This window comes from Strigops habroptila, chromosome 10, assembly GCF_004027225.2.
Source record: "Strigops habroptila isolate Jane chromosome 10, bStrHab1.2.pri, whole genome shotgun sequence".
NCBI lineage: Eukaryota > Metazoa > Chordata > Aves > Psittaciformes > Psittacidae > Strigops > Strigops habroptila.
In genome coordinates, this window is record NC_046359.1 from 18,848,177 (window position 1) to 19,424,892 (window position 576,716).

Below are 576,716 nucleotides of genomic sequence, written 5' to 3' on the forward strand. Positions count from 1 at the left end.
TCCCAAAGCAAAATTTTAATCAAAGAAATTTCATTTAATGATTAACCAAATATCAGACAATGAGCTGAAACAGGAACACCAACAAAAAACCCTAATGAAAATGCTTTAAAAATAATGAAAAATAGATTAAAAGTTAAAGTGGAATTGTTACACAATTTAAAATTTAACTTAAAGTTCCATCAATAAATAAGTTGATCAGAAGTTCATTTGCTCTGTGAATATAATTGCTTATCTCCCATTCAAAACTCCACCATAATCCTAATGTAGCTATTAATAAAATGGAAAAGGCAAAAAAAGACTAGATGAATAGAAACGCTGAATTATCCTTATACAAGCAGGATAAATTTGTGAGTAGAGAATGGCAGAAGTGTACAGTCATATCTTCTACTTATATTGATTTCAAATTTTATTGACTGGTTATTTCAAATTGAATAACAATCCTACTGAGAAAAACGCATAAAGCTTATGCCAGTTTTCAGAATGAGTACACCACTAATAATTAACACTGATTGCTTTGGAGAATCAAGCCAAACACCTCCATTCTTACGTATGTCCTTGTCTTTAAGCCAAGGGATTTTCCCTCAAATTTCTGTAGGAGTCCATGAACTGAAGTTAATCTTATAGCATCTCTTCCAGTATGTTATTCTGAGCTGTAAATACGCCAATATTCTTCAGTGACAGTATACTGACAGTCAATATTATATAAATTACATTTTATAGTATTCCCAGTCTTCATAAGCCAAACACATCAGGCTGAACAAAGTTTGACACAAAGTCAAGGGACATGCATAGAAATACAAACCTTATACGGAAAGAATTATGGTGGCAAAGTGGAGGAAAGAACAGTTTTCACAACAAAGAGAACTTGAGTAAATTTATGAAAAATATCTACAACCAACAGGTGAGTCAAACATAAAACGTGGAAGTCATTCTTGGGCTTGACTGTCAAATGTAACAACTGAAATGCATTTATTTTCTCTTTAAACTTTATCTTGGCATTTATTTGACCAACTTAACAGTAACACATGATGTACTGTGAAAATATTAACAACAAACAGGAATATTGCAAAGGTGTTCATAAAAAACCTGCATTGTACAGCTATATGTATGACAGACACTGCACTTTTGACCAAAAAAAGGAAGAAAGAACCTAACTTTTTCTGGAGTGACTCCTTGTCAAAGATGCTGACTGCAAAACCTTAAGCACCATCCTTAGTAGCTCTACTGCCTAGCCCTTCCAGCCAAACATATTAAGCCAACATGGTAGCTTTTCAAAAATAAGTATTTGCTACAGATGACCAAAAGGTTCATATCCGAATTCAAGACACACTATCACAAGCAAAATAGTTTGCATCAGGCTTCCTTTAGAGGCAAGACATTTTCGTTTCAGTCTTGCCTTGGCCTATACTTTTCTTAATTTCCTTTCCAAAACTTCTGTGGATGCTGTGGTAAGAAAAACAAAAAATGAAGAGTGAGTGTATTCTTGGAAACAGTAAGTCCAGATGAAAAGCAAAACAAGGAACATCATGTCCGGTCTGGTTTTGAGGCAGATTCATCTGCTGACAGGAAAAGAATTTCAGAACAGGGAGGGGGGGAAAGGAATGCTACTCCATACAACTTCTGTTAATGTACATATTTAGGGTGCATTCTAATCCTATGTGCCATGTGACATGACTAGCAGATCTTTCCTAGGGAAAATTTATACACTCCAGGGTAGGGTTTTGCACTGTTTGAGAAGCAATTCCTCATTGGGGATGTTAAGTTTTCCCTCAGATATACCACTTACTTTTTCTTTGCTTTAGACAAGACAATATCAAAGTAACATCTTTACATCTGAGGCAGAAGATAATGAGAACTTTTTTTTATATAATCTCAGTTCCCAGGAGGGATTTTATTGCACATTTTCAGGCCAGCTCCTGCTTGAATTCTGTCTCTCAGAGAGGCAGACCAGCAGGTCTACCCTGGTTACAAAGAGAGTCAAGAATACATAGACAGAGAGAAATTATCACTGGTAGTTGCCATCCCAAAGTCAGGTACTAATTTGCAGGTAAGGAGTAAGTTTAATTTGAAATTCCATGGGAAGACAGAGTCAACAGAAACAAATATTCTTGTAATGTGCTTTTAGAAAAAAACAGAGTTCACTCACTGTTCGGGGCCTGGCTTCACAACCAGAATACAAGTCTGTGGTAACAACCACTGGAAAGCTGCAGAGCTCAAGGAGCCAAAGGCTCACACCACAATCCTCAGGCAAAAGGTAGGAGAGAACTGTTCAATGGCTGCATATATCAGTTCTTGATCAACACAGAGCAACCTGCAAAGGAGCATGACCACTCCAAATGGCCCCACAGGCAATTGTGCTTCTGTCAGATTTCATATCAGGAAGGCATTCATAAATCTTTAAATATGAACTGATTTGTAAATATGTGCTTTCAAACAAAGATGACTATGCTTTGACTTCAGATTTTTTAAACTGAAAAATGGTAGATTTAGATTAGATATTAGAAACAAATTCTTCACTATGAGAATGGTGAGACATTGAAACAAGTTGCCCAGGGAAGCTATTGCCGCCTTATCCTGTTAGTGTTCAAGGCCAGGCTAGGCAGGGTTTTTTTAGACACCTGGTCTAGTGGCAGGTGTCGCTGTCTGCGTCGGGGGTTATGGAACTTGATGACCTTAAGGATCTTTACAACCCTAACAATTCTGTGGGTTTTCAGTACTTCATCCTGCTGCTCTTCACCAAGAAACAGATGTTTTGGAGTACATGCTCCAAGCACTGAACCATTCACAAAGTGGATGTGGTAGAAACTAGTATCATCTGTGCATTTCTGGCACCTGAGCCTTAATCACCTGCACAGTTTACCTGAAGAATACAAGTGCTTATTGAAAAGATTAGAGCAACCAGGATTCTACCACAAGTTAGAGGTCTTGTTTTCCATCACTCCCTCCAGTCTTACTCCTTTTTGCAGAATGAGTCAGAGGAATTTTGTATGCTCCTAGACACCTTCCGTTTCTCTTAAATGTGAGAACAGTATTTCATAGTCAGTGCTTAATGTGCAGTGGTCCTCAGGATTTATGAGTGTGAATATCTGCCTACAGAACATTGACAGGAAGAAATAATTCATCAGTACCACTAACTTCCACATCTTGGCATGCATCCAAATTCCCCACCGAAATTTATGAAAGTTCAGACCAGGATTTGAGCAGAAGCATAATCACTATATTAAAATAGAAAAAGAAATAGCTACTGCTGTAATTGTGTATGTGAAAAATCTATACTGATTGAAGGTAATTATTTTGCAACTTAGTATCCACAGAGCATCTCTGTTAAAATAAAATACAAAAAAAAAAAAAAAAAAAAAAAAGACTAGAAAGAATCACAAAGCCCATGGCCAGGATAATACTTGACTTCAGGCTGGCGAAATCCTCCTGCTAAAAATCTCTGCAGGCTTAAAAGTTTTATTGTAAATGTCCTCTATATCTCTTGGAATAAGTGTTTTTCCCAGTATCCCAGAAATGCCTTTTTCTGTTTATTGTGAACATTTGCCTACCCACAATGAAGTTAAGTGAGCAGAATACATTGTCCGTTGTCATACTTGATATTTCAAATTTTGAATTGAATTAAGACAGAAACACATTACAGCAAAGCCAGAAAGGGTTACTTGTTTTTCTGTTTCTGTTTGTCTAAACTTCTTCCTGTCTGGGATTTAAGCTAGCCTCTGTTTCCTACATTTTCCTGAAACAGATGAAATATCATGGAAATCATGAAATCATGGAAAATAAGCACCTGTCATGAAAGCAGATTAAGACAAGTCACACCTGAGAGGAAGAGCAGACAATAGCTATCATAAATTAAACTAGCTAGGGAAAACTTTGTTTTGTTTGTTTGCACCGTATGGAGTATGTACAGAGACATACTGCTAGAGGATCTGTGCTAAAAAAGATTTAAAAAAATTAGATTGCCTCACCTTTTTGAAAGGTCATCTGTGGGAACTAATGTTCACTAGGGCAAAGGACTCAAACTAAGAGATGTTCTAAAGAGCCGCTTTGCGGATTATTTTTGTACCTACTGGAATTAGCGTAACACTTTTATAGAAAAGCTGAATCCTGGTGCTGAGATACAATGAAATTGTCTGGCTGCCTCAAGGGAGGACATTTGTTCTTTGAAATCAAACTAACAATGGTAGTAGCTACCTATTATTTCAAACATAATAAGATGATTATACAACTACTTGAATATCCCACAAACATTATTAGCAGATGCAGGGCTGCTAACTCTGGGGATTTCCACCAGATTAACTAGTGCAGATTAAGTTCTGTGGACAATATGATTAGAATCTGTATAGAAAGAAGACAGAATTTCTAATTCTGTAGGTAAAGTTATCAATTATCCTGAACTGATTTAGAAAATGATGAAACAGTGGAATGACAGGTAGATAGATGACTTGAGCTGCAGATGTCCTATTAGATATGAATTCTGTGAGGTACCCGTTGGTATCTCCAAGTTACAGAACCTCTGTAACAAGCTGGCTTTCCGTCCCTTTTAAATCAGAGTCAAAATATTGCCAAAACATGAGCTATTAAATTTAAACTTCTATTTAAATAAACTGGCCTGGTTTTCACAAGGTCTAGTTCCATCGAAAACTTCCTGGCAAAACCAAAAAGCAAGGGAAAAAAAACCAACCCCATTTTATTAAAAATCACTTTTCATCTTCATAGCCTGACGTAGACAGATCTGCAATACTTCTTTTTCAGGTTGCTTTTTTTCAAGCATTGAAGCCTTGTGTGAATAACTGTGTAACTTCAAAACTATAATAAGATCTTCCCTAAGAGAAACAGACACATTAGAATCTATCTGACAGAATGAAAACTGGTCACTCTAATTCAGCTACCAATATATTCAGTGACTGTCGTATAGTTAAAATTACAACTCTCCAGTGTTGAAGTCTTCCAAGATTAATTCCAAAGGCTCAGGCGTTCTTACTTGATAAGAGCTAGGTGGGTATTTAATTCTAGAACAGTTACTGGTGAATAAGGAATTAAGGCTGCTGTAAAAATAATGTAGTTACACGAGAAGACTGTTTCATCTTCAGCATTTTTCAGATGAATTCACTTTGAGAACTGAGTCCTTAAACTAAATGCCCTTATTAATCATAGAAGTTTCTTACCCCTTATCAGACATCTCTTAAAGTTGCTGTATTTAAAAGCATCACTCAGGCTTCAGTCATTTTAGCTTTCTTAGAGTTTTAGCTCTTATCAGAAATAGGATTACTGCCCTACCATGAGAGCAAACCAGTCTATATTCAAAAAAACTTAAAACCTAGTTTCAAAAAGCTTTTCTGTTTTATTTTGCCCATATATAAAACACTAAAAATTAAAACTCTGGCAAAATATTGATGTCAGGAGAGGCCTTAAGAATGAAACCAGTATTTCTGAGTTTATTATCTCACTAAAATGTCTTTATAGCAGCTGTCAATGATGAAAATGATGAGGATTAAAATGTCCTATTTTTCCATTCTAAGTAGTTTCTCTGGAGTTCAGGATGAAAATGAAGTTGCTTTACAGCCAGAAATGCTCATATGCGTTATTTTGTTCTATTTAATAACCTGTGAATAATTAAAAATGGCAGGACTTCAACCAGAACTGCACCCAGTCCTACCAGCCTAGTATCTACCTCCACAGTGCAGGAAGCATGATTAAGACAAGTGCAATAAAAATGGATTTCACATGTTAACTATTCTATTATTTTATGATTCTATGTAGCTATTTCATAGAATTCTTAAGATAGTCTTAGCAAACCTAGATCGTTTTCTAGGTTTGCTAAGGTGCTATTTCTAGAGCCAAATCTTGGCTGTTTATGCATGACTTCAGTGGCTTATCAGTGTCAGAGATCTTCATACAAATTCCAATGAAATGCAGTGAACAGGTTGTCATCAGTGGCTTTTAACATTTTTTAATATATCAATAGTCTTCCCATTTGCTATATATGTCAAGAAGAATTGATAATGACTTTTCACTCACATTAGTAATATTATTAATCCAGATTAGTAATATTAAATATAGTAATATAGTAATATTAAATAGTGTAAACTAAGAATTGGATCATTTGTCCCAAAGGTTATCTGTTGGCTTTAACTCTGTGAATGAACGGGTTAAGGTCAAATAAAAGATATTATTTCTATCAATATATACATGCAACCCTTTCCTACTCATATTCCAAATAAATAGTTATGACAGTATTAAAAAGCTAAATATCCATAGCAATACTAAAAATATTTGCTACTAAATTTTGTACCTGCTGTACTGACAGGATGTATTTACCATTCAAGCCAGAGGACTTCATGAAAATAAAGTTTGTGTATCTCTTTCACAAACTTCCAAAATTCATAGATGTTCCACAAAGCCAGGAGGAAAAACATTTTGCAACTCAACTTAGCAGTTGTTGACATGTAACCTGCCCTGATCAGTAAAGAGAAGGAGGAACTTCAGTGACTGTAATTATCTACAGAACACTGAATTACTTTTTATTCAGCGCACAAAGAATAATGTGGTCCTGGGTGGAGAAGGAAGAAGGCAGGGAAAAAGAGTTTCTGATCAGGACTTAGGGCACTTCTGGAGAGAAAACCAAGTAGTGGGATAGGGCCACAGCTCAAGGATGAAATGGGAAGAGTTTAATATTGCTGCTTTGAATATGCAGTCTTCATAAAGAAATACACAGTCCAATCTGAGGGAGGCCTATCTCAGCCAGTAAGCTCCATCAAGCAGCTGGGTTCCCAGAGAATGGATGCAGAGGCCTGCCCTGCCAATGGGAGAGGTTGATCGCACCACAGCACGAATGCGCAAGAAGTGTTAAAAAGTGAATTTCCATAAAAATGCATAAAATATAACAGCTGTGCATTTTCACACAAGTCAATGTTGACACATTTATTCCTTCCTGGACAAATTATAATTTAGGAGTAAATTACAAGCATTTTGAAAACAGGCATTAAGGATTGGAGAATATCTGCAATTAAAGAACCCATTTTCCACTTATGCATAGGCTGTAAAAATCATATTTCCAAAGAGTAAAAGCATTAATCTTCCTGAAGAAGTGAAATTTCATTTTATATCCAAGAGATCTTAAAGAATAATTACACAAAGAACCAAATGAAAGTCCAGACATATGCATGGTGTCACTTATCCGGAGCTGGTGAAGCTACTTTGATGTGAAATGCTTCTCACCATATTCAAGATTCTGCCACACAGGTTTATCAAAAAAAGAGACATTTTGCATATATCCACAAAGTCAGTGGACAAGTGTGTTAAATGGTCTATAAGTCTTTCAGATTGTAATTGAACTGTCTAGTGTAATGAATGAAGCATAGAATAATGTGCATTCTATTTGCATTTGTTTATTCAGCCTGTCAGCCTGGTTTTGGTTCAGTTGATGTTAAAGAATTGTTTACAGGCAGATTTCTCTATTACTGTTCACATAGTTTCTTTCAAGTTTAACTTTCCAATGCTTAGCTTCAGGCACAAGACTCATTACGGTGCTAAATTAATAACTGAAGTGGTTTTCTTTCTGTCATTGTTCTATCTAAATAAATAACTAGAATAATTTTAGAGTGCCATGCATTAGCTTAATCATAGCCTTACATGAATGATTGTTTTCTCCCCACTCTAGCTTAGTGTCTTCACAAAGTTTAAAAACAAAACATCAGCTAACTGCTACAAAAATTTGCTTTGAACAGCAATCTTACCAAGTTCTTCAATATTTGAGAAAAAAAGGGAGAACTGTGGTTTTTTTTCTGCTCCAAAACATTCACTCAGAATATTTTTCAATTACATAAGTATTATTCCACTGTGTGATTTACTACACATAAATACATAGAAAATTCAACTGTAAGTAAGTATTTGTGAGTAAATGTTTTGCAATTAAACATATGCAGACACATGTATGCTTACTAGGGATATTTCTGGGCCCCTAATATGCCCTGTGTGAACAGACATTCCACTAAAACTGAAATATATGGCATTTTTATCCTTCGAACATGAACCAATCTCACCAAAGTCAAGAGGAAGCTTCTGTGAGCTTTCAATCATTCTCCTGAAATTTTACTGAGTTTGTAGAGATTCATTTGGGGTTTACGGGGATAGAAATCTGCCACTGCTGCTCTAAAACATGCATGTCCCAGGAGCAATACAAATTTTTCGCAGATTCATGCTTCTGGTCTTCCAGACAAATATTATATTGTCTGGCAGTTTTTATGTACAGACGTAAAAGAGTGGAGACAGTTTTATTGCAGGAACAACCTTATTGAGAAGTCGAAGAACAGACCAGGAATGTTCCCTTCTCAGTACATACTGCTACAGCTGAATATCCAGGAGCTCCATACTTGAAAGCATTCAATTAAAGATTTTGTTTTGTACCAATTTAAAAAGCACATACCTAAGAAAAAAATAAAAACAAACCAACAAACAGAACCAAGCACAGAGTATCCTTTGCTTAAAAACCACTTAGGTTATTGCTTAATTACTGGGTTTGGAAAGCTTTAGTTGATAAAAACGAATGAAAAAAAGATGTTTGTATATGTCTGCCGTCTATATTCGGATCAATAAATTGGTTCTAATCAGTGACTGAGATTTCTAAACAGAAGATCTAGATTCCCAGCATCCATTATTTCTGATGAAATTAGGTCATACTCTCATCTCTACAGAATCAATCAATGAATCAATCAATCAATCAACACCATGGATTATAAATTCAATGAACGAATGTCTCTCCTTGGGATTTCTGAGGAAATTTGCCCTTTATGGACTCTTGTCAATTAGGACAGTATCCAGGAATGTTTGGAGTTTGTCAAATTGTATAAAAGGTTCAGTTATTCACAGTTTTCTTCAAGTATATGATGAAAGGATGACAGTTTCTAACAATGTTTCACCTCTCACCCTCCATAAGCAGAGCTGCAGAATTTTCTCTCCGTTCACGGACAAGTGTAAAAGAAAGTTTAGCTTTGACACAGATGTTCCATTAGAACAAAATTCCACAAGAAAGATCTTCCAGAGTAAATTGGCTGGTTCATAGGTGGCAAAGTAAATCCACATGGTTGTTGCAGGTGGAGCAGTTGGTTTAACATGGAGGAGGTTGGGTGCCAAATCCACAGATAATTGCAATGTAGATGGTCAGGGTGCACTGCAAAATCATCCAACGAAGAGGTATGAGACAAAACGCCCTGGGAGAGAAAAGATCTTATATTTGTTAAGTCCCTTTGTTAGAAGATGGCATGGCTGTCTTAGATCATGCACTAAGTTTCATCATTTATAGGAAGAGTTCCTCTGTTTCATGATGATTGACGAATGCAGCTTGGAACTTGCCAGCTCTAGGGAAAACACAGAAGGAAAATATGAAATAAAAAAAGAAGAAAACCAGGAACAGCTGCTCCCTAAAATAAACATCAATAAGTGTAAAACTTCCTTAAATGAGAAGGGACAAAAACTGTAGAAAATTATGCCTTTGCCTGTGTAAGGTACAGAGGAAATATTAAAACTTTCAGAAGACTGAAAGAAGCTGGAAGCTTTGGAGCTGCACCCTAACATTTTATGCCATGCACACTTCACGTGAATGCGTTAAAATACGTATATGTGCTTGTAGGCACTACAAGGCTAGAAAGTTATATGAATGCTTGTATACATATGTTACTAACAAAAAAAATGCAAACATGGAGTATCCCTTCAAGAAAAAATCTTAAACTTTGAAAACGCATGTGATTGACAGGTCATGCTGAAACCTGGATGAAAAATTCCAAGAATGTTTCATGTTAACTATAGTGTTATGTGACACTATTACTACTTACTACATGGAAGCAGCAGGATTAGCAACTCAGCATGGTGCTAAGTATATTATACTGCTAGAGATGACACATCTGTGTAGTACAATGACCCAATTCCTGATTTTGCAAGAGCAGAAATACTACTCTTCACAATTAGCAAAAGGAAGTATAAAATGAAGGAGGGCAATAAGCCCAGAAAGGAACCTGAATGCACCAATGGGAATGGGCTCAAAATTCTACAACTGGACTTGTTAGAAAGTTAGGGATCAACAGGTATATTGCCTTATTCTCAACTAAAAACACAGTGTCCTTGGTCCTGCAATTGGACTCTGGTGAAAAATAAATAGGCAGTGAGTTCCTCCTCTATGACTACAGCTGACAACACATTTGGTCCCCGACACATATTCCAAAGCAAGTTATGGATGAATCTGTAGAGCCCTTTTTTTAGTATTCTTAGTAAAGTGGCCTAGGTGACAGTGGCAAGGTGACAGTGTGAGTGTGAATAGTTACAAAAGAACTGCTGCTGTTAATATATGATGATACCTGAATCTGATATACTATCTTTAGTTATAAATGGTAAAGTACATCACAGAGCTAGCTAATTTTGCAATTCTCTTTTGAGAATGGAACACTACATGAATTTGTGATTTTTTCAGTCTCCTATAAAACATACTAATGCAGAATCTAGAGGAAAATTTGTCGTCATTTCTTGTTCTCTGCTCCAGAAACAAGATCAGAAAATACATGAATTCAGGAAATCAAGTGAAATGATTAATCAAGTCAGTAATTCTGCTCATTGTTACAAAATTTGAATAAATATGTTGCACTAGTTCTTCCCTTGATGCTCATACCTGCAGCAGCACACGACTGGTATTTCTATGATTAGATAAGTACATTGTTTAAGAGTGAGTGAAAGTTTTAGAATACAAGAAGTGTGCTGGCTAGCTGCTGCCAGTCCCAAGGTTCAGTAAAGCACTAATCAGTTATTAATTAATTATATATTGGAATGCTAATAAGTGCACTACATATTAGACATTTATGGAACTCCTCATCCCCTTCTTCTGTAGACACATCAAAATAATTTTAAGTGATAACTTAAACTCTGCTACTAATTGACTTGATGGAACCTAATGAAAACTTTTGTGACTAACTTTATATGCAAGCCACAGTAACTGAGCTGTGTTGAGCCATCCATTCAGACCTAGATGAATATTATGAGAACAAAATGCATACTCTGGCAAAACCATCATAAACAAAGCATATGCTTGTGCAAAAAAAATTTAGAAACCCCAACCCCCTAGAAATTTTGCTGGTGACTGAATTAAAAGAGCACAGTATTCTAACTGTGGCTAATACACTACTTAGTACAACTTTACAGAGTAGCTGAGCATAATAGAAAGGTTTCCTGGAACAGAGTGCATATGTACGTAACAGTTACTTATCAGAAAAGATAGTGGACGTAAAAAGAACAATCAGGAATAGCAAGATGTTCAATTCAGTAAAATAGATTAAATGTTTGTAAAACATTTACATCATGACTAACTTAAATGTGAGGCTTCATACAAAGCTATTTAAATCAGCGGGATGATTCCTCTCAACTTCCATGAGCTCTGGCTCAAGAGCTTGTGCACCTCATAGAATGTTTTCTACAACCTTGCTATTATGAAACATACAAAAAGGCAACCATAAATCACAAACTGTTTTACTCAGTACCATAACGTGAAACAGTGATTTTCTGCTACACCAACCTTTGGCTTATTCCATCTGTTCCATTATACCTGCAATTATGGAACCAGCACAGGGAGAAAGGCTGGCTCTGTCATCAAAATACCAAGAGAAGAAGAAATACATGAAAGAGTTGTGCTAGAATAAAAATTATTAACATACAGCCTTGATCCAAAATAGTCCTGGACAGCAAGGGAATTTCCAGAAGACCTGACTGCACTTGATGATGGTGATATCTTCAGCAAGGGAAAAAAATGACAGAACTCAGAGCCTGCTGATCCTTGTACCTTTTGTACTGTCAATCACTAACATTAATGTTCCATCATGCCCTATTTTTACACAACCAAATTGAAAAATAGCCATGATTATCATTTAGTTGTTTTGTTTCTGTGTTTTATTTTGAGGACTAATAACAAAATATTACTTCAGAGTAGTTGTAAGAGGCTGTGTTGGGGAAAACAGCAGGATGCCTGGCTCAACATTGCTGTGGCAGGAAGACCGACATTGCCAATACCACCGCCACAGCAGGATGTCTGTCTCCATATCACTATAGCAGGAAAACCACATTGCCAATACCACTGCCACAGCAGGATGTCTGTCTCCACACCAGTATGGCAGGAAAACCGACACTACCCCCACAGCAAATGTTTGTGAAGGCTATCTGTCTCCACATCGCTCACCAATTGACACCTTGGTGCGGGATGTTTGCCTTACGGAACCACGGGGTGAAGGGGGAAGACCTCCTAGCGACAGTATTGGGCATGTGCACCACCACCGGGTGGAGGATGTGGTTGCAACTATATAAAAGAACGGCACCAACCAGCATAGAGAAGAAGAACATCTCCCCCACCGGACTTGCAACTAATCAGACTGTCAGGACACTACAGCTCCAGGGTAGTAGCTATTGCTATGAATTCTTTTATTCTTTCCTCTTGCTTTCCTTCTTTCTTCTCTCTGTCTCTCTCTGGACAGAGGATGGACGTTTATAAGACAACTCACCTTAAATTTGAGAGGAGATTTAATGATTACAGTGGCTGTAGGGCCACGGAAAAAAACAGTAACCTTTTTAATTGACACGGGGGCACAGATCACTGCTATGATGCGGAGTGAGGTGGAGCAATGTGGAATTTTGACTTCATCTAAAAACCTAATTGTCTTAAATGCTGTGGGAGAAACCCAATCGGTATCTATGGCCTTGGTAGCATTATGGTTGCCCAGGGAGGAAGACCCAGTTAGCACCAAGGTTGCAATAGGTCCTTTCCCGACAAATATTTTTGGCATAGAAACCCCCAACTTTTACGCCAAAGTCTCAGACTCTCAGTGCTCCTGGAGAGCTAGCTTTTTCTCCTGGACAGCCTGTATTGGTAGAAATGCCAACCATTGGAGCTGCTCCTCTCGTGCTCACTGAACTTCTCAATAAATATGCTTGGAAAGCCAAAGATGCTCATGCAAAATAACATAAAATCAACACCAGGTGGATTACTCCATCCTTCTAATAACCATTTGTTTCCGGTTCTTTTGAATGAACCGAGTCTGCTTTTCTTTTCCAGGTGAAGACTCTGGAGCCTGCCTGAAAAGAGAAGGAAAACATATGAAGCTACTGATTGTCGATGTGGCATTGTCAGTGTTTGCTTTGTTAATATTTATAGGATGTTTGGTATGCCATCGCAGATACTGTTTTGGTCGACCATTGTCGCCGCATTTAATATCCAGGGAAACAGAATTAAACTCCTGTGACACCCTCACTCTCAGAGGGTAGCAAAATGAATTTATGGCTTTAGGCCAGCAGGCGGCCAATGGTTTTAACCTGGCTAATTGTTGGATATGTGGGAGTCATTTAGGATTCCAAGATTGGCCATGGAGATCAAAACCACTATCCCCAAAATTGCTCAAGTGATCTGAGTGACGTAAACATTGGTAATAGCACGTTGTATTGGAATGAGGAGATAAGCCCATGGAAAATTCAAGTTCCAGAAAAGGGGGAATATTGTCTTAATCGGAACCACAGCAATGGAATTTTTGTGGGTCATAGTGTGTGTAACTGGACATTTAAATATGGGAATCATTGTATTATTCTTGGCTCTCTACCCATTAATTTTTCTACTTATAGCTGCTCTCTTCATTTTGAGGGTGACACGTTATGGTGTTTGCTTAGCAACAACACTGATGAAAAGCTTATCCCTTGCAGGCTAAGTTGGGCATGGGTCAATGAAACTGGACATAAAAGACAATTTAGTAACTTTTGGTCTAATACCGATCTCGCAGGAGCTCAGGTACTGAAAGAATCTAACCCTTTGGCTTGTGCCATCAGTGGCATAACCAACCAAACAGTAACCATTAAGTGTAACTATAGTAATCCAATAGGAGCATGGAAATGTGATCTTTGGATTAAAGGAAAAAAGGTAAACAATTGAATTAAGCACCCTTTGGGCTTGAAAAATACAACTTATTTTGAAATTTCTTGTAATTCCAATTTAAGACACAAAGGGGACGGACTGTTTGGAAATGGAACTTGGGCCTTAAAAGGACATTATTGGATTTGTGGTCATCATGCTTATTGAAAATTGCCAAATAATTGGAGTGGAACTTGTTATGTGGGTTATATACGCCCCTTCTATTTGCTGTTACCAGATGGAAATGGAGACAGTTTGGGAGTTAGAATATATGATGACCTTAATCGACATCGGCGATCCATTGATACATCTATAACAGGTAGAAGTGATCAAACCTGGGGCAATGATAAGTGGACCCCTCAACGTATCATACGACTTTATGGACCTCCCACCTGGAACCCCAATGAGTGAATTAGTGGTGCTCGAGAACCTATCTATAAGCTAAATCACATTATTCGATTACAAGCTGTCCTAGAGATCATTACTAACGAGACAGCCCATGCCCTTGACCTATTGGCAGATCAGGCCACACAAATGAGAACAGCAATATTTCAACACAGAATGATTCTCAATTACCTGCTAGCTGAAGAAGGAGATGTTTGTGGTAAACTAAATGATTCTAATTGTTGTTTAAAAATTGATGATAGCAGCAAAATTGTTAAACAAATTACTGCAGGAATACAAAAGCTGGCCCATGTTCCTGTCCAGACATGGAACGGCTGGGACAGTGATATGTTTTCCTGGCTTCCTGGTGGTCCATGGGTTAGGTGAATCCTATTTTATTTGTTATGTGGTCTTGCCATGCTAATGTTTTTACCATGTATTATTCCATGTTTCATACAATTGATTCATTGCACATAATAATATAATAATAATACTAATAATGCATGTTGTGGCTAGGATGCAATTTATAACTACGGTTTCACGTGACGGTGTCAAACAAATTTGTGCTGTGCGCCGAACTACACCATCAGTAGTACAGATTATATAGTATTATTGCCCATTTTTTCTGTACCTAAATCTGAGACACAAGCTTCCAGAACCAGACAGCACATGCGCCTTAAGTTAAGGGAGCAGGGAAATAGATTTTCCTGCTGCGTATCCAGACCCCGATTCTGGCAGACCAGCATAGCAGACCACGTGGACCGTAAGGGTTGCAGTTTCTCAACTTCATACCATCAGAATCACAGGAAATGGTAGAATACATGAACGTGCTTGTACCAATTTATTGTATAGCCTTGACTGTATTAACACACCTTTGACCAGCGTGCGACAGTAGTAAAATCAAAGATACTATTTTCTAACCAAAGTGATACTGAAAGTGCCATTAAAAAAAAAAAAAATCATCCTCTTATTATCACAGTGCATTATTATTATTATTATTATATTATTATGTGCAATTATTATGTCCAATGCAAACAACCCCATTGTTTGAAAAGGCTTTGGAGATGGCCAGTTCTAACAGGCAGAATTGGAGCTTAAAGAAAGCAAGTACATGCTGTCAGTTACATACAACATTGGCAAGGAACATCTCTTTGCTTGTTGATATTCTTCCCTTATAACTCTTCTATTGCCTTCTAGTGCTATTTGCCTAAGAGATGCTGTGGAATCATTTGGAGAGAACAATATAATCAGATGAACAGTAGTGAAGAATTGTTGGCATTGCTGTGAAAATCGTTGTTAAAATGTATTTCCTCACACTCATAATTGCAGGAGTCTGTAGGAATCAAGAGTAGACTTTTCCTGGAATTTTTTAGTATGGAGTGCCAGACAGAAGGAGAAAGGCATCCTTGCATAACTTAGCAAAGAGTATTCATTATAAAGAGTAAGGTGAAAAGATGAGTGAGAAGGACTATGAATTCTATCCCAATCTTGAGTATAGGCAACAACAGGCTGGAGTTTGTATGACAAAACTGAACAGAAAAAAGGACTGGTTTTGTGCATCACACCATCCAGTTTTTATTTTTCTGTGTGTCAGAACATCACCACCTGCTCTGTCAAAGACAAGAAGGTATCATCTAGAATTGGAAACAGAAACTGAAATAAAGCACAACTTGGAAGAAGAAATAATGTTCCATTATCATGACTGTTCTTACTCTGACATTCGCCACAGAGGGAAGCTCATAAAGCAGTTTAACCAGATGCTTTTAGAACAGTAGGTAAGTTCTCTGTCAAATACAGAGGTTGTATATTTTGGACACACTTTTCCCCTTTTTCCTTTTGGGAGAGTACTGGTTCTTATGATTCCATTCTTAGAATATTCACGTCAGAGGCACCTGACCTTTTCTCAAGGTGAAGCAACTCAGTTCTCCCTCTTGTGCCTGTCCCAGGGCAATAAATGAGGTCAGCATCTCACTGGAAATGGGATTCAGAGTTTGCAGAATATTTCCTTTGTTTAGCAGACATTACAAAATACTATTAAACAGAAAGGATAGATGAGACATGACTCCTTTTGCTGATTCCTCTTCTTACTCTGTCATAGCAAACAAAACCATTTTTAAAAATAAATTCGTGAGTCGCAATTTTTTGTCCTGATCCTACAGATGTTGCAGATGTCTGAAATAAATTTTCAGCTGATGTCATCTGACAAGGTTAGAGAAAATATCCACTGGAATAAGAAACTGCCCTTAACAGGGAAAAGAAGCTGCCCTTAATAATTCATTTGCAAGTCTTGGATCTGTATTTTAAAACTGCTGAAAACAAACAGAAGAAAATTTAGTGCTAAAGGTTTGCTCCATTTGCTGCCTGTCTCTCAACAACCACATGACAAATCACACTAAGCACCTTCAAATTCCATTGATACAGAGAAGAAGTCCAGATGAAAATCTGTGAATGCTTGGTTAAAAATTAGGGAGGGTGTTGGAAAAGGATAATGCATAGGTAAGAATCTGCAAAATCTATTTTCAAAACCACCTCCAGAATTACTGAAGATCACAACAACCTGGCCATCAAAGGGTCTATGATTAAACTTGAATAACAGGCATCTGCAAATCAAATTTTGTCTCATCCTCACTGCAGGCAGAATAGCTGAGCAGCAGAGATGAACAATTACTGCTTGTATGCCTTCCTTACCAATCTTGATTCTCCTCTATTCCCTGATCAGAAAAAAATAAACATACTAAAGTATTCACACATTTTCATGTACTTTGCTTCTTGATTGCAAGATATATTGCTGAAGAAAAATTCTGATCAACCATGTCAAGGTCACCCAAACAATCAGGTCAAGAAATGCATAAGTAGAGCTTGGGATGCTGTAAATTTTCGCAAGAGAAAATGCATCTCCAACTATGTCTTGTTTAATGTTATGGTTTGTAATAGAATATGAGGTAGTCATTGAGGATAGTCATTGAGGATTATTACTTCAAAGCACACTGCTTCTAATGAACCATTTTATTCTTTCAGAGGTTGAGGTGTTTTCTCAATAATAAATGAAATGTTCCTGACAGATGTGTGTGCTATTGTAACAGATTTCTTTAAAACAGACAACCAGCATCAACAACAGAGACTTCACCTCACTGAGCAAGCAATCTGCAAGTGTGCAGAATGAATCATAACAAACAGAAAAGAAATAATGGTGGACAATATATGTTGGAATATTGGTCCCATCAGCATGGCTACTTAGATGATATTAATGCTTTTAGCAAAACAACAGACAAAGTTTATTAGATGTACTTGCTTATGACACCTGGAACAGATTCATCCTTCAGATCTTACAATAAATTTAGGATATATTCACATCAGAATACAAAAGAAGAGATAAAGTACAGACACACAAAAACTATAGTACAGAAAGAAGACAGTCTTGGAGAAGAAAGTTTGCTGTTAAATAACAATGTTAAAGGAACAATAAAATAAAACTTCATAATGTATCACCTGGCAAAATGAGGTGACAGCAACATATATATATTCCAAAACCAGCAAGATTAACAGATATGGTCAGTGAAGAAGAACAAATGGAAAGGTCAGAAAAAAATAAGATTCTAAGTCAGGCTATCTACCATAGTGACTCATTGCAGATTCTACTGGTTTTAAAATTAGGATTGAAACATCTAGTACCCAGCTGTCAGCATCACATTGCCCTCTGCTACAGGAGACCGCAGGGCATGACAGCAGCCTCTGTGCAGCTGGCTGAGCGTAAAGCAGGAGGAGAGTCTGAAGGATCTCCACAAAATCACCAAGCTCACAGTCTGTGTGGTATGAGCCACAGATATGTAATCTAGCACTTGTTTCAGTATCACAACACCTTGCCGATGTTCACAGAAAAGAAAAATTCCATGAACAGCCTCTCAGTTTTTCTTGGGAGAGCAGGGCATCCTTGTCTTAAGTCCCCCTGTCCAATTAGTAGATTCAAACTGACCAGAGTGGAAAAAAGTCAGCTTCATCTCATTACACAGAAACATTCAGATGCCTTTCCACACAGTTGTCCTTACAGCTCTTACACCTGGAAAAGCTATGCTTGGTGCAACTCACCTTCAGGTTCCACCAGGGAGATTTACACCCAAGATATGTTCTCTTACAGGTAATAAAAGAGATCATTGCACCATGCTACACATATACTTCTTTGTCCAGCAGGTTGCTATCTATACTACCAACTGCATGTTAGATTTGTTAATACCATAATATTAGCCACCGGCAGTCAGAGCGTGGGTTGAAACACTACAGTCTTTGTCCAGTTACTGAGAAGGGAATTAAGGTGTTACACAGCACAGGGATTCTCTATCTGCCGCAGACAAACATGTTCTCTAAGAATAAAATTTCAAGAAGAAATCTAAAAGTAACACAGGGAAAGCTGATTAAAAGACAGCAAATGAGAAATTAGTTAGGGAGCAAAAGAAGGGAGGAGATGAAAGAACAGTTAGTGAAATGGCTACCAAATTCTAAAAGGAAACAAGTTTGGAAAACAGAAATTACTGTGGCTAAGTCTATCCACTATCCCCAGTGTTCCCCAGTTCTCCCTGCCATTGCTTCATACCCTCCCAGACCTAGTTTTCAGTATTTAGAGCTGCAAATGCTAAATAACAAATACAAATGCTGTTCACACATTTATAGTGAGAAATTACTCTAATATTGTCCAAGTCATGATAAAAGAAGAGAACAGCATGCCTATGAATATGATTCTGAGGAAATAAGATTTCAGTGTGCTATATGCTTCAGAATCTGGACTCTGCTTCATGCAGTAGTGACCAAAAAACACATAATTTTTTGGATTTTATACAATACATTTTTTTTTGTGGAATTGCTCAGATAACAGCAGAAAAAAAAAACCCCAAAAACGACTGTTCTCAGCAGGAGGCTGGTTTTGCAAAAGCGTCCCCACAGGGCTTGAATAGCAAGTTCATTGACTCTGAACACAGTTCCACAGCTGGAAGAAGAGAGGCCTATCTGTCTTTCTGCTTCCTCTGGGAACACGGTTATTTGTAGGCATATTAATTTAATGAATAAACAAAATGTTGCTGAAGGAAAGCTAGTGAGAGGACAAGGAGAGGCAAGGAGAGGGACAGAGAGAGTAGCACTGTTACAGAGATACTAGAGGTCATGATCCCATATTTTAGTTTTGTATTTGTAACATTCATGTGGGATATCTACAGTATTAATTCAACTCCTTCACCTGTCTGATGAAAATGAGATGAAAAAATGTGCCTGAAATAAAGAGGTGAAACTTCAATATGAGTTTTTCTCCCTCTCACATATGCATACATATACAACTAAAATACACATTTAATATTTTACATAATCACTTATTCCAGGGGAAAATAAATATAACCAGATGTACAGGCATCGGATTTGTTTTCAAATAAGTGAGTACTCATAGCGCAGTTTTTATTCCAATGCAAACCAAAAAAGCTATTGAAAATGTGAATATTTTTTTAACATGATAAAGCCAGTATCTTTTAATCTCAAGAGTGCCAGTAAATCATTGCAAAGGATTAAAAACTATAACAGAGAAAAAAAGAAAAGTTTGTGTGAGCTGTGTTTATATCAATACCAGGTTTATACTAAGATTTTTTTAAAGAACAGCTGAATAAAGCAAGGCAATCTCAAAAAATGACAGTAGAAAAGAAACAATCAAAGCACAATGAGGTGCAAAATGTGGTTTGTTATATACCAACCGGTGGAATCTTTGCCAACAACAAGGCCGCTAGCCATCAATTACCTGCCGAAATTTAAAGCTGAATTCATTGAAGAAGCAAAAACCAAAACCAAACAAAACAAAAAAACAAGCACTATGTCTTTTAAGGTTTTGCTCCTTGCCCCTCTCACCTTCTAGAGGAACCAAACTATTACCCAGAACCAGAGCATTCTCATCTTAATCTAGATATTGCGTCTGTTAGGCAACAGGCTCCAAATCTCTGAATCTTCTGAAAGGAAGTGCCGGTGTATAGTTAGATGAAAGAATCCAGCATTTGGAGTCTATCTGTAGTCACTATTGTAAATTTTCCTATAGGAAAGAAATTCAGTCTATGATAATACACAATATAATAAATGGCCAGTGCATAAGAACATCTCTGTGCACACAGGCAATTTAGAAGCTGTGAACACTACTCCACACTGCTGGACCCGATTACTATTAAGCACCTTCTGGTAGCAGAATAATATGCTCTGTGAGGTCTCTGTGCAAGTCACTTCCTTTTTCTAGTGAGCAATGCCCTTAAAAAGTAGATTTCCCTCTTTTTTATTGTTTGTAAAATGGTACATTTTATCCATCCCTAAAACATTTTTTAGAAATTTCCCACGTGTGCTGTAGAATACTGTATAGTACATGCAGACTTATTTTTCTGAAATACTTCCTGTGACCCTTCAGAATTAGTTTACAGACCTCTACAAGTCCATAAAAAAACCTTATCTAAAATATTTTGAGCATTTTCAGATAATGTGTGTGACAAAGGGGTTAACTGCTGAGCCTAGACTGCCAGCTAAGAAACCTGATCAGGGACATAAGCAGGGTGCCCTAAGGAGAAGAGATATAAAAAATTACTTATGTTTGGCAAGTGAAGGGGAACATCTGGACCTCAGAAGGTCGTGCATTAACAACCAGACTGCACAGTCAGCACAACACAGGATGCCTAAGAGGAACTGAACGTGTTTGGAGAGGACTAAAGTGTGTCTGTGTATTATTGGATAATTACGCTTAGCATTTTATTTCAAGCTGCATAGAAACTTCTAGAAAATCCCTATGGATACCTTCCTTCCCATACGGTGGTGGCAGGGGACATCTTATGCTCATGAAATAAACCTTTTGTAATTCTAGCCCTTGTGTTCCTTTCCTCTTAGGTCTACAAATATCCCAAATCGCTTCTGAGACAATATACCAAATAACTTTTTAAAAGCCTATATTCTGTAACTTCTTTTCAGGCTACAGTGACTATCATAGCTCCAAGTGTAAGCAGTAATCCCTATTTGCAAGTAGATGGCACATTATCACAGCATATTTATAAACAAGATATACTTGAAACATTTGTCTCAGTCGGAAGTCTGAGATCATTCTTTACTGCAAACTACCTATAGCTCAGTTTTATATGAGCTATCGTTTATAGTTCAAAGATAAGATACATTCTAACAGTGCTAGCAGTTACTAGTAGTTATGATAAGTGTACTTAATAGCCTAAGTACTTAATGTCCTAAGTGCACATCTGTTTCCTAGAATTTTACAGATGACACAATTCAAATACTGAGCTGAATGTAAAAGGACCCTGCCTCTTTTTACACTGTAAAGTAAAATCAAGATTAACTTCATTAAAAACAGAGCATTCAGGAATGCATAATCAAAGAGCTTACTCCCTATTACGTTGTTTAACTCATACAACATCTAGAAGATTTCAAAAGACTGCTGCTACTTCTCAGTGACATCCATTACATTTCATTTACACTAACTTAAAACACTGGGGTTTTTTCCTAAGTGGATACCAATCAATGTGTGCAAGAACAATTGCAAAGGTTGTTTCATCAATTATTTGAAACAGAATGATAGAATCCTAGAATCGTTAAGGTTGGAAAAAAAGATTTTTAAGATCAGTTGGAAATAGTTAACAGGAATGACAGTGAAGGAGAAAAAGTTGGCTATAAGAGCCAACCACAGCATTTACTGTGCCAGATAGAAAATCCATAGTTTGCTGTGACCACAGGCTATTTCTGGCAAGGTCTTTCCAGTAAAGATATGAGGTATTAATTGTATATAGAATAAGGTGTGGGTTTAAACACACCTGTGTATAATTCTGGCTACCCATATTCAAAACAGAAGAAATCTAAATGAAAGCAGCTTTTCACAGAGGAAAGCCACTACTTTAAATCAAAGGAATTGAAATTCTATACTCTAAGACAGAAAGAGCTTGGGAATTAGGTTAGCTGTGGTAGTGTCCCTATATATTCACAGAGATCAAACATCAGTAAGGAATCTTTTGAGAAAAAGCATGCAAGAAAAAATCCAGGTGGGTATTACTTAACACCTGAAGCAGAAATCATAAGGTGCTAACCATCAGGGAGGAGAGGTCTAGAACAGAATACATCTGCTGCCCAGGTTCCGCTAGCGGAACAGGAGAGGAACAGGGAAAGGGAAAAGATATCTTGCCAATTTGAAGATGGAGGCCAATTATTTTATGAAACAGATTACATAGCGAGATAATCTACTGATCATGCATTGATCACATGAGATCCTTTTCAGTCTTACATCTTAAAAAAGGATGGTCTTGTGACTAATGCACTAGCCAGAAAGCTATATTTTAACCCAAACTTTCTGTATAACATAGGTCAATACAGAAAACAAAGGACCTTATTTTCAAAATTTCTGAACACTTACAACCTTAGAAAAAGGAGCAGGAGGTGCTCTGAAGTTTCTCAGGTTGTATAAGCACAGACAAAAATTAGCAATTATCTGTCTCTGCTTTAAGTATTTATCTGTACTGCAGAAATAGTAACTCCTTGTTTCAGAGATGTGTTGTAAAGCATTAACATTTGTTTGATTCTTAGCTACCACTGCAATTAATACAAATTGAAAATGCTGTTCTTTAGCAGTTATAAACCTGTATGTTACCAAAAGAAAATTTTAAATCAATTATTGCTAAGCAGGAAAGAAAATCCAAAGAAAAACACAGCCAGATGAGAGGCTAGGTGTCCTGACTTGACATTATAACCAGCAGGATGACAAGACCCACCCAGACAACACAGAACTTACTTACTAGGAGTTACAAGCCTTGACCTGTGTAAATTAACTAGTGACTTAAACACTCAAAGCAACAGGCCCAAGCATATACTTAAAGGAATCACCTGCTCTAAACCAACCTTTTTTCCTTTGAGCCTCTGTGCCAAAGCAAACAAACAATTCAGATTGCTATCTTAATTTCCCCACTGAGAGTTAAATTAGTAAATATTTGCTAGAGGACTCAGAGAGCAATGTACCACAAAGAGAGTACTTATTTACATGGTTTCCATCTTGTTTACATGAACAACTAGGCCTGGGTATGCAATTTGTGAGGCTGTGTATGGTACCCCTCTACCCAGAGAATGTAAATATGATCCCCAGCTTCCCAGGGCTTAGAGAAACAGTAAGTTTTATTCCCAGTGTTTATGACAGCTTCTGCTTCAGATGGTATCAGCATCCTTGTGTTTTCTGACTTTCAAGAGGGTAGGTTAAAAGAAGGAAAATAGAAACAATGATAATTAAAAAAAAAAAAAGAAAAAAGAAGGATTCATGCTGGGATGTTTCTGAGTTATATTCTACACTGGACTATTCTACCTATCATAAATAAGGGGGTGTTAGAGTAACACTGCTGTAACTTGGTAATACTCAGGGTGCTTATATTCAGAAAGAGCCTTCAAGCAGTTAGAGTAGACATTTGATAACTGATCTGGAGGAAAGAAAAATAAACATCATATTTTCTGGTTTTGCTGCCTACTACTGACTGTACTCTCTATTCAGATTTAGAATTTTCATCTATTGTCTTCAGATACCTACATTTAATTTACAATTTTATAGGTATTTAAACATCTACATAAAATTAATCGTATAATATGTAGTATTCTATTATTTTAAAGCTGGTTGAAATATTCCTTTGTACTTCGAAATAACACAGTTACTGTCAACCTACATGACCACAAAAAGCATCTTGACATGTAGACTAGCCCCTAATATGAGGGAATGGAAAGTGCCCAGCACCTTGCCCAACTGAGGAGGAAGCAAGTCCACCCTCCCTATGGCTTGAAGCTGAGAAAACAGCTAGAAATAAATTCTCCCCTTCACAATTTCCACTGGAAATGGAAATATTCTGCAAGATGTCTTTTTTATTTGGTAAACTGAAAACATGTAACTTATAATTACAGTAGCAGAATATTAGCTAACAAAAAATGTAACAAATATATATCTGTAAAAAGGCTTGAACCATGGAGATATGTACAAAATAGAAGATGCACTGTATCCAGTATACACAGTCTTAATATAAACCTGGAAAAAATAATTAAAAGAAATGTGATTAGCTTAAGGAATCATCTTTTCTTTACTCATGAAAGCAACTAACTAACTACAAAAGTAACTGAAAAGATAGATTTAAAATGTTTCATTAGTTCAAATCAGGTCTTAAGGTAATCTAAAATGTTTCACACCTTTAATGAAAGACTTTATGTCAAGGAGCGCTGCCTGCCTCTGGCAATCTGCATGTCAGCAGTGAAAAAAGTGGTGAATAACCTGCTGTGTCCCCCAGCACTACAGCCAGCTGGCCGCAGGTGCACTGCAGCACCTCTGTGATGCTCTCTCTTACCCAAAGTCTGATTCTCCACTAGTTTGGGATCTGTTACAGCATAAAGGTCACAACTGTTTACACTGTGCACATGTATAGAAAGTGAAATTCATACTCCTAAACAGGCTTCTTAAAAAGTTATTTGTTGACCTTATAGGAAACCTATGTTATAGAGTCTCTTGCAAACCAGATATTATAATTAGTATCAATAATGCTTCTGAATTCCTGGCTCAAAGCAGTATTCTGACATATACCACTATTTCAAGAAAAATAAGGACTCAACAGTCCTTAAAAATAATCTATCTGAAAAATGTGAGTTTTCAACCTTTTATATTTTGCTCTTTCCAACATCTTGAAAGAGAAAGTCTGATTTTTTTCCCCCAGTTTTTGCCTCTTGGGCTTGCCAGTAAAACTCCACTTCTTTTACTTCTTTGTTTTCCTTTTTGTGTCCTACCACTATAGCTTCCCCAGAGGTCTTCACCTCACCAGAAGAAAGGTGACCTATACTCCTATTTTACAGAGGAAAATAGGATCACAGGTCACACAGCAGGCAAGTCGTAGAGCTAGAAACAGAATCCACATTCCAAAAATTTCCTGAGCCACAGCTTACTACTTCATATGGATTCTTAATATATGATACATAGAGAAATGCTTTCAAGAACAACTACAAGGAAAGTAATTTGAGACCCTAACACTCGTAGGGAAGGAAAAAAACATGAAGCAAGAGTTAAACGGGTAAAGCTGACAGCAAATTAGACACAAGCAAACAAGAATATGAGAGACAGATTGTCTCTGATTTCACACCGAAACCAATCTTAATAAGAAGGCCCTTTTGTTATTATAGGTCTTTTCAACTGCAGATAGAAAAATGAAAGGAATAGCAAATGGGAATAGTGAAGATCATGACATTTGTTCTAATAGATGGAATTGGGCAACATAGCTCAAATGATTGCTAATCTGAAATCTAGGTATGAGGAATAGTAAAACAACTAAGAATGCTTACATTAAAGGAATAATTAAAAGCAAGCATAACAACCATTTATAAAAATTAGAAACATGCTATGAAAGATAAAACAGCATGGCACAAAGAAGAATGTGTCTAGGCATAAAAATATTAACTAAGATAAAGAATATTTAATTATTCGTGTCAGAAACAGACTTCTAATGATCAGACCTCTTAGGCAGTGTAAGTCTCCCAAAGGGAAGAGTAGAGTTTCACTGCATGAGTCTTTTAGCATTAATAGTAGGAATACTAAAATGATCTTTCAAAGCAACCTAGTATATATACTCTACTTTTGCTACCCTCTTAGGGTAACGAATGCTACAGTAGCATTTATATCTTCTTGCAGAATGCATCCTGCAGATACAGCAACGATGTTTTTTCTCTTCTCTTAGAGTATTAAATTACTTAGAGATCTAAAGTGCACAGTCTTTCACAGTCAAAGACAGCAAAATAATAGTGAATGGGAAGTAAAACCAAACCTGTGATACTAGGGTTTTCTACCTTAGTCACAGCCCCTTGGTATGACTGTTTCTGGATGCTAAGGTGCCATGGGGAAGCAGCAGGATTTCCTTGTGGGAACACCACCTGCTTTTGGCAATGGAGAGTTGGAAATATAACCGATCTTTCTCAGCACCTACCCTATGGCTTCTAGTTTCACTAAGACGACTCAGGCTGTTGCCAGGCAGGCTTTTAGCACAAAAGCAGTAAGGGCACATCAGTTGAATGCTTGGCTCTATTTCTGGTTCTAATCTGTAAGTGGATGGCACAGTTCCCCAAAAGGTAAATAACAAATGCAAGGTAGATGATATCTTTCGTGTGTATTTCAGGCACTCAAATACTTGAAATAATTTATGGCTCCATTTTCTTAGTTGCCATTTAATAAATATGTTCATGTGTAGGTTTCTAGCTCACCAGTCTTTCATTGGACTGACTACGCAGCTTGTATGTTATCACAAGGGATAATAAAATATCTCTATTTGAAACACTGGCTTATGGCAACTTTAAGCTCTGGAGATAGTTATACTATTAAGACTCAGCTGAGACACTACAGAGTAATAGTTAGTGAATAATGTACACAATGCAAGCACCTGTAATGGAAACAGTGGAGCAAGATAAGGAAGCTACCTAGCCCCTTCTTATGTAGTGCATTGTTTAACATTCCCTGTTTAACTGCAATGTTATTCTTTCCTGCCATTTCATTATCATTCTATGACATACTTATTTCTTTTGAAAATAAGTTACATCACAGTTTTAATAAGGAATCCTGTGGGGTTTGACTTGACAACAAATTTTCCAGTATGAAACCTCAGCTTGGATTAGTGGATTAGCTATATCCTTTAATTACCTCTCCACTCTGCGGCTGAGGGTTCATAAAATGACTCCACAAAGTAAGAAAAACTCTCATTCGCTTCCAGCATCAAAAGTCACTGTGAGCCACCTTGTCTAGTCTTACTTAAGTCCATTTGAGAAAATAGTATTACCTCAATTAAATTGAGAGATTTAGGGTTCTTTTTACTTCTTTTCTTTGAATATTAAGTAGACTTTCACTGTTATGGTAGCTGCACTTTTGTGTCCCCTGTGTGGCATGAACATTCATATTCCATGTCATTCACCTTTGGCTACCCAGGCACAGACAGACCCAAATCAATCCTTTGGAAAGCTTCCCAGTGAATTTCATTCTCATCATTAAATTAAAGGAAAAATTTGTGCCTTCATAGTCATGTGGTGAAAGATTAATAATAACTTCACCCCAGGATTACAGATTAATTTTAATATAATGATCTACTTAAAATTTTCTCTTAATTGCCATATACTTAATATGTCTGTTGAAAGAAACAATCCTTAGAATAATTATTTTGGGTATTCCATTAGTCATAAATTTTATTATTCAAGAATTATGAGATAGCAGATTCACTTACAGAAGCTTAATTAACTAAAATGCTCCTTTTACAAAACGGTTTCAAACTCATGGGCAGCTACCCAGAGTGGAAATATTTATTGTAAGATTTCATTTAATTATATGATGCAAGAAAGGCAGATATGGATGGCAGCTTTCCATGGAAGACTATTATTCCATTACTTGTTTAGCTAACACACTTAAAGAGAATTATCAGTGTAACTGAAGGTACATGCATAGCTTCACATTACTACCTGATGGTGTTCCAAATCCTAGATATCTATGTCATCCTAAGTACTTCTAGGCCCAGCTTCTGTTATTTCTGTTGCATCTCGCATTAAGCCCATCTTAAGAAGGACTCCAAAAGTTTGATTTTACTTGCAGGTATTCATAGATAAATCTAATGATTAAGCAATGCTTTTTCCACAGTAGATTTTCTTACCTGTAGCAAGAACACCTATGCTTCTGTAGCTATTGCTGTTGCCTATTCTTATTTTCAGCTGCTTTCTATTCTGGTTGCTATCAGGAGATAAACTCAGACAGACCAGCTAAGAGAATTAGTCTTGAGATATGCAGGTTTTTGCCAGAAGGCCACTGGGCTCTGCCTGTTCAATGACCTACAGAAAATAAGTTTGTCTCAGTTCAGACTCCAGGGGATAAGCATTCTCACTGCAAAAAAAAAACAAAACAGAGCTACAATTCTTCTTGATTTGCCTCCTTACTTGTAGCTTTCAGAAAGCATGAGTTTTAGCAAAACAGAAGCACTAAGCTAACTTCCCCAATGCCTGAAGACATAAGGCATGAGAAATTGCTAGTGCTACTTTAAAGAAAGCTTGCAATAAACTTGCCTCCACTGTTCTTCTTCTTTATAGTATCCATGACTAATTTTGCCATTCATTTCTTAAGAATGCAGAATGCAGTTTTCAAAAGATAACATAAGTACTGGAATGAACACTGTGCACAAGAAGTGACTATAAACCTGGTTGGTAATCCATACAATCATTTGATTCTATGGATGAAAATGTAGACTTACACATGTAACAGTGACTCTAGAGGGGGATATACAGGCGGCCTCCTCCCAGACGCTCATTCAAAACAAATCTATCTTCTCTCTCCTCTCCTCTCCTCTCCCCTCCTCTCCTCTCCACTCTCCCCTCCTCTCCTCTCCTTTCCAAGTTAGTTATTCAAGTAAAGCTATTCATAAGAAAGTTGTACAATTCTTTTAGTATATGAGCAGTCCACTCAGTCATATACACAGTTGAATCCTGAAACAGAGAAGCAGGTGAGTTCTTTGCTGTGGCTCAGGGTTTATACTAAAGAGGTAAATAGTGTCTCTGTGACAAACCAGAAAGGGGACAATAGTTTATATTCTAAAAACAATTGTTTATATTCTGCTGTGAACAAATTCAGAGTCAGATACTGTTTATTGAAAAGTCTGCAATCCATTTTTGCCTGCACTAATATTTGACAAAGCTTCTAGGGGTTAATATTTCATTTTTTAAGGCAAGATATTTCTCTTCCATTTGAATGATTTTTTCTATCAGGTACTTAGTAGCAGAAAGAGACAAGAAAGAACTTTAAGAAACATTTCCAGAATATGAGGCAGAGTATTCCTAGCCAATTTAAGGGAAGAATTCTTGGACTTCTGGATATCTTTTCTTCCTACAGACTAACCCACATCAAACAGAAGTCAGTGAGGTGGAAAATCACCAAGAACAAGCCCCCTAGTTACAGGCTGTGGTCCTGAATCGTCACTGAAAACCATGCAATGGTGTCTGGAGAAAGTAACCTCTTGGTTCCCATGCAATTTAAAGTAATTTTTCATTTAAAACAAGCAACAAAGGAAAAAACTTGGTATTCTGGAATCAAGTAGCTGCCTTTTGTCATTTTTTGAATGTCAGCTGAAGCCAAGCTACTCTGACAGCTCGAAGAGATAGAAGAGAGGTCACATTTGTGGCCTGCGACCAGATGGATAAAATGAGTGGTGCAGCAAGGCTGGTCCATATCACTGCACAGGATGCTGGCTGCAGTATACCATGTCACTTCCCAAACAGATTAAACAATGTCCTTGCAATCTTTTAAAATGTGTCTGCAAAATGACATAGTTTTAGGTGGATAAAGTGGATAAAGAAGTAGACAATATCAATTTTACTCCTCAAGTGAGTAGCTAGGGGAGGAAATGGAATCAGAGAATCACTGGACCTGTTAAAAGATACTGATGATGCACTGACGGGTTAAAATTGCTACTCACAAAGCTAATAATCAGTTCATGGTTTCCTGATGTTCCTTTCAGTTTTCTTGCTGTTATGTATCTACTAGTTATGTTTTGGATGGGTGGTTGGGTAGGGGTGTCCCCGAATATAATTGGATACACACTTTCTTTTGTGGTGGCTGTCCTTCAATTGCAAGACTAAGTTGTACATCTAACATACCACAGACCTCTCAAATTCTTTCTAATTCATGTAACAGGAGTCTACTCACAGGCTGGATCACAGCAGAGTTCTTTCCTCCCTCTGAAAACCTATCTCACTGCTACAATATTCCTTAACAAGTGCATTTGGTATTTCTTAATAAGAGCATGCTTTCTACTGTTACTGACATATTAATACAAAGCAGATTTCATATTTTGATTATTTTCCCCTCAACATTTTTTTCTCAATATGGTAGCTTATGCTATCTTGACAGGTATTTCTTTTTCAGCTGCCTCAAATGGACTATCGAATATGTTTTGCAGGGACCCTCCCAATAGGCTTTCCATGTAGGAATCTGCTGTTGAACAAGAGACGTTTTACAAGGTGTGAAAAGGGCAGCACTGAAAGAGAAATTCCAAGAAAAAAATGACTTTATATAACAATTTGTCTAAAAAAAATAAGATAGGGTAATAGGATATGCAAAGAATGCTCAGTGCAGAACTAGTCTTCCCCTCTTCTTGCATCTCAAAAGACAGCAGACAAATCTATGCCTTCAGCCATCATTGAACAAGTGTTCTGAATCTGTTTTGGATATGAAATCCCTGGAGAAGATTGCTGTTTCTGTTCACTGACTGGAGACACTGTGCTGGAAGCAAACAAATAGCCTGCAATTCACAGTCAGAAGCAAAACCAGCTGGTAAAATTCCATGTTTCCACATTCTTCTGAAGGTGCAGGCACTGAGGTTTCAGGATTTTTGTATTTTCCTTTTATGTTTGGCATTGCATATGCTCTCAATGCAAATAAATAGTACTGATCTCTGAGAAAAAAGAACAAGATTACCTAAAGTGATTGTAAATATCTATTCAACACTGAAAAAATTAAATAGGCAGAGGCAGGTTTAGATTCTTTGCAGCTTTCTAGCTATTCTTTATGCCATTCTTTCAGAATTCTCAAACACCAACATTTTTCACAATTGACTGCTGACGTGGTCTGTAAATCTCCTGCAGTGAGCAAGGAATACTTGTGCAATGGAAACTGACAGTAAGAACAAAGGCCTGGCAAGGTCCTGTGCAGAGAGCCTCCTAAGCAGTGGGAAGCAAAGAGCTATTCCAAGCTGAAGGGCAACTACGAGTGCATACAGCAATCTACAGGGCTCTCTCATGACAAGGATCAAGTCTGCAGTGAAAACTGCCAAGTTTTGCTTTGTATTTCTGGGACTGAAATCCGCAGTGCTGTTGACTCTTTCTTTGAAACTAGAAGGGTACAAATTTAAACATGTTAACATGGGAGCTCCTGACTGCCAAGATGTAATCTATGGCCTGAAACTGTTTTCTCATTGATTAGATGCATATGAAAAATTGCAACTGAAGTTTATTGTTACATCATTACTAGGAGAAAGAATAGCTATAACCTACCACCAGAAGAAAAAGAAAACCTTTAAAATTATTGATATTTTAAAAGCTGGTAAGTTTTACACAGGGGAATGACTTCTGTGTGCACAGACAAGTTACTTTAACTGAAGAGGGTGACACCCACTGAAGTCCTGTGTTCAACTACTACTAGTAGTTTTTAAAACTTTCTCTCAAATATACACTTTAAGTTAGGTAACAGCATCAAAACATACAGTTGCAGATACAGCACTCACTGTCTTATCAGTATGATGAAGCAAACATTCATTGTTCTCTATTTTTTCAGAGGACCCAATACTAACTATGAAGCATTTTTGTCATTTCTAGTGCAAAGAAAAAAGATTTTAATTTCTCATTTTGAATCTGTGCGTGTATTCAACATATTTACCATATCTTGTAAGGGTAAAAATTTCCACTGCATTTTTCAGCTGTTCAGAAGTGTTATGGATCTCATAAGTGCAGGTCTACTCACAGAGTTTACGTTCTCCTCACTGAAATTCTTCATTCTACGAAGATTTTTTTCCTTTTTTTTTTTTTTTTAATAAATATGTATTTCTACTTTATTTCTGACTATGTCGCAAGTTTCTGGTTTTGAAGTTCTATGGCTTGAGCTTGGAGTCTGCAAAGGGTTGTGTTTTGGTTTGGTTTGGTTTTGTCCAAGATGGCCTCTTTTCAGTTATGATACGGAGATTTTAGTTTATATATATTTTCTGTAGCTACAGCTTCAAGATAGACAATACAATAGAATAACATTACTGTTAAGTATTACCAATTGAAAAGTGCTCATGAGAGCTAGTATATTTAAAATTAAATAAAAATGAGAAAAACAACAGCCGATTTAGCAACTAGTGAGCTGAACAATTGAAGCTACCATAAAAATAGCACTTCTTTCATTTATAAAAGTACAAAAGAACATGTGTCCTTAAAACCTGTTACATTTTTATGCTTCTTGAAAATAAGCTTGGTCAGATGTGTAGAAAAACTGTCCTATAAACTTAGAAGCATACAGGAAATCTGCAACAGTATGAGTAACCAATGTAGTAAAGTATCCACGGGAGAATAGACAACCTTTCTCTTTGGCAGGAACAGAAACAGCTATAACTCTGTCATCAGCTTTGAATAGTATTAAAATCTGTAGGTTTAAATAACTGTAAACAAGTACTTCTTCCAAAAACTAAATAAGCTGAATCAAACTGTAACACAATTTAGGAAATGAAAGAAACTCCGTTCAAGTGAAAAACAGGTCAGTGAGAGATCCTACAGAACCAGCCCAAAGAGGGTCCTCAGACTGGGTACAGCTGTCCTTGGGTTTGACTTACCCAGTTCTAGCTTGTACTTCCGTTTTTCATAGTATGTCACTCACGTTTGTTCTACAACAGCCTCATGTTTGCTCCATAGCAACCTCAGTCTCCCCATCCTTCCATCCACAAAGCTGTGGAAACGATTTGCTGCTCATTTTACCCATTCTGCTTATGTTGCCCTGTGCCTTTTAGTCGAAGCAGATGGCATCTCCTTCAAGACAGGAATTCTAACCTATTCTTTGTTTTGCAAAATACTCAGGTGCTGGAGGGATTTGAGTGGAGAAGGAAGGAGCCCTAATGTGGCTTTTGTTTCTAAAAGTAATATGTGGTGAGTACTCCTGTCTCAAGTTCTGGACACCTAGCTGCTGCAGTCCTGTTTATATTAAGGCTGCATCTCCATTGAATGCCTAATAGCAGACAGCCACATTCCTGATCAGCCCTGAAGTACTATAGTAAAAAGCAGTTATAAATAGTATTTCATATCAAATGACACTGCAATTCAATGCTGTAAAATTACAGCACAAGTAAGAGGAAATGAAATTACTTAAGCGTGTCTAGAAAATGTTTCTTTCCCTACTGATGGATTTCCTCGGGCTGCCATAAATACTGATTTGACTGGAATTCATGTATTGACTTTTTCAAACTGAAGTGAAGGAACGTCATCACTACCAAGCAAGTGCATTGACACCTGCTTTCATTCAAGAATCCCAGAATGCCCAGCACGTGCATGAGATAGGCCATGATAATAAAATATTTTTCAAAGGGGCCAAACAGGCGAACTCAAATGAAAGTTTATTGCGACAAGACTGGTCCTCCTATAGTGGAAGAATACCCCCTTACTGTGTGATGCCTTCCAGTTCACAGCTTCCAGCAAAGTCTGTCATTAAACTTCAGCCAGCTAGGCTGAAGAAAACAATCCTGCTCACCGCAGCTTTCATGGCTTCTTGTTTCTTCCAGTGTTCAGTTTTCCTTTCTTTGCCAACAACAGAGGGTAAAGCCTCTCCAATTACATCAAAGATCTTCTGGCAGTAAGTTCCAGTCTATCCCTTACATTTCCTTCACAGGCTTTTGGTATACTATGATGGTTCTGTACGCATACTATTCAACTAGTCCTCCAGGAATACTTACAGACTAGATAAATAGTATTATGAACCTTGTTAATGGCTTGAAAAAAGTGGGACAAAGAGATCTGGAGTTCACAGTGACTCAGAGCCAAAATTAAAACTACCCTTTCTCTCATCGTCCTTTTTCCTCCAGATTACACTAACTAGAACTAATGGCAAAGGAGGTTCACTAAAGGAGGTTCAAAAACTACCTTATACTGAAGTATAACACACAAAATTTCATTGCATCTCAGAAGAAATATGAATCTGGCTGTCTTCTGCATAACTTTAGATTCCAAATTATTTAAGTGAAAATAGCTACTTTAAAATATTTTCAAGCATCTGTAACAAAATAAGTGGACACAATCAAAAATCTTTATTCCTAATGTAAAAATTTTTAAATGTTTTGGCAGTATCTTCCAGCAGCGTAAATCTTTTAGGCTATTTTACCAATGTCTTGAATTACTTCACCTTCCAGAAGATATTGTAATAAGCATGCAATACCACTAGGAAAAATCCAAGACTAGACTGAGGCAGAATGCTAGAACAGGATCCCGATTTTAAAGACAAGCTCTAGAACATAGGAGCATCAGCCCACTGACTCAGAACTTGCAGGCGCTTCTTCTGTGCCTGTTTCTGAGCTAAATTGCATCAAAGGCCTATTATTTAAGTAATACTGATAATTCACTATACGGCTTTCTAAGAATAAAAATCAGCGTGTGGCAGCTTGGAAGAAGAAGATGGCCTAGATATCAAGCATTTTAGAGCACAATGTTAAACCTTTGTCCAGAACCAGGACCTGATTTCAGACACCACAGACGTCCAGCACATTTTACAAGAAATTTAATCAGTTTGTCACCAGACAGAATCCACTTTTTCATGCACTGCAGGACTGAATCACAAGTGCTGGAGTTGGCTAGAATTTAGAAGGTATAAAATGGTAAATCATTTAGAACAAGAACGGTAAAAAGCTATCTGAAAGAGAAAATAAGCTGTTTCACATCTGTGCAACATCACACACTGATTTGGGACATGCGGGTTGTCAATAAGTAGGTCAAATCATCTGGAAGAATGCCATGAAAGAATCCTGGAACTGAATTCCAAACTGGAATAAATAGGAGAGAAAGAATCCCAGATTTATCTCCATCTCTCACTGTTATTTTATAATTCAATTAAAATATTTTTGAATAAAACATTATATATATGAGACCATGCAAATTTCTGGAACATTCTTAATTTCAAAAGGAACAGGTATTTCTAGAAAAGGTGAAATTTTGTTTTAGCATTTAGGCAAAAACTTCAGGGCCAATCTGAGAACAGGCTATGGATGATAGCTGGTTATAGCACATGATACGCAACATTTTACTGACTCCTCTATTCTACAGAACCAGAGTGGCTGTTGACTGCTGCCACTTAATATACATTTAAAACTATTCATACTCCCTGAGGTAACTCAGCGTCTGGAGAACATAGTAAGGATTAAAGACGTAAGCCTACTCCATGGAGAAATCTGAGGATCTTTCTATGGCAAGCTTCTTAGCAGTAATATTTGATACCAATTTTCGCAAAAATCTTATGTTGGCCCTAATTACAATGTGACCCCTGATGCATCTAATTCTGCTAAGATAATAACCTTATTCTTCTGACGGAAAACTTCTTTGGGACTTTCTGACAATGCAGAAAACTGCTTTAAAAAAAGAAGCACATATTTATTAAACCACTTCATGATCTAAAGAGTGCAATTAGATATTAGCTTTACAATCTAAAGGCAGCAAAGGAAATAAATTATTTAAATGCAAGCCACACAGATGACCTTGATGCTGCAATCAGGCAGAACATAAACTCACTGATGAAATGTGGAGGTAGGTATTGCTTTCAAGGGTGGTGCCTCTTCAGAAAGGATAATTGTTACTGTAAATTTTTAATAACTAGACATATATCTTAGGCTATAGGAGGAATAAGTCCTTTTTTGACTTCATGGAATTCAGTCCCATTCCATAGTTAAAGAACTTCTTTTTAAATTTGCCTTCTGAATCAACATGGCTCCTGCAGCAAGAAAGACATTAATTTAGCAACAACCTACTTCAGCAAAATTTTTTGTCCACGAAATGGTTTTGACTTTGCCCCAAAGATTATTTTGCTTTGTAATATTTTGCACTCAGAGATATTCAGATTTTATTGGTGGAAATACTAATAAACTGCTTATTAAAGAGCCATCTGGGGGGTTGATTAAGATGGGTCACAACATGTGAATTTAATATCATAAAAGGAATTGAACTGCATAACTTTCTATTATTTCTGAGATCTTCCATGTTCCACTTCTCTGTCCGGGAGCTGTCTCTTTTTATTCTCATTGCTATTTAATATATGCCATTCTCCGGGATGTTTTAAGAAACACCTGGACACACTGCAGGAAATGTCTATTTCAAGGACATGTAGAAGCAATGCTAGAAAATTCAGCTACCCCTAATATACACCAGGGAAATAATGCTCCCAGCATACCAAAGTTCCACAATATTAACATGAACCTCCAGACAGTTTTAGGAAAGCTCTGATAGCAGCTCACTCTAGACATATACTCAGAAATACAGCAATATAATTTGACACCTAAAGGTGAAAATATACAAACTTCATCAAATACCAGTAGGCCAGCAGAGGTGGTCAAAAGGATGAGGCACAGGAGCTAGTACACATTCTTACCTCTGTCTTCTTAAAGTATGTGCCTAAGATATATTCAAGAGAACTTTACTGTAGGAGCCTAAATCTTCGACAAAATACAATGGAGTTAAGCATCTTGAAAGTGTGATTCAGTTACTAAGTTGGAATCTTAGAGCTAAACAATGCAAATATTTCCCTCACAGAACATTAAAACTAGACAAAAGAGTTTCCTTATATATGGAGAATGTATTGGAGAAATCAGATCAATCACTTGATGGAGTTGCCACTTTTTCTTCTCCTTGCATTTGAACAGAACTCCATTCTGATGTTGAGATGGTCTGTCTGCAGAAATGCCCCAGATATAGCACAGCTGAGAGAAAGGCAGCAGGGTGAGAAGACAAAACAGAGATTCCATCTGGATTATAGCTGCCTGCTTCAGAATTCAGGTCTATCAATCAAGGCTGCAAAGGATCTGTCAGGTGAAAACAAAGAGTACATCCACAAGGGAAATTGTCAGGAAAAATCTGATTTTGATTAAAATCTCTTCACATAAGGAAACTCCAGAGGCTTAGAGCAGAACACTGAAACTGAACTCTGAATTCCTAGCTCAATCTCTTTTGGTCTTTTTCCACATTCTCTTTTTACACATTCTATATAAAATGAATACATATATGCAATATATATTGCATTGTCATTTTAAAAATAATTTTTCTAGGAACTGCAAGTTAAATGTCAGCTGCTTTTGCATGTTTTAAATTTCAGATTCTTCATGAACCATAGAAAACTTAGAACTTTTAGAACTACTGAATAAGGAAAGGCTGTTTTTTAAAATATCACTTCTCTGGATAACCTGTTCCAGTGTTTCACCACTCTCATTGCAAAATATTTCTTCTAAATCTAAAGTCTAAATCTACCCTCTTTTGGTTTAAAACTCTTGTGTCCTATCACAACAAGCACTACAAACAAGGTCTTTCCCCATCCTTCTTACATGCCTCCTTTAACTACTGAAAGGCCACAATAAGATCTCCCCAGAGCCTTCTCTTCTCGAGGCTGAACAACCCCAACTCTGTCAGTGTTTCATCACAGAAGAGGTGCTCCAGCCCTCTGATCATCTTCATGGCCCTCCCCTGGGCTCACAAAGGTCCATGTCTTTTCTGTGCTGAGGTCTCCAGAGTTGAATGCAGTACTGCAGGTGGGATCTCATGAGAGCAAAGTCGGGAAGAATCACCTCTCTCAACCTGCTGGTCACCCTTCTTTTGATGCAGCCCGGGATACAGTTGGTTTTCTGGGCTGTGAGCGCACACTGCCAGCTCATGTCCAGTTTTTCATACCCCAGTACTCCCAAGTCCTTCTCCTCAGAGCTGCTCCCAAACCCTTCATCCCCCAGCCTGTATTGATACTGGGGGTTGCCCCAACCCGGATGCAGAACCTTGGTGCCTGGCCTTGTTGAACCTCATGAGGTTCACATGGGCCTACTTCTCGAGCTCCTCCAGGTCCCTCTGAATGGCATCCTGTCCCTCTGGCATGTCAACCGCACGACTCATAAAACATGATGACCTCCATATATCTACATTTCCACTCACAGGACTGCCTATATTGGAACAATATTCTGCAGCCCAACTTAAGATGTGATTCACTGCTGAATACAAGGCCTACAGCAAGTACAATTAAAATATTTACAGTTAAATGTCTTTCTGCCTACAACACCCCATGCCAAGTTCTTAAAGGTAAGATATGATCCACAATGTACACTTTCCAAACAAACATAACATTCGCTTTTCGGCCATTATATCAGGATTACCTAAAACGACTGTAAACTAAAGATCTTCTCACAGGCTAGAGATGTTTGCAGCCAGTTTGTGTCTTTTTCCACCACTGCTTTAGAAAAACTCCAGAACTCTGCAAAGATAAACACTGTGCTTGATGGAAAAGTAACCTTTGAGGGCTGCTCTTAGCAATACCTGTTCTCACTCAGGACTCACCATGGTAACTGTTCTTAATGATTTCTTATATTCTTTGTGTTCAGTTTTTCATAACTGGATCTACTGCTGTACAGTATTTTAGTCAACATTTAAGAAGTAAACTCAATACAGTTATCCTAGACCATGAAATTTAATGTTTTAACTAATAAATACAGCTCAGCTTATTGAGAAAGGACACACAAGTGTTTCCCCTTTCTGCAAATATATTTGAAACTGTAAAAGAATAAATCCAGAGAACATCCACTATCCATATAACTGGCATTAGTTTTTACAATGGGTCAGAAATGTTACAAGAAAAGTATTAAACACAAATTTATTTAAAATTAGAAGAATAAAAAATAAAGAAAGGAAAAATGACAAGAACATCAAGACTTTAATGTGCAAATACTATAATGCTGCATTGGCTGATGAAGTAAATGGTCTTTTAGGATATTTAAAATCCACTTGGCATATAAAAGTAAATGCTAAAAGGAAAAAAAAGAAAACTAGCATACTTGAAGCATTTTAAGTTGTATTTATGTCCAGAAACAGACATGGACACTGAAGTTTAACTTGGTTCAAAAATATAAACAGCCAGTAAAATAATGAGTTATTTCAGGGATGACTTGTTTCATAAACTAACTTGTTACAAGGTCAGGCAACAGCCATTGCAAGTACCTAAGAAATCACAAATACAGACACATGGGAGTGGCAGAGGAGGTGCTGGACTCTCTCAGCAGCAAAGACCAACTTTGTCAAGACATCAAGCAGTGTCCTTATGGCACCAAGGGTACTGACATAGATGTGCATCATTATAAAGTCCCATTTAATTACAATTGCAAGTTGTCCGTGTCCCTCACTCTACCACATGCTGAAATGTGTTTGTATGATATAAGCATGAATTTCTCCTAAAGGAGAGCAACTTGTAAGTATCTCCTTGCAGTGTTTTAGCACCATCAAGGACAAGTAGTTTAGCTTTCATTCAGTCACGAATTTCTGTAATGGCTGGTGAAACACTGGAATGGTGAGAAAGGGCAGTAAATGCACGTGGATCATTCTCAATGGGAAATCAGAAAATCATTAGAAAAGTCAACAGTAAGCGTTTCCCATTGTAGCCTGGCATTTCCTGCACTATCTTTAACCTTCTAAAAATTCAGCATTTGATTCCAATTATTGGGGACATTCAAGATAGACAGAAGATTAATTCAGCTCTTCAGAAGCACCTCTGATAGCTGAATAGCCATCAAGGAATATGTTACAGGCAACATGTAAAAATCACATTCTGAAAGTCACAAAGATTGTGTCGTATGTGGTGATTTTGACATCACGATCAGTAACTATGTCAATTTTCTTGAAAACGCTTGGATATGTCATTTATTTCAAAGTTTCATCATCAAAATATGCATTAAAAGATAGTGGGTTTTCTACTTTTTTTTTTTTGGAGGATAAGAAATAGTCCTAATAGTAGGAAACATCTAAATACAATGGTACGAAGCTATTTTAAATACCTGATTATGTTTACAGAATAATTCTAATATGTCTGAACGTAAATTTATTATATAAATTATGGAACGATTAATTTGTCTAATTAAATACAGATTTGGAAAGAAGGATCTTTCCTGATCCTTCCGATCCCACTGAGACTAAGATTTCCAAATATAAGTCTGAAGTGGAAGATATGCCATTGGACATTTATTTCACAGGGCAAGAGCAGAGCTAGCCTGAATCAACTCCTGAAAGCCACTGTGAATACCTAGTCCTTGGCATTAGCCATTTCACTCTACAGATCTACTTGCACTTCGCAACGGTACCTAATTATGAAGACATAGCTGGAAACTCAACTTATGTGTATGGCTCCTGTAAAGGAAAGGACAAAAACTTTCCAAGTTGCCCAATTATTTGGCTGGTTCCTGAAGATAAAACAAGAGTTCTGGTTCAAAACAGCATCAAATACCCTAAAATCACCAGAATGTGGATATATTTTCTATTGACAGGGGAAAATAACTTTCCAGAGTAACAACTGTCTCTATATTAAGGCCAGAAGTTTAGTTAGGAGAGACACTGGATTCTTACATCATCCAGGATTTTTCTCTCATTTCTCTGTTACTTTGATTTGAAAAGGGAAATTGGTCACCAGAAATCATGTAACTCTTTTTATACATTCAGTATGAAAAAAGTAATACTCAATACATAGCACGGGGGTAGGTCCAGCAAACAGTTACAAGCTAGGTAGAGAAGTTATGCGGCTGCCTCTTTGTCATGCCTACATGCACCATTCTATGGTACAAGCAAGAGAAGAGACAGCAGATTTCAGCTCTCTTATTACTCATCTGTCCTGTTAACAATGAATGTGCTCCTGAAGGAGATCTCTGGGGATACAGGCTCATGATACAATTTTAGGAAAACATAAATCAGATCTGCTGTTTGGAAATTGTCAAAAGTACTACTCCATAGAGCCCTAGGGCATCACTGACATACATTATTTTCTAGTTTGAAAATATTATTTCCATTTCCCACACACCATTTAAAAGCCTAGTGAAACAGGAGTAAATCTTCAGAGAGGAAAACAGTTTCCAGAACTAACTTCCTTACATTAGGTAGTCTACAACAAAAATCAAGGAACTTTCTACTTCTTTTATAAAAGATTGTGCAGTGTTCAGATTTTCACTTTGTCAAACAATGGCTGCTGTAACAATACTCAGGCTTTCTGTTTAGAGGTCGACAGATCTAACCCTGCAGCTAGTGCCTTGTAGTGTACCATCACAGCACCAAGGCAGAGGACTACTATGTGAGTTCTGAGTCTCAAAACATTCTGATGAGTTCACTGGGTCTGATTTAGACATGGTCAAAGTAGTCATTTGGGGAATGTTAATAAGGCCAAATTGTAATTTACACATTTGTGCAAGCAAGCGCTATTGCATCAACCAAAATGGAAGGATGAAATGAAGGTAGAAAAAGAGAAGCAGAGGACATCTACACGATTTTGAACAGTTATAGCTAAGAAGTGCTATCATATCTGGGTACAAGAAAAATCAAACAAGTTCTAAATGCAATTAAATATTCCCCCATGTCTCAAATTTATCCGTGGCATACTGTAGACTGCTGGGTATTGTTAAGTGCCTGCACCAGCTCAGGCATAAAGAGCTGCAGCTGACAATGGCAGAACACTGATCTCTCAGCAATCATTACAGAATGAGGATATAGCTCCTTTAAGAATAATCTTTTTACCCCGAAAACATCCAGTGACATCACAATACATGTTACACACAGCCATACTTCCAGAGGGTATGCCATATGTCTACCAGAGTAACCTGCAGCACAATCACTTCCATTTGGTCTCTTAAAAAATTCCACCTATTAAGCTGCACTGCTCTTGCACAGCTGTTCATATGCTGTCTCATGCTGAGAAATGTTCTCCAAACACACTAGTGCTGCATTGGCACATTACGCAAATCAGACTCCTCCTACCTATAGATACAGTGTTGTACCTAGCCCATTTCACATAAATTACATCATTTGGCATCCACGAACTCTGTTATTTTTCACTGAATATAGTCTAAGCATGAATTTATCAGCAGGCACATGTGCTTGATTCATTCTCATGAGCCCTGCCCCATACAGCACATGCTCCTGTGTTATGAGACCTGTTCAAAAGACAACAGCTGCACAATACCTCTCTTTTTAGCTCCCAGATTATGGCTGAAACCCCCATTTAGTCATATACTTTCTGCTTCAGACAGATCTGTGGCCCAATTTCTTAAATATAGAATAAACACTATTATATCCTTCAAGTTCATGGTAGCTGCAATACGATTCACATACTCTTTAACGTGACATACCATACATGCATGCTCTGACATTACAGCTTTTGTAGTGCCACTCCCAACCCTCAGAGACTCACAAAGCATTCTTCTCAGAGCTCTTTGTTTCACATATCCTGCTATTTCCTGCTGCTTAGCTTGTAATCTATGACCAGATGTTATATACAATTCCTTATAGACGTTTGTGTTGAAAACTTTGTCTTGTTTTCTTCATTTTTGGGAGTAAAAATGTACAACATATTGTGCAAAAACAGATAGCAGGAAAGATTATTTTTCTCCATGTGAAAAATAATCAAATAAGGATTATAACTTTATCTAGTACTATAAAAGGAAAAATAAGGGTAAGAAATCTGAGTGCAAAGATGGTGACCCTGAAGAGAAAAAATTGCATACATGTTTATATTTCTTCTTTTGCTGTGCTTTACAAATAGTAAAAACAAGAATCAAAAAGAGCTGCACATGGAATTAAGCTGATGCCATGCATTTATTATCATTAAAACAGACGTAAACATGAAACTCCATGTCTATCACAGAGAAAACGTAAGCCCATTAAAGGGCTTGTTTTCCATCTTAGATGGCTCATAAGATAAATTGATATCAAAAACGTGTTAGTACAGGCATTTATAACTACTTACTGGAGTCACAAAAATTTTTATCTGTCATTATCTCTCTTCATTCCATATGTATGAAGATATTAATAAATTATTGGTCTAATTAAAAGCATGGAAAGATATATTTGAGTGTGCTTCTTTTAAGACAGGAGCTTGCAGAACTAAAATTGCATTCATTCAGAAGATCCTGTAAGTCAGATCTTGTCAGTATGACTGCTCTGTGATTTGTACGACATTAAGCAAATGATGGCTCTGGTTTTCCAAAAATACTTCTTTTCACAAGGTGATAATTATACTACTGTTTATTATAATTACAGCTACTTGCTCAATACGAAAGTCTCACAGGTATAAATTGTATAAATTGTTTAGACCTAGCATGCCACAGAAATTTTAATACCAGTATATTTCAGAATTAAGTTTTACTGACATGGAGAGAGGAGTTCATTTCTTGTTTAAAGAATATACAGATGAACTTCACTGAACTCTAGTTCAGCATTCAGTCTTGTATTATGAAATTAAAATAGCTTTATGAAGCACCTCAGGGAACACTTCAGCTCCTTTCAGACATAATGCACTCCAGTAAGATCTGTGGTAATTTTTTCTTAGCTTCCAAAAAAGCCAGCCATCTGAATGTTTTTCTGTAAAAGTTAGGAAAATGTTGTTCTCACTAGACATGGAAAATTTTGCTTCCTCATTGATTGTGCCATTCTCTTTTTCAATAAAAAGTTGAAAAAGGATGACAAAACCGAATAGCTCACTCAGTTAAGGACAAGGTTAACAAACTCAGGGAGATCAAAGACAAAGGAAAAGCATGTTAATATTGCTGTATAATTTGATTTTAAAGTTAGATGAAGAAAAGCACTCTTCCTTATTTGGAGTTTTCCATTCCAAAGACCTTTCTCTTAAAGCTAAGAAAACTAAAATTCCATTAGAAGTGGTATATTCATGTAGTTTTCCGTTGTCAACAAATGAATAGAAGTACCCTAAAATAAACCGACTGGGCAAAAATAATAAATAAGCCATTTCAAACAAAGGTTTTGCTCAAGATTTGTCAAGAATTTGCAGAAATCTCCAATACTAAAATGCCTATTATTATGCTTATCAGAGAGTATAACGATAGGTAGATTTTTTCAGTTCTAATAAAGATATATGGAAAATGATCTTTATAAAGCCAGATCTATACATTTTGGTATTTGTTTGGTTATTCGTGTCATTATGCTTGTTAATCAAGATACAGAAGCATAGACCTTAGCAAGGATGCAGGACTCCTGTGTAGAGATGCTTATATTAGTGCAAATCAATCCTTTTCTAAAAGGAAAAAGCACTAGCAACATAATCACTCAGTTCTGCCATCGCTGCTCCGGAGGAGGAGCATACAAGGAAACGAAGTGCCTTTGCTTTAAGCGTTCAATATACATTTTAGTTGAAGAACTTGTGTCTGGAGGCAAGACCTTACAGTTCTTGTGATGTCTGCCTTCTATTCAACTAATCCAATATGCCTCATTTTTTCATTTTATCTCTGATTAGAATACTCTCATATCAAACACAAATCATTGAGCTTTGTTACAGCTGATAAGCCTGCTCTGAATTCAACACTTCTGCATGGAGACTCACTACAGAGTCAGAAGTCATCATCTCACTCTTCCTCTATCAAACACTCAGGCACTATACTTATGAATAAAGATTTAGGATATAAATGAGCAAAGTACTGAAAAAAGTTATTCTTAATTCAAGGCCCACCTTGATATAACAAACTCACATGCTTAAAAACAAACATTTGTTACAGCACATGTTGAAGAATTTTGCCTACAATGCTCCTCTGCAGAAAAAAGAAAATCCTCCACTCACTGAGCTGGGGAAGGAGGGCCCAAGCTAGGCTAGAAAACTGCATGCTCTTGAGAAACAAGTGGAATTACATGATTCGTTAAATAGTGATCTCATGCAACATTCCTGCTTTCAAGAGGTTTTTAATGTTGAAGAATCAATGCCCCGATTGATATTCCAATCAGCTTTCCTTTTCATCTCTAGGCAAATGGCATTAATATTGAACTTCTCTGTAGTAAGTTTTTGATCTATTAGCATGCTACATTGCTGTACAATTAGAGGCTTTTTCACTCTCCCCTTAATTTCGTAACCTATTATATTCTAGACAGTTAAAAATGTCTAGTTTTCCAGAGATGCAATTAACTTGTTCTTTTAAATGAGGGTCATGCACATTTCATACTTGTATCATACCAATCATGCAATTTTAATTCATTTTTATATTGCTATCTTACTGCATTTAAGAAGATGGAGAAAGTTCAGAGCTGAGTCTAAAGGAAACAAGATCACTATCAATGACCTCTTTTTCTGACCTATTTTTTTAATTCCATGTACTCCCTGGACTAAATTAGCCCTTGCTGTGACAACATGGAAGTAAAACAGGATTGCAGCTGGATGAAGTTGACAGACAGTCTTTAATTCTTTCACCCCACGAGGACTAGGCACAAGATATAGCAAAAGGGAAATACCCATAATTGTTCTCTCTCCCTCAGATAGGCTTGTGGTGCTTTTGTGTAACTTAAGTAACCTCACAGCAGTCTAAATTATGCTGAATAGCGTCCTGAAAGAGATCTCAGCTGTGAGATACCTTTTTGACTCTGCCATAAAAGCAGGGTGGAGAGAAATTAGTTCAAAAGCATCAATCATAGAATGTTTTGAGTTGGAAGAAACCTTAAAGATCATCTAATTCCAGCCCCTCCTGCCATGGGCAGGGACAAGCAGCCTAGATATTCTCCACACTGAAGCAATGTCTTACTGAACCACTATTTTTAAATATTCTATTAGAAAAACTGGCACAAATTTGGAGGCTTAATGACTCACTTGAAACTATTTATTGATAAGCAATGTGCATAACTCTTAGCTCTCTGAATATTATCGTGCAGTTCTCATACAGTACTCTTTAAACTGCACTTCATTAGCACCTCCTTAGAATCATATTAAGCTCTTTTTGTAAAAAAACAAATAACTCCTTTTTTTCGTCTTTGTTCTTTGAAACCATACCTGCATGACTGTGAGGAAAAGGAGAGAAAAGCAAAAGCACTAACTCAGCCTTATGACAAGCATCCCACCTCAGGCAGGGCATGTCAGAGCAAGGTTGGTTATCTGATTAATTTCTTTAAATACTCTGGGGTACCAGATGTGCAGATACTGCTGATACTGTCCCAAATTAATGTGATGTGGTATAATTTTTGCGGAGTTTGTCCTCTTGTGACAAGCTAAAGTGTGTCAGTGGAATGAAAACACTAAAGCACACATAAATGCTGCATGTTCTCTTCACAATAAAAGGGGAAATAAATTTTTAAAGAATGAATGAAAGATCAGCTCAAAAAAAGAGGACAGCCCTACCGTGTTTTGCATTGAGGTCATCAATGGATTTTTCTCTTCAGGTATGTTTATATTCTTATGAAGAAAGCTATCACTGCAAAATTAAATCTTTGACAATACTTTTTTTTTCCTTAATTTACTGAGTCTTCTCAGCAGCAGAATATTTTGTCACTTCTCATCATTTAATACCCTTACTTTTATACAAATAAAGGGCTCTTGGGAATGAAAGAGCTGCTTGAAATGCTTTATTTTTGATGGATCTTTATGTACACATGGGTATTGAAACCACTGCTTCAACTAAAGACTAACTTATTGATGTCAGCATTTGAAAAGAAATCTTTTTTTTTTTTTCTTTTTCTGAAGTATGGTGCTGAATCTGGCTTTACCTAGTCTTTCATGAAATGAGATTTAGAGAACATATTGGTGTTTTTTCCTCTCAGGTAACTTTTAAACCTATGAGCTAAACTTTCAACAGAAGTGGAAGAAAATAGAAGCATTGGTACAACCTGTCATTATTGTGCTGTTAGGGGGAAAAGATTATAGAGGATATGAATAAGACAAAAATCATGATTTGCTAATGCCATCACTTATCTACTTACTGTAAGTCTAAGATAACAAAGTTTATTTACTGTAGCACGAGCACAAAGAACATATCAGTGCTCAATTCATTAGACTGCCTAATTGTATACATATGGTTTGATCAAAAGCAACAGCACAAAACAAACCTTGGTTCAAATCTGTAACTATTTCTGTAACTATTTCAATGGATCTGTTACACCATAGATTAAGTTGGAGAATAACTAAATGCATGGCCAGCATTGTTCAATATCACCATGGACTACTAATACTGTTTTTCTTAGTTTTAAAACAGACATTCTAATATTTTCAAATGACTAATTTCTTTTCTCATCTGAGTTTTTTGGACATCCGAACTCAAACATCTGAAACGGTTTAGAGATCAAGGGACTGTCTAGCTGCTGGAGCATCAAGTTTATTTATAGAGGATCAGGTTAGGCACCTAAACGTTGAACATGAAAAGCAGGGGAAATTATCCTCCTTTCTTTTTGTCCTTAGACAAAAGTTATTAATAATTTCCCAGTTAATCTTGTTTTCTGTCCTCTCCCCTTCAGTCCGCTGCTTTTGTATTTTTCACCCATTCTTGGTTATGTTACTCCTTAGACTGCGTATTAACAGTTGGAATAACCTCCCAGGAAACATACAACATTCCACTTATTTTCCTTCTTCAATCTCTCTCAACAAAGCATAAGTATTTCAAATTATTCCAGTTCTAAAGTCCAAATACAACACAGAAGATTTCACTTTTCTTGCAGTTATATATTGTTCTCATAGCAGAAGTAGTAGAAGCAATTATGAAGACTTGTTGGGAACCGGGAAAGGGAGTTTAGTTTAAGTCATTACAGGGAACACTTGTTCCAATAGTTAATGACACCCCACAGTTAATAATGTAAGGGGGTCTAGATTAAACATGAGCAATAGCAATCCAAGCTGAAATAGGGAAGAGTGTTAATGCCGGACAGAAGTCACTCTCATTCCTCACATGCTGAGCATAAGGTGATGTGACATCAGGCATACAGAGAAAAACAAAAAAGAAAATAAAGGACAGAAAATAGAAGTCAGAAATAGATGAAGCAGCAAAAGAAGAGAAATGAGAGAGGAAAGAGAATAGAAAAGCAGATAAAAGCTGAGAGTTTATTTCACACATCAAAATAATGGATCATGACAGGTAAATTTATTTGCATTTGATAGAGTGTGTGCTCTCCAAGCATCTGATGCACAGATAGTACCCTTCTAGTAATCTGGCACTGTGCCTCATCTGCAGCACCTACTGTATCCTGAATCTGCTGAACGCCACAGCTCTCTGTCACAAATAGAGATTCCTTCTCAGATTAAGCTCAAAGAATGCACCGTTTAATTGCCTCCTTCTTCCCTTATGCATTTTTATTGCCATTAAAAAGAAGTCTGCATGTGCAGCTGGGAAGGAGCCATAGCCTTCTTCAACAGATGTTTCAATCCAGGCTCACAGAGCGCGCCTCTTTCAAATGATAAATACAGATATATACGAGTAATACTGTATAGCAACATACAAGTACTGTATAGATAATGAAAAAAAATCCACCTCCTCTATGCTGCCCTGCACTTCCTGATGGTGACAAGTCTGAAGTGCCAAGAGGTAAATAAAAAAATCTATTCCCATCAGTTCTTGATCTGGCTCTACCAAACACCAGCATAGTTTATTATATAGCTGACCAAGGAGAAAAAGGTCTTAAGAGAACAGTAATACAAAAACAGTCCCACATCTTAAATGATTAATTATTAACATTTTAAAGGAAGTTATTGGGGAAAATTTCTGTAATGATTTCTCTTTTACATTCAGATCCTCTTTCTGTAACAAATTTGAACATGCATTTATGTCAGAAAGTAACCTCTGATTGGTAAATCCTTGAAGAACAAGTTCCCTTCAAATTTTAGCCAGTTTAATTTAACAATATATATAAATATATTATGTAGGACAACAGTTACTTGGAGTGGCCATCTTCATGTCTCTTTGCTCACATTGTTCTTTCCCATTCTTCTTTTCTCTTTTTAGGTAAATGGAAAGTGGCCCTCCAGTGAATGTTCTCTGGGGTTATTTACATCAGTCCTGACTTATGCTTTGCTTGTACCAGCAAAAATAATGAGTGAATTAAAAAATGGCTTTTGTACACTCAGTGAACCATAACTCTATATACCAGAATTTATGCCTAATATAAACACGCATTACTTTTTTTCCCACCCTGCCAAGCACATTTAAAATGATCGAGTCGAAGTTTGCTTTTTCATATCCCTCATGTCTAAACTTACCAAACATTTTGTTTCTAACTTTGTTATTTCATTTTGTACTCCCTGCGCAATCTAGATACCCAGGCCAAAATTGCTTTAATACTCAAAGGTTCATACTTACTAGCCATTTGTATGCTCCGTTCAGGTCCTGGGAACCCTGTATGTGTGGACACTTTGATATATGAGATAATAATTCAGTTTAAAATCACTGTAGGTTTGCTTTTGCTTTTTACAAAACTTTCCTGTCACAAAAATGTTATTGGCAGGGCATGCCTTTTTACATTTTACCATTAAATAACAAAAGAGGTCTTATATAAGAATCTACTTCATATTCCAATACTCTTGAGAGTCTTTCTATTCATCCAAAGGCTGTAGATTAGCTTTATGGGTACTGTTGTTGCTTCATGTGCTAGGGTTGTATATTTTAGAGAAAGAATATTAGTATATTTTAGAGAAATAAGATTTATCTTTTTTTTAAGTTTGTAGTGATTTATTTAAAATATACTAACATTCTGCTTTCCCAAAGCAAATTGTGTCTAATGTATTAGTCTTTTACATTTTTAACCAAGGCTTGTCAATATTTTTAATGTGCACTTTCCCTTCCCTACACAGTTCACTGGAAGCCAAAATAAAAGTCTGACCTAAGTTTTCATCTTTATGAACACTTGTGTACCCAGTCACAAAACTTTCCCTCTGCACTAGGCAGACATCAACACACCATCTACATTTACGGTTTATCATATATAACGCTTCTAAGGAGGGAAACAGTGGGAAGCACAAAGGCAACTGCATCCCCCGCAGAGCACTGACCGCTTTGCGGAGGCTCTCATGCACTATCAGGTCAGACAGCTGCCCAGCCCTTCTTTTCCGCCGCTGCAATCAGATCACACCTGCTTCTCCTCCTGCTCCCTGCAATGGCTGCTGTGTATTAACAGTGGAAGGCGAAACCTTCCTCAGGTTGACTATTTACCTCGTGGCCTGTCCCGTGCTAGAGGAAACACTTCCGCAGTTATTTATCTCCCTAGCCCTCACTTCGTTCTTCCTTTAACCCCAAACAAACAAACAGCGCTAGTGAGTGAGCGGCTAGAAAACAAAGGACGAGCACAAGGGAAGCAGCAGTGCGGCGGCACCGGCGGCTGCCGCCCTCCCCTCAGCGAACGTGGCGCGAGGGGGGCCATGGAGCCCGGAGGTCTGACGGCCGTTGGGCGCGAGGCGGTCGGGGAGACGCGAGCAGCCGCGACCACCCTCTGAAGTGAAGCGAGGGCCGCCCCGCGCCTCCAGGCCCTTGGGGGTCGCACCGCGGCTGCACGCCTGCGGCCAGCGCCGTGCGCGCTCTCGTGTCTACCCGCAGGACCGGAGGCACGGATTAGTCCCGAGTCTCTGTAAGGGGGGGTAGAACTGTCGGCTTCCCCCGCTAAAGGGCTGTGGAAGAAAGCCTGAATAGAAGTAACAGGACAGTGACAAAACATCATAGAACCATAGAATAGTTTGGGTTGGGTGGGACCTTCAAAGGTCATCTAGTCCAACCCCCACACAATGAGCAGGGACATCCCCAACTAGACCAGGCTGCCCACAACCACGTCCAGCCTCGCCTTGGATGTCTCTAGGGATGGTGCATCCACTACCTCTCTGGGCAACCTGTGCCAGTGTTTTACCACCCTCATTGTAAAGAATTTTATTTTTTCCTCACATCCGGCCTGAATCTCCCCTCTTTTAGTTTAAAACCATTACCCCTTGTCCTGTTGCAACAGGTCCTGCTAAAAAGTCTTTCTCCATCTTTCTTATAGTCCCCTTTTAAGAACTGAAAGGCTGCAGTAAGGTCTCCCCAGAGCCTTCTCTTCTCCAGGCTGAAATATAAATGATTTAAAAAATTCTCTAACTATAGCCCTTTGTGTTGCAACTCTCTGTGCTAAGTTGGAAGTCTAAAGGAGCAGTATCAGATCACCTTGAAGCTGGGTTCATTGTTTTGCAGTTTCAGGTATGTGCAGCTGAGGGAAGCCAACCTCACTTCGCAAGGTCCACAGTAAAAAAGCAGCATTATGACCTGTGCCCTTTCCTGTGTGAATGTGAAAGTAAAACCATGTTTCTAGTTGTGGACCTATCTATGCCTATAGCTGGGGGCGATGGAGGGTAAAGCTGTACCTCAAAGGTCTGCAGATATCACACAATAGTACTCGCCTCAGACGGTTTTTGACAGGTTATGTTCATTAATTTTTGTGAGTCACACTGTTACTAAATCGATAGAGCTGCATAAAAGCCTACCAGTGATCAAAAATAAATAAGAACACTTCTTCTCCCGAACTCACCATCTGCCACAAGCTTATGATACCTTCAAGTTACCTCAGGTAGTTAAGGCATATTTCTATTTCTATAGACTAGCCTCACTGTTTCCATAAATTTACCTTGGAAAGTACAAGCAATTAACATTCCATTAATACAGCCCTGGAGATCCATCCTGTATTTGGTCCAGTTAGCCACTTCCTTGGGGTTTTCTAATTGCAATTAAAAAATCATTAATTCCATGGCTCCATGGACATGTTAACAAAGTTTACTTAGATACAAATACTAGTAATACTGGTAGGTAGGTATTTTCTGAATTGGTACTGAGTGTGAAGAGCATAAATACATAAATCAGACCAAATCCAGGACTAACTCCAACAGAGACCAAGAGCAGGTCTCTCAGGAGCAGCAGAAGAACAAGGCACACCAGTATGTTACTTCTCAACAGTGATTCTCTGTCTTGTAGACACTTTCAGCTCAGGCACTACATCTGTGTTTGCACTAACCATTAATAGATTTGTCATCCACAAACTTGACCTAACCTACTATAAAGCCAAATAGACTGTTAGCACCAAAGTAACCTCTAACTAAAGAGCTCGGATACCTGCTGCACAAAAAGTCACCTTTTCTGTTTGGAAACAGATTCTATATGTTTCTTTTCGTGTCCTTCGCTTTTGCACACAAGTGATACACACTTATGTAATGTTTCCATGCTGCTCATGATTTTACAGTGGTATTATTTAGTCATTTCCAATGTGTAGCTCTTCCATATGTTGTTCTTTCTTGTTGCCCTTCAGATCTCTGCTATTGCATCCTTTCTGAGATGGGGGAAAGAAGGGAATGTCTTGCAGTATTAGAGATGCAAACATACCATGGATGTACACAATGTCAGAGACACTAAAAATGTCAGTTTACTAAAAATTCCTAGTGTTTTATTTGCTCTTTTGATTTATTTCAGGAACTAAAACAGCACTGATAAGACATTGTCTTGGAACCCTCTGTCATAATAATAGAATCATAGAATCACAGAATAGTTTGGGTTGGAAGGGACCTTCAAAGGTCAGCTAGTCAAACCCCCAAGTTATAAAAGTTATACTCCCTAGATATTGTTCCTGAAAGGCAAAGTTTCACTCAGAGCCTGCCACTTTATGTGTGAAATTAGAAACTTTTGAATCAATTTGTATTTATTTCCATTGAATTTTATGTGATGTACCTACTGACTAGTTGTGGCAGCTGCAAGGAAATTAAGCGAACCACATTTCTGAAACACAGATACCTAAATTAATAAAAAAAAACAATATTTGTAGCAATAGCAGCAGAAAGGGCAGTGCCATATTCTCTTACTTCTGAAGTGCTGATTTAGGTTTTACATTCTAAATGCAGTAACACTCTGTCACTGAGGTGCTTTGCCCGGGCTAACTATTCTTCCTGACACAAAAGGGATAAACAGTGTCCTGACTGATAGTGATTTCTTAACTAAGCTATTTTATTTGTAGTTACAGGAATAATTGTGTCATGCATGTATTTAGTGTAAAAAAAAAAAACAAAAACAAAAAGCAAACCAACACTTCACTTATGCACAGCAAATACTGGACTTGACCTTGGAGACTGTGGAATTTTTATATAACTGCATGAACCCCCTATCAGTAGGGTACAAAAATAAAAGCAAAACTTTTACAGATTTTCATTCTATTTGAATGCAGATAAAACACCCCTGGCCGGCCTAGATTCCCCGAGGTTTTCTATCTGAAACGTGTAAGAACCATTAAAAGAGATAAGGTCCAACAATTGTATAGTCTAGTGTTTGGGAAATACACAGTTGGTGAGTTGACCAATAAAAACCTAAATAAAACAAATTAAAAACTGCAAAAGAAATGTGAATTCCCAGATGTCTGTAATATTTTGTTGATCAAATTTTTTCTGACATAAATGAATAGGTTGAATCACTTCTTTAATATTAACAAACATTTTAAATTGGTTTTATTTAAATATTTAATCAGTCGGATATAAGTAGGATTGCTGAGGATTATTAAAGTTTGCATTTACTGTAAAAATAGTCCTCAGATTTGGTTTGTATCTTACCATGTTATTGGTAGGGAATTTACCCATTCTGTCACTGGTCCCAAGCTTAGCCATCTAAGTCTTGCTGGAACTCGGAACAAAATGCAAGTCTTAGCACAAAGTTCAGGCAAAACATTTCCCTTAACCAAAATCCAGCAGTAGGTAGCTGTCACAGGGTGCTGGTACATTGCTGGCAACAGCTGGCAAGCTAGAGCAGTGAGCCTTGAAGAAACTGAAGCAATTATTGCATTAAGCACATCCCCGGCTGCACAAGTAGTACGGACGTCCACACCTGTCTGATCAATAACTACATACTAGATCTCAGTACCATACTTTTACTCTGGAGGATCTGGTAGGCTCTTCAGTCTAACCCTTACTCTACCTTATTCCATCTTGGCTTGCCTTAGACACAGTTTTATCTCAGAACAGAAAGCATTTTTCCATGCAGTCACTGTGCCGTTTCCCATTGTTTTCCAACGTATCTTGCATGATTTAATGACTAGCCTTAACCTTCTTCTCAGAATTAATCAGAAAGCAATTGTCTTGCTGGCTTCAGGATCTCTATGTCTTGCAGTATTCAGCCATAATCATAAATTCTTCAGTGCCCAATGTTCTAAAACCTAACCCTTAGCCTTGGACATAACCTCCTGTATGCCTGTCCTCCATAGACATAGAATTACTGCTGCTGGAGAACCACAATCCTTTTAAAGAACATCAACCTCTAATTATTTGTTCAGCTCACACTGTAAGAAGCATGTGCTCTTTAGGTTGTCTTACAGCTGAAATTCAGGCAAGAACAAAGTGCTGTCATCAGACTAAAGTGCTGTCATCCTGAATACTACAGCATCTAACTAGGATATATTTATACTGTGTACAGGGCAGTTCAAGGCAGTACCACGTAGAAATGCTAGATCTAGGTGAAGTGACATTTCCAGTCTTGAAGTCTGCAACTTCGAGCCATAAAAAAGTTATTTCTACATTATTTGGGTACCTAAATCTAAGGTATGTGACAGTGCCTCCAAGCACATAACTGTGACACCATGATCTCACTTCCAGAGTTAAGTACTGTTAGATCACTTGTGTAGAAATGGGTTTCCTGAACGCAGCAGCAAAATAAGACAGTGATAACACTCCGATTTCATAGTAGCTTAGTAGCAGCAGGTAAATTCTTTTCTGACTGTCTGTCAGATCTCCATAGCACACCATCTATCAAGCTATGTGGATTACTGCAGCGGAGAGCACCAAGATACACCAGTGAAACCACTCAATTTTTTAAAAGTAGTTGAAGAATCACTTGGAAAACAGTGTATATGGTGTTGCAAATGAATGCTTAGGATTAGAAGAGTTGATAAAAGGAGGGACACCTGAGCTTCCAGTCCCTTTTCTAAAAGACTCTTTGCGCATTTTATTCTACAGCTTTTTCATATATAGTCTTGGGACAAACAGCAGGACTCAGATCTTCCCCTCATCAAGAAAAGTATGAGGTCAGAGGGACATGCACAGTTTACTTCCTCCTACACTTAAAAGAAGCTGATGCACATCTTTCTTTACTAACAGCATTGATATTGCTAGTTCTTGAAAATATTGGTAGATTTTCAATGAAACACACCATGCAGAATTGGTCAAATAAGCTAATTAGCTCTCATACCTCTTCCCAAAAGAGTATATATCTTTGTGCTATATATAGGAAATACAGAATATAGTGTAGATGAGTGATGTCTCCAGTCATAAACAGAATCCAGTTCACAACTAGGCTTTTAGTTAAGTGCAAGCAGTTAATTTATGTAAGTTATCCTGGAAAAATCTAGTAAGAGTGGGGAGAAGGGTGGGATTCAAAGTGAATGACAAGCCTCACTGAGGCCAGTGGATGCCATGAGCACTTTCTGGCTCAGCTGGAGCAATCCAGTTCCATTCTGTAGTAAGAACACTAAATGGGAGCTATATCCCAAGTACATTGGGCTGCATAACCAGAGCAGAGAAGAACCACCTACGTCAGCAGTGGTAGTGATTGCCATTGCAGGAGTCCTGATTCACCTATTGCAGCCTGTGCAGGAGCAGCAATTGCAAGAGTGACGAATTGAGAGCACAGACAAGACACAAGTTGCAGAGATCAGGGACAAGAAATTTGTGGATTTTGAAAGAAAACAGTTACACACTGTGTTTAAAGAAACATGACTTTCTGCAAGTAAACAAGATCAGACCAGAGCCTATGCCAGACTTCAGAGTCTGCTTTTTAATTCTAGTGGGACAACTGAAGTTGATAGGTTTGAATCATATGCTAAAAGCAGGTACCATACGCAAGTATTTTCCAGATTTGTGATCTCTACTGTTTAAACGAGAAGCCAAATTAGTCAAAGCACAAGAAGAACTGAAGGGAAAAAAAAGAAAATCAGTGACTTGCCTGCATGCCTCCATTTCTTGTCCATCAATAGTGGCTCTGAAGAGTGTGGCCTAGACACTATAAACCTTATACTCAGGCTTAGGTTTATGCACACTAATACTGAAGACAATGGAATTTTGTTTGAATAGTTCTTGTACTATTTAAGAGACCAATGTGTAAAAAGTACTTCAATACCAAAGTCAGGGAAAGCCATTTATTTTCATACTACTTCTTCCCCCACAAAGAAAAGGAAAATACATTAACCAGATCAGAATTTTTAACTGAGGAAAACAGGCTTTTCAGCCTTAGCAATGAATTAGCTGAAATAACTGTGGCAAGTTCCATGTTGCTAATGCAGGCATTCAAAAGCAAAAAAAATATTATTATGCTCCTGGTGTTAGGTTAAAAATAACTAGGATAATCTTCGAATGAACACAAATGCATTTCTCTCAGTAATGGTTTTCCAGAAGATTAGTGCAGAGACTTTGATTCTACAAGGACCAGTATTTTCTTTTTCGTTTATGAGAACAAGCAGTTGAAGTAAATCTACTGAAATGAGATGCAGTATTTGCTTAGAACTTCGCCTTAGTATTTGCCTTGTTTGATAAGAGACTTGATATAATGGTCATAAACGGTTTTAAATCAAAGAAATGTGAAGATACATTTTTAACCGGGTACGTTGCAAAAGGAACAACATTATGAGATAAAGGGTTCATGGGTTTCCTATCAGTGAGTGATGTTATGTGATTAATAAATATATAAATGGTTTATCAGCACCAGACAGCAAAAATCTGTCCATTGCATCTTAACATCATGCAAAGAAACAAGCAACTTATTTGATCTGTTTGTACTATTCTTCCATTAGCAGAATAAGTGACTTAAATTGGGTTTCTTTTATTTCAGAACTGAAAGGATGAAGAATCACTCTGTCTAGCTTTTAGAATATTGTATTTGACAAAAAAAAAAATATTCAGATGTGCATGCTGGGAGAGGTTAATAGAAGTCACACTGTTTATGAATCTAGAAGATTGTCTTAAAGAATTGTGTTAAGTCAAAACATGCTCCATCAAAGTGATAATGACGGTGTGACAACTAATCATATAAGGAATAAAATCACTTTACAGGGCAACACAAAACAGTAACATCCTAAGCAACCAGGATTCCGATGGTTAATTTGGATATGAGACTCAGAAGTGTCTTGATCCTACTGAAGATTTTTAGTCCATTTTCACTATGAAGTTGAAATTAAAAATAATGGCTATTCTGTCTGTGTTAGGGAAATGGAATTCTGTAAAACTCATACCTTTGATACAAAGCAACATCCACTGTGATCATGGTGAGAAAAACAATTTCTTCCCAGTTTCTGACCAATGTTGAGAGGCGTATGGATCCAGAAGATAGAGAACGGAACAGGGACATTACAAATCTGAATTCTGTTCCAAGCTCTCACACAGATCTCCTGCATGACTTTGGACTACTCGTACCACATGCCATCCATTCCCTTATGAACATTCTGCCTGTTGTTTTCCTTAGATAACAGTCCCTGTGAGACAAAGGCTTTTATTGTGTGTTTGTACAGCACACAGCACAACTATGTCAGGGCTTAAATTAAAGTCTCTAGGTACGATAAATATGGGCATATTCAGCAAAAATAAGATAAACAGCAAATGATATTGTGCATGACAGTATCATAAAACCAAGAAAATGGATTGTTTGGGTTTTACACTATCCAGGTGATAAATGCGATGCTAAGTAGAAGTACATAGGATAGTTTTGATTCTTGCTATTGACACCAAAATGAAGCTAGAGGGCAAGTTTAGGATTTTTGTAAGATGAGTTCCACCTTGCAAAATGTAATTGGATCTGTTGTATCAATTACTCTTAAATGGAGTCACAATTTTCCCTTCAATAATTAAGTTACAAGGTGTGAAAGATATTTGAATAATAGTGCACCTAATTGTCCTTCCACACAAGTGAAATTCCTGGTAAAGCTGACAGGATTATATGAGTGAAAGGTGAAAACTCGGGACATGTGAGATATGTCAGTTCCAGCAGTTAGGTATTAGTTACTGCGCCTTCTCTTAGATTCACCTGATTACCATGTCCTATTAAAAACAATGAGGAGATCACTCCTCTCACAGCACAAGAAGAATTAACTTTTTGAAGACAGCTTTATATCATCAGAGGAGTAAGCTTGTAGTCTTGGTTTTCATCACTGTTAGTTGATATCTTAGATTTCCTGGGCTCTAGTTAGCAAGCACTTGGAGATAATAATCTGACCTTGGTTTTTTGCCTTGGAGGGAAGTCTATGCAATGAACAACACATCCGAAGAGTTTGAGGTACGCTGTGTTGCTGAAGATAAACAGTGCATCATGCTGTAGCAGATGAATTTTCCCCAGTATTTGAAATTTCATGCTCATTTATAATGTCTCATTATACCTCAGAAGATGAAACAAAGACAAAAGTAACTGAAGCCGGGTTATTACTTCAGAGTGAGAAAAGTCTCCTAGCCCACAAGAAATCCCAGGAAGCATTACTCACCACTGCTCAGGGTTCTGTATGCTTGCCAAAGCCAAAGATAAATTGTTCAAGTGTGGGTGTAAACATTTAACCAAAGCAGACTACATTGCAGCTTCTCCCAAATGGATTCCTACAAGCTTTGTCATCACCTCTCTTTTGCTCAGATTTGCAGTAAAGTGTTTATCCTATAAAGGAAGACCTTTTTCAAACATAAAGCCATCCCCGTAATGGCAGTGCGTATATGTGTGGTTTAAAAGAGGAAGCACTGCAAGGAAATATTTGCTTATTGATGGTGTTCAGGATCATGTTACCTATTTTGATTTATGGGAAGCATGTAGATGTAGCCTAGGAGCAGCAGACAAATTATCATTGTGAGATTTCGTAAAGAAAATGAATGTTAGTAAAGGAGGATTTTCTCATTACTATTCTTCTGATGTGCCCATCCAGGAAAGATTCAAATCATTTATGGGCACCATATATTTTTGTTATTGCTAATACTAAATATATCCAAATCCCTTATATTTAAATATAATTATCTTTTCAATGATAATGAAATACTTTTATTTCCATCAATAAGTAATCCAGAGAAATATTCAACACTAGGTATTAAAGTTAGGGGGTTTTCCCATATCTGGCTAATGACCTGGCTAAGAATTCTGTGAGTTCCACAGCAGAGGTAGCAGAGGAAGCTGCTTTACAGGGCAAGACTAGTGGGTCATGGTGAACAGCAAGTTGAACGTGAGCCAGCTTTTTGCCTTGTGGCAAAGAAGGACAACAGTATACCAGGTTACATTAGGAGGAGCACTGCTGGCAGGTCAAGGGAGGTGATCCTTCCTCTGAACTCTGCTCTGGTGAGGCTACACCTGCAGTACTGTGTCCAGTTCTGGGCTCCCCCGTACAAGAGAAATATGGAGCTACTGGAGACAGTCAAACAAATGTCCAGGAAGATGAGTAAAGTACTGGAACATCTCTCTTATGATGGAAGGCTGAGAAAGCTGGGACTGTTCATTCTGGAGAAGAGAAGGTTCAGGGAGGGGAACTCATCAATATGTACAAATATCTGAAGGGAGGGTATAAAGAAGATGGAGCCAGGCTACTTCCAGTGGTATCCAGGAAGACCAGAGGCAGTGGACACAAACTGAAACATAGAGGTTCTATTTGAACATCAGGAAACACTTTTTTACTGTGCAGCACTGGCACAGAGAGTCCACAGAGGTTGTGGAGTCACCCTGCTTGGATGTATTTAAAAGCCAGCTGAACTTCGTCCTGGGCAGCCTGCTTTAGGTGGTCGTGCTCGAGCATGGCAGTTGGGCAAGATGACCTCCAGAGGTCCCTTCCAACCTCAACTGTTCTGTGATTTTGCGAGTGTTCTGAGTCGTTAACGCTGATGGTTGGTAGTTCTTGGAACACTGGCAATATTTAAGATAATGGAAGAATATTTATGCTATGACAATATTAATAACACCTCTCAGAGGCTTTCAGTCTGACATCGGTCTTGGCCAAGAGACTAGAATGGCTGGAAAGGACTCTATTAGTGAGGAATTAATTACGACAGTGTAATTACAGCTAAGCAGCCTGGGTAAAAACAACCGATTTTCATTAACTTGATTGTTTAATGACTTTACAGTTTGTGGTACAAATACACTCCCACCAAAAAAAAGAAAACATTGATTTAATAAATTGCTTTGTGGCATTTTTATCAAAAAAGATTTTGACAGAATTCAAATTACAGGTATAGAATCTTCATATTTAAGGCAGAATACAGTAGTTACATTTATAATTAATTTCTTTAGGTTTTCATCCCTCACTCTAAAGTACAGACTCTGAACCTAAAGGAAGATATAAAATCACTAATAAGATTTACAGGTGAGATTGGAGAGCTGGAAAGTAATTGCAAGGACATATTACTGGCAAAAGTTAAACCAGGTTGCTGGGTAAACTGTCCATATGTGGGGGAAAAAAAAGTAAGCAAGCGAATTAATAGCCCATCTCACAGAGAGAATATGAAATGTATTACTTATGGGTCAGGAGACTATATGCTATGTCTTAAAAAGACTATGTCCTGCAATGTATGGTCAGATCAATATAAGCACACTCTTTGTGAAGCTATGACCAAGAACAATAAGGAAATGATCCCCGTACAGCTTGGAACTGCAGACTGTGTAGGTTAAAACATTACTACTTTTGGTGTCCATACTAATGCCATTAGAGTTACGTGTCCAGTTCTAATGGCTCAGCCTCAAAAAGAGTGGGAGATAAATTATGGAAGATTTAGAGAAATTAAATCACAAGGAATACTAAGACGTCAAAAACGTTCTTTACAATGGAGGACTTACTTTCAACTGCTTCCAAAAGAAACCAGACTAACTTATTAAAAGTGAGCATAAATATCTCTGCATTACATGGTGGTGAAAATGGCATCATATCTCTGAGATAACAGTATCTTCAATCCAATAAAGTCTAGTTGAATGCTGGAACATGCTTAAGTATAGCATCAACTACATTTAATTGGGTATTATGTTTCTCTAATTCTCCAGCCCACCCTTTCAAGAAAAAAAACTGCTAGAGATCTTCTCAAGACCTCCCAGTGGCTTATGACTCATACAGTAAAAGAACTTTGTGCAGCAGAAACATAATATATGCATATAGCTTTTTCAGTTACCTTAGAGAGCCCCTTTGGCTCATCTTACTAATTCAATGAACATGTTTGAAACTATATGGTTTGAATTATAACTTCTTTCCCTTAAGAATGAAAATATTTCTAATTATACAGAGGAAGTCCTGACATTTAGCCTCTCTAAATTGTTCATAACTTTAAACTTCACCAACCTTTCACGAATTTGTCTCAAACTGCTGCTTATCTTTATTTTTCTCTGTTTCTTTTTCAATTGTTGTAGCAATGCTCAGGTCATGACTTGAGGCAGGAAATATCCATGAGGATTTGCTGAATGATAATAAGATTATCACATAGACATTAAACTTCTTTAGTAATAATGAATGTGGAAGGAGATACAAATAATAAGGAATGCTATTGTGGCAGAACCATTCTAGTTTATGTCTTTTATAATGTTCCTTGAAGCATCAGGCATTCAAACTGTAAATTACACAAGCAAACAGTAACAAGATCTTTTGTGCAGGGAGCAGCAAACAGCCCCCCTAACAATACTTTTGTAATCCAACAATAGACCTTTGAAGCTAAAAAAGAAACAACCACTGAGATTAAACAATTAGCCAAAATCCGTATATGGTAAGAAAAGATGAATGGATCAATTATTGCTTTGGTTTATACCTACAGCTAAATCCACCTAATATCGAGAGCCTCAGTTAGAATCCAATTCCTGATATAGCCTTTGGCTATATGTCTGCGTGAAGCCAGAGACAAAAAGGTCAGCACTGTATCTCAAGAACTCAATGTAAATGTGGTCATCATTTAATGAAGCCAAGTTAAGTTTTTTTAAAGCCAGTGATTTAGTCAAGGTACTCCGAACCTATAACCCCACAAAAGACATAATGAAGTGTTTGAATCCATGGTCACTAAACAAAAAGCTCTAATTCCAAACTGCAGCCTCCCTTGACTGACGTTTTCTAACAAAACCAGACACTGTTCGACAGTTCCTCCAAACTCTTGCCATTTTGTCAGCTCATTTGCTTCCTTCAGCATCAGTCATATGTGGCTGGTTCTGACACATAGGCTTGTGACAAATGCACGAACTTAATTCATCATCAGGGAAGTGGTTGAGTCACTATCCCTGGAGGTATTTAAAGGATGCGTAGATGTGGCACGCACTTAGGTACATGGTTTAGCGACTTGGCAGTGTTAGGTTTATGGTTGGACCCGATGATCTTAATGGTCTTTCAATCTAAATGATTCTATGATCTTAAATCAGTTGTACTTATCTACCCCAGTGCAGAGTGAAGTAGATTATAATGTCCTGATTGAATAGCACTTTTTGAACTTGCTGACCATAGATATAAATGAGAACGTGGGCTTATGCAAATTTTTGAAGCTTTATTGATAAAATTAAGTTACTTTCGAGAATGAATTAGCATGGATTATTTAAAATGTTTGTTTGTTACCATATCAAAAAATCTGTCATTTGCATGTCATTTGGATGCTGGGGAGGGACTCTTCCTTAGGGACTGTAGTGGTAGGACAAGGGGTAATGGGTTCAAACTTAAACAGAGGAAGTTTAGATTAGATATAAGGAAGAAGTTCTTTACAGTGAGGGTGGTGAAGCACTGGAATGGGTTGCCCAGGGAGGTTGTGGATGCTTCATCCCTGGCAGTGTTCAAGGCCAGGTTGGACAGAGCCTTGAGCCACATGGTTTAGGGCAAGGTGTCCCTGCCGATGGCAGGGGGGTTGGAACTAGATGATCTTAAGGTCCTTTCCAACCCTTACGATTCTATGATTCTATGATTCTATGATTCTATGTGTCTCAAGCTGTTAATGCATCTGATTTCTTAACACTGCAGTGTATCAGACACAACTTCTAAGTTTGTAAACACCAACAAATTAATGTCAATCCTTCATGTAGGAGTCAGTTGCATTTTCAGATTAGCCATGAGCCACAATATTAAAATATTGTTTAGAAACAATCACTTTCCATAGGATGACAGCCATTGATATCAGACTGTTGTTTTCTGTTGCATTCTGAATTTAAAACAGTGGTGTCTGGAACTAAGCTGTGTTTGCATACAGAGACAGCAGAAAAATGTCAGGCTGCATCTAAGAGATATTAAATTCTATTAATGGTATGGCTGTTTTCAATCATTGTTTAAAAAGTATGAAGCCATTTCATGTCTTATAGCAAACCATGCCATGGTTTATAGCTTTTCATAATGGCTTATGAACCTTTCTTCCGCAGCAATTAAAACCACCAATAACCTTGTCACTGTCACTTGGTTCAGCAGCTGCTCTGCAATTACCCGTGACAGAGCCCTTCCTCAGACTTTTCAGTGGAGTCCCACCTAAAGCTTTAATTAGTCTTGTTTCACAGTATCACTAAGACAAAGTCTTTCCACTTCCACACCACCCACCCTAGGCCTTCTTCATCTTCTGTTTTACCCATTGCAGCCTCTTTTATGGCTTTCACAAATACATTTCACTCCACTCTAGTGCACTGAAAATGCTGAGGGAAGCTCAGTTTCTTGTCTGCCTTCTGGTTCCTCGTCATTCACCAGACTAAAGAACTAAATTTCAATTTTGAGTAGCAGAAGTATGAATCTCCATCTTGCTCATTTCCACCACTGAAACATAAGACCTCTGCCAATAACACCAGTCCATCTGTTAAATTTTCGTACAAGAAGCTGAAAACTTTCTACCATGCCCCAATATTGTGCATCTAAAAAGGTCTCAGAATATAGGTGTCAGAGCCCTGAGAACATCTCACCTCCGTGAGGTTTGGCTCCCATTTCCAAGGGCCAATTTAGAGCTGGTGCAGCTGATGACAGCCCCCTTCCTCTGGTCACCTTGGAGAGAAGCTACCAGGCAGCACTCTGCAGTTATGTGTTGTCATTCTCACTTTTATTTCATGTTTTTTCCTGTTTGTACAGTCATGTAAAGGAAGGTATTAATTCATGGCATATTCGGTCACTGGGAAATATTATTGGCATTAGAAAAGCTGACAGCTTGGAAAATCAGTATTAATCACTCTTCTATGGAAACCTGGGTATGTAGTGCTGAATTATTTTAATCTAAACTAATTCACTGCTCTAAAATGACCTTTTTTGTCTATATGGTTTTGAAAAGCCAAACAAGAAGTATAAGGAAGTTGAATATTTTGCATTTTGAAATCTTGTTATGATAAGGTGATATCTAATGCTTCCCACATGGAGCTAGGAGGCCCTTTTTAAAATCTTGGCTGGCTGTACAATGAGCAAGAGTCTTAGTCCGGAGAAGATGGTTTGATTCTACAATCTGAAGTATTTGGTATCTCTGAAAATTAAATATTTTGTCTGCATATAATTCCTGTAAAATTAGATCAAATTCTACTATCATTTTTGAAGTGTAAGTCAGAATAACTTAATTGACATCAGACTGGAGACCTGGAGAGCTCTAGTACTTACACAATTTCATATTTTCTACTGTCATCAAGATGGCAGCCAAAATTTGTATGAATGACAAAATTATATCCCCAGTTACTTCCCCCAAAATGATATTGATTAGTTTAATAGCTTTTGGCACTGTGCCCAGGATTGTCTTTAATAAATAATTTTCCTACTCTTTAAAGATTTTTTTTCTGTCTTGAATTTACATATTTTTTATGACAAGTCTCTTTGATTAAAAGCACTATTAAGTATGGTTAAGAATGAATGGAACCAAATTTGAGCAATTCATCATTTTCAATTCCAGAAGCCAATATTGGTAAGTATAGAATAGCTCTGGCTGTCCTTCACTGAGATATGGGTAATTTTTCAAAGCATAATGCCTGTCCAACCTGGAAAACAGCCACAGGCTACCTTATAAAAATTCCATTCACCAGTATTGTTGCAGCTATGATGCTCAGTAAGACTCTGCAGAGGTTGTTGACTGGTGTCTGTAGAGTTTACAGTTATTCCACACTGTAAGTAAAAAGTTTACTATGGCTCCCTCTAAATGACCTTTTTATACTTGCATTCTTTTCACTAATAGTGAACAGATTTTCTTTTCCCAGCTAAGTGTTCCTAAACTCAGACAGAAAATAGAACTGCAAGCTTTAGGGACCTGCATACTCAGGTGTGTGGTCTGCAAACTCAGAGAAGGCAAACTGCTGCTCTTTCACCCTCACTGTTCTGTCTAATATACCCAAACCATGTTCACCTGTTTCCACTCATGGTTGTGTGTATTCTTTGCATGCTGTTAGGATTCAAAACAAAAGGATTTCTGAGAGATGGACAGACAGACAGAGAATGATGTCTGTGGTGGGTTAACCCCAGCTGACAGGTAAGCCCCCACTATCTAAAACACAGCACCAAACAGGTTGCTGTTAAGAGAATTATCTCCTTCCCAGACAAACCCAGTACAGTGCTTTTCAAAAAATGTTCTTTCCTGAACAACCTCTAAGGCAGAAGTTATTTCAGCACATAGTCAGTTGTGTGGAGCTTGTTTGGCTTAATACACTGAGATATTTCCCTCTTGAGAACCAGGTGTCTTTTGGTGATGTTCTGTTAAAGCAGTCTTAAAATTTCAGTTTGTGGGAGTAGTCATTCAGATAGATAAAAGAGGAGTCTAATATTACAGAATAGAAACAAAATGGACACAGACGTAGTTAAAGGACTTTGCAAAACAGAGCTGAAAAATATGATCAGTACTAGTCCCTGGCCTGTCAACCTATCTGTTCACTGAAGAACTGCAGCACAGCATAATCATGCTCATTTGTAGACATGCCTTGGCTAAGAGTTGCTCCTTCTTCCAAGAAAGCAGGTGTGTAGGCTATCTTCTATACTCTTAAAACAAAGCCAGTGAATGGTTCACTGGACAAAGCCAGTGAATGGTTCACTGGTCTTGATGTCAAGTGGCATGGCCGACATCCTCACTGACTAGCACTTGACCCACATTCTCCTCTGGCTTCTACATGGAGTTTGATTTTTAGTTCTCAGAGGCTATGCTGCCATACCTTAGGGAGGTGTTTTTGTAGGAGGAGACAAAACATGTCTCTTCTTGCCTCTCCGAGTGTGATGTGACAGCAGGTAGGAGCATATGAGCATACAAAGCTTGCTGGACAGTGCTGAAGGATAGAGCAGGGCTGAAGGAGGTAAGCCTAGTGCAGCATTATTTGCACAATGTATTGGAAGTAGTCTGACACATGGTTTTTCCTGGACTGTTCCTGGGCATTATCTCAGAGAGTGCTAGTTGGCACGGACCAAAATGGTGCCAGGAGCTAAGCAGTGTGAAGGATTAATGATATTTTACTCAGTTTCATGTCTTAATCCAGATCTATTTTGCAACATAGACAAAGCCACGGGGTCTGAAAAAGACCTTTTGCACAATAGCAAATAAAGAAGGTCATGGTCTTACAGATGTGGGCTTCTATTGCTATCTAACATACAGCTTCCCCAGACCACTACAGTTTCATGGCTGAAAAACCATTGGCAAGCAGCTCTTTTGTTGCTAGTGATTAAGGGTTATACTGCTGTTGCAAAAAACTGGCAACTCTTGTTTTAAGAAAGTATCTGAAATTAAGTGTGATTTCCAGATAAAGCAGATTTCCAACTGTAGAATAAGAACTCAGATGTATAGAGTTTGCGCTCTGACAGAAGCCAAGAGGCGTGTTAGCCAAGCTGAGTACTGCTTCATGGATTTGGGAAACCTCAAGAACATCACTGCAAAGCACTGTCACGTTGCAGCACAGAATTCTCAGAATCTCCAGCATACATATTTTTTCACCTTACCAATTATGAAGCAATCATGAGGATGCTTTTGACCAGCTCTGTTTAGGGACTTCCTGTCTTTGCCATCAGCTGGGAAAAAAAACCCCTGCATACCAACCATGTAACTGCAAAGAAATTCAAATATGCTTTCAGCATTTGGTCCTGGAACAGCTGTTTGAGAGGCTGAAGGAAAAGCAGCACTTGAATCAGAACACAAATTGCAAATATTACGAATATTGCATGGAACCACAAGTTCACACCAGGATACCACGTCTACAAAACCAAAGAGAGGTATTTTGCATGCTAAAGTTGGCTGTTGTTTAACTCTTTCACCAGTTCACACAAGTGCCCTCTCCCAAGCAACATGGAGCTAGGGTCAAAGAAAATTAAGATGCTGTACAAGTTAACGTCTATGCCATATGTGGTGGTCGTAATGAGTAACCTATTGCTAAGCTTGTACTGTTTTATGGATTGTGAAATATCTTGGGACCCGTTTTAATGATATGTTGCAAGGTATTGAAATGCCTGTTGTGCTTATTTTTTCAGACTCCTGCTGTGAATGGACTACCAATCTGCAAGGGTTATGGTATGCCAAATTAATTTTATGGATTGTGTTGTTAAAGATCAATTCATTTAACAAATAAAATATCGCTTAATTGTATCTCTGTGCTTGCTCATTAGGGATATGGGGTGCCATTTCACTGGTTCATGTAAATTACCTGAGCTTTTGTGTGTGTCTTTGCACATTTTAATAAAAACTTCTTGCAGATCAGTGGCTTCCTTTTTCTTTTAAAGCACTGAGAATATGTGCTTGAACTTAGAAAAATACTGACAAGTAAGTGTACTTCAGTCACTGAACAAAGTTCAACTTGTAATTAAAAAATGGATGGGAAGGCATATTTGGTAGGAAGAGAAAAGGATTTCCTGGTAGATCAGTACAGAATTCACTAGACAGGGAAATTTTGTGGTTTGCTGGGTGTATTTGGCTTAATTATTCTGCATCTCTTTCCCAACACTGGATTTTCAGCATTGCCCACTCTAAGATGGTCACTCCCCACACAAAAAGAAACTGGAAAAAGCATAATCCAAGCACTAAATGTAGCACGGCTTCATAAGTCTAACAACCTTAATGCATCATAGGCCAGTTGGGAGTTGTTGCCCAGGATCAGATACTGGTAGCACTATTAAACACATCATCAATTTGCACAAAGCAAAATTGCTTAGCTGGACTGCTGGTTAGTGTCTTTTGTCTTTCATGATTGTTCATTTGGCACTGCTACGCAGATCTATGAATGCCCAGCTTAGCGATATTGCATTATGAAGATTAATTGTTCTGTTACTGAAGCCAAAATTATGGTGCTTGGCCTATTCTCTTCATCTGTTCACCAAAATACAAGTATTCCCCTACATGCAATAGGAATACATCCTTACCTTCCTATAACAGGTGTTAGTTAGCTGGCCAGCAGGAATCAGCAACTCTCTGCTAGTACCGTGTAGGAAAAATGAGGGGTTTAATGCTGAATAAGGCTTTCAAAATGCCATCCATCCAAGAGAGTTCCACCACTATAAAAGTACTGCAGGCAAGAGCAGTATCAGTATAGGTATTCCTCTGTATCTCAAGCTGTTGAGAGGCACTCAGGTCAGAGTTGACCCTTAGTTGCATTGCCTCCATATTTATCAAGGCATTGCAACTGTTTTAATATCCCACCGACAGAAAGGGGATAACTAATTCAAGAACCTTCTTTTATTAATGACCTGGATACTTAATCAGCAACTGTTCACTTCATTCACCTTTCAGCTGCTTAAAGATATTCTGGTTGCTTATCTTTGAAGTTCCTTGTTTGCCCCTCATTGAGTGCATGATAAGTTTTGACATACAGTGCTAATTTAATTTTGTTTTTTCAGTCTGTGGCATGAGAACAGATCTTAACACTGGGTTTTGTTGTATTTTTATATTCTCATAGCTGAAAGATAATCAGCTAGATTCTTCCAGAAGCTCTGGAGGTTGTAGTACTGTCAGTAAAGGATGATGGAGCACTGCTGCGTCCCAGAGCACGCAGAATCTGCACATGGCTACACCAAGATGGTCTATAAATAGGTGCTGGATGAGGCAGCGCGATAATCCCTCCACCTCACACTCCTGACGTGGGTTGCCTTTTTAGGAGCTTGAAACATAGCAATGGTATCACCAAAGAGCACTGCATGTATACCAAGACATCTTAATAAAGCTTATGTTAAGTTAGTCACTGGGGGCAAGGCAGCTTTCAGCTGACAGTGTAACTGCACTTATTTGGCACAGAGTAATGAATTATTGATGCTATGAAGCATGAATATTTTATGGGTGGTGATACCTGTTAATAAATGAGTGTTTGGAAGTTTTGGGGTAGCAAGGGGAGAGTTAATGCCAGGCTCTTTAGTGTTGAAACACAAATCAGGTATTTCTTGATGTAAATAGACAGGATAACCCTACCTTTCCCCTGTGGAATGAATCATACTGACAGTACAATTTTTCTGTTGGTATTCATTATCTTCTGGGACAAAAATGTAGCAAGTTTTTAAAAAACCAAAACAGTTATCTGAAAACCAGGTATTTTGCATGTTATTACAAATTACCATTTATGTAGATGAGTGACATTTTAATAGTGCTGACACCTAGAGTATGTTATGACATATATCAGCAGTACCCTTATAACAATAGTGCAATATTTGGTTGTTTCTATCTTGCATGATGGTGGAATATGCTTGGACACAGAAATATTTTTATATTTTAGAAGAATGCATTCAAGTATTAACCTTCAGGGTATCAGTCATTATCTGTGATTAATGACCAACTGGTAATAAACAGCTCAAAGCAAATTCATGTTGTAGCCAAACATCAGCAGATAAAATTTGGCTGAGCAGCTGTGTTTCTAAATCAACTGTCAAACAACCCATGTCATATTATGAAGGAGATATTTTGCTCGAAGGAGGATCAACTGATAAGAATGCTATATTGTTAGACTGGAACTGGGCTTCACTTGTGAGGACTTTTTCTTATGCTGACAAGTAGCTTGCCTGCTGGTGAACCTGTGCTCAAGTGTTTTCTTTTTTCTGTGGATGACAGTTCAGAGACTGGGCATTCCCCAAAGACAGAAAGAAACCTAGGATGCAAAGCCCTCATTGCTTATATGACAATTTAGGGCAAGGTGTCCCTGCCCATGGCAGGGGGGTTGGAACTAGATGATCTTAAGGTCCTTTCCAACCCTTACGATTCTATGATTCTATGATTCTATGAAGTGGGAAAGGCATGTTGATACAGAATACTGCCATCATTTTTTCTAAGAAAACAGGGAACAGGAAAGTAAAGTTTACACTGTTACATTTTCCCCAAGAATCAGACTAGAGAGAAAGAAGCTGATGTAAATGAAGAACATGCAAGATTTCTGAAGTCCTCCATTTGACACTATCTCACTTTCTTCCTTCTCGATACCTCAACTTGAGTCCATTCTGTGGGAAACAAAACACAGAAGGTCGTTTTCTTACGTACAGAAGGAAAGCTGCCAATACTTCGGGTGATGTGACTAAGATTTTAGAAAATCATCTTCAGCATGTAAGAAATCTAAGTTTGTTTCCAGAGCTCCTAATTTATATGAATTTATATATGCCACCATCAATTAACGCACATAATAAATCACACACATACAGGCTTACATGACAGGAAAGCTACTAAGCTGGGCTACTGCCCAGAAATGAGTTCCAGCAGCACTTTGTTACACAAGCTACAGCTTAAGCCACATAGTGCTTGTGCAAGTTACTCATACTGAAGGTTATGAGAGAAAGTGTTACACTAAGTTTGGCACTCAGAATAAGCAGCCTTTTGCTCTCCAGTTTGAACCTTCTTGGAGGTATTTGGGTTAAAGTTTCAGAATTATTTCCACAAGCACAGAGATGTCAAGCATTTTCCTCATTATAAAATAGGTGTGGTCCATACCAGTAACATCATTGCACAGGCTGCAGATTAAATAAGGCACATTGTCAACAAAGCCTACATTGTGGTGTGTGACACATTGTGTGAAAGATATAGCTGTGGCTGTGCTACCTAAACTAGGAATGTCTATACCAGTGAATTGCTTCCTTATGAGTATTTAAATTCTGTATGCCACTATTGCGCAAAGTTAATTTGTATGGCTTGAACTACCAGTCAATAATTTTTCCATTAACTTTGCAGTAATGAGAAGTACTGGAGTGAACCAACTGATATATTCCATAGCTAATTCCCAAATAATAGTTTTGCAAAGGATTTGAGCTGACATATTTATCATCTATGTGAAAATTTTAAGTTTCCAATATTATAAGTTGCCTATATAAGTTACAAAACAAAACAAATCCCTTTAGAGTGTATTCAGCCACACTAGTTTCTGTACTGGCACTGAGTCTTTTCTTTACTATGCTGCTCATCTGCCCGAATGTTCTCCATCTTTTCTCGGTTTTAGTGATGAAGGTGTAGATCTTGGTTATGTGTGGACCAGAGTAAAAATACCTATAATTTACAATTAATCAGAATGAAATGGTAAGCCTGCCACTTCTCAGATTCCTGGAAAAGGATCAGATGAATGTCTCTTAGAAGAGACCTAGGACCTGATGATGGATTCCTTGTCCAAATCTTCCATTGACTTCAGTGAGTTTGAGGACTATAAGAAAATAATGTGTGAACAGCCCTAAAAAGACAGATTATCTCCATGTTGTTAGGGTTTATTCATGAATGACTTTCCTCTTCTAAGCTGCTAGAAAACAAACAGAACAAGAAGTCTTGCTTATCCAAGACATAGAAGTTTTTCAGCCCGTCTAGAAGCAGCTTGTAAACCACAAACCAATAGCCTGTAAAACACAAATTTCCAATCTTAACACCTTCCCATATCCAGGTACAGATGACAAGCAAGACTCATATTGACACATCTCTGTGTTTACCCCAACTTGCACCTTGTGCCCATATCTACCTGTTTTGAATTTTCTCCAGAGTAGATCAACTGAGAGAATCGACCTCAGCAAGAAACAGCCCATCTTAAAAATTCTATGGTAAAAAGACACTACCAAGGTTGGCTGTCCCTGCAGTTTTTCTCCACTTCAAGAACTGGGACAGTCCTTTAATTCCTACCCAAAGGTCACAGCAGAACTGTTAGCTCATTCCTGAAGGTTAAAAATTCAAGATTTCCCAGACTTGGTAAAATCTAATCATATTTCAGAATTGGGACTGAACCCTAAGAGAAGAATGAATCCATTTGCAAAGATGCATCACTAATTTTCAAATTGCGCTAGTTTTAAAGGGCTTTTACCAAAATCAATTTCTGTAATGTGAAAGAAAAGAAACAGATTTTGAATTAATAGCTTTCTCCCTGGGTTTTAACTGAATCTGAGTTTCCATTTAATATATGCTATCAAAAATGGCCAGTCCCACATCTCAGGGCAAAAATAGTGAATGCATATCAATGCATAATCCATAAAGGGGAAAAAAACAAGGGGGAGGGGAATAGAAAGCCACTTAATTCATCTGAGTTCAGGATCAGTTTTACCGCACAGTAGAATTCAAAATGAACCTAATGTGCTGATTCTCTTGTGGATTTCCTGCTTCATTACAGAACAGCCTTACCAAGGCTGAAAATTGTTGCTATTCTCTGTAAGCTTCCAGACCTGCCTGGCGTTTTCCAGTAAGTTGAGAAGAGTTAGGGAGATAGAATGCTTATATAACTAATAAAAGAAATGCAGCACCTTCTCCACAGATAGGCTGCAGTCTTGTGTTTTTACTATTTATTAGCCCTCTGCCTTCTTTTGAGAACCCAGAACTTGAAATTACTTCCGATAACTAAAGCTCCCAGCAGCCTGAAATACACAAATCCAAGCCTTTTTTTCAGTATACAAATACCAGTCTCAGGGAGTAAACTACGGCAGAAAACAGCTATAGAGAAAGATAATCATGAGCAAAAGATAGCATGCAAGGCAATCTCTGCATGTATCTTCTTCAAGAAGGCATAAAAATGTTGGAAAAGGAGGTGTCTGCAGTGGAAATTGTTAGAAAACAAGGTGCTTCCCACAAACAAGAAAAAAAAATGCTTCTAGTCACAGTGCATTGCAGAAATTCATGTTCAAGTTACCCATTCCACTAAGCTGCAGTGGGCTTCTCAAAGGTGGCTAATGGTTTCTTCATAAAGAAGAGGGCAGGGGGAGGGTGGGGGTTGAGGGATGGGGGTGGGAAAAGGAAGTGGGGTGGGAGAAAGGGCAGTAATTAAGGATATGAGGCACTTACTTGTGGCTCAAAATATAGACAACACACAGTACAGTGTGCTGGGCTCTGATTCACTGCCTTTTTTCAAATTTCAGGAACAGACATCTAAAATAACATCTGAAAGCACCTTACGGAGATACTGGAGGGATACACCTCCCTGCCTGCCAACTAATATGAAAATCCTTGTTATCTGTCCTCCACAGGCCACTACTTTTAGTCACTTACAAGTAAAGTTCATAAGGTCTTATGCATGTCCTTTTCAATATGAGGTCCTAGATAACAAAAGCTGCTTCAGGAGGCACTGATGTGTACAGTCTGACGTGACCTTCATCTGCTTCACGTACAAAACAGACCAGTACGTACAGATGGTAGTCAGACAGACATTGTCATTTTTTTCTGTGCTCATCCCTATCTTGGATGCCAGTACCTAAATATAGAGTGTCTGTATCTAATGTAACTATATTATATACAGAACAGTCTCCAGAAAAACCTCCACACAACTGTATTCCTATATACCATAGTAGGAGCTATACACACTCGGCAACTGTGCATACACACAGATGTGCACATAGAGCAACTACATACGTAATTACTAGCCGTTGCTCATCTATAACTTGCTGTTTGTCCATGCAGTTGCTGTAACTGTGAGCAACACCACAGTGATGGTTCTGAAACTTTAGACCAATGTGCCATCTAGTGACAATGCAGGTGATCCTGAAAACCAAATTTGACTCTTTCTACCGTTTTATCTGAAATAGAAATCACTGACTCTTGCCACAGGAACCCACTTAAGTTTGGAAGAGATTTGTGTTTTCAAGTTTTTACTTTGTACTGCAGGAGAAGCTTTGGACTCTGTAATCATGAGTTCCTGTACTAACCTGTGTGGGTTTTGGAACAAAGCTTAGCCTGCGACAGACAATTCCTAGCTGCTTTTTCCTGCATCTCAGGTTATGGTTTCTACCCACATTCTTAGAAAATCCTCCTTTACAGTGGTACAAGAACCTCCTAGGTGTTCGAATGGTAATCTGGACATTACAGTCCTTGCCTTTTTTTCACTTTTTCCTGTCTGCAGTTAGAACAGCTTGATTAGTTTATAATGGAGTTCATTTATATTTGAAAATGTTCAATTGCCAGGAAATTGGTGTAGGAAAAGCAGACGAAGGAGAAAAGGCTAAGATGTTACTCTGAAAAATGCCCTTAATTTAAATATGAGCAAGAGGTGATCATTCAGCAGAGCAATATGATCATCTGCACTGCAACCATATCTGAAGGACTGTGAAAACATACAGGGAAGCTGGCAGAAGATGTTGAGTTTAATTTTGCATTTTTGTGATTTGCATAGGACATTGTTTTAAATAAAACATTTTTTAACCTGGTTATATATATGTTAAACATATATATACATCAACATACATATATAATTTTAAAAATAGAAACCTGTCAAATTAATGTCTAAATAAAGATTAATTCCTCCAAATAATTCTTCAGTGGAAGTTTCTAATGGTGAACTCATGAGAGAGAGGCAGAAAAGTGTAGTACAAGGTACACACCTGTACAAGACAGTTGACATGAGTCAGAACTGAGATGATAAAACACCAGAGCAGTCTACCAGTAGAGAACTTGGCTATTCATGAGAAACACTTCAGCATGAATAAAGGTCAAGAAAAGGAATCAGCTCTTCTTAAATCACTTTGAAACCAGAAGATAATCACTATTCAATCTTTTCTCCTACAGAAGTAGAATAAGATCAGAAGAGCTGATCCAAGCTGAAAGTACTTGTGGACCTCAGAGGAGAAATAGACAAATAAGAGAAACAATTGAGAGAGGTCAGGTGCCAATCTGACAGCTCACATGTGAAGATTGTTGATTCTGGAGGGTAGTGTACTAATCAGCTCCATTTAATATGCCAGTTTTCCCCACAACCAAAATTTAGCTTTGGATGTGCTAAATAATCCCGTTTTTGTAAATACATTATCCTTTTAGTCTCGTATCCAATGCAACAATGCAAATCCCCATGTCATTCTTAAAAAGAAAAAAAGAAATACATGTAGCCTGTAAAAATGGGCCCGGTGAATTGATGTGTCTCTATGACAAACTTCATGGGCCAGGCTAGCCTGGTTTGTCTGCTGTCTTTTGCTATTATTTCTCAGTTGGTACTAGCAAACTGAAAAATATAAAGGTGCAGAGTGCTGTTTGGAATGACAAGTGATGCCAATTCCAAGCCTGCAGTTAGACAAGCAGAAGATCGGAAGCAAAACTGCTCTCTCACAAGCTTCTATAGGTACAATGTTCATAAAAGAAGAATAATTATTGTTTCATCTTCTGAGTTGAAGTTTCTACACAGATGATGTTTAGCAGTGAAGATACAGAAAGATGCCTATAGTCGACAGAAGCACAGTGTTCCCTTCCGAAAGATGACTGAGCATTAAAAAGACACTGTATTGACTCAGTCTCTAGTGTGAATACTTCAGTCTCTAGTCTGCATACTTCAGTCACATGACACACAGCCTTAGATAGGCCTACAGAAATTTCACTTCTTCCAGAGCTGTGACCAGAAAAACAGGCAGGAATGGTCATGATAGCACTCTCTTGATCGAGTATATGGTACAGCATGACTTCTCATAGGGCTGTCAAAGTCCAGGTCAGCATGAAATCCTCTTTCCCTGCTCTGTGCCAGTCTAGAGCAAGAAGTCAGCCAGAGTTCATGGTCTCAGCCAGGTCTTTTTCTAGGACTTGGACCCAACAGTGGACAAGTCCCCTCCTCTTACTTTCTTTACTTAAGTTTCTTCTCTCAATAACTGATAGGATGGGACTGAGTGATAACAGCAGGTTACTAAACCTGACTCAAGCAGTGTGCAGGTGGCATACCTCGTCATAGTTGGTACCTTTCCCGGAAAGGATGAAGACCTGTGCAAATTGACAGCTGCAGAGGAATTTCAGACATTACTACAGCAAATAAGCAGATATAACAAAGGAAGAGCTGTACAACCTGACATGTATCTATATGCAGATAGAAAATTATAAAGGTCAGATTTCCTCTTATTGCATATTATCTTTGTTTGCCTTTGGGAAACACCTTTTTCAGTAGCATAGGTTCAGGTACCAACACCACTCCTTTATGTTAATATAATTGTAAAATCTGCATTCTCAGTAAATCTGTGGCTTGATTCGTAGCTCTTCAGTTTACAGTGCTCCACAAGCTCAAGTAATGCACTCCAAGAAGCACTCTGAGACACTGAGGGCATCCTTGATCAGACTCTGGAAGGCTGATCAGATCCCACTCAGGTTGCCCCCCATGATTTCTCTTACCCAAAACTATGAAACTACCAATGCTGTACCGAAGGAAGAGCAGAGCTCCCGCTGAGCTCAGCTGGAGTCTAGTGGAGGAGTTTGGAGTCATTTGCATGTCTGATGGGTTTCCGATAGCTCCCTGATAGCAGAGAAAGATAGTAATAACAGCTACAGACTAAGCTGGGGCAAGCGCGGCAGTAAAGATGAGGGAAAGACACACAGTGGAGGTCCCTGGCTCTACTAAATCACACACAGCTGGAGTGTGCCTGAAGAGTATTTTGTGCTGTTACCCTGACAGGCTGCAATCCACAGGGCAGAGAGTCCAGGCACCAGGCAACCACAGGGAACTTATCATCTGCCTCTTATCATCAGAGAATTATCATCTGCCTGCTTCTGCCCACAGTGGTTAGTGAAAGGAGCTGGGTGGGGCAGGCAGAGAAGGGCTGTGTGGCAGCTGTTGGGGAAGAAGCAGCTCCAGCCCCACACAATCCGGTTCACTCTGCTTTTACTTCCCTTCTTGTATAGCTCCTCTCTCCTCCTGTATCATCTCCTTCATTAAGTAGGAATGGTAGTGGAAGGAGCTTTCTACATTGTATATGACAGTGCTGCTTCTCCTTCAGTTGCTTATCTACTATCATACAGCAGCTGCAAGCCCAAAGGATGTTTTCTGTCCCTTTCCCCATGACTGCTGCAGGTAGGACATCATCCTGCCAGAGCCTCAAGTGGTTGAAGGAGACAACACTTCGGTTTCACTGCACATTGGTACACAAACAGCAGCTTCAATTGCTTTTAAACCCAAGACCTGTTTTTAACAATTGTGACATCTGTTTGAGTAAGCAAGGCAATTTTACAGTTTCTAAAAGCCCTGCACAATCCAGCTACAGTTGCAAAACTGGGCTGAGTAATTCATTAGATCAGATTTGATATGTATAAATAATTCTGCATTGATGTATATAGGACAAAGCACAGTTCAGCTATCTGCCACACAGCTCAGTGGTGTGTGTCACACATTGGCTGATTTGGAGGCGTAGCTTTCCTGAAAGAAAGAAGGAGAAAGAGAGAGATAGGGAGAAGGAAACAAGTATTAGTGCAGAGACATAAAATCTCCACTGTCTTTTCTAGTTTATCATTGCTCTTCTATTTCCCTCAACATGCTATTTCAGCACATCCCAGGTGCTTATTCAGCAGCACAGCTAGTGCATCTAATGTGTACAAGACTTGTGTGCTGGCTTGTTTGAACTCTTTTTGGTGAGAAACAAGAGCCTGTGCTGGTGAGATGCTCATAGTGGAGGGTCAGAGATCTGCTGAGTCCCTCATTTTAGTTACAATAAATGTTTGAGTTCTGGATATGGTTGCATTGCTAAGCAATTAGATGTAGAAACACTTCCCTCAACATACATGTGTTAAAGAATCTGGTCTGATATGTTTATTCTTTCCAAAGAAAATAACATTTTAGTTTGTCAGCTGGTGGTGTGCAGAAGGTGACCAGAAGAGTTAGTTGTGTGGAGTTGAGACAGAAAAGTTTCTAGGAGAAATAGCACCTGAACAGCCGTAGGAGATGGCATAAAAAACAGAAGCTCTCTTTTTCTAAGGCTTCCCCTCTTGTTGGGTTGGGAATGATTGAGAAGCAAGAGAGAGCCAAGTATCTGTGCCAGCTGTCACAACAGCTATTGTCTCATGGTAAACAGCCAGGATAACCTTATAAATGTTTAGAAAAAGATCAGTATGAACGTGGGCTGACATGGACAATGTTTTGAGTTATGAAGTGTAGTGCAGGCATGCAGTCTAGAATAATTGACCTGATTTTCATCAGTTTTAATTACTCATATGCCTTGTAATGAAGTGAGTGTCAGTGAAGGGTAAACAGCTGAAACAGGGCAGCGTGCACCCTTTGTTTAAGTACTAGCAGGTAAATCAATATAACATAAATCTTTCTAATCACTTTGTACTTCAGCCTCGTGTCTCCAAAGATGAGCAGGAGTTACAGGGGAACACAAAATGAAGAATGGAAAATGAAAACCTGCAAGTTTTTGGATCTGAAAAATTGAAAATGATGATTTCATATCATATCTGACATCATAATTTTAGACGTGATTTCACATGATTTCTCCTAACCACACATGCCATATTCCAAATGTCTATAGAATAAAAATCTAAAGCTTTAAATCACTAACTCGGAAGCGCGGTGAACTCATTTCATGTCCAGATGTTCCACTCACATGTGAAATGAATTTGATATGTTCAATTTCTTTTCACAGCTAGCAGAAGTCTTGGTTCCTTCCTTAGCACCAGAAATATAAATGTATATATGATTTGCAATCCTAGCTCACATTACAAATTATCATCAAAGTTCATTGGCAAAGCTGCCAGGAGTTGCCTCTAAGAAGTTGCTTGCAGAATGTTATCTACTTGTTTGAATTGTTTCATTACAAATTCCTCCTACCAATGGAAAAAAACTCAAACCAAACATAAAAATAAGCTATACACAACATAAAAAGGAAACAGGATAAAAGATGAGAGAGGTTCCCCATTCCTCAAGAGTTTGATTCTTATTTGCACAAATCTGAAGAAACTGGCAGAAATTCACAGTGTACATGGGAGGTAGGACTGAATACAAAGCACGGTAAATTAATGTTTTTGTCAGTTTATCTTTCATGCCCAAAGGAATGCCACTGCCAAAATGTGCAGCCACAGACACCAGTTATTTTTTTTGTCAGCCATTTAATATAACCTCACAATTAATTCTCGTTGTTTGAATTGCTATATTTGGTTGTGCAGCTGAGACAGGAGTGTTGAAAGTTAGCAGGAGCTATTGCATATTGCACTGTGAATTAGGAGGCGGCTTTAATGCCATTTGAGAAAAGCCATGTTGTAGTTTGAACTTTAATTTAATATCATTAACTGTACTCCATGACTAATGCCGAAATCCTAAGGGCTATTTCTCATGGCCTCGAGCTTAATTCCCTAATGATCAACTATCACATTATCCTGTGTCTGCTGTTTCTCAAACTTGCATGGGAAATTTAAATGTTACAAAGGCAGATTTAATCCTTCTATTGTATGATGGAAAATGGCTAAAGAGTTATAACAAATAAATCCAATAGCTTTCTTACAAACCAGTTTATAAGATTCTTTTCTCCAAGTTCAGTAAAGTGTTATGAGATAGATGAGACATGATACTCAAAATCAGATAATGAACTTACTTGTGCCACATTGTCTGAAGCGTAAATGGGAATAGCAGGAATCAAAGGCTAAGATTATAACATTCAGTATCAAATAGCAGACAGCTGTAACTGTCATGGTTTAAGAAAATGTTTTCTGGGAATTTTCTCGCCCTCCCCCCCAATTTTATTTGTTTGAGGAATTTCTAGTCCTGATAGTAATGCACTTTGGAAAGCTTTGATTCTGGTGAGATGGCGCATTTTTATTGTAGCAGGAGAACCAGGTCACAATTTCTTTCCTTAGAAGCTTTGCTGCCACGAAGAGCAGCACTGCTTTGTCTTTATTATCTGCTTGTCAGACTCCAGCACACTGGTTTCTCTTGGAAAGAAAATCAGTGAGACAAATCTAGTATATTCCTCGGTGAAATTGCCTTTCAGGAAAGCCAGAATGCAGGCACAGGAGGGGGCCAGGGAGAACCTGACTGTCTTAAGATGATCACTGTCTCTCCTGCCTGTTTTTGTCTTTGATAGTGATGCCAAAAAACCTTGCACAGAATGTCGGATTATCCACTTAGCTCTATTCCTGACCCCTGAGTGCAATGAAAGCTTGACCTGCAATCCTTTCTGGTTTGTCATTAACTTTGTACAATTGAGTGGTAGCTGTGACAAAGAAATTAGGAAACTTGGTCATTTTTCAAAGGAAGGCAGATTTAATGGGCCATGTGGCCAAGATAACAACATTAACACTTGAATTCTTGGTAAAATGGCAGCTTAACCAGAATACTTGAGAGGCTTCAGGTTTTCTTTTTCTTCCAAATATAATCATGTGCTCAACAATCACCATATTTTTCTTTTTTTTTGAAAAGTTGGCAGGCAGGTGAATGGCTTTAGATCTTTTCTGAACTGTACATAGTCTAAATAACGATATGATTTTTTTGGTATAATGATCCTGGGGACATGTAACATACATGAACAACATACATGGAATCATAATTCATATAATAGTTTGGGTTGGAAGGGATCTTAAAGTTCCAACCCCTCTGCCGTTGGCTGGGACACCTTCCACTAGCCCAGGTTGCTCAAAGCCCCATCCAAGCTGGCCTGAATCACTGAAGATCTAGACCAGAGCATTTTGAGATAACCCTCCAGAAACACCCGGGGTCTCTAGCTGCATACTGTCCTACGGAGAAACTGCTTTGTGACTAATTTTGTGGAGGTACAAATTAGCACCTTCCATGTACTGCTAATAATTTTTGGACAATTGAACAAAATATACTTGCATAGACGCCTTTCTCTCTGGCCTTCTGCATGCATTTAGAAAAGGAATCCTTACATTAGAAAACTAAAATCAAGTTCTTCTGCAGTGCCGCAAAACTGGAAGCAAACCTAAAGCCCCAAGTACCAGTGGCTGAAAACTTCTATTGCCAGGATCTCTGCCATTAAATTTTAAGATAAAAAACCAGTTAGTTTTAAATATATGCATACAAACCAAACTAATTTGCATGGAGAATTAGAGCATATTAATTCAAATAAAACTGATACACATCACTGCATTCTGCATTGAGTAATGGACAGCAGTAGGGATAAACATGAAAAAGAAATTTTCAGGAGACCTGTGAAAATCCTGAGATATGCACAGCACTGAGGCTGATGTGTGTGACAGCTCCATGTTTCACAGAAAGAAGAGAATAACCCAAACCACCAAGCTAGCCGCCTGTCCCACTCAACCTCTGGGGAGGCTGCGAATTACCAGCCAGCTACTGCAGCTCGCTGGGATTGATACCCACATTTCAGCAGCTCCAAATGTGCCAGCAAGGAGTGCCATTAGAAACTCAGACAGGGGAAAGAGAGGGAGCAAAATGGATCTGGCTGGAAAGACGCAGGTCATTGGCTCTGTCGCAGACATTCGGGAGTCAGGGATAACTTTGGTATCGAAAAACTGGCACTGTCAGATCAAATGGTGCATTATTTCTACCATCAGGCTGTATGTTGTCACTTGGTGAGATTTCAGTCGTGGCAAAGCATTGCCTCAGCACTTTCTACAGCGCAAATACAATAAGATTTCTCTTAGTCTATTTTCCCATCTGTGAGAAAAGGATGAAGCTGTTTCCTCGCAGAAATTTCGTATCAGAATGAATGTTTGCGAAGCGCTTGAAAGATTTCAGGAGGAAAGCACCGCTGGAGGGTAAAATCTTGTAGCTGTTTCTTTGGCTTCAGTACTGCAGTGCCAGCCCACAAGCAATATTGATGTTTGTAAAATTATTCGGGCCAGTCCTCAGCGCAGCCATTAGGGAGGCTTCAGAAAGTGGAAAGGCTGGTTCATTGATCTGCAGTGATTCTCCAAAACTCATTTAGCCTCAGGCTTTTCACTGCGTCTCCCTGGAGAAAATGCTTAATGAGAAATTTCCTTCAGCTATGCTTTTTAATCATACCTATTGCTTTATAGATTTTTTCCTACTATGCTATGCTTTCTATTTTTTGGCTTACTGCATTTTAGGCAGTAAGACAAGTTCCAGCATGTTTCCTCATCTGGAGAGATTTAAATATCAATTAAAAGAAACCATTGATGTCAGCCAGGATGAACTCCTTCCTACTGATCTTAAAATCGTTGCTTTTGCAATGTCAGGTTAAAGCTTATAATAAACTCATTTTAAAATGTTTTTATAAATGCATGTGCTGGGGGGCCCCTTTTCTGAATTTTACAAAACTGCGTCTCAGCAAAAAGCAAGAGGTAGTGATCTGGTTTTGCACTCAGTTAAGCAAGCATGAAACTTCAGTTACATGAACCTTTCCGTTGACTTCATGGAGACCAGCCCTGCTTAACTCGTAATTCCATGCTGGAGCATTAGGGAACAAATGCACAGTTTTATCAAATACTTTTCTTCCAGTTGCAAAAAATCCACATACTTGACAAATAAAATCACTTCGTCATTAAAAAGGAAATGATGGCTTTCTATGTCAATGTCCCTCTGAACTTCGAATGGCCAAATTGGCCAAAGCTAGAAATCTAGATAGACAAATGGCTTGGAAGCCTAAAAACATATTCTCAAAAACTCCAAGCAGCAAATGCTGCTTACACGAGAGAGCAAACCCCGCTCATGTGGAGTGAAACACAGCACCACTCCCAAGTTCAGTATGCCCAGTGCTAATGTCAGTGCCCAGACAAGCCACTGAGCTGTCTTTTCAAACCTGTATTTGAGCTTCTGCTGCCCTCAATATAATAACTTCAGTGAAGCCACAGATGTGACTTTTAATAAAAACCAACATTTTTAGTTATTGGAGAGGAGCTATCATAGAGTGTACATTCAGAAAATCAACTCATTATAGCAACATTTTTACCTCAAACTTGCAATGGGAAGAAAGCAACCTGGAAGGTATGAAGAACATTGCATAAATTGCATTTTAAAAAGTCGGTTTTTGTAAATGACCATTTTATCAGCCATCCATTGGACTGACAGCAGCAATGACATGAGGATCCTGGTTTGCATATATCCCTGCATGTTTGGAAACAAAGAAAGAATGAACAGGGTTGTGCAGCAAATTTCTGATAACACTTGAGTTCCCAAGTGTGCAGGTAGTAAGATTACAAGATTATACAGCTGCATCTTTAGTCAGTTAAATAGATTTAATCTGTGAGGTGCAAAAATGATTTTAGGAAAAAAGCAGAAAGTAAACTGCATTGGAAGACATCGGTTTGTTTAGGGCTTTCCACTGTATGGAAAGAGCCTTCTATTGTTTGTTTATTTGAGAAACTCTGGCTATTCTGCAGAGTGAAAATGATGTGATTACCAACACATTTAATAACTCCTGAGTGTTTCCAGCTGCCATCCTCTGCCAAGGAGCAGGGAGGCTGCAGCCTCGCTTGCACCTGAGGCACATGTCAGAGCAGGCAGTGTGTGTCCCTGCCCAGCTCTGAAAGCACCATTCTCATGCCGAACTCTGATGTGCCATCTGCACCCCACAGCTACCCTTCCTACTAAAGTTGCCTCGAATTAATGGCACTGCTCAATAATGTGCACTGGGACTCAGAATCCCCTCCTACCCGCACTGACTTCTGTCATTTGATTTCTTTCTAGGGTTTTCACATGATTTTGCTTAGCCTTTTGGACATGATTGAGTCTCCTAAGACAATAACGTATGTTGAGAACATGATGTTTTGCCTGCTCATTTATCAGTCAGTTGTCATGCTGGGAAATACCATTTATGTCATGTTCTCCAAGAACTTTATTAAGGTATTTAATATCTTAATACCTCTAAAACCTCCTGAATTATTTGCAATCATTTCTCGCATCTCAACAAAATCAATCACAGATAACCTCAACTCATATCCACATTGTATTACTTACCATAGAATCACAGAATGGTTTGGATTGGAAGGGACATTAAAGATGATCTGGTTCCAACCTCCCTGCCATGGGCAGGGACATCTTCCACTAGACCAGGTTACTCAAAGCCCCATCCAGCCTGGCCTTGAACGCTACCAGGGATGGGGCAGCCACAGCTTCATACTTCCTCAACGAATTTTTCTTAACTTACAAATAACATCACCTCAGAGGTGATGCCATAAACGAATGTGAAGTTAACTTTTATGTCTAATCCTAATTCTTTGTGCCTGGCTTCATACAGGTCCATGCGTGCATGGAGAGACATACAGAACTTAGAAACCTCACACTGTACATGTTTTTTAAAATCCTTATTATTACTTCAGCTTTTCCTGTTAAGAAAGACCACATTTTGCTTGAAAGATGTCATGCTGCTGCTAAACCATTATTCTTTAATATAATATAAAGACCTCTAGAGTCATGATAGTGCTTTTAGCTACTCCATAGGAATAGAAAGCCTTATGAATTATAAACATGTGTATTAATTTTTAAAACAGGTTTAAAAATGCTAGCCCAAAAGAGCTGGTGGACTACAGCAACAGAACGGAATGAGAACAGATGTTAACTGGTAAACAAAAATGTCAGGTTTATCCCTGAAATTAACAAATCTCTGTCCCCTCTGTCCACCCCCAAGGCCTTAGTGCTTGAATAGTTTTGGCAAGTGTAACTTGAAAATGTTGCCCTATGTTCCCATGAGGGTATTCAGTTAACTACGAACTCTTCTTTTAATGCAGCCTCCACAAAGAGGTCATTTTGTAAATACCCAGTCATTTTAAGAGCTCTCCTCAGATGTGAGGCAAGAATGCTAAAAACCAGTAACTGCTTGTGAAGTTGTTAGCAAGACAAAGTGATCACTGGGTTTAGTTTTTCACTATTAACTCTGGTCTCCTTGGAACAGGTAAAGATCTTTGGCTTTCAGTTACCTTACCCTGCTTTAAAGTATTTCCAGGGCTGCATAATCCCACTTGTCTGCGAACTACAGCTTTTCTGACAGAAATACATGAACAGCGAGAAAAGGAAATGCCTTGCTCCCCAACCAGTTCTTTGCTGGCTGTCACTTGCAGGAGTAGCACTGGGTAAGGCTTACCAAGTTAAAAACAAAAATGGCTTTTACAAGATTACTGAGCCAGCAGATAATGCTGCTCTTTAGTATTAGGCAGCTGCCCTTGGGCAATATTGCCAAGAACAGTGTTGTCGGATGTATTTAGTATCTGGCAAGCACGGCCGAACTACCAGCACTGTATCCCTGTCAGCATTTCCAGATGTGCTCTACTTAAAGTCCAAGATGACATTCTTGCGCTTTTAAAACTGTCATTATTCATCAAAATGAAGCTAAGCCACTTGTATGGTGAGCAGCTATGTTCCTTCCTTGTAATTCTCTTCAGATACAAAACACTTGCGGCTATAAAATCTCGTTGGCACATAGTGTGTGGCCTCCTTTTGCTCTACACACTATTTCACAGAATGCTTCATGCATTCTTGAGTACCCATTCTTTTCATGGCTGCATGTCAAAGCAGTAATTGTAGATCTTTCCAGCGCTTGTAACCTTTTCAGTTAAAATTACAAAGGCCTTCCAATGGTCATTGACTGAAATTCAGTTTCTGGTATGAAGCAACATTCTGAGACTGAAGTACCAGTTGCCTTTGGTATAATGTACATGCCATAGTGAAACACCATTTTGCTGCCATCCGATCAGGCACACCAATTATACTTTTTGCTTTATTTCTGTATGCTAGAACTAGATGTGTCATTACAAGTGTTTGTTGCATGTCTAATTAGAATGGTGCAACCATTAAATGGTGCAATTAGAAGGGAGCAACCAACAGTGGTCATCAGAAAAGGCTTGAACTCTCCTTGTTCTGTGTCACTGCATGTCAGCCTCACTTGCTGATGTCAAAAGGAAGCAGATGACTGATGCCACCTGGCTGGATTTCCTAAGTATTTCTGGAAAACATCTCTGCATAACCTTGGCTCAAAGTATAGTGGACAGATGAAAATACTGTGTGGGAAGAATAGCAAAATGCTGCACTACTGCTTACATAAATGGGGCTCTGAGCATGAGAATATCAACCCAGAAATGCATTCCTCTTACCTCTGCAAAGCTACAGAATACTGGCAACACATGAGGAAATGATAGTAGCCAGGGAAGTTGGGGGGTATAAAAAAGACCTGAGTTCCTGTAAAGCCCTTGTAACTTTTTCATGTCTTTCATTATCCTAAACTGGCATCTCTGAATGTCAGAGATGTTCTCCTGCCTCTCTAGAGCTGAGTGCTGCGGGGTGTTACTGTGTGCCATCAGTGCAGCCTTAATGCCATCAGTCTGGGGATACGAAAGAAAATTACGTGCACAGAAGGAAGACAGTTGGCCGCTGCTAAGCCACAGCAAAGCTCATCAACACTGAAATGCATGATCTGGGAAGGAACTCTTGGAGCTTTATACCAAACATAGTTTTGTTCTTGCATGAAGCTAACCAGCTAAGAGGAAATACAGTGTCTTGCAGGAAAAGTATGTATGGAGTTGGAAGAGTTGAAGCTGAGACAGAAGAAAAAAAGGCACCAGTCTGGAGCCAAATCGGAATGTTCAGTAAAGTTTTTCAATATATGAAGTAGAAGGAAGGCAGTCTGAAAGCCATGTACTGTCGCAACTGGCAGGTGCATTAAAGCTCATTTACCTTCATTCTAAAAAGGGAAACAGTCAACTATTTGGTGACCGGCCTAGTGGATTATTTTTGCCTCTAGCTTTGAACAGAAAATCAGTTCAAGTGTGAAAATGAACCTGAGTACAGGAAAGTGGGCCAATACTGTCAGTACAGAATAAATGATGCAGCAGCAGCAATAAACTATCTTCTTCCAGAGGAAGGATGTTTATGAAAAATGCCATTTCCTATTTCAGCAAAGGTAACATAGACTGCAGGAAGACTGCGTGAACTTCCCAGCTCTTCATTACATATTCACACATTTGTTCCAGAAACACTTTATTTAAAAATGGAGTTGTAAATGCATATAACAAAATAACATACATAATAAATGTAACAAAAATAAATAAGGAGAACATGTTCATACAAAATAAGAACATAGTAATGCAAAATGCTTATTACAGAACATAAAGGTATAAACGCTTGAAAGAACACAAACAGAATCTCGCATGAAGAGCCTGAACCTTTTACCTTTCCTAGTAATTTCTTATTTTCCACTCAAGCCTGCAGAAAAATTATGTTCCCAAGCATTCAACAAAAGAAGGAATTACAGTGATGGTTTGGTACACTCAGTTTTCAACACCTAGCTCTAGTTTTTATTTATTTTTGCCCTTCTGCACCTTCTAAAACTTCTCTTGTAGCCACTGTAAACTGGTGTAGTCCAGGCTCCCACAGTTAGCTGGAGTAGAGCATAGTCATACATGAAAGCTGTTTGCTTTTAATTTTTTTAAAGAAAATATGAAATCCATTATACAACAGATTAGTGGTTTTTTTTTTTTACATCTCTACAAAAAGAGTTTTTGCATTTTTATTAACTGGTCCAACTTCACTGACTTCTGAAAGCCTGTACAGTTTAAAAGTGTACAGAAAGTAGTTGTTTTTAAAACAAATGTCATCTAGGATTATTGCTGAAATATTAAAGACCATTTCATAAAAGCTGCAAAACTGTATCTTTAACCTTAATATATAGAGACTGATGCAAACATAGGAAAATTCCAGTCTATTAGTTACATTTAACAGAAATAACATTCCTCCAAGTTACAGTGTTCTGGAAATACAAAGTAATTTACTTTTTTTTTTTATTATTATTTCCAAATGTTAAGTTACGGGGACAACTTATAAGGAAAATAGGCTTATATAGGAAACTTTAAATAGACTTGCTTTCCAGTGGTATAAGCAAAATGTCTATGTTAGCAGTCGTCTTCCAGAATCCTTTTAAATATGTAAGACAGAGACAGCTTTACTAGCAAGACTACAGGAAATTATACAGAAGCAAATAAAATAATTCACTTGGGAGTGAATCTATCGATGACGCAAATTATGACAACTCTATTTCCAAGTCCCCTAAAGAAAATTTTACATCCCACAATTGTTCCAAGGAACAGTGATTTCTTCTGTAAGCTATGTTGCATTTGAATTGGTGAAAGCCCATTCGCCTCAATACGCTTTGAAATGCCCCATGTTTAAATTTATTTCCTAGTTCCAAGAAACATTTGGACAGAGATGAGATACGAAATACTTCTACTTTAATTAACATCAAAAAGACATTTGAAGAAGATCAAAAAGTGCCAAATAGTCTTTTCAGAAAGTGGATTAAAACACTGCAATGATAACACAAGTACAGTATTATCCGTTTTCTATGTACACCAAAACACTGTTTGCCATTTATTGATATCGATATGTTCACCTCCCACTCCCAGCAATCTTAGTGCAAACATAATATGTGAACTCTGTAAACCCCCAAGAAAATTTATGCAGCAACAAGGTTATATAAATCACAGAACTGTTGGAGATTTTCAGTACACAAGAATGAATGCTTTCTAAAATCTGTCTTACCTTTTGCAGTAATGTGTCATTGTAGTCAAAGATAATGTTTCCTATATAAATCATCTAATTCAGAGTCAAATGTAAGTGTTCAACAGTTCTGTACAAACTTTAGTGGAGGAAGTCCATTCATCAGAGCAGCTTGGCAAAGAGATTTGGGGTTTCAGTAACATTAAATGTTAGACTGCTTGCATGGCTTTTGAAAAGAAATAAATCTATTAAGGGAAAATTGCTGATATTAATAAATCTTTTGCAAAGCACACAACCACAAAGGGCAAACCTGCCACAATCTGCTTTCCTACACTGGTATCTATGCATATCATTATGATTGGAAAAGGATTTGTGTGACAATCAAAGCATCACAGTTAAAGAAAACTGGTTTAATAAAACAACTGCTGTTTGACCAAGCTTTTTTTTTTTTTTAATTATAAAACCAGTATTATATTTTTTCCTTTATTCCTAAACATTCCACATGAAAGGTTTTTGTATCAACACTGAGATGTCACTCACGCAGGGTGGCATCTTCCTCTTCCCCATCTGGGTTAAATCTATTGAAACGTATGCTGAAATCTGACTCAGATTCAGCATTCTCAAATTCCGCTGCAACAGGGCCGGCGGCGGGTTGAAGAGCCCGAGCTTCAGGCTGGCAGTTTGGCTGCACTTGAGGGCGGGTACTTTGGGAAACGGGACTGGACTTTGCCTTCGGCTGAGCTGGTAAGATGGGGCTGGTGAATCCCAAGTTGCTCAGAGCATCCAGGGTACCGTCAGGGTCGATCATAGAATTAATTGCTAAGCAATCAAGAAAAGATGAAGCTTTAGATGAAATGAAGCTACACAAACTAAACACTGCCTGATACGCAGACAGGAAGGAGAGATGATGAACCATCTAAGATTAGCTTATAGGGACTGAGAGATAGGATTTTTAGTCATGCTTAAGGAGCTCTTTCTCTAACATTACCACTATATTATGCTTCATTCTACACCCCCGCTCAAATGTCCATAGCTGCTAATTCCGTGATTGAATGAAATTTGTATAGAAGAGCAGTCGTTTATCCTATTTAATGCAAAATGATGGACTCGCTGTCCCCTTTCCCCCACATAGTGAGGGCAAACTGAAACACCTGGTACAATTTCATTTTACCATACTACTAACACATTTGTCATGTTTAACAAAACCTCTCTCTTTTTAATTTCCAAAACTGTACTAACATTTATTAGAAGACCACTGCATACGCAAGGAAATGATAGGGCCTCTTATTGTGGGATTAAATCTGAATACTAACAATAACAAATACAGGAAATTTATAAGAAATACAATAACAATTATATATAAACATGGACCACTAATCCATTTGACCACTCCAAATTAAACTAATTATAAACAATACACAAATAAGACTGCAAGTTCTTTTTAAAATATACTAAGATTTTAAGTTGATTTTGGTAAATACAATATATGTCCGAATAGCAGACACTGTAAGCACAACATACTTCCTTATTATATACACAGCTAAGTCTTTGCACGTGAAAAGCAAAGTAACTTTTCTATTTTGTAGTCTGTGGACTCCACAATTACAAAGAGTGGATTCAGTGGTTTGACAGGAAGATGTCAAGAGCTAATTCTAAATTTTCATTTTATTGTATCAGATACAGGTGGGTTTTTTTGAGATTTCCTATAGATTATGGTCCCAGTGCATTGAACTATGCTACACAGTTCAATGAGGGTATTACTGATGTACAAACACTACTTTATATAGACTCATCTCCATATTCTCTATCACCTACTCTTCAATACTTACCCACGAAAATATTTCTGTTAAGAATGTTTCAAAAATTCCTTTGGGATCCTCTGGACTATTTAATTTTCATTTGAGCCTTTTCTCACCAACATAAGATATCATACTCTTCTGTTTTAAAATAATTCAGTGATGTTTCTTTACCAAATGTGCCAGGAATTATATTAATGTATGCAACTGATACTGTGAATATATTTTAAATAAAAGCAATAACTTTTTTTTGTGACATACATACTATATATATGTGTATATATCAAAATTAAAGCAAGCAACCAAAAAAGAGGAAAGTGAAAAAAGATTAGTACCTTGCAGCTGTTTCTCAACTCTTTTCAGCTCCTGTAAGATTGACGATATTTCCTAGGAAAGAAACAAACGTTTCATGAAGGAAAAGGAGACTCGAACTACCTGTTGGTAGTAAACAATCCTCCCACCCAACCTTTGCAATAGACTATTTGGGTTGTCCCTCCCGGCATCAAGAACGCTTTCGCTGGTGGTGGCCCAGCCATGTCCATCACAAGTCCTGGGTGGCAGTGCTTGAGACTGGACAGCCATGGCCCACTTTGAAATCAAGAGCTCCCCTCTGCATTAAAGGAGCGTCAACCAAACTTCACCCTGTTCCTTGCTCATTTGTCTGCACGCTTCTTCTCAAGCACAGACTTAGACGCTACGGTTCTTACAAATAGTGCAAAGTAACAGCAAACCTTTAAAGGAAAGTTACAGTACAAGCCCAGTATTAATGGAATAGGGTGATTTATAACCTTTTTCACATGTCAGTCAGAATACCAAGACGATGGCATCAGGATTTTGCCTGTAACCATTGGGCCCTATGCCCACGAGACGCTGTACAGCACACCAATGTTGGGTCCTCTGCACCTGCCTGCCTTACAGATTTTTCTCCTCTGTGCTGCACTATTTGCTAACAAACACAGACGTTGCCACAGCAATGCATTCAGAAACACAACCACCGGTAAATGTATCACATTTTAAATTATAAATATGTAAATCCTACAAATTAGGGATCCCTCACTAAGAATACTGTTAATCCAGCTGCTGAGGAGAGCTGCCAGTGGTCTTCAAAAGCTAAGAATTTTCAAAGGCACTGATTTCAGAAACCCATTTAACCCATTTCAGAAACCCATTCTGTACTAAGTAATGTGATTTTTGTGGGTGGCAAAGAAAGAGACTGATTACCTTGGATTTTACAAAGTCATTATCTTTAAGCAAATTCCACATTTGAGCTGGAGACAAATGTCCCAAGAACAAAACAAACATCAGTTACAAACGTAATTTATTAACTTTTAACAATATTCTGTGGTAAAAATAAGCACTGCATTTGAACAATAAATTGCTCTGAAAACTGAGCAGAAACTTGAAAATCAGTGCATAGACAAAAAAACCCCCAACCCATACACTTTCAAACAATTAATTTATTGAAAAAAAAAAAAATTGTAAAATGCTGAGCTTAGCAATAAATATACAACTAATCATTTTCTTTTTTAGTGAATGCCTTAAAGCCCTATTCATGGAATTTAGAATACAAAACACTAAACTTCAATCTTATTCTGGAAATGGGTAAGAGAATTATATTTGTGAAAGTAGAAACTTCTGTAACTTGCTAAATGAAACTTAAAAAAAACTCCAAAAAACCAAACAGCCAGTGTATCTACGAAATACACTGAGTTACTAATGATTTCTCTTAAACAATATACCATTCTGCAGAAATTACAGGCCAAGTTTTTAATACTTCCAGGAAAAATCAATCTGGATGAGTTTTATAGCTCATGATGAGCTAATAGAGAAGCGCTAGCCAATTCGATGTCAGAGGAAATGTGTTCACATTTTGCTTCTGAGCAGTCCAAGTACATGAGAAGGAGTTTCCTCTTCCACCCATTGCTCAGAATGCTGCCTCTCTAAGTTGATGTTCTTAATAGCATGATACTCCAGACAGGATAATACAGCCAGACTCTCTGCCTGCTCCCACATGCAGGGATGTTTTTCAAACCCTGTGCTCTGTGTTTAGAAGCAGAGGAGAAGTGTACTAGGAAACAACACATATGCTCTGTTCCCTCACACTCTCACTCAGTCTGGTCAAGAAATGGCTCTAATTATGCGGGGAGTGGGGGAAGACTACATGAATCAGCTGCAGTTGTGGTTGGTATCCTATAGTTATCACTTCTGCACAAATCAACATGATTATTTTTCACTGAAGAGTGCTTTTACTGCAATGTGTCTACAGATTATTTTCTTTCACATACAGCAAAATGCTATATGTGCTGATATTTAGAAATTAGATAAGAGGCTCAATCAATCCCAGAAAAGATAAGTATTCATACCATGCTTGATGTTTTAACAATAGGAACTTCACTTTCGGCTCGCAACTTGTTTTCAATTTCTTCCCAATTTCTGTCTTTATCCTTAAATAATATTCTAGAAGAAAGAAATTCAAGAACAGCATGTTTTAAATAGACAGAAAGAAAGAAACTAAACGTGAAAGACTATATAACATGATGCAACAAAGCAGCATAGGGAGCACTGAATAAAAGTGAAACTGAAGATACCGAAAACTGACAGAATCCAACCATAGAGTTTAAATTTTCAGGGAAGCATACATGGTTTCAGCAATACCATTACTCTTGACATGAAAATGGCACTTCTGTAGCTAAATACTTGCTTATGGTGTTGAAAAGACAGTTTATTCTTTTCTCCAGCACTGAGACATTTTTCTAAAAATCCAACTATTTTACAATAGTCAGAGAATTCCCTATTAACACTGCATTTTACAACAACTGCAAAAGATGAGAAAGATTAACAATGGTAAATAAATGCAACTCTTTTACATTTGTATTTTGTATTAATTTAATGAAGAATAAACCACTTCAGGAAATCAAAAGAAAAATAAATTTCATAGAATACGTTTTCATTTAAAAGTCTCAACACACAAATCGAATATACATGATTCAGTATTATAATTATCCCTTCCATTACATATTTAATGAAGTCACTTCTACTAGTTGTAAAACCCCAAAGCTACTGTGAGATTCCCCCTTTTTATGTTTTCCTTCCCTGCAACATGTGAATGGAATACACATGGAATGTATGGATATTTAAGGTCTGGGTATTCTTTTTTTTTTTCTTGTTTTTTTTTTTTTAAGTGAGACCATGATGACCTAGAGGAGTCAAAATCCACTTCTCTGATTGGTATTTCAGAGTTAAAAGTACAAAAAGAACTGCAGTAAAACTGCTAGGCAACCAAACCAACCAATTTAAAAAGCGTGACCAAGAACTAGTACATTTTAAAGAAGTTATTAGTGTAGGTAGGTCTCTGAGGAAATAATTTTTAAGGTGGAAATTCATGATACCTTGAATCTCATAAAGACCAAGAATTTGAAAGAAAGCGGGAGACAGTATTGCATTTCTGTTCATCTTTCTTCAGTTATTTATACCCTATGGGAAATCCTGCTCTCTATTATCCCATCAAAAAAGTTTTTCAACACGTGTACCCTGTCTTATCTTATCAGTACATAGATGTCTGTAGGCAGCCCATCCAGAAGCTGCTGGAACTGTTTTTTTGTCCTAGAGGTCTTCACTCGCTGCTGATTCAGAACTGCTGTCAGACGTTTCATTGAGAGGAAGCGCTACTCTCATGACACAGTGTTGTGGGATTGAGGCAAATGACCACTTCTGCAAGTGACTTTAGTGTATTAATGTGCAAAGCATATGAAGAGTAAACATTAATACATACTGCTTCTTGGGAAAAGAAAAAATAAATTAAAAGCAATCAAAACTACAGCAAAGAAAACATGGAACTCTATGGCCTCAAGTAGTGTCACCATGTTGTAACAAAGCTGAACATCAAATGTCTGAGAAGATTGCTTTTATGTTCTGGAAGGGAGCGTAAAAGCTTGCAAAACCATACAACTGCAAATCTGGATACCAGAAAGCCCAAATACAATGCAAAATTTAGGACTTGTCTGACAGGATGAGTTAAAATAAATAAATGAAAAGCACAGCCAATTAAATTTTATAGGACCTTGCACTAAAAACCAGGCAACTTCTAGAAATACCTGGATTCAGTATACAGAGAGTCTTATACAGCTATACTTTCTGTACTTTAATAGCATTTATATCACACTGGAAATCAGCAAGAACAGAAAATAAGGCTTTATTCAGCAGTAAACATCACTAGTAGAAAAATATATGTTATTTTGACATTGCATGTTTTTTTCATTTACCTCTTGCCCAAAATTATATTGAAATTCTTCTACCTTTATGATGTGATTAATGCCTTTGCTTGTGTATGTGGTGTTTTCAGTCTTACTTGCTTTTAGAAATACTGTTCTTACTTTTCTTTTACAATTTGAAAGCTTATAATTTCATAGGTCATTTTATTAAAAAAAAAAGGAAAAAATTAAAGAAAAATGAAAGCAGTAATTAGTAATTTTAAAAATATTATTTTGACTATACTGTGGACAGGCCAATTTGGGTTTTCTATATTTTTAGGAAGCCTATTTCCTTTTTACAACATTTTTCTCAATTCTTCATTTAGTACATTTTAACCTCCTGGGGCTCTTAATCTCTGTGTCTTTTTCTCTTCCTCCTTCTAACCAAACCATACTCTTTATATTAAAAGAACACATTTATAAAGGATTGCTGCCTTGTGCTCTAACCTCTTCCTACTTTCTGAGGCAAATCTACCTGAACTCCTTCTTATTTTCTTGTGCTCAGTCCTCATTTTAATTTCACTGCACTTTGCTGGATGCACAGCAAACTGCAGAGACTGACAAGTAGTACCTACACTGACCTGAATGCTTTGCCTAGATTTTGCCTGACTGAAGAGGTACTTGACTGCTACAAGCAAGCCAATAAAACTGCATTCACCACGTAGGTCTTCTCACTGCAAAATCTACTTATCTCCTCCCTCCATAACCTCTGAAAATTCCTGCAAACCCATTATAACATATAAAAGACAGAAAAGCAAACAAATTGCATATTGGCTTCCTGGGAACCTGCAACAATATTTACCCAGCAAAGAACAGGTTACAGGATACATGGCAAGAATGCTGCAGAATTTTTAAATACAATGCAGTTTTGCATACACCAGCAGATAAGAACATAACTGGTTATACAAAGTAATGAATAAAAATAAAGAATAAAAAGCAACTTAGTAATACCCAAGCTATGACCTTATCCCGAAGAAAATTACAAATATACAAAGAATTTGGTGAAAGGAAAGAACCAGGCACTTGAATCTGGTTCAATCTGAACACCATGCTAGGACTTCGGGATAAAAATCCAGTTTTGTTAGAACTGGGAGAATCTAGCTGAGGAATACAGTGTCAAAAGCTTCTCTCAATCCTATTTATTAATATAAGGTAGGAATGATGACAGAACTAGGTGGAACTTGGAACATTATCTGTAAATTATAAAACAGAAATGGCAGTGGAGAAACGGGGAAGAAACTAGTCAAGCAAAAAGATATATCTTTCCCTTTGTCCATACTAATTTATTTTCCTGATTGATTTTGGCTCATTTTAATTTCTGACAGTTCTGCTTCTCAAGAATGACTAAAAATATTTATGTTTTTAATACTTTAGCCAAAGAGAAATAGGTCTTTTGTAAAGCTAGCTATTGCAACTCAAATATTACAGAAGGAAGAGTTCTCACATTCAGAGGAAGCACACCTTTCTCCATTTGGACCCAGATAGGAAGGCTGCAATTTTTTAACACGTCTGATGCAAATCATGGGGAGTGTAACTGCCCTATAGCGTCTGTGCTCTGGGGAGAGGCTTATGTTGGTGAACAATATAATTTGAGGGAGGACTTTTATAACACAGTCAGGCTTACTGGCTTACTCTTATTGATGCCTCTAAAAATATCTTCCCTCCTTACAGGTTCAAGTACTTGACAAAACATACACAACTGCTAGCTTGACAAACCCTAACTGATTCTCACTGTATCTGTCCTGGGCAGAAATTTTAACTGGCTTAACTCCAGTAAAAGGGACAGAAGCACTGCCAACACAGCTGGTTGAACTCATGTACATGAAAACAAAGCTAAGGTAAAAACTTTTAATAGGTCCTGTTTTATATCCTTTTTAAAAAAAAAAAAAAAAAAAAAATCCTAAAACTACTGATGTTTTTCTGATTCAAAATACTAATGACATTATGAATAACATCATACTATTCAAATCCATTCTGAATAGCAGGAAAAAGAAGTTTTGATCACAGTTCTGGGCAATACATTAAATAATTGCTTAATGAAAGTTTCTCCACTATATTTTGATAGAAATAAGCAATGCCCCTTTTCTTAAATCTATATAAAATTTATATAGATTATATAAATCTATAAAAATAGATTTTATAGGTATGCTTTTTTAATATCATGCATGATCACATCATTATTACATTCATTACAATGTAGCTGACTTACCTTTTAAGCTCAGAAAATCAATCAAAAACATGTAAGACTTGATTTTACAGTTACACGTTTTTCTCAGAATGAATTCACATACATAGGTTTGTTTTAAATCACTATTGCACTCAGTTTTTTACATTAAGTAAACTAGATCTGCGCCAGCAACATATTTACAGGTCAGAAACTGCCAACTGTCAAGAAAAATCAGAACAACAAAAAAAGTAGAGGATCTACTATCTACTGCTTCTGAGGCATTTTAAGATACCTATCATCCTGGACGCCTACGACAAATAAGTCAGTCAATAAGCAAGATTCTTGTTCCAATGATGCAGCTTTAAAAGGAAAAAAAAATACATTGGTAAGCAGAGTTCCTTATGGATGTCACTGTATTTTCCCAAAGAATTATACTCAAAACAAAACTTAATGTAGTATTTCATTTCTATTTCCAAATTTCAAATGCCTTTTAGAATGACTTTCAAAAAATGGTCACGTTTAAGTACCTTTTCACATGTATTTATTTGTTCAGTTTTTGAGATCAGCTAATAAAGTAAATGATAGCATGTACTTAGAGGCTGATTAAACTTGAACAAGTTATTAACTTCTGCATAATTTGTAATAAATTCTGTATAATGAAGTTGAACTCTGTTAATTTGGCATAGCTTTTGAAAGTAACAGTATTGTACACCTGAATTTCACAAACTCATTTGTATCTGAAATTTACATAGCAAAAGACATTCGTGTCTCCTTTGTTTAAGGATATTTAAATAAATAGTATGAATCATAGAAGAATGTATCTGGGGAAACCAAAGAGGGAAAGGCAGCAAAGGGTGTATTTCCAGTATTATAATCCTGCAGCCCAAAATGGTGAGTTGGAGAAAGAGAAGTGAGATGAGTGTCAGTCCCTGACCATGTTCCAAGACAGCAGAAATAAGGTACTCACAAGTGTTACCTGTAACCACCGGTGGAAAAAAAAACCCCACACAAAACCACTTAAAATAGAAATAGTAAGAATGGGCTTCAAGTTTTAAAGACTTGATTCTTCACTCAGTGATACTTTTCTTACTAGAAACAGCAGGACTAGAAATGGCAGATAACCTACAGTTTGCACCAATTCATACAGACCATTTTTTTCTTCTTGATTTCTATGGACAAGGCTTTTTTGTTACTCCCATGAGAATATAATCTTCAGATATGATAGTATTTTGCTGCTTTTACTAGTTACATCGCCCTATTCTGAAATAAATCTGTGATTTGGTGATTAATCTGTCACCCATCTAAGATTTCAATATCTGACACTTCCTAGATAAATTGACAATTACAGACCTAATATTTTCTCACATTCAGAAAATTATACATGAAGTTCAGCCCTATGACTTTCTTATTTTTAATGCATCCTATTTTGAGATGATCAACTGCACAAAGACATGAAGAAGAACATGTGAATTACAAAACCCTGAGCTTTGTATTTAGAATTTTCATTTATTCTTGTTAACCAAAGTGGTCACCAAACAGTTGTACACTCACTCATTCAAGTTAAATGGAACTGTTGGTAGAACAACTTTCATTTATGACGCGTCTATACTTCCTGTTAGCTACTATGACATTTTATGCAGGAAGCTACCTACCTAAGCAGGAATTTTCAATTGAAAATAAAGAACAGTTACATCTGTTGTTTTAGGTTTGGAACTCAATAGTGACTACACTGTCTCCTGTGTGAGTTCTTTTTCAGAAGGATTTGCTGAAACTGCTCTCCTCTGTCCCAATTTTTTTTCTTCCCAAAATGGTCAATCCCTACAGCTTGGCAGCGTACAGGGCCAGTTTTACAGTTCAGCAACGTTTTAACCTTATCTTTTACGAAAGGGAGTTTTATAAGACTTGCATAGAGGTCATGTAGATTTTGCTCAGTATTTGCATGTGTTGGAACAGCTCCTCTGTTGGAAGTATGATGGATATTGTTCTGTCCACGTAAACTTTGCTGATATTTATCTTTATATAATGTGAAAAAGACTAAAGCAATAATGGAAAAACTATTCATCCCAAATCTTTCCGAATGCTAAAAAAGCCATAGGTAACATTGCTTTTTTAAATCACAAGTTGCTACTGAATACTATCTGTATTGTACATATCTCTTCTACTAGTAGGACTGTTGATGAGAGCAGACATTTTCAGTAATAACAATAATTTTTACAAACCCACCTGATTTTGCCAGCTGTTTTGTCTATGGATTGTCTTATCTTGCGAGAAAATTGGAAGACTGAGGACAAGAGCAAACTGTCCCCCATAACCTGCAATAAGTTTTGAATAAAAAAGTATACTGTTAATTTAATGAGAATATAAACAATTCCATAAATATTGAAATATTTTTTAACTTTAAAAAAATGACTTGTATCCTAATTAGTATCATATACAAAACAATTATATGTCAACATTTTGCAAATTAAATAATACACAAATATTTTCTTTTTCCACCTGCTACAGCTAGGAAAGAAAGGATATCACCTAGAATATTAAGTGGGAAGGGAGTTGTAAAAGCTTGAAATAGACACATTAATAGAGAGAATCCAATTGTGTACTCACTTCATCTCTGCTCCAAGTCCTTCTCCGGGTAATTTTGGGGGGATCAAGCGTGCCTGTTAGCTGAGGTCCAGCATCATTAGGCCGACCATTCCCCTCTGGTGGTTTGGAATGCACTAGTGGAGGGATTTTTCTAAAATTGAGACTTTCATCAAATACTCGGTCAACCAACTGGGGGGTAAAAGAAAAATGCCATTTATGAAAACTACTGGATACATGCAAAAATCAGATTAATATTATTTTCTTTCTGAAATGTTTTACATGAAGCCCATCAAATAAAAATCATTCTCTTGTCTTGTATAGCATAAAATGATGCATCTCATGTAACAATGCCTTGTAAAAATGAACTATTTTTTTTCCCCAAATACCAGCCACAGAAACTTTGCTTATGGTCAGGTAACATAACAGTTACCTATAAATTGGCATTGAATAATTTATTCCTTCAATTAATGGAATACATTTGTGGAATTAAGTACAGTGCTGTCAAATTTCAGGTTTTTTTCCCAGTTTAGTCATAGTGTTACAGAAACGTACAGATACGTACTTAAAGCAGATACTGCCACCTGCAGTATGTACATACTGTACAATACTTTTTAAAGAAGAAAATAATTATTTAGTAATATAAAATTCAGAGTGATCTAACTGGATCTGAGAAAATAAGCACTTCCTTGAAGTTTAGCCTTAAGTCCATGAGAATGTGAGTGCAGTTATAATTTGAGCTCCCAACTCACAGGTTTCTTATCACTGTTTATATCTTTTTTTCCACAGAAAAAGACAGTATTATACTATCCACAGTAAACTAATATGTTAACCAAACTTTACGCTCACAAAAATGAATAAACACGTTTTGAAAGGAATACTATGAAGAAAAAAATGCAGTAAACATTTGTAACATATTAGGGTGAACTGTAATACAGTAGAAAGCGATGATTTAAATTCAGCTTAGCAGATTTACCAGCATTAGACCTGTGATGATTACTAGAACAAGTTAGTCGATATATTCATAGAACAGCACACCAGAATAGTCAAACAAAATGAGAATTATTAGAGCACAAGGCAAACTTATTTTAAGGCAGTTTTTGACAATGTTATTAAGAAAGAAAATCTAAAGTTATTGTTAACTGATGGTACCTAAGTATTTCAGTGTTCAGAAGATGAAACTTTTGTCACCTGTGAAAAAAGGGACTTTTTTGTTTTTAATAGCTATGCAAAGTATTAAATGCATACATGTATGTATATTCGTGCATACATACTTGTATCTTCAAATGCACTTAGATACTTTCCAATGGTATCTAAGGCTACAGACAAACAAGAAACAAATAACTACCTTGTCCTATGTTTCGTGGAAAAAAAGAGACAGACAGATAGTATGCAGTCTTTTGACAGGCTGTGTTCATAGAATAATTTCGAGGTTGTTTCTTGGAATGTAAAGGAACTTTAAAGCAAAAAACAATGTAGAGATCATGCAGACGGGTTAAGTGGAAATAACTAAAAAAGGCTATGCAAAATGCTAAAAGCAAAAGAAATAAAGAAAAGGAAGAACCTTATGCATTTCTCCATGAAGATCTCCTACCTCTTCTCTAGTGTCTATGGCAGAGCCAGGGGTGGTGGCAGCAGTGCTTACTGTGGTACTGGGGGCAGTGCCTGATGAAGTCACTGAATCTATCTCTCCTGCTACATCGTTGATTTCCCGTGCGATGAGAGCCAGATCTTGACTGATCCTAGTAATAAAGAGAGTGTTACATTCTTCCCTACAAACACTTCTGGACCAGTAGAACCCAACCTGCAACCTTTGAGCTTATAGTTCTAGTTCCTGACAACTGTGCTATGAAAATGTGTATGCCCTTCTAAACTGAAAGTTTATTGGTAGAACTATGAAAGCAATTTTTTAACTGAAGCTTTTAATAACATGTCTTTCTATATGAAGAAGGTAGAAGGCAGTCTCAAAAGACAGGGCATCCTTGTTTTCTTTCTAGGATTCCCAGGTAGAGTTACGTGCAACATGCACTAAATCTGACACATGGGATGCACTGCAAATATGCTGAAAATACTGCACAGATGACCTGTGTACATGCAGTAAATCTGAAATGTCCAGAACATTTAATTTATACCTCAGTTTACTTACCTACAAAGAACTTACAAAGAAAGGACCTTTGATTATCTAGCAGCCCTGCAGCTCACGCAGATCAAGCTGCTTACATATCTGAAATTCCAGACTAGTACCCTAAAGCTTCAACTTTAGTCAAGACAAGCTTTCTAGTTGGAAAAAAACAGAATATGTCTGTGAAACCCCTGGATATGCTAGCACTACACAATTACATCTGAATTGCCAGCTAATGATTTCTTTACTTCTGATCCACCACATCAAAAAATTGCTCTGGTCTGTATTCTGCTCAGCATAGGGAGGAAGCTTGCCTAGCTCTGCTTGTGCTCCCCAGGACACCCAAAAAAAGGAGGCGAAGAAAAGCCTCACCACAAAGAAAAAGCTAAAAGCCCCCTACTAAATATGGCATCCTGAATCTCCTCCTTGGATCAAGCAGTTCAGAAGACCTAAGAATTCAGACCAGCCCACAAAGTGATCCCCTTTCACACTTCTGAGAGGACTGAAGGCACAAAAGTCAACAGTGCTAATTCTGCACCACCAAGGACTCTGTCAACAAAAGCACCCACCACTTAAGTGAAAGGAATTGCACAGCCATGTGACAGTGATGCACACCATGCTGGCCAGTGCTTGTTAAAGGTGAGCTTCTTTCTGCTCTTTATTTTCACTTTGTCTTCAAGTCAAAAAGAATGGACATCACTGACCTAAACATAGTTTAAGATAGAATGAGCAGAATTTAAACCAGAAAGGCAAACATAATTTCCAGCCAAGTTCGAACACTAGATTTTGTGGCTAACCATCAGTAATCTGCAATAGTGTGCAATCTTGTGCAGCTCAGATATACATATAACTGGGAAAAGGCTGTAGAAGAATATGTGGCAATTTCCCCATTACCACTCCACACTGCATTTCTGAATTCAAACTATCAAAGACTAGAACACAAAAGCAGAAACCAAGTCAATTGCTCATTTTAATAAATTAAAATATGGAAAATGCCTATTATTACTACATCTTTTGGTTCAATTTTAATCTATATTTCATGTTCTTATATATACATATCATTAAAACTCCAAGGTTTGAGCTAATATTCTAAGTAGTAGAGATACCAGAGCACCTACTTCCTTTTTTTCACACAACCATATCACTTTTTTTCTTAAACGCACAAGTTGCTAATAATCACATTTGATTTCTGTGACAAATTTTTGGTATTTAATGAATAGTTGTTAAGAAAATAAAACCCAGGAAATCTCAATTATCAGTATATCCTCCAGAAGACAAATGTCATTAAACATCATAATGAGAAGCACTATCAATCAGCTAAGACTTAACTCTCCACAGAAATCAGCAATGCTTCAACATGCCACAGCCACTTCAACAGAGTTCTTACCAAGCAAACAAAATTACGTAAAATGCCAGATGTCTACATAAAATGAATTTAAATGAATCCTGAAAATATCATAATAAATGACTTTAATATGGATGGCAAGCAACTTGTTACACCATCATCATAGTCAAATACTAGTCGAGCTAACAAAATCTGGAATTAGTCTCAATTTGATAGTAAGCTATAGTCAGTACTCAATGTTTCTGTACAGAAACAATATAGAGCACTAAACAAAAAGCACTATGTAAAAGAAAATTAAAAACCATCTAAGAGTTGGGCCTGACTTTTCATAAATGAAGTTTTCAAGTACTTCCACATTAACTTTTAGAAACAGAAAGTATTGCTTAAGGAGTATGATGTTTTGTATCATCAAGAACAGGAGACTTAGGCTTTAGGTAACATGCTATTTACTCTCTTGCAACAGTAGGTTGTCTTGCAGATTTCTAGTGCTTCCTGCATCAGACCTAGCAATTACACAAGGCAAATTAACTCAGGGAGGCAAAACTAAAATAAAACTCAAATTCCCTAAGCCCCCCTACTCTGCTCCAGGAAATGTTGCTATTAGATCCACTCATTGAGCAGCTCCTGCAGCTACACAGTTATGTAAGGAACAGACACAGTTTCCAAAGCAAGGGAAAAGGTGAGAACATGGGGCTTGGGATGGGGAGAGCATAACCATCTTTTTCAACAGCCTGGAATTCTAGTTCTTGCCTGCACTGAAAGAACATCCATAGTATTAGAAAAAAACACAATGACATAAGAATACTTTTAAGATACCCGTAACAGTTCTAAACTGCTGGATTACCAAGACCATTTTTATGCTTACTTTACTATGTCACACTTCCTACATTGGTCAGTTTATTTTGTAATGATACTTTAAAATCCTTAAATAAAATATATGCGAAGCTCCTGTTATTCTGAGGGTGCATCCTCCAGGCCAAAGTAGTTTTAAATAAAATTTAATTATTCCATTAAGCTTTTACAAACACCACTTTCCAATTTTCAATTTTACTAACATCTGTAAATTGTAGACTCTGTGAAAAGTGCAAACTGGGTCAATCTTGGCAGACCAGTTAAAATGCAATATGATGGTACATGGATGCAATGAAATATTTGTCATATAGTCTCTACACTACTTTCTGTTCCACATTTGTTTTCTGAAATATTTATCTTTACACCTGCCTAACCTAATCAGTTATTCAACATCAACAAAATAAATCAATCAATTTTAATGAGAATGTACAACTGTCTATTCCTTTTTTAAAAACTCTAAACAGAGTTGAAGGGACTCTGATCATGGAGGCTGGACTAAGGGCTGGAATGGAAAAAAAACCCTACAAGGTAGACAATAATAGAGGGTAGACTATAGTTAGCAAGGCAAAAGGAGCAGGGACAAGGACGAAAGTTAAACTTAAAAGCCAGAGGAGCAATATTTTGAATCGGTACAAAGAGATACAGAGGCACAGAAAGCATAAACTACTGACCTAGAACAGAGGAGCTCAGCAGCGGCTAACCAAGGAAACTGGCATTTTAATCAGTGACAATAGATGACAGTAGCCTGGCATTTCTCAATTGCTGAGTGCTAGTTTTCTTAACCTAAAATACGCTCATTTAACGCAGTTCATGTGAAATTTCTATACATAATCACAAATTGGGCAATACCAATTTGAGCGTCTTAAAGAAGGTGAAAAAGGCAGGGTAAGCACATGACCTTCAAGACAAATTTAAAACCACTGTCTAAATGAAGAAAATGGTAAGAAATGCAAGGGAAAAAAAAGCCCTGCACACCTAATCATCAAGTAAGTTTAGACCAGATAGTCAATGACTTCCAGCATCAATCTCGCCTAGATGAGCAAAATGTACCAAGTTTCACTGAAGCAGAGGTTCAGCAGCAATTTTATAAGGACAAAGTAATATGCTATGGGTATAATTTTTTTTCCCCAGATACACACATTCCTCCCTAGATCCATCTCTAACTCTAGATGTGTTTTAGGAAGATGCTTTGAAGATGTTTGTTTCATGATTTATCAAGGTGCTATCAGATTCCCTTATGTATTTTCCTTTTGCACAGGCAATACTGGAAAAACAAATGTTGAAAAATAGTAACAAGAAGAGGAAACAAAAAATAATCAATCACACTAAGCAAAACACAATGCTTCACATCTGTGACACCACAGTATTAATCTTAAAAGGAAAACACTTTTCATGTTTAGGCTTCCAAATAGAGTTTTGTTAAAAACTTCAGAACCCAAACACTGGCATCTAAGTTTTAGATAACATTCATATATTTACATAGTTTTATTTATCTAGTGCAAGCTGTTGGAAGCTTTCACTGCCTGGGTATTGTATCATATGGGAATAATGTATTACCAGAATGTAAAATGTTTCTTTGGTTCCCTTGAAGCAGAGTGCTATTAGTAATAATGGAGGAATTGCTATACTAATCTCAGGGACTTGCAACAAAAGCAATTACTTTTTGATGAATATGTATGATTTAAATCTGAAAATATCTACCATGAAATAATGTCTAGATAAAAAATTAAAACGAGAACATGGTCTCTCACACTGCCAAAATCACTTTCTCCTCTCTGTCACATATCATTGATCTGAAATCTTACCTCAATATGAATGTAAGGGTAGTACAAAATCAGATATACTTCAAGCTTGGGAAAGACACCATTACCACAGAGTACTTCTGCAAGTCCCACTAATGCAATCAGAAGTTCATTTTCTGGGATCTGGCTATCATAAGTCAGAAATGACTATCATTTTCCATTAGAAAGAATGTGCTGGTAACATGAATACTGTGTCTGCCAGTCTCATAAGAAGAACTTTAAATTACCCATTCACTTAGAGAATAAGAACAGTAAGTAGAGTGGTACAGAAAATCCATTAGCTGTCTTTCTCCTTTATATGTACCTGTATAACCAGTTGGGTACAAATCTTTGTCATTTTAGAGACACTCCTTTAAAACTAACCTTGCTATTTCTTCTCGGTGGGCAGTCCAGTCACGAATATAGTCTTCCTGTTCCTTTATTCTGTGCTTGAATGTATTGCTACTTTGAGCTGCTGTCCCAGTGCTCTGCAGTCGTGTGGTTTTCAGGGCTGGAGAGGTACGTAGACGGGTATGTTTAGGGGAATTACGGTTTGATCCGAATTCATCTTCTGAGGTGGAAGCATAATCTGTAGGAAAGCGCCTCCATCTTGCACTTACTAAATTAGTTTAATTGTTAAAAAAGAATTATTATTGCAACTTTAATAAGAAAAAAACCAGTATTATTTTAGTAACATCACAGAAGTACACAACTATTCATTATCAATCCCCAGATACCTCACAAAAGGTTTACTTACTACATCTTAAAAAGAAAGCTACAAAATTTGTGTTAAATAATAAGTATTAATAGAAACGTAAAACGGATGCTCTTTGTATAATGATGAGTGAAATAAGGTGTAAAAGCCAGTAACTGTATATGAGGTCAAGCAAACTGTATTACAAAACAAGGGCCCAATTCATTAACATTTAAGTATATAGTCAGATTGCACTTTTTCTGCAGATATTTTCCCCAAGTTTCATTCATGGTTTACATGATACACAAAAAAATAAAGAGACATGAAGGAAGGATGGAGCTGGCACCAAGCTTGGAATGAATGCTTGCTTAAGGAAAGCATATATATCCTAGATGATGCATTATGTATTTAGTACAGAAAAAAATATGTTTAAATTGTTATAAAAATCAGCAACACGTCTATAAAAACAGCAGCCTCAGAAAAAACCCCATATATTCTCACATGTAGCACATAAAGCATATACAGCCATGTTGCCTCAAGACACCCTGAAGTGTAAGAGAACTGAAACTAAGTAAGAGGCTATTGTCCCCCGTGAGATACTAAAGTGTAGAAAATGCATTTCAGATATTCTGTCCTCAAACATTCCCAGCAGGAAGAGATAGCACGAAGTGTAAAGGAATTCTCATCATGACAACTTGCTAAATTCTTGCAGGGGACTTATCCCCATACTCACTGACATTCATGAGGCTCTATAATGACTGTAGACATTTTAAAAAGTATGTGATCATCTTTTGGTAATTTAAGAAGAATAGATTCAAGTAATGTATATTGGGCTTAGTATAAGAAAAATGCTAGAAGTAATAATGATTTCTCCTGAAACATTTAAAAAAAACATTATAAATGAGGCATACATCAATATGAATTTATGTAACAAACAGTGAAAGTAATTTTTGGTTGAGAAAAGATTTGTGTAATGCCCTCAAAGATTACAACATGTAGAAAAATTACCTTGATGTATAAGCTTACATCCCTTCCCTCATACAAATAATGCACTTTTAATCAGTGAAAACAAAGATATACTGCTGTAATTTTCTTCATGTTTAAATGTGGGCTTCACATCAAGTCCAAATCTACTAATTTTTTTAATAACTTTATTGAAGAAAATAAAAATGTCTCTCCAGTCACTTGCTCTTCTCTTTTTAGAGGTTTCAAATTTGTCTTAATCTTAGGGAAGTAGAACATAAGCAGAAAAAGCACATTTCCCCACCAATGGCATGCAAGCAATGGGTGACCAAAGTCCAAAGAGTTTATGAGTTGGGCCCACATTTTAGCATAATTTTTTGTTTAAATTCTTTGTCCCAGTTCAAATTATATGCATCAAAGTAAATATAAAATTTATCTTAAAATCTCTCAAGTGAGCTAGCCCAGGAACTCAGCACTGTACAATGAGCATATGTCATCATATATTTAAAAACTAAAAACTGAATGAGAAGTGAAATATCAGAAACAGATTTGATTTCTAGTACTCTACCACTGTAAGTTTCAACATCAGGATCTGGGTCTGGGAGAAGCTTGGATTTCTCTGTGTACAAAATAGTGTTTTATCATGTTAATTCATATTAAAACATTCAGATTAGAAGCATTTGCTTAAAAAAATATATATTGATGAGATTAATCTTAGGTCCTCTTTTCCACCCGCACTTTCTAGGAAAAGATTCTTAAAGTATACATTCAATCAAAAATACCTAATTTTGCGAAAGCTTAAACATTTCAGAGACACTAACTGAAATAACATCAATAAGAATTGTCTACATAGTATCATAAAACCCCTCTACGTTTTTTAAGGTCATTAGATTTTAAGGCCTTAAAATGTTTTTTGTTTACATATTATCAATGAGTTTCTCATTAATATAGGGAAAAAGTTACTGTAAGCTTAACAGTAAAAATCTCAAAGTTGTACAACTCATGACAAGCAATATCCAAGCATGTTTCCCATTAAGCTAGCAATATATTTGCATGTATATGTTTAATACTATTTCTAAATTATGCAGCCCCAATATGTCATTGTAGCTTATGCAGATTTCTGAAAGCTATCATGCAATTAGTTATCTTAGACAGCAAAGACTGTGAGTATCGGTACCAATAATAAAAAATGCCTCCAAAACTCTGGCTAAAGTAATCAGCAGACCAACCTAATTTGGGGACTACTCTAGAAGTATAACGTGTTGACAGCACCTTAAGTTGGCAATTTGGAAGATTTGGACAGCATAATCAGGACACTTAAGATCTGAGGACAGACTCCATTAAGCATCTCATAATACACTCTCACTGATGCATTGCCTTCTCAAGGTTCATCCTTTCCAAAGATCCTGGAATAAGGGTTGTTTTCCCTCCATGTTCAATTTTTTTTCCTTTTTCTTCCCCCTCCCCACCCCCCCAACTTTGATCAACTTATCTGCTAGTTACCTGCAATGACATTTAGGTCAGCAAGCCAGCAAAGCTGCTGAACACAACTAGTTGTTCAAGGTCTCTCTACTCTGACTCACTGCTTAATTTTACAGTTGCACTTTTGTACTAGGTCTGATCCTATTATTAATTTTCCCAATAAAGCTCCTTCTGTAACATCAAGTTCAATTTTCCTCTGCAATTGTGAAAAAAGGTCTTTGGTCTTCTCTGTTTTTATTGATCACACTCTGCTATTTGATGATTCAGCCTTGATTAAATCTTTCATTGCTTGTGGTAAAAAATTCCTAATTCTGCTTCACGTGTCTTCACAGTGTTCTTAGTTACCAAGCCTCCTACCACAGAATCACCCTGGTAATTACTTTAATGTGGGTAATTCTGATCCAAAACATTCCATTTATCTGCTTGCCCTCTCATTTAAAAGGAAGCAATACTTAACTGTATCAAGGATTAAAAAAGATTTTGGAAATTATGGACCTCCTGACAACTCTGACAATTTGAATGCTATTATGTTGCAATTCATCCACACGAAGTACAAGACAATAAAAAAATCCAGTGACCACACGTTTTTTTGCCCCTATTTTACAGGGATGTATGTCTGAACATTCAAAAAGATTTGGGAAATGTGGAAATAATTTTCTCTTTGATTGATAGACTGGATTTAAGAAGCAGGATTCTGCTGCCAATGGTTAGTGATCTACAATGTCGTAATGTTAACTGATATCTATTGAGAAGACAATAGCAACCAGGTTTCTGGCAAAAGAAAAGAAAAGAAACCAAACCAAACCAACAAATCCTATCTATCTTGGTAATGATCATTCGTTTTCTAGTCTTTCTAGGTCCAAGCAGAGAAGAAAGTGCATCACTGTTATGCCTTGATTAAATGTGTCTGAAGTAAAACACATTCAAACAGTTGATGCACTTCCATCAGGTACTTCATTAGTAATTTCCGAAAGTGCTAAAATTAAGTTAATTGTTGACATTTCTAGAAACAAAATTAATTCAGGAATTATATGCTTTGGATTGAAAAGCTTCTGCTACATTCTATTTTTATATATTGCATAGCATTAACACGTTCCATTAAAATATATTTTAAATATGTTTATGCAAGGATAAAATAAATAATATTATTAATACCGATGTGTTGGGTGATTATTAGCATCATTTTATAACATGCTAAAGGGAAAATTACTGACTAGTAGCCTATATATAATAGGAGATATATACATATACACACACTCCTACATATACTAGAAGATTATGCCACTTTTAAAGCAGTTCAGATTTTCCAAATGTATACTCTCAACAGACCAGTAAAAAAAAAATTATACAATCACCTTACTGATGCAGACAAAATCCAGAACTCCAAATCCTAAACAGTAGTAAAAATATTCTTTACTTAGTAACAAGACTTGATTGATCTATTATGCCATGATTTTGTTTTGAAAGTATCTGATTGCCTTATTAATTGCTTTCAGATTTTTTTCACCTTTACACTGATACGGGCTTCTCCCTGATTTTGATATGTAAACTGATGATACTTTTTATGACAGAAGCTATTTCTACTGTAGATTTTTCTAAGAACAGTCTTTTAAAAATACCTAGCTTGTTATGCTGGGGTAGCTCAAGAGAAGATGGCATCTTTTCTCTCCTGAAAACAGAGTATTATTTTATACAAGCTACAGTAAACTTTGTGTAATGCAGGTAAATGAAAGGAATGTTTAACAAAGGCGACTGTGATAGCCTAATAGACTGGGAAGAGCAAGATACACCCACTCCCTTGAACAGAGGCAGCAAACAATTTCAATGCAGCAACCTGGGAAAAATTTAAGAAGAATGCAATAGTTCACATGGACACAAAACTCAAAATCCATATATAGTTTTGTGAAAAACATAAGCAGCAGCGAAGTGACAGCAATATCACGATGTGAACTAGAGTTAATTACTAAACAAATAGAAGCAGTCTTAACTGACAGTCTTCCCTGACCTAATGTTGCCACCCTTTCAGGCTGCACACATCAATTTAAAAATTCAATTAAAATTGAAAACATGCTACTTTTCCAATGATATCTTACAATGACCGAGTTTTTCTCTGAAGTTTCACTTTTTTTTTTTTTGTATCTTTGGCCTCTTCAGGAACCTCCTTAGTAAGGTTTCATGGGATACAGTCCTAGAGGGCAGGGGGGCCCAAGACTGCTGGCTGATATTCAAGGATCACCTGCTACGTGCTCAAGAGTGTTGCATCCCGACTAGAAGAAAGTGCAGCAGGAGGGCCAGGAGACCTCCATGGATGGACAAGGAGCTGCTGAGGAAACTTAGAGGGAAAAAAGAAGCTTATAGAAGGTGGAAGCAAGGACAGGCGGCCTGGGAAGAATACAGGAGCATTGCCCGAGAAGCTAGGGACCAGGTTAGGAAAGCTAAGGCCCAGCTAGAATTAAGTTTGGCAAGGGATGTAAAAGATAACAGGAAAGGATTCTATAGATACGTAGCAAATAAAAGACAGGCTAGGGACAATGTAGGCCCTCTCCAGAAGCTATCAGGAGAACTGGCTACCATGGATTTGGAGAAGGCTGAGGTTCTTAATGACTTCTTTGCCTCAGTCTTCACCAGCAAATGCTCTGACCACACAACCCAAGTCTTGGAAAGCAAATGCAGGGACTGTGAGAACGAAGACCTTAGGCCCACTGTAGGAGAGGATCAGGTTCGAGACCATCTTAAGAACCTGAATGTGCACAAGTCCATGGGACCTGATGAAATCCATCCACGGGTCCTGAAGGAGCTGGCGAATGAAGTTGCTAAGCCACTGTCCATCATATTCGAAAAATCCTGGCAGTCAGGTGAAGTTCCCAATGACTGGAAGAAGGGTAATATAACCCCCATTTTCAAGAAGGGGAAGGTGGAAGACCCGGGGAACTACAGACCAGTCAGTCTCACCTCTGTGCCTGGCAAAATCTTGGAACAGTTTCTCCTGGAAAACATGCTAAGGCACATGAAAAACAACAAGGTGGTTGGTGACAGCCAACATGGCTTCACTAAGGGGAAATCCTGCCTGACCAATTTGGTGGCCTTCTATGATGGAGCCACGGAACTGATGGACAGCGGCAGAGCGGTTGATGTCATCTACCTGGACTTGTGCAAAGCATTCGACACTGTCCCACATGACATCCTTGTCTCTAAATTGGAGAGACATCAATTTGATAGATGGACCACTCGGTGGATAAAAAACTGGCTCGATGGCCGCACGCAAAGAGTTGTGGTAAATGGCTCGATGTCCAGTTGGAAACCTGTAACGAGTGGTGTCCCTCAGGGATCGGTGTTGGGACCGGTCCTGTTCAACATCTTTGTCGGCGACATGGACAGCGGGATTGAGTGCGCCCTCAGCAAGTTTGCCGATGACACCAAGCTGTGTGGTTCGGTTGATACGCTGGAGGGAAGGGATGCCATCCAGAGGGACCTTGACACGCTTGTGAGGTGGGCCGATGCCAACCTTATGAAGTTTAACCAAGCCAAGTGCAAGGTCCTACACCTGGGTCGGGGCAACCCCAGGCACTGCTACAGGCTGGGCAGAGAAGAGATTCAGAGCAGCCGGCAGTGTGCACTTGCAGCCTAGAAAGCCAACCGTATCCTGGGCTGCATCAAAAGAAGCGTGACCAGCAGGTCGAAGGAGGTGATCCTGCCCCTCTACTCTGCTCTTGTGAGACCTCACTTGGAGTACTGCGTACAGTTCTGGTGTCCTCAACATAAAAAGGACATGGAGCTCTTGGAGCGAGTCCAGAGGAGGGCCACGAGGATGATAAGAGGGCTGGAGCACCTCCCGTATGAAGACAGGCTGAGAAAGTTGGGGCTGTTCAGCCTGGAGAAGAGAAGGCTGCGTGGTGACCTCATAGCAGCCTTCCAGTATCTGAAGGGGGCCTACAAGGATGCTGGGGAGGGACTCTTCCTTAGGGACTGTAGTGGTAGGACAAGGGGTAATGGGTTCAAACTTAAACAGAGGAAGTTTAGATTAGATATAAGGAAGAAGTTCTTTACAGTGAGGGTGGTGAAGCACTGGAATGGGTTGCCCAGGGAGGTTGTGGATGCTCCATCCCTGGCGGTGTTCAAGGCCAGGTTGGACAGAGCCTTGAGCCACATGGTTTAGGGCAAGGTGTCCCTGCCCATGGCAGGGGGGTTGGAACTAGATGATCTTAAGGTCCTTTCCAACCCTTACGATTCTATGATTCTATGATTCTATCTTTGTAGACACCTGTCATAATATTAAACAGATTCAACTTTATAGTTCAGTGAATGCCTCATTAGTATCTCTACAGAAATTTCTATTCAGCTAATGAAACAGCCAAAAGATACCTAGCCAGGGAATGAACACTGCTGAGAATCCTAAGAAGGTACATTTATGATATACAAGCACCAAAACAGCAGTGGGACTGTGGGAAATTTATCACAGATGTTTATATCAAGTCTGAATGGGAAGGAATAAAGGACAATATATAATCTCAGTAGCAACACACAACACTAGAAGCTATTCTATTTATACTTTTCTTAGATTGTGGATCAGCTTCAAATAATTGTCATACTAAAGTCAAGCTGTTAGTATGACAATTCAAAAAGCAAGAGGTCATCAATTTTAGATATTCATTCCACGTGAAAGTTCACTTATTTAAACTTAACTCATTTTAGTTTTGGTTGATTTAATATTGCTGTTGTAAAAAAGCTGGCACTCTTTCTCAGTGCTTGCACTAAAAGTATTATGTTCATTTCTAACAGAAGAGTAGTTAAAATTAATCAACTGCACAGATTTTTCCTTCCATACATAAGATAATATTACAGTAAAGGAACTACCACACAAAAGAAGATCAACATGATTTGGAAATCATGACGAAATCAAAAATTGTCAAGATTTGGAACACAGAACAGAAACTACTCCAAGGCAAGGCAAACATTTTAATATAAATGACTTAACCTTACGGTATTTAGGTAGTGTTTGTGTTTAATTTTTCTGTATCTTCCTTATTATTTTTACCAAACAATTCTCACTTTTGTAGTTCTGGAAGCTAACCTTAAATTATAAATTATAGCTATCCTACGTATGCCCCAGGAAACATTTGCTGTTCAGCATATTTACAAGCCTATCTTACAAATAAATATTGCATCTTCTATGTAGTTCTGAACTTCTACAACTGTGGCTTGAGTAAAGAGATCTCTGTTCTGGTTTTGTACTAATGCTGCCACATCTAAATGCCTCAATGCAATTCTTTGTTACTGGTTACAAGCTTAAAACAATAACCAAAGAGTTAAAGAATTGCAGTTTCTTGTTTTTATAATTTTAAATGAGAACTGTCCACAAGCCCTGCCAAGAAAGTCTCTTACTCCATGGAGAAAGTCTCCATCAACTAAAACTCAACAAATGTTTCTTAAGAACTGATACTTAAAAAAATAATTATAATAAAAAAATCCACATATGAAAACAAAATATTGTACAAAACTAGTTCAAATAACGTCACGTACCTGAGGGAGAATTGTGAGCTGAAGCCAAAGATTTGGATTTTGAATCTGAAAGTCGAGAAATGCTATTGGCTCGAGTTCTAGCAGAAACTTTACTACTATCTCCTGCTGATGCTAGCCTTGCGCTACTTCTGATAATAGCTTCTGGGGTACGAGATGTGGCAGTGCTTCTAGTTATTGTTGCTTCAGAATCACTACGTGCTGATAAAGAGCCAAGTCGATTTCTGCGGGGTTGAGCAAGTAAGTCTATTCTGGAAATACTTCTCCTCCCTGATGGAGGTTTTGATGTAGAACTTGTAGTGGACACTTCGGAAGCCACTGAAGCCTTATCAGCATCAGCAAGCTCGCTATCAGAGGCTTCACCAAGCCGTGCTCTGCGCAAGAGGGAAGTCCTTGTAGGACGTGGTCTTGGAAGAGTGGTAGATTTACTAGACTGCCCAAATGCAACAGAAGAAGTTTTTGATTTAGCTGACTTTCCTTCCATCTTGGAATGTAAAAGTTCATCTGCTGAGGCAAAAGGAACTCTTCCATGTGATTTGCCAGAGTAGGTTTCCTGGTCAGATGATAAGATGTCAGAAATGGCAGAATGAGGTACGCTAGATGTTTGGTCATCGTCTGTCAAATCTACTGATGGTTGTCTCATTCTTCCACTGGACTGCACAGCTTTGCGAGCATCAGCTCTAGAGCCACCATCTGAAGATCGACTTTTAGTTTTCTTTTCCATCTTTTCTCTGGCACTTGTTGCAGAAGATTTTAAAACATCCTTTGAAGGAGAACCAGAGGAGCATCTATCTTTGTATAAGGTTGTAAAGGTCTTGCGCTTCTGCGTGGATTTCCTTTCAGAGTCACCAGTAACAAGACTGATCGTGCTGGCTGTATCTACGTCAGATTCTGGTGATATGGAATTATCTCTGTTGTAGCTTGGAGTTTCTGGACCTTCATCAGTTTTATTTTCTTCACGCAATTTAGCTTCAAGGAAAGCCATTACAGCTTCTGTGTCTTTTAAAATGAGTGTTGTATCTAGACTGGAATCAGTGTCCATTGAGTCACTTCTGTCACGTATCCTGTTTGCAGACGCTAAAGGGGCAGCACATCCACTTTGCTTATTAATGTGAGGAATAAGTTCTATAGGTATATTTGTGCTAGGCTTATCTATAGTAAAGCTACCTTGCCTCACTAATGGTTTTGAAGATTCCTTTTTTTCTCCTCCAGATGGTTTAGGAGTTTGTCCTTTCATAGTTTCCTCATTTTTTCTTCTTTTTCCCTCACTCTGCACCAACTTCATTTCTGCCTTATCTGTAATGTGTCCAAGAGTTTTGTCTTGATTACCTGAAGTTTTGGGTGACATAGTGATCTCCTCCCTACCTTTCTCAACTTGGTTTGCAGCAGGTTTTGTAGAGGATAATTTTGTGGGTGTCCAGTGTCCTTGCTCCTTTCTTTCTTGTTGTTGAATTTTTGCTAAAGCTTGTTTCACCACAGAAGTTTCTCTGCCAGTTTCAACTCTCTCTTTACTGGAAGAGCTGGGGAAAGAAAAAACTTTGTCTCCAGTAGCTTTGGGTGAAAGACCATTCATTGTTCTGCTTGACTTGGCTACATTTCTGCTATCAGCATCTGAGGGACGATCTGGAGTTTCCTTCTCCTGAAGTTCAGTGTCTTGCTTTTCACCTATTTCTGATCTCTGACGAGATGTGGGTTTTGCTTTTGAGCTTTCATTCACTTTCTCCTCTTTGGGAAGCTGTGGAAGTGTCCTCCTCTTTCGCTCACCTTGGCTGGTCATAGAAGCAGCTGAACCAGTGCTCCTAATGGAAATACCGGACTCACTGATGTCTGTGTCTAAAAATGAAAAAAAAAAAGTGAGAATTCATTCAATAGCAAGGTAAAAATATTAAGGTAAGACTAATGTACCAACATAAAACACAACTGAAAAAAGTAGTTAGTGCACCCCTCTGTTCTACAACAGGATCAATTAGACAAATATCTGTTTAAAAACATTTAACAAGTTCTTAAAAATCTCACTTGATTTTTACTGTACATTGTACAGTACATTGGCTGTACATTGATGGAGGTTTGACTATCCCTATAAGCTGTTTGGGTAGAAAACTTTTAAAATAATTTTCTTGTTCTTTAACATGAGCTGGACTTTCTCCGATTTAGCCCATTATTGGCATAATTTCCTCTTTACAGGAAAGAGTGGAAACACTCCTCTTATGAGAGAATGGAAATTCTGTTTGTGAATTACATTAACTACCTCCAAACTATAAAGTTGCATGTAACTAGCTATATTATCTCATTTCACTGTTGCAATACATTTTGTACAAAGAACTTGAGCTAAGCCATGTGCTAACATAATTTAGAACAGGTATCTGCTGATAAAAGAGATTAAATATATATTAAAATATTTCTGTATTACTAGAAGTAGGATGTTTAGAGTGTCATACAAAAGAACAGTTCACTCTACACAATCCAAAGTGCTGATACAGAACATGTCTCTATGAAAGCAATGTCTAAACGGTTACAACGCAATTACTGCAATGAATCATTTCTGGTTTATCACAGAGACATGAACAGGACAGCAAAGGCCATCTTCTGAAAGTGTACTTCAGAAAACTAGCATATTGCAGGAAAAGGGAAGGAGTCATTTGAGAAGGAGCGTAAGAGTGCAAACAGAGGACAACACTCTTTCCTCCTGTTCTACTACAAACAGGCAGAATTTCTTCCCAAACATGGATAAGGTTGGTTGTAATTGAACAATTGCCTGCTTGTGTAGCATCTTGGGCTACTTAGTACCTTGCTGACACTCTGTGGCTGTACATTGCAAAAGCAAACACTTCATGAACATTTGTGGCATTCTTACAGAGGGACTATGGTATTTTTTTCCTGCTTCATTGTAATTCAGTAAGTATGTTTCATAATATGGGCTAGGATCGCTCTCATATGAAAACTTTCCATTTTATAGATAAAAGAATTTGAGCTATGTAAGACATGCTCTCCTTGTAATCACTCTCTTTTAGCAAGCTGTGTACACTGGACCGTATATATGAATGTAAAATTTTTACATTCTCACAGTAAATTAAAATAGGTACAATACAAACCACTGGTGTATCAGCATACCATTACAATAGGGAGTGGAAAGCAGGTCTTCCTAAACACATTCAACACCAGATTTCAAAGCCACTGAATAGAGTAAGATCCCCTTCTTTCCTCACTACTTGCCCGTTCCACAGCTCAAAGTCTTGTCTAAACAAAGGTCTACAGCCTCTCCCCCTGAGACACTCTTTCAGCAGTATTGAAAAGCCCTACTCATGAAGCATTTACTATGGTTGAGAAAGCAAAAAGAATGTTTTTAACCCAAACAAGACACTGTAGATATAGAAATATATTGAAAAATGTATAAAAAGCATCAAAAGAATGCAATACTACTGCTAAAGTGCTTTCATTGAATTCTTAGTGGATACATATTTTTCTTTAGGCAGAAAAATATGGCCATCCCATGAACAGTTGCAAGGAGTAATTGATACTGAATACCCCCATTTTAGAAACAAAATTTTATTTTTCCATCACAACTGTGTCCTCCTTGCCTGTTCACCAAACATAGCAGTTACACTGTCAGGAACAAGCACATACAGAGATAATATGAACTGCTCTATGAATTGCTCTGACTTTCAGTGTTTGGATAGAAAATAATTGTTTTTGCAGTTTATTTACCAGTTGTTGCAACATAATGTGACATACATACTAACACATGTGTCAATTCACTTTACACCAGGAGAGATCTATAAACAACAGTTCTGTATACCCTGTTGGGAATCTTTCTATCAAGGCTTGCACCAGCACTGGCTGTTTGGATACAGTTGTAAATATTGTACAATTACACATATTTGCTACTTTCTGAGCCCTTCAATCTTTCTCTTTGCACAGTACCACACCTTTGATGAAGAATGCAAAATGACTCACATTTTTTTTTTGTATAATCCGTGTTAGGATACTCATTTGAGAAGCAGGTGGCATCTCTGAAATGTAAGGAAGGTTTTCTAATTCATAGTCTATTTTTCTCAGAAATTATAAAAAAAGTGGAGGTTCAGTGAAAATCAGTACGATTGCTACCCATGAAGATTGACTTCTCTCGGACAGACCTACCAGATCCAATCTTTTACATATATTTAAGCATGTAACTAATTTTTTGAATTTCAAAGAGTCTTTAGTAGGAAAAAGATATGGAGTTGACTCAAGAAGGTGGGTCCTCAGCAAAAAAACCAAAGAACTAAGGCAATATTTTTCTCTGCAATAGGCCTGACTGCTGGGCATAGTGCTGGGACTAGGTTTTCAGACTAAGCGGGCAGAGAATCACATGGTTCTGCCCTGAGAGCAGTAAAGATTTGGGTTTATCAGTTGAAAATGCAGTCTCCTGAGAGACTAACTTATAGGTCAAAGATGACGCTTGCTCTGAAATTGTAACAGACATAGATTCTTGAAAAATATAAAGACAGCGGCTATAACAAAAAAGTAGAGAACACACATTACACTTCTGAATGTAACTTTTTGTGGTGAAAGAAAACAAAGAAAAAACCCTAAAGAGGTGCTGAAAACTATAGGAGAAAACAAAATTAGTCTACTCACCAATTTCTAACAAAAGGTTATTGTACATGTTCTGTAGATAGTACTATATCTTCAGAAGCAGTGTACACACAAAAGCATTTCTACTTCTAAACCATACCTTTTTTCCCTGATCTTTTAAACTTCTTTTTGACGCTGAAAATTTTAAATTCAGCTGGAATAAGAGGAAATGCTGGAATTGTAGGAAAAAAAATATCTGTAGTAGATAACTAATAATTAGTTACTTCTTGATCACTAAACAGCACATAACTTTCAGAATAAGAAGCGTTCATTAACATGACATCCCTTTGTAGTTACTAGTCCATTTTATATTGAAGAGGTATGTTAACTCCACCACAATTTACAAGTATCAACATAAAAAATAAAATAGATACTAAGAGTAAGAAAGCTGTTTATGTAGGTACTCTTTTCTCCCTTTCATTGGTTTCTTCAGCAGAAATTATGACAAGAACAGCTTTTAGTACCGTTTTCTAGTGGAAGAGACACAGATGACTCCAATCTGATGTCATCTTGGTCATGACGTGTGTGATTAGCAGCCAAACTGGCCCACTGTGATACCCAACGTTTACTTCCAGGGGCAGAAGAACCTTCCTAAGGAAGAAAAAAAGAAGAAAAATTAAAACAGTTTGATAAAAAGCATGCCCTCTTTCCAGGTTTTTCCTGAATAGGTATGTCAGACACTATGTCCCTGGAAGAAGTTGAAGAAGGAGTTTACCTTGGCATGTTTTACAGTTACCAGCTCTAGAACGGCACACAAACAAAATCTATATAGCTGCACAATTGGCACTGAATAAAGAACATACCCTAGTGCAGCGAACTCTTAAACATCAGAATCTATATCAAAGGTATGAGTTTTAAAACAAGGTTATTTCAGTCCTCAGCTCAAAAAAGCAGGAATGGGGTGTGGGAGTGTGTGTGTTAACTTTAAAAATGTGTTTAAGCAAGTCAAGAAAGTGACATTTTACCAGCTTAGAAGACCTCCTTGTCCAGATTAACTATTATACTTACTTCATTACAGAAAGACTACCTTAAGGACTAAAAGAGTAAGATAACTTATGATGGAAAGGAAAGGAAAATCAGATTATTTGTTTAGCCCAAACAAAAAAAATGGAAGCAACAATTAGTTTTAATCCATCCTACCGGGTAACTGTGAAGTCAATGTAATCAGTATCGGATCCTTTTTTGCGGCCAACCTAGAAAGGAAATTAACTTACTTCCTTGACAGTAAGTCTTTTGAACCCTCAAAAAGTTTTAAAATGTAAAAAAAAATAAATATAAAATTAAGCCATCTTCTTATCTTGTGTTGTTATAGTATCTTCAGTAATTAAAAAGCAAACAAACAAACCAAAACAGAAAAGCACCCTTATTTCCAAATTTAATGCAATATTACTGTTTTATCCGATATATTGTAGTTTCTCTCAATCACATCTCCCCAAAAAGACAGCAGGCAACTGTTGATGTATATATATGTGCACCTGCACATGCACATGTGGGCTGTACGCTGTCAAAGGCTATATAGAAGTTTACATAGTCTAATTTATTGGACTCAAAAGACAAAGCACTGCAAATGACAGAACTTGTTGACTACAGTTCCAAAGGAGTTACATAACCACAGGCAAGTCAAACGAGAAATCACAATTCAAGACCAACGAAAGAGATGGAAAGGACATGGAGATACCAGTAAGTTGCTTCATAAGGAGATTTGTATTTCAAAAGTTACCTGAAACTCTGCTGCCTGTTCATATTTTGGCACTACTATTCAAAATGCTGATTTTTGCCTAAACCCTTGGCCACTCTGGGATTCTAGTCTTTGACCAGGAACTCAATAAATTTTCTAAGATTTATTTAGCAGCAATGGAATGGTGAACAATGTCATCTGGTGTAACTTCCTTCAAATTAAAAGTGACTTAGACATTTAAGAAGACTTGGATTTATGATCTTGCATTTCTCCTGATCAAATGAATCACCCTCATTAATGCACACAAGTGGAACATCACAAATCTCTTCTAGAATATTATGAATGTAGTAAATCAGAGACACACCAAATAATTTATTTGAATTATTATGTAAATTTCCACATTGTGAATTCATTTCTTAGAATCAAAATGTTATAAAATTCAAGTTTAATAACAGCAAACGGAGGCAACTCTTTCTGTTATTTATTGGCATTTTTGAACACAATGCAAGGAAAAGGGTCCTAGAAAGAATATTACAAAACCCCTACGCAAATATGTGCAGCATTTATGGATTGACAACTACTGCTGAAGCCGCATTTTTCTTTCATATCTCTAAACCTTCTCTATTTCCTGCCTGTACTAGTGACCTTCCATCTTCAACAAACCTATTAATTACAGCCAAACCCAAATATGATAGACATCCCCACTACCTTTGCTACAGAAAACACCAACCAGTTCCTTGTGTACTGCCTAGCCAATTCCAGAGACAGAGATATGACATGTATTAGAAATCTACTTCACAATAGAGAAATATATTAAGATTTTGCAGATTAACTGTAGTAAAGCAACATAATACTTTTCTCTGAAAATAACCACACTGCAAAAAAAAAAGAAAAAGTTTTCTACTTAGCAGTGGATGTAAATGTGTACTCTGACAAATCTATGTACTAAAGCACAAAAAACAGAGCTATGAAAAGCAGTTTCTTTTGATAGTAGTTTAAGCACATACGAAAGGTGAAAGGTTTATAAAACACACATTAAAAAAGGTCACATTCAGTTATCCTAATGTTCTTCCTATAATCCATATCCATTTACAGGAAAGTAAGCAATCCTCCAAATCTTCTCTTGAATACCAAAAGAATTTCCTAGTCTTTCAGAAAACCTGGGTTCATGTAAGATATACCAACATTTCAACTTCCGTGTTAAGACCGCTTTCCCTTTTGCTTATTGCATATACAAACTAAATTGGACTAACAGATCTTCATTAAATGGACCAATGGATTTCTGTGGATTTATTATTCCAGCCTGAAGATTTAGGGCTTCAGGCTCTACATCTGAAAAAACTTCACAGCGCACACACAGGACACCTGGAAGCAACTCCATACTTGGCATTTCAAAGCAAAAAATAGGGTTTTTTTAAAATAAATTTCAACAAGCTGAATTAAAAAAAAAAAAAAAGTCCTTTCAGACACATACTCCAGCCATCTCATGTTGTAAGAATTGTAACATGCCATCCTTTCATAAACTGAAGTGTCGTCTTGAAAGCAGTTCTTTTAGTGCCTCCTCATCTACCTGCCTCAGGACCATATTCCTTCAGGGTTGACGATCTTTTTTCAAATTTCCATGCTCACTTTCTTTATAGCCAACGTCTTCACATTTGTTCCTGGAACAACACTGACATCTATCTCAAATAGCTCTTTTTCCTTCTGTCGCATTTACTCCTCTTATACAGCAAACCCCAGCAACTGTATCCATCTTAACCACTACTTTGCTATACTAAATGAATTGTATCAATCTACTCTTGTAAAGTCAATCTCTATGCCCTTAATAATCTGAGTCGTCCTCTTTGTACCTTCTCTAATCTTGTATTCACCCTTCTTAATCAAGACTGCTAACAATTCTATGGCCACTATTTCAGAGGAAATTTCACCAACACTTTCCACCACGGCAACAACGCTGCCCTTTTCTACTTAACAATACATTGTTCCAAGGGTCATATTTGCCTTTTCATAGGCACATGATACTAGTGACAGAATTTTTCTATGTTTCAGTAGAGCACCTAAGTTCAAACAAAAAGTAAGCATCAAACTTCAGAACAAATGGCTTGCTCTACAGAAGGGCAGGAAATTAGTGTAATTAGAGAGGACAAACAAAAGGAAATAGAGCCTCTGAATACACACAGCAGTTCTCAGCTTCTAAAAAGCAATATAACAAATATTTACACAAATCAAAGTATTCAGAATGTCAGCAGTATTATTTCTTTTCTCTTCAGTGGGAAAGATATGAAATGAGCATTCAAAACAGGAAAGGAACATTGTAGTTAATGGCACTGGTGACCCTGCAGATGCGGAACCAGGTTTCTAAATGTGCAGCAACCTTATCAAAAATTTTAAAAAACTCCAACACAAACCAAACAAAAACCAGGTATGTCCCTAGAAGCACATCAAAGATAATGTTGTTAAAGCAGGTACATTTTTTAAGAACTGTGGTTAGCACAGACAACTGACCACTAAAAATTAAATGGAAGCTGGATGGATAAATCAGAGCCCAAATGTCTACAGTGTTTTTATTAATCAAGTTTACATAGTAAGAATAAATAACAACAACAACATTCTCTTTGTTATCTATCTTATTGAATTTTTGTTCTTAAATCACACTTACCTCGGTTGGCAAGTGGCAGCTTATAATATAGAAAATAAAAACATTTAAACATTTTAAATAGATGGATTTAGTATTTTATTGCCTATCTGTAATCACTGAAAAGGCAAGAACCAGTGCATGCAGGCTCAATCCAACTGTGTCAGACATGCACCCTGCATTACATTTAGTCTCATGACATAGACTACTCCAAAGTACCAAAGCTTGTCATATCAAAGGAAAAGCTGAGAATTTCCTTTTAAGAAAAGCAGTCTTTAAGGTTCTTTCCAAACATGTTATTCACGATACTTCACAAACCCTGTAAAGTTAAGATATTTAAGTTCAGAATAATCTTTCAATCCCAGAAACTGTTTTTATAGGATCTTCATAATTTCCCATGCCACCTTTTCCATTTTCTTGAATTGAAATATCTTAAATTTTTATTCTCTGCTTTTTCTATGTCAATCATATTCTACATTTCGCCTCATTCTGCTAAATAGTACATCTATAGGTACAACTGTGATGGGCAGCTGGAAGAAGGTCTACGCAGAATCTGTGGATGCAAGTCTCGAACACTGAGCTACCCTGAGATTACCTGACTATTTAGCCAAGATATGCAACAAGGTTTATTAGCTTATGATCTGCAGCCTGATAATGCAGTATGTCTCCCAAAAACCAAAAGCAGAAAAGTTTGTACATAATGAGAACATGATAACCACATACTTTACTAATCAAACACGCTTGCCTCTCTCTCTCCCTTTATAATGATAAAACAAACTGAGTGTAAGTTTTAGTAATAAGACTTGAAATATTACAATATTCTCTCAAGAGTTATTCTCATTATTGTTTTCCCACTATGATACTACAAAACACACCTTTATTTTTTGGATTTTTTGTGAATTAGCTTCTCTTTTACGTATGTATCAACCAACTTCTATTTTTAACTTTCTCTGCTAAGCTTTTTTCCATCTTCAGCTGTCCTCTTCTTACACTAATTCTTTGTATATACACATTGTTTCTGTCAGTTTTGATCCTTTACCAACTGAACAATTTTAATTTTTTCCCATCATCACTTGTAATTATCTTGTAAATTAAGACTATGCCAAATAACCCATTCCCTTCCTAATATAAGTAAACCTTTGTATTCAGCAAAGAATCCACAGTAATAAAAAGGCACAATTCTTGCAATTTCAACCTAAATCAAAGCAAGTTTTAGTATGCCACTGCCAGAAGGATTCTTACACCTGCCCTATGATTGCAGAAGTCTCAGTCTTCTAAAATTAAAACCTGTTATTTGCAAAATATGACACCTGGAAAGCTAGATTATGTTAATAAAATAAACCATATATTCTTCTGCTGCTTATAAAATTATAGAAATTATAGAAATACTTTTAATACCCTTGAAAACCAATACAGCACAAAAAAGCTGAATGCTCCAAAAGCCATAAAAAACAAGAGAGAGATTGTAGTTATAGATTCATGCAAAGAAGCAAGGTGAAAGCCAAAGTTTGTCAAATTCTTCCACATAATATGATCATGCTGTATGGCAATGATTTACTCCAAGCAGCAACCTTAGAGAAACTAGTCAAAGATACTAATCTAGATGCAGTAACATACTTAGTGTATCAAGACTGTACAGCAGCTAAAATACAACCATGATAAAGCAGACCTCCTCTAGGAGGAAGAGATTCCTAGATACTAAACCCAATGTATTCACATGGCAGGCACACAAAGTTATACTTTAAGCTCTTGATATATTCCAGAAAATTTGCTTATTTATGAAGTTTGCTAATTTACAGGATCATACTTCAGTAACAGTTTGCCATGGCAAGTAGAAGTAAGAGTGGTATGCTTCGTTACTGTTACCAGATTAATTCTGCTCCAGTGTGAGCCTGTTCTGTTCCCAACACATTTCAAGTTATAGTTTATCCATGACAACGACATCAGAATGTCACCCAAGATTTCAATATGAAATACAATTAACATCTAGCTTGCGTGCATATTCTGAGTCATATATAAAGAACAGGCATTTTCCTTTTCCTGATCTTTCACCAACTGATTAAATTATATTGCTTCCGAGGCAAGTGGCTCCTCATGAGTGGCATCTCACTTGAGAACTCAAACTGTGAATGTAAAAACCTGAAGCTCTCTGGTTTTGCAAAAAAAACTGAAATGTATTATCCACCATTTTCTTCCTAGCTGACTTTGTATCATGCATTAAATGCATACACCTTATTTCTGAATTTTAATATAGTTACTTGCTTTAGGCTATAAAACATAATCATCTTTTCCTCGGTTCTGCTGCATAACTTACAAGAAGTGTATGCTGTACAAATGTATGTTGCAATATGATGTTGTAAGGGAGCTCCTGCTACATTTCCAATACACTGGTGTTAGTGCACATAGAAAGGCAGCAAAGTTGAAAACCTTCACAATGTGATGTACCTGTCTCTGACAGAGAAGTTGTGATAATGCAATAAAGGCCTAAGAAAAGTAAAATACTTATAGATCTGAGCTAATGTTTTCCAGGCATGGCTTTGTTTGTTGTTTAACACTTACTGGTCAGTTATTAGTGCTCTCTCTTATTGGAAGAAAAAAGAAGACCTTCGAAAATTAAATTCTACCTCTGTGTCAAGAAATCCAGTTGTACTCAGTGGTCTTTTTTCTTCCAGCACTACTGTAGCAGAATTTATAGCCCAATCTTTTACTAAATCTTTCTGGTTCTCGTTGATAACAGGCCTATTATAATCCTGGCTGTCATCCACTCCAAATACCTGAAAACGAAACAAACCATTACATACATTAACCCAATACCATCCTCATACAATGTTCAATGTTAATGGATGGATGGTGGCATGCTGGATAGTGAGTTTGAATAGGTTTTGCTGTATTATGCTTATATGTCATCTTGGTGAAATCTACAAATTAAATAGAAAAAATATCTACAGTAATTAAAAAAAGAGCAGAACTCTATTTCAACATTGTGAAAAGTCAAGGAACTGCTAGTTGGAATGGTCAGATGTGTAAAAATGACACTTTGGTGAAAGAAACAAAAGGTAAAGGCAAAATCTTTACAAAACCCATTTGACATTCCATTTCCCAATTAAGGAAAAAACCAATCACTGGAACCACCAAATTTTTACATTTTTGCTATTATCTAATGAAAACAAGAAATACAAATGCTTATATGTGTTATTAATATGTTTATTGAATTGTTTCTCTAATGCAAACAAAATTTCAGTTTTTAATTTGTTAGGGACTTAGCAGATGTTAGAAGTCCACCAGGTCTCACAAGCCATGTAGACTCATCTCATTCAAGATGTGACTTGCCATAGTTGCTCTACTACACTGTTTCCTACTGAAGTTTGTATTAATCCTTTCTGCTTGTGATAGAATAATTTTTCCATGACATTTAAAAACCATTGCTCAGAGAAAAGTACTAGAAAAATGTTATTACCAAGGCAATTTAGTAATAAGGACTTAAGCAGGAAAGCCAGTATATTGTCCATCACATTTCTTATGAGTCATAGATACTAAGGAACATGAATTGCTTTCAGAATCAATGCATACTTCAAAGATATTTTAGAGAATATTTTGTATGTTGGAAAAAATTCATAAAATCTATCAATTTCTGCCTAGGCATTAAATTCACTACTTTACTACTAAGAACTTGGGCATTAAAAAAAATTACAGAATAAAAATTGAAACCCACACACAGATTAAAACTTGCTGCTAAATCAAAAATTGTTTTGTCATAGAGACAGACAAAGATAATGAAAGAAGGAAATTACTTTCATGGAGGTTATTCTCCTGTAAAAAATACTGCTAGTGCAAAGGACAAAAAGATATACAGAATTATTTTTTCCCCCTAACTGTTCTGTAATTCAGTTTTGCACAGCAAAGCCAGAGGTTTATTAAAAATCTGAACAAGTTTAGTGTATTTTAAATGGATTCACCACTAGATGGCCACAAACAATAATGGATTTTAGTGTCTGAGAAGTAGATGAAGGAAAAAAATTTAAAATTAGGCACCCTGTTATTTAACCTCTGCTTATGCTCTTCTAAATGTCCAGTAAGATGTTGCTATAGCATTTATACATTTATAACTGAGGAAGCTTTTTCAAATGCTTTCTGCAATTCTAAAATTCAGGCAATGCTCCCAAATTTTCAATCTATACATGAATCATGTCTAGATATACTTTTGATTTGTACAGTTGTGGCAATTTTTGAAGATACAAACCGGTTATTGTCCACTGCCTCCTTTCTTTGAATATACCACTATTCTGCAGTCAGTTTTTTCCTGTTTAACGTAGTTCATTGACTAGAGAGTTTTACATGTTCCTTTAAATGAAAGGAAATTCTGATTTTATCATATAAGCACTTGAATAAAAATATAAATTCAACACTTCCATCTAATCAGGACTGCAGGAGTAAATTGCTGCCTGTAAATTGCTTCATATTATTACCTGGTGGCACATTCATTTACCATGTCAAATTCCTTGACTTGTATCACAAACAACAGCACACATGGCTTCTTTCATTTTTACCTTTTCTAGTACTGAAATGCTATTTAAGCAAATTTTGCTATTTTTGTTCTATTACTGAAATTACTGCAAGACCAAATTAGAATATTGCCTATTTTTACTGTGAAAGGTAATATGGGTAGCAGTAAGACCCAAGTAACAGATTTACCTCCTAATACTACTCCTAATGCTCCTCTGTATATATAGTGGGGATATTACAGGCCAGAAGAGATAAGCAAGACATCTGGTGACACTACTATTACAAAGGGAAAGCATCTCCTTCAATAAATGTAAATTTTTGCACTACACATTCATTCCACACCTGGGAGGACCGGTACGTGCATGCACCTGCCCTAAGTTCCATGGCCACACAACTGTAAAGCTCTTCTTCTTAGCAAGAAAGAAAAGATTCACACAAGTGTGACCTAGCCCAAAAGACTAAGTTTCAAAACTGTGAGATATATGAAACCCCTTTGAAAACAATGCCATTAATGCATAATTAAGACTTTAAATATAAAAACCTATGCAAAAACCAAAACAACTCATGTTTAGTGTTTGACAATATCTCTTACACACCTGTCACATGTCTGCAGAAAATGAATACCATCAGAATTTCAGGATCACTATTCCACTTAGTACACTGTTCACTAAATAATGAGAATAGAGCCTCACCAGAAACAGCCATGGTATAACCTTAAGGTTTATGCTGGATATCATCTCTCTACCATTTAGGAAAATGCAATTTGTACTTTATAGTTTGTTCTGATAAGGTATGTGTGCAAACAATGGGCTGTTGTGATTGAAGCCTGAATGGATAGAGACCTCTCTATCTTCCTACAAATACTGAAAAATATTCTTCAAGGCTTCCAAGTCTTCAGTTGACTCTGTTCTTTAAGTATCTTCATGATTTCAAAGTCATTTAGGGAAATCTAGGAGATAACTTTACCAAACCAAAAAAATCCTGAGGAAATGCTGATGACACCCATCGCTGCATCTTTTATATATATTTATATAAAAAGACTGAAGTTTCTTTCTGTAAAGCTTGTATTTTTTCAGAAGCAGCAGCTACAGCTTTAAACAGAAGCAACTACCACATGTATTTTGATTAACTGTATTTTAGGGAAGAAAAAGACAAAGTCAAATTCCACAATACAGGTTGGGACACAGCAAGCTGTTTGAAACATGAGAAGAATGCCTTTTTTGTTATATTTTTGATAAATGAGGTACAAGGGTTCTATGTGTTCATTTAAGACTTCAAGAACCTTCCTAACCACCTCAAATCACACACATCCAGCACACAGCTATCAGTGAAAAAAATAGTTTCATAAAACTTCTACACTATTTTGTATCACTGTAAACAATAAGGACTTTCACAAAATCATGCATTTTTAGAGAGAGTCTGAGCTTTGAGGAGTAATACATATATTTTTTAACTTAGGTAGCAGTATGTACTGTGAAGAAAACAATTCCTAGATTTTTAATTTTTTTTAAAACAGATATTAATGCTATTTCTTTAAATAGAAGTCATTTAAAAACCAAACTACCAGAGAAAGGTATTTCCAAGCTAACAGTTTCCTACAAGCAATCATTCTGGAAAGCTACTTTTCTGCCCTACTCTGTCTATTTTTATGAAATTGTATTTTAGCAGAAAGACTAGATTATTTCATCCTGAATGCTTCAAGTTTGCTACAAAAAACAAAAAAACAAAAAAGCAAAACCCACACCAACCAAAAAAAAAAACCCAAAACCAAAAAAAAACCAAACCTACAAAAAAAAACCCAACCAAACACAAACCAACAAACCAACCAACCCCCCCCCCAAAAACAAAAAACCAACCAAACAGAAAAAAAACCCCAAAAACCAGGATAATAATTTTCCCAGAATCCCTGAAATCTGACTGTCAGGGAAAAATCTAGGCACTGTACCAATCTGCACCATTACAAGGGATTCCTGCAAGGTCTCTGCCACATGGCTGTAGTGGCGGAACTGTCAGAAACATTGTATAAGCTGTGGTGGTGGCGTTTAAAAGTAACTACTTTATTGTTATGAAGCATGAAACAATTTCCATTGCAAATCAGGACATTTTGAACAGCAAGGGAACAACAACATTGCTGTAGAAAGAACAAGCCTCATTTATGAAATGTAGTTAACATAATTTTGTTTTAACCTGCAATCCAGTTGACCTCTTAAATAAATGGACTAACAGGTCAGACTGCATTCAGTTTTGATCCTCCCTGGTACATGAGAGACATTGTCTAACTGGAGGGATCTCAGCAGGGCCCACCAAGATGGCCAAGGCTGCAGCACTTGCCCTGTGTGGAGAGGCTGGGGAAGCTGTACTTGATCAATTTGGAGAAGGGAGACTTTGGGGGTGCCTAACAGCAGCCCCCAGTACCTATGGGGAGCATATCAAGATGATAGCCAGACTCATCACAGTGGAGCATGGCAGGAGGACAAGGGATAACTCATGTAAGTTGAAAAAAGAAAGGTTCAGACAGGATATAAAGAAAAGCTTTTTCACTCCGAGGACAGCCAAGCAAGTCTCTGTCCTTGTAGAGCGTGAAGACCCAAATGCATAAAGTCCTGGGCAACCTGTCTGACCTCAAAGCTGGTCCAGCTTTGAGCACAGGGTTGGACTAGAGACGTTCTAAGGTCCTTTCCAGGTTATGTGATCCTACAATCCTTAGTAACAGTGATCCTAGATAATAACTTAGCATCTCAGGTTAGCGTTCTAGCTCAAAGAGTCAGTCTTGAGAAAGCCCAAAGGGAAATCCCTTAATTTCTCTATTGCTGAACTGCTAACACTATGGCTGACATATAATAAAGTCTCCTAAATCAGCAGGGGACAACAGAGTTCCTGACACATACATTTCAATTTCAGAGCAATGAACAGTAAGCTCTCCAAAGACTCCCCTGTGATACTCCATTTACATTCTGTGGTTTGACCAGTAAAAGAAAGGGACAAAACACCAGGCTAAAAATACAAGAAGTCCCAAAGCATCATGATGTTACTTGCTGGAATGCAAACTCAGCCTGATATGTACAAATGTGAAGTATGAAATAACTGATAGCAAAACAATTGCACCTCAACGTAGATAATAATAAATATAATCACTTTATCTCAGCAACAGTTTTCCCAATATTGTAATTGAAAATATAACTTCACATAAACCAGTAATTTTTAAAATTTTTATCCAATAACAAACAAGAATCAACAAAATCTATGTAACACAAGATGCAATCATTGCAAGAAGCCTTAGCGTATTTTTGGGGACATGAGCTACAGGACCAAGTCTGAGCATGTGCCTTGCCCTCTTCTGCAGTGGCTAATTTTGTAGAAAGCAGAGTAATCTGTTTTGGCAGCCTATATGCATTTCCCTGTGAAAACAGCTCATGACTAATAGCACACCTACCTGTCACCATAGCTGAAACATGGCTTTAACACAAGCTAGCTTTCATGATCAGGAATTGGTCGTCTTCACTCTCCTCCTTCTCCTCCTCCCCTGCTCCCCAACAGGTGAATTTTTGTACCACAGATGAACTATATTAGAGGTCAGTATGGTAACTTTGGGATTAGCTATCAAAAAATAATGATTCTTTATAACCACAGAAGCTGGGTTTTTTTTATTGATATGTATAAGACACTCTAGAAATAAAAAAAAAAACTGATCAGAAAGATTAATGGCAACATGAACCATTTTTCCTGAATCAAAAGGATTAGCTACTTACTACACAAAGAATTAGAAAGCATTTCTAAGAGGACTAACACAAACTAAGTGCATAAATCTTATTCAAAATACAAATCTGAAGAATTCTATCTAGTTTTAAACTTTTGAGTTTCTGAGGTTTCCCCAGTAGCCTTACCACTGTAGTCTTAATATAAAGGATATGCAGTAATTACTAATATTAGTAAGATTAACAGAAAAGCAACAAATAAAGATTCTAGTTGCAATTCAGAGAGCTGTAACTAGGCACCTATCCATTAATGATAGTTACTTGTATTTGAATAATTCTCCTTCAATTCTTTCAGACCCTACTAACAGTTACAGCCACAATCTCGAGACATATTTGAAAAAGATGATGATTTAAATGCTCTTAGTTTCAGTGAAGGCAATCTGTACACAAGAAGCAGAACAAAAGCCGAAAAGTGTGCAAAAGGGAATTCAAAGATGAAGATTTAATAAAAAGCAAACTAAATCAAAGCAGAGCACAGGTAAGGGACAAGGAGACATAACTGGACAGTGCATTAAAGATAGGACCACGTAAATAAAACAAGGAGCAAGTGATTAAATTGGAAATAAGATATTTGCCACTGTAAAGTGATGGGAATGTAAATCATAATAGCAATTATGTTTCATAACTTTTTAGAGGAAAGGAAGATGATGAGTGTATTTGATTGTCAGGGAAGTCAAATAAAAGTATATTTCAGAAGCTGAGCTGTGAACTGATACAGTCAGTCTTGGAAACACAAGCTGGATTTGGACACAGTTTGGATGTACTAAGCAAGAAGAAGAAAGTGTAAATAAGCCACACTGAGAGGATGCTTGACTGACAGGAAGATTCCAGAGAGCAGGGAAATGGAAGAGGCTTCAGATCCATATCGCAGATCATCTTGGCAATGCTGTGCTTAGTGTTCAGACTGAGCTCCTCATAATTCTTCCAAAGAAGGCAGTCCAGACATTCTTAATATACAGTTAATGGGTTATTAGAAGTCAGTTACTGATCAGATGATAGAAAAGACAAAAGGCAAACAACTTCTTCCCACCTTTGAGAAAGCGCGATGAGCCAGAGCACAGTGCCGAAGCTCTCTTTGTGTTCAGCTACTGCAAGAGCTGTGTTTAACAAACTTGCTTCTGAGAAATCTGAGTTTAATAGATTTTGCTTGTTCTTGGCAGTTATCCTAGCCATCCCAGGCGAACAGACTGTGTTCTGTGCAGGGCATATCTCATGAATAGCCATGGATTTTCACAGAAGCTGTTTATATCATTTTAACTATATATTGAAGATACAGAATCAGATGTAAGATGCTCTGGTCTAAAAAAAGCTACATAAGCAAATGAAAACGATCAACATGCCAAGTCTAATAACTTCATCTTACCAGGCACCAGTTACATATTTACACGCATACATATTTTGTACCTGTTTGCTACAGTGGAGAATTCTCTTTAGAATTCCAAATTCAAAAGGAAAAAATAAGTTCAAAGACTGTATGACTGCTTCCCTTGGAAGAAAAGAAGAAGCAACCAAACATCCTCTGAACTCTTGATTAAATTTATATGCTCAGAAGACCTAGTAGGCTTCAACTGTTCTACTCCCTTTTCAGCATTGTAGTCATACAATATGGTCATTCTGCTACCAAAACACTCCATGGGGCTAAAAGGCATCTTTCTATAAGAAATTGCTGAAGCAATGGTAAAACAATTAAACCTAGAGGGTGTGAAAAGACAGAAGATCTGAAAGTCATTTTCTGAAAATAGAGATACCTGTCTTTTTTCCTGAAACAGTCACTGAAACATGTTGAGATAGTTTTTTCCCCCCTCCTAACTCACTCCCTACGTATTGATTCTTTTCAGGAAGTTTGTCATTTCCAATCTTACAAAAATTTGCTAAGATGAGTTCCATAACATGTACGCTAACCCCATAACAAGAGGAGTTAGAATAACATGCATATTAAGCATTGTAATGAAAAACATTTCCCCTCCTTGCTCTACTTTCACTGTAAATATAAGGTTTTGGACCAAAATAGTTTTAGTAAAAGAGTTCAGGATATACATTTTCTAATAAACCTTGCACTTCTTAAGAAGATATTTTGATTTGGTATATGGCTCCATGCTTTAAAATCTGTGCACTGCACACTATTTGCGAATTATGGAAAACATCTGAATTAGTCTATACATCTCACAGAATTAGACATACATAAGAATGTAACAATGTAATAACATACCTACTGATGATTTTGTCACTCTTACTTTCAAAATATTTAGCATAACATTAATGTTAAACTTGACAGTACCCAGTTCTTCATTTAGCATTTATTTTATGCTTAAAACAATGTTTCATGCTACCTGCAGGATTATTGATAAAACTTTAAGGTTTGCAACAGAGAAGACAAGATCTGGTAAACAAGTTTATAAACACTTCAAGTAACAACAGCAAATCATTCGGAAGTACACAGTTCTTGAAGAACAGATTAGCCACTAATATAATATGGTATGAATAGACATACCCTGGGAGAAGAAGAGTAAGGAGATTCCATTTCCATTATAAATGCCTTTTGGAATAGATTCCCATTCATACACACACTCAAAAAAAACCCCAACCAAACCCAAACCTGAAATCAAACTGAAATATAACTATCACCATAAGCAGAAAGATGTAGAAAATGAAAATGAAAAACCTGCTGTCTACATGAACACCAACATGGCTTTCCTTCCAAAATTATCAGTTATTCCAAATCTTTCAAGAGGAAAACACTCTCGAGATTATGTCAACAGAATAATATTTATGTATACCCTTTGCATAGCATATAATGTGCATTAAAACCAAGGTCATTACTATTATGATCTATCTACATCAACAAAGACTTTAAAACAATAATTAAATGGTCACAATAATTCTTTTTGAAGATGACTGAGAGCTAGATTGAGGTTTGATTTTGGTACTTCTTTTTCAAGTTTTACTTGGTTAGGAATCAGTATGTTGAATTTGAGATCCAAAATTACTTTGCTGATGCAAAAAAAAAAAGTTATCAGGAAATTTAAATGAATATAACATAATTGAAGAAAATTATTTTGGAACCAAAGAAATACCTAAGCCCAATGCCTCCATATGCGTATGAGCTGCCGTTACATTCTAGATTCCCTGGTTAGCTAGGCTGATGAGAACTGAAATATACGTATAGCCTCTATTCTGTTCCTTTCCTTCCCACACATGCATGGAACAGTTTAACTCTGCTAGAGTAATTTCTACAAAGTATTTCCATTCAGAAATATCCTGAAATGAAATTGGCTGAAAAACAATGAAAAAACCTACATAAAACAAACAAAAAAAGGACCCCCCCCCCAAGAAAATCCCTGAACTTGCAAAAAACTCATTGAGTTGCTTTTTATTTATTGCAATAGCCTCCAAAAACATTCAGAATTATTTGCACACCAATTTATTAAAATTTATTACAGGTAGTATTTGGTTTTATTAAAAAAAAAAACCCAACCAAAAACAAACCCAAAAACTCATTAGCGTGATAATTTGACCTTTTTATATCAACAAACAGGAAGACAAACTGCAAAAACATCATTTTGAATTCTTCAACCCACTGACAGACCTACCTTTTCTGTGGCCTAGGAAGATTTTGTTCTACTCTATGACTGCTGAGAAGAACTTCCTTTCAATAGAACAAATTTTATTTATTTTAAAAAATCTAAACCAGAAAATGTACAACTTTGTGTAAATTAAAGAGAAATTTCTAAGTGTTAACAGAAGAAAACACTGAACCTGTCTAAAGGGCAGGATGTGGGGGAAAAAAAAAATTGTATGACTGTGCCCCATTTACCTGTGTATTTTATGTGTTAAAAGTAACACTGAAAACATATTCTAAATCAAATCAAGATCCTGAATTTGTTATATTTTGTACTTAGCCATTAGCTGCAACAACTGGAGTATTATTCTACTAGAATGAGTTGTGGCTTTCTGAAGTTATTTGAGTAAAGAATATTGGATGGCTGGTATGTTCAAGGTAGTCTTTGTAGTATGTAAGAGCAGCTTTTCTTCTTTACACATTGATAAAATTGCTCTCAGTGGTAATTTTAAAAAGAGCTCAACAAGTATAGAGAGCCAGCAGCTATTATCCAATCATAACTTTCTTTCACATTATTCACATATTTGTTCTCAAAATCTGTTAGCCTACGAACCAATTCATACTTCTTTATGAATTTAAGTGACATTTGTACACCTGAACAGAAAACCATTAACTAATGAAAGGACTTTTAGGAGGCAAGGTTTATTGATATTTTTCAAGTGTTCTCTGTTTAAGTAAGAACATTAAGACACAAAAAACATGAGTTCGTGAGGAGCAGCATCGATCTTGCTTAGAGTTTATATTTTGTAAATCAAAGGTGACAGACCATAAGGAAAGGACCATATGGAAAGAAAATGCAAGTAAATTAGTGACAGAAGAGGGAAAGGTACAACACATTTCCAAACCAGTAATACTGATAGTATTCACTCAGTCTCTATATATCAAAAAACCAACAGGATTTGAAAGAAATAGTCATAATGTCAAGTTACTAAAAAATAAAATGAGCATTTCAGAGAAAATGTCTATAATACAGGATGGAGTTTGTGTGCATGGGTTGGCATTACTTGTAAAATGCACAGCTGGACCTATGCAGATAACCCAGGTAAGCACAGGAATATTGCGGAGATACCATTCTCTCCAGTTAATTGCCTAAGGAGAGAAGGGAGCTAGCCTGGGTAACAGCTGAAGATTGCAACTGTTTCCAAATTATAACCACTTTCTCTACAATGGGAACTCTTGACAAATATTTCCATTCAGAAGGATCATGAAATGAAATTTGCTCAAGCAAAAACAAAAAAACACATTCTCTTTTCAAAAGCCAGGCTTTGCAATGGTCAAGAAAAATATAATATGATGTTTGTTATTCTACTCCTTTTCTGCTTTAGAGGCAATACTTTTTTTCTTAAGAGACTGAAAGAGTAGCAGAGGAAGAAATGGATTCTTAGCAATCTAAATGAAATCAGAATGTTGAATAAGCAGGAGAGCATCCTTTCTGGATTTTTAAAATCTTTTCACGTAAGTATCTATTTTCCTTGAGTCTAGAATCTTTAATAAAATGCTAGATTAAGCAATAAAGGTACTTTTGAAAGGAATAATATAGCTCAACATTAAACTCTTTCCCTCCCTTTTTAAAATTCTGTAGGTAGCCGGTTTTTTCCATTTTTTTGAGAATTTCAATTTTGATTTCCTGCATGTCTTTCTCAGATTCTTACCCCAAAGAAGCAGTATTAATCACGCCTTGATTTTTGACAAGTTAATGCCACTCTTGCATTTGTGGTTTGTTCTGATGTTCCCTTCTAGAGAAAAGAGTAGACTCTGCCTACAGGAGAGTCTAATGCTGAGGCTTCCCAAGTGAATGAGTCACACTGAAAGTAATCTTTGGACATTTTGGTCATTCTCACTCTTGCCTCCAGTAAAAGGGAAAAAAATACTCAAACCCAGAAGTATTTTATTCCATAGAAAATTCTTCAGGTAAACCAGTCATGGATCTTAGCACCACTCTAGTGTAAATTGTTACTGACAAGTCTGCATTATTTGTGCAAATGCTTTAGAAAGTTATCCTTGGTAACTGTAGTGCATTTTCACTCCAACCCGAAAAAGTTCAATACTTGAATTTCAGTTAATCTTGTGACTCAGTAAATTGTGTTAAATGAGACTCAATTGAGCAGGCATCATAACTGCTCAGAAAAAGGACTGACTTGCCAACAAAAAAAAAGATGTTATACTGGAATTATTGATACAGTGTATACCAATAATTCTCTTAAATCCTCAGAAAAGTGTACAACAGTCAACAGGCTAACATAAGTCCTTGTCTTAATTCCTCATTTATCTACCTTTAGCAAAGTAACAAAATCCACAGCATTAGAAATTTAAAACAGGACGGAAGCAAAACTGAACTGAGCCAGAGGAAGAAATCTTGGCTTCCACTTGGTTTTGATTTTCTTCACTGGCTGTTTTTCTGCACTTCATAAAAATGTTGCACTTCTTTCATACTACCAAATCAAATATGAATTGTGCAGCAGGACTCTTTGAACTGGGTGTAAAAATATACTGTTCATTAACACTTCAGTACAGATACTAAGTGAAAAGATACAAAAGACCTCAAATAAAAAACATCTCTGCTTTACTTCCTAGTAAATATTTAACTTCTAGTGGTGACACTTTCTAGGCTAGCAGTAAGGGGTATTTATGATATTATACACTAAGAATATTAACCAATACTTTATTACCATTCCTAATGTTTACATTCACCTCCTGTTCCTGAATCTCTCCTGTAACAGCAGAAACTTGTTTCAAAAAAAACTCAGACTGTGGATGTCCTGACCAGACATTAAAGACTTCAAGTAATTTGAAATCTTAATAAACATTAGACAGTATTGACATTCTTATAAAGTATATAAATTGTTTATTTCCAAATGTTATTATTTTTCTGGTTTCCAAATAAACCCTGTTGCACAACTAGACTTAACAAAACCAGGATTTGCACATTTTCTGATGCAATTTAATTGAAAATTTATAATTTAAGAATTAAATGTAAATATTTGTAGTCACTAAGTCAAAGCAATTATGTTCTTTAATATTCACTTGCTTCATCTGGAATACTTAATAATAGTTCTAAGAAGCTCTTTGAATACTGACTTGACTCAAAGAAGTCAGAAGTCTCCTTTACAGAATCCGTAAGAGGTGAAACCACAGTCTTCATTATTTTATTGAGGACATTCTCTTTATTTAATCCCACCCCCCCTTAAATGCTCCACAAACACCTTTTACAAAATAAAACCATCTGTAGTAAAATTTCCCATTGCCCCATTATGTCAGCATTTTTCTATGAAATTAATCCAGTGAAACTAGCTTGTCTTTCAAAAAATATTTTCAACATTTATCCAGAATTCATTCTAAATGTATTAATGTATTTGTTGAGCTCTGAAAAAGTTTTAAACATACAAAATCAATCCTTAGATAATTTCATAACAATTAAGTGATTAATTTCCTGTTAAATTGGTAAGAAGAAATGCTTAGAAGTGAATGCCAGCATTCTAAAACAATGGATTGTTTAGGAAAAAACAACAGGGAAAAAAAAAAATCCTTTTCGAGAGTCAGTTAAGCCAAATAATGAAAGGTAGCTTCTCTTACTCATATCTTCCTGTTGAATCCAAAGAGTTATTTGCAGTGATTTAACTGCAAATATGACTTATATTGTTATTTATATTGTTATCTGTATTGTTACTAAGAAGCAAAAGTTACTTGATCATTGTAAGATTCCTAAGCCTAATGAAGCATATACCCACTGTCAAACTAGGAAAATGACTTACTATCATATAAACATTTCTGGAAAATGAAAATATTCTTATACTTACCATTTATAATGGATGCTGAAATTGAAGTTACTGTTACTGAATATACTTTTTTTTAAAGGTATAGAAAATATTTGCAATCTATTTCTAGACAATAATTTGGATGGAACCAGTTTATATACTGAAAACTACAGAGACCATAGGATTTTAAGAGCAGGTGAGTATTCTACAGGGACATAAAAATTCAACTCTAACAACTCTTATAAAAATACCAGTTATTTGAATTCTGTTGTCTAGTATTCTTACAGTACTTAAATATTTTGAAAACACACTAAAACTACCAAACTGAAAGAACAGCAGTTTCAAATAGGAATATTTTTCAGCCAAATGCCTGCTGCTGCTTTTATGACATTCCATTTTTCATCATTATAGACTGGCTTAAAAACTTGTATTCTTGCAGCACCTTCAAGTAGAACTGAAGTGGTAGACTGTTGCCCACACATCATATACCACTTTAACAACAGTATACATTTTAGGTTTCTCACCTTGTCAATCATTTTACGGGCTTCCATTTCTTCAGAATTGGGATTTTCCAACTCAATAGTGTAAGTACCTTTGTCACTCTGGTCATCCTCATTGTCTTTCTCAGTAGCAGCAGAAATATGCTGGCTTTTCAACTTTTTGTCCATCTCCTGGTTCTGGCTAGGCCTATGCCCAAGGCTTCCTGAACTCCTTAACAATGCAGCCTGTAGGACAGGTAATGAGGGTTCTTCAGATTTTTGTTTTAGAAGTTTTGCATGAACACCATGTACTGCTCTGTGATGCGATGAGCCAGCTTGCACAGATGAAGGGACTGGTTTCTCTCCTGATGTAGGTTTCACTCTTTCAGCTCGCACATGAGGTGCTGGAGATGGCGATTCTGGGCACAGGCCTCCTACATTCTGAGAAAAAGAATAAGACCGTCTCTTTCGAGGATGGTCTTCATCAAAAAACTCAATCATAAAGGCAGTCTGACTCAAACCAGCTTGCTCTTGCTGCTTTTCTGAGGAATGGACTTTCTGATGTGACTTCTTCAGCTCTGTGTGATGATGCCTTAAGTGTTCTTCAAGTGCTGCCCTCTTACTGTAATGCCGATGTGCACCAGCATTTTCTGAATCACTTTGTGTACCATCATCATGCTTATTTCCTATAAGCAAAGCAAAAGAATATGTAGCACAATCAATCAATCAAACAAAGAAACAACCCCCCAACCCAACGCATACAAAAGAAACTGGTAAACTAAGAAAGAAATAATTTCAAACTGGTTTTCTGTTTAGACTCCAATAGCTTTCAGTACCTGTCTCTGCAAATTTTGTACAACTCCTGCTACTGCATTCAACTTGCTATGAGTCAAACAACGAATCACTTTGTAAGTTGATCAGCTACAGCAGTACATTTGAATTACCTTTTCACCGATATTCTCATCTGTGAATACTTATCAGTGAGTCACAAAAGCCAGTATTTTACCAGCTGTACTATAGTATGTTTCCAAATCATATTAATTTTGTTACACAGCCAAGTGATTATAAATGACTACCGAAACCTTATAGGCAGCGTTACGAGGAAGAAGAAAACCCTAAAATAGTCCTTCCAGCAGCTGAAAATACCCACTGAGAAACACAGTTTATATTGTTGGAGTCCTCACACATTTACAACAGTCTATCATGAGAAATGTCTACTGAAAATTGGAATGAATTCTTTATTACTCTTTCCAAGTACAATGAGTTTTTTCCATCATTCACTCCCCTCAGCATCTGATGTATGCATGTAAAATGGTTATTACTTATTCATTCCACAAACTACTTTGAGATCTATGAATAAGGACTATGTATTTAATAAATCATATATATGCCTATAATTTGTAATGATACCTGAAAATGCATGGAAGGCTGGATATTCATACACAGTTAGTCACATTTAACACATAGTAGCTTCATGTACAATGAAAGTGGCTACACTTTTAAGTTTTAGGTCAACTCTTGGGAAGGAACTGTTTTACCTTCTTTGAAATCTTTTGCATCAAGTCTTGCTCATGCATACATAGAATGAAAAAATTATTTTTATATTCTCAAGAGGATAGCCTTTTTTAAGGTTTTCTCACTTACATAGTTAGGATATGCATCTACTATTAAGTTAAACAGTAATCATATACTGGGAAATTTACTGGACTAACAGCACTGAATATACAACTGAAATCCCAGCTTACATTCCTGATTTCTACTTATTTGTACAGTGCCTGAGAAAATGATGTGGTGGTTCACATACTTCCACATAATAACAATTAATATCAATACCACAGTTAGTCGTATGACATAATTTTAGCTGTGTGACTTCAGTACAAGATACCGTAAGGAAAAGACTAGGAGAAAAAACACAAAGGGGTTTTTTTTTTTTCCTTATTCAAACTTTCAAAGTGGCTACTTATATTCTCTACCTTTATGATTTGAAAAAGTACAAGTAATGAGTGAGAATACAAACAGATCACAGAAAATTTAAAAAATCAGATATTTTTTATGGCCATATGAACCATATAATTTACACCTCTTTCAGATAAAATTTTATCAAACTTTGAGGAGTTTCTGCCAGGAAAAGGTGAAGAATTTGTACACAAAGCCCTTCCTATTTATCAAAGTGACATGGCTAATATTTTAAAGAAAATTCATAAATATAATACAGTATCATGAGGACCAAAGAATACTCTGTAACATACTCTAGAAGACATATTACACTATTATCATAATGCTATCACATTGATATAATTCTGTTTTCAAAATAATTTTTTTAGCTTTATTTAGAAAAGTCAGCTTTAAAAAGTAGACTTGTGATCAGTAAGACAAGGCATGTTGCACCCAGTCACAACTGGTTTAAAAGCTAGACATGACAATGTTGCAGAACCAAGAAAAATGGGAATTGCAGGGTTAACCTGCTGAAATTAAGTACAGAAAACAAGAGACTTGAAAAAGTTCTTCAGGAGTTTTCATCCTGAAAATTTGAATGTCATGTCTTCATCTTAACATCAAAACTACTTTCTTCTCTATTCTGCTAAGCCGCATCCAAAAGAAAGCAAACTTATCATGTTTAACATTTAATTTTATTTGAAGTGTCACTGTCTGCAGTAAGTGAACATGTATAATCACCTGAAACTCCATTCAATAGCAGCGTTCTTATAAATACCATCTTCTGCAAGCTTATTATAAAAATTGAACCTCTTGATGTATTTCAGATTTCCGACTCAAACCTGACTCCATCATACATGATACACTTAAGCAGAATATCTATATGATGTATTCTTTGCCATAAATTATATTTTTAGAGCACATGAATATTCACAGAACATATGCTATTGGAAGAGTTGCTAGAAGCATAAATTGAACTTCACAGCTTTGATTCTAAAAAGCAATTTTTAAAGTAATGCATAAGAAAAAGTGAAATATATAAAATTTAACTAAGATTTGGGTTTCTTCCTTTTCCCTTTCAAGACCAATGCTTTAAATACACCTGAGATTTTTAGCTAAACTAGAATATCTCCAGTTAGTATACTTATTTTAAGATGATTTAGGATTTCCTTTCCTATCCTATTTTCAAGATTTAATACCGCAGTAGAATTTCCCAGCACAGATCCTTGCATTTATGTGGAGTATCTGTGGTTTCAATTGAACTCCTCAGGGGCTCAGGGATCCACTCACTGGATGCTGTTGAGGAACCACTGCTTTCAGAAATAAGCATAGCTGGAATTATTCACTTTACCTTTCAGTCTCTTCAAGTACACTGGAACATCACTTTTAATACTTTTGGAATCCTCCTCTGTTGGTTCCCATATCATTCTAGGAGGATTGTTCTGTGCTAGCCAATCTGCTACTTTGCTCTCTGCAGCCATCATCACTGTTTGAAGCCCAGGCAGGTCCTGCCCGCTGGAGGAAGGCTTTTTTGACTTGTGACGCTGTTCTGATGTGAATTTTGTCACGTGATCTTTGATTGTCACTTTTCCAGGAGTGTTGTCATCAAATTCAATGGTAAAGGAAGCATGCCCTGCACCTGATGCATGGGAGCTTTGGGTGTCTTTTGTTGGAATTTCATGAATAGTGCTCTCTGCTACCTGTGAAGGTGGCTGGAATTCTTTTGTAGGGATTTCAAAATAACTTGGCTCCCTACAGAAAGGATAAAGTTCTTCACTTGCAGCTGCAGGTTGCTCCTCAGCTTGCTTAGCATCTGTGCTGGATCCTAATAAGAAAAATAAAAAATAGATTTCACAATACTTGGGAACTTCAGGTTCTTCAAGAAGTTTCCGAACTCCTGTAAAGGCCACTTGAGTAATTTCTGGAATAAACAGTAAGATTGTGGAAAAGACTGAGCAGTGTCATTTCAGAAAAATAAGTCCAGAATTACATATAAAAAGTATTATTGAAAAGACAGCATAAGCTTTGGCTGTAAGGAGTGTAAAGTGGCAAACAGCTCACCTAGAATTTGTCAAAAGAAATTTGCATTCCAAGTATTTTTAGATGATGTAAATGTCAGCTGAGTTATTAACACATGGAAAACAGGTTAAGTTACATTACAGAAACAGTTGAGATGATCATTACTGGAGTTCCAATCTATTGGGAACTACCAAATCAAGGTGTCCCCCAAACAAGTACTAATGATCTGGCTTCCATCTCCTGCAGTGGATAGCTAGTATAACTTTGGTAAAATTATTTGGAAAGATAATTCACACATTAACACAAGATAAACAGTAATTCTGGATTGAAAACTTTATTACTGATAAGCACTAGAAAAGTACTTTGGAAAGTGTTTTGGAATTCAAGCACTCTATATTTCTACAAAAGATAAAAATGAAAGAATCAAGATAAATCCTACTGTCATCTGCTTTCATTTTTACTTGTTTCCATAACTTGTAGATGAACAGAAAAAGTAACAATAGCTGAAAGCATGCAGAATGTTACCAAACCATGCTGTAACTGGGTAAAGGAAGCAGAATGTGGAAAAAGCACGGGGTAGTAATTGGAAGTCCCACTGTACAGCCTGAAGGAAGTTTAAAGCTCCTTGTGGTTGCAGCAAAGCTACCAATGTGCCTTTAAGAACACAAACCTTCTGGTTGCATTTCATGAACTGGTAAGCTAGCCAAAATATCTGGTGTAGATATGTGCTATAAGCAACAGGAGCTTGAGGTCAGCAGCAACAGCAAGCTACATTCCAGCAAAAGATTTCTGAATAGTTCCTACAGGATTTGCAATAAACCACATTAGGATGTTTAAGAAATCATTTTAGGTTGCCAAGTAAAGGCATAAGAATTCAATTAATAGATTCTGGCATTAAAACCAGCCACACTAGATCAGCTGCAATGGTTAACATTTGTGTACAAAACTATTAAGCAATACAGTAACAACAGAAACATTTATATGGGGGTAGGAGTTTAAGGGGTAAAGGATGCAGGATGGCATAATGCACCTATGCTGTTCTTCACAAACACATGCTTCTTGTGAAGATTTAGGAAAAGGTTAAAAATTAAAAAATAAAAAAGGACGGTAATTTGTTACAGAAATACAACTATTTAAACAACAACATCATAGCTGGAAATATTGTTATGGAGTGATAATGAAAATCATACACATTATTATTGCCATGTGTGGATACCAACAGAGTAATACAATTCTGACACAGGTAACACCTATTTTATTTTATCTAAAAGTAGCTGTTGCAAATACAAAAGATGTTCAGAATTCAAACAGTTTTTATATTGTGCTGTTGCATTCCAAGAATACCCTAGCTAATGCTTTTCACTGCATTGTCAGCTAGATAGTTTTCAGGCACTACAACAGCATCTCACTACTCCTTCCCTGGGAAATGGAATGCCTTTTTAGTCCACTTCCCCAAAACACTTCTTCTAGCAGACAAACAATATAGAATGAATCTACTTTACTCATGCAAAGGTCATTTAAAAAGCCTCTATATTTAGACAGAAGATGCACAGTGATAAACAAAGTCACAGTTTGCAGCTACTAGATTTTAGGTAACCTACCATCACTCTCCCTTTGTTTCATCCAGTTAACAACCTGGAACGGATCAAGCTCTAGTAGGATCAAATTTAGAGCCAGAATACGCAATGCTGTCACTGAACAAAAGAGTAATCCACCAGGGAGCTAATTCATATGTGCCTTATTTTTTTCCCTATGGTGCTATTCAGAGCTTCAAGCCCACAATTTCATGCAATTCCTGTAACCAGTAATTAAGCAAGATAACAGTATTCAATGCTCCTTCAAAAGATAACTGGCTGATACAGTATGTTTGAGAAATATTTCTACTTTTGGGCCAGGCAAAAGCAATCTACTGGCCACACAATAAACAATATTTTTCAGTAACTATTAACTAACTGTTTCATCGCCATCATTTGAAAATTATGACTAGCCAGGCTGCACCAGACATATGGTAGGGTTAGGTTAAGGGGATCTGTAACACTGGCTTGTCAGCATTGATAGACAACTTCATAAAAAACCTTTTCTGTGAAATATGCCTGCACCGAATTTAACATTTGAAATCAACTGTTTCTACTATAATGATATGCACGGTATTTGATTCTAATATTTTTGATTGAACAAATGCTATAATATAGTTTGAATCTAAATCATGACAGAATAAGTTTAATCAAAAGAGGAAACTGAAGTACACTAGAAAAAAATCTTAGAAATTATACAATGAAATATACCTGAAGTTAATTGTAATTATTTGAAAAATACTATTTTCAGCCTCACGTACTTGCATTTTTATAAGACTTAAATACATCAGAATTGATTAGAATAAGTAATGAGGAAACAAAAAATTAATATAAATCCTATCCTGAACCACCCTTCAGAATTTTTCACCCAAATTCCAAATGCAAGCCCTTATAGCTTTCAAAAAGTGATTTATAAAATAGCCTAACTTTGAAATCCTATTATAAAAAGTCATCTGCTTTTTGATGAAGGAAAACGTGTATTAGGCTAAATACAGAGAGCTTGAAGAGAAAACCCTCAAGAAAATACCAAAGATAGAGGTCATCACAGCTCTCTAATTTTTAAACAGACCAAGAATAATATCTGTATAGAAAAAAAAGGCAATTATGTGGAACTGAAAATGTGTTTTGGGAAGAAAGAGGGACAGAGAGGTTGTAAACTGCAATCTCAGCAGGGACTGAATTGACTTCTGAACTGGCAAAAGTGAAAGGAAAGGGGCAGAAAAAGAACCAGTGTATCTGTAAAGAAGGAGCTCTCATTCCACAAAGGTCTAGAGCTACAAAAGACAACTGTGCAGCAGTTTCTGCAAGGCAAGAAAGGAAAAAAAGAACTGTAGCTGATACACAGGTGTAGTGAGATTTAATGAAATAATGAGTCTAGGAGAGGCTAGGAGGGAAACTATGTAATATTTGGGAAATCATAGGCTTAACCAAATGGAGATTCGGGGAAATTCTTCACTAAAATATAACTTCAGAGACAATCATCAGAAAAGCAACGTTCACTTTGTGACATTAGCAGAACTGATAACACTTTCTACCACTTTTAAAGTTTTATTTCTTAAGTTATACACACAAATAGTCAGAATCTTAAAACTGTACTTGCCAACCTGGACAAGAAATGTCAGTTGTTCTTGTGCTATTCAACACAATCTATCAGATATGCTAGAAATTGGCTACATGTATGAACATAATATCATCTGCAAAGACAGAATGAAACCTCAGAAAATATTTTGTACAGTCTTCAGATTTTTCAGATTTTTTTTTTTTCCTGCCTTAGAAATACACTTTTAAGAATAAAACTTGTAAAAGAAAATGATCTGGAAATTACAAAGCACTTCTTGAAAAAAATACCCATAAACCTGGAGTAAAATATTAATTGCAGAAGGTATAAGGTGCAACCGAAATATCGTATTTATACAATATCCCAAAGTATTTTTTGTATGTTAGTTTTATATTTGGTACTCTGCAATGATTTGTTTCATGAAAAGAAGCTGAAGCTAGAGCTTTTGAATGCTTAACAGAATTTCTTTTTTTCCTTCTCTTTTTCTCCATATTACTACTTTTATTTCCCACTTACCGTTTAGGTTCTTTTTTGGCTTTATGGCTGAAGCACATTTTTCATTATTTTAAGACAATATTGCAAAAATTACATGTAATCATTCACCTAGTATTGCCTTTCAATGTTGTCATAACCTGTCTTACCAAACAATATAAAAATTGCTCTCTCAAAATAAAAATATAAAATATTAGTGCATAGAAATCCCCACCTCTCATAATAAATCATTCAACTTCATGGTTTAAAGGAGTTAAAGAAAAGATTGCAAAACTACTCTGACTTAAATATATTGCTGTAATGGCTCTAAAAAGTTCCGTAAACTGTAATGCAGCACTTGCATGTATTCCAGGCCAAAATTCAGAAAAATTCTAGGACAAATTTCTAGGAACTTTAATAGTAATACTAGTGAATAAACATGTGTGTATAATCTCCTACACACACTGATTACACTAGTGTTTTTAAAATAACTGTCAGCCTGCTTTACCTTAAAATGACACTGTTTCTTAAATGTAAGGAACATTTAATCTGATGTACTGTTACACAATGCTGGAATTATAAGATACTAATATTTCATGTCAAATGGAAAAATATTTTAGATTCTTAAAGCCTTTTTAAAAACTTTTATCTTTTCTTAGATCTCTGGTAAAAGCATTTATGATGTAAAATTCTAAACTACTACTGAGATCAGCAGAGAATGCAGTTTTTGCTTTTCAGAAGTGAGTGTAACACATGGCAGTAATAACAATCACACAGCCAGTAAACTTGCCAATAACATAAATTTAATAGCTGCAGCATAAAGTCACACCACACGTGTATATGCAACTGTTTATTTTAACATGGACTACTAGATCTATGGATCATTCAGTTAGAGCAACACATGTCCGAAAAAAGCAAAAAGGTTTTTTCCTTTTTCAAGTTTTCCAGGTTTTTCTACTGTTTGCAAATAATTTCCATTACTGAGTTTCTGTTGTGATAGAAAGACAGTAACATCAAAATAATCTTATTAACTTGAGACTGTAAAGACTAATTGTCTGTAGTTGGCTTAGCAGAAACAAATCTCACATTTCAATCTCCTCATTAAACCTTGCCCCATCTGTTACAATTCATGCCTCCTTTTATATTCAGTGAATAATCCTGTACCAAGTCATTAAAGCATGAGGCAGATTCTTCATAGGATTAATTCGTTAAAATGGTATCAGGCTTTATCAACTTGAGTTACTAAACAAAAAGTTTAAGAACTTACATACATGAATTCACCTGTACTGCACTTACTTTAGGCAGTTTCTATTAGGAAACATGTTCCAAAACAGTGTTTTAAATACTTCATATAATTTAGCCCATGAAAGAATAAATAACTGCATCAATCTTGAATGTTTCTTATTAAAGTTCATTTTTATTTAAAAAAATATTCAAACATGACAGTCTTGTTTCCCAATTCAAGTTTCCAATTTCCTTTCATTAAAGCTATATTGACTTCCAATCATTATATTAACCTGTGTTACAAAACCTAAGTGCATGAAGAAAATACATACTAACTTGTTGAAAATTAACTTAATGTTTCCATGGAACGGAACTGTAGGCCAAATGGCTCCAAAAGCTTATGTCTTTATTTTATAAATCTACAAAAATATTCAGGATATTTTTTTTTCCCCACACTTCTACACAAACTTAGTTAGTGTTCTAAGACTGAGGAAATGTGTCCATAGAGGCAAATGTCAACTGTTATCTGGTCTGTCTTCTCAGGTTTTCTGCCAACACTACTAAAAATACCTACAACACTCAAAACCCAGACTAGTAAAACATACAACTAGTGTCTACTCAGAGATTAAGTGATCAAGATAAATAAACCACTTGTCTATACAAGGGATTTTAGTTCCACATGCTCCTAAATTGAATTGTTTTGCAGAAATGTCAAGTTTTGGTTTTTTCCCAGCAGTGTCCTCCTATAACATTTCACATAAGCTTTTGTTCAGTATGTGCTTCCGCTCTTGCAGATTTATTAGTCTTCCAGTTTGAGGAAACTGAAGCTATGAAGTGGAGCAACATCTAATAGTCATTGTCTCTCATTATTATTGCCATTAAAAACAACATTTTTATTCCTTAAGAATACTGAAAAGTGTTCGAAGAACACATTTCTAGACAAGATTTGTACTGAAGAGTTATAGATTACTAATGTGAGACATTAAACCTGTAGCTAAAAGGCTGCATAGGAGCACACAGTAGCATACTCTACTCATGCTGCGTACAGTAAAGAAGTTTTTCACCAAAAAAACAACCAAAACAACCAAATACGAAAGTGTTCTATAACTGTACTACACTATGATGCAGTTCTTTTATATGCGACAAAACTTTCATACTGCACAAAAACTATCAATTTGTTTTCACCTATTTTCTTTCTACTAGCCCAAATCTTAAGGTACTTTACTGAGTCCTCACAACTTCAGACTAATATGAAAAAGGTCATTAAAGGCTATGACAAAAAGCTAACTCCAAAGACATTGACTTCATTGCATTCAAGTGTTAGTTTAGTTTGATTTTACAGGGTTTTAGCGTTTACTAAAATTCCTGCAAAACAGGATTCATGATAACCAAGGCAACTACTACTACAGGAAGAGAGAAATTCCCACCTCAGTTACAGTACTTCAAAAAACTGCAAACTTAAAACTATTCAGCCTTAACTGCATATCTAAATGGCTACATAAACATGGTTGAATTTTGTCCTAACTTGCGTAAGTTATTCTGTGTATTAGAATAGCAGTCTCTTTATTTATATATGCCTGATGATAGATTTAGAAGCCTAATTATAGACATTGAGATTTAAGTTTTGGCAATACATATTGTGTATAGACAAGCAAACTGAAAAAATCACCTATATTATGGGGAAATAAACATTACCAGTTTAACTTCAGACTATCTAAATCTTTACTGCAAGAACTATGAAATGCAATTCCCACTAATGCATCATTATTAAACTACAGGAGAAAATGTTAGCATAGATCACCTTATATAGTTAAAAGTCAAATAAATACAGCACCATTTATTTTCAGAAGTTCTTTTGATAAAACAACCCTATGCAATCTCTAAGTTTAAGCATATAAAATTACAAATATTAATTAAATTGATAAATAAGACACATTAGTTCGGATCACATTATTTTCTACAATTACAACAAATTGTATTATATACTACATACATTATAGAAAAATGGTACATTGTATGTAAAATTGGTCTCTGGAAATGTAGTTTCACACAGAATAAATTTCTTTAGCTTAATTTTAACAGTCTTCCATTTATGCAAACTGTCTATGAAACTTCAAAATGTTAATATTTGTTTAGATCCCTAGTTAAGAATATATGCACTTTAATAAAGAGGAAAAAGCCCACAAAAATAAGACAACAGACTTACCTGAAGCCCCTGCCTCCTGCATTTTTTCTTCCTGTTTGCTATCCTGCTTACAACCACTTTTTTCATCAGCTTCATCATCACCCCACCAGGCTGGCTGTCCATACAAAGGTGTCCCACGAGGCATGGCAGAAAGATCTATAAAATCAGCCGAAAGCAGAAGAAATTACTTTGCAGTTTAGTTGTGATATTTAGGTTAAAATAACATGAAGAGAAAGTCATTTGCTTGGATCGTTTCTCATGGCAGCTGCAGTGAATTGGCTGCATGCATTTGCCTAAATACAAAACAAACTTGGAAGCTGGCTAACTGATCTGGGTTCTAAATATAAAAGCTTACTAATGACCTGATCAAAACTTTTGGCACAAACATTTATGCAAAGGCAGCTTACACCTCTTTTGTTACCCTGATATATCTGTAAACATTATTTTCTGATTTCAGTTTGAAGTCATCACCTTAGCAGTACACTCCTAAAAGCTGTCCACTATTTCTGTAAGAGGATTCTCACTTTTACCCACATTGACCTTCCAATGAAATCTGAACTCACTGCATGAAAAACTGATCAAATTTTGTGATGTTGCCAAGGTTCCAAACTGCTGACAGCTACTACAGAGTGCTGAAAGTTACCTTGTGAAAAACATTACACAGAACAACCATTTTATTTTAAGTAGTAAATTACAGTACAAATAAAAATGCTACTTCTTATATGGTTGTATACACGATTATAAAAAACAAGTAAGATAAAATTATAAAAATCAAATAAGAAATAAAAAAACAACTACCAAGGTAATTAAGATTTCTATGGTGATGATAAATTGACTAGATTAGCTTTGTCCTGATCTCTGGAAGAATGCTTTACCCTACTGACATTTAGCTATTCTAGTACCATACGAATGATCTGAAAATACTTTAAAAAGTCTTCATATAAAATAATGTGATCTGTTCAAATCCAGCTAAGTAGCTTGTCTGTTACTTTGCCTATCATGAATTTAAACATTTTTAGTCAATGTTTTATTCACTGCCTCTCTAAAGTTGACATCTAATTTTATAGCCATGCCAGAAGTTTCAATATGATGTGAAGATACTAAGTACTTTTTTTTAAAACAGCATTACACTTCAGTCAATAATAAATTGTTTTTAAAAATTTGATGGCTGATGCTTCTGAATTAGCAAGCTAAGTAAACAGCTATGCGTATATACAGCAACAGGGAATCAATCCCCCACAAGTTTCTGAGAGTTGCACTCAAATACACATCTCTACTGTTAACTTTGACTATTATTTTGAGACGAATGAAAAGTGAAATGGAAGATGAGGATAAAAAACTCCATTGTTCTACTTTATCAAAATTTAGGAGGACCTGAAAAGCCATATTGAATAGTAACCTTGAAGCAATGGGTAAGCCTTATGTACCTTACAAGGATGCTAGATGAGCCAACAAAACAAATAGTTTAATTAATTATATATGAATCCTATATGTGGCGAAGAGAACTCTTTGAAGTGTGTCTTCAGAAGAACGGATTAAACCCAAAAAAACTGTACAGCCTTGACCTAAGCAGTCAGTCCTATTCAGCTCCATATTACGGAAGCAACAATACCCAATTTCTTTCCCATTCTTGTGGTTATCTCCCCGTAGTAATAGGTAACAAAGTAATTTACACTATAGATGAACAATAAACTTCAGCAAGCCTAAGACACCCAGCGGCAGAGCCACCATGACACATTACATAAATATGAAAGATGATGTAGAAACAAGACGAACGCTACAGTTTCTACAAATTTTTAAACCAAAATGGAACACTTACTTAGGTTCTAACCTAACGCATCTAACAATGAATGCTAATACCTATAAAACAAACAAACAAAACCCCCACCTGTTATAAAAAGCAAGGGAGTGTGGAGGGAGTTAGGTTTGTGATTTTGGGAAAGAGAAATGCAAAAATCTGATAAATGCTGATGAAATGTCCCCTTACAAGTTTTCTTAACGTGTGGTTGCTATAGTAAAAAAAAGCCAGAAATTCAATTATAAAAGTTATTAATTACCCTTAAAGTATATTTAAAATTTGACATATGTGGAGTTTTTACTATCTGAAGAATTTCACAAGCATCCTACCAAAGCAAATGAACATCCTTTCCAAGTTTTTGTGCTTCTGCAGCAAAAATGAACCTTACCCACTGATTTCTCTTCAGATTTCTGTGCTTCTGCAGTTTTATGGTGCACTTCAGCTGTGGAGTCTGTTACCTTGGACTCTGAGCTTTTGGAGCTGGTTTGCTTTGATCCTTCCACCTCTGAAGATTTTTGGGACAACTGGAGTTGGCTTGTGAATTTTTCATGCTATATGACATTAAAGAAATTAAAAAAAAAAAAAAGATCCTCAAAGAGTAGAAAAAACCCTTATGTTACCAATCACTACATAATGACAGAACATCATTTTGGATCTGCACATTGTTACCTTAAGTGCTTCTTCAGGGACTCTCATCTCTCCCCTGACGACAGTAAACAGATTAGTATGTAGGAAATGCTAAGGAAAATACTGGAAAGATTCCTCAATTCACAAGAGGATTTTACAGAAAAGGAACAGTTCTGCAGCCTATTCTGTCATTGGAATGGTGATGCTTCTTCTACAAATATTTCACTGTTAGGCTCAGCATGTACAACCATACTCATCAAAGCAAATGGACAATTATTTACTATCTGTAAATAGAGTAGCTACCTTAATTGCTGTAATAATACAAGTTTTGGGGTTTCCTTTTTCCATTTGGTAGTTTGCCAAGTAATTACTTGTAATCTCTTCCACTTCCATACAATCTCATATGATAGAAATATTTACGTATTTGCCTCAAATAATGTTTCTTAGCAACACAAAAATTACATTATCAGGTTCTAAACTGGAATTGGAATTTGAGGTTTCATGCAGTGAGAAACAATGAAATGTACTTTATCAATAGTTCTGATGAAGCTACAGATTGTAGACCCTACCGTTTTCTCTAATACAGGCATTTTTGTAGTAACAAGAGAAATATGTATTTCAAAGTTACTTCTCAAATAGTAAAAGGACCCTTTACTTGACACAAGCATACTTTTAAAAAGAAAAGTGTGTCCTGACGCTGCGCATTTTTATGACAAGGATATCATATCCAAACCTCAATTTATCTTCTAACTTCAGAGTGATGTATGTCTGCTCTGGAATCCTCACATCATTCACAAATGTCTACAGAAATAAATGAGGACAGAAAGAGATACTATTAAATTCCAAAATAATAAAAATGACAAATCACTTAAACAATTTTATAAGACAGTTTTAGCACCACAAATTTTCTACTGGTGATTCACTGGGGAATTATATTATAAACTCAAATTGCCACGTGCTTCGCAAAAGATTTCAGAAGAAAGATTAAACAGAAAGATTAAAAACCAGGCTGCTGACATCACACTGGCCTTGAAAAGTTTCTTAGAAGTTTAATTCTGTTAGCAGTATTTACTGAATTGTTGATTAATGTTCTCTCAAATCAGCAACTCATTTTTCTTGCAGTTTGCTTTTTCAATCTCAATTAGCTATCAGAATCAATTTATCATCACATTTGTACAGCATTTAACAATGGATATGAGAGTTCTAAGGTAGCTTATCATTTCTAAACATTGTCAAAGGACTTAAAGGAAAAATGGACCAAGTTAGTGCATCCACGTAACTCCAAATAGTAGTGATAAAGTATTCAGTATATCGTGACTCTTGAAAGAGTAGGTATAACAATATTTGTAAGCAGAAATACATTATTCTACCAGCTATCAGCAAAGCAGAGGAAATTCCGCCAGTTTGCCAATACCTCCTGAAAATTACTGTACAATATGTAATTATCTCCTCCTTGAAATTACCATTGGAAATATAGCTGGAGAAACCAGACAAGCTTTCGGTGATTTGGAGAAGGATTTATGTATTTGAAAGTTTGCCCAGTTTTACCAGCCATATCGGTTGGCTGTTAGAGGCAGATTACCAATTGCTCCTTTTTCAAGATCGGGATTAAACCTAACAGTGAAAAGTAACAAGGAATTTGCAAAAACCACGCTGGTATAAATTCCAAGAGAACACTGGAGAGATACAGAATGGCTAACTAAAAAGTCAGGAAGGAGAAAGAGTAATACACATTCAAGTCAAAATATATTTCAGAGATGTAGTTTGGAAGAGTTGGAAAACAATTTCATCTCTGTGGGGGAAAAAATCAAATGAATGTAAACAGGGCTTGCAGTTAGATTATTCAAGCTCTAAAGAAAATTCTAGAAAGTCACCTACAAAAAAATTCAAAACCAGACACAAGCCCTTGTAATGTGTGTTGTGTGTGTGAAGCGTATTCCTTCATTGTAACAGATCTGCATCTTTGAAAACTGATTTACCGTCTTAGGAAGGCAGGCTGTCAGCATCAGGCAAACTGCCCAGGTTACTAACATAACCAAGACTTGAAGTTGCATGTGGTGACTTCAGATACCAGAAACCAAGGATGATAATAACATACTATGGTAGGAGTGGATGTCAGCAGCTGAGAGTGTTCCTCTCACAACTTGCCCTTTTTCTGGGATGGGATGTTTAAACCTCAGGTAGAGACTTCTCACAGAACCTGTCATCTCCTAATGAGAGCTCTCAAACTGACCCTTCTGCTCACCCCTAAGTCATACTACTGCTCTAAGAACTCTCCAAATTAGGCTGCATTTCTGTGAAACTGAATTGTTTTGTAAATTGAATTTGTTACCTTCAGAGAAAACTGTATTGTATATCTTCTGAATTCACTCAGTGATAGCGAAATATAAAAGGGTGAAGATGTGTTCTGTCTAGCAGAATAGAATATTAAGCTCTTGATTACAAAAATTAGAACTAAGGCTAAAAGAAAAAAAAAGACAGTAAAGGTAACTGTGTAATACTTAAGACACTTTCAGAGTTACAGATCCTTGAAGAATCTTTCTACAGTGCAACCTGACAAAAAACTTCTGCTCAGCATCTTCCTTTATTTCCAAATCCAAGTTCAGGATGAAGACTGCTGTAACCTTATCACTGAACCGCGTGTGAATCAAACATATGGATACGAATATTCAGGCATTAGGGCATCAGGTGCAATTTCAGTAAATTTCATGAAATTATTTAGGACTCAAAACAAAAGTCCTATGTACTGGTAGTAGCCATCTCCCCTTAAACTTTGAATTATCTTGAGTGGTTAAAGTGTATTACACCAGGAATGGACCAGTCCTGTATACTACGAGAAGTATGTATTTGTTCTCCACAGAAAGGCCAGGATGGATGGGGCTTTGAGCAACATGATCTAGTGGAAGGTGTCCCTGACCATGACAGGGGGTTGGAGTCAGACGATTTTTAAGGTCCTTCCAACCCAAACCATTCTATGATATATGATGAAGCAAGCAAATAAAGAACGGGTAGAAGCTGATGAAGCACTGAAAGAGGAACTTGGCTGCTAGGGAGGTGATGTTCTCAGTGGAAATAGTGGCTAGACTAAAAGAATTGTTGCCTAGTATTGTATATACTGTTTTGCCACAAAATTAAGTATGGTGTTACAAAATTATTTGTTTACTCTTTCAACCTGAAAACTAGGTAGGTAGAGGTACGTAAGAAAAGCACAGTTGGAAAGAGATAGTAAGGGAAGCACTGCGAAGACAAAAGCAAGGACTGAACTCCTAACACTTAATATTCCCTGTCCCAAAACTGTGGGAAGAAAAGAGTTCCTTTGATGTCTCTGGGTAAACAGCTATAGAGCAACTGACACCTCAAACTTGAGAATGAATCAGATCAAGCGAAGCAAACAACTGAGAGCTCTTTATCACAGGCAAGGGAGGAGCTGGATGAAGGCCTTTTAACATGTATTTTTATTAAATTCAAGATCTGTGACAAGGCAATGAAAATCTGAAGGCATACCTACTGAGTATGTTACAGGAGTAACAGAAACAGGGAATAAAATCAAATGGCTCAGCAAAAAACTACTATGCACTGAATTAATTTTTGATCGCTGCCTCAAAACTGTGCATTGACTTTCAAAATACAGAGGTGTATTTAATATTTAAGGAGCAAAGTTCTTATATATGTCTACCACCGTTCAAAGGATAGAACCCTTCAGGTTACACTGGTTTCATATGAAGTTGAGATTGACTCTTTGGAAGGCTGAGTTAGGTAAATACAGAAAAGCTAATTTGAAGCAGACTAACAGAGGTTTTTTTTGAAATGCACTTTAACATCAAACACCAAAACCTAAATCAATGCTAACAGGTAGTAACTTGAGATTTCTTCTTAATCTTCTATTTTTTAAACATCTGACAAAGCTATTCACTACCAGTAGCTTTCCAAATATTAATCCAAATAAGCAACCACAGATGACATCATTATTTTGCAGGCATTCACACAGGTAAGCATTCAAAGCTAAATAAAGTAACAACCATAACTAGTGTGTATAAAAACCGATCTCATAAAGACGTATCTAAAGGGCTATAAAAATACGGCAAAGTTACCCAGTTTTTAATAATCTATTATAATACTAAAAACATTTATAGAAGGTGAAGCTTACCTAGAATATTGTAAATGCAATTCATAGAAAAGCCTTAAAATGTAAAATGTCATATGAAACCTTATTTTGCTCATAACTTTGCATTTTTCCTATATTAGTTTGTAATAAGTTGACACTTTAGCGTTACTCACACATTTGATAAAAAGGATAATGAAAAACTAAATGCAAATACGGAATTAAACAGATTTACATACAACATGGCTATTGCCATTCAATTTTTTTCACGTATGAAGTATTTTAACATTCTTGTCTGTATTAAAAGGGGCGGGGGGGGAGAAAAAAGTAATAGGATATGAAATAAAAATCCCATTTCTTAACCACAGAATCATAGAATGGTTAGAGTTGGAAAGGACCTTAAGATCCTCTAGTTCCAACCCCCTGCCATGGGCAGGGACACTTCACACTAGACCACGTCGCCCAAAGCTCTGTCCAACATGGCCTTGAACACTGCCAGGGATGGAGCATTTACCACTTCTTTGGGCAACCTGTTCCAGTGCCTTACCACCCTCACAGTAAAGAATTTCTTCCTTATATCTAACCTGAACTTCCCCTGTTTAAGTTTGAACCCATTACCCCTTGTCCTACTGCTAACTGACAAAGAGTCCCTCCCCAGCACCCTTGTAGGCCCCCTTCAGATACTGGAAGGCTGCTATGAGGTCTCCACACAGCTTCTCTTCTCCAGGCTGAACAGCCCCAGCTTCCTCAGCCTGTCTTCATGTGGGAGGTGCTCTAGCCCCCTTATCATCCTCGTGGCCCTCCTCTGGGCTTGCTCCAACAGCTCCATGTCCTTCTTATGTCGAGGACACCAGACAGCAGAGTAGAGGGACAGAATCACCTCCTTCGACCTGCTGGTCACAGTCGTTTTGATGCAGCCCAGTATAAGAACCAGAAATAGGTTTTTTCTCTTTTACAATATAATCACAATCCTTCCCCCCCAACATTTCTGAAATACAGAAGAGTAACATATTCCTTTTTATTCTTTTGATTTTTTCCTACTATCAAGGCCCTCTTATTAATGGAATTTACCACAGCCCTTTAAATATCGTGCGGTGGAAAGCCCCCGCAAAAACTGCATTTTCTTTCTGAATGTTCCCCCATTTCCAATCTTGCATTATAAAGATATTAAAGCACACTTAAGTCATACTCTCTTCACTCAAAAAAACCCCAAGCCAAAAAAAAGAAACATACAAAAGACTACAGGAGCTATCCATTTCTGATGTTAACTTACCCCATTCAGGCTGCCCAAATCCTTCACCAAGTGTTCATCTGTAGAGGCATCATAGTTAAGTACAGCATGTTGCTTGTCCACACTTCGTGACTAAAATACATTTAAAAAAATTATATTAAATAGGGTATTTCAAAAACAGATCAAGATTGCATTAACGCCTATTTCTTAAAGTAGCATGTTTATTTTATTTCTACATAGTACATTTATTCAAATTGTATTACTAAATCCCACATATGAAAAAAATTAATCTCTAACTCTGCCCCTGGGTGCCAACAGAGAATCCTGAAATTAATTCAGAATTATTTCCTTAATGTTTACCAAAATGTGATTATAAGTCAGATCCAGCCATACCTTAACCAAATTTTTTTTTTTTTTCAGTTCACCATAGCTTCACTGATGTTTAATTTAACATCAGCAACTTCATCATTAGTTGCTCTCAGTCCTTAACTACATGCATCTTTCCAAACATGAATATGATTCCAAGGTGTGGCTATTCTCTCTGAAACACACCATTTCCTGTCATGCATCTGGGATACTTAACAGAGTATACAAACACTCAAATTGTTTCTCCTTGATCTCAATTTTGTAAACAAATCAGGTATAGCCTCTTCACTAAATGTCTGAGCAGTTCCTGAATTACTATTCCCATGGGAATAGTAATCCCCATGAATTACTATTCATGGGGAATATTCCAACTATTCCCTGTGAATTTTGACCCTCATTATCAGTTGTTCCTTAAGACTTCAGTGCATATCTATCTATTTTATTTATTTCACATCCAGATGTCAACTCATAGATCAGGAACAATCCTTATTACTATTTCCTCCAACAACATCACCTCCCTAACAGCCAAGTGCCTCTTTTAAAACTTGCCCATGGCCGAGTATTTGCAGTCTGAGGTGCTGACTGCAAGCAAGGAAGAGGTGGGGTTGGATGTATGCTTCCTTCACTCGTGCATGTGGTCAGCATCTTTACATCCAAAAGACCTCCCAACTGGATGGAGCCCACAGCTCCTCTTCCCCAGCTGTGCACACTTCATGTCAAGTCTGTTTGCTGGTAATTCTGGTAGTGCAGTCTCCTGACATGATTGCATAGCAGCAAATTTCTTCTCACAGCATTCTTTTCAGTTTCAGCTTTGCACCTCTTATCCTTGCTACTCAAACTCATTGTTCAGGACTATACAGCAAATAGCAATATACACCAAATAGCAAATATACAGCAAATAGCAAAATACACCAATGGCAAATATCCAACTGAGACTTCAGTAGTTGTTTCTGAACCAGCACCTGCAGTCTGTTTGTTAGAGTCCCAGGTTATCACAGTGCATTAGCCTGTTCAAGACACCAGAACACACAATCATGATTCCTAAGGAAACACTTTTTCTTCTCAGAATCCCACATTTATCATCTCCTTCCTTCTCAAGACTTGCTACTATATTTTCCTTCCTTCTTTTCAGTTTACTTTCTTATACTTCCTTTCCATGCCACCTTTTGACTGCTTCACTTTCTCCTTGAAGAAGTGAAATCAGTCCTCTCTTGCTTATACTATCTTATTTTTAGACTTTTCATTTGAGCTAGTGTGCTCTGCAGTCTTGAGGGGCATAAAAGGTGGGGGCTGGATATAAGGGAAGTAGGCAGGGGGAAAAATATGGGGAGAGAGAATTAAGGAAGAGAGAGACAAACGAACAACTAGGTCCATGCCAATAAAAGCTGCACTAGTATAGTACATCAGTTAAGTGTTCTTAATGATAGATAAAGATATACCAGTATAGTTCATTTTATACTAACTTAGTAACCTCAGGCAAAAACAAGCTTTCTCAATAAAATCAAATTCATCGATGTGGGTGTTCTGCTGAACCTATAGTGTCAAGCAGAGATTACACTTTTCCACACTCAAGTGATGCAGCAAAGCAAGCACAAGAATTACCTTATCTTTACCTAGGAACATTTTCTAAACTTCTTTCAATTATCTTATTCAAATACATGTTTTATTAACAATCAATTATTTTATTATCTATATGTGCTCCATCCTATTAAAAATCAGTTAAAATAGAAAGGACACGGAAAGATCCTTAGTGTTTCACAGTATTTTGTCACATCTTCTGAAATGGTAAGCATAAGTACACTCAAGTCTGTGGCTATTCGAGAAACCTGAAGTCCTGCAGAACATGAAGGTTCTCCTCAGTCTCAGATTACTGGCATATTATTGGACACATTTTTATTCATTGCAGACGATCTCCACAGATGCCATTTTTTCTTTTGATTTGTTATTCCAGCCTTCTGTTCAAATTTGAGGACTATCTAAATTAGTTTTTGTAAGACTGTGGTTGCCTGGCTGGCAGCTGATCAGCACACAGCTGTTCGCACACTCCCCCTTGCCCCAGTGAGATGGGGGATAGATCAGGAAGAGCAAAAGCAAGAAAACTTATGGGACAAGTTAAATATAAGTTAAGCAGTGAAGGAAAGAAGAAGAAGAAAGAAGAAATAAAACAAATCAAGTGATGCAAAGGCAATCACTCATCACCTCCCACAAGCAGCTGAATGCCCAGCCAGACTTTGAGCAGTGGTTACCTTCCCCAAACCCACCTCCCTCAGTTTTTATTGCTGAGCATGTCATTATATGGCGTGGACTATGCCTTTGGTCAGTTTGGGTCTGCTGTCCTGATTGTGTTCCCTCTTAACTTCTTCTGCACCCCCATAGTCACGTGTGTGTAGAAAGAGCAGAGTGAGAGAATGCCTTGAAACTGTACATGCTGTTCAGCAGTAACTAAAATACTGGTGTGCTAGTCACACTGGTGTGTTTTGGTTACAAATCTGAAATATTGTACCATAAGGGCCCTAAAAAGAAAATTAACTCCAACCCAGCCAGACCCACTAAAACACTTATATATGACTGCAGAAATAATAAAAATCAGAGAGTAATTATGCTCAGAGCTGTATGACTATAAAGAAGAAAACACCATCCCCAGTTAAGATAAATTTGTAATTGGCATTATAACAGACAAAGACTCTTCAATTCAATCCAGACTATTGAGAAAACGCTCAGAGTACAGAAAACAAAAGAGTATTATTTGGAAATAATTTTTATATGAATGGTGTAGATTATTTTATCTTGGAGATGATTTCCTCATTTAGACTCAAATAGTTTTCTAAACGTAACAGTGAAAGAAGGGGAAAACATGGTATTTATCCACAAGCAGGGTGGTGCACTGGAGCAGCTAGCTAAATACAAAGGCTATGTTTGAGCATATTTACAAATTAACACATTTAAAACAAATCTGTATTCCCAGACATAAATAAAACTTCTTAGAAGAGCAATGTTAGAGGCAGATCTGAGGTCTAATTCTACCAAGCATGCAACAGAGCTGAAATGTTTTTTAATAAGGCTTTTATAACATGTTTTCTGTCAGGAGATTATGGATAAAAGCATTAAAATCTGCTTTCTTTATCATGCATTGTCCACATGCTTTGCAGTAAGGGAACAACCAAGTTGTCAAGAGTGGAAAGGAAGGTCCTACACAAAGAGGCATACATACAGAACAAGAACACATTATTAGATTCTCTTTGGTGGGTTCCTCCCCCTGAAACAGTATGTTGTGTTACAGTCATGCTGGCATGTAAACCTAACAGCAGGCCAAAGAGAATATTCTTGAAAAACCACCAGCCCCCTTAATTCTTTTTACTAACTCTTAAGTCAATACAACACAAATAACATTTGTAAATGACTGGAATCTATCCACAATATTAATCAAAGAGGCAGTTACTTTTGAAGGTGATAATGACTGAGGTTTTGTAACACAAAGTAATAAATGCTTGAGTATTCAGCTTCACTCTAAGGACAGGAGATGGCATAGGGGAGACAGAAGAAAGAAAAGGTTCCCTATTCAAGAGCATCCACTCATTACAACAAACTAATGGTAAAATAAAAGCATTTGCATTTTTTGCTTATAGTCTTTTGGGCAGGAATCAATGGGGTGGGTTTTTTTTGTGTGTACGTTTGTTGCATTCTTTGGGGGGTTTTTAATACTTCTCACATAAATCACCAAGACATCATACCGACTGTCTTTAAAGAGAAATTAAGAGTATTTTCACTTACTTTCTAACAGGACAAAGTATATCACCAATAAAGTCTTTGGATACTTTCTGATTGAGAACCAAATGCAGTTTACTAGAGATACTACATTCTGAGTAATACACATAAAGATAGGTTTCTAGGCACTTCATTTGCAAGTGAGATTCTAATTTGGCCATTAATGGCTGCATTCACAACTCTTTGGAACGAAAAATCCCAAAGAAAATATTTTATTGAATGGTAAGAACAGTTGAGGAAAAAAAGATTAAACTTCAGAACTAATAAAGAGCTCTACAATAAAGACAATAATTCAAGAAGAAACTCCCAAAATATTACTGTTAACCATTAAAAAATAATATACCAGAAAGAAGCAGCTCGGAGGACTACAGCTTTGAGAGGGCAAAGTGATTGCAGTATGGCTATGTAATAGTACAGTTACACATCTCTAAAGAGTTCTGCATAGTGATCCTCAAAGTTGAGGAAGCTACTAAACTATCAAACTATTTCGACTAAGACTTGTATTTTTACAGTTCCACTGAAACCATTACTGAGACTGAGTCATTCAACTTCCTTTGAGATAGAGAAGTACTCTACTAATTTCATTTGCCTTTGTACAAGATCAGGACTTTGGGATAGAGTTAAATCATGTGACTAAATTAGATTACAAGTTGCAGAAAAAAGAAGGCTCTTTTCAAAAGCATCCAGTGCACTTAGTTAGGGAGCACACAGTCTACCGATCATATTGCAAAATTTATTTCACTTTCTATTCTTGCATTCGGTATGCAATTTATATGAAGAAAACATGATCCTCTATACTTCGACAGCAACTGTATGATTGATGGCAATGTATTTAAACTAACTTTTTTCTGTGAACACAAAAGATTAATATGATTGCTCCTCCAACATCTGGGGAATCTAATTTTCAAAAGGAATATAAAACCAGTGCATTAAGACCACAATTTGAGCAGTTGCACAAGGAAGGCTGATGCAATTACCTGTAACATCAGCTCACAGTCATCTCTTCCAACAAAAATCATTTCTCGTGGCAGCCTGTGGCGGGTGCCTCCACTGCTCACCAAAAACCAGGATGTTAAGCTCATTTTCTGCTTAGCTGATAAATCCTTGGCAAAGCTACGTCATCCTGCAGTGAGAAAGAGACAGAAATTCATTTTAGTTATTTTTAGCTACAGTTCCTGCTCTGCAAACACTGTGAACAGAATACAAAAAGCCTCTGAAAATACGGCATTCTCAATAGCATGTCCTCAATCCAGCAATCACAGGAAGTGACAGGCTACAAATTTACATAGTCTGAGGCTCTGCTTCATGCAACTAGGCAAATTTAACTGGTGGTAAGCTTCTTGAAAATGAGCAAGCAGCTAACAAATGCCAAAGTCATATGTCAAGTTGTCAGAAAGCTTTTAACATTTGACCGTTCATTATCAAGATAATTGCTACATTAATGCTTCACTATCACAACCAATAAACAACATGGCAAGCATTCACAAAATACAGCAAGTAACTTGCATGTGTGTCATTACATTTTCCTGTGAAAAAGAAACCTCTAAAATGGTTTTAAGCCTCTGTACAGCACCAAGTGAAACCTTAAATTAAAGGAAGTTTTGCTTCTTATTTAACCTTAGATTTTCTCAATAAAACTTGTTAATAAAAATTAACACCATATACATAGAATTGTAAAGAAAGCAGAGCAAAATGAACAATTTAAAAGTAATAAAACTGAAAGCAAGATTCTTGCAGAACTTTAATTTTCCAATAAACAAGATACTACATACTTACACAGAAAAAACCTGTGTAACAAAATGTCATAAAATACAAAAAAACCGAAACCTGAAAACCGGATAAAATCTTTTATGGAAAACATCTTCACATAGTATGGTCTACTTGAAACTGGACAAAAATATGATTAAAAGCATTCTCCAGAGCAGTACAATGAATGATACTTGGAAAAGCCTTTAAGAAGTATTCCAAATCTCTCTTGAAGAAAAAGCAAGACAAAGCAATAATTTCATTCATTACCATTCTGTATTCACTATAAGAGAAGCTAAAGAAATAAAAAGCAACTAGTCTGCATTCCTCTCAGAACCAAATAGCTCACATTTCTCTTTTATTTGTATGTCATGTCATTTAGTGAAATTATGCAAGGGTAGCAAACGTACTGTAAGTAGACATAAGCCTGCAGTGGACTTGAGCATAATCTGCAAAATAAGAACACAGCAAGGTTCTCAAAATAAATACTAAAGTGCTTCCAAAGCACTAAGACGACAATACCTGCTCTGCCCCATTAGACAAACTACAATCAAGGACAGACATCACAAATTATGAAAACTTATAAAGAGGACTGAGCTAAGTCAAAACTGCATCTGAAAATGACAAAACAGACATTTACAATAGTAAGTCAAAAGCACACCGTGGCAGGTGCTAAAACGAACCAGCAGAGCTGTCAGGCCAGTTTAAAAAAATTAATGCAATTGCAGTGGAAGACATTAGAAAGATGTACTAAAGATTTATGGCATGAAAACATAAATATGTATTGCACCAAAGTATTCTCTTATACAGTGATACCTATGATAGTATTACCTTCCTACAGCTGTATCAGAGTATGAAACTTACATCCACTTAATGTTCTCCAATTCAACAGAAGCGATACAGCATCTCTATTATTCTTTCTTAATAGAAAATGATTACAATGACATCTACAATAATAACTTGATGAAATCAAATTTAAAGACATCTAGTTACCAAAGAAGTGGTTTAATAATCAGAAGTTTATTCAGCACCTTTGAAGGAAATTAACATTTGTATTTTTAATTTAACCTAGTTTAAAACTACAAGAGAAACTAGGTAAATCAAATACCATATTTCCATTCCTTTTAAGAAAGGAAAAAGAAATATAAAAAATGGCCAGCCTAGGTTCCAGCTTCTAACAAGTAAATTAAATGGATGTTTGACAGCAAACATACCGTTCAACATCAAAGCTCCTCATTCTGTTTATATTTTACTGCCTTTTAAATCTCCCATCTGCTTATCATAGCAACATTTACACCATTTGGCCTTCTTGCTCTAATTGGAAATTCATCTGAAAACCTTCAAGAGGATATAAATTACTAGAAAAAGTTCTTCGTCAAAGACTGTGTTTTAGTGTGCATAGGTAGACTGTCAATAAAGGAAAAAAACTATTTTTATTTATAAAACAGACAAGTAGGTCAACAACTAGAGCTAGGGAAAAAAAGAAACCCAATCAAAACCCAAAACCCCAAACCTCCCACAAATGAAAAAGCCTGACAACAAACAGATTAAATTAAGCTATCTGAAAAAATTTTTAAAAATGTATTATACTGAGCAATCATTGCCACACAGCTTGGCAGCACATTTTGTAGTTAAAAGCAAATCACCATTTCTATCAAATTTAATAACGTTGTTCCTTTCAAACAGTGCTGCCTCAACTGTGACGAATCATCAACCTAGATACATATTTTATTTTAAAGGATTCTTTAACATAAACAAATGCCTTTGATCAAAGCTAAGCTGAAATTCTGCATAGCAAAACTGGCTGAAAAAAAAATATAGTAGCAACAGTTATGTAATACCAGAGCAAAAAAAAGCGCATAAAAAATTTGATATAGAACTGCAAACTTAGTTATACAGACAGTATATGGACAATTGCATAGCACCCTGAAAACTGCATGAAAGCTAACAATATTTTGTATACACTGCTGCACCAAGACCTCTGGCTGTAGTATTCTGAACAATACAAGGATGAAAGATTGTTCACTGTCTAGAAGACACCAAATTAAATTCAAGTATGACAGGTACAAAACCATCAGAAGAAGTTGCTCTTTACATAGTGTAAATTTAGGTCATGATAACTCTTGCAATTAAATGTTATAGATACTAAAAGGTTACACTGGGCTCAAAAAGCAATATGCATTCATGGAAGAAAAAAATTATCGTGTTAAATGCGATGACCCCACTCATAGCTCAGGAACTGCATTCACTGTGCATTTTGAGAGACTGGGAGCATTCTCTGGTGAGGTTTCACTTGCTATAGTCCTACTTAATAGCCTCTCTTCCTTACCCAGACTTTGTTTCTGCAGAAAGATACTGGCCAAGGTAGACCTGTCTTATTCCAGCACTGACTATGCTTTTTAGACAAAGTATTTACCAAAATACTACTATTTCTACCATAGAAAAAATAATTTTAAATGCTTTACTGAAGTGTTTTCTTTTATTAAGTTGTTCCTAATATGGCAGTACTGTGTTGTACTCCTTAAACAAGCCAGTAAACATTTCATCATTAAGACTTGATCACTCAAAGCAATACTTCATTCTAGAAACCCTGAAGTCAGTTGCTGAGACACCTACTGCAACTACAAAATACTTCCATGTCTGCAGAAGAATCAACATTCTATGATGAAGGACTATGAATTTCAAAAGGCAGTAACCACTGTGTAAGAATGAACACATGGGTAATAAGTCATTCAAAACAGATGATGCAGCAACAGGGAAATTGGCTGCATCATCCCTGTAAATATAATTCAGTCCTAAGAACTAAGGCCCTGCATTATGTAGCCAAAGGATGGGTGTAACCAATTTCAAATGTGTCTAGAGAAACACTGCCAAGATTACAGTTTTGATACACTCATGTTGTTGTAAGCAAAAATCCTTAATAATCTCACATTGCAGCAATCTATAGTTTACATTTTTCTATTTGCCTGTAACAGAAAACAGCCAATTATCTTCTCCCACTAAACTATTAGCAAGTAATGAGACACCAATCCTACAGAGAAACAAAAAGCTGTAGTTAAAATTAAAACTAAACCTAATATATGCCTGAAATTCCAACTTTTAAGCATCACAGTCCTACATATTAAGATTGAAAATAGCATAATTTTAATGGTACACAATTATGTTCTTACTGTAAAACAGATTCTATTTAAGAATATTTTAAAATAGCATTAAAAAAAGCCTGCAGCAAGCTGAGACATAGTACTGACAAAGCTGGAAGCCCTAAGTTGCCCATTACTTGCCCTTATAAGTTCCTGCTTCCAGCTGCTAAAATTTTTGCTAAAAGTAAGTTTACCTTCTCATACAATTACTTAGTATATTTGGGGAGCTTCAGAAGAAAAACTCAAACATTTCCAAAACAAGGTTAGGTGAAAATGTTCTACGTTACTATCTTTAAAAACATTTAAAGTAGTACCTCATATATGTAAATTGGTAACTGAAATGTGACAGGAGGCCTTAGTATCAGTTTGTACCTCTCACTATTGCCCTTGTGCAAATCTATCCAAATGCAGACAAGCAACAGGCTTTTGAAAACTTTCCATATGTATATTAGTTCAACAAATACAAAGATAAAGTCCCTCAACACATCTTTCTACACAGAGTGTGCTCCACAGTTTGATTTAATTACCTCTTTTTAATGTTATAAATCCAGTTAGAACCAAAACCAGAGCATCTTTCCCCAGTACTCTCAATTCATCCACTGTTGATGGTAGAGAACATACATGAGGGTAGAAGACCCAGAAAGAGAGAGCACCACCACACCTAGACAAGATATTTAGCTGGAGCTAAGCAGACTCTGGAATGAACAGTCAAGAAAGGTAAACATCAGGTGTAAACCATGACAAGGGAGAAATCTGAATTAAGAGAGCATTAACAGAGCCCATAATCACTGAAGAAGACCTGAAGTTGAAGCCGATTTCTAAGTCACAAAGAAATACCGTCAGCAAACAACACCCACTGGAAAAGCGCCTACCATGACTGCTTTATTGACTGTCCAATGTAATTAAGGATACTAGTGCCAGCAGTTCTATTTTGACTGAAAGAGCAAAGTAAAGGTAATTCCAACCCTGAGACGATTATTGTATCAATACAATTGATGCTAAGAAGCAACCTATAATCAATTTAAATCTAAGAAGTTATACATTGAAAACACCACAATAATACTGCCTACTCTGTAAGGCACTCTGAAGTTGGGCAGTTCCACAGTGTTTCACGTGCAATCACAACCTACTTACATACATGCACTAGAAAATAACCTTTAACTACAGCACCACATAATATCTTAACCAGGACCTTACTCACATTGAAACTAAAAGCTTAACAGTCAGTTAATCAGTATTTTTTTCTCCTCTCCTCATCAGTTGATTAGCCTTATTTTTTGCGCATCACTATAAAAAACTTTTTGTGAATTATTAACTTCCTACTGACTTTATCTGCCATGCTCATCACCACAGCATAAGAAATTCATTAACACGTATGGTAAAATCTGCATAAATATCTCTATAAAGGGTATATTATAAATGGGGAACTGTAGAGAACACTTCCTGAAGTATCTTAATCTTGAGTATTAAAGTTCCAAAACCACCAGCATTTCATCTTGAAGTACCTAGTTTTACACAACTGTACAGGTGTTCAAATGGTCTCATTTATTTCTGTTGCAAACACTGAATGCCCAATTCTTTTGCAATTAAGGCTAAAGCCACATATCAGGTAGTTAAAAAATTGGGACCACTTTTCCAAAGCATGGGTAGATGGCTCATCTGCCATCATAGGGATTATAAATACAAGAAAATAATTCATACTCTAGGGTAGCTTCTAAATGTTTTATTCATTGCCTATCCCTGGTGCCTTCATAATCCCCTGCTGCTTTCACTACTCACATTACTGTAATCCCAGAAAGGGCAACAGAGGGGCTCCACAGACAACAGCCTCTTGGCTGAAATTATTCTCACCAATTTCTATGTTAGTCCACCAAGTGTATTTGTTAACAAAGTGGGTATCTTGTGCAGGAAGGGGGGGGGGGGGGGGGGGGGGGGAGGTAAGGAAAAGAAAAAGTGCATGGCTTCATTGGGAACTGGAATTCAATCTATAGATAAAATATCCTTCATGCCACTGTAGTGTGCAATGTTGCTTCTCAAAACCCTTACATAAATAAATACCCATCTAAATTAAAGCAATTTAGGCTTATGATCAATTAAAATATTTTGCTAAGAATTTATGGACCTTCTGAATTCATAGTGTACTTCACAAAAGGAAGCAAGAACACTTTAGTGTTGGCCACTGCTTGCCAAGCAACACTGGATACAGCTATAAAAGTTCATCACAGTGAAAAGACACTACTGAAGTAATGTTTTGCTCAAGTCAAGTTGCATCAAGTTGTCAAGTTACAATACTTGTCACTTTGAGGCTTGGTTTAGTTTTATAACAACACGTGTTTAAGGTTAATCAAAATTTACCCTTAAAAGGTTGTAAAAGATAATAGAAAAACAAAATTGATGGAAGCATAAATAAAGAAAATAAAGCTTAAATACATTGAAACTCTTTATCAACATCCCCCAGAGAAGATGAGCTTGCATACTTAGGAAAAGTGACCAAAACAATCCTACATTTTCAGCAGTTGCCCAACAAGCTAGAATTGCTATTATCAAATATTTCACCAACTGGAAAAATCCACCTGAACACATCCCTCTAGAAACATTCAAATGCTCTACACAGCCCTGAACAAGAAACTATTTCTATTCACACTGGTATAAAGAAATATTGCTATTAGTTATAAAGCTCATTAAAATTTTATGCAACTACTCGAGAGTTACACTGACTTCAGAGCAGAACTGCATGGCAAGCATGCAGATAGGTAAAGCAGAAGAAAACAGGAAACCCAAGGCAAGAAAAGTGAAGCATCCATTCAATTTAGCTTCCTTGCTCAAATGGGGAACAGAAGTGCATTTAGAATGATTGTCCATACGACTAAATCAAAACATATCATAAAAAAAAAAAAATCACAGTCCTCTTTGGTCTGTTGGCTGATCTCTTAAACTTGTTAAGGCTTAGCTGACAAGGTAAATGAATGATAGCCTCAGGTATTCATTGTGCTTCTGAATTGTTTGACTTGTTCCAAAACAAGTATTCAAATTTGGCAATGTTTTCTTGAAAACAGATTAGAAAATCACAGTGAAGCCTTATATTACATCTAAAATAATATAATTTTCAGTATCCATTGAAAGCTGTAGCCATGACTAAATTCTACAGAACAAGAGAATCACTGAGAACTAAGAAACCACTCTAAACCACCACCCTGCAAAACTGTTCTCTTTTTGCCCTCCCCCTTTTTAGTTTTGTTTGGGGTTTTTGTACAGAGATGGCAGAAGAAAGAACAGCATGTAAACCTCCTTGAATCTTAGTCAACAAAATCACCTGGGCCTTTTGTTTACTGACAGAGAAAATCCTTCACTTTTAACATCTGCTAGATCTAATATTTTAAAAAATTCAACACAGAATATGCACATTACCTGTATTACCTATAATAAAAGACTAAAACAACAGACTTTGGCCTCTTCAGGAACCTGCTTAGTAAGGTTCCATGGGATAAAGTCCTAGAGGGCAGGGGGGCCCAAGACTGCTGGTTGATATTCAAGGATCACCTGCTACGTGCTCAGGAGTGTTGCGTCCCGACTAGAAGGAAGTGTGGCAGGAGGGCCAGGAGACCTCCATGGATGGATAAGGAGCTGCTGAGGAAACTCAGAGGGGAAAAAAGAAGCTTACAAAAGGTGGAAGTGAGGACAGGCAGCCTGGGAAGAATACAGGGATATTGTCCAGGAAGCTAGGGACCAGGTTAGGAAAGCTAAGAGCCAGTTAGAATTGAATCTGGCAAGGGATGTGAAAGATAACACAAAGGCAAATAGACAGACTAGGGACAACATGAGCCCTCTCTGGAAGCTATTAGAACTGGCTACCTTGGATTTGGAGATGGCTGAGGTTCTTAATGACTTCTTTGCCTCAGTCTTCACTTGCAAATGCTCTGACCACACCACGAAAGTCTTGGAAAGCAAATGCAGAGACTGTGAAAATGAAGACCTTAGGCCCACTGTAGGAGAGGATCAGATTCGAGACCATCTTAAGAACCTGAATGTGCACAAGTCCATGGGACCTGATGAAATCCCTCTGCGGGTCCTGAAGGAGCTCGTGAATGAAGATGCTAAGCTACTGTCCATCATATCTGAAAAATCATGGCAGTCAGGTGAAGTTCCTGATGACTGGAAGAAGGGAAATATAACCCCCATTTTCAAGAAGGGGAAGGTGGAAGACCCAGGGAACTACAGACCAGACAGTCTCACCTCTGTGCCTGGCAAAACCTTGGAGCAGATTCTCCTGGAAAGCATGCTGAGACACAAGAAAAACAATGAGGTGGTTGGTGACAGCCAACATGACTTCACTAAGAGGAAATCCTGCCTGACCAATTTGGTGGCCTTCCTTGATGGGGCTACAGAACTGATGGACGGGGCAGAGCAGTTGATGTCATCTACCTGGACTTGTGCAAAGCATTCAACACTGTCCCACACGACATCCTTGTCTCTAAATTGGACAGACATCAACTTGAGAGATGGACCACACAGTGGATAAAGAACTGGCTCAATGGCCGCATGCAAAGAGTTGTGGTAAATGACTCAAAGCCCAGTTGGAAACCTGTAATGAGTGGTGTCCCTCAGGGATCGGTGTTGGGACTGGTCTTGTTCAACATCTTTGTCAGCAACATGGACAGCGGGATCGAGTGCGCCCTCAGCAAGTTTGCCGATGGCACCAAGCTGTGTGATGCAGTCGACACGCTGGAGGGAAGGGATGTCATCCAGAGGGACCCTGACATGCTTGAGAGGTGGGCCAATGCCAGCCTCATGAATTTCAACCAAGCCAAGTGAAAGGTCCTACACCTGGATCGGGGCAATCCCAGGCACAGCTACAGGTTGGGTGGAAGAGATTTAGAGCAGCCCTGCGGAGAAGGACTTGGGGGTGTTGACTGATGAGAAACTTAACATGAGCCGGCAGTGTGCGTTTGCAGCCCAGAAAGCCAACCGTATCCTGGGCTGCATCAAAAGAAGCATGACCAGCAGGTCAAAGGAGGTGATCCTGCCCCTCTACTCTGCTCTCTCTCGTGAGACCTCACTTGGAGTATTGTGTACAGTTCTGGTGACCTCAATATAAGAAGGACATGGAGTTGTTGGAGCGAGTCCAGAGGAGGGCCACGAGGATGATAAGGGGGCTCGAGCACCTCCCACATGAAGACAGGCTGAGAAAGTTGGGGCTGTTCAGCCTGGAGAAGAGAAGGCTGTGTGGAGACCTCAGAGCAGCCTTCCAGTATCTGAAGGGGGCCTACAAGGATGCTGGGGAGGGACTCTTCACTAGGAACTGTAGTGGTAGGACAAGGGGTAATGGCTTCAAACTTAAATAGGGGAAGTTTAGATTAGACCTAAGGAAGAAGTTCTTTACAGCGAGGGTGGTGAGGCACTGGAAAGGGTTGCCCAAGGAAGCTGTGAATGCTCCATCCCTGGCAGTGTTCAAGGCCAGGTTGGACGGAGCCTTGGGCAACATGGTTTAGTGCGAGGTGTCCCTGCCCATGGCACGGGGGTTGGAACTAGATGATCTTAAGGTCCTTTCCAACCCTAACTATCCTACGATTCTATTCTACTACATCAACAAAGCAACAGCAATGTGTTTCTCAAGGGGTCTCTGGCTAGGAGAGAAAGGAAGACAAAGAAAAAACAAAAATAAGGTGTGTGGGGAAGAGGCGTACAGTCATACCTTCCACTTTACAGCGATGAAGCTGGAGCATACAGTCTGGCACTCTATTGATCTGTCCCTAGGGTCAAATTATCACGGCAGACTCCTCAGCAGCAGTTGTAGGAAGAAGCATTGCTTCCACATATTTTCACTGCAAAAAGGCATAAAAGCTGCCCAGCTGGCGATGCTATAAAATACAGAGATTTTCCTCCTGCATTCAAAGAGATTGAGATCTCTACAGAAGGGACCCAGAGATGACTCTTTCCCTGCAGGTCACTCCATGCATCTGATGGAGGAAGGACAAGAAAGCAGTCAGGATGCTGTTGCCCTCTGTCAATCAGCAAATCTGTCCTATAATGTAGCTACAGTTGTGGGGCTGCACAAGCATCTTCTCCCTCCAGTCCAGGTCAGAATTAGATCTATATCTATTTTATTGCTATGACACACAGGAATAGCTGTCAGAACAGTAACTGAAATAAACTCCTTTTTCTGCCAACAGTACAAATGCACTGACAGATCCCATGCAACTACAGGCCAGTTAGTCTCACCTTGGTGCCAGCAAGATCATGGAGCAGATCCTCCTGAAAACTATGCTAAGGCACATGGAATAGGGACGTGATTTGTGACAGTCAACATGGCTTCACTACAGGCAAATCATGCCTGACAAATTTGGTGGCCTTGTGTGACAGGGTTACAGCACTGGTGGATATGGGAAGAGCAACTGACACCATCTATCTGGACTTCTGCAGAGCATCTGACACTGTCCTGCATGGCATCCTTGTCTCTAAATTGGAGAGGCACAGATTTGACAGATAGACCACTCGGTGGATAAGGAATTGGCTGGATGGTCATGCTCAAAGAGTTGTTGTCAACGGCTCAATGTCCAAGTGGAGATCTGTGACAAGTGGTGCTCCTCAGGGGTCAGTATTGGGACCGGTGCTGTTAAATATGGACAGTAGGATTGAGTGCACCCTCAGCAAGTTTGTCGATGACACCAAGCTGTGTGGTGCGGTCAACATGCTGGAGAGAAGGGATGCCATCCAGAGGGACCTGGACAGCCTTGACAGTGGGCCAGTGGCTCAACAAGGCCAAGTGCAAGGTCCTGCACCTGGATCAGGCAATCCCAAGCACAAAGAGAGGCTGAGCAGAGAATGGATTGAGAGCAGCCCCGAGGAAAAGGACTTTGGTTTGTTTGTTGATGAGAAGCTCAACATCACCCAGCAGCACGTACTTGCAGCCCAGAAATCCAACCATATGCTGGGCTGCATTCAAAAGGAGCATGACCAGCAGGTCGTAGAAGGGGATTCTACCCCTCTACTCTGCTCTGGTGAGACCCCACCCAAAGTACTGCGTCCAGCTTGGGGCCCCCAACTCAAGAGGGATATGGGCCTGCTTGAGCGAGTGCAGAGGAGGGCCAGGAAGATGCTTAGAGGGCTGGAGCACTTTTCCTATGAAGACGGGCTGAGAGAGTTGGGCTTGTTCAGCCTGGAGAAGACAAGGCTCCAGGGAGACCTTATAGCAGCCTTCCAATACCTAAAGGTGGCCTACAAGAAAGCTAGAGAGGGACTTTTTACAAGGGAATGTAATGACAGACAAGGCAGAATGGCTTTACGCTGAAAGAGGGTAGATTTAGATTAGGTAAAAGAAAAGTTCTTTACTGTGAGGGTGGTGAGACACTGGAACAGGTTGCCCAGAGAAGCTGTGGCTGCCCCATCCCTGGCAGTGTTCAAGGCCAGATTGGATGGGGCTTTGAGCAACCTGGTCTAGCGGAAGGTGTCCCTGCCCATGGCAGGGGGGTTGGAACCAGATGATCTTTAAGGTCCCTTCAAACTCAAATCATTCTATGATTCTACTATACCAAGTTTAAGCAAACTCACACAATTGAAACTAAGTAATCTCCTATTTAAAGCATCTAAGAAAGGGAAATTAAATGTTACAGGAACAATGAAGACAATCATGCCTTTCCCTACCATAAAAGTCCCTTTAACAAAAACAAACCAAAACCAGACAAAACAAATTAATTAAAAAAAAAAGAAAAAAAAAAAAAGAGAAGCTACAAGGAGAACAAAAACAAAACACCACAATTTCTAGTAGAAGCTATGAGATAAAGTCGTATTAAGAACAGCAGACTGAAACAAAGACTTCAGCAACTTGACAAAAAATAAGATGCTGGGTTATCTTTACACTGCCAGAATACTGACAAACATGCAAATCCTTAGAAGTCTGAGACTGTACATGGAAAAAGACACAACAATCATAGGCCTTTTTATGCCTGTATTGTTCTAATAATCAGGAGTATCTGAAGGTTACATTTTATTTATTTATTTTTAAGGTATTCTCAGTCATTATTGAAGTATTTCAATCTGTTAAAAGCATACTCAGTTATTAGCCACTAGGATAAAGCCATTTAGACTTCAAAAAAGTAATCCTTTTTTATCCTTTGACAACAGACAATGAGGATATTTTGCATTTATTAAAGGAAATGGACAGCTCATTTTGTATTCCTAATCTTTATATTCATAAGCAAAAAATGATTTCTCACTAATGTTCTTCTTTGCAGCCTTCATACACTGAAAGGCAACACTTTTCAAAAGCTGCTGTCAATAAACAGTTAAAATAAAGGGTAATGATTGCTTATAAGAGTAGCTTAACTTCTGATCAATCAAGTACTCATTTTTTGTCCATCCCTTATTTAGTTTAAGGAACTGCATAAAGAAAAATATTTTTAAGTTTTCCTATTTCACCATGATCAAAACAAGGTCATCTATACAAAGATTAGCATACCCAGTATGCTAATAAAATAGTATACTTTATAAGCAGCCTTTAATAATGACTGGGGCATGCAGGCCAAAGAAACCGTTACCCAATAGCCTTTGGGAAAAAAGCTTCCTTTAACAAAAGCTACAGAAATATTTCCTTCCCCCCACCTCCACATCACACTATATGTCCTGGGTTCAGCTATAGCAGTCATTTTTCTCCTGCTTAGTAGCTGGTGCAGTGCTGTGTTTTTTAACTTTCAGCCTGGGAACAACGCTGATAACACCGATGTTTTTAGTTGTTGCTAAGTAATGTTTATTCCAACCAAGGACTTTCTCAGTCTCATGCTTTGCCAGGGAGGAGGGGAAGCCGGGAGGAAGCAGAGACAGGACACCTGACCCAAACTAGCCAAAGGGGTATTCCATACCACAGCACGTCATGCCCAGTATATAAACCGGGGGAAGTTACCCGGAAGGCCCAGATCACTGCTCGGGTCGGGCTGGGTATCGGTCGGCGGGTGGTGAGCAATTGTATCCTCTCCCCTTGTTATTTCACTAATCGTTATTATCATTGGTGGTAGCAGTAGTGGTTTTGTGTTATACCTTAGTTGCGGGACTGCTCTTATCTCAACCCGTGGGAGTTGCATTCTTCCCATTCTCCTCCCCATCCCTCCGGGAGCGGGGGGAGGAAGAAGGGGGGGGGGGGCGGAGTGAGCGAGCGGCTGTGTGGTTCTGAGTTACCGGCTGGGCTCAAACCACGACACTATACTAATGCCAAGATAAGCAAAGAGGAAAATAAATAAATAGATATAAATCAGGCAATGCATTCTGGCAGAATGTAATCTTAAAGAAGCAGTCAAGTCCTCCTCCTTCACTTCCTATTCTCACTGCCTCCACCATGGCATATTCCAAGTTACTTTGCAGGCTGTGTGCACGCCAAGGAGGTTTTATTTGCATTGGCCAAGTACTGACCACAGCCCTGAGCACTACTGAAAAGACAAACACCACTTTGCAAATAAAATTGGACCTCTTAACCTCCCAAGGGTGGTGATTTCACTTTCCCCAAAATTGTGAAATATACAGGGCTTATTCCATGTTCCAAGATACTTGGTAAGATTAAATTACATTCAAGGCAACAATTTTTTTTTTCTTCTTTAATACAGGGAATTAGTTACTTTGTGGGTATGAGGATAAGTATACTCTCCAAGGAAAAAAATGTATTTAAGTTATTTTAACATTTATCTTTCAGTTTTCAATTCCATTTTACTTCTTCACACAACGCGCAACCCAGAACATGAAAGTGGAAGTGATAAAGGACAGTTAACAATATCAGTGTTAATGATCTCCACATCCAGGCACAGTATTACAGACATATAACTTGAAAAAGGTATTCAATTATTATTCTTTGCTACATCTCCACTGTAAAATGAAAACCATATTTACCATTCCAAGGTAGGCTCCATACAATATATTTCATACATTTTACCCTCTCCCTTATGGAATGCTTTGGAGCTTTTTACAATTATTCTCAACAGCCAAGTCCACAGATGTATTTTTCTTGGAAATACACTACGTTGTTTGTTCCAAGATCAGTAACAGAGGCCCTACACGGAGAGAGAAAGAAAAAGAAGTTGGACTCAAAATTTTGCGTGAAAGTTGTAAGTGATGTTTGCTCTAGGCAACCTTCACTGTCTGAAGACAAGGAAAATGTGTGCCTGCACAAGGGTAATAAAAGTTCACAGATTCCATGTCAGAAAGATGCTGTGCTACATGGGTATTCTACAAAGTATTTAACATCAGGTCAAGCTTAAAACCAAAATTCTTTTAAAATAAGCATGGTACCTGTGAAGTAAAGAGAGCAGTTTTCTTTGTGTTTGTTTCCAATCTCAGATAAAAACATAGGACTTGATTTTTAAGATTTTTTTTCCCCCTGAAGTCCTCTTCCTGAAGATTCATATAAAACTAGAGTAGAAAAGGGCTTAAAAAGCCCTATATTTTAATTATTGGTTCAGTTCTTTACTTGCATCACAAATAATTCAATAGAAATCTAGTCTTGCAGTTTGGAGTATAGTATATCTTTAATGTCTGTGTCCTTCCCATCTCTCTCCCTTCTCCCCATGGAATGAAACTGAAAGGTAGCAAATACAACACACTTTCTCAATGTATGATCATGTGAAAACAAATACTGCCAAAAAGAAAGTATTAAGAATTTAGCAAAACACAAATCAGGGTAAGACATTCGCGCAAACAACAAGAATACCCATGGTTTTAATGATTAATATTACATATTGCAAAGATTTTAAACCAGTCTGTAACTAGTACCTAGCAAATGGCTTCCCTGGAGAGAAGCTCTTCCATATTTGCTTGCAGTGCCTTCTCACTTCTTTCTTGTGTTCAGCCAACAAACAAGAATATAGCTAGTAGCATGGTAAGACTCAATTCTATGTTTTATACTACCTCTTATTTACTAAATACAATCAAAGAGTTACATGTGACATTGTCACTAGAAATGTTTAGAATTAACACATACAGTGTGTATGCTGCTTCACCTTTTTTATGCAAGGACTTGTTTAGGCAGGTATATTACAACTCCACAACTAAATCCCAAACAGAAACCTTCATTGCTATGTAAAAATATTTTCAGGTGGACCTTTATAAGTTGTTTTAAGAATGACTGGTGATTTACACTTCATTTGGTACAGCATTAACATATGTTTTGCAGAATACCACAGTGAAAATCTGCTTAACTTCAGAACAAGAGTCCACTGGAAAATGCTTTTATTAGTATCATACTATAAATTTGTTCAAGGCTATTAAATGAATGCAAACGTGTGTTTCACTAGACAGACATCTGGAATTCCAGTAGTTCTATGGGAAGAAACCTGTACAGATTTTCCTTTGTAAATTCCACAGTTTTTTTGCTTAAAAAAAAAAAAAAAAAAAAAAAAGAAAAGAAAAAGAAGGAAGACGTGAAAGGGAAGGCTAAATGCTAAATGGGAAGATCTCCAAACTCCATACACAGTGCTCCAGGCACCAAACCAGAGGAAGTGGTACTATAACCCTATCCACATGAAAGGATCAAGTCATGCCTTTCACTGGCACTAGTTTTGGGGGTTTGGTTTTTGTTGGTCGGGTTTTTTTTTTAAAAACTACCCAGAGTTACTACAGAAGTTATTCATTTTATGTCTCAAACAAAGATTTAACTGGAAACTTAGTTATGCTCAGCTGCCTAAAAAGTAGAAAGTATATTAAGCAACACTGACCATGCTACTGCAATAGAGAAATAGTCTTCTGGTTTACCAAAAATATTTAAAATCATTTGAACATGGAACTAAATATGGACGAAAGCATACGGAGTTGATTAAAAGTAAAGATCATCATCAGTTTCCTCTTTAATGGCTGGAACAATTCACATCCTCTGTTCTCTAAATTACATTTCCATGGCATTAAAGTTATTAGTACTATTGATACCCACTGAGGAACACTTCTGATAGTTTAATACATAGCACCTAACATCTTAAGGTAAATTAGTGTTGCAATTCTATGTTTGTTTATTTTGCCTTGGCTCTTCCTGGACTTTATTTCTCCTATATTTCCATTGAAAATATGGTAATTAGTTATGTTGTTTACCTGTCACATACAATAGTAGTATTATCTCTTGCTTAATCTAAAATAGCCCAGTTGTAGCCTACATTTTATTTCCCCAGATGTATTTTCAAAAGGTGTACTTCTTGCTTCAGGCAAGAGTGTGTATTTTTTAAATTATTTATGGGTTTTTTTAACTGTATTCTCCTTCTACCACAGTTAGTAATTAAAACTCTTACTAAAACCATTTCTAGTTAACCTGAGGAAGTGGGGCTTTAGTAGTCACTCTTTTTCCATCAACTGCTCCTCCCAACAGCAGGCTTTAGAGAGCTGGGGATTTCAGAGATACAAAGCTCCTCTAAGTTTGGGGAGAATGAAGGGCTGAGCAGAACAAGTTCAAAAAAAAAAGCTCATCATTCACTGGCAGAAACACTGTGCTACAAGTTCAACAGTTCCCAGCTCCTTACAGCCTTCATGGCTCCTCTGTGCTCTGCCTTTGTAGGATATTTGCCATTCAGGTTATCTTCCCCACAGAATACTGCTAGTTCCCAACCAAGCGGGCAAGAGCAAGCACATGCGCACATTGAGGTTAAGCCCATTTTGGGATACAAGACACATCCCTGAGAAACCAGACATTACTCGTTCTCCTGCACATGTTTTTCTCTCCATTTTATCTTACTAGGATTGCTTTACTTTTGAATCAAAAATTTCTGGCTCCCAACGTTGTCAGAAATTCAGAAGCACCTTTTTCTCTTTAGCTTTGGATGAACGTGCCATGTACTATTATAAATTAGAGGCAAGGAGAGAGAGAATAGGAACATCTTCCCTGTACTTGATTCACAAGATGAACAGGTAGAGGGCCATCTCATACAAGCACACAGGCATTGTAACAGAATGAGCACATTCTCATGGTATTGCAAGTATAAACAATCAAACATCATAATGGATTAAACAGAAGATGTTTCAGTAATAAAGCTCCAACCATGCCAGTCAATACATGCATAAAAGTCAAGCTCTGAAGTTAGGAAGCTGCTCTAGAATATACCAGTAGCTACCAATCTGTGATCCGCAGGCAGAAAGGCAGTTGAAGTTTAAAATAATACTGAATAATTATAATAAAACAATTATCCTTTATTATTTGCATTTTACCTCTAAGTAGTAAGAAAAACTCTATGAACGGTGGAGCTCAAAAGACTGACGCTTACTTCCACTTTCTGCTTATCAGATGTTTTTGCAAGTTTGGTTCAAAGAGAAAGAAAACACATTTTATTTTCAAATCCTCCACAACTTCTTGTATCTGACAAGATGATAAAATTCCAGTGTATATATGGTATTCAGAATTTATGAGACTGGAGCAGCTTCTGCCCAAGTTTTACTGGCTGAAATGGAGAAGTTAGCAGGATAATGAAATGTAAAGATCTAAATATAGGAACAGTTTATTGGACAGCAGTATGGGATGTGAATTTATATTGTGGCACCTTTACCTTATATCAGCAGCTCATGCATACATGCTTCCACTGCAGCAAATCTCACACGGCTTACTTTGCGTGAACTGCCTTGTGCTCCTTGTACATGCCACATGGTAGGAGTTACTATGGAAAGTTAATACATACAAAGCTAATATACAGATCACCCTGTTGTAAGCTGCTGGCAAGTCCAGAACTTCACCCTATTGACTTCTTTTCAACCTTACTGTTGAAGAGCCAAACAACAGGCAAATAAGCAGTTTTAGCTCTCATCATATAAATGCTGAACTGAAGAAGCTGCAGTTCCACATCAGCCAAAGCCACTCTCGCTGCTGTCAGGATCCCAACTCTCTTGCCCTGCCCCAGCCACGGAGTCCCGACTACTCCCTTTGCCTTGGCTGCAGGACTCACGTGGCTCTGCAGCTGGGCTGAGGTATTTCAGCATGTTCAACTAGTGACAAACATGCACACTTCTCCACTCCCGCAAACAAACGGTTCTCAGAAGCAACACACAGCAGTCTAGCACCAAAGCAGAAGGAGTGGGTCTGTGTAACTAGGGGTGGGAGAAAAGGGAAGAACAGGGCAGGACCACGACCGTCAGCAGCCAGTTCTGCTTAGGCTGCTATGAGAACATAGAGTCAACTACACTAAATCCGTCTAAGCCAAACAGAACTTCTTTGATTTAGACAGGTCTACAGCCACCATAAAAAATATTCATATAATAATAAATATTATTAAAATATAGTTTTTAATATTGACACATTTCAAACTATACACTTTCAAAAAAGTTTCAGTGTGTATTTTTATTCTTTCACTTGTCTCAACTGTTTTTATAACACATCACAAACCAATGATCAAATCTTTAGTCTCTTACCTCATGGCACACTAATGGAGTCTTTCTTCTAAATCTGCCTTAGATCAGTGACCCCAAATGTGAATAAATATCTTGAAAAGAAAGAAAGGAAGAATTCCTACGGAAATAACTATACAAATAAAACAATACACAGACATCTTTGAATATATTTTTTTTTAAGGCCTGGGCACTGTTCCCTAAAAAGCGCCACAGACAAAAATAGTAAGACATAATGCTCTTCTTGGTTTGGGAATGAAACTGAACCAAGACCTGCAAAATCTGGGAACTCAAGAATCTTAACCTGCTAAATCTAATCTTCTCCCTTTGTGCTTTTAAAGTAATTTTATGAATCCAACTAAAAATAACAGTATGTTTAGGGTTTTTTTAGGATTTTGGTTTGGGTTTTTTTGGTTTGGTTTTTTTTACTAAATCACAGCTTTCCATTTGCCTCAACTGGGCAAGGAATGACTCAGGACTTCCTGGTTCATTGTCATGTTTCAGCTTATTTTTTTCTACTGCCACCTTACAAAGGACTTTACTATGTGCCAAAGGCTACCCAGACAACATGAAAATAAAAATTAATTCACCTTGTCAGTCATTTAAGTAAATACCCTGCAATATTTGCTGGACCAATTGTAAATGGTTATTCTGTAGGGTGCGTAAACCAGGTAAACAGAATTAGAGACCATGAAAGCAATGTCAGAAGCCCTAGCAGAAAAAAAAAACAACCTTCTTGCTTCTTGATAAACTAGCACTCAAGGCACAATGAATAAAAACTTCAAAACATTTCTATTATGTGTGGGTACTAAAATGTGATTCAGACATCAGGAATCAGAGTTGTTGGATAATTTAGTTCTTGGTTCTGTTACAAACACTGATCTCCTCAAAGCAAGTAACCAGGCAGCATTTTGAAATGAACTACTTGCAAGGATAATCCTGCAAGAGATCAATGCAAACCAGATGCCAGAGTACCAGTTTGCCCTAAAGGGGGAAGTTGACTGTTGCTATTTGCAGTTTCAGCAACGCAATGCCTGAACACGTTTAACTTTGACAGTTAAAGATGCCAATACAGTATGCTAAAGAGGCCACGCAACAACAACAACAAAAAAAAAAAAGGGTGTGCATTAAAAAAATACACATGCAGCATGCAAGACAATTTTGTGATTTAGAAGTTGCAAATACTGAATATTTATTTATTCCAGGAAAAAAGAAAAAGACACTATTGAATAATGCCAAGCAATACATTCTATATTTAGCTGAAGAAAATAATGCAATAGCATTATACTGGGCCTTGCACTGTTGTATAAAACCAGATCCTGCCACACACAGGAATCATCTGCAGTGCCGCTGACTTCACCAAGACCTGGAGCAGACAAACAACTTACCCATGCTCAAGGAAATAAAAAATAAAATTCTGAATGAGAAAAAGAGCCAACGAAACAAACAGGGCACGAAGATTAAGCACAGAAATTCCATGTGGCAGACATGAAAACAATACATTTTCTGCAATGGCCACCTTGTTTCTGGCCACCTTGTTTCAGATACTGTTATCACCAAACTTAAAGAAAGAAAAAGTTTGTGACATCACTGGATTTCCAAGTGATTAACTCAAGCTATACCCGAGCTTATGTTCAGCCTGACATTTTTTTATGTGAATATATTTTTCCATTGCTCATTCCTTTTTTTTGGGCAGGTGTTGTTTTGTTTGTTTCTTGTTTGTTTGTTTTTGGTTGGTTGGGGTTTTTTCAGGTTTTTTGTTGGTTTTTAGGCTAGTTGTTTCTTTTTTGCAATACACCTACTGACCATATCCAGCTCCTCCTTTTCACTAATTCCAGCTCTTTGCCAGCAACATTATCCCTCTTACTGTTCTCCAACTAGGAAGAAAACTGAAGAGAAAAAAGCCATGCAGTACTAGCTACAGAAAAAAGAAAAAAAAGTTAAAAAAAATTAGCATATTCATGAGAAGCCTCTCTGCAGCTTCCCATAAAACATGTGGACACAATTCTCTAAATTAGGAATGTGTTTTCAAGAGATGAAAACCAGCTACACGCTTCCATTCAAGTGGCATTTCAGACCTTATGAATTTGCACCTCTTTTTGATATGCAACTAAGATCTACCTGTAAGACTGATACTGTGCATGCAATTATACCTCTCAAAAGAGCACTCAGCAAGAAAATGTTACAAATAGGATTCCTTGCAATATATCAGGACTGCAAATGGTCTAAAAAGAGACCACAAGATGTATTCAGAAGCTGATGAATTAAGATTTGATTAATTCAAAATATGGTACAGAATTTGTGATCCAAATGACAATAGTTAACACTAAAAACATATATTTTAACAAACAGGCATGAATTATGACAGATTCACAACTAATTAATTTCACTAAGGATGCTGAAGTTTCCAGTTAGTGTAGACTTCACCAAAATAACGGCACTGCCTAATTACTCCGATATGGCCCAATAAAATAATTAATATGATGTTTAAAGGACTATATGAGTGTGATGACTGAGCAGCATTTAGAAGAAAATCAGTTTTTGAACAAGACGTTTTACATTTTTTAGAAAGAACTGTAATAGTGAAACAAATACAAAATGACCACAGAGGGTAATATCATCTGTAATGTGAAAACACTGTAGTATTTCCATAATTCATCTATGAACCAATTGCGATCATTCTTCCAAACTCTCTGCTAATCCAAAAGCTAAGGAAAAAGGAGTTCTGGGTTCTCAGTGGTTCCTCAGTGGCTTACTGAATAATTTCTGCTTACAATTCGGAACAGATTTGCAATGAACAGTTTCACAGTCAACTTAGAACTAAAATTCAAGTTGTGTTTTTGACTTGTGAACCGTAAGAACAGTTCTTACGGGAAGGGTTTTACCCTCATGTTACATGACTATCCCCTTTGGAAAACCAAGTACAATCAAAAAACCCCATGATCACTTAAAGAAAGAGGAGAGGGATGGCAGAAGTGTAAACTTCATTAACCTCACAGAGCTGGAGGAGCTTTTTTTGTAATAACAAAAATCTGTAGGACATAAAATTTGAATTATTAGATTAAGCTTGTATACAGATGAACATGTATAAGAAATGAAGGTCTGAAAAAATGTAAGGTGCCATATTTATTGAATTGCCTTTTCAAGATACAGCTGAAGAAGTGCAGATAAAGTGGAAGAAATGGTCCTTAATAGAAATTACACCTGCTTCAAAAGTTCCAGGCAGAAAATAGATGAGAGACTAGCAATGTCTTAGCATAAAATACCATATATGCTTGCATGTTTTTTAGGTCTCCTTTGGCACCAGGTTATAGCTATTCTTGGAGAAAAGATGGTGGATTTGAGTCAGGCCAAAGCTCCACCTATGTGGCCATTATCACACTCTTAGGAAAATTACAGACAAGGGCGGGGGGGGAGGAAGTTAACTAAAAATGCAATATTATCCATTAAGTGTCTCCTAATCAGGAAATTGCATTATAAAATTAAGTTGAATAATTCCTGACATGATATAGTTCCATGGGACCAAATAACCAGTTAAGTCATGGGGGGCAGGGGAGAAAAAGTGAGATTAATGAAGCAATAAAAATGTATGTTCATGAGAAAATAGAAAACATATCACAACATTCCAACTTCCTGCATTTTTCTTCCTAATCTTGAAATGCAGTCTACAGTGAGAAGAAAAATAAGAGATAATTGAAAAGGCTTTGGTTTTGAAGACAGAATGTGTATTTAGATGGCCAAATATTTGCAATTCAATAGAAAGATCAAGAAAATTATTTACGCATGTAATGTTGAGGGAAAAGTCACAAGCACATCTGATTTAGTGAATTCAGTGCATTACTACTTTCAGACCATAATGGTTAGCTAATGGATTGATAACAACTTCTTCATGCAATACCACAGCTGAAGAAATAAAATACCCTGTGCACCTTGGAAATGCCAGGGAGCGGCACCACTTCTGTGGTTATCACTCTGAAAAGCTCAATAATTGCAGTTCTTCCTGGAAAGAAAGAAAATGAGCAGGACCAGAATCTCATTTGAAATGAGGTACAAAATGAGATGAGATGTGAAAAGCCCATCACACAGACTTTACAAAATTCAGCTACTTGTCAAGGAAGATACCCTCTTACTTTCATGGAAAAGATTAGAATATAAAACACGATTGTTCACAAGAATGGAAAAAAGTAAACAGAGGACCCTATTACAAAACCACCAACCCTTACAATAAGCACAGCAGAACAAACTGAAGAAGCTTGACTGTAAGAGGGCTGCAGTTGTTGGACCTGAATCACTAGGCCCACCAGTGCATGATGTTGGAACTCTCCAAAGCACCTACTTAAGGAAAAGTCTATTTTTTTCAGTAAGAATTTCTAAGAGCAGAAAATAGAAGGAGAAACAAAGTTGACAAATATGTCGGGCTCACGTGGGAAAAAACTATCATGTTTTATTGAGTATTCTATGCAGAGGATGAAAAGAGAGAAGATGCTTTATATTTCTGTTTTGAATGAATAAAAATGTTTTCTCTAAATTTCTATCAAATAGCACTTTTCTACAATTCACAGAAATCACACACTTCAAAACTAGCAAGTAATCAAGAAAAAATATGAAAATATTTGAAAAGTCACAGTCTTAAATTCTGTGAAAAATACCAATATTAGCCTGGCACAAACCCCGGGTACAAAGGCCACACCATTTAACAGATCCACTTCTCCTCCCTCTTTTCATAGCTACCTTGCAGAGAAACATTTTTTTCACTCAGTAATAAGTTCTCATGTTTAGGCTGTGACTGTGGACATTCTACATATCAAGGGCAGTAAGTAAAGGCTAACAGTAAGAACAAACCCAGTACCCCAATTACTTTGTTTTCTTGGATTTATACATAACCCACCCCCTCTGACGACAGTAGTCTATAGTGGCACAGGGGACAGCCAGACAAGACAGCTAAGCAGACCAAATATATCTTTGCTACTGGAAAAGGCAGTATTTCCTTCTTCCAGGCTTGACGCTGCTGTCCCTATTCAGCGTACTTGCTCTGGCACTCATCTGACCACACAATAAGATAATTCAATTTGATAACCAAAGGGAGAAAGGGGAAAAAAAAGAATAAAGCAAAACAAAAAGAAAAGAAATAGCTTTCTGCTGGGTTAGTCAAGTGAATTAACTTCTCATGTGTTTAGAAAAGTACCAGAGTCACTGCAACAGGGCAGTACATTCATGCTGTACCAAAACCAGAAGGAATTGAGTAACTGTGAATACTCCATGCAGAAGCATTAAGATATGAGAACTGCTAGTCAGTACCTCTAACATCCACCTACTCTCAGACTTATTTCTTATCCACCATCTAAAAGCCTGCATGATACACCTCAACTTCAGCAATGCAGCATTGAGACCTTTCCCAAACACTGGTCTGCCTCTCTGAAATCTAATTATGTCAGCAACCTACTAAAACATCTTTGTGGGTTTCACTTGAAACTTCTAGGACAAGCTGCTTTTGACATACATGTTAAAAGATACATATATTAATTTAAAATATATGGATTTTTTTGAAGGGCAAACGAAATTTTAATTAAAAAGGACATTCTAATGACAATGCACCTGTAAAATAAAAACACCCTCCCAGCTTTTTGGGGGTAGTTGGAGAAACAAAACTACAAGAGTAAACCAAGTATTTGCAATTTATTTCAATATTTTTATGCATTTATAACAGTGCAACAGACAGATACACAAAGTTGTTGCTTAAACAAGCAGTTTGAACCCTGTTCACACCCTAATTTCCATGTGTTATGTTACAGTTTAAGTCACATGATTACATACTATTTTTCTCCAGGACATCTGCCTCATTCAGCGCACTGGATTGACTCAGATCCAGGGAAACTGTTAGCATTGGGCACTGAAGGAAGCTGCTCTCTGTAGGATCAGCCCATTGAAAATGCATAAATACATAACGATCGGTATCATCATGTAGGTGTTCAATAAGAGCATTATAAACCTAATAGTGAACAAAAGACCCCCACAGGCTCACTTAGCACAGTGAAGATGCGTATCTTAGAAAAGATACATACATCTAACCCTAGCTCCCCGCTAGCAAATTTGAAGCTCCATCCCCCAGTAACAAAGAACTTCCTTTTCTCAAATTTCAAACAGTCTCCTGGTCACAACCATATCAATTTTTACTACATTACGTAGCAAGTTCTTCAAAGCAGGGGAAGTGCATGCCATTGTGTCCTTTTACAACCTCACAAGTGCTAGAAGCAGATATGAGAATTTCTGCAAGTAAATTCTGCTATCTGCACCAATTCAACGCCTCATTCCCCTGTCCAAAATTTTCTAAAGGAAAACCAGAATTTCACAGATTTTCTTGGCTGTCTAGCTAAAGTAAAACAATCCATTTTTACCTCAGTTCCATTCTACCCACAAAGCTAAGAAATGCAGCACTATTGTGGAAACTGTCTTTTTAGGAGACATTAGGGAGATATTACGGTATCAGTGTACATTAAGTACATTTTTCCTGCATTTGCAAGAACTGGAAATTTTACTTCAAAATCAATTTCTGCAGCTACTTATGCCTCAGGTTTCATTCCAGTCATTCAAGGAAGCTTCCTAGGTCCCACCTACAAATGAACATAGACTCTTTCAGTTCACTTTCATAAGCTTGTTCTTTTCGGGATTATAGATTACCATCAGAACTGTTAAAAAATTCTGCCTGACAAGTGTGTTGCAGCTGATGAAGCACAACAGAGCAAGAACCCATTTGTCTTTGCAAGTCAGAATAGAGACGGGAAGCAGCCACTGTCAAAAAAAACCCGATCAGTATCATGATAAAGTAACTTCAGTAACCACTTTTCTGCCAGAATGTTTCTCTTTAAAGGAGTTTCACCTCAACATGAGGAAGCACTTTATGTTGAGGGTGGCAGAGCACTGGAGCAGGCTGCCCAGGGAGGTTGTGGAGCATCTCTCTCTGGAGACATTCAAAACCTGCCTGGACACGTTCCTGTGTAACCGGCTCTAGGTGGCCCTGCCTTGGCAGGGTGGTTGGACTAGATGATCTCCAGAGGTCCCTTCCAACCTAATGATTCTGTGGTAACTTTCAGATTCTTGAGATTTTGACAAAATTCTGTGTATCCTCAGCTACATGATTCTGTCTGTTCAGGCAGGCTTCTCAATCTCCTTCAAACAAAAAGAAAAAAAACAAACAAAACCAACAAAACATTTACATGAAAGTGACAGTGTTTAACAAAAGAAAATAAAGAGTGTGGGGAGAGTCTTTGTAGTAGTTATGTTTAACTTTTTTCCCCATTACATAAAGTTGAGGAGCTTTAATTCCATACTAACACAGTTCAGTTCCAGTAAGACAGACCTCTCAGCACCTGATCATTAAGTAATTCCTATAGGAAACTAATCATAGGAAATAACAGGATATTTAATCATGTCTTAGCTCAGTTTACAAAGACTGTCCCATCCTACATCATTTTACACAGGCAAATCCAGGACCAAGAACACTGTCACGATACCCTGAATGGCATTCCAAAGGAGAAAAGGTATCATAGTATCATGGAATGGTTTGGGTTGGAAGGGACCTCAAAGATCATTTAGTTCCAATCCCCCTGCCATAAGCACGGCAATCACCGCAGTGCTAGAACAGGCTTTTTTCTTTCAGAGTAGTTAAATATTCTATGAGTACCTTTGCTTCCACAGGGAAGAGAACAATTTCTTCAAAGTGCAGATCAGCGGACACTACCTGTCATCTCCTGTCATAAGAGCGCAACGCTTATGTACCTAACTCATCAGCATAGCATCTGCATCTCTTTCTTTCCATAGAGGCGTAAGAACAGACGGACTGATTGTCAGCTCATCTCAATAAACGCTTAAGCACCGCCCGGAGGCTGGTCCCCGCTCCCCCGGGCCGGCACCCACACCTCACACACCCAACGAGCACCCCTGCCCGCCGCCTCGCAACGGGCTGGGCCCGCGGGGACGCTCCGGGGACACGCCGCGAGGAGGAGGAGCAGCGCCCCCCGCCCGGCCCCGCCCGGCTGCAGCGGGCGGCGCGCAGGGGCTGAGGGCGGAGGAGGGCCCCGCCGCCGCCCGCTTCCTCCGCTGCATCGCGCGTTCGGCTCGAGGAACCGCCATCGGGTTTTTGTTAGCTCGGTAACCCGTTCGTTCCCGCGCCGCAAAGACAAAAGTGGGCCCGGCACCGCTTCTCGCCGCCAGGAACAAAAAGCGGTATTTCGTGTGGTCCCCTCAAGAAAGGGGAGATCGCGCCTTCGGGGGAGTACGTTTGAATGCAGAAACATATCGCATTCAAACATTTCCGCCTCGATGGGGGAAAATACGCAGTAAGAGAGAAAGGGAAAACCAACAGATTTTCTCCATCAGCCTTCTCGGGAGACATGATTTTAAGGAGACGGGGGAAGACACCGCCTATCAAATGACCGGCACCACTGACTTTTACATCTGGAGACATGCCACCTCTAGCCGCGGGGCAGATTGTCAAATAGGGGCAACCGAAAAAATAATAATAACAATATAAAAAAATTAAACGTCTGGAAACATCCGCTCGAATCGCCTGCAGGAGGGGAAGGCAGGCTGCGAAGCCCCGGTGCCCGCAGCCCGCCGGCCGAGTGGGTGGGTGTGCCGGCGGCGGCGTCCAGAGCACAGGGCGGCAAAGGGCAGGGAGACACGGGCAGCGGGATCCGGCAGCGCCGCCCGCATCCAGCCTGCAGCGATACCCTGGGGCAGCGGCAGCCCCCCGCCACCGGCCCCCGCCGTGCTCACGAGCGGAAAGGAAGTCGAGGGCGCGGAGCAGCCTCCGGACCCAGCGGGGACGGGGGAGGGGGAGCGGGCTGCGCCCACACCGCGCTACCGCCCCCTCGGCCGGCCGCAGACCCCGCCGCACGGCGCCGGCGGGCGAGAGCCGCCTGACACAATAGGCACCGGGCAGATGAACGGCGCGACCCCGGCCCCTCTCCCCGTCACGGCTCCCGCCCGACCAACGGCCAGGGCAGCAGCATCCTCACTCACCCCTTCGAGGAGGTTCGCCGCGCCGGGGAGGGGCCGTCCCTAGCGGTGCCGCCGCCGGTGCTCACTGAGCCGGCATCCCCGCGGGGCGGGGGCGGGGCGCTCCGGTCGGTGTCCCTCTGGCAACAGCCCCAACGTTATTCTCTGCACATAGCGGCTAACGGGCAGAGCGGGCAGCGGCACTGCGCAGGCGCCACGCGAGCTCACACAATGCGGGGGGGGGGGGGGGTGTGTGTGTGTGTAGGGGGGTGCAGTGCGCAGGCGTCCAGCGCCCCGCTGCGGAGGAGCCGCGCCGCGCCTGCGCCGGCTGCAGACAATGGCTCTCTCCGCTCTCACCGCCGGCGCCCGTGGCGCAGGCGCCGCAGTACGCGGCGGCGGGCGGTGAACGCTGATTCCCGCGCACGCCGTCGTCCGTCTTTCCCCTTCCCCCCCCCCGCCCCGGTCATGCCTGGACCTGCGCTATGCGCAGACACTGCGGGGCCGAGGACGTAGGCGGAAGGGCTGCAGCCCGCGCAGGCGCGCGTGCGGCCGCCATCCCCAACAAAGGGGGGCGAGGAAAGGCCGCCGCGCGCGGGCGGTCGGCGCGGGCTCCGCCTCCCGAGGCTGCGCGGTGCGCTGGGACTTGTAGTTTCGTGGCGGGCCCCGAGCGTTGCCACGGGGCGGCGGGTAGCAACGGCCGCGCTGGGGAGCTGGCGGGAGCTGCGGGTCTCCCGGGAGCGCAGGAAGGCGGAACGGGTGGAAGGGCTGTTCCCCACCAGCGCCGCAGGGCAGCGCCGGCTGTTTTCCCCGGAGCCGGCGGGGGCCGCCTCATGCGGGCGCCCCGCGCGGAGCCCGCCCTGGAAGAGTCCCTGGAGCGGTACCAGAGGCGCCTCCAAGGTGAGCGGGCTGCTTCTCCCGCCCGCCGCTCTCGCGGTTCTGCGGGAGGGCTCCGCCGTACCCGTCTGTCCCCTACGGCGCGGAGCGTTGCGGGGCGGGGCGTTGCGGAGCCGGGGGCCGTGGGGGCCGGGCCGGGCCGGGCCGCCGCTCTCCGGGGCGGGCGTGCTGAGGAAGCGCTGCCCGCCGGCTCTCGGCGCGGCTGGCGGCAAGAGGGAAGTTAGAATCACAGAATCAACGCGGTTGGAAAAGACCTTTAAGATCATCAAGTTCAGCCTTTACCCCAGGACTGCCAAGTCCACCACTAAGTTGGTGTTGGTCCTGCCTGAACCCCATCACTGGTGCAGTTAGTGCCATTGCACGTAGCTGTCTGGACATAACTTGGCTCTGACAGGGCCACTGCCTCTTTTGCTGGGTTTTCTGTTCATGTAAGGGTATACCTGTCACTGAGATTCCGGACGTGGTAAAGAAAAGGGTACAAATTGCTTTTAAGGAGATTGATTATTTCCCATGTCATAACCTGTTTTCATACCTGCTGCCTTATCTAAGAAGCGTGGTATATAGCCTGGGAGAGAGCACTTTAATCTCTCAGCTATGACACCTGGGCTTTACCAGCCTTCAGACTGTCCCTGACTAGCCAAACTAAGTGTCCAAATTCTGAAGAAAGGGAGTAGATAATCTGTGGGTACGTCACCCCAGTTGGTGAAAAAAGTTGTGTTCTGGGCACAGCACCCACACATCGCATGTTGTGACACTAGTGAATTAAGTGTATAGTTGCAATATAGGATATGTTACTGCAAAAAGATAAAGCAATGGAAATAATTGTAAGTAGTTACTTGATATTTGATTCCTAGCAGGTATTTTATATTTCCTTTTCAAAATAGCATCAGTTCTTTGCACTGAGTATGGATTTTATTTGCTCTGGAAGATAGAACTTTGAAGAGTCACTTCTATATCTATTCACAAGATATTTCTTTTTAGAGTGTTTGTGATTATCTTTTACCTAAAATATTTTTTCAGGCTTATTTGCTTGCTTTTATGCAGATCTGGGAAGAGGCTACGCTGTTACTAGAAAGTTTTAATAAGTTCATGTTCTCCTTCTGTTATAGCTCTGTGGTTGACCTGCCTTTCATTTTAGGCAATGAAAGCCAGCCAGTGCTAGCTAGTCCAAATGGTGGCATGCAGGCAGTGGAGAAGTCAGGTTTCTCCTGTTCATCCTTATCTAGGGACATATGGAGTTATGTTCGTGTCTTGGAATTCTGGAGCTCACAGGTAGTGTGCTGTGCCAAACATCCATCCTGCTGGGGCATCCACCCGCCACTAGATACAGTGGTGATGTTGGGCTGCTTGAACTCCTGAAGATCTAGATCCAAATTTGGATCATTCCTGTCATCTGGATTCTGGAATTTCAGGTGGCATGCCTTGAGCATTATTTGATGGTTTTGAAATACAACGTTCTTAAACTGCCTGTAATAATTAACGTTATCTAGACCCAGGCTGATATATGGCAACAGGTTATTACCACCCACGCTGGAGATCAGAAGAATCATTTTACAGCTTTATTCAATTTGATGGAAGGGTGTATAAGTTCTCAAAAAGTAATGGATTATTTCGATGCAGTGACCTTTTTTGTAAAGGGAAATAAATCCCTCAGAAGACTGGTACATAGGGAGCCCAGATGTTCAGTGGAGCAAGTATGGTTGGCCAGAGGACAGAAAGCTGGACTGAAAAAACCTAAGACATAACTGGTCTTAGAGCCCAACTGGGAAGTTCTGATGAAATAACAAAGGTCCTGTAACAGGGCTTTTCCTGAATAGCATGGACCTGTTATGATGAAAGTCTTTAATGTTGTGTGTGTAATACAGAGTTAAGAGGGTGGTACTTGTACAGTTGGGGTTATTAGGTTACTGTGTAAACTTCCATAGAATTGACACCATTTCAAAGTCTTTGGGAGATTATAACATTTCTACTAAAGTTATTCTCAAGGGAATAGAAGTGTTTTGTAAAGGAGAGTAAGTGCTGTGCTGTTGTATTCACATTAATAACTAAAAACTGGCAGGCATGGTGTGAATGTCCAATGGGCCTTCTAACTACACCAGTGCCAAGAGCAGAGTGTGATGGCTTCCTACTGCTTTCCCTTTTTCTCCCAACAGCAGTAAATATTTGGAGAAGGCCATTTAGAACCCAGTTCTTTGTTTTTGGCATTCACCTGGTTCCTTGAACAGAGAACTATTAACTTACTTTTTATGTTGAATTTTCTGCCTGTTTAGTAAACAAACAGCACTGGCTTGCTTTTGGGCCAGAGTCAGTGTAAGAGGAGGAATAAGGAAGAGGAAGACCATCCTTTTTAGGTACAGTGCCTGGTAAAACATCTCGTAAATCTGCCCTAAGAAGATGTGGAAATTATGTGCTGTGTTCCACTGCATTACCAAGTGCAGTGTCCTGCATAATTCAGAGAATGAAGATGCAAGCTCTAAAAGCAACAGATGAAAATAAAAGACTTGTACAAATAAAGCTGCCTTTTGTGGCTGCTTTATGTGACTCCAGAAATAAAGCAGGAGAGATGTGAAGTCAAAGCTGTCCTAGAAAAATGAGTATATGGCCCAGTTACACATTGGCTGTGACACTGAAGCAGCCAAGAATTAAATTATAAATGGTAATTTATAATTGTAAATTTTTGGCTTATGCTTTTTATTTGGCAATTGTTTCTAAGTATTCTCCTGAACAGAGAATGTAACATTTATTTAAGGGTGGAGAATTTGTCAGAAGGATCTGAGAAACGCTTGGAGTTTCTCACATGTGAGGGACTCCAGATTTTAGGCGTATGCTTTATGCTCTGCAGAAAGGGCTGGTTTAGGAAGTCATGACAATGAATGCTGCAGCTCTAGACAACAGTTTCCTCTTAAAGATGATAGTTTGGTAAAAACTGTGTTGAAAACCACCTATTTCTCATATAATGCAAAGCAACTATGAAAACTGAGAAACCAAATTAAATGGATTCATAATTTTGAAACATCTGAGTGTTGAACACGTTAGGACTTCTTGAGGTTGGCTAATGAACAGCCTTGTGTTATTATTGTTTAATGTTTACATGTAAAATCCTAGTAGCATAGGTAGCAATTGATAGGATACTTTCAGTTTCAAAACTGCCATGTAGTATGTTAGTAGCATGGCAGCATACCTGTTTTTGGCAGACAGTGAAGAAGAATAGCTGCATATTAGAATTGCAAGTAAATTCCGAGACTGCAAAACATGATAAAAACTTAACAAGCAAATTCTCAGTTTCAGTATTTTTTAAGCAATTATTTGGGTCAAATGCTACCCCAGAAGAGGTGCATGATGTACTATTTCAAAGTGTCAATAGAAGCAAATTCAAAGTTGATATTATTTTGGACAGTAAAGTTTTCTTTAAATCATAGAAGCATAGAATAGTTAGGGTTGGAAAGGACCTTAAGATCATCTAGTTCCAACCCCCCTGCCATGGGCAGGGACACCTCGCGTTAAACCATGTTGCCCAAGGCTCTGTCACCCAAGACTCTGTCCAACCCGGCCTTGAACAGTGCCAGGGATGGAGCATTTACCACTTCCTTGGTCAACCCATTCCAGTGCCTCACCACCCTAATAGTAAAGAACTTCCTTATATCTAACCTGAACTTCCCCTGTTTAAGTTTGAACCCATTACCCCTTGTCCTACTGCTAACTGACAAAGAGTCCCTCCCCAGCATCCTTGTAGGCCCCCTTCAGATACTAGAAGGCTGCTATGAGGTCTCCACGCAGCCTTCTCTTCTCCAGGCTGAACAGCCCCAACTTTCTCAGCCTGTCTTCATACAGGAGGTGCTCCAGCCCTCTTATCATCTTCGTGGCCCTCCTCTGGACTTGCTCCAACACCTTCATGTCCTTTTTATGTTGAGGTCACCAGAACTGTACACAATACTCCAAGTGAGGTCTCACGTGAGAGAGCAGAGTAGAGGGGCAGGATCACCTCCTTTGACCTGTTGGTCACGCTTCTTCTAATGCGGCCTAAGATACGGCTGGTTTCTGGGCTGTGAATGCATGCTGAAGCCAGCTCATGTTAAGCTTCTCATCTACCAACACCCCCAAGTCCTTCTCCGCAGGGCTGCTCTGAATCTCTTCTCTGCCCAACCTGTAGCTGTGCCTGGGATTGCCCCGACCCAGGTGTAGGATCTTGCACTTGGCTTGGTTGAACTTCATGAGGCTGGCATTGGCCCACCTCACGAGTGTGTCCTCTCTGGAGCTACCTACATCGGCAAATGACCATTAGTGGCCAAAGAGGACCTGAATCTGCCGCCGTCCCCTGTGAGTCAGCTGCTCGCACCAGCTGAGCTGCTGGCTCTGGGGCAAGTCCTGTCGAGGACTTGAGGCTCCCTCGGTGGCTCTTGCTGCTCAGAACCGAGGCTCATCTTTCTATTTTCACTAACTGGTGTAATTGTCTGTTTTATCAGTTACTGTTTCACATAACTTTTACAGTGTTAATTTTTTAAGGCCTAAAGAATCAGTGTAATTCCTTCTTTGCTAATCTTCTAGGGCTGTTTTCTGATTGGGAACCATGGGATATCAGAAAGTGAGCTGTTTGTTGAATTTATAGCCAGTAATTTCTAGTCGTCTTCCTAAAAACATGATTAGAACTGGACTATTACCTTTAAATGATATATTTATGACAACTTTTTCATACACTTGTAGTTTGTTTTCTTCAATTTATGTTGCTTAACACTTCTACCAGCTGGAGTAATTTTCTCTGTCTTTTGGGCAATTCTGTTGTATTGGGTGGCTGGTTCCTTTGCTAAGCTCTTTATTAACTCCCAGAGTATTTTCTATGGCATTTCTAAGTTCATGAATGAGGTAGCTTTGGTGCTTTCATTTAAAGGAGTGCTCTTTATAGACAGTCTTGGGCAGTGTCAGAAAAAACATCTTTTGTTTAGGCAATGCAGACACGGTTCAATGCCTTCTCTGTTTTTTCTGTTTTCACTTCAGTAACAAATTGTTCTTACAATGTTTTTTTAATTCCTCTCCCCACCCCCAAAGCTAGTTACTAGTTTGAAAATACAGCCACCTCTTCCCTCTTTGATGTTGTATTTTATTTCAGTGTCCTGACTCTAGCCTTTTTGTTTGTTTGTTTTTCGTTTTTATTCTTCTCCTTTTTGACAAGTTCAGTGGGTCTGTGATGTGTCTCCAATGTAAAAAAATATGTTGTTCAGCAGTAGCACTGATTTTCCCATATAAGAAAACCTTCTACCAATTATATTTATACAAAGATACTTCTCTGGGAAAAAGATACCTATACTATATCTTCAGTATATATGTATGAAGTATATATACTGTATACTTCAAAATCTAAGTAGTTTGTATACAGTGGGTACAGAAAATAACCGGAGTAATCAATGCTTCTTTCAGGACAGAGGAATCATAGAATGGTTTTTGTTGGAAAGTAACTTAAAGATCATTTGGTTTCGACCTCCCTGCCATGGGCATGGACACCTTTCACTAGACCAGGTTGCTCAAAGCCCCGGCCAGCCTGGCCTTGAACACTGCCAGGGTTGGGGCAGCCACAACTTCTCTGGGCAAAGATGTTGGAGAGGATCGGTCCCAATACTGACCTCTGAGGAACACCACTCATCACTGATCTCCACTTGGACATTGAGCTGTTGACTGTAACCCTTTGAGCGCGACCATCCAGCCAATGCTTTATCCACTGAGTGGTCCATCAAATACATGTCTCCAATTTAGACGAGGATGTCCTTCAGGACAGTGTCAACTGCCTTGCACAAGTCCAGGTAGATGTGAGGTCAGTCATTCAGTACTCAAAGGAGTATCTTTATTCAGCATGTAGAATATATGGCATGTGCTTTTTGAACATTATTTAATGTTCCTGTCAGGGCTATACTGGTTTTGTCTAAAGCATTTTGCTTAACTGAACTTAATCTAGTCCAAAGTTGCATTTGTGTTTAGATTACTTGAGGGGCAGGAATATCTTCCTACCTAGAACGGTATGGTCTTGATCCTGGGTTCAGACTGCTGGTTGCTTTTGTCTCTGAAATAATAAGCAGTAATGTATTTGTTTCTATTAGGTGTTTGGTCAGCTATATCATTGCGAAGGCATTAGGTAAGTTATCTGCCTGTCCCTTGTGGCAAGTACTGCCTGTGATTTATACGTAGTAGTTGACGACAGCATTTTTGTGGAGCCATTGCTTTTTTTGGTTTTTTAATTTTGATTTTTTTATGTGTCGGGTTTGACCCGTCTGGTGGTGTTAGCTTGCTATTTTTCAAAATAATCTCAGATCCTTTAAACTGAAAACCAAAGAGCTTTATAGTAAATATTTTTATTATTTTATTTTTTTTAAAGTTTTAATCCAGGTAAGGCCAATTTTATTTTTATGCTCAGCTGTTCCTATAGGTAATAACACATCAATGATGTTTTATCAACTACAGAAATATTTGTTTGGATTTCATTCATAGATGTTAAGATGTAGAAAAGAAAAATTCTGATTGAATTTTGGATATGCAAATCACATACTGCATGCGAGCCATTTGCTGCAGTATGTTTTTGCTGAGGCCCAGTAAAATGTACTATTACAGGAACAGCCTAACTGAAAAAGTCAGGTAGAATGTATGAGCACTTAATGACTTCTAAATTCATTACAAAATTATCATGTTGTCTGTAAGCAAAGGTTCTTTGGTGTCCAATACTTTGCAGCCACAGAGGTTCTTTCTACTTCTTTCATATTTAAAAATAATATTTTTACATTGACAGAGGCAAACATAATCCTTTCACTTGGTAATGAGTCTTCTTTTATCCCAGTGCCCCATATTATGTCCCTTTTTTAGGAGAAAAAAAGTGTTATAATGTGCTTATTCCCTTTTACATGCCTAGTTCAACTCTTAGTGAAGTAAATGTTAGCTTTTTGGTGCCTAGTGAATGTAAAGAAAGACCATTGGAAACTCCAAACTCCCAGTTACCCAATGGTGACTGTTTTGCTTATGGCAGTGTCTTCCATAATTTGGAAATCAGCAAGCTTTCAAAAACGTGGAGACATTATTCCAGAGGAAGGACAGTATAGTCAAAAAAAGTAAACATCTATGTGCCACTGATAATGATTTTAATGTGTTTCACCACTACTGCCCAATAAATTTATGGAAGAAAAGGACAGAGCATAAGATGATCTACGTTATTTTTTAGGATAAAGTAGTAGCTTATTGTTCAGAAGCTGTAATATTAGAGAGAGGAGATCTGGGAAAAACTGTATATGAGACTTTTGGTTCTAGTTTGTATTGGTTTGTTTTTCGCTGGCTATGGAGCAAATATTCATGCTCTGGGGTTCTCTGACAGACATGTACAGTGAATGGTGAAATGAAGGCATTTTATTGCTATCAGATGACACACCCTGTAATAACTTCACTAGCATTGAACACTTCTTGGCAACCACTGGTTGCAACATAGTTTGCTAAATATTTAAGCCATTGCATCAGTTAAATACTTCTACCATTCCTCAATTAGCTCTCCCACTCTTGTAGCATCCTGGAATGCTCAAGAATGGATGAGTAGTTTAAGCATGCCAATAGAGAATTACTTGACCTAACCCCCCTCTTTTTTTTTTTTTTCCCATTGTCTTGTGAATTGTATGTAGTTTATTATAATAAATTATAACTACTTATAATGTGCTTTTTATGTCTTTGTCTACATTGACTTCGTTAAAGGATGGAGTATGCAAAAATCAAAAGAGATGGTGTGAGTCATGAGATGACTGGGTCTTGAAAAGAAGTGCGGACAGAAGATTAGTAGGCCGAAGTGGGTCAGGTTTTTATTAAAAACTAGCACTGCTAAAAAGTGAGTGGTGGCTGGCATACTGGTCTGAGGACCATGTTCTTAAATATAATGCTTTTTGGGGGAATATTTGTATCTTATAAGCTATTTGTAAATTACAACCAAGCAAAGAAAAAGATGGAAAAGGACTGTGAAAACCGTTGGAGGGGGGAGGATTCAATTTCCCAACTTCAGTCAAGAAGATGTGAACTTGAAAAAGGCAGGTAAAGTGAAGGCAAAAATACGTATCTAGCTTGTCAGAAAAACCTGGTTTCGATAATAGAGTAGCTTGTGAGGCTGAGGTTTAAAGCCTTATTCGAATAAAGGGAGATCCCCACCAGACACTCAGTTTACTTTAAGTACCTGCCTATTTTATATTTTCCCCATCTGCAAAGTCCCTCCTCCTTTCTTCTTTGGCTTAGATATTCAGAGGTTACAGCTACCCGGTCCGCCTTTTGTGGAATTTTTTATTCTACATGCACAGGCTACAGTTCACATGAGGTAGGCAAGTTTCACAAGGCTAAGCAAGTTTTGCAAGGTTTAACAAGTTATCACATTATTTACATTGTTTGTTTTTCATAGAACTACAAGTCTTTTGTAAGTTTCTGTACTTTTTCACTGTTCTCAGCAGTTTGTATATTTTTAGGAAGGACACAGTCTTATTTTGTTACACATAGTTTTTGGTGTCGGACTTAAACTGCTATTCACCTTTACCTTTCCGTTTGAAAGAAAGGAACTATTAATATTTTTAACCAGCAGCGTGTATTATACTCTGAGGCATGTCTTCTGAATTCTACCTAGCAAATGCTTAACTGTGATGATTTTTTAAGCTGCTTTTTTTTTCTATGAGAAAAAAATATTTTCAGTTAGTTATTTATTTATGCATCTGGCAATTTAAAGGTTACAGCCATGTAAAAATGAATGAAGAACATGTGCTGGAAAGCTTACCAGTTTTCTAGTTGTAGCTGTTGCTCCAATAAAAGATGTTACCTTAAAGCTTTGTCTTGCAAGAGTGAAATTCCTATTCTGTGCGTGTTTATACCTAAATGTTTCATATGCAGTAGTCCTAGGTGAGAATAACCCTCAAAAAAAATTCAGAGCTAAATGAAGAAAATAGCTATGGTTTTATATTTCTGAAAGTGAAGTAACGTTTAAAGAGTGTATGGTTTTGTTTTGTTTTCAATTATTAGTAACTGTTAACTATTAAAGAAACTTTTCTGATTCAGGGTAGTTTTGACTGGTAGTCACAAATGCCTGTGGTATTATTTGGAGAAATGTAAAAGAAACATTTCTTCTTATATTCCTGATAAAGTGGCTGTTTATCATGATGGACAACTGTCTTACTGAGCATGTACGCTCTGTGAATGATGTATGGGTCATTTTCTGAGTTCCCTTGGTACTACAATAGAATCTAGAGATCCTGCTTTGCTGAACATTGTGTAAAGTCGTACTACTTAGGTTACTACTGTCTTTTCTAGTTAGTATATACACTGCTTAAAGGGAAGAGAAATAAAATACTCATTTCCCTTTGTACATAGTCAGTTGAAAGAAAGAAGTAAGAAGTGAGTTGCCTGAGATCCAACGGTGTGAACTTGGAAGTATTGTTATCTAAAACCAAGCCCATATTTTCTGATTCCCAATCCAGCTGTAATCTCTCAGCTATAAATCTCTCAAGTTTCTTTTCTGGCATATTGGAAATGTTCAGCTGTATCAGTGATATGGCATTTATGACTGGAAAGTTTTTTTTATTTTTATGAAGTCAGCTGAATCAAATAAAAAAGTAAAAACCAGAAGGTATATAAGAAAAAATATATTGAAAATAAGAAAAGACCATTATTGTGTCACCTTCCAGTAAGATAGTTCTTGAAAGAGTACATAAAAATGTTTGTATTTATCTGGAAAGAATTTTTTTGTTGTTTTTTTTTTTTTTTTTTTCCCCCAGGATGGTTGATGTTGTTCTTTATTTTTCACACTTGCTCAGAAGTTGTTGTCTTTATTTAGTCACTGGTTTATGTTGGCTTGGTTTGCTGAGTTTTTACTTCATTTACTTAAATTTTTTTTTTTAGTTGTGCTCTGCATTACTTTTTCATGTGTGGTGGCATCATTAGGATTCAAAAATTTTTTTTCTTGGTGCCTAGTCCATTGTATGAAATATAGCATGAGCTTTAGCTTCATTGAAAAGTATCGAAGCTGCATACCCTAGGAAATATTTCAGGGTCAAGTGTATTATTACTTGTGCTGCTGCAGAGTCCTAATGTATTGACAGGCTAAGATGTTTATAGCTGCTTCTTTGAAAATGTTGTAAATATTCCTTCTGCTAGTTGTGACATACAGTAGTTGTTTTGGCTGTTTGCTTTAGGTAGTTGCTTCCAGTGGCTTAGTTCAGATCAAGTAGTCAAGCTACACAGATGCTGAATGCTTTTAGTTCTCACATCTTTTTGCAAATTTAAAATGTCAGTAAATAATTTCTTTTATGTTGTTTATTGTGGCTAATGATGTGTTTGGGGCTTTTTTTCAGATCGTGCTAGTGAAAGCATCCATCAACTGAAATACGCTTTGGAGGACAGACAGTTTGGAAAGGGTGAAGGTGAAGTTGGATTTGACCAGTTCTCTGTGAACAAGGGCAGTGATGGTGTGGACACGAGTAATGATGGCAGTGGGAATGCAGCCTGGCAGGAACTGCAGCACAGTCACGCTGGTAAGATTACTGTGAAAGCAAATAGTTTAAAAATGGTTAGAAATTACACTAATTTCAATGGAAAAAAAGTAAATATTTTTGTTATAATGGTTTTTATCTCTTCCTAGTTAATCAACTTAAAATTTTATTGCAACATCAAGAAAGAATGGAAAGTGAAGTCTCTCCATCAGGGAGGAAGAGGTCGTTCTGTGTATGTTTCTTCTTGTTTCTTTTGTGTTGTTTAAATGAATGGCATGCATTATGAGATCAGATTTCTAGTATCCAGGAAAAAAAAAAAAAAGCACAGGACATTCCTAAGGCTATGGCCAGAACTTGGCATGCTTATGAGCGTAGTGGAGAAAAAAAAGGAATCTATAATGCAGGATTTGGGCTTTTTTCCTCTTTCATTGACCATGCCTTGTGGGTCACAGTCCGCCTTGCTTTCAGCTTTCTCATATTTTTCCATCTTTTTTGTTTTGGAAACAGTTGGAATTGACTACACGTACAAATTTCTGTAAAACCAGCATCTGTCTTCCTTTGACTGTTCTATATGTAGCATCATAGTTGTAACTATGCTTTTTCTTTAGAGGATTAGGGATGTTCATGTGAGAACAGGTTTTGTAGCTCTGCTAAAAAGCAGTGGTCTGTGTCAAAGTTAGTTTACACCCTTACATGGTCTTCTCAGATTTAGCGGCCTTGCAGCAGAACTGCATCAAAGTATGTGCAATGCACAGTTCAGTTACAGAGCAACTGCTAGATACTAGTATCCTTATAGGAAAATAATTCAAAGGCATTGTTCTTTTGGTGGCCTCCACTGACTATTTTTGGTTTATACTAAGCAAGACAAGCAGCTCTTTGATGTCAAAGTTGAGGTAGCAGCAGAATAATTTAAAGCCTCTATTCCTGCTGTGTTGCTTTGAACCTGTGTAATGAGCCTAGCTCTACTGTTCTGACATTGAGAAATTTGATTTAAAGTTCAACTTTTCTAAGTGTTCTAAAATCCATGAGTTTAGACTGGTTGTCCTGCCAGGTACTTTTGCCTTATAATGGTGAAGGATGGAATTAGTGTTTTGTAGCTCAAAGGAATGGTGCATCATTGGTTGATCTTGACATGACATGAATCACTATCAATTTTTATTTAGCCTTTGGAGGGGAGGGAAAACATTTTTTAATCCATCTTCGTCAAAAGTTTCTACTTATATTGAGGAAATTTAGTAGAGTGGAAAAATTCAGAAAATGGGATACTTTTTCTCAGAAACATGTGGTAGTGCTTTCATGGAGTGGATTAAAGGATGGAGAAATAAACTGAGAAAAGATGGGAATTTACTGTTTCGGTAGAGCATTGTCCCATTTCTTTCTTTTGAAGTTTCCAATGAGAGGGATTCTGTGAAGTGGTGGCCTTAGTCTCCTTTTTAGCTGTCCTCTGTTTGCTTGCTAACCAGGATGTGAAAGTGTTCTGAAGTGTTCTGACCAAGTGTAAAGCTCAAAAAATGTAGAAGTACAAAAGTATGCATACACCAAAAAAATCCCCAAACCCTTATAAAATACAAGCTTGACTGGTGGTTTGCTGGACTCTGCAGAAATGCTTCCTGCATAAGAAGAATCAGATTCCCCAAAGGCCAAGGAAACCAAACTTAGATTATGAGTAACTTTAACCTTTTGTTTTGAATTATCATGAAATACGTGATGACTACTGAATAGTAGTCATGACACATGACTGCATGTGTCTATAGCTAAATATAATATTTCACAGGAAGTATACTGTTTAATAAACTTTACGATATTTCACATGTATAAATAACATTGTCTTAACAAAGTTCCTTTCTCTTGCCCATTGATAAAAATTGCAATAGACATCAAATGAGTATGTCTTTTCTTTGATTACACCTAGATTATTGGGCAAAAATTTTCCTTTTGCTCTCTACCTCATCACCTGAGGTCAAGGCCCAGCAAGATTACTTCATATAACAACTGCAGTTCTGCAAGCTGAGTCTTTGCTAACTGAACTGCACCCAGCCTGGGTTCCTGACACTTGTTAGAGCTGGAGTTCCTGTGCTGATTCCCATTATTTCTTGCCAGTTTACAGGGCAGCAGATTTAAGACTGCCACCAAGAGAGTCTCTGATTCTGCTGTTTAGAGGTTTGAAATTTGAGGCATTCTGGAAATGCACAAGTTGGGCCAAATTATTTGGGGTGTTGGCATAGTCCACCACTAAACCATGTCACTAAGGGCCTCATATACATGGTTTTTGAATGCTTCCAGTAATGGTGATTCCACCACTTCCCTTGGAAGCCTGTTCCAATACCTGATCACCCTTTTGGTGAAGAAATTTTTCCTAATATCCAGATCTCATAGGATCAAAGAGAGGCTGTAGTTTTCAGGAAACAACTTAATTTATGACTTTAAGGGTATTTTAGTGATAGTTACTTACATTCTTTATCTGTACTGTATTCTTAGATGTAAATGCTGTAAAGTTGTAGAAACTGTGGTTTTCACATTTTGTCAAAAGTTTAATCCCTGTTTAAATCTTACTGGGCAAGGCAGAGATGTAATTGTTCATTGTAATTGAATAGGCAAGGATACCCTTATTACCTTCTTCAACTAGTTATTCGTGAGGCTGTCAAAAATTTTACCTGCTTATGGGGTCTTCAGAAAGGTTTTTTTAGATTGTCTTTTAAAATACCAAGAATCAAGTTCTTTGATAAATGTAATATCTATTACATTTATCTATTACATTTAAATAGCTAGTACATTTAAACACCTTCCTGTGTTTCTTTGGAGGTATTAGAATTGCAGACATAGTTGTGTTTCTGTAGCAATTGTTAACAAACATTTAGAGGAGTTGCCTTTGCACATCCAGAACTCATTAAAATTCAAGGGATTTTTATGTTCATTTCACAGAGAAGAAAACACTCCTTTACATTTGTCTAAAATGGAAGATGCACTTAAATAGCAGTATGAATTTCATTTACAAATCGGTTTGTCGATATGATTTAATCCCGCTTTATGGATGTGCGTAATCAAGCAGCTGTACATTTTGACAGGAGTGACATGCTTACTTTTTGTATTGAAGAATTTTTCTTAATCTAGTACTTGGTGATTTTTTATTAAGTATACATAGTATTCTGTGCGCAAGCAACATCTTACTGCAGCAAATGGAAAACTGGAAAGTAACACATGCTATTCTTCACTTCCTTCAGAAACCCCCAGAAGCTGCAACTGGAGACTTACCAGCCCTTTCTGATCTTGTTCCTATAATCAATGATCAGTCACAGTACATTAACCATTTAGAAGCAGAAGTGAAGTTTTGCAAGGTATTAGACAACATTATTTTACCCCCTAAACCCCTGATCCCCTAAATAGGAAGAATTGCTTTAAAAACAGCTTGCACTTAATCTCTAGATGGATTGTTTTAATGACCAAAAGAGAGCCAAATGCAGTTCAGTAGATACTCAGCCTTACTATGTGTCTTACTGTGTACTGTTTAGAGATCTTTAAAGACATTTTTATGTCCTATCACAAATAAAAAGTTTGCTTTAATAAATAAATAAATAAAGTATATGGAAATTCAAGCTACAAAAATATGGAATCTGTCTGGAGTGTTTATATTTTCTCTAAAAGAGTTAAAATAATTGAGAATACTTGTCTAGACTTTTGGTCTCAAGATGTATTTAAATGTCGATAGTGTCTCAAGGAGCCTTTTACATGCGGTTCCTGTATCCAATAGGAGGAATTGTCTGGGATGAAAAATCAAGTACAAGTAGTTGTACTTGAAAATGAGGAACTTCATCAGAAATTGAAATTCTTAACTGTGGAACGTAAGTTGAGAGAACAGACTCTTCTAGATGCCTCAGTAAGTTTTTGTTTTTCTGTTGCTTTAATTAGTGTTCTGGATTCTTTGTAAGGAAAGCTATATAAATGGTTATCCAGAAATGGAATTTTAGTCCAAATTTAATGAAAGTGTGTAAATATGGATTTCTGTGGATATCATTATCATAGATTGCCAACCTAATGAAGTTGTTTATTGGTTGTTATATTCTACTGTAATGAAAATTCTAAGATTCAGTACATATATAATTAAGATTTGTTTAAAAAAACCAACCCTACATAACTGAAGCATTAATAATTTTATTTTAGGCAAATACTGAGAACTCTTGGACTGTAGGTGATAATGAGTGTAGCACGCGTCAGCCTGTCACCTCATCACCAGCACATAACAGAGACCAGGCTTTTGCTACATCAGCTGTTGGAGAAATAGAAAAATGGCATGTAGAACTGGTTGGTATTAACTTTCTTTGCAAATCCTTTCAGTGCTTTGTTGTTGCTGCAGATGTTCTTGATAAAAATCAATTTTTGATAAGTAATTTTTAATTACTTTTTTTTCTCCCTCTTAAGTAATGGGATAGTATTGCTGTATTTTGGAAAAATAATTGTTAACTGAAAGTTCTGGTGTTTTTTATCAATGTGCATGTGTGTACTGTGGAATTTAAAGGATACTTAAGTTCTTCAAGGTAGTTATATGTATTTTTTCTTTTTCCCAGTAAAATATTTTTGTTGGTTTCGTGCCTTTTGTGCATCATCTAGAGCTGAAAACCTCTCCAGTGATCCCTAACACCTGCAGTTGTTTGAAAGCTAGTTTTTACAGTAATTGCACTTTTACTTCATCTGGTATATTTAAAGGAAGAGAATCATATTGATGATGACTTTTTTCCTAAGCATCATAGCTGAATTTCTGGTGCTTTATCTGGTTCGTTATCACCATCATGTTTAACATTGGTGTGGTTGATTTATATAGCTAGTTTATATAGCTAGTTCTTCACCAGGTAACTCACTGTATTGTAAATAAATAGTCTGTCTAGTTGAAGTTCTTCAAAATTCCTCATATTTCTGATTACTTGTGGGAAAGTAAGAGCAAACTCAGGACAAGATCATCAATTTGTGTAAATCATTGTAGAGGGCTGCAGTTGGAGCTGAAGCAATTTACTGTGTGAGGATCTGGCAAGATGGATAGAAATAAAATGGGAGGATTGTTCATTTTGTAGACTTTTACAAGTGTGAAATATTTAGATTTCTCTGACATTATTGCTTCAAAAAGGTTATACCTTTAGGGGAAAAGAATGAATGTGGCTAATGTCTAAGTTGATTTGTAAAGACATTATAAAGAATGTAAAAGACACTTCTTTCCTCCCATCTTTTCTAAAGGAGAAACTAAAACTTCTTTATCAAGAAAAAGTCAATATCCTTGAAAATCAAATGCAGTCTCTAAGGTAAACTGTTTATTTTTTTCCTTAAAATTGTTGCTAATAAATTATTACTTCATAACGTCATGAACCACTCTTAATTGCAATTTACAAGGGGATGCTTGGATGTATGTTACGTTTTCTGATAGTGTCCCTGAAAGCTGGTTTTACATGAAGTTTTCTCAAATATGAACATAGCAAAATTGAATGTACTGCTATTATATAGCAGCATTGCCAATATATAAAATTTGTAAATTCGATTGAATTATTGTGTTTATACAAACTAAAACTTGATATTGTGTTTATAGAAACTAAAACTTGATATAGAATGTCTTTATCCTTTTTACCCTTTGTCTTTATAGAACCGTCATGTCTGTTAAGGTAGACAAAGAAAAAGAAGTTAAAATTTTAACTTGTGTGAACTCTTCCATAATTAGCTTGCTTCTGCTAATATTTTATATTGCAAGTTCTGGAAATCGTAAGCATTGAACTAGTTTAGGCTACATAATAATTTTTGAGCAGACAAGCATTATTTTGAAGCATGGAGGCAGAATCTTAAGTTTCAGCTGCAGAATCTGATTTGTTTGGGGGTCCCCCCCCCCCCCCCCATTTGGCTTGACCTATTATATATACTCAAATAAATATTGGAGGCTAAAATAGCCTGAAAATTGCCACAACTACATTATTCAGCCTCTAGATTTTTCCTAAGGGTCATGATCTTTTGAACTGTAAGTTCTGCAAAGCACGTGAGTTATTTGCTTAAATTTTAATTAAATTGAGAAATTATATTGCTTTCAGTGGGACTATCCTTGGTTTTAATTTTAAGCTTGAATTTAAGTAGGACCCGCTGGTTTCTGTCCAAGGTTTCCCAACAATAGCTCTGTTGTACCATGACTGTCTAAGGATGTATGCAGAGCAAATTCTGTTCAGGTTATAGTGGATTGTATTTAATAGACCAACTACTAAAATTGGAAAAAGTGCACAGAAGATTTCCCAGATGGAAATAAGCATGCATGCAGTGTATATATCATGTGCACAGTAAATCCAATGCAACCAGAATGTGTCAGACTTACTATGTGTATGCTGCCCAGATGGCCTGCATAACAAACCAAAAGCTTTGGATTCGTTGCAAATTTGTCAAATTGATCTACATGTGCACAGTGTGCGTTTGTCTGGAACTTCCTGATGTCAGCATTCCTATTGCTTGTGCTCTCCTCGGTCTGACAGATGCTTGGAAATTCTGGAGAAAATTCTTCAGAGCACCTGGTAAAAAATTTGGAGACAAGTAAAAAAATTACCCTGGTTTTGTGGAGATGTGATTGAGCTGAAGTTTGTGTGTATCACTGGATCAGAGCAAATGTGCTGAGTACATCTGGATTTTGCCTAGGGAGCATAGGGAGTTCTTACTTTCCTTAATATTCTAACTTTACAGTTAATTTGAGAGTAAAGAGGAAACAGGAAGTTAGTGATATTATTAGTAAGAACAACAAAACAAATATTAGATAGGGTGCTGAAGTATTTACACAGCTGATAGTGTTTCTTGCTAATGAATCTATTACTCTGTTCAGACAATATGTAAGCCTACAAGTTTTTAATCTAATAACTTTCTGTGTAACTTGACTATTTTCTGATACTACAGAGGGAAGGAACAAATTAATATAATTTTGTCTAGTAACAATTTTGATTGGGCAGTTGAACTGTTATTTCTCTGTTAAAGTCTTCCTTAGCCTACTGAAACGTGTAAAATAATGTTCATTAGAGGGATTTTTACAGTTCTTTTTAGGTAACATCTGTAATTGTATTTTACATATAAATATAACTTGCAGAAATATTTGATCGCACAAATAATATTTTTTATTTCTTCTTTCTAGAAAAGACCTTTCAGAATCTCAGAAGACATGCAAAGATTTGGAAGGAAGGCTAAAACATCAGCAATCACTTGTTTCAGCCACAAATTCTAACTGGGTTGGTGGTCTGTGTCTGAAATGTGCACAACACGAAGCAGTTCTTGCAGAGACTCATTCTAATATTCACATGCAGACCATCGAGAGGGTAACAAAGTAGGTTTAGGGGGGTATTTACGTTCTTATTGAAAGTACAGTTGCTTTCATTAAACCCTATCTCTCTATATTTTTGGTTGGATTCATAGAGAGTTGTGCACTTATGCAACAATGGACTCCCAAGTTGAAGTTACAATGCTAAAAGCAGTGGCTGAATATGAGTGTGGGTCCCAACCACTTTGCATTCCTTGGTAGTTTTGGTACTTATTTCAACTGGAAAAGAATGTTAGTCATTATACTGTAATTATGATACCTTGGGCTGTCTAGATAATCAGACTGTTGGTAGGCTGTTTCCCACAGTTTTTGTAGGAATAAACCTTTCACTCTGTCATAACAAATATTATGGAAGTCTGTGCATTTTGATTGATTATTTCCTGCAAAAGTTCCTTATCTTTCTGTAGTTGAATGTTTTTCTTCTTATTCTTACATTTGCGGAACTTTTAGGATACATCAGCAGTGTAATTTTTTTTTTTTTTTTTTCCCCTTGAGTTTGCTTAGTAGGACAGGTGTTTGGATAGGTGTTGTTCCTACCTAAATATAATAAATCAGGGGAAAAAAAGTTCCTTTGGATGAAAATAAATGAGATTATTTGCTGCAGCCTTATTTTATTTGTAGTTTTTATTTAAATGATTTATAAAAAAATGGTTGTATAGCCTGAAAATATATGCATATATATATATATAAAATTCAGAAACCTCAACAGCATCAAGACATGTTTATTCTTCAAAAATTCTGCTGGTCGATCATTTTCAAAACATCTCTCAATTTCTATTTGCTAGTAATAATGGTAGGATGCTGCAGCTTCCTCAGAGTTTCTTAAACAGACATCTATTTACTGTCAGCTATCTGAAGCTTCTTAGGATTTCTGAAGCTTTAGAATGAGCTTGCTGGAGATGAGGGAGTGGGTCAATTAGAAGCAAAAAGACTGAAGGGACATAGTACATATTGTCTGTCAAATGGATATTATCTGTAAGCATTAGATGGCTGTTGCCAGGATTTATGTGTTTTTCTATTGTCAGGCCCAAGATTTTTCTGGGAAAGCTCTCTGTTGCTGAAAACTCATGTTTCAAAATCTACTTTTGTAAGAAAAGTAATTATTTGTCATAGACACTGGAAAATATGAACACATATCAGTACATTCTTGTCATCTTGTATTATAGTGCAGTTTGAAATAAAGTATTTGAGCTGACCTATTTATCTTGCTTAAACCATTATTTCGGTTTGAGATTTAATAAAATCTGAAAGCTACATCTTCCTGTGATGCAGTTTATTAATAAAAAAGGTGTTTCAGTAGGAATTTTCAAAAGAATTTTGTTAAAATATTGAAATGAAATTTCAATATGTGACAGTTCTCTAGCAAATACAACTGTGTTGTTTTTCTACACAACATGAAGAAAAAAACCCCAACACAACAGCTTGCAGCCAGAATCTCTAGTTGCACCTAAACCACAGACAATTATACTCTTAATTTAAAAGTTTTCAACATATGAAAATAATGAAAAGGTGAAGTTAATTATTACAGTTTTACTGACTATGCTTCACCATTTGCTGTAGATCTAAATTTCTTAGTGAACAAAGGTTCAGAGGGATGTAGAATCCAGAAGTCTTCTTGTTTAGTTTAGTTCCAGTTTGCAGCAAAGGGCTATTTATTGGTTTTCATTTGATATGCTTAGTGATCTGAATTACTTTTTGAACCTAGCCCTTCCTTTTACTTTTTTTCTCCCCATTTGACATTTAATGAGGAATTAAATAATATCATATTGCTCCCATCCATTTTTTCAGAAATATGCCTTTGGTTTAGTTTTGGTGTTTGGTTTTGGTGTTTGGTTTTGGTGTTTGTTTGGTTTTAGCATGGATCTCCGTTTTGTAATGCAAACGGAATGTTGCTCAGATGAAATGTATGACTTGAGCTCCGCTGTCATTACTGGCAGTTTTACTAACAGTCCACCCTCCTTAAGTGAAGGACTGATCATCAAGCAAAACGTATTTTTAATACTGTCTAGCTAGCAGTATCCTTTCACTTTTAATCCATGCTGGCTTTACCACCCTTATGTCTTTTCCCCGTTAACATTTTATATTTGATATACCTGTTAGGTTTTTTCTCTTGAGAAAAGGTATAGAAGAAATATCTGTTTTTCTTTATATGCAGAGAAAGAGATGACTTGATGGATGCATTTGTTTCACTGAGACACAATATGAAAGAGATGCAGCAAAGAGAATCTAATGCTTGTGAGCAAGTTAAATATGCTGTGCAAATGGCAGAAGAGGCCAATCTAGTAAAAACAAAGGTAAATTCATCAAGAAACAAGAGCTTTTCGGTATTTAGATCTACCACAAATGTTAATTAGTTTTCCTGCTAATGAGCGAATACATATATAAGACCTTTGTCACATGTTGATATGATGTATTAGATTTAAAAGGATTGCACGGTGTGGCCGTTTCTGAGCAGTAACATGAATTCTGAGTTGTTAAATTCTCATCAAGGTTGTGTTGCATTCTTAGGCCATCATTTAAGTTCTGACCTATTTTCGCTACTAGGTGGTAGAAATTGAATGGTGGAATTTTCAAAGGCATTCATGTCATGTAGGAAGATAATTCTCATATCACATTTCTGAGCTACACTGGAAAGAATACTTAATGCTTACAAACAACTCTTTTGCATCAATGAGTGCAGTGCAAGAACTGATTAGCTGACAGAACTCTTTGAAGATGAGAATTCCTGTCTGATGCTACCTGCAGGAAACTTCTGGTGCTATGTAAATAATAATGATACAACCAGTTTTGATTTGGTGCTTGTGTTAGTCCTAGTTACTTTATATGATCAACTAATATTGACCTAAATTATTTCCCTGATATTTAGTGACATCTACTGTATTATTAGTGAATTGCTATGGAATTGAGAGAGTTATTATTTGTTTGGTTTTGTTTGTTTGTTTTAAACGAAATGCTGTTGGTTTTAATAGTGGGCAAGATTTATATAGCTGTTTTATTGGTCAAATTGGTATTATTTATCCAATGCTGCAAGACTCTGTGTGAGTGTGTAGGGTCTTTAACTATAAAGTTAAAGGGGGGAGGGAAACGATGAAATTCGGAAATTTTATATGCTTTTTAAATTTAACTTCAGAGTATTGCAGCTCCTTGTTTTTTACTGAAGAGAGAAAGAATCCTTCTGAGCCCACTGTTCACCTGTCACATTCTGTTCCTGAAAGGTTAAATTTTTAAATTGCTTATTTGTTAACTTTCTTAGGGTGGGTTCTACAGTTGTTCAATAGAAATGTTATTCACTTATTGCTATTGAAAACTGCACAAAATACTTCCTTTCTCTGTGTAATAAAGTGAAGTTATCTGATCTTCCTCTTTTTTCATTTGGTGTAGGAAATCTTTATTTTAATATTTAAAAAGAAAATACCTATAAACTCTTCTTCAGTTTAGCTCATGTTAGAGATGTGGCCTAAGAACAAAAGTAAGATGAGTTAGTAGAACCTTTAATAAAATGGCTCTTTGTACCTATACTATTTCTGCTACATAAAGAAAACAGCTCAGTAGGGTCTCTACTGGCCACTCCCCTGCAGAAAGGAAATGTGAAGTGCTGTTTGTATATGAGAATGAATAGTAGTCTGATTTCCCATGCTCAAAAACTGTTGTAAAATAAAGGAACAAGAAGTAATCTTTAACTTATGCTGCATTAATTTAGATTTTTTTATATGTAATGGTATTTCTCTTGGTAAGTCCTATTCTACTCTTAAGCCTCCTTCTTTGTTATTATCATGCAATCCAATAGAACAGGCCATATAAGAAAAAGTGAGGAATTAACATGTTGGGCTTCCAAATGCTGTAATTGCAGTTTCATCACCCTGTTGACAGTCTAACCTTAGGTGCTTATCACTTGAAACCAGCATTTTTTCTTGTCTTATGGATGTCTCTGGTTTGTGGCCTCTTGCCTATTTTGTAGAGCAAGGAGGAGATCTGGTAAGGGTAAACTTCCATAGTTAAAGCAGATCCAGTAATGTATTTTCAGTGTAAATGGAAGAGTAACTTTGTGAACTGTTCATTATGTAGTCAAAACAAGACTACCTTGGTGAGGGATAGGAAAGAGACCCTGAGGAGGATCCCACAGAACCGACATAAACCTGATGAAGACTGTTAGAGCAATTCTCTAAAAATTATGGTTTAATTTGCTTCCCTCATGAACAGCCCAACACCAAGGAAATTGCATATAGGGGTTTTGCTTTGAGTAGAAGAAAAATAAGCAGTTTAAAAATACTATTTTGAAAATAAAGGGTAGTAAGGTAGGATTCCTAGAAGGAGGTTACTTTAGCTTCCTTGAAATAGGATATGCTGAATATCAGTGGAATGATTAAATGAAATCTAGTTTACTCGTGCACTAGCAAGCTGCCTTAAGGATGCTTTGAATACTTCAATTTAGTTTTGATGGAGTAGTGCATTTCTGATTTAAACTGACATAACACTCAACTCCTGTCCCTTTTGCAGGGATACATCAGCATAAATTGTTGTTTGGGTTTTTTTTTTTTCCCTAGCTTTTTTAGAAGATAGTGTCTACTGTGCTTCTTGTGTATAAACTTATGCTTCTTCAGTTTTGATAGAAAACACATCTATAACCTATGTTTTAGCACTTCAAATTAAGCAGGACATTTGTGAGTTTTCAGTAGAATTAATCTTCTTTATTTGACAAACCTGAAACTAAACTAAAATAAAAATTGTTTCTTTGTATCTTTGCTTACTTTTTCCAGGTTTCTTCTTAGCCTTCTGCACTTAGTAATTGACTTTAAGGGGAGAACAAATGAAGAGCATACATAACTTGTGTATTTTTCCTTCAGCTATGCAGTTATGCAGTAACCACAGTGTTTGCAAGGAGTCAAATATTGGAGGCTGATTCTAGTGATGTAAAATCAGGAATTTTAAATGCAAGGCAAATAATCATCTTAGTTTTGGAAGAACAGCTACTTATTTGGAAAATATACCTTGGAAAATGCTTCCATCTTTTCCATGGCTGCTAAAATGAGTTAGACTTCTAAATTACAGTAGGGAATGTATATACATACAAACATATACATCTGTTTTCAATTTGTTAGTCCCATTCTGGATGTTAACATGGTAAGGTATGGATAAGCATCATAATAACTATGTAAAGAAACAAAATGCATTGTTACTAACAGCAAATTGGTTTCTCTGAAGTCATTAGATAAATACTATCTTTGTTTAAAATTCTAGGATTCTTCCACTTAAAAAGTAGGGTTTTTTCTAGGCTGTTGTCCAGTGTGAGCAGCTGAAAAGTGAGATGGAACGGCAGAAGAATCGTCTTGAAAAGGAATTAGCTGCCCAGCTAAATAAGATGACCAATGAAAAAGAGGCACTGCGGAAAGAAATGAAGAAGGAAAAGGAGGACTTGACAGCAATGGTATGAGTTGTTTTTTACTTCCATTTGTGTATTACGAGCGTATTGTCCTCAAACTTTCTGTTTGCTTGTCTTTCATCTTGTTTCAGTTTTAGATTTCAGACCTCAGTAAATCACTTCCATTATTGCTTTAAAGCAGAGGTAGATAAGTGATCCTATGAGTTTGAACAACTGGATTTTGTGCTATGTCACTAGATATGTAGTAAATGGTTGATGTTGTACACTTTATTTTAGTTTGCATATTTTCTAATGCACTTTGTCAAAATAGGGTTAAGTAATATGTGATGCAAGGTTTGTACTTAGCTTCTTATAAAGATTATTTGGGTTGCCAAGTCAAGTGTTCAGAAGTTAGCACATGTCACATTTAGGATTCTATGCTCCTTTGAGCTTACATATACATATATATTAATGTTACAGTATAATGTAATATATGTTATAATTGCAATCTAATATGGCATTTTTCAGAGTAATCTTACCATATGCTTAATTTGACCACCTGCAGAAATGTGTTGGAATCTCTTACCACTTTTACTGGCATTTATAAAGTCTCCGAGGCAGAATCTGTCTCATTATGAGGGAAACTTCATGCTAACGGGATGCACTTCTAAGGTGATTGGAGAAAGAAATGGGAAGAAGAGTAGAGAAAGAAATGCTTCATGAATTAGTGGGTTTCATGCTTGTTTGATGTGCAGCCTCTTCAACCGTTTTCTGGCAGAGGTTTGGAAACAATATAGTGAATTTCTCAATGTAGGCTTTTTCCATATTTTAGGGCTCTTTTTAGAAATAAGTGATACGGTTTATTATAAAGTCAGGAGAGCACAGACTGAACAGGGTAAGCTATTTAAGTGTTTAAAAAAGAGGAGGTTCTTCAGTAGTGTTATTGCTTGTGAAATGGCCAGAAAGCTACTTAAACAGGGAACCAAGGTGATATAGTTGTACGTCTGATATTATGAGATGGTAGAATTATGTTTTGAAGCTGCTACAGGAAGTCAAAGCCTTTGGCTCCAGTTCCAAGTATTAAAACAAGAATTAAGTACAGTGATAGAGGCTAAGGGATATTTAAGAAAGCGAGCTGTTGTAACTGGTCATCAGAAACCTGTTGTCAGGGGAACAGAAATAAAACGAATAACCTTACGCTGGAAACAGTGAGACATTATTAAGCAATTCCTTGTGTGAGTCCTTGCTATCTATTGGAAGTTATCCTTCTTATGCACTTAGTTGTTTAGTTACAGATCTGCTTTAGAACAGAGTATGCACTGCAAAACCAGCCTATAGGCAAGCATTTCATACCATTTCTTGGTAGAATAATTCACTTCATGTGATCACATTACTTTGTTTTTCATCACACAGAGATGTGTTTTACTGGAACTGATTCCCACTTTGAGTAGTTGCAGTCTTTCTTTTAAATCCTATATAGATATTAAACAACATATAGTGACACAATGATGATGTGATGCATGGAAACTAAAGACATGGGATGACTTTGTAGAAAACTATGATTTATGTGCATGATTTATGCCCATATATGATAAACTACTTTTTTGTTTCAGGATTATGAGATGGTAGAAATAGTATTCTCTGCATCGGGTCAACCTTCCTGTCAATATTTTATCGCTTACTTTATAAAGTGGTTTGTTTGAAGGGGAGAAATGGTATGATACATAAATCAGGTGGATATATAATGAGTGAAAGATAGTTATGAATATATAAACCTCTAGGTTTGGCTTTGAATTCCTGTAAGTTAACCCAGAACTGTCAGACACCATCATTTCCACTTAGATTAATGAATTTCAGGGGTAAGTGGCTGAAGGATCACTGTTTTATTGTTACATTTTTTTACCATTCAGCAGAATTTGATCTGAATTACCTTAGAATTTTCAACTTACAATTTTTGTGGGTTTTATACATCATGCTTTGATCTATAGTGCTGAAATGCTTTCTGAACTTCAAAATTAAATTAAGATTTGTGATTGCAATGACAGTTTTCTTTAGCCGGGGGCACATGACTTGGTTTAAATCCATCTACATAAGGATGGATAAGAAGGTGTTAAATAGTACTTTTACAGCTGCAAGACTAATGCAACCAGCTGCTTCTGACACTTTGTCTGTACTAACAAGTCCTGGAGACTAGTTCAGTTGATGAAAAGTTTCAAAGAAACTGCTGTGTGATAAATTAATTCAAAATAATGAAATTGTTGTTAAAATAATTTAGCTCTATTCTGTTATATTTTAAAATTATATATATTTTATGTATATATTTAACAATTTTATTATATTTTTAAGACTATGTGTTTTAAAACACACGTGTTTTAAAACATACAAGTTGCCTTTAAGGAGAAAGTCCCCCGAGATCTAGATCTGTGGTTGGTCAAGTTGCATCATTACAATGTTCTTGGGCTTTTTGCAGGTGACAGCCATTTCTGAGAACGTGGCCATGTTGGAGGCTAAAGTAGAGAGAATTACAAGGGAAAAGAACTCTCTAGCTAACCAGTTAGAAGAATCACAACATCAGCTTGTATCTCATGAAACGGAGATGAATAAGGTAGATGCATTTATAAATGAGTATTGATCTTCATTTTCCTTATCATTGTGACCTGAAAGATGAGAAATATTTTCTTTCTGCATTTTCCTCTGTATTGGTAAAGAACGTGTGATCAGAATAAACTTCATCTGAATATCGCAGAGACACAGTCTTACAAGTAAAAAGATAACTTTTTCAGACTGCCAAGTCACCTTGTGATGCAAAAGCTGACCTTTCTACCTTGCAGACCATGCAGATCACTATTTAAAACTGCAACCCAGTGTTTCATTAAAAATTGCATTTAGTGGGAATGAGACAATATAGTATTCAACACTATCCCATAATTGATACCTCTGGAACATGCAGTACTAAAATAGATCACTGTTTTTCAAGTACTCCCTTGTAGAATTTGTATGTAGTGTACTGCTTTATTTGTTAATATTTATGGTACGCCTTTTAGAAAGAGATCTTAGTAAGAATTGTAGCTTAACATACATCTATATGTGTGTATCACTTCTCAGAGCTTCATTTTGCACATTTCTCAATCTATTAGAGCCTTAATGAGGGTCATGAGAAAGAAAAAACAATTGCCATCCAAAATTCATTCTGGGAGATGACACATTGTTAAAATGATTATTTTTATTAGCTTAGTTTCATCATTCACTTGTGATAGAAATAACTTCAACTTTGTGAAGATGAGGGGCTGCTGATTTTCTGTAGAACAGACAATCTGAGAATTCAAATTTGTTACAGCCTCTTGAAATGTCTATGTACTTTACCAATAATCCTACGGCAAGTCCTGTCTGCCATGTCATTGATTGAGAGGTTTTGGGGAGCAATTAATTCTTTAGGCCTGTAGAGACTTCCAGAGGGGTTTTCAACAGTTCCTATCTTCCTCTGCTGTTCCTACTGGTAGAAATAGGTGAAAGTATTGCATAAAATGTACAGCAAGAAGTCATCCAAACTTGTTAGAAAACAAACAAGGGAGCATTTTAAGAATGTCAAAATGGTTCGATTTACCATTTCTGAAACACACTTCTGATTTTCAGAGTGGGTTCACAGATAACTTGCACCACTTACAGGGGTGAAGAGGGGAAGAAAGAGGTAGTTAGGTATAAATACCCATTGGTCTGGAATGAACAATTTTATAGCCTACTGATTTGAAGCTCTCTCTTAGGAGAGTGACACTGTGGTTCCAGTCCCCTCATCAGTTATTGTTAATCAATACAAAGTTGAATAGGTGGCCACCTTGTAGTAACTATGCTGTGTTTTTATTGCATTGTCCTGAGAGATTGGAAAACTGCATTTGTGTACTGAATTCAGAAGACTCAAACATCCTGGAGGAATGTCCTGACCATTGAGCTGTTGGGACTATGGGCATCACCCTGACTTTTTTGCTGAGTCATGTAAGCGACATCTGTGTCTGCTTGTGAATCTGACTTCTTATTTCCAAACTCAGTTTGCCATTATTATAAACAGCAAATAGCAACATTTTTCCTTTTGAATTTTATCTGAAATACTTTTTTCTGCATGAACCAGAAGTCACGTGAACAAAGTTTGGAGTGAGACTCTTTCCTTCATTCTGAACTATTAGGAGGCTGAAAAATCCATTATTAGGACAGCACCATCTGCTGATTCTTCTGCGTTATTCACTTTGTGCAGTGTATGGGGGAGCTGAAGGCAAGGATGGCTAAATTTTTTTTATTTTCCTTGGAGGAAGTGACATATCGCACTTCGTTACATCCTTCATAAAAGGAAGGAGGAGGTAGAAAGACAGGATTGGCAATCTATGCAGTTGCATCTTAGGGTTTTTTAGTTGCAAATGATATTTCAGTGTTTAAAAAAAAAATCATGCTTCAGAACTTCACCATTCTTCAGAGCATTTGCTACCTTGTGTTATTAGCAACAGGGCTGAATTCACAAGCTGTCCTTTGAATTTGTAAGTGATGCTGCTTCTTAAAGTTGTGACAGCTGGTTTTCTTTTTTCCTAAGGTGATCTGATTGTGGTATGCATATTTACTTTTACCCTGCCTTTCTTTCTAAGAAGAAGGAAAAAAACCATAGTGAAAATGAGAAGAGGTGTGAGACTGAAAAATAGAAATTAAGTTGGTTTGTAGAATTTGTGTGAGGAGATTGTTGAGAAGCACAGAGGATTGTAGCAGCAAATTAAAAGTGTGTATGTCTAGGAGGCAAGTCCGGTGAAAGAGTCTAAGTGGGGCAGGGAAGCAGAGTGAGTTGGAAAGGAAGTTTTCTAAGAGCAGCTGCAGGTAAACACATTTGGGTTCTCATTAGGGAATGTGCATGTATTTATGCCTGGTTAATTAAGGTGAAATGGTCAGGCACAAATTGGAGGTGATTGCACAGGACAAGGACAAAAAAGGGACAGCTTATCCACCATCCTTCTCCATTCCCAACAGATAAGATCAAATAGAATCCTTTAAAAACTCTTAAGAGTGAGAAATGGGAGAATAACGTCCCTGTACAGCTGCAGTGAAAGTTGTGGGAGAGATTCGTGTGGGGCATTTTTTTCTTTTTCTTTTTTTCCTTTAAGCCACCCCCAGACCCTCTGAAATTGAGCTGCCTTCAGGTGGAAAGGAATGAGGAGGTATCATAGCGAACATCCCAAATGCAGGGGATAATTGTTGCCTTTGTGGAAGTTATACTACATTTCTTTAAATGTTGGTTTGATCCCTTTCTTCTGGCCCATGCATATATTTGAATTAAGCTTTGTTTTCAAAGAATTTATCTTCAGTTTACAGTAAGTCTATAATGCTCTGATCTAACTTTGAAAATTATTGTGTTAACATCTAAACATTTTCTTTCTTAACAGTGGTAAAGTGACAAGATAAGAGATTATGTCCTTATACAGGACTGTGATCTAGGTTTTGAAACTTTTAGGTTTTGAAAGTGTTGACATAGATTTTTTTTTTTCTTGGGATTTTATAGAGAATGGGAGAAGAATATAAACCCAGCAACTGTAGTTTAACTGTATTTAGTAGCACATATATTTACAGCATAAATATTTATACTTAGCAAAATCTTGATCCAAATATAATTGAATCTAGAAGGCGCTGCATATTTCAAACTTAATGACTATATGGAGAATTCAGATCCACCTTTTTATATAAAAACATTTACCATATGTAGTCTTAAAATATCTGTAAATTAAAATATGTTGCATTTAAATGACCTCTAGAGGGCACCAAAAGATCTAATTGCAAACCCTGGGCTATTGATTCTTCAAGCTACAGATCATGTTGTCCGTATAATCTAACAGGTGTGTGGAGAAATGCGCTATCAGTTGAATCAAACCAAAATGAAGAAGGATGAGGCAGAAAAGGAGCTCAGAGAGTACAGAACAAAAACTATAAGGGAGCTTGAAATTAAGGACCAGGTAAGAGATAATACTGCTATAACTTTGCAGTTATTAGAAGCCTAAGTAGGGTTATTTCGGAAGCTGGAATGATTCGTTTTTCTAATAGTGGTCATTTATTACTGTTAAATGGTTTCTAAATTAATGGCAACAAGCCAGCTATTACTGTTAAATCAATACCTCTTGGTTATCTTATTCTTGTTGTCAGCCCTAGTATGTTCAGTTTTACATAATACTCATCCCATGCTTTCATGTAGAATTACTGTCATATGTATTCATACAATGTACTTAAATTGTATGTACTGTATACATATGCTTATACCCTTTTTCTCACAAATAAATCCACACATAATTACTTATACATGTAGCCTGACAAAACAGTAAAGACTAAGTATAACCTAACAATGCCAACAATGAAAATCATTTATCTTCCAATTTCTTTAAAGATTTGAGGTTAATGAACGCTGGGATTCATAGAAAAGTGTAAAACAAAACAAAATTAACCTTCTAGAAAAAATTACTGTATTAAAATTCCACTAGGCATTAATTGTTAATTATATAAAACTGTGGTTTATTATAATTCAAAAACCTACAAGTACATGCCTTACACGTAGTCTGTGAGAAAACATCCCATGCAGTAAGAAAGATTATTAGAGTAACCTGCGACATACTTGGCAAACAGTTTGAACAGCTGTAATCTGCATCTTTTGAAGTGCCCTTTTTGTTGAGGTTCTATCTGTTTTTCTCTAGGTATTCAAACTTCCAGTTATTCCTTCTTAAGCTGTGATTTGCACATGAGTGGATGTCTTCTGAATACACAGATGTATAAGATGCACATTAGGGTACTTTTTAATATGTATTTTGTTATTGGAGCAGCCTATCTAATAGGTTTTAAATAATTCTTTTTCTTGTAAATAAGTGAACAAATCCATTCCTTTGTAAGAATATATGTAGGGAAAAATGCGGTATTTCTAAAATTATGTTTTCTTTTACCAGCTCCCCAAAATCTTCCTGTAGGACAGTAAGTTTTTAACTTAATAAAGTACAATCTTAGGCTGGAAGCAATATTAATTCAAATTGCAATCAGAAGCCATGTAAAATCCAAAAGAGAAGCTTATTAAATAAAATAACTCTTCAATATATACAGAAAATCATACAGCACAGAAAAACAGTGGCCTTAAAGCATTTTGTTTTCAGGGTTGGCTTTTTTTTTTCACTCTTGCATCCTTTAGGCCCAAGGACACTTTGAAAAACAAAAAACAGGCTTGTCGTCTGTGTCTTGACAGATATCACAGATAAAAGAGTTGGCATAATCTTGGCATACAAATAAAACAAGATGTGTTTAATAAGATATTTGAAGAAGTATCTTGGATTTTAAATCCTGTTCTCCAACTTGCTTCAGGATTGCCTTTTGAACAAATTGTAAAATTTAACAAAATATTTTAACCTCCTGTATCGACATACTGGTATTTTATTCAGTGTGGGAATGAAGACACCAAAATGTGATGATTTATAATTTGATATGAAGTGAAGTGATGGGAGGGGGAGTTCCTATCAGCAAAGATTATTAGAGTAATTCTGTATTTATGGAAAATAATTATATTGTTCAAATATGATTGTTGGTTCCTCAAAAAAAGGAAAACAAACCGTTTTGAAATTGTCAGGCTCAGCATCTAGCAGCTGTTTTGTACCTGTGGCTCTAGTAACCAACAAAGTTCTGTATAGGTCCTAATATTATTTAACATGGTAAAAGGCAGCCAAAAAGAGTGTGTGTACCTTTTAGGGCTTTGGCTTTTGTTTGTTTTGGGTCCTGTGGGGGTTTTTTTGTTTGGTTGGTTGGTTTTTGTTTTGGTGGTTTTGGTTTTAGTTTTTGTTTTTTTGTGGTTGATTTTTTTGGTTGGTTGGGGTTTTTTTGTTTGGGTGTTTTTGTTCATTTTTTTAAAATCAAATTTTAACAAATGTTAATAAGTCATTGAAAATTATTTAAATGAAATGAAAACAGTTGAATTGCATATATCTTTGTATGTAAAGAAAATCCTAAAATGTTTCATCTTATGTGGCACTGAATAGCAAACTAGTTGTTCTTTGGTCCCTCAGCCATGACCTGACCTTCTGGCTAAGAGACAGAGTTGATACCTTCCTTGGCCACCATCTGTTCATAATCAATACTTTTTTTTTTTCTTTTTTTTTTTAATAGACAATAACGTATGAGTATTTTCATATTTGATGTTAATTCTATATTAAATGGTGCATTTTTCTGTTATAAAAGCAAATAATTGTGTTTCATATTGTCTTTTGATATATACTGAAAGTGAGTTCACTGTTTCTTGAGGCATGGTTGTAACCCTAATTGTGTTTTAAAAGATATATTTTAGTTTGATCCCTTTCTAAAAGTCACTATATGTAAAGTTATTCAGGCATGTCAGAATAGACAGAAATCCCCATATGTACAATTCAGGATCATCAGATACATATACATCATTAAATACAGATGTGGATTTATCATACATATGTGGATTTATAAAAAGTTCTTCAAAACTGGATTTGTATCAGTTAGGAAAATTAAAGGGAGTATATATCTTTGGTCTGAATCTCTTATTTTAAGATCTCTTTTCCTATCTTTATTACTCAGGACTAATAACAAATATGGCACCTTCGTATGACTACCTGTTAATAATATTTGACATGAATATTTCTTAAAATAAAACTGAAGAAGCAATAAGCAATGTTATCATTTAAATTGATAAGTGTTTTGTAATATCATCCATTATGATCCTGATTAACATTAGGATTATGGAGTGAGGTATGGGGACAGACACATATACCAAACAGTTTCTCTACGCAAAAACTGCATCTGTTCATCTGGCCCAGTATGTTGTAAAGTAGCGTACTGCCCTCTCTTTTTGTCTCTCAGCCCTCCCATTGTGGATGTAGCTGTGCTGAAATAACAGTGACTTACTTAATACTTTTCCTTCTTAGGAGAAAGCTTTGTAAGTTATACGAGTATAATGCCTTCATGGCAGTAAACTGTGTCCACACTAGGGGTTGTACTAGCACAGCTATATCAGAGAAAAGTCACGCCCTAATCTAAATAGCTGTTATCAGAACAAAAATGGTGTGGCATATTTGACACGGCAGGACTTCACTTTTATAATACTTTTTCTGTGAATTTGGAGGCACTGCATGGCATAATACATGCATTTCTAATAGAAATCAGACTTCTGACACCATGAAATCGTTTCCTCAAATTAGTATCGCTTGCTCTTTTCTGCTCTGCATTAGAAAAATAAAAATGAATTATGCTGTTAATAATTTGCTTTCTGTTTATCTGTAAATCAATTTAATTTGGTTTATAAAATCTTGCAAGTTTCAGCATGTACAAGTGAAAACAGTTTTGCAGTAGTGGTTCATGTAGTCCCAGCCAATTTGGGTGTCATCCTTATTAGATAGTTCTTACCGGTAACATTGCACCGCTGGGAGTTGTGGTCTCCTTGTAATAAAGCAATAGGACATGTTAAATCCAGCTTCAGAAACTAACTGAGGGTTTTAAATTTCATTTTGCCGTGTTTTGACGTATCAGATAAATTCTTTGTGTAGAAATAAATTCCAAGCTTGTAATCTTAACCTGCAAAAAGTCATTCCTTTAATACTGTCTTTAAAATCGGGCAAATTTGAAGCAGGGGATTACAAAATTCTGTTGCCTACCTTGTAGGTGACAGAGTGAAAAGCTCTAGAAAGATTTTTAAGAGTTCCCTGTAGGGAAGTTCATGAGCCCAAATAAAAAGAAGTTGGAGTGTCACTGATATGTGCAACCTATACGACTAGAAAGAGCTACACATCAAAGCATTTTTGTGTAGCATGACAGAACCTAAATGATGTCTCTGTACACTATATACTGACAATTTTGCAGACAAATAAAACTCTGGCAAAATTGCAGTCCAAAAGCATTTTGCCAAAGGGTATTTTGGGAATGTTTATCTCATTTGTCATAAATCCGTGATTTATAGTAACCTAATTTAGACACTGTAAGTGGAAAGATTACTGACTCTGTCTTCATCAGAAATAATGCAGGCCAAGAATTTGGGTATAATCCTGGAAATGCTTCAGAGCACCTGATGCAACACCAATGCAACCTTCAAAAGACACTGATTCACTGAAATGTCTTTAGAATAGGCATCAAACTTCCATGAGTCGCGCTTTAAAATACTAGTTTTTTTCACAAGCTGGGACATTCAGGATATCACCAGATGTTTCGAAACTTAGAAGTTTTGATAACACTGGTGAAGATGGGTTAGGATTATGTGTTATATGTATTTGTGTAACAGTCCTATACCTACAATTTTGTGACCTCATTACTTTAAAAAGATGCTCTTGAAGTTCTGTTTTGAAAGGAAGATCTGTTAAATCAATAAACATTCTTGAATGCTCTTTGGCAGGGAGGAAAAACTCAAAACCTAGCAGATAGCTTGAAACTTTTAACATCAAATTTTCTGACATGGTCTGACCTTGAGTAGCAAAATGTCTTCTTACCTGGCCTGCCTTAAAAGTAGCAAAACCAGATTGCTATTGGACAAGAAAGCACTAAGAAAATGTGATAACCTTTGCTGTAACTGAGCTCTTTTTAGTGTATCATTTTCAGTTTGGGGCATTCAGTGCATTAATTTGAAAATGGTTAAATAAGGAGGGAGTAAAATGATAGTCCTTTATGCCTTGCTTTGATATGACGTTTCTGACCTGCTCAGGAGAAACATCATTCTTTTTGTAACTGAACTTATTAGCTCATCTCAAGATTTTTGAGGAAAAACATTGATCTACAACCCTGCAATATGTAACAGAAGAAATGTTTAATTGCAATTATGATATGGCTGCTTCCTGCTCTGCTATGGCACTGCTTTCCTCTGTCAGCCACACGTTCCTGAAGAATCAGTGGTATGAGCAGCCTTCATTAAATTATTTGTCATATTTCCATAAGAACAATCCTTGGGACCAGGATCCCCAGTAGTAGAGTTTTCTGTTGTGGTCTCTATCTATATTTCTGTACTGGTCTGCTTTATCTGAGCAGCTGGCCTGCTAAGAGCAATGACCCAGTTGGTAATCAGGATTTTATTGTTCACAGGTGTAGTTGGCCCATGTAACCTTGATCCAGGTTCTGTCATCCAGTGTGATATCACCCCATTAGTGTATGGAAAGACAAAATCATTTATGTGCATTAAACGTTATTCAAAGTAGGAAAAGAATTGCATAGTTCTTGGTATACTGTGTATAGTCATTGCTTTTTTCCTGTTGGGTTTTTTTGTTGGGTTTTGTTTTTTTTTTTTTTCTTTAGACTAGGAAAATAGTTGCTTTATCAATAGTCCTTGGCTCAGTGATCAGGAGAAAATGAGTGTAAAAGTCCCAGATTATCACTTGTTGGTTCTCACTGCATAGGTTTTCTTCCCAGCTATTCCTTAATGATGTCCAAGAAAAAAACAATCCCACAACAGTAATCTCAAGTATGTGTGTTTGAAAAGATAAAAGGAGGAAGTTTTGTTCTCTCCTATTTTTCAGTAATGAAGTAGGAGTAATCTTCTCCTTCCTTTTTTTTTTTTTCCTATGCATCTCTCTTTTTCTGAAATTCCTTTATCATCAAGCAAGCCATCTATTTTGCACCACCCCATTCTCCCGGTCCCCACCTCCCCAGTGCAGTACATTAAAAAAAACCAAACCAAATTGTTGTTCCACTACGGAACAAAATCACTTTCTAATCTCTGCTGATGGCTGCTGAGCTAATCTCTAGTACAGCAATGTTGTCTTTTAAAATGTGACTGTAGTAATCTCCATGGATTTGGAAGTTTTGTTCCTGAAATAGTATTGCAGTTCAAATATTTTGGTAAATTGAAAGCAAATATTTTCAGGGAAATAATGAGGTAAAATCCTTGTATAGCATGTTTCAGCCATTCATTCTTGTCTGTTTCCCAGGGTATTTATCCACAGTATCCAGGGGCCATGTTGCTCTTTGAGAGTTTGCACAATGACAGGCACCTAAGATTATTGCTAATTAAATAATTGTGTGTGTGTGTGTGTGTACTCATAAATATATACTTAGCAGCATGATTTTTTCTTGCTTCAGCTAACAATTACAGATAGGAAGTTTGCTTCAACAGGATTTAAAGACGTTTGCATTGAAGAGCATCCCACCTACGTGCTGTTCCCAGGAAGCGCTTCCAGCACCCCTACTCTTCCTAGCAAACAGCAGGGTCCTGTCTCTATTAATTCCCAATCTTTTTGGAAGCAAAGGGTTTGTGGCTGCTTACCTTTCTTAGGTAATGGCTCTTATCTTGAGGCTCTGCCTTTTAGTGGAGCATGTGGTGTACGGCCAGGTGCCAGTACATTTCTTTGCTGTACAAGTGACTAGGTGGTCACAAAACTATTCCTCCTACTTGAGGAATTCAAGAGTCCCACCAGATCAGGCTAGAATAACAGCCATCCAACAAATTGCGGCCTGTGTTGCTTATCTAGGTTATGTCTTGGCTTGTCCCTCTGGTCTTAGAAGCCAATTGATTTGTGAGGCAGCCGTAAGGACGTAAAATCGCCTTTGACGTAAAATCAGTCAAGGGCGTGTTATTGTCTTCTTGTATTTTTGCTCACATTAGTTGCCTTTGTCATGAAGGTTTTCAGATTTCTATTTTGGGCTAAATGATTTGTAGAATCTTCAGTTGTCTTATGTTTTTTGTGAACTGAACTCTTTGAAAGAGTTCATCTTTGTGGACTCTTTTAAGCCTTTTGTATATTGTATTTCTTACTATTTGTTTGTATATCTTCACAGCTTTATAAAAAAATCTGCTTCCAGAAAAGAGGTTCCCCTTTAAAACCAAGTTTAATTTCCATAACTGCTTTGTATCCTCATTCAAATTTGAATGCAGCAGTAATTCATACAGAGTGCAGAAGGGAGAAAAACATTGTTGGGACATGGTGGGGGTTAACCTCGTGATGGCCTTAACTCTCTTTACAAAGTTGGATAGTTCTTCAGGTGCAATATGCTATGTCAGATGGCCATGCCTGGGAGGTCTGAGGTTTAGAGACCACTCAGAACCTAGAGTTGCTTGATTGATATCAGGATTAGGATAGAAATGACTGCAAGTGACCCCTGCTGCATATGGACTGATAGCCATCTTTCCTCCAAATAAAATACCTCAAATTCTTCCTAAAAAAACATAGTCTTGTTTTGTTGTTTTTTTAAACAACACTAATTTTTGTATTATTATTATTTTTTATATTAGGGTATGATTGTTCTGTCCCTGATTAATTAGTGTATTAAAAAGTAAAGAAGGCAACATATCATGATCAGTGTTAAACAGTGCAAAAATTTCCGATTACTGTTGTATATAATATTTAAGTGTATGTGAATGGCCATATCGGTGGCACCTCTTGGAAAGAGCTTAATTATAGCCTCAGTCCTGTGCAGTGATCTCATTGCTTTGAAACGCTACTTTAGTAAATGAAACTAAGCATGCGAGCATGAGGGCCTGTAAAATTTTACTGTGTGTTAATTTGAACTGTTTGTGCTTTTATAGATGTTGATTGCCTTTTGGGGATGTACCTGCAAATATCAACCACCATAGTAACTGTACTTCACTTTTTATTACTTTGTATTTATTCTTCTATTTTTTGGTTCTATTTTATGGCCTTTTGATCTTTCAGTAATGGTGAAAAAAGTAGTACAAATCAAAAAGAAAGTACTGTAAATTCACAAAAATATTTTCCTCCTTCAGAATTATTTTACTGCAGAATTTGGGCAATGGTATAGTCGGTACAGAATTTATTTTACAGGTTATATTGTATCTTTTCTTACCTGATGTGTGAGCATACTGGAATAACAGTGGATGTCATAAATCATTTGGGTTTAGTATATTTTTCATTTTGTTAAAAGTCTTCTAAAGTTATTTTTGCATTTACTTCAGAGTACAAGTTCTTTTATCACTGCTTAATCATTCTCATTTGTTTAAAAAAAAAAGCATTTGTCTTCTCTGTCAGTTTGCTGCTTTTTAAAATTCCATGAAAAACATCTGCTAGTTCGGAATTTAAAGTTGATTTTTCTATATACAATAGAATCAGCATCAGTATGAAAAGAATTAAACAATTATTTTAATCTTTAATTTGGCTTGTTTTGAATGAAATCATTATTTCATTTTATCGGATTTTGTAGAGATAAAGAGATGTCTAGCTAATTTAACAGCACATTTTTACAATATACGTAAGTATTGTTAGGTGAAGATAATTTCAGATAATTTATGAAAAGGATATTTGAAGGTTGATCTAGTGTTTGAGAAATCATCATTTATGTTTTCCAGTAAGTTGCATTTATGTCATTGAATGAGCATCTCCAGTGTGTTCACCTAAAAATGCATTGTGAAAATCTGAAGATAATTTGTAAATTCATCATAAACTAATGAATGAGAACTGAAACACTTGTTTTAAGTGCTTTCAGGAAAAAATGTAGAAGGGTCCTATATGCTTCAAAGTGGAAAACTTAAAATATAAAGTGTTAATACTGAAAAAAGAATAATTATCTTAGAACAAAATTTTACTGTAGTGATGTTTCACTATTGCTTTAATTTTTGTTTAGTAAAACTTCTTTCTTGTAACTGAATGGGATATGCATACAGAATTATGCTGAAGTGTTTCAACTTACTAATAATGATATTTCTCTTCCTGAGGTTGTGCCTGCCATCTTGCAATGGCAAAGCGCCTGTTGATATTCCTGGGAGTTTATAGACAACTGCAGTGCAAGACAGATTAAATAGTACTTTTAAAATTATGTGCAGAAGTAGTAAGAATATTAAAGTTGCGGAGTTATGCACCAGAAGTTGCCTGTTCCAACCTTAATGTAGTCTTGTTGTACGTATGCATTATGATAATTCTGTTCCTTGTTATACTGAAAATCTGTTTCAGATTTTCTTAAATGCAAGATTGTCATCTGTCTTTTTGCAATTCTGTGCTCCATCTCTTGTCTCTCACTTACATTGAAAAGTTAAGTACCTTGAAGAAATATTCTCTGATCATGTTGTAAAAATCTGTATCACAGGTGATAGGCACTGAGGGATCAAATTAACACTGCATGAGAAGCAGAGTTCTCAGCAAAATACTTTAGTTGGTGGTTTGTTTCTGTTTCTTTCCCTACAATTACATTGGGGCCCAGATAGCAGCTACAGAACTGCTTGTAGCTTCCCAGTAGAAGAAATGGGAACTAAAAGTAACACAAAAAGAAGTTTGAATTTGAGTAGTTTTGAATAGATGCTGCCTGATAAGTGTCCCCTCAAGATTAGTGAAGATTAATTGGTTCTGTAATTTCTTTGTATTTTAAATTGTGATTAATTGTGATAACCTAAAAATGGACTGGACTTGACATATTTTAGGGTAAAGTATCTTCGTTAGCCTGTTATTGTTTGCAGGAGGGAGAAGAGGGTTGGTTTAAATTGTATGAACAAGTCTCAAGTGCTAAGGCTTCATATTTTTCAACCTGTTCTCTGAGATTTTAAACCAAAGTAACATGTAGCGTTGAGAGTATGAGCTGTCAGTTTTAAGCATGGTGATGCATGACTCCTACCAAATTATTTTCAATTAACATTTTCTGGTGTCTCAAAAGGAAGAATTTAGTTGATGTCCTTAAATATACCTGGATTAGATGTTCCTGGTTTCTGGGTTCTGTTAGCTTGTTCTTTTGGGTGGCATTTTTCTGCCATCCCTTTCTCATGAGATTCTCTGCTGTTTCTGCCATGGTCATTGCCAAAATCTTTGTGTAGAATTCCTACTTTTCATATATCTCACACTGTGAATACCTCTAAATATATTGATATTTTAAGATATATATTTTTATATATATATGCAGATATGCACAAACACACATGTATGTGTGTGTAAAGGAGTTGAATCTGAATTTTGGAGTTACTGAAAGCAGAAGTAAAATTGTTCTTTAAAACCTATGTTTGCTTTCGTGATATTTTTTAGAGAAATCATGAGACTACTGTGAATCTTTAAAGATCCTGTCAAGGAGTCATTGTCTAAGCGTCTCTGCACTTTCATGACAATTGTATTATTTCAATGAATTCTATTATTTCAATTCTTGGATGTATTCAATTCAACACAAGGGTGTATTCTTGTGTACAGCCCTGCAGGTTTAACATCTGGCTAATGGAAGGAGAACATTTTCACCAGAGGTTCTTGCACTTAGTATTTGCTTCCTTCTGTGGATCTGTGTCAAAACCTGACTGAGCCTGTTTAACTGGAGGCAATGGTGTAAAGCGCATCTGCTCATTGAAGCTTTTCTCTGAAGGAGTGATCTAGAGTGTATTTATGTTCTCAGCTGTGGTTGTGCTTTTTCAAATACTTAGTTGACGCTTTTCAACTAACTTGTGCTTTGGGTTTTTATAAAGGTATGCTGAACGGATGTATTCTTAAAGCAAATTTTAACAATGTTGCAGAACTTTCTTATCATTAACTTGTAAAGACAGTAAAGAACTCGTGTCCCTGTTTGCTATGAATGGAGAAATCACATTAATGAACTGCTGCTGTTAAGAAGAATAGAGTGTAGAGAACCCACTGAGGCTTATGTTCTTCTATTTAAAATATACAAAAGTCTCTGGAAATAAGTGAAAATGAAAAGTATATGTAACTGAATCCCTTTGCACACCTGGTTTTAAAATATTCTGAAAGTGTAATAAGTTGTTACATTCTTAAGAGGGGAAGAGTACTAATGATTTTGAAGATAGTTTAACTATCTTTGCATTTGAACTTGGAATTACTGATTTAATTTGGTAAGTGGTCTATGTGATAAAACAAGGTGACATTCAAACTCTTATCAAAATTTCCTTCATGAACCTTTGTTGAGTTCTGTTGGGGAAAAAACTGTACATTAAGTAATTAGCAAAATTTAAAAACAAAAAAAAGGAACATTATGAAACCTTTTTATGGATGAAGAGTTTGTATTTGTCTGTGACATCATGACTTGCTTTGAGCAGTTTAGTTTAACATTTTCATGGGAGGAAAAGAGACAATATTATTACAGAGGTGCTTCAAGTGCAAATATTGGGAATGAATTACGTTCAGTTGTTCTTGTAGGATGTTTGAATAAATAATTTCATTAACTAAAGAAGATATTGAGGCTTGCCTACATAAGGAAACTATCACAAAATAAGTTATGGTATGGATTTAAAGTATAGTAGCTATTCAGCAGTGACTCCTTACATGAATGATTTTATCCTCTCCTACAAGCAACCTTTCACCATTTAGTTAACTGAAAAATATGCAAGTTCGCTCCAGCCCCAATGGCGAATACGTAGGGAGTTAGTGTGGAATAGTTGCTGCATGATAAAATTACATTGTTAGCTTATTCTGTACCCCACTGGTCTCCTTAGAAGCATCCTTAGCAAAAAGTATACTATTACGTTACTGATGTATTCCTACAGGTATTTGTATGTTGTATATGGGCTTAGACAATAATCATTCCTTCTGAGAATATTTGTGAAAAATGTTTAAATGGTTGACAGTATGATTCAATTAGAGATTGTAAGTCCTGTATACTTCACTGGAACCAAAGATGCTGGTCATGCAAGCTTGCCTATCATTATTTCTAAAATAAATGGACTCCAACTAAGTTAGATTTACTTACTATGTTTAGTTGACATATAAGGACTAGTGATGTTAAGATTCACAACAGCTGGTATGTTTAGGTTTCAGTTACAAGTCATAAATAACTTATTTTCAATAATGGTAAAATCACAAAATTACCTTTATTCTCTTGCATAATATTATGTGAATATGACAAAGCTAAATTCCTACGTGTGGTTGCTTATGTAAGAAATAGCTCTTGTGGTCATTTCTTTTGCCTTTCCTATGTCCAGCAGCTTCTGAAGATAGCTGCTGTTCTGCTGCCTTCTGGCTTTCTAAGCCAGTGAATTTGGGACAGAAATACAGAAGCCTTCACATGAGAAAATGAGAAAGTGATTGAATGCGTGTATCTCTTAAGCCACGTAAAGTCAGTAACATTGATGTGTATTAATGTCTTTAAATATGATATGCCTTTTAGCTTTTCATATGAATGTAATTTCAAATATTGTAATTTGCTTGTTTTGCAGTTTTTATCAACAAACTACTTTTGTTCCAAAACAAAAGCATGCATGATTTTTCAGGAGCTTTGGTCACCTTAAGATTTATTGTCTTAAAATGCCTTTCTATGCATTTCTTAAATATACTTTCTTTGGTTCTATAATTTTCTAAGAAAATAGAAAAACTGGGATTAGAGCTGAATGGAAACAAGCAGCGTTTGGAACAAGCCCAGCAGGATGTGGCAGCAGCCAGAGAGGAGTGCCTAAAACTGACAGAAATGCTGAGTAAATCTGAGCACCAACTGCACCTCACCAGGTACCCCTTATCCTATTACATGCTGTAGTACCAATTTCATTCTGCTAATTTTTTTGCCACAGGCTTCCCCACAGTTGTTATAGATACTTGCAGTCACTGACTGCTTGGGCAGCCCTCAGTCACATTAGAAGTGCAGATTTAAATGAGTTATAAACTACAAAGTGAGTTATGAACTATAATTTATGGAAGTAAATTACTGGTGTGACGAAAAGGTAATGTTCTGCTCTGATGATGAGGTGGCATGCTTTTGGGTAGGAAGAAGAGCAAGGAAGAGTGCAACTGCATTCTTTTTGTTGCTGTGTTTGGTCGGACACGGGTATTTTAAATATTTGAGACTGTAGTGTGCAGCAGCACCTTTAAGCATAGGAATTCTCAGATTAATAACCTGAGGTTTCTGCAGTAGAATGGCCAGGAACATATAAATGAACATACTCATGTAAAGCTTCACTGAAGATTAAACAACCAAAAGGTAATATTACTGTCTATCAATAGGAGGTAACCTCGATATGTGAGGATATCATTTGCTCAGTGGAAATGTGGTACGATGCAAACACTGCATGATGAGAGATTTTGCCTGACCGTATTCCATCCTCGGATATAGCTCCCAATGTCATTTACCATACTATTCATTACACATTTCTAGAAAGCACCAAAAGGTTATCATACCAATTGTTCATTGCAGCTTGAGTTTTGGTAACTGCAGAAATTTTTCCTTTTGCCACAGAAAATGCTGTTGTCTGACTGTTTTCAGGGGTTTGGTTGGGGGTGGGGTTTTTGTTTTTTTCCATCATCCCGTTCCCCCAAGAGTGAACATCCAGAAACCTGGCAGTTTTTACTCAGTCCTTAAGGAAAAAATCAAGTTAGTTTAAATTTTACAGGGCGGGGGGGGGGGGGGGGGGGGGGGGGGGAGGAAACCTCAGATTTTTATCACTTCACAGAAGTCTGCATGTTTTTCCAAGTCTTGTACTCTTTGGGCTTTGTGAGAATTCTGCCATTGAGTAAATGGAAGTAAAATAGAGCTTCATCTAAACTATTAAATTCAATGAATCATTTTTTTATTCAGCTACATTTCTGTGTAATTCAGAGCACGGTTGTTTAACAGATGGAAGAAAGTACCACTCTAACAGCCTGTATTTAGAGAAAAAATATGCTAGAGGTTAATGAACTTGAAAAAAGTTTTGGGTGAGTTGTTAAGATATCTAAAGTTTGGATTTAGCAGAACTTTATTAATAATGATTTGTTGTGATAGTTAACCAAATGGCTTACCATGCTCCTTTTAGCAAAAGGCTGATTATATGCAGTAAAGCCTGGATATCTTGGAGGAAATCTGACTAGCCAATTTTTTTTTTGTTTGTTTTTTGTTTTTGTTTTTATTTTTTTTTCTTGTGAAAATATTCAACTTGTAAAAATGCGGACTATTGCCTCCTTTTACGTAGCAAGGTACTTAAAGCTGGGTACCTAACATATAGATAATTCAGGTAGCTTTTCAGTCTGTGGTCTCTGACTCTGGAAGTTACTGAGATGCAAATCACTGAAGGCTGGGAACAGTATTTTGGGCAAGTAATGCTCTGTGCTGGCCCTGTTCTCATACGATTTCACAGACGTCTGCTTTTTGAGACAGATGCTGAACTGCCGCAGCTTCTTTGTCTGACCTACTGCAGCCACTCTTCTGCAATGTCCTAATCTTTATTTTTTTTATACTTCATGTTCATGTTATGGCTTCTGCTTATAAGTATGCTAATAAGTATTGAAATGTTTTCTATGCTGACATTTAATTGTTGGAAAAATATATACATGGAAGCATGAGAAATAGGTTCAAATCTTTCTTCTTGATATTCCCCAAATTCTGTAATACTTTGTTCTCTGTAGGTTTTTGTGTCCTCCTTATCTTTGGGGTGCCTGTCTGCTTTCCAGGCATACATTAGGTGATGTTGCTGTCATGGTTGAAGAACAGGGTGGGGAAAGAGCTGAGAGATTCGTTGCTCCTGAACTGTTACCCATTGTGCCCATGTACTTAGATTGGTAGGGCAGGGTTAGAGATATTCTTGCATAGTAGTCTGTTTTCCCTTCGCAGGGGCAAAGATCCCCTACTGAAATGAAACTTTTCCTCAGCCTGTACTCTTTTTTTCTTTCTCTCAGATCACCTCCTGCCAGAACAAGTGAAGGTGTAAAAGTTATATGTCTCTGGTGGCATTAGTTTTGTATTTTGAACTCGATATGTTTTTAATGGATTGGTACATCCATAGTTGTTGCACATGAACTTTATTCACTTACGGTCCGCCATCTTTCATTTTTTATTCCCTTCACCTCAAATGTCAGCTGTGCCAGTGAAAATACTCACTTGAAGGATAGTGGTAATAGCAATCCTACGGGGGTTAGACTCGTTTATTATGGCACTTGCCAAGGAAAACAGATTTTAAGCTCCAGAGTCCTGCCTGTGGGAGGTTGCTGCAGAAATTGCACTGATTTAGTGCATCTCTTGGGTATTCTGGCCTTGGCCTCGTCTTGCTGATTCCCCTCTTTTCAGGAGAGGACCAGCTGGTCCACTCCAAGTCTTCTCACAACACTGGACTTGAGGGCGGCCTGTACTGCTGTTACAAGGTTGTGCTTAGTCTTTCTGTTGCCTTGCATGACCTGTCTGTGTTGTTCTGGCAAAAATTAGAGGTAGCTGAGGCAATACAGAAAGAATAATTTGTCTTAGTATTTTACTAAGGAGAAAAGTTTTTCACTGATTCTAAATATGGATATTGTAAATAAACAGGATAATAAAACAAATACAGGAACTTTGGATTTTAATGTATGAAAATAAGAAGTAAATATTCTATGAATGGCTTAAATGAGAAAGAGCATGCAGTCTATGTCTTAAAGAGAAAAAAGAAAGTGCTCTGCAGAACTGCACTCTTCTCCAGGAGCCCCACTTCTTTGCTGCATCCTAGTTTTCAGACACCGTTGATTGATTACCAACTAAACAGCTTCCAAGTTAACAAAATGTACTTGTTAAAAATCAAGAAAAAGGTTACAATTAGCTATTCTAAACCACTGCCACAGAGTTTAAAATTGCCTTTTCCTGTCACCTTTCTTCCTGAAGCAATATGTTGCTTAGAAATCTTTGCTATTAACATGCATTTCCTGCTATTGAATCTAGTTAGTAATTCTAATTTGTATGTCTTCAAATGACTGGGAAAATACAGAACTTGTGCTGTGTAGTTTTGATTGTCAGTTACGTAACTTTGCAGGTGTCACCATGCTATTAGACTGACCATGCTTGTTTAAGGTATTTATATTTTTTTACCCTAGTTTCAGCTTTGTTGTTACTTTTATTAGTCAGTGTGAGAGGAGAATCTTTCTTACAAAATTACTTATGAAATCAATGTTAAATTGCCATCACTTTGGCAAGGTTGGGTCTTGCTAACAAAGCTTATTTGAATCCGCTCTTCAGAAAGTAGAAACCATACAGATCTATTGTTCTTGGTTCATGAAAGAATAATCAATCATTAAAAATCATGTCAGTATGCTAGTGGAAAAGATCATATAAAAGATGCAAGATGTTAACAATTTGCCCAGATCTTAGCATGTCATCTAATTTAATAAAATTTTTCACTATTCTTGTGTAACCAAATCATCATTAATTTTTTTTCCTTTTTGTTTCAAAAAAACCCCTGAAGTTATTATTTATTTCAGTTGCAGTCAGATGTAGTTCCTGTTTGCATATGCCAAAGCAATTAAATAAATCTTAAGAAGCAAGGGAATCACTGAATTTATGCCATCATGCATTTTCTCAGGCACGGAGATAGGTAGATGGTTCGAGATATTTTTGACAAAAATGTCATATAAAATTTGCCAGGAGATCTAATTGAGTAGAATTGAAGCAGATTTAGTTTAGTTTAATTTTTTTACTGTTCTTTTTGGCTTATATGAAACATTGCAAGCAGTATTGAATGTCAACTTGTAGGTGGGGAAAAATTACTAAACAGTAGAAGAACCTTGGTTTCAGGTGATCCGTCAAGCTACCCTGAATTCCCATGTCACTCCCTTGAGGGATTAAAGTTTATATTACAGTGAGTCAGTGGGTGTTGTAGTTCTTGATTTTTTTTTTCCACCATTATGTGATTTCTTCCTTAGTTTTGAAAATGATGCAATGTCTACAAAGCAGCACATCTAAGAATGGGGCTTAGGGAGTACAGTGGGTTTTAGCAATGCTATAGCCTTCCTACTGTGTATCAGTCCTTCTTGCTAGTTCAATGACTCCATTACGCTAATTTGTATTACATGTATAATAAATAAAGCACATAAATCTGTCATTCAACCTCTGGGTTCCTTAGTCACAGAATCTTTGGTGCTGAGCTGTATGTCGTCACCAGTGTTCGTTGTTAGAATTGCAGCATGTCTCATACATTGAGTTCCCTATTTAAGCTATCCTATTAAATGATAAAATGTAAACTAACTTCTTGGTGGTTGTACATAGCCTTCCAGGCAGTTGCACAGTACTTAGAACTATCTATTGTTTCTTTTTCTAGTAGTGTCTATTAGTTAGCAGCACACTTACTGTCGTGCTTTTTCCAACAATTCTAGCATGTCAGGAAGAGTCCATCGTCTGTGCTGGAAAGGAGATGACATTCAAAGAAATTCCGTTACTAATATTAAAAAGACTGAGATATGTTTTACATTCCCAGACTGACCAATAACACTTGAACTGGGGGGGAACCAGGGACAGGGGAGAAGCAGAAATGAGGTAGAAGCAGTGGTTGTTTTTCAATTTTTTGTAATATTCTGCTCATCTTGTACAAAACCATTATTTTAAAATGCAGGGAGGAGTGATAACATGAAACAACTCTGATAACTAATAAACTTTTTAGATTCTGCTTCATATGTTTACTTTTCATTAAATTTAGGGACGGTTGCAACTATGTTGTTGTGATTCAGTCAACATTTATTTCTATCTGTTTTTCATATACAAAGGCATCGGGATGCCAGAAAATAAACTGTTAACGGAGAATTAACTTCTTTGGCATGCTTTCATACTTATCTTCTAAATTAAAGAAAATGAAATGGGCAGAAGCAGAGTGTAGATTACCTCCTTTTTGTCAAAAATGGTGGGAATTTGAAAATTAATAATAAAAAAGGGAACAGATGCAGTAACATGCCAGAGGGAGATTAATGTGGAGAGTAAAATCTGTGAGCAACAAAACTGAAGCAAACTGAATCAGTGGGAGGTAGTTGTACAATCAAAATCAGGATAAAAGAGAAATTACAAACAACCCTGCACTTGTCAAAGTAGTAGTAATGAAATCCTGACTCTGCCAGCAGCGAGAACCTGTGTTAGCACTTTCGGGTAAGGCCGGGAGCCGGGTGCCAGGTAGGAGGGCAGCGCGAGGCTGCTGGGCGGCAGCCATCGCGTGTGGAACAGATGGCGGGGAAAGCTGGCCGGGGAGGGGCTCCTTCGCAGAGCTAATCAGACAGTAACGGATAGGGCAGCTGGGAGGACTGACCACCGAGAGGCGAGCGGCGGGGTAGCCGCAGCCTTCCACGATGTGTGCAGTGGTGTGCCCGTCGGCCGGAGAGAAGACCTTGCAATGTCTTTTCCATGCAGCAACTGCACAAACTTTGGAGGCGTGCGGCGGCCCTCACCTCGTGGCGGGGAGCGGGGAGCAGCCTGCCTCTGCGGCCTGTGGGGCTTGGAGCTTGTCCCGCACCGGTGCGCTGTGCCCCTGCCTACCTCAAAAATACGTGCCTTTGCTCTCAGCCCCGCCGCGTGGGAAGGCGACGTGTTTTCATGTTTTATCATCGCAGCATGTTGAATCCAGAATTTAGCGATTGACAGAAATGCAAAAACACGTGGGTCCAGGGACTGATCCAGCAAACCCATAAGAAAACTTTGCTCTTGTTGAAAGCGGGAGAGCTGGAGGTCGGCACCTTCCCACAGGGTTGGGCCCCTCCGATGAATGAAACCAGTTTTCTGATGTTTTATTTTTGCTCGGAGGAGGCACTTCCCTCTTCGTAAATGAGAGCTTGTGAGGAATGAATGGAGGTCCGAGCCTTCTGATCTTGAGTCACATGAATAATTTGACTCACGTAAGAAGTAAAGATCAATAGGATTTCTTGTGCAAGTAAGAGGTAGTCATGTGCGAGAGGATTACGAGGTCATGCCCCATGTTGATGACTGTCAGCTTGAAAGAGAAATGAAAACAAAATTTTATCAAGGAAAGGGGGAAAGAAAATCCTGAAGTGTAGCAAGGGAGACCTGACCTATTGCTGCCCAGTTCTGTTTGATCGGGATATGTGATACTATTTTAGACAATTTCAACAAAGAAATCTGCATCTGCTTTTTGAACTTGTGTATCTCTGTCGGCAGAAGGTTTATAGCTTGGCTCAGTTATTCATTTTGAACAGGGAGGGGAAGAAACATTACAGGGATTTGAAATAGGTGGTATAACATAGCCATATGCTATTTATGCAGCAGTTTCTGCAATAAATCTAATTTGGTGCTGTCAAAAAAAATTAGACTTATTTGGTATAGCAGCACATTAGTAAATGATTGTGGTAGCTTTGAAAGTTGTCATTCACTTTGCTTTACTTGCAAAAGAATCTTGAAAAGCTTTTTTTCCTCTCTGCTTTTCTCCTGAGCAGTTCTGTGAAAATGTCTCAGTTCTTTGTCCTGCAGCAGTAGAAACTGCAAATATTTCCACAACTGAAAATAAGGTCTTGCTTTGTGGTGATTGAAGAAAGGGATGGAAGAAAGAATATCATCTATTGTTGCCAATTATATGAATGTATAGGTGGAAAAATCAATAAAGTGGTTGGGCATAAATTTCTCCCTTGCCTACAGGTTTTCATAGTGCAGCTGAAATTGTTTATCTGATTATACAGCATGTAGATAAATTAACTGCTCTGCGTTATTATAGAAGGTAAAATATTTTACCTGCCATGATAAGACCATATGCTGCTTTATGAAGACTGATACTGAGTGATTTGAAATAGATCAGCTGTGTCGTCTTCTGGCAGTGCCTTGTAGGAATTTTGAAGCTGACACACTTTGTGTAAAGATAATACACAATTATTTAGGTATTCTTCTATTTAATTATTTAAACATATTTAAGATGCTTGTACAAACGTAAAGGCCATTGATGAGGTTTAAAAGGGAAAGAAAATACAGGTGAAGGAGTAAAGAACAGATCCAAAATCGTGTGTTAATTTTGAATATGAAAGGCTTTATAAATCACTTTTTTTCATTTTTAAAGGGTGTAAACATGGTTGACAATTGAATTTATTGTTCTACAATATGAATTTCTCAAGAAAAAGGCAATATTACATTTTCAGATTTTAGTCTTAGATTCATCTAAATTTTTCTCCATGGCATTTAAACTGCAACTGGTCACATCAAATTTCTCTAATGATTTCATCTTTTATACATCGCATCAGGTTATTGAGGCAGCCAAATTACTACTGCATGTAGAGTGTGGTTCAGGAGCACTGACAATACTTAAAGCGCTTTGGAGCGAGCAGTGAATTCAGATGAAATACGGAAGAGACTAACTGCTGTAGAAAACAAACATCTTTATAAAAGCTTTGTTTTGAGCAGTTATTATTCAGCACTAATAGTAATAAGTTTATGCATGTGTATCAAATATTTACTTTGATCTCATTCAAATTATGTTTTCTATTTGTGTGACTAATGACAACAGGATAATGATTTATTTTTTAGAACCATTAAAAATCTTTCAGACACATGTATTCAAGGCTGCTGGATTTTTTTGCTGAATTTGCTACTGGAAGAATCATTCTGATTTTGATCTTTATTTTTTACTTGTTCTAAGGGTTTTCTCTCAAGTACATCTGAAAGCTTGTTTTTACAATAAGCTAAAATGTAACATCAGCACTTGGTATTTGTGGACTTAAAGAATTTTAAAAGCTGCCTTGTGCTTTCAAAATTGTATTCAAAGTTATTTATTTTGTGCAGCCATGGTGATTGCTGGTTTGGGTTTCTTTATTTATTTTTCTCCTCTTCCGTGCAAGATTCTGCTCCCGAAATTCTTGCCTAGAAAAAAATTCAACAGAGAACCCAAAGGGTCCTCAGCTGGGGACTTCATCAAACGTGACATTGAAGAGCATCAGCTTGTAGGTTGTCATCTCTGGAGAAGGTAGCTGGTGAATGGAGGGAGGAAGGAAAAGTCACCTGAGCACGCCAGCTTTGGCTGCCTGGCTGCTCTCCTCATCCCCTCACTCAGTGCCCTTGTGCCGGTGATTGGTCACGAGGAGCGCATGAGCTGGGAGATGCCTGTCCTGAGCAAGCAGATGAGCGCAGCCTCTGCTGTCGGCTGCCTGACAGGGCTGACCTCCTTCCCCTGGCTGCGCTGGCAGCATGGCAGGAATAATAGCGTGCCACTTTTGGTTGCCCCTGTGTTCCGGGCGGTTTGAGTATCAAACTACATTTTTGTAGAAATAGGAACAAGTGTTGTTGATTAGCTTCTCCTTGTTCACATGCCTTCTGCAGAGCTAAATCAAACTGGGGTATAAGTCTCTCTATAGTTAGGTGGGACACCGCTGCATACTCTTGTTGTTCCAGAGTTCCTCTTCTATTTCCAGTGCTTTTGTTCACCTGCATGTAGTTTCTGATGGAAGAAACGGCATCAGAAACATTCCCTCGCAAATGCAGGGACTAATCCCCATATAAGAGATATATCAGTATTAAGTTATAATTCAGCTAAACTTGTGCAGTATTTGTCAATGCAGTTTTCATTAGAGCCAGATTCAGACCTAACATAAGTATAACTGCATTTCTGCTAATGAGGTTGGATTACCTCCTGGATTTGCTTCCAGAAAGCTTTACTTTAAATTCATTTTTTTGTAAAAGGGTAATAAAATCTGTGGTTCGTTATAATTGCTTACAAAACTTAAAATATGTATTTTTTTTTTTTTTTTGGAACTGTATTTAATTGCAGTGAAAGAGTTTATTCTTTTTAAAGGATACCCAATGAAATTGAAAGGTATTTCTTATTTTAGAAGAATGAGATTGTTGAAGAGGTTAGTTAATAATTCAGGAGCTTGTGGTTATCAGAATGTATTCCTGAAAAGAAATATGGGCACAGGAATTGCTAAAAATAATGTATCCTGTTCACAATATGAATTTACTCTTAGCCCTGACAAAGAATCTTTACAATTTGTCTCAACGTGGAAGGCACTATTTTAACAGAGTTGCATATGTGCTTTTTACAAGGCTTGAAAACAGGAAAAAATATTCAGGAAATTTTTTTCCCCTAAAATAGTGTTGCATTTGAAAAATCAGTAGGTAAGTTAAAAAAAAATGCTGCAGATGAAATAATTTACAGTGAATGCTGTTGGCTGCTTTAAGGTTTTACTGTAAACTTACTCAGCTGTTCCCATTTTCTCTTTACATTTTTAGTCAATATCTTTGTTACATGCTGTTAGAGTGAGAGTCAAAAGCTTTCATTTATTCTTTTATTTGTAATATTTTTATTAGCCTTTTTCACTTCGTTGCATAGCTCTGGAAGCCTTTCTTAGATTCTGCTAGTCTTTGCAAGAAGGTACAGATAGATATATATGAGGAAAAACACATTAGTTGTTGGAGTTAACAAATGATTAAAATCTATTCTTTTGCTACTGTATTATTTCTCCTATACCCCAAACCAATCTTCACAAACACGGGACTGTAAAGAACTTCATCTGCTGCTGGTTAGCAGAAGTGGATTTAAATCCACACCGACAGTTCATTTGACAATGACCTTGAGGGGCTTTGCTTCTTGAAGAAGAAAGCAGAAGCTTGCGGTAAACAAAGTTCACTTCTGACAGATGGATTGAATGACAGAAAGGTTGCGAGTGCCAGAATAGCCCTGGCAGAGGAGGAAATGTTCAGTGGAATCCAACAGGAGAGGAGGTGTGAACAGGTGCAGGGTTGCTGACGGAAGGGGAACCAGATGGAAGGAGCCAGAGCCAGTTTATTTAAAGGAAAAGGCAGAAAACACTGAAAGGCTGTGCGATCAGTGGCTAAAAGTGTGCATGGAAGAAGGTAAAAATTCACAAAGCAAAACTGCACAGTGGGATATCTAGCACTTAACATAATGGTAGTAATTTGTGAGTTTCATTTTAAAGTTGCTATTGAAATATGTTTCTCCCTTACTCTTGACAGCACAAAGAAGAGAAATTTCTAACCTGACCAAAAAAAAAAAAAAAAAAAAACCCAAACCCCCAAAAAAAAAAAAAAAAAAATCACCAAACCCCTAAACTGTTACACTGCCTGTCCATTATTTCTAATACTAATGTACAGACAGTTACAATCAGGATAATACAAAAATTATGCCACGGTTGACCAAAACAATACAAAGCATATAAGGCTGGATTTTTATTTTTTAACTCACCTGTTCATATCTAGCTCTTTTGATATGTGAGTACATAAACATGTCTTTTGCTGGGATGTTTCTGTAATATCTAGAGCAAATTTACAAGAGTCAAGTACAGTGTAATGTTAGCACGGTATTTCTCATCTTTCTTGCTTTTGGTCACAAGTTTGTCAGTTTGTTAGAATATGTAGGATGGGGTAGAAGTCTAGCTTACCCTAGATCAAATTCCCTCAAAATCAAATATTGTCTTTCAGATTGTCATCCTGAAGGACGCTTTGTTCTCAAATTGTTCTGTTTCTTCCCAAGCTGTTCATACGAGGCTTGGTCCTTTGGAAGCAGAAAGAACTGTTCCTCACTTCTTACCTTCAGCAGTAGTTGGGGAGAGCTAACAACTTTAAAAGTATCAGGCCTATGGTAGCTTAACTGCAGGTTGTGTGTCCAAACCTGATGTCTGTGAAAAATGTAGGTGACTGTTCAGCAGTCATTCATAGTGCATCTGTGATCTACTGGGTCACTCAGCTATGCTGGTCTGATCCGGATCAGGCGTGAGAACACACTCACTTTCCTTTTGAATTAGCTACAGCATGCAATGCAGTGTGTGTGCTGACTTTATGCCAGCTGCAGTAGGACAGATGATACCTGATTCAGCATAAAGCTTGCTGGTACAAAGTTAACGTACCAAAAATATTGTTTTTTGAACAAATGTAAATTGGCAGGGTGAGTTACAGGAGATCAGGTCTCTGCATCATTTACCTGCATTATTTTTTGATTCAAAGGTAGGAGCCTGACAGTTGGATTTACTGTATTAACAAGCTGGGCCTTGGAGTACAGAGTAATAGCCATTTGAAGCTGGTGTAAGGCTGCTGCTGCTGAAAAGGCAGATCCCTGGAGTGGTAATATGTGGCTATATCTAGCCACATGTTGCCAGGCCCTTGCTTGTGCTGACACTGAAAGACAGGCACCTGTATGATCAGGTGGTTCAGGGAGTTAATCAGATTGAAAACCAATCACTTGTTCTTGCAGAAGAAGTTGCATGAGTGCTAATTGTAAGAGGATGAAAAGAGAGACTGCACCTTATACTGGCAATGTCACCATAGGCTGGCTTAAATCTGTCCTGAAGCTGCATTGTAAGGGACAGCTGGTGCCAAATTCAAGAATCACCGTAAGTCAAGAAAATTACTCCTTTATTTCAAATATAGTAAAAATAATTAAAATAACTTTGTGTATACAGAGTAAATGTCTGTAAAAATCTCGTATGGGAAGCAAACATTTCAACATTCAGCCATTTTGAAAGTTGTTTGTGGCACAAAGATAGAACATTGCAGAGAAAGAGCTGCAGCACTGTGAAGTGCTTAGGGCTACGTACTAAGACTTCACAAAAAAACACTGCTCATGTTGCATCTTCCCATGCAACTTCTATTCTGTACTTAGTTATCTGTTTGCGCAGGGGCTTGTCAGCTGAATAGTTCACAATCTGATGGTAATAATGACTGCAGGATGGGTGTTCACTTACAAGGTACATATTGTGCTGGCAAGGCTTATAGGTATGCTAGGAAAATCAGATTTGGTTCCCAAGTCAGTATATTTGACCTAATATGAGATGTTAGGTACTGTTAGAGACACTTTTGACACTTTTTTTTAATTCTCTAAGAATGAGATAGAGGGCAGTTAATCATAATATTTGGTTGTGACTTGGTATACAGAGAACTATCCAGACTGAAAAGTTGTTATTGTCTACATTGAGGAACTGGTAGTTTTCTGTATGTATCTTGAAGGCATAACACCAGAAGAATAAAATCATGTTATAGGCTAGGTGTTTGCAAATTCTCTTTTATGCTGAATTTGAAGTAAAAAGTCCAGTCCTTTCATTTTGTTAAGACCTAGTAGGTAGAAGCAGAGATGGAATATACCATCAGTTACGTATATACTCCAGTTAACTGTGTTCAAGATTCTTTATATTATACAAACTTTCATAGAAGTAATGTTCTATGTCTCTTGGTTCCTATGCCATTACGACTTTTCATCTTTCTCATGCCCATCAGTATCTCCAGTTAGCGGTAATTTTGAAGTAGTTCTTAAGCACAGCAAATACTAATAGAGTAGGAATCTTTTTCATGGGCAGGCATTAATACATAATATCTTCTGATGCCTCAGGGTGTAAAGGGCAAAGTGGGAGTTTTAGATTTAATGTTTTATTATTTCTGTAGACCTCCTAATATTATGTAAAGTGCAAATATGTATAAAAGTTACAAGGTGGTTCCAATGGTGTAGCTGCATTCTAAGCAAAGAAAGCTGGGGGAAAAAAAAAAAAATCAGTGGTAACAAGAAAGTCATATGCAATGATTTTCATTTCAGCAAAATTGAAATTCCCAGAAAAAAATAGAGTGTAGTATATAAACAGTTGACATTGTTTGGATTCTGGGAATGGGGATACAGTTGGGTAGTTATTTGCATTGTGGGAAAACCAGTTTTAAGCTAATTTGACAAAAAATTGACAGAGTTGGAAATGGAAACAGAGCTTAATCTTCTTTTCTCCCCAAAAGTGTTTTTGAAGTGTTTTTGTGAAATAGTAGTAGACTGGTAGAACTGTATTTCCCAGTCTTTTATCTCAGGTAGGGTTAAAAAGTTTTGCTTAATTGGGTCATTAACTTCAAAGATATTTGTACTTTACAGTTATTTCTGTGGCATCTTCTAACTTTCTAGATCCATATTTAAAGAGCTGAATCAATTTGGATGCTTAATTTTTTACCACTTTTAAATGCTTGACCTTTATACAACTTTTCTAATTGCTTGTAGTAGCTTCTGCTTCACATGGTTATGAGAAGAAAAGCCTGACATTTCATTATTTTAGGAAACTCTCTGTATCTCTCAATTAATGTAACTAGGCACCTTGAACTATAAAACCAAAAACTACAGCGTTTTTTATAATGTTTTGGTTTTTTAAGATTCAGTTCTCACAAATAGGACCACATGCATCCTTAACAATGATGCAGTCCTCCAGTTCTACCAATTAAATTAATAATTAGGTATCTGCAAAATTTGACCATTGTGGGAAATGTAGATTTTATTGAAGCTCACCAAACACAGTGTGCTGGCTGGGGCAGTTTCCAGAAACTTGAGCTTTCCGCTGAGAAGACCTGGCAGCCAGCTCCAGAATCAGCATCCAGTCAGCTCCCAGAAACAGACATGAAAAGCAACTCAGTGGGTATTTCCCACAATGGGATACAGGAAGGGCAATTTTTCAGCTCCTTGGAGAGGTTTAAAGAAATTACCTGATCATGATGCTTTAAAAAGGTATTTTTATGCAAGTCTTGTACGTCATTTATTTTTTGACATAAGAACATTCACGTCATGCTTCTCCTTTTGCCCCGTAAAAGCACCATGAGCTGTAAAATCCAGCCGGTCCAAACATGCTGCAGTGCATTTACACATGCACTGAAAAAATCAAACCCTTTATTACAAAAAATCAGGTGGCAAAAAATCTACAGTATTTTATAAGAGAAACCTAGGAAACAGTGTCCAGCTATGTCCTCAGTCATAGCAATCTTAGGTATTAACAGGAGCCTATTAGATGAAAATACATAGGCCTTACAAAGGAAGCTAACCAAACTACTAAAGCTGAGCAAAAGATTCCTAGAAGCCTGACTTAAGTGAAAGGCAGAAATCTCATGACCCTGAGTCTTATTACTGAGTTGATCCAAACGTATCAGAAAGGTACATGCTCTAGAGCTCTGTTAATTTAGAAGATGTGGAAATCAAGAATTTTGAGTTATAGCTGCTCTTAAAACCAGTGTTTACTTATTTACCTGTGGAATTTGGGGTCTTACTGTGTCCTAGTTCCTTACCTAAATGCTTGAAAATATTAAGACTTTGGATAGCATAAGGTAAAACTCTGTAAATACATTCTCCATTATAAATAGCTGAAGAGTATACTGCAGTGCCCAACATATGATCTTATTCTAGATGCATTCTTTTATGACCTTTATCATTGTGGTATTTGAATGCTTGCTGATACTAAAGTAAGAGACTACAAACATTTTTTCTCATGTTTCCCCTTATGGAATAAGATAGGTATTGTGATCTCTTGTTCCAGTTGGCGTTTTTTTTCGGAGGGGAGGTTGGGTTTGGTTTGGGTTGGGTTTTACCATGAATGTTGCTGTTTGGGGTTTGGGGTTTTTTCCCTGTATACAAGGATATGCTCTGATTTTTCATTTTCCTCTCAACACTTGTAGCTGGAATAATATCAAATAACCTATAAGAAGGTGGTTCAGAAAGCTGCATGTAACGGACAGTCCACTAGACCTATATCATAGAAAGCTTTCAAAGTAGACTGAATAAAATATAGCTGAGCCTTTGTACTCAAAGCTATTGGCTAAAGTCTTTAGGGTTCCTAGTGCACGTAGGGTTTCAAGTCATATTTTCAAAAGTGTTACAATTTATTTGAGTGCCCTCAGGCCAGATTTTGTTAAAGATACTGGGAATTAAGTGCTTGGGTACATTCTCAAAACTGTTTTTCAATTTGGTATGAAGAAGCTTGTGCTACACGTTTATTTTCCAAAATACTGGGAGTGAAAGCCCATTTCCTCCAGAATAGCTGAGGGAGGCCTCAGCTGAGTGCTTTCCCTCTTCTGAGGTGCTTCGTTGGGCAGTAGTCCACAGTGCTGGCCCACTTGGCTACATATGATCTAGGAAAGACGCCTGTGCTTGACCACTGAGGCATGTACTAAAAGTATCAGTGTTAGACTCGACTGGTCTTCTTACTGCCCAAATATGAGTGTTGGTGCTGAGGCCTGGTCATTATTTAGACCAACAGACCAACAGTTTTTTGTTAGTTCAGATACCTCAAATGTTGGGAACACTAAATGCCAGCTACTTCTTCGTAATTTATGAAATCCAGTTTAAAGTAAGTATATATGAAAGTCCAAAATATAATTACATTTTTAACTATAATTAATAAAAAGTGAAGCTGTCAAAAATAGGGTTATGATAACCTCTTGTCTGCCACTGAACTGAGATAATTGCTAGAGTATTTTAATTTGTCCAATTGAGTTCATAGTCCTTACTAATAGACTCATTAGCTTTTTACAAAATGCCACATGTTGATCTCATGGAAAAATCAAATAGTCAATATAGAAAGCATGGTTGTTTCATGTCATAGTTGCTTTGTTAGAAGACTTACCGGCAACCTCCAGTCAGAGGCCTAATTCTACTTTGAAACTCACCCTGTATTTTTACTGTTTCCAAAGCAAAAAGACACTTGCAGAAATACCTGCTATTGATACTGTATTGTGAAACTCAAAGTTTTATCAATCTTAAGTTCAGTCAAAAGTCAACAAGCTATTATTTATGTCGAACATGTCTTTCACATCACTAGTCTTTACATCCTTCCTTATTCTTTACTGCAAAAAGTAGTACATTTGCATGGTACATTTGGTAGATGTCTTTTATTGAAAATGGATCTGTGATACAGCTTTTATTTGTTAGTGGTGGGAAAGATTTATTGGTGGGTTTGGTTATTTTTATTAAATTTGGTGGCTGAAATTCAGCCAGCATACTTTTATGTTAGCTTTGAGGTCAAAGTGAATTTTCACTTCATTTTCAGCAAGGATTTTTTTCAGGTTTGCAAGCGATGATGATTTTATTCTTCTTTCTGTGCTATAAGCTACAGTTTACTGTGCCTTTTGTTTTGCCAAGAATATTTAGAAAGCATAGCTTTTTGTCACTGCAAACCGATATCCAGTTCATTGAGATATGTGAACAAGTTAGCAAAGTAGGCTGCTCTTGACAGCTGTAGCTCAAGCTCAAAGCAATCAGTGTTTAGAACTAAAATCGCTGTGGAAAACATGCACCTCAGAACAGGACTGAAGGCGAGTTTGAGCTTGCCTCTGTGTGAATGAGTCTTTGGGTGCTTCTGACTTTGTGGCAAAAAATGGAAGTCACCATGAGGTCAATGCTTCTGCTTTAGTAAAACCGATCAATGTTACGGCCAAATCCAGACCATCCAAACTCAGATAGGCATTCATTTTACAAGGGGTACTGTGTGAAAGAACTGTAATTTTTGCTACTGTCTCTGATTCAATGTTTGCTTTCTAGCAGAGAACAGGTGGTGCAGTTTAACCACTGTCTCCCCTGTTTTTGATGCCTACAGATGCTTTAAAAAGTTCTGGTACAGTTAATCTTAAGCTGCCATTTCTATTTCTGATTCAGATCTTACCTGTGTCGCCAAAATTAGGCTGGTTTTGTTTTACTTTCATTGCCTCTGTGCTTTCCTTTAGTCAATGTGAGAAATTCTGAAGCTTTTGTAAGAGGAAACTTCTGATATCTTCACACGAATGCTGGAGGGGTATAATTGTTTCTTTCTGTCTACAGTCCATAGCTTTTATTTTTCTTAAATCAAGCTGACCTTCTTTCACAATTCAGTGTAATTGCAAATAAGCAGCCAGTGTTAAACCTTCTAAAACTTCTGCAGTATTTGCTGGTTGTAGCAGAAATGTTACCGATAGTTCCTGAAATCTCTTGGGCTGCCTTCTGCATGTTTTAACCATGGTAGGGTTTTTGTTGTTGGTTTGGGTTTTTTCTTTTTTTCTTTTTTCTCTGTTTATGTAGAGTGTGCTGGGGAAATTTTCTGTAGGAGGGCAGAGAGATTGAACTTAGAGAGCAGGGAAGGTGTCAACTCAAGGTGTAGGTGAAAGACTTGCCATGCAGTTTAGACAGCTTTGGCTCCAGGAAATTTTTTCGTTCCTCAGCAGCCCGAGGCACCTCAGATGTTGCTTTTTGTGTGGCACTGGATATGTCTGAATCCCAATTTTTTCTAGGTGCTAATTGAGACTAGTCAACTACCCTTCTGTGTAAGACTTACCTGTGCTTTCCTAGTCTTATAGGTGAGCTTTTGTCCACTGTGTAAACTCATCTCTTTTCACCCACTCCACATACACTTCAGCCATAGGGTACTCACCATGCATCCATGGTTTCTGAGCTCCTGCCACTTTGCTCTAGTAAGTAGCACAGGTGAGTGACTTTTTTGGATGGGTCCAAACAAAAGAGTGTTTCCCATTAGCATGCGTTAGTATGTGTTCGACAGGAGGGGCCCTAGCAATGAGGAATAGACCTTTACAGGCTTGCCTTGAGCTGGGAAGCTTGATACATGGTGAAGGCTATCCCCAGCAGAAAGCTAGCCAGCCAGCTGTGTGCCACAGGATAGCGCAGCACCTAACTGCACACAGCCATCTCACATGAGACACTATTAAATAAAATACTGTGCTACTGCCACCTTCTTTAGCTGAAAGTATCTGGGGGATGTGTTAGGTGCTGCTGTGGTTTTTTGAGCAGTCCAGTGCTCATGACAGCTGTCTGAAAGTAAAAAGATGTTTGGAAGAGGTTTAAATAGCTTGGTTCCCAGCAAATACGTAAAGATTTTTCATAGTAATGCTTTCCATATTTGGAACTTACATTTGGGAAGTGATGCAAGCATCGCTGCTTAGGATCGCCCCAATATGGTTACGAAGTAATTCAGAGAATGATGTGATAAAGTGCAATTCAGTGTATGAAACTTGCTTCAAAAATGTGCTCTTGTTTCCTTAATGCTGTAATATTTGTGCTATCTAAATGTATTCTCTGTGTCAAATCATTCTCAGTCTTACCTCAAAAGAACCTGCCTGTGATTTCAAAGGGAGTTTTGCCTAAGGTAGGGCTTGCAACATCAGGACCAGGAATTAGTGTAATGTGACCCACCATTTGTATTGCTTTGGGGTAAATTTAAGAGAGAAGATTTAACATTGTGTGTGTCATGCTGAGATATTGCAATATCTCGGATGGGTTATTAGGCACCAATCCAAAGGTTAAGTGCAGCAGCCACATGAGATGTGGCTTTATCCTTACATGATCTATGCCAGTGTTCTGTTTTGTAGTCCTGTGGAATAGGCATTATCCTTAGAATAAAACAACATGTTTAGAAGACTTTACCGAAACCTATCCCAAGCTATTAAAGGTATTTTCAGTAGAAAAGTATGTGCATATATGTATAATTTGAAATCTAGAAATTAATCCTTGAATTGTGAACTCTGTGAAATTTTGCATCTGGATCCTAATGTGCACCAGATAAATACGCACAACCTTTGGGAAAGTCTAGATATGAATTTGCAGTTTAGGACCTTTTCTCATTTATATGCATATATTTTGGGGGGCTTTTATTTTCCATGCTGTTTTTGCTTGGCTTGCACTAAATAAAATGCTTCAATGGAGTGTGGTAGTCTAGCATTTGTTTTGCCTCAGGAGTAGATTGCCCCATCTTGCATATCTGGTCAAGTAAATTGCTCTCTTGCCTGTGTACTTCGATAATAGTGCTGGGCTTCAGACCTTCCTGTACAACCCCCCAGTGAGCAGAACCACAAGGGGCTGGGCCGGTGTGGTGCTTACAGTCTTCTTTATTGTAACGGATGCATTCATCTCTTATTTACATAAATTAATAGTTAAAACTTGTTTGGTTGCTTAAAAAAACTCATTAAGCTTTCAGAGTAGCTGTATTATGAGCACTGTGGCAATCGCTCCCATTGACTTATCTCCTGCTGGTTCACTGGGAACCAGTCCATCTCAGGGTCAGGTCCCTAAGCTTCATTGCAAAGTTAAATAAATAGCATTTAAAAGAAAATGCAAAAAATCTGTTCAGCGCAAAGTGGTTGTTGGGGAACTTCCTTATGAAAGAGGCCATGTTTCAAATTTTTAAATATAAAATTGTATTTTTGTCTGAAAGCTAATTTTTACTCAGGAAATTGATCGTATTTTTTTATCTATTTTCTGCTAGTCACTGGAGAATGTTTGACATTGTAAGAGAAAGGTCAGTTTGTAAAACATGAAGTAGGAGGGGAATGTTTAATGTGAAAATCTTGGCCAGATTTTTTTTGTTGTTATTATTAATTGCATGTTCTGCTTTGCCATTTTAATTTATCATCTTCAGAGTATGATTTTTGTTTTTCTTGATTTCCTTTTTTTGTTTTTAAACAGATTGAAGAAAGAGAGCATTGAGCAGAGCATTAGCAATGAACTAAAGGCCCGAGCCCTTCAGGCCCAGCAAAGAGAGCAGGAGCTGACACAGAAGATGCAGCAAATGGAGGCCCAGCATGAGAAAACTGGTAGGTGGTAGGGAAAGATTAGAGCCTGGGCACTCACTCACAAGCCAGGCCCACGCCTTACTGTGAAATGACATCAGGAACACCTGTAACCTTTGGCTGGCCGAAGGGAGCAGATGCTAACTACACCGGAGATTCCGAATTACATATTAGTTAGCGTTTAAAAGAGAAAATGGAAAGTATTGCCCACTGTCTGTTGATTTCAGAGTGCTGCTCTCACATCTGTTGCACCATCTGGATTATGAGTTTATTTACCTGTGTTCAAGAAACGTAAAGCTGAGAGAGACCACAACAAAGTAGAAAAACAAAGGGCTTGTTTTTGGCTGGATTTTCAGGCACACATGTTATATAAAGAAAATAGCATCAGAAGCTCTGCGGGAAATGCTCTGAGCTTACAGTTAAAGTCTCCTGAATAGCACTGAACAGTTCCCACAGTACACACATTATAGCTACTCTAAAAGCTTAATGAGTTTGCTTCGGCATCCAAACTGGAGAAAAGCTTTAGCCATTAATCGGTTCTTAATTCACTGTCGCAGCTGGATGTAATTCACTGGCTCCAAATTGATATGTTCCTTTATTTAATCTTTGCAGCCTCAAACATTTTTAGCATTACCATGTGCCCCCCTGCATACACACCCTCAATCTAGAAGAAAGATATTTAATCCCTTGCATACTTCAGGTTCTTATAATAGGAGACTTCATTGCATTGACTTAGCTGATCAATAACTTCTAACCTTTAATCTGGAAGGAAAACAGGTTTTCCAATCAAACAAAAAAAGCCTTTTGTTAATGTGAAGTAGTATGCCAACAACATTAATAAAGGTGCATATCAAAAACAAAAAAAAAAAAGGAAATTTTTAGAGAGGAAATCTCTAACCCCTGAGCATGGAAAGGAGGAGGAGCTTCAGATCTTACGGAACATGGTATATTTATATGTTTAATGAAATGTAATTTTTACCCACCAGCCCTGCAATATCTTTAGAAATACGATGTCACATATATTAATCCTAGGCAGTGTCAGATAATACCTGAGGTAACAGGCACATTGACATCTGCCATGTGATTCTGTGCCTTTTTTGCAGCATTGTCACAGTCCTAGAGGACCTTTCCATGTGTTCAGGGAATGCAAACAGCTACATTATGGCTGCTGTCTACACAGTAGGAAAAGAAAAGAAGCAATCAGAATCATTTTTCCCTACTCTAGCCAGCACATCTGCATATGACCAAATGTAATTTTGCACAAGAGATGTGTAATTTACCCTCCTGGTGCATAAATTGTCCCAGTATACAAAAATGAAACAACCTTATGGATGAGTTTGTTTTTATGTATCTCTAGTAGGATTAGAAATGGTTGAAAATGATAGTCATTTATTATGTACATAAAGAAACCCTTGAGTATTATGACCCTACATGCATACAAGGAATCTGGGTAACAATGGTCTCTCTTCCTCTGATTTTAAAAGCAGAAATCAAGAAACATCATTTTGCAATAGCTTCCTTTTGAAAGAATAAAGATGCAAAAGAGGTTTGGTTTCCAAACCAAAATAATAGTAACTGAAAATTAATTTATAAAATGGTTTCGCTGCAACTGTCACTGGACAATAAGTTTATATCTTATGATTAAAGAGAAAAAAATGCACTAAACCTAGTAAGTGCAGGACCCAGTAAATAAAATAACTGTTTTTTTAAGTAGAGAATGAAATGAGTCTACAGTGTGAGTGTTTGGGTTGCTAGTGTATCCTCTGCACCAGTTAAGCAAGCAAAAGGCTGCTAAGCCATGGCTTGCCAATTTTTTTCCTCCCAGAAATGTCAACGAACTTGCAGCTAAAAAGCAAAACCACCAGATTAGCTATGTAGTCTTTATGGTGATTCTTTTCACAAGACCCTATTCAGTGGCAACATTGCTTTAACACTCTAGCTTATTCTCACATAGAGCCTTTATTTGGTGAATGATGTTGATGTCATTATTCCATGTCCAAGCAGTTGAAGTTTAAAAAAAACATACCAAAACCAGAAGGATCTAGAGGAAAGAAATTAAGAATATGTAAATTATTTATAAATTATATATAAATTTATATAATTGTAAAATAAATTTCTAGTTTTATAATTTTACAATTTCTAGTAAGCGAACTGGATTCATTGCTGACCTCCCAGAATGCATTTATAGCAAAATTAAAGGAAGAATATTGTATGTTGGCAAGGAAGTTGGAGCAAATGTCAGAAAAATACAGGTTAGTAGATTTTTCTTTTTCTGTCCCTGTCATTATTAGGACATGCTTCCTTTTTTTTGTGTATGTGATTTAATATTTACTATTATTCCGCTTATCTCAGGTATTACACATCATGTCAATAGAATATATGCCACTTAAGAAACATGGATAGATTTTTATCCAGGGTAATTCTAATTTTCCACTTTTCAGATTATATTTCTGGCTATTACTTCAAATTTCTTAGACAATTCCAATGAAAAAAATTGCATACTATTTTCTTCCTGGTGTTCATATTCTTAATGTGAAGAGTGGAAAATTGTTAACAAAGACACAATTTGAGTTTATCTGAAATTATATGGAAAATATTAAATATTTAAAGTTCTTAAAACTGTAGTCTGTTGTTTTAATTATTTACTTAGAGCTCCATTCACAATACTACACACTGAATAATTATCTCTGAAATAATTGTCATCAAAATTGCTTGTCATTGAAGCTCTGATTCTGCTGCTGCTTGTTATGTGATGCTCTTGTTAAAATCAATAACAGCTCTAAATACAAAGCCATTAAAAATTCAGGAATAGAACAAAACCTGGAAGCAATAACTGGTTTAAATAAGTACAAAAGTATGAAGGTATCTATTTAAAAGTTCTATAGGACAGGACTACCATAAAAAAAAATAAATGATTTTACATTTTTAAGTGTGAAAACAGTTTCAGTTGAAACTTTCTGCAGGGTTCATATTTAGAGTAATTAAGAGGACTTTAAGTGGTGAGTTGGCATTTTGCAACTTCTATAATTTTCATGCAAAGTGAATTTGGTAATTAAGGCAAGGATCATCTCACATGGCTTATGTGAAGCAAGGAAAACACTCAGCAAAGACATAAAATTAATTTTCAAGATAGGATTCTTCTTGTGTTAGGCGGATTTAATCATCCTGTTGAGGTAACATGACAGGGGCAACACTCGCTCAGGGAGATAGCTCATTTATCCCAGTATCCTGTTTCCAGGAATGGTCAAAAGGGAACGATATAAGTAAATGACAGATAGATAATATATATATACACACACACACACACATGATATATATTATATATATACACACATGATATACATATATGTATATTGTATATAAAATATACAATGCTTCCCACAGGTACTGCCTCCACTGCCCATCCTACTTTCCACTGACTATAAAGTGTTGACTAGCTGTTAAGTGGCTGAAGTTGGGAGATGAATCCCATCCAGAGTGTTTGGGGAAGAAATGAGAAACTTAAGGAAATGTAAGCAATCTTCCCTTGTAAATGTTGTGATGGGTACTGGAGAGAGAAGCAAACAGAATTTTTCTTCTGAAAATACAGGGCTTCTCTGCTAAAGTAATACAAAATCTAAATAGATTCAAATCGTATTATTATTCCAGCAATAAAAATGCACACAGACTTTGTTGCTAGAGCTCACAGTCACAGACTAGTAACTGTAAAAGGATGAAGGAAAGACAGAAAACATACTGTGAAAACACATTATTCTCTGAAAATAAATACCAGAGATTGCCAAGTGTTTCTCCACCTAGCAGCATTAGCTGACTATGTCAAGAACCTGAAATGGGGAAAAAAAGCCCTCTTGGATCTTCAGAAAGTGGTGTATTTTGCACAAGAAACAGTATGGAAGAATGTATGAAAGCAGTTCTGAGAAGTGGCCCTAAAATAGATTGAGCTTGCCTTCATTGGAGTGGGAGCTGCTGCAGTCAGTAACAAGAATGGAGAAATAGGTAGGGATAAAGAAAGGATGGGAAAATGAGAATAGAAAGGTGGAACTAGAGATGGTGGGGAATGGTAAACCAATAGATGGCTTCAGAAAGTGATGTGTTCAGGAGATCAGATGCAGAAAATGACTTTGCCAAAGTTTTAAATGCATGATCAGTGTGTATCTTTCAGTAGCATCCCTCCAAAAGGCTATCTTCATGCTCATGGTCACTGGATGTAGTGTAAAACCACAGTTCTGGGACAGAATGCTGTAGCTTTGTCTTCTGAAAAAAAAGTAATAATTTTTGGAAGATTTTGTAACTTCATTCTCATCTACATTAATAAAAGCAGATCATGAAGCAGCAGCATGCCATATTTGCATGGAAAATATTTTTTCCGTGTTACCATAAACTAAATTTTGGACCTAGGCATGTATTTTCTTGCTATACCTCTAGAGTCTTCGTGCCTTAGTTTCCATGGGGTTAAGCAATAACTGTATACTAGCAGTATCATTATTTAATTAGTAAAATACTCAAGCATTTTTAAATAACAGAAGCATGAGTGAGTGGATATAAAATTTTGGGGGGTTGATAGGAAGTAAAAGGCCCATTTGTAATATGAGGCGTTTCAAATTATCTGTGACAACTACATATTTGCACAATTTCAGTGGGATGCCTCTGAATTGCACGTATATTTATATTTAATACAAGTTTTCTGAGAAATCTAAACTGAAGTCTTCTTGTTTCTATGTAAGCTGGAACCTTTTTTGTGAGCTAGCCCCTACACAGGATTAGAAAAGCTTCAGAAAGACAATGTCAGACAAATTATAAATCCCTCAAGCTGTGCAGAAAGAAGATAGTGTCTGTGAAGGTTTTTGTATGCATAGGCATGTTTAAAAATATAGTCCTTTGTTGATTTCTTCTCTGTTTCATTCTTTTTCTTTCCCTCTGATTGTCACTGTCTGAGTTTCTAGGTTGTAGATTAATGCTTAACACTACCCACTGCGTATTTGTGATTTGCGTTTTGTAATTAAGGGGAACAATGGGAGTCCATTGGGTCTCGTTATATATAATGGTTGGTTTAATTTGTTTCACTTCTATCTTGTTAATTGTAAATTGATCATTAAGATTTGAATTCTAATCTGTCACCAGGGTTGTGAGTATTGAAGCTAGAGCAATGATCCTGGTTTTAATCACTGATGATGAGAAACAAATTTTATAATTTTGGTACATATTGCAGTTCATATATTTTAACACTGTATTTTATGGTGTTATAAATATTGTTAAATGACTTTTAGTGTAGTTTTACTGTTTGGACTATAATGTATAAATTATATTACTGGTTTGGCAACAGTAGGCATCCAACTGTGTGAGTTTAATTGAAGTAAAGAACACACACACGGCTGAACTATTTTTCGGCATGTTTAGTTGACTGCAGTCATTGCACTCAATACCAGGAGTGAAATGTTTGTTGAAGGTAGCTGTACGAAGATGTGAAACAGGCTGTCTGAAGGATCAGTCATTACAATTATATGGAACAATACTGTATCAGCAGAAAGGATTTTAAAGCGTGTATTTAATTGCTGTACGAGTAAACAATTGGTTTTAAGAGTAGGAAAAGGCAGTGCCTAAAAAGCACTGCAATGCAAAAGCTAATTCAGAGGAGTAAAGGCAACATTGCCACCTTGGTGTTCAGAAATCAGCTCATCCTAAAAGTATCCTGAGACTGAATTATGGCTATATAACATTTGCTGGTTCTTTGCCTCCAGTATTTGAGTGTTTTGGAGGAACTTTGGGAGGTTTTTTCCAAGGCTCTTCCAGCAATGATGGTAGATAAAAAACTGAAATTTGTTTTTAATTAGAAGTTGAGGCTTTCTTGGTAGTTGAATGGATTCAGAAGTATAAACAGTGGTTTTGTTGTTATCCCTGTCCTCCCCCCAGTCATCATTAATTATTTTTAATATAGTGACAAGTAAATGAGATTTGGCAAAATGTATTACTCATCTACTTACAAGCATGCATTTTACATTTTCATGTGACATTGTAGCTTTGCTCTGTGTAGTTTCAAGTTAATATTAATTTTATACAGGTCTTTTGAGTCTATCAGATCTCAAAAGCATACACAGATACATTAATATGACTGTATGACTTTTGGGGCCAGCCCAAAAGGGCTGCAGAAGGGCAAGTCTGTGCAGAGTTCAGGTCAAATGGCAGCACTCCAAATGTCTGCACACTTCAGTTTCTTCTAAGTCCACCACGGCTTACTACTTGGTCTGTTGGACCCAGAGTAGCTCTTGTGGAGCAACATCAGCATGTCTGTGCTGTGTCCTTTAGTTGTTCTAGATCCATCTGACATAGTGTTTAATGCATAGATTTTTCTAATTTACATCTGTCTCTGGTATGAAATGTGAGCGATTTCTGAAGTTCAGGACTATGTACCTTGGCACCTGCCCCCTCTCTCTTTCTCCCATCCCTGCAGTGCCAGCTTGGGAGCAGAAGCATTTACACAGACCTGGTCCTGCCCTGGCTGGGGGAAATTGCTACTCCTAGTATAAATGGGCTGTCACATTCAGTACAGTTGTTCAGGCTTACTACAATTATGGCTGGGTTTGTGTTTGTTGGGGTTTTTTTAACCCAACAATTTTGAAGTTATTTAGATATCACATAGGATTAACTGTTCTACCTTAATCTTTGGAAACTGAGGTGGATGAGTGATCCATTTAAAGATGCAGAGGGAATCTTTGTCACATGATAATAAAGACTTCTGGTGTGCAGTCTTGTACTGGGACCAGTCTACTTTCTTTAACGCCAACACACATGAACCTTTTAACGTCGATGTCAGGCATTCTGCCTGTCATATGTGCTGTCCTCCAAAACTTCCACATAATGAAATACTTGAATCTGGGTGGTCAAACCCTTAGATATTTACTTCGAAGGGATATTGTGGAAATAATTCTGTAACTGAAATTAATCTTTATTTTCCTCATTTCAACTGTAATTACAAAAGATGTTTTAGGAGAAGAGAATGCCAGTAACATGGTTCAAAGCATCAGGCATTAGAGCTGTATTTTAGAGACTAGAGATATTGCTACTCATTTTTTCAGTGAATTCAGTACTTTCTTTTGTTTCATTAATTGTAATTTTCAGTAGCATTTTGGTTTTGATTGATTTGAATCCCTTGATCTTTCCAGAAAGATTTCAGGTACCTTCAGAAGTGCTGGAGATAAGTCCTTTTAAAACTTTGAGATTTTTATCACCTTGAAAGTTGCTTCTGCTATTTCCATGAATGAGACGGCCACATATAAATACAGAAAAAGAAGCAGGATCCCCCAGTTGGGAAACCCTACAAAGACGATAATTTACATTATTCCAACATGGCAAATGTTGTTGTTGCATTTTGCTGGCAAAAAAAAAAAAAAAAAAAGGAACACGATTTTGAGTTCAGTCCCTGTTACCACACGGTTGGCTTTGCTACGTCAGGTCTCTGTTGAGCTGCTCTGCAGTGCACTTTTGCTGTTAGCCACTGATTGTCTTTCTTACAGTATCAGTATCAAGTACAGACTGCATTCCGGCTGGGTGATAACAATTGGTCCAACTGACAATGCTTTGTTAATGCTGACATTGAAGTTACTAGTATTTCTGTTAAATGATTAGTGTAAAAATTTGACTTCAGATACCTTCCTATAACATCCTGCCCACTGATACGTACCTGTCCAGGAAACTCCTGTGCATTTAAGTTTGATTTTATTGTGCATTTGAGCACAATTCTGATGCATTTGTCAGTGATGTTCCTTAATAGAGCTGTAACTCCCTATCCAAATTCAATTTCATACAGTCTTCTTCCAAAGTTTCCCTTGCTAAGTTCTTTTAGATTCACAGATGATACCATGTATTGTTCTCTATTTAAACATGAAAAGATTATGTTGTCATTTCCAGATTTGACTTGTCAGTGTAACAACATGTTTTTGAGGGGAGGAATATTGCTTCCCCCCTGCACTTTGTTGTGTTTTTCAGAATGTCAGTTGTTGTTGCATTCTGTAACAGCCAGGAAGGTAAAGTATCTTTCTGCTGTAACTGCAGCATATTTAAGTTTATGATTTAAAGATATATCTGAAGCTTTTTAACCTCAAGATCTGGAGTGGCAGATGCCATAAAACAAATTTGCTTGCTTTTGATTCTTACTTTCTGATGGTATAGCAGATTCTGACATGTTCTCATTAACCTTTTCCAAAGAGTTAAACTGTACAAGTGCATAATGTATATTTTATCACAATTTAATCTGAGATCTTTTCCTGATATTAAGAAACAGCTCATGCCTGTTTTTCCATGGGCTGATGGTTAGAGATGTAGCAAGTAGCAATCCCAGGTCATTTATGGATCTGGTGTCTCTGCTCACCCGTGAAGAATAAGAATTGCTTAGAAGTGACTAATTTTCTTAAAGGCTGTGCTGATTTTTATGTAGATTAGGGTGTGCCTGTATGATTTGTCTCTTGTTTATTAAAGTTTTGTTAATTTTCCTCTTAATGGGGGGCGGGGTGTGTGTGTGTGTGTGTGTTTGGATTTTTTTTTGTTTGGTTTTGGTTTTGTTTTGATTTTTTATCTCTGTAATGTTATTTTGGATATCTTAGCTTAATAGAGTTTTGAAAATAGTACCACTACTGAAAGTTCAACCTGTACAGTGCAGTAAAGATTAAACAAGTTTTTAGTAGCCATTTTTTAAACTAGATGTTAGCTTTTACTAATAAAGAACTTGAAATGTGTTTTCAAAATGCTGGCCAAATTCTTGGTTAAGTATGAATTTACATTTATTGATTTTATTTAACATCCACACATAATGCCAAATGACATGACTGTTTAAAATAGGCTGAAATTAGCATAGCCAACCTATGACTGAGCGATTGCAGTTGGCATATTTACCAGATACCCTTCAGCATCATGTTCTTTTGTTTTAAGATTATTTGAAAGTGTTTTGTTTCTGTAAGTTCTAGTAATAGCCTGTTTATGCATTACATATACATGTATGAAATTTTATAAATGCTGAAGCCACATATTGATGGCACGCTGCAGGATGAAATCTGACAACATCCATCATCACTGTGTTTTACTTCTGTAGATCTGAAGTCAACCAGCTTAGTCAGGAAAAAGAGTATCTTCATGGCAGATTGGAGAAGATGCAGAAACGGAATGATGAATTGGACCAACAATGCATCCAGCATGGGAGAATGCATGAGAGGATGAAGTCGAGGTAGGAGGTCCTGTTCATCTGTCAGTATGTGGTATGCTCTACCGTACTTATTGTGTAAAGTTAAAAATGACACCAGGTTGTTTGAAAGTAATATTATTTCTTTAGGAAAATGACCACCCTTTCCCCCTCCCCAAACATTCTGTCAAGTTTTTTTTATAACATCTTTTGCATGTGCCATTTTGGATAAATAAAAGGAAAGCTTGAACAACATAGTCTTCCAAAGAATTTAAGCCTAGTGCATATGTGTGTGGGTTGCTTCGGCTGTTCTCCGCTCTAACTTGGATGAATTGTCTTACCATATTAAAAAAAAAGGAGGGGTGGTGGGATAAAAGAGGAGGTTATTCAGTAGTATGAATGTAGAGTACAGATGTGGATTCTGTTACACCATGTAATAGGTGTATTTTGGGGTTCACCATCATTTAACTTGTATAAAAGACAAGTCTTACTGAAGATCTTAGTCACCGGAGAACTGTTAACAGCTTTCAGACACCACTAGCCTTTTCAGAGAAGCAGCGACTTCCTCAGGAAGAGCTGGGGAAGCAGCTACAGCAAGGCTAGTATGGAATATTTCCATGAATTGGAAATTGACTGTTCTGGGCAGAGTGTCCAGACTCATAATGCCTTGTGCTGTGGTTTGGATTAGACGTCCTTAAAGATCACTGTGGAAACTTTTCTTTTTGGTACCAGAAAGTTAGTCTCTGCTCTTGTTCTCTTTTCCACTCCACATTCAGTGTAACAGGCACTGGAAAGAACTTAGGCATGGTTGGGGAGGTAGAGGATAAAGTCAGGAGATGGCTGAGAGGCAATTCTGCAAATCCAATCAGCCAGGGTACCTCTTGTCAGGAGCGAAATGCAAAATACAGTTGAACTTTATTTGGACTAGATAGTCCTAGCTGGGAAAAATTCTGTTTGCTTAATTTCACCACTGACCACTTGTTGGGAACAGAGCTTGCATGTATTGAAGCAGCCAGTCTTGTGTGCTCTTTCTTTTTTTTTGCCACCCAACTATTGGGGTTTTTTTTGGGGGTTTGTTTGTTTGTTTTTTTGTTTGTTTGGATTTTTTGGGGTTTTTTTTTGTTTTATTTTTCCCCTGCCATGTCTTCAGTCTGTCCAAGTCAGCTTGTTTCTCGCAAGCTCTCCATGCATTCTTTTCAGTCGTCCAGACCCCCTCTTTCATCTTCCTTTTCAAATCTCTGTCTCTACCTCATCTTGTTCTTCTATAACCCAGGATTGTCATTGCCTTTAATAGCTCAGAGAACAAAGACATTCAAAACGCTACAACTGTGTCCCTAATCTGTGTGACCACATAATTTTTCCATTTATCTCACCTCTCTTTTGATTTCTTTACTTGTGGTAGATTCTTAGCATATGGGGGACATGCACTGAAGAGTCAGGGTTACTTTCAGGGGCAAAAATAAAAATACATCTTTTATCTTCTTTTCTTTTTTTTCTCCTAACTGTTCTTATGTAGAATCATCAGTATCTAGTTTAATCTAAGACTGCTTTGTAAGTTTTTAGGACAACCTTTCCTCTATCAGAATCAAATAAAATAGATCTACTGAAAAATGTTGCTCATTCTCTGCTGCAGCAGCAATGATTAATACACTAGAAAAGATTGAAAGCATTAATCCAGAACAGAAAGTGGTTTGAAAGCAGAGTGGTCATGCTGCAGGCAGTGCCTTACCTTCTGCTGCTGTTTTGCTGACAATGAGGAGAGAAAACAGGACAGAGGTAGCATTTGTCTTATTTAGTATTTTAGAATATGTAAATATGGCAGAGATTTGAATCATGAACAGTATACTTTACTAGAATTTTAAGAGGAGACTTTTTTAATACATTTTTAATTATGATCTTGCACTATATTCTTTTAAAATCCAGGTAATAAGTGACAAGGCTGATATAATAAACTACTTTAAAATTTAGTGTAATCTAATTTCAATTTTCATGTGAAAACTATAATGGATTTTCAGTACCAGTTCCTAAGTGCTATAAATTGGCTATGAAGTATTCAGATCTACATGAAGAAAAGTAGAAAGTATAACTATTACAACAAATAAATTTCCCGGTTCCTTTATATTTTGTTGGAAGGACTTCCACCAAATAAAAATAGTGATTTTTCTCTTCTGATTTTGAAACTAGAGATCTGACTATCGTATTTAGTAAAGGCAGAACAAATAATAAATAATGTGTTTTGCCTCAGATTTTCATTCATCACTCAGATAGGAATAACCACAGCAAAATGAGGTACAGGATGATTACTACTTAGGATCATGTGTTTCCTCTTCGGATGCAGTTACAAATAGCACCAGTCATTTGCCACACAATCCTGCGAAGTGGATTCCTACCTAATTTTCTAGCTGTTGTTATTCTGTGACTCTCACTGGGAAGTTTCTTGTATCAAGATGATTTTGACTTAACTTAGGACCTAACATTTGCATTTGAATAATAAGGAATTGTGGTATTTGTTTAAGAAGAAATCTCTGTCACTACTTGTGTTATCCCAGAAGAATGTAACAGGCCCTGATACAACTGCTTTGTGGAAGGAGCAGTATCTAATTGATCAGTTGGAATTTCTTTTGGAGTAACAATGTTTCCACTATTGTTATAGTTACATTCCTAAAAGTGAACAAAATGACTCTTTCTCTGCCATTCCTATCTTTCTGTCTGAATATATGCTGCAAATTAATACAGTCCAAAATTATATAAGCAGGTTTTAAAGAAAGGGATTACTTTAAATTGCAGTCATTAAAGATGATTTTTGAATCAGGCTTTTGGATGTAATGCAAATATCCATCCCTTTCAGTGTGTTTTTGCTCAGTGAAATACATCCTTAAAAGAAGTAGATGTCCATCCAAAATAACACAGTTGATGCATGCTATCTGGGGCAAGCTTGAATGGAAAGACATACAGTTTGCAGGACGAGGGTGACACACTAAGGCTGCATTGCAGCTTATGAAGAGGTATTTCATTGAATGTTGTTAATCTAGCAAGACTGTGGATCTGTGCATGTGTATGTTTTGGGGCTTTTTTACATTAGGTTGCTATTGTTTTGATACTTCTGCAGCTATGCACTTTTCATTTCAGACAATGATTTGTTTAGCTAAGTAGATGATCTCAAATGTATTAATTACCATGATATAGGGACAGTGATGTGCCACTGGAAGTGAGCTGGTCAGCATGTTGACTTCATGGATCTGAATCCTGGAGAACTAAATTCTTGTCTGTTATGTGGCAAAGAACACACTGGTATAAATTTTTAACCTCAACTCAAATTTTATTATTAAATTCTTCACATTCCCATTCTGTAAATATGTGTTCATAGTAGAAATTAGCAGGTAGCAGAAAGTACTGTATTTTTTATGCGGCAGCTATAAGGTTAGAAACTAGCCAAGAATTAAAAAATATTATGTAGCAAAAATAAAAGGTTAAACTACCTTTCTGCTTTTCTTCTGTGCTCCACAAAAAATAGATTCCTGAGAAAGAAAAATCCAAATCAAATTAATTGAGTAACTGTACACATGTAATGTTGGTTTTTTCTCTCCTTTATCTGTTTTCAAACTGAATTCCAAACATGCTTTTTCACCTCTGTAGTTAGACCAGTTCTGTAAATGCAGATCCACTTTCTTGCAATCTCTATTATATTGCAAGAAGGAAAAGACAAGAATCTGCCTAGATCTATTATTGATGGAACATATTTATCAATAAGTAATATTTGCCCAAGCTGCCATGGGTCAGGATTTCATCAGGCTATTTAAGCATTCACTGAACTTAGTTAATAACTCCTGTAGGTACAAAGTTTAACTACAGCTTTGCTTTTCTGCATCTATTCTTCTTCTCATAAAGCAAGCATTTGCTGGTAAGTCATCTGTTTAAGAGAATTTCTTTTGTGGACAGACAGTGTCTGAAATGGGAAACTTTAAATTCAATATAGCTAGCTCTTTTCTGTGTATATTTCCTGTTAAAGACCCAGATGATGTGTGGAAATGCAGCAAATATAGTGCAGTGTCTTCAACTAAGAGAAGATAATCCAAGGCAATTGCTTACCTTTTTTTCAAGATAAGCCAGCCATGCCTTTACCTTTTATCAAGAAAAAAAAAAAAAACAAACAAAACAACACCCAAAAAAACCATATGGACAGTAGTTTTTATGAAGTATGAGGCTTTTTTGAAACCTCTTTAATAAATCATAAATTTAGAAACTACTGATTATTTTTTTCAAATGTTTTTCCAAACTAAGTTCAGTATATGGTGTCGGGGGCTATGAATTTTCCCTTCAACGTTGGATTTGGTGATTCGAGTTGGTATTACTATTGGCATTGCCGTAATGTGTGTGATCACTGTCCAATCTGTGTAACATTAACAATAATAATTCATTTTATGCAGATTTGTATGGGGCTTTTTGTTGTGGTAGCTTTTGGGGGCTGATGGTGTTACATGTATTTCGACTGTATTTTTGGTAGCTAAAGTTAAAAAGAAGAGCCTACAGGACTGGCAGTTTGGGGCAGATGTGTGTCTATTCCTCAGGCATCAGTGGTTGTAAGTTAACTATAAAAATGTTACAACCATCTGTGTAACAAGACGGCAGAGATCTGCTCTTGCCTGTTACTATAAATAAGAAGGAGATTTGTTTGACTTCATAGACATTGGATTTATAAAGACTATATGTGTCAAATTGTAACTACGTGCCATGTTGCTGAGATGTGTCTGCAGCCAACTACCTGGGGTGTCTTCCCCTTCAGACACTCTAGTGTAGTGCAGCAACTGTGCAGAAATGTCTGTATAGCACAACATGTGACAAATTATATTTGTTTTCTACCTATGGGGAAATGTATGATTCTTATGGATAAGCTTATCTGGAAGAGCAGCTAAAATGGATTCTTAAATAAACCACTCAAGGAGTTAGAGAGAAAATGTGACATACAGTTTGACAGTGATTTTAAAGGGCTTTCCCACCATTAAATTTTTTTTTTTTAATTGTTGTTACTAAGTGATAGTGTATGAGAGAACACATATATATGAGAATTGCGACAGAGAGAATATACCAGCAGTGTCAAGTAACTGATACATAAAATCACAATAGCTGCTTTGCTGTCACCATTACACTTCTGAGTAGAGATTTTGGATTTCTAGGGCAGATCTTCAGTAGCACAATTGGTTAAAATTATTTCTTGATAACTGAAACAATCAAGTTGCATTTAAAATTTTACATTTTCTGCTTAAAGCTTTTGTACTACTTGTGTGTGTGTGTTTTCAAGAAATAATGTTGGGTAGAAGAACTCAGTTTTTAAAAGAAAAACCTTGTGGAGTTTTAATTTTTTTCAGTCCAATTTGTTCTTTGAATATATTGTCTTCCTTATTTTTATTTTATGATAGGTTAGTATTTTTTTAAGTAACAGACAATTTTATTTTTTTTATTGTACTAGACTAACCATCTGTTTTGAAATGCAATTATAAAATAAAAGTGCACTATATTGTGGCTTTTTAGTTTAAACTGGATTAATTTTTATATTGACAATAGAGATTAAGATAGGTAGTGTCCATCTTTGCTATTAAAGTTGCCTCAATGTTTAAAGAGCAGTATACGTCACTTTTTCCTGAGCATCATTATTCATACCCATATATCTTTGGTGTGGTTTCGCTGTAATGGGACTGCTGTAACAATCGGAGATGGACTTGTTTGTATGGCCTTTCATGCAAGGAGTTTGTAAACAGCTTTGTAGTCACTGTGTCTGCTGTTGTGCAGCCAGATAAAACTCTGTGCTCAGCCCAGAATTTGGGGTTATCACTATCACTTAATTTTTTTATTACTATTTAATAGACTTATATTTTAGGTTGAGAAATGTATACTCCACAGAAGTACTCTTAGGAAATAATCAGTGGATGACGTGTATACACTGCACTCATATACAGATACGTTGCAAATCCTGTCAGAGTCTGAAAGTGGGTTTGACTTTGGTTTGATGTTTAGGTGTTTGCACACTGTTCACATGCTCTGGGTTACAAACTGGATGTTCAAAATCTCTCCCTCCCTCTTTCTCTCCAGTTCACTAACCATCTACTTAGTATATATGTTTGTTTATTCCCCCCCTTCTAAATAGATGTCTGTATATAGTGTGTATATATATGCCTATATTATTTATGCTTTTATATGTAAAATATTCCAGTTCTAAATACTTAATCAATTATATAAGATTATATAAGCCCCCAAATACTGTTTTTAAACATTTATGCCCCAACTACTTGAATGGTAGACACATAAAGCAAACATTGTTAATTGTTAGTAAACCTGAAAATGTATACCAATATTGAGTCTTCAGAGAACGGTGCAAAATAGCATGCAAGTAAGTTGCTAGACTTCTTAAGAAGGAAATTACAAGCAGAGGGAAATGTCACACCCAATTTTCAGACCGATGTTTTAGGGAATGTTCTTTAGGATGTATTCTAGGTCACTGAGTACTATGTGTGTGCATATAAAATATATATATACTTAACATATATAGGTTTTATAGATAGATAGATTCCTTTAAGAATGCATTGAGCTCCTTTGAAAAAATCGTTAAGCTGCTCTAATTTGGACAACTGTTTCCAGTACCACTGGTCTTCTGATTGGGATTCTTCTTATTTTGGGTCTGAATTTATTTGTGTTTGGCTTGCACCTACTTGTCTTTGAGCCAAAATTGGGGTAAATCGTTCTTTTGTTCTGCTTTTATTTTATCTGCACTGATAATGCAGATAATTCTAGATAATTATTGTATCTATTCAGTCCTACTTCTGATTAATAAGTAAAGCCTTTCTTCTTTTGTTCTTTTTGTAGTAAGCTCTCCACCACCCTCAGTTTTCTGATTGTTGATCTTTTTTGAATATGGGCAATCAGAACTGCCTACAGGGATTTGGATGAAGGCATCTGAATATCTGAGATGATAGAATTAATGTATTTACTGGAAATTCCTTGACTGATAGATCCTATGATCATGTTTGTGTGACAGCTGCATAATATTGGTGGCTGATAATCCTCCTCTATCCAAGAATTGTGTTCAGGACCTCTTCCTCCCAAGTAAATTCAGGTTGTTAGCAGAGACTTTTGCTATGAACTGAGAATACTTGAAGTCCCTAGTGTAAGACTTTGTACTATAAAATTACATCCCGTGTCTGCTGTTTCAATCTTCCGAGTCATCTGTTTCTTTCTGTGCAGTATCCCAGACCTTCTCTGAGCTGATGACATCTCTTAAATTTATCAGCCCACTCCCACTTTTTGTGCTGAGTCATAATTCAAAATATTCAAAAATCTGTTCAAACTTGCAGTAATCCACTTACAATTCTTCCTCACCTTCAATCGTTCCCGTTGGCTGTGCTCCTTATTTTAGTCAGTTGCTTACCGACAACCGCTTAGTTAACAAGTGCTGGTGAGGCATGATATTTAATGTTTCACTGAAGTTAATGTAGGTAAGATTTATTGCATTTCCTTCAGCAAAAAGTCAGATGTGAAAGGATTTAGGATTGATGTGACAGAATCTTCTTGGTCTAACTTATGTATCGTCTCATGTTTTTCATTTATCTTCATGTCCTCATATATTCTTTTTCCTTCAAAATTTGTTATAGGTTTTCCATGCATTCAAGGTCATGTTAATGGGCTGATAATTACCTAAATTGCCGCCTTTAAGAGTTAGTTAATACTGTATCTGGTTTAGTTGCATAAAAATATAGTCAATGTGAGGAAGAAGGTGTAGAGGAGAAAACGACAGTGTCTGTGTTCACTTTCTGCATCTTGAGAGCTGGCCACCAGAATTTTATTGTTTTAGAAACTGGAGAGTAATATCTGGGAAAGTGATAGCATAAACTGGGGAACAGTCAATGCCTCAAAGAAAAATTACATGGAAAAACAACCAGATTTTCTTGCTTCTGTGTTGAACAGCTATCAGCACTCTGACTGACACCCCCTTTGCTAAGTCTGGTAATTGTCCACTCCTGAGAATATCTTCTCTACTGCTTTGGTGCACTCTGCTTTCTCCAAAACAGACAAGGGGATAGTTCTTATTCATGCCATCAGCTTCTGGGAGTCAAAGCCTTCAGCTCACTAATAGTAAGCTTGTGTTCTTGTCTACCAGGAATGTAAAAAGCCCTGAAATATGTGTGACATAAAACAGCACAACATAAGGTTCCAGGCTGTTCTTGTTACTTTCTGTTGTCAGCACAGTTGTTGGTTTTCAAATTTAAATGTTAATTTAGCATTAACGAAGAATTCTTGATTCTCTCCTCTAAAATGGAGGTGGGTAAAGGTGGTGTCTTTGACAGCTCAGCCCAGACTCTCCTTGATATGGCAAGATCTAGAAATGCTTTGCGCTCTGCAGATTGACACTGATGCTGAAAAAGATGTGCATCATTGGACAGAAGTGTACCCATAGCTTTCCAGCGAAACTCCATTTTATTCTCCTACATTTGCTACAAACCTGCAACTGTTTTAATTTAGGTGGGGTTTGCTTCTGGTGGTTATATATGATCCTTCTTGTGTTAATCCACCAGTTACCCCTTCATCACCACCTCCTCTGTTTTTGAACCGATTTACCTTCAGTGCCTGGTAGTAGTCTGTGCCAGTCTTCCCCACCACTTTCCCCAAAAGTGAGCAGGCTAAATCAAAGTGTTCGTTTGCTGGCTTCTTCATAAAAACATAGTTGTCTAATGGCAAGAAATGGCACCAAAAAAGCATGTCACAGTTCATTTAAGTTATCTGCTAAAAGGTATCCAGAGCTACAGAATAAAGGGTTCTACCCAGGGTAATAGCCTTTCCAATGCAGTATAAACTCTGGAGGACAACCCTTCTCATGTTCCTTCTAGAAGTACACACCATTTAACAATCTTTAGCAAGTCTTGATTGTTTAGACCATCTAAAATATTGTTGAAATCCCTGACTCTTTTACTCACCTTATTCTCTTTCTTCTGTATTGTGTTACATTTTTAAAGTTCATTCTTCTGTACTGTATTTCTGTGCTATCCTTGTGATATATCAGAACATTAAAAAAATATGTTTTCAAATAACCACTGTGAGACTAACACTGTGCAATAGTTCAGTGGCAAATATCTAGTTGGGATATGTAACAGTAATTGGGATCTTCCTATTGAGCCTTAAGTGAACTCACAATAATAATAAAATCTGACTATTAACCCATTTGGCAAACTACTTTAAGCAGGAGCAGATTTCCTTCCGGTTTTGAGATTTTCAGACTAAGGCTATTTAAAACTCTTCATTCCCATATAGTGGGGAACTGAAAATGAAGACAGATGAATGACATTTAAACAGCTTTGCAAGTGTGTCACGAAAATTTACCAGCTCTGTAATAAAATCTATGCACCTGCCTGCTTTCAAGGTTATTGTTGTAAGAGAAAGAGACCTAAAACTAATGACGATTTATGTTTTTAATATAATAAGAGAGTAGATTTTTGCAAGGCTATCAGGAGGCTGCTTTTTCCTGATAACGTCAGTGGTTTGATTGCTTCCGCAAGGTTCATTCCTGCTCCTATGGAAGTTGATGTAACTGTGGATGCTCTCATTTTCCATATATAAATCTAACCTGCTTTTAAATCTTTGAGTGTTTAGCCTTGATGTGTCTTATGCCAGTAGTTCTATAACTAATGTTCACTTAAAGGTGTGAGGTTTTTTTTCCCTTCAAGCTTTTTGTTTTCCATCTTTCTAACTATTTGGAAATGCTGTTGTTTATGCATTATGAGACTGAAGACTTACTTTTCCACTGGTTTTGTTCTCTCAAACACAGATAGAATCTTCTTTTGCCTATTAATTGGTTAAATTATCATTCTTTTCTGGAGCTCCAGTCATACTCATCAGTTTGAGTGCACTCGAAAAAGTTGCCATCCTACAAAATTTAATACTAAAAAGTAGTTGTGTTTATTGTGCCCTGTGATAGTGCTAATTGGTAACAGCCTAATACTAATTTAGACGTAGAGGTTAGGGAAGTGGCTGTAAGGAAGGATGGTACAAAAAGACCTACTTAGCATCTACATTTCTAGCATGCTCAAGAGTTATGTATGCTCAGGGCTTCTCGGTTTGGTTTTGAAAAGTAGTGACAACAGAAAATATGAAAGAAATTGAAAAGGCTAAGAGATTATTCTGTGCTTAACTTGTTCTTCATAAACAGTAAATTCATCCTTGGAGGAAAAGAGGGGAAATGAGATTTTGTTGTTGTTGTTGTTTGTTTTGTTTTTCTTGAAGTTCTTTTTAACCTCAGAGAGCCATAATTCACCTTTAGTTATATATATGGAAATAAATTCTTGCCTCAAATATGTTATCTCATTACCTGGGACTTGATCCTGAACGGAGTTTTGAATTCTGATTTGATTCAAGTCAAGGTTGCTAAATACTTCCAGTTCTCCAGTTTCAAAAGGCTGTCCCAGTGTCATGGCTGAAATTACAGTAATCTTTGCTTATGTAAAGCAGTATAATCTTTTTGAGTACTACACTAGCACTTCCCACACAACCAGGGATTTAGCCTTAGTTTTAGCTGTGTGACTTGCATGTAGTCGAAAACAACTTTCAAGTTTTTGGGTTGTTTTTATTCCCTTTGCTCAGTTCACATGAGTGTCTGACCTTTCATATATATTTTAAAAAATGTATGTGTGTGTATATATGCATACACACAGTTTCAGAACTAAAAAAAAGCTCATCTGTAAGTTGACACCATGCATTGACAATTCAACAGAATAAATGTTTGGAAGCATGTGACTTAAAAGCTCTTTGACTTGTAACTTTTACCATTGTGAAGGCTGTTGTAATCTGCTGTACTTTATCACACATGTGTTAGTTGTTGCAAATACTTGTCCTTCCCAAGTCAGTTTTATGAATAAAATGCACAAGCAAGCTGAGCAGAGGCATATGTATGTCTGGGAAAGGGCTTTCATAGGCTGGGCAGAAATGGAATTTCTTCATTGACTTTCTGTAATGTTAACCCATGTCAATAAAATCCACAGGAAATGTGTCTAACATTTTTGTCCTTTTTAAATTTCCATTTTTAATAGCAAGAAGACACTCCAGGCAGTGCATTTCTGGGGGATTATTACATTTCTCGGGTGGCTGAAGTCACTCACCCCTTCGGCCTTTTGCCTCACAACACACCCGCGGCGAGCAATAATCCCCAGCAAGGCACTGCCTGTCCTATCTTATTGCTTAATTATTATACCTATTTAATGCTGCTTAGAACATTGTCAGCTGTTGAGAAAAGGTAATTATCACTAGTCAAATGAAAAACACTTTTTTGGCTGCCTTATGGATACACATTTTACTGGTACCTTGATACATAATGAAGCCTGATAGCAAAACTTTTGCTTGTCTCTTCTTCAAGCCACAGCTGTTTCCCTGCTAAATTCATCCCATCTGTCTCCCCTTCCGTAAGGCTGTAGGCAGTATAGCATAAGTACAGAAGCAGTTCAGTGCTATTTTGGATAAACATAGCTGAAATTTGAATCTTTGCCATTTGCAATGCACACATTTTGTTTTACTGCTGTAAAGAGAGCTGTCAAAATAAAAACTACATGGATAATTTACTGAAATACAGTCAAATAAAGGGATGATCAAAGGGGAAAAATGAAGATAGAATATAGGGTTACTCTTACTTTCATGGTGTATTCTGAACAATGTAAATGTTGACCTCTTGACATTGCGGGGTTCACAGAAATTGGTAGTGAATAACAGAAGTAGAAGCCACTGAATTAGAATATAGCATGAAGAAGTCCAGACTTCATGCCAAAAAGGATAATTGTAGCAGGCAATTATTTGTGAATGTGCCCTGTTAAGATATCTGACCAAGATATAGTTCTTTGCTTGTTTTATGAGGAGTATATAATTATGTAAGATAATACAGCTTGGAAATCAAAGAAAATATTTCTAGATGTGACACTTTGTCTTTGAAGATGGAAGGACACCCTAATGATCACTGTGGGGCAACAGTAATCTACACCCTCCTTTACTCTTTGCAGTTTTAGTTGACATGGAAAAATATACATTAAAGCTGAATACAGTTGTCTTCATTAGTTTGTTGTTCTAAATTTGATTGATGGTTGGTTACCCAAGGCTTGTGTTTGAAATTCCAGACTTTCTGGAACAAAAGATCCAAAGCCCGGTAAGGTCTGCTTGACAATCCACCTTTGACTTGAGTAAGTTGAGTACTGTACAATATACAATATTGGAGAATCTTTCAGACAAACCCCTGTTTTAAAAAGTTCTCTGTTCTGCTGAAGTGTTAGAAATCCTCTGGTATCTCTACAAAGAGAAGGGCTTTGACCACTACATCTTGGATACATTTTCCTTTCACTGCATTACTGTATTCTATGTAGCCCATCTCAGAGAAGACTTTATTCTGTCAGCACCGAGTCTGTATGGCTGGTAAATGCTTATGAGTCTTTTGTAGGAGAACCTTGGAAGCTGTTTCTAGGTTAACCCTGATGTGTGTTTGGGATAGTTCCAGGTTACGTGAAAGTTAATTCTTAAAGGCTAGTGCTTCCAAATGAGTATTGTGTTAGGTAAAGGTGAAGAAAGCCATGTCTGTCCTAACCTAGAAGATGCTCTCTTTGACAAAGAAAGAAATAGATGAAGGAGTAAACATTAGTGGACAGTTAAATGATCTCAATATAAAATTTATCTAAATGTTACAATCAGAAAGCTCCTTTGGGAAAAAGCACTTTGTGGAGTTTCGTATTACTGAAATACTGATTTTGGTGTTCTGTATTGAGGTAGAGAAGAGGAAAAAAAGGATGTTAATCATTAGCTTCTTCAGTATTTACAGGATTGTTTTCAAGCTGTATCAAAAGAAACAAAGCCTTTTGTAAGAAAGGTACTGCTACCTGAAAAGCTTACGCAGTGATTTTCCTGTAAATATATGTAAAATCAATATTCTGTGGCAAGAACCAAGACCACATTACTCCACATTTAGAGGAATGTTAGAATTTCTCTCTCTTCATAGACAATGATTTGAAATATATACAAAGGTTGTGAATTATTATTTTAGTTTTGTTCAGTAATATGAATATAAATATTATAATCTGGGAGACTGAAAGTTGTTATTTAGTCCTCCTGTAACTAATTCAGGAGCTGGTAACAGCTACTGCACCAGAACAGTACAGAAGTGTACCCCTATGTATCAGTTTAAAGGAAGAAAGGTGCCATCGTTTTTAAAGGAAACCAAATTCTTCAAGGACTCCACTATATGTAAAGGCATTTCCCCTTTGCCTCCCTCTGGTCTTGATTCAAAGAGTAGTTGTATAGACTTGTCTGAACACTTACTAGGTACCAAACTATTGCAGCAAACACCCCGGTACTTGACCATCTTGGAAAAACTGCTTTTCTGGTAAATAAATTGTGATATTCTTGAAAGTCCTACCAATGTCTGAGCTTAGCTTTTAATAATACTGCCTGTGGTTTGGTCATCCAGTTTTATATACAACTGTGTAAGTCACTTGCAGTAAAAGGAGAGTGTTTAACATCCGATGGAGCATGTGCATGTACCAAACTAATGTTTCAAGAAACTTAATAAGCTTCCCCCCCTCCCCTCCAAAGTAAGAGATTTACTTTTGTGCTGTGTTACATGTTGGAAATGGTTAGCCTCTGTTAGAGTCATTTAGGTAGCTGCTGTATGTTCATATGGGAGGCCTGTACCTTCATGCATAACAGATTTGACAGATCCGATGCATTTTTTCCAAACGTGGTTCCAAAGCTTCAAATATCTAAAGAAAACTCAATTTTTACGAAGAGTTTTACCCTTTTACAGGGTTGGCACAAATGAGAATTAGGGATGGAGGAGTGGACAAGATCCAGAGCAAAACAAGTTAAAGTGGTTGTCTTTCCTATGTGGAATGTATTAAGAAAGCTGCCAATCTTATGCTTTTTATATATTTATTACGCTTTATTTTTGCAGTCCAGAGCGCCTTAACATAAGTACGTGCATTTGTTGGTGATGCGATCAACAATCCAGGACTATGTGAATTCCAGGTGATTCTTCACATACAGTGTTGATTATGCTCCCACTGTTGGGGCTGTTAATGGTGATCTGGACCTAATAAGGAGACTTCCTTTTGTCAAACCTAGCACTTCAAATACTCGTTTCTTCCTGTCCGGCCATCATCTTTTTACTTATGTCCAGGATTAATTTTTTTTTCTGCGTATGTGTTTTTAAATCAGACAAGGCCCTGCATTTCCACACTTTCCTTCTGCAGGTTAAAGTAAGGACCAAAAAAAATATTATAATCTAGTAATATGGAAGAAAATACTAAAGACAAAAGAAGAAAAAGTCTTCTTGCAGTGCTGTTTTCTGTTCCTTTCCCCTTAACTTTTTCATGCTTTTATTGGTTTAAGGTAATTTCAGATACTCCATCTCTGCATATGGAAGGAGTGTTTTCTGATAAAAATGTTCTGAAGATTTCTGGATCTTCTGGGGAAAAAATATTTTGAATCTACACAGTGAACAAAAACCTCTGCTTCAAAATTTTCCATGCAACTTGTTTGCTCACTTGCTTTTGAGTTATATGATCAAAACCAAAAGCTAATACAATCTCTATGGAATATTATTACTTTTCAATTTTCAACTCTATCTATCTTAGCTGTCTGCTCCCACTTTTAACTGCCTCTATGTTGGCAAATTTTAGACGTTGTTGTTGCTATTATTAATACTTAGATGTTCTGACTAGATATAATTTGCAAGGTCCATTATTTTAAGTAATTTTTTTAGTAGCAACATGGCACGAATTGAACAATACATTCCATGTATGTGGTACATAAATGTTTTTTTTTTCTTTTTGCCTATGTTTTCCCAAACAGAGAAATTACAGCAATTATTAGAAGAGCTTGCAGGTCATCTATAAAACAAAATTAAAATCCCTGTCATTCAGCAGTAGACCAGGGTGGGCTTTTTCTATTAATAGTGCATGTGCAAAGCTTATCTTATATTGTGTTAAAATGTTTTCCTCTGAACTACAGTTGTCTGAATTGTCTCTGGACACACCACCACTCTGCTCCGTTTGAGCCCCACCTGATGTACAGAAGCTACCCCAAACAAAGTTTTAAACAACAGGGACTATTTATGCAAAAGCAGAGGTAAATTAATTTTGGTAAAAAGCAGAACTGATTAGACTCCTGATAGTTAAAACCATTAGCAGAGCCCCCAGGTCCACTTCTCTTAAAGCTGTATTGCAAGATAAATGAGTGATCCTTCCCATGTTACTTTCTTTCCATTTAATAATCAGTTGAACTTTGGTTGCTGAAAAGGTCTAAACTCATTCAGTCCCTTAAACACAACAGGTAACTCTAGAGCAGAATTGAAAATGAGGGCTAGCTAAGATGTTAGTGTTAGTTGTGTGAAAATATCATCTTAAAAATTCTGCTCCACTACAATTTATTCTCTCCTATTAAGCTAATTTCTATTCATATTTTCAAGTAGCACATTTGGGGGTTCTTTCCTTCGTGATCTTTATGGGAAGGAATTTTTTCCTAATACTTCAGTGACTTTCTGCATCAGATTGGAGGGTAATGTTACAGTCAGTAGTGTTTACATCAACAAATGTAAATTCAAATTAAATCTATTATTTAAATAGCATAATGGAAACACATGGTGCTTTGTAGTCATGTAATTAAAGAAGATCTGTGCCTCCAGGAGTTTATGATCTGAAGATCAAAACCAGTTCCACATGCAGCAGACCTCTTCTAAATATTGGTGTACAATTTGGGGATTTTGTCTTGCATATACTTTAGCATAAATTTTACTCCTGAGCAGAGATTTCACCCGGGCCAGTGCAGCACTGTTGAAGATGTAATGCATACATTTTGTACTTGACACTTTGTGCAGGGGCAGTTAGCTCTTAGCACAGAAAAGCTTGGTGTTTTGGCATCCAGATTTATACCTTGCTTGTTTAACAGTAATGGTGTGAACTAAACTTTGTGGATGATACTAGTTTGGTTAGGGAAAAACAAGTCACATTCTTTAACAGGGAGTCTGGCTAGCCATGCTTGCCTTTTTTTTTTTTTTCCCCCTAGTTGTGAAAGTAATTTTGCGCAAAATTGCATTTGAGTTAAAATTATTCACTCATCCTGGGGCGATAGCCTGTGTTCACTTTCCAACTGAGCTAACTAAAAATATGGGAAACAGACCAGCCTAGTATTCCATTGTTGCCTTATATAATGTGGTGTTTTGGAAATGATGATGAAGGTAACCTGGATATTTCATGGATGAAATAGTAGATTCATAAACTGAAAGCTTTGCTGCTATTTGTAATGGTGTTTCCTCCCTTCCTTTCAAAACTCTCTGCTCACAAATCAGAGATGTTGCTTTTATTTAAAAAGAAAAGAGGAAGACAAAGAAAAACGGGGAAAAAAATCAAGCCTCTTTATCCTTTGAAGAAATTTTTGCCTGAATTGCTGGCTGAGTTCCCTCAAAAGGCCTGGACTTCTTCAAAACTTGGAACCAAGTTCAGACCCCAACTAGGTAAGGTAGAGTAATTTGTTTAGTGTACTTTAAGTCTTAGTTTTCTCCCTACAGTATGCTACAAAAGTCTGGGTGTAAACACATAGGTTGTTATCATCAAGCATGATGGGTTTGGGATTTCTTCCAATTACCATCCTAATTAGGACCCTGAATTAAAAAGAATTTTTCATTTCTTTTGGGTGTGGGGAGCTAAATGAAGACCTGCCTGTGAACCCTGTGACTCATAGGTAGCTGCAACCCATTAAGCCCCTTTGTTGCTGTAATGACATGGCTTTGAAATAATTCAGCAGCTGTAAGAGGCAACTTTTGCCTTGAACCTCTTTGCCTGAGGATTTTCCCTGAGTTAAGGTAAGCTTGGACAGCATCTCTCATGTTCGCATGTTTTGTTCCTTATTCCAGTGCTTTTTTTCCTCAGTCTTGTTTAGGATTGCACAGCTCAGAGGTGCTACTGTGTTTGGTTTTCTTCAGTTATTAAAGCCATAAAACATGAATTCTGGTCGTTTCCTCATCCTCTGAATGCTTTTTGTTCTGGCAGCTATCAGAGGCTTCTGAGCATTTTGTTTTGAACTATGGCAGTTTTAATTCAAATGTTGTGTTGCAGTTTTACCCATACTGTGGTACAGATCCTGGCATTACTGGTTTTAGGTCATCTGTGTGCTGTGTGGAAATAATGCTGTACTGATCTTTCTTAACGTTTTCTAAGCCATGAAATGGTTGCATGTTATGAGTGGTAGGCATTAATGAACATTGACACTCTTCTTCCAGACGGGTCCGAGCAAAATTGTGCTTTGGGTATGGCTATACACTAGTCAAGGTAAAGTCATAGATCTTCCCACAGTGAGCCATAGTACAAGTCCTACCTTCTGCATGTTCTGCATGTTTGCAACTGGACTTTCTTTCTACTGCACTTCTTTCTTTTTTTTTTTTTTTTTCTCTCTTTCTTTTTTCTTTTTTTTCTTAACTAAACTAGCTTCCTGAGCAAACTGAGCCTTTGGGTCATATGGTATGTGGCTTCACACAAACTTTTACTACATGACAGGCTGACTTAGCAACCAAGATTTGTTTTCCACTTCTTCCTACTCATTGCTTTTGTCTTGTGCTGACATATTGGATTCTCTGCTCTACAAAAGGAAGCCCTAAATGACAGCTAGTGTAACATTGTGCCTGGAACCTGTGTATTTGGATCTAGACTCAGATGAAGGACTTGTGCTCAAAAACATTCAGTACTTGGCAATCCCAAATACCAACTTTCTTTTGTGAAGTCGAATCAGTGGTAATCTCATGGTTCTAATGCAACACTGCAAAGCAAAATCTGTTATGAGTTGGGGTACCTTAGCAATTTCAGGGTGCTTTGGGTGGAAGAATAAGCAAGAAAAATAAGATTTCCTAAGATGGTGTGGCATTCATAGTCTTTAATAAACAACCTGAACTCCCCAAAAAAACAATAAAACAAAAACCCCAAACTACAAAGGTCCTATGAAAGAGAATAATTCTGACATCAGGCAGTTAAATAACAGACTCTGATGCGGAAAACTGTCCCAGATTCCAACATTCCTTTCAGCTGACATTAGAAAACAAGGTAGACTTAGCATGAGAAATAGTATCTTTATATGAAGAGATTGCTCTTGTTAGGCCCATATGTGAACCATATATCCAGATTCTCTCTACATCCGCTCACATGTCTCCCTGTCAGCATCTGAAGAGAGATCCCCAAATGTTCAACTGTACCTTTCAGATCAGAGTTTAATTTTAGAAGACTATCTTGCCCTATTAATTTTGATTATAACAGTGCTGTGATGGAGGAGACATCAGATTGCAAGTAAAAGTTCAGAAGTCAAAATGCTACAAAGCTGCAGAGACAAATGCAAGTGCAGCTTGCAGTTATAGGTTGCAATACTTGTATAAGGTAAAATATGTATATGTAAAATATATCTCATTATTGAATAAGTAATAATTCATCAAGGAGTGTATTGTTCATGTGAACTTTGTATGTTACAGACTGCAACGTGGAAGTTGAATACTTCCATGATCTGTATTTGTCAGATGAGGAAGGCAAAGTTTAAAAGCCCAAATAATGGTTCCAGACCTGACACTTGTAGAAATCTGGAACTTCAGTCCTGCAGAACATCTTGGGCATTTTTGGAATTTCTGTATTTTCTCATATTTAATCTGTAAATGTTCTTTTCAATTTAATAACAAGCTTCAGAATATACAAGCAAAAGCCAAACTTGTTGAACTGCTGCTTCCAAAAAACCCCAAAAGGCAAAAAGCTTACTACTTGGTATTGTTTAATGCACATAAGTGAAATAAGATCCTAGACAATTCAGAAGGATCACCCTGATTATTAACATATGGTTCAGTAATACCTAAGAGTTAGAATAATAAAATAAATACATTAGAATAGTTTGAATACCATGAAACTTGTAGAACTATTAACTGAAAATTTTCAGCTACATTATTGATTACTTCATTTCTCTGTAAGGTATATTTTCTTCCTGTATCCTTAAAATTAAGTACCTGAAGTCACCATCCAGAACTAGAAATAATACTAAAACAGGAGTTGCAAAATTAAAAATGCCAGTATGAAGTGTAGTCGTTTTTCCATGTAGTGGTTCTGTGCTTTCTGTTTTGATGATGGATGTCTAAGGGCATTCATCTGGTTATGAAGGAAGAAATTAATTCGCTTACTAATATTGCTACTTCCCCATGTAGTCCTTTTCAAATTGAAGGGGTTTTGCTTTCAGTTTCTCTTCGCCTTAAAAGAGGAAGAGCATTCTGTTATTTCTATGACCGAGAAATGACAGTGGATTCTTCATCAGACCCAATCTTTTTAAGTGCGCCAAACTGCAGTCCAGTGAACTCACTGGCACTTTTGATCAGAAATTGTTTAGGGTGAACATGTGTCTAAGCAGTGCAATTACACTCTGCAGTCGTGGGAGGAGCTCTTGACGTACACTGCACATTCATAATTTTCCATTGTTTGTCAAGAGAATAAAGTGTATTATTTTTTCTTTACCTGCAAACAATAAAAAAGCGTGCAGTATTTACATTATTTCTACAGTAGTCAGTTTGCAGCAAGTCTTGGCCAAGACTTCACACACGGTTTCTTCTCATTCACCTGTTCTGGGACAAGAAGATAAAATATATACACAGAGTTCATTTTGTCTTTCGTGCCTAAATCTAGGACTTGTTTAAACAGTCAATTTAAATTCTGAAATGCTTAATCCACTATATGTTTCACATATGCAAAGGGCCTCTGTTGGCCAGCCCTTCTGTTTCAGAAATTCCATTTCCGATGTTTGTATGGGCTTCTACTGGAAGAGAGGGGTGGACTTGACCTTGCTGGTGAGGGACTGGTGTGGGGCAAGATAGCCTGTGTGACAGCTCTCCAAGCACGTCTTCTTCCGAGACTTCAGTCACAGCTGAAGTTCAGAGACATACCAAATGCGGTCATAGACAATTGGTTTTTACTTGATCAGTTGAGAAGGCATCCTGCTGGGTTGATCACTGCTTTGCTATCCAAAGGGATCCAGTGGATAAAATAGACCTTTTAAACCCATTAAGTGCTATTGATAGAGACTTGATAGAGAATCTCTCAGGAAAATGCAAAGATCCCTCCATCTAGGAAAACGAAGTTAACGTGATTTTTTTCCAATCAGGTGATTGTAAAAAAAATTCATCTCCCATATCCCTCTAAGAAGATTGGGACAGGTGGGCCAACCTTGGCCATTAACACCTGAAATGAAAATTGATTTAATGATCAGAAATGTGTGCAAAACACACAAGGTCTGAAAGAGACTCATCCAAGAGGCTGGGGAGGGGTTTTGTTGATTTTTTTTTTTTAACGTAATTTCATGATTTGGAAGTTTGGAAGATTATGCATAGAACTAACTGAAATCTTAATCTGTAGTTATTTATAAATATTTCTTGTTACTGTAAACACCCTCTGTATAGTTCTTCATTTATTATAGCTGGTAAATCAAGCCCTATCAATTTTAAACTGAACTAAATTGCTACATCATTGAATACATTGCCACATTTTACATTTTGAAACTCAAGTGTGTTTTGAATTTCTGTCATCTCTGTCTTGAGGAAAAGGGGGGGGGGGAATAGTGGGATTATGGGAGGAGAAAGTGGCTTTCTAGTTTATATTTATTTATATAAAACTATCAAAAGCAATTTTGATGAAATTTAAAATAGCCTTGAGACAGAGAGGTGGGGGGGTTTAAGAAAAACACTGGCCATAAAAAAGCAGCGTAGTAACCTAGTACTGTGTCCTCAGAAGTGCTGGTTTGATCCGAAGCCTCAACATCGGTCTGCCCTTCTTTCTATGAGGGTAGAACATGGTCTTCCCATCATTTGTTTAGGAATTCTAATTCTAATAGCCAAGGGAAAAAACAATTCGTACATTATGTAGTCAAACACAAGTATTCCCATATTGTAAGGAAAGCTGTTTTTGTGAAGGCAGAGGAACGTTTTTTGTGCTTATTGCAATAGAGAGTTGATGTGGGGAGACTATTTGGAGTAAATACATGTCTAGTTTCTATTCTTCTTGAAAAATGCTAGAACATACACATGTGCTTCATGGTCCTTACGCTACACACTGCTCCTCTCTGCACAGTCAGTCACACAAACAATACACGTGAGCAGCATTTGAGGTAGAGCTGTTATCTTTTATCTCTTATCTCTTTGATGTCTTATTTTACTGATGCATGAAAAGTTCAACGAGGAAATGGTGTTTCTGAACAAAAGGTGCTGTAAATCCTCCGCAGACAGAATTGCAAAATTGTGCCGTCTGTCCTTACACATTTCCATCTCTGCCCGTCCTTCGTTAACTGAGATGGTTATTCATCACAGAGTGGTTGATGAGAGTTTTATAGGAGGATTTATTTATAATTTCTATGTTCTAGGTCCTTTAAAAAAATTTAAAAAAAAAATCAGGTTCCAAAGTGTGTATTTTCTTTTCTGTTATAGTCAATTATGTCATAAATGGTCAAATGATAACTCATCACAAACAAAATTATTTTTGCAGCCTGTCTTCCTAGCGTCTGGATTCTAAAGAGACAACCTGGATGCCTGCATGCCAGTGCAACCAGGATTTCAACAGTGTCAATAATCCTTGCTCATCACACCAAAAAAATCAGTGTGTCAGTGTATTCCTGCAGAGTCATTAGCATACAGACTCACTCTGCTTGCTTAACAAAGCATGGGTTGGTATATTACAGTTTCCTAGTCTGCTTGTCTAATTCACCTCTGACAAAAGCAGAGGAGAGAAAATTCAGTCCCCTCTTCAGTGGCACACTAATGTGGGAAATAAATCTTGGGGCATAAGGTCTGAAATGGCAGTCATTTAAATAATTCAAATGCAGCGATCATTTTGCCCATGTGCCTTTCATTTCTTTGTTTTGTTTCTCTGTATTTCTCAAATCACTAAGAGAGAAACGATCTTCTGTGACAATCTACATTTTTAAAATATCTAGAGCTAAATAATCCCTGTCCTCTTTAAATGCAGTTTAACTGGTTACATGTTAAATAATTATTTGCTCTCTCTTTTGTGGTGTGGAGGGGGGAGTTGGAGGGGAGAAGTAACATACAAGCAGATGTGCTGCTAGATCTACAGGCTTCTGCCAACCATATGGCATCTTAAAGAAAGATGGTTGGAGCGTCTGGATTAGCAAAGAGTCGGGATGGAAAGCCATGTGTCGTGTTGGTACAGGCAGTTGTTTTAGCTCTCTGTAAAAGGCTTCAGGAGATTGTGTAATGGAACAAATGGTACTGCAAGCCTAGTAACAGCCTTACCGCTGCTGGAGAGGCAGTTGGCCCCCAGGCGGGTACTGCTTCATCCTTGCTTGTTGGTTTTTTGTGAAGGATTTTTAGATCATTATTCTGTGCTCTTCTTTTAATATACAGGGAAACTTGGGGGATCTAATTCTGAACTTTAAACATAAAAGAGAGCTGTTGTGTGGTTAGGATTTTTTCACACTCATTTTTTATAATGAAAACATACAGTTTCCCTCTCTTTTAAATGAGAAGCTCCTGCCCTTCTGCAAATTTCCTGCATCCTTCACGAACACTTGGAGACACCAATTCATTGAATTTGTAGCTGATGCCCAGATTCTGGGAGAAAACTGCTCTCTCTAGGATATGCTTAGTTAAAAACAAGATTTGAGCTATTGTGCTTGTGGCTGAAACATACCAGCTTGGCATTTGTATTCTGTTTGACAAGTTGCTCTTTATGCAAACAAGGGGCCTGCCCCTATTAAAGGCAAAATTCCTTTTGTTTTTAGCGGCACAGGATTGGGCTCTTGGTGAGGTTTTGTGTGCTTTACAGGAGTCTCTATCGTTCACATTTCAGCTTATGAGAGTTATTCTGGATCAGGATGAAAGCTTTTGTGTCTAGACCTTAAACAGAAATAGGTTTCAGTCATTTCTCTTCTGTCACACAATAGAACTCTAAATTCCTCTGTATGTCTCAATGATATCAGATCTCTTAGTACACCTGTAAATGCAGTTTTATCTCCTGATACTATTTGTTTCAAAGGAAATTAAAAATCTGATGTTGCAGTACAGGAGTTCAGTAAAATCAGGATTACTTTCTTTGAAGAGACTTTTAAGTACATGATGATCCCATATAACAATTTTTATGTAGGGAGATCACATGAGGGATGCCAAATATTCATTCATAGTAAATACTTGCTGAGCAGGAACATTATGGCTTCAGAGGCTTTAGAAACAAACCATTAACTACAGAAGCATCTCCCATATTGAGGATCTTTGCTGAAAAATATACTATCTTAAACTGAGACACATGCTGCTCTAATATACCCTAAATTCCAATAATTTAAAAGCAAAAGGACAATTACTGCTCTTTTTTCTCTTTCATTTTTTTTCTTAACTCTCCAGAAGGCTCCTTATCTGGAGCTTAGGAAACAGCAGTCCTCAGCTTAATCTGCAGTTTAGTTACAGCAGTGCACGCTTTTTCCTGCGCTGCCTGCATGCCCCCCTGCTCAAGCCTGCATATGTTGCTCAACACTGATCAAAAGTAGCCTCCCTCGGGAGGGAGGCTTGGGTTCATTTGGTCGGCCTGTTCATTACCTCGCCCCAGCCAAGGCTGAGCCAGGTGTGATGTGGACAGTTGGCCACCAGGAGCAGTGCCAAGACCACCAGCATCTCTCTGGAAGGCTCTTGCGGTGGCTACTGAGGGGTGGAGTAGGAGCAGTGAGCCCGACTACAGACCTTGGGCTCTTTCAGGGCATCTGCTGAGCTTTAACAGTCTCTCAGAAACGCAGCCCACGTTTTCTGTGCTATGTTAGCATGTGAGTTCACCAACATTATGGTGCACATTAGCAAAAGCGTGCGTTTCCTTCAGAAATATGCATTTCTCTGTGTAGATTTCCCAATGATGAATTTTGAGTAATGGTATATTTGTGCTGCAGAAGCAGTATTAGAGATTACCACATCTACAGAGAGAAGTAATTGACTGATAGTAGGTGGATCTCTTTTCTCATTTTGCACGTGTTTGTCCTCCATATCCCTACATAGAACGAAAAACATGTTTATTTTTTTTAAACAAAGAGACACAGCTTTGTTTTCTTAATCTACAAGTAGTAATTTCAGGCACTTAATTTTAATTGTCCAACCACTTACGTGAGACTGTTTAGTTCCAAAAAGCATATTGAGACTTCTGAGCTTTCTTGTTTAAACATTTCTTTCATAGGACTCTTGCCATTGCTTACCACCGAAAGACTAGAATGTGGGGAAGTAGTATGAGAGAAGCATAATTTACCTAACAAAACTACACATGACCTTTTGATGTAATCTAAGGGGAAAAGTACTTTCCCCTTCTTGTAGTTACACTGAAGATGTGAGATGAAAATTAATATTTTTTTTAACTTGTAGAATAAAAGAGACTGATAGTTTTTCTAGGATTTTTGACAATAATTAAAATCCAGTGGGAACAGAAGAGTCTGCACAGTTGTGGACAGAATGAACTCTTCTGTTGGAAGGTGCCAGTCATCTTAATATAGTGGGATGCCCGTGCAGGGGCCAGTAACTGCTGCCTGATGTGCTGAGCCATGACGTGGGAGAGCCAGGCTGGAGCCACCTTTGTGCTCATTCTGTGTGGTACTCCTGACAGCCCTGTGCTGCTATTGCAGAGACACTAGAGTTGCTATTCTCATCCACAAGCTAAGCTGCTGCCACCAGAAAAGCATAATTGACCTGTTCCACTGGCTGTGATCTGGGTGTGTTGATACTTGTCTCTGAACTGCCTTGTTGCAGTCGTATTCCTTATTGTGGAGGGGTTAATGGTTATCTGAAGATAACTGTAATGATATTTGCTTCTAAAGTGGCAATAAACCTCCTCTATTTCAATAGCAATGATTGAGTTTAGCCTTCAAGCTCAATGCAGTAAATTCAGAGCACAACTGGACTAATATATACATTTCATGAAATAGCCACTCTCTTACAGAGAGTGTAATACTGTCTATAATATACTAATACATTTTTAAGACGTATTTTCTGTGAAATGCTTCCCTGCTTTCCTTCAGTGCTTCTAAGCAATTATGGGTTCCACTAACTTCACATATAAATTCACCATGTTTTTAATATAGGCCAAAACAAAACACTGAGTAGACTCTGTATTCACAAGAGCTGAGCTCCGTGAGGGTGGGCTGACAATACCTCTCAGGTCGTCCAGCTTTTCTCATTTTCTGGCAAACCTCTGGTTTTTCAGGATGTAACTCCTTTCATCTCAGCCCTTCCCAAGCTTTCTTTCTAACCCCTACACTTGGTCTTCCATGTTACATTCCCCCCAGTTGGTGTTTCCTTGATGTTGTGGCTCTCCCTTCAGTCTCCACAGAACTGATTTATGCCATACCCAGGGGACCTGGGGAGACTGGGGCTGGTCCCAAGCAGCTACAGCCCTGGTCCGAAGTGCTGTGTTGTGTGACAGCAGTAGCTCCATGTGAGGTGGGAGCATGCTTGCTTGGCTAGCCAGCGCTAACAGAGAAACAGAGGCTGAAGCCTCCTCAGGTCCCTTGGATATAGTTGCATATCTGAGCACAGATCTTCCCTACCTGTCATGCACATCCTGGGCTCCTCTGCCCACCTTGACCAGCTTCCCAGCCATTTCTCTAGCTCCTCGATCAGTATGCACCCTTTTTTCTCATTTTTATTTCCTAGCCAGAGTAACTTTGGAAAATAGACATATGTGATAGAACTGTATTTGAAGGGGAGTAGGCCAGGCTTAGGGTAAGTTAACAAATGGAAGCAATCTGGTCTGTGTGGGGAGAGCTACGAGGCCTTGTATGGAAAACATCTATCTGAATATGCTGCACGGGAAAATTACCCCTATCACCAATATAAAGTCATATTCCTCTTGTATGTCACAAGCATAAAACTACCCTCCATACAAATCCTACATCTATCATTACTTTCACTGTAATTTATGAAAATCACAGTAACCCTGTGTGAACCCTGAAAATAAGCAAAATTTTATTGCCTGCTGCAGCTTACAGACAAAAGCACTTGTTCGAAATGAACTGGAAAGAGGGCCATGTTTGCACCTCTGGTGTGGGAAATAAGGGTGATGGGGTTTAGGCAAAGGAACTAGTAAGTGACACCTACATAGATACCTAACACTTTGTGTTTGATATTTTTAGAGCTTATTTTCATAGTGGTCAAACTACAGAGTGTAGCAGCCTTGGTTTTTATGCTGAAGAACATTTTTGAAGGCCTATGATATATAGTTATTAAACTGGGAAGACTCCCTTGCAGATAACCAGCTCCAAAGGACTGTACCTGGCACTGTTGAGCTCCCATTTGCAAGGTCACTAGTGAAAAACATTTTACCTTTCAAACACAGGTGCTAATAGCTATGAACATAAACAGAAGCTTTATATTCTGTAATATGGAGCCTGCAGTCCTTGCAGGTTGTTGCTAGAGTCTGGACTCAGTGAGGGCAGTGGGACTGAACCCAAAGCTGTTCTGTTAGTCTGCAATTGCAACTGTCAGGAACAACTGAAGCAGTTGTAGCTCAGCTGCACTACGCTTTCTAGCAGTGGTATTTTTTTAATTAAGACAATGTCTGACAAAGTAAATTAACAGAAGCTGATGCTTTTAGCAGTTTTTTTGCTTCAAATGCCTGATGTCGGCTTAGGCCACATGTACATTCTGCACATGACATGGGATAGAAAAAGTGAAGACTTCTTTTTCAATTCTCTGCTGCCTGCCCAAACACCACATGTACTGTCTGTTACATGTCGCTTCTGATGAGGTTCATGCTGGGAATTTCTTTTTAAAGGCGAAGTGCTTCTGAAGGGAAGAGTTCAGATTGGGCAGATTGCATTAAAAAATCCTCAGCATCTATGATTCAAATATAGTAATTACTTTGTGTGGACACCAACTAGCAGTTTGTAAAGGTTCCAGTTTGTCTGGTAATAAAAGAAATCAGAGTAAGAAATGGGGAAAATGGAGCACACATTTATAAAAAGTAAACCAACCACGGAAATTGTAACTAGTAAGACAAGCACAGGAAAAATTATTTCAGTAAGGCACGTACATACCTTGCAGAATAATCCTTATAAACATGAAGGGACTACTCTGAAACCTTGATAGGATATGCGTCTCTTAGCATTATTAAGACTCTGTTTCCTGATTGAGAAATTGTGCAAAATCTGTTCTGTCTGGCACATAACAAAATCAGAGAGAGGTGAACATCTTTTAAATAAAAAAAAAAAAAAAAAGGAATCTGACTATAAGATTCATTATATTCCTGCAGCAACATCTGCTGCAAGCCCTGCCCTTTTTTTTTTTTTTTTTCTTAAGGTATTTTACTGCATTCTAAATTAATAGTCAGCCTAACTGATTCGGAGAATTGTTTTATTAAGCACTTTTCATATATAGGCAGAACTATTTTTCCTCTAGAGCAAACCTGATCCAGAGTTTGTATTCTTATCATAGATCATATTATTTTGAATTACTTTAAAGAAGGAAAATCCTCATCTTCAGCCTAGGGATTTGGACACAAATAGACATTAGTGAAGTTTCACAGTATCTCTTCCAGCCTGCCGTCTATTCCCTTTCATTGTTTCCTTCCTGTCAAAACCCGGGAGGGCTAAAAGGGGCCATCATACCAGCTAAGCCCAGCTGTTACACGCCCCTACTAAAGAGCAGGCTGATAATGTTCTCTCTTCAGCACATTAGACATAAGCTGTTAGAAGCCCAGAAATAGATCCAGGCTCAGGTTTCCTACATGATCTATTTGTTTAACCTGCTGGACCAGCTGTAGAAGTGAAGATACATTCTGATAGTCAGTGTTGACATCAGAAATGAAGGGGAAGCTATGTTGCTACATAAAATTTTAATTAAACAAGATTCATAATTGTTGTTACGGTATGTGAAGATTATTATCTTATTGGAGATTATGTACTACAGGCTCTTCTTTAAAAATGTGTGGAAAAATGAAGAGTGCCTTTAGTAAAAGCGAATTCAGAGGCTACCCAATACATATTTAAAAAAAAAAAAAAAAAAAAGAAAAATTATAGAAAACCACCTGGGTCAAGGGTTTTATGGTGAAATGTGGACATTTTCTTCTTAGGTGTCCGATTCCAAACTGCGCAAGCGATATTAGCTTCTAGTTACCATCTGTTCATGTAAGTTGGTTGAGTTTGTTCCACCTGTAGAGTTGGGCAAGTGCTTACCTTACTGAGCTAGAAGTGGTACAGATTGCATTTCTTCTCTGCCTGAACAAACAACATTCTTGGCCTATGTAGCAACAGACTGTTGACAGGGACTTCATAGGGTGGGAAATGCCACAGAAACTTGTTTTAATGTGCCCTAAACTGTCTTCCTGTGTCCTGTTAAAAGTCAGGACTTCCAGTGTGACAGAAATGAGGAAGCTCATTCACTGTCCTTAGTCCCTACTCACTGTTATGGGGTGGGGTATTTTTGGTCTGTGTGTTTTTCCTCTTATGCTTCGTTTCTTTAATTTATATGAGAAAGGTGTATCACAGTGTTTGCTTTTGAAGCTAGACTGGAAAATGGAGTTTGGTTGATGGACAGATCGTATAGATGTTTCCATTTACATTTTGGGAGCATGTGGGGACTTCTCAGAGATGCTTATCACTCAAGGCTATTTCAAGGTCCTGATCTATGTAAATAGCAGTTTAGGACACTAGTGAAACTTTGGGTGGTAATTTGCTGTTTGTCTGTTTTCTTAAATTTATAGACTCTTATTTAGTTACTTTAAAATTTACTGGGTGAATTTGTCAGTGCTGCAAAACACAATGAAGGTTGCTCATACAAGAACTAATTTTACTACTGGTTTAAATGTCCTAGTTGTCCACAGAGCTGATTCAAGATACGAAGAGATGATGAATATAAATTTTTCTGCCTTAATAAAAAAGACAACATTACTTCTGCTATGAAAAGCGAAGACAGAAGAGTAGCAGAGTTGAGGTGGAAAGCAGAGGGGACCTGTGCTTCAAGAGGAGTGGGGAGTGCCAGCAACTGGGGCAGTTGTAGCTGCAGAAACAAGGTCACCACGAGCATCAGCCATACACCTTAACTCTCTGCATGGCAGCAAGTCTCGCTTTCTAAGATCCTTACATAGGCAAAGCAAGCCTGATCATGGATTTGTATATTACAGGAGATAATCTTAGGCAGTGTCTGCTCTATCTGTGTCAGGAACCAGCCGTGATCACTGGAGGTTGTGTTTAAGGTTGCATGATGCTTCTTGTTATAAGGAATTGCTGAAGTTCTTTGTGATTTCATTAGGCTTGCCAAAAAATGTGGTTTAGACTGAAACTGTTCAGCAGGTTGTAGTGGGTAGTTGCCTCAGGAAGAACCAGTGAGGCCGGTCAGGGGAACAGCAGTGAAGGTGGGAGCCAGGGTGGGAAGGAGTTGCAAGAAAACTTTCCCTTTGGCATTTCCAAACTCCTGACTATTTGAGTATACAAATTAACATCCTTTAATGGGTTGCAGTACAACTGTCTGTTAAATACCACTACTTAAACACTTTCTATCATATGATATGAAACTTGTGGGATGTCCTGGAAAAACATTATGAAACTGGGTAGAAGTTTGCTGGGTTTTGCTTTCTTTTCTAATTGTCGTGTTCCCTCTTTTTATAACAAGTTTGTCCTTAAAGCCAGCATTTGCTTTTAAAATTCAGCGTGTTAAGAACATTTGAGATTTGCAAATGGCCAATTACCACATGTGCCACTGCCACCGCTTCAGTTGCGTTCCCGGAGCATGGCGGTGGTCTGTGACATCGCCCTCTAGTTTCCCCCTTGTAACCAGAAGCAGCCTCTGATCGCTGCGTCCACCTGCAGGCAAAGGAGCAATGGGAGAGCAAGCTTAGATACCGGGAGCTTGGCGCTCCGACCCTGTCAAGGGAGGTGTTTCCTGAAGGCAGTGTGCTGCGGTGTAACGTATTCTCGTGACTTGCGTTTCGGTAGCTTTGCGGGGCAGCAGGAGCCATGGCCCCACTGCTGGTGGGCCCTGTGTGCGGCCGGCACCCCAGGGCCCGCCGGCGGTGCCCGGGGGGCTGCTGGGCGCCGCCTGTGTTACCGCGGCAACCGGCAGATGGGGGCTTCGTCGGGGTCGGCGGGAGGCGGCCGCAGCAGCGCCGGCCCAGCCGCTCGGCAACAGCCCCTTCAGCTCTGACAGCTCCGCTGTGGCTGGCCAGGAGTAGTTATCAGATTACTTGTATTAAAACCTAATTAAGATGTGTGCCAATAAATGCAGCATGATTATTGGATTTGGTGATTTAGCTGCTGCAGGTTTCTGCAATCCAATCACACCATTTCAGCAAATTCTGCTCTGCGGAGTAGAGTGAAAACGTTTTACATCAGTAACCTGACTGCTGAAAAACTGAATAACCTCTTACTGCTTCTGCTATGTCGAGGACTGATCCCCACTGCCAGGTGAATGGACGCTGCCCACAGAACCTTGCATATTAATTTCTTTCAAATCAACTTTAAAACCCAGGGGAGAGCTGACAGTCGTATCAGTTTTTTCCTTCACTGCAGATTGCCTGCAGATTAATGGACCTGTGAGTCCCCCAGGCAGAGAGCTTGCAGCAGGAATCTTGTGGGTGCCCTTATTTAGCAATGTGTCTTTATAGAAAAGAAGGAAGTTTTTTGGTTTTGTCTGCAGGCTGCAGATGAGGTGACAATCTAAATGTAAGACTGGGGATGCCAGTCCAGCTCTGTGGTGTTGGACACAAAGGAAGTTTATTCTGCTGGGTAGAATTCACTTCGGTGCCAAAGCGCTGCTTTATGTTTGATTTTTCACCTAGTTTCTGCAGGGTCTTGCAGTGGTTGTCTACCCGTAGCTGTTGAAATGTAACAAAACCTACCTATCCCTTTCCATTTCATTCCTGGACAGGCTAGGGTATAGCCTAGTCTCAGTTCTAAATTTCACTGCCATGTGGAGTGAGAGATGTAGTCTCCAGCAGGTTGTAGCTGCACAAAGTAGCAAGGTAGCTTGGAGCTGTTCTAACATAAAACTGCATACGAGCTGCATATGAGATCCAAGTACTGAGAATCAGAGCAAAACATTTACCTTGAAGCACTCATTACAGCTTGTGATGCCTCAGTTTTGTTCTGTAGAATCACTCATCTCAGAAAGCTGCCTCTTTCCTTCCTCCTTGTAGAAATAGGAATTTTGGTTTAGAGTGGTTAATGGAAAACTATTTGAAGGGTAGTATTATTACTACTAAATGAGAAATTACTCTGTAGTACCAGGTTGTGCTGTAAGTAGTCCAAACATAACACGGTTCAAGAGCTACATGTCTTCACTTTGTGCCTTGAAGTAACATGACATAGTGTACAGTCAGTTCCTGTCCTTCAGCCCTCCCAGGCCAAGGAGGAGCAGCTGCTCACATCCCGACTGGACAGATCTTGCCTCTTTGGTGGAAAGATCATCTCATTTGGAATAGAGGGTGAGGATACAGTGGTCACCCAGATGCTCAGGACGCAGTACACGTTTGTGTTGTAGGTAGTGTTGCCAAAGTGAACGTGGTGACCGTGCAACCTCACTCACTTGTATTAGCAAAATGTGCAGAAGGTTCTGTCACCCAGTTGTAAAAATGATGGCAGGCATCGATGTGCAGTTGTAACATATGGGAAGTACAGTGAATGTGGGTGGAGCTGTTCATTTCTCATCTTGAATCATTTACGAGATCAGCAGGCAGGCCAGATACAATGCATATGGGAATGTGTGGCTGTGCTGCACATGTCACACATAATAGCAGATACTGTGAGAGGGCCCAGAGCCTGTCCTCGGGAGCTGAATGCACTGGAGCAGGCTGGTAGTCCCAGGGGCCAGCCCGGCAGCAGTTTTGGGAGAGCAGACTGACAGAATTTGGGAATTCACAGACTGAGATCTACACTGGCTAGAACTACTCCCTCTTTATCCATCGTGACCCAGAATTGTAGTAAGGAATGTTATTAGCCCTGTACTCAAGCACTGGAGAGAGATACGGATGATGAAAGTAAAGTTGTGGCCTGCTAGTCAAACCCAGCACGGTGCCTGTGTCATCCTTCTCCCTCTGCTCAAGAGGACAGTCTAAATGTAGCATGGGAGGTGAAGGTACAGAACAGAAAAGCATAATTGAGTAGTACTGCCATAATTAAAGGCTTGTCTGTCTACAGCAGTTTTTCTGCATCACCCTTAGCATGATCTGAAAGGATACAGAGCTTTACAGTAGAGCACGGTGAAGCTTGTATCCAGTCATGTTTCTGAAATTTGCATGGGCTGCCTGCGAGTATCTAGTAGAAAGTGTTGTTTTGATGTAAAATTCACATGAGCTGGAAATGACTTCTCTCTGGCTGCCAGAACTGGAGGAAGTCCCTCACACTGACGTGGTGGCTCTTCAGCTGGAGCCCTCTCCCTGTGAGAGGAGAGGCATGCCAGGAAGGGCCCCTCCTCGGGACTGTGTCAGCAGCACTTGCACCAGCCGCTGGAACAGGCCCTGCCGCAGTGATTGGCAGTGCTCATTGTGTTGCTGCAGAGATGCGGGTCAAGGTGGTTATGTACTTACCTGTATCTTCAGCTGCCAGTAATAATAATTTTGTGCAAGAGGGTCTCTCAAAGACTATATAATTGTTCTTAAAAGAGACTGAAACATTAACAGAGTGGAAAAATTATTACTTGAATGTAGAAATCAGCAGAAACTTACATTCTGAGAGCCTAGAATCTGGACTGTGGTTGGTTGAGTCAGGCTCTCGTGCATGAGGAGGATTTCATAGCCTTAAGACTTTAAATAGGTAGGGCAGCACTGAGGTTCTTCCCTTGGCTGTCTGAAGACAGCACTTCCCAGTTACGCCTCCCTACCAGTTCTGCTATAAAGTAATAAGTATGCTAGAAATAAAGGACTGGAAGATGTCTTTATTACAGGTGAAGTGCAGTGAAGTCTTATATCCTCCTCAAGTTAAACGGATTCTAACATAAGAAGGATATGGATCTGTTGGAGTGAGTCTATAGGAGGGCTGGAGCATCTCTGCTATGAAGACAGGCTGAGAGAGTTGGGCTTGTTCAGCCTGGAGAAGAGAAGGCTCAGGGGAAACCTTACAGCAGCCTTCTAGTACCTGAAGGGGCCTACAAGAAATCTGGAGAGGGATGTTTTACATGAACAGATATGGATAGGAAAAGGGGGAATAATTTAAACTGAAAGAGAGCAGATTTAGATTAGACATTAAGAAAAAATCTTTCCTGTGAGGGTGGTCAGACACTGGCACAGGGTGCCCAGAGAAGCTGTGGCTGCCCCATCCCTGGCAGTGTTCAAGGCCAGGCTGGACATGGCTTTGAGCAACCTTGATCTAGTGGAAGGTGTCCCTGCCTATGGCAGAGAGGTTGGAAGCGGATGATCTTTAAGGTCTCTTCCAACCCAAACCATTCTATGGTTCTGTGAAATCAATGGCAAAGCAGCGAAACTATGCCTGAAACTATGACACTGCCTCCAGCAAACACCACTATTCTTCTTCCACTCCCTGGGATCAAGATGCTCATGGAAAAGCTCCATCTTTAAAAAGAAAACAAAGAACAGTACAAGGGCGGGGTTTTGTAAATGGGAATTTTGCTTTGTGAGGTTTTTTTTATTGAAGTTCAATGCCCCTGATATCACCTTTAGTAAAGAAATGAAGCATAAACAGCTCCTGTACCAACATGGTGTAGTTTGGAAGGTACAGGGAGTGTGAAATTAGACACAGAGCATCTAAGTGTGTAGTTAGTAGACTATCCGGTGCTATCAAAGCAGTGGTTTTGTTTGCTTCATTGGACATTTACAACCAGCTGTCGCTGTTTGCAGCTCGCTGCATTTAGTTTTGTTCTGATCCCTAGAGGATGGTCCTGCAACTCCTCAAATCCCTTTTGCAAGGAAACGTTAGCAGAGTAACAGGACACTGAAATATGAGTATTCGGTGTTCGCTACGTGGGTTGCAACGTAGGTTGTTGTGGTTTGATTGCAAGGAAGTTGGCTGGCAGATACTGATCAGTAAATATTGGCTTTGACATCGATTTTGGCAATGTTGTTTCAGCTAGATTTTCCTATCTTTTTATCAAGAAATTTGGGGGTGTTTACTAATGCAGTTCTTTGAACAATCCTGATTAAGAATGTGGATATTCAGAGTGACGAGCTTAACTGAGTTATGACAGCTGTACAAGTCAAAACTACCACATAGAGCTGAAAGTAGAAAGGCTCAGAAAATCACATGCCTTATTGTAGGCATATAACTAATTCCATTAAAAACATAGCCTGTATGAGAGAGACAACCCAAAAACCGTGTTCAGCTGAAGCTGTATTTCAATACATTGAGCAAGAAATAGTTTACAAAAGCAAGTGCAAAGTTTAGATTCAGAACTAACCTTGACAAAACCAGTCAGTTTATGCTCCTTAACCGCATAGTGGTTAAAGCTGTGTAGGTTTTTCTCTAGAGTACTGTTATTTAAAGACAAGAAGCTTCTAAGATATCCAGGACTTCTAATTGGAGACATTTGTATTTAAAGACTGAAATGCACTTAATATAAAAACACAATTTCCAGCTTCTTTGTGTTTATATCCCATGCTACAGGTGCCTGGTTTTTTGTGGCAGGAGTAATGAGCAGTCACTGTGGCCATAACAAGCCATACTGCCTTTTGTGATTAAGGAAGGTGGCGGTTGCCCTGTGTTATCCCAACTTGGGCACTTGTTTTCAAGTGTAAGCAAAAGGCCCCTGCGTATTCCTTCTACTCTTTACATCCTTTCCCAGGAATCCCTGTTACACTATTAAAGGATCTACACAGACATGTTTACTTATCACTAAGCTTACTCAAAATACATGTTATGTGTTCTGTAACAAGTTTTGGACATTAAGCAGCTTGCAATAAGCAGTGGACAGAAAACAAAAACTTTGTCTCTTCAGGTCCAATTTGTCAGGGGGTTGGGGTATGTGGATTTATACTCTGTGCTAGTGCTTGTGTTTCAGGAAGGCAGTTATTGAAGCAGCTACCGAGCATGCAGCTTGCTTAGCTACAGGGATCAGGATGCAGTCCTGCAGGCTTTACTGATGTCACTTAACGGCAAAGCAAATTTGCTATCATGTCATGATAAGGCTTATAATTAGAAGTGCAAACCTTTAGAAGTGATCATTTAAAGTGTAAAGATAAAATATATTAAATGCCCATCCTGGGAGTAATACTTCAGTCTCAGCCCAACCACCAGACTGAGCTCTGTCAGCTGGGAGCTGCACCCGCCAGTGCAAACATCAAAGCCTTTACCGTGAACTCCAACTTCAGATGCTCTGCAACCCTTTTATCTATTTTTTTTCCAGGTTACAGCAGCTCGACAAGCATTGCCAGGCCACTGCCCAGCAGTTAGTGGAGTTGCTCAACAAACAGAATCAGCTCTTCAAAGAGAAGCAGCTGCTTACAGAAGAGGTGCAGTTTCTGCGAACACAGGTACTGTGCCAAAAGAAAAGAAACTGAGGGGAATATTCTGCAGCTTTAGCAGAATCTAGAGCAATCTGCCAGCAGTCTCATTTCAGATGCTGGATTTTGGTGCTGCTGTTGTTTTAAATAAGGTATTACCTTATGAAATTAAAAAAAATAATATTAATCCATGCAATTAGAAAGATGACTGGTAGCTGGACCTTAGTCTCACTTAAACCTAAACTAAATGAAGAAAGTGTTTTGAAGGGACAATAAAACAACAGAAGCTATTCTCAGTGGCAGTTTCTTTCTTATCAGAAGATTTTGTGTTTCTTTTTCAGAGAAAAGAGAAATCTGTTCTTTAACAGCATTAATGTTTAAACGATAGCTTCATGTTAAACATTCCTTTGAGCTTTTTGCTGACATTTATCCAACTCAACTCCCCCTACCACTCTATGATATTTTTTTCCCCTTACTTTTAAAAGTCCTTTATCTTCCCTGCTGCTCCATGACCACTCACCCAAAAGTGAGATGGTGAGCATGGAATCAGTCTGCCTGAGCACTGACCACTGCACTGCATCTCTAGCAGGCCTGACTCTGCTTCCAGGGGTCTCTAGGAAGCTGTGGCTTACCATGGGCTGATGTTGCTTAATTTTTCATTTTGGGCCACTGCTCTTCAGCCGGTCAGTGCTTTGGAAATAAGGGAGAGGACTGCCTGGTCTGGTTTTTCATTTGTTGTTCTTAACTAGTTTCAGAAAAAGGAGGAGAACTGACAAGCACAGAATGAGGTTTTCAGTTAAACTGCCAAATAATCAAACCCTTGTTTTGGGACTAAGTAAATGAACTAATTCAACCATATCATGATGCTTTTAACTTCCAAACTAGTGAGTTTGCCCAGGATAACTGGAACATTCAGTGTAACGAAGGACATTCAGTGTAGGAAATTCAGTGCAGTAGCAAACCCAGCAGTAAACAGAACAGGAATCACCTTAGAACTTTGAAAAATTGTATGATTTAAATATTTTATAGGCTTTTTATCTGTAGAATTTAATAAATGTTTAACCTAGGAGAATAAAATCCATTCTTTGTTACGCCTTTAATCACAACAGTGTGTTTGGGTTTTACAGGATTTCCTGTCGTAGTAGACAAACTTGGTAGCTCAAGATAGTGTAAGGTTATCAGCATGTAGTAACTATGGGCAAATTTCATGGCAACGATAGTGTTCTCTCTGTAAGAACAGTTTAAGAAGGTGGTTGTTCAGAAAAGAAAATCAACATTTCTGTTTTAAGGGCAGCACTCTGGGTAATGTGAGCAGACTTTACATGGTCCACGGGGATTGTGTTATTGATAACCTATTTTATCTGGAAGCGAGCGTGCTTTTATGAAATTGGGCAGAAGTTAAGGAAACAGACAAAACAGGAGAAAAATCATTACAATATTACACTGCTATCAAGGCCTGACAGGCAAAAGCTTCCTTCTTTATGTTCATTACAAGTTAATTGCGCTCCAGAGAATACTCTTTAACTTTGTAACACTCCAAAGACAAGAACGATATAAAAATGAGTCCTAAAAATCTATTTGCAGCTATTTAAAGCAATGGTGGTTCTCTGGGAATTGGAATTCAGCCCAAAAGAGCTGCCTGGAATATCAGACAATTGTTTTAAGAAAACTAAAGAACCGTTCACCATAAATGGGAGCTCTGAATTACAGAAGGATGTGTGTAGTTAGTGTAGAAATATATTTAAAAAAATATATCAATTTCAGAATCAGTGATGATTGCAGGTGAAAGTGACATCATACTCCACATTTTACTGTATTGTTTAACAGTTCTCCTTTGTAATGAATTTACTTTGTTTTGGTGGAGGAGAAGAGGGAGAAACCTAGTCATACCTAGTCTTTTAAGACTGATGTAAAATACACTAACCTAATGTGCTATTGTATCTTGGAATATAAGCCACTAGTAACTGCAGTTGCATATTTCAGGGGAAAAAGTGGGATGCAGATCTCAAACAGGACACAGATGGAATCAAGTAAAAACCTGGATGGATAAAGAGAAATGAGCAGAAGTAAGTATTTTTTCTGTATCCTATATATAGATACAGGGGAGGGAGAGGAAAGGAGGACTAAAACTATTTGCAGATGTGGGTTGAATCTGGCAAACACTTCAAGACAAAAGGGAGAAGGAAGTGTTGGAAACATTTTGGGTTTGAAATTGTTGGAGCTTTTTATGTTTGTTTCTTTTTAAGCACTTAAAAATGTAGGACAAGCACTCCACTGCAAAGACAGGTTTACCTGACAGAATTAAAACAAAAAAAACTTCAAACATTTAAATTGGGAGGGAAATGGGGGTGTACAGCTCCTAGCAAGGTGAGAACTTCTAGAAGAACTCAGATTTTACCATAGATGATACTTTTTGGTCTGGATCATCACTGTGTTTGTGTTTTGATTTGGAATTGGTGAATTTCATTGCTTCCAGTAGTGTTCTTCTGAGGAAGCTGAATCCTTTCTATTTCTCCAGAAAGGCTACAGTTTGTTTTGTAATAAAAGTCATAAAACTTAGTGTCATGTTGAAAGATATGTTATATAAATAATTGTATTTGGAGCAGTGCTGTTGGAGTTACAGTACTGATACATGCTCAGAGCTGTTCCTGTTGCCTTGGAAAAGTTACTTAACTTTAATATAAAAGCCCCATATTTTAGAGTTGCATCATTTATTTTAATCTAGCTGACGGGGGGCGGCAGGAAGACAAACCTGTAGGATTTGTTTTCAAAACTCAGGTTACTTCCACTGCAATTTTTGTTTCTAGTGTTTCCTGTAGGGGGGCTAAGAAAGAAAGGAAGGAAGGAAGGTTGGTCTTTAAATCCAGCTACATTCTGGTTTGTTAGGAGTCTGTTTTTCATGGAAAACTCATTTGACACTATTAGGAAAATTCTGGAGTTTAAAGTGAATTTAAAAAGTCATCATGAAAGAAATAATACCTGATCCTGCTACGTGCTGAATTCCCTTATAGGTAACCTGATTTAAAAGACTTTCAATGTCCTTGTTGAAGGTGTAACCAAGACAAGCACCACAGTTTTTGAAAACACCTTTCTCATTGGCAGCAGTGAATTACATGCTTTTAAAGGAATAATATTAAATCTTCTACTCCTGAAAGAAGCTCAGTATTATTTCAGAATAACTACCTGCCTACAACATGATGAAGATGCTTACTCTGGAATTTTCATTTTCATAGAGCTAAAAAGGACCAGTATGAAAATGTGGCCTGACCTTACAGCCTGGGCTGTGTGTCAGGCCATTATAATAATATTCAATAGATGGCACTACTATTTGATAATGGAATACAGTATAATGTATTCAGGTCCACGTAAAGGTAGTCAAAAGTTCATGGGATTTACACCTCTCATTTTGAAGGTTTTCGGAAGATTCAAGTTTTGAGTTTCTACTTTTGAAAGTCTCTCTTGCATTGCAACTCACTCCAAGTCAGGAGAGTAAGAGCTATTTAGCTCCCCTCCTATATAGGTACTAATGACAAATGTGTGTAACACAGCAAACATCTAAATGAAGATTACTAGAAGCCTCAGTCCTGTGTTTCTGAAAGCTGGGATGCTCCTTGCTTGCAGGACCTGCCTTGGTGTCCATCACTTTGGCAGAAAGAAGTATGTGTCCCAGTGGATAATCCCCTTGCAGACCCCAGCCACTGAGCCAGCGAGAGCACAGACCCACAGGACTTGGACCTGGGGACTGCCCCCAGCTCGAACTGTTGTCCTATGCTGCTGCTTTTGCCTTCCCACAAAGACCTCCTCCTGCGAGTCAGCCCCTACCTGTGCTCTCCGTATGGCCAAGACACCAAAACAATCTCCTCCCTCATTACAGATGTCTTTTTCACAGTGACCATGTCTGTGAACAGACTGCCCGCCTTCTCAACAGAAGTTAAAATACACTCACCTGTGACTGCATTCCCATCCTTGCCCCTCCAGTCGCTCAGTGGGAGGTACTGTCAGAACTACAACTGTTCCTTAGGGACAGTTTTGTTTTCTTATGCCAGCAGGAATTTTCAGTGAGGTCTCAGCAACGAATGCGGTGTATGATGTGCTCCATTTGCTTTTAGAAAGAAGGGGAGCTTTATGTCCAGAAAACAAGTAGCTCGTCTATCTCTGATGTCAGAAGTGATTCAGGTTGATCCTTACACAGGTATCAACCGTTCTTAGGAGGCCTGAAGACTGCTTAGATTACTGGGGAGAGAGCTTTGGGGTTTTTTAGTGGAGTTGCAATGCACAAAAATAGTGCCTCTGCCAGGCATTTGTAACACCCTGTGACATTCTACAGACAGGGGTTGTGGGTTGAATTTTTTTTATTGTTTGGTGTTTTTCAAGCAGGTGAAAGGAAAGTCTTCGTCACTGCCTGTATAGTGTTTAGTCAGACGCAATGAGAGTTAAACTATGACAGGAGGGGATAAAGATAGACCTCTGCTTGATGTCTGACATGACACTGTAAGTGCTGCATCACCCAGCATTTTGTTCTTCAGAGTTTGTGGATCTGAGCTGTAGGAGGCCTGCAACTCCTGTGCAGTGTCTGGCCAGTGGGCAAAGCCAGGAACAGCTCAGGAGCTAAGCTTGGCGCTCCCGAGAGCTCCCCCTTGGGATTTGCACTTCTGCAAATGAGGACTGAGGCACCTAAGCCACTTGAGTGCTTTCTAACCAAAGAACCTAGTGGCTTCTCTGCCCTCCACTGAGAGTATAGCTAACAGCAATGAAGCCATTCAGCTGTCCATGGCTCTGCTCCTACAGACACTCTGAAGCTGTACACCTGAGAATACCCAGCACCCAGGGAGATCAGGTGCTGCTGAGGGGAGGCGATGGTGGCAGCAGGAACCTGAGCACTCTGTGCTGCAGAGATCTGCTCACTGGGTACCGAAGTACTGCTGGGTGAATGAGAAACTGTAAGAAGGGAAAGGCCCCTGACTATCCTGTGACCAAACTCATTTGCCAGTTACCTGGGCATTAGGAGTGACAGCATTGTGTCCATTTAGTTACAGAACTGCACAGCTTAAATGGCTGCTTTAGCATCCAGGCTGCTGTGTAGTGGGGTATGATGAGACCCTGCCAGTATTTGTGCTTTGTTGTTAAAGCAGTTGTGGCCAGGCTGTGGCCAAGTGGAGAAATGCCTACTTCGTCACTCAGGTGTGGCACATCACAAAGCATGAACACGGGGGGGGGGTAACTGTGGCAACGACAGATGTTCAGGCACCCCGAGGCTTCAGGGTGGAAGTACTGGCACTGATCTGATATACAGGCAGGGCTAATGAAACGCTTTTTGTAACTGCAGGTGACAAGAAACAGAAAATGGGAGGTTTTGAGTTAGAGGAATCTCTGACAGTATGACATTTCCAGGCTGGAGATGTTTTGAAGCTTGGTGGTATGAAATGCTATGGTCTGAAGAGGGGAGCCTAGAAAGGAGAGTCTCTACCTTGCGGCACAGCTGGGCAGGGTTGCTTTAGTAGCGAGGGCAGCAAGCCAGCATGCTGTGCGGTCACAAAGGGCAGCTGTGGGGAGGAGGGGGCTGGCTGGCGTGTTGTAAGCCACCCACAAAAGCACCAGTTGCCAGGAGGCTTCTTCAGGAGCTGAGTGTTGGGGGCTTTTGCCTGTTTAATCTTCTGCCAGTACTCTCATGCTGGCTGTAACGCTGGGGGGTACAGCAGCGTGGCGCAGGCCTCTTCTCGCTGGCACTGACATGGAATTTAAGCCTCATGGCTTCCTGTAGCTGTAGTTCATTCTTCCTTGCACTGGTGGTGGGTGTTAGTGCGTGTATAAAAGGGGAAAAGTCCCATGTTACTGTTTTTAATTTATCCTTTTTATGAAGCTGCAGCTTCATAAATTCTTTTTTAACTCAGCCCTAATTCCTTTATCAAGTAAGGAGGGCGGGGGAAGCAAACCCTTCTGTCCTCTAATGCAAAACCAGCCAAAGTAGAAAGTTTATTTTTATTTCTGAGGTCATTTACATCTCTTAAATTCCAATGTCAGAACTCCAGTGGCTTAATGCTAGGTAGCTCCTCCAGCTCCAGTAGAGTTTGATGTCTTGCTTAAAAGCCAGTCCTGAAGTGCTCCTGAGGAAGCACAAACAAGAGCTATGCAAGAGCTTTGGAACGGCACATTAGCCTTCCAGCTAGAGGTTTCCTCCCGGCCCAGGCAGTCGCTTCCTGTTTTGCTGCAGCTCCCACCCCGTACATACTCCCTCCAATTCACAGTAAACAGGCTCTGGCACAAACCTGCCGCCTCCTTCCTGGAAGGCAGAAGGGGCAGGATCTTAGATGTGCCCCAGAACAAGAGCTTAGTTATTTACTGCTAAACATGAGCCATGTCTAAAGCTCAGGGAGATCCTGTTAGTCAGAAATCAAATAGTTCACCTTCTTGCTACCTGTAAGACTTCTGATCTTCAAAGCAGCGAGGGCAGCAGGCCCACAGGAAGCACTGGCTTCAAAACATCATTTGTTTACGCTGCACTGCCCCAGCCTTAACCATTTCTGTATTTCTCTTCTAAGAACTCACCCACAGGCTGAAGGGACACAAATGAGAAACACAAGCAGCGCAATACAGATACTCACACACCCGTCTCTTCCTTTTATCTTTCAGGGCTGCTCTGCACCTGGCTGAAACTGGTCTGAGGCTCACCCAGAGCCACCTCTGCAGAACACAGGCACAGCTGCTGGCTCAGTTCAGCTGGTTTCTAGTTTGTTTTAACTACAGAATCCTAAATATTTTTAAGCCTTACCAGCCTACCCAGCTTCCCAGGAAGACAGCCGAGACTGTTCTGAAGACTAGGCTTGCAAGTGTTTGAACAGCAATGACATAGTGTGGACTGAATTTGTAATTTGTACAATTTTCTATGAAATGATTTTATCTATTTTTATGATTCAGTGTAGATGTCTTATTTACAGGCTGAAATATCAATAAACTTAATTGGATTTTTACTTTTCCTCCTCCTGAATCCAAGGGAAAGTGTGTGCACGGGGTAGTGGGAGAAGGGGACTGCTTGTAAGCCCTGCACGAGCCGACTGCATTCCTGTCTATAAACTCATTGCCAGAATCTACCTGGAAACTTTATTTTTACAAGGTATTTGTCACTTTTTATAACAAAAGTGAGAGTCCCAACCACTTCTTATCCATCAGAAAAGCCTAAGGATGAGTGAGAAATACTCCATATAATGTGGAAGCATTTCCATGGGCAGAAGTCACTGGATAAAGCCTTTAAGAGAAAGGCATCCTCATCAGGTGGTACAGATCACCTGCGGGGGTGACAGGAGACTTTCCCACCAGCAAATACTGAGCAGTCTCTGGGATGGGCACCAGCTGAACTTGGCTTCACATTACTGAACTTAAAACATTTGGAGGATATAGATGGAGGGCTTTTTTCTGGTTAACTGCACACCTGTGTTTTGAAAAGTTCCTTTCCAAATACCAGACTGTTTCAGAAAGAATTTAGCTAAATCTTCTACTAACTAGTGCAGGATAAACTACGTACATAAGAAAAATTTTCTACGTCTATTACCTTCAGTGTAGCTGTAGAATTGCATTAGTAAAGGGAGGAAAAAAGTGCGAAGAACAGTTCCCCATAAACAGAGCTACCTCAGCCAGCATGAACGCATCAGATGGAACAAAAATAGAAGTAAGTAACAACACGTGCAAGAAGTTACCGTTTGCTGTGTGTGGGACACAATCTTTCCTTGCCTTGTATTATTAGTGGTACAGCCCTAACATCAAAGTGGGTTTTCCTCCCTATTTCAATTTCCTGCTGTATTAAACTGCCAAACACATCTGATCGCCTCCTTGAACTGCTTCACCAGTCTGACAATAAACACGCTTAAAATGGCCTCAAGTCTTTAGGACAAGAAAGCCTGACAACAAAAAGTCCAGTCAAACAATGGGTTTTCCAAAGTAATCAGGCTGACAATTTTTAAAGTGTCACTACTTTATAGATGGTTACACAGGTAAGAATATACATTTATAAATGTAGGAATATGCAAACTTATTGTTTCAATCTATTTTTTATTATTCCACAGCATAAATCTGTGCGCAGATAGGAGAAAGTGCCTATAAGCTACACGTGCAAAGGGACTCGGCACCCAACGCTTTAGGCTTCACTGAGATCCTGGAGCTGCTGTGCCCTGGCCCAAGGCACAGCTGGACCCTCAACCTTTTGGACCTGCCTCACCTACATGCATGGCCAGGCTTCATATCAATGCATCCTGGGTGGGGAGTAGGCTCAATCCAGTGTGTTGCTGGGAGTCTAGAAGTAATCCATTTCCCTGCAGCAGCTACTCTCTTTTGCAGCAATTAAGCACAGGCAGCACCAGATCTACCTGGCCCAAGCTCTACACACACGACACCCCCCTCTTCCCGCCTCCCCGCCCCCAGCTTCTCCTTAGGCACAAAATGCTTGGGTTTACAAAGTTTACAAGTGTCAGACCAGGTGACCAAATCCAGGAGATCCCACATCCACAGCCAGGGTGGGATCCTGTGACACAGGAGGCAGCCTGGCCAGACAGTCCTGCCACTGCTGCAGCTGAGTCCTGGTCACCAATCACCTATTCCCATCAAACTACCAGCTCATGCACTTTCCGATTACAAGGTGGGGGAGAAAAAAAAAAAGAAGGGAAAAAAAGGAAAAAAAAAACCTGAGAGCTGGATGAAGCACCTCTAATTCCAAGGCAGCATTCCTGCCTGAGGTGACTGGCTGCTCTAGGGACACTCAGCCCTCCCAGCCAGCTGCCGCAAATGGCTCATGGGCTTCAGAATCCCACTCCAAGGTGGCCCTGCAAATCCTACCTGCCCGTTTTTACCTTTCCTTACACTAAGGCATTACTTAGCTCCAGGATGCAAGGCTAGGAATTTCATCAGATGACAAGTCACTTCAATCGTGGGTGTTCTGATAGGAACATAGCCCACTGTTCCTTCCAAAGCGTAACCCAAATTTCCTTTTACAAGTGACATGTGCCTCGTGGAGTTAACATGATCCATCTGTATGGGAACAGCCTCGGTCCAAAGCACAGATACATCTTGCTTGGTCATAAAAACTTTTTTTTTTTTTGACAATACTGTAACTTAATAATGTACAAGCTGAAACTGATCACCCAGCATTTGAAATACGTCACAGCGAGTTACAGTTATCACTAGGACTTCACAGCAAATAAAACTTGTAACTAAACATGCACAGGTCATTATATACAGAGTGATAAAAAAATAACGATGTACATTTTCTTGTAAGAAGAAATTAAGTAAATTCTTTGTGCATTTCAGGATTGAAACATCTAACCTATATAAAATTACTTTAAAATATGAAGTAAATATTTAACCCAAAACTCAAGAAATCTTTCGTAATCTGCAATATAGCCTTCTCATTTCAGTTTTTCTTTCTCTGACACAGAACAACTTCGGAATTTTATCCTCTAAGATATTTAATAGCAATGTGCAGATATAAAAAAATACGTCCTTTGTGGCAAGCTTGAACATATATATATATTTACAAACCTCCAGAACAAATTAGCATTAAAAAACACAGAAGTAGCAGATTGACATAGTGCTTTATTTAAGCTGTCTGTACGAAGGAAAATAATGTGCATCCCTATCATATACGTGTAAAAATACTAAGGATGTACAGTGTACAAAAACAGTTTCTTGTAGTTATTTCACATCCTTGTGGGTCATATACTTAAGGAAATAAACAGTTTAAGTATGACCTACAGTAATACGGTTTCTTGGGTTCATAGTCGTGTCTGCTTAATATCCTTAACCATATGACTAGATCTTGCATGGATCTAATGAAAGAACTAGCAAGGTCAAGAAATGTCACAAACTCTAAAGCTACAGGGAGGTAATTCAATTACCAATTTAGAGGTTTTTATTTAAATAAATACTTTACATTTCATGCTTGCCTGTAATGCACTACCAGGAGCAAGATAAGGAAATTCTACTGTAGACAGTACAAACAGTAGCAGCAAAGTGTGTACATTGAGGTGTAATATATAGACCCTGCAGTTAGTAAGGAAAGACCTTACTTTTGTACTCTAGGAGAAGCACATGGCCCCTGCAAGAACAGTCAGCTTGAAGAAGCCGCAAGTAAAGATGGAAAAAAACGTAAAACAATACTGTAATAAATGTTCTTTAAGCGACAGGAATGTACTGGAAGATGGATTAGTGTGGAAAGCGAAGCTGTGTGCAAAACTGCCAAAATCCAAACAGAAATGACCTACTTCCTCCGAGATGGCTGCAGTACAAGAGGGCATACTCTAGGTCATGGAAGTCAGTACAAGCTGGAGTCAAAGTCTGAAACGTACTGTGCTCCAAAGGCTCGCCAAAGTAACCGCCACCACCTCCCACCCAAATCTAACCACAGCTGTGAACAGCAAAAGGAGAGCTTCAAGAGTTCCTTGCGGCATCACCTGCCCATTTGTCCTTCATCCCTTTCTAACACTGGTAAGAAAGAGAATTCCCCAACCCTGGGAAGCATGAAGCCGCTGCTGACTCTCTCTGTAGCATAAACTTCCCCAATGATGTTCTGGAAGGCAGACAACCCAATGCAAAGTGAAGTCTTCAAAGGGTTTTGAAATAGCTCACTGACAGGTATTTACTGCAAACCACATTCTAGCTCGCTACGCAATGGTGCGCTAACCACAGGGCTGCTTCTGCACACAAGGAGCGGCTGGCCAGAGGCACGGCGCTGGTTGGGCATTAGCTATAGGAGCCCTGTGTCAAGAAATTTATTGCTGTTACAAGCTGACAACACAGGGGGAAAAACACAGGCATATAACACAGATTTTGAATCACCACAGTTTCAGGCTGTAAGCATGAGTCCTTTGCAGAGAACTAATTAATGCCCATCTGATAAGTACTCAGTTACTTCAGTCAGTCAGTCACTCACTGCATCAGCGCAGACACCTCTATGCTACCAGTGCCAAACAGACCTGCAATGCATGTGCTGTGCTCCTCTCTCTGCAGAGGGATAATCTAATCCCGAGACGTGTTTAGTGTTACAAGGTGACAGGAGATCTTATGTAGTTAGGATATACATCATGATATATTTCTGACTGATTATCCATCCATTACTAAAGAGAAAACACAAAACATCAAGAATTGTCTAAATTAGTCTGCATCTTTAGCTGCCTTGCTAAATGCCTGTCTACCCCTTGACTGTCCCAGCACATGCACTGCCAGCAGTGGGCTTCATGCTAGGGCACGCAACCTTCCGCATCAAGAGGCTAAGGCATCTGCGGAGGAATATCTCTCCTCTCAGACTCATCTACTCATTCACACAACACAACCAGCAATACTCTGCGCTATCACAGTCTTCATGGGACCTAACACGATCCGAACGCAGAGATACTTCGAACGATAATCCCACGGAGTCAGGGGTTTCGGGTGTCATTAGCAAGGACACGTGCGCGCTACCACTGCACTGCCTAACGTCCCGACTCCTAGCACCAAAGGGTTTATTATTAAGATTATCATTGCTAAAGATCAAAGCTGAAGTTTATGCACATGTTCTGTTAGAGACAGATCTTCGGAAATGGAAAGACCTTTTCCTATCGGTGGAGCATTTCTTGTGATGCTTTAAATTCAGTCAATCAGGTACCACGGTTACATGTAACATGCTGGGTTTTGGGACTCTTTTGGTTGAGGGCAAACCTTCCTTGAGAATGGCTCATCCCAGAAATTTACTATTTTAATCATTAAAATAAAGTGCTTTTCTTGTAATCATGGTGGTCTCGTTGTTCAAACGCAATTCCTTCATACAGAACAGAAATTTTCTATTGTGCTGTCAGCCTCTTACATTACGTTTACGGAGCACAAGATGTAGCTTTTTTGTCTGCTTGTTTTTAACCCTTTGGCACATGAAGTTGGAATTCCTCACCTCCACTGCCAAACGATTAAATGACAGTATTTCTTTCACAAAAATCTGATTCTAGGCAGTATGTACAATTTCAGAGCCTTGTTAAAATTTCCACATGGGAGAAAAGTGCATTATTCCCTTCAGCTTGTACAGTCCTTCCATATAGTACAAAATTAACTGCTCTAAGCCTGTTCTATCTAAGATGTAGCAGCATTTGCAAACATGACACATACAATCCTTATCTCTAAAAATAAATACTACCGCAGTATAACCAAAAAAACAAACAAACAAAAAAAAGAATGTTCAGAGTTAAACACCTGGAGAAAAAGCTAATTCACAACCTCAAAAGAAAAACGAGTAAGGCAAACACCTGTTTACCTTGGTGCACACATTTTGGTGAAGAGCAATACCATTATGCCTGTCTACATTCTTCAGCCATCAGAGGTGATATATATCACAAAAGAAAAAGAAAAGCATGAGAAAGATGTTATCTGGTGCAAATTATAAGACCCCTTAAACTGCTGCTTTTATGCCTTCATTTCTTGCATGTATAATGTTCGATTCTCCATGATTGCACATGAACCTGGAAGTTCTAAGTGGCAGGCTGGGTGAGCCCAGCCCTTCTGCTTCTTCTGTAGTATCCAACAGTAATTAAAAAATAATATATATATATATTTATATGTATCAACAGTTTAAGTCCTTCTCGCAAACATTCCCCAAACAAATTCCAGCCAGATGTTAATGACAGAGACCTGCTTCAAGTAATGATATGCCTAACAAAAACCTTGCATATGTACATCACCACCCCTATGTTGCCTTGTTCTAACCAGCACAAACAGATGCAAGGAAAGGTTATAGATTAGTCTCTTTAGACTATTACATTTTTGATTCATCTTCTTGAAGAAGATAAGCTGGACCAACATGTTTTTTGTTTAGCCTCCACTGTGAGGAAAAATAGATGACTACTTATGCAAAAGGTGTACATTGCTGAAGCCAAGTCATCTACCTTCAGAGAAACTGTTCGTAACTTCTTGACATTGCTATTATACTGAGACTGTGGGCAGTAGCAACAGCGGGAGAGCGTAGTAGAGAAATTCTCCTATTTCATGCAAACCAAAATGGATTTTAGGTAGGTTTGGGAGAGCAACTTGTTCAATTTGGAATGGTCTCTGAAAGTGCCCCTGCTATCTTAAATAGTATCTAGTACTGGTGGTGATGTTCAGGAATCATTTTCAGTGATAAACCTAAGATGACAGTGAAGCAGCAGAACAAAAAAGTTATTCTCGTCCACTTGCAGAGTAGGAAAACTGGGGGAAATGCGGCCGCCTCTCATTGTCCATGCAGTCCATACCATCCTCGTCATCTGTATTAAGGGAGAAGTTCAAAATGTCATTATATTTGCAACAAACTTTTGTTATTCACCTGATACTCAGTACATCTTTCAGGGTTCAATGCCAAGGTTAAAGGCTCGAGCTGAAGCAAGACTTTAGTCATGCAAGCTTATGCTTATGCAGTAGAGTGATGCTCACTGGAAGGACGTCCTTTGAGTAAGTCACCATCTATTTCAGGCTGGGTGGGTTGGTTTGTTTTATTATGACTATCACCTGAGAACTTCAATTACTACTACCCCTTCTAGGCTATTCAAAACATGCCAGCACATGTAGCTTCTGGTAGCACAAAAACTGATTGCTAATCCAAGCAGCCAGTTTCATTGTTTCTTAAACTGAGTTCAGGAAATTATAATGTTATTTCACTATTCCTCCATTTCGATGGGAGTTAAAAGGAAAAACAGCTACAAAATGAACAATTCATGCAGGTTCTATGTGTTTCAATTCTTACATATTATTTTTTAGTAAACTATTTTTACAGTATTTACTAGGATCAGAGGAAACATGGACTAAGCCAAATTCATAAATATTTTTAGTTACATAATTCCTGCAGTGCCAATGGAAACCAGGCACCAGATGTTGTCTAACTCTGAGAATTTGGATCTACATTCTCGCATGGATTTTTGTGCTTATCCTTAAAGACTCCTACTGAAACTGTTATTCTAACAATGTATTTATATGCAACCTTTCAGAATTATGTATCTTTTGTATCTTTATACATTCTACATATAAAAACCTAGAGTTAATGCAGATTGGAGCAATTACTATGATAGGCCACCTGACTTCAACAGTGCCTCACAGTTCTGTAACTTCAAGTACAATCTCCCTTTCACACTGTCAATTTAGATTAGGTTAATGAACAGAGCCTGTTTTGCTATCAGTTTGATTGCTGTAGATAGAAGATACAGTTTCAATATTCAATGAGCATGATTTGTAAAGCCTTGGTATCTAAATAACTGGCCTGAATGTTATAAAAATTACTTCTGTAACTATAAAAGATCTTTAGTTCAGCAATAACTTTCTGATACACAGTAACCAACACCCCCATCCCTAAAACACATTTCAACACCCTTTTGCATAATCACAGCAGGCAGAGGTTACACCATATTGTACATAACACAATTACTTGTAGATTTTAAAATAAAATAATTTAAAACCATTTCCTGTTGCAATGCTCAGAAAATGGAAACCCCTCTGTGGTCCTTGAGCCACTGCAGCTCACTGAAAAAGGCAGCAGTTTTCCAGATCTACGTGGCACAAGCGAACTTTCACCTTTGTGCTGCTGGTGACGCTACTTACCGCAGCCCTGGGCAATGCAGTCCTGCCAGCTCTCTGGGAGGGCTTCCCGCAGCAGCAGCGCTGCAGCTGATCTCTGTGCTACTGCTGGGCATCACCCCCCACTGTATTATTCTCGTGACTGGGGTGAGGTTGCAGCCCATGCTACGTTTCATGCAGCAGCAGCCAGACCACCACTAGAGGCCAGGGTCAGTACTGTAGGCAGGTAGGTCATTTCCCTGCATTGGTACTGATCACCTGCTCTGAATTCCGTAAATTTAAACCTGAAGTCTTGGTAGCATATCACATATATTCTATTGCTTTAACCTTCGAGCGCTAAATAGCCATTCTTATTGCATATGTGGAATTTCAAGAGATCAGGACTTTGTGAATCAACAGATTCCAAGTTAATCCAAATTTTAGCAAAATTTGTTCAAATTACAAATACAAACAAATTCTTATCAAGATAAATGGGAGAAGAAAGGTGTATTTTTGTCACAGCAGGGAGACTTAAAATGACTTAAATGACTGTGTTCAAACACTGAAATGCAAAATCCAGAAAATACTCCAGATCTGTATGCCAACAGAAAACTGCAGCTAAACCTGGGAATCCTCTGACACCAAAACATGAGCTAGCTTTATGAAAGGGTAAAAAACCTTAACTACAGCCTTTATTGTCCACCTTTGTATCCTCCTTCCCCATCCTCCAATTAAAAAAATTAAAAAAATAAAAATCTCACTTATAAAGGAAATTCATTCAAGAACTCAGCAATTGCTCTGGCTTGGTACGTAACTCTGTTAAACCCAGCTTGGCTGATCAGATCATGATTCTCGTGTATGTAACAGAAGATGACAAAAATACAAATTATGGTGACATTACGTTCACTTCAACATAGAAACTCTGCAAGGCCCAGTAGAGTGGTTACATCTATATTAGTAATGTTTCTAAAAGCTCTGCTGAAGAACACCACTTGATAGGAAATTTCATTTTCAAGTAACTGACACCTACACAAGAGACATCCAGTTGTCCCTGGCACCTCTTTTTTATTTTATCCCTTTTGGTCTTCAAAGTATTTTAAAATATGCCTAACTCACTAAACCTAGAACCCACTGAAGCCACTAGCAGTAGCCAGTGTGCTTAAAGCAGTGTCCATGTTCCAAGTACTTTGCTGAACTGGGACCTTGATGCCAACCAGCAAACATTTGAAGCTACTGTTCTCTTTTATTTAAAAAGACAACAAAACAGAAGAAAAACAAAACCACACCAAAAATGCCCCCAAAACCCAACCCAGAGTTATCTAATATTCTAACCTTTGTAATTACTCCTTCTTTAAAAGAACATTGTCATTGAGAGTTATTCTTACACACCTCCATACAAAGATTTTTATTAGTAACACTGAGAAGAGCTTTTCCGTTCAATCAGAAAAAACCCTTATGCAGTGCTTTATTGGGAATTTGTTATTTTTAAATTATGCTTATGCATAATTTCTGACTTACATTTTTCAGGCGGCGTTATTGTAATAGTCTGAGCTGTAAATTCTTCATCAAAATACCTGGTGTCTGTCTCAGATGTCACTTGAGGTTTAAAAGGAGGTACAAGCTGAAAGGGACCAAGAAACAAAATTAAATTACTATACCTGAAACCAGCCAAATTAGTACCAGGAAAACAAGTTTGTTCTTTTTCTCTACACCCCAGATCAAATAGAACTGCCATCAAGAGGCAGCTGAGTCTCTAACTTCTAGTAAGAGACAGAAGCCATTAGAGTCAATCCCAAAAATACTAGTTCAAAATCTAACTAATAGCACAACACGACTAAATTCCAAGTATCACTCTCATGTGACTTGCAGATAAATTGAGCTACATAGAGATAATTACCTAGAAACTCTTCAGGCCATTCAAATTACCTGCACAGGTGTCAGAGAAAGGCACCTCTACGTACTTCACCACAACTGGGTGGTATAAACAGCTAAGGCAAAAAGGACTACACAGAGACCATAGAAAGCATGATACCTTCTTTTGTTGTTCTTATTTAAGAGTTAAGGCCTAGATCTGAACTTGCCTTTAGAAGAAATTACATGAATGTGAAAATAAGTTTTATATTTGAAAAAAGGCCAGTTCATGCTTTAGTGGATGTAATCTTGCCTACTGTACAGCGCGGTATTTCCCAACACCAAATCACTAGCATTTGCTCACAGCTCGACTTCCTTGCCTCTCTTCTGAACCAGACTTGCTATATCAACCTTCTCCTCTAGAACAACCACCTCCAGGCCAAAGATTTTAACAGAAAGGCATATTCAGTACAGAATATCACACTGCCTTGTGCCAGTCCACCCCAATACAGCAGTTTAGTATGTATGGTATTGCAAATGGCGGGGGGGGAAGGGGAGGGGAAAGGAGGGGACAATGTTTTGGTTTGTACCTTTTGGTGTTACCTCCTCACATGCAGTTTAAAATACACACCCTGAAGATAGTGTATCAATTTCTCTTTCTGTGTAACAGGTTATATTATGGCTTACTGATACTTCAGAGCTTGCCTGTGGTTTACACTGGTTTTATGTTATCTCTCTCCTCAACTCCAGAACACTAACACCAAACAATTAATTTGCTCATTTTCCCCACAGAAAAGGAAGCAAAACTGCTGCTACACCCTCTTCTGTCCCCAAGTTCAGTGCACCAGACACAATTTACAATACACAACGCACATTGCAGAAACTCTTCTTTTTGATGATAATTTTTTACAATAGTAAGAATTTTCCTTATTTTACTATGTTCGATGCACAAGATTTGTTGGGGGTTTGGTTTGGGGGTTTTTAGCGGGATGGAGAGATCTGCATGAACCGGTGAGTGTTAGAAGCAGCTCCGGATCCCAGTGATAATCAAAGGAGGCTACACAATATACAAATAGAGCCATCCAAACAAAAAAACCCTCTAGCCTGCCCTAGGAGGACTAGACTGTGCAAGCACGTAGTGCTGCACAACCAGCCAAAGAAACAAGGCTTTCAACAAGATGCTCTTCACAGCATATCTCTGTCCAGAAAATTATTAATTCCTAATGCTTCACGGATTGGGATCAGGCATAAAAGATTAAAATGCAGTAAAACCTGCATAAACAAGGCACTTAAACAGCAAGACAACAGGAAAATAAACAGAAGCGTGTATAGATGCATACACTCACATAGAACTTCCCCATTTTTTATCACCATTACAAATGCACCCACAAACTCCCACTGTTCCCAAATCCAGGTTGAAAACTGCCACCCAGTTCTTTTCCTCTCACACAGGATATACTACACTGACAGCTGGTAATGTGAAAGCCTTGTTAGCTGGAGAAAGATACCTTCACTGTACTCTGCAACACGAGAACCACACCAGAACACTGGTGGTTCTTTGGACATGGGACCAGATTCTGCCACCATTCCTGCCAGGATACACCTCCAAGTCCTGCAGCATTACCCTTCATTCAACAGTTTGACTCTCTTCTCCCTTCAAGTACATATTAAGACATTGGGTACATACCCTATTTCATCTGATCCAAACTTTCAGTAACAGTCTTAAGCAAAGATAAATCTATCATTTACATATACTTAACAGTATAATAAATATGATTAATACTTTTACAAAACTAAATTCATTTTTTCCTAACATTCTCCTGAATGGAAAACATATCACAGCAGAGGGTATTTGAAGTAAAAGTTTTGAGCACTGGAGGAGCTAACATATAGAAACTCAACATCAGAATAATCTTCCAGGCATAAATCCAGTTACATTCAGCATCTAAAACCAAGGTATTCTGTTTTAATGTACAAATTCCTGCACTTCTATGAAAATTAATTTTGTAAGTATTCTGGCCATCCCATCAATTCTGCACTATTAAAACAGATTCCAAAGTGGCGCATCCCCCCAGCAAAGCGGCCACACAATTCCTGAGCACAAAGTTACTCCAGTGGAACATCCCACGCTGCCGTTTTAACCATTTTTCTCTCTCAGAAAACACTCAGAAAGCTTACCAAAAAAATATTACATGAAGCCAGGCAACGTACTCTACTCAAGGCCAAGTGACCACCACTACACATCCTTTCAAAAGACACTTTCACAGTTCTCAGCAACGGAAGTAAACATTAGATAAACTCAGTACGAAAAAACCCAAACCACTAGATAACAGGTTTATGACAATTTTACTGCCTCCTTGACTGGGATCATCTTTCCAGATCAGAAAGAGAAAATGCCATTTCACAAGAATTAAAACTTTTCACATGAAAATAAAAGCTTAAGAAAAATGTTCTTGTTTTTCAAGTCAAGGACAAAAAGCAAGGTCTTTCCAATAGTGCAACACAGTAGAAAGCAGAACAAACCACTCTTGCTCTGAAGTAAACCAGAGACCTTTCATGATACAACTGCTACGTGAAGAAAAGGAGAAAACACTCACTCTGCAGTCTTTAACAACTGTAATTTAGATCAAAGAAGTTAATGAAAAACAAATCGAAAGGCAGGGTGAGATCATAATATACAGCAATGTATATTATGATCTGCAACTGGAGAGGAAAAAGGTAAGGCATTAGCTGGCAAGTTTCTTCCTCAAAAACTTACTGGCTAATTACTGGTTTTCTCAGTAATCAAACCACAGGGTTCTGTGGTTTGATTTTTGTTTTGTTGGTTTGTTCGTGGAGTTTCTTGTCCACTGAAACAATGGGCCTCACTATGGGTTTAGATCACCTCTCTTGTTGGTTATGAAAATACTTCAAAAACTTTATTTTAGGGAGAGAAGCGCAGCTCTAAATGACCCTTAAGGAACAAATAATTACAATAATAATTTCCATCACATATGAAAAGCACTATTAAAAGAAAATTCATCAATCACAGGTGATGGGATGAAGTTGGTGCTCCAATTCGATCCTCGGTAACTAGGCTTAATAGAAAACTGTTTATCAATAGCATCCAGTAAGTCAGCTGATGAAACTTCCAGCTATGGCAGAAGTTTGGCTGTCTAGGGCAGTGAAACAGGTGAAACACAAAACTCCAGGTTATAACCAGAAAAGAAGGAACTCAATGCAAATTTATGTCACTAGTGTTTTAGGATTCATCCATCTTACAGCAGTAACTTTCATATCCTGGACATTAAAGGCAGTGGGAAACTTCAATGACTGCAGTAACAAACCATGCAGCCCTGTGGCTCTCCACAACAGCTTACACTGGTATTTATACAAGCTATACACTCACATACAACAACCACCCCCTGCAGCCTATGGGAAAGAGGAAATGGTAGCTGAGATCAAGACACACATACAACTCAACAGAGAGCTGCTGAAAGGTTTCTTAATTCTTTCCATACACTTTGCCTCCTTCCCTCACAGTACCACAGCCCAGCCATGAGGATAACCAGAACAGGGGATTGTTCCTTCCTATCTGCTCTACCCCAGCTACACCAAACCAACTGTGGCTGAAGTCTTGTGGACATGCCACTCCAGATTCCTCATCTGCCACCAAAGGAACACGTCCCTCTCCCTCAAGGAAATTCTTTCTCTGACCTTCATATAATTGTTGGGACACTTGCAAGGCACACTCCCAGTTCTAATGGGAGAATCTCCGAGATAATTCTTGTCAAGGAACTGGCACACAGAGCTTGGGCATCACCTCCAGAAGAAAATGAGAGAAATGCAGTAAGAAATCCTTTCCTAACAACCTTTCAAACAAAGCAGAAGCACAGAGTATGGTATAAATGATACATGCAAGTGTACACAGAGGGATACGGTACTTCAACACCACATTTAGAAGATGGGGAACAGAACCATCCGAGACAGATTTTGTAAACCATGTCACCAACACACCAGGCCATGATAAAGAAACTTGGCAATCATCTTGCTGGAGGAGTGGCACCTTTTCTCATTAATTGTCAGGTTTTATTGAAAAAAACAGAAAGTAAAATCTCCACAAATTTCAGCTGTAATAAAACTGTCAGAAAGACAAATAAGGTGCAACTGCTGCAGACAGCCGCTTAGATTGATATAGAGCCTGAGTAAGAACTCAGAAGCTTCTCTATACATCCCAAGGGACGTTGAAGCTGAGCTTTAATTACAAAGAACAAACCACCCAACATTAACTACAGCTCTGATGATCACAACATGAAGATGCCACTCTACTGCCAGTGGCATTTCACGTTTGGTGCCACAACGAAATGATATCCAGCCACTACCACCACAGCTTTTCCCCAATTCTGACCTGAGAAGTCATAAAGTCCAAGAGTAACATGAGCACTGCAAGGCATGCCCAATAACCTGCCTCCAGAAGGAGTAAGATGAGCTTTTCTTAAGCACAGGCCTTGTCTGTCTGTGAGAGAATCACGCTGCTCAGTCCCAGCTGCCAAGCCTTAACATGGGATGATTTCCCTCCTCTAGTGGTCTGTGCAAATTCAGGCAGAAGACTCTAGAACCAGACAGGAGACTGCACCTCCAGCATGCACAATTTACTCAAAGGACCAGGAATACAGATTTTCTGCATTCATGTAGTACACACACATGTACATGTACATGTGTGTACAAATAAAGATATTAAAGACTAAACTCAGTGTGAGTTAAGAGTTGATGTTCAAGAGAAAAATCATTTCACACCCATCTGTCAAGCCATTTCCAAGGCTTGATGTTAGAAATGACAGCAGAAGCAATATCAGATTTTTAGTGTCTTTATTATTTCTAGTGAATGGCATTTCCATTTGTAATACATCACGAGCAGCATGTGAGAAACACCACTGGTTTTCCACGGTTTAGGACCTGGGAAACTTGCCACCCATCTCTCAGGGGAGGGAAAGGGGGAGATACAGTACCTGACTGTTACCGTCATGCAGAGATGAACAGACAGGCTCTGTCCTACACCTTGAGCTTTCTCACATTTACTGAACAACTGCACAAATACTTCAGTATGAGAGAAAATATGTTACATTATTTGATCAGAGATTATCTGACAGGAATCATTTGTCTTGGTGTTGTATAGGAAGTGGCTGAAGCTACTTCAAAGTAACTGTGATGCATTTGATCTGCCAAATGAAATATATGATGCTTAAGAACACCAATCTGATCTTCTTTCTCCTTTTAATGTAAAGGGAATTTTCCTTCCAACGAACTCAGAATTAACACTACCATAAGAATCTCATCTGCCAACAGACTGCAGCTGCATAGTATTCTGAGACACAGTGTGAAAGGAAGAGGAGCAGCTATACACTACACCCACTGAATTACGCATTTAAATAAACAAGATAACTAGATTATAATCTCAAAACTCCCAAGCAAACTAATTCTTTATGTGTCATATAAATACAAAAGAGTGAGCACTGTTGTTCAATTTCAGGTTTTATTCCTAAGGAATAATTATTTGAATCTTAACTATGGTTCAATTTCAGTACAACATTCCAAGTTGTCCAATTAAAAAAAAATCTCTGTTGCATCCCAATCGATATGCCTCTTCTTTATTAATAAACTACAATGTATTAGATGAATTCTGATTTTCTTACAACTTATGTATTTTGAAAATCTATTATAAAAATAACTACAAAACAAGTATTTCAGTAAAGCCTTGTATTGTCATCATATGCTGTATTTAAACAATTTCCATCCAGTTTATTATTCAAGTCTGATGTATGTCAAGAACAATGTCAAATGTTACAGTTCTTTCTGACTATGAAAGTTAATGATTTGATGTCCAGAAATCGAACTTTCATCTACCTTAAAATGTTCTGAAGAACCAAACCTGCAAAGTTGTTATTTTCTAGAATCAAACAGAAGAGACAGATTAGCCAAAGCAGAATGGTGGAAAAAATAAAGTATACTCTGAGAAGAGAGTGGGGTTACATCACTGAAATACACTTTTGTATTTATCACAAGCATGCTCAGCTGGAAGTGCTGAAAACATGTCACAGTTCACAGACAGACTTCCCAACTCAAAAAAAGAAGTATTTGTGTTAACAAACCAGCTAACTTACTAAATGATGTTCCAAGCAAACAGTCTATTCGCACATAAACTGAAATTCAGTAACTTACAAAACACGCGGTTAGGACACTGCGTGTGGTGGTCCTAGGCAGGGGAGGAGGAAGGGCTGGGACTTCAGTGGTGGAATGACTCATGGCACAAATCCACAGCAAGGCAGGCTTCAGCAGGGGGTTTTGCCCATGGACAAACTGTTTTACAAGTGATAACATGCTGGTACCATGGACAGAGAGAAATCATATCCCCAAGACTACAGCAACAATTTAAGAATCAGACACCCTTATGTATATTTTCCTCCCTCTAAATTCAAGCAGCTGGGGGAAAGGGTGCTAACCAACCACTAGGTCTGCCCCATATAGTTTGAAGTATCACCGGAAACACAATGAAAAGATCAGACTGGTTAGCAGTTCTCTGATCTTTTTACTACTTCGCATGGCAACAACACAAAAGCAAGTAATGAGGGTCACTTCTACAGGCTTTGTTGCACTGCAGGTAATTGTACAAAAATAGTAAGACTCAAATAGCAACAGCCTAAAACCAGATGTTGGTATTTTCCTATTTCCCTCCTTTCCTCTCCTTTCAGTACAAAAGTACTTCAACATGCATTTAAGGCTATAGTTATATTGCAGATACTGCCAGGCCTAAACCCAGGCTTCAACCACGGGACTTCATCGTCTGCAGTTGTTCTGTCTTAAGTAAAGCAAAGGTAGTCACAGCTGAAGGGTAAGGAACAGCTTCTTGCAGCTGTCAGACTCCATGCTGAAAGTCACAGCCTCCACACTGCGACAGGTGCCCTCGTAAGTGCTGCACCTGCAGCCACGTCAGACACCCCAGCTTTAACCATAACTGACACTTGTCCCTACTCCCTTCCCAGTACTAATTAATAAATATGTTAGCACTCCCTAACTTGCTTCAGAAACAATCAGAAATCAAAATGAGATATCTGTATCTCAGCCCAAATTCCCATACGGTTTCTTTCTTCTTCCATCCATATTACATGAAGGAGGAAACCCAGGCTTCACTACAAGGACTGGATCTCCTTTGCCATGAGGCTACCTGAGTGCTTCAAGCTGCAAGTCTGAAGACATACCCCAATTGCTACCTTTACACTAATACCCATGTGGTTTTTACTCAGTGAAAGACTCTAAACAGAACATCCAACTACTTAAAAACATTTCTGCAACTCAAATAAAAATAAGCTAAAACAATTCCTAAATGAGTAACAGAGAAATTTCAAAAAGCTTCCTGATTCTAGCTAAAAATAAAGCAAATATTTTATTTAGAAGTATATGGGCTTTTGAAGTCTTCAGAGTTTGCCAAACTATTCAATTTCTCAGGCACAGAGCTAAAAACTCATCAGGGCTGAGATGATCACAGGAAGAACCTGGCACAGGCTGCTCTCTTTCGTATGCCCTCATGTTTTTTCTGCCAAAAATAAATATATCTGATCACAAATGCTAACTACTATACATTTTTCATTTAAAGGCAACGACCTTCTCTGCTCCAGTGTGCCCATACAATGTTTTATTGTCATTGTGTAGTACCAGATTAGTTTAACTCGTTAGCAGTATCAGAGAGCTAATAATTCCATTTGACCATTTGGATCCATTTACCCTATGGAGCTAGTGTTTATTGCATGAAGTACTCTTAAGTTTACAGATATATAATTATGTCTCTAATCACACCCGTAAAGCGATAACCTAGTAAATACAGAGATGTACTAACCCTAATCTCTAGTAAAAATGCAAAAATTAGTGGCACAGGAGCAGAGTGTGCACATGTACTAAACCATCCCCCAGCAACTACTTGGAACACACATGACTTTTTGGTTTCCATTACTCCGAATATGAACTTCAGTTCTTTCCTTGCTAACAGCAACACACTCCTGAAATGGAGCCAGAAAATTACAGTTTCATGGCGCATAAACCTCAGGCAAGAATACTGTGAAATATTTTTACTATGCAAATAATTATATCTACTATCAATTTCATCAAGTGACCCTACTGCTGACGAATATACTACTAATAATAAACAGCAACAGAAGCAAGCATAGAATAAATCTATTTGAAAATCAAATTTTTTGGATGCACATTCCTCCTGAGTTATTTTAGAATACCAAAACCTCAAAAATATTCATATAAGCATTCTAATAAACATACTCAGTGAAAGTTCATTAACCTTATTATTATGTTTCAAGTTTGTATTTCAGAACAGTCTTACTCTTTGCATACTTCAGAACTGGTAAAACTGTGTGTGCAGAAGGAACAATTGGGTATTTTAACCAACCAGACAAATGGCTTTGTAATAGGAACAAAACTATTTTTTAATTAAACAGAAAAACATACTCTCAGAAGACACCTTCATGAGCTGTTTTTCCATAAAGAATACATGGTGTGCCAGTACTGCAGAAAAACAATTCTATAATCCTTGAAGTTAACTGTTCAAATGAGGAAATTCAACTGGTTTTTTTACTGGCAAATTTAGTTTCTCTAAGGAACAGTAGTCAGAGTAAACAATGAATGACTACAATTTCTCCAGTTATAATACTCTAATAAGCCATATCCACCTCCATGAGTACAAAAGCAAAATATCTGAATTTTTCATATATTTATAGAAATTTTAATATATATTTTAATGCCTGCAAAATACCCCCTTTTATTTTAATAGCTCAGAATAAGTTCTTGACTGAAAGACATTTGCCATGGAGGTATGGAAAGACTCAAAGTATATGTTTAAAAATTAAGAGTATCTGTATTTTCTTAACTAAACATAATGTCGAGTGTAGAATTGAGACTTCTATTTCTAATGTAAAATAATTAAGAAATCTTTTTCAACAGAGCGAGAGTAATGTAATAGCTTTTTCTTTCTCACCCACTCCTAGCACACTGCAATCCCATTGATTTTAGTGGGTTTTTTTCAAACTCCAAAAGTCCTCAACTTGTATTTTTAGATTTTATCCTCAAAGTGCTTTCCTACAATGTCATTAAATAACCAGCCAGTGGTTGAGCTCATAAAGAACCTGATTATTATACTTGCTCTGATTATTTATTTTAGAGTTTCCTGAAACCTCATGATACTGCCAGAGAAAAATCACACTTGTACCAAGTAACTTCAGAGTACCATATTTTGTATCATCATATACAAAGTATATTTCAATTCCTATTTCAATTCCGGTAATTTGTCAGAGAAGTACCACACCAACAACCACACATTTTCAAAATTCCAGTTCAACAACAACTGAAAAAACAGTTTGTATCATTGACGTTGTAGCATAAACATATTCTGCTCATTCGTATGTCTTCCATTTTCCTTTTATTCGAACAAAGCAAAAAAAGGAGAAAAATCTATCTCTTAAAATTACGCAGCTCAACTGGCAGATTAACAATGTAAAACAGTTGGGGTATAAGAAAAAAGAATTTATCAAAATAGAAGGGATTTATAGCAACAAGTAAATTTTTACACAAGTACTGAGATAAAATCGGCTTCTGTATATAAAACAACTTAAGTCAAATTGAGTTTCACTACTGAGTAAGATAAATTCGTTTTCTAAAATCATTCCCGAAGTGTTGATCATTACAGGAACAGGACCGGGTTTAGAGAAAACTGTTCCAGTTGAATTCCCAGTACTTGCTTTCTCCACAAGCTGTTTTGGCTCAGTGTTTTAACGCTATTTTAATTTTCTTAGATATCTCTTTAAAAGTAAGTTTGAAAAAGATTTCTTCTTAAACACAAACAATCAAAAAGCAGGGTTTTGCTATGAGTCCTTTCCAATCACTTTATTTTCTTATTGCCACAAAATAGCTTTTCAATAAAAGGCAGAAATAAAAAGACAATTCAGGATAAACTTTCATTCTATATTCTGCCATTATCTTGAGACATACACCTGTTTTTCTCTTGAAAGTCCAGGAAGAAAAAAGAAAAGGAAAATATTTGGACATTTACATAATAAATGAAAAAATCTTTGCTGAGTTTAGGTAGGGTTTCAAAATTTATTTTTGGTCCACTGGAAAATTATTACTAAAAACTGAAAGATTAAGTAAGCACACCTAGTTCAGAATAATTACTCATTTGTATTAACACAAAAAGTTGCAAAGAAAAACACTAACTTCAGAGAGCAGTAGTCCTATGACTATCCATGGAAACCACTCTGCAGAAGCCAGATTATTCAGTGTCATGTAAAGACATACCTTTTTATCATATACATCTTGCCAGTTTACTCCAGCAAAGAAACTATGACGCATGATTTCTTTTGCATCATCTGGGCCTCCACCAAGCCTAAAGAGAGTGGAAAAGAAACCATATTAAACAAGCATTACTCTAAAGGAAGATTAAGTTATTGTAATGGTTGGAAAAGTGACCATTTGGTTTTGACTACCTGGGAACAATTCTCACCTACTTAATATGTAATTCTCACCTGTTTAATATGAATTCAGGTGATCTCGAGATAAAATGTGATAGTAGAAGTATCCATGCCATGGTCTATTCTATTTGATTATTCCAACTACAGTGTTCATTACTGTCCATGATACGTGTTTTTAATAATTTATTCATTTTAAAAACATACTTAAGTAGTTTTCTTGAAAGACCAACTAATTTCCTGGCATTATTAAAAACCAAAACCAACCCAGCAATGCTGACATAAAATTTTGCCAAGGAGGTGCCAGGCACTGAATCAGTAATGACTCACACATCATTTTTATACAGTGTTCACTGCTATTGCATCTGGGTGCTGTAACAATTAACCAATTACCATAAAATAGTCTCAATCTGAGTCAATTAGTATAAATTAATAAATTGTAGGCCTACTGAGAAGGTTATTTAAAGGCCATTGTAAATAACCACACTACTCACTGTGGCCCATAGCTTGCCAAAGCCAGACTGTCTGGTAAATCATCTTAGGAACTGAATTCCACCTACTTTCGGGTGAACTTGCCCAAGGTGATCTGAGCTCAAGGAAGTGGCCACTGCTGCCAAAACAGGACAGTCCCACCCCTGCCTATACCTCTCCCTTTTCACTTACATCTACAGCATCATTCCCACTGATGACTCTCAGCTGAGTCAGTTCACTAACTTAGAAGAAAACGAACCCAGCAGTGAGAAAACAAGAGAGAACTGTCAGGTTTTTGTTTCATTAGTAAGTCAAATTTGATTCAAGAAGTTTAGTGAGCTCCCTTGAGCTGCTGCTGGTGGCCAAGAAAGAACCACACATCCAGTAAAGGGATTCTCTGCCCCTTTTAACAGCATGTGGACTCTCAGCACTGTTCAGCTCTCATCTAACTTCTTCCTGAGACTGGCTACCCTACTAGACTAACAGAAAGAAATTGCAACAGGAAAAAAAGCTAATCTTAACTGAAGCCCATATATATTAAATATTGACAAGAAGAGTGACACAAGCAGTTTGTCTTTCATTAAAAGGCACTGCTAAAGATATAAAGAGAAATTTTTAAAGCAACCTTTTAAGTAAGATAGATTTCTCTCTAAAGCATTTATTGTAAGAAGCAATAATTCCCTCAACCAAGAAAAAGAAATAAAAATCTGTATTGGTACTACCCTGCTGCCAAATTACAAAAATATTCTGGACTACTCAGTCCTGCAGTGACTGGGTGTAAAATTATTCTCACTTCCAAGCTGTATTCCTCTTTGTTTCTCAACTACTCATTGTAAAATTCTCTACATCTCTGCAAAGTATTCCAGCTAGCCTGCAGTCTCCAGACTTCTCTTATTATCTTCCCATCCAGCTGCTCAGAGAAAAACTGAGTTGCAGTTAACCTCTGTGCTCCCATCCTATTTAGCATTAGCTAGCACGAGAACTTGAATATGAATAAGCTTGTAAATATAAGTCTGTAATAAACATTACTGTCTGCAAAAATTAATGACAAAGAACTATCTTTTAAATTCTAAAGGTCTATATATTTGATGGGTCAGATTGTTTGGAGGTTAAAAATGCATAAGCAGTTGCTACAGGAACAAATTTTTACTTTACTCTCCATGTATTTGGCTGGTTGGTCACAGTTTGCTTTTAGTGCATACAGTAAATTCAGTTAAACAGGCATTGCTGGGCAGCAGCAGGAAGGCTAACCACTTGTGTTGTCATGGCCGTGGCACTTGGCTGATTCAGGCAAATCCCTCGGAGAGACACAGCAATGCGTCCACTACTAAAAACTTGTTGAGAACAAACTGAGGATGCAAGAGGACTAGAGAAAAGACAGATAGAAGAATGCCTGCAGCCTTAAAACATGCCAAGAGACCCGCAAGCACAACAGAGTGATAGGGGAAAAAAGGGGACCTACAGACAAATCTCACTGATTTACAAAGACAGAGATTTAGTTTACAACCACAGGGGACTGGACACTGCTGGTCCAGTACAGGAGCCACTGGAAAATGGTTCTCTTAGGCAACAATCCCAGAGGGGAAAGCCCAACACAAAAGGGCACAGGCAGCAGCTGGGTGATACTTGATTTCAAACCACTATATTTAAATTTCACTCAGAAGATGTATTTATTAATAAGTTACTAGTTTACATGGTCTAATATGTGATTTATTTATGTGCCCTCATGAAATTTAGCATATACATGTCTTCTAGCATGCTCACTTCCAAGAAAAAGTGCTGCAGTCCCCATGAGACACTACAGTGAACTCAGGGTTAAATAACATTCTGAAAAATGATTCGAGAGCTCTCCCTTTGTTCCAGCACACAATCTAAACCTGAAAAGATCCCTGTCTTTTCTGTGAATGATTAAGAAAGTGTTCTTTTCCACCCGATTTTTCCCCTTTTGCTCATTACACTCACTTTGTATATTTTTGCTGTATTGAAGAAGTGGAAAGCTGAGACTGTATGGATGTATATGGCCTTTTCCTGTGACTGACAGGTTCCTCAGCCAGGAAGGCCAGGTACCACTGGCCTATTTTTACATTAACCAGTATAACCAGAGTATTTATTGTGCCAGTATATGCAAGTAATTTCACTTACCGCTTATTTGGATCCTTTATCAGTAGGCCTGATAGTAATGACTTTGCATCTGCAGACAGAGTTCGAGGAAATTTTATGTCCTCCATTAGTATCAGTTCAAATAATTTCTCATGATCTTGGTTGTAGAATGGTAATCTTCCACACATCATCTCATACATGACAACTCCTAATCCCCACCAGTCCACTGCACGACCATAGTCATTATCTTCCAACACCTAAGACAGAAACCAAAACCAGCTGTAAGACATGCACTATTTCAGACATGATAATTTCTGTCTATTTGATACATCTCGTCATGAATGTGTTTCAAGACTATTTTCACAGTGTGCTACAAGGAGTCCCAGAACCTGGCTCAAAACATGCAACTGCAGTACTGACACACCTGAGCTCACTGAAATTCCAGGCATACTGCTAAAAGCAAAAAAAAAAATTTAGGATGACCTGCTCAAAATTATCATGATTGCATTTTCCCCTTTCTTATGTCTTCTATCATCCCCTTTATAGTGTTCACAGCTTTAGGAAGAGATGCTATCTATGGGCACTACTGCCTCGATTAGAATTCTTCTGGGAAAAGAAGCCAATCGTCTCCTTGCTCAGTCACTTCTTCTCTCCTTAACCCCACCTGTAAGAATAAAGCCTCAAATTTAGAAACACTTTAATCTCACTAAGACAAGCTTAGCCTCTTTATGATCTTTGTTTATATTAAAAGTCCTCAATGCATTTCTCCTGACAGTTTCACTATATTCCATGAAATAGTCCAAACAGCTGGCCTGCAATAATGCAAAGAAATATGACAATGTTTACTATGATACTATGTTTATATGATAGTATATGATTACAGAAACATGGGAATGTTTATATCATTTGTTAACATAGTGCCTCCAATGCTGTGTATCTAAAAACAACTTACTCCACGAGAATTGGAAGAAGGAAGAGTGTGTCTTGACCTTAATACACCTCCATAGTAAATTGTAGAAATGGAGACAACATAACAGCAGCATACACCCATCATGAAACCATAAGCAATAAGGAAACTGAAGGCTGCTGAATATATACATATATAATTCCAATTTCTTGAATTTCTAGCAGATCATACCCTTTCATTTTGAAAAGATCCAAGTTAGAAGTTAATAAATGGTAATACAGAAGGCACTACAATTGTATGTGCCAAACTGCCAATATTTGCTGCAGAAAGATCTACTGTAGAGGCAAAAACCTTAAACAAGAAATCAGACTTAAATAATAAACAGTAAGAAAGATCAGAGAAACATAACTTACAGAGCTGGACTATGTTTATAAAGAATTAAACAATTCTTCATAAAGAATTCTTTCTGCATCAGTAAAAGAGCTTCTGAAAGGCAGCACATAACTGATTTAAAAATAAATTTTAAAAAGCAACAACAAACTAATCCTCAGAAAACAAAATACTTTTTACAACACACAGACACATGCCATCACCACCACAAAGAGCTCATCAGATTCAAACTGTAAGCAGACACACAGGAACAGTCATTCAGATATACAGGATTGAAAATCTGGCAATGTGTAGCAAAGTCTTCAGGCTTTAATGAACAAGGCCACCTCTAACAGATCAGAAACCTTTTGCTACAAGCACATTTTCTTGTGATTGTCTAAAAAGTGTAAGATGACTTCCAGTAATTTCCTCTGAACCAAGGATAGACAAAGCTTTTGCCCATCTGGGGACACTAAGTGGTTGTGACCACACCATAGGACACACGCGCTACCCTCACCAGTCCTAATGAGGGTATCAAGCCCATTTTTCTGCCTCCTCATTTTCTCCCCCAGTAAATCCAAGCCTGCTCTGAAGTATCTGGTACATGCTATTAGCAGAAACAAAATGCTATCTGATCCAGTATGGCAATTTTGACAATCCCACAGTAATTAATGCATTCGTGTTCTTAGTTTTCACTGTCCTTAAGGATTAGTAGTAGAAACATGATGAAAAGAAGTATATTAAAAATCCCTCTTGTGTATATAAGATTAAAAAATCATAAATATTAACACATTAACACATACTCTTTACAACTGTGCCAAAACAGACTCGTTACATCATTCATATTTCCAAATAGAGGGTGAAATTTTGGAAAGTGTAAAATACAACAAATTATCTGAAGAAGTACATATGACAAAACTAACTAACTCTTGCATTTTAAAACTAATTAAATGTTTTATGAGTTTGAGCATATTGCAAGCTATTTGCTGAAAAACTGTATATGAAATCTGTGACACTTGTCTTTAAATCACCATTTCTTCTGCCACAGAATAAAAGCATGTATTTTTCTACTACACTTTTTAGCACTGTTACTATTTCTCCTACCTGTACAGTTAGCTACTCTTTTCTTTTGCAGCTAGTAAAACATATAAAATTGCGAGGCAGTGGTAGATTCTTTTAAGAAGTAAGTTGAGGTGTGGTTTTCATGTGTGATTTATAAAAGAAGGCAATGGGAAAATAGAACATAACATTCTCTGAGCAAGGCAAATCACACGCCTAGTAGCTAAAGCAAACCGTATCTGTGGCTTTACCTAATTTATGCAGGACTTTACCTAATAATAATAAAAAGTACAAGCAACCTTTTGCTGCATTCCCACAACAGCAACAAAACAGTGGTACAAAGAAAGAGCCAAATGTGATTTTTAACCTCTTTTTACATAAAATCATAAAAAAGCATAAAAGCTGGATTAACTGCCTCTCGAACCCACATAGCACCAGCCGGGTTCTCATCCCCAGCTGGCAAAACTGGCAACTCTTTATTTTTGTTTAAATACCTGGTTTACAGCCAGCCAGACAAGCAAGAGCATCAAAAGGGTTTCATTTAGGCAAAAGGAAAACAGCCTGAAAATAGTGTAAATAAAGCAAAATGCATCTCATTTTTATATAAATGTAATAAAATTGTACATAACGCATTCACAGTAAATACACACTATTATTTTCTTTAAGTAATTTCTACATCTCATGGTGTTAAGAAACTACAGGATTTGTAGACTGTGACAAATCGATGGAAGTGCTGGAGTCCAGCAGCTCCTATAACCAAATCCATACAATTAGGGTAGGCATGAGAACATGACAACACACACTGCCCTAGCATTACAGAATCCTTTCCAAACAGATCTTGGATTTGAGGGATTTGTTTTTAATTACAAAGAACATAGGTCAAGAAAGCTTCAACTGAGTGCTAAAATGAACATGACACACAGCTGCAGGCTTTGTACCTATGAATAATTCAGTTTTTTGCATACCATGAAGTGGATACCTGCTTTTAGAAATACCTCCTTTGGCTGTGAGGACCAAAACTGATGTTCCTCCAGTATTTGTGGGGTATTCTTGTTACCAGCTTAAGTACCTGGCCAGGCACAGATACAGTGGAAAGTTTGATCTCCTGAATTTTGTACGCTGCCCTTAAAAGCTGCCTCCATCACCACCAGCCAATTCTCGTCCCTCCCCTGTAAGGTTCCACAAATCTGTCTTTAAGCAAATACACTGTCCTAACAACTCATTCCCTTCAAAGTCACTGCAGGAAAGGCAGCAAGCCCACCAAAACCATCATAAAAGGCAGAAGTGCAACCACTCTGGTTTCTACAGAAAGAGCAGCTACACCAAATACATACTCCAGTCAGGTGAGTTTTCATGAAGTAAAGATGAAGTTATGTGCTTTCTTTCACAAAATTTGTTTAGTTACGTCCTTCAGATATATGACTTCTCTTCCTTCATCTGCTTCACACATCTGGTGTGCCAAAATCCCAAGGCACCTCGTCAAGATCTAGGTGAGGTTTTAGGACATGAGAGTTCCAGCATGATGTGACATCAGTGTGTAGATAACATCACTCATCCCTGTTTTATATCTCACATCGTCACTGTACCCAAGTGACTTCCCAGTGTTGAGTAAAGCGGGAGGTGGGCTGACTCCAGTTCAGTCTGGATGATACCATAATACATGGGAAATAAAACTCAAAAAATTACCATAATTTTTATTACTTGTGAGAATCTTACTCCATTTGGTTTTAGGGCTCTAGTGCAACAACTGGTTCTTTCAGAGGTAGTGTCAGCCTAACTCACACTCTTGTGTCTTTTTCCTTACCACATCTCCCCTTACCTTGACAAAACTATGCAACGGGCATCTGCTTCCAGGCATATGCAGTTACTTCAGTGTTTTTGTGGATGTTTTAGAGGCGTTGGACATTACAGTTTCAGCTAGGGGAAAACTATCTATTTACCTTAAAACTTTCATCTATATTGTGGTCCAAAGGCAACTCAACTTTATTCAGTTTCCTGAGACAGCACGAATAGCCAGCTGTAACAAGGGAAAACAAAGTATTCCTTAATGACTCCACTGTCTGCACACTTTGAGGTTTCCAGAGAGTATTACTGGCAATGACAATGTATATGATGGGATAGTGCTTCACACACAGAGCAAAGAACATCAGGCCCTACATACAAAATAAAAAATTCAGTTCACAGCCTGAACTTTGCCTTTCGTACAACTAGATAATACACACATACTGCAGAGCTGCTAAGATTGCAGCAATTCAGTTGAATTTACCCCTCACATGTAACAATTCATTTTGCTGACAAGTAATTACAGATCAGAAAAATATTCTCGTATTTTCATTTACTGACAAAAAAAGCAATCTTCTAATAATACTCCCCATTGCTGAAAAGTCCAATCTCTTGGACTTAAAAATATTAATAAAAATCATCAGTACCACTGGAAGTCTTCTGCTTCCCAGAAAACAAAATCAATTAAAAAGACTTCCTCCACTACTTCACCAGTGGTTGTAGATTTTAATCTTTAGGTTTACCAGCCAGTACATCTCCAGGTTTCCTTTGCTTTACATATGTCACTCCTTTAAGAACCTAACATACAGTCCACAGAATTTGATGTAGATTGAATTTTTATGGTGAAAACCAGTGAAAAGATAACTTTTATCTCTTTATTTCTTTGGTAGCTAAAGCTGAAAGTTTTTTGAGAGGCAGCAGCTTGAGACATATCTGCAGACTCTTACTTACAAGGGCTTAAGGCAGAGACTTAGGAAGCATGCAAACAAATGAGCCAGCCAAAGAGAAGTTGGTACAAGCACATAGAATCAGATTGGAAGGGACCTCAAGGATCATCTGGTCCAACCTTTCTTGGAAAAGCATGACCTAGACTAGATGGCCCAGCACCCTGCCCATGCAATGCTTTTACAAGATCCTGTGAAAATAAGAGGTTAGGAGGTTAGCCAGCAGTGTAACAGGTGAAGTCTGTGACCAGCAGCCTCTAGAAGATGTTTGGTCACACAGCAGAAGTTCACACAACCAAGAAATGTACTTCTCATAGACCTCTAAATGGTGGTTAGTTGGTGTAACTTCTGGAGTTTGCACAGACAAATTTAGCAATACCCTTGAACATGAAAGGCTTCATAAAATTCATTGTCAAACTTCTACAATAGGTTGTCAGCACTGGGTTTTATCTTCAAAGAACAATATCAAAACACTGGTTTCATACTTTGTTTTAGGTAACCAGGGCAACTTATTGGTAAAACAATTACATTTTTTACCTAATTATGGTTTCTCTTAATAATGTTAGATATAGACTTTCTGATAGGACATTACAAGTAGCTTGTTGCTCAATCAATAATTTTGACAGAACAGATGGGAAAATATTTAAACATCTAAACAAACTGTCTGCACACCTATGTTGTGAAAGAAAACTGAGAACTTGGATACAACCAATGTACTGTTAATTTAAGGGGAAAAAACTGTTTTCAATTAACCTTACAGTTCAGGTGGAATCTATGTTCCTTAGGCATTCCTGGTAACCCTTCACACATTTTTATTGCTACAGTTGTTGGTCTGCTAACAAATAGTCACCCATATATTATTCAACAAAAGTTGAAAAGTATGCTTGCTAGAACTTTCTATCAATTGTGGTAACAACTACAACAATGAGAAAATTTATAATTAACACTAATGAACAAAGGTAATACATATTTCTTTATAGAAACAGACTTTTCTCCAAATGTCTGAAAATTCTTCCTGCAAAAAGGTATGTTTGCCAAGCATTATACAAGTTTAGTTACTATAACTGTATCTTGGTATGAGCGGTGAAAGTATTGCTGCACAATGGTAAAAAAAGACTTGAATAAATACTCATTGCTTTTATTATAGAGAGCTGAAAATACAAAACATCAAGTTTATAGATACCCTGGGAAATAGATACCTGAGAATTAAGTCAAGGAAGAAAGTTTTCTATTACTGCTCTAATTTTTGTGGTAGTTTTTCTCCATTTCGTATCTGGCTTACACTGATGTTTTATTTCTGGTCCCAATGCAGACCATCTTCCTAATATATTTTTGTACTAGAGATTTCCCCCATCTTACTCAGCTTTTTGTTATGTAACCTTAAAAAAAAAAGCAAACTGATTTTCATTTTTTTTTCATTAGCTGGCACATGTGCTGCATCAGAAATGGAGCATTCTGGTATAAAAAGCCTCCTGGAGTAAAGAGTGTGCAATACTAATTAAGGTGTTTAACCTCCTACATGGGACTCTGACTTCAGCAGAATTTAAAATCTTAAAAAGACAAACACCGCCCCCCCCCAAAAAAAACACCAACCAAAAAACCACAAATAAACAAAACCAAAACCAAAACAAAACAACAAAAAAAAAACCCCAACCAATATAAGCTATTGCAAATGAAAAGTATTCTAACCAAGGAGTGTAAATCAATGGCAACCCTGGCAATCAAAAAAACCCAGAAAACCCCAACCCAACAAACAAACAAAAATACCCCAGCAACAACAAAACCACCAAAACCAACAACAAAAACCCACCAAAAAACCAAAAGCCCAAGAAAACAACCACATATTTAAAAGACTTCTCAAAAGTAAAACCTATTCAATGGGCAAAAAAAACCAAACCAAAGCCCAGAAAGCTAAATTAACTTTGTTCTAGAATTAACAGACACCTTTCATAGAAGGCAGCAAGTAAAAGAAAAAGATTATTTCCATTTACAGAAAGATGGTACTTGCCTCTCATAACTCTGCCACTCTACCACTGGAAGAAAAACTGCAGAGCTGTTCACACCTGTATTAATTATCACTGCAGTAGTCTCTATAACATACACTGCCATAAGATGTAAGATGTGTAAGAAGTAATAAATAATGATAATACTGTGATATTTTTTTCTGGTTGCTCATTCTTCCTGAAATGATTCTGAATTTTTACTGATGTTAAAGAGCATTTGTTCAGCTTTTATTTATGCTTCATTACTTTCGGAAAAACTAAAGGCTTTTGCTGAGATGGAAATAATGTTTGCATTGCTTAAATGAAAATTAATGAAAAAAAGCTGCAAGCATGTTATCAAGACAGTCTTTGTAAGAAATGTCATACTTACATTTATTTTACAAAAAAAAAAAGTGGGTTTTATTAGAAAATTGCTCTCTGCTTTAAAGTTCTGGTTTGCATATACCAGTTTATTGATGGGCAGTGTGGAGCTAATCTGTTTTTTAGTCTTCTGTTTGTTTTATTATTTTTGCATATTTGTTACATCTTTCCCCTTGAGAAGTCTGATACTGCTTGTGGACAATTAGTTTTTGTGTCTAGTGAGATTACCCGGATTGCAAGAAAATTCAAATCCTTATTACATCATTGATTATGTGGCTTCAGGAGAAAGTCTAACTCTTGTGCTAATTTATCTGTTGTTGCAGCAACTCTTCCGTATGTGTAACTGAGTAATGTTTTCATCCCGCATATAAGTGCTCCCATCTTTTGATCTTGATACTGGTTATTGCCAATAAATTATATTCTGCTCTGGATACCCTGCCTTGTCCACATTCCATCATATTCATCTCAGGGGCCCACTGGCAATGCCAAGCTGACAAACATGCCCAAATTCAAATCACTGGCATTTTTGATGACTTAGGAGCATAAGATGACACAACATGGTACACTAAAATATACAAAGTGATAACAAAATGGAAAAAAGACCACATTTGAATTTTCATGAGGTGCTAGCATTTCAGGGTAAAACAACTTTTGAATTTCCATTTCCTTTTAATGTAAATAAATAAATAAATAAATAAATTTGATACTTGGAATTCTAATGTAAAGAGAAAATTCCATATTGTGAATCTCCCATAAATCAGAAGGGAAAATATTTTCAGGCACAGAAGCTACTCCTCCTCACACCCCCCACTGGTCCTCACCCAGAAATAAAATGTAGCCAAATATACGACAGACAGCTGTTCAAGAGCACACGCCAACACTAAACCACATTTCCACAGGTAAAATAAATTCTATTGTGCCTCTGCTAAGAATCAGATTATGTATGAAGCATCTAGGTAAACAGAGAGTAAATAAACTTGAACTATCCTTCTGAAGCCAAAAGAAAATTAGTTAAGCAAAGCACAACACAAATACAGTGTTTGCGTACAGAGCAAACTAAGTATACTTTCAGGAAAATTAGTACAAGTTATCAGAGGCTGAAGCTTTTTGGTTTTAAATAAAAGCCAACAACTAAAAGCAAAGCATTCTGCCTCACCTCATACTATAGGTACTCTCTCATACTATAGGTAAAGACACTCAAATATAAAAAGAAAAAATAATTATGGCATCCATATTGCTAGAGGACTTAGCAATTAAATATTCATCAGGTACTTTCTATTTTATGGAATAAAATAGATCTCATCACTGAATTTTTTTAAGGAATCCTTTTTTGTTTATATAAATCGATATGAATGTTTAGACTCCATTAAACTAATGTAAAGGAATAAGAAAAAATTCAGTCCACACAGTAGGTCCTTTGCTGTGATGGTTAACCCATAAAAGATATTTTTTTGTTGATTATACCTTCTCTACTTACTCAGCTTTATATTTGCCTATATGACAAAGAGGTAATGCTCCCTGTTACACATTACTTCTAGTCATACAGGTATACCCATCACACATATGATTTTTTTTACCATTATAATAAGAGGGTTAAAATCTTTCTTGTGACATCAGAAGAAAAATATTATCACAACCTGCAACACTACCAATATGTGACATTAAAGAATGACCCTTTTGACAGCATTCTTTGAGCTTGGAACACAATTGATTTGAATCCATCGTTCTAAAAGGAAGAAAGAATACAATTACCACCTTTCTAAGTCTCTGGCTGATAAAAAGTAATGTTCTATCCTTGGACAAAACAACACTTCATAACATGCTTTCCTAAATATACATTGAACACTTGTAGGTTCCATTTCTTTTTATCGTAATGCTTTTTGGGGTGGGGTAGTTTTCTTGGTTGGGGTTTTGGGGGGCAGGAGGGCACTCTATTTTGTTCATTCTAACTTGGCGATCAAAGAATTTTTATTTTTACACTATTACAGAAGTGCATTTTTCTAGGTTTCCAAAACCACCTTATTCAACCTTCCCATCTGTCACCATCTGCTTCTTTTTAGCATGTACTTTTTGTGTGATCACATAAGCATGTGAAAAATAACTAACATTCAGATGATTGTCTGCTGGTACATTTGAGGACTGGGCATAATAAAAGTGAACTGCCAAAACGTACTTAACACTTCTAATTTTGTTGGGTCTTGCATGTAAGCTACATTTGATTTTCAAACTGTTTTACAGTTGGAAAGTTGATCAGGTACTCTAACTCAACAGTAAAACTGAGACTACATAATTAGCTAAGCACTAAAAAGATTATATTCAAAGAGAGGAACAAAACCCAGAAATACATCCACACGAGTTCACACATCCATCTTGGCTGAGTCTGTCTGCACAATGTTGCCTGAGGCACAGGATAAGATGCTACAAGCAGCCTACTTCTGGACAGTCACAGCCTGTGTCTTCTCTATTCCTTGTTCCACAGGACAAGGAATAAAGGACTCTCATAATTACAAGGGTGTATGAATTTATTTACATTAACACAGACAATTTGGTGGCATGTCTCATTATCCTTTTTCTAGAAAAAGGATAAACAGAAGTGAAGAAATTAAAAAGACGCACAATAAAAACAGGAACTACCCATTCCCCTAAATAAGCCCCAAAAGCCACTGACAATCAATATTCTTGATGCTCATGAGAGGTAACCAAGCATGAGCGAGAACTTGCTCTCCAGACCCTGATGGAAGACCTAGTCTAACAAAGTTTCTCTTCCACTGTCTCTCTTTACAGTATTGTTCCAACTCTTAGAAGTTCATACCAGTCTTAAAGCCTTGTGAATGCACATGCCATCTGGCAACATCTTAACAGCTGCTTTCCCTTAATTTGTGCCATTTTCCACAGATTCCCTTTTCCCCTATATACCTTTTCAATCCAGTAGTTTTAGAGGTGGAAAATAATGGCATATACCTATTATTTATATAAAAGTTGCACAGAATTTCAAAAAGCACATTACTTAGATGCCTCAATTATCTTTAAGTCCAAATGAAATTTAAAGGAAAGGAGGATAAAAAGGAAACTGCATAAGCCACGACAGAAATTATTCTGGCCTTCAGTTCCTCTATATTCCCTAACCAAACAGCTCTCTAGCAAGCTCCTCTTCATTTTAAGTTGCTCATCAATTTCTCCCGCCTTTTGCGTCTCTCTGCAAAACATTATCTTCATTTCTATTACGAGAAAATTAAGAAAAAAACATAATTTTCCTTAGTTCAAACTCTGTTTCCTGACTACAACCACATTTTTCTCCATAAGAAAAATCTTCTCATCTCTAAGCTGTGTTTTCCGGGCTATCAATCTACCTTTGAGATCATTAGATTCATTTCATGAATTTCTTTTACCTCCTGTTAACCTACCTTGCTATCTTCCTATTTTACTCAAATTCTTTATGAAACTTCATTTTCTCTGTAGTATAATATGCTCTCTTTTTACACCCACATCTTAGCTAACCTCTCTCAATTGGCCTGCCTCAGTTCATCCATGATGTTGGCTACATTCATCAAGTTCTTTGCAAACAACCATTTTCATGCTTTTCCCCACACCTGAAAGAGCTCTTCTGTAAAATTCACATTGCAACTTCTATCTGCATTAAAATCCCTGCTTGAAACACTGCTTTGCTATGAGATATGTATGTGTCTGCAAAACCTGAAAGCTTCAATTTCCATGCTAGCCTGTCTCAGTGTATTTCAGTGGTTCCCTCTCTGTCTGTATATCACTTAGTTTCAACTCGTATCAGACCAGCTATGTGGCAGATCATCACGTTCTCAGTCCAAAAATTTACCAGACTGCCCTTGGCAAATTTTCTGATCCAATATGTTAAAAGAATGAAACAAATGTATAGCTGCACCAGTGACAAAATATTTTTTCTGCTTCTACTATAACTTTTTATAATCTGCATATACCACATCATTCTTAGACAATTCAACTTCAAATCCTGTAAACAGGAGAAAAGTGTTTTTTCTTGCTATAACCATGCCTGCAGTACAGGGTACAATGCTTCTCCTTTCTGAAATTCAGCCACTGAACTTAAATGGCCAAGTTCTAGATTTTGGGTCACCTATATATCAAAACTGTATCCTTCCCAAAAAGAAAAGTTGCAAGGAAGAAATTAAGTGAAAAGTGAGGAAAGACAACAGTTGCCTCTTGACAAAAGAGTTTTTACCTTTCACTTCTCTGAGATAAAACGCAGGGAAATAACTGATTACACGTGATACGTCTTGCTCCCATTTCTGAAAGGAAGATCACCAAAAAAAGATCACCCGCCAAACAAGCTTGTGTAACTGATCTCAGTATCTCCTTCATCTCTGCTGGTCTCATTTTAAAATAACTTATAAGACATGCAAATCTTCTCATGCCTATGGACAAAGGCTATGAATCTACTGTGGTCTTATTTACTGTCACATATCATTAAGTGATAGTTCCTGCATAAACCAGCACTGTCAGACTTAGGTCCTATATGAAAGGTCAGGCCCTATCAATGCGAGATGAAACAGCCTTTTAAACAGTGGGTGAGAAGGACTACATTGATATCAGGAACACAAGGTTTGTGAGGAAAACCCAGCAACAGGTAAACTTACTTTCTGATTAAGATTAATCCTGTAATCACCTTGTGAAATAATTCTGTATGGATCTACAAGGACACCTTCACCTGAAAGAATGTCATGCACAGAGGAAATCCACCTTACCCTGGCTTAGCTACTTCTCTGTTTTCCTGTTGGAAGCAACTGCAATCTAATTTTTGCAAAAAGATGGAATACCGAGCAAGACTCTGTGTCTCAAACAGTGGTCCAAAAAGCATTTGGAGAACCAAGCTCAAGCCTGGAACTGAATCTGTAACACTGAATTAATAAAAAAGAAAAGATTAAGTCAGTTCTCAGGCTAGGTATAGATTCCCGCCAGTGCAAGGTTCCTGGCTCAACTGCTTCCTGGCTGGTAGACTGCAGCCTCAGGCTACCCCTATGTGTTACACAGTACACTGTCCCAGTGTCCTCCACCACCAGCCAATAAGTACACGGGAAAGTGAACCAAAAGGCCTGCAGAAGGGATGCACTCATAACAACTGACCTAGATGAGAGGAGGAGCAAGGGTATTATTAAAAGGACAGATACTGAATGGGTTTCTCCACATAGCTGGAGAATACTTGTTTTTAAAGGACGGCTAAAAGGTATCTGCCTTTACACTTACCACAGCCAAGCAAAGCATGAGTATATGCTGTCATTTAACCTGGGATAAACAAGCAGAAATTCAATGTGGTAACAGAATTAAAGTCCAGCTGTAACATGAGGTTCTCATGATCTGCATTTGTCAAAAGGTAGCAAGTCTTTGGCATCTGATAATGATTTCTGTGGCCTGAACTGCAACGAAAAGTCATTTTTGTACATTCATTCTCTGACACATGCACATGAATAGACTGGAGGACCCAGTCTCTTGATGGTCCCTTTATAAGTCAGCTGTCCCGGGTATAAGAATAGATACAATTGCCTTAGGTAAGCAACTATCTAGTCAATGCACTGGTAAACACTATTGCAGTAGCAGAGAGTACGAAGGGGAAGTTTATTTTTTGCAATGGTGTCCATATACTGCTAACTTCACCCTTTTACATAAGAATGTGTGGATAAAGGTGTTGCGTCATCTTACACCGTATCAGTAACCTGTCTAGGTTTGCTTTAAACATTTCACATCTCAGGTAAAAGGGAGTGAGTTCCATGGTTCCCAGGGTTAATGAAGAGTCATTTCCTTCAAGACAGATCTGTACAGCCTGGGTGTCCAAAAATACTCATAATGGGAGGAGAAGGACTTCTAGAGAACAGAAAGGCAACCTGGATCAAGTAACTTGTGGTAAGTGAATGATCCCTTGCCAAGTTCAATGGAAGACAGCTAACATGTTTCCAAAAGTGAGAGATGGAGAAGCAGATGAAAGCAACTGAATGGGATATTTGCACTCTTTAAGAATGTTTTCAAGACTGCTGACAAGAGACAATGAGAGGGTAAAAGCTGGCAATGACACCTGTAGTCTATGCCAGTGATGACAGTATCATCCCTTGTGTTCTTGTTGCTGGAACAGATTCTGGGTGTGGAACACAAGAAAAGTGGCCACTCTACTAAGCCAAACAGGCAGATCTGCAACTTCTAAGTAGCCATAAAAGATTCAAAAGAGGCTAAGGATAATTCTGGAATCCTTAAATGTAGATAGCTGCTGAGTGTCCCTAAACACAAAGAAGATGTCAGAAATTGCCAAACAGAATAGCAATAATCTGCACCCAAGTCTTCTTTGGAATCTATGGGATAGGATTCTGCAAAGGACACAAGGTATCAAGTGAGTTTGTGTCATAACTAGAACAGCTGGTGAATCACCAAACAGATGAAATGAACGCACTTAATCAACCAAAATTATTTAGGTACGTCAAATGCGCAGTGTGAGAGCATTACTGCTCATATTTCTCTTCTCTGCTGAAAGAATCATGGAACATGGAACCAGATGGATGAAGAGAAAGTTAGTGGCTCCTAGGAATACTGATGTTTCCTTTATAGTTGGAGAAAAAGAATGTATCAAAAGGTCTTGCTATGATTCAAAATGGTTTTAACTCTACATACCATATTAACTTATAACCAATTACTGGCAGTTTTAATTTCCCCCAAGTGCAAATTGGAGGAGACTTAATTTGCTTTAAGAGACTTTCAAAGACTCTCAAAGCCGCAAACTTGACCATCCTAAAATCTTCATTTCCAGCCAGCAGTATGCAGAAGGTGATGTGTACCAGCTTCCCTGACATCCCTTAATTGTAAGGTTCAGAATAAAAAATGAAGCGCAATCTAAACTTGCATAGGTTCCAGGGCTTGTTGCCACTACTCAGGATTCAATACTTTTGAAAATAAGAGGGTAAAGAGCTATGCTGAACCAGTGCCTCCTCACCTCTTCCCTTCAAACTAAGGCACATTCTTCTTCAGACGATATACAGTAGAGAATTTCTGGTGGTGCTGAGTTGCTGCAAGAGGTGAGGAATCCCTTGAAGAATCCTTATTAAAACAAATGGTAGGACTGAAGGGTCTCGTAAAGCCCTTTAGGTTGACAAGAAAGTTGTCTTAGTGTCAGGTGTGTGTCATGTTAATTAGCGATCTTGAATGCTGACAAGAACAGAAATAAAGACTAATCCAGCATCCACAGAATCCTTGGCATTAAGTAAAAAAATAATGCTGTCTTTCACATTAATACAGGAGTTGCGTTTGTCATCCCCAGGGGAGAGGCAGAACATCATTTCCCAACACCACAATTAGTACTGTTGACTGAAGACAGGCAGGATAAAAGCACAATTTTGAGATTGCTTCTCGCATTTTTTCAGTAGGCATCAGTGGCAGAGCTGTCAGCGCTTATCATTTGGGTGACTTGAGCTTCCACACAGACTCTAAACTAGCCAAACCAGAGCTGGTTTCAACATCCTTGTGTCCATTTCTTTTATCAGTCCTTGAGAAGTGTGATGTTTGGCACTCCAAGTGCTAGCTAATGGTAAAGATGGGGTGGCATACTCTGGGATGCCACTTCTGCTTACATACTAGGAAACAGCTAAGTTTTGGTGCCCACCTCAACCAGTTCTGAGGTTGATACACTCCACTGTTATAGCAGAAATATCTAAAACACCAACTCCCTCTCCCTGCAACTGGGAAGTTCGGATAAAACCCAGAAAACTCAGTACTTTCCTATCCCCCTCGCCTCCACTAAGGCTATATAAATGCTAGTTATACAGCTCAGTCAAGCAGGATCATATGTTCCAAGTGACAGACAGATGGAAGATTATTTTTGAAGAAATCATTGGAAGATAAAAACTTTAACAGACGAAGACAAACATGAAAAGGAAAATGCATGTTAGAGGCCTTTTTAAACACTAAGAAGTGCGGCATTGATATACCAACAATCACCACAAAGAATAGTAGCACATACAATTCTGAGTAACAACTGCATAGTATTAACCAGGCAGACTGTCAGTTCTTTACTACAATGACCAGTTTTCAGTATACAAACACCATGGTCTAAAATTAATTGAAAAAAATAAACATTTTATACTGTATTACAAGAATATATTCTAGATCATACCTCAGGTGCCAGGTATTCTGGAGTACCACAGAATGTTTTCATAGTTGCTGCGTCTGTGATTCCTTCTTTGCAAAGTCCAAAATCTGTAATTTTTATGTGTCCATCTTTATCCAACATTAGATTTTCTAACTGTGTGTTGGGGAAAAAAATGATCCCTTAGTATTTTTTAACAGGACAGGCTGATACATTATATCAGTTTTGTCAAAAAGATGCAGTATAACTGCTTGCAATAGAATTCATTTGTGATTTGTTAAAAAAAAAAAGCAGCATTATTTTACAGCACTCAATGGTGATTACTGTTATGCAATTTAAATATTTATTTAATAATTCAGTACAGTTTACAAAGTAAATCCCAAGTCAATCAAAGTGCGACCCTTCATTCTGAAGTTTTATAAGTTTGGTGCATCTTCCATAGAACAAAAGCTACATAATTTTTTTAATATTCTCAAGACAAAGTCAAGTAATTCAAGGTTGCAGTCATGGCTGTCATTTGGCAAGAATTCACAGGTTTCCTTTGCTGCAACATCACCTTCGTTTATCACGATGCATTTTACTTGCTATACTGTCACAAAACAGTATATATCCGTAAATCCTTTAATCTTGCACAACCCTTTCAGTAACAGACAAGCCACTGATAAAAACAAAACCCTGAGGTAAACTCCTCCTTGTATACTTGCAAAGGACACTGTCCTTGAATTGTGTATGTGTATCTCTGCATGCTCTGCATGCTTTTGAAATACACCATTCTTGCTCTGAAATGTGAAAACAGAATACAACCAATTACGAAGTATCCAAAGAACAGTAATAAAAACTACTGCAGTATTTACTGTGGACTATCTCAAAAGCATGGCTAACATTGTTTTCCCAAAAGCTTTTTATTAGCAGTACTTTAAACACAGACAGAACTAAAATCAAGTAAACCATACTTCTGAAAAACTTTTCTCAATAGAAAAAGCTTTTTTCTCCTAATTATAAGGTGTGGAGTAAAATTACTAACAAAAAAATCATAGCCCTGTCCTCTTATTATCCTCCTTGACTAGACAATTCTGTATTTTTCCAAGATGTCACAGCATTTCATGTTATTACAACAGATTCTGCTACAAACAGGAAACCCAGTGTTTTGTTTTCTATCTGCCTGCCTGAGCAGAACTTGCCTACCACTGCCTCCTTCTCCTTGGTTCCTGTACAAAGGAGTCCATGAATGAACTCCACTAAGCGTGCATGTATAATGTGAAAGCACGGTTTCTCATGCAAATTAAAGGCTCGGCACAAAAATAAAATAGTCTTCTTGCGGAAAATATTCCTCCCACATAAGTTAGAAAATGTTCCTGTTGAAAGCAGAGGTTATTTTCCACTGAAAACAGAGGTTATTTTCCATACAATTTGGTCATTCTGTGCCAGAGAGTACTCGGAGCATTAGGCAACAACAGAGGATACACAACTGTATACACAGGCAAATCTAAGACAAACTACATTCCAGTATTATGAAACTTTCCCAAGATACAAAAGACAAAATAATTTTTTAATTGACTGAAATTCTTTTCCTATTGAAGTATTCTTAATTGTTTAAAATGTTTTCAAATCATACAAGAAGATAACTCTTTGATGAGATAAACAGAATGTAGTCACGTTGCCCCAATTCCCCATTTCCCTTGTTTGAGGACATTGAGAACTACATTTAAGATTTATGTTGAAATCCAAGTTAAGTTATAAGTACTGGAGTAAACAAAACAAAACAAAACAAAGTATCAGAAGTTTAAACCTCCTTCAAGTGCTATTACTAAGATACTGTGTTTCTGGTTTTTAATCAAGTTAAAGTCAAGTAATGTAGCCGTCTAGAGATTACTGTATCAAACAACTTCCTTCAGCACACACAGAACTTTAAACTGAACACAGATTTTTTTCTCCATTAACTCTGAATAGCGCAACTTTATAATTACTTTGTGTTTGTCCCAATAGTCTCTGCAAAAACAAAAATCTGATTACTTTTTTTTTTTTCCTTTTTTTACCTTGAGATCACGGTACACAATCTTCCCAGAATGCAGATAGTCCAGGGCAGAGACAATTTCTGCACCATAGAAGCGTGTGCGGTCCTCTGAGAACACCCGCTCTCTCGACAAATGGAAAAACAGCTGCAGGGTAAACAGCAGGGACAGGATTGTAATAATTACTGATTTAGTGGAGGAAATTAACACAAACATAAAACACCTCTCATCACCATATTGTGATGATAGATAGTGTACTCTCAGTGGACACTCGGCACTCTTAGACAGCAGCTGGCTTATCTTTTCCAGGTTTCCAAAGGGAGAAAGCGAGCTGTTAAATCAGCGTTTTAATCAATATACCAATCTTGTTTAAGGCATTCTGCTTGCTACTCATTTAACCTTCAGTTACCAGGGGGGAAAAAAAAAAAAAAAAAGTATGCAGCAGCATCATTCTGTACTTCTCCACCACTTCTCAGATGTTTATTTTAAGCCACTGAGAAATATCGCTAAAATAACCAGATTATGGTCCTGCCGTAAGTTTTCCAGTAATTTATTAACTTTCCTTTGAACTGACAAAAGTCTAGTTTTTCTGTGGAATTAAACTGAACAGGTGAACAGACATTTTACAAAACCAGCACATTTGTATTGGTAAGAATATTCATAGTCACTATAAAAAACAACCCAACAACGGCTTATAAAAACAAATCTATGTATTTAGTGTATTCATTTATTGGGGGAGTTGTCTCTTCTTTAGTACTTTATAAGTAACAGACCTTTGCAGACACTTTTTCCAACTAAAGTCTTTCAGTGTAAAATATTAGTCATTAAATGTTGCCAGTATATTCAGCTGCAGTGAAAAAGTGTAAGGTCAAGTTCTGTAAGGCTGTCAGCATCTTACTGTATAAAACATCACCCTCAGAACCTGGAACAACACCTAAAAAAGCAGAATTTGGCTATTTAAATGCTCTCTAAAAGGCTAGTTTTATTTATTGTGTTAAGAAAACTTGGGAAAGTCCCCAAGCAAAGATTAGTGAGTATGTCTCTGTATTCTGCTTAAGAGCAAATGGATTGCTTGCCTTACTCCTTCAAGTTACAGTGGTTTTGGTTTTACCACAACAGCTAACAATCAACAAAACAGAAATACACAAATGTGATCATCTATAAATTAAACATAGACAAGGAAATCCATATCAACCAAAATAAGAATAATGTGCTTAATTTGTCATGACCACATCTTACTTTACACCAGTAGGAAACCTACACTGCTGACACTGCACAGAACAATGTGAGAATTTCTGCAGCTATTTTCAGAGTGTGGATTTTTCAAAGTGTAATTAAAAAGTCAATCCTATAAACAACCAGAAGTCAACTTCTTTCCTGACAATTTTATTTCAAAAAAAGCATATTCCTTTCTTCTGAACTTAAACAAACTTCCCACTAAGCTGAGCCTTTTGGCAGCATATATTGTATAAGCAGAGACTTCACAGAAAACAGTAACTACAGTATGGTTCAAAGAGAATATTTCATTTCTGTTTTTTGTACCTCAATTCCCCTTTCAATTTCTTTTTGAATTCTCAAGACGCCCTGCATAAAAATGGAATACCTGCACAACAAGGAGGATCATTATTTTGTAGGTATTTCAATAGCTCCTGCTGCTCATTTCCGTGTTTAAGCACCCGTCCCTGGTGGCAACATCAGCCCTCCCTGTAGTAACCTGCTCTCTGTACTGAGGACTGCTTAATTGCCAGTGCAAACACAAGACCAGTACAGACTAAGTCTGCCTTCATGAAGTGCCTCACATATTACAAATTTGAGAAAAGAATAAATAATTTTCTCAATTTTGGGGGTCTTTTCCACACATTTCTGCAAGATTTCAGTAGGAAACAAACACCACTAAGTAAATCTTCATCCATGTAAAGGAAAATATAAAAATTATGTAATTTATGCATTTATGACCATTTAGTGGTCTCTTTCATAAAAAATGAGCTAATGTTAATCATTTTTAAGAGTTTTGTTAGTTTTGACAGACTCAAAGTAATCCAAAATAAAGGCCAACTTTCAGATCACTTTTTAATGTGTACAAATAGCAAATACTTTCCAAAAACTTATACTATAACCTCCAGTTAGCCCTATATTCATATCTATGCAAAAGGACTATTGCAATTTTCTGTATGAAAGAGAAAAATCCAGTAGCTGAGCAGCAAAGTCTCAGAAAATTCTAAAACCTCAGGATACTCAGAGCAGGATATTCAGAGCAGCCCTGCAGAGAAGGACTTGGGGGTGTTGGTTGACGAGAAGCTTAACATGAGCCGGCAGTGTGCGCTTGCAGCCCAGAAAGCCAACCGTATCCTGGGCTGCATCAAAAGAAGCATGACCAGCAGGTCAAAGGAGGTGATCCTGCCCTTCTACTCTGCTCTCGTGAGACCTCACTTGGAGTACTGCGTACAGTTCTGGTGTCCTCAACATAAAAAGGACATGGAGCTGTTGGAGTGAGTCCAGAGGAGGGCCACGAGGATGATAAGAGGGCTGGAGCACCTCCCGTATGAAGACAGGCTGAGAGAGTTGGGGCTGTTCAGCCTGGAGAAGAGAAGGCTGCGTGGTGACCTCATAGCAGCCTTCCAGTATCTGAAGGGCGTCTACAAGGATGCTGGGGAGGGACTCTTCCTTAGGGACTGTAGTGGTAGGACAAGGGGTAATGGGTTCAAACTTAAACAGGGGAAGTTTAGATTAGATATAAGGAAGAAGTTCTTTACAGTGAGGGTGGTGAAGCACTGGAATGGGTTGCCCAGGGAGGTTGTGGATGCTCCATCCCTGGCGGTGTTCAAGGCCAGGTTGGACAGAGCCTTGAGCCACGTGGTTTAGGGCGAGGTGTCCCTGCCCATGGCAGGGGGGCTGGAACTAGATGATCTTAAGGTCCTTTCCAACCCTTACGATTCTATGATTCTATGATTCTATACTTGTCACCAACAGATGTATTAGTTTCCATTAGAAAAAAAAAAAAAAAGTGTTCCAATTTGAATCTGAGTTGACAAGCTGACAAGTTAACAAAATAAAATTTTATTTTTTTTAGTGTTTATTTCCAACAAAATATTCTTGATATTAATTCTAAATACTAACTTCAAAGTAAAATGACCAGCTAGAAACAACTAGCAACAGTTCTCTCTTTGCAAGAGACCATGAGTTCCCAAGACAGGTTATTTTAACATTACATATGACACTACAGTCACTCTTCAGAAGCATTTTTGATATTATTATAGTAACAGTACTATACATATATGCTAGTTTTGAACGAAGAATTTATATGTAGATGTAAAAATGAATGTTAAAAGTGAATTCATACACTCAGATAAATGCTGAAGATACTAAAGCAAATTTTAAAATTATAATAGAAAAATCTAATTCAGCATTACAGCAGATTACAGCATTATTTTCAGCTAATTATTTAGTTGGTTCACTGTTTTGGAATAATTATGCCACCAGGCTTTATTTACAACTGTCAGAACAAGAATTAGATTTATTAAGTCAGAGAACGAAAAAAAGAAATCTGATGGAAGGATATGAAAAAAGCTACCAACATTTGCACTATTTATTGATTTACAGTTATTAAATATGTGCTATAAAGTCACTGGAATTGCAATAGAAATAGCTTTGGCACAAAGAAAGCCATTTTGCACATAACATTTTTGATGGCATACATGAGGGTGCTATAGTTACAGTGAGGACTGAAGCTATAAATTTCCTGGTATGCCTTTATTTAAAAACTGAACAACAATGTTGCCATGGGGTTTTTTCCTAATAAAAAGTCTTAATGGAAAGATCTGAACAAATAAAAACAAAGATCAATCATAAAAGTATATCCAACTGCACATCCAAGCATGCCAAATAGATAAACCCAAGCTTGTATCAATTGATACATTAAACTTCTACAATGCCAGTGACCTGTTTAGCATGTTAAAAGTTGTATGACTGGCTCTTGCTGTTGTATATTGGGTTTGCTCAGCTCTGCAGTTAAACACATTTTATATTTGTCTGCTGATTTGACTCTTCTGCAAAGCATTTTTGGTAGCAGTCTTGAAAGAAATAAATACAGTACACTTATATTGGACAATCATAACTTTATGCTAAGAAACACTCATTTACTTAAGTGTTTAGGAAAACAAAACAGGACACAAGCAAGATAAAAATGATAAAGCTTACAACAAAACTCAGCTATTTTTCATTAGTTAGGTTGTAAATTCTCTGTCTTTCTTCTAGACAGTAATAGCACTTGTTCAACTACAACAAACCATTTAGTTCTCTCTTGCCTAATGAATTGAAGAGCCATAGAAAATAAAAAATGCCAAGTGGAACAGAGATTCAGAATTCTGATGTGCAAAACTGATTTGAATAAATTTTAGAGTCTCATTTATTATACAGATAATTACCAACTAAGTTTGTTACAAAGTATGGAATTTGGAATTATCCTGAAAGAGCAAAGCAAGGAAGTTAATCAACTTATTAGTCAGCTGAATCAGTGTACTCTGCAGAGAAATGTAAGTAATAGATTACATTCCTAAAGCTTTTCAACCTTTAAAGCAAAATACTGGAAATAAAAAGTGGGAAAAAGACAGTATTCCAACAATAAAGAGCCATAAAGAGCCATTCTTAGAATGTAATTATTTGTAACACAATTTATACCATTCTGTGGCCTGGAAGTTGGGGGAATACTATAATATACTACTAACATACTGCAAACACACAGTACTCAAAATTGTAGGGGTTACAAAAGGAGGAGGAGGCAAATCAGGAAAACCATCAATATAGCTGTACGCTCCTCCCCCCAAATGTTCATAGGACAAAGACAGCAAAAAATGTATAAAAATGAATGGGGTTTCTTTTCTTTAAAGCAGGCCTGTGTTCATCTGTAAGCATTGACAGTTTTACTTATTTAAAAATATTTACATGAATATTTTATATTTTGAACCAAAGTAAAGAACACAGTTTACCATGCAATACTGCATGCACTTTCTACCACACACTCATAAAATATGCCATTTCAAAGTCTTGATAATAGAATTTGGTCATCTCAACTAAGCCAGATGAGTATTTTTTTCTAAAATCAAATTTCAATGTCTTAACGCTACTTTAATGGAATTCCTTCACTATAACAATGGCATTGATAAATAACCACAATGTTAGAAGTATCCTTCAGCTCCATACTGTAACACAGTTTATGATCAATAGACATTGCTAAGCATTTCATCCACAGAGTCCAACAGCAACACTAGAAGAAGTAAAAGTTTTCAGTCCACAATAAAGATTTCACGATTGGGCCCTTAAACAGCAGAAAATTAACAGTAAAAGTTGTCAGTATAAGGAAAACATATTCAATATTTCTGTCTGAATAATTTGGTTGGAAAAAATCCTCTAATGTTTTGCTTTAATATATTTAGCTACAGAATATGCTTTTTATTTTTTTTAAGCAAATCAAAAGATAATTTGACACAGTAATACTTCGTACATTGTAAAAAAGCACACATATAGACCAATAAACTCATACAGTTACACTTTCATTATAACATGTTCCCTTACTAACTGAGCCTAACTAATCTGAAGTTACCTTAGTTATCTTTGCCTTACCTTCAGGTTACCTACCTAATCTGAAGGTAAGGCAAAGATAAATTGCTACTATTTTAGTGGGACATTAAATTCAACATGGATCTAGATTTATAACAGGTATAGATGATTCTTGTTTAGAATCATTTTAACATAATCTCTTCTCCTCTGGAATGAAATTTGATGACCCCTTCATCAACTGTTTTCCTTCCTAATCATAGGAAGAGGAACCGAAGTTCCAACTAGTACCAACCAGTTCCAACTAGTACCAACTACACTTTTTATTAGTGTAGTAGGGCAGAAGCCTAAATTGTGGCATTTTCTTGCTTTCACCTCGGTGAGAGTCAAGAATACAGATATAAAGTTCAACGACTCCTTCATTCAGAAGATTGTTCAGACAATGGGCTCCTGAAAGACATAATACATGAAAATTCCCAAGCAATTGACTCAGGCACAATTGTTTAAAAAGAAATCTTTAATCTAAAGGAATTTTAAACAGAAACACACTGAAGGTAGTACAGCTCTGGAGAGAGCAACACGGTACTGCTACAGTCAATTTTCCACTAGAAGGATATAATTAAAAGATGAGTTTTCAACACCTTCAACAGTGAGAAACCATTGTAAGGAAATTAAACTTTCCTGGAACAGGGAGAATGGTAGAGGGAAGCAGCAAAAGAAAAAAGTCTGTGTACCACATAGAAGATATGCTTAGAAACGGCTAAAATGCTGGCTAGACTTTGTGCAACTTCTATTCACTAGTTCCAAGTAAATAACCAGGCTGTTTTTACACATATAAAGTCCTCTGTATTTTTTAGCAGAGAGTGACTAAAGTCTGAAATTCACAGAAAAATTTGGTAAGATTAAAGATTTTCCTATTAAAAAGAACAGTCTGTCCAACTTACTATTCCACATTTGTAGCCCAAAAGACGCACATAAGTGAATCAAGAGAGTTTCTTCAAAGAAAACTGCCTACTTAGTTAGGGAATGGTCATTATTTTCCACTGTGGCAAAAATTTACGGTTAGATTCACTGAATTAGGGAACGACCAGCAAAGAAGATGAGCAACTCTAACAAACAAGAGCATCACACCTGAAAAAAAGTGACACACCCTTGGCAAAGTACATTGCAATTATTCAAATCCCAATAAGCAAAAGCAAGCTGCCACCAAGAGATCCATGACACAAGATGTCTGCAGCAGTTACCACAAAGGTGCGCTACCCAATGCAGAGGAATGCAAGATACACACCTGATCAAAACATGGTGTCAAGAGTACTCAATCGTAAGAAAGGAGTTGAAAACATTCCCTGTGGGCTCTGATCTGCATTCAAATAGGGCAGAAAAGTATCTTACAAAAAGGTAAGTGTCTAAATGATAGGCTGGTTTTAAAAACACTCTCAAAGTACATCCTCTGAGATTACAGAAATACAGTAAGATCTTACATAGACAAAACTTAAGAAGAATTAGCTAGTTCATAAGGCGCCACTTTTAGAACTCACTGTAGGTAGCACTGACTTCATATCACTGACATGATGTTTTAAATAAGCCAGCTGAGTGTCCAAGAGAAGGCCGTTATCTCATTACTGCTGAGGAAGGTTTTTGTGTCTAGTCCAACTAGCCAAAATGGTTAAATGCCTGTGATGTCCAGAACCGGGTTTATACATATTGAGTCAAAAAGTCATCCTCCCATACGAGAACCCTATAGCACCATCTTCAGCCATGGCTGGTAGAAGGCCATGGACAAGTTAGGATGTAAACGGGCTTCAGACTGGGCCCAGAAATCACCAAAGCAACGAATGCAACATAGGCACTCTGGGGGTGCTCAGGCATTAGGATACAGCTGAAGACAGTTTTATTGTAGGAGAACACAGCAAAAGGATAATGAAAAACATGGTATCATGCTGCAGCAATTCCTGAATGAAGAAACAGCTTTCTAATAAAAAAAGCTAGTGGAAACACTTAGTACTTTAGTGTTATTATGCAGCATATAGTAGACAAAATAAGGAAAAAGCCCTAGTTCATGCTGTAATTCGATACAGTCTGAATATCAAACAGCACTTAAAAGGTAGATAAAAGCCCTCTTCTTACATTGCAATTCTCTTTAAATCCACTTGACAGGTACAGTTTTTGATATTACATTCTTCAGGAAACAGCTGGAGGACAGCAATGGCTTAAAGGCTAATGACACTAATAAGTTTAGCACTTAACTTCAAATTTCCAAAGTACACAGCAAGTGAAGAGGAAGAAAAAATGAAAAATATGAACACTTTTCTCATATGTATTTGCAATGGCTACAGCAAAGAAGAAAGCACATATTTCACATTAGGACAAAAGTAAGACTAGTCAACATTATTTTTGCTTGTTTGCACTAGATTATGACCATTTCGTGACAGAAAATGCTGTAATATGCTTGAAGAAAAACCAATATGATATTTGTAATTATTTCCCTAACATGAAACTATCTTTCACGAGTCTAATTTTTCCAGAATAAGAACTACTTTTGACAGCATAGTTGTAAAACACACCTACATTTTTTTTAAAATAAGTTTTAAAAAACAAGAAAAAAGACAACTTTCAAAGATACTAGAAAGCAAACAAGGCAAGAAAAATTTTATTTTTTAAAGTGTAATCCCGTGACACCATTACTATTACAAGTGCAGAACATCTTTTTTCTACTTACCTCTCCTCCATTAACGTACTCCATCACAAAACACAAACGATCCTTTGTCTGGAAGGAATATTTCAAGGACTTGCAAAGAAAACAGCAAAACCAAACAATTATCATCCTGTATCAACCCAATTTCTTGCACTTAAACTGTAACAAAATTTTATTTTATCCTCTTAAGCAGACAATTCTGATTTGGTGAGAACTTTCAGAAAAATTAAAAGTCTAAATTCCTATCTGGAGCTTGTGATGAATTAACAAAAATCTTCATGTCTTCCTTCATCTCTGCCACATGGTCATTGATAAGAAAACGTCATGCTTCTTGTAATAAAATACTACATAGTTACTAAAATTCACAATTCTATACTGTTTTCTTACTGCCATACACAATACCAGTTATTCTCACTAATTTTATGATGTCCGCTTCCATGATGCCCATGAAGAGAGAGATTACCATATTCTTTTTCATTTCTCCCATATCAAATCCTAAAAGTGATCTTAACCTCCAGCCTGCTTTCATATCCAAAAGGAGTCTCTAGTTTCACATACCATACAATGTTAAAAACACGGAGTGACAAACGAATCTATTTATTTATATATCATTTAAAAATTACAACAAATGTTATTATCTTAATTAAAATTTTTGACTTATCAACACTGATTTCATTTTGCTTGGAAAAATGATACCAAAGTAAATCTACAGATGCAGTCCAAAATAAACTAAACACAGTAGAACTACACATAACAAAATCATTACGAGACTCATGTGACTTAAATACTGCATGTGTCCTTAAAATATTTGCTTAAGAATATCAGAGACATTTAAAGGTACAACTGCAGCAACATTGTTGCACAATTTGACTGCAATTACGCCTACTCCTGCTTACCTTCACACTCTAAATTAAATAACTTTAGGGGATCTCATTTCTTTTGACTGAATTTCCAAGAATGTTTTGGCCAAGGAATGTAAATACAATCCTCTGCTTTCTAAAAGGTTTGTTTATGATTTTCTAAATAGGAAAGCTTCCATGTTATACTCTGATATTTTAATAAAAAAAAAGAAAATCATTTTTCCTTATCTTAAAATACATGTTAATCATCTTTTGAAATCAATGAAAAGATTTTCTAATATATTCTCAAAGCAGATGAATCAGAATTACTTCTACATAAGTCAGTTGTAAAATTAAAGCTATTAATCATAGAATCACAGAATAGTTAGGGTCGGAAAGCACCTTAACATCATCTAGTTCCAACCCCCCTGCCATGGGCAGGGACACCTTGCCCTAAACCATGTTGCCCAAGGCTCTGTCCAACCTGGCCTTGAACACCGGCAGGGAGGGAGCATTCATGCTTTATCATGAATCTCAAAATTTTCATCTTATTTTTAATAGCTTCAATACTTTCTATTAAGTATAAACCATATGAAGACAAAGACACTGAGGTAGTGGGGTTTGAGCTTTGCTGCTCCATGGGCTACTTATGCTGAACAAATAGTTATTATTTTATTGAAGTCAATTAAGTCTTCTTGATAAAAATTACTTGATATTATGCAAAACAAATAACTTCTATTAAGAAAATGTTCAATTTTTCTGATTTTTGTATATGAACAATAGTTACATTCTACAATTAAATTGGAGTGCAGATAAGCTTCACAAAATTGTTAGAAACTTACTTTCTGAATTCTTAAATACGTATTCTGATAAAGGATACCAGAAGCACTAGATAGCTACTACTTGTTTACAAATAATCACAAGAAAGATTCAAAATTTGTTTGTAAATTATGTTCATAATGAAATACGCATCATGTTGAAAATCACCTGCTAATGTACTTTAATTCCTAATACTTACTGTTAAAAAAGGGTGTCTGGTATTTTTCAATACTCTGCTTTCTGTAAGCGTATGAGCTACTTCATCCTGAGAAATAAAGAGTAGAAGAAGTAAGTCTGAATTAACATATAAGATTGTCATTGAATTAATTAGGAGGAAAAGGTCAACACTTTCAAAAAGAGAAAGCTTCAGTACAGTTTTGGAAAATGAATGAACCTGAAAGAAACATAAAAAATAATTCATGTTTTCTGAGAAAAGATTTTAAAGTAAATTTAAGTTTGGCAAAATACAATTTTAATTTTAGTTTTAATTTTATTTTTTTCTTATTTTCTTGCTTTCAATGAAGTCTTTAATTTTATACCCAGTGTAGGGAAGGAAGACATTATAGTATTGGATTTGGTAGTTTGAAAACACAGACATCACAACTTCACATTTCTGGTATGAATCATCTGAACAACATATCTTCAGGGAGATTGAAACAATTTTCAAGAAACATACAGGTAGTAACTCAGAGGCAACTATAAAACCTAGTCTAATCTAGTCTAACGTTAAGTAAAGACAGTTTTGCTGATTTTAAACATTGGCTTGTTCAGGTGTTTGTTTCATTTTTCTTTAACCTTCTTTCATATGTAGTCGTCCAAAACTCACTCCTTCCCTCCATCCCTCATCCACATGGGCTGTCCTTAAGAACCAAGTAAGCAGTGCTATTCTGACTGGGAGCGACCCCTTGCTCAAGGACAAACACCTTGTCCATGGGAGGTTGGAAGATGTCCATACAACCTCACCCCATTTCCAGCCAGATTTTGAGAAAGAGGCCCTCTCACTATCCCCCCTGGGTGGCTGCCAGGCGGGGGACACATGGGGGGCGAGAAGCAGCCTGGAGGGGTGACAGGGAGCCCCCAAGGGCAGGGCTATGACTCCTCACGCCACCAGGTTTGCAGAGAACAGGGCGATGCAGTGGCAAGGGGGAGAGGATGGCAGGAAGAGGGCTCATCCTGCACTACATTTTCTGCAGTGCTAAGCTACCACTGAGTATTATATTATATAGAACTGAAGATTAACTTAGTGCGACTCAAACTTCAATGATAGCCCTGCAGAAGTAAATATATTTAGTCAGAGTATACTTTATTATTGCTACAAATAATACCAATATAACATTATTGTACTACACATGCTTAGCAGACAGTGCTCTGTAGATAAGGTATTATTAAACCAGAAAGTAAACACAGATGTCAAGAGTTTTAAATTAGACTTCAAAAATTGTCAAAATAGGAAGTTAAACAACAACAACTGAGTTAGTGTTAAGAAATTATGATGCCATTTAGCTGAACAGCAGTGCAACACTGAGTCTACACACTACAACCACATACTGGGGTTAAAACAAAAAACACTTCAAGGAGATAAGCAAGCCTAAAGTTAGTTTTATTTATTTATTTTTCAACCTCAGTGGTTCACCAGATACAGGGCATAAGAAGATGGCAATGGCCAGTTTTTCTGGCATTGTGTCAGAAGTCTGTGATACTGGTAGCAATTTCCTGGTAACTGTAATATTAATCTGTCACAAAAATTTAGGATCAACAGATTTAGTCTGAACTGAGCAGATGCTATATAACCTTCTAGATACAGCTGTCAATGCATCACTTTTCTGCCTCATATTATGCTAACTGTTGTGGGTATGACCTTCTATAGTGTATATTACATCACATTATAGGCTGGGTTGGGACTGCAGATCTCAACCTAGTGACCGTATCTTTAGCACTGATCTCCAGAGTTAAATGTTATTGATAAATCCACATGGCATACTTAACACACCGACTGGGCTAGACAGTTCAGGCCCAAGTTGGTTCAGCCCAAGTCTGCTTATGTTTTTAGTTTGGGAAGGAGTGGAAACACTGGTATTTGGTGACTGTACGTAAAAAACCACAATCCCTTCACTTGTGAAGATCTAAGCATAGTCTATTTTCTATTCTTTCATCAGTTTCTTATCAATATAAAACCATACTATGACAAACATAGAGGGACTCCCTCCAAAACAAAATTCCAATTCTGAGGACGTCAAATTTAAAAGACTGAGGTGCTCCCATTTTCATCACAGGATGAAAAGTGTCTTTCCTTAAACACTTAATCTTCTCACTGGTCTACAAACATGCAGAAAACTGACCCTGGGATCGGTTTTAATTGTGTCTCCTGGTGATAAGAGCATGTAGGTTTCTTGCTCTCAACTTGTTCTATGCAAGTGGCATTCAAAACTTTAGAACTGCTACAAACAAAGCTCAGAGTAGATGACCTTCAGGTTTAAACTTCTTAAAATTATGACCAAGCACAAGAGCTAGTAACACTGCGCTAATCAAGCTTAACTGACTGGACAATGCAGTTTAAACCACTTCAACAGACATCAGTTGCAGACTTTTCTTGCTCCTCAAAAACTGAAAATAATTGAATTTTTAGTCCCATACACAGCAATCTTATCTAACTTAGCAGGAACAGAGCACAGGTCCATTAAATTAGTTTTATTTATCCGAAAAAAAATACTGTTCACTTAGATTTTTTTTTTTCCTTTTTTTAAGTATGTAATATATCCTACAATGCATTTTTTTCTTGTTTTAAACTTGGACTGGACTGCCTTTCTACCCAGTGAACTCTCTCAAAATTTTGGCATACTCTAGATTGTAAGATGCTGGAAAAAGGCATGCAAAATGGGTACACACACTAGTTTTTGTATTCTTGTTTTCTGAAGATACACACATATTTCTACCAATCTCAGTTACCATCAAAAATAAAATATAACTTACATATTAGATATTGATTATAGCATTTGAAAATATTACCCAACATTAAAACTATGATCTTCCTTACCTTTGCAATAATGACTTCTTTCTTCAAAATCTTCATAGCGTAGTATTTCCCACTAGCCTTCTCTCGGACCAGGATAACTTTGCCAAACGTGCCTTTGCCCAGTAGTTTTAAATAGTCAAAATCATTCATTGTCTGTAAGAGGCAAAGAACACAGATTAGCAAGACTTACGTTATCCATTTCCAATACGCACGAGCGTGTCCACATATAACCAAATGCTGTTACCAAAATAATAACACTTTACAAAAGCAGGTACATTTCTATGATTAAGTTCATAATCATAAAATCATAGAATAGTTTAGGTTGGAAAAGACCTTTAAGATCATCAACTCCAACCATTAACCTAGCACTGCCACGTTCACCACTAAACCAGGTCCCTAAGTGCCACATCTACATGTCTGTTTTTTTTTTTTAAAATACCTCCAGGGATGGTGACTCAACTGCCACCCTTGACAACGCTTTCAGGGAAGGAATTTTTCCTAATATCCAATCTAAACCTTCCCCAGTGCAACTTGAGGACTTTTCCTCTTGTGCTATTGCTTGTTATGTGGGAGAAGAGACCAAAACACACCTCGCTACAACTTCCTTTCAGGTAGTTGCAGAGCGCGACAAGGTCCCCCCGAGCCTTCTCTTCTCCAGACTAAACAACCTCAGTTCCCTCAGCCATTTCTCATAAAACTTGTGCTCTAGATCCTTCAACAGCTTTGTTGCCCTTCTTTAGACACGCTCCAGCACCTCAATGTCTTTCACTGGCCTTCTTGACTGCCTGGGCACAAGCTGGCTCATGTTCAGCTGGCTGTCGACCAACACTCCCGGGTCCTTTGGCATTGTTGTGACCCAAATGCAGGACTGCCACTTCACCTTGTTGAACTTCATACAATTAGCCTCAGCCCATTGATCCTGCCTGTCCAGATCCCTCTGTAGAGACTTCCTACCTTCAAGCAGATCTTATTTTTACAAAGCACACATAGAATAAAGCATTTCATGAATGCTTCATATCTAAGAAAGCCTATCAACTCTTGTACTACCAGGGACACAAGAATGTGACTTATCAGTAGGTTTTGCATAACACCAACCACTGTACTGACTGCTTTTCTGAAACATACACGATCCTTACTGCAGTATTATACCGGTAAGACTCTACAGAAGTCTGTGTATTAGAAGTGGACTTTTAAAAATTTGAGTACAGATTACAATTATATGTTTTTTATATTAATCAATCTGGCTCGGAAAGGTAAAGGTGTCAAGTTATCCTCTCTCATATGACTCCATTATAGTGACCATTCAAGCATCTAGTACTGCCCTAGTTTTGCAGGTTAAACACAGCACATCCAAGAGCTGGTTCCACTATATAATTTGAGTCTAGTAGGTTTATCAGCTCAACTGGAGTGTCACACATGGAAAGTATATGACCAGACGATCTCAGATCCCAAAGCAGTTTAGCCACTTTCATAAGCACAAAGCCTGAGTCAATAATCATCTTAGCTCTGCAAGTTCATTTCACAGCCAGTTCAGAAGCACCAACCCCATAGTCTATGCATTAGATGTAAAGATAAGGATATAGGAAAAACCAGCACAATACTGAGAATACAGTGACTGGAGAGGGTCACCTTGGATTGACAACTGGGTTATTTTGGCCAGCTCAGGGCCAATCATTGGTTTCCACCATGTGTTTCCAAAGCCCATCTTTCAGAGCGCTGTGTTACTGGTTTCACTACAGCACCACATCACGCAGGTACCCAGGAACCTTTAGGAGATCAGTTAAAAGCTCTGAAAGACAACATGCTCATCTATTGCTGTTATAGTACTGTCCTGCAGTATAAATAATCTTCCTTCCTTTGTGAATAATACACCATGAAACATTTATGAAGAGTAATTATGCTCTGAGTCCCAGTTTCGCTAAGTTAAATATACTTCATCCTGTTATGTGCGAGGAAAATAAAAGATCATGCCTTATCTTTCATCTTCCTAGAGTCCCCTTCTATCACTAGTTGCTACCTCAATCAGTTCTCTTGAATACTGGCATTCCAGATAAACTTCTACTTGTGCCTTCCACAATGTAATCAATAATTTCCTTATTCCTAGCAGAAACACCTCTACGGTGCCTACATATCTCACACACATTCCAAGTTTAGAGCTATTGGGCATATCCCCACTGTGCAATCACAAACAGTGGCAGCAAAATATATTTTCTTGTGAGAAAAAATAAAGGCAAAAATTTCCTTCCGAAATTATTTCTTCCTTTAAAATGGAGTCCATAACACTATTACTGTGGATCTGAAGTTGCTGTTGACAAATGTAATGCTGTGAAAATAATATATGCAATGGCTCACTCAGAGTCAGTTTGAAATCTGCTCACACAAGGGGTAAAACTGAGTTCCACCAAGCACATGAATGCTGTAATTCCTTAGCTTTTACGCACTCAACCTGCAACTTAAAAGCTGCAAAAGGTCTCCAACAGAGTACTTAAGGTAACACCTGGATAGCTGGATATTTCAAAGCTTTATTTAAGAGGAGATGCTTTCCATATATCAATTTTCTAACTACATCAGCAGGAATTAAATCTTTTTCCAATGTAATGGTTGATGGGTAGCTTCTAAGCAAACTTGGTGAACTCCATTCTTTGCTCACACATAAACATACTTAAACATTCTGCAGTGACAGACCTTATTGTGCTGCCAAAACCACCTTACATCAGGAAGAACAAAACTGTGTTTATCCCAGTAAGAAATACAAGTAACAGAGATTTCAAAGGCTTAGTATACTTTTTACTTAAAGCAAACTCACTTTACACAAGTCAGTGTAAAGCTAAAAACTTATGACCACAAATCCTTCAATGGTCACCTTTTCCAAAAACTAGTATAATGTGTTACAACCAGTGATGCATGATGTAGCACATGAAGTTGTGATCCAAACACTATGTGGCCACTAGCACTTAATCAGCTAAAGGTAAGACTTCACAAATATCACAGTCAGTACTTTGGAAAGGCAGGTTATCTACTTCGATAGTTCTATAACCACCATCAAGCAAATGCAACTGCCTTTGCGCTGAAGGAGTGAAAATTGAGAAAACCACATGAAAAATCCACAATGCATTCAAAACATAATTTAGGCAGTGGATGAATAATTCAGGGCAGAATCCTCCATATCTTCAGTTGTAAGTTACCACATTCCTTGACAAAGAATGGCCAACAGTTTTATTGATAAAGAATACTGAGTACTGAGTCACTGTTACAGTGACTGTAACAACTTATCACTTATAATAGGCAAATATTCATGGGATTGTAAGCAGTCTCAAAGGCCTTCTTCCCACACTTCTGATCTTTGAGAAGCTGGACTTAGAAAGGAATCAGAATCTGAGTAAAACCAGCTCAGAAAAGCAGCCCTTTGCCCACACACAGAAGGAGGATCTTGGCTCGGCTGATCACAGACATGGGTTTGATGCTAAGGGCAGCAAGCCAGTCAAATTGAAAGACTCATTCACCTAGAATTTGCTTACATAATGTTAATCAAAGCAGTCATAAATCTAGCTGTAAGCTCAGTAAAAACAAGTTAAAAAATGTATGCATATTTATAAGAGAAAGGTAATAGGTTTGCAAGATTTTGATCCGTGGCTTAACAGCAGGTTATGGTGGTAGTGCTAGTTCTAAGAATAAAGTCTCCTGATGTTCTCATTCTTTAGAAGCTCAGCAGAATGCTTAGAGATGATACACAGTGCAGGGTAACTCAAAAAGTCTGCCAAAGAACACAAGACCTTGGGAGATAAAAACACAGATGCCATAGCTAAGGGTGTATTGAAAACTGGTGGAGAAATGGAAATACTTCCTAAACCTGAGGGATGTTGGTAAACAAGTTTGGAGGCTCCCATAAGACTAGATTCTTTCTCCTTGATGATTTCCCCACCTTTTTCGTTCTTACCAAACTCTGAGAGTTTAATCTTTTTCCTCATTACATCACTTTTTTCTTTCCTTTGAAAAATCTATTATTTACTCATCCTGCACCCTGCAAAATGAATTTGTAAACAAAGGAAAAGCAACAAAGCTACAGGAAACTGCACTAACCAAACAACTGCATGAAGTTTAGCCTTCTCTAAAGCCTATTTACTCCCCTATGGATGACCTGTTCAAAAGAATTCACCCTACTACTGGTGTTGAAAATTCCTATCAAGGAACTATTTTTAAAAAAATTGCATAAAGATGATACCACTTGGAGTTTTCATCTGATTTCATGAGGAAGAAACTCTACTTACAAGGAATAGTACAGCAAGAAATTAAAGCAGTTTGCTAAGAATTTCCAGTGCTCTGAATTTTAGTGATGCTATTACTGTAAAACTTAACTGGCACACTGACACCATTAAAAAATGTAAAAAAAAAAAAAAAAAAAAAAAACCCAAAAAAAAAAAAAAAAAAAAAAAATAAAAGAAAAAAATGCTTTTGGTTCTTCAGCTAATCTGGTCAGGGACATTGCTGTCATGTCTGCTCAAATCAAGTTCCACATCCTAAAGACTGTTTTCTTTGTCAACCTTTTGCTACCTTTTTAGAGAAGAACAGGCCCACTCCTCTCTGTCTTGTTTCTTATTTCTTAATCTGATTATGCTCTTCTACTCATATGTATACCATCTGGTGCACGCACAAGCAAAATTCACTGGGCTCAGATGTAAAATCAGGTGACAAAACCAGCTTGTAGGACACATTGCGCAAAAAATCCCTGAAATGAAAAGAAATCCAATACCAAAAAAAAAAAAAAAAAAAAAAAAAAAGGCAGTAAAATGCATTAAGTCATTATAACTGAAATGGTTCTGATTATATTAACAACTACAAAAGCTTAAACAGAAGCTTTTCAGAAACATTTCGACAAAACAGAAATGGCTCTAAAATAATACATTTTTCCCAATTTCAATTAACACAGAAGGAGTGACAACTCCTCGTCATTATATTATTTCTGATTCCAAGAACTTCTGAGAACCATTTACTGAAGTCTTCCAACAGTCAAAAATCTGCAGTGGGATTTTGAGGTTTGGAAAAAAGAAAATCCTTGTGGTCACCAGCACACTCTTCACTGGCTACAGAAGCTCCATTCTGCTCTATTATTAGATGTTGAATATCACCATTTTTCATTTCACCTTTGTTTCACAGAGTTTGCTCTTGGCTTGTTGCCAAAGCCATTAAATACTCTGCAGCACTGCACACACACTGTCCCAGTGGCTTATTTCAGCATTTCTTAAAGTGTCAGTGGCAAGACAGAAACAAAACTGATCTTCCTCCTCCTCCTCCTGTTCCCACACCACCTTTTGTTGTATGGGAACATGCATTGCACTGTGAACAAGGAAAGCATACATTCCAGATAAACTTCTTGTATTAGAAAGCATTAATTTTGACACCTTGAAAATGCTCGTTGTTACACAGTGGTTTTGTACTCCACTAAGAGGATACACAGGCTTGGAACAATACTCTGATATTTAATAGAGCAAACTCAAATCCCTTCCACAGAATCACACTGCCTCTCAGAAGACTGACACATCTTGAATGCTGCCTCTGCCTTGCTGTCACTTATCATGTTTTACCCTGCAGCACAGTCATTAAATATCTATGTTGCAGGGCTAAAAGTTCAATGTCAGCCTGACAATGTATGATGAGAGTATTGTTACAGCTATATATAATTAGCTTCTACCTTCTTCTATAGCAGAAAAAGGTTAGAAAATTGCATACAATGAAACAACATGAAAGAACTATGTTTACTCTGCAAACTTCTCAAAAGTTAGGACATGACAGAACTAAAATGACACCTTTATTTTATTTGTTATATTCATAAGAATATAGTTTTCAGCCTCTGATGTTTCTATGATTCTTGCTTCATACACTGCAACAAACAAAACATGCTCTATGAGTAAAGGAACACATTCACTATTTCTTTTCATTGTTCATCATTCAAAAGCATTCAGTTACATTAGCTATAAGACTATTCTGCTCTGTCAGCAGACTTCCACTTAGTTTTCTACGGGTTTCACACTTCTACCTAGAAAGAATAAAGCCAGTCCTATAGAACGAGATTATTATTTCTCATGCAATTTCAATGCATTTCTTGAGTCAGGTCAACCCTGTATAGTAAATGAGAAACATCCATTTCAATGATCCATTCTTCAAGAGTAATCTGTACTTACTGAAACACAGGACAAACTGGAAACATAACATAATAAGCAAATTTCTCTGTGGCACTGAAGCTTTAAAACATGCTCTTAGTTGTATGTTTATCATGATGACTCTCAAGATGGTACTACAAGTATGTTATAGCCAACAAGATACATATTCCTACTTACACCAAAAGCTGTGAAGGATTACAAAAAAATAAACCATTGTATTCCCTTACTTCATTGAAAACTAAAGCAGAGTTATTTTCCCAGTTAGCAAAAAACAAGGTCATTAAAACCCAAATCCTGCTAGCCTTTTTCATGCAAATTATCTAATTTGTACTGGATATTATTTGCATGAGAAAGGGTGCAAATCTACTTGTCTAAAGAAAATATTTTATTACCATACTTCTATAAGAGTAAACAAACAAAAAGGAAAATATGAAAATAATATTAAAACAATAAGCAGAATGTTAACATGTGCCTGAACAGCTGAACTTTGTTTTTCAGAAGTGCTGTATCAGACAGCGTAACAAATAAATAAAATTAGAGCAGTTCACCTTTACTGAAAAGAGTAAAGATGAACTTTTTTACAAGGGTAGGCAGTAACAGGACAAAGGGGAATGGCTTTAAGCTGAAAGAGAGTAGATGTAGATTAAACATTAGGAAGAAATTCTTCACTATGAGGGTGGTGAGATGCTGGAACAGGTTGCGCAGAGAAGTTGTGGATGCCCCATCCCTGGAAGTGTTCAAGGCCAGGTCGGACAGGGCTTTGAGCAACCTGGTGTAGTGGCCTGTGGCAGGTGGGTTGGAACTAGATGATCTTTAAGGTCCCATCCAACCAAACCATTCAATGATTCTAGGATTCTATAAAATAAACACATACGTACTTTTATGCTTATAATACACTGAAATTTATGTAGAAATCCTAGTCCCTGTATATTGTTTTACCCAACTAGATCATTCTACAGAAGTTATTTTACGTATCAGTCTTGTCAGTTCTTTTTCAATGTCATTACCTTTCTTTTATGATGGGTTGTTGAAGCATCCATCTCTTCTTCTCCTATATTGTCTATCTGTGAAGTTGGACTACAGTTCATCCTCTCCTCTTCTTGCCTCTGAAGTCTGTCTGCTACAGCCTGGATTGCTTCTGTCCATTCTTCCCTACCATGAACAAGCCAAAATCCCTATTAGAACTCATAAATCCCAATAAATTATTTATAATGTTTTTCACATGCTACATTGCTTCAATGTTCAATTCTCATGTTACACAGCAAAAGACTCATATAAATCCATCACTTCAATTTCCTTCCAAATTCTGCTTTATGTTAAAGGTGGTGAAGTTGACCAGCATCAAAAAGGATCACTGTATGGTTAATTTCAAGAAATACCAGTGCCTGATTTTGTACATACAGTAACAGTGAAAACTTGAAAACACTTGCTCCGGGTATAATACAGCTCAGAGCATAGAATGTCATCTCCTATCCAATACTATCTGATAATAACTTGCTGTTTTAACAGACTTCTTTATATTCTCCCTCCCTGTGAGACATTTTCACAGGAAAAAAAAGATCTATTAAACCATGTTGTGTGTTCAACTCTTTGTCTGTCTTCACTTAAAACTCAACTTGTTGGTTAATTTCAAATTCCCCCAAGAAAGAGGTCCTCAAAGATAATTGAATTCCTACAAGCATCATAAAAACCAGTAGCTGCACAGAGAGGCAGGCCTAGATGAGGGTTTCTGTGGAAGGACTAGCCAGGGCAGCTGAGCCCATGCCTATTCTGTGCACCGGCTAACCAGCACAGGCACACCAGCCGGCCCATCAGCACACCATAGCACTACACCAAGTGCAGCACCTGCTGTTCCTGCTCAGCCAGCAAGAGATACAGAAGGAGTCTGGTGCTACTACTGAATGCAGTCAGAAGTACTACGCTGCATACATAGAAGAAAGACAGGGTGCAAAAAAAAGTCCAAGGTAGAATAAAAAAAAATTCTAAGTGAATATACTAATGACAGAGAAACAACAGAAAAAGCAAAGTCATTGGGGTTTTTTTATTGTTACGAACAACATGAATAAAGCCAAATCATAATACTAGTCTTAATAGGACAGATGCCCACAGTGCGAAGACTCAGTGCATCTAACCAGAGACACAGTATAGAACATTTTAGCTAGGTACACCATCCCATATCTCCTACATTCTTTTGGTGCACTAAATAACCTCATTCTTATGAGTTTGTGTATGTTTAATGAAACAAGAAAAACTAATAAGCAAACATAAAACAAATTATATCAAGCATGCTGTTTTCTGTGCCAAAAAAAGGAGCATAATAGGATGAGTAAAAGGAAAATTCAAGATAGCAAGGCTGGAAAATCCTTTAATGCAGGCTTCGATTGTTCAAAATTTAACACTTCAGAGACATATCATGACATAATTTTGGCTTATTTGAACACACTCATCCCACCTACTCGCAGGCAACTGAACACTAGCTATGAGCTCAGATAATGTATTACAGAAGCTGACTTATAAATTCTTCAACTAACTGTTCAGATGTGCCCAGAATGTCACAGTTCCAAGTGCTGATCGCTGTGCCGTCCCAGCACAGACTGCGCTGAGGCTTCCGTGTGAAGAACATGGAAAGCAAAGCAAAAATAAAACCCTCACCGTTCCTCTGGCGTGTCTACGTGGAACGTCCTCTCTATGACAGTGGTCCACTGAAGACATCTGATAATGAACGTGTTTGGCTTTGGTCGCTCTGTTTTCATTAGCTGACATTCTAGAGAAATACATGACATTGGCACTTTCAGATATTGCCAGTTAATGGATGAAGAGCAAATGAAATTACTTAGATGAAATACATATAGCTTATGTATACCAATCCAGCATGTATCCACTACACATACAGAAATACGGTATGGCAATATAACCACGGGCTTCAACTAAAGGTAGAAGGTAATAACTGTAAGGTGAAGAAAGCAGTCAGAGGAATTGATGAAATTTGTACCATTGTCCATATAAAGAGTGCAATCTCCATTTGCAAACTAAGTCTGCGTTATAAGGGTAAGAAGAGTATTAGCGCCCGGATTGCTCTAGTATGCCAAGGTAATAGCAGTAGCCACAGGCATATTTTTTCATCTGTACCTGGCAGGAGGAATATGACAATTCCCTTTAATGGTAACCATGCCACAATTACCCATGGTACTGTCACTTCAGGATTAGATTTATTGTAAAATACCCTATTTGAGAAAGTTCAGATGTTGAAACTAGCCTGATTATAAAATATAGAATAACCACACACACACACAGGGGGACCGTCCCAGGAAATCATCCAGTTCTCTTGGTGCCCCAGAGCAGAATCAGGTCTACCTATGCTATTTCTCCTAAGTATTTCTCTACACTCTTTCTACAGTGCCCAAAAAATAGTAATTTCAAAACCTTTGTAAGCAAACTATTCCATCCAGCTATAAAGAAATGAATTATTGTTATAGTTGGAATTTTTTCCTAGCATTTAATGTAACTTTCTATAATTTAAGCATATTGTTTCTTGCCCTATTGACTAATTTCTCTTTTTGGTACCTATCCCTTTTAGACATTTAAACACTATTTCATCTCTCTTCAGTCTTCTCTGGCGTAAATCAGTCCAACCAATCTAACCTCACAGGTTGTGCTTTCAGATCCAAGATCTTCCTTGTCACACAATTGTAGACATACAGCAGACTACTTATTACTCCTCTCTCACAAGACTACAACACTGGTAATTCAGGCAATGGTTCAATTAAACTGTGTATTAGATTTTACAGTGTATCATACTGCACTAAACATTATATCTGCAAAACACTGACCTATTTAACTCTTTATTCGTGCAAGCATATTTAAACATTTTTGTGACATTAAGGTTACCCTGTCAAAAGTGCAGTTTGTTTTCCTACAGCTACCATGGAATAGACACAAACATTGCATCTCATGTTCTGCAATGCTATAACTTGTTCAAAGCTGATCCAGATCAAATGAGTGATCTAAAATGATTCATCAGGCTCACACATCAATCAATAATCAATATGGCAACAGAATTCCTGTTCACTTACAATCTGCTGTAACTTCCTTTTGGTAGAGCTACCACCTACCAGCTGACCCACACCTTTTACCGATGTGGGTGACTATTCTTTAGCATAAAACCTTACATTTATTCTTGGTGAATTACATTTTATTTACTCCAGTTAATGTCAACACTTTACAAAAGGCATGTGATATGACATGTACTACTGCACAAGGCATGCTATTCTCTCACAGAAATAAATTATATCAGTTTGATGTATTTTTTCTTCACAAATTCAGGGTCCTGAAACCTCAACTATCATCCACAATTTTACAGGAATGCATTTTAAATATTCTCCAAGGAACTTTGTAAGACCCAGCAAATTTTCAGCCACCCTCTCCCTAAGTACCTAAGTACCCTCTCCCTTGCTTTTGCTTTCTTATGCCTTTACTGTTGTTGCTAATCATACACAAGATGCATATTCACAGCTGACCTTCTGAAATGCAGCTGCATACTGAAAATACATTAAAGCAATTCTTTTTAATATTACTAGCTCATAACAAGCTTAAAGCCTTGATTTGTATTGATTTGTATATGTGAAAATCTAAACAATCTCGGACACGATCATGCAAGAAATGGCCTCTGTCTCCACGATATAAAGCCACACTAAGTATCATCAGACTTACTTGTACCGGACCACCCTTAATATCGGCATGAAAGAACTGATGTTAGGGTAGTCTTTGTGAGGACACCTTGATTTAAGAACTTTCATGCATACTGCAATTTTTATATTTGAAATTTGAAAAAGCAAAGAAGAGTGGAAGTGTGTATGTCTGTCAATATGATTTTTTTCTGCAGCTTAACAGAACACCTCAGAAGCTTTACAGACGTGTAAGAAAGAGAAATAAAGGAAATATTGCACTACGAAGGTGTATATTTTTTGATGCAAAAACTGTACATTCACCATATACCTATATATTATGTAAGTCAGACTGCTCAGCGCTCAGGGGGGTGACATTACATTTAAAAAACCTGCATACACTGTGGAGACTCAAAAGAGAAACAGTAATCCAACCACACTGCTTTTATAAACTCAGGTAGCTCTTGGGTGGGATGAGAAGCATCCTCAACATCTAGAAGAAAGAGCTACAGCAGGATGGACACAGGAAGAGAGAATTTAACACAGAAGCTGGAAGAGAAACAAGGAGGACAGAAGCAGATGACAGGAACTTGGGAACATGATGAAGTAGAACTGCTTAGGATACATAACCAGGCTTGTAGCTGAGTAGAAATATTACTTATGAGATCAAAGAAACCCCATCTTCAGGGATATGACTGAAGTCCAAGTTATGAACATGATGACGGTGAGGCTAGGGTTAATAGGCTATTTGTTTTCTTAACTTACTCAGCTGTAGCTCTAAGGAATGTGTTGAGCTACCTTCATAACAGAAGAGACTAGAAGCATTGTCTACTCTAAGATTATCTCATCTTACTCCTGACAAAACCATCCTCTCAGCTTTAATCCTATCACACTTCAATCATGTAGGCTGAAATTTTCTTTGCTGGGTGTCTGCCTAAAGCTGCACACTGCTGGAAAATACTACTTTTTGGAGACAAGACTTAGAACTTGGCAAACCAAGACCTTTGATATCCTTTTAGTATTCCTGTGAAAATGTAAGGCATCTGGCCACACTACATGTGGGAGGGATAAGAGTGCAGTGGGAGGAGGGTAAAAAATTACAAAAACAATTACTAAAGCATAAAATTATTGAAAACCTACACACTGAAGTATAATCCAGAGGTTACAGCTATCTCCTGTCTCTACATCTGCTAAATGGAAAGCTCTTTCGCTTATATTTGTAATGCCTCATCCTATTCTTCAGGCAATAGTAAAAAGAAACTACCTTGTTAAGGCAAAATCCAATACAGAAAAATGGTGTACAGCAAGTTATTTACAGAAGAGATGTTGGGAACAAAAGACTAGAGAATGGATTAAGGGAGATGAGTAGAAATGGGGCAAGAAAAAGACTGGAAACTGCGTGAGAAAGAAAGAATTGGGGTTAGCTAGAATATAGCTAAACTGGAGTAGCTAGTTTAGGAGAAAGTAGGTAAAAGAAGTTGTCAGGGACAGGAAAGTGAGGTGACTATGTTAGGTACAGTCAAACTTGCAGAAAAGGCTATACCAGTTGAAAAGCACATCCTCTCCAGTGCCTGTAATGGAACCAAAGATTTTGAATTTCACCATTTATTTTCTGATTGCAAATACATACAAAAATACATACATTAAAATGGCATTAATGTAAGTTTGCCAACTCAAGCACACAAAATTGGAACTAAGAATTAAGCCTGCCTATGTCCAAATGCTATCTATGATATGGGCTTTATCTATACATTTAGTATACTATATATAGTATAGTAATTAATATATATATTAGCATGTAGATTATGTAAATCTGTATCTAATATATAGCTATATTATTGGTATTATTTATATTAATTTTTTCAGGCACTCCTCAAAGTGATAAGGTAATAAAAAATACCTCAGCAATTGAAAATGGCACTGAGAATACAAAAAAAAACCCCCCAAAAAATGCCATTCCACTATCACTGAAGGATGCTATTGAAAAAAAAAATATCTAGCAAAACTCAATAAGCTTTTTTAATATTCTGTTAAAAGCAGCTAAAGATTTAATTTCTTTGTGGAAGGTTGAAATTAAATATGTATTAAATATGTTTGTATCCTTACATTCTGAAGCAAAAGAGTTTCAGAAAGAAGTGGAGGGCTACCTATCTTTCTCAAGTAGATAAAAGTGACTGAAGTCTGCTGATATTTAGTACACCCACATGGTTCATGTGCTGCTGTATACAAATGGTATACAAGATTCCTGTCAGGACTGCAACATAAATAAAAACTCGTTTGTGAATGTCTTTCACATACAGCTAGGGAAAAAAAAACAAAACGAAACACAACACCAAAAAAGATCTATTAAGATGAATAAGTGCTGTAATACACAGTTACTGCTAATTATCAAAATATTTTTCTACTAATTACTTGAAAAAAATGTAGTAGTTTAAGACAGAGAGAATAGTTTGGAAACTACAAAAGAACAGAAGAATGAGTGAAACTGGCTACTGAGAGCTGGCTCTGAACACTCGAGTGATAGTTGGGTCATTACCAAGAGTAGAGAACACTCTACCATAATGTCTTCAAGTTTGCTACTATACATAAACATATGTAATTAAAGGGCTGAATCTCAACTCAAAACAGTTGGAAGTCTAAATTATCATTCAAAAAGATGAGTAAGCCAGTAAACAGACAGACTCAACTTCGTGTTCTTGTATGGTAGCCATCTCCAACTTGGAATTACATGTTTTAATCCTAAAGCTTTTTGTCTTGCTGGGATTAAACATCAGTCATGAGAATTTTGCCCTTTAATATTAGAGAGGATGAAAAACCTTGGGAGAGAACACTTGCTCAAAGGAGCAAAATACAAAATCAGTAACAGAAACTGACAGTTTTGTTCCAATAATTCTGTAGCACTCGTTTGGCTATTCTGGGATCTATACAGAAAATGGAAAAACTGAAATAAAACCAGTATAAAGAAATGGAATGAATTTTTTTCAAGTATTGAACTTCTCTTTTTAAAACAAAATGGAGAAATTAAAAAAAAAAAAAAGTCAGGTACATAGCAGAGGTTAAATTCCATTTCTGTATCCACAAACAATCCGACAATTCTAAAATGTTAGACTATTTTTTTCCAATTACTGCTACTATCTAACTTAAGTAGTTATGCTAGTTAAACTCTCCTAAGCAACTCTAACTACAAACTGTATTTCAAAACGTTCTGTTTACTTTACACCATTCTGAACCACAGATGACAAAGTTTGCTTGAAGCTGTAATTACTCTGCAAAGCTGGGAAGCCAATTAGAGGGCCTGAAACCTGCCAGTTCCAAAAAAAAAAAAAAAAAAAAAAAACGAGCACAGATCATCTGTTCAGATTTTATTAAAAAGTTTAAAGTTTGAATTCTATAAGTTTAACCATATAATCACCAGTGTTCTTTTCCTAAATACATTCCTCCAGCGTAAAAAATAAACTAATACCATTTTAGTATTTCATATATGGAAGCTTTCAACTTCAGCAGAGTTTGTTGATGTGGCTAGACAAGAATACTAAACATACAAGCAGCCATAAAAAACTGCACTAAAAAAAATGAACAGAAGGTTGCATATCTGAGAAATTATTTCTACTACAGACTGAGATTTAGCACAAAAGATAACTTCCTGTGATTATCATACGATATAAAAGAAATAGTATCAAACCACTGCTTGCACTGTTTAGAATATATGCACTTTTAAATACACAGAGTGCTACCTATATACAGATATGTGTATCTATCCATGTATCTATCTGTTTGCTTTACAATTTAACCTTGATTTGTTATTCTTCTCTTGGTCTTTCCCTCAAAATATGAAAAAACACTTCCGTCCCAACCTTCGCCTTCAGTTGCTACTGCCATTTTTTCTTTCTCATGTCAAAATTTAATGAACACACTGCTACAAATACCTTCTTCCATTACTGTTACTCTGCACTTCAAATCCTCACTTTTCTCTGATGATGTTTTTTGTTAGACAAGTAATAGAGCTCTTACACCATTTTCATAACATTGAGACAGATACAAGTGCTTTTGCTCATATACATATGAAAAGCCATGGCTTTCATATATTTGTATGCACACCCACACACACCCCCTTAGCTTGGTCCTCTCTCTATTCTCCCATTTGTTTACCGACTCCCTATTGGAAAACTACTTTTCTGATGCTTCTCAAAATGCCTTCTCCTTTCTCACTACCTTTTATCTATGGGGAGTATGATCCTAAAAGAAAAATTCATCACATGGAGATTCACGCGAACAACTTAATATCCCTTTCTTTGGTCTCAAGGAACGCAGTTTTCCCCTAAAAATGTCATTCCCAAAACTGCTGAACAGATAATTTTTCTCCATTGTCCCTTTGATGATATCACTCTTCTCTTTGCATTCCATACCTCTTACCCAGCTCTATCACATCAGATATAGGCAGCTTTTCAGCATGGTCTATCCCCACAGCCTCCCCTAATCCTTGGTATCACTCTTTATCTGGTACCAAAATGCCACCCATCCTTCTACTGCTCCAATTTCAGCACCACTTCTCAGAAACATTTTTAATTTCTTTTTGTTTGCCATACTGGTTCTCTTTTAAATCCTCCTTAAAACCCACCTTCAGTATGTCTTCAAAAAATAGGAGGGAGGAAAGGAAGGAGAGAGAAAAGAAGGGAGAAGAGAGTAAAAACCTAACCTTGACAATGGATTAGTTGTTGATGTGCTGAGACCATTGCCTGTACCACAGGCTAATACTGTCTCATTGTTTTCTCATACTCCCCCCATCTGTTTGCATCCATCTGCTGTCCCTTGTTTTATATTTGGAATTTTTGTATTTTGGAGCAGGGACTGACTTTTTGTTCTGTACGGGTAGATATCCCACTTCTGTGGGGCTTGGCTCATGACAAGTACTTATACATGCTACAATGATATAGCAACATATATGACTGATAACAATATATATAACAAACACCAAAAAAAAAAATTATATTCATTGAAGCTGAACGAGATGATCCTTAATGCTTCATCATGATGGAAAGTCTTCTATTTACAATACTCTAAGAAGTACTGAAGTCTTTTTGTCATTACAACTAGTTTGCCATTTGTCCCCACGTGCAAAGCAGGAGAATGCAAATAGATTTCTGCATTTTATTGTTGGAGTTTGTATGAGGTTTAGTTTGTTTTCACAGAAAAATTATACATCCTTCTCTTTCTTTCATGCAAACACCCCAAGTCTATTAATGCAACTGGGTATATCACAGCAGCATAAAAACTTTCAGACCTGGCTGTAAACTTTGACCTGCCTTGCTCATACCAGGCCCTATTTTAGAGATAATTGGAAATTACAGTATGCTATACTGGTGTCTAAGAAAGCACTGTCCATTAAAATGGAATGATGAGACCAAAGAATTGATTTTCATTCACGACCCAAGCCAACAACTGAATCCAAACTTCTAAGACAAATGGCAAAATTTCAACTATACCACTTAGAAATCACTCATAAAGTAATATGAAAGCCTCCTAAAGAAAACTACTGGTCTAGTTTTCCAAAAACCAAAACATTCCCTCATCTGATACAGACAGTAATATTGGTTATACATATTAGAGTTCGAATTTCCATATATGCATTTGCATATGCAACACATTACACATAGATTGCCTTTTTTTCCCTGCCTTTTTTTCCCCATAAGTATTTTCAGTGTTTAATGAACATTATTCAATTGTACTACTATTATTTTCGAATGAAATTTATACTGTAATTTTAAGTATCTACAGCTACATGCTTATCTCTGGGTTGATGTCATCCAGTGTTGTGACAATTAAAAAACCCGGGACCTTAAACTTAAATCTCATTGAAAAGTTAATTATGGAGTTGCATGCAAGGTCCTATCTAATGTCAAAGTACTCTGATTCTTAATTTAGTCTCACTTAAAACATACATATATATTTTCCCACCCATTTCTTTAGAGTGTCTTCAGAACTCTTTATAGCCCTAACATCACTCCCCTAAAACCTTTCAATTTTCATGTGTTGAAGATTTTTAAATCCTCAAAATAATAAACCCTTGTCTGTGGCCCACTGAAAGATTAAGACTAGAATCCTCAATTGCGAATAGCCAAGGTTCATTGATAATCATTTCTGCAGAGGGGAAAAAAAAAAAAAAGGTTATAAAAGGTCACCTTTTCACAGTAACTAAAATTCGCTTTTTCTTTTCAAAGACAAGAAAAAGGGTAGATGTAGCAGAGTGCTTAGAAAGCACTATCTTTCAAGATAGGAAAGAAATTCCAGGTGACATCATTTTTGGCCAAAGCTCAAAGGCTACTGTGAAGGGATACAGCTCTTCCCAATTATTCCCCACGTAAAGATCAAAATGAAGGCAAACGGCCAATTCTTCTTCCTCATCCCAAATGTGCTACATGATTACCTACATACTCACTGCATATGTGAGAAGTACTTTTTATCAGTAAAGCCACAAATGCTCCTTAAATAGAACTGAAGTAGAATTCTTCCCCACTCTGCTTTCCCTAATAATGAAGATGATGATCAAAGACTAAAGGGGTTTACACAAAGCAATACTGGACAAGATAAAAACAGTGTTGTGAGGCTATGTTTGTCTGCTGGGGGGTCACTGAGGGTATACATCCTGTCACCCAGAGTACTAGTTTTGTTCCAAAGAAGCGTAATGGAGTTTTAAAAGCCAGGAGATTTTTTTTTTCCAGGCCTTTGCCTATACAGATAAGTTACACCAGCAGAATCCAGATTTTTAAACTGGTTCTGGCTGCATAAATGCCTTAGCAAAAGCAATTTACATTAACATATTTTATTTTGCAGTTGAAGTGGGCTAGGAATGCACACCCACTCAGTTATCGTGACTCAATCAAGAGTATCTCTTTAAGCTACAATAGCTTGATTACTTGCAACTGCTTGTCTCTACCTGAAAAGAGCTGAACTGATTTTGAACCAGCCTATTCAAGTAAGCTCACATTTCTGAATTTACCTCTGAAAACCAGTATCAACTAGTTTTAAGCTTCTACAACGAATTTCCCACCATTATAATTACATCACCTTCATTTATCTTTAAAAGACATATTTATATCTTTAAAGATATATATAGCACTGGAAGCACTATTAGAAGTATTTAAAATAACTTCACTGTGTTTGGCCTTCCTGTCATTCACGTCAGAGTAAGCAGACAACACAAGACCAGGGAGAGAGCAATGCTCAGGTGTGGGACTTTAAAGTAACTACTTTGACAGAGCTGGATATAAAAGTTTTAAACTACAGAACAAGTATCATACAAAGCAGAGCTGTGCAAACTTTCCAGTGTTCAACTTCAACAGTACTACAAAAATAATGCCACAGCCTTGGCCTTTTCTGCTTAAATAACAAGCTGTAAGCAAGAGCCAAAGATGTCTATCATTTGGAGAGCAGAAAGTAGACTGAGACCACACTCTCACTTTACAGATAGCTACAAAGATTACATGAAGATAGGACTGTAAAGACATATCTTTAAGTCCCTGCCAACCTAATCAAGATGGTATTAACAGTGATCTCACACTCCATCTGCCTGGCTAGTAATTTATGAAAAATGTACTTCACTATTACAGGAAAAATATGTTGCACTGCTTGTGGCCACAAACCTACTGCAGCAGCTCAGGAACTCTTGGATCGGAGGCCGTGCGACCAGTTCTTGATATTTACCAGGTACTGCCCATGAGATCTGATTCGTTCATACAGCAATTTTGTTTGCCCTACTCATGACCGCATCTTCAGACAGATAAAATATATGACAAAAAACTTACAGTCCCTTGCAATTTAGAGTGCAATATCATACTGTTTTATTTTTCATCCTGTGCATTCTACATAGGTACTTCATTTATCTTCACGGGATTCTTTTTATGAGTGAAAAATCTCCCTATTCTTGCACTGATCAGCAATCATTTCTGTTTAAATTACTCCTTTTCCTGCCAGAAAACCTCATCTTGCTTACCAAAACTGTATTTCTTCAATTAATATTACATGACTGTTCCTTTAGCTTGCACTTCCTAAGAATCAGACCTATGGGACTTGACAGTCACAGAAAGGAGATTTTTGTTTGTTCGGTTGGGTTGAGGAGGGGGTGGGTAATGGTGGTTATGATGTCATTGTGGAAAACAATATGAATCCTCCAATTTCCATCAAGGCAAAGTTCAGGGGCAGCATTTTAATACCAGAATCACATAAAATGACCTTTCGGTATCAAAATAACAACAATGACAAAACAAACAAACACACACACCAGCATCAACACACTGGAATTAACTGCTAATTATGCATTTCTTCGCTTAGCAGAACTACCATTTGGATCATCTTCCTAGCTGCGGCAGCAAAGACAGACATGATATGCAGCGAAGAACATGGTAAAGCAGGACAAAAACCCACTACTGTAGTTCTACAGTAGTTCTTTCTGCTGCGCGTTGTGGAAAAACTATCTAGGAAAACACTAACTGCAGTAAGTTAGTATGTTAGGATATTCAGAGCAATAACCAAGGAGTTACAACCTATGATCTAGTCAATTCCTACTCATATGAGCAACCTAAAGATATCACTGATTTTATGCTGAATAGCAAACAAAGGCAAAATGAGCATCTATTACTGTTGGAAGACTTGCAGGCTCAACATCATTTGCAAGACTTCTGTCACAATCAGAATTGTAGTTTTCCTCCTCTAGTTGTGGGAGAAGACATGGGCTTGGAGCATGAGATTATTTTCTTACCAAATAAAATACACAAATTACTTTGTATACCCATCCATAAAACTAAACACCCCCATTTATTATACTGCAGTACATTAATGCAATTTTGAAAGAAACTGGGTAAATCTTCCAGTGTTCCTTTGAAAGTTTCTAGCTATAATATCCACAACTCATATACGGGAAGATTTTTTGCACCATTATATTTCCTCCCCTTGTATCATTCCCCTTTATACTTTCATTTCTGTTCAGAAACACTCTTCTACCAATCCCACTTTGCCAGATCAAAAAAAACCCTACAGATTTATCTTTCAGAAACATTCTCGGAAAACAAGAATCCAAAATGTCTTCACTTTATCCAACAGATACACACTTTGTAGCTTTGCTAATATATGCAAATTGTCTGATTGCTTGAAATTACTGATTAACCAGGCTGGAGAGCTGATTACCTGATTATCCAAGAGAAAAATAATTTAGCATGATTTTGTGTTATTTGACAGTCTAGATAATTTTCTAATTAATTTGAGTTTTCAAGTGAATTCAGAGATACTACTGAAAAAGAGAAAAGAGGTCAATGATCAGAACAAAAGTAAGCTTTCCAGGAATTTTCTTCTTACAATAATAATTTGTCAAATGTTATTGTTAGTTACAGACACTTCAGACACATGCACACAAAAAAATGAGAACTCAGACTTCCAAAAATATTCAAAAACCAACTCAGAGCAAAATCTTCAATGCCCTGGTAAAGATATCTTGTAGAGCTGGACATAAGATTAGTGGTGCACTAGTCTGACACATGGCATCAAACTTGCAGTGTTACCAATATATTCTGAACTACACATGAAGCAATATGTAGCAGATATTTTGTCAATATGCTGAGAGAATAACAAATACTGGAAATACGTACTTGCCACTGAAAAGTTGTTGAGTGGATATGGCAGATCCACATCCTGGGGCTTCTCCTTATAGCCTATGAAAGAGCCATCTGTCTTTAGCAGGAAATATCTTGGCCGCCAGTTTTTTATATATTCTCCTAAAGGAGAAAAAAAAAAATGTTCATTAATACTGTAGAAAAAAAAACCACTTTGATATTAAAAAACATAACATATTATCAGTGCCTAACCTTAATTACACCAAAATCTTTTCAGACATTTTCAATTTACAGAAATCTTAACTCCCTACAAAATGGAATTGCAATGGTTAGCCTGGACTATACAATAATGCCTCTGGAACAAGAAGCTAGAAGTACTGTACAGTAATATTCTGTAATTCTAAATTTTATCACACTATCCTCTTCAAAATCCTACATCTTTACACCTATAAACACTTTCAAATTTGCTGCAGGCAAAAATAAGCACTACAGCTTGATTTTTAATAGCAAAATGAAATCTAAACTACGACAAGGTAGAACATTGATCCTGCTGAGCCAAAGCAAAACTCATTAATTTCCTCAAAACCTACACTAAACAAATACAAGAAAATTTTGGTTAGCAGGAGAACCTACACAAAATATACTTAACAAATACATCTGAAAGCAAAAGGAATAAAAAAGAAAAGGCAAATCCCATTACCTTCTAAGAGGTAAGTCCCCCAATAAACCCACCACCTCAACCTTACACCTACCCCAGTCCGAGCAGAAGATTCTGAAAGCCATGAAGTATTCAGGGCAGAAATATACAGAACAGATCAGCAAAGATACAATAGCTTAATTAATGCCACTTATTTGCTATTTAAGGGTGAAAAAAAAGATCTCTTTAATAGCATTATACTTTACAATGCCACATCAACAACAGCAATGATTTCATTTATATAGTGCAATTACTCAGTTAAGTACAGGTGTTCATATCTGTCCAACTTTCCCCATCTTTGATTTCCATCAACTATGCAGAGTAAATAACATAGGCATAACTACTTACTAAAACTTTAAATAAGCCACAGTTTCATCATTACACAATTGAGCATGTTAAGTAAAAAAGTATATTAACAATGCAGAATTTCCAACCGTGCCGAGGACTTCTCACCGTTTTGCAAAATGCTTAGAACAGAACACTCCAGCACCCTGACAGCTGTAGCTACATAGCTTGTATACAATTCAAAGGTCAGAAAGAAGTTTACATCTGACACGAAGATTACCCCATTAAAGGCTAATCTAAAAATTCATTAATCTCATCTTTACCTTTCTTCCATGAGAGCAATCAACTAATTGACACTGAAGTTCAACATGGGAATTGCTAATATGGCCTAGCTGAACTTCATCACAACCTGTAAAGATTTTAACGCCGCCCATGGGTTAAAAATCTAACTAAGGCCATTTACATTTCCGATTTCCAACATGTATTTAAGCAGAGAAGTGGCATAGAGAGTAGGAGAAGAGGAAAAAGAAAAATTAACACCAGGTTATTCATGCTGACATGTGTCTCTCGCCCCTCAGAAGCAAAACTCTTCCTATTTAGTCCTGCTTCTAGATAGCAGGGTATCTGCTTGATTTATTTTTTTTTTTTTAATCTATTCATGTAAGTAGAAAGAAAATTGAAAAAGTCATGTTACTTAATTTGACCTCAAAATTAATAGAGCAAATATAGCACTAGTTATATTTGTATTGACCCAGAGCTGTCTCAGTTCTCCGGTGCTAGTTCAGCTGGGAACATCCCTACTGACACTGCCAACCCGAACTGATTTCACAATGGGAAATCCCAGCCAAGATCAGAGCAAACAATGAAAAAACCCAAAATGAACAAACAAGCAGAAAAAACTGGTATGAGTGTTTCTAAGTTGGAGAAGAAATACAAGTGCAGTATGGGAAAACAAATGTGTAACTTTAATACCAACAAGAGTGAAAAAACATTTAATTATTACATGAAAAAGACATTTTTTGAATTAAGTTTGCTGAATACCTAAAAATGAAATAGTAATAGGCTTAAGTAAAGGTATGACTCATATTTAAGAATGTTTAAAAAAATGCCCCATGACAAATTTGCTGAAATCTGCATGAACTCAAAAGTTGAAGCCAAAACAAAACCTTATGTATCAGATTACCCAATGTAAGTTCTAAAAATATTAATATCCTTGTTGCTTTCTTAAGCAGACCATAAAGAGACTCTTCCATACAATTCTAATAAATTACATCTTACTTAGTTGCAACAGTGATTGTTAGTAGAGAAAGTGCCTGTTGCTAGCTTTAAAATCTATCAAGATCTTAGGCTTCTCTAGAAGGTGAATTAAATGGTAGGCAGACACCTAAGACTACTGAAGAGTTCAAGGACAGCATGGAGAGAATACCAACATGCCTAAAACAGGTCAGCCATCCAGCAGTTCAGGTGTCAAAGACAGTCCTCCTTTCTGTAAGGAATAAACTGGGCAGGCTCTGCTCTAAAAGTCAGAGCTGATAGGGTAAGTACACTCATTAGTCAGTTCAAGAAAAAACAAGACTTCGTTTACTTACATACACACTCTTCAGAACTAAACCTGTAGAAAAGGAGACCCTTCTAGCAGGTGCTGTTAGAGACCCAGCCCAGTGCACATTTCCCTGATCACTTACTCCCTCTTCTCCTCTTAGGACAACATTTTAGATTGCATTCGGCTTCTACTAGGTACTCAGAGACTCTTAATCAGGAAAGAGAACAGATTTTTGATCATCTACTGAGTTATGTAGCTGATGATCTGCCTGGAGAAAAACCATTAGAAAAGTATGACTAGCACTTCCAAGCTTCTCTGAAGGGAGCTAGTGACTTTGGACAAAAGCTAATCACAAGAAGCTATAAATACTGAATGACGTATGAGTACCAGTATTCTCATGAGCACAGCTGTACCTCTCTCTTTGCCCTGCAAACTACAGCCAGACACAGGACAAGTAATTTAAAAGCAATTGCAAAATACTGTATCTTCATAAGGATCCACATATTTCTTTCATAGATATATTTCTTTGAAGAATGTTTCTCCTAAACAATGCCCCAACATGAATCACAGACTTTTTCAAGACATCTGTACAAACACACACACACCAAACCACCTAGTTTTGTCTTGAAATGACTAATATTCCAATCCCTCCTGATGGCCTATGCATGAATATTTATCATTTGCCCTTTATTTATTTTGTAATTTCATTAACAAACGGGAGAACACTTCTGAAGACAAAAGTCAACAGTGGTATCAGTGAACAGTTCACTTAGCTGCTTAAGTGGTTTAATGGCTCTCAAGATGCACTCTAAGTGCTCTCTTACAACTGCATTCCTTCTACAGAATCTGCTTAAAGATAGAAAAACATTTTAGTCCATACTTCTTAATAGACATGTGGTTACAGAACTGCTTTGAAAGAGAAATCCTCCATACAAAAAAATACTAAAACACAGCAGAGTATTTGAAAAGAAAAAACTTCTATGTGTCTTCTAACTTACCAACCCCTCATTAAAAAAAGTGTATTTTACAGTATGCACAATATTAAATTACTTTCAAGATCCTTGGAGTGGATGTTTATCAAATACCTCAATACAAGCAAACAACAGGAAATTTACATCTAAAATTCATTAATTCAAATGAAAAGAAATTCTATGCAAAAGGAAAAGTCCAGGCAGGCTAACCAAACCACAAGGTATCCTGACAATTTAATGAAGGAGCTGCGGTACTTAAAAAAGCAGTGGATGTGCCATAGAGAATCACTCAGTTTGTACCCCACTTCCTGCTGAGTTAATGTAAGCTAAATTATTATTTTGCTTAAATTTACATCCTTCTAAGTTGAAAAACATGTTCTTTTAGGATCTGTTTACTAGACAGTAAGAAGAGGTCTCTAATTTCAACCACTGCAGCAGAGAAAGCCACGTAATTCCTACATGATTTTAATTCTAGTCAAAGTTTTTCAAGCTACTTGAGAAAAGGGGCACTAGAATATATACCTCACAGATACATACAAACAATAAACACATACACACAGAAAACACAAATTTGGAATCAGTTTGAGATTATTGGTGGCTGCTTTTTTAATAACTACCAAGAGAATACACCCAAGAGATGAAATAAGGCATGAAATACATGAAAATGCAATCTGATCTTCATGCAAAATGCACCCTCAAACATGCAATTCTTTAATTAATGTTGTATTTAATAATACACTGGCTAACAACAGCAAGAAAGAATGCTTAATGAAGGTTCATTTAGAACATGACCTTTGTGGCTGGCTCTGTATTAGTGGCTGGCTCTGTATTAGCCTCTGTACTGCAAGTTTAATGATTTTTCTTTTCTACCTGTGACAGCTAGTAACAAGAATCCTGCCTTCAGGACATTTCACAAAATATGTTTGCTCTAGTGATGCAATGTTTGTAGGTTCGATACCGCTGAGGAGCTTCACAAAGAAGAGCTTTCTAAGAAACCATATGAGCAGTCAACAAATCCATGTTAGACAAATGTACCACTCAGAGTTCATAACTTTTTTACTTCACCTCAGAACTCAAACTCTCTCTTCAAGCATACACTTCACCTTAGATTCGATGGTTGCTATTGTTAGTCTCACCACTTCTAATCCTAAGCATATGGAGATTTAGCAATTCTTGAAAAATTATTCAGTAATTTAAAATTAATCTTATGATTTTAAGAAAAGTAATTTTTTAAAAAATCACTTCTGCAAAACATCTACATTTTTCAATATGTAAATGGCTTTAGAGGTGTGAAGGAAATGTCTTTAATATACAGTGCTGATAAGCAACAGAAACCTGAGTTCAAAAACTTGGTTCCTTAAAAGAAGCAACAGCTGCCACACAGACATAAGTGAGATTTAAGGGAAGGAGGGGAAAAAAAAAAAAAAAAATGGAAAACCACAAGAAAGAAAAAAAAAAATCTGCCTCTTGTCTGTGTCATCGATTTACTAAAATGGACTAATAGAAATAATATCGTTTGTCCTTTTTTTCTTTTTCTTTCTTTTTTTTATGGCACATTTTGTTAAAACACAACTCCAGTTCCCCTACACTACTATTTAAGACCAAGGAGGGGTGGGGAGGAATGAATTTATTTAAACACATTAAAAAAAATAACATAAAAGTAAAAAAACAACTTAAACACAAGCCATTTTTCTTTAAAAGAAACAACTGTAATTCATGTCAGGTCCAGTAAAATATCAGAAGTAATGCCAGTGGTTTTGAGATTGAATTTACTTACCTTGGCCCTCTGAGGGCAGTGTTACCTAACACACGATTAGAAGCATCAGCAGACTATTTGATTAAGTCAGAAGACACTAGCAAATGTAAAGCACTTCTGTTAAATATTTACTTACATCTGACTTACTGATAACAAATTCGCAAGATAGTTCAAAGCTACTGTAAAAAATAAATGCCTTAAAAACCCCTAAAATGTATACCTGTGCTCATGACTCTATATATGTCCTTCAATCTAATATGAATGTGCAATTACATATCATACAAAAGATTTGACAAAATCTTACTGCACATCAAAAAATTAATTTAACCTGATATTTTTCTTACTGTGCCCTAGCATTTTACAAGCTATTTTTATTATATACCCCCTCCCAAATATTTGCCAGCAGTTCAAAGAGAAGCAGAATTTGGAACTAATGTTTTCTGATTCTGTCTTTTCTACTATGAGACAGTGATTATTTATTTATACTAATGGTTTTCCCACAGATCCCAGTAATGCTAAATGACATTTTCAGCACATCTGTACTTACGTTAGACAAATTAATTTTTCCACTCGCAACTGGGAAATAGGAAACATTTCATGCTAGGTGTGCGCATCGGCTTATGCCACTGCTAAGCTTCCATTAAGTTTCCTGCAAAATGAGGAATTAAGGTGGGAAAGTTCAAGTGCCTTTCACTGCCCACCACATCTCAATGATCCAGTGCACATATAAAGACTGGCCAATTTATGTTCAGCAATTCACAGCTGTGTGGCCAGAAATCAGTGAAAACTGCACAGATGTTAAGATTCTGCAGAAGGCAGCAAGCAGCCTGGGGAACAAGCTCTAGAGGTTCCTCAGCTGATCAAGAGCAGGGAGAGGAAAGCAGGGACAACACTCTCTTCTCCATGCCAGCCAAGATACACTGAAGAGCAGGCAAATGGTAGGATTTTTTTTCCTGAAGCAGTAGTAAGTATCGATCAGATATGAGGGCTCCTACTAGTAAAACAACATACTTTCAAGTGGAGAGATGCAGCCACCAGGCAGGGCAAAGCCACAGAGCAGTTCTCCATGGTCTCAGCATGCACCTCTGCAGCTAAAGCGATGGAAGGAACACTCTCCTGAAGGGAAAGTTTTTCCCTGCTCTTACTGTGGAGTTTCTTCCCCTAGGTTCTATATGCAACCTATGTGTCCCAGCTCACTAGGATTCAAATCACCAGTCACCCATTTTTTCATTAGGGCTACTGGCGTGAGTCACTGTACTATCTTGTACAAATGCATCAGTACTTCAGCTCCTGCTGTTTATTCAATGCTTTCCTGTTGCATTAATACTCTTTTCTCTAAAATATCAAAAAATCTAGAGGAAAATATTCAATAACAGAGAGACATGCCGCTATTCAAACATATATGCAGTTTTCAAACCGGGCATCTACAATATCCACACAGAATTACTGATGTTTTTTGACATCTCATGGAAAATAAATGTTCACAGCACATACTCGATTTTCATATGCAGAGTATTTTGTCCTTTTAAAAAAATCATACCAGAAATACTGAGTTAGCTGACATCCTGACAAATTGAGAATTGACCTTTACCGTGTCCATTTTGAGCCAACAGGAAGAAAACCTTGCCAGTTTCAACATCACTCTCGCTTCCCCTTCATTCTTGAAGGATAAGAATTAGAACAATAAATAAATTTAACAGAAGTTGGTATTAGCACAGGCTGTCTGCAACAACAGAGTTCTGTATTGCATCAGCATCCCTGAACAACAAAGGAGATCAATATTTTCTAAATATGCCTGCTATTCAGGAATTGAAAACCAAGGTCTGTATCTCCTCAAAACATTTAGGAACACTGCTCACATTTTCTAAATTTCTCTCTTGCATAAGGCTTTATCGGATCAAAATCCAAGAACACTATTTAGCAGCTTCTCAAAGCAGTTTTATAGGTTTTAATAGTGTTGTGATACATATGTCGTAAACGCAAAAAACCATTTAGAATATTGTCTGACATCTTTTTATAGCTAAAAACCTTCACATTCTCAGCACTTTTAAATTTTTGTATTTTTTTATACAGGACTATCAACATCAAGTGGTACTTTGTATAACAGAAAAAATATGACTTCCTTCTGTTCTTAATCAAGTGCTAGTAGACCAAAGATCTTTCTCAGATTTTGAAAATATTTTAAGAGTAGGAAAAGTATACAAATATTCATCTGTAAATTACATTGAGTAAGACAGCTACAGCAGCAATGACTTAAAATCATGTACTTGGTAGAAATGTATATATTAAATCAGCCAATTAAAGTGTAAACGCTTTTTATATGTAGTTAAGTTGAATTAAACATCTTAATATTCTCTACTTACAACATTTTGTAAAACAGCCAACCCTAGTTTACACAAGAAATCTCAAACTTTCCATTGTTTGCAAAAAGTATGATAAGTTTGACAACAGCATTATCATTCAGCTGAGTTTCTTCGACAGATTAATGTGTTGTCAAAAATTATGTGACTTTCCCCTCTTAAAATTGGTATACTTGCTAGCATGTTTTCACAAAGCAAACCATCTCACTTTTAAAACCAGCACATTGCAATAATTTTAAGATAGCTCCTCTGAACTTTCTCCTTGTGACTAGGTGTGCTCCCAGCCTCACACCTTGCCAGCTACCAAAAAGCTAGCACCAACATTGTGCATCTATGTCTGTGCCTCAAGCACATTGCTGAGGTCAACCTTTTTGCTTTATCATTTAGCCAGCATTATTTGCAAAGCATCAGTCTAAGATACACAGAAGCATTCCTCAAACTGCTTGAGTTGAAACAACAGTTCCATTGCTGTCTCACATCAGGAGAACTCTTTGGCTGCATGAAATACTTCACGATAAACAGCAATGCAGCACTACCCAAAGTAACTTGGGCTGCACACCAGCAATGACAAAACAGAGAAAACAGCACAATTTGATGGAGAAGAACTGACAACCCAACTAAGAGGCAAAAAGCAATTCTCCATCTGCAGTGCTGGTTGACCTCTGTCTAGGCTCAGATGCAGAAATCGGCTCTTGGGTAGGAGGTGGCCACACCTGAATTTTCAGTTAGAATTAAGTTGACATAATCCTAAACCGACTTCTTCTACCCTGCCACAGCGATAATAAAAGGGCACATCAAATGCCCCCATCAGTAGTTATCATTATCAATAACCTACAGACCTGGTGCTTATTAGAACGAAGACAGAAGACACAATAAAAAGGGGTTCCTTCTCTTTCAGTGAGAGCTTGGTGGAAAGAGGTGCTTAGATTCATTCAGATAGTACTGAAGTCATGCTGTGACTGACCAAAAAACCCTGACACATACTGATAACTGGAAGAAATGTCTGCAATCCATAGCCACAGTCCACCTCAACCACTATTTCATTTTCCATTTTCCAGTCCAACATAGGTATCAGAATGTTGAATTTCACATAATATTAGAGAAGAAAATTCATTATTTCAAAGTTTCCATTTTTATCTTCAAAGAGATCACCTGGATAAGACAATTAGCCCTTCTGGGCTAATTTAATTTCCCTCCATGCTTGTATGCTTTTTCACATTTCTCCTACATTATCCTGGAAACTCAACAGCACCAGAAATCACTGAACAAGAAATAAGAAAGGATTTTAGTGGAAGAAAGAAACTGTATTCCTGTAGAGCCATCCAAATTTATTTTATGTGCAACTGTCAAACAGGAAAATGTAAGTTATGCCTGACCAGCTCCTTGCTTTGGAGAAAGAACTGAAAATAAGATCAAGTGAAAGAGAAAATTAGTTGCTAATCTCATTCTAACCCCTAGCATTTACTTGTCTGCTATATAATACTAGACAATCACCGACTGGCACTTTCTGCATAAGAAAAGCTCAGGATGCAGTAGCAGGGGTATGCAACATATCAGTCTTGAGGTAGAAAGACAAAGCTATGTAAAAACTTCTAATAGCACCTGTCCACCAAACGTCTGAGACTGAAATAACTGCAGCACTCTTTCTACTTCCATAATATCAAATTTATTAAGCTGTTGGGTTTTGGTTTTTTTTAAACCCACCACATGGAGAAATCAAAAGTTTTCTTCCCTAAAAGAAAAGGCTCTTTTTAGGAATAAACAACAGAGGGAGGGAAGATATTAAACTCCTGAACTAATTAACAGAAGTAAAGGAGGCGGTGGAGGACAATGATAATTAATATGTACCCTCCTCCTAACCAAATCTCCACATACATTCATTCTGTATATGCACACACAACAGCAGCATCATAAACCGTCTCAAGTTCTTGCCATTATTCAGTTCGACATCTGCACATGTTTATGCGTCTCTCCAAACAACCTCTTGAACACCCTGCTGGAGCTGTCATTTTTTTCTTCTCCCTATCTGGCAGATGGCAAGTCAACAATCGGCATCAACAGCAGCCGAATATCTCCCCCCTCCATTCGACCCCCCTAAACAGACACAATAATAACTTCTTTGTGCTTCCCCACAATGCAGCTGCTTAAACCATTTCGCTACAAGGCTGCTTTGCCTTAATAAAAAAAAAAAAAAAAAAAAAAAAAAAAAATCCCTTCTGTCAAGTCTAAAAAGCAGCATAATGTTAAGCAAGCTAAAGCCACAGCACAGCTGCAAACGGGCAGACACATTGACAGCTCCTCCCTTAACAAAGCCCTGTGAATTGAAGGGGGTTCATCTGAGGCTCACACAGTAATTAGTATAAAAAAGTCCGACAGCCTCTATTATGCTAGGAAAAAAAAACTGGACAGAACTGGGCTGCTGTTTTGCGTCAAGAGTTCTGCTGCAGAGTAGATAAATCATGTTGGGTTTTTTTTCCTCTCTTTTTAAAGACAGTAATAAGGAGGATGAGAGAAGCTAATTTGAAAACTTGGACACAGTAATTGTACCATATGGTGAGCATTTATCCCTTCTGAAATACACGCTAACAGTCACTTACATGCACAGTGCTTTGTTTTACAGTTGTTATTCTCTCTACCATATTCATAAAATGGATCTGAATATCCGATACTCCAGAGAAGTTGTGTGTAATTAGCAGCAAAACTGCCCGAGCTTAATATATTGGCCTACTATAGCAATCTAGTTAATTGCAGAAAATCCCATGCCCCCAAATTTAAATAGTGTCCACTTCAAGGATTTTTTATTTCTCTCAAACTGGCTAAATATCACACATAATAAAGTTCAGAGAAGTAATTTATTGACACTAATACTCCTTGAATCTGTTGGCTTCAAAACGCATGAGCGGGAGGTATTTTCCTTTTCATCCATGCAGTATAGAGGAATTAATTCAAGAACCATTTAACAGTAACCACAAAATATTTCAGTTCCATCGTACTTGGGAAAGGAATTGCTCTGCAAACTTTAAGGTGAAACTGAACTTCAGAACGGGGCACGGGAGGAAGACAAACACTTCAAATCCACTCCCCTACCTCCACCCCCATTTTCTTCCTTGATCATGCTTTGTAGTGTTTTTATTAGCAATCCAAGCACTTCATTGATAAGGACCACCAAAATTTGGAAAATATACCATCCAACCCTCACGGTCTGCTTGCTCTTTACCACATACTTCCAGCTTTTCAGCCTGTTCATTCCACCAAGTCATCCTGCAATCACAGAAGGTAAGGAACCAGTTGAGTGGAGCTGAGAAAATGTAGGCTTCTTTAAACAAAGGAATCACTGTAGTTAAATGGCAAAATTAATAAACCTTAGAAATACTGCTTACAGAAAAAAGATGTAGAGAACTTCCAAGCAAGGGAAATACAAAGCTTAAGCAAAATAAGAAATGAAAATTTGGTGAAAAATTAGAAAGACATAAAATGAAGTCTGCAACTGAGGCAATGGTATTTGGAAAGAACCAGAATGGTTCCTTCTATTGGTTTTTACAACAACAGAAATCTGCTCAGGGAAGAGACAAATACTTTCACTCTCTGGATCAAAAAGGAAGTCCTGGAGCAGAGTGCCAGGTACTTAGGAGTCCCAGAACTAGGCAGCATACATCCACAATTACTAAGAAATTGTAAGTGAGGTGAAAACTACTGGCAAACACCAGCTACCCTTCAATGATGATAGTTAAGATGAAGGATTACAAACAGAGAATTACATCCCACACCCGCAAGAACCACCAAAAAAAAAAAAAAGGAGATTAAAAAGAAAACTTGAAAATTTCAAGTCAATTACCTGGATGGCAATCAAAGAAAACTGTAATTCTGTTTTTAATCATACACTTAAATAATGCAAACTGACATAAAATAAACAGGGCAGCACTGCCTTTGAGTAGAAAAATCATGCTCAAGATACATACGGGATTTCCTTAAGAATATCAATAAAATAAAACGGATAAGACTGACACAATTTATTTCAACTTTTTAAAAGCTTTTAATAAGTTTACGGGAGCGGTAGTTGTGTGGATGAAAAAAGCTGTGTGATGGAACAGAAGAGAAATAGGAAACTGAGTAAAAGGAAGAGAGCAAAATAGGATTACGTAGTCAAATTTCCACCCATGATACTCTACAGTTCTCTGTTAGGAATACTTCAGAGAAAATATGTGACAATGATCTGAGATCACCACTGCATATACTGCAAGACAATAAAACTATTCAAGTTTATGAAGAATGTGAAGAATTTCAGAGTGGCAAAGCTATGCCAGTGAGCTGAGAAACACCAGATGAAACACAATGAAGAATTACTTAAATTAATAAATAGTTACAGGAATAACGTGAAATACTCATACACTATGTTTAATTTTAAATTAACCACTAAAGAACAATTAATGTAACCTTTGCTTAAGTATGCAGTACTGAGATGCAAGAAAGAAAAATATTATAATTTGTAAAGTTACACAATATTAGGAACACTGAAAATATTATTCTCTGATAAACAAATAGATTACAGTTTTTCTAACTATACTTTTTAAAATTACAAGAGAACAGAAGGGCTTCAGAGACAAAACACACAGACACAAAAACAGAGAGAAGCAGAGTGAAGAGAGAAAGACTGGATTAGTCTTCAAAGTTAGTCTTCAGTTTCAAAGGATTCAAAGGACTCCAACAAAAGGATTTAACAACACAAACAGCCAATAGTAGAATATCAGTCATCTCACAGCAGCACATTTTCAGAAGAGTTCAGGAACAGATTTTCAAACATTCAGCATCTACAGTTCTAGCTGGATCCTGTAACATCACCATGTAACTAGCAGTTTGCACCATGGCAATGCCAGCCACTCTCCCACCAATCCAGCACTCACCACCTACTAGGACCTTTAGAAAAAGCGAGCCTCTCCTTTAACATTGTGAGGCATCTCCAAATGTGTGTGAGCACTTATTCTTAAAAAATTACAATCTCACATTCAGGAAATTGGAGTACACATTCAATATAGGCAGGTTCTTCCTTTAACTGCTATGTGGTTTTGTCCTGTACTAGCCAGGGAGTATTGATGGTGAATGAAAGTCCCAGTCCTTGGCCACTGTGGTTCACCTTAAATACAATCTACTACCAGCACAGTGCATACAGGAGGGTGAAGAACACTTGTGAAGGAAGCGTGCAGTGCATGCCATGTCCCACTCTATGATGTCAGCACTGGAATCCACGCAGCTGAGGCAGATCTACAAAATGATCTAACGGAAAATACACCCCAAGAAAATAGGGTTTGACCACATCAAAACAATTTCAGCTCGCTGTACAGCTAGTATCAGCACCAAGGAGAAACGACTAGCTAGGGGGAAGAAAGTAGCAAGGGAGAAGGGGTATCAGCATGAACCTAGGCAAGATCAACTAATGATTAACCAGACTGATGGTCTACCTTGTGACTGCAACTCTTGTTTTCCAATTAAGTTAGAAATCAGGTTCAAGTGATTCAAATTTCTAAGATCAACTGCATCTTTAGGCAACGATGCCACAATAGTTCTGACACAATATTAAACCTAGAATTTCCTAATTCAAATTCGCCTAATACAAATTCATACTCTATACAAGCAAAGAATACTCTGACATACATGTCAGAATATATTCTGTCAGCATTCTCTTTGTACAGAAATTACAGATAAAAAAATATGTCAACTATAAGGAATATGTACAAACCTTGGTACTCTGGCAAATAATTGAAAAATCACTTAGAATTCACAATTTGAAAAAAGCTAGAAATACAATACCTTAACATGCATTTCTGAAGTGGTTATTATGATTTAATGATATTAACAAAATCTTAGCAACACAGAATCTCAATATAAATTGATATTTTGAGTTAGCCGTGTATTACTTCCCATAATAGAAGCAGTGCCAAGAAGATAAAAATTATTTGGTCAGTAAAGTATTTTCTTAAATTTGCAGCCTACAATTAAAGTAATGAAGCTAAAAAAGAAAAAAAAACCCTCAGGTTTTTAATCTCGGTATTCTACATATTTCTAAAATATTTCATTGCCTTAAATTGAATAAAACTGTTCATAACACCCACATAAGAATCATAATACAGTTCAATTTTAATACACATATTTTCCAGTATTTTATCTTGCATGATTTTATTATATTAAATTGCAATAAATATTCAGTCAAGTGAATATTTCTAAAGTCTTTGCTTCAAGTTTTTCCAGTCCTCTGAATTAAAAGAAAGCTTGACTAATAAGCAGAAATGCAAAATTCCTATGAAATTTTACTAGCACATAATTTTTGCTTCATTTTCAGTCACTTAAAAAACTTTTAAAACAGAGCTATGAATTATAAACCCCAAAATTCCAGTGACAAGATAGAACTGAAAGATGAGTGACCTGGATAAGGCATATGAATTTATCTAGCCAGTATCAGGATGAGGTTTGTTACTGGTTTTCTGCTAACAGACACACATTTTGTCTGTTTTGTGCTATTAGCATATATTTTTTTCCTAATCTGAATTACTGAAAAGCTTTTAATGACAGCCTCCAAAATAGTTTTGATGCAAAAGGCACTCTAATAACTTATAGGATGACCTTAAATAGATCTCAGCAAACTGTACGATTACTTTATTCAATGCAAAAGTCAAATTTCATACAAGAGAAAACACTGATTAACTCCTCCTACATCTGGCCTTTCTGAAATTCTGATTATACATACAATAATTAGCTGGCACCAAACATTTAACATTTGTGACACCAAAATAATAGGGACCAACAGGAACCTTAATTTTCAAAAAATGTATTTGCACCATTTTTTAATTAACTAAACAGATTGATATTGTTTTAGTGGATGCTTTTTCCTCTAGAAAGTAAACAGCACAATTTTCTAATTAATAAAAACAAAATGGAAACTGACTTACAACACTGACTTCAAAATCCTTGTGAAAGTCTGTACTGGTGATGTCACAAATGCTGTCACATCAGAGCGGGTATTGTCTGTAGAAGGTTCAGAAATGTCCATTTTAATCAAAACATTTATTAGAGGTAGTTGTGTCTTTCGTTTTTAATTTAATGAACTACATACTCCCTTAAGAATCATGGTTGCAACTCCCTTTAAAAATAATAAATTAGGTAAAATCTAACTAGCTGAAATATAAGGATCTCATCCATAATGGATATAGGAACCGATGTAAGAGTGAGGTAAAATCCATACTTTGTGCTTCCATCTGCCTTTAATAATGATGTTTGCACAACACTGATGTAACACTCACATTTTCCAATCTGCTTAAAATGACCTACAAATTATTCCCTCAGAGTGCTAAAATGCCAGTGATGGAGTACTACAAGACAGAAAACACCATTTCTCCAACCTTGCAGTTATTTTTAAATTAAACCTTTTAACTTCATGATACTTCAAAGCCACATATTATTGTCCATTTCTCCCCACTGCAAAACACTAACTACTAAACAACTACTTTTCTTATGTCAAGAAATCGTCACACTGCTGGTCCAAATCCCAGAGACAGAGCTGAGGACACTTGTTCAATTAGATGCAAGTTGCAAGTGTCTGAAAAAAGCCTCTTCCTTCTCTCCTTTTTTCCTGTGCAATTTGGGAGCACGGCACCACCAAAAGGACCATGCTGCACTATGAGAAGGGATTTGAGCTGTGTAGGTGGCTGAAGAACTCTTTAACATTCATCCTCCTATATAAACCATTTAAAGCATAACTATTTATATACTTAAATTTCTCTTGATGCAAGTCATCTATGTTCTATAATCATTTCTGTATGTCCCCAGTACAGATAAGCAAACAAAGAAAGAAGCTTTCCCAGTAAAGACTTACAGTGAGAAAAATAAACTTGGGTACAGAACTTCTTAAAACATCTTTTAAAATTTCATGTCTGTGACATAAGAACTGTAACAAATGACAACAGAATAAAGCTATGCTTTTATTTCAAATTCCAAAAAGGGGGGGAGGGAGGGGAATCTCATGCCAGAATGAGGTAGAGGACATATGGGCAGTCTATCACCTGACGACCAAACAGCAGTACTAAAGCTGACACATGTTTGTTAATTCCAAGAGGTAAAATGCTGCTTTGTCTTCCGGGGGTCGTGCTGCAGATGAGTGCTGGTTATGATGCTGATGCATTTTTCCATGCTGATGTTCCCCAGGGAATCTGAGTTCTCCATCAGGGAGAAGCGACAAATTTTTCATCTCCTCTAAAGAGACTTCCATATTTTTGTTTACCAAGTCTGACATAAGAATAGCAAGCATCAGCAGCACAGCTGAAACAGTTTTAACAAAAGCTTTTCTTCTAGATGTCTACAGTTTAATTCGGTTAAATTTTATACCAAGACTAGTTTTCAGTGACAGCCTGATCTTCAGTGACAGCCTGATCTTCTACCAACAGATCACAGTTTGATACGGAATGACAATTTTAGTCACATGATTATTGGTTACCTACAGCAATCCCTCTTCAGACAATCTGAGATGATTAAGGGGAGGAACATCTCCCAGAGATCTGGTCATTCTCTAATATACTTTTTATCTCCATATGGGGCAAAATAAGGTGAGGTCAAGGGATCAACGATTAGTAAGCTAGAGAAATACTCTAGTTCTCTAAAAGTTTCTAATTCTCCTGAAATAAATCTGTTTTCAGACTCCTCTAGTTCCAACAAAACTCCTCAGAGAATTCTAGGTGCAATTTTTCATTATACCTCAGCTAATGTGGCTGAGGAAAAACCCTACTCCTCCTCCTCCCAGTCCTGCAGTCCAGAGGTCTTTCTTGTCTGATGCGCTACTTGTGCAGCTCCAATAGGAAGAAAAAAAAGTGGGGGGTGGGGGGGTTGGAAGAGGTTGGGGATGGAGAAGAGCAGGAACAGGACAGTTTCCTGCAAGATCAGGCAACTGACTCCATCAGCTGGCAAGTCATATTCTTGCTAAATTCATCAGAAGGTGGCAAAGGCATTATGTTCCAGCCAGGGTCTAGCTGAACCTCCTCCTTCATTAGCAGCATACCATTAGACCTGATAAGGTATAAAAGAAAACATCCTCTGGATATTGCCTTCAAAACTTCCCTCCTTCCCTGCCACACCGGGCATCTGTTAAAAGGATCTGGTTATGTGAGTAACATGTGGGAGGGCTGTATGTGTATCTATTGTTGATTGTACAAGCACCAACGCAGACAACATACACTTCTTGTTGCAGCCTCTTTTTGTAAAAGGATGGTTGTGCTGCCTGGTTGCATCCTTCATGCGTGTTTACTCCTTAGGTCGAAGCGCAGAAATAGTAACACTCCTGCCTTCATTTCAGAAGGAAAATTAACACTGACTTATACAATACTTTTAAATCATTCTCTACGTCTGTATTTGTACCACCACAAACAGAACATATTTATTCTCAACCCAGTAACAAACCGTGTGCTAGATAAAGTGCCTTTGCAGTGTCTTTAAAGAACTCCATTTACTTAACATATCAAAACAACATGAGAAATTACTTGATTGCCATGAATGAGTACCTTCACAGAGTAAAGTGTAAAAGACTAATGGGCTTAACTTAGTATAATGAGAAAACAAAAATACACAGCAAAGGAAATATGTGGACACTCCACATTCAATAAAAGAGCTCTAACTATCCATGATAACGAATATGAAAGTGCCAAACTGATGGCAACAGCAGTACCCAGCTAAGAAAGACTATGAAACATGCTAGGAACTACAGTAATTTTATCTTTTAAAATTGAAACTGTGTTTCTCAAACAGCATGTCAGCAGGGACCTCAGCAAAGAGCAACTGTATTTTTACTGTTTCATTTGAATAACACTGAGCAAGTCTTGGACAAATTCTCAACAAGTTTACGTTTCATTGCTAATCTGAGTATCTCCTGAAAATCTGTATAGGACATTTTGTGATTTTTATTCATGGTATCATGTATTTTAAGACAAAAGGGAAAACTCACCATTTCAGTATGACCTCTTCAAGGAAACAGTCCACAGTTATGCATATACTGCTAAAAAACTATCTGTTTTTTTATTGCTTATTTTCCAAAATGTACTCTGTTTTGTTTTGAGGGTATCAAGATGCTCTTCCTAGTGTTTTTCAATCTTTCTCTTAGCCACCCTCATCTTGGTTCTGAATACATCTGGATTCAAGATTCAGTCATAAACCTCCATTACTCCTTCTTCTGCTACATTAGAGAGCTCTCTACATTTCCCCATTAAGGTTCTTTCCCATGGCAAGGCACTTCCATACTGTTCAATATCCACGGAGGTTATCAACCTCATGTTCTAAAGTCATTCTCTCTAACCCAAAAACATTATAATTTTTCTTCTCTACTATTTCTCCAGGGTGTTAATATTCATTTTAATATTAAATATTAAAAGAGAAACTGGAATGGAACTCATAATTCCCATCTCCCAGTTCTAATTTACTTCTCTGTATTCTTACTATGCATCTTGAGAAGCTGCAAGGAAACCATTTCCCACAGAACTTGACTAGGAACTCTCAAGAATTACAAGCATTAAAGAACCCAAAGATTTTATTTAACACAATCACTTTTAAAATTTCTCAGTTCATGGAACCCTAACATTTTCCAGCAGAAACAAGGAGTCCTAAATACCGAGAAGTGCTGTGTCCTATACCCTGGACATGTTGGCTGGGTTTTGTTTCAGTAACCTTTTGTAGACTCTTCCAAAGCAGTCCACAGATCTTCCTAGATCTGCAAACAGGATGGAAATTACTATTATTACTTTCAACTACTACTAACTTATATTTAAAATAATACAGCTTCTCTAGTGGAAGACTTTTCTATCTCCCAGGAATCTATCTTCATGCTTTATGAGTAGGTTTAGAACTGGTGTGGAAGAAAGACGCACAAGTAACTCAGATATCCAAATATTCAACATCAACAGAAAAATATAGGTAAAAATAAGAAAAAGGTAAGAAGGGGAAAAAAAAAAAAAAAAAAGAAAGAAAAAAAAAAGGGGCGCAGGGGGCGCAAAGGACCAGCTAAAAAGACCTTACAAACAGGCAGTAGACTACTGAAAATACTATAAGACAAGGAAAAATGGCTGCCACAATTCAAAAAGAATAAAGTAGTTCTCTCTTTCCTCCCCTCCCTCCAAAATCCACCTGGATGTCTTAATGGAAAAGTCAAAAGGTGATTATAGGAAAAAGGTCAGTATTAAGAATGAAAAGCCTGCCCAAATAAGGAGGAAAAGGAAAGACAATAAAATATGTCAGGACAACGTAAACACAGAATTGAGACAGAGAGAAAAGAATTTGAGGAGCTTGCAAAAGATGCTCATCATCAAAACCAGGAAGCCAGGCAAGAAATCAGTGGAACTGCTCAATAACAAAAGTACAGAAAGGGAACTCGAGGATGATAAGGCCACCACAGAGAAGCACTACGAATTACTCACCCTGGTTTTTACTGCTAAACATGCTGGAAAGACACCCAAACCCAGACCCTTTCAAAGCAGTAGACAAGTGAAAGCTAAATGATTTAATTTAAAATATGTAAGAATTACCAGGTGTCAGCAAGCCACCAAGAGCAGACGCCAGGAGTGCTGAAGGAACGGAAATGTGAAACCACAGAGGTTGCTGGCCAAGAAGTGTAACCCATAACTACAAATGGCCACATTCCCAGAAGATGGATTGCAAACACAACCTCAAACAAAAAGAGACTCTGTAAAGGATCCTAGAAACTATCTGGTTTGTAAGCCAACTGCTTTATGACAATATAAACCCATAATTTCTTCTCCTCTGTGCTGTACATATGAAGAACAGATTATATTATCACTTCTCTTTTCTTATTTAGCCTCAGTAACTGCAACTCATTCAATTCAGGTCACACCCCCTAAATTGCTGATCACTCTCACTGCTGGTCTTGAACTGCACCAAGCAGAAACGGATGCAATTGTCCAGCTAGGACTTTATGTGCTCAATGGACCAAAAAGATGCATCTTACATGCTCTATTACTGTTTATGCATGCCTGTGTTTACCTTCTTCACAACCCTGGGATATAATTAATATCCGGTTTGTGTTCCACAGTACTTACCGGACTTTTTCTTTAGAGCTAGTTACCTAGCCACTTATTCTCATTCATTTCTTTGTAAAGTAGGCTATTCTAGAGTGCATGTCAAACTTGCTCGCCCAGAACAGCTTCCAGCTCCTCACACACCACATCTTCACATTACCGATACCATTCTGAATTCTAATCCCATCCTCCAGCACACCTGCAATCCTTTTCATTTTGGAGAAACCTCAAAACATGAATAACCATTCTGTTTCCATTACTTACCTCATCAATGAGAGTACTGCCAGGCAGAAGTCAGGTAGCAGCCTAACAAAATTCTATTCCATTTTTACTTCCATTTTGACACTGAACCTTTAATAATTACTCATCAGTTTTCTAACAGTTTTGCTCTTATAAACAAACTCACAGTTATTTCATCTAATGTATGACTGCTACCTTGTCAGTAAAAGGAAAATTGAAGAGTTTGATACAATTTAACCTTGCAAAATTCAGTGACTCACCTCATTTTTCAGATGTTCATAAATGGTCTACTCGTTCTAGTATTTTCCCCAAGTCAAACTGATGATAAGTATTTGCCATATTAAACCACATTTTGTATGAATATAAAAAGCCTGAAAAGCAATCCAAATAATTTTCTCAGTGTTATTTATGACATTACAGTCTATATTACCCATAAATTTTATCAACGATCTTGTATTTGTTTTCTAAAGTACTGAACCTGTCAAATAGAGCCAGTCATAAAACTGATCACTGCAGAATCCAAAGAGTATCACCATATGCATTCATCTTCCAGATTTTTAGATATACTTTCCAGTTTGGGTTATATATAAACAGGAAGGAAGAAAAACGAGATCCAGCTTAGTCTCATAAAATTATGAATGAAGAAAAAAAGAATCCAGCTTAGTCTCAAAAGCAGCAAAGGATTTACTAAAGGTCTTATTCCTTTGTGTACAACAGGCCACATGACCAATCTTTAACTCTGACATTAACACAACATAGTAAGAGTGTTCCAGAATAACGGCGCAATTAACTCAAAATGCCTACTGGAAATATAAAAGAAAAACACCTTCAAATATTCAACAAATAGCACCTTGCCACGACTATTGTTATCTGCTGCTGCCAATCAGTATTGTTATGGTTGTACAAAGACTCCAGTGCACCAGACTGTCGCTAATTATGTATATTCAAGTGATTAGCAAGCACTTGTTGCCTCGTTCACACCACCCTCCAAACAGCAGCCTTTGAGAGGAGAATAGACTGCAAATTTATTGAGAGAACACTGTTAATCCTTTGGGGAGAATGTAAATGTAAACAGGACTACTCTACATCAAGGTGCTTTGACAACAAAAATCATCTGCATAAACACATGCTCAACAACAAACAGGTGTTCTATTTCACAACTAGCGCCCATTTGATGCTTTCAAGTAAGCATTATGCACAAACTGTTAGAAGTACTTTGAAACCAGCTGCAATTACTATAATTAGCTGTTTTTCCCTACACTTTGGTGGGTTTTTTTTCCCCCCTGTACCTGTTCAGTATTGTGCTAGCTGCAATCTGTAAACTCAAGTGAAGCTAAGGTTCTGGCCTCCTGTTTAAAGTTTACCATCCTCTCAGTTCAGCATGCACTATGGTAGATTCATATTTTATCATTAAAGCACCACCAGTTATAAGATAATGTTTGCATTAAATAACAGCCCTACAAATGTCAGGTCACTCATCTGACACTCATCATGAATAGGAAAACAAGCACAATTGCCAAAATAGCACCATAAAAATAGTAAGCCTTCAATGTTCAGGATTTCCCTTTTTTACAGAAATGTTCCCAGGAACTAACAAGACTTATTTTTAATAACAAGAACTTTACTTCTAGTTTTACCAGACAACGGGTGGTGAAAAGTCTTGCTTATAGACAGCTACTCGTTCTAATATGCTTCAAGTAAATGTTTTTAAAATTATTTGATCAGAATGCACATGCTTCCTTCCATTTAATGAATACAAAATACATACAAATCATCTCTACATTATTCTTTATTCTTATTAAAATGATGTATTCAAGTGTCTTCCTGTTCTCACTCAGCCCTTCATGGCATCTACACAGCACTTGGTTTTCAGCAGTTCCAAATGCTCCACTAGTGACGCGTTTCTATAGGTGAGTTCAACATGAACAATGAACAAGTCTAGTGGCCTTTTCTCCAAAGTCAAACCTTGATGCGCTAATTTCATGAGCCTGGCAATGCCACCTACAGATAGCTAAAATCCAATTCTCTTAGCTTATGATTTGCCAGATTTTAACCACTGAACTGAATAATTCCATATTCAGCACCTGCTGAGAGAAGTTTGTTTGGGGTTTTTTGGGGGTTTTTTTTCCACAAATGAAAAGCTTAATAAGCAAAGACTGGCACTGCCCAGGGAGTAAGAAGACAGCTGGGAGGAAGGGCTAAAGATGATAAATACACAGCACTAGAAAGACAGGCTACAGAAGACAAAAGAAAGAGGTTTTTCTACCTCAGGCAAAACAGGCAGGAAAATCTATGATACAGTACCTTTCTAAGACTAGGAGACAGCCTACTGTTGGCAGGATAATTTGACATCTTCCACCAATATCAAAATGTACCTGAGGTCCCTCTAATGCTTTTCCCATCCGTAACAGAAGAGTTCTACTTTGGTGGACATCCACTCTGGGTGATTTAAAAAGCTCTGTATATTTTTAACAACAGCCACTACCTTCTTCCAACCAACTTCTGCTCAGCTGGAAATTATATGAACGCTTCAGTTCTGCTGGACCAGCCAAGCAATACACACTGTATTCATAGCAGTTATTCCCTACGAGACCAAAAGAATGACCGAAAATTTTAATAAAAAGTTGTAATATTACAAAACCTCCCACAAAAATGCAGGGAGCATCATACGTCTAGAAAATTCCAGGCAAAGCTAACTTTTGGTCTTCTTCCAGGAAGATACTGTCCTTTGAGAAGCCCAAACGGAGGATGACAAACCAACAGTTACTCTCATTTTCTCCATTAGCTCTTGCAGCAAAGTATGTAAAATGTAGTGAACCCAGCAGTTTCAATTGTACAAGCAATCCTCACAGTGACATGGACATTTCTTTTTCTCTGCCTTTTCTTTCTTGACAAACAGAAAAATCTGGCAAGTTTAAAAAAAAAAAAAAAGAAAAAAGACTGTATCTACAAGCTTGTATATTCAAATACGAAGAAACACCAGATTCAGAGTTACCTTAAGCACTTAAGCTTTCAATGTACACTAACAGCTGTAAGTTAGAGAATGTCTTGTATTAGAGTCATCTTTGGTTTGCATTCCTAGCTCTCACGCTGTAATCCCAAATCAAATTTCATAATACAGTAGCACCCAGCCACTGTAAAAATGCAAACTCTGCATAGCATCAATACTACCATTCATTTGACCTGCAGTAAGGCAATTCAAGGACCTGGACTCTTCATTTGGATATAGGGTGTTTTTGTTATGTCAGTTTAATTCCCTGAACCAACACTGCTGAGATGAACATTGCTGCTACACCAAAACATGCAGCATATGCAAAGGTTGCAGTTAGCAGCCCCTTTTTCCCCCTACTAGAGAGACAAAGGCATTAGTTTAGCTAATCTAAGTATACCATAATCTCTGTGTCTTGGAACATGAACAGATATTTAATGGCTTAAACTAACCTTTCTGATTTGGCAGTAAAATAGACTAAGAGTTAGTAATTTGTTACAGAATTTCTGATGGGAATGGTTACTTCTGTTGTCACCACATGAAGGGGTTAGAAGGGGGGGAACAAACAGCTGTGAAATGCTTTAACAACTCCAAGTAGATATACAAATATGGTTTAGTTATTTTATTGTCAAATAAGTCAGCTATAAACTAAACACAAAATAGGACTATAAGGGTATTTACTACACACTCGCCTCATTACCACACATAAACTTACATGCAGACACATCCGCTTTCTGTTTGTTTATTTAAGACTCTTTGTGAGACTCAAAGGCAACTAATTAGGAGAAATACTGTACTGAATTCCAACATAAGGAGGAGTTTAGAGCCTGGTATTCCATTTACACACACAGCCATGTACTGTTCCTGTGTTCCAAGTAAAAGCTATGAGACAGAGTAAAAGAGTACACAACAAGGTCATTATAAGCATTTGCAAAAAAAAATGCACATTATTTGATAAAAGTATTAAAGTTTTATAAACTCGCAGCATCCTGAAAAATCCACGCATATGTTTACATTCACTTTATTATAGGGTGTATATTTAAGCATGCATAAGAGATTGATCTAAAGAAATGCTTTGACATTGCAAGTCTTAACTGCATCAGTCAAAGAAAGAAAAAAAACAAAACAAAACAAAACAAAAAAAAACCCACTAATCAGCCACGGGTTCCAGAAAAGAAAGAAACATAATTTTAACATGAGACCATTCTGAGCTTTATAGCATTACAGTTACCCCTGATTTAATGCGTTTCATTATACTCTTCTCTTAAAAACCCCTTTTCCATGTATGCTGCATCCAGATTTTTCATTTTTTGCATGTGTTCTGATGAAAGGTGAGATCTTCCTAAAAACAGAGTTGGGCAGATGAAAAGGACAGGTATTTTTGCAAAAAGCTTATGTTCTTAGCTAATGTTCCCAGCAAGTCTCGTACCAGACTATTGTTTTTAAGTCTGTATTCTTCTTGCAAAACACTATACAGTGGTTACACGTGCATTACATCCAAGGTGGACTGATCTGACTGCTGGATTTCCTCAGGAAGAATGAGGATCTTTAGGATGCACCAGCTGCTCCTTCCAACAGCTCAGGTAAGCAAGCAGGGTTTAGCCTGAAAGGGACAAGCAGCCCTTTTTTCAGGGATCCAGAAAGTAATTTGTTAGCAAATTTTACAAATTTGACATTTGTAAAATGTCATCCATCAGGAATGAAAGGGTGACTAGATGAGCCAAAGCATCACACCTACACAGACCTTGAATATATGTCTTGTATTATTTTGGAAGTCTTCCTGTTAAGGAGAACTAACTTCCAGTGCCAGAGAAATTATGGAATTTATTACTATGCTGAAGAAAGCACAAGCAATCTAACTGTGTTCAATATTCTCCAAAGGAAGTAATGTAGCTCACAGTTGTAGTGTGTAAGCTTTGGTGACTCAACTTCAGCCAAAGGTGAAAGTTTGTTCAATTGTTGGTAAGGAAAGGAAAATGTTTTTTCAGAAAGTCCTCCTTTTGTGACAAAGCCTCCGGAGAGGTTGTGTACATGACTATCTACTGCAAAAATGAAACACTTATGGCTGCTATGAGAGGAAATCCAAAGCAATAGAGGAGTTGCAGCTAACAGACTGGGCGACAGAGGCATAGCTAATGGGAGCAGTTAGCACCCCAGCTTCTGAAACAACTCGCAGTGAACAAAGATAGCAGGAGCAATTAAAAAGGCTGTCAGAAACAACTTGGTGTGGATAATGCAGTCTTCAAATCAAACACTCGGGAGCACTAATGCCTACACAAGAGTGACCATCTAAAGCTAGAACTGTTCATACAGCCCTGGCAACTGGGACCAATGAACTACACTGCCCACAAGGCAGGACTGCTCCAGCAACAAACGAAATGAAACACAACTTTGACGAATGGGATTAGTGGCAGGCTACTTTGGCAAGACCTCACATAGTTGTAGAAGATTTGGATTACAGCCAACATGTTTTGGGCATGATTACTGATACTGTTACGATATTATCAATGGTTCAGACTTCCCAAACTGATCTTTCATTGTCTTTTACTACTTTTAATGATATGCTGCAATGGGGAAAATACTGCTTACAGACCAGCTAGAAAATGTAATTTAGTGTCTTGGTTTTCTAGGTAAGAAATAAAGTTGTCGAAGTTTAAATGTTTCTGTAAAGACCCCTAAGATACCTAACAACAGGGTTTTGGCAGAACAGCATTCTTCCTCACAGACCAAACTTCTGGAAAGACAACACTCTCCCCACAAGAACGTATGCTGTAAGTTGTGCTCTCTGGCTGCCTCCATACTCCATTCCTCCTAATTTCTTGCAAAATAAAAAACCCAAACCAAACAAGATCATATCCTTACAGCAAATATACATAGTCTGAAATCCTTCAGCAGCTTGGGTGCAAGTACTCTTCTGGTTTGTTGTTTAACAAATAAGCAATGTCTAGTGGTTGGAACAGTATTTAAAAGGGGTGAGACAGCAGTACTTGTACAAATACTTAAAGTAAGTACACTTTCAAAAGCAGGGCCATATTATAACTAAAACACTATAATGCATTTACAACAAAGGACGACTAAATGAAATTTGCTTACACCACACCATCCATGGCACAGCCAGCACATTGTGATGGAGATTAGAGCCCCCCCCCCCGCACCACTCTAACCGCAGTACAGCAACTCTTTCTAAGTAGCCTTTGTGGTGCTCACTTTCACAACCCCAGTGCAGTGCAAAGCAGTTGCTCCTCTTACATCCTGTTTCCAGAGTGGGCAGGGGTTGTAAGCGGCTTGCTTTCGGACCAGTGCCCGGGATGATGTCACTCTGGTTCTGCAGGGGAGGAACAGTACCAGGAAGCATCAAACCCTCGCCTTCGCATTGTGCAGGGGGATCAGCACATGGGGGCAGGTTGTAAATCTGGCCACAGACCAGCGAGACTTTAGATCAGGATTTCACTCGAGGAGGCAGCTGTAGCAATAAACACAACGTTCGATTCTGTTCCAAGGGATGCTTCAAATGTAAACATTCACTCTATAGCTGAATTCCCAGTTTACATTACACTAAGCACAGAAGAAGAAATGCAAATAGCTGACCCCTAGCAAAGGTAATAAATCTCTAAGTGTTGATTCCCAAATACTTTCAGATAATTCCCTTCTCTTCCACAAAATACCTCTGGAGTGACATCACTACGGTTTTAAACAGCAAACTACATTTATGACCCTGAGAAGTTAAACAGAAGGGGGAAACAATGAATGAGATCATCCGGGGGGGGAGGGGGAGAGGGGGATGTTTCTTTTCACAAATTACCACCACTTTCTTTTTCTCTTTTTTAATTTTTACTTTAAAAAAATTTGCATCCTAAAGCTTTTCTCAGTCTCTCCATTATGTAACAGTTCTTTAGGAAACCGCCAGCTACCCTGACAACTGGGATGTTTTGCCAGAGTAGCTTTGTCTAAATCCTAAAGCAGTCCTTGGCTATGCACTGAGCCCAGTGGCTGCCTGTGATCTGAATGCCAATGAAGAGTGCTGCCCCTCTTGTCTGACAAGTCAGAGACTTAAAGGTCTATCTCAGGCCAGCAAACTGTCTGGGCTACTTTGTGAGCTTAAGAGACTAAGAAACATAGCCAACAACACAGTCCTTTCCTTTTAAGTGTCACACTGGGCAAAAGCATTTCATGTCCAATTGTCATTGCGTTTTATTTAAAGCAGAAAGAAATATATTCTTCATGTTTTGCTTCTGTTTGTTTCCAAGTCTTACTTTCATTCCCTACATCACCACTTAAGTTCAACCTCCTAGTGGACAGGTAGGGATAAAAACTACTTGCACTTCAAAAAACCAAATAAACATACATATCCAAAATCCAATTAACAAGATTACCAAAAATTAATAGTGAAATACAGAATGTGTCCAGGTTGGCATATGGTCTTCAAGTCTGGTGTACGGGCTCTATACTATTTGACTCTCCAGCTTTTGAGTTCCATTCAAAGAAGCCCTATATCCTATACCTATTCTTTTTCTTTTGTTGTTGCAAATCATGAGAAATAGTGCAGCAGGCCAAAAAGCACTCAAAAATGCTGTTTGCCAATATTTGTTATAAACACCTGGAAATTCTCTTTTTTGACCCTTACAAGAGATCTCTTAAGATGGCAATGGATATATAATTCATTGCTACCAGTAGTTATGAGGAAACAGCAACTTCCTTTCTATTCTTTCACATCATTTTTACTTTTGGAGGCAGGGATATAATTACCTGCTAGCTATACAAAATGTTAACTTATTTTCTTTCTTACTATTGCTTTTTACATAAACTGTGAAATCCTACTTTGTTTTATGAGCTCTACAATGCATGCCAACTTTTTTCTAAATATTTAGCTAAAGCTATGAGCTGAGACTATTTTCTAATCTAATAAATCATACTATTTACATTCCCAGTTTTACCACCTTTCCATTGTAACTGGCAATTTAAGATTCAGCTCTTTTCATGGGAAACTTCAGTTTAAACACTGAATTCTTATACATGACCATCTTTAATCTCAAAAGGAAAGGATACCTTGCTTTCCAGGATGAAGACTGAAGACAACTAGATTTTGTCGTCTCTCTTTTCATGAAGGTTTAGTGAGAACCTGCTTTACTCATATTTACCATACAGAATTCCAAGAAATGGGATGAAGAAAAACTATAGTGTACCTATTGATTTTTAGAAGGCATTTCAATATTAGATATTAAAGTTAAACAATTAGTGAAAAACCCGAAAGTTGGTCATTGACTTGTCAGATAAAACCACAAACTAAAGAGAAGGCTAAGAGAACAGCTTTGCTGAAACCACGGCTAAATCTCCCACTAAGAAAGGCTGCTAATTATGTTTTTGAACTTGCAAACTATTCCTTGCACAGCTACATGAAGAAAAGAACTTTCAGTGATATATTTTTGGCATATGATCTTGAGGAGGAGGTTGCTTTTTTACTTTATTTTACCTACAGTAATTCATTCATTCTGAATGTTACTGTGAGCAAGAGGGAGAACTGCTTTGGAGTAACAGTTATGTAACTGATAAAACAAAATTCTGTGAGATATTTATAAATACATAGATGCATATTTAAATCCACATTAAAAATACTGAAATGAGAACTAAGTTACAGAGCTGTATCTTCTTAAGGAAATAATAAAGCATATCTTGTGGGGTTTTTTCAATCCATCACCTTCATTATAATACCTTAACTTTCCTCATTTCTCAAATTGTTCACCCTAATTCCTGGCCAGAAAGAGCATTTCACAGATACATCCCTACACAGAACTTAGACAGAACTTATTGAAAATATTCACAAATCTTCCTCCCAACTTTTAAGTCAAACCACCAGTACTTCTGCCACAGATGTCTACAAAACTCAGTATGTACACCTTGCATCAGTGAGCTCCTCTCTGAACCCTCCTGACTTTAATAAGACACATCTCCAGCTTCTGTTCACTCTTCCATGTCCACTGGTTGTTGAGGTCTTGTGGAATTCTTTCTCTCTCCTGATGAAGTGCTGAGCAAAATGCTTCTTAAGTCAGCAGTGTACAAGAAACCGCAGATCTCACAGAACAGCAATTGAAGTTGCATCATCATTAATGTCAATAGTGGCTTAGGGCCAAAACATCAAATTTCCATTACATAAAACTAAGGCATTTTCTACCCCAAGGTATTATGACCTTCCAAAGTGATCAAGAAGGCCTTGTGTGACCATGGGAAAATAACACTTTATCTGATGAATTTCACAACCTTGTAAAAAGTAGGAATAAGCTAATGAAAAAAGAAATAAAATCAATAAACCCCTCACCAATTTGTAATCTAAGTATTCAGTCTTCAGCCATGCTTTCAGTACTACTGAAAGGCACGTATCTGACACTAACAACACGCACCTCCAGGCTCGCAGTCGACTGATGAATCATTGACTGATGGTACTGAAAGACAAACTCCCAGAAGACAAAATTCAAGCTTCCTCCACAGTTTGAGGTAATCTCTTCAGTCCCCCAGTACTCTTGTCTTAGGCTGAATTCCCTATGATTTTCAAAGAAGTGGATTCTCAAAGTTTTACAGCCTCTGTGTTAGACCAGGACTGCACTACTAATTTATCTTAACAGCCACTTGATTGCTGGCTGGCAATATATTACATGAAACCTAGTAAGAAGAATACTATGACAAAATTAACTGCTCATTTTCATTTCCTTCCTTTGTTTTGTCTCCCAATATCCCTGCAGCACCATAGTGGTCTCAGAGGAAAAAATGTTACATGTTGACATCATTTACAACATTAAATACATGGCCACAACCTCCACCATAAGCTAACAGACAAAATTACTGTGCTCAGCACTATGCAGCAGCAGTTGGAACACATAAAAATTTCAAAGGATGCTGACCAGCAAAAGATCAGCTGATACCTGAAATACAGAGCGGCCAAGCCGGTTTGACAAAGTCTCACAGTTACAGTACAATTTACTTAATAAAGAAAAAAAAAACCCACAAAAAAACCAACAAAAAAAACCCTAAAACAAACAAAAAAAACCCCCACAGATTTTTACATATTTTGGGATACCTATTGTGATAAATATTTATATATTGAGCATGGTAGTTTGCTATGTGGAATATAAATCGTGCAAGCAAGCCACATTATGCAGGCAACTTCACCCGGACTCACTCTTTTAGGAAGTAAGAAACAAAATATACTTCCTCAAACTCCTTTCTCCTTCCTCAGTTCTCCAATCTGTATCATCCTGTAATTTTATTTCAAGCCATGTACTTACATTTCAATCTCCCTTTACCCACTTCATCTAAGTGCAGAGCTACTGTACTCTCAACAATTTTAAGAAATGCCTCTAAAACGACCCCCCCAAACTCCTTCAACAAACTCAAAGAGACTTAGCAGAAAAAACTTTCGGAACATTAAAAGCCAATGTGCTACACTTTCTTCCAATGTGAAGAAGTCTACTTCGTGAATCTTTAAAAAAGATTGCAAAGAAAGAGAATATCCTTGACACAATGTATGCCTTATGTATGAGAGCACAATGATCCCCTCAGATTTTTGGTTCACAATTGAATCACATTCCCTACCTTTTGCTAAAACTTTGGATATGAGAAGGAAAAAAAAAAAAAAAAAAAAAAAATAGAGAATGTACCGAGAAAAAAAGATTTTCCAAAGATGTGTTTCAGCATCCTGGACCTTTGCAAGGTTTTGAGATCAGGTGAGAACATCTTACATATCTCAACAAGCAAATTCCATAACTCTTTGCAACTGATTATCACTACTCCTTTCTGATAACTTCCAACCTTTTTACAGTGGCCCATGTGTACACACACAGTTTCCTCCTCAGACAACTCTGACTTAAAAAAAAACAAAAAACAAAAAAATTACTATAGATTTACAAGTTTGATGACATTTTTAAGGATTTTCACCCAAGTGGCTGTGCCAGAAAAGCATGGCTACAAACTTCTTTAGGTTCATATGTTAACACAGGAAATCAGATCGAGTGCTTTATCAAGTCTCTTCCTACTAAAGATGAATGAGTTAAGCAGTGTAAAAGATAACAGCTCTCCTTCAAAGCAAATACTCTTTGGTGTTCTGACCATCCTTTCTAACCTTTGGACTTCGTGAAAGGATGGTCTGCCTTTGCATTAGTTTACAGGTGTTGATAATTCCATCTGTGCTACCTAGGCAGATTTTCCTGAGCAATTCTGATTTCCTCTGCACTTTTCCAATTATAATGTAGCTTAAAGAAATTCTAATTTGAGTTCCAAAAGAGATTCAGAAAAACTGCAAACCAAAAATCTCTGCATCTGAATTAAGCAAATTAGTATAAACTATTCTTAAGAACAGAATTAGTGGGCAGACAAAGTAGCATGTAAGAACTGTCAATACAACCTCTGTAAAAAGAAATTATACTTCAGAAATCTGAAGGCTCTTTCTGAAGAGTTAATAAGCATTTAGATCAGGAAAAAAAAAAATCCAATTGATATAGACTGTGCAGGTTTCCAAACAACATTGGACAATACCCTTAACCTAAAAAAACTAAACTTCCACAGGACAAAAGGGATGTATACTCTATTGTGTATACTTGCTAAATGTGCTTAGTAAGGAAGTATCATTTTCAGAACAGAATATGTCAAGATTGTTCAACCTCACTACCTTCCTCCTTCCCAGTGTAACCACCACCAATTTCTGGAATAAAATCCAAGAGTTCTGAAAGGCTACATCACCATATCCAAAGCATGAAAGAGCAGACAGAAGCACACGGCTGTCACCACCTCCTTGAACAGGAGTAACCTCAGCAGCCTCAGCCAATTTCCACATTACCTAGAGGTAGTCTTTCCACTCATTTAGCTGAAGCTGAATACAAGTTGTTATTTCCCAGGGAATTAGAGGAAGCTACAATGTCATGCTACTGTGTAAAAACATTATAGTAAACCTTCTGTCAAAAACCTTTGTAGTAAATAGGCTTTGAAATTTAACTTGGAACTTGCAGTGTGGCAGGGGATTCACCTGATGTCAGATGCCTGCAGGAAGAGTCACCCAAATGTGATGATTATTAAAAAATAATTAAAATATATATATCACTTCACACCTGCTAAGCTAAGACTTGTTGAGTCTGGCAGCCCAATTCTCCAAAGGCTTGTTATGCAGACCATTTTCTCTCCCTGATGCACGGGCTGACCAGGTCATTTCCTGAAATTGCTCCTTCTGACAATCAATTTTCTGCAACTGAATGAGAGCAGAGAGACTCTTTCTTGCACTCCAAATATTATCTTTAATTACAGTCAGGTAGCATGGAGACTAAGGAAGCAGTTCACATGAAATAATTCAGGTTGGGACAAATGAATTGCAGAATTCTGAAGGGGCAATGGGGGCAGCAGGTGATAAAAAGCACAAGATGGCCAGAGCGGGCAAGTGGATGGCTAGAAAGTTTAGGAGTTTAGAGAAATTCGAAATAGTCATAGAAATGAGCTGGGAGCACAGTGCAAGAGATGGAATTCAGGATGGTCTGAGAAGACAAAGAGAAAGAAGAGGGCAAGATCTGGAAGGTGTAAGTGCAAATGAGTAGCAGCAGGGCAAGCAAAAGAGAATTCGAATACAGAAGGAAAGATAAAGTGGGATGAAGGAGAAGAGTAAAGAAAAGTGAGTGGTAAGGTCAGAAAGATCTTAACTCAGGGGTCCAGAGTTGTTACATTCTTCTGGAAGCATACAGCTGTGAAAACCACTGAAAGTAGTGTTTCATTCCCCTCTGGTAGCTAAATCTCATTACAGATAAGAGTTGCAGCTATTAATTACATATTTCAAGTGCAACTATCTGTTCTAACCCAAACTGAGAGATGATATAACTCCATGTGATATAATTACTTTTCTGTTGACTTTTCAATAGCATCCAAAGCAAACTCCTTTAAAAGCCTGACTAGTTAGCTACTAAGTGAAGTATTGAAAAAAGTTATAAAAATGTCAGGAATAAAGCTGACTACACAGACTTAATTTCAGGTTACATACACATTGCTCCTGGCACTGATGAAGCAGCTATTCAGTACTTCCTTTACTCTTTATTTAGGTGTTAGCTCTAACTGTTTCATATTGCCTGTCCAAATTCTCTAGCAGATACACTGAACCCTTACACATAGTTACTTATTAGAAAGCCTACCTTGTATGCATATTAAATATAGTCTTAATTTTATGAGTATATATTTGACAGTGAATTTAATGTTAGATTATTATTTATCTACATTTTAATTCATGTTTTTATTTCAAAGAGTAACTGTTGATGCACTGTGTTTTTCCTTGCATTTCTGTATCTAGGGATCTTCCCAAGAAAAAAAGAATCACACACCACCACTCCCCAAAAAATCCCCAAAACAAGCAAAAAAATAAATCAGTGGCAACTGCAATAACAGTATTCACTCACAGTATCAAATAACAGAGAACTAAACAACAACAGAAATTGTTCCAGCTTATACATCATCTAAAATACATGAGTGTATCTTTTACAGTGTTGAACTGCTGAGGTAAACCTAAAAAGAAAGAGGACAATTTCCCTTCCTTATTTTCCACAATCGCACATTTTCTTAAAAGGTAGCAAAGAGCTGGAATATAAATATTCCTGAAGATTTTTTGAAAATGCAGTACAAAACTTGCAAACAGTTATCACATTCCACCCCCAGCCCCAAGAAAAACCCCAAACCACAGAAAAATTATAAACACAGATCTGTTCCTCAATGAGAAATGTCATATGCCAAATGTGATACTTTAGCATTTGAATGTTTGGAATTGTTTCAATGCTGAAAGACTGTTTTAAAGAGAAAACAAACAAATGAATACAAAAATCATGCTTTCTTAATTCCTGCTATTCAGAATTCCTTTAAAAAAAAAAAAAATCATTATGGGGCTCATATCAGGCAAATAAAGTTTACGCTGTGATCTAACACCTCTAACAAAGTGATCAGCAACAGAACAGGAATTTACTCTAAATTATGTCAGTCTCCCCTATGAAACTACGAGGATTTTTCTTTCATGTCTCTTTTCACAAACTACTGCTTCTTCTATACATTATAGAGCCTAACTGGTCTGATGCACATTCTTAATACACTGTAGCTTCCTAAACAAATGCAGAGAGCAAATTTGTTCCTTGTAACAACTGACCCTTTATACATCCTTTTTTTTTTTTCCATTAGTTTCCTAACTCCTGAAGACGCTAAACTGAACAGTCAAAGTTTTAAGCAGAAAGCAGTATTTTGTCAACATTCTTTTTACAATGTTTCAACTCAGAAGAGAAGGTGCTGGAAAAGCACACCAACAGTGGCATGGAGGGGGGTCTGGTGGTGACTCATTTTAAATGTGATTCATCAAGATTTTCCTCCCTCCCATGATTTATACAGCTATCAGAAACCACTAAGAGAAACTCAACCTTTCATTGTAGAATATATTTTGTGTTGTCTATACAGTATGCTTATATTACCACTCCTTTTAAAAAATTGGATTTCTCATTTGATTAAGATTCCACAGTATTTTACAGTAAAATGGTATCTGGTGAAGAAAGAAATCTATCAGCATGATCTCTTTTATCTGGCTGATGCATAATCAATGATCCTCCCTCTACAGATGGCTATGAAAGCATCCAAAAATGCTTAGATGTGAGAGTTCATCATGTGCCACAAGATGCCTTTTTTTTTTCCCCTTATTTTTTTAATTAGATTTTTAAACATATACCCTCCTCCCTGCTCACTAGTCCCTTCAGGGCTTCAGCAACTTTTAACAATAAATAACTAAATATGCGAATAGCCGGAGTCCTGACCTCATCACATCTGGCACTACAATTTATGCACATTAAGTACATTATTGATGATTTCAGATGCGAATACTCAACATTTAAACACACCTACTTGTAGGCAAACAGGCTAAAGTAAAATTATACAAATATCTCATGTAATATAGCATATGAGGCTTACCAGGATTGAACAGAACTGCCTTAAGCCTTCCTCCTCATGCACATCCCTCTACCTGTATTGTCAACAGGTACTCAATCGCTTTCTGCTACTGAAAGACTCACTTATAAAATTGATTTTAGACAAAATTATCAATTAAGACTATAGAAATATCTCTAATTTAACAAAAAGCAGAATTATCAAGTGTTAAACCAAGTAGGACTTCTAAATTCTTTCCACTTATTTTCATCTGTGATCATGCTCTTAAAGCTTTAGCAATATGCAGAAATAAATACTTGAGTAAAAAAAATAGCTGGATCAGCTGGACGGTTCAGGTGGGAGGTAGGCTGTGAGAAACTTAACTCTAACTGAAATTTACTATACCCATTAAAAATATTTTCATGAGTAATTCTTAGTACATGTTATAAGTGCCAGGCATAACTGAAGGAAAGCAAACAACAAAACACAATTTCATTGGTAAAAATCATGATTTGGTTCTCTTCTCTAGCCAAACAGCCTGCCAGAAAATATCATCTGAGCATCTTATACAAAAATAAAGCAAAAAAGTTATTAAAGCTCCCTTTTTACAAAAATTACCTAAAAGAAAAAGAAAATGCAATCAATGTAAGAAAGAAAGTCCAAATGACATTGTGCATAGTGCTAGACATCTTGGCTGCATGAAAATGGCACTCCCAGTCTTATCTTTCTCAGGTTGTTTTCCACTCCCTTAATACCATAGCTACCAGGGCACAATTCTCCATTTGCTCCTTCCAAACAATATGAAATTTTCTGTCTCTCTCTCTTTCTGCAAGTATGAGCACAGATTCTTCACTCTCCTGTAAGAAAATGATGGCCACATTCAAGTAATAATTGCTACCATGCTTCTTGTAACAGTTAAAACCCCTTCTCCATTCTCTATGAGAAGGCTTCAAAAGTGAAAATGCAGCTAGAGAATTCAGATTCTGTGATAACCCAGAATCATCTCGAGCAATGCAAAACTGATGAGTAATAGAGTTCCTTTAGAACCAAATTAGCTGTCATTTTATAGCAATAAAACCCCCACATCTTTCATCTCATTTGATACTGAAATACAGACAAAAGCATGACTTGCAAAAAAAATTCTTATGCAACTCAGAGTACAATTCCATACATTCTTAGCCCACATCAACTGCAGCCTTTATCTTTTCCCACCACAAACAGCAGCTTTCTCACACATCCTTTAATTTCTCCAAACCCCCTCCCTCAATAAACACCTTCTATTTTGTCCCTCATTTTCACTCAAGACATTTCTATTTCCTTCCTCATTTGTGTCACTATCACTAAATTATATATTGCGTTGCTCATTCCACTTGTTGACACTGAAATAATGTTTAAAATTTGCTCTAAATTGTAGTAAGAGATAAATGAAATTGAAAACTAGGTAAAGCTTCTAATTACTTTTCTTACAAAAAAAACATTTATTCTAATGCAATCTACATCCAGACTCCTAAGGAACAGCAGATGATAAAACATGACGCAGTTTACTATGGCTTTGTAAACTGAATGAGAAATTGCTCCAAAAATACCTCTGTCCTCCTTTCTATGACATACTCAATTACAATAGCTTATTAAAGTAAGTTTTAACATACTACATATAGGGGGAGCAACACGCATTTTGAACCAATCTTTCAAAAATGTTTTCAATCCTGCTTTTGAGGACACACACCTAAGGCATTCAGCAGCAAGTTTCCCGTTTTACAAAATACAGGTCAAAATGTACATAGCCTCAATTAATGCTACCAAAATCAGAAGGCTTTGACAAAGAGAGATTAATTGTCTGCCTCAGTAAATTTCACCAAGGCACAGCACTGTGGTAGTAACATTTTTTAAATTCATTACAAACATGTAAAGAATCCTATTTCATGCACAACAGAAAATAAGAGGACTTTAAATTGTAGTAACAAAGAACCACTAATAGAAGAAGTGAAAAACTGGGAAGTCTATATTTAACTTGGTGCTCAGTCATTAGAAAGGTGCCCCATAACGACCATATGTTACTCAAATATGTTATCACACCTACAATTTCATCATATGTCTCCCAAGAAATTAATTAGCTCTAACTTTTTCAACTTTGACAAAAATGTCTGCACTAAGTCAGATTACTCGCTGTTGCAAATGCTTCAAAATTCAAAGCTTGCCTCAGCTTTTATTTAACCTTTTAATTACAATCACTGAATAACATTTGGAAGGCAGATGTTCCTTTTTTGCATATGTAGTTAATAATAAAAAGACCATTTATTTAAATTATTATTACTTTTTCAACTACAAAAATGCTACAGTCATCATTTTATACAGCAAAGAATGGATACATTAGCAACATCAAAATACCAGTTACCTTAACTGGAGGTGGAATAACCTGAAGAGAATGAATTGCAACAAAAAAGTCACATAGTGTGATACATTTACACAAAAGACTGGGAGCAGATTAGGACTCTCAACTAATCCAAATATACTGAGGGAATACAGAAGAGGTGGCACCTCTTTCAGCTGCCACCTCAGTTCACAAAAACCAGTGAGAACTGTAGTGAAGATTAACACAGGCATGATGGGAATTGATTAATTCCAAGTTTTGGAACAACATAAAATAAGGGGAAAAGTCACAAGGGCACGGCACCAAAAAGCAATGATATATAACCTAATCTAACAGTACACACTGAACTACCACCCCAGCAGTGGAAATCAAGCCTACCTCACAACAAACCATGACAAACAGTCTTGGTATATGTCATTCACATATCTGATTTATTCTGCTGTGACAGTTAATGAAGATCCGCAACGGTTATTCCAACAACTTTTTAAGTCTAAAAATTATCCAATGAATCATTACCTATGGAAGGAACATTTACAAAGTTATTTTAACACAGGCATACAGACAAATTCTAAATGTTTTTACCATAAAACACTTTGAAATTTCAGTCTCAGTAACAGCTAATATTAATAAAAACCAAATAAATTTTACAATCTACAATTTCTCAATTCTTAAAAGTATTAGGCACATCAGTATAGAGCTCTTTGAAGAAAATTAGTACTTCATTGTAAAATCATCAAACATGAAAATAAAGATGTTACATCGCTGTTGACATCTAAAGTTTCTTGAGGAACGATTCTATAAAGTTATTAAGCTTGCAAAAAATTAACAACTTAAAGTTCAATGAACAACCAACACTTTCAATTAAAAGGGTGAAACAATAAAGTCTTGACCAACCTTTTCCTAAGGGAGCATGATGTAACATGTCACCATAGAAATAAAACAGGTAATTCAATACTTGTTTATTTTCTCCTCCAAGCTTCATCCTCCCTTCACTATGAGAATGCAAATCTAACCATGTACATACATACATGAGCACACATACAGAAACACTAAAATGGAATATTTTTTTGAACATGTGTGAAAAAAGCTATCTTATTCCTGTGATCATCTATAAGTGTCATAAACGTAAGCCATCAAAGTTAAGCCAAAGCTTGTTAAATTGGGGGGGGGGGGGGGGAATCACATTTAACAAACCCTAACTCTATGTGCAATGGTATCATAACTGAATTAAAAACAGAAAAGAATGAACAAAAGGACAAAAAAGTGTCTCCCAAAAGGAAAATTAATTTGAAAGCTCATTTGGGTCTGCGCATTTTCAAGTACTTTACAGCCGTTACAGCTATTTGAAAGCATTCATTCCATTGTCTTTGTATAGCTTTATGCTTATTTCATTCTAACTTTCCACAAGATTTTCTGTAGGCTGGAATTGCTGGAAACATTAGTTTTTCATGTAGATGCTGAACTCTGATTTCATCTTCCTCTTTTTCTCTAGAAATGTCAATATTCTTACTTAAAGAATAAGCTGATGCTATGCAGTATTTCTAGTTAAATCTGCTACTTTATAGTTGGGTATACCAAATAAAATGGCCCAATTCTAGTAAAATATGACTACCTCCAAATATAATTTCTAGAGAGTCAAACATACAGGGACAATATGAGACTACAAAATTGACTTTAAAATAAATATTCCAAAATTTACAACAAGAAAAATTCATGAGTGAAAATTCATGAGTACAGCTGTATTATAAATAAAATACAAAAAAATCATACATTAAAAATGAAAAGCAAAAAAATACTATCTAGACAAGCTCTTTAAAACCAGCAAACCATTACTATCACCCACCTCATAACTCACTCAATCCTACATTATAATTCCAGGTGGCTTTTCTACATGTCTCCTGCACTGAAACTAAATCAAACGCAAGTTTTATCTTTGTGTAAAAGAAATCGAGAAAATATTGAATTTAGAAATGTTGTTGTGGTGTCTGAGGGAAATTAAAGTTCAGCCAACATATCCTCCAATTTTCTCTTTGAGAGAGCTTCTGCAGCAGAATTACATGTTTTATAAGGCAGCACAATGGATGAGCAGAAGAGGAGAAAGAGGTGAATTACAGGAAACACCGTTTTGCCAGAAAGCCTGGCCAACAACAGAGACCAAGGAAATTAGATGCTCAAATAGCAACTCTATTTCTTTACCCTATACCTTTTAAAACCAGCAGCTGATATCATCTAAGTGCAACTAAAAGCAGGCACCTCTGAAACATTCACATAAAATTTGTGAAAGTGGACATCCATGTCAAAGGGAGGGAAGGAGAGATGTGTAACCGGTTGGGCAGGAGGAAAATCCCCAGAAGAAGACGATACATTAATGGGCAACAGAAAACTCTGCACAGGAGAGATCAAACACAGGCACAAGTGCAGTAACAAGCTTCCAACCAACTTCCACTGACAGTGGGGCACAAGTCTGCAGGGAGCCAAGCCCATTCTCTGCAGCCCCCGGGGGCTCAGCAGGCCACCCTAACCCGCTCCATCCAGAGGGTGAAGACACTTAGAACCCATAATGATCTGGGGGCACTGTCCTCAACACCAAAAGCCAAAATAACCAGACCATGTGCCAGCACTGCTTCAGCATAAACAGACTACTAATTTTTAAAAGTGTTCATCCTATGCATTGCACTTAGGAAAAAAAAAGTTTTTCCAACCTAAAAAAAGACCGGGGTATAAAAATCACGCAGCTGTGCATGTGTCTACTTAAAATATAAAACTGAGTTCACAATACTTTTCTAATAACCAGTCTCTAAACACTTCAGTACAGATATAAACACAGGAAGGTTGCTTTCCTGTCCTCAGTGGACAGACAGGTGTTGATTCATGTCTCCATAGGAATGTTCTAAAAAAGCAGATGACACCTCATTCAGATAGAAATCATACCTACCTTCAAAAGAAATCTTTAAACAGACATGTTTTATGTCCTTGAAGTGCTTTGAAGGTAACAAAGAAATAGCTTTGTTACACCAAAAAAAAAAAAGAAAAAAAAGAAAAAAAAGATAACCTTTTAACAAACTTATTTTTAAACCGAAATTTTGTGTGCTAGGAATATCTATGTATTTTGAAAAAGCAAATGCTAATGTTTACCACCATCACCTAGTTCCCTTTTTTTGAGGTCAGCCATACAAAGCAGTGCAACAAAACCCAAAGAAAACCAATTATGATTCAGGCTGCTATAAATGTATGAACACGCAAATCAAAGCTGGTGTGCAATCCATGTGTTTTAAATGGTAGCACAAAATTTGGTTGGTATTCTCAAGCAACAATCCTTATACTTCTGCATCAGTGATCTTATGGCAACCACTAGTAAAATATTGTCCAGATTTTTAGTAGCCAAAGACCTTGTTCATATTAGTAATTTTAATTAACCATTTTTATATTTCTAATGAACACCTGTTAAAAAATCTATTTTTTATTAATATATAGAATATATTTTTATATTATATGCAAGCCCTCCAATGTCTTCACGTTCTCTGAATTTATTTAAAAAACAAAAAACTAAAAAAACCTACAAATGCCAATGCATTCACCTTTTCAGCCATCCTACAAGACCCATGTGCCAGTGTGGATATATCTGAAAGGAAAACGCCAGTTCATCAAATGAAACATTTTCAAGAAACATTTTCACCTCACACTGGAAACCAAAATCCTGAGCACAAAGATCAGTAGAAATCATCTGTCTCTCTCTCTCCACCCCAATCTACAAAATCCAAGAAAAGCCCCACAAGATACCATGCCATTATCAGCACAGTAAAAAGATGCCTACAAAAGAAGGAAACAAATCCAGGAACATGTATTCTGCTCAACAAGTACCGAGCACCTCATGCACCTATCCGTGTGGCTATTCCCCTTTTCCACAGGGAAGGCACCATTCTTTCAGTGTCTCTGAATACAGCGCTGTAACTCCCAACAAACACAGAGCACTAAGAAGAGAGGATTCTGCTCTGCTTGAAGGGCAGGTGAATATGGGTATTACCAGGAGTTTTGCTAAAGAAACCCAGAGTTCTCCTGAGCGTGGGGGCAAAATGACACATTTCACCAAAAAGTTTCTGAAACTGCCCCAATTAAACTCTCCAGATGTAATTCCTTTTGTAGCAATCAGACTTTACTTGTTATTTCATATCCTAATCAAAACAACACAGACAAAAATAATTTGCTTACTGATGACACTTTTTTTCTTTAAAACTGTCTTTTTAATGTTCTTCCTCTCCCACTTTCATTGCATTGAAATAGCGACTGACATCAGAAAGCAGCTGTGCTGCACGCACCCCGCCACAGCACCACAACTGCACGAGAGCCTCCCAGCCTCCTGCTGAAAAGCTGAAACCTAATTAGGATGCTTAAGATAGCATTATGGATATGGCAAACGATAAATAAACTAACCCATAGATATAACTATCACAAATGCAATGGATATTTTTTTTTATCTTTCATCTTCAAAAATATTTCTGGTGTTCCTACATTTGCAGAGAAAACAATCAAATGCCACTTGAAAAAATGCTTGTTTTTCTATTTGGCACCTGCACTCTTCTGCTGTGAAAGCATGTTTCACATCAAGATTTTTATCACCGGCTCTTGAGGTGGGTTGAATGAGAGTAACAGTATTTCTGGAAAACAGACCACCAATATACTGTGAGATTCCTTTGAGCATATAAGTAAGCAATAAAACATCATCTGCACATTTTTAAGAGTATTTTACAGTTTGTCTGTATTCCATGAGTTTGCAATTACGTGAAAAGCAGACCTAAAAACACTTTTCCATTTTTAACATTAAAGAAATTATGCATACAAATATTCACATAATTTTGTAATTTTGTGAGTAAGCTACATAAGCATTATATTGTATGAAGACAGACCCTAACTCCTTATTTAGGCACTTCAATGTTTAGAGACATTCCAAGGTGTAAATATCTTAGGCTCCACAAAAGTTAATACATCCAGCCTGAGAGCAGTATCTTCAGAAAAGCAGGGAGCCCTACTCTTAGGGATGTAAAATTCTGGTACTGATGTTTCAACATCCTGGTGACTAGAGAACGGGGAGAAAGAGAGAGAGAGAACACAAAACACATTACTGAACAAAGACTTTACTCATTCAGGTAAAATGATAGCAGAAGCCTGGTAAAAACAATAGATATGCCTGATCCATGACCCTTATCTCATTTTAAAGTTCTCTGATCAGCCACCAGCACAGGCCACCTCAGCAGAGTTCAAGCAAAACTCTGCTGAGATGCAGGGATCTACAAAGCTCCACCATTCACAAGGTGCACCAGCCACAGGCGGGAGTCAGCTGTTGAGAAGCCCCAGGGAAGGCAGCAACAATCTGAAGGAAGAGCCTATGCTTGTTCAGGAGGTCAGGGCCTTTGTTCAGTGTTCTATTATTATGTTTCACCCTAAAATCTTAGGGTTTGTCTATGATTCTAAAACCAATTCCAATTAGCTTGGAATCTATTATTTTAAGCACTAAGGCTGTAAACAGTCCAGAGCAATGCAGTGGCAGCAATTCAAATTCATCTAAACAGGGCTCAGCACAGACATCAAAAGACCTGTACAGGCAAAGACTCCTGCAGAACATAAGCATTCAATTACAGGATATAGTAACATTACAGAGTCTGATCTAAGTACTACAGGCTTTCATGTTTTTATCTATGCAATGTTTCACCGTACATGTAAAACGTTAAGATATGCTCACAGTTTCACGTATAACAATACTACAAATTTCTACAGGAACTCTCGGGTACTTAAACATAATTCCTCTCCATCTTAGAAACCTCATTTCAATGTCTGAAGCCTGATAATGAACTTCTTAAATGTATTCACTAGCAAATTTTTATTTTTACAGACACATTAAATATTTAATAGTTATATCCCATTTCCCTTACACTCCCTTGAAGCAGTGCAAGTCACAATTTGCATTTCTGATGTGAACTAAAATTATTTTATTCAAATGTCTTTATTCAGGCCCTTCCTTCCCACCCCAGACATGGATGGCTGGAAGTGTAAGCATTACCTTCCCCCCGCCCTTATCTGTGTCCGCCACCACACTGCTTTCAGGTTTAAAATAAGTCTTCCAAATCTAATGGCAACAAAGCAACAAGTCAAGGGACTACATAACCATGCAAATACTTCTCTGTACAAGGACCGTATTCATAGTCCAGACATCTGTACCAAAACACAAAGGATCTTCGGGATATGATGAAACAAGTGAATATTTGAACATGTGATTTACTTTCCAATTTGTAATTTGTGCAAGTGTAGTAGTTTACAAGAACATCCCTCATATTCCACTAAGAAGACATTACTTTATAGAAGGGAATGACAAAACACAGCTCTTCCCATAAGTATCATTTCTTGAGAAAACATACCTGTCAAGATGAGTTCTTAAAATAAAAAAGGAAAAATTTGCTACTGAAAAGTTAAAGTGAACTAAGGGATTCAAAACTGTTCCAATATCACCATCTTACACTACTTCAGTGTAAGATGAAGTAGTTAATTATGTACCAAAAGAAAAAAAAATATACAATGTTAAACTGCAAGTTTACATATATATTTCTGCAAGTTACAATATATTTCAAGTAATATTCAGGTTAGGTTTTTTTAATCCAGAAAAGTTATTTACACAGTGTAAAGTCAAACCACACATTATAAAGAAGTATCCGTATAATCATCTAGATTGCTGAAAACAATGCCAACTTGGTCATTGGACACTCACATCCAATAAAAACAATTTGATACTGAAATAAGTTTATGAAAATTTAAAAATACAGTATGACCAAAGTTTGCAGCCCTTTTTCTTCTATTCCAATGTTCCATGCTTATTGGAGGAGGGACTTCAAAATTCAGAAGTGGGTTTCAGAAAGCTGATTCACACTCCAAAAACATTTTACCCATTTGGAAAAGAGTAATTTAGCCGATTATGGAGTCCTTATTGTGTCTGGCTCCACAAACATAGCAACCAACTACATCCACAGGTAAGAATAAAACAAACTTTTTCAGACCATTTGCAGCAACCAAAACCAGGTTTCTAAGCGTGTAAGAGCTGGAAGAACAAAGAATGGAAAAGGAATTGACTATTTTACACAGAACAAATAAAATAAAAATCTCTGCTGGCTGGCTTTCTCAGGTTAAAAAAAAAAATTCAAAAAAATTCAAGAAAGGGAGAAATAATCATCAGCTGTTGGAAAAATAGCTTTAATGAGCACTTGTAGCATCACATTAAAACACCCAATTTGCTTAATAAGTAGGGAATGTGAGTCTAAAACTATAAAAGGAGTGTGAAATGCCATGCTCTGACAAAAACTGTATGAGAAGAGGACAGAGTGCACTGAATTTAAGTAGAAATCTACACAGAAATGTACAGTAACTTCCCAGGAAAAGTATACCAAACTTTGTATCTGCAGCTAGCACTACATGGCACTTCCTACCTCCAAAATAACCCAAGCCCTCAAAAGTAACTGCTTACCAATGTTTCATGTCAGAAGTCCTAGCTGATGGAGATCAGGGAAAGCTGGGGGCTGGGAGTTGGGGGAACAAGAAGGGAAATTAGAACAAACATCTATCAGAAACAGTGTTTACTGATGGCTACACCTTCCTAGGAATCAATGTATTGGGGCAGATGTGATCAGCAAGTTAAACCTGACTGGCCTATCTGCAGGTTTTGGAGCTTCTCTTGTCACTAGCTAGGTTAGAAAAGGAAAAGGAATATTAAGCGGGACAGGCCCTCCCTATTGGGGCTGGAATCCCAAACATTTCTGTAGATAACCAAAAGCTAAATGTGTGTATGGCAAAAAATACTGCTTTATGGGAACAAAACTGTTTCTTAAAAAGGAAATAAAAAATAATAGAAAAAGAAAAATAAAATCTCCATGTTAAGGTTTCATCTGCTGTGAAAATTCCTGCTAATACAGCTGTCCTGTTGGAGAAATGCCTACCCACTGCAGGAAACCCCCATGTTTTACTAGGGCAGACCCTGAAGGAATCCTCTTTCACTGAGGGATTCGTTCTGGGCTGTAAAAAGATTATCTCCTCAGGTACTATGGATGATCCGTCACTGACTGCTAAATGGAGCAAGGTGAACTACTGTGCTACAGCAAACAGTCACATGTGACTGCTCTCCTAGGAATTACCTTGCATGAGCTCTAAAATAAGGTGTCTGACAGAGAGATGTCAGTGAGAAGACTGTCTGCAAGTATCCCAAAAAAGGGAAGTGTATCTACTAAACAATCAGGATACATGCAGGAAACTTCAATCACACTAACGTTTAGGAACATGGATGTACAGGGTGCTCCCTAGTCTATTTTGATAGAGGCAAGATAAAGGAAATGAGGGAAACACTTGAGAAAGTTTCCTGTATAACCACATTTACAAGCTGTTGGTACAAAAGGAACAGCCAAGGAGATCACAGCACCAGAAAAAGTCTCCTAGATCATCAAGTCCACTCCCAAGCCTATCACAGCATTGAGCACAGAGCCCTTATTTGCAAACAACCAGAGGGGCAAGACACACACTCACAAAAAAAAAAAAAAAAAAAAAAAAAAAATATATATATATATATATATAAAAATTGCCATTTTCTCTTTAAAATTAGCACTAGCACAAACCTGGAAGGAACCCTCAAGCAGAAGTAAATGCACTGAAATAACATCCCACCTAAGGACAGCCTCACTTTCAAAGAGATTTTGTAAGCCTCATGCAATGTGTAAATCTATTAAAAATATCTGATAGTAGGGGTCACAAGTAAACACCATCTAATTTTTCATCAAAGCAAGAGCTCTACAGTGATGGTTGGCCAAAGATTTTGTACAATGTTGCTCAGTGTATCTCTGCCACCTGACAATCCAGATTATCACTGCATTTATTTTCCTCAGGTGAAATCAGCATGCTTTATATGAGCAAACTTTATATCAGAAATTGATTTTTTTTTTCCCAGGTCATCTCTTTCTTTATAAAAGATTAAAGATTACTAAAGTATCCCAAAGAGAAACAGAAAATTAAAGAAAAACTACAAACAGTTAAACACTATTTCCAACTCTCCTTATAATACATTAAAACAAGCAAACAAAAAATCCTTAGCAAAAAAAAACCCATAGCAAATTTAAATGTAATAGGATGCGTTACTAAAAGATAAGATTAAAATAACATTAACACAGTTGATGGAAAAAACAGATTTAAAAAGGTATTTGAGTATTGTTCATCCAACTTCCCAGAATAAACAAAATACTCTGATCACTCCGGTGTCACCACCCATTAAAAGCCAACCTAACTAATCTTGTCTTGGATTCCACACACCCCTCTCCAACATTTTAAATGATGGAAGGAAGAATAATTTGCCGCTTCTTATTTCTCGGAATTCTGTTTTTACTGATCAGTGAATTGAATGCCACAGACGCACTGAACAGATTGTTTATTTGGGTATAATGAAGAAAAGCTATTTATCTTTAGCATAAACTATATAAAAATATATATCAGCTATGTACATCTCAAAAAAAAAAAAAAAAAAAAAAGAAAAAACCAACTTTGGAGTAAGGATGTTTTCAGCGAAACAGCTACAGAACAATAAAACACAAGACAAATATTCCAAAAGGAAAAAAAAAATATTCCAGTTACGAATCACTCATGTATGAAGACACCCAGACAGCAAGAGTTCTTTAGAAAAGTAGTCCAGATTCAGAAATTTGATTATTTTTGAACAAATCTCGGATGAACAAACAATGCAATGATGTTACAAAAGAGACATAATCATAAGAGACAATATCATAAGAGACATATATCATTATGCTACATATTAACAAACATTTTGTATGTGAATCAAGGGGAAAAAAAAAAAAAACCAAAAAAAAAAAACCTCAAACAATAAATTCCCCAAAACAAAAGTAGAAAATGAAAACAAAACAAAAAGAATTTTTCCTTCTATTAGGCAAAGACAAAAGCTCCGAAATATCACTATTTACAAATTTTGAACACTACCAAATTAAGGGGAACAAAAATAAAGCTAAACTGAGAAAAGTCCTGAGAGCGCAACAAGTCTATAAAGTTTTTTCTTTGTTTGCTTATAAGAAAATACCAAGTTTGAAGTACAGTTAAAGTAACTGGCTAGGCTTAGCCTAGAACAGAGAATATGGTAATGAATAACGGGGAAGAAGACTACAAAAAATCTTAAAATATGTGAGTCTCATAAGGAGGACAGTGATTAACTGTGCTTCACATCTACAGATGGCAGTACAAAAAGTGAACAGCAGGGAAATTTAGATTACATATTGTTAGAAAGTTGGTCCAAATAAAGTTTAAGTTGCAGAACAACTTCATGTTGGAAGGGCGCTAGAGCTTTCAAGAACACCACAAATACCATGCAAGGACATTTTCTAGTTTTGACTCAGCATCAGAAGTGGGAAGGGGGGGGAGGGGAGGAGCAGAGGGAGGGTACAGACAACTAACACTCAAAATTTCTTCCAACAGTATATTTTTAAGTCAAATAAAAAAAAAAAAAAATCAATACATAATCTAAATTGACAGCCTTATTGAAAACACAGGCCAATATTTTTGAAGTTAACTAGTTATTTGGTAGGTAATTTGCTATAATAAGGACAGCTATACTAGTTCACCTAGCTTAGTGAGGTTAATGAGGAAGTGATACACTTTTCCATTTTCTTAGTAAGACTCACATAGTGACACTGCAACTGAACTGCAACTGTCCATTTGTTCAACACATTTTTTTTACACAAAGGAAGCACCCTAAGTACCATCTTGACAACAGTCATGAATCACCTTCAAACATTATATAGAATTAAGGATTATTTAGATTTCAGGAAAAGTGGGTTTGGAGAGGGATTTCTATTTTGTTTTTAATTAGACATGAGTTACAGTCCTTACTTCACTCAGCCTTAATAGGGAAAAATATGGAGCACCTCTCAAGTAGAACCATTCACAAAGAAAGAGTCAGAATCACATCTTCTCCAGCCTGGATACAGAAACAGCTATGGGAAGCAGTGAGCTCTCTCTGAACTTCATCCAGAACCCTTAATTGAATTAAAATAAAAAGGTAACTTTATCCATACATCTCCTCTCACATTCCAACCCAGTGCTCCAGTTACCCAGCTTGGGAAGAAGTCAGCTCTCCGTATTTGCTTCTTGCTGCCTGCCGTTGTTATCTCTACTAACCTTAACTATAGGTAAAATTTTCTGGGAAAGAGGGAGTGACAACATTCAGCAGTAGACCCCAAACAGAAAGTGGAAGGAAATGCCTGTCTTCCTTCAGAGGCAATTCCCCAAAAACATCATCCAAACCAGCTACAAAAGGAATAAAGTTGAGTCAGGGACAAGGACAAAATAATGCAGGTGTGCTGACTGTACACAGCAGAAAGAGAAAGACTGAAACACTTTGCTTTTATTACAGAACTGATTTAGTCAAAAATCTGGCATAAACTCAGCAGAGCTGTACTCCGGGAACCCACACACTCTCATCTGTGCAAACCAGATTTCTATACTAGAGAATCACTCATTCAAGACCATCAACCCGGCAACCCCCCTGAGTCGTAACTACTGCCCAAAATGCCTAGTTTGATTTTTGACTCTGCATCAAAATGGAGAGACAAAGTCTTCCTCCAGTCTTTGGCAAAATTCAACTGAGGGTCTCCCTTCATCCTACTGGAGATCCTCCATATGGAGGGATCTCTCTCTTAGAGGTCAAGGTTCTGTTAAATTAAGATTTTGTAGCAAACTATTTCAAAATACTGCAAGGAAAATGCACAGAAAAATACACATTTTCCACAAGCAACCCACTCCTCAATACTAAGCTTCAATACTTTGCAAATGAAAATTTATACAATGTTTTCTTTATGTTCCTCCTTTGTTTAATGCAATCCAACTGAATTCTTAAAAAAAAAAAAAACAAAAAGAGAAAAAACTCTTTCTTCAAGGTGTGTTTTTAATCCTCTGCTCTTGAAAAACAGTATGTCAATATTTTTAATGATCATCCTATAATTGTTCTCTTCAAACAAACCAACAAACCTTGAACAAACAATATAAGGCTATTCCTGCCAACTCACTGACCACAGGTCAAAGCATGTAGTAATCCTGTATTTTTAGCTCTTGAATATTTTTTATTGTTACATACTGTTCAGCAAAAATCTTTAGCAGTGAGCACAGAACAACTGTATTTCAAAACACTAGTCAACATGTAACTTGAAGTAGTATACCACACAATATCTTTTCACTTCTTTTATTTCCAGAGACATAAGTTGTAAGCCTGTCTTCCATACTACTGAAAGTACTTTATTATAAAAGGAATACACAGAAATTCAGTTGCCAAGCACACAAAAGAGCAAATGGTCATGGGAAGGAAAGGAAAAAGAAAATACTCAGGGATGTGCTGGGTTTATTTTTCTAAATAACATAACCAAAGGCTGCTCCGAATTTGGCAGAATGGATAACCTCTGACAAAATTTTGTTAACCAAAGCTTTTCCTACAGCCCTAACTGGATCTAATTACACAATAAATCAGAAGCAGAATCTGTTCAAGTAAAAACTTCATGACCATGTAGGCTCTGAAGGACAGACAATAGCTAGATGCCTTACCTCCAATTCATGGAAAGAAGGAACCGAGTTCCATCAATACCAAATGTGTAAAAGGGATAAAAATATCTGAAAATATTTTAAAAGATAAGTAAAAACAAATTATGTTTCCTGAATGTCGAGCCTTTAAGTGCAGCTAAATTGCATTTGGAAGCTTTTCTCACCTTTATGAAGCATTAAGAAACAATCACTGTAACACTCAGCATACTGTAAGTGGAAGAAACAGAAAAGCTGCAGCTATCAATACACCTTTGAAATGTCTGAGGAGACAGTTGCTTTGCCTGAACTTGTTACCCTGCTAAGTGGAACTAACACTCTTGTTTCAGTACTTAGACTCATAAAATGCATCAAGAAGGTGAATGGGTGGTTCAAACTTCTTATAGGAAGCATTCATTCCTATATGTTAGTTGGGTGTCAGTGAGATGATCCAATATGGGGAAAAAACCCAAGCAACCAAAAAAAAAAAAAAAAAAAAAAAAAAAAAAGGAAAAATTAAAAAAAAAAAGCCAAAGCGCACACACACACTTGTCTCCATGTTACAGAGTGAAGCCTTCTTTTTTTGCCTGGAAGATCGTGAGGGAAATAAAAGAACACAACAATGTTACTCACCAAGTCTAAGACATTTCTGAATACTCTGGACAAACTCAGTTCAGATTGTTATATTTTAATAACATGTTTTGCATAACACAAGATCAAGTGACAGACTGATGTAATAGTTTGAAAGCTTACATTTCAACTAGAAGTCTTTTATGACATTCAAATTCTGTTATGGTCTTTTTAACACAAACCTCTGTAACATGAGGCTAATATTAGGGCAAGTTAAAAGACAGTATAGCGCAAAAATCTGCTAGTTCAGAAACTCCAGAAAGTAGAAAAATATAAACGCAATTGTTTCCAAGAGAAAATTAAATCCATAGTACTGTCACTAACTACAGGTTACTTGGATAATCTAATTCTGGATTTTTATCCAAGTAGTCCTGAATGCTTTATTATAGATTAAGCAAATTGGTGGGAATATATCTGAAGATTTGTTTCATTACAGTCTTCTTTCTCTTTTCATAGCTAAAGAAATTACACACAAATTCTAAAAGAAATTAAAATACATGACAGATACTGTACTTAATTGTACTTTTTAATTCTGACCTTCAACTTTTAATCATCCCTTAATATCTGCAATCTTAACAGAAAACAACCCAAAACCTTCAGTTTACACACACTGAAAACAAAAAAATAAAACCCAAAAAGCCCTGTGTAGTTTCTGTTTACTCCAAGCCACTCCTTGTGCATCCAGTGCAATGTCCCACAATTTATTTTTTTTTACCTTAGGCATTGTTCAATGGAGAGACTCTTTCAGTTGGTGCTTTTTGAGTGTTCCTCCAGCTGCCCAGTGGCATGCTTTCCATGACAGATGCTCTGGCTTCATTCTTAACATATGTTCCAGATGATAATTCCATCTTCTTTTCTGGATAACTTTAGAGCCAAGGGGTTTTTGAGCTGTCTAATGAATCTTGGCATCTGTTATAAATTCATTTCATTTAATACATAGTATTTTTCTAAGGCATTTGCTTTAAAAGGCATTTAGATGTCTGTACCTTTGTTGCATTTCCAGCTTTCACATCCATATGTTGAGATGGAAAGAAATATCTGAGTTGAAGTTTCAACCCTGGTCTGTAAAACATGGATTTTTATGACCATATCTTATTTAGTTGGTAAATTAAACTGTTGCCTTGCCAATTTGTAATGCTGAAATCCCCAGATGACGGGCACCTGGCTACCAATATACATAAATTTATTCCCTTCTTGTATTCCTTTATTTGGCAGTGTAGTATTTGAGCAGGGACATTCCAGAGATTAATTATATTTGTCAAGATTTTTTTCTTTATAATTACATAATAGCATAGTTTTTTAAGCAAAACAAAAAATTAAATAAAAAAAAAAAGCTTTTCATTTAACTTCAACTTCTAATCAATGAAGTACAAGGACATGTTACAGCATCTCAGAAGTTACTGCAATTACCACAGATTTTCTCTTTGTTCCAGAAACTTATCATGATTTTTCAAGTAATTAAAACTTACTGGTCTCCCCAATGTAACTTTTCAGTATTTTTTTCCTGAAATTCTACCCTCCCATTAAACTTCCTCAATTTTCCTTTTCTTTGATGCTACTGTAACTAGCAATAGTTACTTCATTCCCAGCCTATCCAACCCATCTTCTAAATGTCTGCCATCTCTGTATCCTTTCCATTTTATCAATCACTCTCTACTCTGGAAAAGCCCACCAGCTCCTTAGGACCATGCAAAAACAGTAGCATTTACCAGTAACTCTTTCAAACAAGACCAGAGAATAACTGCAGCCAAGGGAAAGGTGTAGCAAAACTAATGACAGACTTTTAGGCCAGGAAGTAACCAACAGCAGTTACAGTACGAACCAAAAGGAAAATATCTGCAAAGCAGTCAAATTCTTCCATTTTTATACTTTCAAACCAGGAAAAGAATCTCTAACTACAGTAGAAGCTGAAACTATCACTGCATGTTTCTCTTTGAGAAAAAAAAGTGCTCTTCAGCACAGCATTTTAAAGGCTATTCTTCCTTGGAGACTATCCTCACAACAGACTCTGAGAAAGTTCTGATCTTTACTGCGCTTGGTACCTGGTCCATATCCCAGCCTCCACAGCAGCTCACACCATTCCAGAGGTAAAAAGGCACATCAATGCAGTTAAAATGGAAAAAAATATCTCCCTCTTTCTCACGATGAGGACTTAAGGAAACTGCTATCTTCACATGCTTTGTTGAGTCCTATCTTTCCAATCTTAAGCCTCTGTAATGCTTTATGTACACTAAAAGCATTTGCATTTAAGATAGTGCATTTTTAAACACCATTCTCTTCCTATACACCATGTTCTAAACAACATTTAATAATGTGTTCTTGAAACATTAGTTAAATCATGATGCATTGAATTTCTTGGTAGAGAGTAATTGTTAATATTTATCTACTCTGAGGAAAGATTAAAATGTTAATGAATGGATTCATTTCTTGCTTTATGTATTAAAAAATAAAATATGCACACTGCAAGTGAAGAAATACAAACATATTTTCAAGGAACTCCAAAGATGACAAGATATTTGGAGCATTTTTAAATATGCTGATTGGCAAAAGACAGAGATTGCGGTAAGCCACCCTTTTTATAAACTGTGCATCTAATCAGTATAAAATTTTCCTCCGCACTACAGCTACAAACATACTGACATCAAGATCTACCAGCCACAGATGGCTTTTAGGGAATAAAGTGGATTGCAAGAAAGGAAAGGCTATTAATATGCCAAAGCTCTCATGCAGGATCATATTTACTGCAAAAAATACAAACACCTATTATCAGGCAATTTACCAGTGACAATGATTTCACTGAGTATGAAGACCTGCAACTTTCTATCCACTTTATTAGAGAGATATTTTCCTTTTGTAAAGAAAGGTCAGACACACTATGGGCAGCCAGATCATAATGCTTTGGCACTCATGTTGCCTCTCAATAAAAAGACCTTTTTTTCTCCCCTCTATTTTACCCAGTTTTGGAGTAGTAACTTGTTACCTCTTTTACAGGAAAATTCATCACAAGAAACCAACACAAATTCATATTTTATGTTCTTAGGTAAGACTAAGTCTCATTATTGAAATATGTTCCTCAAAAACACCCAAAATATCTATTAATATTAGAATTTTTTAGAATGCAACCTTGTTTGAGTAGGTCAAGCTTTTATTATTAAAGTTAATGTCTATTATTATTTGCCTATCTACAGCAGATTATTTAATCTCTCATTACCAGTACACTAAACATTTGTAGCATTATCTATTAATGACTATACTGATACTTGGAAGGCTGGCACAAAAAAAATACGTCACTTGAGCTTTTACGTAAGTATGTATTACACAGCTATTATATACCACAAATAATGCACCTTGACCATAACTGCTTCCCTAACTCTCTCTTGGTAGACTAAAAAATATCTACAGGTATCTTCTTGGAGAGGTTGCTGTAGAAAAGTGTTAGAAAGGATTCCCAAGAAAAGCTGGATTTCTTTGGTTTGGTTTTGTGGCTTTTTGTTTGTCTGTTTGTTATTTTTACTAGAAAAGAGAGCTAGCACTGTGGTTGTGGCAAACGGGAAACTACAAGGTGTTTGTATGTGCCTGAAGAACATGACACTCATTCACCATGCAATTTATCTATCTGGTCTGGTATTAGCATGGTTGCCCACACTGCTGCACGTAACAGCAATACCCTGTCTCCTTTGGAGCAAGGATGGTTGGATCAAGTGAGGGAGAAGTTCATCAGCCTACATAAGCCTCTTTGTGCCAACAGCAGTTCCACATAAAATCCTATGCACATGGTGTAAATTAAATGTGCAAGATCTTGGCTGTGATTGAAAACCATCCCAAGGGATCCCAAATACAAATGTTTACAACAAAAATTCATTTCAAATATTCATCGTGCAAGTTGAAATCATAACGAGCTTGATCATTCTCCAAATTTTGGTATATAACCAAACAAATCCAGAAGCAGGCTTTCAAAGAATGAATTTCAGCCAAAATCTACCCTTACAGGAATTCTATCAAATATAGTAGAAGCTCTACGGAAAACTCAAGAGGCTTAAAAATTAATATCATCTGAAGTTTCAGTGATTGTCCACCAACACCGCATGTATATTCTCAACTCTGAGAGCACTAAGTATAAATTTGATCTTCAGTAATACCCAGAAGCCAGCAACTCACTAGCCTCAGAGTGTACCATAAGCTTTGGGTGGGGTCCTTTTTTTTTTTTGTTAAAATACTCTTTTTAAACAGCTTTCAAAGTCTAAACCTAAGAGGATTACAAAGCTACTGTATGATTTGGATTAAAGAACCACTTAATGTTTCAGACATTAGCCAAGTCACTATTGTGTTAAAAAATTAATGTTTGTTTAAAAACTATAAACACACAGGAATAGGAACTAGCTAACCTCCTGGTGGTATTTTTTAATTCAATCACATTTAGCACTAGCACAGAGAGTAAATCAGTGGCCCTTTTCTGAACATAACCTTCAAAGAAAACCATCCTGAAATATAAACTAGTTGTGCTGCAGTCTGGTTGTAGTGTTAAATTAAGTTTTAGGTGCAATTCTATAACTGATTTAGTCTTGCAAAGGTGGGGGCTGCCTCTAGGAGGAAGCTATCCTGCCCCTCCATGCTGCTGCTCATGCATCCCGGTGTGTGCCGGCACTACTGTTTGTGCAGCTACACCGTGAGTCAGGTCAGGGAAATGATCCATCTGAAAGTTAGCTAGGAAAATAAAAATAGATTCATTTTCTGCCAAATAAATTTCCTGCTATGATTCACCATGTCACCATTACAAGCACAAGTGCCAACACAACCAAGCAAGAAGAGGACATGACACTTCCTGCATTTCAGCAACAGCTTCCACTTAACACAAGTTTCAAGTAAACATGGAACTGCATGTATCGGGGGCAAGTTCACAAGCTCCTAATTAAAATACAGTAGTTGCCGCTGTTCCTTAAGATAAGAATAAACTTGTTCAGAAAAGTTTCCAATGTATTAGTCAGCATACATAAACTGGCACGGTATTACAAAAGCCAGCACAGTTCAAAACAAAGTGAGTGAATACTAGCTTTAAAGTAAAGCAATCAATGTTGTATGAAAGCACGCTATTTTGTAAGTCTTTTCATATGTGTAAAAGGTATACCACTTATTCATCTGCACGGTTTCATTAGGTCAAAGAGTATAAGTGGAAGTAGAGATGTTGTCATGTTCCTATGGATTACTCTCCCAGTGATCGCTGTTCAGGTGTTTCCTCCAGTCTCTCTGGAAGACATGTAGCAAAAAAAACCTAACTTTAAGAACTGATAAAGGACAAATGGGTTTTTGCATCTTATTAACAACTCCTCCCTTTGTGCACTCTAACAGATTTCCCCTCTTCCTCTGCAGCATGTCAGGAAGATAATCAAAACCCAAAAGATCTCCATCAGGCTGAACTTCAACTGCCATGAGACTCATTCAGCTTCCTATATAAACAACTGCATTTTAAAAAGCATGAATATTGAAATGTAAGGCTTTCAGAAGTTTCACGAGGATGAACAAACATTCAGGAAGCTTCTGAGGTGAAGTAGCACACTATTTCCATCTCACCTGAGAGAAACTGTGACTTAGACAAATTCAAGTTAAAATCCACACTACTGACTGCCAAATTTAAGATACTTTTGGCCCAATTCTTTACATAATTTATCATCTTACATGTCTGTCTTTATTACATAGCTGCCTGTGAGTTTATCACAACCAAAACCACATAGCCCTTGTACAAAGTAGCAATCGGATCTCTCTATGGTGGTATGGTTCTCGTTATCTAGGCCTAGTTAGCAGCAACCTGTGAAGACTGTTCTGGTTTCAGTAACTTTCTTAGCATGACAATGTTGATAAAAGACTAGCTGGAAGCTATCCCAAGTAAAATTTTCACAGTTCAACTGTTCAAATGTGAATAACTGAGGATTACGCAGTTTGGAATTTCAGTGCAAAAATGGGGACAACTAATGAAGCTGGGAACTTTCTAATTTTACATGGTATAATATGCTACCATATTGAAATTAACTATTTTTGGGAAGACTACCTCCAAAGGCAAGACAGACAACATTTTGAAAGTGAACTTCTGAATCTATCTTGAAAAAATGTGTTTTTTTATCAGTATACTGGCATCTGACACACTCATTTCCTATCTTCCTATCAATTTTAAGAAAGCACTCTATAAGAAAGCAAACTATAAATTCAGAACTCGTTGTAACCAAGAGGTCAGTTGCAACGATCTGATTACAAAGAAATGTACTTAGATTTATAAAAGTAAGCCAACACTGCCCTGATTTGCAAGACAAGTAATCAATAATAACACAGGCTAGCTAGGACATAGAGACGGTACTGAAGAGGACTGGAAAAAATGAGAGGTACATCTACATTACAGATTAAGAATATCCATCTGAAGTATATCTCAAATATCAACTATTACAAGCTTTGGCTTACACTGTGACTGCACCTCATTCATTCCCACTGCCAAGAGGCTCTCTGTCCATAGAAACAGACACGACAGCGTGTCCAAAGCAAAGCTCTAAAAACATGCACAGATAGTACAGACATCAAAACCTAAGCACCTCTCAACAGATTTGCTCTGACTGTGTTACATTACGTGCTAATGGAAACCTAAGAAACCCTCCCAGCACAGGTCAAGGTCTGTGTTGCTGGAACTGAGCAATACTGTTTTATCTGTGATCTAGGAAAGATCAAACTGCTTGCAGCAAGTTGAAGGTTGAACAAATCCCAACTCCTACCACCATCTTCTTTCCGTGTTTTGGTGGGAGAACAGCTCTCATTTTGTCAATAGATTGCAGAGCTGCTCATGAAGGGTTAACAGTTCCTCCAAGAAAACAGAAGGCAACCAAGACAGCACTTGAGTGGTTACAAAGCCTTCTTCCTTTTTCCTCCACCTTAGAATCATAGAATCATAGAATCGTAAGGGTTGGAAAGGACCTTAAGATCATCTAGTTCCAACCCCCCTGCCATGGGCAGGGACACCTTGCCCTAAACCACGTGGCTCAAGGCTCTGTCCAACCTGGCCTTGAACACCGCCAGGGATGGAGCATCCACAACCTCCCTGGGCAACCCATTCCAGTGCCTCACCACCCTCACTGTAAAGAACTTCCTCCTTATATCTAATCTAAACTTCCCCTGTTTAAGTTTGCACCCATTACCCCTTGTCCTACCACTACAGTCCCTAAGGAAGAGTCCCTCCCCAGCATCCTTCTAGACCCCCTTCAGATACTGGAAGGCTGCTATGAGGTCACCACGCAGCCTTCTCTTCTCCAGGCTGAACAGCCCCAACTCTCTCAGCCTGTCTTCATACGGGAGGTGCTCCAGCCCTCTTATCATCCTCGTGGCCCTCCTCTGGACTCACTCCAACAGCTCCATGTCCTTTTTATGTTGAGGACACCAGAACTGTACACAGTACTCCAAGTGGGGTCTCACAAGAGCAGAGTAGAGGGGCAGGATCACCTCCTTCGACCTGCTGGTCACGCTTCTTTTGATGCAGCCCAGGATACGGTTGGCTTTCTGGGCTGCAAGCGCACACTGCTGGCTCATGTTAAGCTTCTCGTCAACCAACACCCCCAAGTCCTTTTCTGCAGGGCTGCTCTGAATCTCTTCTCTGCCCAGCCTGTAGCAGTGCCTGGGATTGCCCTGACCCAGGTGTAGGACCTTGCACTTGGCTTGGTTAAACTTCATAAGGTTGGCATTGGCCCACCTCACAAGCGTGTCAAGGTCCCTCTGGATGGCATCCCTTCCCTCCAGCGTATCAACCAAACCACACAGCTTGGTGTCGTCGGCAAACTTGCTGAGGGTGCACTCAATCCCACTGTCCATGTCGCCGACAAAGATGTTGAACAGGACCGGTCCCAACACCGATCTCTGAGGGACACCACTCGTTACAGGTTTCCAACTGGACATCGAGCCATTTACCACAACTCTTTGCGTGCGGCCATCGAGCCAGTTTTTTATCCACCGAGTGGTCCATCTATCAAATTGATGTCTCTCCAATTTAGAGACAAGGATGTCATGTGGGACAGTGTCGAATGCTTTGCACAAGTCCAGGTAGATGACATCAACCGCTCTGCCGCTGTCCATCAGTTCCGTGGCTCCATCATAGAAGGCCACCAAATTGGTCAGGCAGGATTTCCCCTTAGTGAAGCCATGTTGGCTGTCACCAACCACCTCGTTGTTTTTCATGTGCCTTAGCATGTTTTCCAGGAGAAACTGTTCCAAGATTTTGCCAGGCACAGAGGTGAGACTGACTGGTCTGTAGTTCCCTGGGTCTTCCACCTTCCCCTTCTTGAAAATGGGGGTTATATTGCCCTTCTTCCAGTCATCGGGAACTTCACCTGACTGTCAGGATTTTTTGAATATGATGGACAGTGGCTTAGCAACTTCATTCGCCAGCTCCTTCAGGACCCGTGGATGGATTTCATCAGGTCCCATGGACTTGTGCACATTCAGGTTCTTAAGATGGTCTCGAACCTGATCCTCTCCTACAGTGGGCCTAAGGTCTTCGTTCTCACAGTCCCTGCATTTGCTTTCCAAGACTTGGGTTGTGTGGTCAGAGCATTTGCTGGTGAAGACTGAGGCAAAGAAGTCATTAAGAACCTCAGCCTTCTCCAAATCCATGGTAGCCAGTTGTCCTGATAGCTTCTGTAGAGGGCCCACATTGTCCCTAGTCTGTCTTTTATTTGCTACGTATCTATAGAATCCTTTCCTGTTATCTTTTACATCCCTTGCCAAACTTCATTCTAGCTGGGCCTTAGCTTTCCTAACCTGGTCCCTAGCTTCCCGGGCAATGCTCCTATATTCTTCCCAGGCCGCCTGACCTCGCTTCCACCTTCTATAAGCTTCTTTTTTCCCTCTAAGTTTCCTCAGCAGCTCCTTGTCCATCCATGGAGGTCTCCTGGCCCTCCTGCTGCACTTTCTTCTAGTCGGGATGCAACACTCTTGAGCACGTAGCAGGTGATCATTGAATACCGACCAGCAGTCTTGGGCCCCCCTGCCCTCTAGGACTGTATCCCATGAAACCTTACGAAGAAGGTTCCTGAAGAGGCCAAAGTCTGCTTTCTTGAAGTCCAGGGCAGTGAGCTTGCTGCACGCTCTTCTCACCGTCCTGAGGATCTCAAACTCAACCATCTCGTGATCACTAGAGCCAAGGCTGCCCTGGAGCGTTACATTTCCAACCAGTCCCTCCCTGTTGGTGAGCTCAAGGTCCAGCATGGCACCTCTCCTCGTCAGCTCCTCTACTGCTTGAAAGAGGAAGTTGTCTTCCACACAATCGAGGAACCTCCTGGATTGCTTGTGCCGGGCCGTACCGTCCCTCCAACAGATGTCAGGATGGTTGAAGTCCCCCATGAGGACCAGGGCCTGCGAGCGTGAGGCTGCTCCTATCTGTCTGTAGAGCGCTTCAACCACAGAGTCCTCTTGATCAGGCAGCCTGTAACAGATCCCCACCGTAATGTCCCCCGTTGCTGTTTTCCCTTTGATCCTGACCCACAAACACTCTGTTACCTCATCACCCATCCCCAGACAGAGTTCCATACTCTCTAGCCTATCACTGACATAGATAGCAACACCCCCTCCCCGTCTGCCTGGCCTATCTTTTCTAAACAGCCTGTAACCTTCCATTCCGACACTCCAGTCATAGGAGCCATCCCACCATGTTTCTGTGATACCAATGACATCATATTCCCGTAGCCTTGCACACATCTCTAATTCCTCTTGCTTGTTCCCCATACTACGGGCATTTGTATAGAGGCACCTTAGCCGAGCTCCAAATGAAGCCGACTCAATGGCTGGGGCAGCTGGAACATCTCTACATCGCTCCAAGCACTTATTACAGGTGCTGGAAACTGTCCAGGAATGTTGGGATGGATCAATGCTCCCCTCCCCCAACACATCTAGTTTAAAGCTTTCCTGACCAGCCTGGCAAGCCTCCTACCAAAACAGCTCTTCCCCTTCTTTGTCAGACCAGCTCCACCAGCCTCCAGTAGATCTGGCCTCCCAAATGGAGCCCCACGTTCTAAATAGCCAAACCCCTGACTATGGCACCAGCATTCTAACCATTTATTAACCTGCCAGACACGCCTAGCTTTTTTAAGGTCCTCCCCTTTGCCCTGGAGAATCGATGAAAAAACTATCTGAGCTCCAGAGCCCCTAACCACCTCTCCCAGGGCTCTGTAGTCCTTCTTAATGTTATACAGGCTACTGCTATCTATATCTCTAGCACCCACATGGACCACTAGGAGGGGGTAATAGTCAGCAGGACTTGCTAGAGCAGGCAGCCTCTCAGCAACATCCCTGATCCGAGCCCCCGGCAGGCAACACACCTCCCTCGAGACTGGATCAGGCCGGCAGATGAGCGCCTCTGTGCCTTTCAAAGTAGAGTCCCCTACTACTATGACCCTCCTCTTTTTCCTGGAGGCACCAGTAGTGATCCTCTTTACTGGTGCATCAGCAGGGTGCTCATTAGGTGTGGTGGGTGCTTTCTCATTAGCCACCTGCAGAACCGCGAAGCGGTTCTGGGTGGGGACATCAGATTTAGGAGGAAGCCCCTTGTCATTAATTGTCCTCTTCCTCCTTTTTTTGTTAGTTTTTCTCGTAACTAATTCCCAGCTTCCTGGGTTGCTGCCCTCCTTCTTTCCTATATGAGCAATGCCGGACGTTTGCGGCCCCTGTACAGTTTGGGCCTGGAGCAAGCAGCCCAGCTTCCTCTCAGCTTCCCTGGCATCTTTTAGCTCTCCAACACCCTCCCGCAGCTCAGCCACCTGCTGCAGGAGGACCTCCACCAGGGCGCACCGAGTGCAGCCCTGTCCATCGTGCACCCCCGCCTCACGAGACCAGTCGAGGCACTTTCTACACTCCGAGGTCTGCGGTGCAGCCTCCCCTCTCATCGGCTCTGTCTGGGTGCCTACGCTGGCCACCGCCGGGGCAGAGCTCCCAGAGCGGGCCCTGCTCCTGAGGCGAGTGCTCACCATCCCGCTCGCTGCCCGCGCAAACTGCCGCGCCACGCCCTGGTCGCTCGCGCTCCCTGGGATGGGTTTTACCCACTGAGGGCTGGTGCCGTCACTCCTGGCGCCGCCCCCTGTGAGTCAGCTGCTCGCGTCAGCTGAGCTGCCGGCTCCTGGGCAAGTCCTGTCGAGGGCTTGAGGCTCCCTCGGTCGCTCTTGCCGCTCCGAACTGAGGCTCCGGGACGCTGTGCTTCCCCCCGCTCCGGTGTTAAAGGCGTCCTCTCTGGAGATACTCACCTCGGCAATTCAACACCTTCTATCCTTCTACCCATTCCCTAAACCACCATTAGCCTGATCTCTTCCTAAAGCTTATTTTTTGATATCTCAATTTGCAGTTTTAATTGCCTCTTTGATATTTGTGCCCTAAAACTTTGACTTCTCAGTCCAGTCCTGAAACTCCTTCAGGACCTAGTTTCAAGTTACAGCTGTTGACCTTAATAATGTTTTTGAAGATTACAGCAGGAGTTGTATAAAAAGTGGGTCCCACAGAGGCATAAACTGATTGACCTAGCAGAGGTAAGAACAGGTACATGGTTTGCCTTTGAAAAAAAATAAAGCACAAAGACTTGGGAGATTTGCTGAACTGGTATGAAGGTATATGGAGGGAAGACGATTTTTTTAATGAGATATCAAAAGCCCTGGTACTGCAAGCAAGTTATCTTTAAAATAATATCATCTTCAACGTGAAAGTGACATAAGCACAAATGAATTTGAGTTTAATCAATGGACTGCAGTATGCCAAAGGTATTACAGTGCGACTATTTAAGCTTTAAATAAATTAAAAAGCATGAGTTTTATTCAATAGAAAACATGTACTTGGGAAACAGTTCCTCAAAGTCTTCCCCAACAGCAAACTTTTGGCATCTGCTGGTCATGCAGTATGTCAAAAAAAATTACATCTGCCAGGCCATAAGGATTACGAGCGGGAAAAGGAGAGTGAATTGTTAACACCTTGCTTCCCTAATCCCTGCAACAGAGAATGGTAACCATGCTTCTTTAGAAGTATTGCCCTTATGGGTAACAAAGTGGTATGAATAAGAAACCGGCATGAATGGGGAAACCCTTCAGAACCTGAGCAATAAGGCAGCATTCATTACATAGGAAATGGAACAGAGATACAAGAATATGTAACATCAGTGTCCAGAATACTCAAAAAACCCCATTGCCTAGGTGTTCTCCTGTGTAACAAACAACTTGTTGTCAGGAACAGTAAAAGCACTTTTCTACCACAAAACTCAGGACACCTGAAAGACCAAAGCCCAAGGTGATAAGCACCAGAAACATGCCTTATGAGCCACTGAGAGAATGATATTAAACAGGGATTCTCTTTAGATATTAGAGAGCTTGCACTGTCATTTTTTCTCTCTTTGGTCCTCATGGAGCTGCCTCTTTTAAATTCACATATTTTATTGGAACTTAATGGTAATTCACATTTCCTATTAGATAGAATTAGAGTAGAAAGATTATAATAAGAAAGGTTTATTTAGTTTCAAGTGTTTCATCAATGAAAACTTTACCTTAAACTACTATTTGCCAAGACAATTAGAAAAAAATAGTTTACATTTCTTCTACTTTATGTAGCAGATGTTCCAAGATAGTCTATTTAAATTTGTCTTTGTTTGAGGTGTGTTAAACTACTCAAATAATTCAGACAATCTGCAAACAAGATTTCTGACAGGTTGTGAATAACACTCAATTAGTTCCATAACTTCTGAGATTAATTTTTCAATAAAGGTATTCTTGTCCCCACCAAAAAAAGAAAAGAAAAAAAAAACCCCAAACAAGTGAACTAAATCTCCAGTGTGCATTTCCAAAATTAACATCTGTTTGGTCTTGGTTCAACTGTAAAACCATTAAATGCTTGGTTCTTACTTGGTTCTTTTTCTGGATGGGGGGTGAGGGGAGAGGGGGAAAGATATGTTACCCTAAGACTGTAAATAATTTGTGTTTTAAACAACAATTGTATTGCTACTTGGAACAACAGATACATTCCACTACACTATTTATTATTATTGATAGTAGATACAACAACAATAAATATTTTCCATGCAGTTATTTGTTAAAATCCCATATCTGCATCATGTCCTGAATCGCAAAAATGAAAACAGACCAGCAAGCTGCTGAGTGACTTACTCATCACAGTAAATCAGACACATTCTATAAACTCTATGAGTTTAGAAATACTAACACTACTTCAGGTAATTTAATTCTGGATACTAAGAAATTACAAAAGGCTGTATTTAGAAAAAGTTAAAAAAAAAAAAGGAAAAACATTGAGTGAAAAAGTGGTATTACAGCAGTTCAGTGATACACTGTGTAGAGGACAATCTCATTACAGGAAAGCTTCATGACATCTGTTTTTTAGCACTATTTCATTACATCAAACTTCTTAAGTTACCATGGTTAAGCCAGAGCAATTTTCTACTTCAGTTCCCTCTGTATAAAATTAGTATAGTAGTACTTCTGTACTTCAAGTCAGCATTGTGAGAAAATGAGGACAGGAAAAATTGTGAGATTATATTAAAGTCACCTACATAAGCAAGTCAGATACACTGCTTATTCAATATAATTTGGGTAAAAATATACCATGTAAGACATGTAAAGATTGCCATAACAAACAGCATCATCTAATGCAACATACTAAAATGCAGAAGCCCAAACAGAGGTACAGTAACTGAAGCACGAGGACAGAAGGATTGACTTAAACGGACAACATTTTGCTTTGTCTTTAAACAATGATTTAGCCATCTTGCTATGCAGTACACATTAGGTATGTTCTCCCAGATTAAAAAATAAAATAAAATAAAATAAAATACTCATTCAATTAAAGAAAAAGTTAGTTGACATGACAAATTTAAAACTGGGTCCTTTAAAAAGTTACCATCTGTGTCAATTTTTCCTTGGTCCCAAATGATCCTTTAATAACATGGTAACAAAGATTCTTAAAGCTTTTCATATGTTTAAACTAATTGAAATCTTGTGCACAGGTTATATATAAAGAAATTAGGTTGCAATTAAGCATAGTTATTACTGATTCTTAAATCTAATTGTTGTGACTATTATAGACCACAGACAAGGTCAACTCTACCACTCGGGAAACTTTAGTTTTAAAGAAAAAAAATACCACCTGAATTATATGCATAAAACCCACTTCTGTAATGATATAGATCTAATCATACTAAATACGTTCATCCATTTTAAAAAACAGCTGTTTCCAAACTGATAAATTAAAAACATATCCCCCCTCAGTAAAACACAGTTTAGTAAAAACACATTAAGTAAAATTAAAAATACTCTTACAATTTAAACAACACTCTGCAAAACATCACGCTTATAAGCAAATCTAAAATGTAAAAGTCATTTCAGCAATTACTGCAGAGTCCTTACACTAAATGCATAAGTGTCAAATATGTGCTTTAACTTCTGCATATCAGCAGCAAGGTTCAGATCAGTGTATTTCAGATGTTTAGCCAAGATCACTTCCCTTTCACGTGTATGCATTAGAATGAGAAACACTGGTGTCATCTAGAAAGGAAACTCACAAAGAAAGACAACACATCTCTCTCCTAATGTGGCTACAGGAATAACTGGAAAACAGAAAGAAGAAGGAAAAATTACTATCCTCTCTGACACAAAACACTCAGCCAGTGAACTGCACGAGTATCTTTGCAGCAGCACAGGGACTCAAGGCCATGAGATGCTTGGTTCTTACCACTAGATGTGAGACAGTAAGTCACAACCAACCATAAAACCATCCATACAATACATTCCCACTCCTCTCCTGTCTGAGCAGCCTGAGCAGAAACCTTGCTCTGACTGCTCCACTGGCTCTCCACCTGTACAAGTTCCGATGTCTCACAGAGCGCATCTGCATTAGTACTTTAGTTCAGATAAGGAGAGCACTTTTGCAACCAATCTTCCTATCATCCTAGTTAATGCATTTCCATTTGCTGCCCCCAGTGAAGGAGTCCCACACTGCACGAACCTGGTTCCTTTCAGATGAAACTGAAAAATGCAAGATGTACTCCAGAAGCACTGCCAAAGGGCACAGGAGCAAAGAGCAGCCAGTCCAACGTAACACCCACTTCACTTCGCAAACATCCTGAGCATAGATAGGTATCAGGTCTTCACCAGTTATTTCATTCTCTGAATCTGCTCTCACTGGACTGCATTACTTGCTCAGGCAAGCCCAGCCACTGCTTCAGGGTCTCCTTTCACCTGCAAGGTGGGACTTGACTGCACCTGAGGTTAACTGAGCTTCTCAGCTTTGCTTCCTCTCGGGTTGTGTTTTCTATTATCCAAAGTTCTCACCTTTCTGCCTGTCATCTCTGCCTGTTTGATCATTCACATATAACAGCTCATTTTTCCTCGGTATCATCTAGTCTCACCACACTGAAACTTCTCCTAAAGTCTATTTGAAGCCCAAGCATGATCATTCTTAATTAAATAAACTTAATTCTGCCATTTCTTAACTTTGAGTGCTGGCCTATTTTAAAATAATACTTTAATAAGTTCATCATTTAAGCACACAGAAAAACAGAGCATTGAAGCCAACAGTGTAGCATCACATCAGTTCTTCAGTGTTCAATAACAGAGTTAAAAGCTCACACATAGCCCTCAGCCCTCTCTTACTGACATGGATACAGCACTAGGGGTAATAAAGCAAACATTTTCTCAGTGCATTTCACAGTCATTAAGAATTGTATCACTGTGCCCTAACAGACCTTGTCTTCCCCAGCCTCCCTCTATCAGAGTATTAACTTGCAGTGCTTTCCTCTCATTCCTACATTGAGTTCACTTAACCCGCTCTTGCAATGGCCTATCATCTCAGTCAACTGAATGCAGCTGCTGCCCAGGCTCCTTGTCTCCAGCATGTAGGGTTTACAAGTTTTATTTCAAGTTAAATTCAGCCTGGAGCCTCAGATTGAACATTGCACTGCACACATGGTTCAGAGCTGTCCAAAGGACTAATCACTGAGGCTGGAGTTCACTCGGTGTCTGCCTGGAGAACAAATCCCACGCTAAGCTGCCTCCAGGAGGAACCTGGTTTGGACCTACCAAAACCCTGTGGACTGAGCCAATAAGTATCAACTGGGGATGATCAGAGAATTCACCTTAAAACTGTAATAGCATGATAACTTGTGGAAGCAGGGCAGCTTTACCCAATCCCACAATGCTTTTGTATACAGAGAGAGAATATTTAGCTGCCAAAACAAGAAGTGTCCACTGAGCATATTCCAACTTTCAGAATTTAGATTAAGGTTGGATACTTTTCCTTGGCAACAATTGGGGGGTTGAGGGGGGGAAGTGCTTAACAACTTCAATCCTCTCGCTTCCAAGCAAGGTCAGGGTAGAAGTTGCAATTACATGAAATGTGTAACCATTGAATTAAATGTTTACAAAGTCTTGACATTGGAAAACAATACTGCACTTTTCCTTTTGTTTTCAGAAACAAACAAAACAAACACTTTAATCCACCAACAACCAGAATAAGTCAGACACGGAAAATTAAGGGCACTATTAAATCTAATGAAAAAAAAAATCCCATTTAAACCTACAGTTACCTACAGCAAGAAGGAAAAAACCATACATTCACTCAAAGTTAATTAAAATAAGGAAAAATGCATGTCATGAAATGTCTTTACTTAGAAAACTACCAAAACTGACATCAAAATGTCCACTCACGAGACTTTTCTTCAATTAATACGTAGTAAAAAAGCATGGAGGAAAACCTTTATTTAAAGTTCAGAATCCCAAATATTCAGTAAGACACTGACTTTTATTGTACATTGTCCTCTTCCGGACTCCGGTGATTAATACATGCATGTCCAACACTCACCGAGCTGATATCAGGGTGTAACAAGAACGAGTGATATTACATAAAGGAACTGATGTCAGGAAAATTAATTTGGATCATCCTAATCATTCTAATACATTTGAAAGAAATTTATATGAAATAATAATTTAAGAAAAAAAAAAAATCAGATACCCGAACTGAGTAAACAACAAAAAGATGGGAAGGAAAAATAATTTAATATTTTAAATAGTTCCTGTAATGTAAAATTTGATTTGTTATACATGTATGCTCCAAAATCGGAAGCAGGCCTTAAGCTTCACAGAGTTTAGCCCATTTTTATCTACAAAACCCATAATGCATCCTGAAATACAATTTATGCAGGAATAATAACAGAATAATAAACTTTTTCTCTCATCCTCTTGGCTTCTTTGACATTTAATATCAATCTGGAATAATGATCTTTGTCTCCACGCACTGCTGTTGAAACAAAGCATTTCTTTGTAAATTAAAGGGTAATTTTGTTCCCACTATTCCAGTCTAAATCTTTCTGGGCTAGAATCACAGAAGCTCATGGCATAAATCACCCTGTAATCCAGATCACCTTCCCTCTGCAAGAGAGACGTTCTTTTGGAAACAAGCATGTGCACAATCACAACCCAAAGCAGAACAGCATGAAGCATGAAAGATTTCATCCAAAGTTCATTATGTGATACAAATGCCAGATATTTCTAGAGGTTTCCCTTTCAAAGCTTAACATACAGCAACCTTCCCAAATTTGTAAATCACATGGTAACACATTATAAAGTGACATCTCAAGAATTTACAGGAATTCAAATGTAACAGAAAATCATATTTTAGACTGGCTTGTAATTAGGAACACATTCTCTCATTATATGGCTTCCAGGTCTGCAAAGTAATTAGGTGTATGCTGAGCTTTATGCAAGTATTACTTTGATTTTACGGGGACTACTTGCATTTGCAATACAAGCTGAGACACAGAGTATAATTTTGGCATCTAGGAAGTTTCACACAGTATCACATCCACAACAGCTTCCAGGCAACCTTCTATTGTGCACCTCTATTGCTACCTCTTCCAGCTGCCACAACAGCCAGCTTAGTCTGATACACAGGTGACAGCAGCTGCAACAGCAAGGTAATTAATGAGTTCAACTTCCTCTTTACTGTCAGCTACCCCTATAAAGAGGGGTACTGCTAAGGGTTAAGTATTAACAAGACCAAGGCCTTAATGGCCATTAATTCCATATGGTCAGATTAGCTTGCTGCAGAACAGAAGATAAATCAAGAATGCTCATATGCGTAACCATGGAATGCCATTGAGCACAGCATATGGTACGTCAGAAGAACTTTCCATTAAAAGGTAGAACTTACCCCTCTTCTGAACCCAGCCTTCTTTCACAATGGTAACATCGCTCATGATGGCTCCACTCTGAACCCCCAACTCAAAAGAGTATTTCTTTGAGTTCTCAGCTTGTCTGTTTGGCTTCTCTTCTGCAGCTCTTCCCAATTTCTACTGATGAGTCAGCCTGGAAAGAAATATTAGAGAAAGAATTTAAGTCTTTTCTGTTTTTCCCACTTGACAGCCAACAAAAAAGTCTCTGTTGATGTCTTCCACTGACTGAGCTCATATTAAAAATCTGCCTTTTTTTAATTAACCATATAACAGAATCATGTTTCTAGTCTTGCAGCACATTTTCCATTAACATTGTAATACTTAAAGGAGCAGAATGTGTTAAATTTTAAGTCATATGCCACTTCTATAAAATACACACAACAGAATTCTCTCACACACAGCACAGGATGCTGATAAATGAAAGAGTGCTGGTAGTCCTTCACAAGTCCAGCTCAGAACCCACAGGAGCTTTAACCATTCCCACATTTCTCAGAATCCATGCAATGGACAAGTGGTTCCTCTATTATGGCTACACTGATCATATCAAAAGTAGCAGAAGAGAAGCCAGAGGCAGGAGAGGTTTCCTTTTGCCAGCAGACTGCCTTTCCCCTCCAACCTTCAAAACAAAGAGGTGCATTCAGGTAACACTCATCTAGAAAAGGGTGGGAAGCCAGGAAAAGGGGTTTCTCTGATGGTGGAGGAACACCCTTCTATGGCTGTACAGACAGGACCATGTGTGTACATCATGCCAGCACAGAACAGGAACCCGCACACCATTTTAGTACTACTGAATGCAGCACATACGTATCAATTTAGAAGACTGACCAACAAATGTAAACGTAATAGAAACAAATAGGACTGTGCTGGAAGCAATCTGTGCAATGAACGAACGGAGAAAGAACTGGGAAATAAACTGTTCTAATCCAACCAAGTACAGGGTAAAAATTTAACCATTATACACATGCAGGTTATTTCTTATTATCATTTGAAAAAAACATGTATTTGCAGCACACAGCAGCTAGATGGAAGGCTACTTCTGTATGGATGCTGTGCTGTGCAAAATAAAACTTGGTATGAGTATTTTTTTTCAAGTGGTATGCAACAAAAAATGCAGTACAACCTGATTTTACAGAAACCATGAAGAGTGTCCATTTTACAGCTCTGCCTTCACTGAACTATTTTTTCAAAAACATGCAATAGTTCAGCTGCGTAAAACTAAAAACCACAGTGCTAAATTCATTAATACTGCAAAGTTTAAGTAATATTGAATACTTTGTCCCCGAGACACCTCCACAGCATTGGCAGGTATGACAGTAAGACCTATGCAGGTGACACACAGCATCTTGCATTGGCATCATACCCTAGTGGGTCTAAAAGGACACCAGACACTTGTGTTTATGTTACTGAACCCTGCCTCAAGACTTAAATATTGTTCAAGCTCTCATAAGAGTTAAAAGAAAACATTAGATACAAGGTTTTGGAAGGACATGAGTGCTTCATTTCTGTTAACTGATCTCACTAGCTGTTTAGACTTCATGTTATGTAAGTCAGAATGGCAGAAATAACCAGAACATGCATTTCCACATCCTTCACCTTACCAGTGTGAGAGTTATTTTCTGGGTCATACATTATCAGAACCTTTATCTGCACACTTCAAACTAGAGATAAGCAAGCCTATCAGCTGCGCATGGAAATAGACCCCAGCAGATTAAGACACATGCCGGAAAGCAGGCTACAGTCTTGCCGCTCTGGATCACTGCAGCTCTTAGTACAAACACACAAATCTTTACAAAGCTATAGGTGAGGGTCAGACAGCTGTGACCTAAAGGCAGCTGTTCTGTGAGGGAAGTGTAAGCACATCAGTATCCAAATATCAGACTTCAGTTTGATTTCCCTCCAAGACTTTCACTGCATTCTTTCAGAAGTGATCACAGGTGGCTTTTTTTATTTCCAACTATAAAGACAAAAGAAGCAATGTAACACACAGTACTTAGCTTGGGCTGGCATATGCAGCAGTATGTTTTAGCCTTTTGGAAAATTTAAATGCACTAATTTATTCTTATTGGTAGAGACTAAGCTGTAAGAAATGAACTTCTGTACTTGGTAGCAATAACCTTGTCTGCCCACATACTGATCATTAAGACCATGATTTCAGTAGACGCCCAGTTTAAATGAATGAATTTATGCTTAAAGCTCCCTATTTACCCACTGATTACAAAATCTGATCTATGACTGATTTTCATGTCAGTGTCCCAGCAACCTCAGGTGTGTGTCTGTAGGACTGCAGCCCACCCATCACTTGTACTACTGTACTGAATTTTGAACAAACTTCCCAAAATACAAAAATCAGATAAATATGGTGACAAAACTGAATTATCTCCAGTTTAGCTTCACAGTATTACCAGGAACAATTCTAGAATTATCAACAGTTGTATGGTTACATTGATTGCTCCCTTAATGAGTAATTAAAAGTCAAGATGAATTATATAGGAAGCTGAAGGAGATAAATTGAAACATTAAAAGACTAATGAAAATAAAGGTTATATGTTCACACTACACTTTCAAGAAGCCATTTATAAGCATCTGTAATATCATCCCTTATTAAATTCCTCTGAGGCTTTCTAAAAGCTGTATTCCTTTAGCCTGAAAGCCACTCAGCAATGCTCTAAAAGAACAGATTTTGGAGAATTACTTCTTATTATGACAAAAATTGACCTTAAGGAAAAATAGTCATACAGAAACCTTCTTCCTTAAAGATAAAGCATTGTCTATAGATGTAAAGGAGTTGCTTGAAATACATAGAACAAGAACTCTCACATGAAAATAGCATTTCATCTATAGTTCAACTATTTTGAGAAAAGCTAGAGAAATGTTTATTCTGCACAGCTGGCATAGAACTTAAATACTTGTTAGCAATCAACTCTGCTCTCCCGATGTGCTTCAAGATTCAGCAGCTGGTATATAATTTTTACAGTTTCCCTTATTACTATAATATGAACCCACAGAAGTAGGGAAAAAACGTGTAAGAACTGAAGTTGAAGATACTTTGCATTCCAGCTGCTTCCTACAGGGAAAAACTTGACTTATTTTTATATATGTTCCAGGAACAGGAGAACAGGTTGGATTGCCCATTTTTTTTCCCCTTGTTATCAAACAGAACTTTGAAGATATTTTTCCAGCAGCGTATTTTGTGTACTCTGCAGACAGTATCACACAGTCATATATATGCATAATACATACAAGAACCTATTCTCTATACGCTTTATGGCACAAGTGTAAAAATCTACTTCATCACTGCCAGTCATGTGAAGAAAACACCTGGGGTTTTCTGGATCCGGTAAAAAATAGTAAAACTTCTCCTTTCTTCTTTGGAAAGCTATTAAGCCACATTTATAGTGTTAGACGAAACAATTCAGCACACTTCTAAAGAGCTGGTATTACACTTCTAAGTTCCCAGCTCTAGAGGCTGCAAAGGCATCTTTCTGAACAAAGATTAAGCAGAAACTATTACACACAACAGAGTTCCAGATCCCTCTGCCAAGGCTCACAGTTTTCCCCAAGCCATGGTAAAAACTAGCTAGCCCCTTTTTGGTTTTCATCTTCAACTTTAAGAATAACAGAAATATAGAGAAGAACCAGCTCACTTCACAATGCTACCATACAGGAACCGTCAGACCAACCATTATAAAATGAGCAATGGACCATTCAGTAGGAAGACACCTTTTCCTCAACTTGTATTTTTAAATTAAAGGAGGCTCTCATGCTCATCAAAGCAGTCAGGTACCTCCACAGACCCAGTGGATGTGGAAAAGCAAGGAAATCCCATCCAAGCAGAAGGACTAAAAACAGTGGTTCGGGTCTACACTTAACAACCACTATGTGCAAGTGAATAATCATTGAGATTCGTAACAACAGGCAACACTCCCTTGGAATCTGGGCATCCTCCCATTTCCCCTGTGACAAGAGACAGCTGAGTAAAGAAGACAGTGCCCATAAATTCAGTGTAAACTGTATGATTCAGGTCTCTGTTGTAAGAACTTTCATAAACACAGGCTCCTGCTTTCAACAATTTTGGAGTTGAGAAAAAACAGATACTCTCACATTTACCAACTGAAGTTACCAGAAAGAATACCAACAGTATCAGTTTCAGTGCTTCCAGAAACTACCCCTATAGCTTCTTGTAGCATTATCAACTTAGTGATTCATCCAACCTTATTCTCTTAACACATAAGGGAACTACCCTTTTCCCTTTTTACAAGTAATCATTTGTTTAATAAAATGTTTGGGTAAAAAAAAAAAAACAGCAAGTGAATCTTTGTGATTCACTTTGCCTGACTCACTGAGATTCTTTGGTCCTCAACATAAGCAGAGCCAAATCTCATCATCTCCATCTCCTTATTTCTCTCACCCTCTAGAGGCTTCCATCACACATGTTTGCTTCCCTGCTTTGGGGGCTTTTTTTGTAGCAGATCAAGCTCTTAAGAGGTTTTCTCAAATTTGAGTTTGAATCCTCCAAGACAACAGGCTGCAACTGTTTCCAGTGCCAGTTGCAATCAAAGAGCAAGGAATTCAAAAGATAAGGCTCTAAACTAAAAACAAAGTTGTCTTTAGAATTGGAAGCTGAGATCCAAGTTTTATTTATATGAAAAACGCATGCATATCCTTTTCCCCTACCCAAGTTGTTATCTAAAGTCTGGTCAAACAATTAGAGGATATATTGCACATCATTAAAAATTACACAAAAGACTACATTGCAGAACAGAGACTGCTACAAAACCTACTAAATCAAATTAGCCCATAATGCTAATGGAAGAATCACGTTCAGCTGAGTGCTTTATCTAAAAAGTATAGAGTATTCATACAGCCTTTTACGAACTACCTATTCTGATTATTTTTGAAATAGAGCAAAAAAACCACACAAAAACCAAACAAACGACCAGCCTACACTCGACACAAAACAAAATACGAACTGCCTTGACAAGACAAAGGACTCAAAAAAACAGGAGTATTAAAAGAGAATAGATCCTAAATTTATGAAATGGTAATATTTATGTATGTACAATTAAGACACTTAAAGATACCCCTAAATACTAAGTAGAAATGTTCATACTTTAGAAATTTTAAAACAAATTCAAAAAATCCAAGAAATCTCCATGATAGGCATTGCAAATAATTTTTATATTAAATTTTGTACCAAAGTCCTCAATGTCTCCAAGAATATTGGTATCAAAAGTTCACCTAACAACTTTATTTCACAACCCTTGACTTGGAAAAATGAGGGGAATAATAGGGAAATGGCACTGCCTACACCCTGCGGTAAGGGAAAACAACATACTTCGGAAAAGATAAATAGCTCTTTTTAAAGCACGCTTACGTGTATGCTTTGTGCCTTAATATTTTCAGTTTTCTATTTTCACTTTCAGTATGTCAAAGAGCTGCACATAACTAAAATATGCCTAGATAAGCCTAGTTAAGAGATTACAGGCACACTGTATTAATATACAAGTTGGATGTTTTATTTAGAGTCTGCAAAACTGAAGAAGTTTATCAGGAAAGAAACCATCATTTCGTATTTCTTTTCCTATTATAATGCCAAAGCAAGTTATTTTAAGGGACAAAGGTATAATTAAAGGTGAACAAAGCCACCCTTGCCTTTGTTTACCAAGGTATAAAGGAAGTTTCTAAATGTAACTAAATTGTTTCTTTAGAATCCCAGAACATTAACATCCCAGAACATTAACAACCCATTGTTTTGCATTGTGTTTATTGACAAAAATGCTTCAAATCCTTTTTGTCCCCCTCCCAACCACATAAAACAATAGCTGAAAATCTGACAGAAGCAGAGTGGTGAAACATGTAGAGTATAGGTCTGAAATTTAACCAAAGAATACATTTAAAGTAGAAAAGGTGAAGGGAGGGCTAAAGTTACACATCAAAAAAAAAAAAAAAGTTACTGAGACAATGAACTTGGGAGAGTTTTGAGACTTAAAGCAAGTCAAATCAAGGATTAGCTCAGCTGAGTATCCCACCTATGATAATGTTATTTCCCTCAACACTTCAAAATACATATAACAACCTTAACTAGCTGAGGATTAATGTAGAAATAGTAATTCTTGCCTTTTTAAGACAAAGTTCCTTTTCCCTTCAAAAATTTAGTAATTTAGTAATAAAGTTTAGTAATGACTCAAACAAGCAAGCAGCATTAAACTCAAGTTCCATATTTTTAAAACAAACGAAAATTGGCTTTCTATGTCTAGAATACTCCAAATAAAAGGAAATCTAGTTTTCAAAAGTTTAAACACCCTAGAAATTCCTATTCATTCTGAGATGAAGGATTTTAACAGGTATCTTCAATAGATACAAAATAAAAGTTTCATTAAGTTTGTATATTTAATTATTTGTATGGCAGTAACTTTTCTGCAGCACAACATCATATTGTGCATAAAATACAAAGCACTGTCAAAGGTAATAAAAACCAGAAGTATGTGAAGTGCTCTGAGTAACAAGGAAAGCACAGAGATAAAAATGTGTTCTCAAACTATTAATATCAAAGATGGAAAACATTCGATGACATGTTTACCAAGTAGCTTTCTTTTAAACTATTATAGTAGGATTTATTTATTGTCTTGATATCGAACAAATTAAATTCTGAACTGCCTTGCAACAATAGAAATGAGCTTTGTGCTTCTTTCCTACAAAGCAGTCAAACATTGCTGAACTTACTAATTGCCAAATACTGACACTGCAATATATTACTAGAACATCATCAACTTCTAACCTAAAACCTTTGGATCTTCTTGTTCACCCTCAACAAGCATTACTGCCATCAACTTGCAATCTGAACTTCCTTAGCAAGGAAGGAATTCTCTACAACCTTAAACGAAGATTGTGTATTTTTCAAAGGCATACTACTGCTTACACACATTTAAGGCTAGATGCAGAACTCACTAGATGAAGGTCTTTGACAAATGTTACATGAAAAGTCAGATTACATGAAACACACATGCAACCTTAACTCTCTGCCTCAAAGTATATCGATACAATTAGAAAAAGATACAATTTTAATAAAACCTCCCAAGGCAGGCTGCACCCAAATCTCAAGAAGCACATTAAATCCTTAGGGGGAAAAAAAATTATGTGTATTGGTAGAAATTGTTTTGCAAGACTGTGGGACTCAGCTGAGAAATACTGCATTAATTCTGTGGTGCTAAATCAGCTGTACAAGTAGTTTTTGACTCTTGGGCACTGCTGCCATTCCACACCTACAAAAAGGTAGTGGCAAGACTTTCACTAATCTCAGTGAAGCTGAAGCATGCTCTTCATCTCTGCTCCTGCTATAAGAGGCACTTCAATAACTTTAGCCCATGGACAACACAGGGAAGTCTGACAAACATGCTGTCAGTATATTCAGACATATATATGAAATACTGAGGTCACAGTCGCACTTTTAAGGGAATTTTAAAATTACTACTGTTCTTTTGTCAGGATATTACAGAGGAAAAAAAATCACAGGGCAACAACTTGTTCTTAATGCTATTTTTGATCAGGATGACTCACACCTAGACACATAGAAATACATGGAGAAAGAAGACTGGTCAAGATGGACTCAACATATATTTAGGTATTTAACCTAAACATAGTAAGTCTTGACAGAAATAGTATCAAAAAATCAAAGAAACATTTAAAGTGACCAGAAGTATGCATCTTCATATACAGAAGCCAAAAATGCTTACTCTCCTTGACAGTAACATTTAATAATATTCAATCCCAGGGGAGGGGAATTTTTCCTTTTTAAGTATTAACTTTGCCACAGCTTCCTACTAGACCTGAGCAAGACCTCTACATAATAAAGACAAAAAGAATCTGTTTGAAACCTGTGGCATGCATCAAAACTACATGAATGTCCATACTTAACACTGATCTAGAGCTGTAGAACAAGGACAAAATGCCAACTAATTGGCTACTACAACCCTGCATTTTCTGTAATCTGTTTCTCAGTATGTATTAGTGATTTGTCTAAGCTTCATTTATAAACTCTTCATACAGGTAGCCCAGAATGTTGTTCATACATTCAGTCAAGATGAAAATATAAACCAAAACTTTAAAGATTATTTTTTACACTATGTGAAACACTAAAAAGTTAACTTTCACATTCAGTGTTTTATTACTTGCCAGTAGGTTTTGGTTTCTCTGACTTTTAACACATTTTTTCTTTAAACACTTTGATTCAGCTTTTCCATTTACTGTGTAACTTATCTTTAGAAAATAATCTCTTCTACATCGTACCAACTTGTTACAAAGAAGAGTAATTAGTGCAACACATTTACCAAGCAGACCCTGTGATTCTTCGGAAGTCTCTTCTGTACAGGAGGAAAGATAGTGGTGGACAAGAGAGGTTCTCACTGAAAACACACCTTTCCTCACAAGCAATGCAGAGCTCCCTGAAGTACAGGCTGTGCTAGAAAGTATCCCCTGCTCCCTCTACAGTATTCTTATTAGGCATATCCTAACAGAATGAGAATCTGAGATGACACAAATTAATCTAGTATTCCAGAATAGTTTTAAAGGGCACTTCAGTTGGCAATCCTTTCTTACCGAAACAGTACTAAAACAGTGAGTTGTAAATTTCATACAAACACTGAAAATAAAAGCAACGTTTTAATGTTAAACAAAACTCATGGATGCACACATTTAACTATTCCCCTCTTTTTGAATTGTTACTGTTGTTTGCAACAGAAGTACTGCACACTTCAAACAGAATGTTTGGTTTATTAGTTAGGAAAAAAAGAACAGAGGGCTCTTGGTATAAAGGCAACTAACACACACACAAATACAGTTACAGTACAGTGCATTGCTTTTAATGCAAGTAATTTATGCATATCAAAATGGAAGAATGGTACAAGAAAGTTTTCACTCAGTGTATTTCAATGTCTTTCCACTCTCCAGTGACAATTAAAATTAGCAGTAAGCCCAAGCCATAACAGATGCCAAGGAATATTGGGTCTCTACCACAAAACTGAAGGAAAGCTAGGCTACCATGTCACCACAGCCACCTCTGCTGTTGCATTAACAGCGCAAAATGAAACTATAATCAAATACAATTATTAAGAAATAGTTCTATCTTTTTTATACTAAGAACAGCACAGAGATTTCAAATTTATTTTAATGGGAATCACTGAAGTACTGGTGTCATTGCTTCCAAAACAATTGGGTATTTAGAAATCATTCAGCAAGAACTGCTTGTTGGGTACAGAAATGATTATTCAACAGGTCTCTTCAAATTGGGAAAATGTGCACCCAGAAAGTGAAAGAACACCCAATCAATCAGTGCTACACAAATTCCAAGTAGTCTGAAGGATCATTTAGTTATTACACAAACTTCAGACACATGCTGTTTCAAACTGTAGTTGGAAGTCAAGATATGGTTTCTGGTAACATCTTGCAAACAGAAGCTTGGGTTACAAACAATAGCAGAACCCTAGTAAGTGGTTTTGCATTAAGCTTAAAGAAAAAAGAAAAACAAAACAAAAAAAAAACCCCACCAAGATATTTTCCCTTTCACAGAACATTTGTTAGTCACAAAAAGTCAGCATTTTCTAGTGCAAATTAATGTCATTCAATCCTTAAAACTGTACCTACTTCAACTGGGGCAAAGTGCAAACTAGTACCTGTCTGAATTCTCAATAGCTTCCACAAAACAGCTGCTTTTTGCTTAACAACATCATCTTCCCCAAAACACAGAACAAACGAGGGAGTACACTACCGAATACATTCAAACCTAGTCAAAGTAATACAACACACTGTAGAATAAACTGTCTAAACCAAGACAGTCTTGTTAATGTTACCTGTGTACATGCACACACCACACGCATTACACCAAAAAGTTATTCAAACGTTACGCGTAGCCTTCTAGGAAACAGAGATATTTTCTTATCTCTCCAGGTTTTTGTTGGCCCTTACTTGAACTTGACTTACTGGTTGCATCCAAGCAAATTATATCCACATGAACTATAATTAGCAACTTAATCCAATTAAAGATACTGGGGTCAACTTAATGGCTCCTGCCAAGGAAAAAAAAAAAAAAAAACCCAACAAAAAAAACCAAATAACCAAACAGTCCTACAAACTCGATCTTCTTAAGCAGTGCACTTACTTTAAAAGTCAAAATAAACTTTCTTCTCTATCTCATGTACACTCTTTCCACATTCCAGTGCAGAACAGCCAGAACCAGCTTTTATAGAAGCTGGCAGAAACAAGAGATCATGCTTAAAATGTTAGTTGTCAAAAGTTTAGATCTACTGATTTGCATGACTCTTGCCTTGAGAAATAAAGACCTCTGTACGCAAAACTGGGGAAACCACATTTGCCCATTAGCAAAGTTTTAGAGAAAGCAGAAGAGACTGTAGCACGTTTCTTCCGTACTGAAAAAAGCTGGCAATGTAGGTATCAGGTATATCACAATAAAACTCTTGAACAGAGGCCAAGTGAATCAAGTCAGAGATACGTTTTTGTAACAACAATGAGATGATGCAGACATGTACAAGTAGCCAGTCAACTGATAATTAAAGAAAAATATTTAGAATAAAGGCCAAGAGAAATTAAATTCTTTATTCCTTTTCAGTTGTAAGAAAGTAAGTTGGGGGGAAGGAGTTGTTTGTTGTTTTTTTTTTACATACACCCTTGAAATAACATATAATGGGAGAACGTGAAAGCAGCAGTACTGGCTATTTCCCGCCTCTCAGATTACCATGCTAAAGTAAACTCATCAGCACAGCTCATGTAAAGCAACCGACCAGCCTACAAGCCTGTCACTGCTCGTTACATCACGACCATTTGCATTGAAACTACGGTATATAACGGTGTGATCCGGTAACTTTTTGCTCAGCGGCGCTGTGCTGACCCATCGGAGCAGCCCCGCATCGAGCGTTCCCAGCATTCCTGACCGTGTCCCTGCACACCGGGGCACCCATGTGCCGTGCCATGCCCCGCGGCAGCACCTGCGGACCCCCGCACCGCGCCTCGCCTCCGGGCACGGCAGCGCAGCCCAGGGCAGGGCAGGGCAGGGCAGGGCAGGCCTCGCCTCGGGGCAGGCCCGCCTCAGGCCCGGCCCCCGCTCCGCGCGGCCAGCAGCCGTTAACTGCCGGCCGCGCATCAACTTTAGCATGTGGGCCGCGGCCTCCATGATGGCCGGGGCGGGCGGGGGGGCCGGTTTGTTTACTTGCAGCCAGAGCCGCCGCCGGCGGCAGCAGCAACAGCAGCGGCAGCAGCAGCATTAGCAGCATCACTGGAGGGAGGGAGGCGCTAACATCAGCGGCCCGCCGGCCGCGCTGCTATTCTTAGCGCAGGGGCGCAGGCACGGGCGCGCACACACGCTCGCTGGGGCACGCACCGAAGTTCCCCGCGGTAACGCCGCTCCCAGCTCCGCCATCCCGCCCCGCGGACACACACCGCACGCGCACGGCCGCGGAAGGCTGAAGCGGGGAGGGGGGGACAGGAGGGGTGTTATGTTGGCGCGCGCCCGGCGGGGAGGGGCCGCCGGTTCCCACGCGGCGGCCCCGCACAGGCAAAGACCCCGGGCGCGCGCCCTGCCCTGCCCCTGCCCCCCCCGCCTCGTTACATAACCGCTCCCCGCCCCGCCCTTCCCCACCTCAGCCCCGCGCCGCCGGCACCGCGACCCCCCCCCAGCTCCGGTCCCCTCCCTCCGCTCCCGCCCCGCCGGCAGCGCTAGGCCACGGGCGCCCCCGCCCCGCGCTCCCCGCCGCCCCCGGCCGCGCCGCGCCGCCGCCCCGCATCCCCTGGCGCACCGCCGCCCAAGCGCCCCGCCGCCGCCCGGCCCCTCCCGCCCCGTACCTGCAGAGGCGGCGGCGCCGCGGGCGCTGCTGCGGGGCCGGAGGGCGGCGGCGGCGGCTCCGGGGGGAGAAGGGGAGGGAGGGCGCCGCTGCCTCCTCCCCTGTCCCCCCGCCGGGCTCGGCGGTCCCTGGCGGCCGGTGTCTCCGCGGGGGCGGGAGGAGGCGGCTCCGGCCCCAGGGCGCTGGCGGCGGCGGCTGCTACATGGAACTGCGCGCCCCGCTACGCAGGGAGGCGCCCGGGCGGGCAGCGCGGCCGCAGCATCGATGCGCGGGGTCAGGAGGGCGGCGGCGGCGGCTCCCCCCGGCGCACTCACCCCGGAGCCGCCCGGGCCCCGCTCTCGGCTCCTCCCGCCGCCTCCGCCGGGCTCGTTATTGACTTTCAGGAAAACTCCCGACGTCACTGGCTCCCCCCGAGTGTCTCCCCCTTCCGCGGCGGCGGCGGCGGCGGCGGCATCCCCAGCTCTCGCGAGAAGCGCGGCGTGGACGGGGGGGGCCGCCAGACAGCGCGGGGGGAGCCAGACAGAGGGGGGCGGCTGAGGTGAGGGTGGGGGAGGCGGGGGGCCGGCGGCGGCAGCAGGCAGGGAGGGAGGGAGCGGTGAAAGCGAGGAAAGGAGGTCACCCCGGCAGGCAGGGGCGGGAGCCGAACGGGGCGGCGTGTCCCGTCCCGCCGCCGAGCCGCGGGTGGGAGCGGGAGGATGGATGCAGGCAGCGGCGTCCGCCGGCACCGCGCCGGGGTCTTGCCGTTGGGCGGGCGGTGCCTGCCAGACCGGGAGACCGCCCGCCTGAGGCCGCGGGTCCGGCGCCGGGGGTCCTGCCCCTGGCCGGGGGCCGCGGACATGGAGCTGCCTCCGTCCCTCTCGGGACCAGAAGCGCGGCCGCTGCCCCGCTTTCCGCTGTGGCTGGGACGAGCTGCAGCACGTCTGCTGGGCAGACCCGCGCGTTCGGCCCGGGGGTTATGTCCTTTGTTCTCGCACTCGTGCGTGTACACGCTCCCCTATCTTGATGTGGTACCCGGAGCCGTCCACTTGGCTCTTCAAACTCCTCCAAGAATAAAACTACTAGTTACACCGCGGGAAGCTGTAATGCATCCCTCAGTGAAGCGTGCAGCCGATGCACCATCCTCGGTGTTGGTAAACGATATGCAGACTTCGAGTTATTCCAATGGGTAAATAAACACCCAGAGAAACCGTATACCACCGTTCATCAGCTCGGGGCTCTCTGACGTTTCCTGTTGCCACGAGCAATACAGAAATTTGAAACATCAGTCCTCCTTTTCCCTGAGCCGCTACAGGGCTTCAGAGAGACTTTTTAGAGCATCTAAATAATCATATGAGTTGGCACAGGACTGGGAAGTTGCCTCCGGGGGCAGTGAATCCTTTCCCTGCTGCAGCAGGCAACCACACCAATAATCCCATTCATAAATATGCTGAGTTTCCTCTCAGAAGTTTGTTTGCCGCACTGTTCTGACTAGCAGGCTGCAGCCTAAGCTCGCCGTCCCCCTAATTCTGAAGAAAAGCAAGATTTATTTATTATTTGATTAATGCATCTTTTTGAAAAAGAAATTTAAAAGGACCTTGCCAAGCGCTACTTCCTTTCCCAGAACTTACCGTTTGGTCTTCCTCTTTCTCAGAAACACTTTACTAACGTGAATTTCTTATCAACTATCAATATTTACAGAGCGCCATAGTATCAATTATTAAAATACGTGTATTCACTAATGTCTCCTTTGATCGTTGTGGCTATGCTGCTCCTGAAAAACTAAAGGTACAGTTCTTGGAACTTGCCTTCTGTTTGCTGCAATTCCTCCAAAGGACCCAGAACCTGAGGCAGGGTGAAATCTGTATGGGCAGTAGCTGATAGACTGCCAATCAACGGTTCGGGTGCCAAATGCTGAGTGTGAAATCTGGGCCCACCAAAAGCCGTTGTGTTTGGTATCAGTCAGATTGGGAACTTATGTTGCATTCCTGCTGTATCTTAATTCCTGCCACTAACAGTCACAAATTTCTTATTAGTAAAGTATATTTGTATAGCCGATCATCCTAGTTTATTTCTTGTAATTTGCAAAAGCCGCCCATGACATACTTCTTTTCTGATGACAATAAATTTGCTTACAGCTATAAACAGACACTTGATGTAAATTGGCCTGGAAAATCTGACACAAACCCACGTTTTATTTGGTTACATTGTAACCAAATGTAACATTTGGTTGCATTTTTAAAAGAAGAAAAATAAACACTTGCACCTGGTAAAAAGATTTTTATAGCAAGGACAACATTTACCTACAAGGAAAGATAGTCATTGACATTTTATTTTGTTACAAATTGCTGAAAATGAAACAGTGGGCTGAAATCTGTCCTACTGACCTGGAGACTAAATGTGTCTTTTTCAGTGGTACTTGATTAGGATAATTTTGATTTATCTATACAGTATGGACAACTATTTATGGGCAAATCATTTTTTTTGTGTGTGAGTGTGAGTTTAAAATTAAATTCACCATCATCTTACTCCTTAGAACTCAAATATCATTGCTCTGTTTGGAAATACATAGTTGCTAGCTACTCCTAAGTTTCTGATCCTGCTTAGCCTTGTATATTTACCTCAGTGTGCTGAATCAAACATTTTTATTTTTTTTTTAATTTGTATGGATTATTAAATATACTATATAAATAAATACTATAGTGCAGAAATGTCTTTTTCTTTTTAAAGCATATAATAATTTTACTGCTTAGTATCTTGCTCCAAAGCTTCAGAATGATTTCTTCTAAAGGGTTAATTGCTGTAAATTGGGCAGAAATGACCCCTTGATTAATAACCAAATAGAGGCATACCTCTTTTAGAAATAACATGGCTGTGATGTACATACTGTGAACATAATGAGGTTGTAGGTTCTGCAGAAATAACATCATTTTGAGATTAATTACAATGTGACATGAATTTAATGAACATATTAACAGCATATGCTAATGAAGAAAGTATTGCAGTTCACATGAGGACAATAGGACTGCATGTAAATTGCAGGAGAAATGGGAACCTCTGATGTTACATGTTCCAAATACAGAATCATGAAACAAAGCAGATGATAAAACTCGTTCATTGTCATCTATACTGGCAATGTATAGATGCCAGTATATATATTGGCATCTATATATATACTATATAGATGTATATATATACAAGAAGGTTGATAAACTTTTACATGATCACTTGTAATCAGGGTTTCAACAGGAACCAAAGGGAAAACCTGCAGATAATCTCTATAAATTATGTCCATTCTAAGGCAAAAAAGGGTGTACTTCTTGTTTCACTTAACATGCTTATGTTAAGCATTATCCCTACCAGAGTGATAGAGTCTAAGTCTACAGAGATATACATCATGCAAATAAATAGTTAAATAGCAGAGGAGAAGATTCTGCCTGCGGAACACCAGTTCTCTCCTCCTCTGTTGATTACATTGCCTTCCACTTAATTTCATTCCTTATTCTTCATGTCAGCTAATGAACTTTTTTACATGTAAGAATGCTTTTTAAAAAATATATATATACACACATGTAAGCTGAAGTAGAGGAATTGGGAAAAAAAAAAGAAAAAAGAAGAACAGTAGATCAGATGTCAGTCTATGGTTTTAAATCCACTATTACCGTCTGCCTTGTTTTTCTTAAAAAAATTACACACAAATATCGGTGGAAACTAAGTGAAAGGAGAGCAATGAAATTTGCTCCCCATAAAGTGATGCTTAAAAAATATATTATAGATTTTGTTACAATGAAGTTAAGGTGTTGCCTGCAAAAGTTGTGGCTGAAGTGTTACATATATACATCACTCTTTAAAAGCTGAAACTTGTCTATTAGTGAGCTTTTGTTCAACTACTACAAGGTGTGCACATGTTCAGGTAACGTTGAGCTGTGACTGGATTCTCTATGTTGTCATAGGCACACAAACACTTCAGGACTTTAGACACTGCCATCCAAATTGTAGTTGTCTCTTGTGACAATTGAATTCCTCACAACAAGAAAGTGTTTATTGTAAAGCTGTAGAATTCAGGTAAGACATGTAAGAAAAACACGGGCAGGGTATGTTGCAATCCACTGGATACTGGGAGGAAACAGAATTTACTGTTGTCAGTTCTTTCTTTTCCTTTTCCTTTCTATTACATTCACTCCTAAATAACTTCATTGCTTTAATCTCTTTCTCTTTTGTCTTTACTTTCTTTGAGACTCAGTTAATTTATTTTTGGCATTTCTGTCTCTTTGAGGCTGTCTTAGAGGGCAATATCCCACTCCATGTCCCTGGATATTTGTGATATGTTTAGATAAAAAACATTAGAGAGTCATTTATATGTTTCTTATATATGAAGAGTTGAGGGTAAAAAAATGAACTCTAGATTTTGCCTCCACAGGCTGTGTTTTGCTATATATGCCATCGTTTCCATGAAATTGCTTGACATAGCTGTCAGTAGCTGCTGGGCAGACCCTTGTTGCTGGGTGACTCCTATATATACTGTAAAAATTGTCTGGACACAAAGTTCTCCTTTCTGCAGATGGTCACAGTTCATCCGTGCTTGCAGAAGGTACTAATATATAAACTCATATTATTATTATTTTAGACCTGCAGAGTGTAGGCTAACTGTGAATATGCAGTAAAGCAAGATAGCAATAAAGGAATTACTGTTCTGTCCACCTATATTTTACTGAGCAGCACTATAATTATGCTGAACACAGTAGAGACTTTAGATAAAAGACTGTGTAAATATCAGTTGATAGCATTTATTTTACAGCATATTATTATTGCTTTATTATTTATCCTCTGAAGATCTAAAGAAGTGTTTTCCTTCCCCTTCCTTCCCGTACTCCCACACACTGGAGCTCTATAAACACAGAGGAAGGCACGTGCCCTACCCCAGTGACCTTACCCTGCTTTGAAACCAGATATGACAGTAAGGATGAGAAACAACGAGAGGGAAGGATGGGAAGAGGGCAGTAAGATTACACAGTTGCACAGTTTAGCTATATGCTTAACTTGATGTATAGGTCTTCAACTGAACTTGGAAATTTTTCCTCAGTGAGAAAATAGTTTCCATGGTGCACAGATTTATCTGAGGGAGGTCAATCTACTACTGAAGCAACCTGAAAAAAAAATTAAAATGCCAGCCTTTCTGCCTGAGCTTTTTTCTCCCCATCTTTCCTATCCTATTTTAATTTCAACAACACAGATAAAATATGTCTTTGAATAAAATTCTGCAATTACCAGCATACAGTGATTTCTCACACAGAACCTTATCTGTGTCCTGGTCTCACTTAATTGAGGTCAATGAGAAAATGCCAGTTGAGGCTAGTTAGGAGGATCAAGTCTGTAATGCATGAGCAAAATCAAGGAGTATAAAGCTTAATAGAGAGAGAGACAGAATTTTAAACAAATGTCTTCTCTTTAGAGGTTTTGTGACTAGGGAAATTTTCCCCATGTGGTCCTGAGAGGGTCATGGCTGCCTGAAGAGTTAGAAACAAACAGCTGAGGAGAAAGCTAGCTGCTAATGGAAAGCTATCTGTTGCCAGGTTTAGCCCAGATCTTTGCCTTTATTTAAAACGTTCCTCTGTCTTTGGCAAATAATTGGGTTATCAGTGGTACAGTGCACCTTACACTTTGAGTGTGTGACTTGGAGCACCTTTCATGCTCCCTGCTACCATGCAGACTTCACAGTGTGATTTGCTGGACGCCTTCCCTGCTGCATCAATCACTTGATTTGTAGCTGAGATAGACCTCTGTCTTTCCAATCAGTAAGAGAGTGGCTGAAGTACAAGAAAATTGTTTTAGTGTCAACAATAAAAATATTTCACTAGACTAGACTGTTGGCTACCCTCATTGCCAAATGCTACCCGCGATCTATTACACGTCAGAAAGTACCTGCATTTTCTGGAAACTAAGTTGTGACATGAAATCAAAGAATTAGCATGAAAGTTTATAAAATGAAGACAGATTGGGGTTGTGATAACAAGGACTTCATCAGATCTGATAAGTATGTTCTTGTTAATAATAAAATATAACAAGGTACTAAAATATTAATGGAGCATTCATTAATAGTGTTCAGAACTGAAGGACAGATTGACTTGAAAACTTCAGTTACCTTACACTAGTTTGCCTCGTTTAACTGGATACAAACTGCTTTCCACAAGGCAAAGCTAACAAAAGAAAATGCTGAATCTGTCCCTTAATACATACCTATTGTATACAGGAATCTGGTATGAAATAAGAGAAATGGCTACAGTAAGATTTTTCTGCTAAATTTGTTAGCAATCTGTTTAGTAAAACTTCATGATAACAGAAATATGATCAATTATTGACCTCTTTTTAACTGTATTTACCATGAGATGAAGGAAAAAAAAAATTGCATTAGCAAAGAATGGCAAGTTGTGACTAAGTGCAAGAGACAAAAGTATTCATCCATCCTCTCCTAATGCCAAGATTTGAACAGGGTGCTCCTGAGCAGATGGTTTAACAGACTAAAGCATTAGTTTGCTGATCCTCCATGCTTGCTAATTAATTCTTCAGTTTACTAGGATTTAAGATGATTGTTAAAAACAAGGCTTCTCTTAAAATAAACTTTAGGTAAATGTTATAAAATGGTGGTTAAGATTATAATGTCTGTAATAAGAATGTTGTGTATTTTCTAGAAAAGACATTCATTACCTTACTATTCTATGTACTATCCTTAACAATTCTGCCTCTGAAATTTCTTTCTTATAAGAACTTGCTTTTGTTTTCCTAGCTAATTAATCCTCTGACTTCCTGTTGACACTCCTGGGTCGAGATTATGTCCTTGACTTCTCTGAGAATGGTATATACACAACCATGAGAATTTAATCTTTTGTAGCAAAAATTGTTCCCTGAATTGTTTTAAGCCTGTTATCATGCAAAATGTAAAACTGAAATATCTCCTTCATTGTTTTTGAAGTCATTGTCATTCTAAACAGTTAGGATTTCATGTAGTAATTAATTTCAGGTTAACAAAATGATGAATTCTCATTAAATACAGTAAAATGCAGTATTTAAATATAGCTTGCTGTCTATTAGATTTAGACATTGGGCAAATTATTTATTTCAGATTTCATTTTTATAACAGTTTTGTAAACTGGACACTAATCTGAAGACAGAAGAACTCCACCCAATGGAAATTATGGAATTTATACCACAGAAATGAAAAAAAGAATCAAGGAAAAATTATTATGATAAAATAACATTTTAAAACAAAGTAGGAAGAAAGCAAAATAACACTAGGAAGACCAAGATCTTTACTTATTAAAGTTAAGGCATAAATTTTGAAGCCTCCATCTATTGCTTGCAAAGGGCTGATCCATGCTGATATTAGTGGATATGAAAATTGTGAGTGGACTCTGAGAATGTCTCTTCAGTTGGTGCGTGATGGCTTAAAAGAAGGTTCTCATCTTTCACAATCTTGTTTTGCCACAGGAAGCACTTTGAAATTCTGCATTTGATTTTCATGTCCTGTTTTGTTACATATGTGTTTGTATGTGTTTTGTGATATCTTCCTCCAGGTAGAGATATGGATTTACTGGTGAGAATTCAGTTTTATGCTATCTCTGCAACTGTTCTTTTTAACAAAAACATTCCTGATTGTTTGTTATGTTAAAAACTCTTGGCAATTCCCCTTTCAGAACAACAGATAAGAATTCTTATTACTATTGTAAGGAATTAAAAACTTGCCTCATTCTATAATCTATTCATCTTGTAAACCAAGAAAAAGCTATTATTATAGATGATTCAAGGGTTAGGTTTTTAGTAAGCTCTCAGCATATTGTCTTCGTAGAACCAGTCTTCACCTCCTTTCAAAAAGTAATTTTCTTATCCAAAATAACTGAAAGGAATTTGGAAATAGTTTTTCATATATCCTTAACAGGGAATCTACACTGAGGCCATTGAGAACACAACGTATTTATTTACATGACATCTGGATTAAAATGAAAGTAACACAATAGACTGCTTGGGGTGAATTAATGCTAGTAAACTAGTGTTAATTTTAATAATTTCAGATAGGTGGGTTATTACCATCTTCATTAAAGAATTACTAGAATATATGTCCAGCCAGTGCTCACATTTTAAAAGCTGCTGAATTAAATAGAATTTAAAAATTACTGATCTGGTGTTGAAATATTACTTTATAGTGAAAGATTACAATGTGATCTCTTTAAGAAAGGAAGAATTAAGATCTTGTAACATGTAAAATTTTTTTCTGTGTAACGTATTGCAGTAGAGTAATCAGAGTACTCTGTGGAATACTCTACAATTCAACAAATAAAGGCAAATATCTTTTTTATGGGTCCTTGTGAAGATTTGGTGAATAAAAATTGAGAGCAGACAGACTCAAAATGAAAGTATAGCTTTATCAGTATTAAAATTTGGAGCAATATTATATTGGAACATTTCGAGCAGTGTGTGCTAGATTCTCTGTTACTTTAGATCACAATTAAATAGCCTTCAGGTACAATTTACCTGAAATTGTAAACTTGGTCAAGAAATTAGGAAAATGCTGAGGTTTGGATTAATTTGGCAGTCCAGATTGATGATCACAGTAATCTTTTCATGGGCTTGTGAACCATTTGGTGGTTTTTTCCTTTGAACCCAAGTACAGTGATCTGGAGAGAAGTATCAGCTGCTCAGTGTAGACAAATATAAGTTAAAGTATGTCTTGCAAATAGTGGAACTGAAGAAGCTGGGACTCTATATGGATTAATTCTGTCCTACTTCCCACATTATTACACTTCTTGACTCCAGCTGCTTTCCAGATCCCTAAAATCTTACCTCTTCAAGAACACACTATGTCCTCCCTATGTGCCCCAGACCACTACGATTCCACCTGTTAAGATTTAAGACTGCCATATAGAAAACACTAACAGTAGGAACTCCTCCACTCTGTCGCCAGTTTCCATGAGAATTTTAGGAATTTACTCTCTCTGAGACTTTCACCTCTCTTTGAAACTTGTTTGGAGGAGGGAACATAGATAAAAAGCTATTGGAAGAGAAAGGACAGGCAGGGAGACAGATAGGCATAAAGATAAACAGCGCAAGAATTTCCTTAGTTACCAGGCTGAAAGTGATTGTAGAAGTTGGCCTTATATATCTACTTGACTTACCACAAATTTAAGTGAAAACTTCAAGAGGCTGAAATGCTTAGATAAATATCAATTTTAGGAAAGATCCTATGCTTCTACCCTATGCCTTACACTAGCACATGACAGTACTGGAGTATTAAATGTCATTTTACTCACAAACCAAATCTATTCTTTTCTGAGTTAAACAAGTCAGCTCACTTAACTGCACATAGCAATACTACGCAACAGTTTGGGAGGGGAGGGAGACTAAAAGAAGGTTATATTTAGAATTCTGAGCATATTTAGGGAGTCAAAATCTTATTGCCAACCCTGTTATTTGATCTACAAACCTGAAATGCATATATGGGTGATAGTTTTCAATTACATAGCATTTATGTCTGGAAGTCTTTTCGCTTTTGTCCCTTTTTCACCTGAAAAACATTTCTGGCATGGCCTTAAGCTGAAATTTCAAATGAATATGAAACATTTAAATTCTCTTCACTTGCCAATAGGGACAGCTATCAGTAGGTGCTCCAACTATAATATCTCTTTATAAATCATTGGTATGGCATTGCAATTATAGTAAAATCTTTTTACTTTTTAACACACAGAAAAGAAAGATATTGTGAGTTGTGAAAGTGATTTGTACCGTATTTTTCATTGGGGTTATCTGTTTGACAGTGACTTTTTAATCATAGCTAATTATAAATGATTCATCATAATGTTTAAAACCCTACAGAAATGTTTAAATAACTCATGGCTCTTAATGCATAGTAATACTTTAAAATATCACACTCATCTTTAAACAGAAGAGTAAATGCACTTTACACTGTTGTTCTTGCCTTCTTGAAGCAAGTTATAAACTGATTCCTTCAAATCATCTTGATCATCTACAAAATGTAGCACCACTAATAGAATTCACCTGGGCTGTAGCTTCATAGAATTTTTATTATTCATCTTGTTTTCAGTTTATTTATTTCTCACTATCCCTCATTTGTGCAAATCAATTCTATATAAATGAGCCTGCCATTCCCACAGCTTTTTATTTCCCACTTGCCGGTTGTGAACAAAGCTAGAAAAACTTCTCAAATATTTCTAAAGGCCTGGGCTTAGTTCTGCATAGGTTATACATGAAAATTCAAATAGTTTTTTCCACTGTTCCAGTCCTTGCACCCATTGGTAGGTTTATTTGTTTCAAAAGGCTTGTAATGAAGAATTCCTATGATAACTCTTCAGCCTGTCTATAGGGTTACAGATAATCAAGGGAATAAGATGAAAATGGATTTCAGATCTCCATTCTTGCTTAAACTTCCCAACTGCATATTTAGAAGTCTAGCTTATCATACTAGTTAGCAGGCAAATTCCTGGAGGGTTTCTGGGTTGTTAATGGAGTCCTGCCTTGAATCACCTTCTAGAAGAACCTGCCTGTCTCCATTCACTTAGTGGGTGGTCTCAGCAGATTTGCTTTTTAATTCAAAAATGTACTTTTGGTGTCTAAAGTTACACAAGGTGAATATTGTCTTGCTTCTACTTGTCAATTCCACAGCAATTTCTTTAATTTTAAAGAAATAATTTGATAATAAAGAATGCTGATATGGAAGGAAAGAGTGTTTTAGTGCTGGGCTAATTACCGTCTTGATTTGGTTCTTAGATTATGTGACACCAAAATAAACGTCCTTTGTTTCTTGTAGTGTGAAAGAAAAAAGTTGATTATTAAAGAAGAGCCCTATCCTGACAATAAACCACTGTCACTTTAGGTTAGAAGACATTATAAACCCTTTATTCTTAACCCCTTTCAGTATTTCTTACTGTGTGTGAGATGTTTCTGAAATGCTTAATAAATGTTGGCTCTAAAGAAATTCAAATATTGCAGCAGTGAATGGAAAGAAGTCAGAAATCTGGGAATGATCATAGAATCATAGAATCATAGAATAGTAAGGGTTGGAAAGGACCTTAAGATCATCTAGTTCCAACCTCCCTGCCATGGGCAGGGACACCTTGCACTAAACCATGCGGTCCACGGCTCTGTCCAACCTGGCCTTGAACACCACCAGTGATGGTAAACAGTGTCTGTCCAGGTCCACAAGACAGAAGGCAGGTTTTCTTAAGACTTAAATTTGAACTAAACTGGACTTCAGATGAGTTTGTGCAAGCTGTAAAGTTGAGACAGAAATATTGTCAGCCCCAAAACAGAATGTGACAGATAATTACTGAATTCAATATACAGGGTTCTTTTCCCTGGGAGGGGTTGAGAAGCATTTATTTCTTTCTCCTTCCTGCCTAGCTACAGATTTTCACAATGTTTGTAGAAATATAATGCTTTTGAGATTTCTATATCCCTGCCAAATTTGACTAGAATTGGATAATGATTCAAAAGTTATTAGGAAGAACTGGAAAATGAACAGAAAACAACAGTGACATAAGACAACTAGATAACCTTATGAAACCAGGCTAAAACCTATGAAATTTTGATGTCATCAAGTTTAGAGGGCAGTGGAGCTGCATATCCCTTTGGAGTGACACTTTATGCTTGTAAGCATCATTGTCTTCACTGCATCTTGCTTCTCACACAGTAGATGAAGTGTAGACATAAGTTTCCTCAGCTTCAGCACATGGGACTATGTGAAACATCTGGTAACAATATTTTTAATTTCCTAGGAGTGGAGCAGCACAAGCTTTATGAGCAACATTCAGTGTCCTTTTATCTTCTAGTGGAAATCTGTTTTATTTTATAATCAAGGAAGTATATCATAACCTAACAGATTTCTCCAGGAAACAACAAAAAAGTAGATGTAGCTGTTGCTGCTGGGACTAAAAAGGTACAGATGCAAACACCTGAGCTTTGTCCTAACAATCTCAAACAATACTTCCTTTAATCTTTATCTTGCAAGTCAGGAAACTGAACTGCATCGTCATCTCAGTATAATCTGTGAGCAGTATTTCTCAGTCTTCAAACACTAAGTCTAACTCATAATTATCTGAGATAGGAGATTCTTTGAGCAGTCAAACAAGTAAATCTGCAAGAAGATTTCATCACCTCTCTGTGGTAATTTTGCAATTATTTTATTTCATATCTCCCTTTCACAGTTAAGTGGCTAATGAACATGCTGATCACCATTCTTCCTTTTTTAAGTATTCCTACAGCTATAGGAAAGTTGTCCCTGGCTGAAAGGGACCAGTTTTTTGGTGGATTCATCTCCTGTCCACGAGTTGTGCTCCTGAAGCTACTAATGATTCCCAGAGAAGGATAATACTGTTTTGTTTTGTTCACTCTTATGAAGCTCCAGTTGAACCTCTAGGCATTTGCAAAACTCAATTTCCTATGTGGTACCAAATTCAGCAGTCCTTCACAAAGATCATCAACACATGCAGTGGAGAAAGTGATCTCAGAACTACCCATAAGGGCAGTAAAATTTTTTGGAACTGCTGAAATCAATGAGAAGAATATTCTTAAAGTTCAGTTTCAAGCTCACATGCTTGGTATAAGCATGCCTCCAAGAAAGTCTTTGGTGTAGTCTTCATTAGTATTTAAGAAGCAATTCTTCAAATAGATCATGTAAGTTTGTTTCACTGCTTTCTGAAAATCTTTTAATTCCTGTTTTCTGTGTTTCCAATTATAATGAACATTCTTTTAATTGCACTTTTGCCTGATTATGCTTAATCTTATAATGAACTCTTGCGTCTTCCAGTCCAGAAATATCTTTCTACTTTGTTAACTGCTCTTCTTGATGAAGTACCTAGAGAATTGCTTGTTGATTAAATTCATCCTTCCTTTATACAGTCTCTGGAATCAGGTGTCCAAAACAGTAATTAAATGAGAAAGAACTTCTGAAGAAATATTTTTGGTAACATTTTTTGCTCCTGTAATATAATTCCTTTTGGTGACAACTCTGTCACTATTTTGTGATTATAATATATAGTTCTTTTTCTTAAACTGTAATTCTGGTAAAAGTATCTTCATGTTATTTTGTAATTTAAAGTTTTCCTGACATTTTAGTGTTGACATACTGCACTGTCCTCAGTAGTCCTGATTTTCGCTGTTTCAAGAACTACGCATTGTCTGTTTGTATGTGATCTTAACATAATTTAGAAAACACAGTAAGAAGTGAAGAAAGCATTCTAAGTAAATTACTTCTCAGGGGTTGTGTTAGGGAGACTTTACTGATAAATTCTCCCTGAAATTTGAGGTAGTGGAGTAGTACAAGTTTAATTTATACCATGTTATTCATTTCAATTAGGTTAGTGGATAAGAAAAATCAAATTAAAGGTAAGCTAAAAAAAAAGCACCATGTAGTTACCCATGAAAAAGACATCAATGGCCCAGCAGAGAAAGTTTTTCTGAGCAGCATGACCATTATTCTCACGCTGTGATTCAGAGAATGGCATGGAAGTAGAGACTGATAGCTTAGTCAAGATTCATGCTCAGTCCTTAGAATCTTCCTTAAGGCTCCTTAGAATCTTCATTAAGGCTCCTTAAACTCTTCATTAAGGCTGCAAGATTGCCAGATGGTTAGATCTTTAGATGCATATTTCCACAATAAGACCACCATAACTTACATAAATATGCATCATATGTTAAGCAACTTGGACAGCCTGTTCAAAGCTTGAACTGGTGTTCCACAGTATCAGTTCATGCAGCTCAGAACCATTATATAGAAATACATATACAATCTATGTTATCCTGATCTTATGTTATGCTACAACTTTGAACAATAAATCTGAAAAGAAAAAATATTCACCTCACCATCCTTTCATATAAAAATTTAGTGCTAAAATGGAATGGAAAATGAGTGCAATGCCTTGATTTTCAGCACAAATGCTCATGACATTTTTTTGTTACATTTCTTCTGAGTACAAAAGTCACTGCCAAGTTAAAAAAATGTTAGGGGACATATGCAAAGAAAGAACAGCAATGTTTATTAATAATGAACATACTGATAGCTTAGGGCTCAGTGAGAACTTTATATTATTCAGCTTGTCTGGCAAATCTCATCGGTCTTGTTTTCCAGGAATTCAACATCCATGAAAAATCCTTCCCAAATATTTTAAATCACAAGGATGATATTTTACATTTTTGAGGTTGCTTAGTTCCAATTTGCTTGCTTTCTCATTTGTACTCTGTAGAATCTAAATGTGATCAAAATATAGGTATATATTTAAATCAAAGTTCTCTATTCCAAGACCAATCCTACTCATTTAGAGTTAAAATCTTTAGCTTTTAAATATATACTTTTTAACCTATAGTCGATTGAAGATGTTAATTTAAAACATTAATACTTTTACTCAGTAATGAGTCCAGTCCCATGGTTCAGTACCTTGGAGAGCAGTCGTGGTTCTTCCAAACACTTACAATGACGCTCCCCAAAGGAAAAACAACCCAAAGAGGACTACAGCAAAGTGATTAATTTTTAAATGAGAATGTTAACAATCTTCAGAGTCTTGAAATACGTTGACATCCATCTCTTGAAAGAAGAACTGTTAAATTACTTTGAGAATATCATACATGAAATCACATTTTCATGTTCTGGATAATCTGCTGGCTTCATCTGTTTGGTCAGTTGAAAGAAGTCTAAAATAATTTTCTCATAATAAGAATTTATTCACATTTCCCAGGTTGGTGTGAAGACCACTGGCTGTGATTTGGTCCGATTGTGAAAGAAATATGGGACAAACCTTATTCTGATAAAAGGACAGCACAGGAAGATTCTGTTTCAATAAAGAAAAGATCCAGCAGAAATGAAGCAATAGCTCTGCCTATTGAGACAGATCTGGGCTAATTTGGCCTTCATCTCAGAAATGGCCAAGAAGACATCTGTATTTATATATGCACACTATTTTACATCCATAGCGGTCTGTCTTTTCATTCTCATGCAACAACCACTTTTCTAAATGAACAACATGAGAGTTTTCAGAAAACACTAGCTGCAGTCTAGACTTTTCTGTTTGTTTCTACTATTATAAAGCTTGTTTCAGACTGAAAATAGGCTGGCAGAGGGGGAAAGCAGCAGCCTTCATTCTGTGGCAGAGAGGTAAAGCAGCTTGTTCTGATACTAATTCAAGTGCAGGATACCTCTGGTTATAGCCTCTAGGTATCTAGCACCATTTAAGATCTGTAAGATTTCTGAGACAGATGTGGAACCTGCAGAAGTCCTTTAGTTTTCTACAGTGGCAGCATACCAGGGGCATCTAAAACAGCGTATGTACCTATGGTATCTAATCCTTGAAGGTTAATGGCAAATAAACACTCTTTTTCAGAAATAAGGGGGGGGGGGGGGGGGAAGCATCTGTACACAATCAGGAAGCTGTGTTACTTTGAAAATGTTCCATTTACTACTCATTTAGGGCTTGCAAACTTTGTATGTTGTAATAAACCAGAGTCTTTATTTAAATCATTGCAGCTATAGCAGATACATACTTAACCCATATTTCAGAATGAGTGGATCTTTCCCACTCTTCATTTCTGTCACATTAGAAGACTCTAATCCCAAAACACCATTTTTACTTATTTTAATCTGTGTTAAGGTAAGAAGTAGTTTGACTATATTGCCTTAACTGGTGAAACCCCTGTACATGAATCCTTAGATTTTTGGGTTTTTCCTGGGACAGTGGGAAACATCCTGTGATTTCATCCAGGACCTCAAACTCATGGTCATGGCCAGATCAGAATCAGAGTTTGAGACAGGTTCAAACAGGTCAGCCAGAAAGCCTGAGATCATACCAAGTTCATAAAGCAAAGATCAGTAAGCTAGCAACAGAGAAACTATAGGTCATGCCATAGTTTAGTCAGAGAGAAACTGATATCGAAGCCCAAAGCAGGATGTAAACAATGAAAGCTGATGATCTGAAAGATGGCTCTGGATGGTCTATAACTCGATGGGGTTGGGGGCTTGCATAGACTAGAGACTGTGAGCAATGTTTGGACCTCTCACATGGAATCAGTGACAAAATTTTCAGGTATTTTTCTTGGGTGTTTGGAAAGTATCCTCCAAGGACATGACAAAGCATCAAAACAATAGAGAAAGAGGGCTGGAAGACTTTCAGACTGAAAACTGATATTTTTTAGCAATTTATTTTCTGTTCAATTAATGGTTGCAGTAATAAGCCAAGCAGAATCCTAATGCAGACAAACTGCTATCTATGAGACAGTGTTTGTGTCTGTAAAGGCAGCAGCCAATGGCTGCCTGCTTGAGGGATGATTCAGTCCCAGGTGCTGAGGGAATGATTCATCTTCAGTTGGGCAATGACTCACTACAACTTTTTGCACTGGTTTGAGTCTAGCCCTTGAACATGTATACATAGATGTTTGACATCACACATGAATACTATGTGTAAGAAAATTCTCTGAAACAGAATGTAAAAAATTCCCAGGCAATTTCCCTTAACTTGAATCCAGAGAGGGGTGCTACATAAAGATGTGGAACTGCAGAAATATAGTGAAATAATTATTGCAAATGAGGAAAAAAAAAAGGTAAATAAAGTTCTGCTTGCTTTCAACCAAACTTGAAGGATTTTCACAACAATTTCTACCTGAAATTAAAATTACATAAAACGAAGTGTGGAATGCTTGATGGAGTCTGAAATTCATCATACCTAGAAGCTTTCAGGCCTTTTGATTTTCTGAAGATACACTTGAAGTTTATTCTCATGTGGTAAGTTGTCAATTAAAGGTATACTGGAAATAACAAGCAAAGGCATCTAAAAGAACTGTCATGTCTATATAGTAATTATTATTCTTCTCCTCATTATGTAGCAATCCAGAGTAATGAGATGAGTCTCTTACTCAGTAGCCACTGGTTTTAAATGTCACCCTTCCCATTTCCCTGTAACTCAAGGGAACATAGTCAAAAGTAAGTAGACAGATTTGGTTTCGTGTTTCTACTAGTGATTAGATGTCAATCTCTTTTGTAAGCAGTGTAACATCTCTTGATTTCTCTTGTGGCCTTTCTCCTATGTATTTCTTTTCTTCACCTTTTTATGTTAGTTCAATATAAACTAGTTATTGTTACACATTTTCTTTTACTGCACATACATCTCAATCTGTTTGGAACTGTGAAAAATATATATTAATATTAACAGCTTCACAGCTGTATATTTACAAAATATAAGTATATATTTACAAATACCCTTAAAATCTTACACAAAAATTAGTCAGTGTGTAAAGTGATGTGCTTATATACATATACATTGTAACACACATGATACATATGTGTTAGCAGGAAGTAGAACAGGGAAGCTGAAATCTTCAATTTCAAGTTCCACATTTACATTTGTTGACACAACATTCGGTATGTTTTATGATAGCCTTATCATGGAGCTATAGCAGAAAAGTGAGGAGTAACTGACACGTTCAGACTCAGCTAATATGAAATTGAGGTAAGGGAGAAACTCAGTACACCTTTATAGTTAAACTGGAAAAGAAAGCCTTAATTTTATTAACTACACCTTGCCTTTTGGCTGGCATCTTTTACGTAACGGAATTACAGCATAAACTCCTCTATGAACATTTGTGAATATCAAATGAATCTCATAACTTACACATCTGCCTAAAGTTTCTGTAGACCTACCTGCATGGATATAATGCTGGTGAAAACCACTTGTTTTCACTATTTTTTTGTAAGTCGGAAAAAACTCAGACTCATATTTCTTAGTATTATTCAAATAAAACTCCACCTTTCCAAATTACCTGCTTATGGACGTATTAGTATTGAGTGCTCTCCTCCTTTCAGAAACATATCTGCAAAAACTTTATCTGTCAGTAGAGGCAAAGGCACAACCCTGTGAAAGATTACTACTGGTGTTCACTTCACTTCACCCCTGAGGGGGAGGTGGTGCTCTGGTCATCCACCCCCGTGAGCCACAGGCTGATTTTCCTGCAGCTCTACCCAGTCCACTCATCACCCAGGGCTTGCCTGGAGGTTGCTGGCCCCTGGGTCATTTTGGTTATTGTCACCACACTTGCCCCTGCCTTGCTGAACAGCAAAAGCGGGTTGGCATGGGTTGCAAGGTCTGCCCAGATACCCATCCCTGAGCGTTCCCCTCCTGCCCAGCCTGCACCTCAGCCACTCACAACACTCGTCCTCCTCACCTTGCCCCAGACATGTGTAAACCATTAAGAAAATAATTTGAATGTCTCTGATTTATCTAATATATCAAGCTGACTTTCCTCTCAAATATCCTGTCCTTCAGGGGAGGGGACTCAACCCTACTGTGCTGAAGCAATAACAATAACACATCTCCAGAACTTTCTCCAGCATCTGTCAAGAGAATGTCGTGCCTGGTTTACTCAGTGGTCCTGACATATCTTTTGGAGTCATTCTTGCAGAATTCATCAGCTCAGAGAGCCTGACTCCCTGGCTCGCCCACTTCCCCTTCGCTATAATGACTTATTCAACATTGTATTTCCAATCAGTAGGTGTATAAATGGGCCTGAATCTCAACATACCAGTAAAGCATAGAGATTTTCAGAATATTTTTATTTAAAGGCACTGCCCCTCCTTCCATTTAGGCTCCATCTGAATCCCTAACTCTCAGAGCATATTCCCATGAGGCACCCTACATTTTGAGGCTGCCAACCTAGCCGTACATACTTTATACTGCTTAGAAGTTCCTCCATGTTACCTATAGCAGTTCTATGGCCTTGGGCAAAGCAGGAACTTTGACACCATCCTTGCTGGTACAAGAAATATACCTGAAATAAAATAACAATGCCAAGTTGTAAACAACTCTCATAAAAGATAAGCAAAAAGAATGCTGTCCTTGGATTAACAAAGCATGTAAATACTGATGCACTAAATTCCTTGTAATCTGTTACTTGCTCACTGTGATATTAAACCTCCCTCAAATGGAAAATCTTGAAAAATCTTATCAAGTATTGTAAAAGTCATGCACTGACAACAAAACTTCCTGCTAGCAGGTAAAAATTGGGATGCTAGTCACAGCCAACATACACACTGTGTGAATGGAGTTGGTACTTATGCTCTCTCTTTCATAGGTCAGCTATGCTTTCCATGAGCTACAAAAGAAATCTTTACATCTCAAACATTTGCCATCTAGGAGAAGGTCTGCTCAAGACTCATTGCCCAGATCCTATTCTGGGACTGCTCCAATCCTTTGAGACCTGTGGCCATTGTCATCCATTGTGTTTACACTACAAATGCACAGGCTCTGCAGCCTGAGCTGCATTAGCAGACACACATTGCTGTCAGGCAATCACAGGTTTGGAAATGAGAAGAGTGCTCTTTTGGTCTGAACCTGGTCAGTTCCAGTGGCTTTCAGGGGCCATCTTGCAGGGTACAAAATGCAAAAATGCTCAAACACAGACCTAAACATTTTTGGCAATTTAGTCCTCACTACCCCATTTTTTATATAAGTAGTCCCACTTGGAAACAAAATAATTGCATACCTTAAATGTTTAAATGAGAAAGGTTTTTGCTATTCTTTGATGATGCATATTTCAAGGCCTGTGAATATATTTGGGTTTTTTGCTTCATTTGAGTTCTTAATTGACTTTTTAATCTGTATGGGAATTTTACTATTTCCATATTTTTCACTATCTAACTATTTAATACTCTTCTGCTGTTATTTTCCACTATAGCTAAAGAACACTATAAACAGAAAATCATTAAAGAAATATTCCAGTTAGATAGAGGAAAACATAGTAATGAAGATATAAAAGTCATAATAGAAAGTTTTCTATGGGAAATCAATTATAAATATCCAAAGATTGCTCTTATAAAATTTATTTACTAGGGCACTGCATTTGTTTTTTTTCCCTGTTATATTGATCCTGCTTCCTTTAGAAGTTAAAAAACCAGACTGTCTGTAGTCTAACCATAAAAAAAACCAACATGGCATCCTGGGGTCAGGTATGTGTTCAGAACATGAAATTCAGGCTTTACATAATACCTGTGCAGCTACAGTTTTCATGAGTCTGAGCCAAATTGCACAAAGTAAATGAAAAGAAGGTGTTTCAGCAAGATTCAGATCAGGCCAAAGAAGGAAGAATTCTGAAAATTTGGCAATAAATATAATCAATGAAAACTGAGGAAACTGATCTATTGATGAGACACCCTATTGCTGCACTCTGAACACAAGCAAACAGTAATAATGTTGTTGTCTTTACTGCAAACAGATGTGGTTGACTACAAACTGCTGAGCAAAAAGCTGCCATTTTCCAGCATTGATTTTCAGTGTAGTGTCATACTTAAAACCAAATTTTTCCCAGACTATCTGCACTGGCTTCAGATCTCTTGAGGATTACTTTTTCTTGTTTTCACTGACTTTAAAACATGCAGGTTTCCATTATAAGAAACTTCTGAGTTCACAGATCTTAAAAAAAAAAATGAGAAGGGAGAAAATGATCCTAATATGGGACTAACTTACATGCTTTTCATCAGGAAGCCAAGCTACTTAGTCATTCATCTGATTGCATCCTTATCAGCAGAAGGGCCAGTCTCACTGTTCAGGGTGAAACTTCAAGGTGATGCTAATGGGAGTGACTTCCAGCCCAGTCTCGGAGAGGCCCCATGCCATGGCCCCATGTGTGGAGCTCAGGTGCGTTCATAATCTGCATGCGTGGCAGGAGCATGACACTGAGGTATTCCTATTAAAAATTCACAAGTGCTATGTAAACCTGTGTGTGTGTATCTGCAGTGATGGATGTATATTTACGTGCTTGTACAAAGCCTCTCCTTTCATTCTCTTGTAGACTTTCCTTCTTCTGTTCCATTCACTCTTGGTCCCTATTTATTTTCCATTTGTATTCTTCATTTCCTCCTTCTGAGTTTTTTTTTTTTCCTTTTATAGGTTCAGTACCTACTACCTCTATCTTTATAAAGTACAGCCCTTAGGATCTTTTTGCCCATGCTGGTAGTTATGGAAGCACTGCAAAACAAATGTTAGCAAGGTCACTGCAGTTCTTCTATGCCCTACTTACTCTAGCTACAAACTCAGGAGGAAGGAGTTCTATCCCTTCCTGTGAAATGCTTTGGGATCCATGAATGAAAAAGTGCTACATATGTCCCAAGCAGAACTATCTTGCCATTTTTACTTTATTTTCCAATTTCACCTATTTAATATTTGAAGTCAGCCTGCTTTGTGTCCCAGTCAATACTGATTTACAGCTCCTGCTAATTTGTGCTATTTTCTCTCAATGATAGCTGTGTCTGCCCTCTTGCCTTTGGAAAGGTAATGACTCTTCTGGCCTTATTCAGATTATATACCACCTAATTCTAACAATTTATGGCTTTTATCAAGGAGATGGATCCATGTGGAAGGATCCATTTCACTTGGTAGGCCTTTTGATTTCTTTTGGATTATGTGGATGCAAATATGCACGTACGTGTTTCCAGCTGCAGATGTTTGCCTCTATCTGTCTGCAATTATTTGCTGATATTGATCTTAATGCACACTGATATTCTGATGTTGTAGTCAAGTTCTGCAATTCTGCACAAATTATATATACATTTCATCTGTGCTGGTACACTGAAGAGATGGGAGTTTGCATGCCACTATGATAAAAGACTGATTTTTTTGCTTGTACTCACAGATACCTTTTTAGTCCTGAGGTTGTGGATTTGTTTCCCTCTGTATCAGTCAAGAGGTGCTTGAACCAGGCATTGACATAACAATGTGAGCAGACATTCAATTAGCAGGCTACTCTGATACAACTTACATTATCAATTTAAAAGTCAGAAAAGCAACTTGCTCTAGGTTTTTTGTTTATTTTCCTTTTTCAGTTATGTTGTGATAAGCCTAATCTAACTCACTATTAGTAAACTAACTCAGATTTCAGTGAGTTCAGGTGAGAGATGTTGCACCAGATTCTCTGAGGTATTTACAGAAAATTGTTTCTTTGACTTTTTTTTTTTTTTAATTCTCTATCTTCCTATCAGAAGACGTGTACTGTTTCAAGTATTTTGGAGTACAGATTTTCATGGAAGGCAGAGCCTCTGCAAGAGTTAATCACCTAAGCAGACCTTTGAGAGTCTGGGCCTTTGCTCTGTATCTCTTTCATTAAACCCCTTATTGCTGTGCTGAAAAGTTCAAGAGTTTACTTGAACTGAGGTAATCATTTTTGGCCAGGAATCCTTTGTGAACACAGATGGCCATTGCTCATCATGTTAGTAAGAAGGCTAATATTTCTGGTCTTCAGCTGTTAATGGTAGTGTACCTATCTGGAGTAATTTTAACTTCAGGTATCATCAACTCTGTTTCTCCTGCCTTTTTATACCCAACAATTTATAACAATGTACTGGGTTTAGGAACGTAAGGTATAATACAAAGCATAATTTTAATTGTTCTTGCTTTAGCATGTGAAAGGAATAAAGAAGGCACTGCAGATCATCAAATTTTATTAAGATGAAAAATCAAGAATTCTGTCTTTTCAACAAAACATGATATCTCTGAAATAATTTTTGATGAGACTAGGGAGTTACTAGTAAATTTTTAATTATATTTTGAGGTTTAAAAAATAAATAATTTCTTGTTTATTCCAGGTTATTTCTTAACACATTCGTAAAACCAGTGTTGTCTTTTATTTCCATCTTTTTATCAAAAGACAAAAGAAATTGCTGCTCCTTTAATTTGTGGCACAAATTTCAAATTTGTGCATAATTGTTTGTAATTCTGACAAGCTCCAAAACCACTTCTGCACAAGTAGCTTGAGACAATAAGCCTCACCCTGTTCAATCTGCTCTTCAGCATCAACAAGAGCAGCTCAGCAAAGTGTAATAGTTTACATTTAACCCAAGAAAAAGCAACATGCTTCCTCTGACTTCTGATGACAGCTCATGGAAACCATTTTAATATGCTAAAATGAAGTTTTGGGTAGAAAGAAAAATGAAGGATCTGTTAACAAGTGGAAATTTACGCGATGCCATGAGATTGCCATGAGCCCACCAAGCACAGTTCAGGCTTTACAATGTTCTTTTTAGTGCAATCCTGCTCATTTCTGCTTGTTATACACAGAAGCAAACGTCTTGCCAAGTTATTTTGGGTATTGTCTGTGTTTTTGTGTTGCAGGTTGTGCAGAAGTGAAAGAAAATTACAAACTACTTTGTGCATGTTGGCTGCAGATTACTGGTGCTCACAAAGAGAGGATTATTACTTTAAGTGGAGAATGGGGGTTATTCTGTTGATACTGCACTACAGTAACCTCTGTTCATTCTTTTCATTCCTTTGAAGAAGCTCAAAATATGATCGTGCACCATCACAACCCCTGCCAAGCCACGTCAACTATAGCAGCCACAGGCATCCCACACCTGCTGCCTGCTAAGCCTCTCGCTGAACAGCAGCGTTGAGTGGCCCTTACAAGCAAAGGCTCAAACAATCCCTCTCCTGGCTCAACCATGTTCTGGAAGTTCACCAAATCTCTCTTCATTTTAGCCCTTTAAGGCTGTTCTGTCACTTGAAGCAGTGTCTTCAGTGTATCAAAGTGCTGAGGGTTTTACTCTGTGATTTTTCTGCCTGTAAGACTCAGGCCAAAGTGGTAAACATTCACATATTTTCCTCAATTAAGGGAGAGGACGTAGATTTCTGAAATGAAGAGACACTTTTAAATATACAGAACAAGTACAGCTACAGATATTTCTCTTATGGTGGATGGTGCTTGTTTCAACCACTGACGTACCAAGTCACAGTGTTCACGTTTCTTTGATAAATAATTCTTTGACCTTACAAATAATAGATGTCTCAGTACCATAACTTGCCACCACCCTGAGTTCTATTTACAGCTCTTTTTACTCACACAGAAAACTCTCAGTGATTCACCGTGGATGTTTGTTTTCCCTTTAGGATTTCTACTTAAGTTCCTAGGAAAAAAGGTGGAAACTGAGTTTTGGAGACCTTGATAATCAATGATTAGACATTGTATCTGTCCAACAGAATTATAGGGTAATAGGGTAATAATAATAGGGTAAACCTTCAGCAGACACAGGTCAGTGCAACTCTGCTGAAAACAGTGGTGGCTTTTCAAGGTGTTAAAGGTATGTTACAGCTGCAAAGGCAAATAATCACAGTTAGGAAGGAGGAACTGTACTATTGTCCATGAAACTTTAATTTGCCCCCCTTCGCAGTGTGTGAATCAAACTCTGCACTGAATATCAAATTGTTATGCTCACCGTTTTCTCTGCAGGACTCTAACCATGGATTCTGATCACTGTCCTTCAAACACTCTTACGACCACAAGCACTTGGATTATACTCATGTTATAGAGAGGGACCTGAGACAAGGCAATTCACGCCAATATCTTTTACTACCAATTTGTTTAGGGCTCCCATCTTAAGACATTCAGGTCTGTTTTCCAAAGATATACAGAATTCTCAGACTTTCCCATTTTTGCCATCCTTCCTGTTTGTTCACAGCAGGAGCTGTGCGGGTAGCAAGCTGATACACAGAAAGCCAGTCCCCCCTGCAGCACCTGGGCACCCTATACCCTGAGAAGAGCCCTGCTGGCAAACACGATGTCATCCAGCACTCAGAGGTTGCACAAGCCACTGAAATGCTAATGTTGATCATGGATTTGCAGAATGTAGGGCTTATTATTTACACAGCATCCAAAATACTGGCTGTGTCTACACTGTACCTGAAGCACTGTGACTAAGGACCCTCTCGAAGGTAAAGGCACTCCAATGGCCAGCACCTGGCAGTGCTGTGGACTGGACTGAAGGCCCTCTGAACCCAGTTCAACCTCCAGCAGATCTCATCTGCCTTGCAGGTTAGCTGGTGGAGCGTGGTTGCACCCCAGCAACCACCACAGAACAAGGTGGGACTCACAAGGTTTTCCTCAACATAAGACAGGCGCAGCCTGGTAGGTGCTGGGCATTTCAGTTCTGCAGGTGGCCCAGCTTGCCCCCAGGGAGCAGCACAGAAACCAGGAAGAAGAGAGTCTAGTCTGCCTGCCTGCAAAGATTCTTCAAATTACTGGTAATAAGTGAAATGATCAATACCAAGTTAAAGAAATTGCTGAACTTCCCAAAACCCCTATTGTTTCCAAGGATGTAATTGTGATAGTAATTTTCCTTTAGCGGAGCTATGCAAAGGCAGATTATATTTGTTTGGCATCTGCTAAATTTTTAGCAAATTGATTCTGAACTTGGAGCTACTAAAAGAAGGGTTTGCATCATTACTCCTTCCTCTGCACCTGCACTACAATAACATCTCCTACTACAGCCAACATATCCCTTGAAACATAGAGGTCTGCAGAACTAAAGGCAGAAAATATAAGTTGTCTCCACTGCAACAAGAGATGTGGGAGCAGTATTTCTGCAAAGGAAAGTCAAATGATAAACTAGTAATCCAGTTTATAAATACTAAAATGGTACCTGTGATCATGTCTTTTAATGCCATTTCCCTGTGGAAAAATGAAGAACTCTCTCCAGTTCATTGACACAGTCACTCCTGTGAAACTTCCTTTCTTATGGCCCCTTCTCGATTCTTCCATGTTCTCTTTACCTTCTCATCAGATAACAAGCTGTGAGCTTTCCTGGTCAAACTCTGAGCCTCTGAAGATACAAGCCTTCTGCCAGCATTTCTTCATAGCTCGCTCTGTTTGTCACTTTGTTGTCTTCCTTCTTGCCATCCCAGTCCACTTAGGCTTTCTTTTCCTTAAAGATTGTTCGGTTAGATATCAATCCTGACTTGAACTTTTTGAACAATATAGAGTACCATCCAGTGGTCCCTGGGGGGAGGGGGGGGAAGAAGAAGCGTTCAACACAAATTACAGGATATTTCATATGTTAGAGAACAGCATAATTCATGTTCAGCTTCCAAGAGGATCATGATTATTGGTAAATGACAACATCTTTGAAAATTCATAGAAAACAGCATGGAGTATGTCAAGCAACAGTTAAAGGAAACTCCTATTTGTAAAATCTGAGTGACACAGCCTGGCTTCCAAACATAGTCACTGCAGTTATTTTCCTTTATTGCTGTTCATGTTACAAGTTTTATTGAAGCTGGTGCTCACATGTTAAAATCCTTTTTAAAAATAGTGGAAAGCTGAAGAACAAAATATAATATTTTAAATACATATGACACAAATAGAACAAAATAGATGTATTTTTCAAAAACTGGCATATTAAATGTAATCATAAATACGCACTTCTGACCCAATCTTTCTTGCATTTCAGAAAATATCATCCTTATATAATATGAACAGCATGAGCCCTATGTACCATGACAACCTCACTGATAAAGTGATCAAGGACTTTAAACTCCATTTGACTTATGCTAGTCTTCTGCATGGGGATAGCTTTCTTTTGACATTACATAATTATATACAGCTTCAGTGTTTCAGCCTTCAGAAATTTCTTTGGTGATGAATAGTTTTGGTGTCAGAATCTTTCTTGATCTTCCATGAGCTTTGGTATCACAAAGCCAACATCTAATTCAGGAGATAAAGTCTCCTCTAGAACTGTACAAAAGCGTGTATTTGAATGGATTAAGGAATCCAATAACTGTCTCTGGTTGTACCCTGATTAGGCAACCACACCTTTGATTCTCTGCTTACCTGGCGAGGACCCAATACTAGCACTGAATGTGTGTTGCCATTAACCTTACTTTACTTATACCTAAGTGAAGAATTCAAACTTATTCCACATTTGCACCCTTTGAGATGTTCCCATCCCCACAGTTAAAATACTTTGAAGGAGTGATTTAGATATGGTTGCAAATTTGTGCTTTAAATGTTGACAGGCCTCTCCTCTCACCACCACATTTGTTCTTCTATTATCACCTTCTCTCACGGTTTGACGTTATGGGTTATGAAGGGCAAAACACAAAAATCAACATAATACAAGTTGCACAGGAGCTTCTAATGACTCACTTAGCAGTGACAGGCATTATACTGAACCAAATGTGAGTAAAAAGCAACAGGGTGAAAACAAATACAGGCATTTTTATAATTTATTATTTTAATGATTTTTATTCATAATTCTGGCCTATGATATACCTTTCAAACTAATGACCTTTGAGAAGAGCATTCTCCAAACCACCTTTTCTTTCTATTTCATCCTGCAGTGAATTTATACTTCTGCTTTTACATGACCTATCAGGATGATAAAATTGAAGAGTAACTGGTTTATCATTATGATTTTATTGTAAAGTCAAACAGAAAGCAAAGGATGCGAGTCCTTATTTTCATACAAAACAACTGTAGTGCTTTGCAAGGAAGAGGGATAAGCAGGCAAGGCACATTAATAATCTGCCAAAGGCAGTAAAAGCTTTGTCACCAATTTGTAAAGGTACAGAAAATACCTGACCGTGAGTTCAATACACCTGTGACTATGCTCCACTGATCTCTAAGTAATAAAAATCTGCAGCTATTACATTACAGAGAGATCAGTTGGTTTTATACTTACTTATTGTTTTTTCATTTCAGTTTATAGGAGCTTCAAGAGTTGAAAGTATAGAAAAATAAATAAATGCACATGAATTTAAGCAGACATCTCATGTGCATAAATTGAGTTACGCTCATAAATTGAGTTATGCCGGTATCTAAAACATAAAATAAATTGGATGTCCAAAGGGAGCTCATGGGTCTTGGGAGGGACTGTATCTTGCACAGCTTAGAAAACCCAAGCCCTAATAAGTATATATTAAACACAAATAAGCTATTGGATTGGCATTTACTGAGTACTGAGAAAGATAAACAAGAACAGATTTGTCTGAGTTCTTGTTTAAGACAAATTAGAACTATCCACAATGAAAAGCTTTAAAACAGTTTTTAAAGCTTCCCCAAATTGAAAAGAAGAAAATCTAAAATCAGAGAATAAAGACCTGGGAAAGCATACTTTGAGGCAGTCATTATCTTTAAATGAATGTATATATACATGAACAAATAAATAGGACATGCACAGACAAATACAACATGAAAGATATAAAATAGAACATACGTAAGTTTAATTTTATTGTTCTGTATAGTTTGAACTGGAAGTCACAATGACTGTAGGCAAAATGAACAAAAAATCATGATGTTTTATACTTTCTAGTTCTTGAAATCTAAGACACCGTATACGAGAACACTTCAAGTTTACAGAGACGTGAAGAGCACAGGGAAACTTTCGCTTCACTTGTTTCTACTCCAGGAAATTTCACTTTATTTACATACAAAGGAATGGAAAAATAAATATGATCAGTAACAGTTTTAACAAAATGCACCTAATTTAAGTAACATTAACGCAACAACAATATCTCTAAATATTGGCAAAAGCAGTGAAATCGAATGAAAATAGTTAGAAGGATTTTTCTTTTCACCATGATATCATATAAGACAATTAGGGAAGGAAGGCAAACTTCTTATGAAAAATGCAGAGCAGATGCTTGCAGACTGTGAGCTTTCTTGCACTGTCTTTTTAGCTTTTTTACTTTTCATTATTTTATTGGACTAGCAATAAAGTAAGAATGAAATAAATTTGCTTGATTTTAACCAGGTGTTACCTGTCCTTGTCAACATCTGCCATGGTGTCCAACAAGAGTAGCTTTGAAGTACTTTTCCAGCATAAAAAACTTTTCAGGGATAAATGTGCATTTCGAAACATGTAAGAAACTAGTGGAAGCTACAAGTTGGCTATAGGAGGAATGAGAGATCCAACCAGTATTTGTGAGTTTACCACCTCAAAGAAATGGGAGATTCAGTCAGGATTAATGAAACCCAAGTAGCTGGGTACAAAACACAGGCAACCCCGCCTGACCCATGGCCTGAAAGAGGGAGGACACATTGCTCAAGGCTCCACTTCTTTCCAGTGACCTTCTAACAACAGTTCTGTTCTGAAATCATTTCCATCTCTTGCAATTTTGCACTTTCGCTGTATTTGACATATATATGTATTTGACATGTATAAAATGCCAAGTACTGTGACTGAGATTTACTCATGCTTGCAAGCATTGCTTTTATTTCCATTGACCGAATCCCCTTGGGCATCTCTTATTTTGTCTGTAACAGGACAAAGCACAGTCATAAATATTGATGCTGCTGAAAGGTATTCCAAGATGGCAAGAGTAGCACATGAGACCCCAAACAGCCCCATAGATGTTTTCCAATTGCCTTTGGTTGTACCATCTCTCACGTTGAAAAGATAATTCAATCTTTTGCTCCTTGGTTCCTGCCTAATGAGACTGCCAACAGGAGCATGCCAGTGATGGTGATTTGCTTTAACATGTGGACACTTGTCCAATGGAAATGCTATGAAATCACCAGCACATTTTACATAAGCCACTGAACAGTCATCATCGAGTAGGAAAAGGATGCTGCGACATGATCAGTAAATAAGTAGGTGAAATTCTGTCTTGTCTGTAGAGATGTTGGAAGTGAAATCTGCTGCACAGCTTGTGGGTTTATATGAACAGTTTGCTAATTAGAGTTGTATAAAATGACAATTTTTCAAGAAAATTTCCACCCTTCATAGCAGCCCAGTGTGAAATCTGATATTTTTTGAAAACCCAACAAATGAGCTATTCTCATATTTTTGAAAAAGTTTCTACAGGCAATCCGATACCACTGCTCAATGCTGCAAATTTTTCAGTACCACCTAAACGGGTTTTTTTGCTGCATAGATATTCGCCGGTTTTTGGCACCCTTCAGCTGCTTTCCTCCTCTCTCCCCTGCCTATTTCTGTTGCCCACTAAGGTAATGAAAAAAGTATCAGGAGATCTCACACAGACTCACTGTCATTTTTAAAGCTGCAAGTAATGGCATTTGTTAAATGAATGCAATAAAAACTAAATATAACAAATTGGGTTCATCCGTTTGAAAAGCCTGGTTGTTTGCTGCTGCAAGAAAAGAATCCTTTCCAGTCACACCCATTGGGCTCTTCATGTGCAGAGTTTGCTGTGGAAATTCCTTTTTTAAGGAATTCTTCTGGAGGATTTTAAAGAGGATGCTTCTGTCTTTGTTACCATCACTCAGATGAAACCAGAAAGATGTAAAAAAGCTGAGAAAGAACAGGAGCCATATAAAATTCTTCAACTCAGTCTCAGTTCCGATTCCATTCCTTTTCCATCGCTCTGTTGAGCTCTGCTGAGAATTTCCCTGTGGGGGCAGCCAGAGTAGGAGAGTCTCTTGATGAAGCATTCCTCTTCATAGGCAGAGCTGCCAAGGGGGAATAAAGACCATTTTTGACCTTTGGCCAGACCCAAGATCAGGCCAGCCAGAGAAGCTAATTGGGATGAAGCACATTGCTTTTGCCAGTGTGCAAACCCTCCCTCCAAGTCAATCTGAATAGTCTCTCTGTTGAAAGAATGGAAAAGAAAATATTTTTAATTTTTTAATTCTTCATACTTCCAATTCTTTTGTTTATTTATAAAATGTTATTTAAAAAAAAAAAAAGAAGATATCCTGAATGTGATTTATGCCCAGTGAACTCAAGAGTTGGACTTTCATGGGATCTGGCTTGTGCTGCCTACAAGCACAGTAGTAAAGAGACAATCATCTGGGGGTGTGAGAATGTGTGCACATTCATGTTAGTGTTATCGGTAGCAGTGGCAAGGAGCAAAGGGAGTATTTTTAAATAGCTAGTGCTCCACAATGCCAGGTTTTAAGACATAGACCTCTCAGCCATGTTCTTGTTCCTTTTTAAGCATACAAGCTAAACTCAAGCTAAACTGGGAGCTGTTCTGTATTCCTAGTCTTATTTGGGAGGGTTTGTTGGGTTTTTTGAGGGGGAGGGGGAGTGTTTGGTGGGTTTTGGTTTTGGGGATTTTTCTTTTGGTTTTTGAGTTTGTTTTTTGTTGTTGTTGTTGGGGTTTTTTTTGGGGAGTGGTGTTGGTGTTGTTGGAGTTTGATTTTTTTTTCTTTAATAAATAAAAGTGACCTACATTTGCCAGCTAGGTAGCAAACAGAGTGATTAAAGGGTCAGCTGTGCTGCTTGGGTCAAAAAGAGGGAGATCCATGTAATTCAAGAAGACCTGAAAGAGGAAGAAGCAATGGCATTAGGGAAAAAGAGTATAAATCTCTTCAGGACACAACTGAAAGCTGATAATATCCTCAGGGCTCTGTTACAATTCCTTCTCTTAAAGGAAAGGCTGGTTCTCCATCTCCCTGGCCTCCAAAACTTCTTGGGTTTTTTAAGTGAAATATGGAAGGAATCCTGTATGTGACCCATTAGCAAGGGCAGCGTGAAACGATGGGGTTAACAAGCCCTTCTTCATGTCCCTGCCCTTAGGAAACAGGTCAAACGGGCCAGTGAAGATGCTGCCTGAGACACCCAGTGGGATGGTGCTGCTGGCAGGGACTACTTGTGCTGCTGAGGCCAACAGTAGGAACCAGTAAGGAGATAATCGTCTCCTGCCACCACACAGCAGCCATTGTCAAACACAGCCCAGTGCCCTACAGCAAATCCAGGACCTGCCTTAAACACTGAAAAGCCAGTGGAAGGGCAATAGAGCAGGAGAGAGAAGTTGCTTTACCTTCTGAGCTATGAGGTAATCTCCTGGATGCCTGCAGGAAGCAGAAAGTGTGACAGAAAGAGGCAAAACATGTCCTGAAGTTCCTAGCTAACCTGACTTGGAGGAAAAAAGATCCTTTTTATGCCTGGGACAAAATCTCAGCTGTTGAGGAAGACAACCTCAGAAATGTTTTCCAAGGCCTCCTCCATGAGCCCTGCTAAGGAGGCAGGGGTGGGCTGAAGCCCATACACTGCTTCACAGCAGTGCAGCGATGGGATAGCCTACACAGATGACCATGAAGCAGAGAAAGGATTATTTGGTTATTACTGTCAGATGGTGTTTTACAGCAGTCAAAGTGAAAACCAGGGACACACTGTTGTAAACACCATAGAAATAAATAGTTCCCATCTCAAGCCATTTGCTGTATGAGTAAAGACAACGCCTGGCAGGTGGCCGCCAACCACAATGGCAGAGCTCACAGAGCAGGGGACAAGGTGTCCTCCAGTTGCACAATTTGGAAATCCAAGGAATTTCTAAAGTAATGAATCACAGATTTCAGCCAGAGTTTTGCCTGAGAAGCTGCAGGAGCTTTCTTAATTAGAAATCTGTCCCCCTCATTGGCTGCCAATTCAGTTACCCAAATCAGCAGCAGAAAACATTTCTTTCTTATTTTCTCTCTCCATTTTCTCTCCCATGGAAGAAAGGGACAGATCAGGCAGGACTGCACTCTGGAGCCCTTGCATGCAGTAACCTCCTGCAGCTCAAGGAGCTTCTAAGATGAAATTCATTGTGACAGCTGCAGAACAGGACTGAAGTTGTCCACAACATCACTGGAATCCTCTCCCTCATGGGTCTCTGCCACCAGTGGAAGAGATCCCTGGCACGCACTTCTTCAGGGCACTGGTGGACCTCCAGCCTCCTTCTGTGCCTCCTGCCTTCCTCTCCATTAAATGCCTCTTTCCTGTCTGCCTCAGTACCCTTTCCTAAATTAACTGATTTGTTATTTTTTAATCTGTACCTTCCTTTGACACGGAGCTGTCAGCTCTGCTCATTTCAATAGCTCAGAGTGGCAGACAGAGTTTATGCAAACCCATTTTCTGGCTCCCCACATGGCAGAGCCGCATCTCCCCAATGCCATGCTGCTGTCTGAGGCGGGGATGAGTAATTCTGCCATCGTGGGGGGTGCAGATGGGACCATGGGTGATACCCCCAACACTGCAGGTCCAGGGTGCCAGGATGCTAGGTATGGCTCCCAAGCTGTCAAGTATACTTGCACCTATAGGGGGCCATAGGTGTTAATGGCGCCTGGTTCCTTGCACACAGCAACTCACAGGTTGGACCACGGTGCCAAGAGCTCATGCCAGAGCTATTGGATCAGAGCTGGGATCCACAGGGGTCAGGTCTGGGCTCATCACTTGTGCTGAACAAGCACCATGCAGTCATGGTCACCTGCAGACCTCAGGCCAGCACAGTACGCCATCTATGTCCTACTTGCATTTTATTGTGAAAGCTATTTTGAGTGGTATTAGACAGGGATGCAAAACCTGGGCTTGCTTTGTTATGCAGGAACAAACTTTATTTTGAGATACCTAGCAGTGGCAAATTTTGATTTCCCCTACTTGACCCAGAGCACCAAATCCCAGAGGACATGATGCACCCAGAAGTCCCGTCACCTTCAGTGAACACAGTGTGATCTTTGGGGATGTGGCCAAGGACACAAACTGGGACAGTCCTGTGAGTAAATGATGAATCCAAATAAATAGTGGCTCATGGATTTGGCTTTCTGGTACTATGTCATGAGTGAAACACAGAAAAGGCAGACCACCTGTAACCCAAATCAGTACAGGTTAGACTTGCTGGTAGAAAGCTATCGAGATCAGGTGCAGCCACAGAGTGATTGTGGAGGGCCAGTGGCAATACAGCAGCTCCCTCTCTGCTGAGCAGAATAGTCATGGGGAGAACAGATCTTTAGCAGCACCCTGGTAAACATGCCCATGGTCAATACACGTCTACAGCTTCGCTTTCCTCTGTCCCTTGCAGTTTAACATACTCACTACAGCTAAACTGACATCAGGTGGGATTCTCCTGGTCGGCACTGGTGGACCAGGGCTTTCCCTGTCAGTATATCAACGTGTGGGCAATTTTCACCGTAACCATGGGGATTATTTACAGCCTGAATACCATGACCCTTACCTTTTTCTGTTAATTTCTCTGCAGCTACAGCCTCTACAGGAAAAAGAATAATCTTGTCATGAAGAAAGAACTCGTATCATAGCACGCAATTTAATAAGATCAAAATAATTTTGACCAAACACAGGATGACAAACAAAGTTCTGTTTATGGCGAGATAGATGTAAAGCAGTTGTAGTGGTGATATAGAATTGGTTCGATCTAAGTGCATCTCAAAAAATTGTGAAATAGAATCTACCAGCTAAAACTAATGAGCACAAAACTACATTGATTTGGCCCAGGGTGGACAAATAGAACATCTGGCATATTTGGCACCGACGACACAGCTGGCATTGTTGGACCCGTTTCTGCAGAAGGTACAGATGCAGAAATGGGAGAATTGGTACAAACAGTGCAGATGGAACAGTTGGAACAGATGACAGTGGGCAGAGCTGGCGATGCTGGCACAGGTGTCATAACCTCAACAGCTGGCACAAGTTGTGACAATCCTGGGATTTCTTAGTGCAAGGCACATGTTCATTTTGGCTTTGGCTGCAGAGAGATAAGAGCATTTTATAATTAGTAAATGTGCCATTTAAAAAAGAACTTTTTTTCCCATCCTTAAGGACATCCACCTCCAACTGTTACAGCCTGGAATGTGGAGCATTTCTGCAAATTACAATTTCCCAGAGAAAGCCACAATTGATAAATACAGATTTAATATAAGGTAATTAGACATTTTTATTCTCGTATAGATAATAATCATGAATAGGATTTCTTCACAAGAGGTTTGTTAAAAAACATGGTCAGATCTGTAGCCTGATCATGGAGATTAAAGCAAGCTTTGTCTTAAAGCCAAGGCTTGTTTACCACCAAATTGGTGGGCTATATTTTCGAAAAGTCCAATGCTTCACAATAAAGCAGAATTTGATAGAAGCCACCGGGAAGAGCAGGGCACTGGATAAGCACTGCAGAAATGGTTAACTTTTTGGCTGAAAAATGAACCATAACTAGGGCAAGAGCGAAAAAAATGGAGAAGCCATGATATTGCCTTTTCTTTAGCAATGTGGCTCTGTTAACCATTATTGAAAATACCACCAATCAGAATCTGATTTTCATCTGAGAGAGCAAATACTTTGCTCTCCCTCGAGCCCTTACTCAGTGAATAGCTGTAACGAGACAGGATCCTTTGGTAAGCATGTAAGATAAGCAATGAGATGAAGTTGCTTGCCAAGAATTTCAAACAGAAATTAATTCCTTGTTTTATTTCAGCTGTTAAATGCTGCGGAGAGCAGACAGGAAGTAAATTTTGCTGAACTCTGGGGCCTGATCCTGCAAAACCTTATTCATGGTTGTCTTCAGTAGCAGTACAAGCCTGCAATGGAAGGGCTTGCAGGATTCTGCTTCCCTTTTCAGAAGACTTACACCCTGCAGAGAGCTTACTTGTTGGATATATTTCTGAATGCACCTTTTATCATGCTGCTTGCACAAAACCAGTTTTCACCAACCTGATTTCACTGCACAAAGAGACCATTAGCTGGTATTTTTAGTACAATGAATTCACAGGAAAGACAATTAAAAAAAACCCAAACCCAAAAGGATAAAACCCAGGACAAACTAATAAAAATACTGAATTGAAAAATATTTAACAGCTAAAAAACCCTCAAATGAGTATGTACTGGCATGGCTGAAAAGGTTTTTAGCACTCAGCCACTTTAAGCAATTTTTTGTCCTCCCTCCTTTTGAAATCCCAGTCATGTGTTCCCCTACCTTGTACTGTACGGTGCAAACCCACTAGTTAGTCAGCCACACTTGATATCAAGCGGTAACTATAATTTAAACCCTCACAAACCAAAAAAGTGAATAGTTTGCAGTTGAGGAAGTCGAAGCTGTGTTGCTCAGCTGCAGTCCCAGATATGCCACAAGGAACGGTGGTATTCAAAGCAAAACTCTAATTTCTTGACCCTCCATTTCAAGCATGGATAGGTATCGGTCTTGGTGGATTGCTACAAAACCCAGCCTGTAAATATCCATAAAATTAAGAGTAGGTCCTTTATACTGGCGTAGCTGCAGTAACTTTTCCAGGTTGCCCATCTGAAAAGCTGACCCTGGAAATTTGAAACAGGTCCATTTCCTTCAAGTCAAGTTCTCCTGGTTTCGTGTACATGGCCACGTGGGCGGCACCACTGCCTGATCCTGGAGGGGACCAAGAGCACCGTGCAGCTGGTCACACAGCCATCCCCCCATGGATGTCAGCCAGCATTGGCCAGTCGCTACCTGCCATGCTTGAACAGCGGATCCGCACCAGGAGCCAACCTGAATGCTCGACAGGAGAGGAGGGAGACAAGGACTTTGCCTGGGACGCTGCCTTTCTGCTTGCTGGGCTTCTTGAGAAGAAATAAACATATGGTTTCCTGTGTTTTGTGAGTGCTTTGCTCTCTGCCTTTTATTTAATAGCTGTCTGCACACCCAGCACTTCATAACCTATGGATGCCTCGTGAAAACATTCCTGTCTTGCTTCTGGCCGCAAGCTTTTACGACGTGCTTTAATCCCCCCTTCAAACAGTTGTTGCACATGCTGGCTCACTGCTGTGCTCGGAGAGCTACCGCCGGGGTGTGATATTCCAGCTGGGGTGGCAAGTGGGGGAGGGAGGCAGCTAATCCCCCTTTGTATGCTGGCAGACACACCCCAAAGGAAAATTCTGTCAACCTTGGGGTGAGGTTCCTGCTGCTGGCATGTCCTGCAGTAAAATGCAGCCGCTTGTTCAGGGAAATGAGGTAATGATGGACATCTTTTTTTTTCCTCTGCTTTGTATATGCAGTGGGTGTCCCTTCATGATACACAATGACCTTTTACTTTTGTGTTAGGTGTTGCGTTTTTATTCAGTCTTCCCAAATTCCTGACTTGAGTCCACCGTGTTCTAAACAGATCAAAGCCTACTTGTAAAATTAACTCCTATGCACTCTTTTTATTCCACTTAAATCTTCAAAACAAAGGTCACGTGGGATTTAATTACTGTCTACGACGGGTGCCGCCTCTCTGCACATAGACCATATTTCACCCATCCCCCCAGAAAGGAAGCCTGTTAATCATGCTCAAGATGCTGCTCAGTCATCACAGCTCAACATTTTCCCTTATCTCAACATTCTGTGATTGAGGATCAGCTCCCCAGCAGATATGAATCATTGCATCTTCTCCAAAGTCAACACAACTCTGCTGATTGCCTTATTGAGGATCTGGCCTTGTATATTATGGAGGCAACATCTACATGAAATTGATTTTGGAAGCAGAAGTGCAATTTTTCTAATATGATTAAAGCACACGCTGTTGCAACAGCAGGTACAGGTTGGACATTGAGTTAGTAAATAATGAGTAATGGCCCTTTGTATGCACACACACTAGCTGATCATCCCCTCCTCTACCCAATCCACATGCTGCCCACTGTGCATGGTGTGTTCTCCCAGTACCATGTAAATCTGGTTGTCTGGGTACTGGTTCAGGAACAAGCCTGCTCCACCGCAGACTTCTTGTGTAACCTGGAGCAAGTCTTTTGTCTCCCTGATATTCCTAGTGTGGGAACCTGGGAAAACATCCAAATTTCCAGGGCTTGCTTGGTACCTCAACCCACTGAGACCCACCAATACCCACTCATCCTCTCACCTTTGCTGCACTTCTGCAAAACAGATGCCCTGGTGTAGCAGACACAAGGAGCCATGGTGTGCCCCAGCCAGGTGGCTGACCCTGCCTGCCTCAACAGCCAGGGAGACCAGCTTTACAATGTCAAAAAAACCCCCATGAACAGCTTTTATTGAAAGATCAAAATAGTCCCACTGGATAACACTGTCACCTTACTACTTCTATCTCTTCCTCATACCTTTGCAACACTAAGTCTAACACCTGGAATAAAAGGAATAGTGTCCTCATTTACTGCCATGAAGTGCCCAGGGCCTTGGGGTCGCTGTAAGTGCAGTAAGCATAACAGTCACCAACTAATCATGATCAGAGTGGCACTAGTTTTTGCTGTAATTCTATACCTTACCTTGAATCGATTCCTATATTGATGGCATTAATCCAACTTTCTAAACGAATTTTTAACCTGATTTCTGTTAATTGAAATGATGAGCACTCTTTCATCTAGCAGTGAAACTTCTTTGTCACTATATCAGAAAATTGTCTATTTCCCCCCTTCCCCCCCCCCCCCCCCCCCCCCTTATTTTATGTAGATCTTAAATTCAAATCTGGACTAAGGCTGTTGCAGGCTCTGATCCAAAACTCAATTAGGTCAATGGAAGTCTCTCCTTGGGCTCTGAATCAGGGTGTTTTCAAGATTACCTGCTCCCCACATCATTTCCCCAGGACTGGTCAAGGGGCTTAGGCTGCATGCTGGGGATCTCCTTGGTGGCATGGAGAGAGGAAGGTGACTCACTTAGTCCAACATTAATCCAGAGTATTCACACTTCCATCCAGAGGTACATCTGGCTTCGTGTCTGAACGGTTTATGGAGCTAAATAATTGGAAATTGACAGCCTGTGCCCCAGAACACACTCTCCTGGCCCACAGGGCAGGTGTGCTTTTGCAGTAAATTCCCAAATTCTGGAAGTCTCTTGCTGACCTTGCTTCCAGTGCACTCTTCAAGTGTGAGTCAGAGAGGTAGGTCTGCCTCTTTCCTTGCCTTGGGTACTCAGTGAGTACTATTACCAGAGCATGTGCACATGCAAATAACCTCCAGCAGTGAGTTGCATCACTGGAGTTAGCACTACGCAAATGCTCAGGAAACAAATGCTGGTGCCTTTACACGGCGCAAATCTGACTCCAGAAATTGCCTCAAGACTTCACTGGTGCTGTTTGCTGAGCAAAGTACTGTTCTTCTGCGTGCTATCAAAATACAGCCCTAAGTGCTTTCCTGGACCAGGGCCCAATACCTCTACATTTGCCTTGGAAGATAGAGTAAGTAATGATATATAGGGCTGTGTGAGAGTCATCTCATTACATTGTCTGCTTTTTCTTGGCTACTGCAGATTTTCTGATGTGGCTGTGGCTGAGAGAGCACAAATGTCTCTGCAGGTTCTGTCTATGGCACTTACTGGGCTTTGTGCACTCAAGAACTGCACAGTATTTTTTTCAGTCTAGACTGGGCATTCATTTCCCACCCAAATATGAAGTTTCAATATTGGGTCTACCCAGAAGAACCACATGTCCTGGCTCTTCAGAGGTCTAGTTCTGTCATGAGGCAGTAGATGCAATCACTATGGGAAAGACAGCTTCATTTTTGTCTCAGCTTTGGATCATCTTTGCCCTCTTAAGCCTGTGCGACCACTTTTGTTCTAGATTGCCCTTTTCACTTGTGACCTGAGAACACAAACTTGCAAAGTGCAAAGCCAGCTCCAACACTCTCTCGCTCTTTTCAGGTCCAAGGCACTGTATTTCACTTCAGTTGATGAGCCTGGGCACGGTTTGCACAGCCTCTCCTGCCCAGACGCCGCAGAGGAACCTCCTCCAATGAGGAAATGCACTCACTGTTAAAAACGGCAGCGCAGTGTGTGATAACTGATGATGCTTGTTTTGCCTCACTGGGATATTCTTTTCTTCACTTTCTGGTACCCAGCATACCAGGATCTTGGATGAAGCACAGTTTATTGAGATTTCTGGCACTGACATCGCTGAATTATGTTTAATTCAGCTCTACAGCCACAAACCCTCAGTGCTGCAGGGTTACACATCAGGCTTCATCGCCTTCCAGTAGGTTTCTGTATTCTCTGGTCTTTTCATCTGCAATGCTCCCTTAAAAGCAGCTGATGTTCAGCATGTAAATTATTAGAGTAGTCTCTTTGGGGCTACTAATCTCTGGCATTTTGGTACCTGTCCCTGCATTGGAGTTGCATCTTACTTGTGTTTTCACGTGTTCATGTATTTTTAAGCATTTCTAGCCTGAACTGGGGTCCTGATTCTGAGCCCAATACTTGTGCAATGCATGTTGCACAGTTACTACTAAGAATACTAATAGCTGCTGAAGGGGAAATGAGTTCCACACACCATCAGGATTAGAAAATGGGACCGCTCATTTCCTGTAGCTAAGATGATTTTGTACCTGCAACAAGCATAAAAGAGTAGGATTCCTGGAAGGGAAAAGTGAGAAAAAAACCTCAATCAGTGGGGCACAGAGGGGATCTTGAATTTACCTGGTGAGTCTAGGGGGAAGCCTTGCCTGGTCTGACAGAAAATAGCTGGAAACCACTTCTGTTTTGAGGGAGAGGGAGATGGAGGAGAAGAGGGAAAGAGATTAAAAAAAGGAAAAAAGGAAACAAAGGGAAAGGGAAAGTGAAAGGGGAAAACCAGGAAAAGCAGCTTGCTACCAAAAAGATGTTTTACACCAACTTCTGCAGGGTTACTCTTTGAAATCAATGAGATTGACTGATCAAGGAGACAGCTGTCCATTTCCCAGGACTGTGATCCAGAAGCTGGCAGTTTACGAAACCAAAGGTTAAAGGGAAGCAAGTGCTTGGGTAAGGAGGAGAAGGAACAGCTGTCTCCTACGTGGGAGGTGATCAGCACATAAAAATGTTCGGTGAAGGGGCACAACACCAGCACCTGGCAGGGGCAGATCCTCCTAATCCCCACCAGCAGCTGGCTGCACGCACCACCCGGTGCCCCAGGGAGGACCTGCTGCGGTCAGGGTGTCTCCATGCTGCTGATCATGAAATTTAAAAGGCACTTGTGACCCTCCCGATGGGCCCATGGGCACATTTGCCCCTGCAGCCTGAAGCCCTGCAGCTTCCCTATCTACATGAGCTATTCCTACCATCTCTGACTGTGAGTGGAGATCACAGCGTTCAGCTTTGTCAGACCTTTGGATAATTATGTAAATAGACCATCTAATTCACTTCTGTCATAACCACCCACTAATCAGTATGTGTGCCAGTCTTGTAGATAGGATTTGTGAGACTGGAGGACAAATGAAAGGACAAGGCTGCACTCACTATCCAAGTGTCTCATTCTTTCACTCACACTGGTTGTGCCTCATTTGCTTGTGGCACAGGACATACACTTACATCCACTGCCTTGGCAACACTCTCGATTTGCACCACCACTGAATTTGCATGAGAAAATACATAATTATGTGATCTGATATCTTCAGATACCTTATCAGCCAAAGTTTTAAAGTTCTTACACACTTGAACACCAGGAGACAAGAATTGCACTGAAAAGGCACTTCATGTCAGTTAACACTTGCTCTCTCCTATCATCCCTGCCTGTTTTCACAGGACAGGAGTTTTCTTGCCAGCTTCCATGTGTGATCACATCCAGTACTGTACCTTGACTCTGTATTCAGCAAACTTGACAAAAACCTGTGCACCAATCCCAGTCTTTCATAGTAGTCTGTGCATCTTACACACACACATGATCTCCAGATCCCTCACTGAGTTTATGTAATGCTTTCCTTCATCACACACTGAAACTGCAAAGATGTTTCCTATGAGACATCTCCCCTCATGAAGGATAATGGAGATAAGATTTTTGTAAGAAACAGTAAGGGTTTTCCTTGAATCCAGCTGAAGTACCCAGGGAAGTCATCCACTAGGCATCAACAACAAAAAAATAACAAACTAGCGTCTGTACAGTTTCTGTTATTTGCAATATATAAGAAAAAACATAAAACTTGATTTTTTCTAAATCTGGTTGAGGTTAGACTGTACTAACTAGCTAGAGAAAAGCTCAGCAAGTCTGATATGGTTGTTACTGAAGAAAAGCCTGTACAGAACCTCATGAATTGTCAAGGCAATTCTGTATCCATAACCAATGCTATCATGCTGGCAGGCATGTTTTTTGTTAGGCTGTCACATCTACGTCAGTTCAAAAGTGGTGTCAGATATTGCCACAACAAATTCTCTTGTTACAAAAAATCGGGGTGCATATTTTTATAACATTAATATATAATACATAAAATGGTTGGAATTCATACCAGTTGGCACTCGGTATAAGAGTCTTGTTTTGGCTGATATATACAGCATATTGGGAGAGGAGGAAATTTGCTTTCTTTGCAAACACGATGACTTTCCACAAATCAGAATTCTTCCCCTCCTGTTGAATATTGCGGGGGCTTTTCACAATTGAGCGGAACAAATTTAGGGCTGTAAGTAATTGAGAGTTGGCTGCTTGCACACAGGAAAAAAGGAAGACAAACAAAATGTCACAGTGATTATTTTTATCTCTGTAAAGTGTGTGAAATTAATTTATGAAAGCAACATTTTTGCCCTTTTGAAAGTATACGTGCACAAGTTAGAAGTCTGGGTGGTTCTCTCCAGGCTACCAAGGAAGCAAAACATGTACTGTATATCTGCCCTTTAATCTAGCAGATCTTTATTTGCAGATCTGGCTGTGCACCATGTTTCTGTATCTGTGCTTCTGCCAAGTGCAGAACCAGATTTGATTCTTAGATATACTGGTTCATAGCTGGAGGAATCTCACCGGCTTCAGCATATGTTGCTGAAGGAGAAGTGGGTATCCTCTCCATTTTACCCCAATCTTTTCTGTCCAGAGGAATGTCCCTGTCTACATGGAGTTTTCCTACTTAGGTATTAATTATTTTAGGTATTATTAGGTATCATGTCTGTGGTTGGACAGATGGGAAGAAATTAGGTAATGCTCATGCGAGTTGAAGCCCATGAACTTTACCCCTTGAGCCCCCGTCAGCTCATTCCTCATGTAAGATGATTTACTTTACCTAGTCACTCCACTTTGATAAAGCTGTGAAAGCAGAATTGTTGCCCAATAACATGCCAGCACAGCATATTGCCAGTCATCATATTAAACCATCTTAGCCAAGGCCATTAGGAGGGTTCAGGGATCAAACTAAGCAAAACAGCCCAAAGTAGCAGAAAGGCCAGTCTATATGAGCTTGGTCTATGTAAGTTAAGTTGACACTGGTTATCTGGGAAAGGAAGTGTTCTGAAAGCCAGTTTTTACAGCATGAAACCCTGAAACTACGGACAAAGGTGAGGAGGCAAGGAAGCTGCTTGCTGGGAACACTGAGCTTCCTTCTGTCCTCCTTGGAGAATGCCCCATGCTGCTGTCGGCTTTAAATACTCCTTCAGGGATTACCCTCAGAATAATGTAGCCTTTTGAGGTCAAACACAAGTAGAACTGTTAGCGGAGAGATTGTAGTTTGGCTCTTCAAGCAGCAGATTCTCTGTCACAGGGGAGGGTGGGAGAAGAGGTTGTGTTTTTGGGTGAAGCTCAAGCAGTTCAGCTCACAGAAAGAATATCAGATGTGCTCCTCTGGGCAAGACAAACTAAATCACGGTGCAAAAGGTATCTAGCATTATACCCCTTTTCTTCCTCTTTCTCCTACCCCATCTGCTCCTCAGGTTTGCTTAATGATTTTCCCTTGTCCTTAAAATTTCCTGTAGTTACTTGTCTTTCTCTAGAGTTATATAGGTCTTTAACCTTCCCTGACCCTTGAGAAGATCTTTTTTTTAATTACTCCTCCCTTGCCCCTAATGATATCAGCTACTCATTCACATCACTTGTAAAAGAGTGTTCCAAACCCTGTAGAAACCCTGTCGTACTTTTTGATGCACAGGTACATGGTGGTGGCTCTAATGCTTTTTATCTGATGGGGAATCTCAGCAGTAAATTTTGTAATAGGCTTAGGTATGTGTGTGCGTGTGTGTGTGTGTACGTACATTACCTAAGGTTTAAGAGAGCAATGCCATACAAAACGAGAGCACAGAGTATTCATTGCCGATAAAATGCTATCAAGCTGAGAATGTTTAGTCGTCATATGATGGAAAACAGAAAAAGTGGGCGTTATTTTGTAAAAGAACTTGTAGCTTTCTCCTGCTTGCCCCTTTTCAGGCTCACCCTGTCACTGTGAGCTCAGGGATAGCCAGGGAAACCTCCTCTGAGGACTACTATGCAGGCACCCTGTGCCTCCTCTGCCAGGGTGTAATGGCCTTTCCATGGCGATTCACAGATCACCGTGCTGGGCTTGGCTCTAGCAGGGGCAACACTTGCACTTCATGCATAAGGGAAATAAATCTCAGAAAGATTTCACCAAAAGCTGTGAAGTTCTGGTAGGGATGGACCAACCGTCCCCATGGTAAGAGCACAGTCTGTTTGAACAGTGGGGTAAGGAGCATAAGATGGACCCAAAGGCAGCATCAGCTGCAGGCAAGGGAAGGCAATGGTGGTCACCAAGGTGCTATAGAGCAGCCTTAATTCCTTGCAAGATCCATGAGTCACAATTGCCTGCAGAGTTAGAAACTTGGAGAGATGGGAATGGGGTGGGGACAGATTAAGAACTGCCAAGCCTACGTACTCCAGGTGACAAAGACACACTGCTCTACACGATGGCCGTCAGATGCCCTCCCTCACTCAAGTTAGTGCTCCCTCCATGAGCAACTCTACCGAGACCAATTCGCTAACTAAGCTGTTATTCCAAGTCATTCAGGGCACCAGAAATCAGGCCATCGGGAGGTCAGTATTACCATTTTTTCATGCTTGTGTCAGAAAGCTTTCTTGACCTCAATATTTTAAGAAAGCATGAGGGCAGCTTTACAAGAGTATTGTTCATCTTTCAGGGCTGCTGGTTGGAGAACTGTTCCTGTACTAGCAATGTCACTGACTTGGTTACGTTTCCTAAGCCTTTTGCATGCTCATTCCACCACTGGTAAAGTGAAAACACCAATACTTGCCCATCTGCTCTATCAATAGCACAAGAAACAGTAAAAACATGAGGACTGTAACATAAATACAAGTCCTCATGTGAAGGCATTGTAAACATTAGCTGTTACTGTCTAAAAAGATTAACCAAAGAAATGTAATCCAAGTGCTAACAGGGACAAATCAATCTAGGCCTGGAGATTATTCAAAGTTTCCTAAGATTTTCTAAATATGGCCAAAATGTGGAGTTTTGTTACCAGTTTACTGTCTTAATTAACTAGTCTATTGAGCTATAAAATGCAGGAAGGTCTTGCCAGAAATAACCACCAGTTACTGAAAAGCATGTTACTTTGGGGAATCAGATGAGGAAGCGGGTGCCCTGGAAGCACTCCTGCATGCCATGGCATATGATCAAAGCACGTTGTAACTGTTCTGCTTGATCAAATGGCAGCTTCGACAGAAAGCAATCAACACAGCAGGAGACAACCAGTATAGATTTCTGTATTTGTTATTTCTTTTTCATATTTGTTATTTCTTTCTTGTTTATTAAGGGGTTGAGAAAGCTTTTAAAATAGAATGGACTTGGTGGTGTGATTTCTGAACTGCAATTTAGATTTTGGCTTCTTGTTTCCCAAGTATATCAGTGAACTCTCTCTTCACCCTTCCTTCAGCTAAAAGCATCTCCAAAACATACCAGGGGAATAGATTTTCCTGAAATAAGGTAACCTATTACTAGTAACATGTTTCCAAATATTATATCCCTATTGTCTTAATTATGTTACTATGGTGGACAACTTGGAATGCGATGGGAAAGACTTTTGGAGGTTTCCCATGCCAGATTCCCTGCCTTGAGCATGGAGCAAGCTAAGTTTGCTCATTATAACTGAGGGCTTTTCCAGATACCATGCACCTTCCAGCCAGAACAGGTATGATGTCGGTGTTCTGACGGGCATGACTTCATCTCACCTTACGTCATGTGTTTCTTCCAAGGTCAACCAACCTTCGCATTCCTGAATGTGAGCAGCATGTAGACCAGTTTATGCCAATGCCATGGATGGTCTAACAACAGGTGAAATGTAGGAGATTTAATAATTATGAGTCGTGTCATTCTTAATAGTAATTGAAGTTTTTGAAATATTGAAAGTAGTTATATACACAAGGTGATACACAAGGTTATATACACAAGGTGAACCTATGCATGATTTGGGGTTGTTTGGTTTGCTTGTTGGTTTTTTTTTTTCCCCACAAAAAATATAATCTAACTTACCCTTCATAAATCTACCTATTACACTCTTCCAGAGCCCAAACCCTGCCATCCCTACTTGGAAGACCTCTGTCTGGTTCCAGGTTTCCACCGAACCCAAGCAGCAGCTATTTTGTGCTCCACACAAACCAGGGTTATAACACAGAGTAATATGTGGACAGAATACTTCCTTTTGGGTCTGGCTACCACTTTGAAGAATTAGACTACAAGGAAAAGTAAGGCCACCGGCCTTAATTTTGCAAACATTGTGCACCTAAAGCCGTTACTACCTCTTTGCCACTTGCCACCACTCATGGTCTTGGGATTACCCCAAATTGCTTCGATGCAGAGTTAGGCACATTGGCTGAAACCACCTTTACCACTGATTTGTGCTCACTTACTGCCTGGGGAGAAGGAGGAGTACTAGCTTTTGCATTCCTCGCAGAAGAAAGGTGGAAGCAACCAGCAAAGACCGGTGATACTTCTGACCTTTTGCAAGGTAAATGGGTGTCTGTGATCTCCCTACTGTTGGTAACCTTCAGCTTTAACAGGCACACAGCTTTCCACAAGTGGAAGGTTAGTTTCCTTCTGAAAACAGTAGGGAAGATTAGGGCTTAGTTTGATATATTCAAATTGTTACCATTATTAATACCTCTCTCAAAAGAATCTGAAGAGTTTCACCCCAAGGTAATAATCCTAATAGAGGCACTTAAAAATGTCCACAATCACTGAAAATATATTTAACTGAAACACTGGATTTTTACTGTAGAAAATAAGAATAATGTTGTCAAAGCTACTACAGAATATATACAATGTATGATGACATTTGTTGGGAGTTTTTTGAAGTGGTGTTTGTCTACCTACAGTTGCAACTATGTCCTTCAGAACACACAATGTAATGTGTTGTTGCAGAAGCCCTGATACTTCAGTTATTTTAGAGCAGTTATGTCAGAATGAAAGGAAAAAAAACCCTTCTCAGAGCTTTACATTTAAAAACTACTGGCATGACATGTGCTAATTCATTTTAAAAAATCTCATTCATCAAAACAATTCATTTTTTGTTTGAACAGGCTGAATAAACAATTTCTTACTGATTTAATCCTGGCAGCCTTTCTAGCAACAAGTGGCTCCAGTTCATGTACAAGCACCACAGTGTCCTTAAGTATCGAGCACAAATTGGGTACATAAAGGACATTTAGTGATCACCTCTGCATGACTGCCCAGCATTCCCATCCGCCTTTTTTCCCCCCTTTTTTCATTATTCTTCTATTGTAGCAAATGCCATTAAAATCTTGAGTTTATCAGAACATTCTGAGAAACATCTGGGTTGGATCCTTTCTTTTCTTTCTCCTGCCAATGAACGCCTGACACGGCACCAAACGTTGTCCTGAATCAGCACTAGATTGTGTACTTTCAAAAAAGGTCACAGAATAGTGCTGGAACAGTGAACAGCCGCTTGGAAATGTGCTTACCGTAAAGCTCACTCTTGTGAAAATTGAGGAAAACTTACAATATTTTCAATACTTTGAAATGTATTTATTTGTTTTGATTATTATTTCCTTTTTTAATCGCCCAGAAGCCATAAAGGCAAAATCTTCATACACTGTAGCATTCAACAGCTACACAATTGTATGGCAAAAAAATAAATACATTAAAAGTAGATGAACATCTAGTTCTGCAACATCTTCAGTTGCCCTGAAGTGGTCAGGCAGTTGGACTAGATGATCGTTGTAGGTCCTTTCTACCTGAACCACTCTAGTTCTGTTCTGTTCTAAGTCTCTTGGTCCATCTCTGAGCCAGGTGCACTCAATCCAAGATGAACCACCTCTCACACTAAGTGGCAGTCTGTCTCCATACCCTAAACTTCTGAATGGGTTCCTCAGTTCAGCAATATTTGGCTACTCACTGTGCCATCTTTCAGGACAATTTTGCCTTGAAACAGCTATGAATAAATGGCACACTCTTACACACGAGATCTGTTCCTTTTGCTGATATAGTCATGCTACCATTTTAGTGACAAACACAAATTTTTCCTGGGTTTTGTGGGAGCAAGTTCTGAAGAGCAATAGCTTTCACGCGGTGGGCACCTGGGCTGTCTTCCTTGTGGTGCACCAGCAATACCACCATTAACCCTCAAATTCCACATGCAATGCCTAATTCCATCCATGAAAGACACACTGCCTATTCCATGGTAACTTGAAGCCAACGCAGGGAGAAGCAAGGAGACCTGGTCTACTTGATTAGTAGTATCCACAATGAAATGGGAGCCAGCAGAGGCCAAAATAAAAAGTCAGCTTATTTCAGCTAACTAGAGCCAGGAAAAAAATTATCTCTTCTTTCATATTCTAGGCTACTTTTCAGGCTTGACCATTAACATCATCTTGTCAGATATATTTTATCAGCATGGAAAAATACTAGAGTTTTTCATATCCATCTTAATAGTCAATTTTCATTAGAAGATTCCACGTAGCAGCTTATGATATCACTAATAAATAAAAATGTAAACCTTCAGTATCATCCAGCACTTAATTTTCCTCTCACAGACCAGGATTCAAAGCTTTTCCAACTAGAAAAATATCATCTTAAATATGGGTTTGCCAACAGCAGCAAAAATTAGGCTACAATTTCAAGAATTAAAAAAAATTTCCCACAAAATCACACATAGAAGTAAGATTTTTTCCTAAAACTTCCCCATATGTCCTCACTGCACATGTCCTTAAAACTATGTTACCTAGAGCTGAGCAGTTGATACTTGTATTAGCCAGTACTTCCAACTATAATTCTCATCTTTAAGAAGAAATCTCACCCTGTTTTAATGGAAACAAATTGAAAAAACAAGTAACAACAACAACAACAAAAAAAACCTTCAAAAAGCTCAGCTTTGCCCCTCCTGGCTATGCTCTAAGTTTAGATACCCTCCTCTCCTCCTCTTCCAAGTGCATACAAGGAAAGAAGGGACCCTGGCAGTTACCAAGTGATTTACAGAAAATAAAATCAACACGTGAGAGTTTCCAGAGACGTAAAAACATTTAGTTGTGTATGTTCAAATGAAAGCCCACACAGGTTTTTTTGGTTGGGCTGATTGGTTTTTCCGTGAAAGTCATTTAAAGCTGATGGTTGGATCTACTTCCATTTTTTAATTAAAGCCTAATGAAGGTAGAAGGCAGGGAGGACTCTGCCAGCCTGATAAAAGTAGTGCGGATGAGTCTGTCTGAAAGATATTCATCCAGACATGCAAGCTGTGTGCACTGGGCAGTCTGTGCACACATTGGGTAGTTGTCACCATTATGTTGCCATTAATCTCACATGCGGAAAACCCTCAGGACTGATTTTGATCTTACGGTCTCCAACAGTCTCCAAACAGGAAATTAACCAGGGGAGAAGAGAACAGCAAAGTGGCCAAGGCAGAGAGGGGAATGGAAGCAAGTAGTCCAAGTTCTTACACCTGGGAAAAAAAGGCATAAGCTTTAGATATCATGATTTACAGACTCAAGGCACAAAAACGTATTTTCAGAGAATTCTGATGGGCAACTAGCTGCAGCATAAGAGCACAACTCTTGAGAAAAGCAAATGCTAGAAGAGAAACTTGACCAATCTGCCTCCAGACACAGCTCTTTTTATGGTCCCCAGTAGGAGGATGTACACATGTTACATGTTCTAGGGGACCTGCAAACAGAAGGTAAGGAAGGCTTTGGAGGACTGTTTTCACTGAGCATAAGAAGGACATCTATAATGCAGTCGGAGCTCTTCCACCACTTCAGAATTAAAAAATGGGTCCTGCATCCAGATGGGATAAGTTTTGCATTCCAGTGTTCCCTCATCTCTTTCCTCTCTGCCATTTCTCCTCAGAGCAGACTCAATTCCTTGTTCTCTCTCTCATAGCCAGCTTTGCACACAACATTTCTTCTTCCACCTTGCATCTTTTTGTCCTTCTCTTTTACTCTCAAGCTTCCCCTTCAACCCCAGCTTCCTTTCTGTCTCACATCTCCTTCCATCATCTCCCACATCCTCTGCACAGTCCCCAGCTCCTGCTGCTGCTGCAGGATCAAGCAGTGCTGGAAAACGCCCGCCTCTGCCATGGGAGGAAGTGGCAGGTTTAGGAGGGCTGTTGGGCCCTGGAGAGATTTGAAGCAGTGACTCCTGCATGGCTGCCTGTGGGTGCAGAGAGACCCAGCACCATGAATCTGTACTCTTTTTGCATTTGGAAGATTTTTGGGGGTAATAGTGGGAGGAATTAATTCCTTAGGAAACATCTGTTGCCATATAATATTGGAATAGAACAGCAAAAAGGGAAGCTCCTCACCTCAAATTGTGTCACTTTAAAAGCCGCCACTCCCAGTTTTTGCAGCAAAACAAAGAAGGTCTTGTTGGGGTAGTGGGCACCACTTCCCTGCAGCTGGTGCTGGAGGTGGAATAGCTTTCCTTGCCAGTTGTGGGCTACTTCACAGATGTCCTTTTGTTCCCCTTTCACACTAGCCACAATTTCCTCTTAAACTTTAATCCTCTCTCCGTTTCTAATGTATGCAAATATATGCCAAAAATCAAGTCAGAGATACAAGACAGAGCAAGTTATTGGGGTGGGGGCGGGAGGGAGGGAGACGAGGAGGCAGTGGAATTTCTTTGTTAGTATAAATGTTTCAAGGATCAAAACTGTTTAGAAAAATATCTGAAAGAAAAGAGTGAAGCACCTTTATTATCCGTGCTAACCTGGGGGAACAGCTGAATTTTCTATACTACAGAGTTTACATGAAAAGGGCTCTCATAGCAAGGAAGAAAACGTCTGCTTGTCCTCCCCCTGTGCCAGGTTGCAGCCAATGTGCTGATGGAGGAGAGACTTTCCTCCTCCTGGGACTCCTCAGAATTCTCATTTTGGCTCCTCCTTGTCCCATGCCAGTGGCATGCCTCATGTCCCATGGCAGCTCAAGTCACACGAGCAGCTGCTTGGAGGAACTAGTTTTCTAAAGAAGCAGATACACATGGTCATCTCCACAAACAGATGAAAAGCATGGATAAATGCCTGAAACTTAAGCCAAAAAAAATCCAAATTGAACAAAACAAAACAAAAAACAAACAAACAAACAAATTAAAAAAAAACAAAAAAAAGCAGCATGAATTGCTACTCAAGTAGGAAAATCTTTCTGGTGCTGTGTCCAAGGGCCAGGACAGTGATGTGGGAGCAGGTCAGGAGATGTTCCACCACTGGCTGCCACTACCTTGAGTAGCTCATGTACTTGCTAACTTCCCAGAGCATAAAACAAGAATTTGGATGCTGGAAACTGTGAAGTACTTGAAGATCTATTCAGAAAAATTAGGAGATTTTTATTTTATCAACCCTGAAGGAACAAAAGGGAAAACAATTATGTTGGATGCCCATAACTTCTAGCTTTCCACCTTCTGAATGGAAACAGTTTCCTAATGCCCCCATCATCCCAGCCAAAATTTACTGCCACCGTAAGTTGGGGGCAAACCAGGCACATTGGAAAAATTTCTGTCTCCTCATCTTTCTGCAGTGCCTAGTTTTCCTCACAAACCAGACTGCTGAGATGTGAGGCTCTTGGAAAGGAAACTTCCTGTCCAGTTCACACACATCTACTCTGTTCTTTGTCTCCTCATTTCCTTTCAATGACTCCTGCTTCCCCTTGTCCTCCTCACCTTCCTCTCACCTCTTTCAGTTCCTTTGGTTGACTTGGTTGACCTTCTCATCTCCACTTCTGCTAATATGTTCTACTGTTTTACTACCTAACAGAGTCTTTCTCTTCCCCTCAGTCCCTTAAGTCCTCCACATTTGTGAATATCATGTAACAGAAAAGCCCTCTGCAACCTAAGTTGTAATTTTGAAAACCTCAGTAGCAACCTTTTGATAGAAAGCGATCTTTTGGTCCCAGAAATACGGTTCTAATAAAGAATATGGAAGAAGAGGGGGAGGTGAAAAGCCTGGTTTAAATTGGTTGCTTGTTGGTTGAAACTGGAAAACATACATCAGAACATCTGCCTGAGTCCTTTGTGCAGAATTTTGCATGGCAGAGGAGTTCTGTATGAAATGATGCACACCTATATGGAGGAACGCATGCGTCCAAACAAGAAACAATGCTGTTGTGGTCTCACTGGGTGTTAGGTGTTACCCACTAGTTCCATCACATATCTTAGACAAAAGGCACAGGCATACCTTGTGGATACAAAACTAAAACAATGCTTTTAAAAAACCTACAGATACAAAATATGCTTCAGAAAATGATAGCCAAGGGAAAGGGTCCAAGTCTGACTGTGAATGCCAGACTTGGGGGGAAAACTGTCAGAAATTAAAAAAATAAGACCAAGACTGGTAATCTATTTCAAGTATGTGTGTCTATAAGTATTGATTTGCTGGTATTTAAGACCTCTCCAATATCACACACTATGTAACTTCTGATTTTGGGTCACTCACTGTTGTTCTGAGTGACCTGTTTGTCAGAAGATGTTTTTGAGGTAGACTAGAGAAGTAAGACAGGCGCGGTTGCTGTTTTGGATGTTCCTGACTCTTGCTCTGATGTTCCCCTAACCCTATTATGCGCTAATGGCAGTATGAAGAATCATAATATTACCTGGTCTTACAGAAACCACCTTCACTCTGTTCAGGGAGGAAAACTATGGATCCAAGACTTCCATAAAGAAGCCTAAAAAACAGTTTACTGAAGGCTTGGTAGCTGCAAGGTCCACCTGAGCTACATTCGCATATAAGCACCATAAATAAAGCCAAGACCCAGCAAACAGATGTTCTGATCTTTAAACTCACTCGTGACAGACTTCAAACTCTTGAGTGAGATTTCTGATGCTTGGTCAAAAACCTCTGAGCCCAGTTCTTCGTTGGAAGACCAACTCCAGACCCCTATCTAAAACTCAGAAAGCAACTCTGAAGAAACAAAGGTATATGGAGTAGATACTGATGCTATCTATTCTTGAAGGGCAGAAGCTACCTTGAAGCTACCTTAGAAAGGTAGCTGTTGCATGAAGTTTAAGATCAATTAGCTGCATTCATTAGTCATGCTCCTTGTTAGCCATCAATACGTTCTGCAGACCAGAGAGAGATGACCGCAGATGGACTTATGCATACACATGGAGCAAGGTGTAGAGTTCAAGCTACAGGCACAGTTACACACGTATGCCTGCTGTTCCAAAACTTCTGCCACTTGACCCACACAGAATATTTTTAAACTTTATTTTTTGGCTGATAAGTATTTCAATTTTGTTTTTTGCTGAGAGAACCTCTTTTTTTATTTTATTTTTCAGCAGGAAGGCAAATCATCTTTGAATACTGCCAAATATAACAAACATCTACAGATGGGTTGGTCTGCAGCTGGAGGCTTTAACTTTGTAGTATTTATTTGAAATATCAAAGCCAGCAGAGCAAGGCTAAAACATAGTGGGCACAATTCACAGTGTTTTGGCTCTTGAGCAAATAGCAGTTGAACTTAGAGGTTGGGTTTTTTTCCTGCTGAAATGGAATTTATGCAGATGTGCTTTGCACTAAATTCATTAACAATTACATCCTGGTGTGTTTTTCACATTTTTGTAAGGGATCTGCATAAGCACTAATTAGATCTAAAACAATGTTACTGTGCAAATTACAGTGCTGATTGTTCAAGTCGCCTTACATTCTGCATCTGCTTTGCGATGATGATAACATAGGTGCATGCAGTACAAATGCCAGCTTTTTACGTTTAGTGGGATGATTTATTTAAAAGATAGCATTGAACAGATAATGCTGCAGTTTAAATTTCTCAGAGCTGCTTTTAGGTAATATTGTAAAATAAAATAAATACTAATGCTAATAAGTTGTACAAACTAATTGCCGTTTCATTAGTCAAGAGTGATCTTCTCTGAGGCACATCCACATTCCATTTGGCAACAAGTACCAATTGGGTATAGCTAAATGAAAGCAGTGCTTTGCAAAGATTGCATTCTCACTTGAATGGGGGAAGGAGGAGAGAGAATATCTCAAATCTATTGCTTCAAACCGTGGAAATTAAATCATTGACTCACTTATTCAACTTCAGTTCCAAATAATGCGTAGTGGTGGAAGGTCACTAGGAATGTAATCTATTTTTAAGGAAATACTAATACTTGAGTATCTTGGTTCCCACTCCATCTTTAATGCCCCAAAGTGTGACAAGACAGCATCAAGCTTTAAAGCCACTTTAAAGACAAATTCAGTAATGGTACTGCTCTCCTTATTAATTTTAATGTGAGTTGAAAAAGTGGTACGATAGGATGGGGTCCGAGACGTCATGAGGACATTCATATATGCAATGAATGATACTGTCAGCCCATATTCACTTTCAGGAGTCATCCATAAAGATGTTCCTGCCTCCCAACGAGACTCATCTTCATTCAGGATACTAACCAAGCACATAGACATGCTGGCGGTGTCCCGGTATGCACATCACCCCCAACCTTCCCACGGATGGAAATAGTGCCAAGAGACCAGTGCATGTGCATGAATGCAAGGCCACCATACTCACACACACTGCCTTAGTCATCATTTTCAGGGAAAACAACCATTCTCCCCTGATCAGCTGAAGCCCTTGGGAGGGGCAGGGTAATCTGCAAGAAATTTTCCAGTTTATCTCCCTTACAGAAGAGGCCAGGAGGCCTGTTTTAGGGGAAGAAAGGGTTTCTCAGCACAGCTACTAGAGCATGAAAGATGTCTCTTCTCACTGGGCTCTCTACAGCTCTGAAGGGAAAACAGGGTAAATGGGAAACACAAGGTCTTAGTTTTTCTGGTAAATACTGGAGGGCTACCAACAGCCCAAGAGAACCACCTGCAGCGACCAAGACAGGAGTTCAGCTGCCTTTCCCTGGGAGAGCCACATGTTAGTAGTAGATTTACTAAAGCCTGATCACTTTCCTGGTTCCCTATTTACTTCTGCTTAAGCATTTCTGTTCATCAATCCACTCTAGCTATTCTTGAACAAAACAACTTAATTTTCATCTAATCTGTAGATTCATGCACATTGTGTAAGGAATGATAAAGCAGACGAGGACTCTGCTGCCTGGAAAAGAAGGGGAAATTACAAGAGTCTAAAAAGATTAGTTGCGTAAAGAGGGTGAATAGGCATGGATTCTTTATTGTGTCTTCTGATACAAGAACTACACTGTCAGATGGCAGGTCCAAAATACATGAAAGAAGATTCGCCACCTTGATACACAGGATGTGGTTTAGCTAGAGATGGTCTGCCACAAGAGGCTGAAGAAGCAACTGGAAAAATTTGCTGAAGAAAAGAAAATCCACCGAGGACAACCAACACCAAGACACCACCTCTGGCTCAGGTCACTGAGCTGCAGATAGCTGGAGGCTGGGGGACTCTTATGGGGGGATGTTTCACTACATGCTTCTCTTGCTTTTATAGTCTTCCCACAACATATTTTGCTCACTGCTCAGTGCAGAATATTTGACTAGATGGACACTTATCTGACACAGCATGGCTCTTCTCATGTCCTTCATACCCTGTCAACCATTGAACTTGCACTACGGAACTTCAGGTGCTGAACTTCAAACACTCATCGCACGTAGTGACTTCTGTCTCACCTCTACAGACAAATACTTGATGCATAAAAAGCAACGCTAGCCTATTCCAAATACTTGTGTTAAATGCATTGCTCAGCAGCTATTCTCTGCTATGTTTCCCTTATGGCAATGGAGAGAGGGAAGGTCCTGTCCTGGACCCCAAGTTGGGCAGGGTTCTGGAGTGCTGGTCTAATGAAGAGACCTCAGGGGAGTACCTCCCTCTTCATTGATTAGGAAGTCTTGAGAGCCTGTCCTTATCAAATTAAAGTTAATATTCATGAATAGCTCTTTGTCTTACAGTCACAGCTGTCTTAAATGCCTAAATCCTGCAGACTTTCATGAGCAGGGCTATCGACATGCCTAATCTCTTTGGGTTTAAGCTCTGCAGTCACTCACACGCAAATCTTCTATGTGCGTTTGAAGTAAAAAAGGAAGTTGGAATAATATTTGAAATAAAATTAAATATAGTAGTATACTTAAACAGTAGGCACTTTTCTGCTTTTATAAAAGCACATTAGTCTCCTAAATCTAATTAAGCCAATCCGAGGACATGATGAAAGGGTTCTTTAGCATAAAATTCCTTGAAGTTTCTAGAAAAGAGTGAGGTATATAACTCTGAATAAGGGAATCCCACAAGATTTCTCCGTGCTGAAACTAAAGTGCAAGCGCTTACCTCAAGGATGCTATTTCCATCATCTCCAGGGTATTATTAGCTTCTGCAGCACATGCCGCTATGGGTTACACTGCATTGCCCACACAGGCCGAAAGGACAGAGAAAGAGAGAGGAGACAAATAAGCTGTAGGAATCTGTTGAAGTAAAGGCTGGGGGTATGTGCATCGTTGTCTCTCTCTACCCATGCACTGGAGGACATTTTTACTGTGTGGTCTCACCTCCTACCTTAAACACAAGCCAGCTATTCTTTCCTTCTTTTCACAATTTACACCAGGTCAGCTCTAGAAGAGGTGGGAGCCAAATCCTGGTTTCTCACATGGCACATTTAGCCACTTTTTCTAGCTCTGAGACTCCAGCAGCTGCTTTTCTTTAATCAAGAAGAGACTTGGGAGTCCGGTTCTCCAGTACGTTATTGATGCATTGCCAAATACTTGCGGAATCTATCACTTAATTCTCTGTCAGATTCTCATCAGTAGCTGGCCTACATAAAATACATTAGTTGCTTCCCTAAGTAGTATTTATCTGATAACTGAAAGTTTGTGGTTTAAATCTGCCTCATGACATGAGCTCTTGTCTTCTTTTTGGTTTTCCTTTTTTTAAATCTTCCTGCTTACATAATGAAATAGCCTCCTTCACGCAGTTTTTGCCACTAGCCCCGTGCAAATCTATGGATTGGCTAGGTGGGGAGCAGAACTGAAGCTGGTTGTAGTTTGGTCTTTTATCGCATGTTTCGATTGCTGGTGTCACACCTTGACAAACCTGATAGGTGAGAAGCAGATTCCTTCCTTCTACATGGAGCATGTTTATGCTCAGTCTCCTGCCGTTGCTCCTGACTTGCTGTACGTAAAACATACTGATTTCTGGAGGATTATCCTAGTTCAGTAAATCTTCTTGAGACCTAATTATTGTAACAGCATCGGGGTGCTTTCACCAGTTCCCTGGAAAAATCCAGTTATTACCATCAAGCAGCGACAGTGTGCACATATTGCGAGGTGGCAGAACTCTTGTGTCATGAATGTAATACAGAAACATTTGCCTCCAGCTCAGACACATTCTGTCAGAGCATCCTCGATGCATCTCTCCCGAGGAGTCAGATCTGACACTTGGGATGGCTGGCTGTCTACTCATCCACCCACTTCTTCTCAGGGTTTCTCCTTGCCTAGCAGGAGTGGGTACAGGGTTCACTGAGAACCCTGAAAGTAGGCTATTAAGTGACCTAGATTATTGCAGGAGGGGTTCTATTTCTGTGCTTCTCGGCCTATGAGCTTATGTTAGTTGCTTTGTCTCTGGGGCAGCCTCTACCCAGCAGGAAATCTGGTAGGGGGAGTGGAAGATGTATTAGGGAGAGCAGCAGGCTGTCTAGAGAGAGGAGGGAAGATGATGGTGAATAAAAATAATGGACCCGAGGAATAACTGGAATACAAAAAATGCAGTTGAAATCCTTTCTTATGTTTGTGGCTTAACATGTGTCAGTTGGCACATTAACAGTAGCATATGGGTTGCTCTGATGTGAGTTACTGCATACAGTATGTTATGTTCAGGCCTAAAATGTGTAATTCTTTTGGATTAGTGTTGGCAGATTTCAGTGTGCAGCGTACAGTAAATGTTCATAAATTTAATATATTTATAAGCTTTTCTGTGGAGCTCATTGCCGTCGGATCTGAGACCCTCCCAAGCAGCTTTGCAGAGCACAGCACTGGTAACTTGAAACTTCTTTACCGAGGCAGGGGATGCCACAGGGAATCTGCTGCAGGGCTGAGGGCAGAGCACACACCATCTCCCAAGTCCTAGTCCAGTGACCTAAATCACTTGATCTCTCTTCTTGAGGTTCCTACAGGGAAACCCTCATGTCACTGAAGAAAACATAGGTTTGCTGGTAAGCTGGTGGCAGATAATGTAGATTTAGTGCTTTCCACAATGCGCTTCCTCTGGATACTACAGTTGAAACCAAGTACCTTCCAGATAACTTCCTTGCAGCTCATCTCGCCATTCCTACAAAACCCAGTCTGATCACAGAGGATGCTGTCTGAGAGTGTCATTTTTTTATGGAGTGCACCAACAAATAAGCAGCCTCCACACGAGCTCTCTCCTGCAGGACAGGAGTCAGTGCTTCTCCAGAAATGAGGTGGCGAGGTTAGACCTTGCTTCCTGGTTCCCACCCCACTGAGGGGTGGTGAGTGGTAGGGTGAGGGTGGAATCACCTGCGCCAATCCATCCTCAGGTTGAGTAAGGTCTCAAAGAAAGAAACAGTAATGTTCCAGTATCTAATGCTTTTGAAATAAAGGCATATACTATATTCTTGAAAGCTGATTTCAGTGGAGTCTCTCTGTTCATACCTTTCCCTGATACTATCGCTAGCCCCATGCTGTTGGTGAAGTGGGAAAGCTCTGGCTGTGGCCAGTTCCCAGATGTCTTTGTCCCATCAGCAGAAGGCTTAAGATGTTGTCATCAGGAGAACAAAATCCTTGGCAGAGAATATCTTGAAAGCATAACACTATTGCTCAGCCTCGCAAAATGTTTGTTCATTTGGCTGGGGCAAGGAATATTTTCTAGAGATGTGCATAATGTTTTATCAGTCTCTTGTTAAAATTGGTCAAATTGACTTCTGTCCTTGGAAAAAACATGTGACTCCACGTTGAACTGGCTACTAGTAGGGACTGATATGCAAGAAACTATTGCATGGTGGTACTTCCAGCATTTTATGACAACTAGAGACAAAATAAGACCAACCAGTGGAAAAAAGGCTGGAAATCATTTTCGTTAGCAAGAAAATGCAACCTAACAATGAAAAGCAACTGCACAAATCTCCATGAAAATCTAAAATCAAGTATTTTGTCCTGGATCCAGGCCATGGTCCAGCCTCTCTACTAAGAGCTGCCTTGATGTACATGAGCTCCCCGTGTCACATGGGAGATCTGGAAGGTTTCCCCAGCCTGCCCTGGTGCCGGGCACCTAGGTCCAGAACACTGCTGGAGGCTGAGGAGCGTAAGCACAGGGAAAAAAACTGGGAAATCTGCAGAGGCATCTCTCCACATCATCTCCACTGCTGGGAACCCCCACACACAGGGGTGACAACTGGCACCCCTGGGCTGAGGGTGTCCTGGGTTAGGCTGGAGGTTGATGTGGCATCTGCCCATTTCCAAAATCCCCAGGTCTAAGAGCAGGCTGGCACACAGCATCCACAGCTGCACCTATGGAGCAAGTACAGCCCTGAGGCAGTGTGGTAAATATACAAGACAAAAAGAAAAACAAAACAAACCAGTTTCTGAAAACTGGGGAGAAAATGCTGTGTGAGATCAATATTTTCAGTAGTGATTTGAATCCTGTACATCAGGTATGAAGATGGCAGTGGAGAAGGTTATACAGCCTGACAGCCTGCTTGCTTTCCCCAGTACTTTGTTTTTTTGCAGTTTGTTTATTTTTTCACAGTGATGAAATGCATACTTTTCTTTTTTCTTTTTTTTTCCTTCCTGAAGCTCACTTGTACCTGTTCATCCTCAAAGCCTCACTGTGACTGTCTCACTAGGTCTGAAGACAGATTTCTCAGGTTTGATTGATATCTTTTTCTTTGGTTTAGGGTTTGTTGGTTTTGGATTGGTTTTTTGGTTTTTGTTTTTTTAAGGTACTGGCAATGAGATTTTAACAATGAAAATCAGGTTTGCTTGGGATTTTTTTAAGAAGAAAGAAGAGGTGGGATTTTGGTGGGTTTGTTTTTTGGTTTTTTTTAACAGTAGTAGGAAATTAAATGTACTATAGCAAGACAGGCAAATATGCAGCCAATAGCTGACATAAATAGTGTTGACAAGGACCAGTTTTTAAACCCATGGCCCACCAGCTAGGCCTCACTCCCCCTTTAACATGAACCAAACTACAGTATCTCCAAGGAAGTGGGTGCTGGCAGAGTGAGGTGGAAGGGGAAAAGAAACATTACCCCAAAACAGCCAACTGCTACTGAAAGAATACGGTGTTCCTGCAGAGCATGTACTGCATAACAAGGTATAAAATGGCTTTATCAAGCAGGGAGCGAACTACAGTTTTCCTCCTTCCTTGAAGGAAGGGAGAGCCAGGGCACAGTAAAGGTGACTGGAGAAACCAGGGAAGCACATCTGTGGGGCAGCTCATTCCTGCCTGGATGCAGGAATGACATTGATCCCACTGGGCTGAGGAAGCTTTTGTCCATTATTCTTTTTGCTTGTTTTGCCTAGTTTGGTTTGCAAAGGGTCTCTCCAGGCAAACATACCTTCCTGCCTGTTGACGTGATTTGTTCCTGCTTGGTTATCTCCTCATCCAACACCCACAGTATCCTTAAGAGTGGGTGAAAGCTGCTGGGCATGGAGGAATCAGCTCCAGCACCCTCTTAGGAGCCAAGATGCCCACAGCTACCTGGAAATGGCCAGCCCTTGCTTTCTGATAGTTAGTCTTGCTGCTGCTCATTCCTTTGTGGATTTAAATAATGCTAGCTAGCTCCTGACAGCCACCCAAAGGAGCATGGTGTATTTGTAGTGGAAGTGCAAGCATAATGAGTTGGCACCTGTTCTCATTACCTAGTTTTGACCTTACCTCCAGCATGAGGCTTCACTTGCTCCCCTCTGATGGTATATGCTAAGCTCACCTCTTCCATCACAGAATCATAGAATCATAAAATGGTTTGGGTTGTAAGGGACCTTAAAGATCATCCAGTTCCAACCCCCCTGCCATGGTCAGGGACACCTTCCACTAGACCAGGTTGCTCAAAGCCCCGTCCAACCTGGCCTTGAACACTGCCAGGGATGGGGTAGCCACAGCTTCTCTGGGCAACATGTTCTCACTGGATTAGAAAATGAAACCTACCCAGGCATGGACTGGGCTCACAAGGCACAGGGCTGGCACATGCGGCCACATTGGAGTGACTACAGCACTAGACACCCTTGCACTGGACCCCCTTATCTCTAGGAAGAAGTTGTGAAGATGGCACCCAAAAGCTTATGCACATCTACAAACCCACTCTTCAAGTGGTGTTCAGTAAAAGGATGACATGCAATGCTAACAGCTGCGGTCTACTCTCACATTCACCGGAGTGTACTGGAAGGGTTCTTCTCATTTCTTGTAGTTGCATCTCTTCCTCAGTCTTACATATGAGTTCACAATGTAACATAGAAGGAAAACATTCCCAGTGACACCAAGCCCAGAACAGACCAGATAAACTCCTGGTGGCTCTGCAGTACACTCCAGTAACCCTACATACATAACTGAGGCTAAACATCAAAGAGTTGATAAACCTGAGAAGAATCTACAACTGCTTACAGGCTTGGAAGGCCTAATTTTTGAGGGAAATACTAAGGAGAAAAGTAGAAAACTGCTATGTGTCAATCAAATTTAGGGCATAAACCTGCTAATGTTTGAAAAATATATGGGTAAGAGAAAAAGGAAAAGGGAAGCTTGACTCAGCAACCTAGATTGGGCAAAACATTCAAAATGGAATAATCAACCACTTGCAGTAGGGATGACAGGGTAGATGGACAGGGATGAGAGGGTTTGATACATCTTCCTAGCTCTATTTTATTACTCATATAGTAGAAAATCAAATTAAATTACTGCTAAAGTAGTTATTTGAATTATAATGTTCTGTTTCCATTACTTTTTGCTTTTCAGAAGTTTTCTCTCTGGATTGAAGCTTCTGTTGAGCATCAAACCAAAACAAATGTGTTTGTTTGAAAACTTGTGCAAACCCTCTTTTTTTCAGTCAAGAGAATGGAGTAAAATGGACATTTTTGCTGGTGCACATATACATGCACGCATTCTGAAAGTAGTTTAAATGGCAAGTTAAAAGGTCTTCTGATGCGCAAACATAGCAGCATTTTCATGTTTGTGTGTGCCTGTAGACAGAAGAAAGTGCTGTGTGTCTTCTTAAAGATCCCAGGTGTTGCACCAGGTATACTTGCAGGGCATTAAAACGTTGCCAAGAAATGTTTGTGGATATATCGTGGAAAAATGGATGATTCCCATATATAGGGGAATGGGTAGCACTGGCACAGGCGACTTGAGTGTCAGATGGGTCCCATGAAGCGTGTGTGTGTGTTCAGAGGCACATGGGCACATTCACAGAGCAGAGTGTTTGTGGATGAGGATGCAGAATGTACAGCTATTGCTTATGGTATCATGGTCTCAGGATTTTAGCCTCTAAGAACTTAGGCAGGGCTTTTTTGTTTTTGTTTTTCCCCTTCTCTTAAAAGAAGGGAAGAAACTTGGGTCAATTTGTGATGAGGTAAGGGAACAGATTAAGTTTGCAGTGGGTTGTCTCTCCCCTCCTTTTCTCCTGAGTGGCATAAAAAGGAGCCTCCATATTCCTCTCCCACATGCTGTCCTGAATTTCTCTCCTTTCCTCAACACTTAACTTTTTCTTGGAATGCCTTTACGTGCCAGATGACAGCAAGTTACTGTGCTAATTGCTTTATTCTTCAATAAGGACATTTACTATACCAAACTCCTACAATACTTATGTGTAAATTAGAATTTGGCCTTGGAACAGCCCTCTTTCAACAATTTAAAAGCTTTGTTGAATGGATAGCTTTATAGATTTAAAAGGCTTTGTCTTGGATAGATTTTTTTTTCCCTTTTCTTTCTTCCTTTCAGCATTACTGGCCCTATATGTCCTTAACAGCCAAGAGAAGATCAGTAAGTCTCACCAAACTGCTTTCGTTTATTAATAAATCTGTATTCAGATTTATCCCACAACACAGAATTATGGAGCCCTGTGTACAAATTCCCTTCTCTAAATAACAGTGGTCTTCAAACACATCAGCTGAAATTTTATACAAATGTTTATCAACCTGTGAGCTATGCTGAACAGGGTTGCAGCTGTATTGCGAGCACTGAGAGCCACAGGGAGTAAAAGAGGAACTTACCACTTAGTTCTTTTTGCCCAGAGAAGAAATGATAATTTTAGTTATACTTTGCTCGCTTGCAACAATAAAAACAAAACGAAGCCACAGAAGAAAACTGTCATGTTACACCCCTTCCATCTGGCCTGTGCTACACACCCACATATCCCGTCATTCTACAAATTAATCTTTCACACATTTTTTAACAAAAAAAAAGTGTTAATGTTATAGAAGAGAAAATAAGGTAAACAGAGAGCTGTGTAAAAATACATTAACATTAAAATATGGTGGCAGTTATGGATTTTCTTAATTGAATAGGAGAGTAAATATTCACATCAAATCAATGCCAATGGCATGCAAATTAAAGCTACATTAGGGCAGCCTTGATATAGGCATTACCATTTTTGACACTTCTGTGATTTAAAATAATGTGCAGACTTTGTTCGTTAATTTTTTCCTCCCTTCTTTATGTTATTTTTGAGTGGGTAATTTGCCATTACAGAGCAAAATCCTTCTCCTGTGCCCTCTTATATTACGCTACCTTATTTTCTTCTCCTGCCAGGAAGGCTTTGTGAACACTGGCTCAATTTAATTTAGGGATAATACTGAAGCCATCCCCCATGGCAGGACAGACCTCTGTGAGAAGCTGCCTTCAGGTGGTACCTGGCCCCAGCACGTAGCCAAAATAACCTGTCGAAAGAGTGTGAGGAAAGGTGCCTGGTTCACTGTGCCCTGTCCTACAGGCATCCCCCTCTCCTGTTCTGTACCTACATCTCTCCTAGGTCTTTCTTCCACCTTCCATCCAAAAATTGCTTTAAAAAACAAAGAACAAAAGGCAGCGCCCCAGCACCCCAAGGAGGAGAAACCTGGCAGGGGCTCTTAGAAGCTGTATGGCTCCAGAGGTGAAAGTAGGAGGTATAAAACTCACTGCCTGGCATAAAAAAAGAACTCTGCTGTGCAGGAAAGTGGGACTGGTGGACCTATATGGGACAGAGATGAAGGAGTACACAGCCGATGTGATGCCAGCAGCTGGTGAGTAGAAGTTTTACTGTGGTGTGGATTATGCAGATATTTCCTCCTGAACAACCAGAGGGAAGTTCAACCCCTACCCTATGTGGCAGCAGCACTGTCATGCATGTGCAGCCTGTGCTCCTGTAGCCCTTTGTTTTCTTTGGAAGCATTTCTCAGTCCTGGCACTTTTTCAGTCCTCATCAATCACTAATGCTTCTGCATGCTGTCTTCAGATTTTATGAAGATGGGTCCACAATTATGCCAGCGTGCCCCCAGAAGAAGCTACACACGCAGGCGAGCTCACACAGCGAGAGCCGGCTCGCACCTCGAAGTGCTCTCCTCGCAGGACTGAAGAGTGGTCAGATGGCCTGGAGAAAGCAATTGCAAGAAGAAAACAAAGAGCAACACTACATCCCCAACTTCACTGTTCACCCTCTTTCATACAGACTCAGGAGGTGACACTAGCTTCTTCTATAGTGCACATACACAGCTAAAACTCTAAAGCTTAACAAAGACTTGATGGAAAGAAAACTTTGAATTTTTTTAAACACAAAGTCCCAATAAAAAGTCTGTACTGGTACTCATGCATCTGAAACCTCTACAAAGCTAAGAGCCAGCATTCAGATTTTCTTTCTGCTCTTCAGTACACCCCAGAAAATCAGGTACAAATTAATTGCACGGTCACAATGCAAGTGTTAGCTGGAGGTTGCTCATCAGAGTCCACACAGAAGGTAAGAAGGGCTCTTGGTTACAGCAAGGACAGCAAAACTGCCACTGCTTAGCAGGTTTTCGCAAAAAGAAAGTCTGTGAACCTCTGCTTCAGAAGGCACTGTGCTAAATTGGGTGACCAGCAAGATTAGGATGGAGGAGCCTGTGAGGAGCCTTTTCTGCTTTGTTCTGGTGAGCCCTGTCACATTCACCAAGGTTGATGTGACCGGGGAGAGCAGGGATAGGGGCTGTAGGGGGCTGTGAGTATATCTTTTCAGTTTCAGTGAGCACCTTGCACCAAAGCAGGGAGTTCAGAAGATGCTCTCAAAGTTTCTCACAGGCACTGAAGACTATGTTTCTATACATAAACTGATTTATTTCTCTTTACTGCCTAATTTCATCTAGCCTTAGCTTTACCTCAGACTCCCATTCTCCTTTTCTTTCTCCTCAGGTCTTCTTTCCACCTCCTTCCCTTATTTTTTTCTCCTTCTTTTACATTTTTTCTTCCCTATACATTCTCAGGTGGGTGGGGGTGTTGTTTTGGGGCTTTTCTTTCTCTATTACAGAGAAATTAGGGGATTTCAGAGTTAGGAAGCCAAGATATGAGTTCTTATAGCTGCCTGACATCTATTTACTGACTGGGGAAAAAAAAAATCCACCTCATGGCGCATCTCTGCTTTTTAATCTTAAGAGCTGAGATGATAAATGCCAATTGCAAAGGCAGTTGGCTGTAATAGTTAATGTTTGTGCAACACTTCACGTATCTAACCATTGTATCCAATCTTCACCACCAGAAACATGCAGAGCTGCTGCCACTGCCACCCAGACGGTCTCTGAGCGTGATGATTAATGAGCTCACAGCCCTATTTTGCTGTTGAAGTTAATGTTGCTTCCTGAGGGCAACATGCCTGATGAGAGAATTTGCAGCAGTCCATACGCTATATTGATTCAAAATGCCACTGTACGTTTTAATTAGCTTTTAACCATTAAAAAGTGGAGCTGGAAATGAAAATGGCACATATGCTTATGCAGCACATATCTGTACCAAGAAGGTGAGCATTAGACCCAGTTATCGACCTGTATGCTGAACCGCCAATGGCAGTTAAAACCCATCTTTGTGGCAGTTAATACATTTCCATGGCTTTTCCTTTTGTTAGCTTTATGACAAATATCCACTTACATCTATTTTTGAGCCTTGAGGAATGTATTTTTTCAGCCACCCACGCTATCTTTTGAGAGTTCTAACATGCTAGAAACTTTAATTTTGCAGAGTTGTGATTTAGGAGCTAACGTGAGGGACTGGGCTCTGTTGAGAAAGTGGTGTGCCGAGATAAAAAGCTGCACCATGACCCCTCCTTTGCACCACCAAACACTTTCTATCAAGTCATTGATATGGTGCTCATTGTTTCTTAACCTGTATTGTACTTATCCGTGAGTATCTGAATTGCAAAGGGCTGGCTGAAGCAATCTCCTGATCAGCAGCAGCCATTTTTGAGAACTCATGGAGGACAAGGTGGGTATTTTGTCCTTCAAAGAGGATGAAAAAAGAAATATGGGCCAGTTATCAAACTTAATTTCTCAGACAAATACAGGAACAAATAATTAAACATTTCAAAACTACTAGAAAACAACAAGGAGATGAGCATCAATCCACACTGATTTATCACAAATGAAGCATGTTAAACAAATCCAGTTCCAGTTTGAGACAGGTTAAGAGGCCTTGAGAGAAGGGGTGGTAATCAAAACCAGGTCTTGCCTCCAACCAGGCTGTTTACCTTGCCCTACCTGATGCTCCTGCGACTAAACCAGGGAACACGTTTAAGGCCAAACGAACCAGTGGTGGCTGAAAAGCCATGCGCAAGGGATCACTACCAAAAATTCACTGCCAAATTGAAAGGCTACATTGAGTCCAGTTCTCTAGGTAGCTAGATTTGATACAACTCAATTTTTTCATTGATGATACAGAGAAATAGATTAAAACTACAACTCTTAAATTTTCAGATGACATCAGCTTGGAATGAGCTGCAAGCACACTGGAGGAAAGATTATAATTCAAAATGGTTCTGGCAGATTGGAAAATGGTCTGAAAAAGCTGGGTGCATGGCAGATAGATAGGATGAAAGCAAAATTTTCTGCTTCAGAAGGAACTGTGTAAGTGCAGGATCCACAGCCAGGGCATGGGCAAGAAGGACTGTGAACCAACTGGAAGATGAGAGGCCTATAAAGGAACATGTAGGGTTGTTTAATCTAAAAAAGACAAGATATGATGGCTGGCCTCCAGTACACAAGCCATTAAGGCACAGAAGAGAGAAACTCTTCTGCATGGCCGCTCTGGGTAGGACAAGAAGTAACAAGCTTCTTACAATAATACTTGCAAGAAGACACCACGAAAAATACACCTCTGGAAAGCCTAAAGGAGCAGGGGTAAGGATTGCCTAGATGGTGAGGTATCTTTCACTGGAGATTTCCGAGAACAGGACAGACCAGTGTTTCTCAGAAACAGCCCAGATACAGATGATCCTGACAGCGATCCAGGCAGGCAGATGAACTAAGTGATCTCTTGAAATTCATTCAATCTCTTTTTTTTTTTAATTTCTATGTTACCCACACGAGGTACAGAACTACTTTGTGCCTCAACTCCACTGTGAATCTCCAACTTCTGTGAAACAGAAGCATCAGGGGCCAAATTAAACAAATCAATGAAAATGACTCGCATTGAGCTTGGCTGTCTCAAACTGGTTAATCACTTGGGGTTTGCGACTCATACAATTTATCATCTGTGCCTGCTTTATCACCAAAAGCAGATATTTGCCAATTATAGTGTGGAGAAAATCAGATATTGTTGTCATGACTGAATGCTCTTAAATGCATTTAAAGCTTTACAGACTAGTTATAATGCATATTTAAAGTTCTTGAAACCAGCAAAAGATCAGATTGAGGAAGGAGAGAAAGATGGTAGAACAGTGACACTGTGCAAGTTAGTTTAAATAAAGAATCTTATCAAATCCACTGACTAGTTGTTCACATCTGTCCAAATATAACTTATGCCATATGTCCTACTATATAAGTCAGCTTGGAGGCAGGACACTTCCCTAAGCAATTCACTTCCTGAGTCTGCTCTATCTTCTGGAGAATAGAGAGGGGGGAAAAATGATACATCACAGAAAAATCTGAGAAACAAACAAAATAACCTTCTAAAAGCCTCTGGGAAATAAAAACCTTTTCTCTACCTTAACCGTATGGTTAGCTGAATCTTTTGTCTTCTCGTGTATTAGGAAAAGCAACCACAGAGATGCTGTTCTTACCATAAGCTGCCTTTGAGGAAACCAGATGCCTGAATTTTACTTCACCTTTTCAGTCTCCCAAAGTGGTAAATATTCTCTTGCTGGTCACCTCAGTGACCATTCTCCCATCATGAACCACAGCTTACAGCTGCAGCCTCTCAGGTCAGACTCCCAGGTACAACCAGTCAATCCCTCCACCATTTACAGGTCTCCAGGGGCTTTGGTGCCAACCTGAGCAGCAGGCAGGGGAGGGGGGACCAGCCCTGCCCAGACATGGTGCTTCCCAGCGAAATGCATCCCGGTGGGAGCTTTCAGCTGGTAGTGTCAGATAAAGATATCGGCATCAAAATCCCATTTCAGATACCAGAAGCCTCCTTATGGCTCTAAGAGTTTAATTTTCATTTAAACATCAATAAATAGAGGCATAAGGGTTTAAGATGAATTATGTAAGCCCTTTAGCCATAGCCATTACATTCTGCCACAAAAATGAGCTGCTGTTCTCACTTTGTTTTATGGGCTCACTGTAGCCTGTTGTTATTGTAGCTGCCAAATAAAAACCAGCAAACCATGCAAATGAAAATATAATCTTTTATGCTTTCATAGTCTTAGGATAAACCGGCATGCGCAGTTTTAGAGAAGGGTTTTTCTGCAGTCTGTAGTGTTACGCTCCTGTCCTGGGAGGCTCTAGAAGTGGAGAGCAGCAACGGCTTCTCCGTGAAGACCCCTCGGTCAGCTGCTCTCCCATCTCCAGCTGCAGCACTGTCACAAGCTCACAGGCAAGGAAATACACAACAGCTTCCTGAAGGTATGAAAAAAGGGCAAATTACAGGTCCTTTCATAAAACTGGGAAGTTCCCTTGCTTCAAGAATAATAGATATTCTGCCTAACTTCTCTCCAGTCTCCCTGTTCCCTGACAGGAGCACACACCCCACGATTTGCTCTGAGCCGTGTGTTTCCTGAGGGTCTGTCACCCAGCAAATGTGCCAAGACAGAAAGCCACGCAAAGTAATCGTGACAGGGAACAGCAGCTGAAGCCGAGTGGTAAAAGCATATGACTCTGCACAGAAATACCTGGGACAAAATGTGCACCAGTATACGGAGAGAGGGAAAAAGAAGAGCCAAGAGGGAACCAAGTCGGGGACAGGGTCTTATTCATGCAATGTAAAAAATGGGACTGCAGGCATGAGTTAACGCAAGCTAATTACAGCAGAGCACAGCAACTACATTAATGGCAGAATATTGAGAATATGAGCCATGGTCTAACATGTAACATTTAGTCCACAACTTTTCCACCCAGAGCCGAGATTCAAAGATTGTCTCCTTCACCTTTGCAATGTCTTGTCTCTTTTGTCTGTCTCAGTTTATTTTCGTAGTCACATTCACTGGTGATAACATTTTATATTTTGTGCTTCCTAGTGGGAGCTATGCTGGATGCTGACACCCACTCTTGTGCAGAGATTTTTGCATATCTTTTTTTTTTTCTCTTCCACCCGTTTTACACAAGATGGTAACATATGGCCTAGGGTGATTAAATGATTTAGTGAATGAACTGAGCAGAAAGAGCAGGCTGATTGGAAGAAGACAGCTTCTGTTTAGGCATAAATGTCTTTGTAATCTGTAATGATAGGAAAGAAATTACAGAAAAAGCATAAGACAATTTAATTGGGTTTTGGTTAAATATTGTATTTTTCAGGTCTTCTTTAAATATAATGAAATAATAGTAATACTTATTTAGTTTCTATAGCATATCCTTGTAGAAGGGGCACCCCTCAAATGTACAGAGATGCGTACACCCACACACAGCATGTAAAGAGAGAAAAATTCAGCAAATGGTTTTGCAAAACTAAGTTGGCATTTTAATTTATTAATTTCTGAACACGGGAATCCTGCAGAGCTTGGTGCTGGCCACCACGCTACCTGAAAAGGCTTCACACCTCCCAGCTTTCTCAGAATTACTCTGACTGCAACACCCAGTCATAACCGATGTGACCTCACCAGGATCCAGAGAAGATTTTGTGGGAGGGAAGTAATCTGTGTATCTTCTGAGCAGCCGCACCCAGTAGACTCAGGGGCTCAGGGCACAAATTAACAGCCACTCCAGGTCTCTTCCTTTTGGGGCATCACGAGTTGTGTCTCTTATCTTTTTTGAACTCTAGGTTTTGCATTTGCAGTATATGTTTGGGGACATACTTGGGTGGTATCATGAGCACATAGTGCAGGTCATGGTTGTCCAGGGTTGAGGGAGACTGGACTCCAGCAGCCAGGTGTTCCTAGGCTAGAAATTAGAAGCCAATTCCTCTGTATCTAAAACAAGCAATTTTTTGACAGAAAACGTTTCTATTCTAGTTTCAGTGACAATGTGCACATCATTAATACCCAACAAACAAATCCAACTGAATTCTGGTTCACATCTCCACCCATGAGGCCAGTTCCATTCTTTATTATCAAATTTTTGCACAGAGCCTTGAAATTGTTTTGGGACATCACAAAGAAATCACTGATCTCGGTAACTATCCCTGTGTGAAGCAGAAAATGTAGCTTAAAGCTAGAAAAATCTCTGCTCCAGAAAAGGACAGCTGGACCTAAAGAAAGTGTATCATCAGTGATGCCTGTCCTCAGCTTGCAGAATGAATGCTAGCATCCACCTTGGTGATAAACCTTGGGGCCTGGCGCTCCTTCTCCTTTATGTGATAGTATTTGAGAGGAGAGAGAAATTTTTGGCCCATGTGCTAAGAAAAGCTCTTAGCTGAGCACATCCTGGTGGCTTACCCAGCATAGCTTGGGCTGATAAGAATTACTGATCCAGTCAGGCTCTGGCACAATAAGATGCACATTTAGCCAATTCATGCAAAGGCTGTATTATATTATCTTGGCACTTCCTCAGCACTGGTTCCCCAGAGAGAAAACTCAGTTCCATGGTGACATCAGCTGAACCTCCAGTGTGATGGCAGCTCCAGAAACTATTTAACTTTTAATTTTTCTAAAAACCAGACTGCCATTAATTTTCACTACAAATAGAAAAAATAAATTAAAATTTAAAAAAAAAATATATATATATATATAAAAAAAATCAAGAGTGCCATGATCACAAGTCCTAATTTTCACATCTCTGGGATACAAAACCCTGGAGATATTTACTGCTGTACCTCCAGCCCTATGAGTCAAAGCATTCTGGGAGTGTTTTAATTTACCAAGGGGGTAACTACTTCCCATTGTCCTATCAATGAAAACAGTAGTAACACATATGCGTAACAGTATCTGGTCCAAAATAACCTGTTGAGCATAAACCTGGGATATATGACACGGATGATCAGTTTTCATTCTCCATTTATTTTCTTCCATGGAGAACAAAATGGATGGTATGTATGGCAATCAGCACAGCGCTGCTCTACAATTTGAAGAAAATGTAGAAAATTGGGTTATAGCAGGTATAAGAAGTATTAAGGGGCAAATTTTCAGCCAGTTCCATGGCATAGCGTGTTGTGCTAACAATCTAAATCTATAGCTCCAGACCCAAATATTATGCAGGCACTTTTGACCTTTGTCAGCTCAGGCTCTTCTGCTGGACTGTCCTCAAGAAGAGTTTCCAAGAGCATATAGCACCGTTCAAGCTCCAGAAACAAATGCATCAAACACATTTTGAGGCTTGGAGGCAAAGCTGGCATCTGCAAAGCAGCTTGCTATGTATTAATCAACCTTGAGCAGCACCAAACGACACTGGGAGATTCACCACGCAAACCGTTTTAGAGAAGTCGCCAAGAAGCCTCGATGTTCTCAGATCAGAAGTGAGCAGAGAGGCTCTACCAGAGCTGCAGGCGCTCCTGTAGCACCACACTGCAACGTCAGCATTGGTTATGAGCCAAAGGCCTTCAGGCTTGCTTGTTGCCTGGAGGATATAAATGAAAGTCAGCAGGTGCAAAGGTGCAAGAAGTGCAAAATTGCATCATGCCTTTCCAAACTGTGTTTGCGCAGTAAATGAGACTCATTTCTTTCCACGCTATATAGAGAACATTTTTATTTTCCTTGGCTTATGAATGTTTAGTTCAATTTTCATGTGTGTTCTCTATGGTACCTTGGGATGCCCCAGGTGATTTATAAATATGTGTAGAGACCAGGTGTATTGCCAGATGTTTATGTCCCTTTACAACAAAGCTTCACCATCCCTTCCAATGGAATGCTAGTCTTACATTATTTTTTTCTAATAGATGATCAACTGGACTACAGGGTATTTGTGATTTTTCCCCGTGAGGGATTTTTTCTTAGTTCACTTTTCTGTCATCTTGTTTCTATATTTAAAATAATGCTAAGTCTTTAAACCTCTCTAAGTACTCTTTAAAAAATTAGAGTTCTTCCTTTCACATAAAAAAAATATCACAGACAAACGTCAACAGCTCCAGGTTTAAATCAATGAAGTCTGACTCGCTGCCAAAAAAGATTTTTAATCTTAAAGCTTTACCTACACTCACTTTTTTTCTGTTTCACTCCATCTCCTTTCTAGAAGTAGTAAAAAAAAAGTTTTATTGTAATAGGTGTATAAACTGCAACTGCAGATCATTCTTTTAAATATAACTGTAGTAAGAAATAACCTGTAGCTCTGAGGGTGAACCAGTCTGAAGAGGCAAAAAGGACAAAGTGGTTTGGCCAAGGTCATATAGTCAAATGATAGTATGGAAAAGAAAATGCAACCTGATTTAAATAACATTCAGCCCTGTAAAGACTAGGTGAGGGGCTGTAAGATTTTTCTCAGTACATCTTAAAACGTAGGTTGAAGTGCATGTGCATGAGGGGGAAATAATAAGTGAACAGAACATACAAACAGTAATGCCCTGTGAAATTTTATTTTAAGTTTATTTTTAAATTCCAGGTCCTGTAAAAGTCTACAAGGACCTGAGAAAGTCCATTTGCTGCATGTCCTCTGTAGCAAATGAATTCTTTGCATTTTTTCACATGAAGCAGCCTCGTTTTTCACAGAGTTTTGTATCATGAGAATGACTAAACTGCCTCGCTCGGTAAAGCTGCACTTGTGTAAGTAAGTATTCACAAACTGAGGTCTTACTAACCGACCCCGAGCAGTTGGTGAGATGGCTTATATGAGGAAGCACGAGGCAGGATGCAGTTTGGAGATCTAGGACAACATAGTTAATGTAATAAATTAAGGCACAGTCACTGGCAGTTCAAATATATATACTGCGTAAGTCATTTGTACGTTTTAGATTAAAAACCCCCAAACTTCAGAACTATTTTCAACTGTATTTCATATTAAAATGCTTTCAATATTTATTTTTGCAATTGAAAGAAAAAGCAGTTTAGCAGTTATCGGAAAGATGTTCAAGAAATGACGGGCAGCAGGGAGTAGAGTACTGATTTTTCTCAGATGAAGTGATTATTAGCACTGAGAAGACAATCAGGAAACACGAAGAGTCAGCATGTTAGCTGCTCTGTCTTGAAGACAAGGACAAAACCCCATCGTGTTCCGGGTATAATGGAATATGGAACATGATGCCAATTGGGGGGGGGGGGGGAGAAAGAAAGGAAAAAAAGGAAAAAAAAAAGCAACTTAAAGATGGAATTTTATCAGTATCAAAGGAGGACCAAAACACTGTGAGGTTAATAATTAAAAGATCCCACACCAGCTTCAATCAGTTCATGAAAGGATGGAGAGAAAGTGCTTTCTTTTGTATGTATGTATTTTATTTTTTTACATATATATGTATGTATATATATGTAACATATATATATTTTACATATATATTTTTTTACATAGATAAGTATGCAATGCTTGAAGCATATGGACACCTATAGCTAGATGCTAGCTGCTGTGTGATATACATAGTGCTCTCAGACAAATTAGGCACAGCTAGAATTCAGTATGTTTCTTTATAACGGTTTCATATTACTGAAGGAGACTAAGTACATGTCTTCAGCTGTTACACCTACTCAATCAGTTACTAATACATAACTGAGGTCTTTTTCTTTAAACTTCTGAGTCTCTGCTGGCAAGCATTGTTTTCTTCAAAACACTTCTCTGTGTTGACTGTATACCTGGAACTGAAGGGGAGATGGGGAAATATCCAGCTCCTTGGATTAATCTTTTCCTAAGGAAGACCTTAGCTCTTCACACCCGGCCCCCACTGCCCCACCCTAACCCATCACTAAGCTGTGGCATTCTCCAGAGCTGCTGACCTCAATCTGCCTGTGAACCACAGCAAGGTCTGGAGAGCAGTTTGTACCCTCAGGTGCTGCCCTTCCCACTGCCGCCCAGGAGCAGGCAGGCCTGGGCACTTACATCCCAAACGGTGCCAACCTGCTGGCACTGCTCCTCGTAACCTGCCCAGCTGCCGCGGGAAGCAGAAAGAAACGCAACACTAGAGGTGGAAACTCTAACCCGGGGCAGGGCAATTCATTAAAAGAGAGAGGAGCCAGAGCACGCTCCCATCACGCTCCTGTTACAAATTCACAACTGGCTTGTGCCAACTGAGGATTGAGGCTAGGACACAAACTATGGAATCACAAAGGTGAATTTATTCATGTGTATGAGGTGCCTCAGCCAAATCGGGTGCACCACAGGGATTTTTCTTCAGGGGTTTTATACAAGGGTATGATATGAATCACCTACGTACCTACTAATGCGTATTTCTAATTATCCAACCATAAATGCAGTAGGGCAAAGCAACAATGGGCTTGTACACCTTGAAGCAGCAGCATCTATCAGCATCCTGGTGGCTTATCTGTTAATCCAGATGTTTGTGCTGTCAACTTCTGCAAAGTTCTCAGGCATCAGCAACTTGTGTTTCTCTCAGATATGGATCCCTCAGTGAATTTTGTGAGAAGTGTCTTTATCTTAGTCCATTGCTTGCTCTTCTTAGTAGGGGCAGGTGATGGATCTTAGGTCTTGAGATAGCAACACAGCAATTACACACTAATGATGTTCTTGACTCCTAATGACTGCTTGGTCTCAGTAATTCACATCACACTCCCCATCCCAAACTGCCCTGAGGTAGCACTGCCAGCTGCCCAGGCGCGCGGCAAGCTCCTTGCGAAGGACGGGCTCGGCAGTTTTCCGAGGGTGGGCACGCCGGCCGGGCCAGCACCAGCGGTCCCCAGGCCGCCTCAGCCGGGCCGGGCACACTCGCACGGCCTGTCCCGGCACAGGTGGCCCCACCACGGGAATGGCCAGGCATGGAGTAGGGTCACGCCAAAGGCGGCCGGCCTTACGCCCCGGGGAGGGGAGGAGAGGGGAGGGGAGGGGAGGGGAGGGGAGCGCAGCCCAGCCCAGGGCAGGGCAGCCCAGCCCAGCCCAGCCCAGCCGAGGCCGCCCCGCCGGGGCCCGGCCCCTGCCGCACCTGCCGCCCGCCACCCTCCGCCGTCCCGCCATGCACCGCGACAGCCCCCACCCCCCTCGGCAACCGGCGCGAGGCCACGGCCCTCGCGCGCCCTCACCAGCAGAGCCCCGCCCCCTCCGGCCCCGCCCCTCTCCGGCCGCCCCACCCTCGGCCCCGCCCCCTCCCCGGGCTCGCCGGGGCCCCGCCCCCTTCCGCCTCGGCTCCCCCGCCGGGTCACGCCCCCTTGCCTCTCCGAGCGCTGCGATTGGCCTTCCCGGGCCTGCCTCCTCCACTCAGCGCCCGCCGCGGCCCGTCACTCACCGGCGGGGCGCCGCGCCGGTTGGCGGCGGCGGCGGCGCGGGCGGGCCGGGCTGTCAGTCAGGGAGCGGAGTCCGAAGTGGGGAGCGGGGAGGGGGTGAACATCTGTCTGCCGCAGCCCGGGCCCGGCTGTGCCGCCGCCGCCGCCGCCGCCGTGCGTGCGCCCGCCCGTGCTGCGTGCGCCCGGCGCCCCCGCCCGCCCGCCCTCCCCCCCCGGCCCCTGCCCCTCCCCCCGCCCGCCCGGCCCCGGGCTCCGCGCCGTCTCCGGCCGTCGGTGCCATGGGGAGCCGCTGAGCTCGGGGCCCGCTTCGCTCCGCCGGCTGCCCCGCTCGCTCCTCAGCTGCCGGCAGGGGGGAGGCCGGGGGGCGTCGGCAAGCGGGCGCGGGGGGCGGGCGGGGGGAGGGCGGGAGGGGGGTGAGACGCGATCCCGGAGCGGCAAGTGAGCGAAGAGGAGCCGGCGGGCGGCGGCGGCGGGAACGCGGGGACTTCGGGCCGCCGGGGAGTGTGAGTCCCGCTGCCCCCATCCCCACACACCCGCCGGGCGGGGGCCGGGGCCGGTGCGGCCCCGCGGGGCGGGCGGAGTTGTCGGCGGGTCCGGCGGGGGGTGGGCGCAGCCGGGCGGAGAGGCGGGGGGCGGGGGCAGCCCTCCCCGGGCGGCGAGACCGGCCGCCCCGGCGCCGCTCCCGGTTACTTTTCTTTTGTTGCCGCTGTGACCCGGGGGCGGCTTTTCCTGCGCGCCGGGCAGCTGCTTCCTTCCCCGCGGGGCGGCCGCCGGCGCGCCCGGCCACGGGCGAGGGTGGGGGCGGCGTTGCCTGGCAGGACCAGGCCCCCCTCGGCGGCGGGGGGCGGCCGGCCCCGGTCTGAGGTGCCGGGGAAAGGGGGGGGTGGCCCCGGCGGAAAGTTGCCGCCGCCCGGTGGGGATGGGGGGGCCGGGCCCGCCGGGAACTTGCTGCGCGCCGCCGGCCCGCGGCGCCGCGCGTCCCCTCACGGCCCGGCCCGGCCTGGCCCGGCGCGCTCAGGGGTCGGTGGGCAGGTGAACCGCCCAGCTCGGCAGACGCGAGTGTCACCGGAGGGGCTGGGGGAGGCCGAGGGGCACGGCGAGTGCCGGGCGGCTGGAGTGGGGGGGACGGGGCTGCCCGAGCCCGCGGGGCTGGGGCCGGCGTCCCGGTACCTCCGCAGGCGTGTAAATGACAGCCCGACCCCCACCGGGGAAGAGCGATTTTGGGGTGAGCTGACGGCTCGGAAAAGGGCCCCAGGCAGGTTGGGCGCCTCGCTGCTGTGGCTGATCCGGAGTTGGAGAGCTCGGTGTCACTTACGGTGTCTTAACGTAGAAACTGAAACGACCGGAGGCGCGGCAGGGAGCTGTGGCTGGAGTACATCGGTTCGGCTAATGCCTGCTTTTGGCTGAACCCCTGGGCTCAGTAAAACCGAGCCGGTGTGGGTTTCTCGGTAACCCCGTGGCTGGGGTATGCTGTCAGCGTGTAAAGCGGTCCTCCAACTTAAGGCAGAAGTGTTGCTATGCTGCAAATACAGTAGAGCCCCATATGTTTAGGATTTTCTTTTTTTTTTTTTTTCTCCCTCCCTGTTAGAAAGTTTGAAAAAAAGGGACTTTGAAGTATTTTGTTTATACTAACAGAAGAGAAAAGTTCTCCTAAGAAAAAGCTGGTGGCAGGAGTGTAGAGGAGTAGCATATGGCATTAAAAGGAGCACAGCTGGAGGTAGCATTTCCATCTGAACATGATGTCAGAGCAGCTGACAGCCTGCCATCCCTCAGCCTTTTATTCTAACACACAGACAGGGAGTTAGTGTGTGCAGATCTGTGTGTGGAGAAGGTATCTCATTCCTCTCTAACATCATCTCCACTTTGCATCTGTCTCTCCTAGTCTGCTTTTTTTCCACCGATCTAACAGACCTGGAGCCAGCAAGACTCAGAGGAAAGGACTTAATCAGGTTTATGTGTACTAAAGGTAGGAGTAGCAATAGATTAGATACAGCATATTTCTGTTTTGGTGTGTTGTTTATTGAATTTCAGAAAAAAAAAATCACATTACTTTTCTAACCAAGTACAGAAGTAATATATGAAATTGAGTATTAAATAGATGAGTGGACTTAGTCAAAGGGCTTGGACTGCAGTTGGAGAGTATCAGTTCTTGGGCACGCTGTTAGCGTTAACTTTAATGCATATTGTGAGAATGTCTTGGTTTGGAAGAAGGAGAGAGCAAGTTAATTCTTCATTTCTGAGACCAAAACTGCACTGGATTTAGGGGCAAGCCTAAAGAGAGTTCTGCTTTATGTTTTTGTATTGCAGCTTTTAAATGACTTTATGGGGGTTTTAGTGAAATACACAAAAGTGTGCTTTTTTAAAAACAGGACCGTTCTGGCTGGAATGTGTTTGTGGGGAAGTCTTTCATTAAACTTCATGGTTAAATATCCTGCAGCTCAGAGCCGTGGTAGTGTACAGCTGTAGCGCTTCTGAAAGATAGAAATCACTTGTGTGTTTAAAAACTTTTGTACCCAGGAGAATGGCTTGACTGGTTTCCTCTTTTCTCTCTCTCGTGTAGCACTTGCAATCTTTTATTCCAGCATAACAATAATTATTTGAAGGAGTTTTTGTATTTGCGACTAATTTAGAACTTGTAGATTTGAGCTGCCTGAATTGGCCAGACAGCTGTAATCGCACTCCTCTATTCTTAATCTCTTTATCTGGGCAGCAGCTGCCATATGGCCACAGTCAGCTGGATCAGATGTTTATAAGCTTCCTTCTTCGTCCCTCTCTGTCCTTTCAGCCTCCTAATTTGATCACAGCTACCTTGTGAGCTGCCCTCCAATCTTTATTTTTAGCCCTCTTAAGGATTAGGATTGATGTTGGCTGTGGGGCACTTAAAGTGATTGTATTGTAAATCTTCGTGCTTTACTCTAGCAATGGTATTTTACAGAAGATAGTAGGGGTTGTGTTGTAAGTTTTAGTACATCTTGGTTTGTGAGGGATGAGGATTTTTCAATAATATCTGCCAGCCTAGAGAGCCAGGATCTGCTGCTTAAGGTGGTTTGGGAGACCATTGCTATCAATCACTGAAGAATAGATTAAGACAGCTTTTTGAGAGGTTTTACTTGCCATTTGAGTTTTGACTTCTCTGCTTCTTGTTTATTTTTTCTCTCTCATCAAGGAAGGTGAATAGAAAAACGCTTGGGTAAGGACAGTTCTTGGGATACTGATTTTAAATGTGCACACAGGCTCACGTTGAATGACTTTTTTTTTTTTTTTTTTTTTTTTTTTTTAAGTTTGGTACCGCAGACTCTGCCTGGTGTGGGAGGGGAGGGAGATTTCTGTCCTTCTGCGCAGGGAAGCGGTGCTCACTGGCATGCTGGATATTAGTTTTCTTTTGTAAATTCTGCGTGTTGGCAAAAACTGTTCGTGTCCTATTGTACAGTATGGAGAAGGCTCAAAACCTGAAACTGTACTTACTGCAAGAAGAAGACCATGCGAACTGAATTTCTAAAACCCTCAATTTTGCTGTTGATATATACTGACACCCGTAAATAATTTTATACTTCATGAATGTTAGACCTTCAGATTTGGGTATATTGGCATTTCCTCATGCACAAACCTCTCCTCTTGCTGCAATTTGACTTTAAAAAGAAGGTTGATGATCTGATTTATTTTTTTTTTTTCTTCCCCCTCTGTGATGTCTCAAACTTAGTGCTAAAAAAATATCGATTTTTTGGGGGGGTCTGCCCTCCTAGGGATGCAATCTGGAGGAAGTTCCCTAAAAAAAAAAATAATAACTGTTGAACAGATTTTATGAACAGCCGTGATACTTTAAAAAAAAATTACAAATGTTGTACCTATGCGCTTATTAGAACGGCTTATTTACCACGGAAGGGGAGTCAGAACTTCAGTGGTTGATCGGAGAAAGAGTTGCCATTGTACATGCATGTTAAATAATCTTTGCATGGTGTCAGTACCAGAATTCTGGCAATATAAAGGCGAGGTTTTTGGAGTGGAATAACTTGGATTCGTAAGTTCCATGATTCCGACCTACATTTAATTTTTAAAAATCTCGTTGCTTATAGGTTATGAAGACAGTATGGAGTTTCCTGACCACAGTAGACATTTGCTACAGTGTCTGAGTGAGCAGAGACATCAGGGTTTTCTTTGTGATTGCACTGTTCTGGTAGGAGATGCCCAGTTCCGAGCGCACAGAGCTGTACTGGCTTCATGCAGCATGTATTTCCACCTCTTTTACAAGGACCAGCTGGACAAAAGGGACATTGTTCATCTGAACAGCGACATTGTTACAGCCCCAGCTTTCGCTCTCCTGCTTGAATTCATGTATGAAGGAAAGCTCCAGTTCAAAGACTTGCCCATTGAAGACGTGCTAGCAGCTGCCAGTTATCTCCACATGTATGACATTGTCAAAGTCTGCAAAAAGAAGCTGAAAGAGAAAGCAACCACGGAGGCAGACAGTACAAAAAAGGAGGAAGACGCTTCAAGTTGTTCAGACAAAGTGGAGAGCCTCTCCGACGGCAGCAGCCACATGCCAGGAGACTTGCCCAGCGATGAAGACGATGGAGAAGATGAAAAATTGAACATCCTGCCTAGCAAAAGGGACTTGGCGGCGGAGCCTGGGAACATGTGGATGAGATTGCCCTCAGACTCAGCAGGCATTCCCCAGACTGGCGGAGAGGCAGAGACGCACGCAGCAGCAGCTGGAAAAACAGTAGCCAGCCCCTGCAGCTCAACAGAGTCTTTGTCCCAGAGGTCTGTCACCTCCGTGAGGGATTCAGCAGATGTTGACTGCGTGCTGGACCTGTCTGTCAAGTCCAGCCTTTCAGGAGTTGAAAACTTGAACAGTTCTTATTTCTCTTCGCAGGACATGCTTAGAAGCAGCCTGGTTCAGGTGAAGGTGGAGAAAGAGGCTTCCTGTGATGAGAGTGATGTTGGCACTAATGACTATGATATGGAACATAGCACTGTGAAAGAAAGTGTGAGCACTAATAACAGGGTACAGTATGAGCCGGCCCACCTGGCTCCGATGAGGGAAGATTCGGTCTTGAGGGAGCTAGATAGAGAGGACAAGGCAAGCGATGACGAAATGATAACTCCAGAGAATGAGAGAGTCCAGGTGGAAGGCAACATGGACAGCAGCTTGCTCCCTTACGTGTCAAACATACTTAGCCCCGCTGGCCAAATTTTCATGTGTCCTCTCTGCAACAAGGTCTTTCCTAGCCCCCACATCCTGCAGATCCATTTAAGCACGCACTTTCGAGAGCAGGACGGGATCCGCAGCAAGCCTGCTACCGATGTCAATGTCCCGACCTGCTCGTTGTGTGGTAAGACTTTTTCTTGCATGTACACCTTGAAACGTCATGAGAGGACTCATTCAGGTGAAAAGCCCTACACTTGCACCCAGTGTGGGAAGAGCTTCCAGTACTCCCACAACCTGAGCCGCCACGCAGTGGTTCACACGCGGGAGAAGCCTCATGCTTGTAAGTGGTGTGAACGCAGGTTCACGCAGTCCGGAGACCTTTACAGACACATTCGGAAGTTTCACTGTGAGTTGGTGAACTCATTGTCTGTCAAAAGCGAAGCACTGAGCTTACCTACTGTCAGAGACTGGACCTTAGAAGATAGCTCACAAGAACTTTGGAAATAAAATTTTTATATATATAAATAATATATATATAAATCTATATAGTTGTGGTACAGTCTAAAAGCAATCTTGTTTCCTTGAACTGAAAGTTTGGCTATTAGCTTGTTTTTTGCACTTTAAGGCAGCATGAATATTTCGCCAATTTAGCACTCCGATAAAAATGAACTCTAGAGGTAATCCGACAAAGTCACAAATTGCGGAGCGTACTTTTCCCCCTTTTCGGAATAGAAGCCAGCGGATACTTTACTTCTAAGGAATCTCCAATTCAAAAAATTTGGATGTGGCTTTATTCTCCCCAAAACACTGTGTTCTTTTAAGCTCTCGATCTTTCTCCTCTTTAAAATCTGAATGTAGAAATCCTCTCCCAATTTTGCCAGTTCCTTTACATTTCTATAGTTGCATGAGTCCTTTCTAGCTGTTGGAAACCTGAATGCTTTTAGACCCAAATGGAAAATTTCTGAAATGCTGGATTATCTATTTTTAAACAAGCAGTTGACTTAAAACTTATTATGGCAACTTCTGGATTTCTGACAGTTCCCACTGGAAAAAAAAAAAAAAAAAAAAGAAAAAAACCACAAACAAACAGAAAAACAAAAAACAACAAAACAAAAAAAGGCAACAAAAACATAAAACAAAAACCCTGAGAGTACACTGGGATCACTGGGACTCTGTCTTACGTGAAGGTTTGCTTGGGATGAAAAAGGATATTGCAGCTTCAGCAGTGATGAACTGTGTGTTTAAAAAATGTGAATTACTGTTATTGTATACTGTAATTGATTACATGGGCCGGGGGGAGGTATCAAAGAACTTGGCAGGTTGTGTTGATGCTCTTAGTTGAGTCTTGAAAAGTAAATATTAACGCTACAGAAATGCATGATTTTCAGTATATTTTTGTCTTTGTTTGCATTGTATAACTTTAACGAGTGAGTTGAAAATTATTTAATTTCCTTAGGAAAAAAACCCGACACCGTTGAAAATGCCAGTGTTACGAAGAAGAGAAATGCACTGTTTTTATTTTATCTAATTTAAATTTACTTTCCCACTGTCTTTAAGTTGAGAAGAACTTAAGCTGCGAGTCGCCGATTTAGCTACGTTAAGAAGGAAAAAAAAAAAACCCCACAAAAAAACCCACAAAAATACTGAATGTTTACAACCAGGCTTCGAGATTTGCATGTGTGGTGTGCATTTACTAACCCCAGCCCCTCCTAATTGCACAGACCCCACGCCAGCTCCAGCTGAGGTGCGTCCATTTCCCCAGATGAGCATTCGTAGGATTCCTGCTGCACCGCTCCACCACAATAGGTCGTTCTTTTTTTCCCCCCGCGTTGAAAAGAGGCTGTGGACTGAAAAAAAAAATTAAAAAAAGGAAAAAAAAAAAAAAGAAGAAAAAGCCCTGGGCTGAAAGGCCTGGGCAGGCCTGAGTGACAGGGGGGCCGGGGGAGGGCAGGGGAAGGACTATGCGTATCCAAGCAGCAGAGACTGCAGCCTGACGTGTGGTTTTAATGACCAACACGCAGGTCAAAAGCATTTTGCACAGTGTTTGTTTTCCTGTCTTGCACTTACAAATAAGGTCTATGGGAGTAGCATGGAAAACGTTTGCTGTTTTTCCTTTTTTTTTTTTTTTCCCCTTTTTTTTTTTTCTCTGCTTTTGTTTAAAATTTGATCGCCTTAACTACTGTAAACATAGCCTATTTTTGTGCTTAAGATACTGAATGGAAAACTCCATTGTGTATTGCTGGACTGTTTTGGAAATATTTGGTCAAATGTGTGTTAATTTGGCTGTAATGGCATTTAAAACAAAACAAAAAAAAAAGCTGTGAAAATGGCCTTGGAGCGTTATCTTTAGTTACTTGAATAGTTTCTAGGTTTTAAAACTACATTCTTTTCTTAAGTTAGAGAAGACAATCAGTGTCTGAGGAAAATGGACTTTCTCTTGGATTTTTTTGTGGTCCTCGTGAGTGATTGCTTTTTTCCTTTCCTTAGTTTCACATTCTTCTTTTGTTCTAAAACTTAGACTGACATCTAGCTTTGACAATCATAGTATGTTTTATTTTCCTGAGGGGGGAATAACTTATAATGCTGTTTAGTTTTGTACTATTGGTGTGTTGGTGAATTTTTAAACTGTGTGCTAACTGCAATAAATTATATGAACTGAGAAATCAATTCCCTTGTCTTTTTTCCCTCTTTTAAATTATAGTCACGGAGTATTTTTTATAATGTGTAACTTTATTACTTTTGTACAGACTTCTATTGCTAACTGTGTATGGAATATGTTTTCAGTATGCTTTTGAGCACTTTGTTGCTAACGTACATATTTACATCTCACTTAACATTTAAAAAAAATTAAATGCTTGTGTTTTGAAAGCATTTCTGTGTGTGCAGCTCTCGATCTTTCTGTAGAGGTATTTTTTTGTTTGTTTTTTTTTCTTCCCCAAAGACTTTTGCAGAAGCAATCTATTAAATTCCAGACACTTTGCTACCATGCAGATATCTAGGCAGACACACAATTCCTTTTCTGGGCTTAATTTCACCCCAAGGAGCTCTCTTGGGCTCACTCTTTTGTATTCAGTCTCTATCAGAACAGTAGAGCAGGAGGCAACAACTTAATCTGAAGCACTGGCCGGGTGCTGACTGGCCGTCAGCGTTACAGTAGGTAGTCAAAATGCCCAAAATACCAGTAATACATCAAAACTCTCTGGCCTACAGAGGGAAACTGAAATAATCCTAAATCTGTTTGGGGATTTCTCTTAAAGCCTAAACGTTTCTTTAAAAAAATAAAATGAAGCTTAGCAAAACCTTTGAAAAAGACCTGGGTTAGCTGCTTGTTGCAGGATATACCCAGAATTCTTGTTTGAGGCCACTCTATCCTAGGAACAAGCACTGCAGAGCCCAATGGGAATATGAAAGTAGAGCTAAATTAGAAGCCTGGAACAGAGACAGCAGGACTAATTTGAAAGGGAAAAAAATATCTTAATTTAAACATTTCATTACATTTGTCATCTGCCGAGGTACAACTGAAGTTGTGCCTTGACCAAGTGAATCTCGGTGCATAATGCTATTCTGCTTATCTTCCTACATTTACAGTAACTTAGCCAAAATGCTCTTTTTCACTGTTTTATTCTTTATAATAATTTTCAGTCATCATTTGCTGTGTTTGGAGCTGGGTTTTTTGCATTATTAGAGATACTTTGAAAACATTTCCTTTTGTCAATGTTAGCATCTTCAGCTGCGTAGATTTCTCTTTTTTTAGCAGCAGACCTTTTCTGCAGGCTTTCATATGGTAGAATATTATGTGTAGTTAAGAAGGTTTAAAGTATCGTCAAGACTGCGAAACGGCTAATATTGCAGTTCTGCAATCCGTGCAGCTGATGAGCTCTGGATGTGGCTCTAGGCAGATTCACCATTTGTTCTCCAACATTAAGATTTTCAAGGACTGTAGATTCCCAAGTGAAACTAGGCTTAGAAGGAGCCCTTCTTCAGAAGGGTAACAGAAAACATAACTTAGCCATTAACAACATTAAAGGATAATTCAAAATATCCTTTATACTTTTGGGTTTTATCTAGATGGTCTATACATGTGCAGCACACACTAGCTCATGGCTATCAAAGTGTTTCTTCAATGAAAAGATGAAACATACTCCTGTGTGTTGCTTCTCTCCGTAAGGATTAATGTACTGACATATCTAACTGTGTATCTAGCGGTAACTTTTCCCCCCCCTTTTTTTTTAATACAGTCCCTAGATAACAAAGCATGAGAGAACATTTTATCTTTTATGTGGTAACAAAATTCTCACCGTTCATGTGGCCATGATGGTTGAAGGCAAATTGTGGGATTGGAAACCGTACGCTCTAAACTCCACAGGTTCAGAAGACTTTCTCTGACTGATCATCACATTTTAGCTGTGAGTCCTTCTCCCAAGACTCAGAGGGATCATGCTAAATACATCATTCAGCAATTTTCTAACCACTGCCTGTCTCTCCTTAATATTCTTTAATAATGAATTATTTCTCTAAACTCAAGCTTGGGGGTTTGGTCTAACAGAGACGTTTGGATCAGGTATAGCATTCTGCAGACCATCTACTTACTGAGACCTTTGTATGCTTTAGGTGCAATTTGAAGGAGAACTTGGTAGGAGTTTAAAACTAAATTTTCTGGCAAAGGAAGAGAAAGGTTCCTCGTTGCTTTTCGTGCTTTCCTGCGCTCCTGCATGAGGGTAAAAGCAAATACAAAACAATCCCATATACTTCTGCTGAGCCTAAGTGAAACCAGCATATCCCTTCAGAACTCTCACTGCCTTGCTGGAAGCCTAAATCAAAATTGAAAATCAATTTGCAAAGGGCCAGATTCCCTTTTCTCCCTGTGCTACCACACCCCAGCAGCCGTGTGGACTCACCTGCTTGGGAAGCACACCACCATTTCCTCTCCCTGCTGCAGCGTACCCTCTGCTTTCCTTCTGCAAATAATGGATCAAGTGGTCGTGTCGGTGGTGGTCTGACTTTCCCCCTCCCCAATTATTTCTACAACTAATTCTACAATAATCAAATGTTATGACTTTTTAATGGACTTCTAATGTACAACTTCTAAAATACATTTTTCCAGCCTGCTTCCAAAAACAAAACCCTGAGCCACCCATTTTATGATCAACGATGCCACAGCAATCGGTGGCTGAGGAGAACTTGGAGAGAAAAATTTCTACCTACTCCCTTCCCTCGCTTTGGAGCAATGCAAATTTCCTCAGAAATAAGGTGAAATACGTGTCAAGGTGAAATATGTGTCAAGTCTGAAAAAACGCCCTAAAATTAGAAAACAGATTCCAGAATGTTGCCATGTAGTCTTCTGTAGCAGGGTTCTCAAACTTACACATTATTAACACTATTTGTCCATGTGATTTCCAAACTGAAATATTTCCAGACACCATGGTCTTTCATTCAAGAAATCTAATCAAAGCCTTAACATTTTTATTTTTTTTTACTGGGATGGTAAACTTGAATTTTAACAGAACTGTTTTGTATTTTTAAAAGGAGGAAAAAGTGATGCACAAATATTCTGTGCTCTTTTAAAATATTCTAGTTCAGGAGTCCTTGTTTAAATCTGTTGCGTCTCGCCCATATTTTAATCATGTCATAAAATATGGTGAGTTTGGTAATAAAAAATATTTTCTAGATGGTAAGAAAGGAGTTTCTTTATTTGTATAAATACTTCTAGGCAGAAGGTGGGAATATTCCCTTTTGCCAGCAAGTGAAGGTAATCACAGGAAGAAGAGCCCTGCTTATTAAAACCTACAGCCAGCAGCTCCTGCTAGTGTGATAAAATTCAGCTAAACCTGTTAATGGGTCTTACCGATGAGAGATTACGTCCTTTTTAGAAAGATTATCCATTTTAGTCTCATCGGCTGAAAAAGAAGCATTACTTTTAACCAGTTGTCAAACCAAAATGCTCTTGGTGCAAATAACACGCAGCTTGCCCAGCTCTGCCAGAGCAGGAGAGGAGTGAGTCTTCTGCACAGCGAGACAGCTCCAAAGCCCAAGGTGGTGCAGGCTTCACTGCAAGAGTAACGGCAGACACTGCAGTGGTTTCGAGTGATAATCATGTTTGCAAAAAAAAAAAAAACAAAACCAAACTTTGGGAGTTTTTTCCCCCAAAAAAATCTGTGTTTGACCTGGAGTATTTCACTTACATTGGAATTTCTTGGTTTAGTTAATTTTTCAGGCTAACAAACCTTGCCTAGGTTGTTAGCCTGAACCTGCTTATAATCTTCATGCTTTCTTCCTTTCATTTTTCTTTCTTTAGAAGACTGTCACTCCTCTACTACACCATCGTCTTCGTGCAGAACATACACAGGTTTCATTCTTGATAACTCCTTAACATTAACTATTTGTAGCAGGGGCCACAAGTGCTCACCCCTGTGCAAAACCACTCCCCTGGCTGGGAAAGATTTGGTGCCTCTCCTGTACCATGGCTGTTATCTTGGTGCCAACTTTTCTTTGCTTTCTGAGATTTTACAGCCTAGCGCTAACAAGCTTTTGCTTGGGGCTACAAGGGAGAACGTATGCAGTCTAGCCTTGGAGCTGAAATTTCCATGTGATTGGGGCTTTTGGGATTGCAGGAAACAAATAAATGATTAATTGCAAAATACAGCTGGTGATTATTTTTTAGGATGTTTTAATGTGCAGCATTTTGGTATTTCTTAAACTTGATGTTACACTTTAAAATACAGATCGTGTATGAACATATGTGTGTGCATGTGAGGAAGTAGTTTAAAATAACTTGCTAATTTTCATTTAGGTGTGCATCAAAATCACAGCCTCACTTATTCCTTAAAGATCTCTAGAAGACGCGTTTAGTGTTCGTATGTAGCAGCCAATATGACGTGGTCTTGTGCAACCTATTGCTTGCGATTCCTGCAGTTATCAGTGCTGATCTGAGCACCAAGAAGGATTTTTTCATGCCAGATAGGGATTTACACAGCACATCCCCAGCCATTACAACCCAGTGCATGAAACCCAGCTTTAAATTAGTAAAATATTTAGAGAGCAAGTTCTACGTACATCATGACTTCCGAAAGGATTCAACTGGCAAAGCAATATGTTACTGCCTCAGTACTATGGGAGGTATATTAAAAGGCTTAACTGTCTCAAAACAGCTCTATGGCATGGTATACACTGTATCTGGATGTAAATCTAGATAGGGATTTAAATATTTCTTTCACAACCTTCCCGAAATACATTTTGGTTAAGTCTTATTTACAGCTATTAAGAAAATAAAAACTAGCCTACATGCTACATTTTAGGCTTTTGTCAAATTGTCTTCAATTTTAGCATTAAAGCTACTTTTTATAAACTTTTGGATGTGTTCCCAATATACATTTTACGATTTTAAAAATGTAGTTTATCTATAAATAAAACCCTTTGAAACTGATAGAGGTTTATCATACAAGATATGATTTATTTTCAACTGCATTTGCCACGTACTCACACTTAGTAAGGATTCATGTCGAGATAATTTTGGAAATTCATACCAAGATAAAATATAGTTAAAATCTTAATGAACCATCTCCTATCTTCATAGGCTATAGCTACCAGGTCTTCATTTTCTGTAGCTTATTCTCTCTTTTTAAAGAAGTTTGACTGGCACCGTCTATCCAGAATCTGATTTCTGTTCGTAGATGATTTTCAGGCTCATATATATGACAGCTTGGAAACACTATAAATACCAGTATTTCATTATTTTGAAATGACTGAGTGACTTCTCCGAAAGATCTGTGTCATAATGAGGTGAGGCTAACTAGGCAATTCTTAATTTTTTGAGAAATAGAGAGTCGTATGTATCTCTATTAATTATGGGGATGTAATTTAATGAACACGTGAATGCTGGGCTCCCTGTTGACAGACTGACCACTGTACCTCTGCAAGTGCTGGATAACTCACTGCGACTCACTTCCAAGGATTTCTCAAGACTGCTACTCTATTCTTAAAAGGCTTCTGAGACACAAGGTGAACGCAAAGTTGTGTTTGGCTCAATTCGGTGTGATAAACATAAATGTGTTTCTTTTTCGTTAATGATTGAGAAGTCTCACAGAGAGAATGCTTTCCAAAAACTGAGGACAAAAAATGGCATAAAGCAGTATTTCACTTAGGAAGTTTGTTATTCTTAGCCTAAATTTGCATCAAGAAACCCATGCATTTTAAAATCTCGTCAAGAAGACCCTTTGAAACCCATAATCAGAAGTTAAAGAATTAGAGTAGATCAAGCTTCTACCCCCCCCCCCAAAGTGGTAATTTTATTGTGCTCTTTTATTCTCTCTAATATATAAAATGAAGTTTGCAGCTTCGAGGAAAAAGTGGGATTCCTGCCCAGTAGAGAAAATACAGCAGAGCCATATTCACCTTCCAGTCTGAGGGCATTGTGTTGGGGTGAGGGTATGAGGAAACACTGGGGCCATCTGTAGGGCCAAGCTGGATGATTCCCCACTCTTTGGCCAGCAACCTTGCTGGAGGTGAGCACCTCGTGGCAAACAGAACTTCCATTCCCAGGGAACAGCAGGTTTGTAGGCATGCTGCTGCGGGAGGAGTTGAAAATGACTGAAGTGCTGCTTCTGGAAAGACGTTGGATAACGCGGAATGATTCAAACAAGGCATTAAAATACCAGCAGGCAATGGAGATGGGAGTGCTCGTGGCCCACCCTGGGTCCAGGGAGGTGCACGTCACAGAAGTACCCGACGATGTGAGCTGATTTTAAAGTGTTACACTCTGAACTAACATTGTCACTGGATGGTCTGGAGATGGATATCTGGGTGCTGTATTGCAATGCTATTTTTAAAATATATATAATGAATGTAATGGTCTGATCTCTCAACCCTTCTTTGTGGAATATGAGCCTGAGGGCTTGAGGGGAAATTAAGATTTGGGACCTACCTGACATGAACTACTTGTGAGTCACTCTCAAGACAGTGAGTAGATGACTAGCACCCGTCCTAATGTTAGCCTTCTATTTTAGGTTGATGCTCTTCAGACTCAGGGCTCCCCCACATGAAAGCACAACCATTTAATGTGGAGGGTTTTTTTTTTAACAAGAGTCTTTATAGGTCCCACAGTCGTTCATGGCTGAGCCAGATTCCTGTGGTCCAAAACTGCCCGTATTAATGGCAGGCAAAATTTTGCTGTTGGAAATACCCAGCTCCTTTGGGTGTTTGTTGTTACTTCTGGAACAGGGTAGGAATATGTCTGGAGCAGAAAGAAAACATTTACAAAGACATCAGCTTAGCATGTATTGCTAAAATTTAGTATCAGTGCTCACTTTTTGAAATGATCTTATCTCCAGTCTTATCTCCTTTTATTTAGAAGAAAGAGGAGGAGCCTGTGCTTTAGGCTGTGGTGAGGAGACAGAACATCTGTAAATAATGGGGGTTTTTTTAAGAGAGGGATAAGCACATTGTTAAAAGAATGAAGGAAATTACAGAAAAACGAGGTTTAAGGGAAAGCACATGTTGAAAGACAGAGCACATTAATCAGGCTATGAGAATGGGAGGTATAAAGCCTCTTCTCTACACCACTTTGATTCTTATTAAGGACAAAAAGCATGATGAGGTTTTTTCCTTTTCCTTGCTGGCTCTTAGGAAGGAAGCAATATAGCACGGCAAGGTTGTGAGCCTCACTCCTGGTGCAGTTCTGGAGGATGAAGCATTTTTAATTCATCTCAAAAGCTTCTATCTTTTTTTTTTTTTTTTGGTGGGTTTTTTTTTTTTTTTTAACGAAGAAAGGAAAGTCTCCTCCTCATGACTTTACAGATGGCAGAATCCCAGTTTTGAAGCCTGCACTTGAAGTCTCTTGGTTGGGTCAGTGCAAGACCCCATTCGTGGAGCAGAGGTCCCTGGCTTTCCCCTGCTTTCCTCCTGAATGAGGCACTGGGGATGGGGACCCTGTCGCCAACACTGCTTGGTAAATCAATGTGGCTTATTCACAGCCACTGAACTTACTGAAGAAGGATGAAGAAACAAAAAAAAAAAAAAGTGAAAGTCATGTTTATCCTGGGGCTGGATGCAGGGTTTGATATTTCAGTGTTTTCACCACATTTTCTGTGCTACCTCTCCAGCCCCTTTGTACACCATGTTTGATGCCTGATGTTAAGCTTGGCTCTATGCCTTTCTGCTGTCAGCTGATCTGAGCTGCACTTGTTCTTCCAGAGTTATTTGTTGGTGAGAGAAAACAATTTTCAAGTCCTCTGGAGAACACTGGAGGTATATGGTTAAATAAAAGTTCATCCCTGGGTTCTGGGCAGAAGTTAAACTAATTATGGAAGTGTTCGCTCCATCACAAATCCTCCTGAGGAACTTGCTGGTCTTCAATGGGCACTTGCAGGAACCCCTGGTTTGCATCCATGCTATTTATTTAGAAAAATAAGAAGGGGCTAATGACTTCAGCTGTAGCATTTCCCAGATTATATGGATACTCCTGTGACTGCCCCACTTCATTCCCACTTACCCAGCCCCATTTTCCCTAGGCGACCATTTTACCATCCTGGGCGCACACCGCGGATGAGGCTTTCACCCGTCGTACCGCTCGGAAGTGGGCTGTGAATTTCGGCAGTCGGCGCAGGCTGGTGCCTGTCAAGCATCGTTAGCACAGCATCCGCAAGACAACTACTCTGAGAAGTACAGCCAGGGGGTTGGAAATCACTGCAAACCCCCCACATGTTTTTAAACACAGCTCTTGTGTGTGGCTGTTGGCAGGGTGAGGAGAAGGAGGGAACAGAGAAGGGAGTGGAGCCTCCTAAAATTGGGGTTTGCTTTCTGTTGCAGCACTGTGGGAAGCCTTGCTGCTGCCCGACCCCGGAGAAGCCATGCAGGGCAGGGGTTGTCATGGCCGGGCAGGGCGGAGGCTGGTGGCATCTTCATGACCCCATCGCTCTCCCACAGGCAGAGAGAGGGAAGCGCTCCCAGCCCCATGAGGTAGCAGCAGCACAGGGGGGTTCCTTCTCCCTTTTCAGCCCTTTGGTGCAGGACAGGGATGCTGCAGTACTGGTGCCAGGTGGTTTGGCCCCTAGTACCACTGGGCTTTGCTGCACCACAGTCATGTGGTGTATTTCTCTGGGCCATGTGCTGCTCCTGGGCGAAGGCTCCCCTTCCACATCCAAATGCCAGGTCCTAACCTACACCTTGGCCAGAGAGAGGGACACAGCGGCCTTCATGTTGTTGTTTCTTGGGTTTTGGGGCATACTTTAATATTTTGGAAGCTCTTGCCTGCTGATGGTCTCAGAGCGATTTTGGGCTCCTATCGTCCATCCTCCTGGGGCCTCAGCTTAGGCACATTTGCAAGGCAACCAACACCACAAAAACATCCGAGTGCGATCTATTTTTCCTTCTCCTTTGTTGCTTAATGGATGACTCAACTTTCTTTTGTGACTGGATAGCTTTAATTTATAGCTTTTAGGCGAGTGATCGTTCCTCTCATTATTTCGGGTTAAATATTCTTATTTGTTGATTATTTAATAGCTTGTTTGGATAAAGATGCAAAAAAAAAAAAAACAGCTTGGTGCCATAGACTGAGTCCAAAAGAAATTAACTGCTCTGCTGCACATATTGGAGCAGGGAGTTTGTGGAGAATGCAGCCCCACTAATGGACTGGCAAACTGATAAAGGCTTTAAAGATTCCATATAACCCCACGCTGCCTCGTTTTATTAATTAACTCTCCTTGCTTTGTAGCAAGGTTGTCCCGGCTATGGAATAAATGAGCGAAAGGGCTGGCTAGTATACATTAGGCATCATTTTATGCTTAGCCTTGTGGAGCATTAGGGTTTGCAGGAGTTTTGGGGGGGAGTTTTTATTTCCACACATCCTTCCTCTGCTGGGGTTTTTTTCTGGCTAGGAGTGGGGAACAAGGTGAGGGATTGCATCCGCGGCCCCTCGGTGCCATCCTGCCAGTGGTGGCAATGCTGTGGCCAGGGCATTGGGACGTTCAAGGTCCCGCGCCTGCGGTTGGCACATAACCCATGGGCAGAGGGGAAGACAGGGGGCTGGGGTACTCAGGAGGCGATTGCAGTTATTATAGTGAGGGGAATGGAAGGAGCTGCAAAAACCAAGGCTCCGCTCTCAGCCGCGGTAAGCGATCGTTCGCAAACAATGATTGACTTCTCAGTTCCACGTCCTGGAGAACAGGCACTATTTTGATGGACTGCTTTATTTAATCACTGTTTAGCTGCAGAACGACTCCGCTAAGGCATTAAATATTTCCATGAGATAAAGGTCATTGGGATTTAAGTTTTTAAATGATTCACTAAATATTAAAGCTGATTTTATTTTTGCTGCATTAATTTTCTAATATTGCCTCTGTATGTTTTCTTTTACAGGACGTACAGATTATTGCAAAGCCTGTCAACCAGAAAGGGGCAATAGTTGAGGCAAAAATGATTTGTTTATTTATTTCTGTAAATCTCTGTGATTTGTGGGACAAAGTTCAGCGATGCATCACACCATCCACTCTCTGTCTGGACCGATGCAGGGTTTTTTGTGGTGTTTTTTTATGGTGTGGGGTTTTTTTTTCTAAAACATTACTTCTTGGCAAACTAGATATGCAAATGCCAGAATACACTAAAACCACATTTAATTGGACCCACTTGCCAACTTCTTGAACACAGCTTGGATTATTTCACTGGAGGCTGCTTCTGTTAAAAGATGGGGGAGGAGGAAGTGGCATATTGACAGGGCTTCAGATAGGTTTTTTTTCCACTAGAAGTACAACGATGCCATGCGCCAAGTTTGGAAGTATTTTACTATGTTTAATAATAATTATTATTAAAGGATATTGTAAACATATGCATTTAAGTGGAATGTAATGGGAATACAATCATGTCAGTGATTTAGCTTTGGATTAATTTTCAACTTTTTTTTGAGGGGTAACCAACTCCCGCAGTAACTGGAACCTGCGTGGTGCTGTGAAATGCTGCTTTAGCAAGAGGACGCATATCCTTTTCCCTGGCTAAATGAGCTGATTAAAAATACTCATTCTTTTAGAAGATCTGTGAAATTTTCATCTTTGACTTGCAATTAATTAAATATAAACCATATAATAGGATTAAAACTACAAGGTTTATGGAGTTCCCAGAAATTTCAAGTATACGTATGGATGCACGTTATACTTCAGTATTTCAAAGAGAAATAGGAAACCTCAGTAAATTATTGCCCTAATAACACTGAAGCTGTGAAAAACTAATAGAAGGGGTTTGGAATCTCTTTCCAGAGCCCCTTTTGTATGCTGATGGCCACCTGCAAATATGGGTGAGCTGTGGGACCCCAATATCTGTGTTACTGATGCTGGTGGAAGCCGGGAGCCTGGGTAATGGCAGGAGACACAAACGCTTTTGGGGGCTCAGCGCAAACTTTGCCCCGAGGTGGCAGGAGCGGCCCTGGGGTGCTGCGGCCACGCTGCTGACAGCAATTTGATGGGTGGCCTTTTGGCCTCTGCGACTAATTACGCCTGACGCACCCGGGCAAGAAAGCCGCTTTGTTTGCACCTTTATCCCTACGGGAAAGAAAGCCTCCGGCGCAGGCAGGCTGCTGCCCTGCCCGCCCTGCCCGCTGCCGTGGCTGAGCAGGGATGCTCTCAGCCTCCCTTGTGCCGAACTTCTCACGGCGACGGCAAAGCTCCCATTTCCCCCAGCCGGGAAACTACTGTGACGGCCGGCTGCCGGGGGCTGCGGGCGCTCCCCCTCCGGCGCGGTGCCCTGGGACGTGTGGCTGTGCCTTGGCACCGCACCAGGGGCTGGATGAACAGGAGGGAGCGGGAGGCGAGACAAACAAACAAACATTTCTCCGTGCCTGCAAGTTGTCGGAGATGTTGGTCCGGGCTGCTGTGGTTTCCCGGGGCAGCCGCAGCTTCTTTCTGCAGAGTCACCTCCCAGTCAAGGGGTTTTGCTCTCCTTTTTTTTCCCATTTGGATTTGGGGCAGCAGATTGGATGTGGCGGAGTGAAGCGAGGACAGAAGCAGAATGGTCCTCGCAGCACGGCACGGGCACCATCAGGGGGGACCCCAAGCCCGCTAGCAAACGCTACCTCTCCAAGCAGGGCTCTCTCCCGAGTCTAAAATGTGGTTTTACCATCTACGAGGGTTTGGGAAAAAAAATTTAATCTCACATAATGGTGGCACTGCAATTAGGGAAGAGGCGTCACTTTAGATAATGAGCATCTTTTTAAGGTACTTATGCAATCTGAAAAATCATGGCTGGGCTGGATGTTCTTTAATCTTGCCATCCACCCAGAGCAAACCTGCAAAACAGGGGTTTTATTGTCATTAGAGAAATTCTTTCAGCTATCAGAGGGGAGAACAATTTCTTTGTCATTAGCAAAATCCCTGGCTTTCCTTCAGCACATAAACAGTGTATACGATGCAGTTTTAAAATGTGCTTGTCTGTAAGCCTTTGCAGGAATCTGAATTGTGAACATTTCAGCGTTTGGATGTAAAATCTGGGATCTCAATTTAGCCTTCTGTAAATGCAAGGATGAAGGGCAAAGCACAGATCTGGGCATGAATTTTTAAATTAAGGGTATTCAGTTTCACAGTTTTAGGATGGCACCTATATGCAGTCGACAACCAAGATGTCTGAGCAGCTCACAGTCTGGAGTTTATTCTTAAATAGTCTGTGAGGCCTGGATTGCCTATTGTCCCTTGTACATAAGGTTCGGAGATGCATTGGCCCAGGCTACACCAGCAAAACTTCTCCATGCAAACCTGGCAAGCGGTGGCAGCAAAAAAGGACTGAAAGAGTTCATGTCCCTCATCACCGTACCAAGGCTAATCACAGCCTCACTGGGGCTGCATTTGGAGGGGTAAAACATTCTTCCCCTGGGTTAGAGCATTACACTCAGGGAGCAGGGGTTTTTAAGGATGTCCGAGAAAAAGCTGTCGCCTGCTGCATGGGCTGTAATTGTGTTTGGGTGGTGGTGCTGTGCTGGCAAGCCCTTTCTGGGGCACTCAGAGCCAAAGAGACCAAGTGACCATTCCAAGCCTTGCGGGAAGCCGGTGCCAGGAAAGAAATTGCAGCACGGTCCCTTGTGTTCACGCTCAGTGTCCCGAGCACTGAACTGCCCCCTCTTTAGCCCTAACTCTGCTTAAAATTAGCAAAGGGGTGGTGTTCAACCAGAGATTTGTGTTAGAGCTCGATGATCAGTCCTGTCAAAAATCAAAACCTTTCAACACAATACAAATTAGTTGCCTGAACATAAAGATGAACCTAAGCCAGTGACTGTGGCAATCTGTGGCCAGTAAAACTGAATGCAATTTATTTTAATTAATAGAGAAGTCTTTTTTCTAAAAGAGCAAATGGGTTTGTAAGATGGGACTGGAGGACTGGTGTGCGAGGAAGGTGGAGATACTCAGTATGAGTTGGAGGGGAGGCTAAGAGAAGCGGGAAATAAATCCACTGGTGTGCGAAATGTAAAAAGAGCCAGGTAGAGGCTCTCAAGGAGATGAAATGATACCAGGGACATTTTATACTGAAGCTGCATGGAAGGCAGGATGGGTTACACTGTGCAGTAGCTGGAGGACTGGCATGCAGGAAACCTCCTGGGTTTGGATCAATTTGGTCAGATATCGATCTGAACATTCGGGTCATGAGGAACAACCAGAGGGTGATGAATGTGCATTCTCAGTGCAGGGGGGCACAAGCCCTGGCGGTTGCCTTTATAAGTAAAGGGGATGAGATGTGAAATTTTCCAGGGAATTGCATGGTGGAAAAGTCCAGCAGGGCCTCTGAGCCAGGCCTCTCAGCATCTCCAATGTCCAGACTGAGCCAGGGAGACTCAGTATCATGAGCAGGGAGGGGTCAGTGAAACACTGCTGCAGTCCCACTACAGTCAACATCTGACCACAGTGCTGTGGTGTGTGTCCAGGTAAAGTCACGTTCACAACAGCGTTACTTTTCTACCTGTGTGTAACACTGAATTGCATCAGGTTCAGCAATAGCTGCTCTGCAGCTGAGGGTGTGACAGATGACTTGTTTCTTTCTGGCCCAGGCATGCTGACCTGCTGTAAATCCTGTGGGGCAGGAGGCGCCCTCCCCGGCCCCATGGGACACCTGCTGTCCCAGCAGCCCCACAGAGCGGTGACTGGGGCACAGCCTGTGGCCACAGCAGGACCCACGGCGCTGCTCTCCCCCCCGCAGCGAGCTTGAGCTGCAGACCCAAGCCAGCTCTGCAGTGCACACAGTCCTCAGCACTGGCCGTTAATTAGGCTGCTGTGACCAGCTGAGTGGTGGGGGCAGATGTGCTATCACAGAATCACAGATCACAGAAGGGTTCAGGTTAGCAGGGATCTCTGGAGGTCATCTGGTCCAACCCCCTGCTCGGGCAGGGACACCTGAGCAGGCTGCTCAGGACCATGTCCAGACAACTTTTGAATATCTCCAATTGCAAACACTGAGCAAGATAGATGCCATTTTGCTTGGCCAATTTTCTACAGAGAGCTGAGGTTTTGCGTGGGACCAGAAATGAGCTACCTCCACCTGCACTGAACTCTGAGTTAGTGGAAGTCCAGTACCAGCAGGGACCAGCTGCCCACCTTCACACCACAGTATCTCCTGCACTGCTTATAAGGGGCTGTCAATAGCTCTCCTAACACCATGAGGTAACAGCTTTGCACTGCAGAACTGTAACATCTGTGGGGCTGAAGTGTTTTTGGAAACATCTGAAGACACAGCAGCTCTTGGAGATGAAGGTGGTATTTCGGAAGGGGCAGTGGCCAGTTTGCCTTCTTCTAAATGAGCTGTGATCCAGGGTAATGGCAAGACACCTCCAAGTTGCAAACATGGCAGGGGAATGTTATCTGCCTTTTAAAGAGCTGAACAAAGTTGCTGTTTTCAATAAATATGAGTTTGAACCAAACGTGAAAGCTGGAGGTCAAATCTGACTTGAAAGCAACACTCGCAACCCCTGATTAAGAGAGGTGGTCAGATAACATTTGAGAAGTCAAAATCTGAGCCAGATTTTTTAAAATGCAGGCAGATTTCAAAGGCTGGGTCATTACAGAACGTGAGATTTCTGTGAATCAGCATGTTACATGGTCTGATGTATTGAGACTCAAACAAATGTTAGACATATGGGAAGACCTCTATATAATGAGAGATGTGAAAAACAGAATGACTGTTTAATTTAGAAATAGGATAAGGAAGAGGGACACATTAGAGGTATCTGAGGCAGTGAACAGCACAGCGGAGATAAGCCTGTGCTTCTGTTCATTATGTACGAGACTGTAATTTCTATTTACTTACACATGATCAGCTAGAAATTTTTTTCCAAGCATGGATAATATACCACTGGAATTCTGTGCCACAAGGTACCCATCCTTGGAAGAGCATGAAGAGGTTACAGAAAGAAAAAAAAAAGAAAAAGTATGTTTATATGGATACTAAGTTATAAATCATGCTTTAGGAAGTAAGCCAACCAAAGGTTGGAAAGAAATGTCCCCCGTGGGCCCAAACAGCCCAATATGGCATTCTTGTACCTTGCTCTCAAGGACCTGTGGCTGTCAGCAAGAGCAGAAGGTGAGGTAGGCTATTGATCTGCCCTGTGGTCTGAAAAATTATTATGCTTTTTCAGTAATAACTGCATCCCAGATGTCCTTTTGCACTTGGGAAAGAGCCACTCAACACTTGGCCCAAGGGGACCGGACACGCAACTCCCAGGGCTCCAGCAAACATGAAGATACCAGCGGCTGGAACAACCCTCCTGCCCTGGAGGCTGCATTTGGTGTGGCTTGAAGAGAGACAAGGGTCTGCCAAATGTATGCTGGCACTTAGAGCGGTGGCCACCCAACTGCACTTCCCATGCCTGGTTTGGCTGGTCCGACTGCATCATGGTGGCACCTGCTGAGGGGCTTAGATGGGTCTCACCCACAACCTGCGAGTTTCAGTGGGTTTTGGACAATGCTGCTCTAATTCTTAGCATCCTTTGCAAGGCTGGTAAGGACCAGCCCTCTCACTCACAAGTAGGAACGCATTTGGCCTCCTCCTTGCTGGATGGGAACTGTGTTAGGAGCCAGGCTGGCTCCATGAGACTGGTTTTCTGGGAGAAAAAGCAATGTGGCAAGAAACATACATGCCCAGACCAAATGGCAGCAAATTTATGGTAAAGCCTCTGCATATAATCTATATTCTAATTAATACTCTGCATCGTCTAATCAACAGAAATCTTCTGGCACACACAGTCCGGTTTGCAAACTGTTCATCAGAGAGGCTTTTCTAGCCTCTCCACAGATCAGGGTAATTAAGCAAAGCTGCTGGAGGGGCTTCCCTCTGCAGCTCCTTGAATACTGGGAAGGGGGAATGGTGCTTGAAAAACCCAGGCAACCTCTGGCAACCTCCCTTAGCCCTGGAAGGCTCTCTGGAACAGAAAGGGGGGAAAATTGCCTTCCTTTGCTGCTGCCGTTGAGCTGGTCTCACTCCCGTTGTCCCAGTGCCAGCGCTGAAAGCCCATCCTGCTTCCCTCGCATCAAGCGTACTGTCCGTCCTAGAGCAGATGCAAAGGCGGCAGCGGGACCGCTCAACTTCAGAGCGTCTCCAGCAGCCTCCGAAGTAGAAGAGCACAGCTCTCCTCACAATATGCTGTGGGGGAGGAGGAAGGAAGGACTTTGGCCCTGTTTGCTTGTGCTAATTGATGGCTTCTGTTGCAGCTATTCACACTTTTAAAAAATGGTAACAAGTCTACCGATTTAGAAGCAAAGAATGAAAACCCAACAGCCTCCCCAGCACGCCGGGCACAGACAAAGCTGTGTTCAGGTTGTGCCAGTGAGCGGCTGGGCAGCAGGAATGACCCATCTGCAGATGATGAGCTTTGCACAGATGTGCTAAAATCCCCCAATACACTGCTTTGCTGAGTACGCAAGGACAACGTCCTCTGCCGTGGTGGGCTCGTGAGTTGGGGCTCAGCCCCGGTGCTGGCCTTCTTTGTGGCTTCATCTCTCTGCCTCACCTTGCTCAGCTGCTCCTTTATAAAATGAGTTTTGTGCTTTCACACTTTAGTGCTTTCTGGGTGAGCAACATCCTTCTCGATGCAGCCTTCTTCCCATATGCTGGGTCTCCTGCGCTGGCATGGACAGGGGCCTGAGAGCCATTTGAAGAAGGGCTCCTCATCCCCACTCTCTTTTCTTTGCAGGCAGACATTGTCTTCTCCTGCTGGGAGAGCACTGTACCTTGCTTAGCAGTTTACATGGTAAGTCTATATTGCAAGTCAGAGGTGTGATCACAACATGCCTGGGTGAAACCCTGCTTGCTTTAATTTAGCTAGCTGAGATATTAATTTTGGAGGAAGAGGCAGCAGTATGCACTTTGGAGCCTATGGTCTGGGTGGGCTTGCAGAGCCTGCGGTGTTTCAGCTTCCCTGGCATCGGTACCCAGGCAGCTAGACGGAGAGAGCTGGGATGTGTGAATAAGCAGCTCGGCAAGAGATGACTGCGCTGAGTGGAGAGAGCTGGGCTCCAGCCACGCGCCAGGGACGCGGCAGGCTGAGCGGGGCAAAGCCTGGGCGTTCAGCAGAGCGCTGCTGCCCGCAGCTCCCCTGCTTCATGGGGAGCCGCTACATCCCAGGCAACTACTACCTGCTAGTTCCTAGTAGGAACTATCAGGTTCCTGGCTGCCAAGGTCAGTAATTCTGCTTTAAGGAAGGCAGACGTGGTTCTCATGAGGAATTTATCTCTGTCAGAGAGGCCCCCAGAACCCCGCTGAGGTGAGTGAGCTGCTGCCAGCTGCGTGGTGGGTGCCTCCACAGAGGCTGGGGAGGGAGACAAGCAGCATCCTCCCGCCCTGCTTCCCTCGCCACAGCCCTCAGCAACATCCGCACAGCAGCCTTCGCCTCTTCTCACAGCCCTCCGCACACTCCTGGTGATTCACATCTGGGTGTACTCAGCCTGGTGATTTCTTTTGCTGAGAAGGTCACCCGAAATATGTGTTTAACAGAAGAGTTCTCTATTTTTAACATAGAGAAACCTCATAAAAAGTCAGAAGACTAATGCGAAATAATAAATGAGATATTTAGTCATAGGTCTCCATCACATTCACATTATAAACAGCTCAGAAATGATTTCTACTTGTGAGATAAGATTTAATTGTAAATCATAGGAAATAGTGAGATATATATCTCCTGGAGCAGGGTGGTAAATATATTTCTGGGTCTCGAGGGAGAAAATAAAGCAAAGTGTGTGTTGTAACCAGGGTGGGCCCTGAGCACGTTTAAACCAAACTGCGTTTCAGCCCAGGCAGGGCTGCCATTCTCTAGAGGAGGACCACCAGCTTTCTGCTGGAGGTTCTTTCTTCTTAGCTGTATTGAGGGGCACTTTTCCACTGCGATTTCATGGTACCCAAGGCTTTGTTACTGGTGTCTTCTGAGGAAGCTTCTTTTATTCCAACTTAAGCTGTTCCTTAAGCAGCATAAGACCAGCTCACAACTTAAATGGCAAATGCACGGCAGTAACTTTCCTAGCTGCAGAAGGTGATATAGACAAATCTGTTGCTGATACCAGCAAGTACTGAGCTGAGCCCCTGTTTCTCATTTGGAGTGCATTGCTGTGTCTCCTCTGACATGTTTCTTCATAGCACTGAAAAAGAGGCACTTGGAGAAACAGCTTTTCTACTTGGAGAAAGCTTTGACTCCAGGGTTGTAAATCAAGTGCTGTAGTAAGTAATCGGCAAAACTCAAAGAGCTTACATGTTTTTCCAATGCAGAAAGATGAAAGATCAATTTATTTAAAGTAGCAAAAACTGGTTTTTCCTTTAGCCTGCTCCTATAGGATGACACCTACATAGGACGAACACTTGGATTTCTTGTGCATTTATTTTTGTGGGTTTCAACCACCCAGTCGAGTCAGACTGCTGGTGGAGTGGCCAGTGGTCCTCCTGCTTGAGCATCTCCTGCCAGCTGCCCACCCCAAGACTTAGCCACCAGCGTTCATCAAATGATGCTGTGACTGGCTCCTCTTCTGTGTGATGGCCAGAGTGAGGAAACAGTCCACTTCAGTTGGTCCCCTGCTTACTCAGTGATTAAAACAGGAAGGAAACAGCAACAGCTTGGAAAGCGGAGAAGCCCCAGCCCAGGAACAAACATCTCTCCTGCTGCTGAAAGCAAATAGGATGAGTAGAGGAGAAAGAAGCTGTTGGGTTGTGCCTAGCCATAGAGAGGCTCGAGAGTCTGCCTGATTGAAAGCTTTAAAGGTGGTAAGAAGTAGACACTTCTCAGACCTTTTACCCTACTTTTCCAGGGTAGTTTGCTGTTCTTCACATGCTGCTTCATGCTGCAGTTTTCAGCGGGTTCACATATAAAATATTTCACAACTGAAATATTACATCATAATTTAGGGCACATTTAAAGCTCCGTGTTTATGATACAATCCATCTGCCTTCCAACATTTGTGAAATTTTAACACTGAAGTGGAGCGGCTCTAACCTAGCCATGTCCACCCAAACAACTAAGCACTGCTGCAGAACTGCATCCCCCCTCGCCACCCTCCTGCCTCCCTTCTCCTGGGCTTACCCGGCTCCAGACAACATTGCCTTGTGATGCACATAACTTTTTCACTAACTGGAAATAGGAATCTTGCTCTATCCATTAGTTACTGTATATGCAGTTTGTATATATAATATTTATATTTTTTCCCCAAAGTTGTGAAATATATAAAATATAATTCCTCTAGCTGAGAGCTCATCATTCCCATGACAAGGTGCAATCAATAAATTATGCACCACTTGTGGTTATTCTGCATGTCAACTCATATTTCCATGTCGCTGTCCTGACTGTTACTGAGTGTTTGTGTTGTTGTACCTTTCCACCTCCTCAGTGTTGATTTAGGAGTTATTATTCTGGGCTCATAGTAACTGCAAGAAAATCAAGTTCCAAGTGTTTCTGCCAAAAGAAGGAAATGAAATGAGCAAGTCAACAGAAAATTCCACTTGTCAAACACCATTTGCTTACGACTATGGCTTTGTTAAGGAAACTTGCGTTCGGACAAGTTGCCCGAAGGAACCAACTCGGCTTTGCGGCGGGTAACCCCTGTGCCCAGCGAGGACTCTTGGTCGTGACAGCTGTGGTCCTCAAATGAGCGAACAGGAAAAAAACCAAAGCCACTTCTGACACTTACAAATTATATCTCCTGAATAATGCATGACGCATCCAGATTGGCTACAGGAGGGGGAACGGGGGGGATGCTTTTTCAATGGACAACCAGACGGATAAGGATTGTATTATAAGAAGAGTTTGACATACCAAGAAGGGAAAAAAAAAAGCAAAAAAAAAGCCCAAGTACTCGCACACACTTTGAGATTGACTGTCAAATCATTTCACATCTGTACCTAAAGCAAACAGACATAATGCTAACAGCTTGCTGGAGCTCAGAAATGCCACCCACTAATCAGTCCACCTGTGGAATTCTCAGTCCATCTTGCAAGTCGTGTACCCGATTGCCAAGACGCCTGACAAGAAAATGTATATTAAAACGTTGAGTAAGACTGGAAATACAATGTGGTGTAGTATAAACAGAATGCACTTGCTGGGCAGGGAAGCAGAGATGCCTTTTAATTCCTCTCGCTGTGACCTGGTGCCGCTCGCTCCTGCCTTTGCTGATGCTGGGTGGTGGGGACGGCTCACCGACCGAGAGGCACGTTCACCTCTCGTGCAAAATCGTGTCTCCCTCTGCTTTTGTGCAAAAAAAATTAAATAAATAAACACATAAACACCCCCAAACTCCCCAAAGCCTCCGTCCCTCTTGTCCCTCTTAATTACTTCTCTTTTTTTTGCACATGGGTATAATTAACAATTGCTTAAATATAAGGCATTGGCAAGATAAGTCTCAGAAAAAAAAAAAAATTAGTGAGAAATAATCTCTCCTGCATAATGAATGCGCCCTTCGGGGTAAGACAAAGAGGTAATTCAAAGGAATGGTTTGTTGAAATGGTGCGTTGCGGGAGCACAATTCTTGCAGGCTAAATTACATCGAGGATTACAGCACCGGATTGCCAGTCGCCATTTAATGTGCTGGCAAAATGATCATTTTGCTCTTTTCATCTCCAAAAGGAATAAAAAGGAATGAAAGGAGAAAGTTTACTGGGATTGTAAGAGGAGGCAAGAAGGGTTGGGGAATTCCCCGGGGAGGATAATTATTCTGTACAAGGCACCATCAGAAGGTTACGGGGTTTGTGGTGTAGCGGGAGGCAGCGTGGCACAATTACATGCTTTAGATACTCTTTTCTATACATCCCGCGCTTTTACATTTGCACAGTAGCCGTTTTCTGTCGCTGAGTACAAAATGCTATTTTAACATCTGTTCTTTTAAGGCTATTTGCTCTGGGAAGGCAGTGTGTTTTGCCATAAATTTAGGTCATTAATTTGTATCTGTTCTTTGTTTATTTAAGAAACAGGACAAAAGGGCAGCTGCCGAAACATTTGGCTGTGCCGAGGGGTACTGGGCTCGGCATGCTGGAGTTGTGCGTGCGACCAGCTTGAGTTTGCATCCGCAGCTAGAGGACAGAACTTTATGGGAAGCCTTTGCCAAGGCGTGTGGTGCTCCCTGCTCTGCCGCAGCCCTGCCCTCCTCATTACCTGCTTGTGGAGGGGTGGCACGGGGGGGAACGTGGATGGTGGCCACATGCTGATGGCAAAGCAAAAGCCTAGAGAGCTGTATGGGAGCACTGGTGTTGCTGTTGTTTTTAGGGGAGGCTTTTACCGCCTTGAGTCGGAGGGCTGCAGTTGGCTACCGAAGGTAACACGCTACAAGCAAGTCTGACCTATTTAATTAGACAATTGTAAACAGAAGCACAATAATACCTAGTAAATTGATTGGTAACAGCATTTAATGCTCTTAAATTGGTCATTAAGTGCTGAATAATTTCTGGGGTATTATTGATATTATGAAGCATTAAGAGAGGGTTTATTTATTTTTGTAAGCCTAATGGAGTCAAACAAATGGAATGTGTTTGAAAAGGTCATTTTTTGCTTGTTGATTCTGTGACATCTTCTAATCAGTTTAATCAGATCAAACAGAAACAACCACACAAGAATCTTGAAGCATCTTCTGTTTCCAATTTCCCATTAGAAACAAATGGGTGTATCTCAGAGAGCCTGGAATTACCAGCTAAGCAGGAAAAGCCCATGCTCACCGTTAAAGTCAAAGGCTGATGAAGAAAAGCTGGTGTGCACACTGACTTGCACACAGTCCCTGCAGGCTAGCTGGGATCCAACTGTCTGCTGCTCAGTGGGCATGGTGTTTTACTTCTCCCCTGAGCCCATGGGAACCAGAGAAGATACATGTCAAATAAGGCCCAATTCAACATGAGAAATAACACTATAATGCGTGACCAAGTACGTCGTTTAGATCTGGTCTGGCTTCTGCTGTAGATAACAGTTGGTCTCATGGCAGCAGTATCAGACCCAATTTGCAGAACTGGTCCTCAAACCCAGACTGAGTATATTCTTCATTGACACTGATCTTTAGAAAAGAAAATTAAAGGCAGTATTTCTGACAGTTCAAAGTATGTCTCGTTGCCATTTGTGTTTGGTGAAGAATTTCTCTGATCTTCACTGAGTCTTTAGATGCAGTAAATCTTCAAGTGCTTCGGGTGCCCAGACACACATGGCAGCTCCCAAGGGCAGATTTTTAAACCAGTTTAGGCTTTTACTTCTTTAATCAGTGGGAAGGAGCACCTAAATGTCTTTATAAATCTGACTCTGAATCATGCACCACTGAGGAACATACTACTTAGCAAAATCCCAGTGTAACTATTCTAAAAGGGATGAAACCAAAAGTGCCTTACTGAAGTGTTTGGAGTTAATCCAGCAGTTTGCAGCAGATCCACCATTTTAAATGAGACTAAGCAACACTTTTTAGTTTGCTTATCTTAAAAGCTTAATCTTACCACAGTTTGACTAATGACCTCTAATACCAAGGTGCTTCTGATTGCCATCATGCTCATGCCTCTTTTCTGCTCTCCCTGATCACACTACAGCCCAGCCTTTAGAAGATCTTTCTTCCCATATGCCCCTAGGGCAGGTCCTTCTGGCCCCTTTAGCTACTACATCTTTTCAAGGCTCCAGCCATGTTCATCCCAGATGTGGAGATGGCTTAGGAGAGGTGGGCTGGGAGCCAAAAGGTTTGCAGGAAGAAGCCTGGAAAGTAAGTGGGCAGCTGTGAAGAATAAGTGGTAGACTCTGGTTAACAGGAGATTACAGGAGTGAGAAGTCCAGGTGAAGCCTATAGAAGCAATTAGCAGAGGAAGGGACAAGTTAGAGGGCTGAATTTGTTGGGCTCGGGGGTGTGGATATCTTAGTTTGGTCCTTAGAGGACCTTGAGGTCCACCACAGACCTTACTTAGTGTGTGCTCTTGCCCTGCCCTGCCCCAGCCACCCAACCAGGAGGGAAGTGAAGCTCCACACAGGCCTGGAGCCCAAGGCAGTGGCTACTCACGTCCAGGAGCTGGGCTGCTGGCACTGGCTGTGAGCAGTAGCTTGTCCAGCACAGAAATCTGTAGTAGCATGGGCTTTACAATGTGATGAAGAAACAATTAAATTCATTGAAGACCATTTTGGCGTGAAAGAGGAAGAAGGAAGAGGGAGATGAGGGGTTCTGCTAGGGTTTTACACTCTAAAGCAAAGGCAGCCCATATAGGCAGTGGAAAGGTGTTTTTTATTGTTCCCCAGCCATTGCTGGCAGAGAATATGTAAACTCGTGTCTTAAAATCAGACTCCTCAGCAGACCACTGGGCAGATCAGTCATATGAAATCATACAGATTTCAATATATGAAAGTTTGTGGCGGAGGTGCCAGCTCTGCAGTCTTGAGATTTTGGAGGGCTTCTTGCCACATACATGCTCCAGATTAGACCATCTATGTGGGACAGCTCATTTTTATCTGTCTGGGTAATTTGATAAAACAGAGAAAGAGGCAAAACAGATCAGAGAGAGAAGAATAAATGAACAGTCCAGGGAATCAAACAAAAATTGTCCAACCTTTGTGAAATCAGGACCCTCAGGAACATGCAAGTGTTTTGTGAAAGATGTGGACTATTGTAGTCATATGTTTTAAATTTAATTTTCACAAAGAAAAATTATTTCCCTGTTTCGAATAATACAACATATTGCAAGCGTAAGCTATTCCATCACTATAACTTAAAGGGTAAAGCCTACAGCTCTTGCTCATTCCTTACTCAAACACTCCTACTTACTTGTGGATAAAGAAGAGTTTTAAAAAGTGAATTAAATGCTGCGCAGGTGAGAAGAGGACTTAGGTCCAGATCTGGGAAACAAATGGCATGTACTATGTGAGGTTTTGGCCTTGTTTTTTTTAAAGAATAGACTGCTCTGTTTGAAACATGTCAAAAGTTCTTTGTGGCTTTCCATGCTTTCTTCAGGTAGAGTGAAAACTAGCAGCTGGAATGGGAAGATGAAATGCCTAGACAAAAATGTCTAATTCTTCATTCAAAAGCAACAGGTGGTTTGCTGAAGGTGGCAGAGGCAGTTCTTCTGCTAGCTGGGAGCTCATTTACTGGTTATTACATTCAAGAAAGCAATGTGCTTTGCACATGTAACCTCTCTGCACTTTAACATCCCCATCTGTAAATAGGAGCAGCAAAATGCAATACTCAGCTTTCTGAAGCATTGTGGGGTCTTCAGATGAAAATGTTGTATAGCTACATCTGTGTGTGCACACTGAAATATACACATGCGTATGTGTAAATACACACATGAGATTTTTTCTGAATGACAACATGCATTACATTCTTTATCTTCCTCTTTAATACAATTGTATTTATATTCCAGTTCCTGGTTTACTCATGTCATCTCCATACAAATACTACTTTCTACCTATATCTCACCATCTTTTCTAGATCATTTTAAAGGACTGAAATGTCTGAGTAGATTATGCATTACATTCGAAAGTCATTGTCTCTTTTATTACAAAACTTAAAAATGCCTGGTTGGAAAATGCTTTAAGGAAGAAGAATTATAGAACAGCAAGAAAGACCAATTTTACTAATTTCTGTGTCATTCTGATTACAAATCACTGCTACAGAAGAGATACACTAGCAGGAAGAATCCTGCCCTTTTTCTTTTCTGCTAACACTGAACTTTCTCACAGGAGCATCAGGAGATTATTCTGTAGGAGCTATTTCATGTTTTCTTACCATTTTAAATTGATTTAATCATATTTGAAGAAGGGTCCCCTACTCTATTTACATACCCAGCTCCCTCTGAAACAAGAGTAAATTTGGCTAGCTGCTTTGGGAATAGGTCATGCTCCTACGTAATTATTTTTTTTCCCTTCAAACTAGTATATTTTTCATCAACGACGCTTCACAACAGGGAAGAACGGGTGTCAGGTTTCAGTCTCATATGTTCTGTAATTTTACATTCTGTGGCAATGCCCACGGTGCTGGAATAATTTGAAACAGAACTACAATCTTTCCAAGTTTTGTAGAATAAATGTTTAGAATTGGTAAGAGTTTTGAAATGCAAATGTCAAGATTTTTTTTCAAACAGCATGTGATTAATTCTTAAAGTGCTAACAATGCTTGCCTGTGCATGGGATTAGTGATGGGGATGGAGACAAGATATCTGCAGGTAAAGGAAATGTGGGTGCAATTTTGGCCAGCGAACCTGCAGTGCTCATTATTTAAAAGCAAAGACCCAGCCCTCTGAGAAAGGGATGTTGAACCTTGCCAGTTAAGAGATGTCCCCATGCCCCTGAGCTCCCCAGCAATATGTTCCCCAGGACCATCACTATAAACCCAGCTCTGCCTGACTCCATGGGTTGACTCCTGCAGGCGGGGAGTCCACAGACACCAGCCTGGCATGGGTCTGCCCAGGAGGACACCCAGGGACCACCTTACTGCTAAATTGCAAGTCAAATGGGGTCATTGTCACAGAACCACCACGGTGCCACCTTCCGTCAGGGCTGTGGAAGGAAGGGGAGGCACAGCCAAGGTGAGGTCACACCTTGTTAAGAGCTTTACTCACCCCATTGCAGATGATTTCAGTGATGGGTGAATTGCCACTTAGGGTCTTCATTCATGAGTTGGGGCCTCTCTAGGCCCCAACCCCCCCCTTCCTCAATTAGCAGCACTGCTGATACCTGCAAGCTGCCTCATATGGTCTGGCAGTAATGGTCTGGGCCAAGAGCATCCAGCATTGAACTAAAAATTACTTTCCTGCCTGGTAGACTTGAGGAGAATCACCACATAGGCAGGGAGCTTCATAGCCCTTGCCCTGCCTGCAATGGCCTGCAGTTCACTCCCCTGCACCACCTGGGTTTGCTTACCAAGACTCCACGAAAAGGAGGAGTCCCCTGGCCCCAGATGCCTTGTGGGTGGCTGGGGAAGTGAGATAAGGACCAGTGACACACAGACTGCACGCAATAGAAAGAGGGGAGATAACACGTGAAGGGCAATAAGGCTTCCTGGGTATGAAGCACTGAAGGATTGTCCCTGCTATCCATGTGTTGTGCCAGATCCAACTGCAGGGCTGGACGGCCATGTTCTAACATAGAGGATGCCCAGCAAGGTCAGAGCTGGTAGGCTGAGGAGCAACCAGAACTGGTGCCAGGGATCAGAAGAGGCTTCAACCTCTTTTTTAGCCGGATTGCTGTCATCAGTATTTATAGGGCACAAGGAGTCATGGACATGACTTTCATGCCTGGCCTCCATTTAACTTTCCTTCCTTCTTCCATTTACTGCAACAAAAGAAAGTCTCTCTCCCACTGTTGTTCAAATACTCTCACTATGGTTTTGGTAGCAGCTGCCACTCCAAAGACTACCCTGTTATATCTTCTTGATAAGAGTCTCCAAATGTTCTCCAAACGCCATTTGCTTGTGACACCCAAGTGGCCTGAGCAGTTGTGCTCTTTAGAGGCACTGCTGGAGAAGCTGGCTCTCCTGAGACACCACAGCAGGCTTGTTAGACAGAACAAGTGGGGAACCCTCCAATTCCTCCACTGTGCCAAAACTCCTTCCCATTCCTGTCCTCTCTCTCATCCCTCACACTTGGGGGTCAGGCTTAAAACAGGGACAGGCTGGAGTTTGAAAACTTGCACTTGGCCCTCCCATTTGAGTTTGCAGAAATTTGCATATGAATTTCCACCCAGTGTTGTGGGATTTAGAATTTGGTTTAACATTAATTCTATTATAGCCTGACAGCTTCTCCATTTAATAGTTACTATGGCTATTAAAAAAAAAAAAAAAAGTCTATGTGGCAGGCAGAAATGTGACATTTTATGCTTTCTTCCTAATGTTTAAGTAAAAATATCCCATCATGTCAATGCAGACTGTAGGCCAGGTTTGGGTGTTGCTGTAGCTAATCCACCCATTTGTACTGGCTGCTCTGAGTATTGACTCCAGAGGTTAGGGCTGGAGTCCCTTCTTTGTAATCAACCTGCTGCATAATACTAAGCTTGGCTCTGCCTAAACATCTCCGCTTGAAGATGATGCCAGTTAATGCAGCTTTCAAATACAGACATCATCATCTGTAAATGTAACATTTATCATCTAAAGACTTCAAAAACCCTTTTCATTTCTTGTAAAGAGTGTTCAGTGTAAGAATAAAGAGATACATTAAAGCTAAGTTGGTATTATTATCTACAAACATTAGTTTAAATGAATAATCTTGTAAACTGCTAGCAGTTTACTTTATTGAAATCCACTGCAAATGTGCTTTGACCCATGATACCTAATACAAAAGATTTTTTTTGCCATGTTTAAGTTGGAAATGGTAAATTTCATATTTTTAAGTCTTTCAATTTGTTATATGGGGATTTTTCTTGATTACTTTCTTGATATTTGCAAGGGCTTTTCAGGAGTAAAGAATCTGTCTTTCTGATTATAAAGAGAAAACAGTTCATGTGACATGAAGCTTTGTCAAATGCACAAAAAAGCTGCCTGGATTAATTACTTTACTTTTGCTCACATTGAAAGCAAAATCAGTGATTTCAACTGTTCCTTTAAAGTACAAAGAGAAGGGGGGAAAGGGTTTCAAATATAATAATGCTGTAATTCTATGACATTCTATGACTACAGTGTCATAGAACAGGATTTAACCAAAACAAGGAGGTGTTCTAACTATAACTACAGACATTACTTCAATGGAGACATTTTCAGCAGTACAGATTATTTCCACCATAACGTAAGTGCAGCATAATTTAAATTAATATAAAAGATCCTTTGGGGAGTTATATTTTTTAATTGTAATTACACAATGAATATTTGATACCTATATTTGGCATATAATGAGGATTAAAATTATATTCCCCAAACAGAGGTTTAATAACAATGTAAACTACCAAGAACTTCATTAAAGGGGCTAAGGGATTAGAAATGAGATTTAAAGGTGGCCAAGGGGAAATTCAGAAACTTCCAACACCTCTCCTGATATAAACTGCAATATTTAATACAAAACATGAACAATTTATGCTGCCTCAATCAAAGTGCTAAAAAGCTGCCTTTGAAACTGAGCTGTCCCCAAATGAAACCCCCATAGCTAAGGACCCTGCCCTCACCCCGAGGACTGGCATGCTAAAAGCCCAGCTCCGGTCTCTGTCTCCTTGGCCAGGCTCCCGCCTGCAGCTCAGGAGCACACAAGGAGGATCATGGTGGCATTGGTGCTGCCAGGCATCCCCGCCAAGGCTGGGGATTGCACTGCAGACCTTCATGGAATAAGCCACTACAGCTTTCGCTAAAGAGCATGTTTCTGGAGTTGAGAACAAGAGCAGACTCGTACTTTACGGTGCAGCCATAGAGCAGGATGCGCAATGCTCACTGACCTGTGGGGGTATTATGTTTTACCCAATGCATTTGCATTTGCTCCTTCTCCCTGAGCCAGCTGTGAGCTGGAAGCCTGCTCTGACCCAACAGCAATGCTACCTGCCCAGGGTAGAAATCCCAGCCATGACATCTCCATCTCTGGGAGGGTCCTGTGTACATTAGATTGTGCAAAGGTGCAAACCGCTCTCTAGGATAGGAAAGCACAACATATATTCTTCCTCACCCTATTTTACAGACGTAGCGGTTGCTGCAGTTGGGGCAGGTAGCTGGAAGGTCCTCATGTTTTATTCAAGTATTTCAGTCATTCAAAATGAAGAGCCAAGATTTTCAAAAAAGAATTCTCATGAAAGGCTCCTCAGTCAGTCTTTGGGTATCTAGACAGGTACGGGAAAGCACAAAATAATTGGCAAACTCTCTTAAGGTTCAGCAGCCTTTCCAGACTCAGGCTACATATTCTTATAAATATGTTTGCACACAAGAGCCCAGTGTCAGGCGCCTTCTTCTGCCCATCTCAGGTAAAACAGACGGGGCAGCTCACCTCCTTCCAGCACAAAAAGCTTTCTCCAACACACACTGGGGACTCCTGCACAGCACGGTGAGGCCATGGCGCGCACATTCCCACCTGCCTAAATCCAATCCTACAGCAGGAGGTCCCCCTCCAGGTATTTCATGTCAGGAGCAGTCTTACAGTAAATAATTACTCCCAGACCCAAATGCAGCCAAGGTGTCTCGCAGGTTGCTCCTTTCTCTCTGACAAAGGCTTTGAGGCAGCTCACATCCCTTGAACACATTTTCTACCACATAAATAAGTCTAAATACACGCCTGTCTTTTCATGAGCAGACAGTGTTATTTCCAGCTGCAGCAGTTTGCGTCACTTGACTAAGATATATATACACATATCTATACATCTATATGTATAGATGTGTGTATGTATGTGAGTACATACACCTGCTGTATATAGATGCATATAGACCTGTATGTCTGTGTGTGTATTTATGTATATATGTATCTGTGTGCATTCACCTGTGTGTTTGGCAGAGCAGGCAATTCAGAGTGTGCATCCCATACTACCTTGGCAAACGACATCATACAGACATTACGCTGTCTGTAATGTTTCACGTCTAGAAATGAATGATATACCTGCAAAGTGCAAAGTAGTGCCTTCTCTCAGCTCCAATTGCTTTTGTTTTTACTTCTTCTTTAATCATCTCCCACTGATATGTGGGAGGAGATTCTGATGATGAATATGTGTTAAATAATTTGCAAGCATTCATTTTCTTGTCCTGGTTTTCCAACGTAGCAAACTGGCATAAATATTGGCAGAATTTCCTTTAATCCTCCAAGGGATCCATGCCTCGCTCTCCATCCCGAGTCCTAATCTCTCTAATATGTTGTTGGGTCAGCTACCTAAGATGGAGAGCATACATCCATTCCTGACTCATTTTCTTTCTCTTTCCCTTTTACTAATGTTGGCTTTGACAGGAGAATTGCCCCTTCCCTCTCTGCTCATCAGATAAATCTGCATCCCCACTCTACGCAGAGGGGAGAATGGATGGAGTAGCTAGATTTTTTGGACATGAAGTGGTACCTTTGCAGGTCCCTAATTCACCCTTCCAAGTCTCATAATTGCCAACAGAGGTCTTTTTTCTTTCTCATAATGTACAAAATGATCTGCCCTTTTATGATTGCCTTGAGAATATCCCACAAAGCTGACGGTGAGGGAGCAGATGCCTCATTCAATTCCAAATAGAAGGAAATCTGTTGTCTCAAATAATCCCTAAATTCAGACACTTTCAGCCAGCTATTACCAAGAGACCACATTTTAAGAGCAGATGTGTTATTAAGGCTGAGAAATGTTATGAGTACTTCGTGATCTGACAAATGAATTCAGGCTATCCAGCATTCCAACATTTGATCTTTTAATAATTCAAAAAATGAAATGGAAACCGCTGGGAGGGGAGGGGGGGTCCCTTCCACAAGATACTGACCTGGAATTTTAGGGCTCGCTTACATTTTCTGGAGAATATTGCCAGTGGAGATTTGGACACCTGTTACCTACGCCGATACTGTCATTTCTTCCCTGGGATCGCTAGACCTCTCTGACTTACAAGTTAATCTCATGTTTTTGCTGCCCAGTGCCGTACACTCCCCCAGTGAAAACATTCATTTGGATACAGCAGCATTTAGAGGCTACTAAAAAGGCAAGTCTGGTTCTCATCCCACTTAGGCGTGTGTGACTGCGCTGCCTGACACGAAGCATTTCTGCTTCACACATGTGTGAGGGAGGTTTGACACAGGGCCAGGGTCGTGCCCAAAGGGCATGAGCAGTCCATAGGTTTGCCTTGCCAATGTAACAGCTAACTTGTGTCTCATTGGGCAGTGCATAAAAATTGCTGTAAGTGCCCTTAAGTGGGGGTCTGTGGAAACTGCTCATTTTCTCTCCTGCCATCAAGTTCCTCCCTCCAGCTGATGCTTGAGCTGGTGTCCTCAGGGGCAAATGGAGCATAAGCGGGCAGCAGGCGAGGAGCAAGCAGCCCTCAGCCCTGCATGATGGGGAAGTCAGCGAGCAAACAAGCACAAGGGCAGGAAGGCGCAGTGGTAGGAGGCGCTGGGGCACGGCTGTCTAGACAGCAACCAAATGAGCAGTCTGGGTGTGCAGAGGAGCATACACGGTTGTTTACCTGGCTGCAGTAACTTAGCTTGCTCGCTACTGGTGCTGCCCACAGGACAGCTTGCTGTGGGTTATATGGCTCCAGGAGTGCTTTGTGCTGCTCACAGACACAAAGATGAGGAACTATCCCTCACCTCTTAGTTGCCAGGTTTTGTGGCATTGACTTCGTAGTTTCCCCCTTCCCCTTTTGAGTCATTTGAGCTTCCAGTCCTGTATAGCTCCTATGTGGGGAGACAAGCAAGCTGTGACAGACATACTGAGCCTTTCCAGCACCCACAAGCTCTCTTCTCCTATTCATGCAACTCCAAGACAATGAAAAAATCTGCTGCTTTTGAAATTTTCTCCAGCTCTGCTGGGGTCACTTTACAGAGGAGGGCAAGACATACCACCATTCACAGTGTGCAGACCAAGAAACCACAGCACTGAGAGGATTAGTCATTTCTCCAAGAAAGAAGTACCAGAATCAGAAGTCAGAGGCACTGTTGCATCACCTGGATTATTACACGGGTGCTCCACAAAACCACAAAATATGCAGAGTCCTTTCCCATCACATGTCCTGGGCTACACACACCTCTAGATAACTTACAATGAGAAATCCTTGGAGATAAAGACAGACAAACCCCTGCAAAAAAAAATTTGAGGTAGATACTGCATTGCCAGGGACCAGCCCTAGAGCAGGAAAAATACAGATAAAGCTTTCAGAGATGCCAAAAGGGACACAGGTGCTCAGACTAAAAACTCTTTGGTGCACTTCTGGGATTCCTGCTCAGCATTCCCACAGAAAATCTTTCAGGTTTTCCTCAATACCCTCTTCAGCGTTTGCTATTAGCTTTGCCACTGGCAGATTTGGAGTTGGAGAAGGGGCCACATGACCCAAATGAGGCAGGGCTGCAATAATCCCAGAGAGACTTCGGGAGTGTCTTGCAGCACCCCCATCTCTAGTAGACTGAGTTTGTCACTACCAGCAGCAAGAACATGCTGCATTGGTCCAGGAACCAAAGCCAAATGCTGCTCAGACATGCCATCTGTAAAAAATAATGATACCCTCCTCCCCACCATTCTGGGATTTTTATTCCAATTTGGTCATCTCAACCTTTTCTGATGAGTAGAGAAAGCCTCCTGCCGCTAAGGAGGTTTGTTCATAAAGCATATTTTGATATCTTTTACTTCTGAGCAGAAAAAGAAGCAGCCTGCATAGAAACCTAATTTTCCTCACTCAGATGTACCACATTTTAAATTCAGAAACAAAGAGATGCACATGGATAAGTGAAAGCACATCTTGCAGAGATCAGCCGAGAGCTCCTACATCTTTCAGGCTACTACTATAAGCACAACTTGCCGACCACTCCATCTGAGGGAAGAAATGAGAAATTATGAGGGTCACTGAGCACTCCATGTATCTCCAAGTGCTGCAGTTATTTAACGACCCGGCTATTGTAGCGGTGACACCAGGAGCAGGGCCATACTCCTCAGTGCGTTCCACATGCTCTGCTGCCTGTACACTGAGGTGGCTTGGCCACCACAGAGAGGACGAGTTAGCAAACCCCCCCAAACTGAGACTGTTTCCCGACAGCCGGGGCTGGAGTGTTATCTTCATGTTTGTGATTCTTTTTCACAGGAAGATTGCAATGTGTGGAGGTTTTTTCTTTCTTTTTAAATGCACATTTAGTCTGAGCAGTAATGCAGGAGATCTGAGGTGCTAATATATGATGTGAGGAAGGACTGAAGTCTCCTGGAGGGGGGGGTCTTTTTGGCAATGACTTGCCTCAGTGAGAGATTTGAATGAGGAATGCTACGTGCACTGAAAATCACTCACAGGACACATGCACGCAGAGGTGAAAGCTTGGTTGTTGTTGGTGGTAGCTTCCCCTCCTCATGAGGGTGCTCCCTTCATGCCCCTTTTTCTCCATCCCTGGAATACTTGTCCCATCTGGATTTCTCCATTTCCCTCTTTTCAGCAGCCATGCGATGCTTTCCCAGCAAATTCTTCTGCGGGTCAAACCTGCTGGTACTCATGGTGCTGCAGGAACAGGACTGGCACATTTCCAGGTCATATCTAAAATGGATGAGATTTAATGTGTGCATGAGAGGCTGGATTTGTAGGTAGAGGTTAGAGAAGCTATGATTTTCCAAACTGGATTCCTTACTTCTCAGGACAAACAGTGATGCCAGGTTTTCTGCTGCAGACATAACCATCATGCCATTGGCACAAGCAGCCCCACCAGGTTGCACCAGTTCTAAATCAGTTACTAAAATAAATAGCAGTACTAGTTAAATTAGTTATTTCTGGTCAGAAAATGAAGATGAATTAGCAAAAACAGATCAAATACTGAAAAACTGACATTTCAAATTAAGATTTTTTCAAGTCAAGATTTTGAAATGGAAAGTAAAGGTTTTAAAAAAGCAAGCAGTAGACATTTTAGAAAACGAGTGAGCCCCCACACACTAACTTTCCCCCTGTATTCTACAATAATAAAATACATCTCTGTGATCAAAGCTGATTCCATCAAGAGTCTTACGGTAGGTGTCCTTATAGCATGCATATACTCTCTCTACAACATGAAAGATCAAAATATTTCTAATTGTTTTGATGGTTTACAAATGCTAGACTGCTTGCTCATAATTTGTTTAAAAGGTAAAATCAGGACAGTGGTTTAATTGCAAGGTAGTATATTTGACAAAGAGAAGTTGTTTTCAGTGTGGTACGCAATGCTCAGAGGTATCTGGGTAGGCCTGAGAAAGGGATCTGTGGAAAGGACGTGTCTAGTCAGTAGGCTTAAATTTGCTGCTCAGCATGTTTAATAATATCACAGAATCACAAAACAGTTGGGTCAGAAGGGACCTCTGGAAGTCATCTTGTCCAACCTCTCTGCTCAAGCGGGCCTACCTAGAACTGATTGCCCAGGACCATGTCCAGATGGCTTTTGAGTATCTCCAAGGATGGAGGCTTCAACGCCTCCCTGGGCAACCTGTGCCAGTCCTTGGTCACCCTCATAGTGAAAAAGTGCTTCAACCAGAACCTCCTCAGTTTCAGTTTGTGCTCACTGCCTGTGTTCTTGTCACTGGACACCGCTGAAAAAAGCCTGGCTCCATCTTGTTTACACCCTCCCTTCACATTCTTGTACACGTTGATGAGAACCCCCTCTGAGCCTTCTCTTCTCAAGGCTGAACTGCCCCAGCTCTTTTAGCCTTTTGTCATAGGATAGATATAGGAGAGATACTCCAGATCCTTAATCATCTTTATGGCCATTTACTTGACTGTCTCCGGTAACCCCATCTCTCTATTACACTGGAGACCTGAAAACAGCACTCCAGGTGTGGCCTTACTAGTGCTGTGTAGAAAGGAAGGATCACCTCTCCTGACCTTGTGGCAACACTCCTCATGATATCCTCAGCTGCCTTTGCTGCAGGGGCATGCTGCTGGCTCATATTCAACTTGGTGTCAACCAGATCCCTCAGGTCCTTTTCTGCAAAGCTACCTTCCTGCCAGTCAGTCCATGTGTGGTACGTGTGGCATGTTGTAGAGTGCAAATCTAGGAGGCAGTTTGCTGTGATCAGAAGGGTTTTCTCAGCCATAATGTGCTGCGGTATCTTGAACTGGTAGTGTCCTCAGTAGTGGGTACACAGGGTTCACTGCTCTCTGTAGTGATATATAGGGCATACTGCCATCAGTAGTGAGCAGAGTTAAGGTTCAGAGAGTTCTAAGGCTGAATCTTTCGAGTACATTTTGAAATATCTTGAAAACTTTGTCTTAGCTTAGAATTTCCAAACTGAATATGAAATAGACTCAACATAGGAGACTTTTTTTTTCCTTATAGTACATATCTGCATTTACAGCCCAAGTGTGTTAATTAAGCATTTGATATACAATTTTTTAGGGATTCCTTCCTCTACATTTTCTTCAAAAATCTCTTGATAAATCTTGCCTGTGAAGGGAGACCATCATTATTCTAAGCAAAAAAAAAAAAAGGGGGGGGGGGGGGGCGGAATTCTGTTCTGTGCATAGCTTATGTGCTCTGCAGGAGTTTATTTGTGTCAGTTACGATCACAGGAGGAGTTCTGGGTGATAAATATGTCCAAGCCTTCAGTGGCTGATCTTTATCAGTGCTGTAATGCTATATGGCACTAATGCTGTATTGTTAAAGCATCTGGGTTTTCCCATGGACAGTGAACTCAAAGTTACTGCTTCCATCTGTAGCAAGATTTGGCTACTTTAAGGTACACTTAGGGTATATATTTTCCTGAAATTTCAAATTTCAGTGTCAGTCACTACAGTACCATGCAAAAGTCAGAGTGCATGGCGGTAAGGCCAGCGTAAATGAGGTTTCTAACTCTTAGGGCAAGAAAAAAATTAGATAAGGTATCAGAAAAATATATAGCCTTACTTTAAAATGTTCAGGAAGGCAGGTTGTCGTTACACTATGTTTAAAAACACAGCAAAACACCCAGGAAAAGAGTAAATCTGTAAACCCATAAACCTATGATTATTCAGGTCAGTCATTTTAGGTTAGATGATGCCATGGGGATAGAAATTGCTTTTTTACCAGCAATATAAGTACATCATTATCTACAGAGAATTTACCATCTTCCCATAATAATATCCCATCTCTAGAAATACACTTATCCCTTTAAAACAATCAGTTGCAAATTTGAATATAACCAAATTCTGTAGGGAAGCATTTTAGCTATGCATATTTTCCAGTATTGCTCCCTTCTCTTTCTCTTCATTGCTGGTGATGGGCGATTTGGTGTAAAACCACACCAGGCAGCAGGACCTTTCTGCACTTTACCACAGCCTCCTTATTATGCTGGGTTTGCACCGTTTTTCGTGTGAAGAGGAGAACTTGCCTTCGCAGCCTTGCATGCAGAAAGGCCTGTCTACAGCAAATCAAGTTACAATTTGGAGCCACATTCTGCTTTCCATGTTTGCATAAAACTCCCACTGACATGAATAAGAGTTCTGTGTATATCATGCTGTGTAATAAATAGCATTCAAAACAGAACCTATGCAAAGCTTTCTCACTGTTTTGGGCTACCAATTTATCCTTGTATTTACAGAATATTGATGTAAGCAGATGCCCAAACTGCCTGTCATTTTTAAATATGCAGAGATGACTGGTGCAGTGGCTACTGACTACAAAACCACCGCAAACTTTCTGCCGCTGTGATGGTGCCGGTCCCTCTGCTCCACTCCTCCAGGCCACAGCAAAAGATGTCCTCGCTCTGACTCAGCTCCGTGCACACAGGCACAGTCACCCGCCTGGCAAATGATGTGCGGCTGAGCTCACCCTTGCCTTTACTGGCACATCAACGTCCTAGCAGCTATGTTGTCTCTAGGTTGGGGATGGGGGAGGAGAAAGAAGCACAAATCCTGATCCAGCAGGTTTTATGTGGAGAGGCTTTGTACAGCTCTATCTGCCTATTGAAAGGAGCAGATCCTTTCTGATCCTTTGGGCTGTGAACCAAAAGCAGAGCAGCAGCTTCCACAGGGATCAGAGACACAGCAGAGTGGTTCCCTCATCCACAACCTGTAGACTTCTAACTTCCTTATTTCCAGTATCAGAGGGAATACTTTCCTCTCCTTTTTTCCATCTACTACATCCTCTCAAAGTTTCGGGGTTTTAATAAAGCAATTGACAAATAGCATCAACACTGCATAAATCAAACACTAAATATTTATGTGCCATGTAAAT

General features: G+C 38.6%; 4 protein-coding genes and 3 long non-coding RNA genes across 24 annotated transcripts; 3 read left to right on the forward strand and 4 right to left on the reverse strand.

Moving 5' to 3' along the window:
* Positions 1-87,919: 87,919 nt before the first annotated feature.
* CEP170 (centrosomal protein 170) lies at positions 87,920-190,092 on the reverse strand. 8 transcript variants are annotated; one of them, XM_030499416.1, is made up of 20 exons: positions 189,887-190,092; positions 162,629-162,774; positions 157,563-157,652; positions 152,910-152,988; positions 152,230-152,288; positions 151,949-152,111; positions 149,784-149,918; positions 142,083-142,556; positions 138,842-139,482; positions 125,310-125,459; positions 118,837-118,963; positions 113,762-115,591; positions 107,328-107,378; positions 105,487-105,613; positions 100,567-100,744; positions 99,027-99,194; positions 98,646-98,734; positions 92,369-92,462; positions 90,341-90,392; positions 87,920-89,028 (listed from the first exon to the last, which is right to left on the reverse strand). In XM_030499416.1, exons 2-20 carry the CDS (start codon positions 162,731-162,733, stop codon positions 88,742-88,744), a joined length of 4,899 nt encoding a protein of 1,632 aa, XP_030355276.1. In that variant the 5' UTR covers positions 162,734-162,774; positions 189,887-190,092; the 3' UTR covers positions 87,920-88,741. The 8 variants fall into 8 exon arrangements, with proteins under 8 accessions (XP_030355276.1, XP_030355274.1, XP_030355278.1 ...); XM_030499414.1 differs by lacking the exon at positions 107,328-107,378 and adding an exon at positions 176,408-176,568 and having other exon boundaries at positions 105,487-105,721; positions 189,887-190,069; XM_030499418.1 differs by lacking the exon at positions 107,328-107,378 and having other exon boundaries at positions 100,597-100,744.
* A 223-nt stretch (positions 190,093-190,315) lies between these two features.
* On the forward strand, positions 190,316-303,289 carry SDCCAG8 (SHH signaling and ciliogenesis regulator SDCCAG8). Of its 2 annotated transcripts, XM_030499895.1 has the most exons (19): positions 190,316-190,759; positions 201,094-201,273; positions 201,381-201,463; positions 204,453-204,566; positions 204,980-205,105; positions 205,390-205,530; positions 206,455-206,519; positions 208,364-208,552; positions 210,702-210,840; positions 213,819-213,971; positions 216,376-216,510; positions 219,767-219,883; positions 232,119-232,261; positions 251,617-251,744; positions 253,864-253,972; positions 260,803-260,934; positions 296,225-296,351; positions 298,305-298,387; positions 302,952-303,289. In XM_030499895.1, the coding sequence occupies exons 1-18, from the start codon at positions 190,345-190,347 to the stop codon at positions 298,353-298,355; spliced, it is 2,547 nt and encodes an 848-aa protein (XP_030355755.1). In that variant the 5' UTR covers positions 190,316-190,344; the 3' UTR covers positions 298,356-298,387; positions 302,952-303,289. The 2 variants fall into 2 exon arrangements, with proteins under 2 accessions (XP_030355755.1, XP_030355756.1); XM_030499896.1 differs by lacking the exons at positions 232,119-232,261; positions 251,617-251,744; positions 253,864-253,972; positions 260,803-260,934 and having other exon boundaries at positions 190,325-190,759.
* Positions 303,290-303,342: 53 nt separating this feature from the next.
* AKT3 (AKT serine/threonine kinase 3) lies at positions 303,343-457,586 on the reverse strand. 7 transcript variants are annotated; one of them, XM_030499903.1, is made up of 15 exons: positions 457,455-457,586; positions 445,270-445,424; positions 391,223-391,289; positions 376,697-376,822; positions 365,047-365,158; positions 363,402-363,546; positions 356,258-356,389; positions 353,423-353,488; positions 351,590-351,658; positions 343,342-343,464; positions 341,333-341,461; positions 325,814-326,028; positions 323,031-323,118; positions 312,366-312,468; positions 303,343-309,568 (listed from the first exon to the last, which is right to left on the reverse strand). In XM_030499903.1, exons 5-15 carry the CDS (start codon positions 365,145-365,147, stop codon positions 309,483-309,485), a joined length of 1,257 nt encoding a protein of 418 aa, XP_030355763.1. In that variant the 5' UTR covers positions 365,148-365,158; positions 376,697-376,822; positions 391,223-391,289; positions 445,270-445,424; positions 457,455-457,586; the 3' UTR covers positions 303,343-309,482. The 7 variants fall into 7 exon arrangements, with proteins under 7 accessions (XP_030355763.1, XP_030355762.1, XP_030355759.1 ...); XM_030499902.1 differs by having other exon boundaries at positions 391,214-391,289; XM_030499899.1 differs by lacking the exon at positions 391,223-391,289.
* LOC115613875 lies at positions 349,729-356,997 on the forward strand. The gene is made up of 3 exons (XR_003993552.1): positions 349,729-349,742; positions 352,746-352,751; positions 356,869-356,997. It is a non-coding gene; the product is annotated as an uncharacterized LOC115613875 (long non-coding RNA).
* On the reverse strand, positions 422,614-425,672 carry LOC115613874. Its single transcript, XR_003993551.1, has 2 exons — positions 424,756-425,672; positions 422,614-423,580 (listed from the first exon to the last, which is right to left on the reverse strand). It is a non-coding gene; the product is annotated as an uncharacterized LOC115613874 (long non-coding RNA).
* LOC115613873 lies at positions 429,868-440,135 on the reverse strand. The gene is made up of 2 exons (XR_003993550.1): positions 438,337-440,135; positions 429,868-433,970 (listed from the first exon to the last, which is right to left on the reverse strand). It is a non-coding gene; the product is annotated as an uncharacterized LOC115613873 (long non-coding RNA).
* A 74,909-nt stretch (positions 457,587-532,495) lies between the features above and the next one.
* Positions 532,496-540,236, forward strand: ZBTB18 (zinc finger and BTB domain containing 18). Of its 4 annotated transcripts, XM_030498845.1 has the most exons (3): positions 534,150-534,386; positions 535,587-535,610; positions 536,494-540,236. In XM_030498845.1, the coding sequence occupies exon 3, from the start codon at positions 536,508-536,510 to the stop codon at positions 538,074-538,076; it is 1,569 nt and encodes a 522-aa protein (XP_030354705.1). In that variant the 5' UTR covers positions 534,150-534,386; positions 535,587-535,610; positions 536,494-536,507; the 3' UTR covers positions 538,077-540,236. The 4 variants fall into 4 exon arrangements, with proteins under 4 accessions (XP_030354706.1, XP_030354703.1, XP_030354705.1 ...); XM_030498846.1 differs by lacking the exons at positions 534,150-534,386; positions 535,587-535,610 and adding an exon at positions 532,496-532,923; XM_030498843.1 differs by lacking the exon at positions 535,587-535,610 and having other exon boundaries at positions 533,147-534,386.
* Positions 540,237-576,716: the final 36,480 nt, after the last annotated feature.

Coding starts and splice junctions, on each gene's coding strand:
- SDCCAG8 (XM_030499895.1), top strand. CDS start 190,345: ATGCGCAGACACTGCGGGGCCGAGGACGTAGGCGGAAGGGCTGCAGCC. Junction 210,841..213,818: donor CCAATCTAGTAAAAACAAAG/GTAAATTCATCA, acceptor GGTTTTTTCTAG/GCTGTTGTCCAGTGTGAGCA. Junction 253,973..260,802: donor CAAATGTCAGAAAAATACAG/GTTAGTAGATTT, acceptor TTACTTCTGTAG/ATCTGAAGTCAACCAGCTTA.
- AKT3 (XM_030499897.1), bottom strand. CDS start 425,858: ATGATCATTAAAAATATTGACATACTGTTTTTCAAGAGCAGAGGATTA. Junction 365,159..376,696: donor CAACAACTTTTCAGTGGCAA/GTACGTATTTCC, acceptor GTATTTCTCTAG/AATGTCAGCTAATGAAAACA. Junction 363,547..365,046: donor GTAGACACGCCAGAGGAACG/GTGAGGGTTTTA, acceptor TGTTCATGGTAG/GGAAGAATGGACAGAAGCAA.
- CEP170 (XM_030499413.1), bottom strand. CDS start 162,733: ATGAGCTTAACATCCTGGTTTTTGGTGAGCAGTGGAGGCACCCGCCAC. Junction 157,653..162,628: donor ACTGTGAGCTGATGTTACAG/GTAATTGCATCA, acceptor AATGTATTTTAG/TCACGAAGTGTGGACAAGCA. Junction 92,463..98,645: donor AAAACAGCTGGCAAAATCAG/GTGGGTTTGTAA, acceptor TCTTTCTTCTAG/AATATTATTTAAGGATAAAG.